At 36.2% G+C, this 576,716-nt stretch overlaps 5 protein-coding genes, 1 long non-coding RNA gene and 1 other non-coding gene across 13 annotated transcripts; 1 reads left to right on the top strand and 6 right to left on the bottom strand.

Moving 5' to 3' along the window:
- Nucleotides 1-39,471: 39,471 nt before the first annotated feature.
- On the bottom strand, nucleotides 39,472-50,810 carry LOC149084950 (synaptobrevin homolog YKT6-like). The gene has a single exon (XM_089232693.1). The coding sequence runs from the start codon at nucleotides 50,756-50,758 to the stop codon at nucleotides 50,162-50,164; it is 597 nt and encodes a 198-aa protein (XP_089088819.1). The 5' UTR covers nucleotides 50,759-50,810; the 3' UTR covers nucleotides 39,472-50,161.
- On the bottom strand, nucleotides 39,472-50,967 carry LOC149084949 (uncharacterized). The gene is made up of 2 exons (XR_016192772.1): nucleotides 50,806-50,967; nucleotides 39,472-40,523 (listed from the first exon to the last, which is right to left on the bottom strand). It is a non-coding gene; the product is annotated as an uncharacterized LOC149084949 (long non-coding RNA).
- A 22,751-nt stretch (nucleotides 50,968-73,718) lies between these two features.
- LOC149084947 (uncharacterized) lies at nucleotides 73,719-171,610 on the bottom strand. Its single transcript, XM_089232692.1, has 14 exons — nucleotides 171,502-171,610; nucleotides 153,930-154,071; nucleotides 146,208-146,304; nucleotides 141,294-141,421; nucleotides 135,334-135,405; nucleotides 125,923-126,064; nucleotides 125,671-125,831; nucleotides 119,987-120,159; nucleotides 119,802-119,847; nucleotides 105,339-105,403; nucleotides 100,905-100,966; nucleotides 86,912-86,971; nucleotides 85,315-85,557; nucleotides 73,719-74,159 (listed from the first exon to the last, which is right to left on the bottom strand). The coding sequence occupies exons 1-14, from the start codon at nucleotides 171,525-171,527 to the stop codon at nucleotides 73,825-73,827; spliced, it is 1,752 nt and encodes a 583-aa protein (XP_089088818.1). The 5' UTR covers nucleotides 171,528-171,610; the 3' UTR covers nucleotides 73,719-73,824.
- Nucleotides 150,128-150,201, bottom strand: TRNAT-GGU (transfer RNA threonine (anticodon GGU)). Its single transcript has one exon. It is a non-coding gene; the product is annotated as a tRNA-Thr (tRNA).
- A 12,396-nt stretch (nucleotides 171,611-184,006) lies between the features above and the next one.
- Nucleotides 184,007-232,958, bottom strand: LOC149084946 (uncharacterized). The gene is made up of 8 exons (XM_089232690.1): nucleotides 232,772-232,958; nucleotides 229,493-229,571; nucleotides 227,711-227,881; nucleotides 221,128-221,221; nucleotides 213,592-213,626; nucleotides 206,006-206,817; nucleotides 196,585-197,984; nucleotides 184,007-187,911 (listed from the first exon to the last, which is right to left on the bottom strand). The coding sequence occupies exons 1-8, from the start codon at nucleotides 232,821-232,823 to the stop codon at nucleotides 187,741-187,743; spliced, it is 2,814 nt and encodes a 937-aa protein (XP_089088816.1). The 5' UTR covers nucleotides 232,824-232,958; the 3' UTR covers nucleotides 184,007-187,740.
- Nucleotides 232,959-244,692: 11,734 nt separating this feature from the next.
- On the bottom strand, nucleotides 244,693-267,353 carry LOC149084945 (uncharacterized). Its single transcript, XM_089232689.1, has 7 exons — nucleotides 267,028-267,353; nucleotides 266,474-266,638; nucleotides 261,271-261,443; nucleotides 260,776-260,937; nucleotides 260,479-260,646; nucleotides 247,868-248,104; nucleotides 244,693-246,304 (listed from the first exon to the last, which is right to left on the bottom strand). The coding sequence occupies exons 1-7, from the start codon at nucleotides 267,201-267,203 to the stop codon at nucleotides 246,084-246,086; spliced, it is 1,302 nt and encodes a 433-aa protein (XP_089088815.1). The 5' UTR covers nucleotides 267,204-267,353; the 3' UTR covers nucleotides 244,693-246,083.
- Nucleotides 267,354-271,688: 4,335 nt separating this feature from the next.
- On the top strand, nucleotides 271,689-566,634 carry Nt5b (5' nucleotidase B). 7 transcript variants are annotated; one of them, XM_089232682.1, is made up of 19 exons: nucleotides 271,689-271,894; nucleotides 329,708-329,820; nucleotides 329,945-329,986; nucleotides 353,558-353,631; nucleotides 360,779-360,896; nucleotides 369,692-369,787; nucleotides 392,161-392,249; nucleotides 400,070-400,127; nucleotides 416,864-416,957; nucleotides 435,620-435,699; nucleotides 448,208-448,268; nucleotides 455,323-455,364; nucleotides 464,803-464,895; nucleotides 479,943-480,009; nucleotides 495,924-496,146; nucleotides 502,895-502,955; nucleotides 533,314-533,371; nucleotides 559,594-559,712; nucleotides 565,936-566,634. In XM_089232682.1, the coding sequence occupies exons 1-19, from the start codon at nucleotides 271,832-271,834 to the stop codon at nucleotides 566,158-566,160; spliced, it is 1,776 nt and encodes a 591-aa protein (XP_089088808.1). In that variant the 5' UTR covers nucleotides 271,689-271,831; the 3' UTR covers nucleotides 566,161-566,634. The 7 variants fall into 7 exon arrangements, with proteins under 7 accessions (XP_089088808.1, XP_089088814.1, XP_089088809.1 ...); XM_089232684.1 differs by lacking the exon at nucleotides 271,689-271,894 and adding an exon at nucleotides 273,952-274,094; XM_089232685.1 differs by lacking the exon at nucleotides 271,689-271,894 and adding an exon at nucleotides 305,533-305,787.
- The last annotated feature ends 10,082 nt before the right edge of the window (nucleotides 566,635-576,716 follow it).

The following is a 576,716-nucleotide window of genomic DNA, read 5'->3' as shown; positions in this document are numbered from 1 at the left end:
CTTCGCGTTCTCCTAAAGTCATTCTTCCTCTTTTTCGAGGCTTAGTTCGTCCTGGACTGGAGTATGCTGTAAGGTTTTGGAGACCATACCTACAGAGGGACATAGACTTGGTTGAAGGGGTGCAGAGAAGAGCTACGCGTGTCCTTATTGGCACACAGGGCTTGAGTTATGAAGAAAGACTTCATTTTTTGAATATGTTTACATTGGATGAACGCAGGTGTCGAGGAGATATGATCGAAGTGTTCAAAATTTTCAATGGGATGGATAGGATGGACCATGAACTTTTAGTACACCGCCAATCGACTGCTTTTACAAGGGGACACCAGTATCGATTGGTGAGGGACAATGCAAGGTTATGGTGTCGCAGGGAATTTTTCTCCAATAGGGTTGTTAATAAATGGAATAGCTTACCCCCGGAGGTAGTAAATTGTAACACAATTGACACGTTTAAAAAGAAATACGATAAACATGTTGGGGTAAATCGAGAAGCTATCCATTCTTAGAATAAGACAACCATAAGTAATCTTTATGGGCATCGTATAATATTTTATCATGTGTATATATTGTTTGTAATTTGTGTTAATTGCATTTTTAATTGGGTTGCTGTATTTTTGAAACATATGACAACCATATTTTTATGGGCATCTTTTTATCAGCCACCTCGTTGGGCATTTTGCCTGTTGTGGCGTTGTATTTGTATTTGTATTTGTATTTGTATTTGTATTTGTATTTTCAGGCATAATGGCATGTGACTCTTCAGAATTATACAGTTTTTGCCAGAAGTGCTCCATCTAATCTTGATCCTTCTGTTTATTTCATAAATGATTTCATGGTCCATGGTCATTTCTTGTCCCAGGCATACATAGTTTTCTACTTCTTCTATGTCTGTGTTGTTGAGCAAGATCGTCCTCTTCAACACAAAGGAATTGAACATAACTTTAGTCTTTTGCAGATTCATTTTCAAGCCTACCTGAATACTTGCCTTCGTCAGTTCTTGTATCAGCCCAATCCAGTTTTCTGAATACTTGTAAAACAGCGGTAAAGAGTTTTAGTGAGATAGTATCCCCCTGTTTGACTCCTTTCCCATGTTTAATCTTTGTTTTTCCTTTATCCAAACTAATCGTTGCAGTTGCTTTGTCATATTTTCTTGACGATATTGATGTAAGTCTTCTCTACCCCAATTACATCTAGAGCTTTAACAACAGCAACATGTGAAGACAGAGTCAAATATCAATAAAATCAATATAATCAAATAAAAATTGATTCAAAATAAAAATAAAAATTTCAGTTCATAAAAATGAGTTAAAAAATTCGATATCCCTGGAAAATTAATTCTACGATTACTTACATTCGATATCCATACATATTTTTAAATAAAATAAATTCGATATCCATCCTTACATACTTTGATTTTTCAATAAAATATTTGATTTTTTTTTAAACATTTGAATTTTAAAGTTAATTTTAAGTAAGCAATTAAGTCAATGAAATCTTAATCTTTGCCTCATTTTATGAACTACAAACACTTCATTTTAAATCTGTTTTTATTTTATTCTATTTTCATCGTGCTAATTTTATCACACGTGGAAGGTGTACACTTTTTCTTAATATTTGAAAATTTGGCAAATAGTTAAGTATTAGAGGTATGTAAAACATGGTATTGGCATATACAATCGAAAATATGTGTGAAAACTACAGCATATTTTTGACCATGTTAAAAGGTATGAGTTTGTAAATACAGTGTAAATAATATACAGGGTGATTCCATAATTGCTCTTGCGCATTTTACTGGCAAACCATTGATTTGAGAGGCGTACTTCCAATTGCAAAAATTGTCCAAATAACGTGTAACACTCAGTTATTTATATTGCAAGGGGTTGTATAATTATCAAAATACAAAAATTAACTTGTTATACGCACACCCTGTCATCAATAGTACAATTAAAAAATTGTTGTCCTGTCTTTCCTGGGGCCAACAAAAAAAATCCACGTCTCTTTGTGCAATAATCGCTGAGATATTTGAATTAAAACCCGGGGGAAAGTTTGGAAAGAGCAGCATAAAAACTAACGGACAACGCTTCTTTCCTTTGTCTATTCTGTTCTTTCTCAACTTTTCGCAAATTTATGAATTCAAATATCTCGGCGAATATTGCACTTAGAAACATGGTACTTTTGTTGATCTCAGGATAGGGGTCATTCAAGTATTACGTCAGCATCGAGGGGGGAGAGGGTTTTGGATTTGCTGACTTTTGATGACAAGGAGGAGGGGGGTTTGAAGGTTGCTTACGTCATCAACCACCCCTTTTTGAAGATATGAAATATTCTAAGCTGCTGACGAAATTTTGCTGACAAGGGGGGAGGGGATCCAAAAATGGCTGAAAATCTGCTTACGTAATACTTGAATGGCCCCATAGTCAGTGAAACAATTTTCTAATTGGGTTTATGAGCACAGAGTGTCCGTATAAAAAGTTCTTTTTTTTTTATTTTAATAACTATATAATCCCTTGCAACATAAATGAAGCATCTGAGGCCTACACGTTATTTGGACGCTTTTTCCAATTGGAAGTATGCTTCTAGGATTCGCCAGTAAAATGTTGCAAGGGGAATTAAGTAATTACCCTGTATAATAACGTTGGTTTGGATTTATAATTTGTCAAAAAATATATTAATTCACTTCCGTAATGGTTTTAATATACTTAAATATGATCATACATTTAATAATTTATTATTTATCTAATAATATATTAAATCATGTTCTTAATAATATGTACAGTAAAACCTCTCTACAACGATACTCGATATAACGATAAATGCCTCTACAACGATATTTTTTCAGATCATGTTTGGAATTGCCTATAGTTCACTGTTAAACTCCTCCCGAAACAACGATATCGTCTACTATGATAAATCTTTATATAACAATATTTTTAAGAAATTTTAAAATCGCTAAAACATTTTTTTTTTTAAATTTCGCTCAAAAAATCGTCTTAAATTCAATTTTCACTCCGTCACTTGTTTTCATTCTTCCAAGGCGATCTAATAACATCGGTGTTTTGCACCACACAGGATCACCGAAAGTATTGTTGAAGTTGTTGGTTTTGACACTAAGACACAAATACAATGCAGTATAAACTTCTTTACAGGGGCAATAAACTTCTCTACAGAGGCAATTCATCTAAAATAAACTTTATTAATCAACCCAATCAATTACAGTTTTTCCCGGCGAATAAATACTTTGAAGTTGCTAGTGCTGATGGCACTAGCAACGCAGATTTAGAAAAAAAATGTCAACAACAGCATAAATTCTGTGGCACGTGATTACAATGTTGCCTCTCGATATAACGATAATCCCTCTACAAAGATATTTTTTCTTGGTCCGCAGGGTATCATTATATCCCAGTTTTACTGTGTATAGCATTTTATATGAGAGTGATATAATATACAGTTGAGGCATATCAATATGACCAACAGCTCACATCCAGAAAAAAAAAAAGGTTTTGTTCAAAAAACAATAAGAATAATTTTATTATTTACAAACTACATTAGTTCGTGTGTCCAATTATTTTTTTATGGTTTCTTTCATAATAATTTCAGAAAACGCTGGACTAAGTGAATAGAAGTGAATTTTAACCATTAAAAAAAACGCATATCGAGCTGGACTTAATAATGTAGTTTGTCACTAATGATATTATTTTGATTATCCAGTTGGATAAATAAAATTTTAATCTTATGCAGATTATTTTTCCATGGTCCAATTCTATTATTCAATTAAACAAGTACGTACATATTTTATGGGTTAATTGTAAAATATATATTATAGTTACATTGCAAAAACATTTGTTCAACTTGAATGATCTTCTACTTTTTTTTTAAATTAATTGCGAATAGTGTCATCAACGGATGAGATTAAATTCCAATTCAATTATATATAATTGACGCTTTTTAATTTATGCAAATGAGAAAAAGAACGAGACATAAAAGTTTTCCCCGTAGGATTCACTTTTTTTAATTTCCGAGTAATTACTTTATATCCCCTTCCAACCCATGTATTATTGGTCTTGCCGAGCGTGATTGGTAGAACATGTGACACCTAAATACCTAAAGCCAATTGGTCGATCTTTAAAAAAAAAAAAAAATATATATATATATACAAAAGTTCAGTCTTGGAATCTTATTCGAAAATGAAATACAAAATCCAATTTTCAAAACAACGTGACGCGTAATATAACTTCGTGTTACCACTTAACCCTTAAATGATCAAATTTTTTTTTTCGATCTGATAATTTCTTTTCGTAGTTAATGACACGTATTGAAGCCGGAAAAATCATTTAAAAAATTATGTTTCGAATGGTACTGCTTGTGCAAGGCCTTATTGAAATCTTACAAAGCCTCAAAAATCACACATAAACTTAATGTGTTAAAGTAATATTACTTTGCAAATAAATAGTTATGCATCAGTGAAATATTCTCCTGAAAAGCAATGATGCAAGGATGGCGGTGGTAGCATTCAAATTAACCCATATAACTACCTTTTTTGCGACTCAAACAAAGTAAGAAAAAAAACGGAAATGCAAACAAAACATTTTAACAAATTAGCGAAATCACAGCTACGCATACTCTGCAACAGACAGAGTTGTTGTCGTGAATTAGGACATCTACCAGCAAATTCAAAATATAAAATAGAAAGAATATGACCTCAACCTTATGTGAAAAGACAATTCTGAATTTTTATCTTCAAACTAGCTGCAGGAATGAACGTTTAAAGAACCCTTTACGCATATGCAAAGCTACGCATTTAAGGGTTAAAATGACTGCATGAAATATAGGAATCCCAGAAAAGAATTTTCAGTAATGATTCCTAAAATAAAACAAAATAGATATCGAAAACCTTCACAAAGAGAAATCATATACCGGTAAGATTACAACAATGATGGATAGGGTACGGGTAAAAGTGAATAAGGGGAGGGAATCCGAAAATGTTCACTCGTAAGGTTCACTGATGAACCAAACAAAACAGAAAAGAAATCGAAAGAAAAATGAGGACACTAGTTCATGATTTAAAATAGGAAGTCGAAAATAACCGATCATTACCATCCTTGCTCAAAAGCAACCCGGGCATTGTTTGCGTAGGGAAATGGAAAAGAGAACAGAAAGGGGTTCGAAAGCAAGAAAATAATACCAAAAAAAAAGGGTTTTTGCTGTAGGGTGGAGCACAATAATCTATGGAGTTTGCTCCCGCACAAATGTCAAAAAGAGACAGCTAGATCACAGCGGAGAAAATAAAACCGAGCTTAGAAGGTTGAATGATAAAACGGAGTATCAGTTGGAATTCCTGATTCGAGATTTTTCCGTTATGCAATCTGCATAGACGAAGCTTATTGCTTGTGCTTCCTTCTCCTTTTTTTTTTTTATTTATTTATTTTTGTTGAGCCCGAGTATCAAGGAAAGCTACGAAGAACCACTGCTGCTACCAGAGCGGTACACAGCAGAAAGATGGTGGATGTTGTGAGGAGGGGAAATAGACGATTGCGGAGGGGTTAAAACAAAAAGATGGAGGGTAAAAAGAACGAAAACGAAACATGCTCAAAAGCTCACAAGAAAACTTCAAGGAATGAGTGGCGGAGGGTTCGAGAAAAATGTAGGGACGTTCCGCTTTATCAATGACAGTTCAGCTTGTAGCACGGCTCGCTGACTTCGAATCAGACAGACAGCGCACGAGAGGCAGTTCATTTTAAAATCTAATTTACTGGTATGCGGCGACCATGTTTCTTGCAGGAGCGCTTACCGTGGAAAAACTTTGATTAGTCATTCTTCCCGCCACCATCTCTAAGCATATACGCGAAAGCATGTATATTCGTATCCCTCTCAGTAACTAGAACATGAATCCAACAGACAAAACTCGGCGCCTTCGTTGACTTTGTTTTCTTACATTTGAAAAATCTCAGCATTATTTTACAGTACGCTGCTGATTTTTTTTTTTTTTTTTGATGAGTTATACAGGGTGATTCTAAATACATTCAAACTTTAAGAGATGATATAAGACACCTAAACAAGCATTTTTGGTTATATAATGTGCGATCTAATTGCAATATCAAAGGCGTGTTAGAGGTTCTTATAAGAGATTGCACAATAAGACTTCATCAAATGCAATTATCATATTTTTCCAATAAATTTATGACAATATGTGCTATCAACCATCCGAGGATGCATGAGGTAAATGAGCATATAGAAGTTTGGTAATTTTTGCAGAGGAACTCGAAATTACCTAAACACTACATTACTGTTCCAATAGATCGTCGGATAGTGTTGAATACGACGAGATCATTACATGGCACACGTCTAATACGATCTCTCCTTTTTTTCTCAATTCCTTTTTATATGTCTATTTCCTGGGCATTGCGTACGCAATTCCTATTAAAACCTTTGGGAACCCCATCGCCAAAATTAGTGTCATTGATGTGTCATCGATGTAGTTTATTACAGAGTTTGCACTCAAACTTTCATATTCCACCACACATTTCATGATGAAAAATGCTTGTTTAGATGTGTTCTATCACCGCTTATATAGTTTGTCCCGTAAATTTAGAATCACCCTGTAAGTTCTCAAGACAACCCTATCTTTTTTATGGGCAGTGTATTATATAGTATCACTTATTAATTTTTTCTTTGTGATATATGCGTTTGTATTAGGTTGCTGTATTTTGGTTATATTTAGCATCCATATTTTTATGGGCATCTTTTCTCGGCCACCTCGTTGGGCAATTTGCCTGCTGTAGCCTTTATGTTTGCATTTGTATTTGTATTCTGTGATTGCATTCACACTATCAAAGTAACAGGATGTAAAAATTCAAGTTGCATGTTCCCCGAAAGAAGTAGTGGGAATGGATTTTCTATGCATCTGGTAAAATTCCTAAAAATACGAATGATTTTGATTAGGACTTTTTGTTTCTATTTGCGAAAATCTCAAATTCACGCTTAGATGGTCCTGCAGTTAAAATCTTGATACGTTGCTCATCAATATTTCTATATTATAGTACAAAGGTCCCCAACGTTTAAGTTAACGTGAAATCCTAGATCAGCGTTTCTCAACCCATGGTCCGTGACGATAATACATCTGATCCGGGGACAGACTTGATAATTTAATTCTAATATAATGAAAAATTATTCAATTGTGAAACTGATATTAGTATTAGTAATATCCTCATGGGTTCAAATGAAAAACGAGGCCCTCATACTTTGGGTGCTCATATTTCATAGAGAAAAATACGGGAAATTGCGATCCCCTATACACGGGATATCGCTAATTGTCGACAAAATATGCACTTCTCACAAAAATGTTCAGTTATGACTGGAATTACTAAAATCATGAGCTATTGCGATTCGCAGTAAAAGAAATATATTTCAAGAAAAAACACTAAAACCTGGTTGTCATATTTCATCAAGGAAAAATGTGGAAAACGGAGATCTTAAACCCTTTAGAGTACAGTGTTTTTGGCAACAAATTTAGATATCTCTATTTGACGTATCGGTGATAAATCTGGTAACCTTGTCCTTCCCTAACCACACGTTAGAAAAGATAAGGATAAGGGGAAGAACAAAATAGAAGAAAAGAAAGAAAAAAATAAATAAAAGAGGGGGAAAGACAGTATAATAGATAAGTAGATAAGAAAGCATACAGTAGATTTCTCCTATCACCCTCACTCTTTGTGTTCTTTTTGGCTCTTACATGTGTAGTATATAGTAGAATGATACATTGTATGTGGGGTAAAAAATCACTAACAGGAGTATAGTAAGAACGAAGGGGGGAAGGGGCGAACAACTTTGGTTCATAGGGTTACAATAAAGCTTCGCGATGGTGAGAAGATAGGAAAGAAAACGCAGAGAAGCAGATTCAATTTATTCCACTGGCTGACATTTGGACGAAATATTTTGTCCTTGATTAGGTCGGGTTAATACGGCAAAATGCAGAATATCGACAATTTTCGTCAAACAACGTTGGTATAAGTCGGCAAAATCACCAATTATTGGTAAAATTCCAAAAATTATTGCTAAAAATTGCTGGAAAACCACCAATAAGAGGTAAATGAGGGCTACTGGAAATTGCAGTGAATTACAGTAGAAATGCAGTTCCCGGGGGAAAAAATCGTTGAATAATACAGACAATTAAATAAAAAAGTCAGTCCCACCAAAAAAACTTGAGTGTCCCGTAAAGCATACAGTGACACAACTTATAGTGGTCCTTTGAAATTTTTCAAAGATTTTACTGGTCCTTAGGTAAGAAAATGTTGAGAAACTCTGGCTGAGATGATTACGAAGGACCGAAAATTCCAACCTCAGGGAGTTTATATCCACCCAATTTAACGAATATATCCAGAACTTGGAATATCATAACAAGATCGTGAGTGACCTCTAACTGAATCTATCGTCCAACACTAAAAACTGAAATTCGTAAACAAAATTACTCGACCATAAAATCCTTAAATGAGATGCTTATATAAATCCGAGATCATGGATCTCTGTGAAATCTACTAATCGCTTATTGCATTCCCACGAACAGTAAAGATCGCCGCAAGACAATTATAGTGTAATTTTCTACAAAAAACGAACGTGACAACTACATCGCAGCCTCTAAAAGGAAACAACTATAAGCATGTGATATACACTGCTCAAAACAATTAGGGGAGCAAGCAAAAAAGTGAAGAAAACCGTGCGAGACAGCCACGTATTGGCATACAATGGATAGTACACGCGTATCAATGCGCAATACAGAAAAAAGACGTACAAAAAATTTGGAATTAAGCTTTAATTCTTTGAAAATATGGAAAAAACATGAAAAGATGATTTAGGGCAACAATTTGGTTACATGTAAACGATAAAAAAAGTACTGTTTAGGCATGATGCATGAGTTTTAATAGGGCGTGTGGTCTCCTCGAACAGCTAAGACTGTTGCACACCTGTTTGCCATGGATGCGATGAGGTTATCGATCAGACTTTGGGGAATACTGTTCCACTCCTCAAGAAGTGCAATCTGCAAGTCTCGGACAGTAACAGGTGGCCTTGGTCGCGCAGCAATGCGTCGTCAGGATTCAGGTCAGGAGAGCACGCTGGCTATTCCATACGCTGTATTGTTTCAGCTTCAAGCATGTTCTCCACCAGACGGGCTCTATGCGGTCGGGCATTATCATCCTGGAAAACAAAGGAATCCCCAATGGCTCCAGCGTAAGGGATGACATGAGGTCGCAGTATCTCGTCTGCATACCTTCGGGCCGTCAAAGTGTGATTCCGAATGATATGTAGGTCTGCACGTCCGCCTATGCTGATTCCACCCCATACCATCCAACCAGCTCGTCTGTATTGTGACCTTTCACGAACGAATGCGGGGTTATTTCGAGTGCCCCTGTCCCTCCATACCAGAACACGTCGGGTGTCACACTCCAGACTGAATCGAGACTCGTCTGTCAACAGCACTTGGCTCCAATCATGTTGCTCCCAATCTCGATGTTCAGCAGCCCATCTTCGGGCCGCACGGTGGCGTGGGGTCAACGGAATGCAAACCATTGGCCTACGTGCATAGAGCCCTCCCTCATGAAGCCGATTACGTACTGTTTGGCTGGACACCCTTCGTCCTGTTGCCAAGAACAACCGTCTTTGCAGCTACATAGAATTCTCTGTTCTGTTTCAGCGGGCTGTTAACCGTATATACCGGTCATCAGTTGCTGTAGTGGCGCGTGGCCGACCTTGCCCTGGTCGACGTCTAACATTTCCTGTTTCTTGGAATCGATTCCACAATTCCACAGCCTTGCAACAACACTTCTGGCTACTCCAACAGCGTCCGCGACACTACGTTGTGTTTGCCCGGATTCAAGTCTGCCTATAACACGCCATGCCATGGATTCCGGTAAATCACGTTGTTGAGACATCCTCAAGTCACCTTGTCTCAAAAAAAAAATACTGCGCAATCGAATTTCACAGTTACGGCAGTAAAACAGACGTTTCTGCAACATCCCGATTTCTGCCCTTATCTCCTTTTTCTGGTTTTTGACGTCATGAACTTTGATTTGCATATGAAGTTTTCTTCTTCCGTTTCCTGCTAGGCTTTAAATTATGGATGATTCATTTTATGTTACTTATCGGTATACATCTTTGCGTAATTTTGTTAAAACCATGTGCTTCCCCTAATTGTTTTGAGCAGTGTAGATCTAGATCCACGATTCAACCAACACCACCTATAGCACAAGGCCTCTGCACGAAGCTTGTGACGTCAATGAAGGTCTCATTTCTCTTATTGACATTGGATATATTGCAAAAAAGGTAAAGATATCGCATGCGTCGGCCTGCTATATCCAATGGCAATAGGTGAAATGGCCTTTTTCAGTGACGTCACGAGCTTCGTGCGGAGGCGTTATTCTATAGGTGGTGTGGATTCAACCCATCACCTATCTATTTCAATGAACATCTAGCTCCAGGACTGGAAAAACTTTTATATCAATGTAAGGCCAGGATTTTAAACGATAAAAATTTAATGAATGTTTATTTATATAAAACTTTAAAAATGGCAATAAGGTAATCGGTTGCATTTGCTCGAATGTAACCGGTAACCTTATTGGTTGAATTTTTCAAGTTTTGTAAATGAACTTTTATAGTGTAATCCCGGCCAACGTTATTTATAAACAATAAAAATCGCTATTTTCGTTGGGTCAAGAATGGCAAAATATTTTTACTTCAAAGTGAAAATTCTTGGGTATTGAGAATGAAAAATGAATCTGTTCTTAACAATGCCTCAATTTCTCACCTCTGAAACTGATTGTCAGGAAAATTACTGTATTTATTGAATGACATAACCTTATATAAGCACTCTAGCAGATTTAAAATTATTTCTATGCCCAAATAATAAATCAATAGTATTTAAAATAATACATTTTAACATACAAAGTATAAGGTCAAATTTTAACGAGATAAATTATTATTTGATATGTATGACAAAATAGATGTTTTAGTATTAACTGAAATATGGATAAACGAGGATGAAACCGATCTGTTTCAAATCAATAATTTTAATGCATTTTATTGTTGTCGAAATTATAACAGATCCGGTGGTGTGGTGATATGTACCAATGCAAAAAATACAAATTCAAAAGAATCGAATATCACGTACCCTCACCTAAAATTGTTGTTTTACACTGCGAACCCTTTGATCTTATTCAATTCAATTTCAATTTTTATTAATATGTTAGATGAATGATAACAATACATTAGGTTAGTGAAAACCACCAAGGAGACACCAAGGTCCCATACTGGTTGTTACAATGAAGTTAATTCAATAACATTTCAATTATCATACAGTGTAAAATAGTCCCTATTTACTGATTTTTGAGATTGAAAACAAAAAATCAAAAAATTCTGTTTGCCATTATGTCGATCTCATTCCGTTCATTCCTATTTTTAATAGTGAAATGCAGCGAATTTTACCACTGATCAAAAACAAAACTATCCTCATAGTCGGTGATATTAATATTGGCATCTTAAACCCATCGAACTCTGGTATTGACTACTTAGACCTCCTACATGAATATGGGTTCTCGCCTCTAATAAATGATGTTACTAGAAATCAGTCTATCACATGCGTTCAACACATGTTCCTTAGAAATTCAACTTATAGTACACACAGTATACACGCAGCTCGATTATTCAATGGGATAACTATCGACCGCTCAATAATTTTATACACGTGATTCCTTGAGAAAAACTGATATGGAAAAGTGTTATCAGTCAGTTTTTGGATCTGACCCATAATTAATGAGTTATAACGCTCTAAAAATTGGTGACGTCACTTCAAAATTCTGCCAAATTCACTAAACGTATAACTTTTTGGAAAAATGCGTTTTTGGAAAAATGCTTAAAATGTAATAATTCCCACAAAGAATTCAAAAAACGAGAGAGATATAAAAACCTGGTTTTTTTTCCCGCACTTTTCAGGAAAGAGAAAAACATTTTTTACAAGTCATAAAAATCAGAATATGTTCTTTGCATCTCAACAGCGCCAGCTTTACAGTAGAGGCTCCGACATGAAAACAACATTGGGGGGATATTAAAAGAAATTGCTGTGGTCGTCTCGTATATACGGGACTAAAGCGCGTACGCAAGAGAGGAACGATACATTGCATTGTGTTTTTCCAGAAATTATTGGGGGCGCCCAAATGGCCTCAGCCCCTTGGTTCCGGCGTCTATGCTTTACAGAGTTTATAGATAAGCGTAAGTCATTTTGTTTTATTCTCCAGAAAGTACTGATTCTATTTATTTATTTTTTTAATTTTTGATTCCATGGCATTCATCATACAAGAATATTGTGCCGTACTTTTATATAGGTGCACGTCACTCACACTCACTCCGTAGTAAATTGGCCATGGCGATAGATCGAAGTTGTGCTCGGTTTTTGAAAGAAAAAGAATCTCTTCCTTTTACCAATCTACTCTTAAAAATTTTTGAGAGGTATGAAAAGTTATTCTTCAAAATTATTTTTTCGAATAATACTGGCTCTAATAACTGCCATAAAACTAAACGTTTGTGAGTAGATTACAATAGCCAAGTTTTAGGTCAGGAAAAAAAGATATATTGAGGCTTCTGGTTTCAAAACTGGTGTTCATTTTGCCGAATTGTTTCTATTTTTTTGAGATAATGCATAATGTCAATATAGTCTGTGTGCATCCACTAATTTTTGCGTAGAAATTTTTTTTAAATTTTTTATTTACACACACACTTTCCTATTTTATTCAACACATTATCACACTTATATCATTACCAGACATCAGTGATCTTTATGTATTAATATTAAGTTTATTAATGATTTACATTTCGCACAGTTTCAATGTGATTTGTATGCTGCTTATGATATGAGCGGATCTAGAGAGCGCTGTTGGGAGGGGTGATTTTACAAAAAATAAATAATAATAATAATAAAAACGAATAAAATGAGTTAGTCACTGTGAATAGTGATCATACGTCCTTCATTTTTCCCATATTTTCCAGGATATAGTCGGGATTTTCTGATTTTTCCCCATCCCGAATTTTTCGAAAAAAATGTATTGGTTTTTTTTTATTTTTCAGTCGAAATTTTCTTGATTTTGTTATTTCATCAAAAACGTTGATACAGGTAATTTTCAGCGAATTGATTAAATCCAATATCGGCATATAAAAGTTCCGAAAATATTATGAATCGCATTTTGCTTGGGGGACCTCCCCATAGATCCACGTCTGGCGGATTGAAAGTTGATTTCACTATTGAAATTCAATTTTCCCTCAAACTCAAAAAACTAAAGCCAATCTGATAAAACTAATGTCAGATTCTGAATCAGTGCCCTAAAAGCACCCTCAAATCAATGAAATATATTTGAGAACAAAATCAGTGCTGAGAGGGGTGATTGATTAGGATAATCAATAGCAAAATTCGAAACCAGAAATTATTTTGAATATATCAATTCGTAACATAAGTTTGATTAAAAGTTTGATTGTATCGGTGTTATTATTTTACGGTTTTCACCAGTCACACCTTCGTCAAGCTACTATTTTTAGATCCTTCATTGAAGCTTTTTACAAGTAAAAGTTTCGATGAAAGTTCAAAAAAAAAACTCAAAAACATTGCCGTTTTATTGATCAACATGTAATCTGATTAAAACGATAACGTAAAATAACGATCACGCAGTAAACATGTGCGCACTGTTGGCACCTTCCTTCAAAAAATTTGACTTGATAGTGAAGATAAAAAAATTGCCACATTTTGGCAAAAAAGTGTTGATTTTGCTAAAAAAAATTTCAAACACATCTCATTTGGCTAGCACTTTACAAATCAAGTGATAAATTTGCCAACATAATGGACGAAGCTAATACGTAAGCGATACGTAATAGAAAGGTTATAGTATCACATTACATGGAGAGAAAAAGCGCCAATCGTGAAAGAAGGTCGAACTTGGTTTTTAATGGGTTTGAATATTTCAGTTCATTTTCAAGAAGTGACAACCGACTGCTTGCGGAAAAATGTACTTTTGTTCGGAGTTTCGCACACAACTGATCGTTAACCGACTTCTAAAGGGCCCTGAAAAATCCAAACTTCACACTTTCTTCTAATTTAAGGGCCCGTTATTTTCTTTTGCGCCCGGGGCCTCGACCGACTTTAATCCGCCACTGTCTCTAACTTATCACGATAATTTCTTGTCAATTATAAACAAATTGTAACTCCCAGCACTTAGAAGTCTTGTCTATTAAAAATATGTGGAATTTACATAGACTAACCAGAAAAGGAAAACCCATATAAAAATAGTTGCAAACAAATTAAAATATTTTCTGAGCAAATTATTTTATCTAAAATTCAAAGTAAACAATAACTTTTTAGTAACACTGTTCCATGCCTGGATCCAATCTCAAGTAAATTATGGCCTCATAGCCTTGGGAGGAGACTGTATCACTAACATTAACGAAGTTTTACGAATGCAAAATAAATTTATCAAAATTTTATCTAATTTTAATGGAAAATATGACTTCGACTCATTACGTAAACCTTAATATCTTAGCCATCAGAAATTTGTATTTTTATAAAATTTGCATTGCCGTTCATAAAAATCGAGTCAAATTAAACGCAATGTTATCAATCCCAGAAGAGCGAGTGGTGAAAATCTTCCGGAACACTAGAATTCATAAACACTGCTGGTTTTCATTCTTTCTTCTTTACTAAAACAAAGATAATTGTAAAAAATTCCCATCATTAGAGTTATCAGATTCAAAAACTCAGGAAGGAGGACACCTGCGCGCGCACCCTTTGTGACGGCATTTTTCCCGATTTTAAACACAGATGGCGCCACTATACTGGCTGAAAAACCTCTACCACAACAGTATTTTTCAACTAAAACAGGGCAGCTAAAAAAAAGAAAAAATATCAAACAACGATCTATCTCCCTTCGCTGAAAATTCGTCGTTCCCACCGTCTGGTCAATTTTATTGCTTTGCCTGGAGCACGGCAAGAAGTATTAATTAGCAAAGAACCTGGTCTTTTGTTACATTTATTTGCATTTCTCAAAGCTTTCGTAGTCTAGTTAACGTCAGGGGCGTAGCCAGAAATTTCGTTCGGGGGGGGAGACCAAAGTTATAGAACAATAGATTTGTCCATCTTTCTTCCTTTTCTTGGTCATTTTCTCACATTTCGGGGGGGGGGGGGGCAGACCTTCAAGACCCCCCCCCCCCCCCGCTACGCCCTTGGTTAACGTCTACCCTCGGAACGTTTGTTTTCCTCACGGGAGAGCTGCTTCTTTGCCAGATCATTTGCCACAGGAATCAACATTGAGTGTGTTACTTGCATCCTATTTTCTTTGTTTCTGAATAGAAGAGGAAACATCCCCTGCCTCCCTACTTCAGTACACGGTATTTGCTGTTGGTGAACAAACGTTGGTATTCTTAAAACAGATGTTGTGGTTTTGTTCTTTCAGAGACAGACTGTCTTTTTCATATTATCCTGGAGCAAGCTAAGCCATGGTCTGTTAGAATAGCATCTGCCCTGCTTGAAAGTAAGGCGCAAAGCAAGAATGATAAGAAAGCAGAAGAATGATAAGTAGTTGAATTTTTCTGAGGCCCTACCTGGCCAATTCTGAAAAATTCAACTACTTATCATTCTTCTGAGGCCCCTGGGCCCATGCATTCAGACGGCACTGGTAAGGTGACTGGAATAGAGCTATATCCAGTGGTTATACTTGCAAGTAACTTTTGTTCCTGTACTCTGGTAATTTGGCCGACGATTGGTCAAAGCGTATAAAAATTTGTTGGGGGGAAAAACACACCTACACAAACACACTCGTGTCATTGAAGCGATGATAAAAAAAAATCCAAAGAAACAAAAAAGAAAGGAACGTCGGAAACCTTGAAAAGGAGGACAAAGAGGTATATTTTCTAAAACGTAGGAGGATTCTTGAAATGGCATGTAAAAAGAGGACGTGTCCTCCTAAAGGAAGGCGTCTGGTAACCCCATATGATCACCTTATGACATTATGACATAGCTTCAACTTGTAGGATGATCATTTCCCAGGACATTCCCGTATATTTAGGTAATTTTGGCCATCCCGACTTTTTTGAAAGAATGCCCCGGTTTTTCGCGTATTTTTCAACAAAGCCAGCTTGGATCTTTCATTCTTTGTTGAAATCAAGGATTGAAACTATTTTTCAGCTCACAAATTATGTTACGATAATTACAGCTATAAATCAGAGGCGCCGACATGAAGAAAACATTGTAGGGGCTGAAAGTTCCTGGTCGTCCCGTATTACGGGTCTCAAGCGCGTACGCAGGACAGGGAAGGTGCATTGCATTGTATATCCATTAACTATTGGGGGGTTCAGCCCCCGAACAAAGTTTATTGGGGGAGGGCTCAAATAGCCTCAGCTCCTAGGTTCTGGCGCCTATGCTATAAATCTCAGACAAGGTAATTTATTACGATGAAAAAAATAAAATTTCAATACGTAAGTCGTTCTTTATATGCTTCTTTTTTCAACCGGATTTCTTGCACTAGAGAACAATGAAATATTGCGTGGTGGATTAGAAAATAATAAATCAAGAAGTCAAAAAAATTCGTACCATAAGGATCTGCTTCAGGATCGTTGTTATTTTTAATTTGCATCAATGATTTTTGTAAATTGAAGCTAAATAGAGCATTGGTATCTTTTGCTCATGATGCAGTGCTATACGTTGAGGACATTGAAATGGAATGTTTCATAAAAAAAAAAGTAGAAGAGGACCAAAATCCATTTATGGCTAGTCAAACATGAAATTAAACATACAAAAAACTAAATACATGTTTTTAAAAACCAGTAGGCCTACCTAAATGCTGACACACATCTGCATTAAGATCCCTATCAACTGTTAAATAATTAGCCAATGTAACTATCAAAAAATAGTGTCTGAATATTATTTTGGCTTGATAATGCAAGATGATTTGAAATGTACATGGAATCGCGAGAAAATCTAAAAATAAGACTTTTTACAACTGCTATATATAAACTTCGATATATTGTCGATAATAAATTCCAGAAAGATGTATTCTCTGCATGGATATATTCAATAGTGAATTACGGAATTTGTGCTTCGGAGGCTGGGGTAGCAATGATAGCAACATAAATGAACCCCAACTGAACAACGTATACAATAGATGAAATAATTGAGAAAAAAATTATGAAATAAATCCAGATTAGAGCACTGTTTATACGGGAATTATTTAAAAATATAAAATGATGAGGTACACTGAGGTAAGGGGAAATACAGGGCAAGTCTAACCCAATATAAGTCGCGCGTAGAATTCAGTTAACTTCCAGGAGCAGTCTCTTGCAGAATTTTTTTTTTTGTACTTACACTGTTTTTTTTAAAGTAAAAATTGTAATTGGTACGATAGCTACTCGTGTACAAGCTTACAAGGAGCTTTCATATTCAGATGTTAGGTGTGTGATCATGTTGCTATCTGGTGTGCCCAGGGCGGAAACTAGATGCATGATCAGCCGGTGCAAGCACGCACGCACTCACTTGCTCGCTCATCCACTCGCTCACTTGCTCACGGACTCAGTAGCTAGCTCACTCACTCACTTCTAGGAGTTTCTACTCGTTCGCTCGCTCGCTCGCTTACCCACTCACTGACTCAATCGCACGCTCACTCGTGTTGAACTGTTGTCGGTGAATTGCATGGCGATGAATTTTCCTAGCGGTGAATTTTCCGTAAACCCTCTAGAATGGACTGTGGTTGGAATTAAAACTCCACGAAGCCAACGGGCCAACAACTCTGAATCCGGGAAATCACTACGGCTCAATTTAGTGTACAATGGGCCAACGGGAACCCGGTTTAAACAGGGGGCCAAAATAAGAGATTTAATTACTTTGTGAAATCATTTTTTTCTCTTAAAATACCAGTTTAATCCAATTTTGAAATAATTTCTTTTAGTGATTAAATATCATCATAAAATGAGTTTTCATCATTTATTAGTGATTCACTAATTTTATAATGCAAAAAAAATATAGATTCACCATGTGGCTGCAGGGTTGTAGCATTATTTGCCTTCCCATGTAAGGACTAACCCAAGAACTGTGCCTGCAGAACAGGACCAGTGCCCGGGGCTGTAGAAAAAAGTAATAAAGCAAAATCTCTTTTTTGTAATAAAACAAAAAATACAAAATAAAAAATATGTATGTGTGTGTGATGTTTTCATTTTTTACCATATATGGTAAAAAATAAAAAACATCAAAGGAAAAAAATAAATAACAAATAATTTTAAGAAAAACACACATATACAACAGAAACAAGAGCAAATTTTTTTTAATTAAAAAATATTAAAATAAAGTAATTAATTAAAATAATTAAAATAAAGTTACGGTGGATAAATTCTTGCTCCTCCTAAAATACCAACATCTATGTAAAACATACACAGTAAGGATTCAATTATAACTGATGAAATGATTTTGATATATCAACATAATTAATCCTATTAAAATCAAAATTTCATGTGAAAAATTACTCATTCAAACATTTTTAATTTCCATTCGAACAAAAAATTGTACACTCGACTCCAAATTTTTATTTGAAGGCACACGATATGTTGATATATCAGCATATTGTGCATCTGATATATATCTTTGTTAGGTTCACGATATAGATGTATGTCATGTTCAGGATATAGAGCTATGTCTTCTCTGATAGATATATATCAGGTCTATATCGAGAATCTGATATAGGTCTTCGTCAGGTTCTTGATATAAATCAAAGCTTTGTTAGACTAGTGCCCGGGCCTCATGAAAATGAGATATGGTGTTGTGTTGTTTTTCTTCTTTTTTTTTACATTGAGAATGTAAATTGGTTAGTAGGTGTTTCTAATGAAGTGGGGGAACCCAAAAAAAAAAACACTTTGCCCGGGGGCCTATTATGTTATTGAGACGGCCCTGGTCAGGGCTTCCTTTAACGAGTAGGCCAGCCAGGGCAATGCGTACGGCCTCAGATATTTTGGGTTGAGCAGGGCTCCGACAAGGTTTCCAATAAGGGGGATCGATACGAGTCTTCATAATTTGTTCTCTCTTCATACTATAAATTAACTACATATATAGAGGGAAGGTAGCAAAGATACCAGCCTGACGGCCCTGCTGCTAGATGTCGGGGGAAGCATGAGTGTGAGAAGCATGGGACCACTCGGGCATAGCTTGGGCTCCCATGATCATGGGATTTGGCTGTATTTTTCGAGGATAAGTAGTATATATGTATAGAATTTGCCGCTGTGGTAGTTGAGCAGTCATAATGACGGACTCGCATCGCGATGACCCGGGTTCAAACCCCACTGCCTGAAATTGGTTATCCGTGATCCCCAATTTCAAGGAGCTGATTTCCCCGTTAATTAAAATGTCTCCCGCAGAGAGCAGCAGGCCTACAACAGTAAAATATTCATTATTTGTAATACAATTTCATTACACTTCACTCACAATTTGAAATATAAATTGGCAGAGCACTAAAAATTTAAGACAGATCGAATTTCAAAAAACTCTTTATAGAAGCGCAATGTTTTTTTTTCCCCTTCAATTCAATTTATTGTTTCATTTTTTTACATAAAATATACAAGATGAGACAAAAAAATCAGCCAAGGGGTCTAGAATCATACTGGTTGATACATTGCAAGTTCATATAATGAATACTAATGAACATTTAATATAAATGTATATTTTTATTATATGTATTATACATATATATATTTTATTATTATTATATATATGTAATAAAAATGTATAGAAAATATAATATAATAAAAAAATAAATAAAAAAAAGTTTGGGCTGAATAGAAAATGTGAGAAACAGGCCGGTACGAGAAATTTCGTTCGGAGGGGGGGGGGAGAGAACCAAAGTGATAGAACAGATCTTTTCCCCTCTTTTTAGGCATTTTCTCACATTTCGGGGGAGGATCAGACCCCTGAGTCCCCCCGCCCGCTAAGGCCTTGGCGAGAAAGGCAATCCTCAGATTTTTGCCGCGTCGCAAAATCAAATAAATTTCCAAAATTTCTAACCGCAGTTTATTATCTCAAATTCCGCTCCCCCCCCCCCACTTCGAATAACGGAAATTCCGACAGAGAGCGGAAAGTGCGGCTTTTACGGAGAAACTAAAATTTCAAAATTTATTTGATCGCAATTTATTATCCTTATCAACACCCCTCGCCCCGAGAAATGCAAATCACCGACAGAATGCGCAAAGCGCGGTGATACTGAAACTTCCAATTCGGCCCGGTCGGAATTTCGACCCAGACCCATTTTTCCTCGATGAAATATGGTCAGCCGATCTACAACCCTATGGCCCATAAAATCTAAGTTTACAGGGCGCCATCTATCTTCCAAAAGTCAAAGTATCTACATGTTCCGAGATTTTTTTTTCCCCATCGCTCCCTGTGATTCTGCGCAATTTGTTGTTCCCTATGAGCTCCAAAAACATTTCCAAATATTCACAGTTGGAAAAATATTACGAATCCACTTATTTTTGCGGATATTCAGAGCTTTTATGGCCTTGTAAAAAAAAATCTGTAAACTGCACAAACAAAATAACCAATTTTTAATTTGGCCCATTATGAAGAGATCATATCGCATCTCTTTTGAAATCAAATTTATTTCATAGAAATCTCTGATCTTTAGTATGGTAAAATCTCGGTATTTTTTTTATCCGGTTCTTTATTTATCCACTACTTTCTGTTAATGTCATTTTTTTCCTCTCGACGATATTTTTATTTCCTCCTCAGTTTTTCATCTCTTATTTTTTTTTTCAATCCACCTTTCGATATTTGCACTCAGTAAGAGCGAGTAAACAACAGATTCATTATCCGGAAATTTCGACTTGCAGACGTAGACTCGTGGCCCCCATATCCTGGAGCAGCAGTGCCATCTTAACGCATGGGCCCACCCTGACGCGACCCGGGGGCTTCACAAAAATGAAATCAGGTTGAAATCTTCCAGAATCTATCAGGTAGGGTCTGAGAAAAACCACTTGGTCCGGGGGCCCATGATGCTCTTAAGACGGCCCTGTGGAGCAGGGCCCTAGACTTGGATTTTTTTGTGGGGGGCTCCCCTCCAGTAAGAGTTTTCACAGAGTTAATTTATAGCGTGAAAAAGCATGAAAATTATAACTGTTCCGGGCAGAGTCGCCGACATGAAGAGAACATTAAACATTATGGGGGGGGGCTGAAAGTTGCTGATAGTCCCGTATATACGGGACTCAAGTGCATACGCAGGAGAGGAATAGTGTATTGCATTGTTTTTTTCAAAAATTACTGAGGATGGCTGAGCCCCTTACAAAATTTATTTCCTGCTGAAATGCCTTAGCCTTTCAGGCGGCTTGTAGGACCATGTGGAGGCGCACGTCAGTGCAAATCACGTCAGATAATTGGATAATCGAGGTTTTAATGGATTTATAATTGGGGCTGGTTCTATCAATTTGTTAATCGCAGTTAAAAATTCTAATTGAATTGATCGACTCGATCTATCCGATTAAAATTTTCATTACAAGTTTTTAAATTAACTTTGTTTAATTTACGAAAGCAAATAGATATCTTAAATTCGTATATGTTCCTATACATAACATTATAGATAAGTAATCATACTTAAACATATTTAAATCAATAATTTTATCAATTTTTTTGGCATTGGAAAATACAAGTTGATTTAACGGAAACTGGTGAGGATTTCAGTTCTAAATTCAGTTTGATGGGAGTTTTAAAAGAATAGCTCAAAATATATTTGGCACCACAGTGAACAGCAGCTTTGTCATTCGGGAATCATAAGTTCCCCCCCCCTTTCTGAGTGAAACCATTACCTCTTCCAGTACCATTTATGAGTGAACCCCCTCCCCCCCCCCCATATATAGGCATTTCCTACAGTTTCTAAGGGAAACAAGAAACAATATGACAATCTAATGTAGTTTTGCGAAATAAATAACCTAAAATAAGCAATTTTTAAAAAAAAACGACAAGATTCGAGTTAAGAAATTCCAGGATATCACAAGTATGACCAGCGTTAGAATTAAAAAATACGAGAACCTACTGGTCCACTAAACGAAATCTGTTCTAAATAATAATAATTAATTTTCCCAAATACATTAGCATTTAAAAGAGGGATATACAACCAACGGGGTGCAAAAAGCCATAAAAATTCCACTGCGGATCGGTGATTTTCCGCGATGAATGTATCACCACGGGGAGAGGGGGTGCAAAGTTTTTCGCTACTGCTCCCCCGGACCACCACAATTTTTTTCTCGGTGGTTCGATTGTTTAGTCAGTGGTCTCGGACCAGAGGACCACCAATGATTTCGAACGCTGTATGTTCAACATATTAAATTGCTTCATTTGGGCGGCCCGAATTTCTTAACCCCTTTGCTTACAAGGAATCGGCGAGAAATTCGGTTGACCTCTATTTGGCGAATGGACGATAAATATGCTAATCTTGTCCTAACCTAACCGCACGTTAGGGAAAAGGGAAAAAGATGAAGAAAAAAAGTAGAAGGAAAAACAAATGAAAGAAAAAAAGTAGAGAAAAGAGAGTAAGGTGTGTGTGTGTGTGTGTGTATATATATATAGAAGTAGAGAGAGATTCCTCTCTTTTCCCCCTCACCCATCCTGTTCTCCTTTGCTCTTAATGTATACAGGGTGTTCTGTTAATGGACCGAGAAATTCAGAGGGTTGTTAGTAGTCATCAAGAGGAACAAAAATTGCAATGGAACATGGTGTCGCAAATCAGTGAGATGGTGAAAATCGCGAAAAACACAAATCGATGTTACATACCCAAGGAGGTGGATTGGACGCGCGAGACCCGTTGCTTGGCCTACAGGTTCGCAGGATCTCAATCCACGTGAACAAAATCCCTTTTTCCTATGGAGTCACCTTAAATCACTCGTTTATGCGACGTCTATGGACATATCGGAGGATCTCATAGCGCAGATTGTCGTCGCTGCAGCAGACATCAAAAGCATACCTAGTATCTGCGAGCGCGTCCGGGAATTGTTTTTACATCGTTGTAGACTGTTCAATGACGTCAGCGGCCGACACTTCCAACAACTCTTGTACAATGTCTATGAGGCTTTTCGAACAGACGTCATAATCATTATCAGCATCACTCCTGAAGGACATACACTGGATGATCCATAGAGATGAATGTTAAAATTGCCGATTTTAGCGTAGAAATGCGGAACTTTAGTGGGGTTTACCGCCACATCAATAATTTTAAAAATTGAATTGAATCTTTGGTTTTCGAAATATTGAGCTCGCTTAGAGATACGAAACCTAAAAAATTAAATATGAAATAATGAGCCAGACCCACACTTTTGAGGTGGATATTCATGCAATAACATTGATTTCAAATTTTTATTTATATCTTCTCAAGCGGGAAAATGAGAATTAATGTCTCCGTATTGTCTTATATTATCCAGTTGCATCAATCCATATAATTTAGGATGTTTTTTAAATTAATTATGGGCCCATATAAATGACATCGAAGAAATTCCGCAGCTTTAATCAAGCATTTTTTGAAGGAAGAACAGGCAGATCGATAACTTGAAGTTAGAAATTAATAGTTTTTCTTCTTTTTAATGGGAGCTAGAAATTTCGAATTTTTTTTTGTTTCTTAAATTTAGATTTGTTTCTTTCATGAATCGCACAGGAAGTCGCCATAATGGTCATTTTGTATGTCCCTCAAAAAAAGGGAAATATCACGTGATCTAAAAAGCCTCATTGAGCGGGTTGAACATTATCAGAACGCGCATGCGTGATATAAGGCGATATCTTCCAGTAAAGTGTGTCTCCAGCTGTTACGTTTGCAACTTATCGCCAAAAACGTATAATATCTAGTAGCCTATATCTATATACATTAGCCGCCGCTTATAAGAATCGCGTTTGGTTCAGCCATTTTGGTTATTATAAGCGGTTGATTCTTAAATCCGAAAATGTTTTTCTGTTGCTCCTTTCCAGTTACCGCTGGAGTACGCTGGGGGTGGGACTTATTAAGCCAAGGTGATGATGTTTTTAAAGTAAAAACCGAAAAAGAACCCTTATTAATTTCTTATAGAACATTTTAATTCTTAAAATTTTAAATTAGTTTAAACTAGCATATCATTATGCGTAGACATTATCGTTCGTTGTCAATATATACTGACTAAAATGCTGGAGGGCTCCTTTCACACGCTACGGACGCGTCCGTAGCGTGTGAAGGGAAAGGGAACAAAGGAACAAGCAATTATCTCCGTGCGACGGATTTTCTGTACAAGAGATCTTTCTTACGGACGAATCCGTAGCGTATGAAAGAAGTGTAACAGTATTACTTACTATTGTTATAACCCCCACGAGGGTAGAGCATGCAGGGCTCTAGCCCTGGGATGATTCTCATCATTTTTCATGCTATAAATTCACTATAGCGGGGCCCTTGAAAAAGATTTCAGATCCTGAAGAGTTTGCTTCAGGATATGGGACCATATATTGTTCGAGCTCATAACTCTGTAATCTGAGGTTCCCAAACTTTTTATTCCATCACCCGCCCCTCAACCATAGACTCCTATATTATACATGCAGCTTCTACCACCCCCCTGAACCTTTCTATCGCCCCCAGGAGAATGATACTCTGCGCTAGATAGATTCGATAATCAGTAACTTCTTTGACAAAAAACCAGTTTTTTTTAATCAAACCTGGGGATGTACCACCTTCTGATTCTTAATAAGAATCCGCTTCTTAACTATGGATTTGATCTTTAGTTAAGAATCGAGAGAGAACTTTGCTACCACATTCTTAACTAAGAATCGTTTTTGTTCCATAGTTAAGAATCGAGTTAAGAACCAAGGCTACCCACTTCTTAGCTTGATTCTTAGTAAACATTTTTTTTCTTCCATGCGAGATAACTTAAATTCTTTCTTTAATAGAAGTTTTCTATGATTCATATTTTAAAAAATGGAAAAAAAAATTAACAATGCATTTTTATTTCAAAATAAGGAATTCGTCAGACTTTTTAAGTTACCGAAAAGCTATCTGAAGGTTGTGTGGGAGAGTTGAAAACAGTGTTAGAGTCTATATGCAGCACATATATGTTGATAATAGTGATAAAATATCGGATTATTTCAATAAAGTTTGATAAATTTTGCTACATTTATCACATTTACCAGTGATTATGCATAATTCCCAAATTTTCAATCCATAAATATCATGATCGATGAGTCGTAAACACAATTTTTTTCATATTATGGGAACTTAATATAACTCATATTATGGAATTATTAAATTCAAATCATATATGATTTGAAATTTTTTATTAGTATAAAACTTGAGAGAAAATTGAATTTCGCCCACAAAATATGTGAGATAAAGCTTCAATCGGCCGAAAATAATTGTACATAAATTAAAAATCATTATTAACTTGCTGCTGCGTTTGTTTTTTTCACATACTTCGGTGTACGTGAAAAAGCCAACATTACAGAAGCGATGACCATTTTTAATATTGGTGTATTATCTGATCACTATATATTATTTTTATTTGGCCACGAAGCAGCTATGCAATACATGTACCGTACCACGTTCATTTCGCCATGACAATTAATTTAAAGAAACATGAAGCATGTTATAAAAATTATTGTTAGTCTTGTAATGTTAGCTTCACTTATATACATAATGTAAACACAACGATGATTCATTTATCGCATTAACCATGGTTTGACAATTATGCATAATGACCTACAAATGTGATAGATTCACGGTATATGAGCAAAATTTATCAAACTTACCGAAATGGCCGGTGAATATTTATATAATAACCGCAGCTCTTTATCACTTTCACCATAACATATATAGCATAGCCCCTCTTCATGGAGGGTGGCAGGAATCCATCCCAGTGAACGTGGGATGAATCTTTGATTCGAATCATATCGGATGATTAAGTATGGATATGTTTGTTTTTTACTGTAACGTTAAAAAAATATTATGTATTTATCATTTCTTCAAAACCGTATTCACATTTGCTGAAATAATCTCCGCCATTTTTTCAGGCTAGCGTCGCTCTAAAATTTCTTTTCCTCCTTATCTTGTCAACAACAAGCTGTTGTTAATTTTTAGCTGGGCGCTGATTGGCCAATGGCGAAATTCCTGAAAGGGAAATTTATCGGCCTGTCCATCGTCACGTGACCTTAAGAATAACTTTTAACAATCACATCGTGGTTGCATTCGGAGCTCGATTCTTAACGTGATTCTTACGAACCGATTCTTACGTATGGATGATTGTTTATTAAGAATCAGAAGGTGGTACACCCCCTGTCTTTCATAGAAAGAAGCTCACTTCACTACAAAGCTGCCATCCTTTTACTGTTTGGAGGTGGGGGAAAGGCAACAAAGTCTTATTTCAAAGGTGAACAAAGGCTTTCCTTATTTCACGCACTGTGGTCATTTGATCATTTTTATCGCACCACGGTCATTTTCTGCACACGAGGACTAATTATATCGGGACCTACAATTTATTGCCGATTCCGAACGGAAGGCTTTTTTTTTTACTCATCGAGAGGTTGGTGCGCTAACCCCTCGATGGGGGGGGGGACTCACTGCGGTAGCAATTTTTGTTGCGGTCATGTCGCCGTTTATGTTGTACCCCTGTGTCAGGAAAGTTTTCTGACAAGGACGAACCGGGTATCGAACTCGCGACACCTCTGAACATCCTTTGGTACTTTAGGCGAGTATCTTACTGGGCTACCACGACCCACGCACTGTGATGCGAGACGCTGAAGAATCTGATAATATCCAGAAAAATTTTGTTTCCTTGATATATATTGGGCTGAGAAAAAAAAAAAGTTATCTCTCTCTCTCTCCATTGACTTTAATCATTCACAATGGTTACAAGGCTCACACCAGGGCCGCTTTTAGGGCCGAACCGGGCCCGCACTTCTGGTAATAAAAAAAATAGAAAAAATATTGTAGTTTTTGTAAAAATGTTAGTAATAAAACAAGGTTGCTGCATTTTGACAAAGAAAATGTTATATACATATATCTACTCTATAATATAAAATCACAAACTCGAAAAGGGCCTGTTGCTAAGCAACCGAGGGACGGAAGTGGGTGAAGTTTTTGAGTGACGGAAATCTGTTACGTTTTTGTGTTACGGAAGTCGGTTACGATTTTGGGTCAAGTATTCATTTAACTCTAGCACATATTGGGACCCATTTGACCATGTTATGTGCATGTACCGAGAGGCTCCCACATCCTACAGCAGGGTCCTTAGGCTGGAATTTAGATGGCGAGCCCCCAAACCAGCTTTTCAGGGCCCCTCTGTGGTTAATTTATAGTGTGAAAAATCAAAAAGTGATAAGAATCGTTCTGGTCCTATCAGCCCTGCCCTTGTGGGGGGAGGGGGGTCATGCCGAGAGGTATGTATATGTATATTATACATATAACAACAGTGCTCCCAACACACAGGGTCGGGGTACCCGGGGGGGATTGTACGTATACCTTCATGGGAAAGTTAAAAGTTTTCATTTCCAGGGGCCCTTGATGGATCTCATTGTTTTCTTGCTGCTTTAACGTTGAAAAATTTGCGATAGCGGAAGCACAAGATATATCCAGTCTGGGGGCTCCAAAAAATTTGCGAATTCGGTCACGGGTAGTTGCGTGGGTGGTTCTGCAACGAATACAAATAAAAATTTTTCATTGCATTCGCACCGGGGGATGACCGACAAGCTTCCAAGTCGGGGGCCCCATGTTTACAGGTTTCATTTTGGGGGCCCTGGATGAATCTCATTATTTCCTGTTGTAGAATTTGCAACAGCGGATGCCCGAGATAAAGACAGTCTGGGGCCCCACTAACAGTATGCGAATTGGTGTCCCGGGTAATTGGTAGGGGGCCCTGGATTTTATTCGTTTGTAAAACGAATACAAATGAAAATGTTTCATGGCAATCGCAGCGGGGGATGACCGACAAGCTTCCAAGTCGGGGCCCCATGTTTACAGGTTTCATTTTGGGGGCCCTGGATGAATCTCATTATTTTCTGTTGCAGAATTTGCAACAGCGGATGCCCGAGATAAAGACAGTCTGGGGCCATACTAAAAGTATGCTAATACAACGGGCAACTGATTGGGGGCCCTAGCTTTTATTCATTGGTAAAACGAATACAAATGAAAATTTTTCATGGTACTCGCAGTGGGGGATGACCGACAAGCTTCCAAGTCGGGGGCCCCATGTTTACAGGTTTCATTTTGGAGCTCTGGATGAATCTGATTCTTTTTGTTTTTTTAACATTATACAATTTGCAACAGCGGAAGACCGAGATAAATCCATTCTGGATTCCCCACTAAAAATCTGCGTATTGTGTTCCCTCTACTGGATGTGGGGCCCTGGATTTTATTCGTTGCAAAATTGAAAAAAATGAAAAATTTTCGTGGCTCCTCACATGGGTGTGTCCGACAAGCTTCCAGGTCAGTGCTCCATGGGAATGTTGATGGGTTCTAATTCGGGGCCCCTGGATGTATCTCATTGATTTTTAGTGTTTAACATTGTAAAATTTGCAACACATCGGTAGCCCGAGATATATCCAGTGTGGGCCCCACTAAAATTCAGCGAATTGAATCTGGGGCCCCAGTTTCTGGGGGTGCTTGATGAATCTCATTTGTTTTTTGTTACTTTATCATTATTTTTATTAAAATTCGCTTCTTCAGTAATGTGGTGCTTTCACACGTCTCTTTCCATAGCACGCTGATGAAGTGGGACGAAATAAACAAGATATGTTGTGAAGAGAAGTAGGAAGGGGGGGGTTGGCCGCCAAAGGTGGCAGGGGGCCAGAGCCCCCTAGTGTATATATATATATGTACAGGGTAATTATAAAAAAACTATCCCGACATATGGGCCCCTAACTATCATACCATTCACAGAAACTGAATGAAATTTTGGCATAAGGTATTTTGATGTATGCGCTCAAGAATGATATGGAAAACAACAGTGTCGCTCTAACAGTTACGGTTACAGTGAGAAAATTTCGAAAATATCAAATGGCAACACCAAGTTTTTTGTATTGGAATGTGATCTCCATTGTGAAAAACCCTAAATAGCGTTCGAACGGCAACTGCAGCATGAAAATCACCGGCGGTAGAGAGGCTAAAAGTGAGGACAACCAATAAGGACAGAGAAGCAGCATAAAATAAAGCATTTTATTGTGTTTCACACATGACCTTGTGGAGGACTAATCAGGCTGGGATCTCAGCCGAAGAAACGGTGTGACGAATGAAACGAACATTAATGCTCTGGTGCACGGCAAAGTCCTTTTTACTTTTTCCTTGCCTAGCTCCGGGGATTTTCGTGCTACAGGTGCCATTCCAACGCTATTTAGTGTTTTTCAGTATGGAGATCGCATTCCAATACAAAAAACTTGGTGTTGCCATTTGATATTTTCGAAATTTTCTTACTGTAACCGTAACTGTTAGAGTGACACTGTTGTTTTCTATATCATTCTTGAGCGCATACCTCAAAATACCTTATGCCAAAATTTCATTCAGTTTCTGTGAATGGTATGATAGTTAGGGGCCCATATGTCGGGATAGTTTTTTTATAATCACCCCGTATATGTGTATATATGTGTGTGTGTGTGTATATATATACATACAAATATGTGTGTGTGTGTATATATATACATACAAATATGTGTGTGTGTGTGTATATATACATACAAATATGTGTGTGTGTGTGTGTATATACACTGCTGGCCACCGTAAATGCAACACCCTGAAGGAAGCATGCAAATAATATGAAATTTACAACATGCATTAGCGGAGGTGAGATATGCAAATGATTAGAATTTCAGCGCAGACGCACATCACGCGCGCCTGTGGCGCCACTTCAAAGCGCTATTTAAGGCTTGGAGATTTCGACGATTTGAAGTACGGCAATTGTGTTTTTCTTGTGGTTTTTTTCAAAAAAACGATCAATTATGCCTCGTAGAAAACAGCGATCACCTTTTGATCAAGTATCCGAGTTCGACAGAGGAAGGATAGTGGCCTACCGAGATTGTGGATTATCTTTCAGGGAAATTGGTAGTCGTGTTGGACGAAACCAAACAACTGTAATGCGGATATGTGATCGTTGGATGCAGGAGGGTACGACGGACCGACGTGTTCGATCGCATCCACCTCAGTGCACCACTTCACGTGATGACAGGCGTATTGTGCGTATGGCAGTGACGAATCGCTCAGCCACATCACGAACCATAGCACAGCACATTCAGTCTGTACCGCATCATCCAGTGTCTGCGCGTACCATTCGACGCCGTTTACAGCAGAGTGGTCTGTCCGCAAGACGTCCATTGCTTCGTCTACCCTTGACGCAGAACCACAGACGTCTCCACCGCCAATGGTGCGATGAAAGAAGGATGTGGACGGCACAATGGAATGCAATTGTCTTTACTGACGAGTCACGCTTCTGTCTGCAACACCACGGTGGTCGTATTCGAGTCTGGAGACACCGTGGAGAGAAGATGTTGAACAGCTGCGTTATGCACCGCCACACTGGTCCTGCACCGGGTATTATGGTATGGGGCGGTATTGGATATCACTCTCGCACTCCTCTAGTACGCATTGCCGGTACTTTAAAAAGCCAGCGCTACATCTCCGAGGTGTTGGAGCCAGTTGTCCTTCCTTACCTTCAGGGCTTGCCCACAGCCATATTTCAACAGGATAATGCGCGACCACACGTGGCACGCATTGTCCAAAGGTTCTTCGTCAATCGCTTCCCTGGCCAGCTCGCTCTCCGGATCTTTCGCCGATAGAAAACATGTGGTCCATGGTTGCTCAACGATTGACCCAGATTACATCCCCAGCTGCCACACCAGATCAACTTTGGCAACGCGCGGAAGCTGCTTGGTCTGCTGTACCCCAAGAACACATCCAAAGTTGAATCAATGCCGAGGCGTGTGGCAGCGGTGATCTCCAACAATGGCGGCTACTCTGGCTACTGATTTTGGCAGGAACCACACTTCACAGAAGTCTATAAATGTAATCATTTGATGCTTGGTCAACATGTTATCTACAAAATAAATATTGTTGCGATATCTCTTGTCTTTCTTGGTGTTGCAATTTGGGTGGCCAGCAGTGTATATATATATATAATATGTGTGTGTGTGTGTGTATATATATTATTATTTATTTTATTTATTTATTTTATTTTTATTTTTTTTTATTTATTTTATTTTTATTTTTTTTTATTTTTTTTATTTTTTTATTTTATTTTATTTTATTTATTTATTTATTTATTTATAGTGAAAATTATTCGTCACACACACTAATTATATACAGTAATGATAAAACAAAAAATAATCGTTATTTGTTGAATGCGGATGTGGTCGGAAAAGATCACTAAACACCCACCACTCCATTATCTATCTATGGGAATATATATATGTGTGTGTATTATATCTTTCAAGATTGTATCAATAAAGGGTGTTGGAGTGTCTCCCTAGTGCTGGTGGAGACAGGCACTGAGACCGACGTGTTGGAACATTCTTTTTAGCACACGTTGCTTATATATAAGCCAACATAAACACACATTTACAAGTATCGTCTTGGCCGCCGTAGGGATCGAATGTGCTTTTATCACGCTCCGCTCGCCCAGCAATAGAAGTAGTTTTATCCGGAACCGTTGCCGAAGGATTATCTGTCCCGTCGGTGTGTCACTTTGCATACTCTTCGTTCTCGCGAGTTTTATTTAGCATGTTTTTGTATTTTCCCAATCAAACTGCGGTTTTTTTATTTTTCTACATTGTGTGTTTAATTATTCTCTTTAGCTGGATTTTTAGAAAGACTTCCATTGCTGGAATTTTGAGATAATTCATATACACTGCTCAAAACAATTAGGGGAAGCACATGGTTTTAACAAAATTACGCAAAGATGTATACCGATAAGTAACATAAAATGAATCATCCATAATTTAAAGCCTAGCGGGAAACGGAAGAAGAAAACTTCATATGCAAATCAAAGTTCATGACGTCAAAAACCAGAAAAAGGAGATAAGGGCAGAAATCGGGATGTTGCAGAAACGTCTGTTTTACTGCAGTAACTGTGAAATTCGATTGCGCAGTATTGTTTTTTGAGACAAGGTGACTTGAGGATGTCTCAACAACGTGATTTACCGGAATCCATGGCATGGCGTGTTATAGGCAGACTGGAATCCGGGCTAACACAACGTAGTGTCGCGGACGCTGTTGGAGTCGCCAGAAGTGTTGTTGTAAGGCTGTGGAATCGATTCCAAGAAACAGGAAATGTTAGACGTCGACCAGGGCAAGGTCGGCCACGCGCCACTACAGCAACTGATGACCGGTATGTACGGTTAACAGCCCGTCGAAACAGAACTACGCAGCTGCAAAGACGGTTGCTCTTGGCAACAGGATGAAGGGTGTCCAGCCAAACAGTACGTAATCGGCTTCATGAGGGAGGGCTCTATGCACGTAGGCCAATGGTCTGCATTCCGTTGACTCCACGCCACCGTGCGGCCCGAAGATGGGCTGCTGAACATCGAGATTGGGAGCAACATGATTGGAGCCAAGTGCTGTTTATAGACGAGTCCCGATTCAGTCTGGAGTGTGACACCCGACGTGTTCTGGTATGGAGGGACAGGGGCACTCGAAATAACCCCGCATTCGTTCGTGAAAAGTGACAATACAGACGAGCTGGTTGGATGGTATGGGGTGAAATCAGCATAGGCGAACGTACGGACCTGCATATTATTCGGTATGACACTTTGACGGCCCGAAGGTATGCAGACGAGATATTGCGACCTCATGTCATCCCTTACGCTGGAGCCATTGGAGATTCCTTTGTTTTCCAGGATGATAATGCCCGACCGCATAAAGCTCGTCTGGTGGAGAACATGCTTGAAGCTGAAACAATACAGCTCCTGACCTGAATCGACGCATTGCTGCGCGACCAAGGCCGCCTGTTACTGTCCGAGACTTGCAGATTGCACTTCTTGAGGAGTGGAACAGTTTTCCCCAAAGTCTGATCGATAACCTCATCGCATCCATGGCAAACAGGTGTGCAACAGTCTTAGCTGTTCGAGGAGACCACACGCCCTATTAAAACTCATGCATCATGCCTAAACAGTACTTTTTTTTATCATTTACATGTAACCAAATTGTTGCCCTAAATCATCTTTTCATGTTTTTTCCATATTTTCGAAGAATTAAAGCTTAATTCCAAATTTTTTGTACGCCTTTTTTCTGTATTGCGCATTGATACGCGTGTACTATCCCTTGTATGCCAATACGTGGCTGTCTCGCACGGTTTTCTTCACTTTTTTGCTTGCTCCCCTACTTGTTTTGAGCAGTGTATTTATTACTCTCAACTTTTTTCATTGTGTATTTTCGGTCGACTTAAATTTTATTTCCTCGCTCCCATTTCATTTTCATTGTACTTTTGCCACTTTTTTGGGGATATGTTGTATTCTTTGTATACATATATATTTTCTTCATGATTTAGTGTTGAGCATTTTATATTTTAGATATCTTTTATTTTTTAGATCTTTGATATAATTTCGTGGGTTTTTTTGTACGTTAGTGTTAGCGAATAGCGTGTACTTTTTCCCGGGTACTCTATTGTTTTAGTACTAGTGAATAGAGATAGCTAACATTAATAACTATAAATTGTACTTTGTATCTCAATACTTTTTTGGAGGGTGTGTTGTATTCTTTATATATAGGCTGACCATATTTCCTCGAGAGAAATACGGGACATTGGGATACCAAATACGGGAAAATACGGGACATCGCCAATTATCGCCAAAACCAAACAAAGTTGCCAAATATTGCTGAAATTACGGATAAATCACAATGGCGAGAAATGATGCATTACTGCAAATTGCAGTGGATTAAAATGTATTCCACGAAAAAAAAACGTTTACCAAGGCAAATGTGGGAGATTAATATCCCATATATAGTTCATCATAAAATAATTTATGAGTTGAAAAATAATTTCAATCTTTGACTTCAATAAAGAATAAAAATTCAAGTAGGCGTCGTGTGAAATACGGGAAAAACCGGGACACTTTTGCCAAAAAGTCGGGACGGTCAAAAAAAGAGAAAATACCGGGACTGTCCCGGGAAATACGGGACGTATGGTCACCCTATTTATATACGTTTTTTTCGTGATTTATTTTTTAGCATTTTATTTTACTTAATTTTTTCGTACAATCTTTTACGTATATTTTGCATTGTAATGTGTTTTACGTTATTTTAATTTCCTGTTAACATTTCTCATTTTCCTGGTTTTTAAGTGTTATTTAGTTTTTAGCAATAGTGTTAGTATGCCTCGACCTCGATTAATGTTGTGTAGGGCTTGCAACGGTTCCTGGTCTAGGGTAGCGTTTCTCAACCCAGAATAAGAACCAGTAAAATATCTGAGATGATTTGACAGACATCCCTAACTCACAGCACGAGTTGCGTGACCATGTTTCATTACGGGACATTCCGTGAAGAAATTATTCATCAGTCATAGAACATTTAGACTTTATTGGGCAAAGCATATCAAATAAGAAAATAATTTTACCAATATGAAATATATTTTTTAGTTTAAAATAAATTTCCATCTTCTCAAATGAAAAAATTGACACATTTGCTTGACAACAAAAATGGATGGCAAAAGCATCCATCTTAATTTTTTTTCTTAAATATTACATTGTATTTCAAGTATTAAAATATTTAGTTAATACTTGAGTTGAAGTGTTAATATGGAAATAAAAGTATACATAATTTTGGTCTATCATAATTTTCTTAAAAATCCTCTCAAAGCAGCATGACTTAGTATAATGATTTTGATACAATACACAACATTGTATTTGAAAATTAAACATTTTTAAAACCAATATAGTATGCTAGTATTTTTCATTATTTTTGGAACAAATTTCCCATTAAAAACATAGCTTTGTTGAAGAAATGACAAGTTCCCATGTTGACAGTTATATATTGATAATCGTACAACATATATTGATAAACCTCAAAAGAAATTACATTGATCAGTTTTTTTTCAAATGAAATAAAAATCCCAAACCTCACATGCTCAAAACATTTTTTCAAACAAAATGTCTGTTTATTTTATTTATTTATTTTTGCAGTTACCTGAATGACTATCACTGAATTTTTGTCCCTCAACAGAAACAAAAAAAACAAAAGATATTATGGAAGGACTTTTAAATTTTTACTCGTAATGGAACTATACTACATATCTAGTTAGGCTGAAGTTATGAAACAGCTACTGGATATAAAACACCAGTATTTTAAAAATTGGAAGGAATAGAATTGCTGATCTTGAGAAAATGTTAAGTAAACTTGGATACATGTATACTTTTACTACAACAAAAAACTGGAAATTTTTAAACAGATAACACATCATCATGAGCAAACAATAAAGCAAAGCATGTTTGAAACATATCAGGCTTTCACTGCCATCGTCTGCATTATATGGTGGAAAAATTTCACGCTGTACATAAGCTCAATGTTTCACCAGCACAAATGATTAGATCTTCACTTGATTACAGACTCCTGAAGATGTCTGTCACTCATTTTGCTGAGCGAATCATTGAATAATGCACTTTTTCATTAATGATGGTCAAACAGTCTCAAAATCCTTCCATCATGGCATATTTTACATTAGCTCCTGCTTTGAAAAAAATTAAAGATTGTTCATTTTTTCTTAACTTTTGCTTTTTTTTAAGCTACTGGCAAAGAAAAGCAAGAGTTACAGATGAATAGTGACTACTAATATGAGCAATGAAATAGTTTTACACAGACATAAAGGCAATGGGAAGAAAATCTGTTTCATGAGAACAATGAGTAGCATCAAAAGAAGTCTTAAAAAAATATTTATTTTGTGATATTTTAGAGATTTTTATAAAGTTTTACTGTTTCCCTCATTTATTTCAAGCTTTTATTTAAGCAAATAGGCCTACAGCAAAACCTCTTAAAGATAACGAATTTAAAAAGATAATTAATAAAGAGCCACTTAGAGTGAGATAGATGGCTTTTTTCTCATTCTTGCCCGGTATGCAAGAGGGCCTGGGTTCGAGTCCCGGCGGAGACATGATGACTTTTCTTTCCGAGTTCACTTTAGCATAGTATCTGGAAAATAACTGTTTCCAAAGAGCCCCACTTGTTTTAAAATAAAACTTTTTCAGGCCCATATTTTTTTTCCCCATCAGAAGACATGGTGTCCAGTTTCCTGCTCTGAAAAAATCCCTTTTCACTTAAGAGTATTTCTATAATGAATGGACAGCATGTTGGGGAAAAATTCTCAAGCACAGCTATTGCTTCATTTTCATAAAGAACTGCCTGATTAAAAAACAAACAAGGCTTTCATGGACATTATGTAATAAAAAGTGCAAATTTTTTGGGTTAGGCTGACGTGATGATTGTTTACCTTTCTATGTTTCTTTCGCATGGCTGATGAACATTTTCAAGAGGCAGGAAAGGAAAGAACATGGGCGGAGATACAGGGGGAATGAGGGCATCGTCCCCCCAGCGTCAAAGGTGGAGCCTACTGATCTAATGCATATATGAGATGACATCATCGTGTCCCCCAGACTTTCAAGTCTATCTCCACCTATGAGAAAGAAGCTTGTAGTTACCCCTTCTTCCTCCTTTGTGTTGCACAGTTTTGTCTGAATTGGTCAGCTGAGCAAGTCTTTCTATTGGCAGATGTGTTAACTACTGCTTTGGATGAAGTGAAAGTTACTTTCATCATCTTTATGACCGGATACCAAACACTTGATTTTCATTTTCACTTCAATTTTTATTGCTTTGCTGAAAATATGCTGGCAATATTTGAACTAATCGGATAACACTTGGATTTTGGCAAAGAGAATATCATGATGTTTAGTAAGGGCATGCTCATGCGCCAAGTCGCCCGTAGCTAAGCATGCCCTGACCAAACATCATATTTTATTTGCTAGCACCCAAGTGTTAAAGTGTTATCCGGTGACATAAAATATTACTTGCGTATTTTCAGGAAAGCAATCAAAATTTAAAAACATAAGAACTGCTTCAGCAGGAAAGAGGGAATGAAGATAAACAGTGTTTGGTTTATGGTCATGAAGCTAAAACTTTCCATCATGTCAGCCAACGAAAACCATGAATTTTTCTACTGCCTAATTACTTAACCTTTTTACAGTAGTTGGTATCAAAGTTTTGATGTGCCAGTAGACACCCTATAACTTGACAATGTATGGTACACTCCCAATTATCAGGGGTATGTCGGTTAACTGGTAGGAAAATATTACCAGTGATATTTTTCAAGTGTGTACAAATGTTAAAAATATATAAATAAACTGTAATTTCCTGCATTTAATCTGTGACAGCAGATGTGATTTTCATTACTTTGAGCAATAAATGTCATCCAAGTTGCAGAGACCTATAATGTGCACATGCAAATTTCATCTCCAAACCAATAATGAAATATTAAAGATTAGAAGAGGTTGTTTATGTTTTTATAGAAAAATGTTTTTTACTCTCATCTATTTGCAATCAATATAAATTTTCAAAAAATTAAATTATTCTTTCAAGTATTTAATTCTATTCCAATCTTTCATAAAAAAAAGTCTTAGATAATATATAAATATACATAATCTACATCAGTGTTTCCCAAAGTGGCAATGGAATGGTACAGGATAGCAATAGAAGCTATGGGCATAACATTGGTCCTAAGGATTTGTTTAGTTGTGGGGCGATGAGAAACAAATTCTTAAAGGGGGTAATGAAACAAAAAGTTTGGGAAACTATGATCTACATTAAGAAAATCTGATGTGTAATAAATAATCCACAGATTGTATGCAAGAATATTAGGTAAACACTATAAATAAAGTAAATATGCTAACATGAGTGAACATCAAATACTCACACACACACACTCTCTCTCTCTACAAATTTAAAGGAAAAAATCTGTAATTAGACTTTTTTTAGTACTTTTTCAGATACAGAATTTCGACACTTATCCTTTAATTTTGCATGCCATTGTAATAGGGGCTATGTTGAATAGTCAAGTCTACTGCATTTTAGTTCAAAGAGTGAATATGCAAGCATTTCATTAAATTTTTACTGGTAAAAGATAAAACATGTGCAATGAGTTAGTCTGGGAAGGATCTCTGAAAAAAGTCCTCTTATATATACTCAATCTATTCTCATACATAAGTGCACTGTTATAGGGTTGTGTTAAATATATAGAGAATTTTGGTTTACAATGAGTTTATTCAAACAAAATTTGATATAAAGTCAAACCTCTTTCTCAAAAACTTTATATCTCCAAAATAAAAAAAAACTTGTATTTATTAAACTAAATCGTAGTTTCCCAAACTTTTTGTTCCATTGCCCCCTCTTCAGAATTTTTTCATCACCCCCCCCCCCCACTCAAGTTAAACCTACTGGTTTAATACAGGATCCTATCGCCCCCCTCGACCATTCCATCGCCCACCAGGGAGTGATATTGCCCACTTTGGGAAACACTGTACTATATAAATCAATGCATTTTCCCCCTCTCAGTTTTGAAGTAATTTTCAAAAAACTATCGCGAGGGCCAAGCCCAATTGATGGTAAAAAGAAAACCCAGAAATTCATTTTCTTTCTCGTTAATCTGGCTTTTTTCCAGATCTGAAAGAAACTGATAAGAAATTATTATTTGTATTACAGCCCTTTGTCTTGGTGGATCTTGTCAATCATAGGCGGATACTATGATTGATGGGGAAGGGGGTGCCATGTGGATGGCTTGTTCATTCAACATGGTGAAAAGTCAGCCAGCAGACAATTCAAAATAGCTTCAAGAGAGCCGCGGGTTTTGAACCAGCCAGTGATGAAAGATCGGATCTGGTGGTTCACTCAAATTTCAACAAATTTCAGAATATAACGTTACTGAAAAACACTTGAAGCTAAAAATTTCATTTTCCAATTTTATGGAAATGGACAAGTTCACTACAAACTTGTCAGCACCTTGACTGATAAAGAAATCATTTCAGAATATATGGTAGACTCGGATGGCAAAAATACAGCAGAGGATGCTCTAGAAGAATTAGAAAAAAGTAACAGTAAAAAATGCTGTGTGTGTGTGATCACACTGTAAAAACATCTCTTCTGGAGCAAGCTCAGAAGATACGGCCCAAAATATTTGCAGCTCTTGCTAGTAAAAATAAATTGTAAGCCTAAAAGAACAAAAGATATGCATAAATCTAAGTTTATGGATTATTTTGAATAGGTATGTAAATGAAATTGAATTAAACAAAAAAAATCGAACCTATTTCAATGTATTTGCATACAAATACAAGGTTACAACAGGCAAAATACCTAACGAGGTGGCTGAATATAGTGATTGAACATTGGTTGTGTAACTTAACCAATAATTGCATTAGTATGTAGTAAAATATTCTCTATATTCGATTACATATTCAATTTAAACTGAAGCAAAGCATCCAGCCAATCAGAATCCTTTATTCTAACACTAGACAATAAATTTTGACAAAGTTTGTGTCTCTGAAACAAAAACAGCCATTTCTGTAATTTAGTGTGCTGAACACAGATTTGACCATAAACAAGCTGAATTGGCTATGGCTTTCTCTGAAATTGCACATTTAATATACATATAGCACAATACATTGAAACACAAAATCAATATATAAAAGCAAAATAAGTACACGGGGAAAAAAAAAACAAATATATAAAACCTTCACCAATGTATAGTGTAGCAGAACATTTAATATATCTAAAAACCCAACACAAATACATAGAAGCACAACAAAAAATACACAGAATTACAGCATGAAATAGTTCTTCTATCAGTTCCACACATGATTATCTGTTAACATGTTAATATCTCAAAAACAAGAGCCAATAAAGCCTTTTCATGGTAATATTAGTGTTCAGCAAGTTAAAATCATTCAGATTTGTATATTTTCATGTCCAATGCAATTTCATTAATGTCCAGTGTAATCAAAGAAAAACTGCACCATGCAAATCTTATTTTAATGAGTAGTTCATAACTGGTGATGTGAATGACATGGTTTACAAACATGAACCTCATTAAGCTTTAATAAACATCCAGCAAATTAAACATGATCAACAAACGAGCTGATGCTGATATTCGAGTGCTACACTGTTGTCATTCCAAAACTCATTATATAAGTAATAACATTAACTAAGTGATTAAGTTAGCACATGCACATTACAGTACATATAGTATTTTAACGTGTACAAGGAACCCCTTTTTTACCAAAAATTAGGTCCCAAAAATAGGGGGGTTTCTTATACATGGATATTATAGATACTTTGATGAAAACTTCTCCAAATTTTTAGCCCAAAAAAATCGGAGTTTCTTATGCACAATAAAATACAATAAATGGTTTTTATACAAATGTTCTCTTATTTTCTTAATAACACTCGAAAACGTATATAAAGATTTTTAACCCCTTCGTGTACAGGCTTTTGGCAACAAATTTAGATGATCTTCAGGGCTGGGCATTTTACCTGTAAAAACCAGGGCAAAAATGATTTTATGAAAAAAAAACATTTGGCTCATTGTGTATTATATGTAACTGCAACTTGAAATCATTATAGCAATCAACTTCATACTGTAGTATTGTTAATTTATCTGGTGAAAAATAAATTTATACAAATAAAAATACAACCAATCATTCCACAACAACCACCTATAAGAAAAATCAGTTGTGTTTTTAAAACATAACTGACTTTTCCTACAATTCTTTTGCATCATTTTTTTAAATGTGTGTGTGATACTAGACATAAATTAATATGGGAAGTACAGATCTGTTTTATGCTTCGCAAAACAAATTTTCAGAATGTTTTTTAATCTAGTTTCCAACTATGTCAGAAACTTACCAACCCTAAAAATTATTGATTATTAAACCAAAATGAGAGTTCAAAACTGTCATTTGCATAACAATGCCTCATTTGCATAGATAGATGGGAAAAGAATACTTTTTGCTGAGACAGGTGGAAAAAACTACAGTAAAAACTATGACAAAAACTTTGTAGTGTAGAGGGATTTATTGTTATATCGAGCATCGTTGTAGTGAGGTTTCACTATGCAGTAATTCCCGACTTATACACTACCCTGAATTACATGATTTTCTGTGAAAAATGCAGATTTCTGAAATTCAAGCATAATTGTTAGATTATTGCTGAGATGGTGGAGATCATTAAGTGATAATCACGTAAAGCATTGTCTTATTCGATCAGACTATTATATATTTAATGAAATTACACCAATTTTTGAAAGGTTATTGTATATAAAGATGAAAACTTTACCGGGAGTTTAGAATGGAATCCCAAGGCTTGTTTGATATCTGCTATTTTCACAGAGGAGGTCATAATTTTATACCTGAAATCCAACGCCAAGTGGATTATTCAATGTATTGCTCTTTGATGACAATGCAGCCAATCTGCAATTTTTAACTAACTTCAACTCATAGCTGAAATTTGTTTCCTTGCCTCCAAACATGAGCAGTTTATTTCCTTTGATTGATGGAGGTGTTATCAAAACATTCAAAGCATTTAACACACAATTTTCACTTTCAGATACAGATTTTAATAATCTTTTTTACCAGACCTGGATTGCAGTCACAATGCAAGTTGAATTTATGAAGCCCTATAGAAGAGTACCAAGCATTAATCATAGTAAGAAAAAATAAGACGGCTGTTGTGTCTAAAATTTGGTCTCAACTAATATCTATATGTTTCTATGGGAAAACTGTACCCTGACTTGCACAGTTGTTGCCGGTCCCATCTATCACATAACTTGGGGTATTACTGTGCTTTGTCTGCTCCGTGTGCACTTCCCAGGGGCTCCGCCGTGACTCGAGGAAATAAATCAGTAAATTTGATACATAAATAAAAAAAAGAGGCCTACAGGGTTCCGGAATTAAAATTATAAACAAAAAGGGCTCCTTGTGTCAAACAGGGCTCCGCCATAAAAATTATATACTGAAAAGGGCTCCGTGAGTCAAAAAAGGTTGAGAACTGCTGCTTTAGACAAAACTTGCTTTCATTGCAAACACAATTGCGTGAATGGTCGGATATTAGATGTTTTAAAGGCTTTCGTAAAACAATTTATACTACTTCTTAGATAAAATTAAAAATAAGCATATATATCATGTTAATATAATTCTTAAACCAGAGTTTAAGTGTTTCAAATAATATTTTCTGAAATGATGCTAGAAAAAAAAATGTATGAAGTATCAATTTTTTGATGATTGGAAAAAATCCTTGATTAGGATATTTTTTCTGCAATTTTTTCCAGCAATGACAAACTCACAAATTAAAAAAATTCATTAATTCTTATAGTAGAAATGTGTTCAAACTATCTTATTTGCAATTAGAAAAATAATCAAATGCACAATGCCTCGCATGCATAAATGGAAAAATAAATTTTTGCCGGGACAGTTTTTTCCACCTATGACAAAAACTCACCAGCCCTGATGATCTCTATTAGAAGTACAGTGACCTCTCACTTGTACATTTTTCTCAGTTATGAGGCAATTTTCTACACTCAGTCTAAAAGCTATATAGGTAAATATGTTATTCAAAAAACTCCCCTCTCACTTATGCATCTTTTTTTTCTTGTTCCCTTGCACCGGTACATAAGTGAGAGGTCACCGTATTTGCTATAAATCTGATAGCTATGTTTGAACGTTAAAAAAAGGAGGGGAACATTACAGTAAATAAGAGAGTAGGGTTACGGTAAATTTCTCTTTCTCTCGCCCCCAGCCCTCGCTTCTCTATATAATCTTATATATAGTAGAAAGATTAGCCTTGAAAAAATACATTTTGTGGAGTGAGAAAAAACAACTGCCATTCATAGGGTTACAATAAAGCATCTCGATGATGAGAAGAGAGTTTACAGGGATACTATAATACATTAGCCAGAATGAATTTCTTCTAAATCTGTTTGGACGAGATATTTCACCCGTGATCATAAAGAGGTTAAAGTTCCCCATTACCTCCTCTTTGGTCAAATCTTCATCTAAGAATGAGCAAAGTTTTCTTGACTTCAGCGACAGATGGCATGGTTCTGCATGATCATTACCTGATCTTCCAATCTTCGTCATTTTTTTATGATTTCTGAAAGAAGACTTTTGCACCACAATGTTGCAGTCCTCCTTTACAGTAGTAATTACCCATAATGACAATAAACTGAGGTTGTGCTCAAATCAGAAGTGAGTAAAGGTGCCCCTTTCCTGATTCCCTAGTTTCTTTAAGTAACTTGACTGCTAATTTTTTTTTTTTAGCAAATGCTGAAATTTAAAAAAAAACAAAAAGCAAATGAATTCCAGGTGACAAAAATGAGACCAAACAATTCACAAAGATAAATTTTCTTTCAGGGTAGACAGTTTTTCAGTAAACTAAATCCATTTTAAAATAATTTTATAATGCGATTGGTATTGACTGGTTTTGGCAATTGGATTTTATAAAGGCTGATTCAGTGATTTCCTTTATGGGGGTGTGTACTGTTAGAGATCGGATGAAAATATTTGGTACCTCTTTTGTCAAATATTCAGTTCTACCAAATGTTTGCTAGGTATTCGGTCGATAGTGCCCAAGTGGTAAGATGCTCGTCTTCCACTATGAAGGTTATCGTCAAGGTCCACGGGCAAAGAACATCAGGAACAGGTTCTTTACCTACCAAACCTTGGACAACCACCCATAGATGGCACCTTTGTTTCCCATCCAACTTCACTGGTTTGGTCATATATTGCCATACAGCAATTTCTAAGTTTGCATGCGGTAAAGTAGGTATTTGACTGAGTATCTGTGATTTAACAAATCCCAGGTACCAGTCACTAAAATTATCAGTATGTAAAATTTTCTAAGTGTGATTTCTACATTAGAACCTGAGGGAGGGGGGAGGGGATAACACAAAAAAAATTCTGAATTTATGCCAGTGTGTCTACCAACATACCAAAGGTGTCAAAATTCTGGAAAAATATAAAAACATTTTGGATTTTTTTTTTTTTTCCTGGGAATAAAAAACATTCCTGGCTCTTTAGAAATTAGGACTGTTGCTTAATTTTTTTTTCTCCGATTTTTCAAGTCCTAGTATAAAAGCTAAATTACTTCTTGTATCCAAGTATTTATGAAAAATACTGATGGTATGAGTTTGAACATATCTAATTGCTGTTGAAGTACTTTCTACCTAACTTATGTTGGAGTAATATTATTTTCCCCTCTTACTATGTGTATATTCATGTTTTTCCACGGATGCATAATTTTTCCCTTACATAGGGACTTTGGTTTTCTTTCCCCCATGTTGACTGCTAACATGTTCATTTTTTTTCTCTCTAGTAAATGTTCATCTGACACCATGTTTCATTTCTTTCTCTCATTATCATCTCTTTTTCCTTCCACACTCTGCCACCTACAACTGACTTATCATTGCACTGAAATCAATAGGCCTAATGCATCATACCCCGTCAGCAAAACTCTAACCACCACTTCCCCTCCCTGTCAGCTAAATTTTGTCATCACTGCCCCCTACCTCCTAACGCATATTGGTGGGATCAGAAACATACGCGGGAAACCTTGATGGTAATGAGGCTATTCTGCGGAACCCTTAACAAATTTTCAATATTTCTTCAATATACAGGGTGTCCTAAAAGTCTGCATTCGCTCTGCGAAACAAGAATCCTCACTTGCAGTAGATAAAAGTGTCAAAAAATATATTTGTGAGTTACACATAGTGTGACCAGATGATCCATATTTTATGGGGCAGAATTATTTTTCATAATATTGTTATTTCATTGTTTTAATAAAAATGTTCATTTTGTCAAGCTTTCTAAAAAAACTCACTTTGAAATTTTTAAATACCGAATTCGTTATTTTAACATGAGCTATGGATCAATGGAAATGTCTTTTTTTTTTTTTTTTTTTTTTTTCATATGGTCATCCTAGTTATACACATAGCTTTAGGATAATGAAAAACATGCTCATTTACTCTTTTTTTCTCCTCCACATTCATTTTTCTCATTTTCAATAAACTAATTAGACCGTTACTTATACAGTTCACAGCCGATTCCGAACAGCTTTTTTGTTTCTCACCGAGAGGGGTTTGAATGCCAAAGGTTTGGTGTGCACACTTTCTTCAATAGCAATGTGCTGTTTGATCATCATTTGATCATTTTTGTCGCACCACGGTCATTTTCACACGAGGGCTAATTAGACCGGGACCTACAATTTATTGCCGATTCCGAATGGCAGGCTTGTCTTTCATACTCATCGAGAGGTTGGTGCACTAACCCCTCGATGGGGGACTCCCTGCGGTAGCAATTTTTGCTGCGGTCAGGTCGCCGTTTTTTGTTGTACCCCTGTGTCAGGAAAGTTTTTCTGACAAGGACGAACTGGGTATCGAACTCGCGACACCTCTAAACCTCCTTTGGTACTTTAGGCAAGCATCTTATCGACCGGGCTACCGCGCCCCGTTTGATCATCATGGCGCGGTTTTCACAATAGTTCCTTGTATCAGAAAAGGCACTGTAAAGGACAAAAGATGGTAGGCCTATTGAACACATGACATCTCGGAGCATCTTGTGGCACAGTTCACGAGTATCTTATTGGCCTAGGCTACCATATATTTCACTGCTATGTAATTAGTATTTCACAAATACCCACGGTTTTTTAATGTTGACAACTAGTACACAATATCACTTTCTCGTTTAAGTATTCACATTAAAATTAACAAAATGCAAGAAACTGTCAAAAGAACAAGAAACTAGTAAAAAAAATAGATGAAATCAATGCCGAACTGGGGAGAAGGCAACTGTCCCAGACGCCAAACTTTAGGGGGGCAGCAAATATCAGTGAAGAACAAAAATACTGTTATAAAATCATCAGAATTTAAGTGGAGAAGGTGACAAAATCATGTTTGCCCCTCCTTATAAAAATCGTGGTCACTACCTTGAATGAAATTGTCGTTAACGATAAATAATATTGATAACAAAATACAGAACAAGAGGAAAAAATTACTAGTCACTTGGCCATGGGTTGTGTGAATTTTGGCATACACCATTCTCATTCGAAATGTGGTGCGAGTGGTTAAAGTAAGTGAAAGGGTGAATATAACCCCCCTCCCTGGTCCAGGATGCCAAACCAGCACCAGCTATAGTGAATATGAACAAAAACTATTTATTCTTAAGCTTCAACAGAGTAAAACAAGACGAGCTGAGGCTTCAAAAAATAAGAACACAAAACTACAGCCAAATCGCTGGATCACTTCCCTTGTGATGAAAGAGAGCACAAACTGATATTGTGACCTCAGAGGAGTGAAAAATTCCAACTTGAACAAAAACACGAAAGTGGAAGGAGGGTCAGTTTTTAGCAATTGACCATTTTGTTTTCCTGAAGCATGGTAAATGTTTGCTTGTCATGGGATGTTACATGACAAACACTGATTACAGATTGAGAGCGATTATGTGTTATTACTAGAGGTGGGAATATTGACATTTTCGATGAATTCACCCACATACAATGATAGTCACTCGTGGGAAATTTCCCTTACGCTTTTCTTTCAACATTAAAGAAAAGAATAATTGGAAGAAAAAAAAAACTCACGTCAATGTATTTCTCGAGACCTTCTTCCGAGAATGATCATTTCTATACATTGAATCGATGTAATTTTTGTGGATTACAAAAATGTATCACTATAATTGTTTTTCATTGCATATTGTCACCTCAAAAGCCCTAAACTTTGATGATAGACTAATTGACTGATTGTTGACAGAGGTACGGTATCAGAGACCGCAACCAGATGCTTGGTCAGCCGGGACAAACACGCATTAAGAAGGCCCCCTTTTAATGTTGGGGAGAAGTTAAAGAGTGAAATTTTTGCCCCCTGTGGTCCGGCGCCCAGGTCACCAGAACTTCCAAGTTCCTCTCTGGATACAGCCCTACTCAGAATAGTTAAAAAAAAAACACCCCTTTAAAGCACTGAATAGGAAATCAGCAATGTCCACAGCTTACCACAACGCCCTTGACAAAGGTTGGCGATGCCCCTGAGAGATTTTGAGAAACACCGATATCCAGTATTCCAGTTCTTCTCTTTTAGACAACTTTTACAGAGTTGGACTCGATGTCCAACTATTATCTGCTTTGCTTAGATATGGAAAACAAAAAAAAAAAACTTTTTCAAAAAGTGAAAAGTTACGGTTTTTTTTTTCAAATCTTCAGAAGAACAAATATAAGAATACTCAGGATTTAAGGAACGGTGAGATGAAATGCAAATTAGTTAAAAGACATGTGGATTGGCTTGAAGGAGTATCATAAGAAGAGCACCCGCAAGGTTCACTTGATGAGAACAATCTGTTCCTTAAAGCTAGAAGAAGACGAAAATGTTCTCGAGCACATTGCCTGCATGCAAGAACTTTTTCTCAAGCTGAGTGACCTCGGCAAGGAATCCTTATCAGATAAATGGAGTACTGCCATGCTACTCAGCAGCCTGCCAAGGGACTTCAACCCAATGATCACCTAAAAGTTCATAAAAAGTTCATTTAAAAGTTCATAAAATCCAGAAAAATAAGCTAAATAAAGAATGGTTTGAGAGTTCGCAACGCTATGTCATGGGTATTTTTTAAGACAGGAAAAAAATAACTAAAAAAACAGCCGATAGGTGATGCTGATGTACACAAGTCAAAGAAAAGATACGCAAATAGCGAACAGAATACCTCCAAATCGTTTATTACAGCTGTGTGTTCCACATGACCGCCACTACCACAGGGGATAGCACATTGCAGGCGAGTCACAAATCCAGCAACAGCAGAGTGCAGCAGGTCCACATACACTGTTTACAACAGTGAACTGATTGTGGATTACGAGCGCAAGTTCTTATAGCCATCTCATTTGCACATTTCCACAGAAGTCGCTCGTACCAGCACCACCTATCTGCTGTTTTTAGAGTTTTTTCCTGTCTTATTATTAAATTCCTGTGACCTAGCGATACTAACCCTGCAAACTGCTTCTTATTTCGGTTTTTTTTTTGGTTTTTATTTCTTTTTAAAGTTTCTACGGACTTTTTGTCCACCATATATAATACAATGCCCATAAAAATATTTATTGGTTGTCCTATTCTAAGTATAGATAGCTTTTCAATTTACCCCAGCATGCTTATATTTCGTTTCAAAGAAATACAGTGCTTATCCAAGTTGAAAATGAGCTACAAAATAGATGGAACATGTTGCAACTGTCACGTATAAATATCAAGTTAAGTGCTGAAACAGGCAAAATGTCTCATCAGATTTACCTATCTCTTGACATGGTTAAACTTAATTTTTTTTACCACAAATTTGTAAAAAACTTCATTGCAGACTATATTTCATTTATTAGCAGGTAAACAAGTGCCTCTAAGAATTTTTTTGGATTTTTGTTTCACATTTTTTTTGTAATTTTCTCCATTTCTGATCCAATTTCATGAGAATGACCCATGTGTAAAATGAGAATTCTTGTTTCTCGATGCAAGTATGTCAATTTGGTAGGTCAATTTTTAATGTTATATCAATTTCAATTGTTTAAAATTATCTTTAATTTTATTTTCAATCTTAAACCCAAAGCACTTATTTCATTCATAATCGTAATGGCATTTAAGATCATTTTTGTTGCACCAGTCATTTTCTGCACAAAAGGACTAATTCAACCGGGACATACAATTTATTGCTGATTCCAAACAGCAGCCTCATTTTTTATACTCGCCAAGAGGTTGGTGCACTAACCCCTCAGTGTGGGAATACCTGCGGTAGCAATCTTTTTCTGTGATCATGTCGCCATATCTGTTGTACCCGTGTAAGGAAAGTTTCTGACATGGGCGAACCGGGTATCGAACTCATGACACCTGTAAACATACTTTGGTACTTTAGGTGAGTATCTTATCAACTTGGGCTACCGTGCCCAGTGATATTTAAGAAAAGCTGATGTTCAGTATTCTGCCAAAAAATTAAACGAATATTCAGTATTCGGCCAAATCACTATTCATCCCATCTCTAGGTATTATATTGGGAAATGCGAACTTCATTCTCACTCTGATTGTTAATTTTGAGCTGTTAACAATTGCGGTTAGTAAATGCTGACATTTAGAATTGAAATCCTGAAATTAAAATGTTCACATGTGTACTTAGGATTCACAACAATTCAGGCTTTTGTAATAACCCTATACAATATAAAGATGACGAAGATTTTATTTGTTGATTTCTATGAAGGGGCCACCTAATGAACTGGTTTAAGAACAATTTTACTGTATTTTAAAATTCTTATTGAAGTTATCAGAGAAAATGATTTTTCATATAATCTTCTTTGGTTTGCATAAAACTATATATAAAAAACTCAGATTTTTCACAATAAACCATGTACAACAGGGCTTGACAAATTGCAAAAAGATCACTAGGTGTCAAACATTTTTTTTACTTTTTCTAGAACATAATGATCATTATCGATAGATATGCCGATATAAATTCCAAAAATTTTAGTGTCCCGAGATTCAAATTTAGTAACCACACACAGAGAATTTTAGGTGCCAATACTAATATCTGATAATAATTTGCCAAGCCCTTATGTACACCACATTATAAGTGTACATTTAACTTTGAAAATTTTCAAATTCCAATTTCAAATATTTTCTAATGGTTCAAAATAACAGCGAAAACACAAGCACGAAGTTGTTACAGACAAAATAAACATCAAAACATACCATTATACTTTTTTTGTATAATTATAGAATAGGCCTACATAGAAAATATGTTAATTTTAAAATTCTGATGTGTGTAACATGATCATTAAAGCTCAGCCAAAAAAGGAACATATTAAAAACCAAATTAAACACATTTAAACTAACAATGTTTCAATCTTTGAATAAACACATCATATGTACATTGAAGGAGCCCTAAAAGGTGTTGGAACTGAGAAACAATATTCCTCACATCGCTGACATGATGCACAATATACTGTTCAAGACATCACTTACGAGTTTTCGACACTTCAGAGCGAATATGATATATATATATATATATATATATAAGCTCTTCAGTAACAAACAACTGTTCCCTATAACAAAAATATACATATGTTTCTATACACATATATTAGACTGGTATTCAACATTCAGAATGCATCTATAGTATTACACAGCAACTATTGGTCTTCTTAGCAGTTCGATAGAATAATTTGGAATGATTAGTTAGTTGCTCTGACTTCTCCACGAGATCCGAAAGATTCTCTCCCCTTTGCAGGACAGCTTCCAGAGTATTGTGAAGAATGATCGTTGTCTCATCAAGATCAGCTTGTATTTTACTCATAGCATCAGCTTGTTTCGGATCTTGATATTTATCTAAGTATTCTTGCATGTTAGGCATGGAAATACCATGCAGGTTCCCGTTCCACATGGATGCGGGTACCTTAGAAGTAAAATCTTCAAGTGTCTTATTGAGAAGGGTATGAGCAACACGTGGTGGATACTCGTGATCAGAAATGAGTGCTCCAGCTAATCCATCTGCACGGACATAAACGTGACACATGTAACTCTGTTCTTTAACAGAAGCTCGAGTAGACATATGAGTACGTTCCGTCAGCACTTGGCTGGTGAAATTCATAAATTCTTGCACGCTGTTCCGTTGGAAAAAGCCAAAGGAACTGAGATCACTGGCAGAGCACAAATTTGTGGATTTCGTAGATGATTTGTACAACACTGCTATATGGTAAAGCTTCACCATCTTGAAACACACACTTACGGTCAAAATAAACACTCGATAAAACTTACTTTTATCTTTTCTATCAAAACTGTAGGAGGGTTGTCAACTTGTTTCAAAATTTTGGAGAAATCTTCTCTTTCAGAATATTCTTCAGAATACGTTGGAGAAGTAAGTGACTGTGATAAATAGAATAACTTGCTGATTATAAGAAATGACCTTTAAAACGACTAGCCAGGCACGAATCTAGTCAGGGAAAATAAATACACACCCAGTTGCCCTTTAATAATTTGTTCCCAACGATTTTATTGGCTGCTGCTGCGAGAGAAAAAAAATGATAGAACAAATGTAATTCGAAGGGTTGGGTGCACTCAGTGTTTAATGACACCATACATCCCGGATTTTTCGGGACGAATTATTCCCGTATTTTAATATAATTTTCGACATTCCGACTGCATTATACGAGTTTAGGATTACACTCATTGACTGAGATCTATCGAGCTTATATTACTGGAGAGAGTATGACGTTAGTGGTCTCCGCCGTGTCAGTGCTGAGAACGGTGTCCCCAACATCTTTCGTCGGGAAATCACGTGACTCGGTGAAAACACGCACGATCCCCGTTATTTTCTTATGGCATCCACACGAATTTAAAACAATAAATGAAAGAAATAATTTCAGCATCGATGAGATAATTCCGAAATGAATGAGATAATTCCAAAATCAATGAAAGAGATAATTTCAGCATTGATAAAAAAGTGATAATTACAAAATTAATGAAAGATAATTACAAAATTAATGAAAGATAATTACAAAATTAATGGAAGATAATTACAAAATTAATGAAAGATAATTCCAGAATGAAGGAGGGAGATAATTAAAAAATTTATGAAAGCGATAAGTTCAGCATTAATGAAAAATAATACCAGAATGATGAAAGTGATAATTCCAAAATTAATGAAAGAAAAATTCTAGAATTAATTAGAGATAATTCCAGAATTAATTAGAGATAATTCCAGAATTAAGGAAAGAAATAATTCCAGAATTAAGGAAAGAAATAATTCCAGAATTAAGGAAAGCGATAATTGCAGAATTAAGGAAAGAGCTAATTCCAAAATTAACGAAAGAAAAAGTTATAGAATTAATGGAAGAGATAACTCCAAAATAATTGAAAGAGGTAATTTCAGCATTAATGAAAGAGATAATTTCAGCATTAATGAAAGAGATAATTTCAGCATTAATGAAAAAATCAAATCCAGAAATGATAATAGCAATTATTCCAGAAGTAGTGAAGAATTATTAATTATTAAATAAAGGAAATTATAATTATTAATTAAAGGAAATTATAATTAATAATTAAAGGAAATTATAATTAATAATTAAAGGAAATTATAATTATTAATTAAAGGAAGTTGTTCCAGAATTAATGAAGGAAAATTCAAGAAGTGGTGAAAGAAATTATTCCAGCATTAATGAAAGAAATGATTCCAGTATTTTAATGAAATAAATGATTCCAGTATTTTAATGAAATAAATGATTTATTATTTTTTCATCTTTAGATGAGTTCTCTTTCCTTTTTTTTTAATCTTTAAAACCCAATATTTAGAGACCGAACTGTACATTTCTATGGGCAAATTGCCAGGCGGGAACTTCGTTTTCACCGAGTCACGTGATTTCCTTACATTTGATGTCGCTGCCGTCGCGACGGCTGGATGCTCCCTCCAATAAGCTCGATACTGAGATCACTTTCAGGCATAGGGGACGTTAATCTATCTGTACTGAGATCACTATTCATCGAGGAGTCACTAAATGGTGAGGTGGAGCTATAGCCTCTCGAATAAACGAGCCGTTAATTCTCAAAAGGCACAGTGATATGATTGGCTGGTGAGGGAGTGACATAAGCATTAACTGACATCCGTTTATCATATTTGGCAAGAAATACTTTTCCATCATTCATGTTTCGACTGCTAGTTTTATTAGTAAATTCACCTGTAGGCCGAACTCCTTTCGGCGCGGGCCTGCGGCCCTCAAACGGCTTCCCTCCTCTGGCCCCTGGACTGAAAATATCAACTCTGTTTTCACCACAACCAGAAACATGACAAAACTGATAAGTTCAAACAGAATGTTCCGAAAAACCGGCCACGGGCAATGCTATACCGTGGCTGGAAATGTTCCGAAGTTCCAATTTTACTAGAAAGATCAGAACCAGAACAATTAAAATTAATTTAAAAGATCAAGAAATGAAGATGGAAGGGAGGGAAAGAAAGCAACAGTTTTGTTGATCTGAATGGATTCAAACTCACAACCTTCGATGCTAAAGCCTCTTATGTTGACCACTACACCAAATGCGGTTACAAGCCCTATGTAAAATTGAGTAAATATATCGTTAAACGTAGCCAGGTAATATGTTGCCGCCAACCAAAGCGTCAACCGGCAACCCATTCATTTTCGTTGCATCATCACCAGCCAATCGTATCACTGCCTTTTAAGAATTAACGGCTAGTCTTGAATAAGGCCTCCTTATCAATATAGCCTCCTGATCAAGGCGCCTTAGTCGGAGCTAATGAGGTAAGGGCTCAAAATGTTTATATACATGTTACAGTGAATGTAAATGTATTAAATCGATTATCATGCTGATGATTTATTTGCTGATCGTGTCCGTATGTTTCATCATTTTTCCCACTTTTACCGGTGGTTATGCATAATCGTTGCATATACCTAAGCATCGTTGGTAAATATGATAAATACTACTATTACATCATTTTTACCGGTGATACATACTACCCAAGCCATAATTTGATAAATATGCACTTGAAATTTATTAAATGCACAGCTGCCAACTTTGGAGAATGAGAGTTAGGGAGGTTTTCACATGGATGCAAAATCTGGTCAAAAGTAGATTTAATAGGGACTTCGAAAGAAAAAAAATGCAGGGAATTTTTATTTTAAAGTAAAATTGCACAATTTTTTCATAAATAAAAGTGAGATGACTATACGTCCGGTATTTTCTGTATTTCCTCTGTTTTTCTGACCATTCCGACTTTTTTGCAGGAATCTCCTAGTTTTTCCCGTTTTTTAAACGGAGTTCACATGAATTCATTACTTCCATCAAAAACATTGATACAAGTAATTTTCATAACTCATTAATTATGAGTTCGACGAGTTGACATTATTTTTAGTGATATATATATATATATTTGTATTTTCTTTGAATATTACACGTTTTGTATAACACTTCGAATGTCTTACTGAAGTGTATTACTAATACGCAAGTTTGAGTTCAAAAAATTGAGCTCAAGTTCTGTTTTTTCTGCTGGCACGAGGAAGGCTTCCTGTATGCCTCTATTAACTTCAAATTTATCTAAATAAATAAATATATATATATATACACATACACACTGGTGAAATAAATTAAGAGAATTTGCATATTTTATCTAATTTCATGGAGAGAACTGAATTGAATGTAAAACCACTGCTTCTAGACAAAAATGCAAATCTTGTACGTCAAATATGTAAGCGTACACGTGTGTGTAGGCGGAGCCAGTAGAGAAACAGGCTTTATAAGCGCGCGTAAGTTAAGACGCATTTCGTTCGCTAGCACACCTCGGCGAATTTCTTGGTGTTATTTTGCAGCAATCGGTTAATTTCAAATTGTAACAGTAAAAATGAGTAACCACCAACTGAGATGAATGATGGATGATGATGATGGAATGAGGTGGCGAATTGTGGGGAGGCTAGAAGCAGGCCAATCTCAAGTCCAGATTTGTACAGAGTTCAATTTAACGCCCAGCGTCGTGTGTAACTTATGAAAACAGTTCCAGGATACCGGATCCATCGACAGAAAGCCTGGGCAAGGTCGTCCAAGAGCCACGACGGACAGAGAAGATCGCCATTTGTCGATTATAGCGAGGCGTAACAGGAGTGCTACAGCTTCTCAGCTCTCTCGTGACTTGTATGCAGACACAGGAACCCGTGTATCAAGGGTGACTGTTTCCAAAAGACTTCATGAGAGAGGGTTGTTTGCAAGAAGACGCTGTTTGCGTCCCGCTCACTTCTACGGACAGGAGAATCCGTTTATCATGGTGCAGAGAGCATAGAGATTGGAGTATGGATCAATGGACGACCGTTCTCTTCACTGATGAGTCCCGGTTCAGCCTAAGCGCCGATTCTCACCGTACGTTCATATGGAGAGAACCAGGGACCCGCTACCTACCCTCCAATGTCCGCAAAATCGACCATTATAGCGGAGGAGGTTTAATGGTCTGGGCAGACATCATGTTAGATGGCCGCACACCTCTCCATGTCTTTGAAAGAGGCACTGTGACTGGTGTGAGGTATAGAGATGAGGTCTTGGAGCCCTATGTTCGCCTTTTCAGGGGTGCAGTTGGCCCTGAGTTCATTTGAATGGACGATAACGCGGGGCCACATAGAGCTCTCCTGCTCGACGATTTTCTAGAGAGTGAGGATATTCGCCGGATGGATTGGCCAGCCAGATCTCCAGACCTTAACCCTATAGAGCATGTCTGGGACACTCTGGGGAGGGCAATTGCAACTCGTAACCCCCCTTCGGGAACCATCCAGGGAATGAAAACAGCGTTGCTGAACGAGTGGGACCAATTGCCACAGGAAATGATAAACTGCCTTATTTCAAGTATGAAATCACGCTGCGAGACCTGTATATCTGTAAGACGGGACCATACCCCCTATTAACCCATCTATTAACCCATTTTTTTGTTTATTCTGCAACCACTGTTTCATACCTTCCGACTCCAACGAGTGTTACACACGATCATGCGTGTGTATTACAATTATTGACTGGTTATTTGTTTTGTATTGTATCAATGTATGTGCATATCAAATTTCATTAAAATCGGTACAGTAGTTCTAGAGATAATCGACCAAGTCTGCAAATTCTCTTAATTTCTTACACCAGTGTATCAGATATACTGTGGCAACACTTTATGCGACGTATGACGTCAGCCACCAAGAGTATATATAGCTAGAACTCCTTAATACACCGTATATGAAGGAGTATCATATACTCCGTATATGAAGGCGTCTTATATATAGCTGTGTAATACTCACTCGTTCTTCCCTTTTGCCTGTTCTAAATTTTAGTTTACGCGCACGCAAGTTGCGTGTCGCAAATTTCAGAATTTCATCATGTTGATGAAATGAATTTCATCATCATCATTTCATCATTTCTAAAAAATAAATATTTAAGTGTCAATGCATCGCTGGGATTTTATTCCGTAGTGCTGAACAAGAAATAAATTCCAAGCAGCTCGTGACTGCTTAATTTGGTGAGCAAGGGCGCGAGTCTAATCCAAGTGATGTATGACGTACTCATCGCGTTCGAAAGAAATCGTTTTCAACAATGGACTGAATTATTGGTGTTGACAGACGAAAAGCTCTGCTCATCATATTCTTGATTCTGGAGTACGGAGCGTGCGACACCTTTTATTTTTGAGATATAACATTCCCCCCCCCCGTTTTTCGTATCGCGTTAAGTGGTGTTGTGCTTGTGCGGAGGGTCGCGATGAACGAATCAACCAAAAATCAAACGAGACCCCAGTCGAGAGGTACCGAGTTGGCTCGAGTAGCTTTTAGGCCTCCGACATTTTGGAAAGCCAATCCAGATCTATGGTTTCACCATATCGAGTCACAATTTATTATTTCGGGTATAGTCGCAGATGAAACAAAATATCATTCGGTTATTTCAGCTCTAAGCTCCGATATTCTTTTGCATGTGAGTGACTTGTTGAGAAATCCTCCAAGCACTCAGAAATATGATGCTCTGAAAGCTAGAATTATTGGTCAATTTTCAGAATCGGAGACCATTAGACTTCGCATGTAGTTGCAAGAGTTGGACTTGGGGGACAAAAAACCCAGTCGTCTGTTGCGCGAGATGAAGGAGCTTGCTAATTCAAATTTCAAAGATGATGCGATACGTGCTCTATGGCTACAGAGACTTCCGGTTTCTGTTCAGCAAATTTTGAGCGTTTCAGCCGACCCGCTTGACAAACTGGCTCTGATGGCTGATATAATCGTCGAAGTTTTGGCTGTATCCGCGACAATCGCGCACGTTGATGATCAATCCGAGATCGCCTTGTTGCGTCAAGAAATCGCAACGTTGAATGAACGAGTGCGAAATATGATGCGATCGACATCGAGAGACAGGATATCACGATCCAGTAGCAGAAGTAGGTCTAGAAAATTTGAAACTTTATGGTATCATTTTCGCTTTGGTAATAAACCCACTAAATGCCGCAAGCCATGTAACTTCGAGTCGGAAAACTAAATTGTCCAACACTCGCGGCGACGGATAATGTTGGACTTGAAGCTAGTCGCCTTTTCGTTTTCGACCAAACTACCGGAAATCGGTACCTAGTCGATACCGGCGCAGCGGTTTCCGTGATTCCGCGTAGTAGAAGTTACAAAAATTTAAAACCCACGAAATTGAAATTGTTTGCTGCGAATGGCTCGCAAATAAAAACTTTTGGCACACATTTTGAAACTGTCAATTTAGGGTTGAAACGAAAGTTTCCCTTTACGTTTTTGATCGCGGATGTCACAAGATCTATTCTCGGAGCCGATTTTTTGAGTAAATTTGAATTATTAGTAGACATAAGAAATCGACGCCTGATCGATCAAGTAACTTCACGCAGTATCAGGGCTAGAACTGTGTCTGGTCTTTCGATCGGCTTAAGTTTTGTTTCCAATGATTGTGAAATTCATAAATTACTTTTGGAATTTCCAGAGATAGTAAATTCGAACTTGTCTCGATCACCCGTACTGCACAATACCACTCATTGCATTCAAACTACCGGTCCCCCAGTTTTCTCGAAGCCACGTAGATTGTCGCCGGAGAAACTTAAAATTGTTTGACAGGGATTTGACCGTATGCTTCAAGAGGGCGTTTGTGTCCCCTCGAATAGTCCGTGGGCCAGCCCCATTCACCTGGTCCCGAGAAAAGATAATTCATGGCGCGTTTGTGGTGATTATCGCCGGTTAAATGCGGTGACAATACCGGATCGTTAAACGATACCACATTTACATGATTTTTCACATACATAATCTATTTGGTAAAAATATTTTCTCAAAAATAGATCTTGTTCGCGCCTATAATCAGATACCTGTCGAGGAATTAGATGTCCAAAAAACAGCAGTTGTTACACCCTTTGAGCGTTTGAATTTAAATATATGAATTTTGGGTTGCGTAACGCTGCAAATACATTTCAAAGGGTTATACATGAAGTTTTACGCGGACTTGACTACTGTTTTCCATAATTAGATGATATATTGGTAGCATCTGAAAATGAAAAAATTCATCGTGAAAATCTTTGTACAGTTTTTCAACGACTGAAACAGTATGGGTTAGTCATAAATGTTGACAAATGCACTTTTGGTGCTAACGAATTACCATTTCTTGGTTATTTGGTCAAAGCATCAGGTTTGTCACCATTACCCGAAAAAGTTTCAGCTATCGTTAATTTTCTAAAACCCGACACTGTCAAAGAATTACGTCGATTTTTGGCAGTTCTAAATTTTTATCACAGATTTATACCAAAAGTCGCAGAAATTCAAATTCCGCTATATCAATTCGTAAAAGCTAAAAAGAAAAATGATAAAACTGTAATTAATTGGACAGATGCAGCTCTTAACGCTTTTCAAAAGTGTAAGGAATCTTTAGCGACATCTACATTGTTGGCTCACCCGGTAGTTGATGCAGAAATTTCGCTAATGGTTGACGCTTCTTCTATCTCTGTTGGCGCAGTTTTACAGCAGGTAATGGATAAAAATGTGCAACCTCTAGCATATTTTTCCCGTAAACTAACACCTGCAGAAGCAAAATATAGTGCTTATGATCGTGAATTGCTTGCTGCCTATTCTGCGGTGCGACATTTTCGTTATTTCTTAGAAGGCAGGAATTTCGCAATATTCACGGATCAAAAATCCCTAACGTTTGCTTTCCAACAGAGATTGGAGAAATGTTCTCCACGACAGCAAAGACACCTCGAATATTTAGGGCAATTTACAACAGATATACGTTATATATCTGGTAATGAAAATGTTGTAGCAGATTCCCTTTCACGAATTTCAAGTATTTATTTTCCTAATGAAATTAATTATGAACAGCTCGCAAAAGAGCAAATTAACGATCAGGAATTGGGGGTGTTGCGCGTTTCCGACTCTGGTCTCGAGATTAAAGACTTGATTTTTTCACCTACAAACGTTTCGGTTGCATGTGACGTATCTACTGGCGTAGTTAGGCCATATGTTCCAGCAGTATTTCGGCGAATGGCGTTCGATGCGGTGCATAGACTCTCACATCCAGGAGTACGTGCTACAGTTCATCTCATGACGCAGAAATTTGTGTGGAAAGGACTTAAAAAAGATTGTGCCGATTGGACACGTTCATGTATTTCGTGTCAAAAATCAAAAATCCAGCGACACACGCGTGCCCCAGTTGGAAATTTTCCTCTGGTGGACGAAAGATTCCAGATAGTGCACATCGATTTGGTCGGTCCGTTGCCAACTTCACAAGGCTGCCGTTATTGCCTGACATGCGTGGACAGATGGACAAGATGGCCAGAGGTTCTCCCGATCGCCGACCAGACAGCAGAAACTGTGACCAGTGCCTTCGTCACAGGTTAGATATCCAGATTCGGCTGCCCACAGGCGCTCGTGTCCGATCAGGGAGTCCAGTTTGAGTCTCGGTTGATCAGATAGCTTGCGAAACTGCTCGGCATCGAAAAAAAGGCGCACAACTGCTTACCATCCTGCTGCAAATGGAATGGTAGAGCGATTTCATCGAAACTTCAAGTCATCTATTCGTTGCCACGCTACCGAAAGATGGGTCGAGACAATTCCATTGGTCCTTTTAGGATTACGCTCAAGTCTACGAGAGGATATCGGCAGTTCCGTGGCGGAACTCGTTTACGGGACTACTCTTCGCTTGCCAGGAGTATTTTTTTGCTCCGAACAGTAAGTGTCATCGTGTAACGTGCACGAGTTCGTTTCTCGTTTACGAGAGAAGATGAACAATCTTCGAGCTGTTCCAGCGAGTCGCCATAATCATTCAGCCACCTTCATTCATAAAGACATGAATCAGTGCACGCACGTCTTTTTGCGTACCGATTCAGTGAGACGACCACTACAGACACCGTATGAAGGCCCCTACCGTGTGCTCCAAAGAAAGGACAGAACATTTCTCTTAGAGGTGAAAGGTAAAAAGGTCAATGTCTCGATTGACCGTGTCAAACTCGCCTTTACAATAGATTCAAAACCTGCTGGTATGCTACGTCCAGTGCCGACTGAAGTGAAATCCACAGTGCCTACCAAAGACACGTTCACCCGAAGTGGCAGAAGAGTCCGATTTGTGCTTCCACCTACTACTTAACGGGGGGGGGGGAGAGTATTGTGGCAACACTTTGTGCGACGTATGACGTCAGCCACCAAGAGTATATATAGCTGTGTAATACTCACTCGTTCTTCCCTTTTGCCTGTTCTAATTTTTAGTTTACTCGCACGCAAGTTGCGTGTCGCAAATTTCAGAATTTAATCATGTTGTATTTCTAAAAAATAAATATTTAAGTGTCAATGCATCGCTGGCATTTTATTCCGTAGTGCTGAACAAAAAATAAATTCCAAGCAACTCGTGACTGCTTAAATATCGTGAATATTCACTTAGATCTATGTAAGATCCAAGCTATAGATCTATGTCTCCTAAGATAAATCTATACCAGGTCTATATTGTGAATCTGATATAGATCTTTGTGTCAAGTTCACGATAAAGATCTATGTATTTCAAACTATATTAAAATAATTTATTGTCCCAAACTATATTAAAATAATTTATTGTCCCAAACTATATTAAAATAATTTATTGTCCCAAACTATATTAAAATAATTTATTGTCCCAAACTATATTAAAATAATTTATTGTCCCAAACTATATTAAAATAATTGTGTTCTTGAAAGTAAAGATTATTCGCAAAGAATCAAATACATATTAGACTGAAAAATTAAAGACTTGATCAATTAATATCATAAATAATTTGCCCCATATAGGACAAGATCATTCTATATCGTAGTTATGAGATATCGGATATTCCTCTGACATCTGGATGTATAACGATATGGTCCAGATATTGTACTATGTCGTTGTGCCACTGGGGATAGCAAGTCACTCGAAAAGGTGCTCTCTTGTGCCGTCCTTCTTTCTTTGTCTTGTTTTACCTGTTTAGACAGGTAACTTGTTTTCTTTAGCTCGACTATCTCGTCAGCTTGCGCTTCTGAGTGCTTTGCCATTTTCCGCATTTCTTTGAGAATATCCTGTATTTTCACCCAGAGGATCATCTTTCTTGATCTTTGATAGGTGGCCCATTGCGGCTACTAGATTTTTGACCTGTTTCAGTGGGCTCAAAACAGTAAGGTAAGCTTCACCTTCTGTTCGATCTGCCCAATCTTCAGCTTCTGCCATTCTTGAAATAGTTTTGTCGGGCGAACGGCTTGTTCCGACTGGAGTCCCCTGCCTCCTTTGGCTGGCCCTAGGGCCGCCCAACGCTGAACCACGAGGAGGTGGAGGCAAGTGTCTCACCGGTGATAAGACTTGGAGTAATACTCCTTTTGCTTAAGTTTAGTCAAAGACTAATTTTCTCCTTTCAATGTGCTACATGCACGTTTTTGACGCTTGTCTTATGACATTGATAAGACAAGGCGTCGGGTGGTAAGCTCAATGATTACACCGTCCCATCCCGTAGGATATACGGTTTATTCTGTAGAATGGACGACGCTACAGTAAGCCTGCCCAGCCAAAAGACCAAAAGGCGCTACTTGCGTCCTTATAGATCAAATTAAATAGGTTAAATCCGACCCCTCTCCTCCTATCTACGTCTTTTCCTCCTCTTGACTTAATATCCCCAGACACCTTTATCCTATCTAAAAAAAATTTTTACAACTTATATTCCCTTGGAGAGGAAGTCTGTTAGTAACATGCATACATTGAGTTAGTATACAGTCAACATATTTACATTATTTACAAGTTTACCATCCATCCCCCTATGCATCATAGTTTATATTTACTCTCAATCTTCTGAGTTCACGTAAGAAACACCACATCTACTATGATCTGTCTGCAAATTCAACTTTCTTGACACGTTAAGTGCGTGACAATTGCTGCATTTCGTCTTCTCCTTACAAGAAGCCTCCTCATGGTCTTCACCACCACAGTTTCTACAAGTCACCTTACCAGAACATTTTTTTGCTATATGTCCGTACCCACCACATCGGAAACACCGCAACGGCTTCAAGTACTCACGAACAGTACACTGCTTCCATCCAAATTAAAAGTTTCCCTTTTTCAATGCCTCTTTAAATGTCTTAGGATCAACCTCGACTACCCAGTTCATTCCTCTTCTTGATCGGAACCTAGTCACAATCTTTCTTCTACCTTCATGTCCCTCTCCTGTCAATGTTGCTTGTATCTCTTCCTCCCCAATGTCTTCTGGAACATCGAAGACCACCAATCTCGGATCTCCCTTACGAGTTTCAACCAACTTAAATTGGTGTTTAAGCTCTTCCCTATCATTAAAGTCACACTTAAACTTATTCGCATCCTCCTTATCTTTAACTTCCATCAGGATCGATCCTTTCCTTGTTTCCCAACAGTCCAAGATCTTTACGCCAACCCTTCCTGGGTTATACGCTTTCTTGAGCGTTTCCAGTGCACTGTCTCCCTTAACTTCTATCTTCAGAATGTTCCTGATTTTCGGTTCTGTCTTACCAACTTTTATATCCCTTTTGTCCGAAATAATCGTAGTAACCTGTTTGCTCTTGGGCACATCCAAGGACGTAACAGTCCTTTCTTTTGTCAACAATCTTGTACATGCTTTTAGCACTGAGTCATGCAACTCTTCTTCTGCTTTCCGTATTTCCTCTGCCGTCTCCGCATCTTGACCCCTGTCATCTGACGCTTTGAGCTTATCCACAGCTCTTCCTATTACTCCATGCAAATTCTGAGCCCTAACCAGGTTAATTTCTGTTTCCTCAGACGAATCTGCAACCATCGCTTCAACTTCCTCCTGAAAGGAGGTGTTAAGTGTTACCTCCATTTCCGTTGTAATTTTACGCCTCATCTCCAATTCTTTTTGGAGATCCGCTATCATGTTTATGTTGCAGTCTAATTCAAGCAGCACACTATCAAGTGACTTTTCAATTTCCTTAACTTTAACTTCAAAGTCTTTTTGAAGCACTATTTTATCCTGTTCCTGCCTTCTTACTCTTGTGGACATCTCAGCAACACGTGTGTTGCATTCCCTAATCTCCTGCTTTTTAATTTCAAGCTTTTTCTTAAGCTCTTCATTTTCCATCTGTAGTTGCAGATCTCCCTCAAAAGTCCCAGACTGACTTTCCCTTCTTTGTTTGTTCTCCTGTACCTACTTTGTCAGGTAAGATTTGCTCTTTTTTTTTAACTCTACAATCTCATTGGCCTGCGCCTCAGTGAGTTTCCCCACTTTTTTGAGTTCCTCCAGTATTTCCTTGAGAGTTTTGCCATCAAATCCACTTTTGTAATCTCTGAAATATGTCCCATATAGGCCACTTCTTCCTCAAGTTTTCTAGCTCTCTTAATTGCTCCATGTTCGAGGCCTGCTTGTTCCATCCTAGCCGACCAGCTCTCTTCCTCTCCTGCCCTTCTTTCCAAATTCGTTGGGCGAATTGATGTTCCAACTATGAGCCGCCTACCCCGTTGGCTGACCCGAAGGTCACCCTGCACCGAACCACGAGGAGGTGGGGTTAGGCTTCCCTACTTGAGAACAAATCTTATTACTTTTGCTACAAGAAAATTATCTCCCACTAAGAGAGTAATCTCTAATAAATGCTTTATTCTTTACTCAATTCACTTAATTTGTTCTCATTCGGCTCTCGTCGGGTGGTAAGTCAATGGGAATAATTTAGTACGAAGCTGTCCTCTGTTATGCATGACATCATCCCCTTTGTTCATAAAAAGCGATCAGGATCGATCGCGCTCCCTCTGGTTCACGGATAGCGTGGGGTATCGTTATCTTGGAAAGAAAAGAGCATTCAGAGAGTATAAAAGTGGACGAGGTGACCTGTCATTGTTTACTGATAAAAAAATGTCGTTGAAGAAAGAAATAAGGGTTAGTAAAAGGAAGTTGAATCTAGGTTGGCAGATAGCATTGGGTCTGACAGAAAATCATTTTTCAGATACTTCAATAATTGATGTAAGAGGACACTCCCCCCCCCCCCCCCGATAGAAGGGTCTAAGGTAGAGAGCAGTGTAGGTATGTATAGCACTTTCAATGACTTTTTCGCATCAGTATTTAATAGGAAAAACTATATTAAATGTACATGCCTTGGGGTAATAAAATCCTCAAAAATATTCAAATACAAATACCACAACAGGCAAAATGCCCAGCGAGGTGGCTGAGAAAAAGATGCCCATAACAAATATGGATGTCATATATTACAAAAATAAAGCAACCCAATTAAAAATGTAATTAGAAACATTATAAACAATATATACACATGATAAAATATTATACAATGCCCATAAAGAATACTTATGGTTGTCTTATTCTAAGTATGAATAGCTTCTCGATTTACCCCAACATGTTTATCATACTTCTTTTTAAACGTGTCAATTGTGTAACAATTTACTACCTCCGGGGGTAAGCTATTCCATTTATTGACAACCCTATTAGAGAAAAATTCCCCCTGCGACACCATAACCTTGCATTGTCCCTTACCAATCGATACTGGTGTTCCCTTGTAAAATGGGAGATATGGCGGTCTTAAATCTTCTAAAAAATATATGTGCAAGCAAAGCACCAGAACCAGATATCTATCCTAGGGTCCTCGGGAAATGTGCTAATGAATTGTTGGGGTCATTCGCACAGATTTACAGGAGTAGTGTTGCTGAGGATATCAGCCCAACGGTTGCTAATGTGGTTCCGATATTTAAAAAGGGTAGTAAAGAAGCTATGTTCAATTATCGTAAAGTGAGTTTGACGAGCTCTCTCTCCAAAATTTTGGAAATTATTATCAAAAGGCAATTGGTGAAGTGGATAGACGAGAATAATATATTATCGTATAATCAGCATGGGTTCAGAAAGGGGAAGTCATGTGTAACTAACCTCCTTTGCTTCTATGATTGCGTGACTAAGGCTTTGGGTAAGAGCAAAAATGTCGACGTTGTTTATCTTGATTTCCAGGAGGTTGCAACATTTCATTTGCATGCTCAGTGTTTGCATTCAGTTTGCATTTTTAGTGTTTCCCAATATTGAATCATTGTACGGATGACAAAAATGAAAGACACTGCTTCTATTTACAATCATTTATTCAACAATGTTAAATTTTTTTTAGTTTTCCACAAAATAAGGTTTAGGCTTGATTATCGCGGTAACAATTTTTTTTCTTAATGTTAATATTGAAAGTTCAACAAAATGGTTCGTTCTCACCGGTTCTGTCCGTCCTCACGCGCTTCTCATCACGACGAGAATTACAACTTCTCGGTTTATTAGAACAGTCTGGCCGTCTCCCAGCGGTGCAGGTACAGCAGGAAACCCGAGTCGATGAGTCCAAGGACAACGTAAACAGACCCCTGTCCTTTACGGCAAGTTCATTCGACAGGAAGATTCACAGAGGCATTCCGGTCAGGCTACCGATCAGACCACGAAACGACGAGCAGGAAGAAAGGCAGAGTGACTGGAACGGTGTCTAAGCACGCTACGACATTTTCAGTACATGATGATGATTGAGAGGCGACCCGGCGCACAGTACTCGGGACGGAACTTCTCATTAACCGGTAATAACTAGAACGAATGCGTTTAAACGGATAAAATGTGAAAATGCGCCTTTTCCCAGCACAGCCCTGGTATTTCAATGAAACGATTTCCAGCATCCATCGTCACAGGCAGAAATTTCGTTCGGGGGGGGGACCACTTTAATTTGGGGGGGGGAACCAAAGTGACAGAACAATGGATTTGGCCATCTTTTTCCCTTTTTTCGGTCATTTTCTCACATTTCGGGGGGGGGACTAGACCCCCAAGTCCCCCACCTCGCTACGCCCTTGCATCGTCACAACGTCCAATCAAAACATAGGATCGGCTGCTCTGGAAAATTTGCATATTACGGTGACAGACTACATCTTATGTGCATAACAACGCAATGTAAAACAATATTGTAGAATAATGTGATACGGACACTCGGGCAATACAAAACAAACAACTAGACCTACTACCAGGGCCGCAACTAAGGGGGAGCAGGCGGGCCTCGTTCCCCGGGCGCTGGACTAGAGGGGGCGCAAATTTCATTCTCAAACCTTACCTTCAACATTACAAGGGGGCACCAAAATGGGCACTTGTCCCGGGTGACAAAGCATCCAGTTGCTGCCCTGCCTACTTACTACACATTGAAGAATTTCATGATGGTATTGACCGCAAGGTGGTCCATGGCATCTGACGGCATGAAGGTAAAATGTTACTTTCATATATAATTATATTTGTAAAAACATACATAATTTAATTTTACGTAGCACATTTATGTTATATTTTATATTATCACAGCTTAACCGAGTTAGACGATGACTCTGCAAGGTTCCCACCAGCGATCCGCGAGACCCTACGATCGGGAGAGGTAACAAGACGAACCTCCAAGATCCCCACACAGGTGTTAACGGAATTTAGATGGGACATCGACAGCCCGACCTCTGGTCCCGTTCTCGCCCGACAACCGGGAGACCCCACCCCCTAACTGCCAGACTTAGCGCGCCCGAGCCGGAATGCCAGTGGTACCTCGGGTGGTTTCCGGTAGCAGAGCGGTCCCTGGGGTCTAAACTAGAAATTTAATTAAAATATGGAATTTGTGAAGTATTCTAGGTCGTCATGTTACAAAGGCATTCGATCGGGTCCAACATGGAACTCTTAAAGCATTCACATGAGATTGGGATAGTGGCTAAGAGATAGGTCACAACAGGTTATGGTGAATAGGCAGTCCCGTAGATTTTTGACGGGGCAGGTCCCCGCAATTTTGTTCGGAAGGGGACCCCTTTCTTTTCGAGGGGGAACAAAGTGGTGAAACAATAGATTTGGCCATCTTCTCCCCCTTTTTCAGCCATTTGCCCGCATTTCGGGGGGTAGAGACCACACACCCCCGCTACGGCCGTGTGAATGGGGAATTGTCTAGAATTAGACAGGCGTCACAAGTGTAGTTCCTCAAGGAAGTATCCTTGGTCCCACACTTTTTCCCTTTTTATCGAAAAACTCAATCAGGGTATCAATGGGATTGATAGCAAATTCGCAGATGACGTGAAGCTGATTGGGAATCAAAGCGATAGGGAGTTGCTCCAGACCAATTTACAGGATTGCAGCATAAGCAAATGAATGGAGCATGGCATTCAGCTTTAACAAGTGCATGATTGCTCATTTTTGGTTCAAACAACCCATATTTCTGTTACGAGTTGAGTGGTGTCACAATCCCAGATGCAACTAGGGTCACAGATTTGGAAATTTTCATTGATGAGCGGCTTAGGTTTTCTGAACATTGTTCAGTGGTGATCAAAAAAACTTTTATATAATACTCGGTCTCATTTTTAAAAAGGTCTCTGTGTTCTCCTAAAGTCATTCTTCTACTTTTCTGAGGCTCAGTTCATCCTGAAGTGGAGTATGCTGTAAGGTTTTGGAGATTATACCTACAGAAAGACATAGACTGAGTTGAAGGGGTGCAGAGAAGAGCTAACGTGTCTTTGTTGGCACACAAGGCTTGAGTTATGAAGAGGGACTTAGTTTTTTAATGTTTACATTGGAAGAACACAAGTATTGGAGATATGATCGAAATGTTAAAATTTTTTGATGGGATGGATAGGATGGACCATGAATTATTAATATGTTGTCAATTGACTGCTTTGACAAGAGGACGTCAGTATCGATTAGTAAGGGACGATTCTGTTGGAATAATATCATTCCCCCCCCCCTTTTATTGTGTGTGTATTCATGTTCTTTCCCCATATACGCAACTTTTCCCTCTTTCGGGGACTCTTTTTTTCCCCTCTACTTGACCGCTGCTGTATGATAGTTATTCTCTTTGCTTGTATTAAATGTCGTTCGTCTGACTAGACGTGTGCTTGGTTTCTCTCTTTTTTTTTGTCACTGTCTCTTTCCCTTCCACACTCTGCCCGCCCACAGATTCTAGGTTGTGGCGTCACAGGGAATTTTTCTTTAATAGGGTTGTTAATAAATGGAATAGTTTACCCCTGGGGTTAGTAAATGCTAACACAATTGACATGTTTAAAAAGAAATATGATTAACATGTTAGGGTAAATCGAGAAGTTATCCATACTTGGATAAGACAACCATAAATATTTTTATGGGCATTGTATTATATTTTGTCATGTACATACAGTCTTTATAATTGCATTTTTAATCAGGGGGTTGCTGTATTTTAGAAATATGACATCCATAATTGTTATGGGTATCTTTTTCTCAGCCACCTTGTTGGGCATTTTGCCTATTGTGGCCTCAAATTTGTATATTTATTTATATTTTCACTCTCAAAACTGGTACATAGTGATTCCTGAATACATTTTTTGAGTATTATTTAAATTAGAACCCACGCCTCTACGATGAATGGTTGATCAGATAAAGACAGAATTAGGACTTACAGGTTACCCTGTGTACTATATATGTCCCTATAAATCTCTTATCTATGAGGAATATATATTGGCTCTTTGCGAATGTGGAGAAATGGAAAATATCACCACATGCGTCTACGGTTTAGAGCAGTGGTTCCCAACCTTTTTCAGCTCGCGTACCACCAGTTGGCTCGGTTCCTTTCCGCGTACCCCAGACCCCAAATCCTCCAGATTGGAGTTTCTGTTTCACCCATTGCTGATTCCAAAAACTTTTGTAAAATAGGTATATGTTGAACTAAATTAAATGGTTTATTTTTTCATTACATAGTTTTTTATTTTTGAAGTAAGCAAACAAATTAACACAAAGATTTGAAAAAAAATATTAATGTGGTATTTGGGGCTGAATTGAATTACAAAGTTTTGAAAAATTAAGTTCAAAAGAGGATTAATACAAACTCAAATCCGGAGCTGTGTTCAATTTGCTTTTATATTTGTTTTTTATGTAAGTATACGAAGAAAACGCCCTTTCAACAAGCTCCGTGATAACAAACGGCAATCAAAACATTATGGCTTTTCTAGAAAGTTCACTATATTCGTCACCATAACGAGCCCAAAAACTGACTAGGTTCACCATTCTATCTTTTAAGGGAATCTTCAGAGGGGTATCTGATGTGAGCTCTAGCAATTTCTCCTTTTCTGGAATCGACAATGAAGCCGGTTCAAAATACTCTTCTTTGAAAGGATTAGATGTCCACCGATCACCCATTTCTGGCTCTGAAAAATTATTTTCAAACGAGGATTTGAATCCTTCCGAGTGACCGACTGTTAAATTTAGCTCGGCTTGTGACAAGAAATCGTGAAGTGTTTCAAATACTTCCGAAAAAGAAGGTCTACCTCGTGCCGAAGTTCGAACAGCAACGTCAGGACAACCACCTAACTTCGGTGTGCAAAAGCAAAATGTTGTATAGGTTGTGCATGTCTTCACACAACAATTTAAATAATTTGTAGTGGATAGGATTCACCTTGAAAAAGTTGACAACCTTGATCGCTTCATCAAAAGCGTTTCGCAAATTTGGAGGCAACGGTTTCGATGCAAGGATCTCAACATTGTCTGTGAATATAGCAATAAGTCCATTTCATTTTGGGAGCGGCTTCTGCCACGTGTGCACGACGGCCTGAGCAGCAACCTTCCGTGGATTTTCCTCCATCTGCGGTGAGCCCAACGCGTTTTGACCATTGAATTCTTCTTTCAACGAAATAATAATTAATTACTTCAAATAAAGTCTTTAAAAGTCATATGACCCCTTTGATGGGTGACAAATAAAAAGATTTACTTTGAATTCTCTTTTAAGTACTTAGCAATTATAAGTAGCACAGAATATTGTGCAACATCTGTACTTTCGTCGACTTGGATAGAAAAAAAATTCACAATCTTTGACGTGACTTATGACTGTGCTCTCAACATCGTCTGACACGTCCTGTATTCTTTGAGATACCATATTATTTGACAGAGGTATTAAACTCATTATATGAGCACTTTCTTCTGCAAGCGCATGCATCTCACTGCAACTTTGATGCACAGTGCAAATTAAATTTTCACCAATGGTGTGATTTTTTCCTTGTCTCGTGATACGATACCTAATGTGGTAGGAGGCATTGGTAGCTTTGACAGAATCACTTTTGGCAGATTCAAAATATGTTTACAGGTGCACGGTACTTCATATTTTGGTGTTTCAGTCAACTTCAGCTTCGAACCCTGGTTCGGGCATGGATGTTTACTAACACTAACAAATTTCCTGGACGGATCATGCTGATCCCTTGGGAATACGTGATCACGTTATTAAAAAAAAAGGTTGACGTAAAATATTGCAGGCATAACACATGCCTCTTACAACGCCTCAATGCAAACACCCACAACAGAAGTTAAACACAAGAAGAATAATTAGTTCTTCGTTTTCATGCATAGCCCCCGGCATGTGTCAACAATCAAATCTAAAACGCAGAAGAAAAATGAGCCAAGAGGAAGGAGTGCGCGAATCTGGGTCATAGGTTGGACACAGCAGGAGGAGGGTGGGCCGATCCTTTCAGGGACGCAACCCCTCTGTTATAGAAGATTTTATTTATTGGGAGAAAGGTTAATATATATTGCTACTGAAAATATTAGTAAAAACCTCTACCTACTTTTTAAAATTCTTTTTAATCTTTTGTAATTCTTTTGTTGTTTTTTTAGATGGGTGGCCGCCATTACCATTTTCTTTTCGCGTACCCCCTGTTGGGAACCACTGGTTTATAGGAAAACAATACCAAACAATATTCTGTATTGTAACCCACCCATCAACATCTATACAGTTGTCTTTGCTTCAATTTGATTCTCAGTCTCCATCAATTGTTATAATGTCTTGTCTCTGCATCTGTTTCTCATGTGTGTTCAATGTCATTGCACACAAACAAAAATACGAAACGTCAACTCTCGTCCAAAGAAATGAGATTATTAAAACACTTGAGAAAGGCAGGAAATATTGGTTTACCTTGTCACAGAATATCCTCCCCCCGGTACAACCCCAGTTTTTTTTTTTCCACCAATGGAAATAATACAGTTCCAGGTAAAATTGCATTTTTTTGTTACACAAAAGAAATGTGCAGATTCATTATGCAATCATTTCAGTGAAGTTATAAAATATTATAATATAACATCCTAAATTCTCTTATAAAGGTCAGTTCATTTTTGGCTTTACATGACATTTTCTTAATAACAATCTGGTGTACAAAGGTTTAAATAATTTTAATGCATTGTTTTTTGGAAGACTTAACAGATCAAGAGTAAGCTGAATTACTGTAATGTGCCAGATTAACGAGAGTCTACTGTACACCAAAAGAACATTGGCAAATATTGTGCTATAAAAACAGATTTTGTATTCTTATTCTTTTAGATTATAGATTTTGTATTTATATAATTCTGCATTTTCACATATTGACTTTTTTATAGACTTTTCTCTTATGTTTTTTGTTTTTCAATTTATGCATTTCAAGTATTGCCTTTTTATAATTATTTCTTTATGTAGTTATTTCTCATTCATTGCCATTTTTATCTTCCTCCAACTGTAATTAGATGTATATCTGTAGTTCTGATGTAAATAAATAAATTCCAAAATTTTTGAAAGGAAGCTTGTCAAACTCACTGGACAATAATTAGACATACAGCTTCTCTATTATCCTTTTTGAATATTGGAACCACATAAGCAAGCTTCCAATCTTGTGGGACAATACCCTCAGCAACACTACTCCTATAAATCTGTGCAACTAGCCCCAATAGTTAGTCAGCACATTTCCTAAAGACCCTGGAGAAGATATCACCTGGTCCTGATGCTTTGTGAGCACACATTTTTATGAAGTTTCAAGACTTCCACATCTTCCCCTTCAATATCATTGACGACTTTATCACTTCTAATCTTTAGCATACACTTTTAATATGCAATAGAGTTGATCGTCCAAACCATGCATCCAACAAAATTTTATAATTGTTAGCAGTAACTGCGTAATTTACACAGCAGCAATATAACTGACTGTACCTTTCTCTCAATACAAATAGTCTAATTGATGTAATAAGGTTGATTCTTCATTATACAGTTGACGCTCATTATAACAACCCTCCATTATTGCGACCATTATCAACCGGTACGATGAGTCTAGAATGTTTTCCTATTCATGCCATGTTATTTTAATCCAATATAATGACTGGCAAAGAAAATTCAATGCAATACAACATCTGAACTCAGCTTTGGCATACTACTTTTTTTTTGCAAAGAAATAAAATACGTCCTATGTGCTTGACCCTGAGCATGCAAGGGCTTACATCACAACAAAGTGAATAATGTAATTTTTTATTCCGCTCTTATATGGAATTCTCTTAAGAAGTTGAAAAAAAACTTTTTCAATATAATGATATAATAATAATATATGATCAATATAATAATATACCTCCCAATATACACTAAAGAGCCAAAAAAACTGGTTCACCTGCCTAATATCGTATAGGGCCCCGTGAGCCCGCAGAAGTGCCGCAACACGACGTGGCATGGACTAATGTCTGAAGTAGTGCTGGAGATAATTGACACCATGAATCCTGCAGGGCTGTCCATAAATCCGTAGGAGTAAGAGGGGGTGGAGATCTCTTCTGAACAGCACGTTGCAAGGCATCCCAGATATGTTCAATAATGTTCATGTCTGGGGATTTAGGTGGCCAGCGGAAGTTTCTAAAGTCAGAAAAGTGTTCCTGGAGCCACTTTGTAGCAATTCTGGACGTGTGGGGTGTCTCCTGCTGAAATTGTCCAAGTCCGTCGGAATACACAATGGACATGAATGGGTGCAGGTGATCAGACAGATGCTTACGTACCTGTCACCTGTCAGAGTCGTATCTAGACATATCAAGGGTCCCATATCACGCCAACTGCATACGCCCCATACCATCACAGAGCCTCCACCAGCTTGAACAGTCCCCTGTTGACATGTAGGGTCCATGGATTCATGAGGTTGTCTCCATACCCGTACACGTCCATCAGCTCGAAGCAATTGGAACCGAGACTCGTCAGACCAGGAAACGTGTTTCCAGTCCTCAACAGTCCAATGTCAGTGTTGTCGGGCCCAGGCGAGGCGTAAAGCTCGCCTGGGAATTTGGGGAAGGGTTGCACGTCTGTCACGTTTAATGATTCTCGTCAGTCGGCATTGGTCCCGTTCTTGCATGATCTTTTTCCGGCCGCAGCGATGTCGTAGATTTAATTTTTTTACCGGATTCCCGATATTCACGGTACACTCGTGAAATGGTCGTACGTGAAAATCCAAATTTCATCGCTACTTCGGAGATGCTATGTCCCATCTCTCGTGCGCCAACTATAACACCACGTTCAAACTCACTTAAATCTTGATAACCTGCCATTGTAGCAGCAGTAACCGATCTAACAACTAAGCCAGACACTTGTTGTGTTATATAGGCGTTGCCGACCGCAGCGCCGTACTCTGATTGGTTCCATATCTCTTTATTTGCATACGCATGCCTGTACCAGTTTGTTTGGCTCTTCAGTTTACCATTATCCATGCAATGAGGGGTGTATCATACAACAAAATACAACACATATATATAACTTTCGTATGTGGTTTTAAAAATACACAGTGAGCTGAAGTTAATTGATCGAAGCACTCCCAGTCCCAAATAATGTAACAAAAACTTGAATCTTTTCGCAAAAAACACTTCAGATGTGAGTTATCTACTTAACATTTTTAAACAAGCTATTTTTCCCTCAACAACCATAAAGAATTGAGTACAGCAGCAAATTATATTAAACTTTGTGATAAAATATTTATTGACAAAATTGACAAAAAAAGATGGAAAGAAATAATAGAAACAAATAAAAGCTGATGTTAGACAAAAAAATGAATATGCATTCAATTTATACAAATTACATCATCATCTTCATTTTGAGCTAGCACACCACAATTTTTTGTCTGTGAAATGGAATGTTGCGTCAGTGATGCCTTCGACTTCTCCAACTCTTTGTCTAATAAACGGCACATTCGAAAATAGTCATTGTTATGTGGATTTGAACTAGTTCCTGTAAAAGATTTGTAAGATGTTTTACTCTTCAGAGTTGAGACAGTGGGCTTTCTTGCTGGAATTACTTGTATTTCATCACTTTTGTGGCTCATAATTTCTATCTCAGGGCTACAAGCGCTTTCTACCTTTTCAGTTTTTTTCCTTCCATAATTATTCCATCTATCGCCTACATTACAAAAAAATAACAAAAAATGCGCATGAAACAGGAGTATACAAATAATTCAGGTTCTGAATATTTATGTGGAGTTTTTTTCCACCTCAGATTTTTTAATTTTAAATCTCAATCAGCTGGTTTTTTATGACAACCATCTATATAGTAAGATCAGCTTATAACAAAGTTGAAGGAAGCTGTTGTAAAAACATTTGTTTTATCCATACCATATTTAAAAATAATGTGTTGACTGGGAAATCAAATATAACTAGAGTAGTGCTTTATATGTACAAGGGCATTAAAAAGTAATGAGACTGATGGCAAAACAAGTGTGAATAATGTCATGTGCTTCACTAGACGAGCCTTTATTATTGCACAACATCACACATTTCTGGAACATGGCACAAATCAAGTTATAAAGGAAAATACGTTTTGAGCAGATAGAAGATGTAAAATCCAATGTTGAAACACTCAAAATATATAGAATGAAACACCAAAGGTTAATGTAGTCCCTTCTTCAGTAGAAAAATTAAAATCTTCAGAAAGTAATTTTTCCACTGAAGAAGGACTACATTTGCCTTGAAACAGCTGAATGGTGTTTCAATCTATATATAGGGTGGTCCAGAAGTCTGTCTGGACCTGTTTTGAAAAAGAAAAAAAGAAAGCTATCAAAGATAGAGACAAATGGCTTAAAGCATTTGAAAGAGAAGGATAAGTGACAAATTTAACTTTTTTATTCGACCGTGTTGCTTAAGAGCAACACGAGTTCTTTATATTTCTCAAATGAACAAACACATTGTATATTTTGAGCTCATTTTGAAGAGTTAAAACAACTTGAAATAGTGCAATGTACAAGCAATACAGCTTGTTGACATATCCATGTTACAAATAACATGGTAAAAAATGCTATATAAGCTTGACATCTTCCGTGTCGCTGGTGCACATGTAAAAATTTTGTAGTAAATAAAAAACTTTTATATATATATATATATATATATATAAACCTTCTCTTTCACATGCTTCAAGCTGTTTGTCTTTATCTTTAAAAGCTTTTGATTTTTTTTTTCAGAACACATCCAGGACCATCTTGTATTTTGAGCATTTTGACATTAGATTTTACATCTTCCAGAAGTCAAGATGGAGAGTAGAATGAGCTAAAATTTATTGTTGTCTATTTGTGATAGTGAAGATAGCCAGAGTATTTCATGTTTCCATAGGCTTTCACAAAGTAATTCAAATTCCTCCTCTCTAGTCATCAGATGCAAGCAAAAATTAACCCCCCCCCCCAATGCTTCTTTATAACTTGGAATTGACCCCTCTAGCACACAGAATACCAGTTGCAGATAGCTGTTTTACAGTGTTACTTGTATTTAGATGCCAATTTGGTTTTTTCATCCAGATTTCAAACAATACTCATAAAATTACATCAACGCTTCAGGAAAACTGTTCTCATGGAGAATTAGGAAATTTGAGAAAAAATAATGAACATGGAAATTGTTAAAAAATCAAAATATTGAGATTTGCAGATTTTCCCAATTATATATATGGGTGAAGTTGTGAAAAAAGTTTTTTTATTATTATTATTTTGATATATTACATGAAAATTGAAGGAAAATGTGCTATGATTATTGTAATTACCATCCATTCACATCATACTCATAAAATCGCCCTCTTGAGATCTGCAGCCCACACTTAAAAACAAACATTACATATACACTCCATTAATTACTATCATTATTTTTTTATTATATATTCCATTGATGTTGAAAGGTGTCGTTATTTTGATTATGTCATTGTTGATTTCTTCATACGTAAACGTCCCCATTGAAACTTGTGGCCTACACATAAGATCAATTGAACACGCATCAATCACCTTAATTAGCTCCATATATGACCACATGAAAGAACTAAATCCCTCATTTTTTTACTCTTAAACTCTGCCCCCCATGTCCATGAATTATATCGATGGATGGGAAAAAATACTTCGTGGAATTCAAATATGAAATTTCAGGCCATTTGAGCCATAATTTTAATGAGAATTCAAAGCTTTATAAAAATTCTTTGTTCATGGCCCCAATTCATGTTGAAACGCGAATTTCATGGCAGACGACTCATCTCCCCCAACACGCTTTTTCGCAAGCTTCTTAGGGGAAGGCCGTGTTGTAAACCTTGAACTGTCACTCACTCTGACATGAACTACTGCGGGAGCTTGTCTTCCCGCCTCCAAATGAGAAGGCCGGAATGTACACCAAAAACCCGGAGCCGCAGAAGGAGGATCTGGCTTTTTTTTCCCTGTTGATTGTGAGGCAGGGCTAAGTGCCATCTACCATCTAAGTTTTGGATGGGTTGCCATCTGAACCCATAGGATGACCTGAACAGGTCCAAGCCAGGACCCGCTCTACTAGGCTGATGAACACGTCCGCCAAAGGTCCAAGCCAGGACCTACTCTACTATGCATCGATGACCAAGCCCCCCCCCCCAAAGGTCCGAGCCAGGATCAGGACCGTCTGAAGAGAACCGTGGGGCCCCCGGGCCACGTGATTTTTCTCGCGAATTCTCGAAAAATTCAACTACTTCTCCTTTTTCTGAGGCCCCTGGGCCGTGCCCGGGTAGGCCCATACATTAAGACAGCACTGGCCAGGACCCACTCTACTAGGCTAATGAACAAGCTCACTGAAGGTCCGAATCAGGACCCACTCTACTAGGCACAGAGGAACAAGACTGCCGAAGGTCCGAGCCAGGACCCCCTGAGGATGACGCAATGATCCGGAATCGGACCCATTCTGTAAGTGAAAACTGTTTGACTGTTCCCTCCATTTGTTTAATTCCCCACTAGATTAAACCCCTCTGAGGGATGCCCCACATTTTAATTAGGTATATTAGTTTCTCTCCAGTATAATAATCCCCACGAGGGAGCTAACCTCATAAACTTATAACTGCCTGGATGTTCTATAGTTTGCCATGGATAAATTGCATTTCCAGTGAATAACTTTTTTCAATAGGGCCCCCCCCCTGTTTTTATAACATTACCTATTTCTCTCATGCATTAAAAATTTAAACCTGATAATATAAATTTGGACTTGAATGCCTTATTTGTGTCGAGTGTTGATTTCACATATGTTGCCGTGTTTTTATTTTTTTGGATAATGTAAACTTTTCAGCATAAGGAACCTGGGTGTGTTTGCCCTTCCCCCTCTTCACGGCCAATCTCCTGAGTTAATTTTAAATTAAATTGTAACTATATAATGAGTAACTTTCAATTCAAATCAACATAACACTGTGGCGAAAACAGGGTTGGTCCCCAACATTATGTGATGGTTTTGTCACATTTTTGCCATATCATACTTTTACAAGCACAAGTGAATATTACAGATGTTCAAGAAATGTATTATCCAACAACTTTTGTCAACAATCTGAAAATGCCTGCAGCAGCAGAAAGTTTGTTCAATTAATTTGCAGCTGCAATGGTGTATATAATGCTGCATAAAAAAAATGAACATTTAAATGGCATGATGACGTTTTTGAAAATGAATCTCAATTATGTCTACTAGAGGACTGTAGTGCCAGACATGACCCAGGCTCTGTCCCATGGGGAGATATAAGAGCATTACCCTGAGAGGTTGGGCCACTTTGGAGAGAACTGAGTATGCTGGGTCAGAAAGCTTGGGAGCCAAGCTCCCCAGTCCGGCACTGATGTGCTGGGCCACTTCTCGCCTTTGGTTGTAGTCAATGGCTAAGTGGCTTAGGTGTGCCTGTCTTTTGCGTGTGGCCAGCCCAGGTGCTGGGCCACTTCCCACTTGTGGAAGCGTACCGTGGCTTCTACTAGAGGATTGGGTTAAGTATTGATATATAATGGGCCACTGATGTAAGGTACCACATTGATATCCACGATTTTGAACACAGCGATGTATCATTAATCGTGATGTTAATTTTGCGAACATGCTTGTGCGAGGTATCAGAGAAATCCGATGTTACATTGAGTTGAAATTGACAATGTTCATTTAGTTAATTTGCATGCATGATGTATCGGGAAAGCCAATGATGTTTCCTCATGTTATGTGAAAAATTGCTGTTTTTAAATTAATTTTTTTACACTGTTTTAATGCACAGAACTTTATCTTTTTTTTCTTTTGAGCAGATTGAATTTTTCCCTAAACTCATGTATCAACAAAAAGTAGTTAGGCTCAGAAAATCTACAAAAACTGAATTATTAGAAATTTTTCTTCATGGAAGGAGATTAGAAAATAAACCTTCTGATATTTCATGTTCATCAAGTATGAATTAATTGGAAAAAATTATGATTTCATCCTTTTCTTTATAACTCAGCCCTACCATTACTTGTTGCATGGCTCCCACATCCTAAATTAAATCTATCATTATCATTACACAAGTACAAAAAAAATGAGAAAAATATAGAAAAAAAAATTAACAAGGAGTCAAGTAAAAAAAATTACCCATTCTGGTAAATGCTAGTAAAAATTAGTATGGAAAACAATATATTGAATGGATAGTACTGGATATATAAGATTCATGGAGAGAAATTCAACAGAGGAGTGCAATTTAAAAATTTAAATTTTTTTTTTGAAGATTGAGATGTATTTAAAGGTAGTGAGAATTGACCTTTGAAAAGGAGGAGAATGGATTTATAGAAATAAAGCTGATGTAATGTAAGTATTCAGAGATGTTGATGAAGTTGTATTGATGATGTAATAAAATCATTTGTGGTAATTCGAATTATTCTCTTATGAAGACTGATTATAGGGAAAAGGGTTGAAAGATAGAACTCCAAACAGTTAGGCCACATATTAGAAGTGAATGAAACAAGGAGTAATAAAGAGTTAGTAAAAAAGACTGATTTATAAGTTGCTAGCCACAGTCTTTTTTGCAAATACGTAACATGAAACTCTTATATTTAAGATTGTGATCAATGTACATGCCAAGCTATTTAATTGTAGTAGCTAGTTCAAGACATGAAAAATTTAAATCAGAACTAATAGTACAATTCTGATTACGAAAAATTAAATTAGGGTTAAAATGAATGTTACTTTGGGAAGAGAAATTTATAAACTTGGTTTTTGATGTGTTTATCTGCAGGTTGTTAGAAACAAACCACTTTTGAATCATAATTACATCAGCAGACGTGCCAACTTTTGAAATCCAGAAATCCGGAGATTCTCCTGATGGGGGTACCCCCCCACCCGACACTCATAGACTCGATCAAAAAAAAAGTTCATAAAAAGTTTTTTTCGAAATTTTTTTTTTTTTTATAATAAATTAAGAAAAAGTTACATTCTTCCCCCCCTCAAGGCAGGTTCTGCATTGCCCCTGAGAAGAATATAATTCCATGCCAGTCTTTCCATGCAGAATAGAGAAATCACATCTACATACTGTTTATAAAGTATGTGTTTTCTTTCGTGGATATTATCAGTGATTGATAATCTTGGGTATATGAATTCTTAAAGGCTTTATATTTAGCTGTATATAGCTTAAAGTTTTATATTTTCTTTCTGAAGATGTTTAATCGGAAGAAACGATTTAAGAAAATTCAAATTACAAAGCTGCGGATGGAAAAACGTGTTTACAGCGCGACTGTTAATGGAATACAATAACGATTATACAGGAATTTCGGCAACCAAGGGCTTCCCCCTGATAAATGATTGCCGATAAATGCTACAAAAACAAAGTCGCGTCTTTGCCAGTTGCTTAAATGCGGTCACAGAGACTTTTTCTTAAGGCTGCTCAATGGAAATGACTACGGCTGTCCTCTATGGGTGTTTTCCCTAACGACGATGGTAATTATTGACGCCACGACAACGTGAAAGCTCGCGTAAAATCTAATTTTCAGACAAAATCCGGAGAAATTTTAACAAATCCGGAGAGCGGGAGGAAGAATGAAAAATCCGGAGTCTCCCGCTTAAATCGGGAGAGTTGGCAGGTCTGCATCAGTATTGATTAAGTCAGAGATTGGAAATTGTCAGCTGAGTAAAGTAATACTGTCTGCAAAAGTTATTATATTGCCATTTACGTTTAAGTTGCATAAATAATTTCTGAATATTGAAAATAATAATGGTCCCAAGACAGAGCCCTGATGAATGCCTTTCACTATTTCCAATAAGGGGCTTAGGCTATTGTGAATTTTGACTGATTATGTGATCATCATCAATGGTCAGGGGCGGTCTTGGGGCAGTGCGACCGGTGAAATAGCACTGGGCGCCAAATGAGAAGGGCAGCAGAAACGCGTTAGATATACATTACTAGAAAAATACCTTTAAGATACGTATTTATAAAAAAATAACTATAAAATATACATGAAAAATGACAGAGATGAGAATTTTTTTTCCAAAAAAACAAAAAGGTTTGAGTGTATATAATATTACGGTTATTTTGCGAAAAGAAAATAATCAATGGGAAGTGCACCTATATACGTACAATACATAGATTTTGGTCAGATAAAAATACACTCTCTCTTTCTCGAGTTCTTTTCATTTACCCCCGCAGGAGATTTTTTTTGGAGGGGGGGGGGGAAGCAATTTATTTCTCCGTTGTTGTGCAGCAAAAAATAAAAATGATGGAGGAATCGCCCTCGGTCACCCAATTTTTCTACTAACGAAAGCAAATGTGTTTTCCTGTGTTGTGGAGAGTATTACAGGAATTGAAGGTGTCTTCTGATGTGGGAAATATTTTGAGCCAGAAGGCCTTTCATGCCTCTTTTTTCCCGACTTGTATTACTTTTATTAAAAACACAGAATCGAATTGCCAATACAGTACAGTATTTCGAAAAAAAAAATTTAAGAAAGAAAATGAATGAATTATGAAACCTATAATTAGCTCACCATTTTAAATAGGGATCCTGCATTTGGGCCTAGTTCCTACCTGTCACACGAGGAGAAACAAAAATGTTCTCGCACGAGAAAACCCATGCACTTTAGTGCCCCTGATCACTGGCCAGTCTCCCGACTCACCCTACTTTCCTACTAGTTCAACCAGGGGTAGCTCGGTGGCACTGGGTGTGCTCTAGAAGGGCGTCAAATCCGAAGTGAAAGAGCAAAAGAAAATTCAGAAAAGTTATTTGTGCTTGCTGTGCGTAGGGGGGGGGCACCAAGTCTGAGGTAGACAGGGGGAAAAAAAGTTAGGGGAAATGATTTCTGCCCCCTCTAGTAGGAGCGCCAAATCCGGCGTAAAAGGGTGAAAGAAATTACAGAAAATTATTTCTCTCACTTTAGGAAGGTCGTTATATCCGAAGCAGAAACGCAAAAGAAAAAAAAATTAGGAAAACTTATTTGTGCCCTCTTTAGGAGGGGCGTTAAGTTTGAAGTAAAAGGGCGAAAAAATAGGAAAATGATTTCTGCCTGCTCTAGGAGGAGTGCCAAATCCAAGAAAAAATACCAAAAGAAATTCGACATGATATGTTATGACATAAAATATTGCTGTTCCTTTGAACGCATCAAAACGAAGCGATTGAAACAAAAGGTTTTTTTAATTGGGGACGTCGGGGGAACAAAAATAGGTCCCACTCGGGTACAGATTTTGTCTCAAGCCACCCCTGAGTGCAACGTATGTGTGTATATATGGAAAATTTTAACAAACTGTACATATACACAACTGAACATCTTTTTGGAGTTTCATGGACCTTGTTCCAGATACCTGGTGAGTAACAGTAAAGTCTCCTATGAGGCTCCTAGACAGTATCTCTTTCTGTCTAGGAGGCCTTGGTAAGGTGTGGCCACAATGGGATTCCTTCCTTTGGGAAAAAAGACAATTTCCTTTCAAAAAACTAATGAGGAACCGACCGACTATCAAGAAGGGCCGTAAACCTCAATATAAATTCGAACGAAATGAAAATCTGGTGATCCTAGTGAAGTTTTCGATTTTAATTTTTGTTGTATCAGTTTTCTATAAGATTTGTAAGAATTTTAATCATCTTAAAGAAAGTCATTTTGAAGGTAAGTCATTTCTTCGACGTTAATCTTAAATAAGAATTAAACAAAACCTATCGAATTTTGCTGCTTATAATCCGCAGATGCAAACCTTGCTAGTTTGAGGGAAAAAAGGCACCATGTACGGTCCGCAGCGTTATATAACCCACATGAGAAAATTTCATTTATCAATATAAAGGATTATGCATAACCCTTTTAGACCCTGTATGCACAAATGTGCGGGTTGCTTCTTTTCACTTTACATATTCTATTTTTAACCTCAGGGATGTTCAGCCTAAACTTCAAGAATTGTGCATTATCATTGAAATTAAAGCTGAAGTTCCTGAGGTTAAAAAAATCTACAGAGAGAAAAAAACAACCCCTTCCTAGTGCCGTCTTAACGCATGGGCCCACCCAGGAGTGGCTCGGAAACCTCAAGAGTAGAGGGGCCTCACGAAAATGAGATGATGTATATGAAATCTGGTGGCCTTTGTGCCTGTACTTTGCAGCAACTACTGACTCGACAACCCGCAACAGATCTTCAATAGAACTATAATGTAGTGAACATCCTTTTTTTTAATCCAGGCCTGGTACGTAAATTTTTAATGATAATCAAGATCTCACTAATAAATTATAATTCCCGTCTTACCTGTCTGAAACACAGTAAAAATATATAAATGTAATCATTTATGTCCTAAATATAATTTGATAATTACTTAAAAACTATTTTTATATCTCGACTCGTTTTCGACTTGATTTAATTGTGTTTTGAATGTATTTTTAACCTATACGATCACGAATTCTTCCCCCCCCCCCCCCCAATGAAGGGCTTAACCCTCCACAACAAAATGGTTGGTGCCAAAAGTTCATATATCCGAAGGAGAGAGAGGTTATCTGCCCATAATTGAGGTAATAGTATCCCAGACCGACAAGAGTCTGAAGTGTTTAATAGATACAGGGGCAGCTGTAAATTTGATTCATAGGGACTTTATCGGGGATGACTCAGTGGAGACCCTACCTTGCCAACTAAAAGTAAGAGGCATCACTCAGGATGAGATGATTATCAAAGAAAAAATTAGTCTGATGGTACAATTTGGCGCGATATCATTATCCATAACAGTTTTTGTGTCCCCGGTACTGTTCTCAACAAGTTATTCAGCTCTACTTGGCTTTCCCTTTCTGGTCGAAAATGGTATCAACATATCCACAATGAGTAAGACCATTGAGGGACCTGAATTTTCCCACCCCCTTCTAACTTTTGAAGCCCCCAGCTCCCACTCTGTGACCCCTCAAGATGTTCCAAAGGAGGAAGTTTTAGATGTGGCCAAAGTCCCCAATGAGACGTTACCTCTCCCCCCCCCCCTCATTCAGAAAGTGTAGTCAAGTTGAGACTCAAGAATGTGAAATTTGAAATTGGAGAGTCAATCCTAATAGAAGCCCCCCTAAAAGGGAGGTCTTTGGCATTGTTGTCCATATCAGTTAGTAATGTCTTACCAGCGGGAGAAATTTTTGTGAAAATAGGCAACTTTGGTGACATTAATCAACCATCACCTTAAATAAAGGCATGAAGTTAGCCAAGGTGTCCTCGATGCCAACTGAGATACAGTCTACTGCAGTGAGCGCTGCCTAACTGGACAAAGAACCTGAGATCAGCAAAGACTGGGATGCCTGGGGCGATGAATTTTCGTTGGACCATCTCCCCCAGATCAACAAGAACTACCCAGTTGTTATCGGAGTATTTCCCTCTGTTTGCGAAGGTTGCGTCAGACTTGGAGGGCTGTGACACTCTTCCCACAGGATTTATCTTTGGGACGATGTCCAAATTCGGCAAAAACCATACAGGGTACCCTTCGATTTAAGGGAGGAGTTGGACAGGCAAATTGACGAGTTGTTGGCTGCTGACATTATTCAACTCAGTGAAAGTCCCTACTCAGTCCCTGTATTGCTCGTTAAGAAGAGAGACGGCTCCTACCAGTTGGTCACTGACTTCAGGATGCTTAATGAAAAAACAGTCGAGGATAACTTTCCCCTTCCCAACATACAAGAGTTAATAGAAAATTTATCAGGAGCTGAATATTTTTTCTCCCTTGACCTTGTGAGTGGTTACTTCCAGGTTTTTGTATACCCTGATGACAGATACAAGTGTGGGTTTCGCACTCATGTAGGCCACTACCAGTGGAAAAGCATGCCTTTTGGATTATGTAATAGCCCATGCACATTCCAATGCCTCACTCATGCAAACCGTTTTGGGCAACTTGTCCCCCTTCCAAATAACCATGTATCTAGATGACATCATAATTTCATCCAAAACCTTCCCCGAGCACCAAAACCTTATGGATAGGCTCAGAACATTATTTGACAGACTCTCTGTACACAAACTTAAACCGAGCAAATGTAATTTTGCCCAGAAAAAGCGTCACACCAAGGCTGCTCCAAAACAGGTTTCTCTCTCGCTGAGAGAGCTTGGCTTGTGTTGGCAACGGTCCCTAGGCACCAACAGCCATTTGGCGATATGCTCTACAACATTTTTCAATGTCCAGCGATAACCCTCTAGTTAACTAACACATAGAAATATCATTCTTCTTATTAAAAAGGATAAAACCATCCTTTTTAATAAAAAGAATATTATTAAGAAGGATAAAATCATCAGGTTGCTCAAGTCTTTTACAAAAAAAAACTGCAAGCTTTAGCTTTATTGTGTATTGAAGCCGAGATAACTCAAAAATTAGATTTTGATGACATTATCAATGATTTTGCTCACATGAGAGTGCAAAAAAAAAAAAAAAAAAAAAAAACCATTGTAAAATATTTCATGGAGAATTTTGCATTAAATTTCTCATTCAAAATAGTGCATATTTTTTTGATGCATTAGTCAAAGGGGCCCCCCAGTACCTCTTTTGCCTGAGGCCCCATCAAGTCAAAGTTGGGCCCTCTCTCTGCAGCCCCAATTCTGCACCCACACAACTATTAAGTTATACTTAAATGGAAAGAAGTTGGCCACCCCTGGTATTAGTATTTTAGAAATTTGATATCCATATTTGTTATGGGCATCTTTTTCTCAGCCACCTTGATGGGCATTTTGCCTGTTGTGGCCTTGTACTTGTATATATTTTGTTGAATCAAACAATTCCATCATTTGGCTTATAAATCAATAAGCAAGCACAAGTAAATCCAGTCTTTTTAAACAATCAAAAAAAAGATATTTAAGAGAAAAAAAATTATTTGATCAAAAAAAATTTATATTTAGTTCCTACCCCCTTGAGAAAAGCCATAGGATTTGGTCATCTCCACCAAATTCCGAAGTTCAGGATTGACAGCCTGGTGAGCTTCCTGTAGCACTTTTATAAGGTCCTCAGCTTGTTTTCTGTCATTGAATGTAAAAAAGGTATATGCTGTTCCAGTTTTATTAAACCTTGCAGTGCGCCCAATACGATGTATGTAGTCTTCTATATTCTTTGGGAAGTCCACATTGATTACATGTTTAATATCAACAACGTCTGTTGGAGGGTGAAAATTCAATAGTAAAATAATGGAATATTATATGTCCCATTAATTGGTCTCACATTACAGAATATACCAAAAAATATAATATACTTTGAGATATATACATTTATGAGTATATTTTTTGAAGAAACAACTTATAAAGTTTCATGCACATTGCATAGCTTTTTGTTATCAATTTTTTCACAAAACAATCAGTAAAAATAATAAACATTCATCTATAAAATCAACGGTTAATTGTGTCAACCCAAAGAACTTATATTTGTCATTTTGGAGTCAGACGAGACATCTATAAACAAGCAATACTCAAGTTGTTTTCTCAATATGAACAACAGGGGGCGGGCTGTGAGTGATTTGCGATGTGCTGAAGACCACATTTAAGAAGTCTCAGAATAACATTCAGTGTGTAGTACAACAGTGTTAAAGGGCCTTCAACACAATTAACCCAAAGGCAATTAAAGCAGTTTGGCATATCCTAAAGCTCACTGCGAAGGATTCAAAGAATGCTGAATTTATTATCATGTAAGATTTTTAGTTGTTGCCCCAGTCATGGATTATTTCATAACTAATTTACAAGAAACATCTAAATAATGAGAACAAAAATTTCGAAAAATTTATGGCAGTGTTGTATTTTAGAAATGGTATAGTGACTTTTGGAAACCCTGTACCTTTATACTGCACTACATAGACTTTGCAAGCCTAAAAAGTATTATTTAAGGGGCACGGTGTGTGTGTAGCCCAGGTTGATAAGATGGTTGTGTAAAGTACCAAAGGATATTTAGACATTATACATGATGAAAATTTGATACCCGATCCATCCTCGTCAGAACCTTTCTTAATGCGGAGGTACAACAAAAACAGTAACAACATGACCACAGAATATGCTTACTACCACAGAGATTACCCCCTCCCCACTGAGGGGTTAGCACACCAACCTCTTGGCACAAGATATATAAAAAAGGTTAAAATATCGAACGCTGCCATTTGGAATTGGCAATAAACTGTAGGTCCCAGTCTAGTTAATCCTTGTGTGCAAAAAATGACAGTGGAGCAACAAAATTGATCAAAAAGTATAATTTAATAATAAAAATGATCTTTTACACTTCAATTTTTGTGTTGAAAAAAAACTTTGGACAGAATTATGATTGCAGTAAAAACAGATTATTACAGTAGAAGCTAAGGATTTAACACACAATCCTATGGGTTCACTTTAGTTGGGGGGCGATGAGAGAGAAAAAAATTCTGATGAAGGGGGCGATGGAACAATACGTTTGGAAACTGGTATATCAATATATAACAATAATGAGTACAGCTCACTTTAAAAATGCAATATTACAAAACATCCTTTACCTAATCCTCTTGCTGCAACATCTGTAGCCACAAGAATTGGATATTTCCCAGATCTAAATTCTGTAATATATATAATATCACATTTGAAGCAATTTTCAAAAATACAAATATAACTCTCTATATATGTAAGACTCACCAAAAGTGGGGGGGTCTCCATTGTTTTAGGAATGGGAAATTTCCTCAAAGATTTCTAATGCAATATGCCAAATAATCACCTACGCCAAATAATTTAATATTAAAAATGTATGCTGCCAAATCATACAAAAAAAACTTTCATACTTTGGATTCTTCTTGATTATTGATCTATTATTCTCCTCAACACCGAATTTCTCATTGCCCAATTTAATTTATTCACTTCTCATTAATTTACTCTTCCCATCTATACTCAATTTACTTCATAACATTTAATTTACATTCATAAAATAATACTCAAAAAACCAGTTCATTCTTCTCTCATTCTTAAATTGTACAATACTCTTACAAAAAAAATTACAGGTGCTCATATATTTTTGACTTTCAAAAAATAAATCTTGAACTATTTAAAATTCTAAATATTTTGTTACTTTTAATTTCACCTTAAACTCTTACTAGCTTAACTTTGTCAGAAGAAGTTATTGTAATTATTTTGCTTTAACTTTTCAATGTTAATAAGATATAAAGCTGAATGCCTTTCAGCAGAGACAAAGGGCAGGAAGAAATAAAACACCAGAAATACACCCGCAAAATACATTATAGGTATGGATATAAGGCAACAATTTATACCAAACAGCAATGAAAATACTCATGATCTAAATCAGTGTTTCCCAAAGTGGGCAATGGAATTGTCCAGGGGGGAGATAGAAGCTACGGTTATGACATAGGATCCTATGGGTATGCGTGAGTTGGGGGGAGGGGCAATGAGAGAAAAAATTTCTGAAGAAGGAAGCGATGGAACAAAAAAATTGGGAAACCATGATCTAAATAATGGTGAATAATGATCATGAGAGCAGGAATGTCCAAAACTGATTTTGCAAAATGGCATCTAGAATGAGACTAGTAAGAAATCTGGTAACCTCAGACAGACACACAGGTCAAAAGGTAAGTCCTCAAAGTGTTAGGAAGACAACTGAGACGAGTCGCTGTGGCAGTAAACAACCACTCCTGCACCAAAGTAGTTCTTGGCTCCTGGATGGTTCTCAAAGGTAGTTGGGGATTTGTAATTGCCCTCCTAAGTGCATCTCAGACATCCTGCTCAATCAGGTTCAGGCTTGGAGCTTGCTGACCAATCCATCAGCAGAATATCTTTAATTAGAAGATATTCATTCACAGGGTCATTCCCAGGTATAATTTTTATATAAATATTCCAGGAGCAAATTCACAGATATTCAAATTCAAAAAATGGAAGAAATTTGGGAAAAACAGTGTTAAAGGTGGGTAAAATGGTTTTTCCCTCTACATTTATAGCTGTGTTATTTCCCAACTTTCCTCCATTTTTCAAATTCAAATATCTCAGTGAATATTGCACTTAGAAACATGAAATTTTTTTGTTGGCATCAGGAGAGACAGGGTAACAACTTTCTAATTGAGTTTTGGGGCACACAGGAACTGTGTAAAGTCTTTTATTTTTATTTCAATAACAAATTAATAAATGTTAATAACTACAAAACCCCTTGAAGCATGAATGACATATCTGAGTACAACATGTTATTTGAAAGCTTTTCCTAATTGGAAATATAGCTCTAGGATCAATGATTCGCCAATCGACTGCCATATACCCCCCTGTTTGCTATGCACCCTGTATATTACTATCATAGTTCTCCATACTTAGAATTAAGACAACCATAATCTTTTTCATGGGCAGTGTATCATATAGTATTAATTATTAGTTTTTTTATTTAGTGATACGTATATGCTTTTTACTGGGTTGCTGTATTTTGGTTATACAGTAAAACCTCGATAAGTCGTCACCTCAAGTTATCAAAAAATTATGATGGCTTAAGCAGAGTGTCAGTTTTAATGTGCAATGTTGTGAAAATCATATAAATTTAAAGTAATATGACATTTATTAAAGTATGAATCAAAATAACAATATTAATAAAATTTATAAATTGCGAAAGAAAAAATAATAGCAATTTTTTACCTTTTTTTATCTCTTATTACTTAAATTTTTGTGGTAAAATCATGGCCCCCAGGCCAGGATTTTTCGCGGCCCCCCTACCCCCCCCCCAAAAATTTTGTGCACCTCCCTTGAGAAAAGATTATGGTGTCTTTTTTCAGTGAAAAAAAAACCCCTTTCGGGAAGAAAAAAAATTTTGAGTGCTTCCCCCCCCCCCATGAGAAAATCCTGCTTACGATACTGCATTTGTATATCAGCAAAAAATCGCTACAACGATAATCGATAATAAATACATGTACAATGACATTTTTTTAAAATCTTGTTTGGAATTGCCTGGCTTAATGTTGAACTCTTGGTACAACAACATCATCTACTATGATAAACCCCTCTACCACGATATTTTTAGGAGATTTTTGAAATCGCTGCAACAATATTTTTTATATTTTGTTCAAAATTGTTTTGAATTTAGTTTTAACTTCGCCACTTGTTCTCGTTCTTCTGAAGGCATCTGATAACATCAATATTTTGCACTAAATGATCACCGAAAGCTAAAGTTATTTGTATTGCTGCACTCTGTGTACGACACAAAAGCACTATGCGGTAAGCTTCTTTACAGGGACAATACACATCTAGTTGATTTTTATAAATAAACTAATCAATTACAATTTTTTCTAATGAATAAATACATAAAAGCACATTTTCCGATGATATTAACAATGCCAATAAGGAAAAAAATGACAACAATATCATAAATTTGATCACACGTCAGGATAATGTTTCCTCTTTAATCCCTCTACCACAATATTTTTTTGGTCCGTAGAATATTGTTATATCGAGGTTTCACTGTATATTTAAACTAAATAATAAAATATAATTGTGTGTGTGTAATAAATATTATTACATTTCGAGATATGATTATGTGATTTGTATATAATTTTACGCAATACAATAGAGCTCCCCTATGGGCCAATTAAGAGAGCAAATTGGTTAGGTGATATGGTTTTCCCATAGAAACTTGTGATTGCCATAGGCGTACACAGAATTTTCACGAGGGTGGGGGGGGGGGGGGTTACATTCTTTTTTACTGCAAAATAACCCTATAATCTCGGCTCTGGGGGGGGGGTTAGAACCCAAAACCCCCTTTGCATACGCCAATGGTGATCGTGATCCATGGTCGGCAGGGCAGCAACTAGGGGGGAGGACAAGCAGGTATCTTGCCCAGGACCAGAAGGGTGCGCAAAATTCACCTTTTATAGCTCTTCTTCAAAATTACGGGGGGGGGGGGGGAGGGTGTCAAAATATGTGCTTACCTCAGCTGATCAAGCATTTAGTTGCGGCCCTGATGGCTAGTGTTCAAGTTCAATGTCAGTCTCTCGATTAACGATAATACCTCTATTATGGTATTTTTCTTTGTCCGCAGAATATCGTTATATCGAGATTTCACTGCAGTTCTATCATGCATAATACTAGCTATAATACCCGGCGCTGCCCATGTTTTCTTCATTTATTGGGAGGATTGGAAAAGTAACAAACCATTAGAAAGGAATAAATATATAATACTGGCAGGATTAAAGAGGTGACAAATAATTGTGTAAAGGCATATGCACGTGTAAAACGCATTTCTAGGGAACCACGGTAACCAAAGTAAACATTCCGAAAGAGATTGTTGAGGCCCAGAAACCATTGTTGCCTGACGGTTTTTCGTCCATTTTGGGCATCTGCCCTTCTCTGACAAACTGTTAAAGTAGCCTATCGTTCAATACGAGTCCTGTTTGGTATATATCCAAACTTTGGCGACGATCAATCTAAAATTGTGGATTTGTATAGAGAACGTACACACAGACAGAAAATCTATATATATAAAATTGGTTTTGTGTGTGTGTGTGTGTGTGTGTCTGTTCTCTATACAAATCTACAATTTTAGATCGATCGTCACCAAATTTTGCATATATACCAAATGGGACCCGACATGAACGATAGGCTACTTTAAAATTTCGTCAGAGCAAGGCAAATGGCCCAAATGGGCAAAATACTGTCAGGCAACAATGGTTTTTGGGCCTCAACAATCACTTTCGAACGTTTACTTTGGTTACAGTGGTTCCGTAGCAATGCGTTTAGGAGGTGTATATGCACATTTACAATGGTTTGTCACTTCTTCAATGCTGTACGTATATGTATAATAGTTTATGCCTTCATAATGGTTTGCCACTTTTTTCAATCCTCCCAGTAATGAGAGCTTTTTGAATCGATGTCATCATCAGTATCACTTTGAGGGTAAGACAAGGAATGATCCCCATAGAAATCAGTGTTAAAATTGCCGATTTTACTGTAGAAATGCGGAAATTTAGTGGGGTTTTCTGACACATCAATAATTTTAAAAAATCATATTGAATTCTTGATTTTTGAAATACTGAATTCGCTTAGAGGTATACGAAGCCCAGGAAAATAAGTATGAAGTATTTAGCCAGACATACTTTTAAGTTGAATATCCATGCAAAAATACTGATTTCAACTTCTTATTTATATCCTCTCAATCCTGAAAATTAATGTCTCCGTATTGTCTTTTATTTCATTCATTTCTACATTTCTTTAAATTAGATTTGTTTTTTTCATGAGCCTCGCAGGAAGTCCTCATATTGGTTACCTTAGACACGGTTTGTATGTCCCTCAAAGAAAGAGGGGGATATCGCGTGATCCATAAAGCCTCATTGAAGAAAACCCCGGCAGCGCCGGGTATTATAGCTAGTATATATATATAGATATATATGCACAGTATCCAATTTATCCTTAGTTTCTCTCAGATAAGATATCCACCTCATCTCTATAGTTTCGTTGTTCACCAAGTAAGCAAGTATACTCATACTACACCAAATGAAAAATTACTGTAGAGTGTCTACATGATGAACCAGTTTGAAACGTGTTTTACACAAAACAAAATTTCTATCCAAATGTTTAATTTAGAACATCAAAGATTATTCCTATAACACACGGGTTCTCAAACTGTGCGCCTCCAACCTTTGTCTTGGTGTGAGGTTTTCAAAAATATTCTTTGTTAAAAAGCTCTGGAGAGCCGGTGGAGCTCACGGATAAGCATTGAATAGGGGAAAAGGGCACCTCAGGTGGTAAAAGTTTGAGATGCCCTGCTCTAACGTCATGGAAAGTTATTCCATGCAATGCTTTTTTTGATAAAACGAAGCGATTCCGTTATGCCAGTTGATTCACTTATTTATGTTCACTTCATCTATTCAACTGAGCAACTTGACAATTCTGTTACAGTCATTTATATGACATTCAAGAGGCTGAGTCAAAACGTTTTATCTGTAAGTTGAAGTGAATAACTGAGCCTTTTTAAAAAATTATTCCCCCCCCCCATACATATAAAATGTTATAAAATTTTGTGTGTTTAATTGCATTCCAATTCTGTTGTAAAAAATATTTCATACTTGAGAGGAAATTAAATCACATTTCAAATCATTTAAAGAAATAAAATTTAGCACAACACATACATTACCTTTGGGGCACGACATTGGGAACAAAATTGCAACAAAATCTTCTCAACTTACGAAAAATTTCCCCATCTTGGACTTTTTTTTTTGGCATTAGATGATTTTCAATCAGGAGCTTGCTCTTTTGTTTTGTTTCTCTGCTTTATAATCATTTCAAAAAGTTGAAATGAAGATATTCAACTGGTTTGCAAGATGAACTTTCGTTATTAATTCTTGTTGAATTCTTCCAAAATTTCCAGTTTTTTTAGAGAGCGTTTTTTGTTTTTCCGACATTACGAATGGCGGATTTGACACAGTCAGCAAGCAGTGCTGTCTGAACACATGGCCTTACCCGAGCATGGCCCGGGGTGCCTCAAAAGAAGAGGGGCCTCACAAAAATGTGAACTAATTGAAATTTTTGAGAATTTTCCAGGTTGGGCCTCAGAGAAATCAATTGGCCCGGGGGCCCCATGATGCTCTTAAGACGGCCCTGTCAGCAAGCAAAGCACCACATCGAAAGAACTTACTGTACATGAACATACAGAACTACACCTATCTTGGTATAACGTTGAAAACATAAGGAGAGAAAATTTTTGAAAGGTCATATGGCCATCAAAACATTTGAAACCTATTTCTTCGGGACTCTCCACATCTGCGTATTCTCAGAAAGAGGCAATAAACAAATCACCTAAGTGTCCCCTCTAAATGGTCATCAGCCATCTCACTGGCAATTTTTGTATACGTCAGCAATCACCCTAAAATTTATGTCTTTTGCGGTGACAATATGCAAGAACTGTTGCAGCGCAATGCTTTTTCACTGCATACAAAAATTTTGTGCGCATTTGATGGATATAAATTACGTTTTTCTTTTTTTTAAAGTTTCCGAGTTTGAGTCGAAGTGAAAACGTTGAATAATTGAGGTTTTACGTTAAATAAATTAATGAAATATTTTAACATTAAAATGTATTGTTATCAATTGCTACCAAAGTTAAACGTCGTATAAACATGAAAGTTGTATAACTGAGTGACGTATGAACGAGGTTACTCTGTAATTTGTAGATATGCCCTACTGAAAATAATCGTTTTTAAACGTTATGAAACACAATTCAGCAAACATCGCAACTGGCCTCAAGGCAGGGCCAAACTCTTCGGACATAGATTTATTATAGTTAACTCTTAATGCTCAAAATAAAAATTTAACACAAATTCACATTTTTAGCTTTGCTTACCGTTCTTTTGGGCTAGAACCGTAGGATTCATCCATGTGGGGAAAAAATTAATCCTTTAAGTACGCAAACTCGTTCAACTATTTTACTAAAAGATTTCGAACAACTGTATTTTTGCAGACGCAAACCGTAAATATTTTTCTGTTCAACTGATCCAACAAAATGTCGTCTGTGAATAGTTTTGAGGGAAGATTTGTCCTCAAGACAGTACAGTGCATAAAAAAGGCTGACACAGAATGTAGCCTTTTTTTCAGAAGCAAGGAAAAACCCCTTGATTTGTTCGGACTGGGAGAGGGAGGGGATTATTAGAGGGGCCGTGAGCGAAAATACGGGATTCAGTACACACACCGTTATACCTCCATCGTGTCAGTAATAAGAGTTGGCACCAGAGAGTTGCAAAATAAGTCGCACTAAGGAGGAAAACGTTATATGCGGGATCCACTGTATTCTGCACAAAAGCTTGCAGCAAAGCTGTCTCAGCATCATAACCCGCCCACGAGAGTGAGGCTGGTGGCGCTTCAGGCCTGGGGCCTGGACCATTCTTGTCTTTTTTTCACACTATTAGTTCACTATAGAGCAGGGTTGTTTGGTTTAAACCATGGTTTTAACCAAGTGGTTTTTTTCAAAAAATCAAATAAAAGTTGCCTAAATATCATTTTTTTTCCTTGAAAAATATCATATTGGTTCCTTATTAGCCAAAATGTTTCATTTTTACCACATTTTATATCCTTGGGGTACATTCTGATAGATAGTATATCTTTAAATGACATAAGATTTTATAAGTGGTTTTTTTCAAAAAGTCTCATAAAAGTGGCCAGAATATATATATATATATATATTTCATATGAAGTATCTTAGTCATTTAAAGTTATATATAAAAGCCAAAATTTCTCATTCTTACAAATATTTTCTAACCTTTGGCTACATTCTGATGCTCTATCTTTAGCAAATTCATGAATAAGGATTGCATCACACATCTAAATGTAGTGGTGTATTATCTCACAGGGTTTCTTTTTCCCTTCACAAAGAAGCAGCTACAGTAGTGCCACCATCATGCTAGGGGCAGGTGGTCCTATAATCCAATAAAAACACCAGCTGTCCTTAAAGGACAAAGACTAGTGTACTAGTTGTTACATTACCTCACATACATTTTCATTTTCTTTCCCATAAGAAGTAGCACATCTCCTACTGTATATCTCCCAGTCCTAATATTCAATCGTTTTTTTTTTATACTTTCATGGCAGCCCAGTTAATCAAGGTTCTACTGTATAGTAGTAACAGATTTATGAAAAATAATCAGCTACATACAGGGTGATTATAATTTAAGTTTTGATTCCAAAACTATACAATAAGTACTGATCAGAATGAATGAAAATTTGCATGGATACTCCTGAAGCAATGAAAGTTTCTTTCGCAAAAGAAAAAAGTGCAAAATGTGCAAGTAGATGATGCTGTACTTGGCGAGCAGTATAATCTATTTTGTGTAACCACATCATTTCGGCACTTCCACAGCATCAGTGTGTGGATAGAACTTCTATCAAGATGCACATTGCAATCCCAGCAAAGCAGCTGCTGAAGACCCATTTTGACAGGATGCACCTTAACCCTTGCAACTTCTGGCTGTGGGGGTACCTCAAAATGTTATAAACAGTGGTCAGATTGCAAACTTTGGTGAATTGCAATCGCTAGCACAATCCCTATATGTTAAAAGTTCCTCAGGAATATTAACGGGGGGGGGGGGCACGTTTGGTTTAATAAAGCTGAACTGCAAGCACATCCACATTATGACCATGGGGCATACTCTGATTCTGTTGTTGAACATGAATTTTTGTGCTTTCAACCTCATAGCCAGAACACGCGGTGGACAACATATTTAACATTTCTTAAGTAAGTTGTAGTTATTTGTTCAATTACTTCGTTTTTTGTGATGTTTCCATGAATTATGAAATCGTGAAATGCTATAATTAAGGTATCATTCTGCCATGACTGGCTATCATTTCCATTCTGCGAGCAAATTTCCCACATGTGGATGATGTCATTAATTTTACATTTTTAAGTATTTTTTCCCTTTATCAAATAAAATTGAATTTTTTCAGGAATATTCATGTCAATTTTCAAGTCATTCTGACAATCGTTCTTTTTTTACAGTGTTTTGAAATCAGAACCTTAGCTATAATCACCCTGTGTATCGTAAATCATTGCTAATTAATCTACATTATTTATGCTTCATTAAATACATTATGAGATATACGGAAGACTGGATGTTGTGAAGATATTTATTATTTGAGATGTTAATTTTTTTAAGGAAGGAAAAACTCATCTCTGCCTCTACCGGGAGACAAACCTGAGTCCCTCGATTGCCGGACGAGTGCTCTGACCACTAAGCTACAGAGGAGATAGAGATTTTCCTTCGCTAGAGCGTATATATATGTGCCGAACGGAACCGTGCAATGGACGGTGAACTGATCAGCTGAGATTTGATGAACGATCAGATGAGTTTTTCCTTCCTTAAAAAAATTAACATCTCAAATAATAAATATCTTCACAACATCCAGTCTTCTGTATATCTCGTATTAACAAGTGAAGAGTGACATTCATGTCATAAATACATTATATTCACCTAATTTTTATTACTTTTTGCAAAATAGCTTCCTAATTAAGTATACTGAAAGTAACTGGAGAAAAACCTTTATATATTATATGATTAATAATAACATTAAAAGAATTTTCAAACACACAGTAATCCATTGAGTTAAGCAAAAAATAATTAAATTGCAAAAGTTGGTTTTTGTTAAAATGTAATAAATATTTATTGATTAATTAGCATGGGAATAGTGTTAATTACATTAATAAACATTTTATTTTAGTTAATTATTGGAAGTTTGAATGATTTTTCAGAAATTTCATTGTTTTTAATGTTAATACTATTTAAAACAAAAAACCGGTTTAAACCAAAAAAACCTGGTTTAAACCAAAAAACCCAGTTTTTTGGTTTTTTTACCAACCCTACTATACTGGGGGTCTGCTGAAGAGCGCAGCCTACGGGGCCCATGTTCCAGGATGTTGGGGGGGGGAGGGGGGGTTCATGTGCTTTATCGGCACCCAAAAGCAATTTCACTGAGGAATACGACGTCTGTTTACGCCAATTTTCATTCTATGCAGACATTATGGCCTTCTACGAACTGAAACAGCAGGGGTCACGTGGCAGCCCTGAGGACACACACAAAATGCTGGTGTCCTTGACGTCAGTAGCCATGACCATCACAATGTCTTTTCTTCCTTCCCAGGAGAACGACTGCCATCTGAAAATGGGGGGGGGACCCTTGTACAATGTTCTTTTCTACGTTTCCGTTTTTTTTTTCTTCGTTTACTTGTACATGTGTATAGTTAAAAAATTTTTTAATGAGAATAGAAGGTACGTAGTTCAAGATATCCGTCCATACGAGTACAAATTGATATGATTGATATTAAAGAGTCCTGTCTATTTTCCTATGGGACATATCTGAAAGAAAAAAATCAAAAAGACCTTTCCACGGGCCCCCCCCCCTTGACTCCCGGGCTCCAGTGCTGGAGACCTGTCAGCCCCCCCCATGTGGGGGCCATGGGTAAAATATACTGTACACTTTGATTAATACTTGAGTAATTTTTAATTTAGACAAACAGAACAACTGTTAGAATAGGCAGCTTTTCTTCATAATAGAACTCTCTATTGCACATTAATTTTACATATACATGAAATTTAATAATTTTAGTGTTTTAATTCTTCATCAGTAGTTCATGATGCAACTACAACGTAATATCGAACACTTTTGACTTTGTAGAGGGGCCCTGGGCAGGGAAAAGTAAACAGAAGACCTCAATTTGGGAAAGAATGTCTAATTTTTTTCAACAAAGATATTTTGTTTAAATTTCAAGCCCTAAATTTGTAGAGCCCATGCAGAAATGAGATCTAGCTCGAACAGTCCCCGACGTTCCAAAAACCTTATTCGTCAAATGAACTTCCCCAGCGTAACTTTCATTACTTAAACTGTTCCGTTTGGGTATATAGGATTTTATGGTGACTTTTAAGCATATGGCAATGCTGTTAACAAGCTCTTTTTTTTAAATGAGAGCCATAAAAATAGTCTGTTCCTCTTTCTCAAACTTTTTCATAGTGATGAGTTAACCGAAATTAGCGACGAGTAAATGAGGGTTTAATAACATTGTTGTCTATGAAAGCTGGAAGGGCCTGAAGAAAAATGATGACTTAACCGGAGTGACGACTTAATGAGGTTTTACTGTATATGCTTGACATCCATATTTTTATGGCATCTTTTCTCAGCCATCTCGTTGGGCATTTTGCCTGTTGTGGCCTTTGTATTTGTATTAGCTATCGCATAAGATTGAGATTTTCATTATCATTCATCTATTTGTTGCTTGACGTTGCAAAGGAAAGATGTGTTCTTACCACACTCTGTTTGCATGGCAAGACCTTAGCTGAGTGTTTTTGTGTAGTGTCGATACCCCATTTTGCCATTTTTCTTTGTTCTCGTGTGATTTTATTGCTATGTTTTTTAGGTCAAATTCTTCTGCGTTGTAATTGTTTTTCTTGATTTGTGTTCAGCACATAATCATAAGTACACATCATAACTTTGCATGACATTTTCATTTAATTTTTTCTTTCCAATTTCTGTTTTGTTTCCTTCACACGAAGTTTTGCCTATTTCTTTTCTAAAATTTTTATCTGATCATGTGTTTTTTTCTTTCTGAATTTTTCATTTCCTTTTAGCAAGATAATGATGATTACTCAGACTCCATACCAGTCTAACACTAATGGAATAACTTCTACAATGTGACAACCAGTACAAAACTGGAATGCCCTTCGAAATGTCAAATTTTTATTTAGACCCATGAAAGCAAAATTTTGATTTGATTTTGAAAAAAAAAATCGTGAAAATAGTAATTAATATGGTAACACGAAAAATAATTTTGAAAAATTTAAAAATCTGCAAAAAACAGTGATAAAAAGCTTAAAATTGACAACTAAATTCTCAGTTTTTATTTATGCATGTCAGACTTCCATCAGTCTTAGCCACCAATAACTAGTAACTTTCATGAGGATAAATGGAATTTTCACTCCCACATTCAAACAGTGAAAGCTTATATATCGTCATTTCGAGTGTCTAGGGGTCAAACAGTGAGAAAAATACTCAAATTTCCTATTTTTGGATTACCTTCAATTTTAATTATCACCTACACAATTCACTTCTTCTGGGGGTAAAATAGCAGTAAATTTCCTCATTGGCAAAAGAACAAGGTTTGCAGATGGTACAAAAGAAAGATTTTTTTTTTTTTTTTTTATTCATTGGTTAAATTATAGAAACTAGTATAATAGTGTGTATTGAAACTCTGCAGATAAACTTTGAAGGGAAGTAGAGAACATCAATAAGACCCATAATTCACATAGGAAAGCATGATCGCGTAAATAGATAAGTGGTGCTGTATGGCAGCACTCCAGATTGGCACCTGGGACTTTCTCATTAAAGCTTGTAAAATCAAATACAAATACCACAGCATGCAAAATGTACAATCAGGTGGCTGAAAGAAGATGCCCATAAAATATGAATGTCAAACATACAAAAATACAGCAATCCAAAATAAAAGAATTATTACAAAAAAAAACTGATGAGACAATATATAACTAATTATGAGAATATATAATACAATGCCCATATAAAAAAAACATGATTTACGTGTCTAAGTATTCATAGCTTCTCAATTCATCCCGTTATGAGCATCATATTTCCTTTTAAACCTGTCAGTTGTGTTAGAATTCACAACCCCTGAAGGTAAGCTATGCCATTTATTTACAAACTTATTGGAGAAAAATTCCCTGTGACACCACAACCTAGAAATGTCCCTAACCAAACAATACTGGTGTTCCCTTGTTGAAACAGTATATTGTTGGTGTATTAAAAAGTCATGGTCCATCCTGTTGAAAATTTTAACCACTTCGATCATATCCCTCCCGACACCTGCATTCTTCATTACATGTTTCATGTGAACATATTTAAAAAAATGAAGTCTCTCTTCATAGCTCAATCCACACATGCCAACAAGAGTAAGCTTCGCTCTTCTCTGCAGCCCTTCAACCAAATCTATGTTCTTCTGCAGGTATAGTCTCCAAAACCTAACTGCATACTGTAATTCAGGACGAACTAAGCCCCAGAAAAGTAGAAGGATCAGTTTAGGATAACAGGAAGAGAACTTTCTAAGAATTAAACCAAGCATCTTATTTGCTTTTTTAACCGCCACTGAACAGTGTTCAGAAAACTTAAGCCTACTACCCTACTAAACCACACATGCACCTCGTCCATATTCCTCTGCGGAACCTCTAACGAATTGGTACATGCAGAAATGTACGTCTACGTGTAATGAAACCTGACGGGAAGTTTGTTTCTGTGTAATGCTTGTTATGTGTAGTGCTGCCACCAGTTTTTCTAACTATGAGTGAAGTGTAATGATTGAATAATTTATCGTTGTAGGCCTGTTGCTCTCTGTGGCGAGACTTTTAATGGGGAGATCGGCTCGCATTTGCGCCTCGAAGTTGGGAACCACAGGAAACAGAAAACCTAAGCCGCTGGAAAATCAGAATTCTCAAATTGGTGATCCTAGTTGCATCTGGAATAGATAGATAGATAGAACCGCTCACAGCCCCGGACTGATGCAAATCCAGATTGCATCTGGAATAGCTTTACCATTCAACTCATAAGTGAAATGTGGGTTGTTCGAACCGAAAGGAGCCACCATGCACTTGTCAAAGCTAAAAGTCATGCTTCACTCATTAGCCCATACTGTGATCATATTCAAGTTTATCTGGAGCATCTCCCTGTGAAGAACATATGTCAACATCATTTTACGAATGCTGAGTTTACAGATATACATCTCATGGCAAGAGAAAAACTCATTATTGCTAATATCTACAAAACTCCAAGTATCCTTGAAAAATTTTGCCAATCCATGCGCCACCGTGTCTTTTGCTTAATAAAAACTTCTTGCATTGTGTTTTTGCTGCGTCTTTGTCTTTTTATCTCCTGCAGGTGGCATTTCTTGACACTTTCCTTGTGAATTTAGTCCAAAATATCTGTCCTCCACCTACACTCAAAGTTTATATTTGGAGTTTTGACACGCATTGTATACATACTCACCATTCAAAATGCGATCTCTTTCTGTCTGATTCTTATTTCCATGTAGACTAGAAGCAAAAAACCTATGTAACAAAAAATTATAAAGCAAAAAGTCATATTCATACATTAAAAAATTTTATTCAATCATCAAAAAATATAATTCACTTGGAGCTAGATGTTGTTTTAATCTTGCCTTACTAAATTTCTATTATGAAATAACTTGAAATTTTAATTACAACACACACATATTATTTTCATACATTCATAAGTTGAATTGTTATCAAGGCTGACAATTAAGTCTTACAAAAACTGAAAGCATTAGCTTTGAGGAATCCTGAATGAACAAACCTTTATGAAACTGGTATAAATAAATACACTGTGATCTTGATGGGAGTTAGATACATAGAAACATCAAACTGTGCCTATTTTGATTAACAAAAGTTAATTTCTTAAGTTATCTGAGTTGGTCATATGAAATTTTACTAAAAAAATCCAACATTTCATGTTTAACAAAAGATGCTGATTGATATCTCATCATGAAATCACATTCCATTCAGGGAATAGCATTATGCTAACCTTTAGTGAAAAGATTCAAGCATAGGCATTGCTAACAAATTGAAAAAGGTAAAAATCCATTAAATAAAGTGATACTATTGTGGTGGACAGAAATGTTATTTGATAATTTTTATACCTAAAACTTGTATAAATATTAACATGCTCATGCAAAGAAAATTACTTCTTTACTCAGATAAAAAAAACCTATGTCACAAGGATTGTTTCCATGTGCTCCACTATAAAATGTCCTATATTGAAACTTTTTATGTACAATATGTCTTATCTTTCAAAACCAGGGTGCCTCATTTAATTTATGAGTGCCAAAAAATGTTTTCATCACAAAAAAAAACTTGATAACTATAAATGACACATGAATGAATGGTACTGTGTTCAATAGAGCATCAAACAAAACATGTTAGAAATATTCATTGACCTTGTATTGATGTCATCAGCTGATAAGCTGGCACTGCGATTTTCAGGCATTAAAATTGAGGAACAGAGTAGCTAAAAATTGGTGTAGCTTTGAACTCTGGTGTGATATCACGTCATATAAGGTGTCGCTTGATTTGTTTCAATGAATTCTACATGTACACGACAAAAAAGAAAAAGCAAATAGGGAATATGTGTAAAAATTGTGTCAAGAGGTTCAAAAATTGTGGTGTGAAGAACTGCAAAAATTGTGGAGTTAAAAATTACAAAAATTTTCTTCCACAAAATGTTGCAACACGTACCATAAATGAATTTAAAATGATCAAAAACACATTTAAAAGAATAGAGTGGCTCAAGAAAGTTCCAAAAAATCCAAAATCACTAATTCTGAATGTCCATCTTATCTGGAGTATCCCAAATTTAAGGAGGCTGAGCATTGTAAGATGATTTTCCCATTACTGGAGCTCCACCAAAGCCCATCTAGTATACAATGCCATAGGCAGATATGAGGGCACTCGCCTCCCCATCCCCCGGAAGGGATGGGTCTGTATCCGCTTATGACCAATGGTGTGGTCAAAGTTGGAAAATAATCAGGAATTCATGATTGTGTGGATATTGACCATCCCTGTGATGATCAGTTTCCAGCTCAGTTAATCAAAAACATGAGAAAATCAGTCATTAAAGCTGGAGCTTGGAGGCTCAGTCCCATATATACACTTTGATATCTCTAAGATGTGAAGTCCAGTCCTTCATTTATCACAGCCACTCATTACAGTAGGATTTGGTGATCAGCAACCACACATTTCAATGTAACATTCCATAATAATCCATTTGGATCTCACTGAAGGTGATGCGAGATGAGCAATGTGTTACTAGCAAAGTGGTTTCTCTGAGCCCTCACAGCAACCCTGGCATTTTGTAGAATGGGTCCGAGCATTTCCTGAGTCTATTCAGAAGTCAAAATATTCTATAGTATTTTGTAGTATGTAGCAATTTTCCCTGCTGTACACACACATGGTTGCACATGCCTAAAATGTCCCGTACACTGAGTTCTTACAGTGCAGAAAAATTTTCTATGCATCATATTCAGGGTGGTCATTAAATAACTTTGCCGATATACGAGCCCCTAGCGGCTGTTAAAATCAACAAATGTGAATGAAATTAAGATATGTGTTTTGAAGTATGCACTCAAAAACAAGGAGAAAAACAAAAAACCCTAGCTCTTATGGTTATGGCCATAGCAACAAAATTTTGAAAAACTAAAATAGCAACACTCACTTTTATGCATTAAGTGATCCATGCCTTGAAAAATCATGGATGGCATTGAAACAATAAACACTGGCACAAGATGCAGACAAAGAAACGCATAGAAACAACTAATGCACAGACCACGTTACTACCCCCCCCCCCCCCATCAGGAAGTGCACCAACCCTTTGGCAAGATTTTCTTGCTTTGCCCATGTCCTATGCCAGCGTTTATGATGCTTCAGTTACTGTTTCAAGACCAATCATTATTTTTCACTGCGCTGATCACTTTGCAATGCAGAAAAGTGAGTGTTGTCATTTGACTTTTTTGAAATTTTGTTGCTGCGATCGTAACCATGTGAGCTGGGATTTTTTAAATGTTTTCCTCTTCATTCTTGAGGGCATACTTTAAAGCATCTATATCTTGAATTTCATTCACATTTGCTGATTTTTTTTTTTTTTTTGTGGCTGCTAGGGGCTTGTATATTGGCAAAGTTATTCTATGACCATCCTGTAGGATGTCATATTATTTTGTCACTCTGCACAGATATCAAAATTCTGCATGCAGAGGAAAAACAGGTCTGTGCAGATTAAAAAACAGGTCTGTGCAGATTAAAAAACAGCACATTTGTATGGAGTAAAAACACCCTTAATTTAGAAATCAAAATATCCTGCAGTATTTTGTGGCTGAAAAATATCTTAAATGAAGCTCAAGTTGAGTACCTCCAGGTTTAAAACACTCAGGCGATTCTGTTTTTCAGCTCTGCTAAGATTTCCTGGAATTTGATATGCGGAACCTTTTTTTTTCTAAAGTTTTCAAAGCTGCATTGAATATATATTTTATTGCGACAACAAATTATCACGTAGCATGTATTCTATGACCTTAAAGACTTGCGACTCTGATCATGAAACAGTCCTGTTAATTTTTTTAAAATAATTTTCTGCACTATATTATATTCTGAATCCCTTGAAGATGCAAAAGTCTATGCAATTGTTACAAAGTCTATAAATTGTCTATGCAAAAATTTTTTGGTTTTAACTAGCATTATGGTTGAAACCACAAGTGTGCTTTGAGTATACCAACTTGTATTTTAAGGAAACAAAAAGTCTCTATTTTCATCTTGCAATCAACTGTTTACCAATTTTGACAAAGATATTAAATAAAAATGTTTAGTTTTGATATTCTTCCTTTTCTAGTTTCTGGCAAATTTTATGGCATTTCAATTGTTATAGAAATGGTAAGCTTTCACATCCGGAGTATTACAATTTTTTTAGTTGATACGGCAGGGTCGAGTGGTTTTGGTGGCGTTTTGTCCACTACTGCAGTGGTATCCTCAAAACAAGAAATGACAGGGAAGATAGCGATGTGACTTCCTTGGAACACAGTAAATTACTAGTACTTCAGTTGGAGATGAAGAAAAATTTGTATCATTTGTGTGACGGGAGATGAATGATATGTTTGCGTTGAAATGACTTTTGATTCATTACATGATGTTCAGAAGCTTCTAATTTACATCAGAGTTCTGGATTCAAAAGTGTTAGTTTTGTTATTGTCTTGATATTGGTCTATTGTAAAACTAGCTTCCATGTCTTACTTATATATAAGTGTAATCCTTCTTCTCTCCTATTTAAATTTTCTTTGCATTTATAAACCTGAATTGTTTAACAGTTCAGACAAGGGTAGTACTGTGATACGGAAGAAACAACAACCAGTTCCAAGACACACCATCTTCTCTCCTCAACATTCAGTAGCAAGGCATTGGCAACCTCTTGTCCAAATTGTACTATTATTTTCATCTCAACAGTAAAGCAATAATGATTTATGAACACAAAGAAAACAGGAAGAAAAAAAAATTATCTTAAGTAAGATATGGCTGCCAGTTTTACAAAAGATCAGATCAAGACAATAACAAAACTAACATTTGAATAAAGATCTTATGTAAATTAGAAACCTTTGAACCTCACCAACCAAGACCTGACATGTCATACCAACACCAATATGTCACTCATCCATAACACCAATGATATAAACTCCTCTGCATCTCTAGCTGAAGAGCCAGTAGTTCATGGTCTTCTGAGATCACATACTCTCCTTGTCCATTGACTCTAGCACTGAGCATGTCTCAGCACTGGTGGAAGAAACATGTGCCACCAAAACCACTCGGCCACAGCATAACAACCCGAATAGTTTGTAATAATTCATAAAACTGTCATACATATGTATACCTTTCATGGTTCAAGTATGTTTTTATTTCATCCACACGCTTTCTAGTTGCTGCAAATATAATTGTCTGGAAAGAAAAATGTGATCATTAAGCACAATACATATTTAAGAACATGTCTAGACACTGAAACCTAAATATCATTTCAAAGCCAGTGTAATAAACAACTTACTGAAACACAAATACTTTACTTGCAGAAAAGCATATTTATTTTTTTTCATTGGACAAAACACGTTACAAAATACAAAAGAAAGACAGATGACAAAACAAAAATGCACAAAAAATAAACAAAGCTAAACCAAAATGGACATACACATACAACCACTTTGTAACCTTCAAGGGGCTGCTTGTCATTCCAGAAGGTTAAAAATATTTTTTTTTTTTTATCTCGTCTTCTCTCTCTCTCTCTTCTCAATTTCAATATACAGTAGTACTTCAACTAATATGTATTTAATTATCATGCAATTTCAGTTATGAGTGAAAATATTAGCTAAAAATGCCTGAACAAGTGTACAAATATTTAACTAACAATCACACCACACACTTTATAAAACTCATTCAACACAAAAAGGTCATAGCTCTTTGGACTTAAAAAAATTAGTGAAAGTGCCATAAGTGGCCACCTCTATTCTGCGGCCAATTTCTCCTCCCAGCCAGTTTTTCTTGGAACAAACAATAGGCTCCATAGACATAATACAAAAATCACCCCTATTCTGCAGCCACCTCGGTATGTGGTCAGCGGCTACTTCCTTATAGATAAGAGTTGAAAAAACACGTTTTTGTGTTTTCTTCCTTCCCAATGCATTCAGAGCTGATAGTTCTCTTTGTATGACCTTATAATCTTTATATATCACCATGAATACCTTTTTGGATCAATCTGGTTTTCTATTTATGAATGACACTATCAGGCTGGAAACATTTGTAAATAGGATGATAGGCTGATGCTATATGGTTGCTACTAGCTGATGAGACAGTTTAAAATTTTGCTCCAGAGGTGACAGAGTAAACCAGACAAATAACCTATGATCTGTACTGAATAAGTGAAGGATGTGGAAACTTTTTCACTTTTTAGCATGCAGAGATTCAGTAGAACAACAGTAAGGGAGTAAAAGAAATGTGAGGAAAGAACATGTAATGAACAGATCCCTGATAATACAGATTAAGGAATTTATCGGATGATCTGGTATTTCAAACTCAGTAAAAAAAGAGGGATTATCATTATATCGAGAGGCAACATTATCATCACGTGTTCATCAAAATTATGCTGCTGTTGGCATCTTTTTTTAAATCGGCATAGTTAGTACCACTAAAAATTGCACTTTTGAATATTTATTCACTGTAAAATATTTTAATTGATTAGCTGATAAAAGAAATTCAGTTAGATGTATGTATGCCCTGAAAAGAGGTACATCATAATACACTTTGATGTATCACACAAAAAATTGCGATACTGAGCACTTTCAGTGATTAAGTGATGCCCAATACCGATATTATTAGACATCCTCGAAAGAACTTAAATATAGGAGACGGAAATATATATCAGACTTAAAAAAATATACTGAAAGATATTTCGAATGAAAAATAAACAAAAATAACATTATAGTGGTTTCAAAATCCTCCTAAAATATAACGTTACAGAGGAGCTTACCATAGTGAAGGTTATCATTGTATCAAGAAAAGTTTAACATTAGAGGTGATTCCAAACAAAATATGGGGAAAATACTGTTATAGAGGGATTTATCATTATATCAAGTATTGTAGCGAGGGTTTACTGTACATGTATCTGTTTTTTTGGTTGAGGGATTATTAATAAATTGAGCGCAAGATTTTTTGTGACCCCCAAAATGTATTTTTTCTGCCATATAGCCTCTATCCGGCGGTCTTATGGAACACCAAGTGGGTGGCTGTCTTAGAGGAGTTTCACTGTATTTCTTTCTATGCTGATTCTATTCAGCATAGAATTCAATGTACTATATTCTATAAATATAAACAATATTTTTCAATTCTTATTTAAAATTAATTTAATGTTAAACTCCTCTTGATGCAAGGAAATCCTTTGCTACAAATCATTCCAGAACAATAATTTTAAAACCACAGCAATAATGTCTTTTATAATGCATTGAAAATTACACATAATTCATTATTGATCACCTCTCTATATTTTGTTCTTCAAAGGGCACTAGTAGTATCAGTATTTTGCACCACCTTCTCCCAATATTTTTTATACATTTTGTACAAAACCAACCCTTTAAATCAGTGGTGTCCCACCTTTTACCCATAATGTCTAGGTCAGAAATCTTAGGCCGAACACATACTGGGGATGTGAGCGGAGAGGTACGAAATAGCGGCGAAAACAAATGTACTGTTTTGTTCTGCGCCTCACATACTCGGGCAGCGAGACGAGGAGGAGAAAGAGGCAGCTCAAGAGGTACGCGACTCTTTCAAGCCGGTTTGTTTTCATCGCGAGGTAAAATCAGACACTATTTGGGGATTGGTCAGTTTTCTCCCCTTTTTTTTTCTCCTCACTCTCTTGGAAAAAAAAGAGAACTTCTGAGGGGGGGATCATCATCATCATCACACCCATTTGGTTTGGAGGGGGTGTTTCGGATGTTTTTCCACTTTTGGCGCTCTCTCTTCTTTTCGATTCCCATTGTGCTTAACCCAATCTATCCTAATTTAAAAGTTTGACGATTGTTGTGGTAGCATTTTACGGATTAATTACCCCGCCATTTTTTTAGACGTGAATATTTTTCAAAATTTTACTGGGACTAACGTAGATATTGCGTAAATTTCCGCCCATCCCATTGCGCTTTTTGCATGGAAAACTACACTATGTGCAAGAGAACTTCCTTCTGACGAACGAACAGTTCTGCAACTAGGAAGGGGGGGGTCTAGGTCAATTCGTCGCGTTCAACTTGTCGCAGGACAATTCGTCGCATTCAATTTGTCGCAGCGTCAATTCGTCGCGGTACAAACTCGTCGTGGTACAAATTTGTCGCAGACTCATTTCGTCGCGGTACAAATTTGTCGCAGGCTCATTTCGTCGCAGTACAAATTTGTCGCAGACACATTTCGTCGCGGTACAAATTTGTCGCAGGCTCATTTCGTCGCGGTACAAATTTTTCGTAGACTCATTTCATCGCGACAAATTTGAATTTCTTTAAAATTCATGTGTTTGTTGTGATCTTATAAATAGGGTAGCTGCTTTAGGCGTAAAAAATGGAACTAATTTTTTTTCCTCATTTATTGGAAATGTTCTTCCTTCCCATCTGTTTTAATTTTTAACAAATGAAGGAAAATATTCATTGAAGTCATTAAATTTTTAAAATTTAATTTTTACCATATAAGCCGCATTTCTGTCGGGATTTCCATTTCTCGCAGTGAGGGATGTTGAAGAGCTCACCCAAATAAAAAATTGAGATCAAATAAATTTTTAAATTTTAATTTCCACCGTATAAGCCGCATTTCCCACTTTTTGTCGGGATTTCCATTTCTCGTAGTGAGGGGCGTTGGGAGCTCACCCAAATAATAAATTGGGATCAAATAAATTTTGAAAATTTAGTTTCCATCGTATAGGCCGCGGTTCCCGCTTTCTATGTATCCATGCAGAGAATATATCTTTAAGGAATTTTTTATGACAACGTATCTAAGTTTTATGTAACAGCTGCGAAAAGTATTATTTTCAAATTATTTTTTTGCAATGCAGTGTACATTTCAAATCACTTTGTATTATCACACCGAAATAATATTCAAACAGTCCGACCATAGGCACCAGAACTGGGGGCTGATGCCATTTGAGGCTCCCCCCCCCCTCCAACTCCACTAACTCATGAATATACAATTCAATGCACCCTTTCGCCGCCTGAGTACGGGTTTGAGTCCCTTATGAACGGAATGAATGGCGATTTTTAGCCCCCCCCCCCACCACCTCCTCAATGTTTCCTTCATGTCGGCACCTTTGACTGGCCAAAGATGCCGGAAGTGTTTGGAACTTGTGGGTTCTTGTCTTGATCTTTAAGTAGGAAATTTTGATTTCTGAATCATTTCTCTGGGTGATCCTACCCATTCCATAAAGTACCCTGGGCACCAACAGCATCTCTGTCACCACTGCAAATGTCAATCGATTTTTGATTTTTTTTTTTCAACTCTAAAGTAACAACTCTCGAGTAAAAAGAATGAAATCAGACTTTTAATTGGCCCATTGTATGTAACTTCATGTACATGACACTCGAAATTAAAATTATAATATCAATTACATTTAAAAATTTAACTTCATATAAAAGTTTAATTATATTTGAAAATTCAGTTATAAAAATTTGAAATGTTAAATAATTGATTTTTGCTGTGATAAAATTTCAATATCATGTGGAAAAATTTCGGTTTGTATGATATTCCCCCAAATTACAGTGAGCCTTTCTTTAACGATAAATTTCTATCTGCCCCATGGGCTCCAGAGTTCCCCCCCCCCTTCGAGAGTCACCAACATTTACCATTACAGTATCTCCATAAGAACCCAAAATATTTAATTAATTAATAATTCAATTAAATTAATATTTCATTTTCACCGTATAAGCCGCACTTCCCGCTTTTGTTGGGATTTCTATTTCTCACAGCGAAGGGAGTTGGGCGCAGATCAAGGGTGGAAACGTACAGTGCGTATGAATGACGATTCGATGAAGTTTTCATAGTGCCCACAGGATGAGCACCGACAAAGGCAATGTAATCACCAATAAGAAAGATGACTATGGGTCTGTCGCATACATATAAACTGAAGAGCCAAAAAAACTGGTACAGGCATGCGTATGCAAATAAAGAGATGTGGAACCAATCGGAGTACGGCGCTGCGGTCGGCAACGCCTATATAACACAACAAGTGTCTGGAATAGTTGTTAGATCGGTTACTGCTGCTACAATGATAGGTTATCGAGATATAAGTGAGTTTGAACGTGGTGTTATAGTCGGCGCACGAGAGATGGGACATAGCATCTCGAGGTAGCGATGAAATTTGGATTTTCACGTACGACCATTTCAAGAGTGTACCGTGAATATCGGGAATCCGGTTAAAAATTAAATCTGCGACATCGCTGCGGCCGGAAAAAGATCATGCAAGAACGGGACTGACGAGAATCATTAAACGTGACAGACGTGCAACCCTTCCGCAAATTGCTGCAGATTTCAATGCTGGGTCATAAACAAGTGTCAGCGTGCGAACCATCCCACGAAACATCATCGATATGGGCTTTCGGAGCCGAAGGCCCACTCGTGTACCCTTGATGACTGCACGACACAAAGCTTTACGCCTCGCCTGGGCCCGACAACACCGACATTGGACTGTTGAGGACTGGAAACACGTTGCGTAGTCTGACGAGTCTCGGTTCCAATTGCTTCGAGCTGATGGACGTGTACGAGGACGTGAATGAGGTTTATCTTAAAATCCGCTGAGCTGGAACACTGTCATACTCATGACAGTGTCGTCTTCAGGACAGTGGGATGGGGCTTCTAATATATATATATATATATATCTGGGTGGCGGGTAAGCTCGAGCCACCTCTGGAACCCCTGTTTCGAAAGTTAATATATATTATTGCAATAGTAGTAGCGCAATATTACTGCAATGTCCTGTGTTAGATTAGAATATATATCCTTCTGAACATATTGTAATATCCCTTTTTCAGAAATCCGCTCTAACAACAGTAGTTCGTTTTTCGGAATAACAGTGGATGTAAAGTTTCGCTATTGTTCGTCAGCGAAACCCTTTGTTCTAACAGAAAATACTCGATTTCATCATACCAACACGCTGTACTTTTCTTTCTGAGATTTTAATAACTCAGACCACATAATAAAACAAAACTCATGTGTACAAAAAACTACCACACATTTAGTCACAATTTCATTGACCATCGCCTTTCTCCACCCCCTCTTACTCCTACGGATTTATGGACAGCCCTGCAGGATTCATGGTGTCAATTACCTCCAGCACGACTTCAGACATTAGTCGAGTCCATGCCACGTCGTGTTGCGGCACTTCTGCGGGCTCGCGGGGCCCTACACGATATTAGGCAGGTGTACCAGTTTTTTTGGCTCTTCAGTGTAATATAGCCATTAATCTTATGTTTATAATCAGTCGCATATCTTTGGCTGGTTTGTTTGTGTGGTTGTAAGTGCGGCTTATACGGTGAAATTAAATATTAATTTAATTGAATTATTAATTAATTAAATATTTCAGGTTCTTATGGAGATACTGTAATGGTAATACTGTAATGGGCAGATAGAAATTTACCGTTAAAGATAGGCTCACTGTAATTTGGGGAATATCATACAAATCGAAATTTTTCCACATGATATTGAAATTTTATCACAGCAGAAATAAATTATTTAACATTTCAAATTTTTATAACTGAATTTTCAAATATAATTAAACTTTTATATGAAGTTAAATTTTTAAATGTAATTGATATTGCAATTTTAATGTCGATGACCTTTCTGCATTGACAAAAATTAATTATTTTCAATTAACTGCGTGTACACTTTTGTTCATGTTTTTATTTCACGTGTAAGACAAAAACCTACATACAAGCTCGCGTGGGACATGTACAGTGAAGAATCGACGGTTGGACGAATTGATTCTGCGCTGTAATATATAAATTGACGTCAAGACGAATAGACACGGTGGCAAACTTGTACAGCTACGAATCGGAGCTGCGACGAATTTGTATCGCGACGAATTGGAGTTGCGACAAATTTGTACCGCGACGAATTGAAGTTGCAACAAATTCGTACCGCGACGAATTGGCGCTGCGACAAACTTGTACCGCGACGAATTGGCACTGCGACGAATTTGTACCGCGACAAATTGAGGCGCGACGAGTTGATCGCGACAAGTTGAGTGCGACAAATTGACCGGCTACGGGAAGGGGGCAGGGGGGGGGTATGGTTTCCCGGGCGTAGTATCAGAAGGGGCGCAAATTCCATCTTTTCAATTGTCCCTGAATAGTTTTTAATAACAAACGTACTGCCATGGGACATAGGCACCAGAACATGGCAATTAATAATGCGGGGCACTGCACCCTTCTACATACGGGCTCGAGGCTCACCACGGAACGACTGGCAACTTTCAGCCCTCTCAATGTTTTTCATGCCCACGCCTTTGCCCTGGGCTGCAAAATGTAAAGGGTGGCAAATTTTTGTCGGAAATTGGAAAACCACTAAAAGATCATAAGTTATATACCATTATAAATCATTATGCAGTCGCTGGGGCGGAAAAATCATTTCTTCCCCACAAAGACATCAAAAATCTTTTACAAAGAAAACTATCTATGTACTGTCTATACCAGCAGTTCTCAACCAGTGCTCCACGTGCACTGGTTGAGGGGGGGGCTCAGCGTTCACTCGATGAAAGTAAAATGAACCAGTAAATTTTATGACCAAATGAAAAAAAAAAAAAACGTAGCGTACGGGGCTCCGTCGTAGAAATTATATAGGGGCTCAAACTGAAATTAAAAAGGGCTCCGTGACTCAGAAAAAAGGTTGAGAATTGCTGGTCGACACTAATTTTCTACTCAATATTGAACATGTTCTTAGAATTTCAAGAAAAAAATTTGTAGAGATTTTTCCAGGAACGTCATTTCAACGTTTTCCAGGGTAGGGGGGGGGGGGAAGGCAAAGAAAGAAAACACACATGAACTCAATGTATGTATATCTACTCTATAATATAAAACACAAACTCGAAAAGTGCGTTTCTAAGCAACCGAAATTAATGACGATTTTATGTTACGGAAGTGGGTGACGTTTTTTGAGTGGCGGAAATCTGTTACGTTTTTCTGTTACGGAAATCGGTTACGATTTTGGGTCAAGTATTCATTTAACTCTAGCAGCTTTTCAGGGCTAGTAGCTTTTCAGGGGCCCTCTATGGTTAATTTATAGTGTGAAAAATCAAAAAGTGATAAGAATCGTTCCGGCCCCTGTCAGCCCTGCCCTTGTGAGGGGGGGGGGGGGTATGTCGAGAGGTATAATATACATATAACACCAGTGCTCCCAACACATAGGGTCGGGGTACCCGGGGGATTGCACGTATACCTTAATGGGGAAGTTAATAGGTTTGATTTCCAGGGCCCTTGATGGATCTCGTTGTTTTCTTGCTGCTTTAACATTGAAAAATTTGCGATAGCGGAAGCCCAAGATATATCCAGTCTGCGGACCCCATAAAATTTGCGAATTCGGTCACGGGTAACTGAGGGGGGGGGGCTGGAATTTATTCGTTGGTAAAATGAATACAAATGAACATTTGCCGTGGCACTCACAGGGGGGGATGTATGACAAGCTCCGAGTCAGAGGACCGTTTCATTTTGGGAGCCAGGATGAATCTCATTTTTTTCTGTTATTTAACATTTTAGAATTTGCAACAGCGAAAGCCCGAGATAAAGCCAATCTGGGGGCTCCACTAAAAGTATGCGAATTGGTGTCCCAGGTAATTGGTTGGGGGCCTTGGACTTTATTCGTTGGTAAAATGAATACAAATGAAAAAAAAATTTTCATGGCACTGGCAGCGGGGAATGACCAACAAGCTTCCAAGTTGGGGCCCCATGTTTACAGGTTTCATTTTGGGGGCCCTGGATGAATCTCATTCTTTTCTGTCGTTTAACATTGTGAAATTTGCAACACATCGATAGCCCGAGATAAATCCAGTCTGGGCCCCGCTAAAATTCAGTGAATTGGAGTCTGGGGACCCCATGGGCAAGTTTTCTGGGGGTACTTGATGAATCACATTTGTTTTATGTTGTTTTATTATTGTAAAATTCGCTTCTTCAGTAAGCTGGTGCTTTCACATGTCCCTTTCCATAACGCTGATGAAGTGCGACGAAATAAACAAGACTTGTTGTGATGAGAAAGGGGGTGGGGGGTTGGCCGCCAAAGGCTGCAGGGGCACAGAGCCCCTAGTATATATATATTTTAGTATGTATATATACCATTTTTATTGTATTTTCAAAAGCTCCCCTCCCTCGAATGGCGGCCCTGGATTTGTCAATACGTTGATGGATTAGCAGGGGTTCTCAAACTGTGCGTGCCAACCTTCGTCAGGGGTGCAGCTTCGCAGTGGTCCTGACAAAGGTTTTTCAAAGAAATGCTTTGCTTACAACTGCTCTTCACATAGGCGTACGTACGGCAGAATTTTCTCGGGGAGGTGGGTTCAAATTTCTTTTTCCTTCTGGGGGTTTTACGTTTTTTCCGGCAAAATAACACTATAATCTTGGCTTAGGTGGGTGGGGGGGGGGGTTTAGATCCCCAAATCCCCCCTTTGCGTATGCCAATGGCTCTTCATAAGGGAAATGGGTGTCGCGGGTGGAAAATGTTTGAGATCCCGTTTTTTAGGAAAACGAATAAACACCGTGATGATTGCTCATCGCTTACTGACATTGTCGAAACATGGTTTCTGTTTTTTCTCTTTTATTTTATTGTACTGAATATCTATTATTTCCGTGGATTTGAATTGGAATGTCGTGTGTTATGAAAGAGGCACAAGATTTTTTTCTGTTGCAAATAATGAACATCTCACACACAATACATATTTCTGTATTTCTTAAAAAATCGAAACCAGTTGATTGCAGCATCCGTGCGTTCATTGAAATTGGTTATGCACAGAACATGCCGGTTATAAGCAGTGCCGTCATAAGGCATGGGCCGACCAGGGCAAGGACCGTGGGACCTCAAGATAAAAAAGGCTTCACAAAAGTGAGATGTGGTTGAGATTTTCGGGAATTTGCCTGGTAGGGCCTCAGAAAAATCCTTTGGCCCTTGGGCCCATGATGCTCTTAAGACGGCCCTGCATATAGGAGTTATCTGTAATTCTGGGATTTCATAAATAATGAATCCACACTGATAATTTGTGCTTAACCACCACGTATGCATTTATCGCTAATAGCAATCATTTTCATAATGATACGCTGGCCATAAAAAAATTACGGTTTCATCATCGAGGTGTATGGATAACTTCTCACTTCATCTCATTAACTGTGATATTTTCTTTTGAAAGTATCGAAATTAGCTTCTGCGGATTGTAGGCATGTATTTTTGTTCAGTGTCTAACTAATTGTATTGTCTCTCTATCTTGATTGAAGTATAATTATTTCAATCTTTATACATATTGTGCAATAATATTCGAAACAACGGTTTGATACAAGAAGTCATTAAAAACATATATAAACAGGACTTGTAGTCTTTTGAGGATTAACGCGTTTATTGCAGCGTTTCTCAACCTTTTTTGACCCACGAAGCCCTTTTCCGGTATGTAATTTCTATGGCGGAGCCCAGACACCTATTTTTTTTATTTATTCATCAAAGTTTCTGACTTATTTTTATTATTCAAAAATATTAATTATTTTTTTCAAATTTACTGTTTTTTTTTATTTATTTTCCTCGAGTGGCCACGGAACTCCTAGGAGTTTGCACGGGGCACTGGTTGAGAACCGCTGGTTTATCGGAATCCTCCAATATTGCCAAACTGATTGATTTGGCATGAACAGGCTGGTAGGGTTACTAGTTGGCGAGATGTCACGTTTCCCGCTCAAAGGCTTTTCTTCTTTACCCTTCAGAACGCCTGCGGTTATTTTCACTCTCCTTTGCCTCCTCAGTATGTTACGGGACATCGATGCTGATCTCGATGTTTTCTCTTTTGAAATCGCTCTCTTTGTTAACTCCCCAGTATGTGTTCGGCCTTAGGTGTGCTACTCTCTAATATATAAATATTTGCATGTATCACTCATTTTTTTAGCATTATTTGCATTTATTCTTTCAAGAATTCACGTATTTTAAATAAATATCCCAGTGTCTCATAAAACTTTAATTAACTTGTTCTTTTTTCCCTTTGAAAATTGTTTTTATGAACTTGTAGGAGAAAAATAGAAAATGTTTTAAGACTTTAAATATAGGCACTGAATCATGGAGTATAGGTTGAAACTTGTCAAAACAATTTGAAATAAGATAAAACCCTTTCTGCAAAATTTTTATTGCCTGGCTTCTGTCAATTTCTTGACCATATCTTCATCAATCTTTTCCTGACTTGCCAGCATGTGATCATGGCTCTATTCAGAAACATACTTGCCTGTCAACATATTGTCTCTGGACAATAAATCTATCCTGGACCTGGCCTAGTTCTTTTTGGGATTTTTCAAACTCTCTTTTGAGAGTTTTATATCTCTTTATCTTCCATGAGGCTCTTGAAACTTCACTCCATCTTTGACTCATTGTGTTCTCTTTTGGATTTTTTCAATCTTTTCTCTTAAAGTTTTTTATTCAACATCTGCACCTCCTCTTAACTCTTGAATAACTTCCTTCATCTTGAGTTTTGTCCGTGGTATGGACATAGTTCTCCTTTCACCAAACAGTGCCTCCACCCCATTGGTCATTTAGTGTCAGTCGTCCTGCCCAGACCATGCAGAGATAGGGAGTCGGATCCCTACAGGAGTTTAACTTAGCATTTGATTTGCACTAGCGCTTAGTTTCCATGGTCGTTAAGGACCTTAAAAAAAAGAAATTGAAATAGACTCTCACCCGTTGTCTCAAGTTTCCGTTTGCTTTGTTAGTTTCCCATATCTATTCAACCCATGGCACCTGGGGCCCAGTTGAGTAGAAAAGTTTTTTCCCCTTTCAATACATGACATTGCTTGAACAGACATTCTAAAATTAAGCTAGAAGGTCAGGGGTCCTTGGATGTAACTAAGGTTTATGACGTGAAAACATCTTTAAAATTGATGCCGGGTGTGGGGAGGCAACCGCACTCAAATGAGTGACAGTTTTTGTTGTAATAATTTCAACTCAACTAAAAACATATATAGCAAAGCCATTTTGGTCTCATTTTAAAGAGGCAGGGTGAAAATTTGTAGCAGTATCACTTTGACATTCATGGCAGCTAGAGGTTGCTGACAGCATGCAAAATGAACCCACTATTTTAGACGTATGTGTTATAACATATCTTGAGTTCTCCAAGTCTGTATCTCAAAAACTCAAAATATACAAGGCTGTGAATCTGAAAAAGTTTGAAAATTTCCAGATTTTCTTAAAAGGCTGTAGTATATGAGGGCAAAGTACAACCAGAATTACAAAAATCAGACATAATATGTAGAGCACAAAATGGGAAAGAGAATAACACCAAAAAAACACCAGGCCTGAACCAAAAACCAATGCACAGTACTGTCCTGAATATAAAAAGTGATGCCTTAAGTCCCTTGGCTGCAAATTACATTTGTCAATAGCCATTTTGTATCTGGCATGTGATACACTTATCCTTATGCATTTTTGGTTATAGAAACCGAATCTGTCCTTAAAAAAGAGCTAAAACACAAGGTTTTAACATAATTTATATTTTTAGAATTTTTCAAGGTTTTTTTTGTGTTGTTTGCATCCTTTATTTCATGCCATATGCCGGTATACATTTATAAAATTGAACCATACATTATAAAATTAATAGAAGGACCTGAATGCAATTTAAAGCTTTTGCAATTAAGACAAGATGAAATTTTGAGTTCTAGGTCGAAAAAATGTAAAGATAGAAAATGTAACTGGAAATGTTAGCTGAAGAAACAAAGATTTCTAATTTTAGATCATGATGTAACAGCTTTTCTACGTGCGTGTGTACCAGCATAAATGAACTGGTGATAGGAAATGGATGTTCAGCATAACAGAAGGGGTGACTATTTATTGACTCAAAATCAGTTTTAAAGCAGTATTATTGCATAATGGCTACAAGCTTCCTTCTTTGCCTATGACTTAGTGCAGTGGGCATAAGAGAAACATATGAAAGCATGACTCTGATATATCTGATTGTCTCCAGTAGCATTGAAAAGGATAATATAAAAAAAATACTATACTGGTTTGAGAGCTGTGTACGAACATTTTACCACCACTTCATATCAAGTTTGGCCTAATGAAGAATTTTGTAACAGTTTCTTAAAAGGGTCAGGCTTTTGATCATTTGAATTAAATATTTCTTAAATTCAGAGAAGGCAACCTAAAATACAAAGGACACAACAGAGAAAATGCCTAATGAGGTGGCTGAAAAAAGATGCCCATAAAAAATATGGATGTCGAATATGAATCTATATAAAATATATATATATATATTTGTTAGACCTCAAATCAAGAAACTGTTGAAAAATCCAACTTTCAGTACCAACCTGAGCAATCATGAATTAGCTGCTTGGTCCTCTTTCAAATGTTTTCTTGGCAACAGAAAAGGACGATAACTGTTTCCATAGTGCATAATTAGTTGGACAACAACAAGAACATGAGATGCAAGATGTCAATAAAAATTCAATCTTTTACACTGATTTCTTCCCAAAAATGTTGGATGCTTTAGAGATGAATAATGCAAACATTTTTAGAGACATTCTCATTAGGAAGCATTGTTATAGAGGACATTAGAACTTAGAGTTGTCACAGAATAGAGAGGATTTCAAGTTTTTCAGAGCAGAGATCCACATTCTGCTGAGCTTCATCTCCCTTCTCTCTTTGATTGTACAAATTTTGTTTAGATATTTCAATGGCTTCTCTGTACATTAGAGGAAAGAAACTGTCTTCATTTTGCCAGCATCTGAGTCTCAGAGGCTTTGATTTTATTGTCATTGAATATGTTTGTATGCACAACTACGGTCTCAACATTGGTCATTGATTCTATGGTAATAATGTTCCCCTTGAGTGAGCCTCTAAAATAGTTGTTATTAATCTTTTTACTGGACTTCACCTCCATTAAACTTTGATTCACATCTCACACATTCCCAGTAAACTTAAATTTACATTTACTCATCTTGTTATATGATTGCATCATGAAACATTTTCCAATTCTATTTTCTCTCAGAAATACCCTCCTAAGAACCACTATAACTTTAGAGTTATATTTTAGAAAATATGGCAAAACTCCTGTATAATGATTATTGTCTATATAATAGTATTACTCTCTGGTTCTAAAACACTTCCCATAGAGTTTTGATATATTATATCTCTAATGATAAATCCTGTATAGTGATACTTCCTACAATCCCTTGAGTATCATTATATGGGAGTTATACTGTATATATAAGTGATACATTGCTTATCTAGAGAAATACTGTAATTTGTGCCAAACATTTGAAAAAAAAAATGTTGACTATTAGGCCATCACAAAATTTTGTAAGGAATTTTTTTCATGAAACTAATAAGTACATTGAAGGAGTCTCACTATCTATTCTTGTCACAATTAATTTCACATACAAACTGAAGGTCATTTGTCCTAGATATTGTGATTGGAACACTGTCAATTCTACTTTCACAAGGAAATGTGCAATTAAGGTGGTTGCATACAACTATGCAATAGTTTTTGGTTATGTTACAACCACCTGGCACTAATGTGGTTGTCATTTTATATGCATAAAATAACTGTGCTATAAAAAAATCATATGAGCAAATTATAACTGATGATGCAAATACATATAAATACCTTGTAATCATTAGTTTCCATGATATCTGTCATAAGTGTAACCAATCTAATTGAAAAAAAAATTAAATTAAAAATTTAAGTCTCAATTGGAAGCAAATATTTTAGATTAAAAGGTTCTGAAAATACTAAAGTTAAAAGTAGTTTCAAAACAAAAATAGATAATATGAATTTTAAAAACCATTTACTTTTGAAACTTCTCAGATTCATCAATGATATCAACTATTTGTGTGATATTATGATTCGCTGTAAGCTGGGTTGCACCAATGTTGACTTGAACGAAATCCATCAGGAAATCTCTGGCTAAATGGCGAACTGCATGGGGCCAAGTAGCACTAAACATCAATGTTTGTCGATCAGACTTGGAAAAAAAATAATCAATATTAAAATATTGGTGCAATTATCTATATGATATGGTTTTTTTTTCACTGCAGCACATTGTGAGTGCACATTTTTCAGTTTGCAGGTTATATTTCACTAAGAATTACTTTTGTGGACTGTATAAGAGCTAAATTGATAAACGAGTGTCATTCATTTTACAATATACTGAGTGAAATAGGGATGAAGACTGTGCATAGTTTAGTACATGAAAATGGGTATTAGCCATTATAAGATAATGCTCAAAATTATGGCTGGACATTGTATGAAACTAGAAGGATCAGAGAGAGAAAGTTTTCAGACTGATTCAAATTATATTTTTACTATAATCTATTCTATAAGATATGTTGTGAATGAGCTGTTCAATTTGTTTGCTAAGGAACTAAATGTACCATATTGTATTACGTACTATGTTTACCAGGGGTGGTAAAAAAAAAACAACTAAAAAACAATGTTTTTTTGTTTCTCAGCCACCTCGTTGGGCATTTTGCCTGTTGTGGCATTGTATTTATATTAATAGCATTTACTTCAAAAACAATAAAATTTCTGAAAAATCATTCAAACTTCTAATAATTAATTGAAATAAAATATTTATTAATGTAATTAACACAATTCCCACATTAATTAATCTATAAATATTGCTTACATTTTAATAAAAGCCAACTTTTGCAATTTAGTTATTTCATAACCTAACTCAAGGAAATACTTTGTGTTTGAGAATTCTCAATGTTATTACTAACCCTATAATAAAGATGTTTTTTCCAGTTACTTTCAATACGCTTAATTAGGATGCTATGTTGCAAAAACTATGATAAAAACTAGGCAAATACAATGTGTTGAATCAAGCATAATTAATGCAGATTAATTAGCAATTATATACAGGGTGATTATAACTAAAGTTCTGATTTCAAAACACTGTAAAATAAAAACCACTGGTCAGAATGACTTGAAAATCTGCATGAATGTTCTTGAGGCCATGGAATTTTGTATGGCAAAAGGGGGGGGATACTTTAAAATGTAAAATAGATGACGCTGTACTCATCCAACACATGAGAAATTTGCTCGCAGAATGGATATGACAGCCAGTCAAGGCAAAATGATAATGCAATGAGCATGGCATGATTTCATAATTCATGGAAACATCACAAACATGAAGTCATTTAAAAAAAACTACAACTTATGCAAGAAATGTTAACAATGCTGTCCACTGTAATCTAACTGTGAGGTTGAAGCGCAAAAAAGCTTGTTCAACTACGGATCAGAGTATGTTATGGTAATGATGTGTGTGAAGTTTGCAATCTCACCATTGCACATGACATTTTGGGGTATCCACAAAGTCAAAAGTTGCAAGGGTTATAGTAGCGTATTCTCATTATATTCAGGTAAACATGGCAGCCAGGTGCTGTATCATGTTGTTATTGTAAAAATGGTTCTTTAGCAACTACTTCACTGGGATTGCAATGTGCAGTACCCACAACTTTTAACCGAACGATGGCATCATCTTGGGTTCTAAAAAGTTGTGGAATGAGGCAGTTTTCACCAAAAATTATGGTTTGTGATTTTCTACCCGAATATGTGCAATTTGTCTTGATGAGGGGTCATCTACATATTTATTATTGTTCAAACTTCGAAATCTTCAATGTAAACCCCTATTTTTTTTCATCTTATCTGATTTATCGCATTGCATTTACCCTAAAAATTAAATTTCATCGCTGTAAGTATAAAAATGAGAGAGATATGAGTAAAAATGTGTTTGGGGACGCTCTCAACATTGAGAAACTGAATTTCTCAAGGTTGATTGCAAGGGGAAAAAAGACACACCAAACAAGTTTCGAACGATAAATACCGCATATGCTACGCGAGTGCTTGGATTTAGTGCTGCTAAAAAATAAATAGTTTCTATTTTATGGAGGTGAAAAAAAAAACTTTTTTTTATTACTCTTCATTTTAGTGACTTTATATCCGAGATTGAATGAATATTTATACCATAATTATTTCAAACGATGTGTCACAAAGCAATTGTTTGTGATGACAATTTCATGAATTCAGAAAAAAAATATAAGAATTTTCCGTTGAACATTGCACTATTTTATATTATAATTTTGTTTCATTTTGCAATTCCTCAATTTTTAATGCTAAAAAAATACAGATGAAACGAAATGCCGTGGCTTTAGCAGAGACGTCTCCACCAATAACCACTACCCTAAACTTGGCGGGCACTAAGATGATTTACGCTATTGGGAGTTATTTATTGATTATTATCTCCATAAATATTAACATCAATTTAATTGTCTGGTATTAATTTGTGAATTCTTTGCACGTTATTATGTTTACCATTTCAGCTCATGAATATTGTCTAAGGAATGAAACGAATTTCTGAAATGGTGAAAAATTTCAAAATTTCGTTGTTTATTTGTTTACTTGAATTTTTAAAAAGAAAAAAAAATGTTTGAAAAAAAAAACTGGATGGATGACTTATTTATCGTATCACCATATACTTAAAACATTACCCATTTCAGTAAAGTTATGAGCTTCATATTTAAACATTTTCGCATAATTTGTTATGAAACATTTTTCAATGAGTTTCAAATATCTAGTATATGGTCTCTAAAAGTGGTCATTTCCATATAATCACTCGTATCTTGCGAAAGAGGTCAGATTGGAATGAAAATTGATTCTGTTGGGTTTTTGACTATGCTGATTCGAATGAAGTAAAAATTAATGTATGCTGCTATTCATAAATTTTTAAAATATGTTTTAATAATTCGTAATTCATACTTTAAAAAAAAGCCAAATTCAAAATGAGTAATAAAATTATATTTGGCTCATTAGAATCTATCATTTAATATAAAAATTAATGAGATACCAATATTATTTCAGCAATTATGCTCAAAAACAAGATGTTTCCGTTTAACATTACGACACTCATTTTTCAATAATTTATATTTCACTAACCATTCGTTCAAAATTGATGAAATTTGGTATTTCGGCATTTCTTGAGATACTGAATCTAAATATGGAAGAAAAAAATGGGGTTACCATTGAACTTTCAAAAGTTGGATCTAGTTTCAACATCTAGATGCCCCCTTAAGAAAAAATGAATTTAATACACTTATGGAAGGTCTTAAACGAAGAAGAATGGTACCTTTCTTTTTCTTTTACAATAAATAGAATCCAAGATATTGCCATCATTCGGTTAAAAGTTGTGGGTACCGTGCATCTTGATAAATGTTGTGCTATCCTCCACAAATCAAAAAAAAATGTAGGTGCCAGTTAATTTCATTAAGAGAGAAGCATGTTTGTTTTTCATCAAGAAAAACAATCCTGAGTAATGTTTTTTCCCTGGGACTTTATGGCCGATTCTCATGTTGGAAGAGATACATTATTACGAAATCGAAAAAAAATTGAAATCGTACAAATTGTCTCATACTTACACTTCATTTTAGCAATGATGCACTTAAAATTTTAGGTGCCAAAACCGATTTTCTAGTCACTCTGGCATCTGTCCAGACCTGCTATTCACACACTGATGCTGTCGAAGTGGCAAAATGATATGGTTGTGCAAAATAAATTATACAGCTGGCCAAGTACAGCATCATCTACTTTGTATATTTTAAAGTATTTTTTTTCTTTCGCAAAAAAAAAATTCCATTGCTTCATCCAATGGACCCATGAAAATTTTCAAGCCATTATGACCAGCAGTTCTTATTCATGTTTTAAAATCAGAACTTTAATTATAATCACCCTGTTATATAGCTGATTATTTTTCATAAATCACTTACTACTGTACATCCTAACCAAACGGTTACCCAGTCCATATTCTAATGAATTTCTAACTGAAAATTATTTGGACAGGGATCACCGGCCACTTGACAAACTGGCCAGCTTCGAGCTTTTACTACTTTACAGTAGAACCTTGATTAACTGGGGGTAATGTTGAAAATACGTTAAAAAATAATTCAATATTAAGCCTGTTGGCGATATATGGTACGAGATGTGCTGCTTCCTATGGAAAGAAAATGAAAATGTCTGTGAGGTAATGTAACCAACTAGTACACTGGTCCTTGTCCTTTAGGAGCAGCTGGTGCCTTTTTGGATTGTAAGACCACCTGCCTTTATCACGACAGTGTGAAGTCACTACTGTTGCTGCTTCTTTGTGAAGGAAAAAAAGCTTGTAAGATAACAACACCACCACCACATGTGTGATGCAATTCTCATTCATGAATTTGCTCAAGATAGAGCATCAGAATGTAGCGCAAAGTTAGAAAATGCAGTAAGAATGAGAAATTTTGGTACTGTATGTAATTTTCAGCAACTGAGATACTTAATATGAAAGAAAAATTATATTCAGACCACTTTCATGAGATTTTTTTGAAAAAAACCACTTATATCATCTTATACTATTCAAAGATATACCATCAAAATGTACCCCAAGAATAGAAAATGTGGTAAGAATCAAACATTTTGGCTAATATTGAACCAATATATTTTTTAGGGGGAAAAATTATACTTAGCCCACTTCTATGTGATTTTTTGAAAAAAACAGACTGATTTTTTTTTAAATTGGTGATGTGTCATCAATGAATTATTAATATGTCACATCAATGAAAAATTATACTTAGCCCACTTCTATGTGATTTTTTGAAAAAAACAGACTGGTTTTTTTTAAATTGGTGATGTGTCATCAATGAATTATTAATATGTCACATCAATGAATTATTAATATGTCACATCAATGAATTATTAATATGTCACATCAATGAATTATTAATATGTCACATCAATGAATTATTAATATGTCACATCAATGAATTATTAATATGTCACATCAATGAATTATTAATATGTCACATCAATGAATTATTAATATGTCACATCAATGAATTATTAATATGTCACATCAATGAATTATTAATATGTCACATCAATGAATTATTAATATGTCACATCAATGAATTATTAATACGCCGTCAATCGACTGCTTTAACAAGGGCGACACCAGTATCAATTAGTAAGAGACAATTCTAGGTTGTGGTGTCGCAGGGTATTTTTTTCTAATGTGGTTGTTAATAAACGCAACAGCTTATCGCCGGGCATAGTAAATTCTTATACAAATGACACATTTAAAAAAGAAATAGGATAAACATGTTTGGGTAAATCGAGAAGCTATCCATACTTAGAATAAGACAACCATAAATATTTTTTACGGGCATTGTGTAATATTTTATTATGTATATACAGTTTTTAGTTTTTATGATTGCATTTGTAATTAGGGGGTTGCGTATTTTTCTAAGCCACCTCTTTGGGCATTTTGGCTGTTATGACCTTGTACTTAAATGGCAGAGAATACCTTCAGGCATATTGACATACAGCTATTATTGGGGAAAAAACATATGTAACGTATCGTGCATTGGAAATAACATTTTTTTAACACTTCAAGGTTTCTTTCAGAAAATTGCAGTACACATTTCAGTTTATCTGATAACAAGCTTACTCTTATTTGTCCAAGAATTGACCTGATCTGTGGTTCAAAACCCATGTCCAGCATTCTATCTGCTTCATCCAAGACTAAATAAGAACAATTATCTAGCCGAATCACATTATTTTCAATAAAATCAATAAGTCTCCCTGGTGTGGCTATAATTATTTGGGGACCTAAAGCAGAAAAATAAATTCACATAGAGAGAAATTCAGATAAAATTCAATAACATTGAGCTTTTTCAATATATAAACTCACTGAACTCACCCTTTTTTATTTCCCACAACTGATGATCTCTTGAGGCTCCACCAAAAATGCAAGTGTTTTTCAATTTTGCAGGCCTGCAAAATTTATCACAGACATTTTTGATTTGTTGGGCTAATTCTCTTGTTGGGGCTAAAATCAATACCTAGACAAATAAAAAAATTTATAGTAAATAAAAAACTGAAATAATAAATATATTTCACAAGCCAGTCATTTATTTCATACATTATTATAGGCTTCATATCACCCAAATGGTGAAACATAAGATTTAAGATGTATATTAATTATGATTTGATTAAAGAAATGATATAAAACATTAAACATTGTTCACATCGCAGCCAACGTTTTTGCGTGGCGAAATCATCAACAACAATACCATTGCCACCCATTGTCGGTCTACTATAAGCTCCAAAAATATAAAAATATTAGCAGTTGTTGTTTTTACATTATTGTTATTTTTTTCCTGTGAAGTAAAGATTAAATTGATTGAATATACAAAGCATGCAACATTTTCCCTTTCAAAAACTTTTCTGACAATGTTGAAACACATGATTTTTCAAACAGAATTTCAACAAATAAAAAGGAATTAAAATGTAAATAATGCTTCATTCAAAGATTTCACTACATAAGGTGAAATTTCACTACTATGGTATCAGATGCAAAAATAAATATATTTGCAACAATTTAGTTTTCATACATCTTTTTTTGCAATTGCTTTCACAATTTAATATTCAGTTCTTCTATTTTGAATACTTAAGAGAAGTTCACTATTTCTGAGAAATTGAAAAGTACTCAATAACATGTAGAATTATATTGAAGAAGTCAAATAGAATGGTAAGGAAGTCAAAAGAATTGATTTGTGAACTAGATTTCTATGATGGCATACAACAAGATGCATAATCATATTTTGTTTTCCTGAAGAGCTGTATTGCTGCGGGTTTTTTTTTTTTTTTCTTATATTTCACACATTCATTTTTATTTCTTGCAAAAGAGTAAAACAAGATGATACAAAAAAAGTAATTGAACCTTTGATCTTTGATTGCTACTATTGATCAAATTAACTGTAAATTCCAATAAAATTGGTTCCTAAACAAAAAGAATGAAAACCAAAACAAATGAGGAAACAAATGTAGCAGTTTTGAAATGGGTAATAGAGAAACAAAGACTATGCCTCTAAATAGTCCTCATATTTAACTTTATATTGTTGATTCAACATTACATCTACTGATTCTCAGGCACTTATTGTTGGAATGATTTTTGTAATTTGAACTACAGTAAATCTTTGCATTATGAGTAAAACAAGGTTAATAAACTTGTAAAAAAACTTTTAATAAGCTCATAAAACAACAGTTTAAGAGCACTTTGCATGGCCAGCAAAAATATTAAACAAATTTTAATTTGATAAAATAGTGATGACTTATATTATGAGCAAAAGTTTAAAAATTTTTAACAGATTTTGACTTTATAAATGAGAGATTTCTTGCAATACAAATAGCACTTTTACTAAATTCTTCTATATGAGGACTAGTCTACAGTAAAGCGACTATAAAAGAGAGTGGGCTTGTCATTCATCTTTGAGCTAATAACAGGTTTGCCATTCCAAGTGAGATCTTGGAAATCATTAAAAAAAGTGAAATAGAGAACAGTGATTGACTACAGCAATAATACTGATGTTCCACAAATCTGTACTAATATGCCACATAAGTCAGAATGGTATTCCAAGGAGCTTTAGCATACAAAAGAGATTTTGTGCATTCACATTGTCTGCTGAGCATCATGTGATCACAATTAAGCAAACAATTCCCATTCTTAGTGCGATACCTATGACTGTGAGCAAGGCAGTTTCAACATGTTCAAGAGCTGAGCCCAAGCATTTTTCAATAAAAGATTGAATTTAACAAAAAAATTGTATGTACATGCATATTAATGAAAAACTTCAATGGTTTAGGAGCCCTTGTTTGACTTTGGCCATTGGGTAAGATGCCACTAACTACAAGAGTGGATTCATAGCACAAGCCAATTGTCTTGCCCTTTTGCTGTGTGTTAATGCAAGCAGGGATTTATGGAATGGGCGTGTAATGTATATTTTAAGCTTGAACATTTTACTGGTTTTTTTTTAGAAATACATATAAACCAGGGCTTCATAGATCCCAGGACCCAGGTTGCAATGGTGACTGAAAATTTAATATCTGTGCCTAAAATTTTCCAAGTGTGGTTGCTTAATAAATTGCAGTCTGAGAAAAACACAAAAATTTCAGAATTTATAATAGTATGTATACAAATAGAAATTAAAAGGCTATAACAGGCTAATTGCCAAATGAAGTGACTAAAACGAAAAATCAAGGGGGAAAAATGCTTATACCAAATATCTATTATGTTGCTGTATTTTAGACATATTTGACATCCAGATATTTTATGGGCATCTTTTTTTCAGCCACCTCTTTGGGCATTTTGCCTGTTGTGGACTTTATATTTGTATATGGATGTCAATTATTGCCAAGTACAGTAACACAAAATTAAATAATAAAGAAGCTAAAAAACAAAAAATACACTACCCATAAAAAATATGGTTGACATTAATTAAGCGTAAATCCTATCTAATTAGCCCTCATGTGCACAAATAACATTGGTGTGACAAAAAATAATTAGGCATAAATTACATAACTAATGCCAGGGTTTGACAAATCTCAGGCGTCAGGTCGCCATGGTGTCTACAAAATCTGTATTGGAACCCAAAATTTTCTACTTGTGATTGCTAAATTGGAGTATAAAGGATCACACAAAAATATCTGATTTCATTGCAATCTCTCTTTTAACATAAGAAGGGGCCATAAAGTGCCAGAAAAGTTGGAAAACAATATTTAGGACTGTTTTTCACAAGGAAAAATTATGGTTGGCTCCTAGAAAATTCCACTGGCACCTAAATATTTTTTTGATTTGTAAAATCAAAAATGCTTGGGTAACATGACCAATCAAAAAGGCACCCTTACATTTGTCTAAAAAAATGAAAGTGTTAATTATTACTTAAATGCTTTGCATACGTGCAAAGCATTTTCTTTTCTGACCTCTTCTGAACTCTGGAAACATTTAAAATTATTTTTCTCTGATGTAGCTACTTTTTGTTTAGAATACGAGTACCTCATTTTTTCAAAATTATTTTCATATTCACAAGTATCTACAGCCTCACAGTTTCAATTTTAAAAAAAAAGCTGAACATGTATTATAAAGAACTACTGTTCAAAAAAACAGATGTTGCGGTTTCTTTCTTTTTAACTTTAGACCCAGCACAAAACACGTCATCTTATTTGGCTAACGAACCTTTTTGTTACCATGGATGCACAGGCTAACATAACTTAGCAGTGTTGTAAGCTGAATTTTCCCACTATCATAATCAGAGTTGCCTTTACTCATTTAATTTATGTTCGCCTCAGAATCAATTTCTGTAACTCTATTTCTCTTTCAAAAGCTTTCAGATCATTTCATGAAAAATGAATGATTAGGCTAAGAGAAAAATCAGCGTTCATGCAAAATTTTCAAAATGAAAAATAAGGAGTTTTTAACGAGTTTCAAGCAGTTTTTAAGGGGTCATGGCAAACTTCATAACTTACAAGTTTTACAGCAAAAAAAAGGGGGTGGGGTACATATCCAAATTTATTTTTAATTTGCAAACAAATTTTCCCTCTTCTCAAAAATATAGATGTAGAAGTGGCTCAAAAATTACAAGTTTTGATTTGTTACCCAGCATCATAAGAATTCATAAAATAATCAATCCACATACATGCTTTCTGTTGTCACCAAAGTGTTCTAAAACCTTCACGTATTAGTCAAAAATATAACTCATAACAGCATCACAAATTTATAAAAATTCTAAAAGTGATATTCATTCCCCCTCCAATCATTCAAAATAAAAACCACAGCTGACAAAGATTTTTCTTACAAAATTATTTATATTTGCAGCAACTCTTCAGGGTTCATACAAAATTTTCAAAATGAAAAGTGAGGAGTTTTTAAGATGTAATGGAGCCACGCCCTCTCCGAAAAAAAAATTACACCAATAGACAATAAAATAAAAAAAGCCCACATGTGAATTGATTTTCATTTAAATGTCTTTTTTCTTTAATATCTATTTCAATGTTTCCAAGATTTCAACTTTCAGAATAAAGGGTATGATGGGTAGGAATTTCAGCTGCTGAAAAGGAAGAGATATGCCTTGACTGTATGCGTGAGTAACAAGCGACAAGAGAACACAAATTCAAACAGTAACAGAGCATGATGATCAAGATTAGGTATTGAGAAGTATAGTAAGAAAGAAGAGAGAGAGTTGCGGTAGTATATAGTATTAAAATTATTTAAAGAAATCGAAAGTGATGTACTGAGTTTGCAATAAATTTTGTTTTTATCTTGCTTGAGCTGTGGCCACTTCTGCCAGAGAGAGATACAAATACAATGCCACAACAGGCAAAAGCCCAACGAGGTGGCTGAGAAAAAGATGCCCATAAAAATATGGATGTCATATATTTCAAAAATACAGCAACCCAATTAAAAATGTAATTAATAAAAATTATAAAGAATATATACACGTGATAAAATATTATATAATGCCCATAAAGAATGGGCAGATGTTAACCAAATAAGAGTTAAATCACTGTAAACTGTTTATGAAAATATGCTCATAAGCTACAAAATAACAAAATCAAATCCTTTCTATACATTGTTTTTTTTTTCCAAAAAAGCCACAAAAAGGAATTTTAAGAAAACGTGTCCAGTTTTTTCTTCTATAAGTCATGACAGCTTCACATGATCTGCATTTGTGAATGAGTCAAAAAATTATTAAAAATTAAATATTGGGGAAAAGTTTATGAACATAGCTATACTGGGAGGAGGGGCAAAGCCTTCCTGCACCCTTTGGCGGCAACACCTTTTTCTCTTCACATCATATCTTGTTTATTTTGTCCCACTTCATCAAAGTGATATGAAAAGTGGCATTTGAAAGCACCAGCTTACTGAGGAATTTTACAATCTTAAAGCAACAAAAACACCAATGAGATTCATCAAGCACCCTTCCAAAATGGGTGAACTTCCCTCATGAGAGTCCCCAGCCTGGAGTCCCCACCCCATGAGTACCACAAAAAATTGTAATTCATATTCATTTCACTAACGACTAAAATCCAAGAGCCCCAACCAAGGAGCGGGAAGTGAATATGCAGATTTTTTATGGGCCCGATACAGTGATTTATAGCAAACTTTTCCTGCTAAAATTACAAAAGGCTGAAGGTGGTTTTCTGTGGTTCCCAACTTCAAGGCGTGAATGCGAGCCGATCTCCACTTTAAAAAGTCTCTCCATAGAGAGCAAGAGACCTACAAAGGAGTACAAATGTAATTCAATCATAACACATCTCTATAACACATCACTTCTGAAATATAGATGGCAGCACTGAAAAATCACACACTACATATGCACTCAGACTGTTAGGCACACACACACACTTTCAGCACAACTTCCTAGATAGTAAATTGCCCATATATGGTAATAGACCTGAGTTGTGCTTGGTTTGAAAGAAAGAAAGCCCCCCCCCCCCCGGAAATCACTCACTTAAACAATCTGGGAATGTGCCACAGGCCGCTCAATTGAAGTAAGAATTTGCCACGAGCCACTTAATTCATCTGTAAGTGTACCAGCGCCACTTGAGGCAGGCCACATTTAGGCCTCCAGACCAACCATGGCCCCCGCTCTGTCCCCCAGGTCACATTTAGACCATGTGTTGAGCACATGTATGCTTTAAAATAAGGGGCTGTTCAAGTATTAGGTCAGCAAATTTTCAGCAATTTTTGACTCACCCCTCTTGTCAGAAAAAGTCAGCAAAACTCTCACCCTCCCCCTGTCAGCGCTCTGCCCTCTTCCTCCTAACGCTTATTGGTGGAATCTGAATCTGGATTGGGGGACTTCCCCCCCTAGATGATCAAAAATTTTTTTAATCCACAAAATATTTTTGAAAAGAATTGTAAAAATATTTTTTTACAATTTCGAAACAAAATATCTTTATATGTTATTATAATCAATTTTTGTTGATTTCAATGCTATTTGAAGGCTAAGAACTCAAAATTGTTCAAGAAATTCATTGCGACCCTACCTCTCTAAGCCCTTGGTAACCCTTGACCCGCGGTAAACATTCGGCCTGTGCGGACCAAATGTGGCCCTGGCGTTATGATGTGGCCTGTCCCTAAATCTATTTTTGTAACAATGAACCAAGTGACACATTTACAGATCGCTTAAGTGACTCGTGGCACAATTCCAGACCATTTAAGAGATCCCTTGAGTGCCATGTGACAAAGTTTTAGAGCATTGGTGCTGCCATCAGTGCGGTTCTACATCCCTCAAGTTATCCGTGGCAAATTCCCAGATTACTTAAGTGATTTGGGCATAATCACAGATCACTTATATGACGCGCAGCACAGCTCCAGAGCATTTGGATCCGCTAGGTATTTGAAGATCACTAGAGTGGCTCTGTAGGGGACTCAATAGGGAGAATGTTAGTTCAGGTGCCCACAAACTAGTGAAAAGTTTTACTCGTTTTACCGAATTGTTACAGAATAAGACGTCATTAAGAATATTTCATATTTTTTATAAAGGGTGGTTGATGACGTAAGAATCATCCAACACTTTCCCCCCCCCCTTCACGTCATCAAGTCAGCAAATCGAAAATCCCCCATCCATGCTGACGTAATACTTGAATGACCCCTAACATAAAGATACTGAAAGTTATTTTCTGAACGTTAAAAACAGTGGGTTCAGCTATAGCGGCTGATCGGCTAGTCCTCCCCCCCCCTCCTGTAAAACCAGACGTGGCTCGGGCTGTCACTTTTAAAAGCCGGGTTTTACTAGCAGGTTTTCTATGCAGCGCCACACGCCATCTATTCATCAATATGAAAAGCAGTATGACTGTTTTCCTACAGAGCGCAATATGGCTCACGACAGCGCTTTACGCCGATCGTGATTGGCAGACTGCTTCTGGAGGAGTTAAGCGTCGTGTGCTGCGCGTTTCAGCGATCTTCTCTTCATTTTCGTGTTGTGTCTCTTCCCTTTAAACCGGAGCATGCAGCCGATAGAGTAGATGACGCCAGGGTCATATACTATATAGCCGTCCTGAGCTGATGCACCACGCTTGGAAAACGCAAATGCATAACGTCATTATGTAACTCATTTCTGCCGACACGAAATGATCCAGTTAGGTTCATGCGCCGCAAAAAGCCTACTCCTACGAAAACCTGGCTTCAGGGATGAATGCTCGTTACGGGATCCCAGGAGAGATAAACCCATTGTCTCTCTCATGGAATCTCTTCTGTGTGGATAGAGCCTGTTCCTCTTCCCTTTTTTTGCCTTTTTATTTACGGCAACCGATCTGCGAAACAGATTCGCTTTCGCCACTGGACTTCAGTTTTTAGCACTTTAAGGCGCGGCGGCGAAAAGATACGCTTGTCCTCGCCCCCTACTCCAGTGGAACTGAAATTTTTTGTCCCCTCTTCTTTTTCAGTAGCGAGTTGTAATGTGAATAACACACATAAAACACATTAAAAAAACTGCGGAAAGCAGTGACATTTTGCGGTTTTTCAGAATTTTTGTAGTGAGATATTGGCTGTAAGCAAAAGGGAAGGAGGGATAAAATAGGAATAGTAGGAGAGAATTGCGGTAAAAAAAAAGGCGATTGCGGTGAAAGTAGGAAAATAGTAGGAAAAATAGGAAAGCTGCGAGGTCTGCACTCAGTATACTGCGTAATATAGGAGGTTTGAGACATTGTTTCGCCACATAAGTAAAAACTTTTTTAAAAAATTTCTCACCGCCGGGCATGGGGGAGTTTTCGGCTACTGGTTCAGCGGAGTGATGTCGTTCTATGGACCATCGATTTCCAACGCTGACCAGTTTGCGACATAGGCAGGAAAACACGTCAACACTAGCGATTCGGTAAAAAATCGTATTTTTAGAAGTAAAAGCGTATAATCATACTAATTTACTAAATATGACAAAATCGTAACGGTTGGCAGGTATGCACAACCATTGGATGTTCCAATCCCATCCCCTGCTTTCACATTTCCTATTACAAAGGGAGAGAGCGTTTTTTTTTTCTCTTTTCTTCCTCTTTATATTCAGGGGAAGCTTCCTCTTATTTTGCTAGGCAATGCTATTCATCACCATGGGGAATGACTACTCTAAGAAAGATCATCCCTTCAGAGAAAAAGAAATAAGGACTTTTTCAGGAGTGGCTGCAAAAAGTAAGGAGTTATAAGGGCCCTTCCAGAGGGAAATGAAAAGTTAGGAGTTTTTAAGGAGTTTGTAAGGATGTGCGAACCCTGAAAATGTATAAGAAAAAAATAATCTAGACTTGAATAAGTACTTCATAAGGTTTTCAGGTTGTTGTCAATCAGAAAAGAATTTCTGGGTGCAAAAGGCTGTCATCTGTATGAGTTCATTTTACTAAACACCAGCAGTTGGCATCATCAGGAGGTTTCATAAGAAATAATAATAGATAGTTGTGCAAATAATAATAATATAGATATAGTTGACAATAAAATCAAATATTTGTTTCGACTTGAATCTTTTCAGTGCACACGTTCTATCATTGCAAAGTACAATTAACATCAAACTGAATGGTCTGTAGGGACATTCCAGGACATTATCTTTTAAATCTGCATACATGAGACAGAGAAATGAGCTGATCACATCACATATAAGAGGATACCTACAAACCCGACTTTGCTTTGTAGATAGTATGAAGTACGAAAGCCAGGATAACCAAGCGGAGATCGAGATGTAGTTCGGTAGATGTGGACTCCCCACAGAGGAATGTGAATTTTCTTTCCGAACTACATCTCGATTGGTTATCGCTTGGTTATCCAGGCTTTCGTACTTCATATGAACAGCGGAGAGTGACATCGTTTCTCTCTATTTGTAGATAGTGTAAAATAAAAAGATCTTCAGTATCTCATCATCCTTTAAATTCACCTACATCCAACAGTGAATCTGTTCATTTCAGCCTTTGATAAGTTTTGTATATTTTACAGTACTTTTTAGTGTTTTAAAAACTTATCTTTGAATTTTGATCCATACCTAGAATGAATTAAATGATTCTACATAGAAACCTATGTGAAATCACATTTCAGCTAATGAATGTGATTTTGGAACAAAGTATCTTTGTCAGCTGAGGTATGAATGCACTAAAATTGAAATATCACACTCTACGTGAGGTCAGAAAAAAAACAGCTCAAATGAGTGAATTTAAATGTGAACCTTCTCGTTTCTACCCATGAACCATATTATAATGTTTGACAGAAAGAACATCATTAAATTACTTTCAAGTAAAGTTGGTGAAAAAAAAAAATAAAATAAAAACATGAATAAAAAATGTTCTTTCATCTTACGATTGGGCCATCCTTGGGATACAATGATTCAGGATTTTGACTGAATATATGAATAATGCCTGGTAAAACATACTGAAAAGAAATAACATTGCAATTAGTGTGATGTATTTCATGAAATATTTACAGCCGCACTGATGTTTTTAAAAAACAAATTTAGAGCTTACACAAATGGGACTCAAATTAAAAACATAGTAGAACCTTGTTTATCAGAAATAAAGTGGACTAAACCCATTCCAGTACACAAAACTTTTTGAATGTTAGTATCACTATCAAGTCCTGATGGGTAAACAAACTTAATTGATGAATTAAGGCTAAAATAAAGGGCTTAGAAGCAAATAAAATACTAAAATGAAATTTGCTTGTTTAATTTGTGAAATTTCTCTCTTTTTTGCACCAAGCTGTTCAAACATTTTGATTTATTTCCTTCCTACTCATAAGGTCTGTTACCAATGCAAACAAAAATATTGAGGATTTTTGTTTTAAAAAAAAAACCATAGCAACAAAGCATAGCTATGAGTGCCATGTCCAATGATAACATTTTTCTGTACGTGTTGTCACTCAGTGGAAGCTGAGTGCTCTTATTCATAATTATAGCCCGGACCATTTGACCACTTTTGTCGCACCACGGTCATTTTCTGCACGCAAGGGCTAATTAGACCGGGACCTACAATTTATTGCCGATTCCGAATGGCCGGCATGTTTTTTTTATACTCATTGAGAGGTTGGTGCGCTAACCCCTCGATGTAGGACTCCCGGCAGTAACAATCTTTTATGTGGTCACGTCGCCGTTTCTGTTGTACCCCTGTGTCAGGAAAGTTTTCTGACAAGGACGAACCGGGTATCGAACTCACGACACCTCTAAACATCTTTTGGTACTTTAGGCTCTTGAAAACGTGGATCATTCCGAAATTGCTAGATTTATAAATAATTCTTTGTGCATTTTATGAGCGAGAAGCAATTCCTCTTGTGAAAATGTCCTTATTAGTGATGCTGCCCTGACATGGTGAAAGCTGGAAAAGCACTCGAAGTGTTTTACCCTAACCTTGTACACATGACTTTCTTAGCTCACGGGTTGCATTGCATTGCAGAAAAAGTTAGAGAGCTGAATGTGTCAGTGAACAAAGTAATTTCATCAATGAAAAAAATATTTGTGAAAGACTCATTGCGATCTAAAATGTACAAAGAAACGTTTCCAAACATCTCCCTGCCACCCAAGACTGTTTTGACTAGAATGGGAATGTGGGTGGAAGCAGCATTACTTATTCTGAAAAGTTTGATAACATAAAAAGAGTGGCTGTCTCTTTCGATAATGATTCGTCTGCCATAATTGACATGAAAGAGATTTTTTCCAGCAAAACACTTAGAAGAGATTTGTGTCTCATTGAAACACATTTGTTTTGTGTTACCAAGCAGCATAACCAAATTAGAAACCCGGGGTCTTTCACTAAACGCAGCCATACAAAGAAGTAAAAGAAGCTGAAAAACACATTTTAGACATTCTAGATTCTATGGGAGAGACCATAAAAGAAAAATTCAGATTTTCAGACATTGCAGACAATTAACAGTTATTTGAATGGTGAAGATGTCCAATTACCATCTGAAATTCAAGAATCAAAAGCCAAATATTACAAATATTGCCCCGTAAGCTCTGTGGATGTAGAAAGAACATTTTCTGCTAATAAAATTCTAATGCAGGATAGGAGACAGAACATGACAAAGTAAGTTAATAGTTTTGTGTAAGAATATTTTCTAATTATTTCTTAATAATATGCAGTGCATTATACGATGGGTTTTCTGAAAACTAAATATTTTTTTGCCAAATTAGCATATTTTAACTGTTTTTTTAATCTTTTTTCAATATGTGTTTTGGATTTTTTAATCATTCTTTTAAATTGTAGGTACAATCAATGCAGTCAATTTTAATGCGTATTTTTATATTTTCAACATCATGTTTCAGAATTTTTAGGGGATATTTTCACTATTTTTAATGCATATTTATTTCATTTATACAATATTGTTGGCCCTGGGGATTGTACAAGAGGATGCGATTGAAAATGACGAAGATATTGTTTGATATTGGACAAAAAATTAGTGGGGGAATCAACAATAGAGCTTGGGAGTTTGTACCATTCACCAATGGTATGAGGAAAGAAGCTGTATTTAAAGCAGTCAGTGGCAGCAAAAATAGGTTTTATTTTAAGGGAATGATCGAGTCTTCTAGAGATGCAGGATGGTTTGGCTAAGATACCAGAAGTATCTATGTTGAATTGACGATGGAAAATTTTATATAACAAGGTTAATCGAGAAATGAGACAAAGAGTAGAGAGAGGGAGAAGGTTAAGTTTGTCTATATTACTGGAGGTGTAGTGGTCCCAGATTTCAGCAGTGTAAGAAAGAACAGGGGAGATATAAGTTTAGTAGCAGACTAGTCTGATATCCTGAGTGGAGTGTATAAAGTTGCGGTGGAGGAAGAAAAATTTGTTTAGACACTTCTGGTAAACGTAGTCAACATGTTTGTTCCAACGTAGGTCAGCTGACATGTTGGTTGGGGGAAAAAAAGTTGATGGAGTCTAAGTGAATACAGATTTCTTTTGCTACAATATGTTCAAAGATTTTACAGGAGGAAGAGGAGATTGCTATTGGCCTAAAGTTAAGGGGAATGGAAAGTGAACCTGATTTGTGGACAGGAACAATTTTATTGATTTTCCGGTCATTGGGGAGGATAACAGTATTTAGTGAAACATTGAACAAAATTAAGAGACTTCATCAGCACAGAATTTAAGAATGGAATTTGGAACGTCATTAGGGCCAACAGAACAAGATTTCAGTTTTTCAATAATTTTATAGAATACCCTGTTTGGAGAAAGATATTGGGGGTGAATTGTAAATAGAATCAAAAAATTAGTATTAGTATAAAATAAGAGAGGTATTTGGTCTTTTAGGCCAAAATGAGGTTTCTGAATAGGCTGAAATTACGGATTTAAGTGAATTGGATTTGTTGGTTTTATATTTGAAAGAAATTTGGCAGATTTTTCTCTTTAGATGAATAATATCTCTGTTGATAAACGGATTAAGAAAATGATTAGAAGAAACTTTTTTAATTGATACTGTAGCTAAGCATTTGTCTATAATACTACACTGCTCAAAACAATTAGGGGAAGCACGTGGTTTTAACAAAATTACGCATAGATGTATACCGATAAGTAACATAAAATGAATCATCCATAATTTAAAGCCTAGCGGGAAACGGAAGAAGAAAACTTCATATGCAAATCAAAGTTCATGATGTCAAAAACCAGAAAAAGGAGATAAGGGCAGAAATCGGGATGTTGCAGAAACGTCTGTTTTACTGCCGTAACTGTGAAATTCGATTGCGCAGTATTTTTTTTTGAGACAAGGTGACTTGAGGATGTCTCAACAACGTGATTTACCAGAATCCATGGCATGGCGTGTTATAGGCAGACTGGAATCCGGGCAAACACAACGTAGTGTCGCGGACGCTGTTGGAGTAGCCAGAAGTGTTGTTGCAAGGCTGTGGAATTGTGGAATCGATTCCAAGAAACAGGAAATGTTAGACGTCGACCAGGGCAAGGTCGGCCACGCGCCACTACAGCAACTGATGCCCGGTATATATGGTTAACAGCCCGTTGAAACAGAACAGAGAATTCTATGCAGCTGCAAAGACGGTTGTTCTTGGCAACAGGACGAAGGGTGTCCAGCCAAACAGTACGTAATCGGCTTCATGAGGGAGGGCTCTATGCACGTAGGCCAATGGTCTGCATTCCATTGACCCCACGCCACCGTGCGACTCAAAGAAGATGGGCTGCTGAACATCGAGATTGGGAGCAACATGATTGGAGCCAAGTGCTGTTTACAGACGAGTCCCGATTCAGTCTGGAGTGTGACACCCGACGTGTTCTGGTATGGAGGGACAGGGGCACTCGAAATAACCCCGCATTCATTCGTGAAAGGTCACAATACAGACGAGCTGGTTGGATGGTATGGGGTGGAATCAGCATAGGCGGATGTACGGACCTGCATATCATTCGGAATGGCACTTTGACGGCCCGAAGGTATGCAGACAAGATACTGCGACCTCATGTCATCCCTTACGCTGGAGCCATTGGAGATTCCTTTGTTTTCCAGGATGATAATGCCCGACCGCATAGAGCTCGTCTGGTGGAGAACATGCTTGAAGCTGAAACAATACAGCATATGGAATGGCCAGCGTGCTCTCCTGACCTGAATCCGATCGAGCATGTTTGGGACATGTTCGGACGACGCATTGCTGCGCGACCAAGGCCGCCTGTTACTGTCCGAGACTTGCAGATTGCACTTCTTGAGGAGTGGAACAGTATTCCCCAAAGTCTGATCGATAACCTCATCCCATCCATGGCAAACAGGTGTGCAGCAGTCTTAGCTGTTCGAGGAGACCACACGTCCTATTAAAACTCATGCATCATGTCTAAACAGTACTTTTTTTATCGTTTACATGTAACCAAATTATTGCCCTAAATCATCTTTTCATGTTTTTTCCATATTTTCAAAGAATTAAAGCTTAATTCCAAATTTTTTTTACGTCTTTTTTCTGTATTGCGCATTGATACGCGTGTACTGTCCGTTGTATGCCAATACGTGGCTGTCTCGCACGGTTTTCTTCACTTTTTTGCTTGCTCCCCTAATTGTTTTGAGCAGTGTATATACCATTATATCATACAAATACAAAATATTATATACATATGTCACCGTGAAAATGATAATCCAGTAATTAGCTGTAATCACCAGTGAAAACTTGTGTTTGATTATTTGCAGCCATTAATTTTTGATAATAACTGGCTGCAAATAATCAAACACAAGTTTTCACATTCTATCACCATGCGTAAATCAAATGTGGAATAAAACATATAGCAAATAAAAAATTAGATATTGATTCTCAAGCATTATCTTCTCGGGAAAAAACTACAGCTTTAGGTATAATATAATGGGCAGATAAAATAATATATGATGCCAAATAAATTGCTAGTAAACTATATAGTGCCGAATTATCATAAGCATGGACTTGTATCTGGTCCATGAGCCCGAGCACACTCAATATTTGTCACAATCTTGATAATACCTATAAAAATATTGGATTTAGCCCAACCCCACAATATTTTTAATATTGTTGAACCCACCCAACAATATTTCCAATAACTTCATGTATTTACATATTGTACACGATATCATTTCCAATTGGATAACGCACTAGTCAGTTTTAAATTCTCTCTCTGCAAAATCTTTCTTATGTATGATCCCTCAAGCAAAGACAAGCATAGAAAAAAAGTAAAAAGAAGATTTTGAGTGAAAAACAAGTTTTTATCTACTTATACAAAAAATTCTCAAGATTACACTCTTATCTCAAATTGGCACAAATACTTGGCAAGCAAAAAAAATGGTGTTTGTATTTCTTCCATAGAACTAAAGACATAATATTACAAAAATCATTTTGAAAATAGAATATCTGTACCTAAAAATTAGAGTTTGTTTTGGTGCCCCCAAAATTTAGAGCCGTCACCAATAACACAGAATACTGAACACAAATAAAGAAAAACAATTTAAAAAAACAAGAATTCGAAACAAAAAATATGCTAAAGAAATCACAAAAGAATGAAGAAAAATTACGAAATGGCGTACTGATGTGACACACAAACACTTGACTTAGATCCTGCTAAGCTACTTAGAACTGAGCATTGCAAAACATATCAAGCAAAAAATGATTAATGAGGTTCCACTTCATAAAACTACAACACTTCTGATGAAAATTACAAATTCAGCAGTTTCTAATTATTTTCCTCATAAATTTTTTTGGCACATTGAATGTTTAAAATATTGTTAGTTTTTTAATTGGATGTAATCCAAAATGCACATACTTCGTGTTTGTGTAGCAAATAGTATTGAAATTTTTAGATATATATACGTACAGCCAATGTTTTGCCAGATCCAGTTTTAGCAATTCCAACCATGTCTCTGCCACTTAATGCAATAGGCCATCCTTGAGATTGAATAACAGTTGGCTTTTGATATTCTTCTAATGCTATTTGAATACATTCTGAAAATGCACAAGCAACATATTATAATACACAGTGAAACTCTCTTACATAATGATACCATCTACTACAATAATATTTTACATAACCAGTAGCGGTCTTAGGGCGGTGCAACCTATGCAATTGCATGGGGTACCAAATTATAGGGGGAGCAGAAATGAGTTAGAAAACTTAGATACACATTTGGTTGAAAAAGTCTACCTAATAGTATGCAACTAAGCACTGGGTGAATACAAGGCAAGGGCAAAGAGGATGGAGACTTCCACACCCCCCCCCCCAATTTGAAGGGCCTGTGTGTATCTGCTTATGTAACCAAGTTTCTAACCTGTGCTTAGGCACGCAATGTCTCCAGCTGGACCAGATGTTTTTACTGAAGATCTAAAGGTTTTGATAAGTTCATTGCAGTGATTGAATGTCTCAATTGACTCAGATGATGACTCTTTGGATGAAGTTCTTCAATGTTGTCCATAAGAAATACTGACTGGAAAATTATTTTGGCATCTCTCTTGCTGTGGTTTTAATGATGCTAAAATGACGTTTGAATGATCTGACATCAGCATTTATCCTTTCGATCATCACTGAGTTCATATTGACATCTTCCTTGTTGTGGTTTCAATGATGCTGAGATGACCTTCATGGGCGGAGATACAGGGGGGGGGGCCCAGCATCGAAGGTGGAGCCAACTGATTTAATGTAAATGCATTTATATGAACTGACATCATCATCATCCTGCCCCCCCCCCAGAATTTTAAGTCTATCTCCACCTATGATGACCTCTGATTAGATCTAACATCAGTAATACAATTGAATAATCGACATTGGATGTACCCAAAATTTCAAAACAAACACGGCTATACGCGTTTTGGAACTATATGAAGTTCCTTCATCAGTAGCAGAAACAAAGAAGAAAGAAAATATTGAAAAACTCCTTATAGCGGGAGTTACTCGCTGTTGTAGACAAGAGTCAAATTCAAAATGACATCGAATTAATTTTGAATCCTGCTAAGCTACTTAGAACTGAGCATTGCAAAACATATCAAGCAAAAAATGATTAATGAGGTTCCACTTCATAAAACTACAACACTTCTGATGAAAATTACAAATTCAGCAGTTTCTAATTATTTTCCTCATAAATTTTTTTGGCACATTGAATGTTTAAAATATTGTTAGTTTTTTAATTGGATGTAATCCAAAATGCACATGTCGCACTTAAATGTTAAGAGTCAAATTCAAAATGACATCGAATTAATTTTGAATTTGTCTACAAGCAGCAAGTAACTCCCGCTATAAGGAGTTTTTCAATATTTTCTTTCTTCTTTGTTTCTGCTACTGATGAAGAAACTTCATATAGTTCCAAAACGCGTATAGCCGTGTTTGTTTTGAAATTTTGGGTATATCCAATGTTGATTATTCAATTGTATTATCAAACCCAAAAGGTAATTCATTTCTATCTAACATCAGTGTCTAGCCTTACAATCATCAGTGAGTTTCTGGATTGTAAGTCATTCATCTGCTTAACTTGGCGGTGTTTCTGAGGTGCTGCCATTAATTGACTTCAGACCTCTCTAATTGACTCTTGCGGTGGTGCTATCAAATGGATTTTTGTCATCTAAGGAAGGTTCTTGGATTCTCTGAGAACAAACATGTCGCACTTAAATGTTAAGTGGAAATGAAATATCTTCAAGAGACATAGACTTCCTGTGATTTGGTAAGAGAACTTGATCTCTATTTTGAGCTTATTTGAGATACATTAGACCTTCAAAAAAGAATTTTTTTAATGAAATAAAAAGGTTATTTCAATTGAGAATTGTGCCCAAATTGAAAGGCAATTTATTTATTCAATATTGAGTGGCCGAGGCCTATAAAAGAGGATGCAGAATTTATATATGGCAAAATTGATGATTGATGGTAGAGAGAATTTGGAAATCGTGGTGCAATCTACAATATTTGATGGTGGGTTGTTCCAGTCGATAATAGTTCTTCGGAAAAAGCTAAATTTGTTGCAATCTGAAGAGGCAAAGATGGGCTGTATTTTTTGGGAATGATTGAGTCTAACAGAGAAATATGAAGGTTTGATTAGAATATTGGAAGTGTAAGTATTAAAAAACAGATGGATGATTTTGTAAAGAAAAGTTAAACGAGAAATAAGTCGAAGAAAGGAGAGCAATTGGATATTGAGTTGGCGCTTGAGTTCCATATGGAGACAGATGAAGACCAACAGTTAAAAATGAAACAAGGACTTATTTTGGATAGATTCTAATTTGTCTATGTTGGTTTGGGTGTGGGGATCCCAGACTTCACAAGATAGGAGAGGGCAGGGAGAATATATGTCTGGTAGCACAAGTGACGGACATGATGGGTGGAGTATTTCAGGTTACAGCGAAGGAAAAAGAGTTTTTGGAGACATTTATTAAAGATATAATAAACGTGAAGGTTCCAGCAGAGATCGGAAGAGATTATAATGCCTAGGTATTTACAATGGGAAACCTCAGATCAAAGAGTTGTTTATTGAATAACGGAAGTCATGGGGAATTCTTTTACAGGTAACTTTCATAAAAACAGTTTTTGAGAAATTAAGGGGTAATTCCCAGGTTGAACACCATTCGGAAATAATGTTAAGCTTGTGTTGGAGAGATTATTGGTCCGAAAGATTGGACACTGTTTTATAGATGACACAGTCATCAGTGATACGGCAGTTTATAGAGTCGGGTAGATCATTTATGTAGATTAGAAATAGTAATGGTGAGAGGACCGAGCCCTGGGGTGTGCCAGACTTGCCGTGAAGGAAAGGGGAGCTCTGGCCCTTGTACGAGACAAACTGGCTACGGTTAATAAGGAAGGCCTCCACCCATTTCAGCAGTTGAACATTTAGACCAAGGTTTGAAAGTTTTAGTAGAAGTTTATTATGGGGCACCCTGCCAAATGCTTTGGAAAAATCTAGGAAAATGATATCGGATTGAAGGTTTTTGTCAATGGAGTCGGATAAGTCATGTATGAAAAGTGTTAATTGGGTAGATACAGATAACGATGATCTAAATCCATGTTGGTTTGGAAAGAAAAAGTTAATAGAATCGAGGTGGGTACGGATATTCTTGGCAATTATATGTTCAAAGAGCTTGCAGCAACAGGAAGTGATTGCGATAGGTCTAAAATTGAGAGGGTGGGACAGTGAACCAGTTTTATGGATGGGAATTATGTTATTAATTTTCCAGTCAGAAGGTAGATTAGAAGTGTTCAATGAGATGTTGAAAATAATGAGGAGATAGTTGCAAATTTCATCTGCGCAGAATTTTAGGATATAATTGGGGATCCCATCAGGGCCAGTAGAGTGGGGTTTTAGTTTTTTTAGAAGATTCAGGAGACCGGCTTTAGAAAAGGAGATGGGACAGGAGTTATGAAGTGAATCATAAAAGACGTATTGGGGGGTGTGGGACCAGAGGACCAGAAGAGAAGACCCGGTTAAATTCGGAGGCAAGATCAAGGGGAGAGGTTAGCAGAGTTGGAAGTTTTGAGCGAGGAGGTACCTGCTGATTTGGGGTGGAGGAAATTCCAAAATTTTGAGGGATTTGTTTTAAGATAGGAAGGCAATGAGTGGGATAGGTAGTTGGATTTGTGGCGAGAAACAAGGTCTTTGAGGTTGCGAGTAGAGATCAAGATTTTGTTTCTGAGTGTAGAGGAGTCGTTAAATTTGAGTTTAGAGACGTCACGTTGAATCCTTCTTTTCAGATGGATAATGTCACGGTTGATCCAAGGGTTTAAGAAACTTCTAGATGAGGAGCACTTGGTAGGAACAGTGGCTTTGCATTTGTCAATAACAGCTTTAAATTTACTCCGGAGATGTTGAATATCGTTAGAAGAGGAAGAGGAAATGAAATCTGGAAACTGAGTACGAAGGATATTTTGCATGAGAAGATAGTTGGCCTTGTTAAAGTTGAGTTTTCTGACGTGATTAAAATGTTGTGTGTAAATTTGTTATGTAAAAAAAAAGTTTCATTGTGGAAAAAACTTATTTTTGTCATTCTTGTTGTTATATTTATGACTGGATAGAGTTAAGAATCTGGGAGTGCACCTAATTTGCATATCAGTACGACTGACAGTATGGTTGACTCTAGCAGGGGCGCAACTAGAAATGAAAGTTTACTTGGTCGCTCAGGGCCAGTATTCATTTTTTGCCATCCCCCATAATTTTTAACGGAAAAAGAGTAAACTTAGTGCCATTCTCAGTCTAGCACCTGGGGCATGAGACCCCCCCCCCTAGTTGCAGTAATGGACTTGATGACGAAAATGCAGATCATCCAGAAGAATTATAAAAAGTGACAGTTAAGAATGCTAAAGATGCCATAAAAACACTGCATCATTTAATCGAACAAACTGAGAAGATAGAGCCCAAATAACTTGCAGCTCTTGCTCGTATAGATGACTCAAAGATATAGATGCTCAAAGAGCAAAAAATATACATCAGCTAATCACTATAGATTATTTTAATTAAAATATGAAAATGAAATTTGAACAGAAAAACAAATTGTGCGTATTTTTTAGTGTATTTGCATATAGCATAATTATTTATTACGCAACTTTTCTGATAATTTCATTAGCATGTAGGAAAACATAGCATTTTAGTTTTTCTCAATCAAAATTTTGCCATTTTTGGCGTGTTTTTATTTTTTTATCTTATATTTCTCAAAAATTATCTATCTCAAAAAAATTTTTTGTTCCCATCAGTTTGGAGATGCAGAGGTTTGCTATACCCAAGAAAAGAAAACTGGACAAAACAAAAAGTTGCCTTACCAGGAAAGTTTCCTTCACTAAATTGGAAAATAGGTTTAGGAATATCTTCTCCAGAAGTAATTAGCTCATTGGCATCCATGAATTTATGAACTTCATCCTATCGCAATGTGAAAAAAGAAAATAACTTATACATGCATGGAAAAAACACAAAACAGCATAATAATAATGTGTGCTATCACATGCTTATCATGTATAATATATATTGCCCTCCCCCAAAAGATTCTAGAACAAATTAGTCTTCTGTCATAGCATTGATATGTAAAACAGAAGGTGTAGATGATATGTGTAAAAATTACAATTCAACAGAAATTTATCACCTTTTTTTTTTTTAGAAAAAAAATGGTAACTATCTTACTACTTTGTACTTTAATTGCTTTAAAAAACCATCCAGTACATATAATACAGTCGATGCTCCAGTTTACGAACAAGCTCTTTTTTATGATCTGGTCCTCTGTCACAAACAACATGCCATAGAGCTAATGTTAAAACCTAATCTATTTTAAAAAGTCCTATTTCTATCAATTCAATTTCTATCTATTTTATGTGAACTTTATTTTTCTTCCACTATTTTATTTTAATTTTTTGGTTATTTTAATTTTCCAGTTGCCTAAGAGTTTGCTGTAATCAAAAGTAAACTTCAATTTGGACGTTCTACGTGTCTTAAGAGAAAATAGAGAGTTCACCAATTTGCATCACCAACATACAGGTGTTTTGTGAATGCATGCCAGGAAGGAGGGTTTGATTGTTGGTGGGGGTGACCACGAATTGAAAATGCATTGATAACGTAATTCACTCTTTTTGCATCATGATTGGATAAGCTGGTGGTTTCAGAAATAGTATGATACATTAGGTTATTGATAGATCATTTCTAAGTAGAGAGTGGATCAAACTCTATTTCAGCCAGCTGCTGTGTTCATCTACTTTCCTCTTTACAATGTCAACAAAACGGAAAAGATTGTACTTGACAGTGGGTGAAAAAAATATTTTGAAAGAAATTAGTGTGAAAACTTACAAAAACAGAAATTGTCAAAAAGTACCGGATTAAAAAAACTACATAGAGTCCCCTAATCAATGACCATCAAAATATTGTTCCTGCAGCAAGTGGTTCCAGCGATATTCCATCAGCCTGAAAATATTTCTGAGAAACGAGATTAGCGTGAAATGTTATCCTACATCAATTCTATGGAATCTTATATTTACCAAAATGTTGCGATGAAGCAAACAAAAATAAGTAATTTTTATGGAAATCATCAATAAAGGAGAATGATCAATTCATGCTTTATTTTTCACATTTTTTTTTCGTCTCTCCTATTTATGAACTAATTATCAAGTCTGTATGGATTTAAAAAATGTATCATAAAAAAATATCATTAAAAAATCGACTGTAGTAAGTCTGGGTATTATGGAGTACCGATTTGTGTATAATGGAATGGATTAAAACATAAAAAACTAAACAGATGCAAACTTTAACTATTTCAGGAGGTCAGAAGTAAAGGGATGCAAGTGAAAAAATTAACTAAATTAAGTACAAAGATGGGTACAAAGAAAGGGTGCAAAGATGGGTTTCAATTTACGGGAATGTTAAATTCTATTGGAAGTGTATGAAGCTGGAGTTAGAAAATTGGAAGTGTAGATATGAAAAAGGCCATGAACGATTTCGAAAAGAAAAGTTAATCAAGAGATATGTCTATGGGTGGAAAGCGGTTGGATATTGAGTTGGCTCTTGAGTTCAGTAACAGAGATGGAGGATGACCAACAGTTTAAAATGAAGCGGGCAGATTTATTTTTAATATATTCTAGTTTGTCTATATTGGTCCCAGATTTCACAGGCATATGAGCATTTGTGTAATAGTTGTTAATGCATAACAAGCATTACACAGAAATGAACTTGAAAACCGGACACACCTCCCCGTTAAACACGGAAGCAAACTTCACTTCAGATTCACAACACGTACACATGCATTCCAACATGTACCAATTTGTTAGAAGTTCCGCAGAGGAATATGAACGAGGTGCATGTGGGGTATAGTAATAGTCAGATGGTGGGTAAAGGAACCTCTTTAAGTACTTATACAATTTGTAATGTTTAATAGAACTATAAACCGCAAGCAACTCGCGATCATAAGTACTATAGTTCTTTTCAGTTGTTGTTAACTTTCGAGAAAAAAATGAGAGTGGTTCGACGACACCATTGGAAGTTTGTTGTAAAACAGCTCCGAGAGCGAAATCCAATACGTCAACTGTCAACGAAAGATGAGCATCGTGTTTAGGATGATCCAAAAGCGTGGTGTTGGTAATAGCATGTTTACACGTTTCGAAAACAGCAGTAGTTTCCCCCGACCAAGCGATGAGAGATTTATCTTTTTTCTTCTTTCCTTTGCACAAATCGTGTAAGGGAGCCAGGTCAGATGCTGCGTTTTTTAAGAAACGGTAGTAAAAGTTGAGAATTGCTAGAAATCTTCGAAGTTCATCAACCGTTTTTGGTTGCTGATAATTACGAAGAATGTCAACTTTTTCTGGCAAAGGAGAAATGCTGTTGCTGTTAACCAAAAATCCTAAGAACTCTATCTCAGATTTCCCAAATATGCATTTATCAGGATTAAGAATTATACCAAAACTGTTTAAACATTCAAAAACTAATTCTAGATCTTTAAGGTGTTCTTCTGTTGCTGATGCAACTAGTACGTCATCTAAATATGCATAACTGTTCAAGTCTCTTAAGACAATATCTATGAACCGTTGAAATGATTGTACCGCATTAGACAATCCAAAACACATATATAAGTACTCATAAAGTCTGAATGGGGTAATAATAGCAGTTTTTTCAACAGACTCAGGATCTAAAGGTATCTGATGATAAGCCTTAACCAAGTCCAATTTAGAAAAAATGTTTTTTCCCTGCAGACTGTAATTGAAATCATGAACATGTGGTATAGGATATCTGTCTGGACACGTTATAGAATTAAGTTCTTAACTAATAATTCGTAACCGTAATGTTTAAAACCGTAATGTTTAAAACCGTAATGTTTAAAACCGTAATTCCCACATAAACGGTATTCTCCATTACGTTTAGGAACAATGTGTATCGGGCTTGCCCATGGACTTTTTGAAGGTCTCAGTATGCCCTGATCCATTAGTGTTTGAACTTCATGCTTTGCAATAGCAAGTTTCTCTGGAGAAAGTCTGCGGGCTATGGTAAAGACAGGAGAACCTTTAGTAGTAATGCAATGTGTAACGCAGTGTTTTTTAGAGGTAGCCCCAAGCACAGAAGGATTCGTTAGATTAGGAAATTTAGATAAAATTTTCAAGTAGGGTGAATCTCCGCAAATGGTCTTTAAGCCTAATGTAGTGCAACTGGCATTGCTACATTTGATTGAAAGTGAAGTCAAACTGTCAATCAAACGAGACTTTTTTACGTCAACTAATAGACCATAATGTTCTAAGAAATCAGCACCTAATATCGGGCGATTACATCAGCTATAACGAAGGACCATCTAAACAGTCTGCGTAATCCTAAACCCACTGATAAAAATTTGCAACCATACGTAGAAATGTTAGTATCATTAGCTGCGTATAGCAAAAAGTTTGTATCTGCTGCTTTATGTACCTGTGTATCTCGTGGGAAAGCCGAAATGCTAGCGCCTGTGTCCACTAAAAAACCAGTACCAGATTTTCGATCATGAACAAAAAGGTGAACTAAACGCCAGCCATCACCTGCTGTCGTCAAAACAGATGGGCCAGTTAGTTTTCCGACCAATCACAGGGTTTAATGCATTTCGATGCTTTTCTACCGAATTTGAAATGGTACCAACAATAAGGTTTACAGAGATATAGATGGCTTTTTTCTCAGCCAGAGATATCAAGGAAACAGTTATTTTCCGGATATTATGCTGAGGTGAGCTCGGAAAGAAAAGTCATCACGTCTCCGCCGGGACTCGAACCCAGGCCCTCTTGCATACCGGGCAAGCATGCTACCATCTACACCACTGGAGACACATGAATCTGCCTTCCTAATTTCACGCACTGTGTCGTGAAGGTTTACGTTTGGGTGTACCATCACTACTAGACCTCTCTCTAGACCGAGAATTGAAACGAGCTATTTCTTTCTTGCCAAAACTTTTCCCTCTATAGCGGGATAAGCGGTCAACAGCAACGGTTAAAGTCGAAATTTGACTTTGAAGTGATTGCAAGTTGATGGTGACTTCGGTAATTTTATCTGCCATTTCTGCTAAATCCGGCAATGTATCCTTACTAACAGAAAGTATCTGCTGTGTATGGATAGGCAAACGTTGTAACCAAAGGGTTTTAAGCACTTCATCTGAAATTTTCTTGTCAGCTAATGTATGCATCTCATGCAACAACTGGGAAGGTCGCTTATCCCCAAGAGTGAGCTCTTGGAGTAGAACTCGTAAGCGGGAAGTTTCCGACAATGAAAATTGTTGACAAATGCGTGTTTTTAACTGGTTGTAAGAATCATCTGTAACAATGAATGAATGAACGCCAGGGTCTCTGCCCCCGGACTTATCCCGTTGCCGAGATCTCTTCCAGCCCAGGTTCTTGGCAGAGTCTGGAACAAATTGAGTGAACCTAACAGTATGAGTGTGTAGCTAGTGTTGTGTGTGATATTTCAGTGCTGCCATCTATACTTCAAATTGTGAGTGAAGTGTAATGATTGAATATTTGTAACGTTGTAGGCCTGTTGCTCTCTGTGATGAGACTTTTTAACGGGGAGATTGGCTCACATTTGCGCCTTGAAGTTGGGAACCACAGAAAACCAACTTCAGCCGACCACCATTGTGGTGCCGGTAGAGTTCGAACCCGGATCCTCGCGATGCAAGTCCGTCACTATGACCACTCGACCACCACAGCGACAATCATCTGTAACAGGAGCTCTGATCAAATCACTAACATATGACAACACTTCGACATCGAGAGCTGATGTACCAGACAAGACCCGGACTCTGTCCCTTGAGGGATATAAGCGCTTTACCCTACTGGGTTGAGTCTTGCTGAGGAAGGTCGGATGGCCGGGGTGGACCCCCACGGGATCTTCTCCCATGGGTACCCTCCCAGACCCCCCCGGCCAACATCGAGAGCTGTCACAACGCAGTGAAATTGCGTTTTAGGATCAGTAATTACGGCTATTTTAAAGTTCGATTCAATCTGAAGAAACCAAAGATCGACATCGGATTTCCAAATCGAAGGCGCGAGAAAAGAAACACGCGAAAGTTCTAATTCGGAAGACATACCTGTTTCTTCGGTAGCGTTCAGCGTATCCAAAAAAAAAAGGTTCAGCACAATCCAGGAAGAGAATTGAGGAGATGCCCCCTCAATCAGTCAGCAAACACACCACACACAGGGGGAAAAAGGAGGTAGCAAGTCACATTACGAAGCGAGAAAGAGTAGTTTTTCTCTGCTCGTTCGTGGCTGTCTGCTTTACGCGGTTCACCAGTACTGTGGTGATGCTAGTGCTGGTGGATGTCTGGTTGTTATTTCGGAAACATACAGAGTCATGACTCCTTTCCTTTTTTAGTTATTTAATAGAAGAGAGAGATTTTTACGACATGTTCGGTCGACAGTTGGAGCCAGACTGAACTCCAATACAAGAAGACACTAGATAATGCCTAGCTAGTGAGTGGCATAAAAAACATAATAAAAATATAAAAATTGTGCAAGACAAGCAGCGCCACAGCTTGTTCAAACGTTTTTTTAATTCCTGATGAATAAGGCTTCAAATATGAATCAACTCTAGAGGTACTTGGACGCATACTACAAACTTCAGTGGGTTCTCGAGCACCTACTGCACCGCCAGTTCAGATGCTAGTGCTCTGTATTTGATAGTCTTGCATAGAAAATTAAAATTCAATGGAAATAGATTAGAGCAGAAATTTTTAGTAATCTCCTAGAAAAATGTTTAGGCACCAGTTTGCAATTTTTTTATTTGTCAAGCCCTGGGTTCAACTAGAAAAGAGAAAAAAAATTATATTTTTTGTATAACTGAGATCCTTCCCTTATAGACAAGTTTATTTGCCTATTGTTATTTTTTTAGTCAGTAAGTTAAGTTTATATCTCAATTTATTTATAATGATTTCCCATATATTGCCTTAAAAAATTTGCATTAAAATGAAAAGAAATGGATTATAATCTCTTTATCACACTTATATAATTTGTTATGCAATTATGAATAAAGAACATTTTTATTTTGATAGATTATCTTTATAATACTAAGGTTTTTAACAACTGGCTGTTGTGAAGATGAATTTTCTCTCTTTCTAAAAATTCATCTTCGCACAACAGCTAGTTGTTAAAACCTTAGTATGGATAGCAGAGAATCCCGTCATCCTTTCATATCTTTATAATGTTATATGGCAAAGTAAAGTTGATTGTTGTAATGATTTCAAGTCTGTTACATATATGAGCGTTGAGTCAAATTAAGATATGGTATTTTTTCTGGTCCAAAATATACTGAGAAATTGAATTTACTGGATGTTATGCCGAAACTAATATTTGGAAAGAAAAGTGATTAATCTCCTCCGGGAATCAAACCTGATTCCCCTTGCATACCAGGTAAGTGCGCTAACCTCACTTTTCAATTCCTTATAATATGCATTAGTAGCGTGAAATGCTGAATGGTTTGATTCCCGGAGGAGACAAATCACTTTCCTTTCCAAATATTAGTTTCTGCATAACATCCAGAAAATTCAATTTCTCATTGAGTCAAATGTTTTTTTTATGAAATCATTTTCACTCATTTCTGCCATTTTTACCATGGTTTTTATCATTTTTTGCCACTGTCCCAGCAAAATCACCAACCTTGATACAGAGGTAAAAAAAATAGAATTGGAAATCTGAATATTTTTGTGCCCTTAACCTTTGCTTTTGGGATAATCAAAACCTTCTATTTGGATAGAAGAAAAAAGAAAACAATGCATGCATAGCACTCCTTCAGAATAACTCTTTATTCAGTCACAAATATAAAAAATATAAAATCTGTCAAAAACCAGTCAGATTCAGTTGCTTTATATCAACTTCAATACTACAGTAAAACCTATCTATAACAATACTGTAGGGACCTAGAAAAAATATTGCTATAGAAAAGTTATTGTTGTAGCCAGTTTAATCATTTGCACTATTTCCTATTAAATAGAAATTCTGCCAGGACCAAACAAAATATTGTTATAGGCAGGTTTATCGTTATAGACAGTATCCTTATACACAAGTTTCACTACATCAAGTTTTGCGTTGAAGCACTTTCAAATTATTGTTGCATGTTAAAAGCACAAAAATTCTTTGCAATGCTTGGTAAATATTTTGAAGATCTGGCTTTAATTCAAAATTAATCAATTTTTGAAAACATGAAAAACATCTTGAACAAGAACAATGTACCTAGGAGGTGAAATTTTACGCTGTGAAAAACAAATCTGTTTCTGTTACAAAAGCCACAAACAGGGCAGACAATAGCTTATAATAAAGAAAGAAAACACATGAGCTGAGTCTTCACTTTCGAGTGGAAACCTTGACATTTGAAAACTTCAACAGGTGCAGATGCATCTGTCAGATCCATTGTATTCAAAAATGGTTGATAATGATATAATACTTTAATATCAAAAATTGACATATGAGGCAATTTTTGCTATTGAATAAATGCTCTATCATTTACTACTTGCTTAATCACTAATAGCACAAGACCAGCAAAATACAGTAGGAAAGATGTCAGCTTACCCATGATCTATCTTTTACATCAGGATGTTCCCTGTAGTTCTCTTTCTTTATTTTTCTTAATCGTCTGAGATCAAAATGTTTGCTCTTTATGTTAGCAAACTTATAATTTCTATCTTTATGCCTGTCTTCATGTCTGTGATAGCTATAAAGATAATATTTGCTGGTTTAATGGCAATCAAAAATAACTTATTATTTACAGTCTGTGTAAAAAATGTAATATATTTTTGTAGGGTAAAATATCTTAAATTTCATTGATACCTTTCAAAGAATTAACTCTTTAATGCCCAGATAGAAAACCTGGGAGGGTCGTGAAAATACCAAGTTTTTTGTGTTCGAAGTGGACTCGTCCAAATTTCGGCCACTTTCCTTCTCCCCACCCTTTCTCCATGAGTTTCTATTCATGCCACCCTTTGCATTGACGTTCACCTTTTCATTTCAATGGATTTTCGGGAGATAATTTGTCTACTGAAAACACCCCTTTCCTCACAGTATTATCTCTTTTGAAAATGCATTGAGTACCCTTAGTCCATTCTCAAGGAACATTCTAGTACATCAGCTTTTAAAATCCCATTGATAGGGCGTTGCAGTTGTCTTTTCCGTTCCCACCTCTGACAAGAGCTTTCATCTCCTTCCCCGTAGGTGACAAAAGCCCACCAAAACATACCCATACCCCCTAGCTGGGCCGACTTGAGGCGGTTATGGGCATTAACCTACTCGGCCGACTTCGGGCGATCTGGGCATTATAGAGTTAAAGCATTTACCCGACTTATGAATTTTTCGGCTAACAACGATTTTTTTCACGTTTTTCTGTCTCGGCTAACAAATACTGATTCAGCTATGAGCTAACAAACATTTTAGTTGACATGGATGGATGTACTAACATACAACACACTGTGAGCTAAATTCTCGTGCCAATCAAAATGAATCTAATGAGTAACTGTCGCTCTAGCCTGATTAACTTCTTTTCACCTCTGAATCCCTTCTCAGATATAGGGATGGGACAAATAGTGATTCAGCCGAATAATACCGAATGCTCTGCTAAAGTTTTAGCTGAATACCAAATATTCAGCAGCTGAATATCAGTTTTCTTGAAATTCATCAAAATTATAAATGAAATTGCCATTTTTAATTGAAAGTAAAATCATTGGTAATTTCAAATGATTGATATTGAACTTTAATTATGCAATTCGTTATTTTAAATAAATATTCAAAAACTGGTAACTGAAAGATTTTTATTGTCATGATAATGAGACAATCAAATTTAACAATGATATATCATATTTTAATATTACAGCGATACTTCGCCTAACGAAAATAATTAGTTCCAGAATAGAGTTCATATAGTTGTGCCCATGTATTTGTGATTTGGTTAGCTCATTTCTGTGTCTGATACATGCAGATGGAAAATATAAGCTCCTAGAATGTCCAGACTGTTCAGTTTCAGCTAAGAATAATGCTCTGAAGACAAGGCACCCCCCTCCCTTTTTTTAATGTATTTTCTATATTTTGGCTGAATCTTTCATTTTATATGAAATGGTTCAAAAATTTTTAGAAAAAGAAGTGTAGGTACATCTGAAAAAAGATTTTGAGGTGGACATGAGTTAATCGGCCTCTAGTGACAGTAATTCTGGTAATGATTGGTGTGAAAATTCAGCTCATGACACAGCTATTTTATGTTAGTGCGTATATTCATGCGTTAACCGAGGCAGAAAAATCATGAAAAAATCTTAGTTAGACAAAAAATTTGTAAACTGAGGAGTTTGTTAGCTGAGTGTGCTCAATTTTGTGTGTGTATTAGTGAATTGTCTCTGTGTGCTCTATTTGTATACTTTTGAATGTGTTTGCAATTTAAAAAAATATCACTGTACTTACAGAATCTTCTTTTTTTTTGTCAACAATTGTTACAATTTTACATCTAATTAAGAAAATGTCAACCACATTATTTGCTCTCAAGTATTAATGCATCATAAGCCCCCAAAGACGCAAAGGTTGTGGATTTGAAAGAGCTAATCATGAAAAGCTCTCATTATGAACCAGAATTTGTGAAAGAATTACTAAATAGTATTATCGATGAAAGAACAGAGCAAGAAGCAAGAAACCATGAATTAGAGGTAGAGAGAATAAAACATAATGAAAGACGTGGAACACGTGGCAATAATGATTTTATTGGGTATTTGAATTTAGATGTAATGCTTGAGGTGACGAAAAACATAGAGGATTGGCCCTTTTTCTTTCATCAAGCAGAAACAATGTTGAAGTTGTATGAGGTCCCGGAGGAATACCAGGGGTAAATTATACTATGTACTTTGAAAGGGAAGGCTGGATGCATAAGTATGAGACAGGCAGAACCTGATTTAGATGATTACAACAGAATCAAAGAGATGATTTTGAAGGAATTTCAAATCACTCCCATTGAACATAAAAATAAGCTAGATACAATGAAAAGGAAGGCAGAGGAAACGTGTAGTCAATATGCAGTCAGGGTGGAAACAGCTGTAGATTTATACCTCAAGTCGAGGGAAGTTAGCACGTTTGAGGATCTGAAGCAATTGGTCATCATTGATAAAATTAAAGAAAGCCTATCCCCAAACATCAGAACCTATATACAGTTGAAAGAAACAGACGGTTGGTTAGATGCAGTCAAACTCGTGAAAGAAGTAGATAATTTCAGGAGTGCGACGAATAATAGCGGTTCACATCCCGGAAATGAGACAAATTTTTCTGACAAAAGATATAATGATAACCAACAGAGAATAGATATTTTCGTGAGCGCGACCATGGAAAGAAATATTCTGATCGGAAGCCACTTTGAGAGGAAGTATGTCTCATTTGTTAATCAAGATTCCATGTAAAAATAAAAATGCAAATACAACGCCACAACAGGCAAAATGCCCAACGAGGGGGCTGATAAAAAGATGCCCATAAAAATATGGATGTCATATATTTAAAAAATACAGCAACCCAATTAAAAATGCAATTAACACAAATTATAAACAATATATACACATGATAAAATATTATACAACGCCCATAAAGAATACTTATGGTTGTCTATGTTAATGTTTGGTCTCATTTTCAAAATGGTCTCTTCGCGTTCTCCTAAAGTCATTCTCCCACTTTTTCGAGGCTTAGTTCGTCCTGGACTAGAGTATGCTGTAAGGTTTTGGAGACCATACCTACAGAGGGACATAGACTTGGTTGAAGGGGTGCAGAGAAGAGCTACGTGTGTCCTTATTGGCACACAGAGCTTGAGTTATGAAGAGAGACTTCATTTTTTGAATATGTTTACATTGGATGAACGCAGGTGTCGAGGAGATATGATCGAAGTGTTCAAAATTTTCAATGGGATGGATAGGATGGACCATGAACTTCTAGTACACCGCCAATCGACTGCTTTTACAAGGGGACACCAGTATCGATTGGTGAGGGACAATGCAAGGTTATGGTGTCGCAGGGAATTTTTCTCTAATAGGGTTGTTAATAAATGGAATAGCTTACCCCCGGAGGTAGTAAATTGTAGCACAATTGACACGTTTAAAAAGAAATACGATAAACATATTGGGGTAAATCGAGAAGCTATCCATTCTTAGAATAGACAACCATAAATATTCTTTATGGGCGTTGTATAATATTTATCATGTATTAATATTAATATTTATCATGTATTAATATTAATATTTATCATGTATTAATATTAATATTTATCATGTATTAATATTAATATTTATCATGTATTAATATTAATATTTATCATGTATTAATATTAATATTTATCATGTATTAATATTAATATTTTATCATGTGTATATATTGTTTATAATTTGTGTTAATTGCATTTTTAATTGGGTTGCTATATTTTTGAAATATATGACATCCATATTTTTATGGGCATCTTTTTATCAGCCACCTCATTGGGCATTTTGCCTGTTGTGGCGTTGTATTTGTATTTATTCTAAGAATGGATAGCTTCTCGATTTACCCCAACATGTTTATCGTATTTCTTTTTAAACGTGTCAATTGTGCTACAACTTAGGAACTGTCCTGAAAATAAGAACAGAGTTGAGATAAGTAATATGAGAACGGGTAATTTGGATACTAGAGTCAACCAGATAGAAACAGAAAATGTACCACAAGATCCAGAAGCGTTTTCAGTAACAGGAATCGGTATCAGTGACGATATCAGACAGAACTCGGGATATATCCAATCTATCACCGCATCGAAGAGAATGAAAGTTAGTAGTTAAGGGAAAAATTGTGAATGCATTGATTGATTCAGGTTGCCAAATTTCTGTCTTAAGAGAAGATTTGGTTCCTCGCCACAAGACAGAATCTAAAGCAAAGACATATTTGAAACCTGCATTCGGAAAGCCTATTTTGGCAGGTTTGAGACACATCAATCTGGCCATTCCCAGAACGGACAATCCACCACAGAGCTATCTTGTGCGCTATTACGCCCCACATAAATGAGGAGGCCATATTGCATCCACAAATTATCAGCTTACTCAAAGGGGAAGTGAAGGCCCAAAAGTTTGCAACTGTGAACAAGAAGGATATAACGAACAACGAAATGCAGGCAAAGCAGCAGGGTGGGAGAGATGAAGGAGTAAGTGAGAGGGAAAAACATAAAAGAGCACACCGTCACCCCACAAGAAGAATTTCGAAGAATTCAAAACATTAGTGACCCACTGGTTGCTGAATGGGAGTCAGCAGCGAAGGGTGAGGGAGGAAATGGGGGACTTTTTGCTCTTACACAAAGAGAAAATGAGGGTTGGTTTTACCAAAAGTTTTTTTGCGAAGGGCTCATAAAACTTCTTTTGCGAAGGGCTCATATAACTTCTTTTGAGGGACATATAGAGTGCTGAGAAACAAATGACAGAATTCTGTACTCATTTTATTGGGAGGGGATCATCAAGGATACGGATGAATTTTGTATGTGCATGTGAAGCTTGCCAGTTGAGAGGAAAGAATGAAGTCTCAGACAGAGCTCCAATTACGGCGTTAGCAGGGGCAGAACAAAAACTGAAACTGGCCGGCCATCATCACAGCACTTGGAAGCGGGCACGTCATGTTTACGAACATAATGAGAGTGTGAACTGAAATAATGAGCATTAATGCTTACTTGCATTTTATTGCAAATTATGTAAATTTATTGTTGTTTATTGCTATCAGTATCGTGTTATTTGATCATATCTTAGCTTCTATTATCCGTATCAATGTATGTAATCAAATTGTCTTGTAAAATATGTTATGCATATTTCACACTTAGGAAGGGGGTAATGTAGCATGTCAATTGTGTTACAATTTAGGAACTGTCCTGAAAATAAGAACAGAGTTGAGATAAGTATTATGAGAACGAGTAATTTGGATACTAGAGTCAACCAGATAGAAACAGAAAATGTACCACAAGATCCAGAAACGTTGTGAACGCATGTTCCCTCATTGGGAAGGAGCATGATGGGATTAGAAAGCGTGGGTGGGGGAGAAAGGCCCTCGACGAAGAGGAAAGAAGCTTGGTGTGTTTTGGGTTAGTTAGAGAGTGGCTCCTGTGGACTCAGGAGGTAGTTTCAAAGGCTTGCTGTAAGCGAGAAGGACGTGTTAATAGTATAATGTTATTGTTGAAAATTATGATTAAACCAAGTAATATACATAAAAGTGGCAGTGCTTATGATTGTGGCAATCAGTCATTGAAAACGAACCTGACAATTGCCATTACCTCTTATGATTAATATCATCATCAAATTTCATACTCTAAAAGAAGTTGAAGCAATATACATGAAAATTTTTTAACAAATATTCTGTCTTTTCAATTATAAATTATTTATTTTTTCATCTTTATGAATGATTTTGTGCACTAAGATTTCATAAATAGGGTTGTGTCAAATTTGGCAATTAGTTTTTGTTGTCAACTGATTACTTTGGCACTTTGGATCTTTCAAGATTTTTTAATGGCAACAATTTTTTCAAGCCAACATGCTATTAGGGCTGTAGCATGCCTTCTCTGGGCAGACATTTTCTAGGGGGCCCCTTTGAAAGGTTATTATTATGCAAAATATGTGTACATTTTTGTAAGGCCCTCATTTGGCTTAGGGCATTAGGGCAGTGTCCTAGCCTAGTTACGGGCCTGCATGCTATCCTTATCTATATAAGCATCAGGGTTGGTAAAAAAAAATTTTTGTTTTTTTTTTAATTTAAAAAAAAACCGGGTTTTAATTGGTTTAAAAATAGCACATTTACATTGAAAACAATAAAATTTCTAAAATATCATTCAAACTTCTAATAACTAATTGAAACAAAATGTTTATTAATATAATGTAATTAACACATAATTCCCATATTAATTAATCCATAAATATTTCTTACATGTTAATAAAACTAACTTTTACAATTTAATTATTTTATAGCTCAATTCAAGGAATTATTTTGAGTTTAAAAATTCTTAATGTAATTAACCCTATAATAAAGATGTTTTCTCCAGTTACTTTCAATATGCTTAATTAGGAAGACTTTTGCAAAAACTGTGATTAAAAACTAGGCAAATACAATGTGTTTAATGAAGCATAATTAATGCAGATTAATTAGCAATGATTTACAATATGCAGAGGGTGATTATAACTAAAGTTCCAATTTCAAAACACTGTGAAATAAGAACCACTGGTCACTTGAAAATGTGCATAAATATTTCTGAAGCAATGGAATTTTGTGTGGCAAACGGGGAAAAAATACTTTAAAATGTAAAATAAAAGATGCTGCACTCATCAAGCATATGGGAAATTTGCTCACAGAATGGAAATGATAGCCAGTCATGGCAAAATAATAACTTAATTAGAATAGCACGATTTTATAATTCATGGAAACCACAAAAATGAAGTCATTTAAACAAAAAACTACAACTTACACAAGAAATGTTAAATAGGTTGTCCACTGTGTTCTGGCTATGAGGTGGAAGCGCAAAAATGCTTCTTTAACAACAGATCAGAGTATGTCATGGTAATGATGTGGATGTGCTTTCAACTCACCAAAGTTTGCAATCCAACCACTAACATTCTTGTGTATAATATATCGAGGCTGTTTCACAAGGAATCTTTTCCTTATTTTTGGAGTAATATTTCAACTTTTGACATGTTTTTTAACAGAAACTTGGCATACAAAATCACCTCAACCAGAAGCGCTCTTAAATGATTTCTTTGTATTAGAAGAATTCACAGTATCTGAAGCGAATGTTGGCAGACCTAGCTGTGGTTATATTTTTGGATATAGAAAAAACTGATAAAAAAAATTGCAATTCTCCTCCAAACACGGTTTTCTTTGATCGTGGAGACAAATGATGTCAATAATCTTAAAATTATTATTGGTAATTATTATTTCCCTCCGAGAGGTGAATACGATTTATTTTTAACGATTTTCTGAGTGTATTTTCTGAAATTAGTGAAAATTATGAACTATATAATAATATAAACTATTATATAATTTATTTTGCTAGGTGATATGAATGCAAGAGTGGGAAATAGACTACAGTTTCCAATGCTGAAATCAAATGAAATCATTTATTGTAATTCGATGGATGAATCTTCAAATGGGCGAGGTAGTTTATTGTTTGATTTCATGATTTCAAATAACCTTGTATTAGTGAACAGATCGACACCATCTGATTCTAATGGCAACTTTACATTTCTCGGCTTTAATGGTACTAGTGTCATAGATGTTTTAATTTCTGAAGATCTTTATCTAAATTACTTGGTTGATTTTGCAGTAGGTAATTCCCCTCTCTTCAGACAATCCCCCATTTAAACTAATCCTCCATTGCTCACCAAAATAGGTTTAGAGCGAGACGACTCGGCCTGGCAGTTATATATATATGTATATGTGTATGTCTCTTTCCTCTATTCAAATTCTTCATGCATTTCATATCCTCAACACACGTGTGTACCCATATTGTCGTATTCATGTTGCTAACCGAGATGGCATGGGTGATCCCTAATTGTATATATTCCCCCACACAATACTTCTATTTTGTATATTTTCATCAAATCCACCGGAGGGAGTGAACTCAACCCAATAAAACTGATCCTCGCTTCTAGTCCGCAAGTTATCAAACCCATTTGCTCACCAATAAGGTGTGAAGCAAGAAATAGCTCGCTCCGATAGATATTTTATTTATTTTTATTTCACAATAAGATTCTCATTTCTTTTTCCTTTTTTATCCTGTGTATATAATATGGCAAACTTGCCATATTATATATTTTACACTTGTGTAAGATAACAGATGAGATGGCATGGGGGGGAGGGGGCCTCAATGGCTTTTAAAACATACCTTTATCCTAATATGTGTACATTCATCCGTCTTAACTAAACCCCGAAACTTTTCTCCACCTTCCAATCCCATCTCGTCTGTAATCACTACAAAATTTGTTAATCGTGACAGTACCCAATTGTCCGGGGAAAATATGTTGTAAAAAATTTTGTATGTTTTTTTTTCCTTTTTTGACACAAAATAAAGTGTTCCAGACTCTGCCACCACGAAGCTGGGCTGGAAGAGATCTCGGCAACAGGATAAGTCCAATGGCAAAGTTCTGGCGTTCATTCATTCATTTATTCAGTAGGTGATTCCCTCACGTCTGATCACATGCCTGTCTAGGCAGTTTTTCATTCTAATGATGTTAATAATAATAAAAAACAGTTGAAAACATCTTGGACAAAGGAGCAGTGGATTGAAGACCGGAGATCTGAATATGTATCTCAACTTAATGAATTTTTAAATGATTTAAATTATTCAGATACATTATCAAATGCTTCTGTTTTTGTCAATACCCTGGTAAACTCGGCTGCACAGACGGGCATGATTAAGTACAATTGCATTTTCACTGCCAAAAGCCCATGTTTGTACAATAAATGGTTTAATGCTGACTGTCGCTCTGCTAAGCCGAGCTTCGTAAATTGCTGCATAGACTAAGACACAAGTATTCCTGTGAATTGGGCAAAATTTATAGATATTCTAAAAACAATTATAAAAGTATCTGTAGGAATGTGCGAAATCTGAATATTTCAAGAAAATAAATGACGTACTAATTGCTAGCAGAGATTCTAGGACATTTTGGTCACTATTATAGAGAAATAAAAACAAGAACCAGTCTTTTATTAACGACATTTCCAAAAGATGTTTGGTATGAGCATTTCAAATCAATGTTTACATTTGATGCTCAACCCCTGTTAGTGTATATGCTATCCCCCATAAAGTTTCAGTCAATGAACTTGACGATCGGATCACCACGAATGAGTTAGATAGAGCCCCAAATGGTCTGAAAAATGGTAAAACTCATGGTAACGATTTGATCATAAATGAGTTTCTGAAAAATATACCCATGTTGGCTAAAGATAATTTAATTTCAATTTTTAATAATTTCTTGGTAAATTCAAATATTCCAACCTATTCATTTTAGGCCAATTTCTTTAGTTTTTTGTGTTTTTAAGCTATTCACTTCAATTTTGAATAATCGTTTAACAAATTGGTTACACAAACAAAATATTTTGCCCGAAGAACAGGCAGGCTTTAGAAAAAAATATAGTTGTACAGATCAAATTTTCGTTCTCAACCATTTGATCAAGGAGAAACTTTCGAAACCTTGTAGTCGTTTGTTTTTAATTTTTGTAGATTTTGAAAGCGCTTTTGGTAGCTTAAATCATTATGTCTTAGTTTATGTGCTTTTGAAATTTGGTTTGAGTACCTGCTTTGTCAACTTAATTAAAGATATTTATAAAAAGGCCAAGTTACTTATGAGAACCGAATCTGGTTTGACGGATCACATATCGATGTCCAGAAGGGTCTTTTACAGGGAGAAAAGTTGAGCCCAAATTTGCTTTCATTGTACATTATTGAACTTATTGACGGCCTAAATGATTCGACTATCACCCCTATTCAACTCGATAAAGACACACCCATTCATACATTACTGTTTGCTGATGATCTAGTCATACTTGCGGATTCCCCTGTGAACTTGCAAAGGAAAATTGATATTCTGAACACCTTTTGCTTGGACTTTCGTCTGTCAATCAATATAAGCTAGACAGAGATTATGGTTTGTAGATAAGGTGGACGCTTGACACAACACGAGCATTGGTTCTACAGGAACGAAAAGCTGGAAGTAGTGTCAAATGATATGTATTTGGGGGTTCAATTTTCTAGCTTTGGTTCATTTGGCACTGCAAAAAGTATATTTTTGGCAAAGGCCAAAGCAGCGGTTAAGAGTTCCTGGCCGATATTGACAAAGACGAAGGTTTGCTCACTTAAGGTGGCATTGAAACTTTTTCATTCGCTAGTTCTATCAGTTCTCTCTTACGGGGGCCCTAGTATGGGCATCAAAATTTTTAGATGACTTTGAACATATTTTTTCACTATTTTTTAGAAAATGTTTTGCCTTAGCTAAATATATTCCCGGTTATCTCCTCCGTATTGAACTAGGGCGACCCCAGGTATCAGTTACAAGGAAATTCCTGCTCAAGTTCTGTTTCCGAATTTTACACATGAAAAGTAATAGATTCCCAAAAATTTGCCTAAAAAACCTATACAATAAGCTACTAAATGACTACGATACCATATTCAATTGGCTGGCAACAATTTGGGACATTTTTGACAAGAGTGGATACAGTTTTTTAAAACTTAACCTCGATCCTGCCGTAATTAAACATTGCATACCCTACGTCCTAGAACAGTTGACTTTTCAGGGTGAACAAAGAGATCTTCAGTTTTTACAAACTTGCTATATCGCACTGTGCTATAGGTCAATAAAAACATTTTCATGTTTGGAAGACCATCTAATACAGTGGTTCACAACCGGTGCTCCGCGGCCACTCGAGAAAAATATAAAAACACTGTAAATTTGGAGAAAAACAATTATAAATGTTTTTTAATAATAAAAGTAAATCAGCGACTTTGATGAATAAATAAAAAATATGCCTACGGGGCTCTGCCATAGACATTATATACCAGAAAGGGCTCTGCGAGTCAAAAAAGGTTGAGAACCGCTGATCTAACAGTTGTCTCAGAAATACATCTCAAGCGCATATTAATACAGCTTCACTTCGGTTTGCCAGATATCAGACTGAGAGATAAATATTTCATATTTGAGCATCGAGAAATATGCAGCTTTTGTAATCTACATAGGAGTGAAACTTGGGAGCATGTATTTTTCGAGTGCCCAACTTACAGAAATTTTTGGAATAATTACTTGTTCAGGAATGGCATTTCCAATTTCAAACAAGTACTAACTTTGAATAGCTCCAAAATCAAACATGTCTATTTATTTCTCAACTATTGTTTGAGACATCGTCTTCTCTATGCCGTTCTATCTGAAAATTAAAACCAATTTTGTAGCCCTGAATAACCCAGTCTCATGTAAATGTGGTGTTTTTTTTTGGTTTATTATTAATACTATTACTTTTGCATAATAATTCGCTGTGGGTTTCTGCTTAAGTATATGTTGTTTTTTTCCCCCGCAATGCTTTTGTCCTACTAATTTTTTTTACAATTCATTTTATCTTATTTTGTGTGCAAGGATGAAATTGTATACCTCCACCTTTAAAATTGGCTCCGCCAAATTAAATAAAGATTATGATTCTGATTTAAATACAAATACAATGCTACGACAAGAAAAATGCCCAACGAGATGGCTGAGAAAAAGATGCTCATAACAAATGTGGATGTCATATACAGTAAAACCTTGATAAGTCATCATTTTTTTTCAGACCCTTCCAGCTCTCATAGACCACAATGTTATTAAACCCTCGTTTACTCGTCGCTAATTTTGGTTAAGTCGTCACTATGAAAAAGTTTGAGAAAGAGGAACAGACTATTTTTATGGCTGCCATTAACAGAAGAGCTTATTAACAGCATTTCCATATGCTTAAAAGTCACCATTAAATCCTATATACCCAAACGGAACAGTTTAAGTAACGAAAGTTACGCTGGGAAGTTCATTTGTAGAATAAGGTTTTTGGAAGGTTGGGGAATGTTCAAGCTAGATCTCATTTCTACCTGGGCTCCATTGGAGAAACTGGACAAACCGCGAGACACCCAAGCTCTGTCGCAAGAAGCAACGTAAGCACTTCGGCCCCCTACAGGGCATCTCCGGCAAAACCAAAATTTATTGATATGTCAAAGATTACATATAGTGCAAGGAAATCAAAAATTATGTAAATCGAAGAATCAAATTAATCAAGTTAAAGTCAAAGTGCAATGGGCACGGATAATAAATAATCATAGGAAGCATGGACTCTGCCGCTTGAAATTTAAACAAAATATCCTTGTTGAAAAAAATTTGACGTTCTTTCCCAAGTTGAGGTCTTTTGTTTACTTTTCCCTGCCCAGGGCCCCTCCACCAAGTCAAAAGTGTTCGAGATTACTTTGTAGTTGCATCATGAACTACTGATGAAGAATTCAAACACTAAAATTAAATTTGATGTATATGTAAAATTAATGTGCAATAGAGTTCTGTTATGAAGAAAAGCTACTTATTCAAACAGTTGCTCTGTTAGTCTAAATTTTTTTTCAAATATTTCCAAATATTTATTTGTTTCCAAAGTTAAATAATACATGAAACAGTGAAATCTCAATATTTGTTGTCAAGAGGCCTGAGCCTGTACAGAGCAACTAATTAAAGATAAAGACGAAAGAAACAAAAAAATAACACAAAACTTATAATAAAAATAAAAAAAATAAAAAAATAAAGAATAGTTAAATAATGAAATGAATTTTCAAATAAATTTTTCTAATAATTATTCTGATATACAAGTTCACATTTGATATAATAACAATTGATATGAGGCAACTACAGGCGTATGGATAATAATATAATTCGCTTCTATAATTGAAAATATACATCTATATCGTCTATTGCTATTAGAAATTCAAAAAGGGATTTTTTAAATGATGCAAACCTAGATATATTCTGCATTACCAACGGTAAAGCATTAAATAGTTTAGGAGCAAGGTAGTAAAAATGTTTGCGAAATATTTCTTTTCTAAATGAGGGTATGCGATAAATTTCGTTTGGTCTTCTCAATGATATGGACTCTCTTTGAGTGCATATTGATTTATTACGATATATGTAGAGTATGATTCGGTAGATGGCGTTATGTCTTATGGGGAGTAGGTTTAAATTTCTATAAATTGAGATTTGAGAACGAGCACTGTAAATAGTTTTAAAACATCTGTTTTGAATAGAACAAATAGGCAGCAGATTTGTCTTGTAATCGCCACCCCAGATGATGATACCATAATTGACAATTGAATAAAACCAGGCATAGTAAATTTCTCTCAGAAATTCTGCTGTTACCTTTTGTTTCAGATAATAGAATTTATATACAATAAAACGTAGTTTTTTCGCTATTTCTAGCGCATGAAGTTTCCATTTTAAATTGCTATTAATATTAAGTCCTAGATATTTGATATTTTGTACCTGCTGAATTTTTTGGCAGGAGCAGTCGAGGTTCATCAAACATATTGGGCTATGGAATTTTAGATTAAAATCAATTTCAGAGTAAATTAAGTTGAAATGAATGACTTTAGTCTTTGAAAGATTTAGGGTTAAATCATTGGCTAGGAACCACTTTCTGATTAAGCACAGGTCTTGATTTATTTTAGTTGTTAGTGTATTAAGATCGTTGGAAGAATATAAAAGAACTGAATCATCGGCGTAAGTAATCATAGTACCATGAATATTTAGTTTACATAAGTCGTTTATGAATATTATAAAAAGTAAGGGGGCTAAATTTGATCCTTGGGGGACTCCTCTCTGTATAGTGATATAGTCACTTAGTGTGTTTTTAATTTTAACTCTTTGTTTACGATTGGTTAGATATGAAGTGAACCAGTTAAATGTATTACCTCTGATTCCAGCAGAACTGAGTTTCTCAATGAGAATTGAGTGATTTACATTGTCATAAGCTTTTGAGATGTCTAAAAATATGGCCAGGGTAAATTTACAGCTGTCAATACTGTTATAAACAAATTTAGAGAAGTTTAATAGAGCGTTTTCGGTACCACGTCCTTTTATGTAACCATATTGATTTACAGCAAAGAAATTTGTTAGGTTAAGGAATTTATAAATTCTAGATGATAAAATTTTTTCTATAACTCTAGAAAAAATTGGGAGAATCGATATAGGTCTGTAATTAAAAAGGAAATTTTTCTCTCCAGATTTATAGATCGGAGTGATGGTTGCTCATTTTAAGGAATCGGGAAATGTGGCTGAATAAAAAGAAGTATTAATAAATTTTGTTAGAAATTCGACATTATTTCGTGCAAATTCTTTAATAAGATATATACTGTTACCATCGTAGTCAGGTGTAAAATTCTTGTAGAAGCTGTTTAGATTATTTAGGACTTCAGTATTATCTACATCAAACAAAACAAAAGAATTTACAGTTGGATATAAATAATTTTTGAATTCATTAGTGTCGTTAAAAGCTAGATTACCATTATTGATATCTTTAAAATGGGCGTTGAATTGATTTGCAAGTTCCAAGCTGTTAGAAAAAATTGGAAAAATTGTATTTTGGTTTTTATGATTGATGGTATTATTAATGAATTTCCATTTCTGATGGTTTGAATTACATTTAATAAATTGTTTTCTATAATATTCGTTTTTAGTGTTTATGATTTTCAATTTCAGTTCCCTAGCTACACAATTATAAGCAGTTTTAAATAATAAATCATGAGGATGTTTCCTTAATCTGATATATAATTTTTCTTTTCTCTTGATCAGGGCATAGATTTCAGATGTCATCCAATTTTTTTTAAATTTGTTGTTTCGATATGTTACAAACTTAAAGTTATTGTTAATAGAGTTCAGAGTGGATGTAAAATACTGATATTGTAAATTTAAGTCGATATTATTCAACCAGAGGTATTTATAATTGTTAAAATAAGTTGAAAGTTTTTTTTTATCTAATAATTTTAGAGGGGGATTTTCATTAGATTTGGAAATTGGAATTCTGTCATAATATAATTTTAAAAGAACGGGATAGTGATCGGTTAAATCGTTGATATATATTCCAGAGGAAAATGATATTCTATGATTTTGATTTTTTATAAAAATATGATCGATACAAGTCGAGGTATCTTTAACTCTGGTTGGTTCATTTATTAAGGATTGAAATCCAACCTGAAATAGATTGTTTTGATAATCAAGTACATCGGGATTATTTGTCAGTAAATCTATATTCATATCACCTATTATTATGATGTTTCCATAATTTAAACTTTTTAAGACAGAATCCAGTTCCGTGTTGAAATTTGAGATAGTAAAACTGTGAGAGCGATATAGTGATATTAATGCAATTTTCAATTTTTTGCTGTATGATAATATCATTTCTGCCGTTGACATTTCACATTCGATTTGATTGAAATTCAGCAAATTTTGTGTATAAACTGCAATGCCTCCCGACCGATTACTATCTCTGCATTTAAAATACGAATCAAAGCCTTCAATTTTATATAAATCGATTTCATTACTGTAGATCCAAATTTCGGAAAGAATTAATATTGAAATATGATTCATATGCTCTGATAGTAAAGCGGTTAAGTTATCAAAGTTAGCGCGTAAGCTCTGTATATTTACATGGAACATATTGCAATATGACTTACAATTTGTTGGTGCAGACGACAAAAACTGTTTTAACTCATCCAGGTTTGTTAGAGTCATACAGTTGGATTGGAAATCATTGTTTATCTCAGTCAATTAAAAATTACTAGTATAAATCAAAGTGTACAGTACATTTCACCACAATAATTTAAGTAATAAGAGATAAAAAATTGCTATATTTTTTCTTTCGCAATCTATAAATTTTATTAATATTTTTATTTCGATTTTTAAATTTATACAATATTCATAACATTGCACATTAAAACTGACGGAACTCCGCTTAAGCCGTCGATTTTTCAATAACTTGAGGTGACGACTTATCGAGGTTTTACTGTATTTCAGAAATACAGCAACCCAATTAGCAGCCCAAAGTTAGAAAATGTGGTAAAAATGAGAAATTTTGGTACAGTATATAACTTTAAGTAAATAAGCTACTTTTTATATGAAAAAATATATATTCAGGCCACTTTTAAGATATTTTTTGAAAAAACCACTCATACCATCTAACATCATTTAAAGATATACCATCAGAATGTACCCCAAGAAAGAAAAAATTTGACTAACAATGAACCAATGTAATTTTTAAGGAAAAAAATTATATTTTTGCTACTTTTATGAGATTTTTTGAAAAAAACCCTGATTAGCACTATTTTCATTTCTTATTGTCATCAGCGTCTTAGGTTTCATTATCGTGTTCGACATCATTGAAATTTATTCAGTAATAGGGCCGAAGCCCTGTTCTTCATCATGCATCCTTTGCTTGTGAATTTTTAAATTTTGTTATGGATGAAAATTTTTCAGTCAGATGAAAAACACTTCGGTTTTTGACAGAATTTTGTGTGATACCTGCAAAAGAAATTTTAGTTTCGAAACAGCTATAGTACAATCTGCCGCCAATATTGGATATTTTTTCCGACGATACGAGGCCAAGGTCGATATAATGACGCTGGGTTGCAATCATTCTTCCAGAATATTTGTTGAGCATTCTCTTTCCTTCCAAATCACACCCCCTCCATACGTGTCTCTAGCAAGGATATGCTTTTGTTTTGCCGCTGCGTTTTGAAAAACTGTTGAGCTGAGATTCCCTTTTTTTTTTTTCACAAACAGAGTATGTGGATCGGATTTCTTATTGGATATCAACATCCTTGAGTTTGTTTCCAGGTTGCACCTCCGATATTTATTATTAGAGACTTTATGCTCTGTTCGATTTATTATTTAAAAGAGAGTCCTGATTTTATTTTTTTACACAAATTATCCCAGGTTTTAATTTTTCTACACAGAATAATTCCAGGTTAATTTTTTTACACAGAATATTTATGCCTGATCCGTTTATTATTTTAAAGAGAGTCCGGGTTTTATGTAAGTAATATTTATGACTTTTTGTTGGGCCGTTGGACGTGTTTGGCGTCGGAAAAAAAGTAGCCAAAATTGGCGGCAGATTACACTCTATAGCTGTTCCATAGTTTCTTGCCAGAAATGTGATGTTAGCATGGTTTCGAGCATCGGTTGCACCAAGAAATTTGGTTGGCATTAGGTTTGCGGAATAGGAACACAAAATCCAAATGTAATGGGTCAGTGTCAATCCTGTGGCCAATACTTTCTTCATTGGTGCCAGAATTTCTCCTCGCCATGGCCAACTTACGAAATTTCTTTTTTTGTCGGCCATCTAGATTTTCGTGATGGGGTCTACACTGCATGCCACCCAATCTTAGCAATTTTTTGTGAACTTTTATTAATGTTTCTTCACATGGATCATCAGCCTATGACAAAATTTCTCTACTGTTTTACATTCGCGATTGATTTCATGTATTTCAAAAGTATCAAGTAATGTAATTCATCATTTGCAGGTAAAATTACAATTCTACTAGAAAGGTTAAAAAGACGAGAAATGGATTCAGAAATCATACACTGTAAATGAAACATTTGAAACTTACCCGCTTCTACGATACACATGATGCATCTTGATCGGCACTAGAACCGAAAATGAAGTGAACTGTGTTTTGTTATTATTGACGGATAAAGACGACTTTATAACGACTAGCGCCGCAGCACTGATGCTTCTTCTATTTGTATATGACGTTTTCTGCTACGCTGCTGCATTAGCAGTACTTTAGCAACACCATACTAAAGATATTTCTAGTGTGGCTCAGTAGAACCAGTGATGGTAACCTCTTAAAGCAAAATTTCCCTAAAAAATTTCCCTTTTGACTCAATTTTTCCCATTCATTCCGAAAATGTGCTGCCATCTAGCGGGGAAAACACGTAATTAAGTATTTTACAATAGAAAAGTATTGCACTGCATTAATTTCTTTATTTTTTTCAAAAAATTCTTTTGTTTGATGAACTCTCAAAATTTCCTACTTGGGGAAATTTTGGCCGATTTCTCCCACGAATATGGGAAATTTCCTACGAGTTACCACCATCACTGAGTAGAACCTTAAAGCCGGGTTTTCCTAGGAGTAGAATTTTGCGTCGTGTGCAGCGTGAAAATGCTGATTGGTTAAAAACCTGAAATTCAGGCAAGCATTCCCAAGCGTTCGCAATGCATTCAGCGGCGATTTCCGTTTTTCCTCCATCGAAAAGCAGCAGCAACGCTAGTTTTACCACATCGCATTGTCGCAATTACCATCGCCAAAACAATTGAACGTCTCTTCTTCACAGCTTGAAATTTCGCTATCTCACTCGTCATTTTAACACTAACATCTGAGGTTGTGCCGTCACTTTACCTGCAAAAATGTGTGAAAATCTAGAACCATAAGCTCATCGAAAATTACTTCCCGGACTTGACAAAAAAAATATGAAAATATTAAAAAAAAAAAAAAAAAAAAAAGAACCCCTTTCTCTTCACGCACATACGCTTCACTGCTACACATACATTACTTACTTGTCTTTCTCTTCATCAGGGGGACGCGACGGGCCTCCAGCCCTTATGGGGATAGATGGCCCGCACAAGGGCCAGTTAATCCCCGAAAAATTTCTGATTCTGGTTCTGGTTTCGGAAACGAATCATCATCATCAGCGATGGCTCCATCCGAGAGCTGTTTCAACGCCATCTGTAGGTTTTGGGCGGCAGTAACAACTATTGAGGAACATGATATGATATTTTGAAACGAATTTAAATGGCTATTAAAAATGACGAATTTAAATGACTCAAAAATGACGAATTTAAATGACTCAAAAATGACGAATTTAAATGACTCAAAAATGACGAATTTAAATGACTCAAAAATGACGAATTTAAATGACTCAAAAATGACGAATTTAAATGACTCAAAAATGACGAATTTAAATGACTCAAAAATGACGAATTGAAATGACTCAAAAATGACGAATTTCAATTATTATGACTATGAAATTAAATTACTTTCGCGAAATAAGACGAGGGAAAAAAATGAAGGCTCTAGATAGGCTCAGAAGCACGTACAAACACGCAAACCGATAACGACGTCGTCTAAACTAGAAGGAAGAATTCCTTTGTGTTCGTCGAAAAAACCGACTCCTATTGAATCGGTTCAAACAGATCAAGAATGATTCGTTAATCGTTCGCAACACCGTACAAATTACTGAACAACCGATTGCGAACGCTTGCATTGCGCGATCCGCGCGCTAGTGTATACGCGCCTTTTCGATAACGGACATACATGAGACCATAAACTTTGTCTGCTAAAGGCGCATGAAGAGGGCGATCCAGCCTCGTAAGGAAAAAGCGCATGGAAATGCTGATGCCCTGACGAGAGGACCGGGTCCACGGAGTGGTTGCCATTGCCTCAAGGCGGAAGAGAAGCACGGGCCGCCGAACACTGGAGTGAGACGGATAATATCTCAAGTTGGAGCGACGAAAACACCAGGAACACCCAGCTAGAAGATCCCGACATACGACCGATCATGGACTTGGAGGAATCTACCAGGAATAAACAAACATCGCATGACGTCGCCTCTTCCAGTCCGACGACCAAGAGATACTGGGCGCTATGGGACTCTCTGGAGATGAGAGATGGCGTGCTGTACCACAAGTGGGAGTCGGAGGACAGGAAAACGTTCACATGGCAACTCATCCTGCCAAGGAGCCGTGTGAAAGATGTGCTGAAAGAATTGCACGAAAGCCCGACCGGTGGACATTTCTGCATGATTAGGATGCTCCAGAAGGTCCGTGAACGGTTCTACTAGGACAAGTCCAGGACCGATGTGAAAGAGTGGTGCAAGGATTGCGATGCCTGCGCCACCCGCAAAGGACATCCGAGGTGCACCCGAAACCGCCTTCACCGCCACAACGTCTAAGCGCCATTGGAAAGAATTCGTCAGTTACCAAGGACTGCCAACGAGTGCACCGGAAACTCGCCATCGCTCATGAGACGGGACCTTCGCCAGCCAGGTGATCTGATGTTTCGGCGACCGAGAGATGCTGCTCTTCTATCGGAAGAATACGTCCAGGGACTCCAGGAGCGCCTCGAGGACATGCATTGAATCGCCAGGCACCGGATCAACATCGGCCTCGAAAAGATGAAGAACCGCTAGGATGTGAGGGACACGTCTCATGACTTCAAGGAAGGGGACTTCGTCTGGCTCTAGAACCCGAAGCGCCGGAAAGGACTGTGCCCGAAACTTCAGACGTCGTAGGAAGGACCCTACAGAGTCGTGAAGAGACTGAACGGCGTCGTAGCTCGGATCCAGAAAACGCCGTCGTCGAAGTACAAGGTGGTCTACTTCAACAGACTGGCGTCTTACCTCGGTGAATGCAACCCGTCGACTGAATTGTCGGGACGAACAATTCTAAGAGAGGGGCAATGTTACAAACTATAAACGATAGATGGCGCAATTCTTCATGGCAATCTTTTGTTGGCAACGAGAGTTGATACCGCTTTCGGTTAAGCACAAGGATGTGCGATTGGTGGAGAACTGGCGGAGGGCGTGTAGAGAGAATTCAGAGAGATCTACCCTAGACAGTGGCGCCACAAACCTAGTATTAGGAAATATAAATTTGTGGAATGTTCTTTTTTTTGAAGTTTCTACCAGGGTTATAAATAGTGTGGCGCTCACAAGATGGCAGGCTCGAGGAGATTTTAGAGAGATAGACTGGATGAAAAGTCAGTTGTAATTGAACGTTGAGAGAAAGTTGTTAGCTCTCTGATTAGCTTGTGAATACGTGCAAATCAGTGCCGTCTTAAGGCATGGGCCCACCCGGGGGCCTCAAGAGGAAAAAGACCTCACAAAAATGATATCTGGTTGAAATTTTCATGAATTTGCCTGGTAGGGCCTCGGAAAAATCACTTGGCCCTGGGGCCCATGATGATCTTAAGACAGCCCTGGTGTAAATTGCTGTTCTGTAAATAAATTTGTGTTTGTCTGTCGAACCACTTCTTGTTTTGCAATCTCGAAGTCTTGTGGAAAATTATCCGCAAGAATATAAACACATTCTTCCTGACAACAACTGCGGTCATTCACGAGGGCTTTCGAAAACTAACTAATTGCACATTGTTGACGACCGAGTCCCCACAAACTTTTCCAATATTGGCTACAAGTTACCGGGTGTTTCACGAAGGACCCCTAACCTTGAAAATAAATAACTCGGAAACGGTGATAGATAGAGGCATGAAACCAGTGGTATGTTTATTAATAAACAGTAATAATGTGATGCAAATATTACAGAAACCGCAAAATGTTAGTTACAAATTGCGCCGATAGATGGCGCCACAGGAACTCAGCAGTACAGATCCTATAAAGAGAGCTCAGACGCCGAGAACGATCAGTCGTCGAAGATTTTGCCGTTGAAACGTGACCGCTATTACCGTATAGTGAAAGAAATTCCGGAAGTGATGTATTTCATGGAGGAACCTGTGTGTTTATTGTGTTGGAGTATACCACCGATAAATCACAGCCCTACTGCCACAAAAGTTTTCAAACGCGATTTCAAGTCGCAAAAGGCCCAGATGGGAAAACATTCGTGATCTATTCAAAAAATTTTAACAGACAAGCAACGTGGCCGATGCGTTAGTCGGAAATGTGGGTCCCACCCACTCCATCGTTACACCTGAAAATGCAACGACACTTGCTGCAGTTATTGAGCGTCATCCGAATAAATCTGTTCGCAGACTTGCAGCTGAATCCGGAATCACGCCATCCAGCGCGTACAGAATCCTGCTGAAGACATTACACATGTTTCCGTACAAGATTCAATGCCGGCAAGCCATACCAGTTCGAGCTGAACGACAAAGAGAGGATTTCGCTAACGAGATGCTCAACATGATTGATGGTTCCGGTTTCGATGTCGCCCGAATATGGTTTACTGACGAGGCGCATTTTCATCTGGATGGTGTCGTTAACAGACACAACTGGTGATTTTGGGGTACCGAAACCTCACCTTTGTCTCACGCACGACCACTCCATTGCCCAAAACTTACCGTTCGAGCTGCAATCTCCTGCAAAGACATCATTGGACCCTTTTTCTTGCGAGAAACGGTGATGACTGACTGGTATATTGCGGTTTTGAAACAATTTGTCGCCACTCAACAAACGTTGGGCGATCGACCAGGCGCGGTTCATGCAAGATGGGGCTCGCCCACACCGTACACAAGCCGGTTTTGACTTTCTGGCCGAATACTTCGATGATAAAGTTATCGCGTTGAACTATTCGACAGTCAAGCGCAAAGGCATGGACTGGAATGCGTATTCACCCGACCTCACCCCCTGCGACTACTTTCTGTGGGGCACACTGAAGGACATTGTTTACTGCAACAATCTTTTAACAAGCGACGAGATGGAGGACGCTATTTGTCAAGTTTATGTGTCGATTTCCGGTCACACTAGTTTCATTCTTCGTTTGCGACGTGTGTTGTGTGAAAGGTGCCCATTTTGAATCGTTTTTGATGTGAATACAACGAAGGCTGCTTGCATTACCTACTATGTACACAGTACTTAGTTGGTAATGCAAGAGCCCACTTATGGTAATGTCACTTGCAGCGCCATCTATCGGCGAAATTTGTATCTAAAATTTTGAGGTTTCTGTATCGGATTCTTACGGTTTTTTTAATAAACATACTACTGGTTTCATGTTTCTATCACTGTTTCCGAGTTATTTTCAGTTAGGGGTCATTCGTGAAACACCCGGTATATTCTGGAAAGATCAGTAAACAACGGGATAAAAGAAAGGATGACCAAAATTTAGCTAGAAATTCGTAGACATTTTGCAAATGAAATATGCAACAAATTTCAAATTATCCAAAACAGGAGGAAAAAAAGATTGAACTAAGCAGGTAATTAACCAAGTTCACCTGCATGTCGCATAGATCTGTAGTTGAGTGCGGCCTTGGCCGCAACTAGATGCTTGGTCGGTTGGGGGCACCCCCTTGTAATGTTGGAGGTGGTGTTAAAGGGTGAAATATTCGTGCCCCTCTGCTTCCCCCCCTAGTTGCGGCTATCTGTAGAAACTGAGTATAATCTACAGCAGTTTCACCTGCTGTATCAATGCCATGATTTCGCTGGAATTTTATAAGGCTTCAAGGCTTCTTACTAGATCACTCTCCCAATTTAAAGAATAAATATCTTGAGGCAATTTTATCCAAATGTTACAGGGTAAATTTCTTTGCTTCATTGAGATTCACAAATTATACAAACTACAAATTTTGATTTTTATTACACCCGTCTCAGAAAATCATTTCTTCATTGTTGCTTCATTTGATTGAGGGTAGCCATTTTACTATACCGTTATCTAAGTTATATATAATTTTAGATCAATTTAGATTTATCTGTTCACAAGCCATTTCAGGTGAAAAGGACTTTCCTATGTGTACCCTGTATGTGTCTAAATTTGATTGTTAGTATGAATTGAAAAGACATTCAAAATAAACAAAAACATTTATTTGAAATATCTATGCACACACAAAATTAAATTATACAAATTCCCTATAATTTAAAGAGGCCTTTAAATAACTTAAATACATACAGAAACTGATATAAGTTTTCACATTCAGAATCACAAACATAACGATACACAAATATTAACATGACAATACATTAAAAAATATGAGCTAGCATAAAAATACACAGAGCCTGTTTAAACTTTGATGCATATAGATTACAATAGCAAAACTGCCAAATTCTCAGAGTATCTCACAAATAGCCTACCCAACATGAAAAAAAATCTCTTGGCAATAGAGATAAGTACAAAGCGACAACATATAAATAGTATCAATGACATTCTTGTAATACTAATTAGAATGCAATTATTTTATGATTTCTAATAACAGAAATGTTGGAACTTGTATATTTTACACAAATCACTCAAGATATATCTTATATCTTCTAGTAATGAAAAATTACAGTAAAAATCCAACTTGTTTTAATCTATTAAAAACCATATATACAACGTTCTAAATTTGAAATATTGTACATGTATATTCATTTTATTCTGCAATTGGAATAGTTTTTTTAGAGAGACTTTTTCCCCAAAACTTCCAATCAGCTAGAAAAACCTTTATTACCTAGAAATGGTCAGATGCATCATTCTTTAGGAAATTTTCCACATTTAGAAAAGAGCACTTGATACATCAATGCACTGACTTGCCAGTGGCAGTTATCATAGATGACTGCTACTTGCATGCTTATATAAACTCCCAGCAAGTCTCATTTTTTATTGAACTATACATTTCCCTCTTTTTGTTAGAAAAAAACAAGTATATTTTAACCACTTTTGATCAGATGTTTAATGCCGGGAAGGGGTGGGGGCATGCCCCTCCTCAAGCTTATATTTGAAAATATAAATTTTATATAAATTAATACAAATAAAATTTTAAAATATAGAAGAAATAAATCTTTGTATGCTATTTTCTTTTCAATTTCTGTTAATTTAAAATGATTTTTGTAGGTTCTGAAAATTTCTCAAATAATTCTGTGCCCCACCAAAGGCGGTTCTATGTATGTCCCTGCTTTTGATGCTACAGTTTTCAGCAGAAGCATTCAAAATGCAATATACCTCATTTTTCAAAGCAAATTATTTCCTGCGTCACAGTGTGTGCACTAAGGGAGGGGAAATGAATTTTTCAATATTGGCACTCAAGAATATTCATGTTTAGCATTGCAAAGGTTGAAACATAATGCATACAATGGCTATCCTTTGTTTAAAAAAGTTAGACTAAAAAATATTCATACTCCAAGATGACCACAATACAATTGTTTGCAGAAAAACTATTATAATGGAAATCCTCTCCTTTATGTTGATTAACCACAAGAAAGAAAAGATTTCAAACAATATAAAGATAAATTAAATATCAAGTTGTTGATATAAGGAGAATTCACAATGAACTGCATGGCAATACAACGAAATCTCATTGCCCATTTGGTAGTTCTGATCATTTTATAACTGATGAATTCCTAAAATAAATTTCAAATTGTTTTAAAATATAACAAAGTGATAAAGTTATATCTTTCACCTACGAGAATTAAAAATAACCACTTTCGAAAGTAAAAAAAATTATCAAAACCTTTCAAACAGTCGATTGGTTTGAAAACATACTAGTCCTTGGCTGTACAGGTCTGGGTTTGAACCCTGGTTCAGCATGGATGTCTACTAACATTACAAATTTAAAGACTGATCACACAAATCTCTTGGTGAAATCAAAAAGGTGAAAATAAAGTTCTCATTGAAAAAAATATGTACATATATACTCATTGCCATAAAAATTTGTGCACCAAGAAGTAATTGTCGAATTGTAACAAAACTTGGCATGAAGATATGTGTCTGGTAAATATGGAAAAGATTAGATGCACAGTGTGATTGTGCAATGTGTAATGCCACCAGAGGGCATTGAACTTCGTTCTTCTTGGCGTATAAAAAAGGTACACAGAGGAACTTTGCCTGTATTTAATCTGTTGCAGAGGGATGCCGTTACGCCCCCATCGAAGACAATATGATCAGCTGTCTGAGTTCAAGAGGGGAAGAATCATCAGGATGATGGAAGTTGGGTAGTGAGCAGTAAGTAGCCCGCTACTTAGGCCGATCTGACTTTACTGTGAGGTGTTGGAACCAGTGGATGAGAGAGGTCGCATGCACGGCAGCCAGGCTCAGGATGCCCTCACAGGCTAATATCGGAAGACTGTCACATCACTCGACAAGCAGGCACAGCTCCAACTGCATCATTGTCTGCTATTCGGACATAGGCAGCGGCTTCACTACAGACCCATGTCTGTCCATACCGTCATAAGGCACCTTGCTGAAGAACATTTGGTATCACAGCACCCATTATGTGCTACCAATAACACCCACTCACCATCTTCGTATGAAGTGGTGTCGAGCTCAACAGAATTGGACCGCAATCGAATGGAACCAGGTTGTCTTCGGATGAATCTAGATTCAATTTGGTCAGTGATGACAACCGTGTACGTTTGTGGAGGCCCTAGATTAAACTAGAGGGGTGTTTACAGCAACTGTGGAATGAGATGCCGCAGGACACCATACAAGACCTGTATGGCTCAATTCCCACCCGTATCGCATCGTGTATTCAAGCTAGAGGTGGCCCAACAGAATACTAGAACCTCCATTCATTTATAGTTTTTCTTGTAACAAATGATTCTTTTACTTTAATTATATGTAATCAGTTACTTAATATCAATGTTGTACTCACATATATAAAATTTTGTTCCATTCGGACAACTCTTTCTTGGTGCACAAATTTTTATGGCAATGAGTATATATACAGGATGCATAGTAAACAGGTGGTATGGCATTTTACTGGCGAACTGTTGATCCTAGAGGTATACTTCCAGTTAGAAAAAGTTTCAGAATAACGTGTAGTACTCATTGATATTCATGTTTTTAAGGGGTTTTAGTTATTAAAATTAAAAAAATTAACTTTTTATACAGTTTCCGTGTGCCCCAAAACTCAATTAAAAAGTTGTTGCCCTGTCTCTCCTGATGTTAACAAAAACATTCTATATTTCTAAGTGCAATATTCACTGAGATATTAAAATTTGAAAAACAGAAGAAATTTTGGGAAAAAAACAGCGTTAAATGTGGGTAAAACGGTTTTTTCCCAACTTTCCTCCATTCTTTAAATTTGAATATCTCAGTGAATATTGCACTTAGAAACATGGAGTTTTTTTGTTGGCACCAGGAGAGACATAGCAACAACTTTCTAATTGGGTTTTGGGGCACACAGGGACTGTATAAAGAGTTAATTTTTTTATTTTAATAACTATACAGCCCCTTCAAACATGAATGGCATATCTAAGTAATGCACGTTATTTGGAAACTTTTTCTAATTGGAAGTACACCTCTAGGATCAATGGTTTGCCAGTAAAATGTCATAGCACCTATTTTCTATGCACTCTGTATATACATATAAATTTGTTTTGCTTCAAATATCAGTTAATATTGAAACAGTAAAAATCCTGATGATAAATATATACACTATATGGTGTATATATACTCAATACATAACTTATATACACTTTAATGAAAAAACTTGCTTTTTTTTTATAGCTCTATCAAACAAAAATTTTATTCTAATTTTATTTATCAGCAGTTTTTTATTACACTGAAATTCAAAAAAAATCCAAATGTATGAAAAACTCAGATATGAGTACATGGTGGTTTTACAAGAAATTACATGTAAGAGCATATAAACTTTAGAGTTTGAAAATAATTTTGATATTCAATTTTGTTTTTAAATTATCATTGTTATATACCAATCTCATTCCACATTTTGACTCAAACAAGGATGTACATGACACACAGAAGGAATAATGTAAAAAAAACAAATATCAATACTAAAAAAATTAGAAACCTCAACTATATGTGTGTGAAATTTTATATCAAAATGCTTCTTTCACCCCTAAACACAACTCAACAGCTTCAAAAATTAAAATATAAAATGCAAAGCTCAAAGGTACATACTAAGCATATATAAAGATTTTTCTACATCGGTCCTGCTTGTGAACAGATACATTTGTGTATATTAGTTAATTCAGAAAGTTTCTTAGAAACTTTAGAAACTTTATGAATGAACAAAACTAATTTTGGTCATTTTTCTAAATGAAATAACAAGTATTTTGGTGTTAATTAGTTATCATGATTCCTTTGTATGAATTACCGAAGAGAAGAAAGGATGCTATTTCTATCTGCTGCCAATTAATGAGTGCATTACATACCAGTTTGTTAAGTAGCATCATTGAAGAAAGGTTTATAAAGTCGGTTCGATTTTTTTTATGAACCTGTAATTTAATTTGATATTTCAGTAGCAAATTAAAAACAATATTTTTGTATCAACTTCTTTTTTCCCTCTAGAGGGGAAAAAGAAGAAACTGTTAGTGACATACCCACACCATAATTCAAATCCCGCAGTGATTTTGGACAGAGTCTGTATCAGTTCCTGTTGATCTTTCAGTTCACTTCCAAACAATTGATTTTCTGATTCTTACAGGAAAAGTGAGGAACACATTTTGCAAAGTTTTTCCTCATTGCATCAAATGGTTACATACATTGCTTCTTCCAAGACATTCTTTAAAACACATTCTTTAAGAAACAAAATAAATATATATTGTTTAATTTTTTTAGACTAATGAAAGAAAGTTACTTGATACTTTGAACAATATAAGTAGAAAAGAAAATAGTGAGTTGAATTCCTTTTATATGACTTTGAATGAAGTAGTCTAAATCGTTCTGAAAGTCTTGATCATCATGTGAACACAACTACATTCAATGAATGTGAAAATTACACTACACTATCAAACGGCAGTGTGATTGTACTTTTTGCATTTTTAACACAACTTAAAAATAAATAATATCTCCTCGTTTTGATAAAACAAATTGATAGAAGCTTGATTTTGTTCATCATCAAAAAAGATTATTAACAATTTAAACACTGCAATAAAAGAATTCAAACAAGCACAAATGAGCAATATCTAATAAGCTTATGCATTTCTACATTAAATTGCATGATTTCTGATTAGAATGTAAATAACACTTTTATTCCCAGTAATGGAACACTAACACTAATTTTTACATATTTTTTCAGAAATGGTGATAATTTGAATTAAATATATTGAAATGAATATAATTTATTCAAATTTTTAAGTATCGTTATTAAAAATTTAAATACGGAGCAATGCAAAATAGTTGTCACAAATGCAGATATCACAAAACAGAACTATTTTAAATTTGCAATCAATTTTCAACATTCTCATTACAATAAAATATATACATGGGTAAAATTACGTAGTCCAATTTACTTAGTGATTGTTCCAAGACACAATAGGTGGGTGAAAACCAACGAATTCAAGCAGTATACAGGGTGAAGTCCCTCAGCTGAAAATTACTGGTAAACCATTGATCCCAGAGGCATACTTCCAATTAGAAAAAGTATCCAAATAATGTGTAGACCTTTGATACATCATTCATATTGCAAGGGGTTGTAGTTATTAAAATAATTAATTTTTTATTTGGTCACCGTCCTAAAAAACCCAATTAGAAAGTTGTTGCCCTGTCTCTTCCGAGGTTAAAAAAACAATTTCCTTTGATTATAGTTCGAATAAAACATATCTAGATTTATCAATGTCCTCTTGACAAATCTCATGTTATCCAAACCGATTTGTTTGATTTATGGCTGACTAAAGAAAATTGTGTGCAAATTTCAATTTTATTGTCATTATTGTTACAAAACATAAATCAAACAAAAAACTCCATCAAGGGATCCTATAGGATCCATACTGATGGACAAACCAATTTCATAAGGGTAGTCATTTTCAATAGTTTAATCAAGTACATAATTTATGTGTATAATACATCCATTATAAATGTTTTCATGATTCATTGCATTCTGACAAAATGAATAGCTCACAATAGTTGGAAACATGCAGGACTTTTAAATGAACTTGAGATGATTGTGGAAAAAATAAATTTCCTTTGGTAAAGGCTTTTGATTAAAACTAGAAAAATGGAACTTGGCTGAAGGTTTGTTTGAACAAAAAATTTAATTATGTTGTCAGTGATAAGATAAAAAACAAAGCAGAACAAACAAATGGTGAAATTATTTCTTCAGTGCCAGAAAATAATTCTACCTCAAAAAGATTTGAACCAAATAGGAAAGTAGTAACATGAAAACCTGGAAATGCATTTTGAAGCTGAAAAATATGACTGTTGCGATAATTCTTTAAAATTTAAATTTATCGCAAATTAAACCATCTAAAAAAAAATGAATTTTTCGTCTCTTATATAATAAAGTTTTATGATTCAGTAAATAATCCTTTGCTTTAAAACATGGGTGAGTAGATTCTTAGTATTAAACTTGAAGTTTTATCACATATCGTACCAGTTACGAGTTGTGACAAATATTTTTCACAATTTAATGTCACTTATTTCTGGGGGTTGACTGAATATATGAAACTCAGTATAAATTATCACACATGTATGGTCTAAGAAAAAAGTTGAAATTTAAGATCAAATGAATTAAATAAAACAAGCACAGTTTATTCAGTTCCTTCATACAAACATACATATACAATATATGAAAATAACGAAGACTATGAAAATATACAATCACTTGGAGTTTTCCATGTGAATTCACAAAACACAATGACAAATATATTAAGAAACATGTATTTATTGATTATTTTTATTTTTTAGTATTTAATACTGCATAAGAAAGAAAAAAGGGGGGGGGGGGAAGACTGAAAATGATACTGGTCCAGGCATTCACCAGCTTTATTGTCTGCATAATCCACACTCTTTGGTTTGAAATGAAAATTTGGAAAAGGATAAAATTTCATTCAATGCTTGCACAATGAAAAGAAAAATAAGTTTTATTGTAATTTATACACAACTGAATAAATTTTATTGCATCTATTTATCATCTTCACATTAGAAAAAATTGTATACACAAAGCTCTGAAATTCATAGCATGCATAATGTAAGAGACACATTAAATAAAACTGAACAATACTTTCATATAAATTTTTTAAAAGAGTGTTTGCAAAAAAAACCAATTGTTCAATGACCATATCAGACATTTCAGCGCTATTCCAAGCTGAAATTTCATTACTTTATTTTCACTAAATAAATGAAATTTCAAAAAAATGTTTTGAAAATATCCAAAAAAATGTTTTGAAAATATCCAAAAAAATGTTTTGAAAATTTTGACTATAACGTTTAAACATTACAAAGAAAATTAATTTTTGCTTCCAACTTGGAAGTACTTCGAAAAATTAAAATATTTTTCTGTAATACAAAAATATCTTATTCTGCCTGCCTCATTTTTTGATACTGTATATTATTTAGCATACTTTAGAGATTGATATCAATCCTTTAAAATTCTATATTATGCATTTCAAATCATACAAATAGCTGAGGTAGACACTTCAACAAAAACAAGGAATCTCATTTATTGCTCAATTTTTTTGGCAATGTTTAGCTACACCAAACTGAATTTTTCACAACAAATTCCAACTTGCTAGCCATTCAAAAAATTAAAATACACTGTAATTGTATTTTAATTTTTCAAAATTTCTCTGCCCCCTGACAGTCAAGTGGTTGGGGAGCTAGTCTCCAACTGTGCAGGTCTAGGTTCAAATCTCAGTTCAGGCATGGATGTAACTAACACTAACAAATTCCCTGGGCAGATCATACTGGGTCTGTTGGGAATATGCAAGGATCACATTATTATTTTAAAAAAAGAGTGATTAGAACAAAATGCAGTGACATTTGAAATAAATGAGAAGGATGTTCTAGAAAGAAAAAAAAATTAGAGATAAAATTCAAATTTTTGAAAATAACCAAAATAAACTCATTGAAAAAAAAAGCTGGACATTAAAATGTGAAAAAAAGGACCTCATTCAGACTTTGATGTGAAGACATATGAATACCTCCATACACATAAGTAAGCTTTCAGTCATTTGTCATCAGCTGTGAGAGAGATCTTCATAAGAGAACCTTCTTTAAATCATCACCACCATTTACGCCTGGCATCAGAAGAGCACCCATATGGCAATTCTGACAAATGCTTAAACTAAGACCAACGTAATATAAATTCCTTAATAGTATAATTAAGGTTTCAATCAAAACTTTTCAGGCACGAAATCCGCACAATCATATAACATGCTTAAGTGCTTTAGCAAGCATCGCAGTGCTCACAAGTAACAAGTTGAAGATGTTTGCATATACCACCATTTGTCTCAGTCTCTCTCTCAAATATAAGCTACTACAAGGTTATGATTTTTCCACCACTGTATCTTTAGCAAGGCTGCATTCTGGAGAAGTTATTCCCAGCAAAAATTTCTTTTGCTACTAGGTGCTGTTTTACTATTTTTATTCTTCTGAAGAAACCTTTATTTCGCCTTATACAACTCAACTCACTTTATGCAATTATGTTGTTGAACTAATTACTCACATAAAGGAAGCAACATCTGTATTTATTGAAACAGAATTTTAGCACTGTTAAACATAAATTAAAAATTCAAGACTCATTTTACTCTGAATACAAAAATCACACTTTATTTTTACTATTACTCATGAGATTTCTTGGACAAAAAAAATATTTTTACATTCACTTTTTTGAAATTTAAAACCTTGGTTCTCTATGTGTAAAAAAATTTCTGCAATGATATAATTCTAGAAACATACAACACTGGCATGTTTGCTTATACAATGCGGAATGTTTCTTTGAAACTTCTTTTTTTTTTTTTAACCGAGCACAACTCAGGTCTATCGCCATGGGCAATTTACTACCTAGTGAGTTGTGCCGGAAGTGTATCTGTGTGTGTACCTAATGGTCTGAATGCATATGTAGTATAGTGTTTGACTTTTCAGTGCTGCCATCTATGCAGAAGTGAAGTGAGTGATGTGTTATGATTGAATTACATTTGTACTGTTTGTAGGTCTGGTGCTCTCTGTGGCGAGACTTTTTGAAGGGGAGATCGGCTCGCATTCGCACCTTGAAGTTGGGAACCACAGAAAACCAACTTCAGCCGACCACCACTGTGGTGACGGTGGGGTTAGGACCCGGTTTCTTTGAAACTACAAATATATTTTTGATAAAAAGCTTTGAGATTTCATTAAATTCATAGCTTTTTTGATGCAAAATTTGTGAATTGAATTTTACTGGCTCCTTTACTAATGCGAGTATTTTCCCATGTTTCTACCTTAAACACATTCCTTTTCTCAAAAAGCTTAAACAAGTTCTACCATATTTCCAATAAGTGTCAATGCCAGTTATTCTCCATTCTAATGAGTTGTACACACTAATTACACAATTAAAAAAATAGATGTTGAAATATCCTTTTATATGTAAGCCCAATTCATACCCTAAAAATTATAGCGATATACACAAAAACTCCATGATTTCCAACTCAATTTCAATATGGTTTATAAATAATTTTAGCCTTCAAACATTGTATCTATTATGTAACAGCTAGCCTAAGTAATTTTGGCCAAAACAATATGTAATTCAAATGTTCTAAAAAAATGCAGTGCTGACCATAATTGTAAATTAGAAATCTCTCCTCTCATATTTAAAAACACCCATTTTATATTCTATTGCTACATTAGTTTCACTATTAGCTTTTATTAACATTTCAAACATTGCCAATTTTTTTTATAAAAATAATCATAAGTTACCTTCAATTTCTTCCCACAGCCTGAAAATGTTTTGTACAAAAAAACTAAAGACCCATGACAAGTCCATCAGAATAGATGGTGAAGCATTACTTACTCGCTGTCAGAAATGGAAGTCTCGAAATCGACTAACCAAAAAATTAAAATACCCTTTAATAGTTATATTTGTCAAAATTATATCATAAAAAAAACTTTAGGAAAATTACATTTCAGACGAATGGTTCTCCATATTTGTGTGAAATGCCTCCCAGCCTGAAAAAACCCTTGTCAGATAAGTTTTATTGATTTTTTTTTTAACCCTGAATGCAAAATACAAAGCAAAATGACTTAACTATTTAAATTATTAAAAACTTCTGATTAATTTCAACATTATTTTCTTGCAGTGATCATCCCATTACATTGTTTCCTTTCCCTCAGCCTTACCTGAGACACAAAAAGGATCTAACCAAATTATATAAATGGTAGAAAATCATCAAATCAATTATCTTCCATAGTGAGAATGCATTTTAAACACCATCAAATCTTGCAAAATTCAGTCGCAGAAAGTGATACATTCATTCTATTACAATTGTCAATTTCAGCCTTCTTCCATAGCTTCAGCTTCATTTACCAGATCACAATTGTTTTGAACAAAACTATGGTTTTCATTTTTCACGACTGTGTATTCAACATCCATCATTTCTTGCTCTTGGGTTTCATTAGTAGAGCTCCTTGTACTTCCACATATACCACTTTCCACTTCATTTTCCTGCACAAAAACATGGAAATAAAAAAGTAAAACTCACATTCAATAGTTTTACCCAGAATACTAGGTTAAGTACAGTAGGGGATCCCCATTGGGCTCTGCCTGCATTGTTCCAGTCTCTGCCACAAAGCTGGGCTGGAAGAGATCTCGGCAACGGGATAAGTCCAGTGGCAAAGTTCTGCCGTTCATTCATTCAGTAGGGGATCCCCTGTTATACATGCCTGAATATACTACAGAAGCAGATGTAATCACAAGTACCATCGTCCCTTGCTATTTTACTGAATTAAAAGTTTATTATTGTTACACTGCAGTTACATAATGATGCAGGGGTAAACCATGCTCTTCCCCCCCCCTCTGTGGCATATAACAAGGTTCTACTGTATTTTCAAATTTGAGAATTGGATTTAACAAATTTCGCACACTTTCGTTTGCATCTTTATCATTTCTTATACTGAAACCATTGATTGGAAACATGTTTTATTCACTATGGGTGTATTGGGATTAAAGGGAAACCCAATTGCTGATTGTTGGCACAATTCTTTGTAGTGCTCACTGGAATTTTATACACTGGATTTTTTCCCATTTTCTTTGTATTTCAAATCAATTTATGAAAGATTTTATTTTTTCCTTAACTTTTTAAATTTTGAATTTTTATTTCTCCCAACCCGTGCCAGGGTGTTTCTGTGAAATGCTATTTTCAATGTAGTTTTGCAACAATTTGATGTGAAAAAATATTTGAAAGCTAATATTACGGTAAAAAAAAATTATATGCAGTGCATAGAACTTTGGGGCTATTGGTCCATAGTTTGAGAAAATCACTTGATGTTTCAGTTACAGTTATCTTCAGATTTATTGCATAAGACTATCAACAGCAAGTGATGTTCTTCTCACTGAGGACTCACGGACCCAGAATAGTTCGAATAGATTGACTTCACTATAATGTCTTTAACAAACCCAATGCATTGGTTAATCTTGATTTGATAGCTTCGTATCACAATATCGCATGGTAAACTCAGTGACAGACAAGTAAAAGGAGGAATACGACCTAAGATGATAAAAAATATTAAAATATTAAGATTATTTGCCGATTTAATCTATTTTTCATATAAAAATGCTGCTATTAAGTTACTCTTAACTGCTACTAGTTAAGAACTCTAGATCAAAGATTTTTTGGGAAAAGTTCACTCCAGAGCTTGTGTAAAAAAATTAGGCACAAGCTAAATTTTTTAAGAGCCACACATTTTTTTTTGAGAATGGTCAAAATAATTTGTTTAAGCTTTTCTGGGATTTGATGACTTTTCCCATGGTGGTGCAAACTGTTTCACAAATTCCAAAAATTTTGTGTTGCTCTCAGATGCCAATTTACTCATCACACATAGACAATTCCAGGTGCCAATGCTGATACTTTATCGCCATGGAGATTTAACATACATGATTTGTCAAACCCTATTCACTGTATCTCTGTCAAAAAGAGAGATCCTGTATATACCCTAGGGTAAATCAAATATACTTTGATAAATATCAGAAATAAAAGTAATATTTTGTAAAGTTTTATCAAAGATACTTTGTAAAAATATTTTGATTTATATTGAAATATTTCAACTATGATGACAGTTGAAAATTTAGATATCACAGCCATCACAGAAATCTTAATACAAAGGCTGCAACAGGCATATTGCCCTACGAGTTGGCTGAAAAAAGATGCCCATGAAAAATATGGACGTCAAATATATCTAAAATACAGCAAAAAATATAAGAGCAATCATCACGAAAAAAACTATTAGTAAATAATACACTACTCATAAAAAACTGTGGTTGTCTTATCTAAGTAGGGATAGCTTCTCGATTTCTCCCATTATAAGCAGCATATTTCTTTTTAAACATATCAATTGTGTTAGAATTCATGACCTCCAGAGGTAAGATATTTCCTTTATTCACAACCCTATTAGAGAAAAATTCCCTGCGACACACAACAACCTGAAGTTGCCCTTAGATGTTAGATTTGATACTACTTTCTAATCGATACTGGTGTCCGCTTGTCAAAGCAGTTGATTAATGGTGTATTAATAATTCATGGATCCATCTTATCCAAAATTTTAAACACTTGAACCATATCCCCTCAACACCTGCATTCTTCCAATGTAAACACATTCGAAACATCAAGTCTAGCTTCATAGCTTAAGCCTTGTGTGCCAACAAGAGCATGCATAGCTCTTCTCTGCACCTTTTCAACCAAGTCTACATCCCTCTGTAAGTATGGTCACTGAAACCATACTGCACTCCAATTCAGGATGAACTAAGCCATGGAAAAGTGAAAGGATCACTTTAACTGAATACGAAGAGACCTTTTCAAGAATGAAATCAAGCATTCTATTTGCTTTTTTGATCACCGCTGAACAATGTTCAGAAAACCTAAACCGCTCATCAATGAGAATTCTCAAATCTGTGACCCTAGTTGCATTCAGGATAGTAATATCATTCAACTCGTAAGTGAAATTTGGGTTGTTCAAGCCAAAATGACAGACCATGCAGTTGTCAATGCTAAAAGTCATGCTACACTCATTAGCCCATGCTGCAATCATATTCAAGTTCATCTGGAGCATCTCCCTATCGCTTGGATTTCTGACTACCCCCATTAGCTTCACATCAGCTGCGAATTTGCTAATAATCCCATCAATACCCTGGTTGAGTTTGTCGATAAAAAGTGGAAGAAGTATGGGACTAAGGCCACTTTCTTCAGGGATTTCACTTGTGACACCTGTCCAATCAGAAAATTTTCTGTTCAACATGAACCACTGTGTAATCTCTCACAACCATGATTCTATCCAACACATTGCTCTCAATCTCATGTCAAACAATTTGTGGTGCATATTGTATCCACCCACTTCAAATAAGAATGTAAAGAAGGCGTGTGACTGTAATTAATTTATATGTGGCTATACAATGAATGTACACACATGGGCAATAAATACAAATAAAATTACATAGCTGCCAAGTTTTGAAAATAAAAATTAGGGAGATTTTGTGCGGACCCGTACATTTACACTAAAACCATTCCCTAATAAATACAAAAGGGATTTTCCACACATAAAAGTTAAAGCACAGGGAATAAAATCCCTACTCAAAAATTGAAGTCAAATAAAATAGGGATTTTACATACATGGAAATTAAACCCTTGGGAATAAAATCCCTATGCAAAAAACAAGTGAAATTAGAGGCCAAAACTTCAGTGGTGATGTAAAAAAATATTGTGTTCAATCAGAAACGATGTGAAGAACATTCTGCGTGAATGACCCCAAAATCATTGGAAAATGAAGAAAAAAAACGTCAATTTTTAAAGAACACTGACTTTTTGTGACGCTTGATGTTTTTTGATTTCACATGGGTGATGTCAGTCTTTCCACAAAAGGGTGGGAAGTGACAAAGTCCATTTCGGAGCAGTTTTAGAGCAGCAAAATATAGGATTCAGAGTAGTTTTGGAGCAGCATAATATAGGATTCGGAGCAGTTTTGGAGCAGATATTTATAAATTGGAGCAGCAAAATTGACTTACAAGAATATTTTAGTTACCCCCACACTTTTTCAAAATAAAACAACTGCACTGTCTTTTGTTATCAAACATCTTTTCATCAGCTTGATTTTTTGTTTTTGGTATTTCAGGCTTTTTACACCTTGTTTGAAAGAGCGGCTGTCATAAAATTTTTTACACTAGTCTATTTAAGACGCACATACATACTTTTTGCTTACTGAGGGCACTATTTGCTGATTGGAACAGTAGCAGTTTAAATAGGCTAAAAATTTTCTCTAAGTTTTCAATTTTTTTATACTCTGAAAGAAATCGTTGCAAAATGGGGGAGAATTTTGGAAGATTTCAACACAATGTTTGGCGATTCGGCACTCGTTATTTGGCGAAATTGGCGGTTCAACACTCATTATTCAGCAAAGTTGCTAAATTAGTATTTGTAATTCTGTTGACTTGCTTGTTCACTCGCAGAATGAAATTTTTCTTCATGAAACATGGGGATTTGACATAATGACGATCGACTAGAGTAATTTCTGCTGTTTTGCAGTGGCGATTATTTTTCTTTTTTTTTAAAACGGAAACTGACTCACATTTGCGCTTTAAAGCTGAAAGACAGCTGCATTGCAAATCATCTTCAGCTGCATGATCACGGTTATTATTGGGGTTTCGCGATGGAAAGTCGATGTGAGAGGGCCGATATTTTAAATTAGGGGCTGCAGTTATTCCAATCCAATTTTTGGGGTCAAGCGCAAGAACTTGCCAGGAAAACTCGGAAATTGATTCATAGAAAAAAATCTGCTACCTTCTCTTTAATTTCGCAAACTTTTCTGGATTTCTGGCTATTCTTTCAACGAGACCAGATGGATTATCGGTTCGTCACTTTAAAAAAAATAATAAACTGTCTTGGGGTGAAGTTGCGAAGGGTGAATAAAAATTAAAAAATTTTTTGATCAAAAACTTTCGTTCAAATGTAAAAATATCTCTAGTGCTTACAAAACATGAAAAGCACTCATGATTAGCCCACAAGTTTTTTCCCAATACTACTTTACAGTGTAGTCAAACTACTTTCCAACAGACCACACTTTTTTAAGGTCACGAGATAGCATGACTACAGAAGATGGGAGGAGGTAGTGCTGAAGAGTGCCCTTTCTGAAATTCTAGGCATACCAAGGCAACATTTTCTGTTAATTGGCTAACTAAGGCTATTTGGCGCAGAAAAATGCTAAAATACACTATTGGAGCAGGATGGTGCAAGATGTTAATTTTGGCGCAGTGCGGCATAAAGTTCCTACCCCTCCTTTCCACCATGACCAATGTTTATGTCTAACACAACTTGTACAAAAAGAAAAAGTCCGCCTTTTTCTGGAACATTTAATGAAAGGAAATTCATCGGAGTAAGTATCTTTAAAATTGATTAAATATTTTTTGCTTATCAGTATTCATATGTTTTGCTATCGCACGTACGTAACTTCAACAAAAGAGAAAGTTTTGACCACATGCACGTCACTATAATCTTCAATTGTTATCCAGGACTACTGGCTGCTAAGCTATTTCCCTGCACGATAAGACAAACAACTTTTCTTGTTACCATCAGAGGGTTAATAAACTTCCTTAAAAAAGGAATTTCCCCATTTACGATGTGTGACGTCATTTCAAGAGGCGGAAAAACAGAGGCAAAAGACTTTGTCCCACAAGAAATTCCTTAGCGATTGTTTTCAGAAGCTGGGATTCTTTTTAAATGGAGTAGGGAATTTTTAGGGACAATTAGGGATTTTTTGTGATTTTTGTAAAAATTTGTGACAATTAAGAACTTTTCCGGATGTCGAGAGACGAAGCTAAAATTCGGAAGACTCCCGGAAAATTCGGGAGACTTGGCAGCTATGAAATTATATGGATGATATAAACATCACAATTTTAAAATAATGCCCTATAAATTACCTCTGTTGAGTTGCACTATTTATTGTGATGCAGGAAAGCAACAATTTTGATCTTTATTTGCATCATGTTCATTTTTTATATACTAGAATTATTTATATACTATTTTTATATAAAAAGATTAAAAAGATCAGGACCTAAAGTTTTGATTCCGAATGGCAGCATTGGACCTTTTTTTGTATGTCTAAGGTTGGTGCACTAACCTCTCCATGGGAGAAGTTCCTGTTGTACCTTCTTCATTGGGAAAGATTTTGACGAGGATTAATCGGGTATTGAACTCGTGGCACTTCTTAATACATTTTGGTATAGTAGGTGATTATCTTATCAACCTGGGCTACCGTCCTGGGCTGATGTCCTGCAGGGAAGCATCCATGAGGCACATCAAACAAAGGCCTTCTTCAAGAAATTCTAGAGGATATCTATAGCTATTTAATCTGAGGAATGGAATGACCAAGTCAAATCACCACGGTTGGAAATCCGACGATTTTAAAAAGTTTGAGTCATCCTATTGAAACTAAATGAAGATCAATCAATATAATCTCACAATTTAGGGATGAATAAATTCTGTATAATTTTTTTCACATTAGTGGCAGGGTTGTTCGGTTTAAACCATGGTTTAAACCTTGGTTTTAACCAAGTGGTTTTTTTAAAAAAATCAAATAAAAGTTGTCTAAATATCATTTTTTTCCTTGAAAAATATCATATTCGTTCATTATTAGCCAAAATGTTTCATTTTTACCACATTTTATATCCTTGGGGTACATTCTGATGGTATATCTTTAAATGACAAGATTTTATAAGTGGTTTTTTTCAAAAAGTCTCATAAAAGTGGCCAGAATATATATATATTTTTCATATGAAGTATCTTAGTTATTTAAAGTTATATATAAAAGTCAAAATTTGTCATTCTTACATTTTCTAACCTTTGGCTATGTTCTGATGCTCTATCTTTAGCAAATTCATGAATAAGGATTGCATCACACATCTAAATGTAGTGGTGTATTATCTCACAGGGTTTCTTTTTCCCTTCACAAAGAAGCAGCTATAGTAGTGACATTATCATGCTAGGGGCAGGTGGTCCTATAATCCAATAAAGACACCAGCTGTCCTTAAAGGACAAAGACTAGTGTACTAGTAGTTACATTACCTCAGATTTTCATTTTCTTTCCCATAAGAAGTTGCACATCTCCTACTGTATATCTCCCAGTCTTAACATTCAATAGTTGTTTTTTTTATACTTTCACACACACACTGTTAAGCCCAGTTAATCAAGGTTCTACTGTATAGTAGTAACAGATTTATGAACAATAATCAGCTATATACAGGGTGATTATAATTTAAGTTTTGATTCTCCAAAACTATACAATAAATACTGATCAGAATGACTTGAAAACTTGCATGGATACTCCTGAAGCAATGGAAGTTTCTTTCGCAAAAGAAAAAAGTGCAAAATGTGCAAGTAGATGATGCTGTACTTGGCCAGCAGTGTAATCTATTTTGTGCAACCACATCATTTCGGCACTTCCACAGCATCAGTGTGTGGATAGAACTTCTATCAAGATGCACATTGCAATACCAGCAAAGCAGCTGCTTAAGACCCATTTTGAGAGGATGCACCTTAACCCTTGCAACTTCTGGCTGTGGGGGTACCTCAAAATATTATAAACAGTGGTCAGATTGCAAACTTTGGTGAATTGCAATCTCCAGCACATTCCCTATATTATGTTAGAAGTTCCTCAGGAATATTAACGGGGGGGGGGGGGGGAGCACGTTTGGTTTAATAAAGCTGAATTGAAAGCACATCCACATTATGACCATGGCATACTCAGATTCTGTTGTTGAACAAGAATTTTTGTGCTTTCAACCTCATAGCCAGAACACGCGGTGGACAACATATTTAACATTTCTTAAGGAAGTTGTAGTTATTTGTTCAATTACTTCGTTTTTTGTGATGTTTCCATGAATTATGAAATTGTGAAATACTATAATTAAGGTATCATTCTGCCATGACTGGCTATCGTTTCCATTCTGCAAGAAAATTTCCCCCATGTTTGATGTCATTAATTTTACATTTTTAAGTATTTTTTCCCTTTATCAAATAAAATTGAATTTTTTCAGGAATATTCATGTCAATTTTCAAGTCATTCTGACAATCGTTCTTTTTTTACAGTGTTTTGAAATCAGAACCTTAGTTATAATCACCCTGTATATAATTGCTAATTAATCTGCATTAATTATGCTTCATTAAATACATTATATTCACCTAATTTTTATTACTTTTTGCAAAATAGCTTCCTAATTAAGTATACTGAAAGTAACTGGAGAAAAACCTTTATATATTATATAATTAATAATAACATTAAAAGAATTTTCAAACACACAGTAATCCATTGAGTTAAGCAAAAAATAATTAAATTGCAAAAGTTGGTTTTTGTTAAAATGTAATAAATATTTATTGATTAATTAGCATGGGAATAGTGTTAATTACATTAATAAACATTTTATTTTAGTTAATTATTGGAAGTTTGAATGATTTTTCAGAAATTTCATTGTTTTTAATGTTAATACTATTTAAAACAAAAAACCGGTTCAAACCAAAAAAACTGGTTTAAACCAAAAAAACCTGGTTTAAACCAAAAAACCCGGTTTTTTGGGTTTTTTTTTAAAAATCGGGTTTTTTACCAACCCTGATTAGTGGTCACATTCATAGTTATTGCATATTCAGCATTATCCTAAAAAGGTATGGATCAACATTATTTCACACATACCAAAATTTTTTTACCTTGTACAAAGCTTTTTCATGTAAAAGATTTGCAAGCAATCCCCATCTGCACTGGCTCACAGTCCATGATAAACTAATTGTCTAATTTTCAGCTCTCGACAGATGTAGGTATACTACTTGTGTATATGTGCGATTTAGGCATGATTGTCAATTCAAGTACAATAAGTGCCACCCTGTATATAAAAAAAGCTGTATCTCCAAAAAAGAAAACTTAATTGTGAGCAGTTTTTCAAATTTTTGTTTCATGCAATTATTTATATTTAATCAGCCAACTTGCTAGTACCAGCTGAGAAACTAAAATTGTTTATGACAATCTCAATCACATTTTTATATAATCAAAACACTGTATCACCACCTTTTACAAAAACATAAAATTTAAGTGACATGGTGATTGAAAGGCATTTAAAACTGGTATTACAGCTTAATAGTATACTTACTTCCATAGCAGTTTCAGCAATTGAATCAGGTTGCATGTGATTTTGATATACATTTTCAGGAAGTTGTCTAATAAAATTATTATTAGATTGCTCATGATTTTCAGAGCAAATAGAAGAATGTGACGATTGATCTCCAGAATAAGTTGGCAATGCATGATCAGCAGAATAAGGGGATTGTGCATGCTCTGAAGAATAGCAAAGCTGTGGATGACTATCAGAATAAACTGGTGACTGGGGCTGATTTAAGGAACTGTTTCCAGATTGCAATAAACTAGCAGATTTATCGACAGAAAAGTCATGACTTTCAGAATTCTCAGACCGTAAACTTGATTCATCACTAAGAGAAGGCTTGGGTATTGAATTGTCAGAACATTGAGATGTACACGCATTTCCAGGTGAGTTTGATTGATGTATTAATGTTTCATCAGATCTTGTTGGCTCCAAGGGTTTATCAATAGATGTTGAACTATTTTCATAATTATCTGCAGGTACTGAATTATTCTCTATATTTTCAGATTTTACTTGACATTTTACATTATCAATTGGTGGCTGAACTATCAAACTATTTTGAGACATTCGCTGACATGTGACATCATTATCAGATTGTAACTGATTTACTGTATCGCTGGTAATATGGGTGTGAGGTGTATCATCAGATGATTGGGGTAAACATAATGAATGTGGATGAGATTTCAGATCATCGTGATAAGATTCCTCTTTCAAATCACTAGACTGTGACTGCTCATTGGATGTATGTGGTTGATTATTTAAATTGCTAGAAAGATCTAAATGATTGTTTGATTCATCTGAAGATCTTGATTGACATATCACAACACCTGGCGAGCATGGATCATGTGACGAATCATCAGAAGATGGTAACTGACATGAATAGTCTGTGGAATGAGGTATATGTGAGGTTTCAGGAGATTGTGGCTGAAATTTGAAATGTGTAGGAGATTGAGGGCGAGGCATGAAATTGTCATCAGATTGTGGCATGTATTCAGAGGTACTGGAAGATTGAAACTGAAGATCAGTACAAACAGGAGATCGAGGTCCACATCTTATTTCATTAGAAGATTGCAGAGGATCATCCAATTCTTCTTTAGACTCTGTTTGACCAACAGAGCCATCGTTCGATTTTCTTGGTTCGGAAAGTTCAGGAGATTGTGGTTGGCATTCCAAGTTCTCAGATGTATGTGTTTGGCATACTAATGCATCAGGTGACTTTGGTTGGTGCTGCAATACTTCAGGTGATTGCTGATCACAGTTTTCTTGAACATGACTTTGTACCATTTCAAGGTGTGGTTCTTCATCACTCACAGATTCAACTGAATCATCTTTCTTATAATCAGTAGCATTTTCATGTTCATGTGGTATGTCATGGACTTTTATATTTCCTACTGTAAAATTGAAAAAAATTAAATATTTGTAATTCTACAAATCAAAAAATGACGAAAAGTTTAGTTTATGGATATTTGGTTCATCTATCACTAAACTTTCTTTATAAAAAAAAAATAGTTTCATTACGACTACAGTGGAACCTCTCAATAACAGACACCCATGAACTGAGAATCTTATCTACTAATATGAAGCATATTTTATTAGGTACTAAAATACATTGAAGCCCATTGACAGAATTTAAAAAAATGTCTATTATGGAAGGTTCCACTGAATAACCAAAATCAGCATATGGAAGGCTCAGAAGCCAATCAGTGTAAGTCAATTTTTTCTGAAAGTGGCTTGCATATTAAAAAAGACTCTTAATTGTTAAAATTTTCAGGTGCAAAAAACATTCAAACATTCAGTAACTATCTTAACAAAGTAAACCTTTACAGTGATTATCAACAAGGTTGTTTTACTTCATTTCAAATTCAGCACGATATTCATTCTTGGGAGATGTGGCCCTTGAGTGACATCATTTTGTACTCGATAGGCTAATAGAATTCAGAGAAATGTCCAATCAAAAACAAATACTTTTGAAAAAAAACAGACTTACATAGTTTTCACTATTCCCCCCATAATTCCGTACATTATGGAAGAAATATGTAGAAACTACAAACATTCCGTAGTAGTTGGCAAGTATGAGTTCACAGGAAATATTCTACCACTAATTTCTTAAAATAGAAAGAAATAATTAATGGAATGTTTTGTTGGATGTGTTTTTCTACTTAAAATGAATATGAGAAGTCTGCTGCTCACATTTGTACTGAAAGTGGTTCCTCTTATAACCCATTTTTGACTCTTCCAATTCGCACCCTTATTGCACATATTTTGTTTACATATGATGGTTAACTTAAATAGGATGTATTTATGAAGTTTCAAAAAATTTAGCATGTTTTTTGTTTTGCAATCAGTGTAATTTTCAAATTAACTTTAAATTAATATAAATTGACTTGATTTAGTTAAAATAGTAATTATGACTTTAGGAAACCTCATGTCATGCGACTAAAAAAAATTTTTCAAAAACTTTATTTCTGCGCATGGCCATAAAAAAATTCTGGAATTCTAGAGATACTGAGTTTTCTCATGGCATTATTGTCTTCAGGACATTTTCTGTGGTGCTGATAATGGCAAACAGTGAACATTAGGGTGGGTCACAGTTCTATGTTAAAAAATTTATTTTTTAATTTCTATCCGGCACAGCACAAAAGGGTGCCAAATGATGCCTTTAGCTCACATATAAATTTTTTTAAGAATGGGTTATCATCTTCTGCCTCCGGATTGACTTTAAAGAATGCATACTTGGAAAAAACAATAACTTTTTTTATGAGTTGTTATAGTAAGGTTTAAAAAAAAATTTAATGTGTGTCTATAAAACAAACACAAATTGCATGAGTAACATTTATTTATTACAAGAAAAAGTTTACAAAAATGACATTTATATTATTATCAACATGTTTCAAATATATATAGCATGAAAATCCTTCTTACTATTGAATTTCGGCACAGCGTTTCTAGACTGATTTTTCATGAAGCCTTCTCTATCAGATTTTTTGCACAATGTGGCTAAAGTTTCTGTAACAGTCTTGACTGCCTTTTCAACAGTTTGTGTTTGACATGGCAGGCACAGTAAAGGAAGTTCTCCTGATTTTTGGATGACAAACAGTTGGATGTCTTCATCAGGTATGGATTTCAATATTGGGGGATCAGATATATTCTTCTACTGCCAGTCAATGAAATCGATGTAAGATGATACATCAAATTTTACAATAGGAAGTTCAAACAGTTGGAGTCTATTTTTCTGAATGTGGCGGGCTGCTAGTTCACGGATGTGTGGTTCAAAGTCTGTCAGCATTGTGATCAATGAATGTTCAGGGTGTGAAGTGTTTCTTTGAGAATTACGGGATATATTTTGAATTTCAGTTCTGCAGGCAAAGTTATATACTGGGAAACATGAGCATCACATTAGTCTTCCTAGACTCTCCCCCACTCTACCCACCCATTCACCCCTCACACTTACGTGACAAATTGTCTATGTTTGTAGAAAGTAATGTAATTAGTCGAAACCCTAACTGAAACCTACATTTAAAAAATCAAAAAATATATATCAATCCGGAGGCAGTTACACTAATCAGAATGCAAAAAAAAAAAATCGCAAGTGTTATTTTGAGACCATTTAACACCTTTTTATCGCTGTGGCCCTTAGAAAATGCAAATTATATTTTTTTTGACCCACCTTAGTAAACATGCAAACAACAGGGTCATCTGGTTGTCAACAGAGAGCCCTGAAGCAGTAGGGTATTTTCGGGAGAGAGGGACAGAGAGTACGGAAAAACAATTTTTTTCCGTGCTGTATTGTTCAGGTTTCATGATGACGGATACTCAAAATTACAAAAAGAAAAAAAATACAATCAAAGATCCTATTTTCGAGAGGGAGGGGGGGGGGGCAGAGACATATGTTTTCCCTTCCTTGGGACCTTGCAACAAAAAAAATGATTTTCAGTGTGACAGGGAAAGTGGGATCCTCCAAATTCCTATAATTTGCAGTTCGAAGTCTTTGTTCTGGAACTATAGGATGGTTTTTCATTTTTCCCTTATATGATCTTTAGACTGAAAAATTTGAATAATATGTCCCATAATAGTGAAATAAAGCAATTATTCGTGAAAATGTTTTGAGAAATGAAAGGGCAATGAATATATTCTCACAGCCCGGCGGTTGAGAAACACTGAACTAAAGGACAACTGAGAATGAAAAGAAAAGGTTTTTTGGCATGTATAATTTTTTTGTTATTGTTGTTAAGGGAAATGAACTTGTTAAAAACCATGATTAACCCTTTCTGGCATGCTACCATTCAAGGCTAAATTTCACGAATAAAACTTGTAGGTGGTCTATTGAGACCTAGAGGAGTACGCAGGTATAATTTTGTAAAGATTGTACTTACTATTTTAATTTTGTGGGTGTGCCCAACCTTGAATTCAGGACTCTATTTTAGGCAAGCTTTTTTGAATGTAAAAAGTTAAAACTTATACAGAATAGAGAGATTAGTGTCTGGCCAACAAAATAACAATTTTTTTCCCCAGAAATCCTTTTTATATCCAAAACAAAAAAACGAAAACTTTGATGTTTGAATCCATTTCTTTGAAAAATAAGGGTTTTAAAAAAATAAACACAGATCAAAGGCATGGATCGGCTTGTGCGGTGCTGTTATCTAGTGCTAATAAAGAAGGTTCAAAGCAGGGTTGTTTAGTTTAAACCAAAACCTTGGTTTTAACCAAGTGGTTTTTTTTTCAAAAAATGAAATAAAAGTGGCCTAAATATAATTTTTTCCTTGAAAAATATCATATTGGTTCATTATTAGCCAAAATGTTTCAAACACAGAGTAATCCATTGAGTTAAGCAGAAAAAAAAATTAAATTGCAAAAGATGGTTTTTGTTAAAATGTAAGAAATATTTATTGATAAATTAATATGAGAATTGTGTTAATTACATTAATAAACATTTTATTTTAATTAATTGTTAGAAGTTTTAATGATTTTTCAAAAATTATTGTTTTTAATGTTAATACTATTTAAACAAACGGTTAAATTTATAACTATTTAAAAAAAATTATTAATTAAAAAATTTATTAACTATTTAAAAAAAACGGTTTAAACTAAAAAGCCAGGTTTTTTTTACCAACCCTGGTTCAAAGTAATCCCTAAACTAATTTTCATTTTATTTATTGTTTATTTCCTTTTGTGTCTTCTGTTTTTCCTTGAGAGGAAATTCCCTCTTTTGTGCTTTTTTACCCTTTGTTCTTATCTTTGAGTCGGAAAGGGTTAAACAGTTTTGCTTGAAATACATACCATTTACATGAAAAGCTTCCACAATTGATACTATTAGAGATGGCGCAGTACTCTAATTAATCTGATCCTGGGATCCAGGTAATTGGCAAAATCTGGGTAATTTTCGAGTGAAAGTGGGTCAATCTCAAAAAAAAAAATTAATGAACAATCTCTCCCCCATCATTTTCTGGTATCCCTGTGAATAAAATTAATAATTCATTTCTAAAAACATTTTCAATTCAAAGGTTCATTGAAAAAAAGAGGCAAATTTACAAGCTCGTAACTAGGTTCTTTTACTTTCATTATCTACTAGTAGAGAAAGCTTGCAAAGAAACTCATTAACATTGAGAATTTAACACATGTAATAAATCTAAAACAAATATAATTAAGTATGGCACACATTTATACATTTACTAATGAATCAATCTTAAATTCTAAAATTATTTTTAACTCTTAACAAATTTTCAGAATTAATGATTTTGCTTAGGGGGGAATTTCTTTTACTATCAGTTAATTGAAAATTCTTTTTGAATGTTAGTGACCCAAAATTTTTATCAAAGAAATCCTTGTTTCCTTCAAAACGCTGACTCTGTGTACACACCCTCCATTTTCGCGACTGGAAACCGTGACAACCATATAGCAGCTAGATGAAAAAACTGGATATTCAAGATGAGACTTTTGTATAAGTTCATTCCCCCCAACAACATCACCGAATTTTTTTTTACAATTTGAATGGCCGTTCCAATCCTTTAAGATTTTTCAAAAAATGTGCATTCGTAATTTTGTAGGAATGAAGCTAATTTATATTGTATAGAAACTGTCTTTGAATACTGGTAGCCAGAGGGTATCATAATTTCCGATATGTAACCCACATGGGGAAAAAATTCAGTATAGGGCCCCTCATTCAGGGATATCACTAGATATCTCGTCATCTTATTATCATACAATACAGTACAGTGAATATAGTGAAATGAATCATTTGTACTTCAAAGTAGTAAAACTAATTTTCTAAGTCGCACAATCATGATGGACAGTAGAAACAGGGAAGAAAAAGTTGAAGTTTTTTCTCTCTGTACTCCATTTTTTTCTTTTTGGAACTAGGAAAGAACACATCCCATGGGATGCGTGAACCAAATATTTATGTGTTCTTTTTCTAAAATTCTGGATATTTGACGCACTATAGCGCATCAGTGGCATCACTCGTACTGGTATTATTGATCCACTTCAATAATAATAGAAATATGAAAGAAAATTAAATGGTGGAAAACTGTTGAAAATTATAGTTATAATGATTGATAATTATATAACAACCATAATGTAATATTGTTTTCAAATTTTTTTTTTTTGCTATTTTTACCAATTTTTACCTGGTTTTTTTATTTTTTCCCACTGTCCCAGCAAAAACCTAACCCTGCGATGGTAGGACGAATATAATAATTTTTGTTTTCAGTGTTTGCACAACAGTGACTTAAAATTATGAATTTGTTCAGAAAAAATGAAGGATTAGTAGATAAAACTTTTAAATAATAGCAGAAACAGTGATATTTTTTCCCAGAAAGTGGTAAAAACCATGGGAAAAACGTGATCAACAGTAAATATCAGTAAAGACCATCAAGGTTAAATAGTGTGCCAACCCCCCCCCCCCTTATTATAACTATATATACAAGGTGCATAGCAAACAGGGGGTATGGAAATTTACTGGCAAACCATTGATCCAAGAGGTATACTTCCAATTAGAGAATAGTTACCAAATAATGTGAAGTACTCAGGTATGTCATTCATGTTTCAAGGGGTTGTATAGTTAATACGATAAAAAATTAACTTTTTATACAGTTCCGGTGTGCCCTAAAACTCAATTGGAAAGTTGTTGCCCTGTCTCTAGCCGCTGTGGTGGTCGAGTGGTCATAGTGACGGACTCGTATCGCGAGGATCCGGGTTCGAACCCCACCGGCGCCACAGTGGTGGTTGGCTGAAGTTGGTTTTCTGTGGTTCACTACTTCAAGGCGCGAATGCGAGCCGATCTCTCCGTTAAAAAGTCTAGCCACAGAGAGCAACAGGCCTACAACGTTACAAATATTCAATCATTACACTTCACTCACAATTTGAAGTATAGATGGCAGCACTGAAATATCAGACATAACACTAGCTACACACTCAGACTGTTAAGTGTACCCACTTTGTTCCAGACTCTGCCACGAAGCTGGGCTGGAAGAGATCTCGGCAACGGGATAAGTCCGGTGGCAGAGCCCTTGGCGTTCATTCATTCATGTTGCCCTGTCTCTCCTGGTGCCAACAAAAACAAACTCTATGTTTCTAAGTGCAATATTCACTAAGATCGTACAATTTGAAAAACAGAGGAAAGTTGGGAAAAAAGCTCTAAATGCAGAAAAACCGTTTTACTTGTATTTTAATTTTTTCTCAAATTTTTCGTTTTTCGAATTTGAATATCTCAGTAAATATTTCACTTAGAAACATGGAATTTTTTTTTTTTGGCATCAGGAGAGACACTGCAACAACTTTCTAATTAGGTTTTGAGGCACTAGAAAATAAAAAGTTAATTTTTTAACGTAATAACTATACAACCCCTTGAAAACATGAATGAAATATCTGAGCACTACACATTATTTGGGAACTTTTTCTAATTGGAAGTATACCTCTAGGATCAACGGTTCGCCAGTAAAATGCCATACCCACTGTTTGCTATGTACCCTGTATGTGTGATGTGTGTGTATACATACATATAAATATTTGGCATTGCCTGCAAAAAGCGGTAAAAAAAATACATAAGTATAAAAGTTAGAGTTTTTAAAATATCTCTAACATATATATCAGCACTCTTATGGGCCAGGCCGAACAGTTTAGACTCATAAAATAATATCCATGGCACTTAACTCAAATTAATTAAAAACTGAGAGTGTGTTTAAGTTAAAATGTTTTCTCTCCTCTTGCCTCTAGGCTTTGAAACATTAAAATAGCCATTTTGAAAGCTTTGAAATTGTAGATAAGCTACAATAATAAATAATTAAATAATCATTAAGTCATACTTGTTTAGTATGTATAAGCAAAAAGTATGTGAAACTAGGCAAAAAATGTAGATTGGTATTGAGAACATACAGACAGAATAAATAAATTTGGACCAATGCTAATTGATTATCATATGTGTTGTGGAACAAATTAAAGAAATCTTGATTATCTTAAAGGGAAATGTTCACTTTGAGATACAAGTGTTTTATATGAGTAAGTTTCAAGAATGCATTAAAACTCATACGTTGAGATATGACTATTTATGTTTATACATAGATATAATTTGCAAATAGGTATCCGTTTCAATTCAAATAACTCCTGAACCATCTGTTACAGTGGCATAATTTTAATTACAAAAAGTAGCCAAATTCATTTTTTTAATTAGGCTGTATACGTACTGAAATACAAAATTTAATTTTTTATATGGCCCCCCCCCTTTTTCCTCTAACTTTCAATTAAAAAGTTGTTGCTCTGTCTCTGCTAAACCCAGTTGGCAACCTCGTTGTTTTTAAGTACAATATTAGCAGCAACATTAGAATTCGAAAATCGCTGAAAGTGAGGGAAAGAACAATATATGAAGTTTAGAAGAAATTTGTCCATTATTATATGCTCTGTTCTTTTATTTTCATTGATCATTTTTGTCGCACCATGGTCATTTCCTGCACACGAGGGCTAATTAGACCGGGACCTACAATTTATTGCAGATTCCAAACGGCAGGCTTGTTTTTTTTACTCATCAAGAGGTTGGTGCGCTAACCCCTCAACGGGGGGCTCCCTGCGGTAGCAATTTTTTGGTGCGGTCAAGTCACCATTTTTTGTTGTACCTGTGTCAGGAAAATTTTCTGACAAGGACGAACCGGGTATCGAACTTGCGAAACCTCTAAACATCCTTTGGTACTTTAGGCGAGTATCTTATCGACCGGGCTACCGCACCTGTTCTTTCATTTTCAGCTAATATTGCATTTATAATTTGCAAAAATCATACTTGTAATTTTTTCCCTCAAATTAAAAAAAAAGACATCTAAAAGGGACAAGTCATTTGAATACTTTCGTAAATGGAAGTATGTTTCTATAACCAATGGTTTAGGAGTTATTCGAGCTGAAATGGACTTGAGTATATTAATATACTCACATTCACCACCTGGAACTGCACTAGATGATATGTCATCTTGTTTCTTTTGCATGTATGAAGTATCTTCTACAAGAACAGAAGATGCAACAAATAAAACATTTTCTCTGAGGAGACCAGAATTAGAATCATGTTGAAAGGAATCTATCAGTTCCATTCTCTGATCATTATCTCTACTACACTTTTGATCTGAATCTTTGAGATTACACATGTCTGACTGAGGTAGACTACTCGTATCTGCAGATGAAGAACGTGCAAAACTAGAAAATTTTTCCACAGATGAGTTATCATGAGTATTTGAATGTGAATTGGAAGCTGATTTGTCATCACAATTTCTATGGTGATTAGAATAACAATCTTCTTCCTCATCGTGCATAGAAGCTTCAGTATATAGGCTGACATCCATACAAGCTGTATTATCTATTTCTTGCTCTAGACCATTTGTGTTATTTTGTTGTTGAAAACTGGACGTAGATTTGTTAATGCAACCACGATGATCAGAATAACATTCATCTTCACTATCGTGCACTGAAGCTTCTGCATATGAACTAACATCCATGCAAGCCTTGTTGTCAATTTCAGGTTCTGAATCTTTTGAGTTGCTTTGTTGGAGTGGTTCAGATGTTTCATCGACAATGATATAAGTTGAAGCTGGAATATCACCAATATTTTCTGACTGTGGTGGGGGACTGTTCACTTTGTCAGGTAATGAGATGTCAGGAGAACCGATTCCTTTAGTTAACGCTTGCTCATTTTCACCAGAGACCATTCCATTTACAACAGCAGATGCACTGTTATTGTTCATCTCATTGCCACTGTTGAATAGATTTCAATTAAATTATTTCACTAAATATATATATACATATATATATATATATATATCTGTATGTATATATAATCACTTTCATATTAAAAACACTAAGAATTTCATTTGATCCCATTGATCCCATAAGAAATTAATTTTAAATAATTAAAAATTATTTAAAATAATAAATTTCATTTATTCTTTTAATTTGTACACAGAGCATGCAAGGAACAAAATCTATCAAGGGATTTGACTGATCCATACTGGTGGACAAATATTTCATAGTAAAACCATCTCTCATTGTTAGTTATTCAGCATAGAAGTATTTATAAAACTTCATCCTGAGGAATGAATTACACATTCACTAGTTTCTGTATAGAGAAAAATTAGAAGGTTAAGTGGTTTGAATGACATTTGGTAAATTATTTCATACCATACATTTAATAATATATATTTGACTTGTTATGTACTACGATTATACAAGGTCTGACCAGAAGGTCAATATGCAACAAGCAAAAAAATAAGGCAAATATAAGTCCTCTTTGTAGATTGTGTCAAGCACAATGTGCAATTCACATTAAAAATCTGGGGCTACTATTTTGAAACCGCAACTTTTGACAGAATACTACACTGAGTGCCTTCTGTTTGGGATTCCGAATCTTTGACACAAACTTTGCAGCAAAGCTGTACCAGTTCAAAACTGTTTCATATAACAGTCAGAATGACAGCAATATCCTGAATGGTTTTCTGACAACTTTCATGCAACAGTTTTCTAATTTTATCCACATTCTATGTGTGTGGAGGGCTTTGTTTGTTGACTGTCAATCGAGAATTCTCTCGAAAAAAATCTAATTTTTTATATTTTGCCATAAAATATTGAGAGTAAAGCAGTTAAGTTCATTCTTCCTAGGTGCCCCTCCTTGAAATGGGCACCTAGGAAGAATGTTCGCTCCTATGATAACTTTCTAGAAATTTACAATGTAAAAAATATATAAGTCCTATTCTAAAATTGTATTCTCTTTTCCTGGGTGAGACATAATAAAGTGAATATCAATTAACAGTGAAGCTGCCATGAAACAACTAACTTGTCCAGTTGCTCAAGTACTTTCGATATGCGGAAGACATGAACTTTAATTTTACTTTTTACCTATGCAATTTTCATTTTCTTCCAAATTACTTATTTTCCTCTACACACACACAAACATATATATATACCGTAGATTCTCGATAATCCAAGGTTGATGGTATTGAGGCTACCTCATTTTGACCTCAGCCCAGCTGTGAATTACCAAAAACTTGAATTATAATTCAAGGATATTGAATAATAATTCGGATAATTATCCGAAAAAACAGCAGAAAAACCTAAAATAGTTTAACTTAACCATCATTTGCCTTATACATGGCAAATACATGGTCGAAAACTTGTTATACCAATTTATCTGAAATTTTTCTGAAATTCCCAAATAAACTTAAAAGAATGTTAAAATAAGTATCTAGGGCAGGAAAATTCAAAAAGGTATTATTGCAAAAAAAAATTGAAAATAAGCAAAAAAAAGTTATGGCATTTTGCCTGAACTTCCAAGCTCTAGTTATTTGGCAAATTCGATCTTATATATTTATTTATTTGATAATGATGATTGGCAGTAGAAACTTTAACAAATTGTATTTCTGGCTTTTGCTATTGTTCTGCATGCAGGCGTCATGTTTATACCACATTAGAGATGGCTTTGACCAGAAAGTTTTATAAAAAGATGTCCTTAACCGACTAAATCTATAAAATTGTAACCATCAAAGATGTACTTAGTGATTCAATCGATTCAATATGCAAATAAAAAAGCTGGTGCCAGGATTGAACGCCAACTTTATAAAGCTATGTGTTGCCAGAGCACTCCCCTTTTTCTCCTGTAATCCCTCTAACCTGAGGCCTGCTTGGTTCCCTTTTATTTTATGATTTTTTCATCAGTTTCTGATTTTGTATTTAATTTACTTACTCATCCACTAAGTTGAAATTTCTCTGGCATCTATTGATCTCTGAATCATTGGAAAGTCAGTCAACCTGTTCTTCACTCTACTACAAGATTATATCATTTGGTATTGTCCCACACATTAGTAAATCTAACCTGTGGTATGAGTATTACCATTAATATCATTTATAATTAATATTTTGTGTTTGCCTTAACTATCCACAATGTTGAATGACCAGGATTTCCCATGGAAATGTGTTAACAGTAAATTGTTACAAAACACTGGCTGTGGGGCTGTTATGTCACTGTGGGGAGACTGTTTAAACCCAAAAATGGATAGCATTTGTATCATGAGGTTAGAAAACCATAAGAAACAGAAACCAACTTTGGAAACTATGTTTGAATGATTGTGAGGCTTGAACTCTAACTTTTACAATGTGAAATGATTCAGGGTGCAAAGAAAAAAGAAAGAAATGTACTCTGTTTCTAGGGGAAGCATCCACTATGCCCCTTCTAAAAATTTAGAACAAACAAAGAGTGAATTTGGCACATCCCCAATCAAGTACTAAAGGAAACTGACGCACCTGCCCTCCCTATTTAAGGCCAATGACAATATTCACACAACTGCATAGTGGCTGGTGTAAAATCAGGCAGAAAAGCTGGTTGCTCTCTCTCTGCAAGATATTTTAACTTCTAATGAACCTTGCAACTGTGCTGCAAACAGAGTTCTGATTAATTTGGTCTGGGAAGTTTACAATAAAAAATTCAACAAAATTATGATTTTTACATAACTCAACAAGGACGAAAGAGCTTAAGATGTTTAGAGAATTTTTTTTTATTGTGGCTGGTTCGTTTTTATTAATGACGCCTGATCAAATGTCAATTTTATGTAAAAATTTCAATTGAGTTAATCAACTAGTCAATCAATCCAAATAAAATTTTACAATGGAAATTTGCAAACTAACTTCATTTACAAGATATACTGAAGACTGGATGTTGTGAAGATATTTATTATTTGAGATGTTAATTTTTTAAGGAAGGAAAAAACTCATCTCTGCCTCTACCGGGAGTCGAACCCGGCAATCGAGGGACCCGGGTTCGACTCCTGGTAGAGGCAGAGATGAGTTTTTCCCTTCCTTAAAAAAAAAAAAAAATTAACTTCTCAAATAATAAATATCTTCACAACATCCAGTCTTCAGTATATCTTGTATTAACAAGTGGAGAGCGACATTCATGTCATATATATAGCCCTCTGGTGGCTCGTCGTCCATGAGTTATTAGCTGATCGGTTTCACCGTCCATTGCACGGTTCCGTTCGGCATATATACGCTCTAGCGAAGGAAAATCTCTATCTCCTCTGTAGCTTAGTGGTCAGAGCACTCGTCCGGCAATCGAGGGACCCGGGTTCGACTCCCGGTAGAGGCAGAGATGAGTTTTTTCCTTCCTTAAAAAATTAACTTCTCAAATAATAAATATCTTCACAACATCCAGTCTTCAGTATATCTTGTATTAACAAGTGGAGAGCGACATTCATGTCATATATATAGCCCTCTGGTGGCTCGTCGTCCATGAGTTATTAGCTGATCGGTTTCACCGTCCATTGCACGGTTCCGTTCGGCATATATACGCTCTAGCGAAGGAAAATCTCTATCTCCTCTGTAGCTTAGTGGTCAGAGCACTCGTCCGGCAATCGAGGGACCCGGGTTCGACTCCCGGTAAAGGCAGAGATGAGTTTTTTCCTTCCTTAAAAAATTAACATCTCAAATAATATCTTCACAACATCCAGTCTTCAGTATATCTTGTATTAACAAGTGGAGAGCGACATTCATGTCATAACTTCATTTATTTAGAAAAGCTGATTAGAACTTTTGAATTATGTTCCTATACATAAAATTTTGCAAAATGACAATATTCATAAAAAATTTGGCATTTTATTGCTGTGCAATTTGTGTCAAAATAATAAAAATATGATTTGACAATATTAAAGTTAGCATTTTTGCATTATACTTAACACAAACATTTTCTCAAAAATGTGGCAAGACTACTAAATATATAAAGAACAGTAACACTTCATAAAATTTGGGCCACCTTTTAACAATTGTCGTCTTGAAAATAAAATTTATTGCAGCCAGCACTCATTTTTACAAACCCGCAACGACTTTATAATTAGTTCATAAAATCAAAAGTTCATACATGGAAGAGATGAAAAAAAATGCAGGAGGTGAAAAATCTTCAGTTGATCACTGAAGATTATTTGACGATAGTGGTGGTTTCAGTAATCACTGATTTTAGCTTCCCTTCTTTCCACTCACTACTACTAAACCAGACATGCACCACGTCCATATTCTTCTGTAGAACCTCTAACGAATTGGTATATGTTGGAATGTGTGTGTATGTATAGTGAACCTTCTGTGAAGTTTGTTTCTGTGTAATGCTTGTTATGTGTAGTACTGCCATCTGCAATCAATTTTTTTAAACTATGAGTTTTTCCTAAACTCACAGTGCATGAAGTGTAATGAATGAATAATTATACCATTGTACGCCTGTTGCTCTCTGCAGAGAGACTTTTTAACGGGGAGATCGGCTCGCATTTGCGTCTCAAAGTTGGGAACCGCAGAAAACCAACTTTAGCCAATCACCACTGCGGCAACGGTGGGGGTTGAACCTTGTGATGTGAGTCTGTCACTATGACTACTCAACCACCACAGCGGCTCTTTCCACTCACTGGTGACAGTCGTATCCACAGCTTCATTTTCTCAGTATAGTATCTGAAAAGTCAAGCAGTGTCTTTTTTTGAATTTCTGATGCCATCCATCTTATATTTTGAGATCCTCCAAGTTTAATTTTGAAGCAAATAATTTCAATTCTTGTTTCAAAAGGTTTCTGTCAATTGGAATTTTGACCTCTCATTTTCCTTGGCCAAGCAATGAGTGCCTTTTCGAACCCTGGAAATATTGTTTTTCTGAAATATTTTCGGGAAGGTGGAGAACAGCTGGATCCACTTGCTGCAGAAAAGAACTTTTACTGCTCTTTAATTAGAGTACTCAATGTTTTTTGGGATCCCATATGTTTTGCTCATTTCTGTCATAATAAGGGTGGATTAACATCTACAGACACTCCCAACGCCGTGGCAAACATTCTCTGACACAGTGTTTCCCAAAATGGGCAATATCACCCCCTGGTGGGCGATGGAATGCTACGGGGAGGGGGGATCCTATGGGTTCACTTGAGTTGGGGGGCGATGAGAGAGAAAAATTTCTGAAGGGGGTGATGGAATAAAAAGTTTGGGAAACTGCTCTAACACATAACACATACTGCCAATGAACGTATTCATATCAATGATATCATGACTATGCAGGTGCAGACAGACATTTTAATGTTGAAGAATGTTTGCCTCATCTGACACGACAGGGTGAATGTCTATAGATGTGAATCTACCCTAAGAATTTGCACATTAATTACTTAAAATCTTTTTTTTCTTCATTTACTGCCAAGCAAAATCGTTTCCGTTTTATTGAAATTGCTAAGAGGAAAGTAGACGAACAGCATATATCATACCACATTTCTCAAACCACAAGTTTATCGAATCATAATGCAGAAAGGGTGAATTACATTGTCAAAGCATATTCACTTCATAGTCAATCTGGCGAACTATCGAAAGTGGATTTTCATATTGGTGATGACTAGAGTTCGGATTTTATGACCCAAAAATCTTGAAAATGTACAAATGTATACATGACTTGAAAATGTACATGAAAATATGACTTAAAAATTAAAAAATTTGACCTTATGATTTTCATCTCATCTTTTTCAGATATTGCTTATCTTATTAAAAATTTAAAAATAAACAAAAAAAATTCATCAATTCTCTATTTTAATTAAAATTCTCTCAACAGATTGAAATGAAAACCATGCCTATGTTATGCACAATAACTGTTCTTCAGTACGTTCTAAAATCACACAGAATTTTATGAGATGTAGTTTCAAATATTTAAAAAAAAACTGATATTGTTCAGTTTCTTCTAAGAAATATTTGAGAAAACTACTTCGCAAACATTTTTTTTACTTTAAATTCTGTAAAAATTACCAGAAGAACCAATATTTGGAAAAGGCTTATGCGTGTCATAAAGCAGACTAGTTTCTTCAACCCTGTTGATTGTTTCTCAAGCTTAAATTACAATGTTGCTGCACATTAAATTGGTTTTTTGCTGGAACTTTCAACATATTTAACAAAATAAATACACATTTTGTATTTTATTTTTCTCACACACAAAAAATTAAAACTTTGTGATAAAATGACTAAAAAAAATATATTTTTTGAAAATTCCTAAAATATGACTGATTGCTTAAAAATGCTAAAATATGACCAAAAGCTCGAAAATGCCCAAAATATGACTTGTCATAAAAAAATATAACATGTCAAAAATCTGAGCCCTAGCGGATTACAAACTGGTGAACTCTTCACCTCTTCCTGTGTTTTCTCTTTATATGCATAGAATGTCCGAATCGAAGTTTACATTTGGTTGCAACAAACTCAAAGATGGCTGAAAGAATTAAATAGAAAAAAATAACGAAACAAAAATGAGAACATAAAATAGAAATGAGAGTTCGTAAAATAGTGAATTTTAACATTAGCTCTATGGCATGGTGTTCAAGACAAGACCAGTTCGTAAAAAAGTGGTTTGTACGATCAAGCATCAACTGTATTTTCAAATTTTTTATCTGCATCAGAGTTAAAAGGTTTAAGAGAAACTTTGCTATCAAAAAATAGAGATTTGGTTTGACTTGAACATTTACATGAGTAACAAAATTTCACTCACTATGACGGTTCCACAGTACTAACAACCAGGATGTTCTAAAAGAGAATAAGAATATAGTTTTTTAGTTATTTTCAGCCAAGATCACACAAAAGAAATAAATATGAATCAAAAGGGAGAAATGGTGAGAATTAAGCCATCAAACTGAATAGCTTACAGTATTTCCCTGTGTGTGTAACAGATTTATATCAAAAAACATCAGGGTTTTTTAGTACTGATTACACTGCATGCTGCTGGGTCTTATCTGCAGCTTTTTTTTTGAGAGGATAAAATAGAAACAAATTTTGAAAAGTAATTTGTATAAAGTAATTGTTTAAAAATTTACAGATGGGAATAGATGGAAGTAGAAAAATCCACATTTTTTTCTACAAAAATGTGAAAATTTAACCCATTCATTCAAATAACCCATCTCATTCTTCAAGATTTTATTATTGATGAATGAAATTTTCTCATGCAGATTATACGGCATTATATAATATGCAATGATATTCTCCTTCAAAAGTAACAAAATTTGCATCTGCAGATTATATGCAGGGAATTACATTAATTAGGTTTTACAAAACCAACTGAAATTTATTTTGTTATCACTATATTCAACTAGATCTGATGATATAACCTATCTCTTCTAACACATCAAAATTTATGTATGTATATATATATATATTATTAAAGTTTCATTGTTTATACATGAAAAACTGAAAACAAATAGTATAAACAACAAAGCTTTAACAATGTTTTTTTCATTACACTGCATATTACAGCTGCCTATGGCACTGGTATTGGTGAGTTTCGACAAAAAAATTTTCAAAAATTTTACGTATTATATATTTATATATACAGGGGATTATAAAAAAACTATCCCGACATATGGGCCCCTAACTATCATACCATTCACAGAAACTGATTGAAATTTTGGCATAAGGTATTTTGAGGTATGCGCTCAAGAATGATATGAAAAACAACAGTGTCACTAACAGTTACGGTTACAGTGAGAAAATTTCGAAAATATCAAATGGCAACACCAAGTTTTTTGTATTGGAATGTGATCTCCATACAGAAAAACACTAAATAGTGTTGGAATGGCACCTGTAGCACGAAAATCCCCGGAGCTAGGCAAGGAAAAAGGACTTTGCCGTGCACCAGAGCATTAATTTTCGTTTCATTTGTCACACCGTTTCTTTGGCTGAGATCCCAGCCTGATTAGTCCTCCACAAGGTCATGTGGAAAATTTGTGAAACACAATAAAATGCTTTATTTTATGCTGCTTCTCTGTCCTTATTGGTTGTCCTCACTTTTAGCCTATCTACCGCCGGTGATTTTCATGCTACAGTTGCCGTTCGAATGCTATTTAGGGTTTTTCACAATGGAGATCACATTCCAATACAAAAAACTTGGTGTTACCATTTGATATTTTCGAAATTTTCTCACTGTAACCGTAACCGTTAGAGTGACACTGTTGTTTTCCATATCATTCTTGAGCGCATACATCAAAATACCTTATGCCAAAATTTCATTCCGTTTCTGTGAATGGTATGATATTTAGGGGCCCATATGTCGGGATGGTTTTTTTATAATCACCCTGTATATATATAAAGATACACATCTTTTCCACTTTTTATCAATAAAGATATTGATCGAATCCTTAGTAAAATCCCAGATGACATAAAACCAATGGGTGTAATCAGAAATCAAAGAGATAGGGAGTTACTCCAGATGAACTTAAAAATAGGATTGCAAAATGGACAAATAAATGGAGTATGACTTTCAGTGTTGACAAGTGCATGGTCATTCATTTTGGTTTGAACAACCCATGCTTCACTTGCGAGTTGAATGGTAAAACTATTCCGGTCGCAACTAAGATCACAGATTTGGGAATTTTCATTAATGAGCGGTTTTGATTTTTTGAACATTCTTCAGCGATGTAAAAAAAGCAAATAGAATGTTTGGTTCCATACTCAAAAAGGTCGCTTTGCATTCTAAATTGATTCTTCGACTTTTCCCAGGGCTAAGTTCGTTCTGGATTGGAGCATACTGTAAGGTTTTGGAGACCATAGCTACATAGCGACAGATTTTTTTGACGGGCTGCAGAGAAAAGCAATGCTTGCTTTTGTTGGCACGCGGGGCTTGAGGTATGAAAAGAGACTTCATATTTGAATATGTTTAGATTGGAAGAATACAGGTGGCAGGAGGATATGATTGATATGATGACCTTAAGTAATATCAACAAGTTGAAATCAATCCAAAAAAAAAATTCCACCAGCTTTTATCCACAACTGTTAATTTTACTGTGTTTCAATGTCTGAACTTGAACTTAATCCACATTCTAATTACTCACCAAGTTATTTCCGGATTAACTATATGTTTTTTAAGATTCTTTATGGTCATCCAATTTTTTATACTTTTGGTTTTTTAACTAAGCCATCCTATTTTTCTGACTATTTCTTGATCATTTCCAAAAATCAAATCCTATTTTTGCTTCTACAGACTGTTTTAAGTAGAGTGTCTTTCTTCATACCATGCATAACTATGAAGAACAGAATAAGCTTAAGAACTCTTAAATTTCCTATTAAACATTTATGTACTAACAGTGTTTGTAGGATCTTACAAAGAGAAATGACAAAGTTAAGATCTGTGGTATTAACTACCAGCATCAACTAAGTTTCCATTAATTTATAATATATGTTTATATAAATTTTTTTTTGCATTCTTTAATATAAAAGTGATAACTTTAATAGTTAGGCAATACTTTATAACATTAAAGTAAAATTTAAAATTAATGTAATATAACTTAATGTTACGATGTAATTTAATTAATCTGTCAAAGTCTGTAAATTAATAAATATAAGTTTTTTCAAGGTATTGTAAATATTGTAAGCCCTTTTTATTTAATAAACTCTCAGGTCTGTTTTTTTGCAAGGAGGGTTTAGCTCATATTAACCACAAATTTTGACACAAGTAGTGTTGAATCATTTCAATTTTTGTGTTCGGATGCAAATAACATTTTTTTTATCCCTGTATTAGACTGAATTGCCCTTTACGGCATCCAATTTACAGATAACGTCATATGACCTCCGGGACAAGAAGAGTTTGCTCACAAGCTTTCTTATACCATAGTTGACTGGAACAAATTCCCCTCCACTATCATTGATTTGTCCATAATCGTTGAATTGTTGTACAATGTAAAACAATATCTCTGTCACAATCAAACACATTCTCTTGTATAAGCCTCGGCCAACGAGCGCGGTAGCCCAGGTCGATAAGATACTCGCCTAAAGTAGCAAAGGATGTTTAGAGGTGTCGCAAGTTCGATACCCGGTTCATCCTTGTCAGAAAACTTTCCTGACACAGGGGTGCAACAAAAATGGCGACCTGACAGCACCAAAAAATTGTTACCGCAGGGAGTCCCCCATCGAGGGGTTAGCGCACCGACCTCTCGATGAGTATAAAAAAAACAAGCCTGCCGTTCGGAATTGCCAGTAAATTGTAGGTCCTAGTCTAATTAGCCCTCGTGTGCAGAAAATGGCAGTGGTACGACAAAAACGATCAAATGGGCCTCGACCAACAATATTGTATAAATAAATACAGTGAAACCTGTCTAAGATGGGCACTATACACGATAGGCACTATACCTATCTTGAAATAAAAGAGGCCCCCTGATGATTAATGCATAAATAAACCTTTATGAAACAGAAACCTGTCTAAAATAGAATGTTATTTCAGTCTCTTGACGTTCGGTTTCATACAGGTTTAGTTGTAATATCTCATTTACACCTAATGGAACGATTCTGTAGAGTCCCTACAGGTCACTGAGTGTGTTTGTTTTTTCTGTGTTATCAGGGCCAGCATCATGCATGAGGCGACTGCCTAGGGAAGCATGATTACAGGGGTGGCATTTTTTATAATTGACCTTTGAAGGGGGCACATTGGGTTTAGGTAGCACAAGGAATCTCCCAATGAGAAATTTTGAGCTACTAACCTTCAAAAAGTTGGGTCTTGGGGGATAACAGCACAGACCTCCTATGTTTCCTAATGCGTACAAACTCTGGTCTGTTAGAAATGAATTACCTTTTGGGTTTGATAATACAATTTAATAATCGACGTTGGATATCACAAAATTCCAAAATGAATTTTTAGGGGTCTGGTCTGTTACTTCACTAGAAAATTTAGCGTAGTAACGTATAAACAAAACGGTAGGAAGAACTCATTTTTCTACTATGTAGGCAACATACGCAGAGAATCATGATTTTAAAAACTAGGAAATGAGAGAGAGGAGAGCGATTCTTGAATTTTCAATAAATAAATTTTGTCTTTCGATTCAGAATAAATATTCATAATTTTCATGATTTCTCACAAAAGTGAGCAAAAGCACATTTGTGATACTTGATTGAATAAGATTTTTCTTCTAATTATTTTCAGTAAATTTTATGTTGAATTTTAATGTTATGTGATATATATGTCCTAAATAGCTCAGTTAATCCTTTGAAACGCAGACATTTTTCCAAAACACATAGGAAAAAATGTAAACAGGTGCGTCCACTATGGCACTCCCCCCCCCCCCAAAGAAGAGTTATATTGATTTGATATATTTACCCTCATCAGGATGTTCTTATTTAGGAAATTCTCTCGCGAAACCTTAACGTAGTCTCATCATAAGGGGGGCAAATTATTTTTTGCCTCAGGCAGCTGAATTTCTAGGACTGGCCCTGTGTTACTACACCATAGGCGTAGAGTTGTATTGAGCAATGTATTCTGCCTCCCCCTCCTGTAGCCAATATCTATAGAACACCTATTAAATCTGCTTCCCTGCCCCCAAAAATATTTTCTATTACTTTATGCCTATTGTTGGCAGTTAAGCAAAAGTCACCAAGTCCAAAAAAAGTTTGATGGACTACAGCAGTTGATTAGAATTTCCACTTAATAATTTCATGATATGAACAGTTATGAACCACACACACACAAACCAGTTATTTAAACCTACGTTAAGAGTAGGTAGAATAAACTTAGTAAATAGTAATAGTAAAGAGTAATGTTAGTAAACATACACTGCTCAAAACAATTAGGGGAGCACATGGTTTTAACAAAATTACGCAAAGATGTATACCGATAAGTAACATCCATAATTTATAGCCTAGCAGGAAACGGAAGAAGAAAACTTCATATGCAAATCAAAGTTCATGACGTCAAAAACCAGAAAAAGGAGATAAGGGCAGAAATCGGGATGTTGCAGAAACGTCTGTTTTACTGCCGTAACTGTGAAATTTGATTGCGCAGTATTTTTTTTTGAGACAAGGTGACTTGAGGATGTCTCAACAACGTGATTTACCGGAATCCATGGCATGGCATGTTATAGGCAAACTGGAATCCGGGCAAACACAAAGTAGTGTAGCGGACGCTGTTGGAGTCGCCAGAAGTGTTGTTGCAAGGCTGTGGAATCGATTCCAAGAAACAGGAAATGTTAGACGTCGACCAGGGCAAGGTCGGTCACGCGCCACTACAGCAACTGATGACCGGTATATACGGTTAACAGCCCGTCGAAACAGAACAGAGAATGCTACGCAGCTGCAAAGACGGTTGCTCTTGGCAACAGGACGAAGGGTGTCCAGCCAAACAGTACGTAATCGGCTTCATGAGGGTGGGCTCTGTGCACGTAGGCCAATGGTCTGCATTCCGTTGACCCCACGCCACCGTGCAGCCCGAAGAAGATGGGCTGCTGAACATCGAGATTGGGAGCAACATGATTGGAGCCAAGTGCTGTTTACAGACGAGTCCCGATTCAGTCTGAAGTGTGACACCCGACGTGTTCTGGTATGGAGGGACAGAGGCACTCGAAATAACTCCGCATTCGTTCGTGAAAGGTCACAATACAGACGAGCTGGTTGGATGGTATGGGGTGGAATCAGCATAGGCGGATGTACGGACCTGCATATCATTCGGAATGGCACTTTGACGGCCCGAAGGTATGCAGACAAGATACTGCGACCTCATGTCATCCCTTACGCTGGAGCCATTGGAGATTCCTTTGTTTTCCAGGATGATAATGCCCGACCGCATAGAGCTCGTCTGGTGGAGAACATGCTTGAAGCTGAAACAATACAGCGTATGGAATGGCCAGCGTGCTCTCCTGACCTGAATCCAATCGAGCGGACGACGCATTGCTGCGCGACCAAGGCCACCTGTTACTGTCCGAGACTTGCAGATTGCACTTCTTGAGGAGTGGAACAGTATTCCCCAAAGTCTGATCGATAACCTCATCCCATCCATGGCAAACAGGTGTGCAGCAGTCTTAGCTGTTCGAGGAGACCACACGTCCTATTAAAACTCATGCATCATGTCTAAACAGTACTTTTTTTATCGTTTACATGTAACCAAATTATTGCCCTAAATCATCTTTTCATGTTTTTTCCATATTTTCAAAGAATTAAAGCTTAATTCCAAATTTTTTTACGTCTTTTTTCTGTATTGCGCATTGATACGCGTGTACTATCCATTGTATGCCAATACGTGGCTGTCTCGCACAGTTTTCTTTTTTTTTTGCTTGCTCCCCTACTTGTTTTGAGCAGTGTACATTAGAAGTTGGAAATCTGTATAATAATTTTATTTTTTTTCATAACTACTCAAATGTTTGAAATGACAAAATTTCAAAATTGAACTTAGTGACCTGTTTGCACGATAACGCTATGATCTAGATCAGTATTTCCCAAAGTGGGCAATATCACCCATTGGGGCGGGGTAATGTAATGGTCTAGGGCAGCGGTTGTCAACCTTTTTTGACTGGCGGAGCCCTGTTTGACTTGAGGAGCCCTTTTTTATACATAATTTTTATGGCAGAACCTTGTAGGCCCATTTTATTTATTTATATATCAAATTTACTGATTTATATTATTTTTCTCAAGTCACCGCGGAGCCTCTGAGAGCTGCACATGGCGCCCTTGGGGCTCCGCGGAGCACCGGTTGAGAACCCCTGGTCCAGGGCATAGTTTTCGAAACTTTTTGTTCCATTGCCCCCGACTGTCCATAGGACCCTGTTATACTTGTATCGCCCCCGGACCATTCCATCACCCACCAGGAAGTGATTTTACATACTTTGGGAAACACTGGTCTGGGGGGGGGGTAGAAGCTATGGGTTCAGTTCTGGAATATGATGGGTTGGCTTGAGTTGGGAGAGCGATGCGAGAAAAAATGTGAAGAATGGGGCAATGGAACAAAAAGTTTGGGAAACTGGTCTGGAATTATACTATCGTAGATTTACTTCTTTCTCATCTTCTGTATTTTATGTGTGTGGTTTGATGACTCAATAACTGCTATTTTTCCCTATATTCTCTCTCTCAGATTTATAACATTTCTATAGTAGCAATAACAGGTGATGGGAAATGAAGTTTTATTTTAACAAATTTATACAGAAGTTATACCCAAGTCATCACAATAGTTGGACAAGCTGTTTTGCTACAAATACATAAAATATCCTAAAATAGCACCTCAAACTATTGTGATGACTTTTTTGTATGGCTATTAAATTGTTTGAAAAGAATTTATGCTCACTTTTTCAAGACCTCTCATGAATTTATCAGCCCTTTTATAATGTTTACGAGGGTTCGTCAGTAGCTCACATATTCTCTGTATGGTGAAAGGGGCACTAAAAATAAAAAGAATTCAGCAAAAAAAAAAAAACACATCATTAATTTGACATACATATAATTACAATAAGTAAAAAAAAGTTTTAACACATCAATGATGTTTTTCCCCTTACCTGGAGGGAATTGTTTTCAGTCTGTGCGGTATGACATTGCAGTGAAATGTCAATAGCGCAAAGTTCTACTTATGCAACAAAAAATATCTACACCATGTTTAGAGGTAACATTTATGAGCAGTTACTTACACATAGGTGCCAATTCCCAGACTTGAAAAATCTGTAGTTTATCACGTGATGGAATATTTTTCACTGAAGAAAACAACATACAAATAAGAGAAAACTGGGGACTTCTGAGATTACATAGGGTGGCCTTATGACCCATTTATCTGGGACATTCCAGTACTTTTTGCCATCCTGATTTTTTCATATATTTTCAACAAAGCCTACTTTAAATTTTTATCCTCCACTGAAATCAAGGATTAAAATTATTCTGCCAACTTATAAACAAAAATCATAACTGTCAAATATGAATATAATATTTCACATGTCATATAATCATTTTTTTTAGTATTCATTTTAATTGACTTTAATTTGTGGTAGCTCTTAATTTCTCACCATTGATGATTGTAGCAGTAATTGGCAACTTCGCTTATTTAGCCTTGCACTTGGCTACAATATCTATTTCATGTACACTTCATGGATTTTTCATTCAAGCAAATTTGAGGATTTTTAGGGATTTTTCTACAAATATACAAGAAGTCAAAAGAATCTGGTTTACAGCTGAAATATTTTAATAAGGCTGAAAAACCATAAGGCTTCTGGGTAAATCAAAGCATTGGCACCTATGCTTTATAGTCAAATCTGCAGCAGCCAATAAAAACTTTGAGTTGCCCTTAGTTTGACTTATTGAACTATTTTATAACATTGATGGTTACTGGAGCAATGTGAAAACTTCAATAGATATTTAACTCATCAAAACCTATAATGTATATAGATTGTAGTCTATATATGATTGTAACCGTGAGAATAAAAGACAGTCAATGAAATAAGATGGTTTTCAGCGGTGGTCAAAAAAGTGAAAGAATGCTTGGCTTTTTATTTTCAAAAAGGTCTCTGCATTCTCCTAAATTCATTCTGCTTTTCCCAAGCTTAGTTTGTCCTGGGCTGGAGTATGCTGTAAGGTTTTGGAGACCATACCTACAGAGGAACATAGACTTAGTTGAAGGGGTGCAGAGAGCTACACGTTTTCTTGTTGGCACACTGGGCTTGAGTTATGAAGAGACACTTCATTTTTTGAATATGTTTACATTGGATGAATGCAGGTGTTGGGGAGATATCAACAGTGCAAAAATTTTCAACGGAATGGATAGGATGGACCATGAATTATTAATACGCCATCAATCAACTGCTTTTATGGGGTACCAGTATAGATTAATAAGGGACAATTGTAGGTTATGGTGTCACAGGGAGTTTTTCTCTAATAGGGTTGTTAATAAATGGAGAAGCTTACCCCCGGGGTAGTAAATTCTAACACAACTGACATGTTTAAAAAGAAATACGACAAACATGTTGGGGTAAATCAAGAAGCTATCCATATTTAGAATAAGACAACCATAAATATATTTTATGGGGCATTGTATAATATTTTATTATATATATAGTTTCTAGTTTTTATAATTGAATTTTTAATTGGGGGTTGCTGTATTTTAGAAATATGACATCCATATTTGTTACAAGCATTTTTTTTTCAGCCATCTCACTAGGCATTTTGCCTGTTGTGGCCTTGTATTTGTATAAGACCATGAGGAATCACCTAGATCTAAAAAAATAACTTGAGACTCAGCTGGAAGTCATGTTTATATTAATACAATTGAATAATCGACGTTAGATTTATCCAAAATTCCAAAACGAACATGGCTATACGTGTTTCGGAACTATATGAAGTTCCTTCATCAGTAGCAGAAACAAAGAAAATATTGAAAAACTCCTTATAGCAGGAGTTACTCGCTGTTGTAGACAAGATTCAAATTCAAAATGAACCGACAACAAAAGAGTAGAGGAAGAGGACGGAAAAAGAAAATGGCGGAGCCAATCGCAACCGAGAACGTGATAGTGATGCTGATGGAGAAGAATAATTATTGTAGAAACTATTGCCAGATTTTTAAGAAGGGTGCTGTGCTAGATAGGTCGTTGACCAACTGGTTTGTGTTTTTGATGATGTAGAATAATTCGAAGAAATCCAAGTCAGATGGTGAGGGACATTTTTGGATGATTTTGGCAGAAGAGAAGTCAAATTTATGGTCAAAGGACCAGCAGTGTTGGGCTATGGATGAACGGTTAAAGTCTTGGTTGCTTACGTATCTTCTATGCTCATTTAAACAGTATTTTAGCATGAGGTCCAATTTTGTGCTTGCGAGCACTTGATCAATGCTCGAATTAATAACCTGGTACAAAATATATTCTAGGATTGAAATCATCCTGATTTCATGCATGTGAAGACCTCTGTCTTAGGGGTTATATGGTCATATCCACTTGCTTTATTAGTCTTTAATTCTGATACAATCCCATCATAGGCGGAGATAGACTTGGAAGTCTGGAGGGGCACGATGATGTCAATTCATATATACGTATACACATTAGATCAGTCGACTCCATCTTTGATGCTGGGGGGGGGGCATCGCCCATCCACGCCCCCCCCTTTTCTCTGCCCATGAATCCCATTAACCCTTTAAGTGGCAATTAGAAATTCCCCCTTCAAAATTCTATATCTTAATGAAATTGACTTTCTTCTGATTTTCAGCAGGTACAAACTAAGGAGTATAGATAAAAGTTTTACATCGAAAAATAAACTTTACAAAATATCTGGGCTTGTTAGTAATAAAATAAAAGGCTTTTATGGCGACAAGATATCTCATCATTGCCACTCAAAAGGTTAATTATGTTATCGTCAATTTCAAAGAAATGCACAGAGTTGTTAGAATTAGTTATTGTTTATCATCTTCACAATCACAGTCTGTACTTAATTCTGTTTCTTACAAGTTTTTTGTAATAAAGTCTTCATTAAATTTCTTTACTAAGTCTTTATGGTTATCAGAGATTGGAAGTATATTTTGCTTTATTTTTATTCAGTATATTTTGATCGATACATTTCCATTGCATTTTTTGGTTATTCTCGCATTTTCTAAAAGTATCTTTAATGTGTGCGTATTGCACTTTGGGCACTTCAGAGATCGCCATGGTGCTCGTGAGCAACGGGTTGTAGATGCCTGCTCTAGGATCAACGGTTCATCAGTAAAACGCGCCATGGGAAGTTATGGAATCGCCCTGTATATAGGAAGTGCGGGTATAATAGAATAGTCGGGTAATATTGAACACCGGGTTTTCTCCGCCTTCGGGTATGAGCCCCTCAAGTAAAACAGTGATAAACAAAAAACTCTCTTCAAAATGTCCCCATGATGCTAGAGTCAGCGTCACTCAGTTGTTACTGTTATTGCAGCTGCTATATGAGAGGATATTTCTTTCTACTTCCCAAAATTTACTCGGGCTAGTTTTCAAAAATGTTTATTAATTATTGGAAGAGAGCCTAAATGAGATGCTATTTCTTCAAAGATTATGTTTTGGGTGATATGAAAACCAACTTTCATATCACCATGGCATTTTACTGGCGATCCGTTTGACCTAGATCAGAGATCAACCTTTTTCTAGTCACGAGTACTCCGCCTGTACCTATCATCAAAAGAACTTACAAGTTTGGCATACCAATACATGAAATTAGGATGATTTCAATCCTTCGATGCAATTTGTTCAAGGTGTTTATTTGAGAATGTTGTTTAAGTGCTCACGAGCACAAAACCGGACATGAGCATCAAGCATTCTGCGTGTTTCAGGGAGCACTGTGGTGCTTGCAAGCAACAGGTTCAAGATGCCTGCCCTAAGATGATGAAAATAATCGCCTATTATTACGTGGATGTAATAAAAAACCTATTTAACTCATCTATAACTGAAGGACTCTTTTACAGTGATTTAAAATATGCCATAGTGCACCTCATTTATAAAAAAATCAGGAGAGACCGATAACTTATTGAACTATAGACCCATATCGATTCTTTGTATTTTTTCAAAAAGTAAAAAAAAAATTTATAAAAAAACAGCTCATGGGTTTTCTTAAGTACCAGCACTATTTAACTCTTAACCAATATAGGTTTCAAAAAAGTTAAAATACAAAAATAGCCATCTTAGAGCTAAGCAATTACTTAAACATTGGGTTCAACTGTAATAAATATTCTATGATTTATTCTCTTGGCCTGATATTGCTCCTCATTTACATAAATAACATTCAAACTTCACATAAATGGTAAATTAATCTAATTCGCAGATGATACAATACAGTCGGTCCCCCGTATTTGCAGGGGTTACGTTCCGGAGGTGAACAGCATATCAAAAAAATTTTCTGAATTAGAGATATTTAAGGGAGAGTAGTCTCCTGGATGTAAAAATTGGAAAATATAACCAACAATATTCATTTTTTTCTTTTAAATAATTAAAAACATTTACTAATTATGTTTATATTATGAAATATAATTCAGTTTTTATTGCCAGAAATATTTAAAACCAAACAATTTTTTGTATAATCTCATGCCGCTGTGGTGGTCGAGTGGTTATAGTGACGGACTCGCGATGCGAGGATCCGGGTTCGAACCCCACAGAGGTGGTCGGCTGAAGTTGGTTTTCTGTGGTTCCCAACTTCAAGGCGCAAATGCAAGCCGATCTCCCCGTTAAAAAGTCTCGCCACAGCGAGCAACAGTCCTACAACGATAAATCATTCAATCATAACACTTCACTCATAGTTAGAAAAACTGGTGGCAGATGGCAGCACTACACATAACAAGCATTACAGAGAAACAAAAAAAAACTTCACGTCAGGTTTCACTACACGTACATGCACATTCCCACATGTACCGATTCGTTGGGGGTTCCGCGGGATGCATGTGTGGTGTAGCAGTAGTAGGTAGGGCCTCCAAAAAATGGCTCAGGGATCCATGATGTTCTTAAGTCAGCCACCTCGTTGGGCAATTTGCCTGTTGTGGCGTTGTATTTGTATTGTATTGTATAATAACTTTTAATTCAGGAATATTCTCAGTCATAGCAAAAGGTTTCAAAAGTTTTTGTTATTAAGATTTTCAAAACTTCAATTAAAAAACTTCTTCAATATTCAAAAGTTTCATCAAAAATAAGAATTATTCGCAAGTTATTTATAATAGACCTTTCAGAGAATACTCTTGATTATTAATCTCGATGTGAGAATATTCTCAAGTAATTTATAGAGATTATTTATTTATACTATATATCCTTATATTCTTGAAAATATTTTCTGGAAGGACTATTACATATAACTGGAGAATAGTCTCAAGTTATTTATAATAATACGAATATTCTCGAGAATATTACCCTAAAGATTATTCTTGAGAATTTTACATCTCTATACTAGATAACATATATAGCAAAATAAGATCCCAAATAACAAACACCACAGTTAAACAACAATACAACAGAATGTATTGTTGTATACATTACATACACTAACTATAAGACAAAACTACATTTATGGGCCAATAAAATATTCATTTTTAAAAAATAAATGGTTAGAAAAGAAAAAAAAATAGAGGTTTCTCCAGATTAAATAATTTATATCAAGTACCAAAAACAAATAAAACATTGTTTCAAAAGAGTTAGATATACCGCCCCAAAAATAATGAATCACGCAATCAATCATACAATAATGACATAAGATCCAATAACAATATCTTTATATTTTCTATAAACACCAGTCTAGAATTTATATTATAACAATAACACAATATAGCAGCTTATCTGTACGTATATTTTTTCAGTAATAAAAAAATTGAAATATATACTTCATATGAAACAATTACCAACCTGTACAAACCATAATAATAAGGCTTTTGCTGAACTAATATCACTGAGTAACACTTATAGACCTGCTGGAAGAACATTCATGTCCCTTGAGGTCAATATAGTGTGTATTATATGTTTGTACATTTATTATATCTTTGTATTTGTGTAAACAAAAAAAAAAAAACATTTACTAATTTGACAAAAACATCATAAACTCTCTATATGCTGCAAACGGATCCCAAATTCAAACTTTTGGCAACAAAAATCTAGTGTTAGTTCTTGGATTAAGGAGAAACTTTCCTTTTGTTTCCACAGTGACAGATGTTTTACATCCCATTATTGGAGCCAATTTTTTGGAGAGTTTTAGTTTGCTTATAGATGTTAAAAATTCTCATTTAATAGATAATGAACCATCGCTATCAATGAATGGTTTAGAATTCCAAAGTGTCTCTTTTGGTTAACGCTGATCTCGGATGATTCTCCATAGCATCACCTATTAGCCAATGAAAATTTTAGATTTTCAAAAAAAAATACAGCAACAAACTTAAATTTTGTAACTTCAATAAACACAATTACCTTTGAAAAGCATCTACAGCTTCCAGTATTTTGTTTTTCAATAAATCAAATTTGAAAACTTCTACATTAGGCAGCGTGGGCAAATTATCAGTTGGACTCATTTCATAAAATTCATCTAGGACTATTTCAGCTTTTCTTTTTAAAAGTGGTTTCAACTTTGTCCATGGGAACCTGGAAAAAAAATTTTTTTTTTTCTTCAAGGGGGAAACACTAAACTAACAAAATTGAACTGAAGTAAAAAAAATGTTTCCACTCTTTTTTTCCTTCACTTATAAAATATACATGAAATATACCTAAGAAATATACATGAAAATAATATCAAAGATGCTGATGACACGCTATAGGGAAAAGGCACATAAAAATTTGGTTTCCACATCCAATGGAATGTATTCTTTTCTAGTTCCTGAAAGAACAAAGTCACTTTTCTGCCATCACCATGTACTGGTGATTCAGTATCGTGCTTCAGCACTGTTTCATTCGCTTTGCTTCTCCTGGTCGCTGTTTCACAGCCTGACCAGAATTCCTTCATGTATCTTCTCATATGAAATGAACTCGCTACAGATGACAGACCTGTCTATGTCATCACTGGACTTTTCAACTCAGGTTACCTACTATACCTGCATCGCTGGGAGATGCTCTGACTAATTATAAAAGTGGAGAAGTTGTACTTCTTGTTGTGATGATGTTGTGATAGGCGTATCAACGGACAGAACTGGTGAGATGGAATCATTTTGTTGAACTTTTTAGTGTTAAAAACTTTAACGAAAAATTAATACTGTAATAATCAGGTTAAAATTGTTGTTTTGTATAAAAATTTAAAATAACTGAATAAATGTTATAAGTACAACAAAGTGATGTTATTTATTATTGTTGTCCGCTAATGAATCAATGTTAGGTAAACAAAAACAAACGAATTGGGAATGTACTGAAAATGGTACACAGGCCAGCCAGATCAACCGATCTGAATCCTTGTGGCTTCTGGCTGTGGGGTTTCTTCAAAGATTGTTTGTATCAAGGATGTGTGACTAATGAAGCAGAGTTGAAAGCCAGCATCATCCGCTATGTCTCCCTTATTCCTATCAATATGTTGCGGGCGGTTGTTGAAATTGCGGCGGTAAAATTTCAACATGTTGACCGCCAAGGCATGCACATAGGGCACACAGGTGTGTACGGAAATAAAAATTTATTATTCTTTGATATTTGCACATTTGTCTTCATTGCAGTGCATCTGTTGGAAAAATTTTAAACTATTTTTCTTCCACAGTAAACCTCAGCCACATGACCTACATAACACATATTTGAAGTTCCATTCGGATCCGCTCAGTAGAACAGAGTTACTGGCCTCTGAGTACCGTCAGGTTAATTTTAACTACCCTGTATAACATAATTATAATTTCATAAGCAATCAAAAAATTTAATCTATGTTGCAGAAATACTGAACCTCTTAACATTGGTAACCTTCCAATGATGGCCACATTTGCTCAGTCAGATTAGTGGCTGATGTTTAGAGGTTTCACTACAATATGAAAACTTACTGAAACCAGGACTCAACATATCAACAAAAATTAAGGCACTAGTCAAATCTTTTAGAAGCCAATCAATTTTTTACCCAAAGAAAATTAGTTCGAAATATTTTTTTCGACTATTCTGGAAGATTTGTGACAAAGTTAGAAAACATTTCACTGAAAAGAGGAAAAAAATTATACAATGCTGAAGAGTCAATAGTTCAGGTCTAGCATAATTTATAAGTTATGTAAATTAATAAAAGAAAAATTGCCATACATTGTATCACCAGTTTTGGCAATTCTGACCAAATAGTCTTCTAATAAAGCAGATATCTCCACAGGATGCTTTTCGAAATCTGAAATAGTGAAAAAGTTCTTATAATATTGTTCAACTATTTTAAGTGAAAATGAAACAGTAAACACATTTACTTATGTTTACTGTTTCTCTGTAAACATACATGAAATAGTAAACATATAAGAGAAATGTATGTTTACAGAGAAACAGAGTAAACATACGTTTAATATACCTTTACTGTTTCTCTCACAACTGAAAAAAAAAAATGGGGAAAAATATTTTTTGTCATTTAATTTTAAAATAAGTAAACTGCATAGGTCAAAAAAAAGGGTGCCGCAAGTGGGAACAGTTTGTGAACCCCTTACGAGACGACGTAGGCTATACAGTCAAACCTCGTTAGTGCGTCATCCGGTTAACACGTCACTCCGCTTAACGGGTCACTTTTTGGAGGTCCCAGTTGTCCTCAGGCAGGAATCGGGACAGCTATGGCTTACTCCGTTTAACGAATCACTCCGCTTACTAAGCCATATTTTTGCTCTCCCAAGAGTGACTCATTAACAAGGTTTGACTGTATTCATCTATTAAAAATTTCTCAAATTTTAAATATGATAAATGACACTTATTAGAATCTTGGACAGTGTTTTCCAGAGTGGAATATAGAATGATTCGGGGGCACACAGTAGACACATTTTTTTTTCTTTCAAACCAAGCACAACTCCGGTCTAGGGCAGTGGAAGCTATGGGTATTACACAGGATATTCGTGAACTGTTTAGAAAAAGTAATGAGAGTACCCATTTCAAGACAAACAATATTTATAATGGAACCTATGGTTGCAATTCACTCAGAGAATCAAAAACATAAAACTTAGAAACACATTCAACAAGTGCAAGTCCTCACTTTTGATATTATTTCTGCTCTGCAAGTGAAGCCACTAAGAACATAACCGTCAATCATCAGCTGCCCCACGTCTTGAATTTCAGATGTATCAGACAGTGAATTAGACATGGTGGACCCATGGCATGACCTTCACACTCATCAGACTTAAATCCACTAGGCTTCTACTTGCGGGATCACATGAAAGCATTAGTGTATGAAGACACCTTTAAACTGAGTGGAAGATTTCATTGCAAGAATCTTTGTTCTATCAGACAAAACAATATGACACCAGGAGTACGAGAGGGTGCACCAGGCTTACATTCACAGATGTGAACTGTGCAATGCAGGGTCGCAACTATGGAGGTGCAGGCAGATCTGGTGCCCTAGGTGCTGTAGTAGAGGGGGCACAAATTTCATTCTTTAATCTCTCCTTCAACATTACGTTTTACATTGGATGTAATTTTATGTTTAGATTGGGTGAACACAGATGTCGAGGAGATATGATCGAAGTTTTCAAAATTTTCAATGAGATGGATAGAATGGACCATGAACTTTTAGTACACCGCCAATCGACTGCTTTTACAAGGGGACACCAGTATCGATTGGTGAGGGACAATGCAAGGTTATGGTGTCGCAGAGAATTTTTCTCTAATAGGGTTGTTAATAAATGGAATAGCTTACCCCCAGAGGTAGTAAATTGTAACACAATTGACACGTTTAAAAAGAAATATGATAAACATGTTGGGGTAAATCAAGAAGCTATCCATACTTAGATTAAGACAACCATAAGTATTCTTTATGGGCATTGTATAATATTTTATCCATGTGTATATATTGTTTATAATTTTTGTTAATTGTATTTTTAATTGGGTTGCTGTATTTTTGAAATTTATGACATCCATATTTTTATGGGCATCTTTTTTTCAACCACCTCGTTGGGCATTTTGCCTGTTGTGGTGTTGCATTTGTATTTGTATTATGAGGGGGGTGCCAAAATGCATGCTTGCCGTCTTCGGCTGATTTGCATTGGGATTATATATTTTATGATTTTGTTCTTTTTTTTTCACTGTTGAAACTTCAAAATGGACAATTAACTTTATGCTTTTCAGACACTATGAATAGATTGAGACCATAAGTTTCAGTGTAAATATTGTTCGTCTTGACGGTCTATCACCAGTGCCGTCTTAATCAAATGGACATGTTTTAATACGCTAGCAATATATATGTTCAGTGAAAGCTCAAAAATGCTCTGCTAGAAAACTACCAACCAAGTCTCACCATAGTGGCAATGTTCATCACTAGGGCACCATTCCCCAACCCCAAATTTTTTTTTTTGGGAGGGACTGCCCGGTTTTATTCATATAACTGGGAGCATTAAATAAGTAACAAACCATCGTTCAGGAATCAAGGTAACCAATGTAGTCATTGTTGCTAGACAGTTTTTTGATCCTATTGGGCATATTTCCCCAGCTCAGATGAACTTTTAAAGTAGCCTATCGTTTACGTTGGGGCCTGTTTAATACACATACAAAATTTGACAAAGATTGGTATAAAATTGTAGATTTGTACAGAGAACATGCACAGATAGACACCGAAAATTAATTTTATATATAGTTGTCAAGTTTTTTTGTTTTACAGCACCATCTGTGAGTGAAATTTGAATTTTCTCTTATTTATCAAAAAGAAATCTAGCCCATAGTTAGTTATATTAGTGTAAACCGTACCTTTATGTCAATTGTTGATTTGTTAATTTTATATTCTTTGGAGATGCGGTCTTTGCATTAAAGCATTTTGTACTCGATAGTATGGTGGAATTCAACAAAATCCTTGAGCAAATGAAGTTCTTAAAAAAAAAAAAAAAAGACTTCTGTAGTTAGTTTTTTCAGGATTCGCCATAGTTCTGTATTTTATGGCAGAAATACATAGCAACTACAAAAATTCCATAGTAGTTGACGAATATGTGCTAGAATAAAAAATATCAAGAGAAAAGCAATAAAGGAAAAAAGTTATTAAATAAGCCGCTGCGTTGAATTTGTCGCAGAAACCTTTATCCTTTCATATAATAGCACTTCAAACTATATAAGCAAAAAAAAAAAAAGGGTTTAACCGTGCAAAATTGATTCAATTGTTTTTCTACACCAACTATTAAAAAAATCTATGCTAGTTTTTGAAAATATTAGGACACAATTATTTTTTTAAAACCTTCATGAAAGAACTGAAAAAGTAATGAATTAAAATGAAAAGCTTGTTATTTGTGTCTTATCATACTTTATTAATTATAACTAAAGTCACACAACTAAATTTCATTAAAAATTTTATAATTTGTTGAATACTATATACTGGAGACTCATTATAAGAACGAGCTCTCCTACCGCTAATCTTACCATTTAGTTCATCTAAAATAGTTTCACGATTTCCATCCATTTCTTCCAACATTGGAAAAAAATTTAAATCGTCCAACGAAGGGAGAATATATTACAATAATGGGTGCAATGCTATAAAAAAGCTGTTGGTGTAGCAATTGGGATCGTACCCAAACACCTCCAGTAGCGATGCAACTCTGTTCAAGGGACATCAAACACAAGGAGCTGAAGCGAAAAGTTAAGTTTATCGAACCCACAATGACCATATGTCAATTTTAAATCATGTTTCATATTATTTTTAAATACAGCCAACCTTCGGTTTATGACCTTAATTCGTTTCTGAAGTTCGTTCTTAAACCGAATTGTTCACAAACCGAAACGAATTTTCTTGTTCCACTGAATGACCACTTTATTATGACCACCTGACCCTCACAGTTTTAAGTGAAATGACCATACGTTCCGTATATACCGGGACAGTCACGTGATCAAAATTACCTAGAAGATGTCACCATACGTCCCGTATTTAATGGAACAGTCCCGGGTTCTTTTATTTGCTTTTCTGGCTGTCCCGACTTATTGGCAAAAGTGTCCCCGTTTCTCCAGTTTTTTGCACGACGCCTACTTGAATGTTTATTCTTTATTGAAATTAGTTTAGTTTAGTTTAGAACCGAGCACACCCAGGCTCTGTCACCTGATCGTGAGTTCGTGGGCGTGCCGGAGAAAACTCAAACCGGCAAGCTGGCCGGGAAAGCACACCCGGTTCGGACCAACATCCCGCCAACCCCCAAGCAGCACAACCACACCCCACACCCAAACCCCGGACACATCACCGCTCGACAAAGTCAGGACAGTGAGTGTGATTCCCCCTCCGTCCCGACACCTGTGACAAGGCCCCGCCGGCGCGGTCCACAGCGCCCCAACACCCCTACGCCCCGCGAAAGAAGACCTCCCCCCCCCGATCATCTCCACCCCCAAGAACTTCTATTGTGGATATGAGAGAACAATTTGTTACAGGACGGTAACATCGCTTCTCATCAAGGAAAAAATGGAACGCCTCGCGACAAGGGCCTCAATCGGCGCGTTATTCTTGACTACGTATGAAGTTATTAAGAGATTGAAATTATATTTCGTCTCATAAATTATATTACCATTATTACAACTCAAATACGTTTGGTGTAACGTAGTGTTCCTACATTTGTCTTGGTGAACGCTTTATTTTGTGTAATTCATTTTAATAAATTCCAATTTGCAATAGTCGTTCATTTCACGCCATTGTGGATTTTTCCGTAATTTCAGCAATATTTAGCAACTTTGTTTACTTTTGGCGTCGTTTTTGGTGATAATTGGCAATGTCCCGTATTTGGAATCGCAGTTTCCCGTATTTTTCTCGAGAAAATATGGTCAGCCTACACATGCTGGTTTTTTGGATCACGTGATATTTCCCTCTTTCTTTGAGGGACATTCAAACCGTAGACAAGGTAATCAATATCGCGACTTCATGCGTGGCTCATGAAGGACAAATCTCAATTAAAGAAAAGTGAAATGAATTATTTTTTTTTCTTTTTGATGGACGCTAGATATTTCGAAAATTCTGTTGAAGTTATCGATTTTACGATTGAATAATCGACGTTTGCGTGTACCTAAAATTCCAAAAACGAACACGGCTATACGCGTTTCGGAACTATATGAAGTTCCTTCATCAGTAGCAGAAACAAAGAAGAAAGAAAAATACTGCAACTCCTTATAGCGGGAGTTACTCGCTGTTGTAGACAAGAAACAAATAAATTTTTTTTTTTTTTTTTTGTGTGGGGATTCCATGCGAGTCGGCTGTCACTCTGCCTATCCGGTGCAACTTACCCATACATACCACTAGCGCCTAAGCACACATGTGTAAGTTTTTGCGAGGGAGAGGATCAAACGTACACCCTTCAGTTTTCTTGGTAACGCACAATAATGAAGCACAAGCATCCGAATAAGATGAATCATCCTTTTCTAGCTATTCTTTTTTCCCTCCTTTTTTTGGTTTCAGTCCTAAGCATGTAAGCTTGAGGTGGTCCAAAAAATGGCCGGGTCTTCGAAAAAAAAGTTATTTTCGGTAAGTGAAAATTTTAATGTTTTAAAAAATAGGTGGGTGAAGAAAATAAATTCTACAACTTTTGTAGAAGTTTTCCCTGGGAATGAAGCTGCATTCGCTTGCGGATTCACTGATAATGTCATGAACAGAGGTGCATTTATGATTTTGCCCCTTGCGGGCTTCAATTTTTTTTCCGCCTTTCCCTAATTCTAGTCTAACTTTCTTGACTACTCTTTCCTCTAATTTGCCACCCTGCGCATTAACCCGCTTGGCCTCCCTCACTCCTGCAAGTACACCTGTGATTCTAAGTCACTCCCATGCTCACACACTCTTTAAGTCACTCATTTAGTCACTCACATGCTTGCACACTGTTTTGTTCACTCACATGCTTGCACACGCTCTAGGTCACTTCATTCATTACTCACTGACATGGTTCCTTGCTGGTTTACTCTTTTGATCATTTACACATGCTCTAGGTTATTCTTGCGGTCATTCTCAAACTTGCACACGCTCCTGATCACTCTTTTGGAGATTCACATGCTTTCCTATTCTCTAGGTCACTGTTTTGGTCATGCACAAGTTTGCACATGCTCTAGGTCACTGTTTTGGTCATTGATTTGCTTCCACACCCTCTAGGTCATGCTTTTGGTCATCCACATGCTTGCACGCACTCTAGGTAACTCTTTTGCTCACTCACGAGCTTGCAAATGCTCTAGATCACTTTTTGGTCACTCACTGAACTAGCCTCTAGCTATCTAGGAAGAGGCGGCTTTATTGAGGGTTATACAAATTTTGCCGCCATTCTCCCAATCTTTCTTGGCCAATCACCCTTCAGATTTGACGCCCCTCTGAACTCGCCGCCCTGGGCTATGGCCCGCTAAGCCCCCTATAAATACGCCACTGCAGGGGCCCTCACAGGGTGAAACTAACAGGGCTCGGGATGATTCTCATCATTTCTTGATTTTCAAATCCACAAATTCACTATAGTGAGCCCTAAAAATATGAAATATCTGAGCAAAGCCCCCCCCCCCCCCGCAAAAAAACCTAGCTCAAGAGCCCTGCTTCAGAAGGTGGGCTTTTGAACATAAGCTCTCTATATTATCTGAAAATATACGCCTCGGCGTCATCCAATAATTTGACGCCTTCATAATTGGAAATTTTCCAGTGCGAATAAATAAGTACCTCGATTAAACGTTACAAGTAGATCCCGCTAATTACATTTCTCCAAAAACAGTCATAAAAGCGATGTAAGCGGAAAAACGCTTTATACGGGAAATATCAATGAACATTAGTGAAAGATGAGATCACAAAAATGAATCTACTAAGCGTGAAAAGGTTCTAAGAGCAGCTCAACCAGATGCTTGGTCAACATTCCCCCCCCCCCTGTAATGTTGAAGTGAAGTAAAAGGGTGAAATACGCTCACCCCCGGTCCAGCGCCTGATGCACCAAACCCGCCTTCCCCTACAAGTTTCATTATAAGCGGAATCCACTATATAAAATTGATTGTGTGGTGTCGGATATTCTGCTTTAATTCTTAAATTAAATTTAACCATGAGAGAGGAATCTTTTCAGTCAAAAATCTTGAAATTAATATTGTGCACTTGATAATCATAATAAATTATTATTTAAAAAATGCAAATCATTCCATTTTGTCTCAAAGTAAGCTTTTGTTATTTAATGTATCTGTGGCGGAAAAACATGTTTTTTGAATAGGTTTTTGACAACCATAGTCTACACAAAACTGAAAGATAAATTTATTATTTTAAATCGTGCAATTAGAATTTCATTAGGAAGTTTTTTACTCTCAAATTTTTCTTAATTATGCACACCAATTAGTGTCCACATATTTTATTGAAATACGCGTTAATTCTTTATTATCGAAAACAGTCTATGCTTATTTGTATAACTTTTCAATGTTATGTTTTAATACTTATAAAATATTTTCGTATTTTATCTTGACTTTCTACTCGCATAAGCCCGATTTACCATTCAGTATTTTGTGTATTTGTGTTTCCAATATTTTATATTTAGTGATTAGTAATTCCAAAACTCGTGCTAAGGTGATTCCAAATTAAAGTTTTCATCCTTTATGAGTTTTTTATTTCCATAAAGGAAAAATTTATGTTTGAATATTGAGAGTGAGAGTAATTTTGTGATGTTCTTCAGTCAGGAACGCATTTACGGTTTTGCCGCCCGTGGGCTACATGAATTTTACCACCCTTCTTCCATTCTAGTCTAATTTTCTTGACTACTCCTTCTTCGAATTCACCATCCTGTGCTATAACCCACTTGCCTACCCCTCCCCCACACCTGCCAGTACACAAGTGCCACTCTTTTAGTCATTCACATGCTGGCACACTGTTTTGGTCACTTAGATGTTTGACACTACTTTGGTCATTGATTGGTTACTTGCACACGTTCTAGGCAATGCTGTCTTAACGCATGTCCTCCCACGGGCAGGGAACTCAAGTAGCTGCGTGGGGGATAATGATAGCCTCGTGAAAATGATATCCGGTTAAAATTTTCGAAAGTAAACGTGTCTCGCCGGGTAGGAGGCCTGAGAAAATCACTTTGCCCGAGGGCCCAGGATGTGCTTAAGACAGTTGACTCTAGGCCACTCACTGAACTGGTCTTCCCCTCTGCAGGTCACTCGTTTGGTCATTCTCCTGTTTACTCTCGCTCTAAGAAACTCTTTTGCTCACACACGTGCTTGCAAACTCTCTAGGTTACTCTTTTGGTCACTCAATGACCTTATCACTTGCTGTCTGGGCAGAGGTGGATTTATTAATGGTTATACAAATTTCACCGCCCTTCTCCCATTCTGCTAATTTTCTTGGTGACTCTGAACTTGCTGCCCTGGGCTATAGTCCGCTAACCGGGCCCCCCCCCCTCTTGTAAATACGATACTGTCTTCAGTTCCGGGACAAGCGGGTTCAAAATCTGAGTGTTGCGGGAAAAAAATTGAGAAAACTGAAAAAATAACACAAAAAAAAAAACTCGGATCGAGTTGAATATTTCTGGAACAAATAGAGATATTAATTACACTCATGTCCATAAATTGAGGATAATGCCAGCTCCGTCAAATAAAGGTTCAGAAACAAAACAAACGTTACTTATTCATAAAGCCCATTTATTAAACAAAAGATAAAGAACAAAAACGATGGTGTATGTATGATACCATTCATAAAAACTACGATTTTTGCTCCCTGGAGCAATTGTAAAAAATATCTCCTTTACAAAAACTTACTATTACATGGTTGGTATGATGGTTAATACATTGTATGTCTCCCATGCGATGAAATACAGTCCGTACAACGCCTAGGCATGCTGAGTATCAAATATTCGATCTGATCTTGTGGAAGATCACTCCATTCAGCAAGCAATGCTCTCCGAAGTTACGGTACACATGTAGGAGGTGGTTGACGGGCTGCAACTCGTCGGCCAAGCATGTCCCACACATGCTGTATCAGATTCAAGTCAGGTGAGAATGCTGGCCATTCCATACGGGTTATATCCTCAGATTCAAGGCATTCGTTTACGATGTTTGCTCGGTGAGGACGGGCGTTGTCATCCATAAACACAAATTCCGCGCCCATGGCTCCCCTAAACAAACGTACATGTTGTTCCAGAATGATGTCCCGATAAATTTGGGCTTTCATGGTTCCGGTTTGAACATGCTGATCTGTTTTGGATCCCAGTATGCACCACCGTAACGGTGTCTTTCAATGATGTTGTCTTGGTGGTAACGGGTACCTGGCGTTCTCCATATGAAAGTCCGACGTGAATCAGACTGCAAACTAAACCGGGACTCGTCGGAAAACATCACACAAGCCCACTGTGACGATGTTCACATTGCATGTTCTCTACTCCAGGCTAATCGCTGCCGACAGTGAGTTGCCGTGAGTGGAACACATCTGACAGGCCTGCGAGCATATAGACCAATATCTCCCAAACGTCTGTACGCAGTTTGCCTTGAAACTGTGGTACCCGTGGCTGCAGATAGCTGACGAGACAGGTCGGATGCTGTGCTCCATCTGCTTCTTTGGGCAGTTACTGCCAAATACCGGTCTTCATTCTGCGTTGTAACTCGGGGGTGACCTGTACTGTAACGTCTACTGACATTTCGGTTATCTTGGAATCGTTGCCAAAGCCTAGAGATGACACTTTGGGCAATTCCAAGTTCCTCGGATACTTCCATCTGAGTACGCCCACATTCCAGGCGGCCGATAATTCTACCACGTAAAAAATCATCCACATGCGTCTTATGTGTCATAACTATTCGCTTATGGCACTGAGCGCTTTACAGAACTCTTGTGAACAATTTCACTTCTTTGCCACCATTCCTTATATATCCCCTCTTACACTCTCGTCATTATGACGTACTATCGGCATCATCTGGTGGCTTCCTGAAATTTGCATACCATTCTTGCAGATGTGTGTGATAATTCTACAGGTGAAATTTTTACTTTAGATTTCGATTTCCGTGTGATTCTGAATTATCTTTAATTTATGGACATGAGTGTATAATAGTGCGGTAGACTCTCGCTAATCTAGCACGTATCACACCAAGAGTGTGCAAATGAAATTTGCAAGTTTAGTGAAATCGCCGAATTACGGCAAGTTGATTGAAAAGCCCATTTAAATAATATAAACTTCTGCTCATAGACATTCACTGTGATATGTTTTCCTCTCCTATGCTCGAAGAAAACCGGCCTAAAAACACCGGATTACTGGAGGGATTATTGAGGGCCTATCTCTATACGTAGTATAGACAGCAATGTCATGAATGGGCAATGTTTTTACTGTAGTGTTTCTTTCCATTTGAAGAGAGGATACAAGTTTGGTGTGTGATAAAATTTTCTTTGAATGTCTAAAATTGTTCATGGAAAGACAAATGAATTGTCTGGAACGTGAATAATTGAAAAAGTAAAATTCTTAATCTTCCCTAAACAAATCGCTAAGTCTTCAAAGCGTATTCATGAACACCAAAAGTTGCTGAAGTGAGCGGAGCTCAGCTGCGAACGCTTGAGTTTCCAGCAGTGGTTCCCAACCTTTTCAGTGCATACGGCAAGCAGATCGATAGTAAAAACTAAACAAGGTACCAAGCGAAAAGAGCAAAGACCACAGAGGGCGCACCTGAGGGTCTCTCATAGATGGAAACAAAGTTCTTTTGGTCATGACCAGTGCCGTGTGGCAAGTACTGAGCGGATATGAATAAAGTACGAGCCAAGCAGAGCCAACTCAGGGAACTCGTGAATCGGCCGGCAAATAAATGAAATACCGAACGAGACAAGCAGAGGGCCCACTTGGGGGTCCCTCACTGATGTAAAAAAAGCTCATTTGGCCGGTCCCAGCGGCGGCACGCAAAATCTGTATAGATAACAAAACCAACCTGCGCTGCACTGAAACCGAAACTGTCTTATCATGGAGACTACATGTGAGAGAGCAAAAGCTGTGCCGCGTAGGTTCAGCTTTTTTTCTGATTGCATGTGGCTATTTGAAGTTTGAGTGGCCACATACATTTTTCGCAAGCGCAGTGCGACCCGTTACGGGTAAGGGACTATCATTGTGAGTCCGCAGTATATAATTTATAACTGCTTTGTTTTAGTGTGTCTGGGTTTGGATTATTTTTTTTTCTTCGAATATTCAAGAATCGTGTCTATTAAACGAGGATTCTGGTATCTGAGGTAGCTCAGATGTATTTTCCTCTGGTTGACCGAGATACTTATTTTATTCACATTATTTTTCGTAATTGTTATCAAAACGTCGCAAAGTGAAACGTTTAATATCTACGTACTTTGACATGAAAAACTGGAAAAAAAGGACCATTTATCGAATACATACTGATTTATTTTTATTTGTGTACATAGTTTTGTCCGGTTAACTGTGAGCCTTAATTTTTATCAAGCAAAGGAGAAGGAAGTAGAATTCTAGGAACATTTTAAAATAATAATTCTTCATATGCTTTTGATATTCTGCTCTCTTTTCATCTGCAAAGTTTTCATTCAATTGTACTATTGCACTTCATACTGTCAATATAATTTTTTCTTTTAGCTAGTAATGTGCATCAGAATTAATGTGATCCTCACGTATTCCCAAGATATCTTTATGATCTGTCCGAGGCATTAGTTAGTGTTAGTAGACAACCATGCCCGAGCCGGGATTCAAACCGAGACCTGCACAGTCAGAGGCTAGCTCCCTAATCACTCGGATACCAGGTGGCTAAGGAGAAGGAGGTCTTACAATGTTTAAAAATGCCGCTGTGGTGGTCGAGTGGTCATAGTGACGGACTCGCATCGCGGGGACCCGGGTTCGAGCCCCACCGTCACCACAGTGGTGGTCGGCTGAAGTTGGTGTTCTGTGGTTCCCAACTTCGAGGCGCAAATGCGAGCCGATCTCCCCGTTAAAAAGTCTCGCCACAGAGAGCAACAGTCCTACAAACAGTACAAATATTCAGTCACTACACATCACTCACTTCACTTCTGAGATATAGATGGCAGCACTGAAAAATCATACACAACACTAGATACGCACTCAGACTGTTAGGTACACGCACTTACACTTCCAGCACAACTCACTAGGTAGTAAATTGCCTATGGCAATAGACCTGAGTTGTGCTCGGTTTGAAAAAAAAATGTTTAAAAATATAACTGATTATTCAGTCTGCCCCTCAAACTTTTTTTGCATACGGTGTTTGTTGCGAGAGTAGCCGGAACAAATGTCCTAATTTATTGTCAAAAACAATTGACTAAACAACAACTAATTCATTAATTGTAACATTAGTTACTGCGAACAATTTCTTAAATAAGTTTGTTGCTTATTGAAAAAAATATAATTTTTATTAATAGAAATTTTATACGTTTAGATGATTGAATGAGGTGGCGAATTGTGGGGAGTCTAGAAGCAGGCCAATCTCAAGTCCAGATTTGTACAGAGTTCAATTTAACGCCCAGCGTCGAGTGTAACTTATGGAAACAGTTCCAGGATACCGGATCCATCGAGAGAAAGCCTGGGCAAGGTCGTCCAAGAGCCACGACGGCCAGAGAAGATCGCCATTTGTCGATTATAGCGAGGCGTAACAGGAGTGCTACAGCTTCTCAGCTCTCTCGTCACTTGTATGCAGCCACAGGAACCCGTGTATCAATGGTGACTGTTTCCAAAAGACTCACCGCTCTCTTCTACGGACAGGAGAATCCGTTTATCATGGAGCAGGGAGCATAGAGATTGGAGTATGGATCAATGGGCGACCGTTCTCTTCACTGATTAGTCCCGGTTCAGCCTAATCACCGATTCTCGCCATACCTTCATATGGAGAGAACCAGGGACCCGCTACCTACCCTCCAATGTCCGCGAAATCGACCATTATGGCGGAGGAGGTTTAATGGTCTGGGCAGGCATCACACCAGGGCAGGCGGTTGGATGTCCGCACACCTCTCCATGTCTTTGAAAGAGGCACTGTGACTGGTGTGAGGTATAGGGATGAGGTCTTGGAGCCCTATGTTCGCCTTTTCAGGGGTGCAGTTGGCCCTGAGTTCATTTTAATGGACGATAACGCGAGGCCACATAGAGCTCTTCTGCTCGACGATTTTCTAGAGAGTGAGGATATTCGCCGGATGGATTGGCCAGTCAGATCTCCAGACCTTAACCCTATAGAGCATGTCTGGGACGCTCTGGGGAGGGCAATTGCAACTCGCAACCCTCCTCCGGGAACCATCCAGGGAATGAAAACAGCGTTGCTGAACGAGTGGGACCAATTGCCACAGGAAATGATAAACTGCCTTATTTCAAGTATGAAATCACATCGGTACAGTAGTTCTAGAGATAATCGACCAAGTCTGCAAATTCTCTTAATTTCTTACACCAGTGTATAAAATGAAAATTATCACCTATTTCCTAAGAAACAGGAGTACCTTCAACCAAAAGCTATCTTCATCATAAACGAAATGCTCTAAACGGGCCTTCAATATATCTGCTTCAGAAAAAATAGTAAGCGTTCGTCGTTTTTCCGAGAAGTAAAAGCGTTCCCTAACAAAAGGGAAATCAGTACGACTTAATTTTTTCCCATTCAAAGGAAAAAAATTTGCACTTGGTCAAAAATTCTTTCTATTTCAGCAGGTTTTCTATCTGAAAATAGACTAAATATGCCTTCCGTTTCCACGTTAGGCAGTTTCCGTCTTGAAGAGGCATTATGGGAAATTTGATACAATTTCCCATAATGGAAAAAATAATTCATTATCCACTGGACTATTACTTTGTTCCGTTCAAGACAAGTTTCCGTCTCATACAGTGTCCATATTAGACAGGTTTCCACTTTATTTTTAAAATACAACAACCCAATTAAACAGATAGACTTGTTTGAATTTATTCCACTGGCGTTTGGTCGCAATATTACGTCCTTGATCGTAAATTGGTTAAAATATATTTAGATAAATAAGAATGTTTATTGTCATTGTGTTTAGTAATCTGGAATAAATATATTGCGATTAACATTTTTGAAATTGATTATTTTGGGTTTTCGATGGATAAATATGGCGTAAAGTTACAGAAATTTTGACAATTTGTCAGATGTTTACATTTCAGGGATGGAATATCCATGAAAAGCAAATTTTCAGCTCTTATATATGGCTAATTTATAGCCGCGACTCATCCAATTATGATTTTTTTTGTTTGTGCTCTGGTCATGGCCCACACAAGGGTGTAGCTGACGGGACCAAGGCTCGGGGGCCCGGAACAAAAAATTCCAAGTTTTTCTCAATATAAATTCACTATACAGGGGCTCATGAAAAATCTGACCTAGGAGGCATGCTCAGTGGCGGAAGGGGGAAGGACATAGGGCTTCATACCCCTCCCCTATCGACCAAAAATTTAAAAAATGATATTTCGGCAAAAAAAATTAAAATAGAGAATAAAATACCTTTTATGCGTTATTTTAATCAATTTCTGTTAATTTTTTGAGGGGTAACTAAAAATTTCTCAGAAAGAAAATGTTCTTTGGTCCCTTCCAAAGGTTGATCTAGCGCACCCCTCTTGTTAGGGCCCACCAAAATTCCAGCCTTGGGCCCTGCGGCAGGATGTGCGGGGTGATCATGGTTCTGGCTTTAAGGAATTCTAATTAATTCTCATGATGAAAAATTTTCATGTATTTCTTTTTAATCCAGCTGAAATATAAAGTTTTTCACTGAAAAATGGATGCTAAAAAAAAAGGGAAAGTATTATAAAATCATGTACCGTATTGTGAACTACGTACATATTTAACCACGAAAAAAAAAAGGAAACTAATAGGAAAAATAAGAAATTTACAACCCAAAAACATAATTACTGCACTAATTTTGATTTGGAATTTGATCGGTAAAAGTTAGTCACCGCATACTTATTGCTCTTGTGTAATAAAACACGCTTTACTCCCGGTTTTAAATAAAGCCACAAATAACACAAATCTAAATCTTCTCTACCCTTCGTGCATAACAAGGAGTGTGTGGCCAAGTACGAAGATAGTGCGCCAAGTTATGGATACCATGCTTTTGTTATTTAATTCGTAACGGAGGATGGGGGGTACGTGCTACAAAAATAGAGTGGACCAGACAATAGGACGAGCAGTCTAGTTAATTCTATGTCTATGATATACTGTATTATCTTATTGAATTTTCTTACAAAACTGATTAGCTTAAATTACTTTTTAACTTATGTAATGATTTCATTAATACTAAGGCACAACAGGCAAAATGCCCAATGAGGTGGCTGAAAAAATATGCCCATAAAAATACGGATGTCAAATTATATCTGAAAGGAATCATCATCGTCATTGTTGATATAGGTTATGTGTACCAATAAACATAAGAAAGAATTAGACACAAAACAGTCTTTTGTTGATAACAGCCATAAGCTCTTTTATACACGGCGATAAAGATATTTAAGAATATTCATTGTACGGTGTGCACAACATTTAACAAAATTCACGTTAACATGTAAAAAAACTGTAAAAAGCATTCAACAGCTCAAAATTTTTCAAATAACACTTTTGACAGAATAATAGTGGGAGAACAAGTCACACACATACACTCACACAAATATTCTGAAGACAGGAACTTTACTCTTTTTTTAAAAAAACAAAAGTCGGTCTGAATAAAATAAATGAATTTTTTTTTGCAATTTGATCTCCACAGGAAGCGAGAAGAGGATAGTGATATAAGGATTGCATTTCACACACACACAAACATACTAAAATACTTTCTGCGAAAAATGCACAGACGTGCCAACTTTTGGGATCCAGAAATCCGGAGATTCTCCCGGGCTCCCGAATGGGGGTACCCCCCCCCCCGGCACTCATAGACTCGATCAAAAAAAAAATTCACAAAATAAATTTTTTTAATCAATTAAGAAAAAGTTCTATCCGCCCCCCCCCCCCCGAAGGCAGGTTCTGCATTGCTCCCGAGCAGAATATAAATCCATGTCAGTCTTTCCACGCAGAATAGAAAAATCACATCTACATACTGTCCATAAAACATAAGTTTCCTTTCGTGGATGCTATCAGTGATTGATAAACTTGGATATATGAACTCTTAAAAGCTTTATATAGCTCTTAAAGTTTTATATTTTCTTTCTGAAGACATATTTAATCAGAGGAAACAATTTAAAAAACTTAAAAATACAAAGCTGCTGACGAAAACACTTGTGTTTACCGCATGGCTGTTAATGGAATACAAAAACGATTATACAGGAATTTCGGCAACCAAGGTAACCCTGATAAATGATTGCAGATAAACGCTACGTAAACAAAGTCACGTCTTTGCCAGTTACTTAAATGCGGTCACCAAGACTTTTTTTACGGCTGTCCTCTATGGGTGTTTTCCCTAACGACAACGGCAGTCATTGACGTCACGACAACGTGAAAGCTCGAGTAAAATCTAATTTTCTGCCAAAATCCGGAGAAATTTTAACAAATCTAGACAGCGGGAGGAAGGATGAAAAATCCGGAGTCTCCCGTTTAAATCCGGAGAGTTGGCAGGTCTGAATGCATATTCATTGACCGTGCAAAAGAGAATGAAGAGTTTCGGGACATGCAAACGTGAACACAATCATGAGATTTCAGACAAGATGAATTAAGAATTACAAAGCCTTTCAAAAACTCAGCAAGCAAAAAAATGTAGGTATCTCATCGAAAGAAATAAAGTTCCAATCTTCATTAATGATCAATGGATATATGTTGTATTTCATCATTATATATATAATTTCAAAATATGTGAGAAGAAGACATAATGCTACAAAATGGTGCAGCATTCTTCGTTCTGCCTTGGTGGAGCTGTAGGTAAGACTGATGTAGGCTCGGAGTAGATGCCATCCAAATAGACTCTCATCACAAATATCCAATGCTCCGACATCTCTGAGGTATTGTAAGTATATGTTGCTTCGCTACCATGAGTTCTCTCTCCACCTGTTGAGATTCTCATGGCTGAGGTTTCTGCATTCACTATGTTTGCACCTGTTTTTTGAGAATGCGAAAAAATAACACATATTTCTAAATAAAATTATTTAAGAACAAGAACCAAGATATTCTACAAAAAGTAGCTGAAAAATATAAATTAGTAGCTGAAAAGAAATTAAATATTAGCCTTAGCCGAAAAGATATTAAACAATAATTAAAAGAATTCATAGATATTAATTATCGGATAATTAATGTAATTAATTACAGAAAAAAACCCCCTGAATTTTCTAACAGATAAAAAACGTATTATCCAAGAGGGTGCGGGAAGGTAAGTCGCATTGCTCTGGGGGTGCGGGAAGGAAAAACAGGTTGTGGACCACTGGTTTAAAATCAAACCTAGATATCTGCCACAAAACTTCTCAAGATATTTTTAAAAACAGAACATTTCTTTCTTGTTCCACCGGTGTCTGCAAAAGAGAGGTTTACTGTATGTGTATGTATATATATATATATATATATATATATATATATATATATATATATATATATATATATATATATATATATATTACGAATCACGATACCTTTTTTAATGTATGATACGTTTCATAGATCCCTTGAGAAAGTCTTTTAGAGAACGAAATTCGAATCTGGTCAACTGAAAGAAACTGGCCAAGAACTGAAGAAAAGGGGTTTTTGTCATACATTTGCTTTCATTACAGGAAAACCATTGCTAAAGCAGCTCTGCACGTACATAGACCATAGCGAATACTACAGTCTGATTACGACATTAGGTACGGAAACGTTTGTCAACAAGGGAGGGGGAAGAGAAAACCTTCTAGCCTCCTACAAAGTCTTGCAGCCTGTTAACGATAACTTACAGGGAAAAAAAATTTGGTTAAACCTTAGCTTCAAAATGCGCGAAAAACTTTCGATGGAAAGGAAAAGAAATTGATAACATTTTCCGAGAAGTCCCAATTACTATAACGAATTTTTTCCCATGTTATTGGGAATTATCTAGTTCCGTTCTTTGCAAAAGGAATAACAATAATCTGATGATAACATTATCCGCGATTTTAATAAGCGGCGTCGACTGTGTATGTGTTTGCCATCAATATAAATTCACAATTGGGTTTGGTCTGGATGGATAATTTATTCTCTTGGAACATAACAATAATTGATCATATCATAGGTGGAGATTGACTTGGAAGTCTGGGGGGGGGGGCAAGGTCATTATTGCTGGGGGGGGCACGATGATGATGATGTCAATTCATCTATACATATATACATTAGATCAGTCGACTCCACGTTTGACTCTGGGGGGACAATGCCCCCCACGCCCCCCCCCCCGCCCCCGTATCTCCGCCCATGGATCATATATTAATCATAGGTGGAGATAAACTTGAAAAGCAGGAGAGGGCACGATAATGATTGCAGGGGCATCATGATGATGTAATTCATTTCATGTATATGCATATACATATATACATTAGATCAGTCGGCTCCACCATTGACGATGGGGGGGGGGGGACGTTGCCCTTCATGTCCTCCGTATCTCCGCCTTCCTTGGTTTTGTGTATATATATGCTAGTAAAATTTCAATTTTTCCCTTTTATTTACCTGTTGCTCGAATCCAAGATTCAACTCTTGCTTTAGTCTGGCTGAGAGATTCATATTTTGAAGAAAATACTCCAGGGTGAGTTATAAGAGGAACAAAGGTTTTACAAGTCAGTTGGCGAATCAATGGACCTGATGGCATCGGTTCATACACAGCAAATGCAATTCTGAGGATTCGAATGTAATAGGTCCTCCTATCATGATGCTCTGTGTAACTAGTTTTCTCAGTATCTAAATAACCTATAAGAAATAAAAATACTCAATTTCAAATTCTAACAGATAAAAGTCATAGAATCAGAAAAGATTTAATTAATCGCTTTTCATGTTTAAGAAAATTTTTTTGAAATGCCATTTCTTATACAGTAAAACCCCTCTTAACGGACACCCCTCAGATGCGGTTGCCTCTCTTTAACGGTCAAATTACACAGTTCCCCCCCCCGTATAATAAAAATATGAATTTTAAATCCCTGATTAAGGGTCACCCACTCTTATACGGACGAATGTTTTTGTCGCACCGGTGTCCGCAAAAGAGGTTTTATTTTTATTATACATAAAATTTATTTTTAATTTTTTTGTTATATTCCTGAAAATAAAAAAAATTATAAAATTTGAATATTTTCATTAAGAGGCCATTGACTTATAACTAACAGAACTTTTCAAAATTGAGAAGAATGAAGAGTTCAGACTGGCTGTTAAGTCAAAACACAGGAGTGTTCCATATTCTGCCACGAAACCTGTATGAAAGAGATTCTAGTAACGGGGTCAGGCGCGGATCTATTGAGGGGGGGGGGGGGTCCCCCCGAGAGAAATTCGAATATGATAATATTGCATTCAATAAATCCGTTGAAAATTATTTGTATCAATGTTTTTGATTAAATAACAAATTTAAAAAAAATTGACCAAAAAATAGAAGAAACCCGGGGAATTCTTTTTCAAAAAAAGTCGGGACAGAGAAAAAACCGCGATTGTCTTGAAAAATACGGGACAATGCGGGACGTATGGTACCCTATTCACAGTGTAAACGTGGGGGGGGGGCCCAATAGCGAGCTCTATATCCGCCCCTGAACGGAGTAAGTTCGGTGGCAGGGTTCTGGTGTTCATGTTCTTGACTATCCATTCAACTAGGGCCGCAACTAAGGGAAAGGCGGGGGGGGGGGCGCGTCTGGTGCCTCCAGGTGCTGGTCTGCTGGACTGGGAAGGACGTTGAATTTACTCTTTTCCCGTTCAAAATTGCGGAGAGGAGGGCGCCAAGAGGAGGGCGCGAGGAGTTGCAAAACACCCTCGGAGCTTTTTCGCGTGGCCTGTCGACCATTTTTAGAAAACGGCTGACATTGAAAAACGATTGAATTTAAAAAAAAAAATGTTTTTTTTTTATCATGTCCTCAGGCCACTGAGATTTATACTGAAATTGTGTTACTAATGATAGTTACATAGAATTGTGATATGCTTTCAGATTCACCAGCAACGCTGTGCATTTGATACATTATTATTAGAGCCGTCTTAACAGGTGGGGACCAACTGTTCGGGCTAAAGGCAGAAATAGTTTTTGAGACCACTGATTTCATACAATTCAAGACGGAAAAGTGGACATATAAAAAGGCATACCTAATTACAGAGTTTACAGAAATAAAAAAATAATTGCATAATTATTGAAAAAATAATTTCAAGATTTATTGAAAAAATAATTTCAAGATTTATTGAAAGAAATAATTTCAAGATTTATTGTGGGGAAAATAATTTCAGAATTACCGAGATAAATAATTACAGAATCTTTAAAGTAATTTCATAAAAATAAAAGAAGTATAGCCAAGTTACTTAATCAAAACCCGATTCAGAATTGGTGAAAGAAATTATTTCATGACAAATCAAAATTTATAATAAGAAAGGAAATTTCTGAAATTGAAGCGTCAAACTGAAGTGTTAATTTATTTTTGCCCCTGCTTAACTCGGGGCCTCGTTGATCCTTCCATCACAAACAAGATATCACTATACATTACATGAGAAACTCTTTTAAATCTGAATTACATCTTACTATTCTAAATACCTCAATATGAGTTGGTGGCCCACGGACTTCCTGTGAAGTTTCAATTTGGCCAGTTTCAAAATGTTTGAAAGGTTGAAGACCCCCTGGTCTAGATATTTGGCAAAATCCGCCTGCACATCTTCAAAATATGATGCCATTACGGTAATTAAAATTTCACTCAAAACACTAGGACATTTTTTTTTAAATATGGGAGAGACAATAACTGCAAAAAAAGGAAAACTTCAGCTATTAAAGTTAAATTAGAATCGACTTTGTGAAGTAAAGGTCTCTTGTCAACACCAGCTTTAGTAGCTGGGTGAGTAAAATGACTGCACTGAGATGAAAGCAATTATGATTAGACTGGTACAAAAAAAAAAACAGATTTTTAAAATCGTGTTCGAAAGAAACCGAAAGAGACCAGTAGAAAACAATTGAAAATAGTATTTTATTGTACCATGATATTTTTTCAATGCTATTAAAGACTGGCGGAACGCAATCAGACTGACAAATGTTTTTCTAACTAGTCAAAGAAATTTCTCTAAGAGGACCACTTTCCGTTCCTTTGAAGCCGTTCCATAGGAGAGTTGTCTCTGTAACAGTAAATTAATGAATGGAGGAAAATTCTGGACAAAAAAAATAGGCTCATATCGAGGTGGCCCTTTTATATACAGCCATGTAAAAAGAATTGATTGCATACAACTATGCTTCGGATGACCTTATTTTCCCGAGAAAAATGTAGAAAAAAATACAGTACTCCCCTTTATAAAACTTCAAAAACGAGCTAACCATCATCAAAAAAACTGCCGATTAGTTGAAAATAAATAACCTCCATAAAACAAAAGTAAAAGGCTCTTATTTAAACTCAAATTTACAACAAAAATCACTTATTATACTATATAATTACAATATTTCAAAAAAAAAAGTTTGTTTGAAAGAATTTTTTTTTTTAGCAATAAAGTCATGCGAATTATCTGTCGACAATTTCATTGAAGATAACGGATTCAAAAAAGCTTCATTGTGTGTGAAAAAAAAAACATGACATTTTTATCAAAAATATGGTATGGCTAAAAAATAAGAAAAATACGGAAAAAGAACAGTAAAATATGGTCACAGTACTTATACATATAATAATTATTAAGCAGGAATTAAAAAGTAGACATTATTTCTAGAGTCTAGACGAAATAAAACGAAAAACAGATTTAACGATCGCGCAACGCAAATTCAGAAAACCATGGTTACAATAATGACAGCGGCCACGCAAATCGCGTTGCGCATATACACGACAGCCAAGTGACGACATAATCTAAATATCTATTACGTAAGGGGATTTTGCGCATTATTTCTCGAAAATAGTTCTGAATGGGATATATATATACACACACAGAGAGTAGTAATTATTTATTTATTTTTTCTTTTCCTCCAGTGAAAAATTTAGAAAGAAAGCTGACATTTATACGGTTTTTTTATTCAAGGAAAAAAGTTTTGATCGTGTGATGATCCTTAATCATGTGAACATGATAACGTGATGATAAATAACATTTATTGGAATTCGAACACCTGATACGAAGAACGTCATCAAACGATTATTACGGGGGACATGGCAACATAGCATCTGCAGGTGTTTCACAAACAAAATGTGTAATGACTCTCATTTACGATTATTTACATCATTATGAATGGTCTATTAGCATGAACCAATCCTGTTTGTTATGAAATTTCCCAGAAACGCTTCTCGGAATTATTCACAGCTGTAGAGCATAGTTTTAAGAACTATATGGCGTAATATTTTATTAACGTGTTATTGAAAAATGCACTGGTTATGAAATAAATTATTGAAAGAACTAAAGAAATAAAAAAAAAATTGCTTTCCTAACAAAAATGAATATGCGTTGGTTTCGATAACATGTAGTTTAGTTATCTTTGAAACCGATATCTTTTATGATGATAGGAGAAACTTATCAACAAAGGAAAAGGAATCTTAATCCAGATAACTCTTATCTAATGAAAAAAGGCCATAGAAAATGCTTCAATAGATCTGGAAGTTTCCTCACGCCATATGCTCAGAATATACATGAAGACATTGCAGCATCAACCACGACTTGATTACATAATGATAGAAAAAAAACAAGTCAACATCCATTGCCTCAAAAAAAATTCTTCACGTGTTAAGCTTGAGTCTTCGAGTCATTTTCGACTTTGTCTAAGACTGGGATTACACTATAAAAGTTTCATAAAAGTTCATTTATAAAACTCGAAAAATACAACCAATAAGGTGATCGATTGCATTTGCTAGAATGTTACCAATGCTCCTATTGGTTGCATTTTTCAACTTTTATAAAAGTACTTTTACCAAACTTTTATAGTGTAATTTCGGCCTAAAGCCGGGATTACACTATAAAAGTTTCCTAAAAATTCTTTTGTAAAATTTGAAAAATTCAACCAATAAAATTATCGGTTGCAATTTGTTCGAATGTAACCTATGAGTTTTATTAGTTGGATTTTTCAAGTTTTATAAAAGGGATTTTATCAAACTTGAAAAATGCAACCAATAGGCGGATCAGTTAAGTTCGCTCGAATGTAACAGATGTGCTTATTAGTTACATTTTTCAAGTTTTATAAAAGAATTTTTATCAAACTTTGATAGTTTAATACCGGCCTTTAGGCTGGGATTACACTATAAAATTTTGGTAAAAGTATAGCCCGTGGTAGAGTGCTTGAATGTGTTTCACTACTAACTGACGGACACTCTCCGTTACTGGACAAAATTTTCGATTCCTTGAGTGCCTGTTAAAGAGAAGCAAGGCTCCAGCCCAAGCGACCAGGGACGATTCATATTTTTTTCACACTATAAATTCAACATATTGGGATTATATTAAATTCAATATATTGTGATATATTACCAAAGATTCTACGCTAGGGATCCTGATACTGAATGTGGCGGCCATGTGAGGTTATTCTGTATACGTGCGACTTTTCTTTGGAACATGGGGGATTATCTCGTATAGCCTATATATGGCATCGGGCAACCATACGTATAATTTCATTTATTCCAACATTATACTCATTGTTGATTTTCCAGACACGGATGCATCAGAAACGGAGACATGACCACAGAAAAAGATTGCTACCGCAGGGAGTCCCACACCGAGGAGTTAGCGCACCAACCACTCGGTGACTATAAAAAAAGGCTGCCGTTCGGAATCGGCAATGAATTGTAGGTCCCGATCTAATTAGACCCCCGTCCCCTGCTGTGGTGGGAGAGTGGTTTTAGTGACGGACTCGCATAGCAAGAACTCGGGTTCAAACCCCACCGTCGTCACGGTGGTGGCCGGGGCTGATGTTGATTTTCTGTGGTTCCCAACTTCGAGGCGCGAATGCGAGCTGATCTCCCCGTTAAAAAGTCTTGTCACAGACAGCAACAGGCCTACACAACAATGCAATTATTCAATCATTACATTTCACTCATAGTTAGAAAAACTGATGGCAGATGGCAGCACTATAACTAGCATTACATAGAAACAAGCTTCATGTTAGGTTCACAACACGTACACGCACAAAAAAAATTAAATTAAATATCAGAGAAAGAAAAACAAATCAATGTAAAGATTCTGGAAAAAAAAAACTTTAATGATTTTGGATCCTCTGCTTGACTTGATATTCTGGACCCGTGCCAAGTTGGGCTACCATAAACATCACTAGCTTTTTTTTTCTTTTTTTTTTTTTCAAACCGAGCACAACTCAGGTCTATTGCCATAGGCAATTTACTACCTAGTGAGTTGTGCCGGAAGTGTAAGTGCGTGTACCTAACAGTCTGAGTGCGTATCTAGTGTTGTGTATGATTTTTCAGTGCTGCCATCTATATCTCAGAAGTGAAGTGAGTGATGTGTAGTGACGGAATATTTGTACTGTTTGTAGGACTGTTGCTCTCTGTGGCGAGACTTTTTAATGGGGAGATCGGCTCGCATTTGCGCCTTGAAGTTGGGAACCACAGAAAACCAACTTCAGCCGACCACCACTGTGGTGACGGTGGGGCTCGAACCCCTACAAACATCACTAGCTACAGCACGGGTCCAGAATCTCAAGTCAAGCAGAGGATCCAAAACCATTAAAGTTTTTAATGATTTTGACTTATAAAAACCTTTTGGCCTTTTCACCAACGGTGGATGAAAAATATGAGATCCGCGCACGTATGAGAACCGAAATGTGAGAAAATGACCGAAAAAAGGGAAAAAGATGACCAAATCCATTGTTCTGTCACTTTGGTCCCCCCCCCCCCCCCGAACGAAATTTCTGGCTACGCCCCTGAGCTACAGCTATGGTTTTCAAGCTTTCTCATCTCGTGGCCGCACGAAGAAATATCTCGAATTCTGCGGCACACACTAAAATAATATTCTCATCGCATTACTAATTTTTGATGTCGTCACAACCCCTTCGGTAGCAACACATCTGCTATAGCTGGTGCTGTCGGTAGCGTGCATCTTTTTTTCCTTTGAAAATATCACCCCTAAAAAGTGGCCTGTCAAGAGAGCGCAGAGCTTTCTTTACGCATGGGCTCACCCGAAAAAGATCTAGCTCCTCTTTGCGCATAAGGGACTTTTAATAACTTCACGTAGCATCAAATGTCAGGAAGCCCCCCCCCCCCCGTGCATTGCTCGGCCTGAGGGTCCACGATACTGTTAAGATGGCCCTGTGAGTACGCGCCAAAGTCAACTCCTTCAACAGCAAGTCACTCCCACTTCATAGGAACAGCAATGTTTGTAGACCACTGTTTTCGTGCAAGAAGAAGCACTTAGGCCTGGAATACTCATGCTACTAAGCAGCTCACGTTTGTGCTGCTTAGTAGCATGTGTTTTACTCTTTTAGGCTTTACTCTTAGAGATTAGATGAAAGATCAAGCAACTACTTCGTGCTGCCTTTGGCGAGGATCGTGTAATATTCAAAGCTTTTTCCGGATACCTAGCCTTTTCGTTCGCCGGACTTGAATATCTGTGATTTCTAAGTGGGAGAAAATCACTGCCCACGAAAAAAAAGTGATTAGGCCTATAACTTATGCTTAGAAATTTTCACAGCTTCAAAGAAAGCCAGACTTATAAAAACCTTTTGGCCTTTTCACCAACGGTGGATGAAAAATATGAGATCCGCGCACGTATGAGATCCGTAAAACAGGGCCGCAACTAGATGCTTGGTCAGCCGGGGCAAGCATGCATTTTGGCGCCCCCTCATAATGTTGAAGGAGAGATAAAAGAGGGAAATTTGCGCCTCCTCTAGTACAGCGCCCGGGGCACCAGACCCGCCTGCACCACCCTAGTTGCGGCCCTGCGTACAAATGAAAGCTCTACGTTGAGAAGAAGCAGGCAATTCATTAAACCGCGTGTGAAACAAGAGATAATGGAAACAAAGCAAAGAGCTTCACAGTCAGCCTGTCACCACCAAGACACTGTGACATCCCTACCTAAGATGCAAGAACCTGAGTACAAGTCAGAAAGAAGTGGTCCTAAATCTTGAAATCCTGAAATCTGCATAATCGTAGTTTCTTGAATGCAATTTTTACAGGGCGCTTAATTAAAGCGTCGATCAAGAAATGTGTGCTCACGAGCACGAAATCGGTCACGAGCATTGAGCATTCTCGGTGCTTCAGGGGAGCAAATGGTACTCGGGAGCAACAGGCTGAAGGTGGCTGCTCTAGATTGTAAGTAGTCTAGGACAGAGTTTCTCAAACTGTGAGCCGCGGCGCCCTGGGGGTCTACTAAAACAGACATGCACCTCGTCCATATTCCTCTGCGGAACTTCTAACGAATTGGTCCATGTTGGAATGTGTTGGAATGTGTGTGTGTACGTGTAGTGAACCTTCCGTAAATTTTGTTTCTGTGTAATGTTTGTTATGTGTAGTGCTGCCATCTAGCATGAATTTTTCTAACTATGCATGAAGTGTAACGACTGAATACTATACTGTCGTAGGCCTGTTGCTCTCAGCGGCGAGCCTTTTTAACAAGGAGATCGGCTCACATTTGTCCTCGAAGTTGGGAACCACAGAAAATCAACTTCAGCCGACTACCACTGTGGCGACGGTGGGGTTAGAATCCGGGTCCTCGCGATGCAAGTCCGTCACTGACCACTCGACCACCACAGTGGCGTACTGGGGGGGGGGGCAGCAACCTTTGTCAGTGGTGTCGCGGAAAGGTAGCCCGACAAAGGTTTTTTCGAAGAGATTCTTTGTTAAACTGCTCTAGAGAGCCGCGGAAAAGCGTTGATAAAAGTAAGGGGCGCCACGAGTGGAAAAAGTTTGAGAGCCCCTGGTAGGAGGCTTTGGCAGCATGGCAGCCCTAGGAGGCTTTGGCAGCATGGCAGCCCTAGGAGGCTTTGGCAGCATGGTGGTGGGCTGTCGGTAATTATGTGTATCTTTACGCTGTTATTATCGCATGCCTGTCAGCACATCGTTCTCGCGCGCGTGACCTTTCTTCCCTCTTCCGCTACTCCCCGGGAAGGTATTCCTTTGTTTGTCCTTGAAGTCAACATGTAATTCTTCCATGTGTTCGTATAAGCTGGTTTTTTTTTTTTTGTGTAATATTCGTTTTTGTGTGTGTGTGTCACGTAATATGTTGCATTTAAAACTAATAAATATTCTATTTAGTCATTCTCTGGAATTCGAATATTAACTGTGAATCGATTTTGCTATATATGGATAAGTTACTACTTCAATTTACGGCCTGTGTACACGCGGTAAGTGATTCAGTTGGTAACTAAATTTTAAGTTACGCTTGTTCAGAAAGGTATCCACACGATAAGTAGTAAGTAGATGTTGATTGGATAATTTTTACGGAGGCGAGAGCAGTTGGCGCATGCGCGTTACATTCGACTCGAATCAACGGAGGGAGGGAGACGCAACTCGCGCGAGAATAATAGTAATGATTTTTTATATATCTGGCATTCTCTCAAAGAGGTTTTTTTTTTCAAAGCTCATAGCTTCCGCAACAATGGATGAAGATCATACGGTAGAACTACGAATACTGTGATCAGAGCCGCATTATGTTTTTTTTGTTTTTTTTTTGAAGAATACATTTATTCACTTTCACTTACACAAGAGGGGAAAAAAGATTATACACAACATATATTATAGACTGACGTAAATATCGATTATATGATATTTTAATCGAAGTTATAGAGGAGATAAATTATGTAAGCCGAAAAGATTATGGGAGAGAGATTCTTGGCGTTTGTAGGAAATTCTAAGGGTTAAAAATTAAATAATAAAAATTCTTTAAATAAAAATTATTTGAAATTTTATTATTTTTTTAATTTAATGCAGATGCTACCTTTGTTAAATATTTGATTATGTATTTTTACAATAGATGACAGCAAATTCGCTCTGGATGAGAGAAATATTCCCCCCGTCAAGTTTTTAATTTTTTAATATATAATAAATCTTCCACACCAGCACCCGATATATTTTTAAATCTTCATTTTTTTTTAACTCCTGGCAGCACGTCGACCGAATATTCCACAGTTTCTACTATTTCCAACATCGATTAATTTTTAGCTTGTTTGTTAAGGGTTTTCATTTCTATAGTTTAACAAACTTCCATGGCGAAGATATTCTTCAACAAACTTTAAGGTTATGTCCTCTGGCCACTTCACCATCCTGTATTTCCGTGGAATTCTAGCGAAACGGTAGGAGAAGACGGTGCATAAACAGGTTCACGCTTGAGTTCAAAATAAACCCCTCCGTGAGAGAGCAAAAAGACCCCCTCCAGAGTGGCAGGTCACGCCCACTGGCGCATGCGCATAGGTCTACTTAACCGGAAAAAATAGAACCGTTTTTATTTCACTTAACCACTAAATCACTTGTGCACTTGACAACTAAAGCCGTGTAAACGGCCCTTATCGTCTGCATACATTGTATCGTACTTGGCAACTTAAAATTTAGTTACCTACTTAATCACTTACCGCGTGTAAACGGGCCTTTAGGTCTAGTACCACTTCCCATACCTACTTGTATATGGTGTTTCATTAAGTACACAGTTTTTTAATTGCACGTGATTTTTTTGTTTGAAGATTGGCAGCACTGTTCTTATCATTTTCGTTATCTATTATCACTCCGAATAGAAAACCATTTGACGTTTACCATTTTCTAGAAATGGAGGGTTCAGTATCGAGCATTCTTATTATGAAAACTCATTGCAAAAACGGGGATTGCTACATCAGAGACTGTCTGTAAACTTCGCACTATCTTTGGACGTGACAATGGCCCTACCATAACAACAGTTTCGAAATTGGTGATGAAATTCGAAGAATCTGGTTCAGTTGCAACCAGAAAATCGCCCGGTCGAAACCGTAATGTTCGAACGCAGAGTTATCATCAGTTTCAACGATCGGATGACTGCCTGCAGATGAAGTGGAGGTGAACATATGTTCGATATCATTTTTCATCATTAAATCGAAATATATGTTGAATGAAATTAAATAAAAATTTTGAATTTTGCTTCGATTTTGGCTGATTTACTGCATTTTTAACAACTGCGTGCTTAGACACTCTTTACATGAGGTCGTGTCATCTCTCTCGAAAATTATTTTCCTCAGCCTGCAACAGATGGCACCACTACAATATAACCGAGCATTCATTATAGGGTTACCAGACGTCCTCCTTACGTTTTGGGCGATTCGCCCTTTTGTCCTTTTTTCAAGAGAAAAAGGATTTTCCGGAGGGTTCCGGAATTTTTTTTTTACTCTAAAACATATACAGTGAAACCTGTTTAAGACGGACACTATATGAGACGGAAACCTGCCTTAAACGGAATCAAATAGTCCTGCCTTAACGGAATATATAGTCTGTTCACCTTTATGTTGTTTTTTCCCCCGCAATGCTGTCCCACTAATTTTTTTTTTTCAAATTCATTTCATTTTATTTTGTGTGCAAAAATGAAATTGTATACATCCGCCTTTAAAATTGGCTCCGCCAAATTAAATAAACATTCCGATTCTGATTTATTTGCACCTTTATAAAACAGAAATCTGTCTAAAACGAAATATTATTTCAGTCTCTTGACGTTCCGTTTTGTACACGTTTCACTGTATCTTTTCACTGACATGAGTGTTTTGTGTTTTTTTTCCGCACGTTCACACGCTTTGACCAATCATCGTCGAAAATTCCCAGAATACAAGAACCCCAACTGGCCTCCAAGCAGGGCAAATGCTATTCTAACCATAGCCTAGTTTACTCCAACAGCAGTTGTCATGTACTTGGGGGGGGGGGGTTACTTCTTTCAGTCAGAAATAAAGAAAATAGGATGCAAGCATCACTCTATGCCGATTGCTATGGCAAATCATTTCCGGCAAAAAAGCAACGCTCCCGAAAGAAAAAAAAACTTCCCTGAGAGTAGAACTTAACTAGCCAGCTAACTATGACAGCTTTCAGGAATGCCAATAAATGTAACAGAAGACCAAGTTCTTGGCCCAAGAAAACCTCGCCCTGCTCCAGGCAAAGGCCGCAAATCAATATAACTGACTAGACCGTGGGAACAATTCATTAAATAGCGAAGGGGTACGGATCATTGCTTTTTTTTGCTTTATTCAGCGGTTCTGTTTTAGTTTGAAACGTTTTGAAAAATTGATGTGTTGGCTGATCTTTTTTGTTGATACAGTGGCACCATCTGTTGTAAAAATTGGGAAAAGTGATGTTACCAAGGTTACGCGAGCAGGCGTCCTCCTTTCCGAGTTTTGGAATCTGATAACCCTAATTCATTACAGAACTGAGATTTTTTTACACGAGAGACATTTATCTTTATGCCTCTGCAGTCATTAATAATAGCATAACCATCTGGAGCAGAACTTTGTGGTAATTGGCTAATACTCGAGTAAGACCCTGCTATGAATGATTGTTTGAATTTAAACATCTTCGCTATTCTGTTGATCAAAAACATAATCCTCTCGTTGTGCAGTCATTTTTACGTTTTATAAGAATTTTTATTCGATCCACTTAAAAAGAAGGACGTTTTTCCAAAACCCATAGAGAAAACCATGTGAACAGATGAGACACCATCTATCTCACCGCCATTCAAAGGGTATTCAAAAAGTGATGCCATTAATTATTCTAATAGTTCTAATATGGAAGGTTTTGAATCTGTGTAAGCTGTGGCTAATTATTCAAAATTTAGTTTCATTGATCCTTTCTCTAAAAAAAAATACACACATGCAGTACGAGAGAAACAAGCGTCCACTAGGACATTCCTTTGAAATACGATACTGTATGTCTGGCAATCCCAAGCATTAAGAAGGGTGAAAATTTGAATAAAAAAAACTGGCATTTGATAAAATGGTGTGAAATCTCTCAGCAGTTACTTATTAGCCGACTGACATGTCTATAGCTCACGTTTTATCCTTGGAAACGTTAAACTAATGGACTTTGGTCTTTACAACATCTGCTTCAATCACCACGACTCCCTGACGTAATAAAAGATAATTTTTCTCTGAAGCTAACTGGGCTAAAGATGGAAAATCAGATGCCAATCCTAATACAAAATACTGACCAAATAGCATTTCGAATAATCATTATACATACACACAATAAAAGAGGAGTAAAAATATCTACTCTCACCAGAGTTACATTTCACTTCTATGGATTGGACGTTGCATACTCGTAGGTTCTGTCGCTGTGATCGGCACCAGTCTGAAGCCTGGGAAACTAGAACACTGAAAGGTTGGAGCTTCGGTGGCGTAAGGCATCCAGCTTCAACAATAACTTCAGGTGTGAAGTCCTTTACTCCTGGACAATAACCAACAAAATTGAACCAAATTTTTAAATAAGAAAAACAAAATTCTCTCGATCGAAATATCGGGTAAATATCTTAGAATTTGACATTGAAACAAACTGTTCAGTACCAGAATATATTACCAATTTCTTCCGTAGCAATTTTGGTACTGTCGTAAAATATCCTTATTACAAAAAGAAACTGTTTCCTGAAGGAGCTATTTTCTGCCCAATATGAACAATCTGGATCTACATCTGATGAGTTCTTCAATTTCATCTGTTGAGATTCAATTGTTATCACACGCCCTGAGTCAAATAAAAGTCAATTAATTACTCATAGTGAAATAACATTAAAATCATTGACGAGGATATTATAACTTTTTGTCTGTCAATGACGCGTCTAGCGCATTCAAGTCTAGAATACGGTTCAATAAAAAAAATTCGAGAGACATTTATACTGCCAAGGCTACCTGGTTACAAGTTTCCTGATCGTAATATGCTTTGATTAGATGCAAGAAAAAGGCTGAAGTTTCATTGAGATCAAAAATAAATTATTACAATTCGTGAAATCTACCGATTGAACTGTATTCTAAACAGCAAAAATTTTCGGAGCCAAAAACAGAATACGGAGATTATTACCTGGAAGAGGATTAGTCCGACTCAAATGATTGAACCTGTCAAAAAGCTGCGTCACTGTTTCGAAAGTAGGCGTACTGAACAACGTTGGTGCACTAGTTTGCTGAGGAATCAAGTTTGTATATCCAATCTGTTGCGGCATATCATTCTGCCTAAGTCGGGGAACTATCCACAACCTAAGATAAAATTTGTATAGATTATATAGGATGTTTCAGCTTAGCGTGTACAAATTTCTGGGATAGATAGGTTTCACAAAAACGAATCGGAATCATATATGCAACAATGCAATGTCTGAACCCCTATCTTCATATGGTAGACGACGTTTTTATAGTACACTTTCCAAAATTTGCGTGATTCTATGCACCAACATAGGCGGAATTGACTTGAAAGGCTGGGGGGAGAGGGCACGATGCTGATTATGTAAAGGCTGGGGGCCATGATGATGATGCCAATTCATACATAGGGTGGATACTATCAACCGCCCAATAATTACACACGTGATGCCTTTCGAAAAAAGAACTAATATGGAAATGTGTTTTTTCCATTTTAGGATCGGGCGAATATTAAGGGAGTTATAATGTTTTGAAATTTTGTTACGTGTCGGTTTTCTAACGGTCAGTTACGCGCCAAACACCCAAGGAAAAAAATACTGTCCCCATGCAGCAGGTTGCCACTGATTTAAAATGAACTGAAATATTCAATCCCGTTAGAAGAAAAGTTCAGTTATTTTCTTTCACGATTGGCGCTTTTTCCTCCTTGTGTAGAGTAGTGGTCTTCAACATTATACATCTGAGGCATTTCCTGGCATCCACATCAATATTTCCGGAAAGTTACACGGGCCACATTCAATGGGAGGGGTGAATTACAAGGGCTGCGCAGCCCCCACCCCCACACTCCTCCTGTGACTATAGAATGAGTTGTTATGATAAAATTCGAATTTATTTTTACAAAAAATGAAAGATAAATAAATTGTGTGTGGTGTGTGTACAATTTTCAATTATTATATAATAAACAATCATTAATTATCAAGTAATTATTTAAATAGTTTGATAAATTTAGAGCTCGCCTCACTCTGAGAGTTTTGTACAATAATACCCAGGATTATCAGTCTGATGTTGAGAAAAAACTAACTTTGGTCTTGGAAATAGCAAATTCCTCAACAAATTTAATACAAGGTTTTACCTCTCGACCACTATTGATAAAAAAGTGTCTGATGAAATTCAGAAAATTTTAATTAATTATTCCCTTATTCCTTTAAAGTGGAACCTGGCCAGCAGGAATTCTGGTCAAGATTTGATTTTTCTGTAGATATACCAACTGTTCTCACGATTAGAAAGAATGTCCAAAATGAATAAGAATTAAAAACATGTTTCAGATAGTGTAATGCTGATTTCATTTTTCACTAATCAGGCGGGCTATACATCCCTAGTGTAGAGAGATGCTAACCTTGTTATTTCGTGTTACCTTCGCCCCACTATAATGGCAAATTTATCACCAGATATGTAAAGTGTTAGCTAAACGAGATGTATTGGAAAAATTGTTTGCCAAAATCGACGCTTTTTCTCAAAATGGGGTAATTTTTTTTTCCTTCACTGTTAAGTCAATTTTTTGGAGGGGAAGGGGAAAAAGGGAAAAAACTGGTTTGCGCAACTTTAGCTTTCTTGATTACTCTCAGGGTTATAGCATTGCTATCAGCTTAAAAACGCAGTTATAAGTTTGGTGCACGTTCGGTGGATTGGCAGGATTCGAAAGTGACGTCATCAATTTTTAATGCGTTATAACTCCATAATTATTGGTCGAAATCAAAAAACTGAAAACACTTTTATATATTAGTTTACCACAAGGGAACACACTCACGTGTGTGATTATTGGGTGGTCTATAACATCCACCCTGTATATAAGAAAGTAGTGGATTTGATTGATTCCTTAGAAAAGTTTTTGGAGTCACTTCGGAGTAGATAGTATAGTATAGAACCGAGCACACCCAAGCTCTGTCGCTTTTGCGATATTCGGAGTAGATATAAAGAGTTGGAACTGGAGGCCAGGAAATTTTATGGCAACCCAGACTATAAAGAACGTAATTACAGGTAGGTCAAAAAAGAGAAACGAACGTTATAATGAGAATTCAAAATCAGATTCAGAGGAAGTTGCCCTTTCTTCACGTGATAAGTTATGCTTAAGGTTGTAAAACCTAATATGATATTAAGGTTAACCTTTAATATCATATTAGATCAAGGGGTCTCAACCTTTAGGAGATAGTGTGAACCACTTCATTGATTTGGAAACGTGTCACGGGCAACTTAAGTAATCTGAAACTGAGTCGCGGGTAACATAAGAGATGTGGAACTGCACCGAGGACCTCTTAAAGGCTCTGAAACTGTGTTGCGTTGCTGAAGTGATCTGTAAATACCGCGGCTCACTTAAGTGATGCCAAATTGCGCCACGGGTCATTTAAGTGATCTGTAAGTGTGCCGCGGGTCACTCAATCGATATTTAAATACGCCGTGGATTTCTTAAAGCCACTTTTTTTCACAGTTTTTCGATAAACAGTTTGTAAAATAAATTATCTCGATGTATTTTCAACTCACATTAACGGGGAAAAGTGCTATGTTGGCAAGTATCCCGTATCTGTGAAGTGAGTGAACCACACTTCAGTTTCTTAATAATACATCTGCATTGACGTCTAAGGCCAGCATTACGCTATACAAGTTTTGTAAAAACTCTTTGATAAAACTTGAAAACTGCAACCAATAAACCTATTGGTTACAATAAGCCTATTGTTACATCCAATGTAACTGATACACTTAGTGGTTGCATTTTCAAGTTTTATAAAACTTCCATAGTGTAATCTCGGCCTGAATCTCTTTAATTGAAAACAAAAATCTACGACACTTCCTAGGTATGTAACACAGTAAATTGTTTAAAAAAAGTAGTTGGCACATTCTCAGTATAGTACCGTTCTTCGAGCAGAAGTAGTATCAAACATTGCCTATATAACGGAGAAAGGAAATGAAGAAACACACACAAACTATACAGGGTGCATAGCAAACAGGCGGTATGGCATTTTACTGACGAACCGTTAACCCTAAAAGGTATACTACCAATTAGATGTATTCCCTTGTATAGGACTCGGCAAAGCAATATTGAATAAATAACTCAATATATAGAAGTTTGCCGATATATCTCTGGATTCTGAGGACATTTTAGTGACTTTGCTTTAGCTTCATTGTGTATGTTGTCAGCACGGGTAACCAAGTTACCCCTTGTTAACTCATATTCCGATTCGTTGGGGGGTTCCGGGGGGGGGGGTGTGGTGTAGTAGTAAAAGGTAGGGCCTCCAAAAAATGGCTCGGGGATCCATGATGTTCTTAAGTCAGCCACCTCGTTGGGCAATTTGCCTGTTGTGGCGTTGTATTTGTATTTGTATTTGTATATGTAACTCAGAGTATCAAAAATTACTTCAGCCTGTAATATGTTGTGCATATATTTCCCCCCTTTTTTTCTCACATTGTATAAGTGAAAGCGAATAAATTTCTTTTTGGAAAAAAAAAAATGTTTCTAAATAACCTGTAGTACTCAGATATGTCATTCATGTTTCAAAGGGTTGTATAGTTATTAAAATAAAAAAAAATTAACTTTTTATACAGTCTCTGTATGCCCCTAAACCCGAATAGAAACGTGTTGCTCTGTTTCTCCTGATGCCAAGAAAAACATGCATGTTTCTAATTGCAATATTCACTGAGATATTCGAATTCGAAAAACCGTGGAAATTTGGGAAAAAAGAGCATTAAATGCGGGTTAAACGGTTTTTCCGCATTTAGAGCTGTTTTTTCCAAACTTTCCTTCGTTTTTCGAATTCGAATATCTCAGTGAATATTGCACTTAGAAACATGGGGGGTTTTTTTTGGCATCAGGAGAGACAGGACAACAACTTTCTAATTGGTTTTGGGCATATGGGGACTGTATAATTTTGGGCATATGGGACTGTATAATTTTGGGCATATGGGACTGTATAATTTTGGGCATATGGGACTGTATAAAAAGTTAATTTTTTTATTTAATAACTATACAGTCCCTTGAAACATGGATGACAACAAATCTGAGTACTACATGTTACTTGGAAACTTCTTCTAATTAGAAGTATGTCTCTGGGATCAACGGTTCGTCAGTAAAATGCCATACCCCGTTTGCTATGTATCCTGTATAGTTTGTATGTGTATTTTCTTTATTCTTTCCTTCATTTCCTTTCTCCGTTATATAGGTAATGTTTGATACTACTTCTGCTCGAAGAACGGTGCTATACTGAGAATGCGCCAACTACTTCTTTATTTTTTTGCCCGAGATTACACTATGAAAGTTTTATAGAACAACTTTTATAGAACTCTCCGTAACTATCTGTATACAGAATGAATACAGAGTTATGAAGGAGAAGTGTATCGTATATAAAAGTATAGAAGTGTGTATCAAGTTATAACTTTAATAAACTAAAGACGTTTAATGAGTCATGAACAAATTTACTTTCTATTCAGTTGAATTTGAATAAAGAGATACATAACTTCGGTCCTGCTAACTTAAAATATAATATTTTACTTCCTTAACCTTGAAAATTATAGTGTTACACCCATTGCGGCAGGGCTTGACAAATTGAAAGAATATTTAGGCATCAGCCAAACTTCTTTAGAGCCAAGAATGGTTTTCGCTCAAAGAAAAACGGTCCGACATGATGTTTTTCCGACCTTTCAGGAACTACGTAACTCCTTCATATGTTAAAAGACGCACTGTCATGAAATCGGAAAAAATTTAGAGAACCCCAATTTTTATATATCAATCGAACATAGAAAATTTTAGGCACCAATACAGACTTTCTAGTCGCCGTGGTGACCCTGGGACTTGTCGATCCCTGCATTAAATAGATTGAAAATGACAACTAATGTGACAATCATAACACCTCACTGAGGCAGCTACCACGTCGTCTCACGCGTGAGACCGGACCTAGTCACAATAACGTGACTCGACTTTGTATCTTAATTTTTTGTGTTCAGTGGTGCGGTTTCCAACCCGTTGTTTGCCGGGTGAATAAAACCGTCATTAACTGATGGATATTTACCCTGATTTTACTTGACCATATCCTGTTCATTGACAACGAATATATAAGCAAATTGACTAATAATAATAATAAATGAATGTAGTCAATGAATAAACGCACCTCAGTCCACGGATGAAATGCATCGAACTCTGGCCATATTCCAAGTAAGTCACTTTTTCAAAATCAATGTTAATATGTTCGGCTTTAAATTCAACACTTTCGCATGTTTTAACCTCTGATGCTGGATGCAATCGAAGCCATTCATTGGCTCGGTCTATCACTGATCTATGAGACACACAATCGATACATTTGATATTAAAAAAAATTAATCCACATGAGTGTCATAGGCGGAGATAGACAAGGAAGGCTGGGAGGCACGTTAATGAAAGCTGGGCGGCATGATGATGATGCCAATTCATATATATGCATAAAGAGGCTCCGTCATTGACACCGGCGACCCCAACATGCCCCCCCCCCGTATCTCCGCCCATGATGAGTATTGATAAATGCCACGAATAAAATTTATTTAACTCGATGAGAAATCAAATTAAAATAATTAACTATATGACAGATGAGATTCATAAGAAATCAGTATAAGAGAAGACAAGCTTGAATTAAAATCAGATGAACAGGTAATGTTACCCGTTAAGTTATTGAATATTTTTAGGACTTACCGAAAAGTTTCGTAATTGGGTTTTGTAAACAAACCTCCCTGGTTCAAACAGCGTGGTAAGAAATCGACGAAGGTCAGTTCGCCGCCATTGGCGCCTCTCGATTGCTGATTCATAATTTCTTCGTATGACGGTGGAGCATCACTAGCCATAGGAGGCATAATTAAATTTTGTTCCATTCTGCTGAAATTTTTCGTTACTGATAAGTGAAAAAATTATCTTTGAAACTCGACGAAATGCTAGAAATGTATATATCTTATTTATTTCCCATTCAATGTTCGAGAAATGTCAACAACAGCCCACACGCTTCCGCTTTAGCGCATCTGGGCGAATTCCCCAGGACTTTGGCTGGAAAAACACGAAATGAAAAGCGCCAAATATCAGCCGCACTCCTCAAGGGGATCCCGTTAGTTCAAACAAAAACCTTGGTCCCAGTTGTGTTTCATAAATACAGTGATACCTCGGCTAACGAAGATGATTCGTTCGGGAATACCGTTCGTATGCCGAAATCCTCGTTAGCCGAAACGCGATTTCCCGTAGGTTTCTATGTAAATTAATTGACTATGCATTTAATTCGTTCCATATATGGCCAAAAATTTATACAGACGTTTTTTAAAACCCAAAGGAGGCTAGAAAAAAACTGACTGAAGGCAGGAATGAACAGCTTCAAAATTGGATAAATGAGAATTTATAGTAAAGATGAGATACTGAAAAAAGATCTCTTTATTTCACACTATGTACACAACCGACACCAGCTTTATTTAGTCTGCTAAAGCTATTATTGACACAATCCAGTCGAGTTCACAGATGTTCCCATCTATTTGTGATTTGGACAGCTCATTTCTGCGTTTGATACAGTAAAACTTGTCAGTTTAGACACATCTTTACCCTGGACAACTCCCCACATTGGACGGTTTTGAATGGAACCGAATAACCATAAATCCTATAACACAGTGTGCTTACAATACAGCGCCTTAATATCTTGGACACCACTCTAACTCATTTTGCAGCCCGGTGCAAAAACACCTGTGCGGGCCCCCTAAAACGGGGATTCCCGATCACTCAGTATGAATGAAAAACACCCTGATGCATGCCAGGTTTACATTGGCACCCAAGAATGAATGTCGAATTAAACAAAAGATGAATTACTATCACTTATCATCATGCATATTCCTTGGGAGGTAAGCTATTCCATTCACATTCACAACTCTATTAGAGAAAAATGCCCTGCGACACCGCAACCTAGAATTGTCCCTTACCAATCGATAGGGGTTCGGGGAGAAAGGGAACAATTACCTCCGGGGGGTAGTAAATTCTAACACGACTGACACGTTTAAAAGGAAATACGATAAACATACTGGGACAAATCGAGAGGCTATACATACTTAGATGAGACAACCATACTTTTATGGACATTTTTATGGGTATTTATGTTTTATCCAATTTTGGTTTTTTATTGTTCTTAATGGGTTGCTGTATTTTTGATATAGTTTATATACTCAACATCCATATTTTTTATGGGCAGCTTTTTCAGCCACCTCATTGGGCATTTTGTCTGTTGTGGCCTTTGTATTTATATTTATATATTTGTAAACATTATTTTTATGCACATTATCGAATTATAAAGTATGCCTGCGGAATACTTATGCCATCGTCGCGGACCGACCACAGGTTAAGAAACGCTGATCTGAGTAATCGACACGCCACTCATGTAATCATTGTAACTTTGCTTCCAAAAGCCGACCGATCAACATCCAAATATTTTTAGGCTGGTATTACGCTATAAAAGTGAATAAAAGTTATCTTATAAAACTTGAAAAATGCACCCAATAAGCGTACATTCGCTTATTGGTTGTTTTATTCAAATTTTGTAAAAGATCTTTTATCATACTTTTATAGTGTAATCCAGGCCTCAGACCACCTAAAACATTTGTTGATTAGAAGTTTGCTACGTTCAGTTAATAGCAATGATTTACTTCTGTGTTATCAAACCATTTCACTACAAAAACTTTTCCAAACTGACTAGATACCATTACCCATCGCATGTGATACCAACGTTTTTAACCTTTTACAGGCCGAATTCAGATTCGAATCGATTTTTTTCATTATTTTTTCCTTTCATTCCCTTCTTATCTTTTAGTTTAGAGATATCAAGCATAAACATAATATAACTATAATCAACCAAAAAATTTATGAAGAAATTCCTCCGTGTTTCTTGGACTTGCCCATGTCCATAGAAATAACACTAAAAATAAAAACAAAAAAATTAAAATTTATTCTACAAAAATTGATGATTTTGAGAAATTCAATTTATGCCATTAAATGCTTACATTTTTGTTTTCTAAATTGAGTTTGGTTGGAAAACTAAAATTCCTGTTTCAACACTTACCTATCGAAAATCGTGTTCGGAAAGTTCACCGCCAACAATTCGCCTCCGGAAAATTCACCGACAACAATGCGACACGAGTAAGTGAGTTAGTGATTGAACAAGTATGTGAGCGACCAATGGCCGAGTAAGTGATTCAGTTAGTGACGCGGAGTGGTTAGTGTATAGTGTGTAAGTGAGTAACTTTTAGTTATTAAGCAATTGACGTAGTGAGCGACCTAGTCAGTGAATGAGTGATGGAACGAGTGACCTATCGAGTAAACTAGTGACAGAGTGAGATACCTAGTGCTTTTTTTAGGAAGAACATTTTTTTTTAATGCTGTTTCTATGATCATGGGCAAGTCCAGGAAAAACGGAGGAAAATTTTTCTCCATTTTCCGGTTGACATCTCTAAACTAAATACCAGAAGAAGAAATAAAAGGGAAAAAATTATGAAAATCAATCCAAATCTGAATTTTTCCTCAGAAAGGTTAAGTGACTCAAAGCAAAACTTAAATTTTTAAATTGGTGTAATATATTTGCAAATTAATTCATAATTAGAACACTTATCATTAGAGCCCGGATTATATGCACTAAAAGATTGGCAAAATATGCACTAAAAGATTGGCAAAATATACACTAAAAAATTGGCAAAATATGCGCTAAAAGATTGGTGAAATATGCTCTAAAAATATGCAAATATGCTCTAAAAATATGCAAATATGCACTAAAAATCCTAATAAATTTAAAATTCCAAAATATGCACCAAAAATGAGAAAATATGAGTTAAAAAATCATCACGCAAAAAAAAATGCATATATGTTTTTAAAATGCATATTTTCTATTTCTCAGTTTCTCAGTGCATATTCATTTACAAAAAAAATATCCCCTTATATGCATATACCGCATATGCAAATAAGTTCTACATATTTTTATTTAGGCATTTTTTATTTCTAATTAGACTTGTCTTCTCAGTATAACGAAAGAATTTCAACACTATTTTTTAAAAAATTGAACACTCTTTCGACGTAATCTCCAGAAATAGCGTTACAATGAAACTGTTTATATTTGGAAAAAAATACAAACATCTGTCAATTAATTCACTAAATCCCACCTGTATAAAAAATCCGATGTTATGAAAATATTATGAGCAATATTCATTTGAAAAATTATGAAAAAAGTAAAAAGTGATTGAGCTTTTTTTTAATAAACATACTAAAATATGCACTTATCATGAAAAATATTGATTTTATGCATTAATATGTACTAATGCTAAAAAAGGCCAAAATATGCAAATGCATATGCACGTATGCATTTGCATATAATCCGGGTTCCACTCATCATGTATGCATAACGACATTGTGTTTTTGTACGAAAACTTTGCTAAAAATTAGAATCTTGGACAAGTACTGTTATCTGTTGACGAGATGAAAATATTAAATAGCTGAGGTATTTTATTAATGTTTAAGGTATTATTTGTAAGGTAATATATTGCACATGTGACACCCAACCGGTTTCAAAACATTTTCATATTGTGACATGAATGGAATGGTATTTTGACTACATTATGTGCTTAAGAATCCGTGTGTTTTGCTCATATAAACTGCGCTATGGCGATAGATCTATGGTCGTCTTAACGCATAGGCCAACTCAGGCACGGCCTATGGGTCTCAGGTTCATAGGGGGCTGAATATTCTAAGTCAAGAGTAAGTTCGCGCTACAGTAGAAATCCTCTTAACGGACACCCCTCTTTTACGGACGAATATTTTTGTCCCGCCGGTGACCGCAAAAGAGAGGTTTACTGTATTTATAAAAGACCCCCGAAGAATCACTTTTTTCGGAGACCCCGTGATGCTGATGAGGCAGCCCATATAGATCAGGATTGTGGATACTAGGAGAAATACAAAAAATAATAGTAATAATTTAAAAAGGCAAAGACTTCATCCTCACTGGCCAATAATCGGCCAAAATAATGTGAAACAGACTCTTACACGACGGGGACTGCTATTTTCCTCTTTCTAATTTCCGTCATTATTATTAAATAATATTAAAAAAAACAATTTTCTTGTTGTCAACTCGTTCCTCACGAGTTCGTTCTTACGCTGTAAAATGTGTTTATACTGAAAACCTGTTTTGAAGTAAAAAAAATGTAATAAGGTCAACAGTCAGTTGATACCTTAGAGAATGTTGTAATAAATATACGACGCGTAATTCGAATCTGTGAGAGTTTCCAATTCCACTTCTACTTTCTTATCTTCAGCCCCCGAGAGATTGCATCTTCTTATTTATTCACTACGACACACAATTGTTAGAATTCGAGAAATGTGGGAAAATTTTCAACGGGGACACCAACGATACATCGACAGTATAAGACAGGATATATAATACGTATATAAATCAGAGTACTATAAAAAAACGGTTTTTTCAATATCAATCTCTACCATGGCTTTTCTCTCCAAAGATTATTGGTTTATGCCAGAAATTCAGGATGAATCCAAAAGTGTGGTATGTTGTGAATTTATGTATTATTCTCTCGTTGGGGATATTTCTTCAGAATTTTCCATATTGTTCTGTTTCTGTTTGATTTGTTCCTGTACGTTTTCTCAAGATGCATCTTAGCTTTGTTTTTACTTTCCCACTATGGTAAATTACTGCATTAATTTTTAGAATTTGTAAAACAATTGCGTAGCATTAACGGCACGAATGTCACCTCAATTACACAATATCTAATAGAATCATAAAAAAAATTAAACTGTCCTGTTGTGTGAATTGGTAAATTCTTTGCTACTTGAAAGATAGCGTATTATCTTATGACATTTTGATATCCGTCTCAGAAGGAGTTTCAATTCAATGTCAACGGCTTTGATAAGAGTGTGAAAAAAAATTCCCCAAAGTGAGAAATAGCCGCATGCGACACTTATTTATCACAAAGCAATTAGAGAGCATACGCAATTATTTTTCATTAAATCAAAAGCGTTCACAGCAGCATACATCACGACAGAAAAAACTAATAATTAATATTATATAATACACTGCCCATAAAAAAAGATTATGGTGGTCTTAAATCTAAGTATGGATAGCTTACGAGCACAATATATCGTCTCCCTCATGCCAGAAGAACGAATGTGCAATATCCTTGGGAAAAAAGAAGGTGGGAAATGTGACGTTTGAGAACGTTTACTCTACCCAAGTTACTCTATGGAAGTTATTTTCCTAAAATGTGTTTTGCAACACGTGTTTCAATAAGGATACATATTCGCGTTTCAGGAAAAACTTAGATACCAAAATAAAGTAGCCAACCAGCTGATAAAAAAATATTTGCACATTCATGCTTCTGGCATGAGGGAGACGATATGAATTATCTAAAAATGCTTCAACTTGAAAAATTCTATGTGTAGTTGTTAAATTAAGATCTGAGAGCAATACAAAATTAATGGAATTTATATCAGCGTATCTCTCAATATCGAGAAGGAGGTCACTATGTCCTGGAAAAGTCTAAAGAAGTTGGGGCCCAAAAAATTGTTTTGGCATCTAGATCTTTTTGCGATTTCTCAAGGCCTGATATATTCCTTCGTATCAACACCTTTACTCTGCTGTGTATTGAATTTGCCTTATAAGATAAATTATTTCTATACTGCTTATAGAACAATATACTATCGTACCATGCTAACCAATTTTTACCCGAGTAATTAAATAGGAAAGTTTGCTTCGGGATTTGGGTGACTCAAGAATGATTCAATTCCGTAACTCAAGCTACCATAAATTTTCTGTTAAGTTAGAAAGATAATTAACCTAGTAATAATTTACACAGTTGTAGAAAAAGATCCTTTAATTGTTAAATAAATTGTTCTTTTTTTAATATGTTGGATAAAAACGTAGAAGTATAGATTTCGGTGACAAAAAATAATGTAAATAATTAACAATGTTTATTATATTGATCGCGTATAATTCTAATTGATGTATTTGAACCGTATTTCCCGCTTCGTAAATTTAAAATTTCAACACACACACTTTCAATTGAATCACTACGTTATGAAATAAGGCTGAAATGGTACATGTACTGTTATTTTGCATCATCACCGCATTTTACTCTAGCAATAACTAACGAAATCATTGCGCAAACTGTAAATCATGCATGATATGCATTAAACAGTGTGAAGTTGTAACTTGTCTTTTTTTTCTTCTTTTTTTATGCGCTAGCGAAACTTGCGCGTGATCATATTTTTTTATTTTATTTCAAACTTTTTAATTTGAATATGTCAATGGTTTGAAACATTTTTTTTTCTTCTTTCATACCTTTATGCTAAATTAATGTTGTTACGTGACCTTCGCATTTAAAATGGAAAAATATGCACATAATATTTTTACATTGCATGTTAAAAATACGAGATATGAAGAAAGTATCTTTTCTTTTGTTAAAGACTCAATCGAGCCACAGGATTTCATCAGCCCGTCTCCTGATGTAAGCTCGCATTTTATCGATTCGTGACGCGAGGAAGAAAAACTTTTGAAGAGGCTTTTTATCAAAATACATAAAAACGTCATGAACTGCTTTTCCAATCACTTCTCGTTGTGGCCTTCACCGATACTCAAAACGAGAAATTTTTTACTCGGTGAAGTCTATCTTAGACTTCTTAAGTTATAAATCGCTAATTCGCTCGATATAAGCCATCGTTTAAAAGAGAAAAAAAAAATGCGGAAAGAAGTAAGTTTTTAGCAGTTTTTTTCTTTAATAATAGGAGAATATTGAGAGAGAGAGAGAGATCCTTGAATGATAAGAGGCGTTCAAAAATTTTAAAGAAATCAAATTAAATTTTGAAGTTAATTATCTCAGCAAATATATCGACAACCCAATTCAAAAATTCATATTTGCATTATACAAGGACATATCTGCAGTTTAAAGATTCGCTTTATACGGAACTGAATGGGAGTCGGCTCAGATTTAATTGCCGTAGAGAGCATATAATCAGAGTTGGGGGTTGTTGCTGTTTTGCAATATGTAGAGGCATTTTCTACAGTTTTCATGGCGTGCGTAACTCAAAAAAGAGTTGAGAGTTGTTACCTAGAGTTGTGAGTTTTAGAGTTGCCTGTGAGTTGTTTGCTTTCTGAGTTATTGCCTTGGGCCGTGGGTCGTTGATATAATAACAGCGAATAGTATAGTAGTTTTCTTGTCGGAGTGTTTGGAAAATTTTCAAACGAAATTTAGTTATATTCAGTTGAACTGATGGAGCATAAACTATATACAGCTTAGTTCTTAGTCACTTATTTACAAAATTACTGCAGCCATTGAATCGCCGACTGAGTTTCGCATACAACACATATGTGTCCGAAATTTTTATAGTTCACACACACAGTCATTATAACACAAACACAGTCGAGAATTCTCGAATAGAATGTTCGGTTTCATTCTCAAAAAGGTCTCTTCGTGTTCTCCTGAAGTGATCCTTCCACTTTTCTGGAGCTTAGTTCATCCTGGATTTTAGTATGCCATCAGGTTTTAAAGACCATACAGAAGGACATTGACTAGGTCGAGGATATGCAGAGAAGAGCCACGCGTGCTCTTGGTGGCATGGCACACGGGGCTTAAGCTATGAAGAGAGACTTGATTTTTTGAAAATGGAAGAGTGCAGATGTCGGGGAGGGGGATATGGTTGAAGTGTTTAAAATTTTCAACGGGATGGATAAAATGGACCACAACCTTCATTTCCAACCAATCTCATTAATGACAGGCTTTTTATGGGCAGTATATTTATATTTTATCATAATTATAGTTTTTTTTTTATTGCTCTTATTGCTGTATTTTTGCATATATTGCAAAAAATATATATCAGGTTCCAATTTTGCATATATTGGAAAAATTGGAACCTGAATTTAAGATGACGTTTTATGAGTGTCAAATGCCAATAATATTCCGATCATGTACACGGAAAAAAAAAATTCAAACGTCTCAGAATTACTCATTGGAGAAAATACAATTTGAAGTCACCATTGGGAAATATTTGTCACATCATTAGGTGCGCATTACCTTTTATCTCCTTGAGCAACTAAAATGAAAATTTAATCCAGCCGCACCATTTTATATACCTGTGGACTATACTCTGTGGAGACAAATAAGCGTAATCAATTTATTGCAAAACAAAGAAAAATTTGGAACAAAAGTGCTCGAGATGAAGAATTTTAAAAAATAATTAATATATATAGAGTGAATCGTGCTTTATATATATATACAGGGTGACTTCTAAGTGCTAATGAGGACCTAATCTCGTCGTCGAGGTATGGTTTCAATTTAAAAAATCCTCAAAATGTGTACAAAAAAAAAATCACCCTGTACCAGTTTTGAAAATGGAAATACGGTGTGTCACAAAATAAAAAATTATATTTAACTAATATATAAAAATTATATATTTTTATACATCAACTAAAATATAAATTTATTCCCACTGTCCTTTAACTTCCAATTAGAAGGTTGTTGCCCTGTCTCTTCTGAGTCAAACGAAAAGTTCTATATTTTTAACTACAATATTCGCTGAGATATTCGAGTTCAAAAACGGAGAAAAGTTAGGAAAGAATGGCATAAATGGGGAAAGAAGCGTTGTCCGTTAATTTTTGCTATTCTTTCCCAACTTTCTCCGATTTTTGAATTCAAATAGCTCAGTGAATATCGCAGTTAAAAACATGGAATTTTTTTTGTTGGGCTCAGATAAAACAAGGCAACAATTTTTTAATTGGAAGTTAAGAGGACAAGGGGACACGTGTAAAAATTTAGATTTTTTTATTCTGTGACACTTTATTCCCACTCTCAAAACTGGTACAGGGTAATTTTTTAACGCATTTTGAGCACTTCTTTAAATTGTAATAATATCTTTACGACGAACGATTCGTGAGATAAAGGTTGCATTAGCACTTTCAGAACACCCTGTATATACAGGGTAGTAAAGTAAGTCCCTCGGCCACATTTTACTGGCGAACCGTTGATCCTAGAGGCATACTTCCAATTAGAAAAAGTTCCAAACGACGTGTAGAACTCAGATAGATTATTCATATTGTAAGGGGCTGTATTTATTGAAATAAAAAAACTAACAGTTTATACGGACACCCATGGGCGGAGATACGGGGGGGAGCGTGGAGTCAAACGTGGAGTCGACTCATCTAATGTATATATGCATATATGAATTGACATCATCATCATCGTGCCCCCCCCCAGCAATAATGACCTTGCCCCCCCCCCAGACTTCCAAGTCAATCTCCGCCTATGCGGACACCCCCGTCCTCAGAAACCCAGTTAAAAAATGGTTGCTCTGTCTCTCTTGAGGCCATCAAAAAAAGTATGTAAAAAGGTTTCTTTTATGTGTAAATATATGTGTGGTGTGTAACGTACAATACTCATCTTCACAATAAGTAATTGATATATACATACGGTTATATATATATATATATAATTTAATTACATAACCGTATGACTCGAGTAATGTGTGTGAGAGTTATCTAACACTTTAATGTATACTACAATCGCAAAATATAAACGAAAATACAATATAAATGTCTAATCTTTATACAAGTACAAATGCCACAACAGACAAATTGCCCAACGAGGTGACTGAAAAAATAATGCCCATAAAAAAGCTGTTGTATGAACCGTATGAAATTATAACGCCCTTTAGAGACCTGCTGGAAGGACTTACTTAAGTGTCTTGAGGTCACAAAGTGTTCGTATTTATGATTTTTTATGTTTGTATCTATATGTGTATGTTTGTACAGGGTTGGCAAAAAGTGCGTAGAACTTTAAAAATTAATAAAAACCGTAAAATTAACCGAAATAAAAAACGGTTTGCAGGGTTAGCATCGCTAGTTCACGGGAATTTTTTCAAGACAGGAAAAAAAAAATAACTCAAAAACAGCCGATAGGAGGAGCGCACCTGCATAAGTCAAAGAAAAGATACGCAAATAACGAACAGAATGCCTCCAAATCGTTTATTACAGCTGTGTGTTCCACATGACCGCCACCACCACAGGGGGAGTCACAAATCCAGCAATGGCAGAGTGCAGCAGGTCCACATACACGGTTTATAACGGTGAATTGGTTGTGGATTAGGAGCGCGCGGAAGTTCTTATAACCGTCTCATTTGTAAATTTCCACCGAAGTCGCTCGTACCAGTGCCACCTATCGGCTGTTTTTGGTTTGTTTTTTCCTGTCGTGAAAACATTCCCGTGACCTAACGATGCTAACCCTGTAAACCGTTTTTTATTTATTTACGCCTATTTATCTGTTTTAATTTTCGTTAGCAATGATAAATAAAAATTAATTATTTTCAATATTTAGTGCGGAGTCATTGCTGCTGCTCATAAAACTTAGACATATTATCTTCATATTCACATATTACTTATCATTTTGAAATCGGATGATTGTCTCCGAGTCATCCTGTACAAGTATAGTAAAACCTGTCAGTTTTGACAGCTCTATCCTGGACACCTCCCTACATTGGACGATTTTGAAGGAACTGATTATAATTCTATAACACAGAATGTCCATAATATTGCACCTCTATATCTAGAATTCCCTGTCCAACTTGGACAGATTTTAATGGAATCGTGGTTGTCCGACTTAGACAGGTTTCATTGTATATTAACTTGATATTGATTATTGCACATGTAGAATTCGATAAAATTACATCATATGATACATGTGTGGTAAGTAGGTCAGCTGAGTAAAGGCATTTCTTAGTTTTGACATATTTTTACTAAGTGGAGAAAAATAAAATTCTTGTGTGGACGTTTTTATTTTAAACAATCTCTCGCGACACCTCTCGTTCATTTACGTGACCCACACTTTAGGAACCACTGGTATATAGTAATACCCGGAAGTTACGCGGTAAATGGGATGACGATAACCGCATAAGTTGAATTCGCTTAATTCGAAGTGTGATTTTGCATACAAATATGGATAATTAGTGAATTGGGGAAAAAATTTAGAAAAAAAACACCCGTCTTCCTTTTTTACTATGGTTTTTTTCCTATGACTTCATAAAATTAAAATTGCCTTGTGACTGCAACGCGGTCTTTCAAAAAAAAGCTGTATTCTCCCTAAAATTTGTGCAAATAAGCATACGTCATGAACAACAATATGCTTTGAATTTTTCGATAGCACATTGGTCCATCAAAAGAAATAAGCTGCTTATGTTTGAAGCAAGAAGCAACTTTCATACGCGGTTGAAATTAATCAGGAGTTGCAAACCAGGGGATTTTCATCAAGGACAATCATATAAAACAGATTTTGTTTGTCTGGCAATTACATTGGACTTATATGAAATTGTGTGACATCCTCTGCAAAAATTGCAGATGCCATGCAAGCCTAGGGATTCCATTTCAAAATAACGGCAAATCGTACATCTTTATACACTTTAGTCTCTCAAAAATCAGTGTAGTTTCATTATACTGTTTAATATAATGTTCTAATCAAATAAAGCAATTCTTACTTGATTATCACTTATTAATCTATAAACCATCACAGTAATAATCCATTGATTATGGTTGGATTTCATAAATGTGCGTTTCTCACAAAAAATCGCGTAACTCTCAAATTGGGCAACTCGGGGTAGCGTATGTCGGGGTATTACTGTACAGTGCTAAATACAGTGGAACGTTGTTCATACGTCGCTCAGTTATACGATTTTCACGTTTATACGACGCTTGGCTTCGATCACATTTGGTTCCTTATAGGAATTAAAATATAATTATATTAATAGTAATATGTTAATTATTTTAATGTTAAAATAAGTGATTTAGTCGACGTAAAACCTCAATTATTCGACATTTTCATTTCGTCTTGAACTCCGAATCTTTTGAGAAAACGTTATTTATGTCCATCCAATGCGTGAAATTTTTGCATGCAGTGAAAACGCGCGTTGCTGTAACATTTCTTCTTGCTTATTGTCACCGCAAAAACCATAAATGTTTGGGTGATTGTGGACGCATACGAAAATAGCCAGTGAGCTGGCTAATGGTCATTTAGAGAGACCCTATCCTTTAGAGCAGTGATTCTCAACCTTTGGAAGCCTGCAGCAAGGTTTAATTCTTTTTTTTGAGTGGAAAGCCCGAACATGAACACATCTAATGGGAAATGAATAGAGAAAATAGAGAAATACGCATTTCATGTACCTCCTCCATCTTTGAAAAGCACATCCAGGCACTCATCAGTCTCAAGACACAATAATTTTCAAATCAATATCAGTAACTAACCTCACTGAAAATAATAGTTCCAACATCGAGAAAAGATATAAGATCAAGCCTATCACATCATGCAGTTCAAGACCAAAAAGTCCCGTGATATCTGCTATAACATCGCCCGTACATCTAGGATTTGTGCATCTCAAATAAATGATCGACTGAGACCGAACACAGTTCACATCAACGAGCACTTGGCAACATTTGTTAAACAGGTATTTTATTTTGCTAAGAAGTATTTAAAATTGCAAACGATTTTAAGTTTTGTTGGACGAGAAATGGAAAAGTATATGTGAGAAGTCGGAGGACTCTATATAGGGTGTACAAAATCAGTCATCTTGATTACCTGAATTATATTAATTAACACAAGGCCGTAACTAGGATTTCTGCCACACCTACAACTTTAAAATTCGATAATTTTGGTGCAATGGTGTTCTTCGTTCCCACCTAAAACTGCCCACTCTAGTTACGACCCTGATTAACATGCATATACCCCCCCCCCCCAATAATGTAATGTACACTCTGGAAGCACTCCGATTTTGTTCATGTTACTTTGTCCAAAACATCGTTGATGAAATTATAGATGTGTTGTTTATCTGCTCAAATAATTCATGTTTACATTCTAAATATAACACTATTAATATATACAGTATTAGTCGGTTTAAAAACTTTGAAGTTTCCAAAATTGTCCTCTCACTTCTGTGATATATATATATATATATTTACAAATTTAGCTACATCTATACTCAATTTAAATTAGAATCTTACCAAATTTTCTTCCGGGTGCTGTTGGATAGTTATCTTTATAAGTTAAATTCCTTTTTGTGTGTGGAATGTGCTCTAGTTTGAAATATAATATCATCACCCTGGAGGAATTTAATAATTTTTTGCTTATACATAATGATTTCAACGATAAATTTTTCATAATAAATGTAGTTCATTTCAGCATGCGAAGTGTTGGGACGAATTGTGACGAAGCCCTTGTTTTATTGATGAATGAATCATCGAAATATGTTCATGTTTTGGTTCTATCAGAGGTTTTGATCTTTGAGGATGAAATTAATTTTTATACACTAACTATTTGTAACTTATTCACGCGTTATAGAGAGTACAACTCCGTAGGAATATTTGTTTGCACATACAAACCTCTTTAAAGTTTTAGAACTGGGCTGATTTTCAATGCTTACTGGTGAATTGATAGTAATCTTAATAAAAAAATAATAAAAAACCTTAAAACTCACTATAGTGAATTTGTACAGGTCGCACTCATTTACACTGCTCAAAACAAGTAGGGGAGCAAGCAAAAAAGTGAAGAAAACTGTGCGAGAAAGCCACGTATTGGCATACAATGGATAGTACACGCGTATCAATGCGCAATACAGAAAAAAGACGTAAAAAAATTTGGAATTAAGCTTTAATTCTTATAAATTTTTGGAAAAAACATGAAAAGATGATTTAGGGCAACAATTTGGTTACATGTAAACGATAAAAAAAAAGTACTGTTTAGACATGATGCACGAGTTTTAATAGGGCGTGTGGTCTCCTCGAACAGCTAAGACTGCTGCACACCTGTTTGCCATGGATGCGATGAGGTTATCGATCAGACTTTGGGGAATACTGTTCCACTCCTCAAGAAGTGCAATCTGCAAGTCTCGGACAGTAACAGGCGGCCTTGGTCGCGCAGCAATGCGTCGTCCGCTCGATTGGATTCAGGTCAGGAGAGCACGCTGGCCATTCCATACGCTGTATTGTTTCAGCTTCAAGCATGTTCTCCACCAGACGAGCTCTATGCGGTCGGGCATTATCATCCTGGAAAACAAAGGAATCTCCAATGGCTCCAGCATAAGGGATGACATGATTGTCGCAGTATCTCGTCTGCATACCTTCGGGCCGTCAAAGTGCCATTCCGAATGATATGCAGGTCCGTACGTCCGCCTATGCTGATTCCACCCCATACCATCCAACCAGCTCGTCTGTATTGTGACCTTTCACGAACAAATGCGGGGTTATTTCGAGTGCCCCTGTCCCTCCATACCAGAACACGTCGGGTGTCACACTCCTGACTGAATCGGGACTCTTCTGTAAACAGCACTTGGCTCCAATCATGTTGCTCCCAATCTCGATGTTCAGCAGCCCATCTTCTTCGGGCCGCACGGTGGCGTGGGGTCATCGGAATGCAGACCATTGGCCTACGTGCACAGAGCCCTCCCTCATGAAGCCGATTACGTACTGTTTGGCTGGACACCCTTCGTCCTGTTGTCAAGAACAACCGTCTTTGTAGCTGCGTAGCATTCTCTGTTCTGTTTCGACGGGCTGTTAACTGTATATACCGGTCATCAGTTGCTGTACTGGCGCGTGGCCGACCTTGCCCTGGTCGACGTCTAACATTTCCTGTTTCTTGGAATCGATTCCACAGCCTTGCAACAACACTTCTGGCGACTCCAACAGCGTCCGCTACACTACTTTGTGTTTGCCCGGATTCCAGTTTGCCTATAACACGCCATGCCATGGATTCCGGTAAATCACGTTGTTGAGACATCCTCAAGTCACCTTGTCTCAAAAAAAAAATACTGCGCAATCGAATTTCACAGTTACGGCAGTAAAACAGACGTTTCTGCAACATCCCGATTTCTGTCCTTATCTCCTTTTTCTGGTTTTTGACGTCATGAACTTTGATTTGCATATGAAGTTTTCTTCTTCCGTTTCCTGCTAGGCTTTAAATTATGGATGATTCATTTTATGTTACTTATCGGTATACATCTTTGCGTAATTTTGTTAAAACCATGTGCTCCCCTAATTGTTTTGAGCAGTGTACTTCCAATCAATATAAAGAACTAGATTCCATTTTAAAAGATTAAACGCAGAGATGTGGATCTCATCTCCTTTGCTAGGAGATATTAACACACATTGACATCTTAAATACTTAACTGATCACTATCCAATCTCTTGTAAGCTAAAAAAAAATTGTCTTAGCAAAACCTGCTAATCGTAAAAAAATAGATCTCTCACACACAACCGGAATTTCATCATATCTTCAAAATTATAGTTTTGCGCTTAAGAAAAATACTCTAGGGTTGAATTTTGATCAATTCATCTTTAAATTCGAAACTGTAATTAGTAATCAAGCAAAATACCTTCACATAGAAAATAACAAAAAACATAACAAGCCTTGGATTACACCTGTATTAGTCAATTTGACCAAAATAAAATAACAGCTTTACTTAAAATCTAAAAAGTATAAGTATCATTTATCAATTCAACAAGCTTATAAAAACGTAACATCATTTCTTAGTCAAATAAAATTAACAAAAAAAATTTTTTTTTACGCAACTAAATTTTCTAACTGCGATACACCAACTAAACGCTGGAAATTCATTGATAAAATACTATGATCAGAGCACAAAAATAAAATAATGCCCTCAGAAAAAAATTCCCAATTACTATCTAATAACTTTAATACCCATTTGTGAATATTTCAGAACATACACTGAACATACAAAATGATAATTTTAAACAACATGAACATTCTAATGTCAAATCTATCTTTCTGGTACCTACTGATCATATCAAAGTACCTACCGGAAATATCACTTCCTAATTCGGGGCTTCCTGTTTTGACGGTATACCGTATTTTCCTGCGTATAATCCGCGTTGGCACATAATCCGCATGCGCAATTTGAAGAAAGAAAAAAAAACGTGCATAATCCGTGTGGCGGCGTATTTCTTTATCCGCAGGATTTAAAAAAATAACAATAAAAACTTACTTTTTGTTTCAAAATAATATCAATCCATTTGGTACGCTAATTAATGAAATTTATTTACGTTGACAATAGCATTATTTACATACAAAACATAACAGTTCAATCAAAAACCTTCAAATTCAAATTCATCGGAATACTCATCCGGCTGATAATATCATTTTCTGCAAATTGTCCGCAGCGGTAGATAATCCGCATTTTTTTAAATTTCACCACTTTTTTAACAGATTATCCGCGGATTATACGGAGGAAAATACGGTAACTACAAATATTCTCAAAAAAGTCTTTCTCTCTCTCTACCAACATCTCTCTCTCTCTACCAACATCTCTCTCTCTCTACCAACATCTCTCTCTCTCTACCAACATCTCTCTCTCTCTACCAACATCTCTCTCTCTCTACCAACATCTCTCTCTTCCTACCAACATTCTTCAACTTTAATTCATAAATATATTGAAATTGGGAATTTCTTGAATCTCCCAAATCGGCAATAGTTATTTCTTATTTATAAGTATGGAAATTCTAATGATTTGAATAACTATAGACCTATTTTTATTTTACTCCCCAGCTCTAAAGTTTTCGCGATGATTCTCAAAACTAAGATTTACTCTTTCTTAAACCACAATAAATTCTTTTCCTCCAATCAGAATGGATTTCTTCCGAAAAGAAACACAGAATCTGCACTTTTAAACTTTACTAAATATTTGTACAAAAACATTGATTTACCTCGAAAAAATATAGGCATTTTTTTAGACATTAGGAAAGCATTTGACATTGTTGATCACATAGGTCTGCTCTTATTAATAGTTCACTTTTATTAATGATTTATGTAATCTTAATATAAGTGGTAAAATCATTACATTTGCAGACGATACTTTCAAATGCAAACACATACAAATACAATGCCACAACAGGCAAAGTCCCCAACGAGATGGCTGAGAAGAAGATGCCCATAACAAAAATATGGATGTCATATATTTCAAAAATACAGCAACCCAATTGAAAATACAATTACAAACAATATATATATATACACATGATAAAATATTATACAATGCCCATAAAAAATACTTATGGTTGTATTATTAAATACAAATACAAATACAACGCCACAACAGGCAAATTGCCCAACGAGGTAGCTGACTTAAGAACAACATGGATCCCCGAGCCATTTTTTGGAGGCCCTACCTACTACTGCTACACCACACATGCACCCTGCGGAACCCGCAACGAATCGGTACACGTGGGAATGTGCATGTACGTGTAGTGAAACCTGACGTGAAGTTTTTTTTGTTTCTCTGTAATGCTTGTTATGTGTAGTGCTGCCATCTGCCACCAGTTTTTCTAACTATGAGTAAAGTGAGATATAGATGGCTTTTTTCTCAGCCAGAGATATATGGTAGCATACTTGCCCGGTATGCAAGAGGGCCTGGGTTCGAGTCCCGGCGGAGACGTGATGACTTTTCTTTCCGAGCTCACCTCAGCATAATATCCGGAAAATAACTGTTTCCTTGATATGAGTAAAGTGTTATGATTGAATGATTTATCGTTGTAGGACTGTTGCTCTCTTTGGCGAGACTTTTTAACGGGGAGATCGGCTCGCATTTGCGCCTTGAAGTTGGGAACCACAGAAAACCAACTTCAGCCGACCACCACTGTGGGGTTCGAACCCGGATCCTCGCATCGCGAGTCAGTCACTATAAACTTCCATACTATTCCCTATCCATACTATTCTAAGTATGGATAGCTTCTCGAATTATACCAACATGTTTATCATATTTCTTTTTAAACATGTCAATTGTATTACAGTTTACTACCTCCAGGGGTAAGCTATTCCATTTATTAACAACCCTATTAGAGAAAAATTCCCTGCGACACCATAACATAGAATTGTCCCTTATCAGTCGATACTGGTGTCCCTTGTAAAAGCAGTCGATTGACGGTGTACTAATAATTTATGGTCCATCCTATCCATCCTGTTGAAAATTTTTAACACTTCGATCACATCTCCCCGACACCTGCGTTCATCCATTGTAAACATATTCAAAAAATGAAGTCTCTCTTCATGACTCAAGCCCCGTCTGCCAATAAGCACACGCGTAGCTCTTCTCTCCACCCCTTCAACAAGTCTATGTCCCTCTGTAGGTATGGTCTCCAAAACCTTACAGCACACTCCAGTCCAAGACGAACTAATCTTCGGAAAAGCAGAAGAATGACTTTGGGAGAACGCGGAGAGACAATAAAAAACCGAGCATTCTATTCGCTTTTTTGACCTTCGCTGAACAATGTTCAGAAAACCTAAGCCGATTGTCAATGATAATTCCCAAATTGTTGATCCTAGTTTCATCCGGGATAGTGACACCATTCAACTCGTAAGAGAAACGTGGGCTGTTCCAACCAAAATGAGCGACTATGCACTTGTCAACGCTAAACGTCAAGCTCCATTTATTTGCCCATTCTGCAATCCTGTTTGCAGGATTGTTGGTCTGGAGCAACTCCCTATCGCTTTGATTCCCGACTACCCCCATTAGCTTCACATCATCTGCGGATTTGCAAGCAATCCTATCGATAAAAAAGTGAAAAAAAGTATGGGGCCCAGGACACTTCCTTGAGGAACTCCAGTTGTGACCACTGTTCAACCAGAGAATTCCCAGTTCACCATAACTCGTTGTGACCCATCTCTTAATCACGATTCTATCCAATTCAGCAGGTTGCCCCCAATCTCCTGTAAACGCTTCAAGAGTTTTTCATTCCCTATTCCGGAATAGATTATCAACCACTTATCACAACAATTAATAGCGATCTAATTACAATTCGAAACTGGTTTATTAATAATGTCAAGATAAACATTTCTAAAAGCAAATTTAATTTCTTTTTACATAATATTTCATCTCTTGAACATTCCATAATATTTCATGAACCAACTTGTTTTAATTGTAATTCATGTAACTGTGTCAACTACGACAAAATACCTCGGTATTCAGGTTGACCAGAATTTGAAATGGTTTTCCCATATCAACTAATTACAATCTAAACTGCGTTTCATATTATAAAAGCTTTATCATCTTAAACCTACCGTGAGTAAAATCTTTCTTCTAACCTACTTACTACTCAATATGTTTCACTTTTTTATTTACTTTATAGTCTATCAGTCTGGGAAGCGTTTATATATCTAATGTTATACCTATTTTGTCTCTACAAAAAAAAACTATCAGGCTTTTGACATCCGATCATAAAACTCTATCAAACTCTTCCATTAACTCCACACACACACACACAGATCCTACCTCTACGTATTTATATTTTTATAGATCAATAATGATAATCAAACAGAAAAATCTCTTACCTTCTAATTTATCTCGCTCATCCAATCGCCTTAATATTCCACTTATTCACTAACTTTAGTGTGTGTTCACAAAACTAAAGAAATATTCTAGCTTTCTCATTTCGAAATTTTATAATACCCTTTTCATTGAGATTAAGGAGGCAATTACATTCTAACTACACATTCTCAAGTTTATAAAAACATCTCGAGTTCCATCTATTTTTTTTCAAATTCCAGATATTCAGATCGATCCACTTTTAATTTCATCTTCAGACTTTTTTCCTCTTAAACCAGAAATCTTCAACCTTTTTCTAGTCGCGAGCATTGCCTGTACCCATCATAAAAAGAAGAGCACCCTGACGGCATGCTTGACACAAGTAGATGCATGAAGTTAGGATGATTTCAATTCTTGAAAACAATTTGTACAAGGTGTTTAATTGGAACGTTGATCAAGTGCTCGCGAGCACCGAATCGGGCACGAGCATCGAGCACTCTGGATGCTTCACGGAGCACCATGGTGCTCGCAAGCAACGGGTTGAAGATGCCTGTCTTAAACAAAACTTTCATTTTCTTTTCTGCTTTATCAACCAACTCAATCTATGAATTAAACAAGGAAAATGTCGTATAACATACCCAGTTTTTTTTTGTTTACAAAACTTAAACAATTGGCAATTAAAACTTTTATAAATTGGTAAAACTTGAACCATTGACATGGATATACATTATTTTATTACATATGTTGATTCATTTTCTTACATTTCATAAGCGTCACAGCACCTTCAATCCCGTTATATCTTTATAATAAGAAAGATTTTTTAGAAACTATGATAGTGATAGAGGGAAATAATTTGTGATAATTTCCCTGCTCAATTTAACCGTAACTGCAAGTGGTAATGTGGGAACACTACGCTGTTTTGGCGCACAAGAGGGTGCCGGTTGGCGCACAAGAAGGTGTTTGGCGAGATAGAATGATACCTTCAGGAAGAAGCCGTAACACAGAGAGAGTGACAAGAAACACCAGCGAGCGCGGACCCCTCTGCCTGGCGGCGGAAAGTTAATTACTGACTCTTCCCTCTTCACTACTTGCCACCTCGCGTAATTAAATGAACATGTAATTTTTAATCTGTTGAACAGTGAGATGGATACCGGAATAAAACGAAGGAAAATGAATCTTGAGTTATATGTAATTATTTTATTCATGTCTAATTTTAATTGTTACAACCGGCCTTCGTAACAATAGCTATGGAGGGCCTGGATCTTATACCCATTACAGAAACTTGGGCAAACGATGGGGATGAATCTTTCTCACACCTCTCAGTATACGGTACTTTTTTAAGAAATAGATCGGATAGGAAAGGAGGTGGAATCTTAATATACGTGAAATCATGTTTGAAGGCTAGAGAGAGTAACGTGCAGAGACGTAATATTGAAACTACACTGCTCAAAATTAGGGGAGCAAGAAAAAAAGTGAAGAAAACTGTGCGAGAAAGCCACGTATTGGCATACAATGGATAGTACACGCGTATCAATGCGCAATACAGAAAAAAGACGTAAAAAAATTTGGAATTAAGCTTTAATTCTTTGAAAATATGGAAAAAACATGAAAAGATGATTTAGGGCAACAATTTGGTTACATGTAAACGATAAAAAAAAAGTACTGTTTAGACATGATGCACGAGTTTTAATAGGGCGTGTGGTCTCCTCGAACAGCTAAGACTGCTGCACACCTGTTTGCCATGGATGCGATGAGGTTATCGATCAGACTTTGGGGAATACTGTTCCACTCCTCAAGAAGTGCAATCTGCAAGTCTCGGACAGTAACAGGCGGCCTTGGTCGCGCAGCAATGCGTCGTCCGAACATGTCCCAAACATGCTCGATTGGATTCAGGTCAGCCATACGCCATTCCATACGCTGTATTGTTTCAGCTTCAAGCATGTTCTCCACCAGACGAGCTCTATGCGGTCGGGCATTATCATCCTGGAAAACAAAGGAATCTCCAATGGCTCCAGCGTAACGGATGACATGAGGTCGCAGTATCTCGTCTGCATACCTTCGGGCTGTCAAAGTGCCATTCCGAATGATATGCAGGTCCGTACGTCCACCTGTGCTGATTCCACCCCATACCATCCAACCAGCTCGTCTGTATTGTGACCTTTCACGAACGAATGCGGGGTTATTTCGAGTGCCCTGTCCCTCCATACCAGAACACGTCGGGTGTCACACTCCAGACTGAATCGGGACTCGTCTGTAAACAGCACTTGGCTCCAATCATGTTGCTCCCAATCTCGATGTTCAGCAGCCCATCTTCTTCGGGCTGCACGGTGGCGTGGGGTCAACGGAATGCAGACCATTGGCCTACGTGCACAGAGCCCTCCCTCATGAAGCCGATTACGTACTGTTCGGCTGGACATCCTTCGTCCTGTTGCCAAGAGCAACCGCCTTTGCAGCTGCGTAGCATTCTATGTTCTGTTTCGACGGGCTGTTAACCGTATATACCGGTCATCAGTTGCTGTAGTGGCGCATGGCCGACCTTGCCCTGGTCGACGTCTAACATTTCCTGTTTCTTGGAATCGATTCCACAGCCTTGCTTTTGGCGACTCCAACAGCGTCCGCGACACTACGTTGTGTTTGCCCGGATTCCAGTTTGCCTATAACACGCCATGCCATGGATTCCGGTAAATCACGTTGTTGAGACATCCTCAAGTCACCTTGTCTCTAAAAAAAATACTGCGCAATTGAATTTCACAGTTACGGCAGTAAAACAGACGTTTCTGCAACATCCCGATTTCTGCCCTTATCTCCTTTTCCTGGTTTTTGACGTCATGAACTCTGATTTGCATATGAAGTTTCTTCTTCCGTTTCCTGCTAGGCTTTAAATTATGGATGATTCATTTTATGTTACTTATCGGTATACATCTTTGCGTAATTTTGTTAAAACCATTTGCTCCCCTAATTGTTTTGAGCAGTGTATATGGGTTGAGCTTGGAAACAAAAGACATCATAAACTTATTGTTGGGGTTTGTTAACATCCACTGAATAGGGATCCAAACTACATCGCCAAACTTCATGATGAATTTTCCTACATATGTAAGCGTATAGATTGGGAGAGCCTTTCAACTAGAGATCAGCATGAAAGAGACTTTCTGAAGTTGAATCTGAAGTCTCGATCATTTTTTGTATCAGCATGCGTCAGAAGCCACTAGGGGGTATTGCTATTTTGGATTTAGTTCTCACCAGTTCCGAGGATTGTTCCAGTTTTCTTCCAGTGATCATATAGTGCCGTTTGTTTTTCTGTAACTTTTCTTCGAGTAAGGTTGATAACAAAAGACTGGTTCGTTGTTTTTGGAGAACTAACTTTGATGTTTTGATAGAACGGTTAACGGAAGTTTTCAAAGACCGGTTGGAATCAGTCTGGGTGATAAGTCACTGGGAAGAATTTAGTACGAAGCTGTCCTCTGTTCTGCACGACATCATACCTTTTATTCCACAAAAGCGTATTTGTACATCGCGCTCCCTACGATTCACGCATAGCGTGCGTTAACCTTTATCTTGAAAAGAAAAAAGCATTCAGAGAGTATAAAAGTGGACGAGATGACTGTCATTGTTTACTGATAAAAGAAGAGCGTTGAAGAAAGCGATTAGGGATAGTAAAAATGACGTTAAATCTAGGTTGGCAGTTAACATTGGCTCTGACCCAAAATCATTTTTTTGGTACGTCAATAATGGATGTAAAGGGACAGTTGGCTCCCTCATGATAGGAGGGTCTGCGGTAGAGAGCAATGTATACATGTGTAGTGCTTTCAATGACTTTTCACGTCGGTTTTTAATAAAGAAAATGCTATTCAATGTACGGGTGTTGGGTGGGATGACATAATCCTCAACGATATTCAAGTGGAAGACTTGGAAGTCCAAAAGGCAATTGGTGTAGTGGATAGCATGGAATGCTCAGCATGGGTTCAGAAAGGGGAAGTCATGTTTAACAAAACTCCTTTGCTTCTATGATCACGTGACTAAGGCTTTGGGTAAGGGCAAAAATGTAGATGTTGTGTACCTTGATTTCCAGAAGGCATTCGATCAGGTCCAACATGGTAAACCCTTGAGGCGTTTACACGAGATTGGGATTGGGGGCAACTTGCTGAATTGGATAGAACCGTGGTTAAGAGATAGGTCGTAACGAGTTATGGTGAACGGGGAATTCTCTAATTGGACAGGCGTTACAAGTGGAGTCACTCAAGGAAGTGTCCTTGGCCCCCATACTTTTTTGACATTTTATCGATAAATTCCATCAGAGTACCGATGGGATTGTTAGCAAATTCGCAGATGACGTGAAGCTAATGGGGGTAGTCGGGAATCAAAGCGATAGGGAGTTGCTGCAGACCCACTTGAACAGGATTGGAACATGGGCAAATGAATGGAGCATGAAGTTTAGCGTTGACAAGTGCATTATCGCTCACTTTGGCTTGAACAACCCACGGTTCTCTTACGAATTGAATGGTGGCACTATCCCGGATTAAACTAGGGTCACCGATTTGCGAATTCTCAGTCACAAGCGGCTCAGGTTTTCTGAACATTGTTCAGCGGTGGTAAAAAAAGTGAATAGAATGCTTGGTTTTATATATGTTCAAAAAGGTATCTTCGCGTTCTCCTAAAGTCATTCTTCCGCTTTTCCGCAGCTTTGTTCGTCCTGGACCAGAGTATGCTGTAAGGTTTTGGAGACCATACCTACAGAGGGACATAGACTTGGTTGAAGGGGAGCAGAGAAGAGCTACGCATGTTCTTGTTGGCACACGGGGTTTGAGTAATGAAGAGAGACTTCATATTTGAATATGTTCACATTGGATGAACACAGGTGTCGGGGAGACATGATCGAAGTGTTCAAAATTTCTAACGGAATGGATATGATCGACTATGAGTTATTGTTACACCGTCAATCGACTGCTTTTACAAGGGGACACCAGTATCGATTGGTAAGGGACAATTCTAGGTTATGGTGTCGCAGGGAGTTTTTCTCAAATAGGGTTGTTAATAAATGCAATAGCTTACCCCGGACGTCGTTAATTCTAACACAATTGACACGTTTCAAAATGAAATACGATAAGCATGTTGGGGTAGACCGAGAAGTTATCCATACTTGGAATAAGACAACCATAAGTATTCTTTATGGGCATTTTATAATATTTTATCATGTATATATAGTACTGTTTCTAGTTTTTGTAGTTGTCTTTTTAGTAGGGTTACTGTAATTTTTAAGTTATGACATCCATATTTTTTGTTATGGGCGACTTTTTCTCAGCCACCTCGTTCGGCATTTTGCCTGTTGTGGTGTGGTATTTGTATTTATCATTCACAGCAACTGTATATATCTTGTCACCATTTATTATTGTACTAAATTCACTTACTTTTTCTCTTTCCTGTCTCTTATTTTCTTTTGTTTTCTCTTTTTTACTTTTCACTTACCTTCATAATACATAATATTTTTACTTTTTTGTCATTAATTATTGTTTTTTTTTATTTATTTGTCATGAATTCTAACAGAAATTTATTGCAGTAATTTTAACATATATACAGGGCTGGACTTAGGCAGGTGCGAAGGGTGCGGCCGCACCAGGCTGCTAAATTTTAGGGGCCACAAAAAGCCGATAGAAACTAATACTTTAATTGCATTTTGACTTACATACTTTTACTTAAACAATAGCTTAAAATTCTGTCCAAGATAGAAAATTTCTAGAACTCTCTAGCCTAGGGTTCTGACGGACCTCTCTCCCGAAGTAGTTGGATCTGGTCCCTGGGCGCTGGTCCGAGAGGTTGTAAATTGTTCTGGATAACTTCTCACAAGTTCTTGAAATAAGCAGAGAATGAAACAATTTGCAGGACGACCAAGTTAATTCACAGAAAACATCTATGTTACACGTATTTATAGACAGAACGCGATCGACAAATAAGAATCTCGCACTGAGCTTAAAGTCCAACAACACTGATTTGCATCGTTTTTAAAGACCCATCGAATTTTCCAGAAATTCTACCGTAGTATCAGTCTGGCGGCGCCAGAGTATGGAGGTCAACGAACACCTTCTCGATCTTTCCACACGATTCGAGTGTTTATCTTTACATTTCCGGTTCGGCAACAGGAGATTACTCTCCCGAGGTGTTCTCAAAAAATTTCACTACCGATATTTTTCGTAACAAAATTCTTTCAAACACTTGTTAAAAATTACAAGAGGGATGCATAATGCATGCATCCGGCTGAAAGAGTATATAGTTGAGACCGGAAGATAATTGATTCTCTAGAGTCTAGACAGCCCCAACCTTCAAGTGCTTGTGGGCGCATTTGCAATTTTTTCGCCTGGCAGCGGTCACTATTGTCCAAATTTATTTGCTGAATGCCTTTTTTATGACCGTAAAATCATAGTTTGATAGCCATTCTCAGGTGCTAATATGTAAACCTGGCGTGCACGAGGGTGCCTATGGACACTGGGAGATTGGGGAACCGAGTTTTAGAGGGACGCAAAGCTTCATTTTGCACCGGGCCCTAAAATACTTAAGCGCGTCCCTGCGTATACAAAACATTTTTATTGTAACAACTAGTATAGGACTAATGTCACCTTGGTTGTTTTAATTTTGTATGTGCATGTTCTTTTATTTTTTGTAATTATTTTAAATAAATAAAAATAAAACGAGATGAGCCACTCACAACACACACGGCCCGGCGGTTGAGAAACACTACTTTAGAGTGCTGCCTTCTATTATCCGCAAGGGCAGTTGAATTTTCTTTCTTTCCTATAAAAATTCATTTTTTCATCAGCCAGTTGTTTAAAACCTTCGCATATGTCCGAAAAAGAATTTTTTTCTCCAAAATGTTTTCATCGTTATCCCCAGAGGGTAAGAAAGTTCATTGTAAGCATTTTTTTTAGAGCAGTGTTTCTCAACCTTTTGAAGTTCACGGCACCCTTCCTTGAATTCAAAATACAGTTTACTACGACAAAAAACACTGAGTAAAAATACATCAATAGAGTTTTGTTCGTTTATCATAAATGTGAAAAATGTGGTTTTTTTTTTTTTTTTGATTGATGCTTAGAGCTCAGATTTTGATATCAGACCTTACAGTTGGCAACGAAACAAGCATATCGTCCTCACGGTCTCTTGCAGTCTATTTCTTTATATTTTCATGTCTCCATAGAAGCAGCCACCGCCGCCTCACTCTTGGTGAACATATTTTTGAGTGCGGAATCAGCGTAAAGATCAATCATTTCGTTGACAAGCAGTGAAATATGTTTTCTCCACACTGACTGCGAAATTAAATGGTGAGACAACCCAGTCGAGATTCTCAGTGTGGAAAGAGATTGAAAGTACATATCTATTGCATCTTGCAAAATGAGGTCTTCCAGCTTATCGGAAGATGATGTCACTCTCTGCTATTACTACGAAGGTTTCGACAGCTGGCTGATGCAAAGATAAGTCCAAAAAAGAAAATTCAACTGGCCTTGTGGAAAATCGAAACCACGTCCTCCACTTGCCGGGTGAGCACCACTAGACTACAAAGCCAACGAATACTCGTTCCTTCTCGTGTGCTCTGAACGGGGCCATACGTGGACAGCCAAACCTGACACATTGCGGACACTGCCACCTGATGGCGGCTTATCACCCCACCGTCGCCACAGTGGTGGCCAGCTGAAGTTGGTTTTCTGCGGTTCCCAACTTCGAGACACAAATGTGAGCCGATCGCCCCGTTAAAAAGTCTCGCAGCAGATAGCAACAGGCCTACAACGGTATACTATTGAATCATTGCACTTCATGCATAGTTAGAAAATTGATGGCAGATCTACATATAACAAACATTACACAGAAACAAACTTCGCGGAAGGTTGACTACACGCACGCACACACATTCCAACATTTACCAATTTGTTAGAAGTTCCGTATAGGAATCAGTGCCGTCTTAACGCATGAATTCACCTGGGCACTGCCCGGGAGCCTCAAGAGAAAAGGGGTCTCACAAAAACGAGAGAGATCTAGCAAAATCTTTCTAGAATTTACCAGGTAGGGCCTCAGAAAAACCACGTGGCCCGGGGGGCATGACGCTCTTAAGGGGTGTCACGACCTCTGAAGTCGAATTTTGGCCCTGAGAGAAATATGGACGAGGTGCATGTCTGGTTTAGTAGTAGATGACTTATCCGATAAGTCTGTCACGCATGAGAGTAACTAATTGGACTTAATTTATTTTAAGACCTTGACGGACCGCAATATTTTTTTGATTATTTTGAAAATAATATTTCTCCATAATATCTCGCGGCTCCGGTTAGATGATATCACGGCACCCTAAGGTGCCAGGGCACACCGGTTGGGAAAAACTGATTCAGACTGGTCTGCCGATACAAATACAAATACAACGCCACAACAGGCAAAATACCCAACGAGGTGGCAGAGAAAAAGGTGCCCATAACAAATATGGATGTCATATATTTCAAAAATACAGCAACCCAATTAAAAACTATATATACCAATTAAAAACTAAATACTATACAATGCCCATAATGTATTTATGGTTGTCTTATTCTAAGACACATACACAGTACGTTACGTTCTTTCGGTCATTTCGTGCAGAATTATCTTTTTTTGTGGGGCTTTGCTTGCTGCAGAGGTGGATCTAGAGCTCGCTGTTGGGAGAATTAATTTTCCAAATTGTGAATAGCATTTGCACATTTTGTCCCGTATTTTCCGGGATGGTCCCGGTTTTTTCTGTTTTTTTTCTCAATCCCGACGTTTTTGAAAAAAATGCCCCGGTTTTTCCTGTTTTTTTTACCCCATAGATTCGCGCCAGACTTGCTGGCTGCGTCAAGTCCACCGTTTGTAATGCCGAGTAAAACGGAAAGTGCTTTCTCTAAAAAAACTGGAAATTTTGGAAGAATTTGACAAGTATTTTTTAAATTAATGACGAAAACTTGATTTTGCAAAACAGTTGAATATCCCTGTGTTAACTTTGAAAACAACTATAAAGCAGAGGAAGACAATCGGACCAAAGCTGCTGATTGCAAATCATCTACTGCCAAAGGAATAGAGTCCAAGATGGGAGAAATCGAGATTTCGCTCACGCGTTGCAAATTTTTTACCCAAAGTCGTGTCTCAAATTTAATATTCTGCAAAATTTTATTTCTTCAAGTGATTTGAAATGCGCACGATTTAATATTTTTTGCCTCGAGTATGATTGAACTAAAATTTTTTTTGCAACAGAATTGGAGATGCAATTAAACATATTGAATTTTATAATATTTTGTATGTCTGGGGTGGTGAGGGGAGTCATTTTTTTTAAACGACAATCTCAGTTATTTGACTTAAACATTTATACGACATTTTGACTCGACGTCTTGAACGTCGTATAAACGAAGTTCCATTTTGACTCCATTTGCGCATCGCTTTGTGTAAAAACTTTTCATTTTTCTTGAATACTTTTCATTCAAATGTTTTTATGAAATGGACCTTTTTGGGAACTAAAAAGTCTAATGAGTGTGAGTGTCATAGTGTTTTTTCAACATTTGCTTACGATGAAATTTGATTTTTTATGATTTTTCAAACATGAAATTTAAAAAAAAAAAATTATTTCGATTTTCTATCTGAATTTTTTTCTGACCATGAACAGAAGTAATTTTTTTTAAAAATAGAAAAAAAATAATTTTTCCCCAAATTTTTTTTTGTCACATGGTGCATGAAGTTTCCCAAAATTATAATTATTAATTCTGATTAAACTAAGATAATTAATTTACATTAATTATAAAGTTAATTCATTGAAAATTTACATTAATTACAAAGGAAAATATGATAAATTGATCTCCAAATTTCTCGAAACTTCAAAGATATGTTATTTAAGTAGCCAGTAATCAGATATAAAAAAAATTGCGCGATTTTGTCACGAATTGTAAGCGTGGTCAAAAATAGGATAATATGCTTATTGGGAGGGTGGCCACATATGCCGTATTTCCCGGGATAGTCAAGGTTTTTTCTGTTTTTCTGGCTGCCCCATAAACATAAGATTAAAATTATATCCATGACCCGACTTTTTTGCGAAAATGTCTGTTTTGTTACGTATTTTCAACGAAGCCAGATACTTTTTATTTCTTCATTTTATTCTTCAAAGCAACGATTAAAATTATCTTCCCAACTCAGAAATTACATTACGATAATCATTGATCATTTTTGTCGCACCACGGTCATTTTCTGCACACGAGGGCTAATTAGACCGCGACCTACAATTTATTGCCGATTCCGAACGGCAGGCTTGTTTTTTATACTCATCGAGAGGTTGGTACGCTAACCCCCCTATGTGGGACTCCCTGCGGTAGCAATCTTTTTCTGCGGTCATGCCACCATTTTTTGTTGTACCCCTGTGTCAGGAAAGTTTTCTGACAAAGAATCTTCATTTCCTGAGATTGTCGACTTTTCTGTGATTTTAGCATGATTTGGCAACTTTTCTGTGATTTTAGCATGAGTTGGCAAGTTTGCTTACTTTTAGCATCATTTTTGGCAATAATTAGCAATGTTCCCGTATTTCGCAGACCCAATAGCCCATATTTCCCTCGAGCAAATATGGTCAGCCTACTTATTGGTACAATTTTCTCGAAAGTGACGTGCTTTCGTGCTGCTAAGTAGTATGTATATTTTAGGCCTACATCTTTTTTTCATACAAAATTATTCTACTTTCGGTTTTTATATTGTTCACCGTGATTTACAGTCAGCCTTTATATCTTGTCTGTTGACAATTTTTCATAATTTGGCCATCTTTTCCCCCTCTGTTAAGCACTAGGTGATTTAGAAAACGAAATAGATATTTATTCTAGTAATAACAATTAGAATATTTAACATTGACAATTGACAATTGACAATCTTATTATACCTTTTCCATTTGAATGTATTATAATAGCCTCACAATGGTGTGATGCATCTGAGAGTTTAGTCTAAAATTTACCATCACCTTAACTATTACGTAAATAGACATTCAAGTTACAGGGAAAGATAAGTGGATCCAGTGTTTGCCAATACGCATCTAGATGCATGATTCAAGCATCAAAATTCAATTTTGCTCCTGCAAATTTCGTTGAGGAGTGAAAATACTCCTTCGAATTTTAGGTAAATTTTTTATAGAGTTATTTCTGTTTTTCATTAAAAAAAACACCCATCTTTTTACAAAAATAATCCCTATAATTTTGGAGAGGAGTGAAATTACCCTTCAACATTTTTTTAAAGGGTAATAACACTGAATGGTTTGATAACACTGAATGTATTGTTACGACAATTATGTGTAGCTCTATTTCTGGAGAACCCCTCGGGACAGTAATCTTTTGTTGCCAAACCGGAAACGTGAAGATATGCTCGAAGCTTCTAGATTAGTCTGGAAAATCTCTTTTGACTTTTGGAAAGTGGCGCCCCTACTTCATACAACGAAATGGAATTCTCTGGGAACTTGTCTCTCTCGAAGGTTCGACGAGTCTATAAAAAGTGATGTGATCAGATCACAAGAGAGTTAGTTGTTGGGCTTTATGCTCAATGCGAGAACTCTATTTGTCGTGTAAATAGCTGTAAAATAAATCTGTGACGTCCTGCAAATTGTTCCTCTGCTTATTTCAAGTACTTGTGAGAAATTATCCGGAACATTATGTACTCAACCCATTCCTGCGCTCCGTTAGACGTGCCATTCTCAGTCTTCGATCACACAAGAGCGCGTTAAAACACCACACCACTTGATATTCTCTTTAACTCAACATCCCGAGTAACAACAAGGAAACGCTCCCTTCACCAAGTACATAAAATACTCAACTTGTCCACCAGAAAACAAAACTTATCTCCGAAGAAAACCAGGCCCGGATGTTGTTGCTCTAAAAATCTTGAAAAATGACTTTAAAAAATGTATCGAAATAATAAAACAAAGTTCTCTTGAAAAACCGGTTATGTTCGAATGTCGAAAGAAAAAGTTTTGACAGCATCAAAATCATATGTAAATTTTTTTTCTTAAGTTTTTCTCTCTCTCTCTCGTTCAGATTTCATCAAAAATAACTATTTTTCTAATAAACGAGTTAGAATATATGGATTGGTTAGGAAACATTGGCGTTACGGCTCCACAAGGGTGGGGCTGGCAGGTCTCCGACCTGGGGGCCTGAGAAGATTACCATTTTTTGTTTTTCACTAGAAATTCAGTATTGAGAGTCCAGTAAAGAATTCGATGTGGGGGCCATGACTGGCTTACTCTGCGGGAAAGAAATAGTTTTTTTCTAGTAAGAAACGAAAAAATGAAACATCCCCTTCTTCCCCAAGGAAATCCTGTGTATGCATGCCTATAGTAATGAATAGGCTGACCAAAAACACAGGAAAATATGACATTGCCAGTTATTGCCAAAAATGGTGCCAAAAGTAAGCAAAGTTGCCAATTCATGCTAAAATTAAAGAAAAGTCGCCAGTCGCGAGAAATGAAGAGCTACTGCAAATTTCAATCAATTGAAAAAAAAATTACACAAATATGTGAGATGAATATTTTCATTTGTAGTGGTGATTATCGTAATGTTATTTCTGAGTTGGGAAGCTAATTTTAATCGTTAGTTTGGAGAATAAAATGAAGAAAAAAAAGTTAAGTTGGCTTCGTTGAAAATACGTAAAAAACTGGGACAGCAAGAAAAACCGGGACTGTCCCGGGAAATACGGGACGTATGATCACCCAAGTTGTGAAGCCAAAAAGCATCATTCACTTTATTTTCGAAGAAATTCAAGCATATTTTTTCATAAGTGATCAGTACAATCTGGGGCCCTAACATCTCCCCATGCTTATAAAAGGATATCCGAAAGAAACTGACGTCTAGCGGTCAGGTGTCCATTCTGAGAGCGCTTGCGCATTAGAGACAAATAGATGTTCAAGGCTATATTTAATTACCAACGATTAGTATCAACTGTGGAGCAGTTGGTCGGATGGCGACACAGAATAGAAAGCAATCAAACGGTTTATGGTTCGAATCCTCCGAAACTCTATTTTTCCCCTCTCTCTTACTTTTACTTGTTCGGATGATTCTTTGGGTTTTCCTAGGAATATACAGAGGGAAAACGAGATGCTTGTTCAAGAAGTGGAGGGAACCACTGACTGAGATTCGGATTACGGTATTTTACACTCGCGCGCGCGATAGCGTTCCGATTGTGAAACATTAATGTTTTTATTCATTTTTGAGAAAAATTATTACAATACAATCACACAAAACCCCTCAAATACTTTTATTTTACTATGCGAAAAGCAATAAAACGTGTGTGGGAAGGCTGGCAAGCGCATCTTGATCCCACACACCTCTGAGAATGTTGGGCCGTTTAACCTTTTACCGGCCGAATTCAGATTTGGATTGATTTTTACAATATTTTCCCGTTTTTTCCCCCTTCGGATCTTTCAGTTCAGATATATTAATCAAAAAATTCATGAATAAAAATATTTCTGTGTTTCCTGAACTTGCTTATGCCCATAGAAACAACAATAACATTAAAAACAAAAGAAATAAATTTTATTCTTTCTTAAAAATAGGTAATTGAAAAAAATTGGTAGCATATGTGTTGAAATGATTGAAATATATATTTTTGCTTTGTAAATTGAGATTGGAATCTCACACGTTCAGAAAAAAAATCCTAGTTATTTCGTGAACAAGAAATATTTTTCTGATTAATAACAGCTGATGTAATAACATCTTTGAGTGCAAGTTGATAAATAAATAAATATAATTGTTCAAAAAATTGAAGATGTAAGGTAAAACAAGAAAAAAGTTGCGATAAAAACGGGCAGGAATCGATCTACGAACCTTTCGGCCGTCGTCGTACCAACTGCTCCACAATTGATACTAGTTGTTAGTAATTAAATATATCAATTTTCGAAAATCTATTTTTCTCTAATGCGTTCTCTGAATGGACACCTATAGTAATCGCGAGCGCTAGACGTCAGTTTCTCGTTTTATTATTATTATTTAACGGTAAAAAAAAGCAGAAAAATACAAATGTCATTAACTTATTACCCCCCCCCCCTAAACACAAATCACTCATAAAACTTGACACATGGGTAGTTTGTTTTGCCAATCAGATTGGCAAAACAAATTATTTGTTTAATATAAAATATAGCAGCGCGATTGCTGATTCGCCAAATAACCAAGACTAAAAGGCGACTAGATAAGGTCCCTTATTCTAGTGGCTATAACCAAGACCATATCCTGCGAGCAAGCTCTAGTGAAGATGAGAAAAAGAACCTCTTTTCCACTCCTGATTCACTGACGTCATAAAATGCTGTTTTTTCATTGGTTGCTTGTTTTGGGTCTACTGCAGGCTAGAACTCCTTAATACATGAAGGCGTCTTACTGCAGGCTGCAGACGCACGACACATAGTCGCAGAGATACTATTTTTGATTAGCAATGCTGCGCATGCGCACTGGCAATATCACTACTTGCTCCTATTTTTCGCGCACACGCACTACTTAGTTCATTACTTTTATTACCACTTGCGTTTTTCTGGCGACTGTTGGTTAGCGCCAACATATTTCCTGCTACGTTTAACAATACATTTGCTTAATTCTACACAAAGCCAACAACCGCAATTAGTGTAGTGGTTAACGAAAAGGTTTTTAGCATTGAAGGTTCGAATCCTACTAAAGTCAGCTGCTGTCACTTTTTTTCCCTCCCTTTCATCTTCATTTCTTGATCTCTTAAATTAATTTTAATTGTTCTGGTTCTGATCTTTCTAGTAAAAATTGGAACTTCGGAACATTTCCGGTCGCGGTATAGTATCACCCGCGGCCGTTTTTTTGGAATATTCTGTTTGAACTTATCAGTTTTGCCATGTTTCTGGTTGTGGTGAAAACAGAATCGATACTTTCAGTCCGGAGGCAGGGGCCCGCTTTAACGGCCGGAGAAGCGAAGTGAGGTGGCCGAAGCCATTTGCGGATCGCAAATGCCTACAGGTGTATTTACTAATTTATTAGTCGGAAACGCTTTTTTTTTTCGTTGCGGTATTATATTATGATCATTATGTTATATTACTATTAAATTCGTATCATAGTAATATTATCGCGCGAGCAGTCATGACAAAATAAAAACCGAAATCGTTAATGAATCCTGGTGTTTGGCGATAAGTTCCTGCACATATAACAGCCAGAAGCACACTTTAAACTCGAAAAAAAGTACCTGGATCAAAACTACTGTATAAGCGACGTACTGTATGTCTTGTCAAATTACCTATTTTGCCAAAATAATAATTGAAAAAAAAAATTTGAACAAATGTTTCATGTGCGAGAGAAATTCAAACCATGAATATATTTGATGAAATAATTTGCAGAAGAAACTAATTTTTGACGATTTACATGTGGCTGGGAACGCACCCAAATAAACAATGAATATGTTTTTGAAGATGAAAGGGTAAATATATACAATGCCCACAGTGTAAAAGTTTAGCTACTGGATTGCTCGTATTTCACCATATTATAATTACATATGGCGTTTACAAACGTGAGAGTTTTCCTGGTCTCTCTCATATTTTTGGTGCGTCTAATACATAGTTTCCCAAACTTTTTGTTCCACCGCTCCCCTTCTTCAGAAATTTTTCTCTCTCATCGCCCCCAAACTCAAGCGAACCCATAGGATCCTATTTTATACCCATAGCTTCTATAGCCCCCTCCTGGAACATTCCATCGCTCACTTTGGGTAACACTGGTCTAATAAATGATGCTGCAGCTGACCGTTATGTTGGACCTTGAACAGAAAGAAGTTGGCCATCTATGCTTTATGACAACCCTTTTAACAGATAGTTTATTGGCAACTCTGAAATCGGAACTGCTTTTTTTCTTTAAGTCAGCATTTTTCCCCCTCCCGCCGGTTTGACGAGTAAAAAAACTATATACAGTATAAAGTACAGCAGCGGAAAATCGGCTCGCACTATGTGCACCCTCCCGGCGTGAAAAAACCATGCCCACTACCTAGATCGGAAGCACACATGCACTGTGTGCAAACCCTTATGCAGGACATCACCTATTTTCTGCAAAAAAGTTTCCAAACGTTCAAAAAAGAGAGACAAGTATGGCTAAAATTGGTTTAAAAAAATGGCTAATTAGTAGAAAATTTGGGGCTACGGCAAATTGCATTGAAGCAAAATTTATTTCACAGAAAATAACATTGAACATATGGTAAATATATACAGGGCGGTAACTATCGACCGCCCAATAATTACAAACGTGTGAAAACTAATTCCTTGTGAAAAACTAATATATAAAATGTTTTCCGTTTTAGGATCCAAAGAATATTTAATGAGTTATGATGCTTTGGTATTTTTGTGTCGTGTCATTTTTCTAAGGGTCAGTTACACGCCAAACACCCAACGAAAGTAAATTTTTCCACCAGCAGCGGGTTGCCACCTCTTGAAAATGAACTGAAACATTAGACGCCAAGTCAGCCTTCTTTCACGATTGGCGCTTTTTCTTTCAATGTAGTGTGATAGTATAACCTTGTTGGTACGTGTAGCTGACATGTTAGTTTCAACCTCTATATTGGCAAATTTATCACCATATTTGTAAAGTATGAGATGAGATCTACTTGAAAATTTTTTTTAACCAAACCAACACTTTTTTGCCAAAATGTGGTAATTTGTTCTTTACACTGAGCTATAAGTAAAGTTTACTTATAGCTCAGTGGTTCTTTATCACTATCAAGTAAAATTTTTTGAAGGAAGGTGCATACGGTGCGCTCTGTTTACTACTCGATCGTTTTTATACGCTGTCGTTTTAATCAGATTACATATTGATCAATGAAACAGGGCAATATTTTTTGAGTTATTTTAAAATTTCATCGAAACAGTCACGTGTAGAAAACTTCAACGAAAATGGCAAAAATAGCTTGACGAAGGTGACTTGCAAAAACAGTAAAATAATAACAACGAAACAGTCAGATACTTTCAATCAAACTAGTCATTTTATGAATTGACATATTCAAAATAATTAGTGGTTTCGGATATTTTCCATTGATTATTCATCGAGTCACATTTTCATACCGATTTCTCCATGTCTCAATGAAGGTTTTTGTCCTTTTGACTATTACTACTTAACCACACATGTACCTCGTCCATATTCCTCTGCGGAACTTCTAATGAGCTGGTACATGTTGGGATATGCGTGTCCGTGTTGTGAACCTAACGAAGCTTGTTTCTGTGTAATGTTTGTTTAGTGCTGCCATCTGGCACGTATTTTTCAAACTATAAATGACGTGTAATGTTTGAAGATTTTACCGTTGTAGAGTCCGTTTGACTGCAACTGGTTTTTTATCGCGCTGAAATAATAATGAATTTTTACTTTACCTTTTCACAAGAAAGATTTGGACGACTTTGAAATTTATTCCAGCCTGCATGATTCGCGCAAAACTTGGTCATTTCATTTTTTTTTCATATGAAGGTTTATTATGGGGCGTATATATTGCATTGGATTTTGATTTTTACGGCGCAAAGACCAATTAGGTCAACCAGTGCCAAAACAAATGACCAATTGAAAATAATTATGCTTGTCATGTCAGGAAAGGAGGAGTATTTAAAAGGGGGGAGTTGTCCCGAGCCCCTCTTAACAAAGACGGATTTCAGGATGTTACCGCCCTAGGCACTACTACATAATTTTACCGCCGCTTTGCTCTTTTTTATTAATATGTATTTCGTTTCTTAATATTTTTTTCCAAAAATATTATGCTTATCCCTCCCCCACTCCCAGCTCTCAATTTTCGAAATGAAAGTCATGTCTTTACTATATGTTGTTCCAAATATGGTTGTGAGTAGGGGGCCTACTGTTTCATTCGCACATTCATAACATAAATGAGATGCCGTAAAAATTTTAAATTGTAATTGTTAGAATTCATCGTGACAATTTGTAACTGTGATCGATTTCATTCATTATGCTTGTTGTGTTACTCAGTTAATTGTGTTGCAGAATTACAATTAAAAGCTATGAGGCAACATGTAAATCTTCCAAACTTCTGAATCGGAACTGGAAAAAAATCTCATTTCGAAATTGTTAGCTACTTCATTCATTTCAGGGGTGTCATGACCCCTGAAGTCGATTTTTCAAACATGGCTTTAAAATATTTCATTCAATTGTGAAAATCAAATGCAAAAAACTTTCGTGTCAATTGTGTTAATTTGTTTTTTTCAAAATAAAATTAAAAATTAATGCATTATAATGTAAACGTAAACAAGAAAAAACGTATTTTCAACGTAGCCAACTTGACTTTTTATTCAGATCGATGATTAAAATTATCTTCCCAATTTAGAAATTACGACACGATAAAATTACGACTTTCAATAAAAATATACATCAAACATATTTGTCATGTTTTTTTTAAAATTCACTGCAATTTACAGTAGCTTCTAATTTCTTGCGATTGACGACATTTCTTCGATTTCAGCAATAATTGGTGATTTTGCTCACTTTTGGTATCATTTGGCCATGTACTGTATTTTCCCGTATTTGGAAGCCTAGTATTCCGTATTTTTCGCAGGAAAATATAGTCAGTTTATTCATAGTGAGAACACTCTCCCCACAGTAGCTCTACTTCAAGAAAGACAAACAGTAATTCAGTTAGATCTTTCCAGTGATTTGATGATTTTATGAAAATAACAAATTCATGCAGAGGCCCCATTGAAAAAATGGGGTAAACCCCGGAACACGTTAAATGTCGAGACGGCTGAAAAACTGAAAAAATAGCATGTGCCAGGAAATACGGGAAGTATGGTCACTCTGGTTTTTTACGTGTTGTAAAACTTTGCTAGCTTGCGTGTTGGTAAACTGAATCATTTTTTGTTTGTTCGTAAACCGAAGGTTGACTATTTACTTTTTTCTCTGACATGACATTTCTTTTTTCTCTGACGTAATATTCAACTGTTTGTCATAACAAGGATTTTGACAGCGACCTGACACTCCCTCGAATTAAACGACGTTGATTCGCTAATTGGCCGCTCTGGTTTGGCAACACCTGGTTTGTTTTATTTTCCAGCACTTTAAATTCTCATTAACCACGCAAGGTTCGTGGAAAGCGGCAGTGTGTTAGTATTGCTCCGGTGTAAAAATTTTGGTAAGTTATCTTGTGTGAGTTGAATCTAATCAACGTTTAAAATGTTGTTTAATTGATTTTTCAATCAGCACTCTTCGACTAATTGAGTAGTAGCTATCGTAAACATATATATTCATTGCATATGATATCCTCTCATGTATTACAGCTATTAAGAAATAGTATCTGCCTCTAATGCATGGGTTTTTTTTTCATTGTAAGAAACAACCGAACAGCTGTAGTATAATCTTTTTGGCGATGTATTGGCGGTTTGTAATGGTCGATGAGGAAGAAAAACGGGAACATGCTAGAAGAAAATCGCCAAAGAAAAAAGGCATTATACTATAGCAGTTCCAAAGGAACTGTTTATTTAATTAGTTTGCTTTCCTTTATTTTGATTGGATTGTTCATTATATTTGAATGCAGTATAATTGATTGAACAGATGCAGTATAATTGATTGAACAGATGCAGTATAATTCAGATCGCCAAGGGTGCCGCAAGTTGCCAAGGCAGGCATAATGGCTCTGGGTTGCTAAACTTTCTCTCGCTTCTAGAATCTATTCCAGGTGACCGATAAAGGCATCGGGTGTATTTGCTCGAATGTGACCAATAACCTTATTGAATTTCTCAAGTTTTATAAATAAGCTTTTGTGAAACTTGTATAGTGTGTAATATCAGCCTTAATTTGGTGAATGCATCTTGTAGTAGCACTGATTTCAGAATTTAAGATTTATAAAACTGACACACAGTTGTATTGTAATTTTATACAGTGGATCCTGCTCATAACGTTCCTACTTAGTGTTGTATCAGACCCTTGGAGGAGAATATATATGCACCTAGCTGTTACCTGGGGGCGGCTTTGCTCACATGGATTTGGTAATCTGTAAATTACTCGCGATGATTCCCCCATGTCTGATCCCCAATATTTGAATCTCTCATGATACCCTTGGGAATGAATTTTCCGAAATCCTATCTAAGTGGATATCTAATTTATAAAATATAATACTGACTAAATTTCATATTTATGGATTCAGCGATTTCGGTTCAGTGATGATTGCTCCATATAACCTTTGAAACACTCCCCCCCCCCATTTCCCTTAGAGGGTTCAATTTTGAAAAATCTCTTCTCAGTGAGTCTCTACATTCCCATAGAAAAGTACTGATCGAATTTCATATTTAAAGCTTTAGCGGTTTCAGCTCGCTTTATTCTGGTAATCCCCTTCTTCTTTCCGGAAGTCGTCACTGGTTACATGGGTTGAACGGAAGTGGTTGATTCAAGATGGCTGATGAAGGAGCATACAGTAGTTTTCGTGGCGCAAGGGATTATGGGAGAAAAGGTCAGTGTCGACCACCAATCCACCCCAAGAAAGATGGGGCTTTTTTTAATGAGCTTCTCTCCTACTTTTTTTCCCTACGAAGGGGAAAAAAGTTGCCATGCCGGTAATGATCACCAAAGCGACCTCCCAATCTTGCACATGTGAACAGGGCTTTACATATCCAAGATTGGTTGTTGCTTTGGTGCTTATTACCTGCACTGTAATTTTTTTCCCTCATGGGGAAAAATAAGGAGGGACGGAGATCCGTCACAAAAGAGTCATCTTTATTGCGCAATGATAGTGGTTAACTACGACATTCCTCTCCCATAATCCTTTGTGTCGCTAAAACTACTGTTAATTCTTTCATCAGCCATTTTGAACCAACCATTTCCGTTCCACCCACGTGACCAGTGACAACTTTCGGAAAGAAGAGGGGGAATACCGGCATAAATTAAATGACATGTAAACAGGTTGTAGCAAAAATCCCTGTTACCAGTAACTTGCCGGAATATTTTATTCCCCATGTAAATGGAGCTTTAGGGATCAAATTTCGATAAAACCCATTCTTAAACCTCATGAAACAAAATTTCTGTCCAACTTTCATGAATGTAGCTTCAGCTCGATGTGATTTCTTCACATGACCCCTCCCCTAGTGATTTCCTTAAGGGAATCAAAACTCCCTTTTCACCCCCTTAAGGGCTGAATTTCGAAAAAACCCTTTCTTGGTTAGTCGATGAATATAAAATGCTGATGTCCTGAAATAAAACTGCTGATCAAATTTCATGAATGTTACTTTTGAACCCCTTGTGATCCGCTTAAGGGTCAAATTTAAAAACCCTTTCTTAGTTGGTCTTTAAGTCATTAAATAAATTTGTCACTGATAAATTTCATGAATATTAGCTTCAGCGATTTCAGCTTTTCATAGTTGCTCATAATGAAGGCGCAAAGATTTCCCCCAAAGACAATTTCTTCTTCTAGTTTGATTCCCTAAAATGTGAATGTTAATTTAATTTCTCTGTTATATATCCCGGTGGTTTTATTACTGTTTGATTGAAAAAAATATTCTGAAGCAAAATGTGATTTTCACTTGCAGGAGAATTATCTAGAACTTGTAGCAAGAGATTCAATTAACCTACAAGTTCAGTTCACATTTTCGGCACTCGAGGAGTAGCGCCTCGCTCTATATAGCTCTGAAAGTAAGAATGTAGCAGTGAGAGGGAAAGGAAAATCCCCCACACCGTTTGTTATGTCTTCCTCGGCACGTTAGAGCCCATTCCTAGTAATGGTAAATAGTGATAAATTTCCTATATCATTGAGAAAAAATGATCCACATAGGAATTTTATTGACATATTTGTGGAAAAGTTCTCCAAACAAAAAAAAAAAAAAATTTCCCTAAATTACACATGTAATTCAGTAATTTACCAAGTGTACTTGACTACATATTTTCACAGATAGCTGGTTGCACATTGACAAAAAATTGTCCGAATAGTTACGTTCTTTGCCGACAGATAGCGATAAAGTTAAATATTTTTGTATCGTCAACTGTGGACAACAACTACAACTATTTATGCAATGACATTTTTTGTAAATTAAAAAATTCTTGCCTCTTTGTGAGAAGATGTTAGGATATGTACCGGGCATACAATAAAGGTTATATAAATATTTCAGTTTCATACTAATATTTTTCAAAGCTTTGTTTCTGCAGTATGTTATATCCAAATTTTTTTCTTTGGTTAGTCAAATATTAATTTTGAAAAATGTGTGCTTGTGTACATATATATTGTTACGAACTATAAACGATAGATGTGGCGCAATTCTTTATCGCTGTCTTCTGTTGGCAATGGGAGTTGATGCTGGTTTCGGTTTATCGGAAAGGGATATGATTGGTGAGAACATTCCAGAAGGTCCCACCCCTCCAAACAGTAGTTCCCACACCTCAATACTGTGGCCCTGTCAACTTAGAAACTGTAAATTAGAATTTTGTAGAATGTTCCTTTTCTTTGAGTTTCGGCAGGCCTATAAATATAGGGAGAATGAGAGTAAGGGATGGACGAACCGTTTCTTGTTTTGCAATATCAGTCTTGTGGAAAATTATCTGGAACAATTGGGTGTTAGAAGTGGGATAATTCAAGACTTGCATGAAGACAAGAAGAATGGACATGAATGAAATGCGAGAACAGCTGAATCAACTGATGTCTGTGATAGGCCAGATGAAATAAGGCATCGAAGAGAGAAGGTTCAGTCAACTAGCTCAACTATGAAAGACGATGTCACCACCTCCATTGCTGCCATAAATGAAAAGATAGAGGCCATGAGCGCAGCCGTGAAAGAGAATGTCATCAACCAAGAAAGCTTTTTTTTTTTTCAAGCCGAGCACAACTCATGTCTATCACTGTGGGCAATTCACTACCTAGTGAGTTGTGCCGGAAGTGTGAGTATGTGTACCTAACAGTCTGAGTGCGTATCTAGTGTTGTGTATGGTTTTTTTTAGTGCTGCCATCTATATCTCAGAAGTGAAGTGAGTGAAGTGTAATGACTGAATATTTGTAATGTTTGTAGGACTGTTGCTCTCTGTGGCGAGACTTTTTAACAGGGAGATCAGCTCGCATTTGCGCCTTGAAGTTGGGAACCACAAAAAACCAACTTCAGCCGACCACCACTGTGGTGATGGTGGGGCTCGAACCCGGGTCCTTGTGATGCGAGTCCATCACTATGACCACTCGACTACCACAGCGGCAACCAAGAAAGCTGTGACCACATCCATCTGATCTATGTTCAGATCATGTTGAGCTGCTAGAGAGATCAGAAATCTGATGGAGCTGGACTTCACTGCTGGCGAAAATGTTTCTCCATAGTCCAGGCCATATTTCTGTGAACATCCCTTGGCAACGAAACAAACTTTGTATTTTTCTATGTCACCATTGCCCTTTCTTTTGTTTTGAAAGTCCAACGACTTTTGATGGGTTTTCTTCCGGCTGGAAGATCAGAGTTCCCGTGAATTGTGAAGATGAGCGAATTTCAACATCTAAAGCCTCTCGCCATCTCTCGGCTTCAGGGTTGGCCAAAGCTTCTAACGTTTCTGGATCTTCACCATGACACAATCTGGCTTGATGCACAATGAAACCGTCGTTGAAATACCTTCTGTCAGGAATACTACTGCAGTTTGGAAATTCCTCTTAATCGCTGTCTTCATCCGTCAATTTCTCGGAGAAATTCCCCATGTGATAGTCGTCACCTGCTCTCATCACTTCGAATCTCTTGGATGGGATGCCTTTAGTTGACCTTTGTGAAACACGTATTCGAGATCCGTCACCTCTGGGATCCTCCTCTGATGGGTTTATAGATCTCTCCTCCTGAGTTTTTATTTCCATGGAGCCAGAAAGTTAGGTTTCACGAACATCATCTTCATTCGCATCGAAGCTGTAGCTTACTTGATGTTCTACAAAGAACCTGACATCTTAAGACCTTTTTCAATGATTGGTTGTAGCTGCGATATGCTTTCGACTCTTCATCATATCCAAGGAAAATCATTTGTACTCCTGTGTTGTCGAGTTTTTGATGCCTCTGTTGGTACATGAACAAAACACTTCAAACCAAAAATTTGTTGGTTCTTGTTGGTAGGCTTCCCACATTCATCCACAGTTCATAAGGAGTTCTGTCCTTTACTCGAGTTGGAACTCTATTCAAAATGTAGTTGGCCGTCATCAAAGCTTCACCCCGAAAGTTCTTCGGTATGCCTGCATTGATCAGCATGCAACATGCCATCTTGACCAAAGTCCTATTCTTCCTTTCTGCTACCCCATTCTGGTATGGAAAATAAGCCGCAGTTAGCTGAGTTTACACACCTTTATCAGTTAAGAATTTCCTCAAGTTTCGGTTCAGGTATTCACTTCTTCGATCGGATCGAATCACCTTTACTTTTTGACCAAATTTATTTTCAACAATACTCAGGTACTGTTTCAGAGCACTGGATACGTCTGACTTATGTGCCAACAAATGTACTTGAGTGTACGTCAAATAGTCGTCTATGAATGTGACAATATACCGCTTTCCACTTGGTGTGATTGTTTGCATCGGGCCGCACACATCTGTATGAATTAGATCTAACCGTGTGCTCGACTCACTCGTGGATTTCTTGAGAAATGGTGGTCTTGAAAGTTTCCCTTTTCCATGTACGTATCGCAGGACATGTTGATAACACAGTCAATGAGTTTCAAATCATGAACAAGTCCTTCAGCATGCATCTTCTTGATGGTTTCTATATCTCTATGACCCATTTTTCGATGTCATGCGTGTACGCAATTTTCTTTATGTCCAGTCACTGTATTCACTTTATGTAACTGACAAAACCGTAATCTGTACAGATTTCTGACAGAGTCAGCGATACCGATCTGCTCTTCATCTTTATGAATTTTGTAATAATCACCATGAAAGTCCACGGAAGCATCACGCGAAGTTAGCTGACTAATGGATATCAGATTACTGACGACATCAGGAGCATACAACACATTCGAAAGTAACACTTTTGTCACAGTACCGTCTAAATTTTTCAATAGTATATTCCCGGAACCTATGCCTAGCACATGCACTGTTTCGCCATTTGTGACTTCAATATTATCTTCATACGATTTATCTAACGACGTGAAAAAATTGATATCGTTACTCCCGTGGCGCCAAAATCCACAATCCAGTTTTCCGATCGTATGTGCGTAGTGACAGCAAGGTATCTTTTTGCTGAGCGGTGCTAAATTAATTTTCAAATGAGCTCATGGACGTTTTCTCCGGATGATTCCTTTTCCACTCGTTGTATTTCCTGCATCTGTTCTTGACATAGCCAGGCTTGCAAAAATAACACTTTATGGAGTTTTCTTCTCTACGTAGCTTGATCCGAGTTTCATCATTCTTTTGGTGAGGATACTGCCAGGATTCGCGTGTTGCTGCCCTCTTTCGTATTCGGCGATGACCTTTTGCTGGACAACAGTGAACATCAATTCTGTTTCGGCACGTGTTTCCAATGCGGTGATCATCGGGTCAAAGCTCCTTGGCAGGCTGCTGAGTAGCATGGCTGTACTTCATTTATCTAATAAGGATTCCTCTCCGAGGTCCCTCAGCTTGAGAAAGAGTTCTTGCATGCGGACGACGTGTTCGAGAACATTTCCGCCTTCCAGCTTCAAGGAACAGACTGTCCTCATCAGGTGAACCTTATTGGTGAGGGTGCTCTTCTCATGATACTCCTTCAGGGCGATCCACGTGTCCTTTGCAGATTTCCTATCACGGATGTGGATGAGCTAATCATCCTCGACAGTTAGTCCGATATACGCTTGTGCTTGGCTTCATCCCATAGATCGAGGGTCCTTCAATGCGTTTCACCTGGATCCGCCTGTCGTTCTCAATGACTTTCTTGAAAAGTTTCTCTTTCATTAGTAGAAGTTTCACTTTATATTTCCAGTTTGAATAGTTTTGATTGTTCAGCTTGACTATATTGTCCTTGATGCTGGCCATTATCATTGCAAAAGTTCCTGATGCACACGATAAAACGAATGGAAACTAAACTTCTAATGAGGTACCACTACTGTCATCTTGGCACACGAAAAAACATATGGAAACGCGACCGTCTCAAAAGGTATGTCTCTGGGTCCATAACCTATGGGTGGGCAGAGTGTAGAAGGGAAAGAGACGGTGAGGCGAGAGAAAAACCAAACACACGTCTAGTCAGACGAATGACATTTAATACAAGCAAAGAGGATAACTATCATACAGCAGTGGTCAAGTGGAGAGAAAAAGAAAGTCCCCAAAAGAGGGAAAAGTTACGTATATGGGGGGAAAACATGAATACACACAGTGAGTGGGGGAAAATATTATTCCAACAGATCTTATAAAGAAACTTATGTATTCTATTACTACTTTTAAAAAAAAAAAAAAGGAATACAGAAAAAAAATTTAAATAGAAAAAAAAAAAAAATTATAGAAAAAAAAAAGAATTATAGAAAAAAAATATATTTTGTGCATTTCTATTTCTATTATTCTGTACAAGTCATCCTATTATATCCCACTTTATCTACTTTGTCACTAGTACGAGTATTGTACTCATTCTTGTATTCATATATGTTATCTGTATATCATTTGATCATTTTTGTCGCACCACGGTCATTTTCTGCACACGAGGGCTAATTAGACCAGGACCTATAATTTATTACTGATTCCGAACATCTGTATATCTTATATGTGTGTATGGTTTTTGTCTACCAACAATTTTTTAAATATTAAATATTTCAATTTTTCCCCTAATTGTGATCTTTCGGAGTGCGTACTGCATTTTTACTTTGGACATGATGACATGATGTTGGACTTGATTTTTTTTTTTTTACTCTACACAAACACACTCATGCTTTACACATACATGTACAAACTTGTCTTTCTTCTTCACAATGCCTCAGAAAGGCTATTTGTAAGTCGGCACACAGTCTCATTGGGCTGGGAAATGATGTAATAAATTCTGTTCTGTTTTGTTCTAATATTTAACTACGGCCCGCTTAGATGTTCTATCCCGCCCTCCGCAGATTTCAAAATAGTAGTATAGAAATTTTCAGGTTTTTTTTATATTTATTCAAGGTGTTCTATTTTTTCCATATGGAAAATGTATTTGTTAGAATTTAAACAAATCGATTTAAAAATGTTTGCAAAGGCAAAAAAATTGAATATAATATGCAATAAATATGCTGAAGCTATATTTATTTTTTTCACAGTTGTAAAAAGTAGTGTCTTATTAGCAATGAAACGTGGCTGTCTAAAACGTATAGAACACATACCGCCTCTTCATTTCTTAGCATAAAAATTCCAATTATGAATAAATGGCAGTATATGACTAACCAGCCAGAAACATTGGCTGTCTTTGTATTGTCTTTAGTTTTTTGGCCCACTCCTAAAAATAGTTCGTCCACCACTGGGCAGGGCCATCTCAAGAGCATCAGGGTCCCCGGGCCAATTGGCCCGTAATCTCTACGAGGCCCTACCTTGTAGAAAATTACCTAGAAAATTTCAACCGAATCTCATTTTTGTGAGCCCCCTCTTTTCCTGAAGCCCCCGAGACATGCCCAGGTGGGCCTGTGCATTAAGACGGCACTGCCACTGGTTTCAGCCGATTTCTTTTCTTCGCTACTTTGCCCTTTTTTATGATTTATAATTCCTTTGACTGCATTGTTTATGTGTTTTCTCTTGATGAGCACTCATTTTGCAAATATTTGTGAATAATCTTGCAAAGTTATCGAATCCCAGTTCGGGCATGGATGTCTACTAATATAACACTAACAAATTCCCTGGACGGATCATGCTAATTCCTTGGGAATACGTGAAGATCACATTATTTCATTAAAAAAAAAAAGTCTCTTGAACAATCTCTCCCGGCTTTTTTCATTCTCTACACATACATGCACTACACAACTTGTGCACATGCACAAACTTATCTTTCCACTTCACATACCATCCCTGGTGATTTTTAAGTCACCAGACAAGCTGTAAGGGCTGGGCAGCCAGCCATGGACACATTTAATTGTTGAGCAAGGTATATTATAACTGAGGTAAAATATATAGTACTCATAAAATATATAAGTGAATGGGACAATAAAGTCTTAAAACACAAAACCTTATGTTATATCCAGGATGTCATAAGTTTACTCGACTTGTATATTCTGGCTGCACACATTGCAGGGAAGTCGGAGACAGGGCCACAACTAGGGGGGGGGGAACAGGCGGGTCTTGTGCCCTGGGCGCTAGACCCGAGGGGGCACAAATTTCATTCTGAAACCTCTCCTTCAACATTACAAAGGGGCGTCAAAATGTATGCTTGCCCCGGGTGACCAAGCATCTAGTGCACATGCACAAACTTATCTTTCCACTTCACATACCATCCCTGGTGATTTTTAAGTCACCAGACAAGCTGTAAGGGCTGGGCAGCCAGCCATGGACACATTTAATTGTTGAGCAAGGTATATTATAACTGAGGTAAAATATATAGTACTCATAAAATATATAAGTGAATGGGACAATAAAGTCTTAAAACACAAAACCTTATGTTATATCCAGGATGTCATAAGTTTACTCGACTTGTATATTCTGGCTGCACACATTGCAGGGAAGTCGGAGACAGGGCCACAACTAGGGGGGGGGGGGAACAGGCGGGTCTTGTGCCCTGGGCGCTAGACCCGAGGGGGCACAAATTTCATTCTGAAACCTCTCCTTCAACATTACAAAGGGGCATCAAAATGTATGCTTGCCCCGGGTGACCAAGCATCTAGTTGCGGCCCTGGTCGGAGACATGCCTAGAACCTCCCAGAATGATGTTTGGAATTTGATGCACCGGAGATGTGAGACCCGCATTACAGCTCGTAGACGACACTTTGAACACCTTCTTTGACCTGCGTTATTTGTTTGAGAAGCATATTCACTTATGTGGGGTTTTTTTGTGTACATTACCATATGAGGAAAGCATTTCCAACTCTGTATTGCTGTTATTCCGAGTCATGTGGGTGCGCTCTACACTTCCTAGAAGTTCTTAAACCTGGTAACTGAGGCACCCTGTATAAATTCAGTATCTTTTGGAAAAAGTTGTGGTCACACAAGCATACTGTACTGACTACTTACTTCAATACAGCCAGGTGTGTTGAGCTTGAATGTTTATTTTTATTTGAACAGACGTATTGAAAATAAAATTGATACACTAATTGTCTAATTTATTAGAATAAATAAATGAGAAAAATCATGTTTGTGAAAATTGACTACTGGTATCTTAGAATAAAATGTTTTGTTGCCCCCCCCCCTCCCTCCCAGAACATTCCACCACGAGCCACACAACTGCCTTTTAATCCCCTTTATTTAGTCTTTTAGTCTTTGTCATGAAATGAGATTTCTGACTATACTTCATGAATTTCAACGGTTTCGTCTCGTCGTGATTTCTATGTTACATTTGAAACCCCCCCCCCTTAAGTGTCAAATTTTGTAAAACCTCTTCATAGTTAGTCTTTACGTCATGAAGCAAAACTTCTAATCAAATTTCATGAATGTAGGAGTTTCAGCTCTGCGGGATTCCTGTTATCTTTTGAATTCGCTTTATGATCTCCTTAGGAGTTGAAATCTGAAAAACCCCTTCTTACTTAAGTCTTCACGTCATGAAACCAAACTTTTCACCAAATTTGATATTTATAGCTTCAGCGGTTTCGGTTCAGCAATGATGAATCAGTCAGTCAGGACATGTTATTCTATATATATAATTGTCAAGATTTAACCCAGGTTCCTTGAGGTCCAATACACATTTAAATACCAAATGATGACTCATGAAAACAAGAGGCATGTTACTGTTAATTTTCAATAATATTTAATCAAAAAAATCATGAAAGGGTTTACATTAAACAAAGAAAATTCAAATACCTAATAAACTATAACGATACCAAAATTGCATATCACAGACAGAAACTACAGGCTCAATTATAATATATTTAAATTTGATGTTGGAATAAAGTCAATTACACTCATGTCCATAAATTAAGGATTATTCAGAATCGCACGGAAATCGAAATCTAAAGTAAAAATTTCACCTGTAAAATTATCACACACATCTGCAAGAATGATATGCAAATTTCAGGAAGCCACCAGATGATGCCGATAGTACGTCACAATGACGAGAGTGTAACAGGGGGGTATATAATTAATGGTGGCAAAGAAGTGAAATTGTTCACAAGAGTTCTGTAAGGCGCTCAGTGCCATAAGCGAATAGTTATGACACAGAGGACGCTTGTGGATGGTTTTTTATGTGGTAGAATTATCGGCCGCCTGGAATGTGGGCGTACTCAGATGGAAGTATCCGAGGAACTTGGAATTGCCCAAAGTGTCATCTCTAGGCTTTGGCAACGATTCCAAGATAACGGAAATGTCAGTAGACGTTACAGTACAGGTCACCCCCGAGTTACAACGCAGAATGAAGACCGGTATTTGGCAGTAACTGCCCAAAGAAGCAGATGGAGCACAACATCCGACCTGTCTCGTCAGCTATCTGCAGCCACGGGTACCACAGTTTCAAGGCAAACTGCGTACAGACGTTTGGGAGATATTGGTCTATATGCTCGCAGGCCTGTCAGATGTGTTCCACTCACGGCAACTCACTGTCGGCAGCGATTAGCCTGGAGTAGAGAACATGCAATGTGGACATCGTCACAGTGGGCTTGAGTGATGCTTTCCGACGAGTCCCTGTTTAGTTTGCAGTCTGATTCACGTCGGACTTTCATATGGAGAACGCCAGGTACCCGTTACCACCAAGACAACATCATTGAAAGACACCGTTACGGTGGTGCATACTGGGATCCAAAACAGATCTGCATGTTCAAACCGGAACCATGAAAGCCCAAATTTATCGGGACATCATTCTGGAACAACATGTACGTATGCTTAGGGGAGCCATGGGCGCGGAATTTGTGTTTATGGATGACAACGCCCATCCTCACCGAGCAAACATCGTAAACGAATGCCTTGAATCTGAGGATATAACCTGTATGGAATGGCCAGCATTCTCACCTGACTTGAATCCGATAGAGCATGTGTGGGAAGTGCTTGGCCGACGAGTTGCAGCCCGTCAACCACCTCCTACATGTGTACCGGAACTTCGGAGAGCATTGCTTGCTGAGTGGAGTGATCTTCCCCAAGATCAGGTCGATAATTTGATACTCAGCATGCCTAGGCATTGTACGGACTGTATCTCATCGCATGGGAGACATACAATGTATTAACCATCATACCAACCATGTAATAGTAAGTTTTTGTAAAGGAGATATTTTTTAAAATTCCTCCAGGGAGCAAAAATCGTAGTTTTTATGAATGGTATCATGCATACACCATCGTTTTTGTTCTTTATCTTTTGTTTAATAAATGGGCTTTATGAATAAGTAACTTTTGTTTTGTTTCTGAACCTTTATTTGCCGGAGCTGGCATTATCCTTAATTTATGGACATGAATGTACAATTAAACTCTCTTAATGTTTAGGTTCACCATCTAACCTTATGATATTCCCTTTAATTTGGAGTCTCAGTTAAATCTCCATAATTTGAAATCATGGTACGAAGTAGAGGTGGGACGAATATTCGGCTGCTATTTGATATTTGGCAGAATAATGCTTAAATATTCATCTGTGTAAATCTAAGCACAACAAACTAATTTTAGACAATTATCTTAAACAAAATTTACTGATGCCTCAGCTAACAAATTCCTCAGCTTACAAATTTTTTGTCGAACAAAGATTTTTTCATGATTTTTCTGCCTCTGCTAACAAATACGGCTTCAGCTAACAAACATTTTGATCATATGAATGCATGCACTAACATAAAAAGCTATGGTCATGAGCTGAATTTTCACACCAATCATCAGAATTACTGTCACTAGAGCCTGATTAACTCATGTCTACCGTAGAATTTTTTTTCAGATGTACCTGTATTTTTTTCTGACATTAATTGAACCATTTCATATAAAATGAAGGATACAGCTATTAAAAGATGCATTTAAAAAGAACAAAAACTAACCTGTATTTGTGGAGCAAGCATTCTTTCAGTGTAAGACTCTTAGCTGAACTCTTGAAACTGAACGGTGAACTGCTGGTGTTGGTTGTGCGTGTGTACGTTTGGTGTAAAATGAACACAAATCTTCAGTACTTTCATCTTTCCGTAAATTCATTTATTCTATTTTGAAGCTTGTTTATTGTAGCTTTCGGTCAGCTTTTGTCCTTTTTATACTGCTCCTTGGTATTTTAAAAAGCTTATCTTTAAATTTTGGGCAGAAGCTGGAATGAATCGAATGATTTTTCATAGAAAACTATGGGGAAATCATAATCATGTTTTGGCTAATGAACGTTGTTCTAGAACGAATAATCTTTGTTAGCCTAGGTATCACTAATATTAAAATACAATGTCATTGTTAAATTTGATTGTCAGTATGATGGCAATAAAAAATCTTTCAGTTACCAGTTTTTTAATATATATTTAAGTAATGAATTGCATAGTTAAAATTTAATATTAAAATCATTTGAAATTATTAATAATTTTATTTTCGATTAAAAACAGCAATTTTATTTATAATTTTGATGAATTTTTTAAGAAAATTGATATTCGGCTGTTGAATATTCGGTATTCAACTAAATCACTATTCGTCCCATTTCTAGTAAGATTTTCTTTCCTACCTTTTTTTCATTGTCATCCACCAACACCATCGATGACTTCCAATGGATATCACAATGCCGGAAAAAAAACAAAGATCCAATTACGTTAGACTACACCATTTCAAGTCAAGTGATCTCGTAACTCAATCTGCTCCTTAATTTTTTTTAAATTTTGAAAGTAAAGTCTCAAGGGGCAACAACCCTTTTTTTCCCATTGGTATTTCCACTTCTAAAAGGGATCCTTTTATTTTGTGATGAGAATTATTATTGGGTAATTCCATGCGTGACTTGCACTACATCAGACAATTTTTCAGGCATTGTAGTGTGAATTAAAAAAACACATTCAGCAGTAAAAAACTTTTTTATATATCAATACTTTCCTAGATACGCATATTATTTTTATCAAATAAATAATCTTTTAAAATCATTTATTTTATTTATGAAAAATGAAATTGTGTAACTGACTTACACTACCAGGATGGAACTCATTTTTTAGATTTGTTTTTAAACTCTAATTTCTTCTGATTGTCTCGTCGATGAGAAAAATAGCTGTATCATAATTGTACTCAAGAGTTCTAAATTACAGGAAATAAAATTCAAAAGATTCTAAGAACTCAATTTACTTTTTAATTAAATTTATATTACGTAACTTACACTGCACAATTACTATTTACAAGTTAAAGCAACAGCAGAACTATATAAATCCATTACATAGTTGGAAAAATCAAAATTTTCAAATGTCAAGTAACATCTACGGTCAAAATTAAGTTCTGGCAGTTTTTTAATGTTCATATCAGTATCAACATCACAAATATTGTCTTTTGATAGCCAAGTAAAATAGCTCCCTTTTTTTTCAGAAACTTTACTTTGGCATTTTGTCAACAACTTGGCCTGTAAAATACTTCATTTTACATTTCCTTGGTGAAATGTAAAATGGACCTATTCCACCAACATGTCCTTTTCCATGACCAGTAGCAGTAAAATGGCATTCTATATCCCCTGGTTGTAGTATTGCTAAGCAAATAGAATATTTCTGTTTAAAATGTGGAGCAGTTCTATCCGATTGATATATTACTTTATAGATAGATCGTCATCTTTAATTTTTCTTATAATAGTACTATTAAATATGGTAACTGCATATTTATCATGATACAGATAATCAGGCCCCCATCACAGTATATATTGTACATGATGTAGAAACCCCAATGGACTGACTGAATTTCATCTTGAGAAAAGAAACTAGTTTTCACTAAAATCAAATGGAACAGCAATGTATCAGATTACATGTTTTTTTACATTCTCAAAAAACTCTTCTTGTTGTTTTACATTAATATGCTGTAGAAACCGAAGTAATTTTTCTTCCAATTTTGTGAATGTGTCATTCAATGCTAAACAGATTTTTTTGTTTTATGACATTTGTTTCATCTTTCATCCACTGAAAAAACATCTTCCTTTAGATGTGTTCCTAAATTATCACTTATACCATGAAATTTCTTTAAGCTTCCACAGTGATCACAAGATTGGTAATAAGTTTTCACTAGTTTCTTCACATATAATCAGTTTAACAAAATCAGATGTGTGATTAGGAAAAAAAAACTCATTCCTTTTCTAGTATAAGTCTTTCATGATATATGCACAGACATAAATTTGGTGTTTTGTGCCTCAAGCAGATGTGTGTTGGGCGATACTTAGAAAGACCAATCTTGATGTTAGTTTTTATTTTTAAAAATTTCATATGCTTCTCCAAGAGTCATGTATAAATATCTTTTCTGTACCTTGGATTTTTTACCACATGAGTCTCTGATAATCACAATTTTTTGTACCAGGTATCTGGTAAGTTATACAATCTTTTTCAACAAACACTTCTGCGTGCAGTTTCGCATTCTTGTCAAGTCTGGCAACTCTTGATTTCAGAAGAGGTGGCCATACAATACAAAACTCATGAAATTAATCACAAATTTCTATTTTTTTTTTTATAATATCAAATGCGCTTGGCACTCAAGTAAAAAATAAAGTGAAATTCTATATGACATTTGCTGGAAAGAAACTAGAACTTGTTGCTTTTTTCTGTGACTTACACTACAGTAAAATGTTACATTTTTAACATTCAAATAAATAAAGTTTCAAAAGACTTGGGAGATTAATGAAGTTATTTCATGAAAAAATACTTATACTATAATAATACATGACTAGGATGGAAAAAAAAAGTGTTTACCTTTCAAGATTTTTTTTCAAATGTTGAGCTAAATCATGCTTTCGAACTACGTAGATGAAGCAGCCATTTTGAAAGCCTGGTGTTGCCACAACATGCTTACAAAAATATTGTCAATATGAAATACTTAAGGTTTGGTTAATGTACTTTCCTAAAAAAAAAAAGGCCAAATTCTTGAGTAAAATAGTTTATGAAATATCTCAGAGGGCAATGTTTACATGGAATTACCCTATTAAAATAACACTGGTTGGCAATTCCACCCCATGATATACGATGCCTTAGCCTTGCATTTGGATGATTTGTACAATAAGAAAAAGAAGAGAGAGAAAAAAAAGGGAGGGAAAATTTGTCAGAAATGACAAATATTCCCACAGAAGGAATGTGCAAATATATGGCATACACCATTTAACTCAATTGCTTGCAGGTAGTATAGAATGGTTGAGGGATAGGTTTTTTTAGTATTAGAGAAGAAGAGTATAGAGAGGATAATTATGCAATCTTCAAAGGTGCCATTTAACCTTTTAACAGCCAATGTTTCCAATTGGGAACATCAGTTCTATTAATCAGAAAAAATATTTTTTTGTTCATGAAAGGTCTTAACTTTTTTCCCTGAAAGTGTGAGATTCCAAACTTAATATGCAAAGCAGAAATTTCAATCATTTCAATGCATATGCTATTAATTTAATTTTTTAATCATTTTTAAGGAAGAATACAATTTACTTTTTTTTTTAAATAATAACACAATTTCATTCAAGTTCGAAAACGAAGTACACATACAGATCCTTGGTTTAAAGAGCAAATTAGAGAATAAACAGGCAAAAAAAAAAAATACAAATGTATCTATATGAGTTGTCAAGGGGTAATAATAACTCGTATTGACAACAGTTAAAACAGTTTCTCAGTTATATATAATGCACAATATTAATAATAGTTATAAACATGGAACGGAAATTTCAATTCAAGTACACTATTCGCATAGTCCCATGATCTAAATTCAAAAATATTCTTCAATATTAGCAATATCAACACTAACGAAATAATTCCTTTTTAAATTTAGAATATGAAGTTATATACAGAGTAGTAACTATTGACCACCCAATAATTACACACGTGATTCCTTGTGAAAAACTAATATAGAAAACTGTTTTGCGTTTTTGGATCAGAAAAAATATTAAGTGAGTTATAAGGTTTTGAAATTTTGTGACGTGTCATTTTTCTAAGGGTCAGTTATGTGCCAAACTAAATCTCATTAGAAGCCAAGTTCTGCCTTCATAATTGACATATTGTCTGTAGTGATATTATAACCTTGTTATTACTGTTACGAACTATAGACGATAGATGGCGCAATTCTTTATCACAATCTTCTGTTGGCCAGGCGAATTGATGCTGGTTTCGGTTTATCAGAGAGGGATGCGATTGGTGAGAACATTCCAGAAGGTCCCGCCCCTCCAGACAGTAGTTCCCACACGTTAGCATTGCGAGGATCCAGGTTCAAACTCAACCGTTGTCACAGTGGTGATCGGCTGAAGTTGGTTTTCTGCGGTTCCCAACTTCGAGGTGCAAATGCGAGCCGATCTCTCCATTAAAAAGTCTCGCCGCAGAGAGCAACAGGCTTACAACGCTATAATTATTCATTCATTACACTTCACGCTCTATGAGTTGAGAAAAAAAACTCTTAGTTTATAAAACTGGTTGCAGATGGCGGCACTACACATAACAAGCATTACACGGAAACAAACTGCACGGTAGGTTCACTATACATACACACACATTCCAACATGTACCAATTCGTTAGAGGTTCCGCAGAGAAATATGGACGAGGTGCATGTCTGGTTTAGTAGTTCCCACACCACTATATGGCGGCGCCGCCAACTTGGACACTGTAAAATAGAATTTTGTAGAACATTCTATTTCTCAAAGTTTCTACCAGGGTTATAAATAGTGTGGCGCTCACAAGATTCCAGATTAGAATAAGAGAGAGACTGGATGAAAAGTCAGTCGTGATTGAACTTTGCGAGAAAGTTGTTAGCTCTCAACAGCACTGAAATCATAATTCCTTCAACAAATAACATCTCTTTTGCATATTTATGCGAAATAAAACATCATTACAAAACTATCATATAGAAATTGGCAACACATAGAATGTAAACATTGAAGACCTGGCCAGGGTCCGCAACAATAGGCCTATTTTGGATTATAAAGACTCATGAAATTACTGACCGTGAAGTGGTCCGCGGCCCACAGACAGCATGAAAGTAAAAATATTGCACATTATTCTTGTATAATTACACTGCAAAACATTAATCATAATTTGATATTGCACATTAATATTTTCATTTTATGGAGTTAGACGACTCTGCTGGATTCACACCAGCGATCCACGGGACCCTAGGATTGGGAGAGGAAGGTAATACGACAAGCTCCAGGATCCATCACACCGGTGTAAACGGAATTTATGTGGGACATCGGCAGCCCGACTTCTGGTCCCGTTCTCGTCCGACAGCCAGGAGACTGGAATAAATGATAAATATATATATGTTACTGCACCAAAGCCCGAAGTGCAAACAATTCGCAAATCTGCCACGAGTTTTGGCCAAAGTCAGGATTTCAGAAATGATTCAGGCTTCGTCCAGCCATTTTGCGAAGTGGCTGGAAATTTCTGTCCAAAGCTTAATGTGCTCACATTTTAAACTATGACCAAATCTTTTTTTTTTTTAATCGCCAATATGTGATACCGAGAATCTACTGTATATATAGTGTACATGTAACTCGACACCCCAAAAGCAAAAGTATCGACAAACATGTCGACTTAAGCGGGTGTCAAGTTAGCAGGGTTTCGCTCTAAATTTTTGTCCGATTGTTTTTGTGTACGTAATTATATGCATTCAAACAATTTGATTAAATAAAATGCTAATTCTCTCATTAATTTTAATTCGGGGTTGTTTCATAATAGAATCAAAACATATAAAAAAAATTTACCTCATGAAAAATAATCAAGTATGTTTGTTTTTCTTTCCGCAGAGAAAACAAAAATTCTTCTACACTGTTCAGTTTATCCCATGATTGTTCGGCTTTTTCCTGAGTGCGTAGGAATCGACGTATCACATCTACAGCTTTTAATGCATTATGGCGAGATGGTGCAGATATTTCTTCATCTGAACTTTCTGAGTCTATTTCTTCAGAACATGAAGCACTTCCTCTTTGATTGATTGATTCTAGAATATCGTCGTTGTCTAAAAGTCCTGAAGTTATAAGATCAAAGTCAACGTTCACAAATTCATGCTCTATAAAATCACCTGTAGCGTTATTTATTCTTTCTCCACACGTAATTTGAGAGGAATCTTCTCGGATAAATTATCGTTTTTCAAAGACTCGAAACAAAAACTAACATGACGAAAGCAGTTCTGAATCGTGGCACTCGTGACTGACTTCCACGTAGAATCAATCATTTTAATAGCATCTAAAACAAATTTTTGCGTCCATTCCAACATCCAAATTCACAAATTTTTTTGGGCGAATTTTCTGTAAAAGTTTTCATACTTAGGATAATTCCTTGATCCAGTGGTTGTGAAATTGCTGTTGAATTAGGTAGTAAAAAGCATAATTTTATTGCAGAAAGGTCTGTTATTTTTGGATGAACGGTGCAATTATCCAAAATAAATAAAACTTTTCTTTTCTCACTTGAAAATTTTCAATCTAACTTCAACCATTGTTCGAAAATCTCTGTCATCCATGCCTTTTTGTTGCCATCATAGCCCACAGGAAGAGTTTCAACATTTTTAAAGCGCTGCAGGTTTTTTATTTTCCGATAACTAACGGTTTCAGTTTTTCAGAACTGTCTGAGTTTGCAGCCAAAAGAACTGTCCTACGATATTTGTGTTTTTACCTCCTTCACATTTTTTGCCTTTTAAGGCAAGCATTTGGTCAAGCAAAAGTCGAAAAAATAAACCTGTCTCATCACAATTAAACACATCTGCATCTTTATACCCTTCTCTATCATTGGTTTCAGAATATCATCCAATTTTCAACAGTTTCTTGAGATGCAGATATGCTCTCTCCACAAACTTTCCTAAAAACAATGCCATGACACTCATTGAATCTGGTCAACCATCCACTGCTCGCAATAAAATCACCTTTATTGAGACTTTTTGCGAAATCTCCTTTGCTTTCTCTTGAATTACACTGGTAAACAAAATTTCACTTTTTTCGTGTTTCTTTGATCAAATAGGGTCATTCTTATAGTATTTTCCCCACTGATTCCGGATCTGCTTTCAGAATTTGTGTGTCAAGCATAGTTTTTGAGTAACACTCATTTGAAATTTTGAGAAACGTATATTTTTCGCATTTGCTTACAACTTAAAATAGCTTAAATTCTAATATTAATGGCAGTTCAAAAGGTATTTTCACATGATTTTCTTCTGTATTTTGCAGCAGGAATATTTCTTTTTAATGTCCAACAGTAATCGGCCAGCATGTTTGGGCTCCAATTGCCTTGATTATGCGATTACATGATGGATATGTTCTGGTGGAATCGCTCACAGTGCTCATCGCTGACATCACCTAGGTTTTCTGGGAAAAAATCCAAATGTGAATGAAGAAAATGTATCTTCAACGACATATTGCAACCAAGAGCTTTATAGTTCTAAAGTAATTCCTCCACAAGGTCCTTATATTTGTCCGTCATGTTATTTTCAAGAAAGTTCTGGACTACTTTCTTGAATGACTCCCATGCTGGTGTTCCTTGTCCCCATGGCTAGCACATGATCAGAGGTATCTCAAAAGAATATTGATGTACTATTCCATAATATTTAGTCAGATGAGGCAAGTTTTAATATTCATAATACCCATTATTAGGCTAAAAATGTTGATCTAAGTATAGAGTATTAAGGCTGGTTAGGCTAACCTGCAACAAGGAAAATGCAATTGCGGAAAACTGGTGCCTGATAGACTATTTCTGATGACGGATTCAGAATCAGCATCGAAAAATACATAAGAAACAGTACTCAGCGTCCAAGAAAAAAAAAACCTTGTTTACCAGTGTTATTGGTCCTGATAATGGGATTGAGTGAGATCGAGCGGATTTGAACCTCAAAAGAGTTGCTTCTTCTACGTCACTGAAGTCTGATTTTCTTATGAGTTTTCTGCTTGGTTCATAAGATTCAAATGCTGAAAAATTTTTTCCTTATTTTTGATAAATGTTGAAATAGTGCAACTCCATATTCTTTGGCGAGTACACCCTGAGTTTTACCCGATTCTAGTTTTTCAAAATTTCAACTTTTGATTTTAAACTTAAAGTTTGTGTGGAACCATTGTATTCACGGTCGTTGATACTCAAGATGAAAACCAAATGACTTATTCAGCATCTAACCAGGTTTTAGCTCTTTTTCTTTTACTTCTTTTCCAACAAATTGTAAAACTTAGTTCCACCGAAAACATTCTTTACAACAGACGATATCAAAACTCCCAGTAGATAAGATTTTCATCCCTATCGGATGTTGACAATATCCACACTTTTTTGACCATGAAAAGAATGAAAGGCTTTTTTTGGAAACTCCACTAAAATGATAAGACGGCCAACAGGTTCCAAACATTCAGTCTTCACATACACGCTCCCCCCACCTCCACCCCCAATACAAAAAAGGGACCCATCATAGAGAACAAAGAAACAAAGGATTGTCAAAGCACCCATGAACAATGTCAAAAAATTCTTAGAACTGGTAACAGAAGGCCAATTGTAAAAACCAGTCGTGTTGAAGGGACAAAATTCGTAGTCGACTTAAGCGGAGACTTAAGCCAAACATGTGTCAGTTAGAGAGGTTCCCCTACATTGAAATTAGTATTGTGCCAACCAAGGGAATAATAGATGTCGAGTTATCCATGTGTCGAGTTACAGAGAGTCTACTGAATATAGCAGCTGTATTGGATTAGCACTACGTGATGAGAGGAAAAGTTTCTTTTTTTCTCTCAAAGTGAAATTTGAGAGAAAAAAACTGTAAAAATAATTATATGAACAGTTTTTTCTGCCAAATTTTGGAGAAAAAAAATTATTACGCATCGTGCCTGCAGTTTGATGGGTTGCCATAACTAAAGTGGACATAAGAATCACAAAAAAAAAATATGCTAACTTGATGATCTAGAATCATGTCTTTTGTTATCCGAAATATATGACATCCATATTTTTATGGGCATCTTTTTCTCAGCCACATTGTTGGGCATTTTGCCTGTTGTGTTGTTGTATTTGTATTTTTATTTGACCAGGGATCACTAGCCACTTCGCGAACTAGTTGGCCATTGTCCAAATTCTGGATTTGAGCCTAGTCATGCACAGTTAGAGGCTAGCTTTGGAGATTACATTGAAAAAATAATAAACTATTTCATTTCATTCTGTGGCTCGGGTTCTGTTTTCATTGCTCCGGTTTCCCTTTTTATTTGCTCACAATAAATTTGATTTAATAATTCTACATCCTCTAACTCATTGAAATGATTAATGTTGAATTTGATGATAAACATAAAGAGATAAAAGACGTCCTGAGTCAAAATGAGCAGAAATGTCATTACTTTCAAAATTTGAGATTTGTTTTCCAACTCTGACAATGATTCAGATAATAAAATCTAAAATTGATGTAAAATTAGAAAGCGAATCTCTTTCTTCTGAGAAAGAGTCTGAGCACAGAGTGAAAGTTCTGATAATCAAACTACATCAAATTTAGATTTGACTGCTTGTGTGTGCTCAGAAATTCCATGGATAAGAAAAGTATTTCCCGACCAGATGGTTGAAGAACAGACATCTATAATAGGGTGACAAAGATTAGAGCTAGGTTTAGATAATTTAAATATGTAGAGATTTTATGGTAAAATTCCAGATCACAGAAGCTAATCATGTAGAATTTCAAATTCCTCAAAATTATTCAAAAGCTTAGAATTTCCCCTTAATTTGATAGTTGGCAATCTGTCATAACGAAGAAATTCAAATTATCAATGATCAGTACATTTTAAATTAGTTGCACCCCCAAAAGATGAAAACAAATTTATTGCCATTTGGTATGTGTTATAAGAAAAATTAGAATAAAAAAATTGTAAAATACAGTAAAACCGGTCTAAGATAGACACTGTATGAGACAGAAACCTGTCTTAAACGCAATCAAAATATAGTCTGTTCAGTGATTAGTGCTTTGATTTGCACCTTCATAAAACAAATTTGTCTAAAATAGAATATTATTTCAGTTTCTTGACATTCCGTTTCATACAGGTTTCACTGTATAAAGTTAGTCTAGTGGCTAAAGGTTTTAGTCAAAAAAAATTTTTACTGTAATTAGACTTTTTTGTAATTTATGCATGCTTTTATAAATATATATATATATATTTAAATGGAGATTGGTTTAAACAACAATTAAGTTGGCATATTTGTATGCGAGATTGAATCAAACCATCTACAAGTCAACCTTAAGTAATGTAACCAATAATAATAAATTTTGTCTTAAAAAAATAAAATTTGCTCTTAGGGGCCGTTCAAGTATTATGTAAGCAAATTTTTAGCTATTTTTGACTCCCTCCCTTTCCCCTCCCCCCCTTGTCAGCAAAATTTCGTCATCAGCTCTGCCCCTCTGAATCCTAACTCATATTTTCATAAAGGGTGGTTGCTCACATATGCATTATCCAAACCCCCCTCCCCCCTTGTCATCAAAAGTCAGCAAATCGGAAACAACCCCCCCCCCCCATCGATGATGACATAATACTTGAACGGCTCCTTACCTGTAATTCAATGTTATAAACTTCATTTCATGATATGAGCTGTCCATAAAATAACTTTCTTTATTCAGAGGCATCTGTCACAAATAATCATAAACAGAATGAAATCAAATTTTTTGTATAGACTTCTAAAAAACAGGGAAGTAATTTTTCTAGACCAGGGCTGAATAGTTCAGATATATGTTATGTAGGCTACTGAAAACATTAAGTTACCAGATCGGTGCTGTTGGTAAGATTCTATAAATTGTTCAAAGTTCAATCATTTCATAAACATAATTTTTTACATTTTGGCGTTATTTAATTATTATAAAAATAACACCAAATGAAAGAAATGTTGCGCGTTTCACTTGATTCTTCAATACCACATTACAAAACTTAAAGTACTTATTTGTTTTAATCTATATAATTCACCCCTTAAAGTACTTATTTGTTTTAATCTATATAATTCACCCCTCTCTCTCTTTTCTGTCAGGGACTGGGAAAAATGGATCTTCAGCAACTCACAGATGAGCCTGAAGATAGTATATCAGAGTCCACTAACAGTACAAGTCATTCTCGTAAATATTATCGTGCCACTCATCACAGGTAAAATTACATTGATTGATAGTCTATGTTTTAGTATGGTACTATTGAAACCTACCAAAATTTTTTATAATTTTGTTATTGATTCATGGGAAAATGTATGTTTTGATTAGTTGTACTCTTGCAGAGAATTACCAGACCAAGAAGCAAAAAGATATGCGAAGTATAAGTAAGTAATTTTTTATTGGTCACACAAGTCAAATATGTATATATGCTTGCATAAGGTATGTATTGGTCATTCCATGCTCAATGATGCATTAAGAAATGGTCAAATATATGGTTTTTTTTCTGAATAAAAGAGACATTATGTCATCTGAGTCTTGCACAGAGTGTTTAAAACAAATTGATTGCTATACTGCACAAATATGACCATAAAATCACAAATTTCATTAGGATGAGAACATTTTAGCCTTTTTTTTCTAATTCATATAGACAGTATAAAAATCCTGTATATACACTCTATTGAGATATCAGGATGTCTACCATCACAGAAAAGTGATGAAATGAGAAAAAGGTCACGGAAGTCACAAAAAAGTCATGAAATTCGAGTGAAGGTCAGATTTTTTTATGGTTCTTGAGACCTTTTTATCACTAGATTTTTCTCTAAAATCTGGGCTTATTTTAAAGCTGTGGCATTCAATATTTTTCTTCCATCTCCTTGGTTTCTTTTTTTTTGTTTTTTGGTGGGGGTGATTATGGCAACAACAAAAAAAGTTATCTGTCGATGTGTGTACTAGAGCAGACATTATGGGTGGAGAAGAAAAAGAACTTGTTGAAATGTCCAGACAAGTGCGGAAAAAAAGTGTGTGCAATATTCACCTAAAGCCGTGTTCTCTAAAGCATGTAACATCATTTACTGGATGGACTAAGGTGGCAGTTAGGAGTAGTCTTGGGAACAATACATATTGGTTTCTGATTTATGAGAAAGGTCTGGGGCAAATCTTATTTTTGTTTTTTACACTATAAATTCACTATGAAGAGGCCAATGAAAACTCCTGGGCTGGGGGCCTGTCAAAGATCCCAGCCTATGTGTTTGACTCTAGGATGTGAGGCCTATGGAGAAAAGGCTAGGAAAAAGGATTTTTATCCTAGAAGAAATAAAGTTGGGTTTTTTAAACTATCATTTATGGGCTAATCATATTTCCTCGAAAGAAGTACCATTTATTGGAATCTCAAATACGGAAAGTCATCAATTATAGCCAAAAATAATGTGAAAGCAGAAATGAAAATGTCAATTATTACTAAAATCGCCAAAAAATTGCCAATAGTAAAAATGAAGCACTGCTGCAAATTGCAATGGATTAAAATGAATTTTGAAAACTTTCAACATGACAAACATATGAGATGAATATTCATATTTATAGTCATAATTACCATAACATAATTAATAAATATAATTATACCCTGGGCAGATCTTGGGAACATGTGAGGATCATATTATTTAAAAAAAAAGTTGGGAAAATAATTCTAATTCCCATATTTTCAATAAAGAACAAAAATTCAACTATGCTTTGTGAAAAAAAACTGTTTTTTTAAGTCGGGCTGTGTGTGTGTTTGTGTGTTCAGTTATGTTAAAATACGAAATGTTTTAAAAAATGACTCATTTTCAGTCACTTTCTATTTTCGTAACTTTTTCCAAGGAATTCTTATAACAGAATTGCCAACTGCTATGGATTGTCTGTAGTTTCAACAGATGTCTGCACTCAACTACAGGGTTATGGTAAATACTCTCATCACAATGAAAATAGTTTTTCCCTTGTTTTTTTCAAAAAGAAATTCAGCTCTTTGCTTTTCTTTTAAAATTATATTTACACATAATATGGAAATTTAGGCATTTGCCTTCTTTACTTCAAAAGCAATAAGAACACGAAACAAAGACAACTATGACAACATAAATATGTAAAAGCCATGCATATATACTCGGGCAACACATCCCAACATGTACCAATTCACTAGAAATTCTGCACAGTACGATTTTATTGACTATAGCTATTGTATAATGACAAAATCGTACGTGCATGTGATAGAACAAGAGAGTTGGAGAGAAGACAAATATCGAACTAGAATAGGGTCTGTGGTCGAATTTACTTATCTGCCATTAAGACTGTTGTGGCATAACATTTGGGCCGAATTTAAAGGAATACTGTGACAAGCTTGCAATCCAGGCAGACACCAGAATATTATGATGACTATACGCTTTTGCTTCCAAAAATATGATTTTTTACAGTATCTCTAAAATATTGACATTTCCCTCCGCTGACGTTTATGATGATATTACAAACTAGTCAGAGTTTGAAATCATTGATGGTCCAAAACCACTTTGCGGGAAGTGGGACCAGTAACCAAAGACTTTTCCCTCCCCACGGCGAGACATGATTCACAACTGGAAGTTTTCACTGTAGTTTTACTAGTGCTGTTTATGTATTGAAATGATGTCTTGCTAGGCTGAAGATTTTTCCTCGTGCTGCCTGTGACTGCATTATACAAATACAAATACAACGTCACAACAGGCAAATTGCCCAACGAGGTGGCTGACTTAAGAACATCGTGGATCCCCGAGCCATTTTTTGGAGGCCCTACCTACTACTACTACACCCCCCCGCCGGAACCCCCCCCCCCCCAATGAATCGGTACATGCGGGAATGTGCGTGTACGTGTAGTGAAACCTGACGTGAAGTTTTTGTTGTTTCTCTGTAATGCTTGTTATGTGTAGTGCTGCCATCTGCCACTAGTTTTTCTAACTATGAGTGAAGTGTTATGATTGAATGATTTATGGTTGTAGGACTGTTGCTCTCTGTGGCGAGACTTTTTAACGGGGAGATCGGCTCGCATTTGCGCCTTGAAGTTGGGAACCACAGAAAACCAACTTCAGCCGACCACCACTGTGGGGTTTGAACCCGGATCCTCGCATCACGAGTCCGTCACTATAACCACTCGACCACCACAGCGGCACCATTATGTTAGGTAAAATGCCCAAATACTCCATAAGCAAAATAATTAATTCTGAAAATTTGTTTTACAGTTGAAAATTTATTTAAGCAACTCAACCCCGTATCTAATAGTGCTGCTAGTATGATTGTACTTAATAAATTCTTCATAACCAAAAGAGAGAGAGAGAATTGAATCAAAAGAATGCAAACTTTGAATTTTTAAAAAGTGTCTTAATTCTGTCCCCCCTTTCCATTCATTATCTATGCATTTATTTTTACTGTAAATTTGATCAAAACAGTTTTAAGATTGTTTATAATAATTTTTTGAGATGAAAACATGTTTCTATATTTTATACATAAATTATATCTATTTACTCGTCCAGAAAAAAATGTTAAACAAATTTATTGACTTCTGTTTCTCGTGGCACCACTTGAAACATTTCAAACACTTTATCTGTTTCTTTCTTTCTTGTCTTGGGAAAAATGGTTTCCACAAATCAGACATGATGCATCTTCATCACTTGAATTATTCTCATCATCAGTGTACATCAGTGAAACTAGTTTCACATCCTCAGTGGCGCTTGGACTTCAGTCATATTTCTTTGTTTTCTTTTTGAGAGGTTTTGTCGATGTTCCAGGCTGATTATCTTAAATTATGAGATGTTTCTTGACTTTTTGATTGGGATTGTTTTTTGTGAGGCTCTTCTGCAGTTTCTTTTCTATAGAGGCTTTTAGATATGTTTTATGAGCACTTCCAGTAAGGTCCCAGCTCTAGAAGATATAGGAGCCTGGATTTTTGGAACTTCCATGTTGTCTCTTGTAGAGACATATTTACAGGGAGCTATAGCTCAGGGCTGCAAGTTCGGAAAGAGGTATCAAATTTGAGGAATGAGTGGTTAAGAAAATTAGTAAAGGTTGTCATTATTTCCATTGGCTGACACTTTGGGCTCTTCAAATTGATTTTAGCATTATTTTATGCATTATATTGTATTTACATTATATAGCACTATATTATGATTGATAGCATTAATTTTCTTTCCATGAATAAGGTATAAAAGCGTTAATCACATTATGAAAAGGTCGACAAGTGCAAGTGAACATACATCAATCGAAATTAGTCTAAGTGGTTGGGAAAAAATGAAATACTGTTTATCCTGCTTAGTATGACTTATTTTTCATGGTCTCCTCTTAGTTCTCATTAAGATTTCCTGCTTACAGCGTTTTTTCTTGACAGTTTTCTGGTAAACATTATAAGAGGGTTCGACTGTATATAACAAGAAAAATACAGTATAAGTGTCCTAAATCAGTTCCCAGGATGGATTTAGGACTTCAGTCATAACAAAAATTATAACTGCTGCTGACCAGATGACTACAGCTACAGGGTTGTGACAACTGTAGTGCAATATTCAAGTAATTATCTATAATTATCAATCACTAAATTATGAAAAACTTGCTGTAAGGCGTCAATACAACTGTTTGAAGTTGATTTTACACTGTAGCAAGTTTTCACAAACAATTTAAAAATCAAAGAGTAAATGAACACGCAAAACAAAGGAACTGCCAGTAGTCAACTGAATGGTTCTGAAGAGTTCCCTGCACTCTCGCAAGATATCAGTATTGTACAATGGAACTTAAGGGCAGGGGATGAATTTTGGGCACTTTACCTTAATATAGTTCTGTCCTACTTGAAACACCTTGGCAACTGTTACATTCTGAGAAAATGAACTACAAGTCCTAAAGCCCACAGCATGTATAAAGGGCGTTAATCTGTATCTGCAGAGATGCCACTGTATTCTAATTTACCTGGTTATTGGCAAAATCTGGGTCCTTTTTTGAGTGAAAGTGGTTCCCTCTTGAAAAAAATTATAGTCCCTCCCCAGGGCTGCCTTAAGAACATCATGGGTCCCTGGTCCAAGACATTTTTCTGAGGCCGTACCTGGAAAATTCGTGAAAAATTCAACTACTACCCTACCCGTTTTTCTGCGACACCCTCTTTTCTTGAGGCCCCCGGGTCCATTTGTTAAGCCGACACTGTCCTTCCACATCATTCACTGGTATCTCTGTGAATTTTTTTCATCATGGTCCAGGTCTTTGATCACCTGTTTATCCCTTCATTGAGACAGGATATAACAGTGGGTCATGTTTTGGGTAGGAGGAGGAGGTATCTCTGTGAAGCAAATAGAGCATGTTTTTAGAAATGCATTATCTATCTAAAGGTTCATTGAAAAAAGATTAATTTACCAGCTTATAACTAGGTTCTTTTACTTTTATTGTTTACTAGTAGAAAAAGCTTGCAAAGACGCCCATTAACACATAGAATTTAACAAATGTAATAAATCTAAAATATTCAATCGATCCTGCTAATAACGTTCCCATTTAGAACATTTCAGTACAACTTATTTCCATAGTCCCAACTCTAAGTAATTCTCATTAAGATTTCCTGTTTAAAGCATTTCCCCACTTACAATGTTTGACTCTTTTTTTTTTTTTTTTTTAAACGTTATAAGCGGGATCCACTGTTATTAAAAAGTTAAGCGCGCATACATTTATATATTTACTAATAAATCAATCTAAATTCCCTTCTGATTGGTTTTCCATTTTGTTATAAAAACCCTGGCTCTTTCAACAATATCTTGTGATTAACTTTAAAGCAAATGCAATTCTGACACTTATCTTCTGATTCCCCTATTCATATAAATCCTTGCGAAGTGATTTCCTGGTTGAATGATTTTCTTTTCCCTCCCTGATGGTTCACCACTCTGATCTATCACCATTTAGCTGCCACATATTTCACGCCTGAATATGGGAGCTGTGTCAGATTTGTACTGGTCAAACTTAACAGTGCACTTGTATGTGTGTTCTCAGCATTTGGAGTGTTTTTTATGTTCAGTAGGTTGTGCCATCTATCCAGGGGCTGCAACCATAGGCGGAGATAGACTTAGAAGTCTGGGGGGCACGATGATGATGATGTCAATTCATATATACGCATATACATTAGATCAGTCGACTCCACCTTTGGTGCTGGGTGAGCAGCTAGATGACAAACTACCTTATAGCAGCTAGATGACAAAACTATGGATATTCAAGGTTTTACAGATTACGTTTTTTTTTTGTTTCAACAATCTCGGAAAAGGTTTTACAATTTGAATGGGTGTTCCAAACCTTTATAATTTTTAAAAAAATGTGCATTCACAATCTTGTAGGAAAAAGGTGCATTTATGTCCTATAGACGCTGTTTTTGAATGCCTGTAGATAGCCACAAAAGTACAGTAATTTCCGGTATGTAACCGAAGAGAAGAAAACCGGCAGGGAATAGAAATTCAATTTGAAAATTTGGTATAAGCCCCTCATTCAGGGACACAATTAGATATCTGTGATCTTATTCTTCAACAACCCTTGTGTATATCAATACAGTACAGTAAAATGCTTCAATTGTGCTTCAAAGTAGTAAAATAACTATTTCTAGGTTGCATGATCATGATAGATGGTAGGAAGAAGAAAAAGCCAAAAAGTTAGGGAGGTTACTTTTTTCCATCTTGGAACTAAGAAAGAATGTTGTGAACCAAATTTTTATGCGTCTTTTTCCGAAATTCTGGGTATTTTGCACGCTATAGTGCATCAGTGGCATTAAGGGCGTAGCGAGGGGGCTTCAGGGTATGCAGGGCCAGACTTAGGCAGATGCGAAGGGTGCAGCCGCACCGGGCCGCTAAATTTTTAGGGCCACAAAAGAGGAAAAAGATGTTTTGATTACATTTTGACTTCAACTTCCTAATAAAGCAATAGCTTAAAATGCAGTCCAAGATAGAGAACCTCTAAGGTTGAGGGCCTGGGTAGATAATCAGTTTTCCAGCCCTGACAGACCTAAAAATTTAAGCACCTGAACTGAGTGCGCACTCACAATTTTTTCACTGGACAGCGGACACTTTGCCCATATTTATTACCGGATGACTTTTTTTTTTTATCACCATAAAGTATTAGTGGTTTTAACAGTCGTTCTCAGGTTCCCATGTGAACCTGGTGGGCACCAGAGTACCCATGGACACCCTCTGGTATTGGGAAACCCCCGTTCAGGGGCCGCAAATCTCTTTTTGCTCGGGCCACAAAATACTTAAGCCCATCCCTGAGGGTATAGTCCCCCAAAATGTGAGAAAATGACCAAAAAAGGGAAAAAGATGGCCTAATCTATTGTTCTATCACTATTGTTCCCCCCCCCAAATGAATGTGGTCCCCCCCTCCTAACAAAATTTCTGGCTATGGCCTGAGTGGCATCTCTGATCTGTATGCAGTATATTAAGTGGCACGTCAATCCTTTAGCATCTATTTCATTGATCTATATTTTTCTGACATTTGCATGCCATCCTAACCCTTTATGTTGTCATGAATAATAGCATTTTTTTTAATTTGGGCCGAATTTTTATAATGAACCCTGTGCCAAAACAGTTCTTTATTTACACATTTTATATGACCTCACTATAGTAGAGCATTATTTTACGACATTCACATTTCAGAATTTCACCATGTCTGAAATACATATAAAATTAATGTTTATTGTTAAGTTTTTTCAGTGCCAGAAATCTTCAGGATTCCTACAAACCAAAGTTTCGTTGTAGGTGATGATGGAGCTCCAATATGATGAAAACATCAAAAGGGGGATTATAGGGTTGTCAGATGTCTGTATATACAATGTGCAAGGGTGTATGCAGGGATGGATGACATTGAATATTCTGAAGGCCACTGTGAGCTCCCAAAGGTGCTTAGGGAAACAGGGCCACAATAGGAATTTTTGTGAGAAGGAACATAATTTTGCTGCCATCACCACTGTTAAATTTGATTTTATAAGTGTTTTTTCCCACCTAAAATTTGCCACGCCCCCAAAGTTTGCCACCCAGGGCATGGCTCCCTACATCTGGAACCTTGTCACCTAGGCTGGGATCTTTGGCGGGCCCCTCCATAATTAATTTACAGTGTGAAAAGCAGAAGTGTTCTTTTGTGACACAACAGCTGTCTACACAATCTAGTTTTTGTCACACCAATGTCAGCCTAGCATGATCTATGGTGTCTATAAAGTAGTTCAAACTCGCCATCTTCCATCTTAGAGTACTTCATGGTGCTCTGGCCTGATATTAAGCTCCTTGTGTGAAATAAAAAGGTTACTCATTTGTGATCTTTGAGTACGAGTGTACTGTTAGTATTATTTCTTTAGCCAATCGCTGTTCTGTATTTTAATTTTTTTCAATGATTTCTGAGGCATCACTTGGAGTGGCAAACCTGTTCTCTGCTCAAAGACAGAATGAATCTGTTTTTTTTTTTTTTTTGGGTGCCTTAGCCTGATCCATTCACTTGACCACATTACTTATCCACTGCACACAATAAACTTTATTTTTTGCTGTTACCTACATTTTGAATAACAGTACTTCTAGTTAGCATTTTGGATATAGCAGGCTTTACATTGTTACCAAATAAAACTTAGAAATCTAACCTCGTATCATTATTTGTGATATATGTAGATCTATTAAAAGTTTTTAATGTATGAGCACATACTTTTGTGTTGACCCTTTATCTACTGATGATACTTTTAAGTACCACTTTCTTTTCAACTCCCTAACATTCCTTACATCATTGTTGAACTTTGGTACTTTGAGGTAGGTATACAGGCTATATAACAACTTATCGATTACCAGAGGACAGCACAAGTGTAGAACAACTAGTTTTGATGAAGATTTCTGTCTGAAAATTTACTTTCATGGTCACCATTGTTAGCAATTATTGTTGCAACTTTACATAGATGCATAATACTGAGGAAATAGGAAAAAAATGTATTCACTTTAACTTACTCGTTAGTAATCCAAATTTTTGTTTGTCAGCATTTTTTATAAAATATATATATTTTTTTCAAATAAAAACAAGCAAATTTACTATTACTTTACCGCACACCAAATTTGTGACTGGTACTTATAAGATGATTATTATAAGATGATAATAAGGGCTGCAAGTAGATACTCTGGGAAAAGCAGACATTTTGGCACCTCCTTTTATTGTTGAAATAATAAAAGAGTGAATTGCGGATCCCCTTCTAGTCCAGTGCCCAAGGGGCTAGATCTAGCTGCTGTTTCCCTAGTTGTGGCCCGGGTGTACAATCTACATCTCTCTAGGTAATATGGTGTAGATTATACACTTTATGCAACCAATGGTGAATATGTAACCTTTTGTTGATGGGGAGGGGAATAAAAATCACAGAAAAATTTCATTACAAAAACATCCTTTGAAAATACGTCTGCTAGTTTTTGTGAGGAAGGAGCAGAGTGATCAAGTTTTTGTGTTTGGGTTTTGTTTTCGCTGTGAAAGAAGTATTTATAATATTTTGCAATGTGAATTGTTAGTCAGGGAGCTATGGTAGCCCCAATAAAAGAAGAAACTATATATAGTTCTGAAACGCATACACAGCAATTGTTCTCACCACATTTTGGGTATATCTAAGTTTTTCTTTGACTCATAGTGATTTTATATTTTAAAAAAAGAAAATATCTCCAAATTCAAACCAGCTACTCACATTGATTGAAAAATGTATCCATTAGGATCATGGTTGAATTTCACTTATGATATGCACTGTATATTTATAAAAGCAATAATAAAACCCATGATCAAAATTGAAGTTAATGAATGATCATAGGCTATACTGCAGTGTATTCTTACAATATCAGCACACATTTCACCATACCATTGAACATCTGTGCATGCACCTTTGTTTGCAGAAATGTCCCATACCATGTAGCCATACTTTTAGGGTTTACAAATTGCATGTTTATTTACATAACTTTTACAGACATAATTTTTACTAAAATTATTATGTCTCTAGAATGAATTAGTTGCTGTTCAAATCTGTATGTGATAATGTTGTGTTGCTTTTTCTAATTTTTTCAAACAAATGCACAAAACCATTTAGACATTTTTTAAGTGGATGGAACATCCCAATAGAATTTGAAAAAATTTCAAAGAAGATAGAAATGCTAATTACTGAAATACTGTAAAATTTGGCTTGTTAATTTAGACATTTTACTCAAATTATTAACAGATCATAATTGACATTAACAAACATGCAAAAAATTCTAATTATGTTCTAATTTTTTTAAACAAACATGTATATAAAATGTAAATTGTGAAGCAAAACACTTTGGTAACACAACTCAGAATATTAGCAATCCATATATATCTTACTGCTAATAATTTTATTTTGTTCAACGAATTGTGTTAAATTTTCAATTATTGTTAACTTTATTTCTTCCTGTATGGAAATGTAACAAATTTTAATTTCCATGGTTTTTTATATAAAATGGTCTCATAAAAATGTTACAATCTATTTACATGCCAATATTGCATCAGCCAAAAAAAAATTCATTTTTTTTCTTTAGTTATCATAGTTTAAATTTTTTTTAAATCAATATTAAGATAAATTTTTTTCTTAGAGCTATAATTACAGTGAAAAACTTGGGTAATTCAAATTTTAAAAAATTCAAACTTTTACAAATTCCCATATAGTTTTATATCTAATTTAATGGTCAAATTTCTTGTTTAATTTGACTTTTTTAATGAATATTTGGATAATTCAAATTTGAAGGAGGGAAAAATGATTGTAGTATGAGAAATTGTAGACACAGTTAAGGAAAATCCACAAGCAGTTGTTGCTTCTCTCAATTAATTTGTTCAATCTTCATTATCCACAGCCATTGGCCGCTGACCAAATGGTTGAACAGTAAATCTTTAAAAATAAAAGTTAAAAAATAATTTTGACGTTTCTGAATTTAGGAACACAATGGGTGCCATTTTGTTCAACCTTAACTACTGGCTCAAACGGTCACTCTAACATTCTTTCTGCTGATCAATGTCAAAGTGATTGTTGGGCTAGTCTTAAAGATAACCCAAGGTTTTGTGGCAACTTGTAAGAAAAAAACAAGTACTTCCTTTAAAAACAGCACTTTTTTTATGTCAAAATGTATGTCAGAATTTATACATAATGTGTTTTTCGCATTGCATTTATTGTTTAACAACTCAATTTTTAAAAAAATTACCTATTTTCATGATCAGATACTGGCAAAACCACATGATCTAAATTCATGGAAAGATTATCCGTGCTTAATTAGTCTGTCGAAATTGTTTGAATGTATAGTGGGCAATTTTAGAAACATGTTCATATAGAAAGAATTCAAAATGTTAATTTGTAAATTTTCAAGTTTTTTTGTTGATAATTTAATGCCTATTTTAATATTGTTCAGCTGGAACAGGGTTGGAGCTATGGTGACATTTTTCACAAAATGTGAAAGAAAATCTCAGAATGCAAAAGAAGTAGTGGCCACTTTCCCAATACGAAGATACAAAATGAGTAGACATCCAACCATCAATCATTAGCATTGTAGCATTTTACTAAAGCTTTTTCCCCCCTATTTTTGCTTTTTTGCTAAAGGAATTTTTTTATCTAGATTAAACCCTGAGCCAGAATGCATCAATATTAATTTCCACTTGATATGAATCGTCTTGTTTAACCTTTTGAAAAAGATTTCTTCAGATTGATATACATTTCTCTAATACCATACAAATGATTATCAAAATTTGGGAAATAGTTTTGTAACTGAGTAATTTTTTCCATAAATTCCGCTTTGAGCATGATCAAGAAATTCATGATGCCAATCCCAAAATGGTGGAATAATGTTGTAGCAACTATAATCAATTACTAACCCTTACAGCAGCAATCCTGAGATATCTCGTCTAACTGGATCTGCTTTATTTTGGCAATCCTGAAATATCTCAGATTCTCAAAACTCTCATTTTGGCAACCCCAAGCCCAGCTACGGTGTGGAAGTTGTTTTTACAGTCAAACATGTTTTCCATCCCTCCTAATCGATCAACTGCCAGTGGGTGGAGTCAGCTTTTGTTCAAAGTTAGGTAATTGTTCAAAGTTAGGTAATTGTTCAAAGTTAGGTAACAGAAGGGGAAAGAGAAAGGATGTTTTTCCTTTCCCTTCGAGGTAATATACGTTTATGCTTACAGCATAAAGTTAACAGAAAACTAGTTTTTTTCCCTCTTCCTTGTTTTTTTTATTATTTTTGGGGGAAAGCATTTATCAGCTCACATAATTGGAAAAAAATATTCTTGAAAATAAGTGGCAATTTCTAGGAGGTTTAGTGATTTCTACTGTGGCAGTTGTAATGTGAATAAGGAAATTTTAAAAAATTGCTTAAAGGATTAATCCCATGTGAATATTAGTGATTAAATTACAATTTGCAGTCATTTTATGGATCCAGTATAGATTAATAGGATAATTCAAATTTTGGATAATTCAAACATTTTTGCTGTCCCCTTGAGCTTTGAATTTACCAAATTTGACTGTATTTATTGTAATAAAACAAAATTTTTACAATAAAACTTGTACAAGCAGTTTTTCATTATGGCATTTCATTTGGGTATGGAATGACTTACATATATTATGCAAATGTGGCCATTCTCAGACTTTTGTAACTCTGAAGCTTTCATAGGATTCTAATACATACATTGTTTTGATGCTCACTGAATTACATATGTGACGAATGTGGCACTTCTGATGTGTCATTTATGGTGTCATATTTTATAATGTCTTATCTAACCAAATTTTGGATTTTCTAGTTCATAATTTAAAATTTTTTACTTACTAGTTTTAATAGATAATTCCAGAAAATTTAAATTGATGTAAAATGGTTGATAGCATAATTATGATGAAAAAACTAAATCTTGCGTAGTTTTTCAGGCTTTTAATATAGTGACCTCTTTATATAAAGTTTGTTTTCATAGAATGTGCAAGGTCATAACAAGCATTGACTGCATTATATTCTTAAAGCTGAATATGATATATTAAATATGTTGTATATTTTGTTAAAACTGAATATTCAGTGGTGTCTTATTATCATTGATCAGGATTGCACACGGTTTTCTTCTCTGTATACTTGTGAGCCCTTAATTCTCATGCTCTAGTTTGGCTCAAGCAATGGTAACTGACAAATTTCCTCATGGAATGTGATTTATTGATTTCAACATTAAAAATGTATGCTTTGTACTCATTACTAGGATTCTTTTTTTTCACCCTTGGAAACATTGTTAAAAACACTGTGAAAAAATGTTTGGTAGTTCTTATTTAAAAAAACGTAAAGGAGTTGAAAATTAATTATTAACATCATAAAAAAATATAAACATAATATATACATATATATAACTCCAGGGTTGCTGTTGACGGATGTTTTTTCCCCCATTGAAAAATACAAATAAATAGGTCCCAGCAGACAAAATTATCATAAAAAAATATGGATATCAAAATATATCCAAACTATATCAAAAATACAGCAGCTCTAATCATTAGCCCATGTGGCAATCATATTCAAGTTCATTTGAAGAGCTCTTCCCCCTCTATTGTTTTGATTCCCAACTACCCCTTTAGGCTTCAATAAACCCTCTGTTTTTATGATGAAAGGCCATCTTTCCGTGATCAGAGAATACTTTCAGCGAGATAAATAACCTATATAAGCCTTGACTAGTTGCAGAGATATTCAAAGAACATCAAAAGCTACTTCTAAATATTGGAATGGTTTCTTTTCATTTCAATTAATCTCATAGAGCATGGGGGGTAAGCTATTCCATTTATTCATAACCCTATTAGGGGTTATTCGAGTATTATGTCAGCATTGATGGGGGTGGTTCGGATTTTCTCATTTCTGATGACAAGTAGGGAGGAGGGTTTTTGAATGATGCTTATATATACGCCATCAACCACCTTCTATAAAATAAAAAATTTTCTTAATAGCATCTTTACTTGGAATGTCAAACTCTCCCCCCATTGATAAGTCCTCTACAGACCCTCCTATCCGGTCTCACTTATGGGAGAGAGACAGGGGTCAGCTATAAACAATTTTGTGTCCGCTCAGTGCATCACATGCGTTGTCTTCAAGTGATTTGTTACACTCATTTCTTGGTACATAAGCAGATACATGCTCTTTGAATGGGGAACAGGGTTCACAGAAGATGTGCATGGTGATGGGGAACTGTCTTTTGCCCTGCCACTTATGTTAATGATACAATTTTTCATGAATGGCGAATCACCACCCTCTCTCAACCTCTATACCATCTATGATCCTGTATGATGTAGACAAGAAAACAAGCTGCGATGATTTATTGTACAAGCAAAGAAGCTATTGCTCATGAAAAATTTTTCTTGTATGATGGAAAGCTGTGACTGCAACTGGTGTGTATGTTAGTGGAATATTAAAAAAGAAGCAAGCGTTCAGTGTATTTATTTGCCATTCCATTGAAATACTTGATCATGCATGGTGTGGGCCCACCTTGCACTAAAAAAAAATTGGTAATCATTGATTAGCTAAGAGCAGACGCATCCGCAACAATTCCATTAATTGCATTGATAGCTAAATAGAAAGGAATTTCTTCAAATTACTCAAGTGGTTTTTTAAGCAACCATTTTACCATTGATTGGTCATCTCTGCAATTTAGAGAAACCATGATGATGAAGAATAGAGCTCAATATAGCACCAGAAATCTTTACCACTCCTTTAATTACTGGTTCAAATTAAACATTAATTAATCAACTTAAAACACAAGCTAAAAATATGTGTTCAGTCTATATAATCATGAGAAAAATAATCCCTGTTCATAACATAGCAAAGTTCACTAAAGCAGTGTTAGACAGTGGTGGTCTCAGACTCCCTAAGTAAAATCTTGAAGAGAATAACATGAAAAACATCAGGATCAATCTTTAGAGGATGCACAAAAATCTTAGGGGGTTGGTTGCAATGAATTTCTTTATATATATATATATATAGAGAGAGAGAGAGATAGATAGAGAGAAATTGCAGGTTATTAGGCTTCAAATAGCATTGAAATAACAAATTGAAGATACTACTTCCGATATTTAAATATTTTTTGCATCAAAAATAAATTTTTACACATCGGAGGGGCGTCCCCCCCCCGTACGTTTCTGATCCCAATATGCATTAGAAGGTAGGACTTCAGAGCTGACAGGGGGAGGGGGTCAAAAATAGCTAAAACATCTGCTGACATAATACTTGAATGGTCCCTTATAGAAAAGTTTGCTTTGATTCCTGAATACCCCCATTAGCTTCACATAATCTGCAAATTTGCTAACAATGTCATTGATATCCTGATTGAGTTTATTGATAAAAAGTGAAAAAAGAATGAGCCAAGTAGACTTTTTTGAGGGACTGTACTTGTTACACCTGTCCAACCAGAGAATTCCCCGTTCACCATAACCCACTGTGACCTATCTCTTAACCATGATTCTATCAAATTCAGCAAGTTGCCCCCAATCTCATGTAAACGCTTCAAGAGTTTACCATGTTGGACCCGATCAAATGCCTTCTGGAAATCAAGATAAACAACATTTACATTTTTGCTCTTACCCAAAGCCTTAGTCACATGATCATAGAAGCAAAGGAGGTTGGTTACGCGTGAATTTCCCTTCCTGAACCCATGCTGGTTTTCCAACATCATATTATTTTCGTCTATCCACTTCACCAATTGTCTTTTGATGATAATTTTCAAAACTTTCAAGAGAGAGCTCATAAAACTCACTGGACGATAATTGGAATGGTTTCTCTACTACCACCCTTAAATATTGGAACAACATTAGCAAGCTTCCAATTCCTTGAGACGATACTCTCAGCAATGCTACTCCTTTGAATCTATAGAACTGGGCCCCATCTAAATAGGAATTGGGAAATGTGCTAAGGAATCTGCACATTTCCTAAGGTATCTAGGATAAATATCTTGTCCTGGTGCTTTGTTTGCTCATACATTTCTTAAAAGATTTAGGACCTCCACATCTTCCACTAACAATGATTTTGGAGCAGTGCCAATGTTATCTGTCAACTTCCTTTTTACTATCCCCTTCTTCAACAATCTTCTTTTATCAGTAAATGATGATGACCGGCCACCTCATCCACTTTTATACACTCTGAATGTTTCTTTCATGTCCTTTTGAATTCTAATGGTTTTGAATTTCAAAAAACTCACATTTTAGTATATATGTGTTTCAATTAAAAAAATAATGTGGTTTCTGAAGTTTTTATTTTTATTTCAGTGATGATGATACAAGGTATGTATGTATATGATGCAATGAATATATGATGCATCTTATTATGTGGTTGCACTAAAACATTTTACTATATTGATAAATATCAGTTGATTACAAAATAATTATTATACAGGAAAATCCGCACTCAGCTAATGCATTCAACTCAAGCTCTATACATCTGAATTATAACCCTTGATTCTGTATGAATATCTTTTTAGCGTGGAAAAACCTACTTCAATCCTTTAAGTTTATCCATTACCAATTATCTTTGTATATAGCAGGTCAGAAGCGGATGTATGCTTTTGCTGTTTGTGGGCCGCAATACTATAAATATGCTATCAAAAATCCCAATTTGAAGTTTTGCATTTTTTATGTAATGAAAAGGGACCAAAGTAGTGTAAATAAAGTGTCAGTAACGTGTTGACCAGTGCTTCCACAATTTCCACTTCAATTAACCTCTTTACGAATAGGAATGAAATATTTTGGCTTGAAGCAGATGGAAGAAATACATTTGAGCTCTCCCTCTTTTTTTCCTGATACCAAAACACTTCATTGATACCCTCTATAAGCTAATTTTTTTTTTGGAATTGTTTTTTCCCTTTACCTCAGCATTGTTTTTTCCCTCTTTGAGTTTTGAAGAGCAAAAAAATATAGTAGTACATATATATATATATATATAGAGAAAGGTTTTGTGTGTGAGTGAGTGTGAGAGAGGGGGCGAAAGAATGGAAAACACATGTTTCACACTCATTTTTCCTTTTTATTTTTTCAATGCTAACAAAGATATCACTTACAATTGCTGCATCAGCGATAAATCTATCATCTAAATTTATTGCCTATATGTAAAGGGATTAATACAATGAAACCTGGACTATATTGAGGAGTGCAGAAGCTCGGGTGGATAGACAAGGCTGCAATTACACAGGCCTACAGTGAAACCTGTCTAAGACAGACAATGTATGAGATGGAAACCTGTCTTAAATGAAATTAAAATATAGTCTGTTCAGGGCCGCATCTAGATGTTTGGTCAGCCGGGGCAAGCACGCATTTTGGCACCCCCTCATAATGTTGAGGGAGAGGTTAAAGAGTGGAATTTGCGCCCCCTCTAGTCCGGCGCCTGGGGCACCAGACCCAACCTGCACCCCCCTAGTTGTGGCACTGAGTCTGTTCAATGATTAGTGCTTTTATTTGCTCTTTATAAAACAGATCTGTCTAAAATGGAATATTATTTCAGTCTATTGATGTTTTGTTTCGTACAGGTTTCATTGTACTTGGTCAAACGGGGCAAGCACACATTTTGGTGCCCCTTGTATTTTTGAAAGAATAGTAAAAGAGTGGATTGTGCTTTCTCTCTAGTCCAGAATTTAGGGCACCAGACCTGGACCTAACATGGATCTGGTCTTCTAAATTTTTTTTCCATATGACATTAGGCATTACATCATGCTCTTTTTTTTTTTAACCTGAGCTTGGGATTGTCCTGCCTCCAATCTAGTGTAATAATTCTCCACCTCATTTTGTCATCTGAATGTTAGTGAGATGCCAGCGTGTAAGGCTGAAGCAACTTTATGATTTGTTTATAAAATGCAGGTGTTTCACTTGAGCCTCATCAACTTGAGTGGATACATATGAAGGGTCGGGGGAAAAATGGTTTCAGTTCATAAAACAAAATTTTTCAGTAGCCAAAAAATAATTTTCCTTTAAAAATCTGGTTTAATTACAATGTTAGAAACTTTATTTTAATTTTATATCATGGGACATGTTATGTAAAACTCAAACCAAACTATTTTTAAAAATAAAATAAAAAAAATGGTTACATAGAAATATTTTTTCTTGTCTTCTCACCCCCCACGAACATGCAATTTTAGCAGGATTCTGAAACCGAACACACTCACACACATATTACATAGAATTTGAATAATTATGATATTTGATCATGGTATGATGAATTAAGTTGAAAGTAGATAGAAAAATATTCATGCTGCTCATCGCATACGTCTCTCATCGTTACTCATCATCATGCTTCTTATCGCTCTCATGTGCATTCCACGTCAAGAGTTGTTGTAAAAGTTCTTAAAGTATTGCAAGTCATTGTACTTCGCACGAGAGATTGGGATTGGAGCCTTGTAAAAAATTTCCGATTTGTTAGACATGTCCTTCTCTTTTCAATGGTCCTTTCTTCCTTTTTGCTTGTTTTTAACAGTAACTTCATCGTTAGTGTGACTGCCAAATAAACTGGGACGGTTGTACACTAAACATGGGTGAACTATATGCATTAACCGACCGATGGATCTGCACGTAGATATACGTGTGAAAAAATCCTTTCCAAAACAGTTCTGAACGTAGAAACACGAGGCCGAATATCTGCTCTTGAACGGCTCTGAGCGTTTATCTCAGTTTTTTCCTTCCCCCTCAGCGTTTTTGTTAAAACATAACAAGGATGGGCCAGGACATGCCTCTCCCCTTTCTTCATGCGAACACTCCCGAAGGGATTAAGCCCCACGGTACTGTGCAAGACAAGTGTCAGAATTTCTGTCGCCACATTGTGTCTGTGGTCAACTTTGAAAGTCAATAATTCTTTGCGGCATACAACATGTTTTGAATAGCACAATTGGAATCTTGAAAAAAAAAAAGTATATTTATCTTCAGTCTTTTGGAAATCTTGTTTGTGTGTTTGGAAATCAAAAAAGTGATTTTGAGGAAGGAAAGAGATGTTTTCCTCCCTTCTTTCATTACAAATATTACCATTTCCAAGAAAGACTCTTTTTCAGCATAGACTGATTCCAGCCCAGTTGACCCAACCAATGTCTGAAATTCGGGCTTTTGCAGGTCCCTATACATCAGTGGTTCTCAACCTTTGGAAGCCCGCAGTCTGGTTGATTTCTTTTTTGCGACTGGAAGACGTGGTCATACACACGACTGATAGGAAATAAATGGGTAAAAATGAAATGGTAAACCACTTATGTCCCGGTTTGACTGATGTCAAGGCCCGGCACCGGGTCGGACCCAGTGGTTGAGAAACACTGTTATACACCTTTATATCGGTCCCTATGATTCTGGGTCATAGCTTAGTGTGAAACGTGATTATTTTATTATTAAAACGGCATATTTTTTGTGATAATTATGGCCATTTATAATTGGCCATAGTTAACCATAATGATTATGGTTAGTTATGGTAACTCTAACGATCAAAGGAATCTGAATATCGATATATAGCATAGGCGCCGCAACCACATTTGAGCCTCCTCCCCAATAAATTTTGTAAGAGGGCTGAGCCCTCCCCCAATAATTTCTAAAAAATAATGTAATTCACCTTCCCACTCCTGCGTGCTCGCTTGAGTCCCATATATACGGGACGACCAACAACTTTCAGTCCCCCAATGTTTTCTTCATGTTGGTGCCTCTGATATAAAAGCCCGAATTTCGGATATTGGCAAGCTCAGCTGGGCTTTTCCCATCACGAATTGGCCAACTTCGGGCTTTGGCAGAAACATATCTATTACCCTTGAATGTGCGGAATTCTTTTTATTTTTGAGAAGCAAAATCTGACACTAAACTATATCAACCGCAGTACAAATGAATGTCGAATACTGTGTGCAACTGCAATACTCTAGCTTTTTCAGAGTACTCCACTCCCATCAGAGCTTTTTTTGTTTTTAATTTTTCTTATTTAGATCAGTGGTACTCAATCTGGTGCCATATGGAACCCCTTGTGGTCCTGGGATATTTTAAGGCTGCCAAGGGTGAAAATCAGATGAAAGGAGAGCCACAACAAGTGGTAAAGGGGCCATAGAGAGCTGTGAAGAAATAAAGCTTTCAAGTGAATTGTTAGGAAAAATCTGACTACTTTCACAATTCAGCAGAGATATTTATAGAACCAGGGTCATACTTACTCATGAGCCCATGTAAGCATGATCCGGGGCTTCATATCGTGGCTTACATGATGTAATCTGATGAGATGATTTTCGAATGTAAGTTTATTTATATATATACATATAAACTTACATTCAAAATCATCACATCAGATCGTAAGTTGTTACTTCCGGCTAAGCATGGGACCCCAGAACATCATCTTTGTCCAGGGACCTATGACGTGAGACGGCCATGCATAAAATCCCCTCGAGAAGGAAGCTTACTGAACTCTAGCCCAGAATAGGCGTGGAGCCAGGGTAATGATGTATAGGGAGGTTCCATTTATTGTGTAGGTTCGTTGGTCATCCCGTATTTTACGAAGACATATTTTCCCATATAATTTAGAGTTTGGCAGGGATGATCACACACCTGGATCCGCACCAGGCCCATTGTTCCAGAGATTGATGTTCTTTATAAAATTTTTGAAATGCATAAATTTAGTTTTGATTAAATTTAATTGGAAAGGGTCCCACTCTTGGATAATATGGGGCAGATAAGACAGAGGGCTAAGAGTAAAAAAATATTGTCCAAAGAAGGTCATGGGCTGAAAAAGGTGGAGGAACACTCCTTTAGATGACCGTACTTTTTTTGAACATCCCCGAAATAACTCGCTATACTTAACTCCTACTTGACGAATTCTGCAATCGGGCACCAATAAAACAAACTCCTATTTAACAAATTTTACCATCCTACCCTGATATAGGGTATCATGCATAATCACTGGTAAAAAGGATAAATTTCAAGTATCTGTCATATTTGCCGGCTTCACCTTGGAACTATTGTATGGGCCTAATCACCGGTAAAGTGGAACGCATTTATCAAATTTTCCAACGACCCTTAGATGTTGTGCATAATCACCAGAAAAAAATGAAATATATTGAAATTTATCAAAGGAACAGTGACTTTGCATAATCATCGTAATGTATGCAGAGAAATATTTACAGATGGGTAAACAAGCTTTAGCCCAGGGGGGGGGGGCAAGTTCGAAGGAGCTGTAAATTTACAGAATGAGTGAGATAAAAATGCGAGAAAAGTGACAAAACCACAAATTCGTCTCTACCTAGAGAGCAGGGACCAAGTGAGCGATCGAAAGAAAGACCCAGAGAGTATGAAAGCCTAAAAGAGGGACCAGGTCAGTGAGTGACTAAAAGAGTGACCCAGAGTATGTACTTGCGAGTGTACGTCAGCAGGGCCATAACTAGCAGATGGGTCTAGTGGCCCAGACGCTGAACCAGAACGGGCGCCGAATTCACCCTTTAATTGCTTCTGCATGCAAAGGGTGCCAAAATTCCGGCTTGCCCCTGGTGACAAATTATCTAGTTGCGGCCCTGTACGTGAGAGTGTACAGTGTGAAAGCATGTGAGAAACCAAAAGATTATGCTTGAAAACAAGGGACTAGGTCAGTATGTGACCAATAAAGCATGCCCCCCCCCCCCCCAAGAGTGGGGCTGACACAGCTCCCGTCTGGGGGGTTTTGCTTTTCACACTATAAATTCACTATAGAGGGGCCCGTGAAAATTCTGGTCTGGGGTCCTACTGCATGATGTGGGGGGGCCATGCAAAAGAGTTACCTAGACAGTTTGCAAGTATGTAAGGCAGTGAGTCCCAACGTGGGCGTTTAACGGCTCCTTGGGGTCGATGGGAAGTTCCAGGGGAGCGGTAGAAGCTGCGGGTGTAGCATAGGATTCTATGGGTTAGATTGCGTTGGGGGTGATGGGCCAAAAAAGGTTGGGAAACTATGATGTAAGGGATCAAAACAATGTGCAAGTACAGTATGTGAATAACATAGAGAGGAGTCAGGTGAGTGAGTGACCAAGAGAATGACCTGGAGAGTATGTAAATATGAAATTCATTTTGATAAGCAACATTAGTGAGGGACCAAACGAGTGAACAAAAGAACAAGAGTGACCTAAAGTGCGAGGGACTGGGCCAGTGTTTGATCAAAAGAGTGACAGAGAGCGTGCAAGTATATGAAAGGCTGAAACTGTGGCTAGTAAGCACGGAACGAGGTCAATGAGTGACCAATTGAAAGATTGACCATCAAGATTAGGGTATGAAAACATGTGAGCTACCGAAAGAGTACTTTGGAGAGAGAGAGATGCATGGAGAGGGTGGAAAAGTGAGCTGTAGCCAAGGGCGACAAATCAGTGGTAAAAAAAATTAGACTAGAATGAGTAAAGAGCGGCAAAATTTGTACAGTGTACAGCCCACTTGATGGCAAAATTGTGAATCTGCCTCTGAACATTTTTTCCGAAACAATGTGCTTGATTATAATGTTTTTATTTTTATTGATTTTATTGCCAGCAAACCTAAACAAATTGTTATAAAAGTATTGAAAAAAGTATCTTTGTTAGTAATGAATGCTTCATTGCTTTAACTTTTTATGAACGAAGACTTTTTTTCTGCTTGAAATGGATAAAATATTACTAATTGCATTATAAATTCAATTATTAAGTTTATGCCGTAAATAAAATAACCATTCTAGACGTCAAAGTTTCAATTGGTGCGTACAGCTCTCCTTCTGAGCAGAGATACAATATTTACCAAAAAAGAATGAAAAATACCTAAAGAAAGGAGGGGAAAAAAGATGGGATCGGCACATAAGTAATACAATGATCGTATGTCGTTCCGAGAAGATTGCAGACATCTCTGTCATGATCTGGGCAGTACAAAGCAATCAACCTCACGAAAAGGCCTTGATGTCCTGCTGCGCGTACGGGGGGAAAGGAAAAATAGCCAGAACCTTTTCGAAGCTTTTTTCATATTGGAGACCAAGCATTTTTGAAGTAGTTTTTTGTCAACACCTTGAACCGCCAGTCGGTTAAGGCATCTGATTAGCCTTGTCAGTAGTGAGCATTTTTTCTGGTACATAGGCTTTAAAAACTCTGTCCAAGCTTTAAAAATTTCTTGTTTATAGTCAATCACTATGAAAGGAGATTGTTTTACATGACCGCTTCTTATAACTTCCATCCATTCCTCTGGAATCTCAGCATAGGATGTTTGTGTAGAACACAATATAAATCTATACTCAGTGATACTACTTTGAAACATGAACTAACCTCAAATTCATATGCACAAAGCACGAACTACATATCAGTAAAGCAAAAAAAATGTACACACTCTCAAGTATCACTTTCTGTGCATGCGTATATGCTTTTTTTCCATCTGCACACTGTGACTAAAATCATTGTTTCCCCCTTACACCGTATCTTTCTTCCTTTATTACCATGGACTGAAAGCATTTTTGCCTCTGGTGTTTTAAGTTGCCGAAAGAGATGGTACTGAGTTATTCAGAACTGCAAAAAAATTAATTTCAATTTTTTTTGGACTGAAGCCATTTTTCCCCCAGCCCTTCAATATGTTTCTGCTCAGGAACTAAAAGTTGAGATTTGTTAACATATTTATGTGAGAGCCCTGGTTAGAGGGTTTTATTATGCAATTATTTCTTGTAATTCTTTTCACCAGGTATACTACTTTTTTTAGCAATCGACTAATTTGAATATTTTTCATGAAAGTTACATTTTTCTAGAAAAGCCTGCTTGTAATGTCATTTTAAAATATTTGAGATGACAAATTCAATTTTTTTTATTGTTTATAATGCATATTGCTTGACACATAAAAGATTATTTTTCTTTTTTTACACAATTTTTTATGCATGTTATTTTTTGCTGAAGTGAAGAAAATGTATCTGTATTTTTAATTGGCATCAAGTCATACACAAAAGCACATATATATTTTATTTAGGTATTTCTCAATTAAAATTGATGTATTTTTCTAGGATATTTGTAAATCGAAGTCTTCATTTGGAGAAAATCAAATTTTTTGGATTTGATATGGACTATACTTTGGCTCGTAAGTAAAAATATTCAGGTACTTAAATTATTTGAGTGCCATGGTGGAGAGCTGAGGGAGGGAAGTCACTGTAATTAAGTTTGTGTTATTTATTTGAAAGAGTATATGAAATTGGAAAGATTCTTAACATTTTTTAAAATATCTTTCGAGCTTCTCATCTTAACACTAGAAAGACGGGGATGGCGAGAGTATACCTAGAAAGACAGGGTGGGGTCAATATGACCCCCCATAGTGTTTTGCAATTTTCGGATACCTTAATGTTTCAAATCAATGGTATATCATTTTTAAAACAGAGTTATAACACAAAAAACAAATGGAGAAACCACTGGCCTGTTAATATATTTTGTTTTTATCTAGCACTTAAAGCATTCTGTACAAATCACCTTTCGATGCACATTCGCCACACTGATATTTTATATTGCGTACAAGAGTGAAGTGTTTTATTGAGTAGGCAGTTCCTTCTCACTTGGCATTTCTGTCGTTTTTTGTCTCCATCAATAGGTGTTTTGCATATTATCACATTTTGAATTGTAGTTTTCACGTTGAAATACTCAGCACAGAGTTCTTCACATAACTGCAATATGTAAGTTCTCCGGGTGATTTTTTTTTTTCCTGTCACTTGTTGGTACAAAATCCAAGCATTTATTGCTGACATATCCAAAATGTTAATACATGGATTGGCCAGCGACGACTTCCAGTCTTGGTTGTGTATAATTGCACCATTTGATCCATGATGTCGACTCCATATTTAGTTGCGTTATTATAGGCAACTGTTTCTGGGGTCTTTTTTTTTTGAAGAGATATCATTTCTCACGATTTTATGTTTCTTCTTTCTCAATGCCGTTCTATTTTGTACCAACTCATTCACCGTTGGAGAAATAAGTTTATTTTGATTTAAATCTCCGTCATCAGAACCACTACTTGCTTCTCTACAGTTCGGCATAGGGTAGATCTCATGCACTTTCATCATCACTGCTTCCAGAGTTTCTCTCATCTAATTTTTGCAACTCCTGGAGTATTTCTTCTTCAGTAAATATGTTTTCTTGCCATTTCTAAGCTATTTGAATGATCATACACTTAAATTTTCTATGTCCCAAGACAAACAATTTATCGGATAATATGGAAAGAATGCTTGACAAAAACCAAAAATTACACACCTGCTGACGGACACTTGCAGATAAGAATGGGGGAAAGAAAGGTTACAGGAAGGTCAAATGCAAAAAAAGACTCGGAAGAATTATAACCTACTTAGAAATCAATTGTGACGATGACAGTAGTATTTACTGCATAATGTGTTAGGATATAAGGAAGGGTCATAATGACCCCCTTCCGACTTTCTAAGTATATCCGCTTGTATCTTCATTGTTAAAAAATATAATGAAAAAACTTTGGAATACAATAAGAAAATGCTAATTCAGGAAAAGTCAAGAAATTTCTATTAGTTTGGTTTATTCTTAGCAGAGATATGCAAGCTTAAAGAGTGTGCAGGGTCATAAAGACCCCCAACCATCCTTCTAGTGCTAAAGCATGGTAAGGGCAGCTCTCATGCCCCCAATCCTTCAATTTCAAAAAACATCATCCCTCATGTTTTTGCTATTGATAGTTCTGAATAGAGTCATGGTGTTCACCTTCTAACTGGGTAGGGGTTTTGGACAAGACACGTGGGAAAAACTGTCTAAAACTGTCCAAAACCTCCAAGTTTCAAAATGTTATTAGGAAACCTTTGGTTTTTTTTGTTTTTTTTCCATGATACTAACATATTAAAAAATAATACTAGCAGAAAATAAAATACTAAATCACAAATATTTCAGAACCGTGGGTCATTTGGTTTTTTTCTAAGTTGTTTCATCAAATTTATGGTTTTAGGCTGGAAATCTGATAGTAAATTAATATCACTCGTATAACTGTTTAAATAAACACTGTTTTCAATTTTTTAGTTTGTTGTAAATGTTATTTATGCTTCACATCTTATTTTTCATGTATGATTATGAAGCAGGTACTGTATTTAGGACAGTGCTTGTCCAAAACCCTGCGGAATCTGTCCAAACATTTATCTTTAAAAAATATATTATATTGAAGGTACCAAATATGCATAGCTGGTTATAAATCATTGCATTATTGTGAAACTAAACAAATATTATTTTTTATTGCATACCAATATAATGATGTGAATAAATATCAATGGTGTAGTGTGAAAAACTGGTGGCAGATGGCAGCACTACACGTAACAAGCATTACAGAGAAACAAAAAACTTCACGTCAGGTTTCACTATACGTACACGCACATTCCCGCATGTACCGTTCATTGGGGGTTCCACGGGGGGGTGTGGGCAGGGTGCATGTGTGGTGTAGCAGTAGTAGGTAGGGCCTCCAAAAAATGGCTCGGGGATCCATGATGTTCTTAAGTCAGCCACCTCGTTGGGCAATTTGCCTGTTGTGGCGTTGTATTTGTATTTGTTTATTTAATGCAAATTGTTCTATTTTGACTTCAAACTTTTTTCCTTTAAATTTTCAAGTGAACTTTCTATTTTACATTCTCAATTTTCAAAAACTAATTATAAATAAAAGAAAATATCCGAAGAAAATAAGGTCACTATATAGCACCTACACATGACTAACAGAACACAATTTCACAAACACTGTACTCATACATGATAAATGACCCAAAATTTTTGTTAAATTTAAATTGTTGCTCTTATGAGGCTAGAAGCTAATATTTCACTTCAATAAGTTCAAGCTATATTTACAATTCTATCACATGGGGGCAGCAATAAGAAAAACACTGGAAGAAGGCTTATCAAAAGACTGTCTTTAACTCAGTTTTTTTATTTTCGTTTCCCCCGAGTTATGCATCGATTGAAAGAATATTTTCAAATTTTTTTATCTTAGAAATCATCTTGGCACAGATAATGCAGCTAAATTAGTTATTTTATCAAATGTTAAAAGACGCAGCTGCACTTGATTATCAGTGTTCGATTATTACGTAAGTTTAATTTCATTCTGTAGTCACATATCTATTGCTTTTTCTAATTTTCATGTGACAAATTTCTATTCCATTCTTTTATCTTCCATTTTTCTATAAATCTAATATTTAACTTCAAGACAGTTCAGTTTTCAATTGTTTGATAACCTGATATCAGTCATATAACCCTTTGCACATACTGTTTTGAATTTCAAAATTTTATTATATTTAATGTAATTTTAATAATATAATTTATATTAATATAAAGTTTATTATTTGATTATAGAAGTTACCTCTTCATCAAATTGCAAAGTTTTTCACTTATAGTTATAAATATGAGGTTTTGGACAGGAAGTTGCCAGATTTGTTGATGTTTGATAGCAGACTATTTAACATGTCTGTACAAGAAGTGGTGTAACAAGCATGGCCATGAAACATGATGCCAGAACTGTGGTTGAAAAAGATCCCAACCGAGAGGGGCTGGAGATGAATTTCTTGAATAAAAATCGCTTCAAAACCTGACAGGTATTGCTTCAGTCAGTGAATGAAGGTCCATCCCAACCTGTTTGTGAGAGAACATTGCCTTAAAAACTGGCCGCTGTGGTGGTCAAGTGGTCATAGTGACAAACTCGCATCGTGAGGATCCAGGTTCGTACCTCACCGGCACCACAGTGGTGGTCGGCTGAAATTGGTTTTTTGTGGTTCCCAACTTCAAGGTGTGAATGTGAGCCGATCTCCCCATTAAAAATTCTCACCACAGAGATCAACAGGCCTACAAAGTTATAAATATTCAATCATTACACTTCACTCACTATTTGAAGTAAGGTTGGAGGCACTGAAGTATCAGACACAACACTAGCTACACACTCAGACTGTTAGATGCTCTCACTTTGTTCTAGACTCTGCCACGAAGCTGGGCTGGAAGAGATCTTGGCAACGGGATAAGTCCGATGGCAGAGTTTCTGGCTTTCATTCATGACTTGGAAACTGCATACAATGGAAATTTGGACAACAGTAAACCATGAAACTCGAGTTCCAGTGGCAGTATGCAGCTCATGTAGCTGTGATATTATAGCAGTCCTGTGGCAGCGCGTTGAAAGTGCCAAATAACGATCCTCATTGGTCATTGTGGTTCTTCGATGACCTTGTCCAGGTCTTCTTGATACAGATCCAGTGTCCTGAAACTGTTTCCACAATTGCAGGCAACACTGGGCGTAACATCGAGCGCTGTAGCCACCTGCACTTGTGATTGCCCTGCCTCCAATCTACCAATGATTCTGTATCTCATTCCGTCATCCTTATGTTTATGGCTACTCATTTTACCTGATAGCTTATAAAATTTACCAAACTCTTGCGAGAAACACAGCGGATGTCGCGTAGGAATACAAGTACACGAATTATGGAAAATGCCTCGTGCCCTTATCATCCCCTCCGTGGTCACAGCTCCGCCCACACTCACATTTACGCTTATGTATTCGACACTGAATATTTGCATACTTCTTCGGTGGCTTTAGTAGTACCTTTGGTTCATCACTTTTTGTGAAAATAGACACAATGTGCAAAATTCTCTTAATTCTCTTAATTTTGCACACGAGTGTATGTATTGTATTGTTTTTTTTAGCATGACTAGCATGACTACATGACTGTACTGTTATTAGCAAAAAAGGGCTTCAACATATAGTGTTTGATTAAAATTTCAATTACTACCATTTTGTTCCCTTTCAGGGGTGTTGTAGTGGTAGTTTGTGTATGTACTAGCATTCTGCATGCCTATCTAGTGTTGTGTGTGAAATTAGTGATACCATCTATATGTTAAATTATGAGTGAAGTTTAATGATTGAGCATATGTACTATTCAGGGTCTAGTCTATTCTGCTCTATGGTGAGACTTCTTACTGGGGAGATCAGTTCACATTCGGGTGCTGAAGTTAGAAACCCCGGAAAATCAACTTCTCTGTAGACAACCACTGTCACCATAGCACTAGGTGGCCTTGAAGCATAGCAATAGAGACGAAGCTCCATAGCAGGAGCATTGAACCAGCTGAGCTGTTCAGTCGACCTGCGACTTTATTGCTGGTAGAGGCTAAAGTACCATTTTGAAGCATGGTTGTGATTATATGAAGCTCCTAAATCACCGAACATACAAATGAGGCGCATAGGCGGAGATAGACTTGGAGGTCTGGGGGGGGGGCACGTTGATGATGATGCCCATTCATATATACATTTATACATTAGATCAGTCGACTGATCTAATGCAATGCCCCCCCCCCCCTGTTTCTCCGCCCATGATGAGGCGTAACGCACATGCACCCCTCTTTGACATCGCCGTTACAAGCAGCCACCTCAGAAAACAGTTTCTTTTTCCACTAGAATAGCTCGTAACACATTGGTACCAAAAACGTCCATAAGTGGAAAAACTTAAATGGTTTTAGTCAACAGAAATTACTTATAAATATAAAAAACATAATAGAAGCATAGCATTAGATAGACATCACATGAACTCAAAATAAACACAACATGTAAACAAACTTGGACGTTCACCTGACCTTTTGACATTATAGTAGGTCAAAAGGTCAGACGAGAGTCAACAAAGCTATGTTGCAGTGTACCCTGGGCTAGAATTCTGAGAGCTCCTTTTTTGGAGGTTGTATATGCAGAGCCACATCTTAACATCAGAATTCCCAGGACAAAGTGCTGTTCTGGGACTCCATACTTAGCAGTAAGTAATAGCTAATATATTTGCCTAATTATGAAGATCATAGTCCCATACCAGATCTCATCGTGTAGGGTTTCTACAGGCATGAGTCCCCCGAGTCATACATTGAGATACTCCATATGGTGTGAGACTCTGCTGGATTCTGAAAGTAGTCACATTTTTTTTCACCATACCTCATTTGAGCACTTTATTTCTTCACAGCCGGTTTTTTTCAAGGCTCTGTGACCCCCAACTACCTTTTGTGGCTCCCCCTTTCACGTAATTTTCACCTGTGGCCCATCAGAATATCCCAGGACCACAACAGGCCATATGGCCCCAGGTTGGGAACCACTGCTATAAAAGATAGCCGGGAGTATTGCATTGAAAAGAGTTCATTTTTTCTTTAAAGTAAATAAGATTGGTGGAAAACTTAAAAGTTTATCAATCTTCGCCTTAACAAATGCTAAGATGAATCTTTTTGGCATCTTTTTAATGCTAAGACATCTCTTCTAATGTGTAGCAAATAACTATTGTAATGAAAGACTTTGCCAAAATTATTATATTTGCTTATACTTTGTCAATTTCTTTGCCTCGATAAAAAAATCGGAAAAAGGTAAATCATAGTCCTTTAGAAAGGAGTAAAAGGATAGTAAAAATTGCCCCCGATGGAATAAACCAGAGTTGTGCTTGGTTTAGAAGAAGAGGCTCTGTTACTTGGAATCTTTTTACAATTTACCACTGCCATGTTAGTCAGTTTTTGTTTCGAATGAAATATTTGATGCACAGTATATAAGAAATTGGGAATTAAATTTCACTCTTGAAACTTTTTAATCGTCATTTTTTGGGTGTGGCTTGTGCATTGCAAATCCTTATTTTCTGAAAGTTGTCTTTGTTCTTTAACCCTTTTTCTACCACATTATAAAAAATAAAATAAGAAAAATAATGATAAATGTGTGAAAACAATGATAATATACAATTATCATGTAAATTATTTGGTAGGTGACTGTAGTTCTAATTAAAGACAATTTTTTTAACAATTGGTTACATTACAAAGTATCTAACCTGGTACTTTAAAGTACTGTCAGTAGATAAGGGGTTACCACATCAAGTCACTGAGGAGTTAGCCCACCAAACTCTCTGGGAGACAGCTGAATGCTACCGTTCTGATTTGGCAATAAACTGTAGGTCCTAGATGTTTTTTTTTTTAATTAACTGATTAAGTGTTACTAACTTACAGGGTGCAAATAAAAATTTTATCAATAGTGCCTCACATAGCACTCAAAATGTGATTTGACAAAATTCATCAAATGATTCACATTTTGAGTGCTATGTGAGGAACTATGATACAATTTTTATTTGCACCCTGTAAGTTGGTAACACTTAATGTGTTTATGAAAAAAAAACTTCACTTTTTATTTTTATACATAAGTTTGTTTCTAAAATTACTTATTATTCATTGATCATTTTTAATTATTTTAATTACTTCCTTAGAATACAACAGTCCAGAATATGAAGCACTACAGTTTAAGTTAATGGTTGAGAGAATGATTTGCATTGGGTATCCTGCAGACCTTAAAGAGTTTGACTATGACTCAACTTTCCCAATCAGGTAGATTAAATTAATTTTTTTTTTAATTTAGAGTATGTAGAATTTTTTTCGTTCACTGTAGTATACATGAATAGCCCACATTTTTTTTTTACTTTTTTTAAAGTTATAATAAAAATTTTGTTAAAGAAACTTGTATATTAATTGTCAAAAATGTTTATTCACCAAGAAGGAGTTTTTACTTTGCTGTAGACTTAGCATGCAGCTTTGTTAAGAGAGAATTAATGATTAGAGATGAAACATGGTCAGATAAACAGCCTTGCCGTCAAATGGTATAAAAGACTGAATAAATTGACCAGGCTCATTACATCTTCAAATAAGCACCAGATTGTTGATTCTTCCAACATGTGTGAATGAACTGAACATGCCTAGGATCTGCCATCATCGCGATATAAGCACATTCTGTCAAAAAGCATGGTTGTATCAGAAGAATTCCTACCAGTGAATGACGTAATCTGCACATTTGAGAGAAACACTTGTTGGGGAAGGAGGCACACTGTAATCCTGCAGCCATTCAGAGACAAGCGGCTCTATCATTAAAGGTCCCGGTTCTAAAAGGCTGAGAATGAAATTGGTGGAATGAATTATGTGGAGTATGACAATAACCATGCAGTGTTAAATTTTTCCCTGGCAACAATAATTTAAATTTATTTTTTTCTTCATAATCTCTTCCATTCTACCTTGTATTGCCATACAAGGCAGCAATGACAAACAAATTTTATTCTTCAGAGAAGGAGCGATTGAGTTGTCTAGGTGCTGCACTGATTAATTATAAAAAACTTGTATGTCACACACATACAATACAGCGGAATTCTGTTTACAAGTGACTCTTTACATGTCTTTCACAGTTACACAATATTTAGGTTTGGCCACCACTCATTTCTATGCATTATAATGATAAAATACAGAAAAGACTGCTTATTGGAATCATGTTTCACTTTTGCAAAGTACGGAACTGACTAATACCATAACACAGGAAAAATTCTTCCATAGTTATCAGATTTTAGTTTATATTATTTTTTTCATCAAAGGGTTTTTTTCACACATAATGAAGCTCTATGGTTGAACCAGACCTATTTTCTTCCTGTACGTTTTCGTTATCAACCTACAAGACCATGTAGGAAGTCAGAATGTGTTCACTCCTTTCGTTGTAAACAACATTTATGTACTTGGTTTACAATGTCCTAATGCAGCCGTGATAGCTACTATGGCCCATGTACATGTGCCACTGCTTTTGTAATAACCTTTCTACAGTGGAGGCAAATGTAAGGTATAAAAAAAGCCCCCTTCCTTCATTTCTTGGTCAGTTTCGCAATTAATCTGCCAAAACAGGCCTTTCTTAAAGGATCTGAGGAATGTACCATACATCATAAAACTAACACCAATACACATCAGTTCCATCCTAACTCGTTATGATGGCCAAATAGTAATGCTAATTAAGAAAACCAAGGATTTTGTTTAAAGGGAAATATCCCATTTTAGAACAATGTGAAAAAACGTCACAATTGAACATTTTGCAACCAGTGATAATGGGACAAACTTTCCCACATAACTTGTTTTCATTTCTATCCCATTGTAACATTTTTTTCTGGGTTTCTTTTGGATATAGTTATCAGTTGGTTATAGTTAGCAAAAACCCAGAGTCCAGACATGATGACATTAAGCGACTTTCACTGTATTACAGTTGAACAAACACATGCAATTTCAGTTATACAATGTTTTTGCATTGACCTCAAGCCTGAATTTTGGGGAATGATATCATTTATATCCATTAATCTTATATGCGAGGTTTGTGTTCAAAAAATATCAGACCTATATTCATAAAAAATACAGTGATACCTCAATTAACGAAGATAATTCATTCCAGAATCACGTTCATTGGCTGAAATCTTTGCAAGCTTAAATATGATCTCTTATCAGTTTTTATGGCAACTCATTTAGTTACTTTCAGGTTCTGTCAAAAATTTAAAGATAAGTTTTCAAAATACCGAGGAGCATTGTAAAAAATACAAAAATTGACCGATTGGATAAATTAGAATTTACAGGAAGATAAGGTACTGAAGATCTTTTCATTTACCAATACATAGCACAACCAATACCAGCTTTAGTCTCTTAAAGCTGAAGTTGACACAACCCAGTCGAGTTCGCAGGTGTCACCATCCATTTGTAATTTATTCAGCTTATTTTTGTGTCACACATGCTGTTGGAAAATAGGAGCTTTTAAAATATCCTGATTGTTCAGTTTGATGCTAAGAAGCGTGCACTGAAAAAATGTGTGCAATGAAAACATAGGCTCCTTTTTTTTATGTATTTTCTAGTACCTGAATCTTTCATTTTACATGAAATGGTTCAATTACTTTCAGAAGGAGAAGTGAAAGTATACATCTGGGAAAAGATTCCAATGTAGACATGAGTTAAACAAGCTCGAATAGGAGTAATTCTGATGATGAGTAGCGCTAAAATTCAGCTTATGACGTTCCTATGTGAAGTCTGTCCCTATAGAGAAGTTGTTTCACACAGTAAGATCCAACCTGAACAGAAATACACCTTACATCCAACATTTTAGTGCGTAACAATCAGGTGAACAATAAGGTCTCAGTAGGTTATTCACAAGGCAAACGTCGACATATTAGGGGTCATTCAAGTATTATGCCAGCATCGATGGGGGGAGGGGGTTTCCGATTTGCTGACTTTTGATGGCAATGGGAGAGGGGTTTGGATGATGCTTACGTAATCAACCACCCTTTATGAAAATATTAAATATTCTTAATGGCATCTTATTCGGCGCGCCAAAAACAAAAAAACCCTTTCGATAGTTATTGGGCACCTGAACTAACATTCTCCCTATGATAAGTCCCCTACAGAGCCACTTCAGCTATCTCTAAATGTTTCACGGATCCTTCAAGTGCTCTGGAAATGTGTAATGTATCACTCAAGTGATCCGTAATTATGCTACTGATCATTAAAGTAATCTGGGAATATTCCACAGGTAACTTGAGTGATGTAGAACCGCACTCTGGGACTGCTTAAGTGCTGTAAAACTGTGGCACATGTCACTCAAGGGATCTCTAAATGTGCCACAGATCATTTAAGTTCTGAAACTGTGTCGCAGGTTACTTAAGTGATCTTTGAATGTGAAAGTGATCTTTGAGGCATACTTCAGTGATCTGAAAATGTGCCACGGACCACTTAAATGCACTGGAATTGTGCCACGGGTCATTTAAGTGATTTGCAAATGACCACCATACATGGTAAGCCCTTGACCCCTTTATGGCTTAAAGGGTGGGTTGCAATGAATTTCTTAAAGAGAAATTTTGAGTTCTTACCCTTCAAATAACGTTGAAATTAACAAATTGATTATGATAATATATAAAAATATTTTCTTCCGAAATTTTAATTTTCTTTTAAAAATATTATTTGCATAAAAAAATATATTTTTTGTCTGGGTGAAGGTGCACTACCTCCCCTCCCCTATGCCCCCCCCCCTCCCTTGTACATTTCTGATCCCACCAATATGCGTTAGGAGGTGGGGGCAGTGCTGACAAAATTTTGCTGATGGGGGGTCAGTTTTGCTTGCTTTTGCTGACAAGTGGGGGGAGGGAGTCAAAAATGGCTAAAAATTTGCTGACATAATACTTGAACAGCCTCTTAAGCAGAGGCAAAAATATATCTAGAGCAGATACAGGAAGGCAAATTGTGGTAACGCCCAAAGAGCAGTGCTCCAAGTTAATGGTATCACATATTTCAAGTGGCCCATATAGAGAATTAAAGAAAGGTCCATTCGATTCCCATTTGAGAAAAGTGAAAGAGGTGGTAAAAACAAATCTCTCTTCCTGATCATGTAAAAAGAGCGTAATTCCATCAAACCCCATTTCCTCACGTATCTATGGCTTGCCCAAAGTGCATAAACCCATCTTATCTCTCCATCCCGTAGTCTCTAGCATAGGTACAGCTTCATATAACCTTGCTAAATTCCTCGTTCCGATTCTCTCTCCACTCACTAAATCAAATAACACAGAAATTTATCATAATAATAAAAAGAAGAAAAATCACATGCACATTTGAACCCAAGCAGCTTAATATGTTGTGTTGTGACATAGTCTCAATGTTCACTAACATTCCCATAACTGGTGGAATTAGATGTCTACATATGCAGGTACATATATGCTGTTAGGTACACAGTTACACCTCCGGTACAACTCACTAGGCAGTAAATCGCTCATAAATCGTGATAGACCCGAGTTCTGCTTGTTTTGAAAGAAAAAGGCCTTCAAAAATAAATTAGTAAATGACAATAAATCAACACCACTGATCGCAGCACCATAGCTTAACTCATTACAAGCAGCCAATTAGGATGTTATAGAAGACTTACACGCAGGCACTCAGCTTCATTCTGGTCACGACGTTTGACTTGGTCAAAAGTATATTTTATCTTTCTGCTGAGCAACCGAGAATTAAGATTTGGTAATCAATCCAAGTGGGATCCTCGGTCAGCATGATACTTTTATTGTTTGAAGACTATATCCATAACATGTCGAAATGTGCATAAGGAGTTTTGTATTTTCCTTGTATTTGCCTTTTTCGTTGGCAATTTTTCTGAACACTTTTATCATTTAAAAGTGAGAATTCTTGTCCTACAGAGTTTATGCAGACATTTCAGACACCCTATATGTTGAAGAAATATTCAAATTTTGTAAAAGGTTCCGCAGAATAGCCTTATAATCATCAAGTGTTCTGCTCAAGCTTTTATGTTGGAAAACCCTGTCCTACACTAATCTTTTTCAAAGTAGTCTTCTTGGGTTACCTCACACTTCTCTCAACATTTCCACCATTGTTGGAAGCAGCACTGGAACACCTCTCTTGAGATCGCCTGCAGTTGGTCTGTCCCATTCTGCATGATGTCTTTTCTGTGCTTAAATCTGGTCCCTTTCAGCTGTATTTCCAGCTTAGAGAAAAGCCAGAAGTCACATGAAGCCATGTCAGAGTAGGTATGAAATAGAGGTGTGTTGTGTTTGGCCAGGAAACTTTGTATCACAAACATGTAGAATAGGTGGGTGCATTATGGTGATGGAGCTGCCAATTGCCCGCTACCCACAAGTCCAGCTGTTTGAGTCTCGCAGCAGCATGAAGGTAATGCGGAACCTCTTGGTAGTACTCCTTAGTGATGATTGTTCCTTGTAGTGCTTACTCATGATGAACTATGCCAATGTAGTCAAAGAAGACAGTCAGCATAAATTTAACATTGTTTTGGACCTGCCTTGTTTATTTTGGCTTCAAGGATTTTGGATACTTTCATTGTGATTACCGCAACTTCATTTCTGGGTTGTACCTACAAACCCAGGATTCATCGCCAGTGATCGTCATATTTAGGAAGTTGAGATCGCTGTTCGCAGTCTTCAGCATGGTCCTATGTGATCTACAGATGGAGTTTTTTCTGCTCGATCGTTTGCAGCTTTGGCACAAACTTTGCTGAGATTTTCCTGAAGTCTAAATCTGCAGTCACAATGGAATGAACAGATCCAGTGCTGATACTCTCCTCATCTGCAAGTTCTCTGATTGTGATTTAAGATCCTTCATCACCAGGGTCTTCAGTTCGTCAATGACAATCGTATTTCTGGATGCTGAGAGCCTACCAGAATGTGCTTTACTCTCCACTAATGTGTGGTCATTTTTGAAGTGATTGGTCCTTCTCTTTATCTGTGTGGTGCCCATTGCTTTGTCTCCAAAGACCTATTGAATCTTTTGAATTGCTTCCACTTGGGAATTGCCAAGTTTTAAAAAAAATTTAATGCAGTAGTGTTAAAGTTTTTTTATCATTTTGTTTGAAACGAAAATCGGATGGCTCTCACTTTTTTGAACCAATAGTCAGTTCCGTAACTAGGCGGGTGTAACAGGTGCACCTGCACAAGGTCCACTTGGAAAGGGGGCGCAGAAGGGGCCTAAATGCAAATTCTTGCACAAAGCACAGGAATGGCTAGTTACAGCACTGCCAATAGTTGCATCTCCTGTTCAACAGTAAGCATCACAAGACAATCCTATGCAACAAGAGTTGAGAATATAAACTAAAAATCATTAATTTTTATTTCACTGAATATTTAACAATTAAAATTTAGAACTTTACAATTTTGATCATCTCAAATCACTGTTGCTACTCATCTCCAGTCTTAGTGGTCAATACATCTCTGCTTGATATGTATTCTGGAGCCTTATGTGATGAAACAGCCAGAGTGAATTTCAGGAACCAATGACGATGGTAGAGCTACTCCATCGCTAGAGGCTTCCGACTCCTCAGGTGGAGTCTACCGGTGAATTACAAAGTGTGAGACCATGACTGAATGAGATAGCACACTTGCATTTCAACTTCATTCTCAAAGACCATAATGTTGCTCCTAAATATATGACTGGCAACAGCAGGAATGATGGATCAAATTCATCAAATGACTCAAATTCTTGACTCTTGTCGTGTTGTCTCATGATACTCAATTGAGATCCCGGTTGTGTGATATGTGGTACATCACACAATAAGGAGGCAGACGTCTCTCAATGACAATGCTTAGGGTAAACTGTGGATTCACAGGATATCAGTTTGTGATGACAGGTGAAAACATAATACAATGAAATGTTATTTAAATAGCACTTATTAAGGATGGATTGGCTGCGAGTTTGTACTATTACAACAGCTTCTACAGGCAGGAAAAAATTCAAGCATGCACATCAGGATTGCCTACATATGCTCAAACTATGCTGCCTTTCTAGCTTCATTTGTTTTCGCACAAAAAATTATGGTTGAAAATGTTTTGCAACAAAACTTGTAGTTCTACCTAATTCTGGAAATAGAATGACCCATAAACAAACTGATTTTGATTTTTTGAAAGGTGATTCTATGTCTGGTTTGAGTTTTTCTTCCATGTTTGCAGTGTTAATCCTGGAACCTTGAAAAACTCATTGAGACCACTTGGAAAGATACAGGTCCACTAATAAGAAATATGTACACACACAATATTATGTCTTTTTGTCATTTCCAGTGGTTGCCAGTGCCATCTTAAGGCATGGGCCTCACAAAAATTAGATCTGGTTGAAATTTTCTAGAATTTGCCTGGTAGGGCCTTAAAAAAATCACTTGGCCCGGGGGGGGTCCATGATGCTCTTAAGACAGCCCTGGTGGTGGTCAAGGTTTCATTGTAGAGATGACTTTAAAAATGTTTATACTAAAAAGAAATAAAGTCAAAGATGTTGCTGCAAATGAGCAATCTTTGAGCTGTCACTTTTTCTTTCATCTTGAAAGAAATATTGCTTTAATATTTAAGACAAAGTAATGTATAAACCTGTTTGATTTTTTAATAGAGAAATTAATTATATTTTTATTTTTGAAAGTATAGTTATAAGCTTTTATGTATTTAGATGATTTTGAAACAGAATTTGAAAATTCAATAAAGAAAAATATTGAATTTCTGTTTGGCCATGACACAATAAAACATGTTTATTTTGTTGCACCATGGCTGAATATTTATCATATTTAATTTTTCGATTTTTGTATTCTGTAAAGAAAATTAATCTAGCAATAATATTGATGTGATCCAATTTCACTTATTTTGTCATCAAGAAAGGTTACATTCATATCATTCAGACTACTATAGACATCAGTCATTTTGATGTCTATAGTAGCCTGAATTAGAATGGGGAATTGTAGATTTTTCATTACATATCTATGTGATTGCTTGAAGCTCTGTAATGTTTTTTTTAATTTGTATTTTGTTGCATTATAATATAATTTGCATTAATATATTTGTAGGAGATAGAAACCTGTCTCAAACAGAATCAAAATATAGTCTGTTCGATGATTAGGGCTTTTATTTGCACCTTTATGAAATGGAAATCTGTTTAAAATGTAAAATATTATTTCAGTCCATTGACGTTCAGTTTCATACAGGTTTCACTAGGGTTTTCGGGTGGGAATTCCTGCTCTCCCACCTTCGGGAATTTTTTGCAATTTTCCGTTCCCGAAATCCCAAGAAAAATTCCCGTGAAATCGGGTAATGACTGTTGTGACACATTTATATTTCATTGTCAGTATTAAAGATTTTTCAAAAAATTGATGGGAATATGTGTTAAAAATTTACTTAATTTCTTACAACCATAACTTATTACAACCACAGCATTGCTTGGGAAAGAGATGGGGGAGAAAGAATAGATTATGGAAAGAATCATGGAGGGGAGGAGGCTTCCAGTTCATGTGAAACAAAAGAATTTGGCAACTTTTCGTGGTGCCCTTTTTTCTCTTGATGCCCTAAACACATGCTTATTTTGCTTAATACTAAATCCAGCCCTACTTTAACTGCATGGATCATTAATTATAGTAATATAAATATAATAATACAATATTAATGTATTAATTATAAAATATGGGATTGGTGTTGTGAAAACATCGTATAATTGATTGTGTGGCCATGGATTATATTAAATATTTTAACTTTAAAAAGTATAAAGAGTACTCAGGGCCAAAAATAACGGGTTAAAAATAGAGAGAATTGTGTAAACAGAGTTTAACAGTAGATAAGTGATTTCGGGAATTCCCGAGAATTATTGGGAAATACAATTTCCTGTTCCAGCTTCCCGAAGGCTTCAAAATGTCAGGAATTTAGAAAACCTAAGTTTCACTGTATATATAAATCAACAGTGAATTTCCAATTCTATTTTCACAGTATTTTTGGGCAATGTTTTTATTTTTGCATTGTTTTTCTTCAATAGAGTTTTCATCGATAAATTACTTTGCTTTCATGCTTTACTATACTTTGCAGAGGTCTGTGGTTCGATACCAATTATGGTAATTTGCTGAAAGTGGATGCTTATGGCAATATTTTAGTTTGCTGTCATGGTTTCAAATTTCTGAAAACGTAAGTTCCTTATTTATTATATTACACAAATGCAAGAGATAAGCTCGTAATTTATTGTAAAAATTATCAAAATCAAACCTTTATCAACAAAATCTATGAACAAAAATATTAATGTAAAGATATACACAATATTTTTCAGAAAATTCTTTTTGCAATACACTTTTTGTTGGAATCATCATTTTTTTATATTAATTGAAGAATCAATTTCTATGGCAATGAATTTTTGGTAAAAGTTTTCTAGTAAAGCGAAAAAATATTTATAAAATTCCAAACACAAATTTATATAACCTTCATGTTGTTCATCCTCTATATATTAGGTGACTAAAATGCATCAGGTTTTGCATATTTTGTATATGATTGTCTTCAAAACCATTAGAGCTATATATAATTTTTTGGTTTTACTTGATATTGAGATGAAATGGTTTTTTTTTCGTCAAAGTTATTTTGACAAAATTTTGCAACAATATTTTTGACTGTTTTGATGTATTTGCATTAATCTCAATGTGATCTTATTGCAGTGATATGATGATCAATCACAATGATTATTGAAGTTGTTTTAATATAAACATGTTTACATGGAAAAATGCAGATAAGATTGATCATGTTAATTGAGGGCTTTGATATAAACCAGTATTGATTGGTTCAGGATAACTGCAGGTTGTTGTGTCGCAAGGATTTTTTCTCTATCAGGGTTGTCAATAAATGGAATAGCTTACCATCTATTATGGATTTCCCCCCCCCCCCAATCTGTGTGTGTGTGTGCGCATTTTTAAAAAGAAATACAATATTCATACTTAGATAAGGCAACCATAATGTTTTTTTTTTGAAACTGCACTGAGATCATTTTGATTTGCTATCCTACCACTGTTTATTTTTAGATAAATGTCAAACCCTTGATCATTATAAAAGTATGTCATCATTATTGTGAACTTGTCCAAAAGAATGAGATACAAAATGATTAAACATTAAAAACAAATGGGCATCATTTACTACGCCACACATCAAGACATGACTTGAATCAAATGGACTGACTGAGTGGCGCTGTGACCGCATACACATATATTTCACAAAACTTCAGATTTTTGAACGAAACAATCATTTACAGTGGATGACAGCACAGTGACAACAAAAAGAATAGTACCTTGTTGAGCTGTCTCTAAGGCAGATTTGTGAAAAGGTGTAGCCGGTCAATTTGTCGCACTCAACTTGTTGCACCTAAATTTGTCGTGGTGTGAATTCGTCGCAGTACCAATTCATTGCGATACTAGTTTGTTGCAGCTCCAGTTTGTAGAGTACAAGTTTGTCGTTTCAAATCGTCGTGACGTCAATTTATCGCAGAATCAATTTGCCAAACCATCAATTCTTCACTGTACATGTTCCAAGCGAGCTTGTATGTATGTTTTTGTCTTATACGTGAAATAAGAAACATGAACAAAATGGTATACACAGTTTACTAAAAATAATTATTTTTTGTCATTGCGGAAAGGTCATGTTGAAATTAAAATTTCAATTGATATTAATATTTTATTATTGTAATTACCATATCAATTACATTTAAAAATGTAACTACATATAAAAATTTAATTATATTTGAAAATTCAGTTATTAAAAATTTTAAATGTTAAATAATTGATTTTTGCTGTGATAAAATTTTAATATCATGGAAAAATTTTGGTTTGTATAATATTCCCCAAATTACAGTGAGCCTATCTTTAACGGTAAATTTCTATCTGCCCCATGGGCTTGAGAGTTTCTCCCCCCCCCCCCCCGAGAGTCACCAACATTTACCACTACAGTATCTCCATAAGAACCTGAAATATTTAATTAATAATTCAACTAAATTAATATTTAATTTTCACCGTATAAGCCACACTTTCACTTTTTGTTAGGATTTCTCACAGCGAAGGGAGTTGGGCGCAGATTAAGGGTAGAAATGTACAGTGTGCTTATGAATGACCATTTGATGTTTTCATATTGCCCACAGGATGAGCACCGACATAGGCCATATAATCACCAATAAGAAAGACTATTACGGGTCAGTCGCATAGATATAATATAACCATTAATGTTATGTTCATAATTAGTTGCATATCTTTGGCTGGCTTCTTTGAATATTTTCACATAGTTTTCATTAGCGTCTAAGCTTTTGGTACAAGGTTGGTGTGCTTGGTCTTCATTTTTCTGTTGGCAAAAACATGGAATATTGCAAAACAGAATGTGGAAATGATATGTTGGTTTACGTGTGTGTTTAAAAGTTTTCCCCCCATAATTCATCTCCGAAATTAGAAAAACTTTTAATGCAATCGAATGAATTAGCCTATAATTTATTTTCTTTTGCGTTTTTGTTGTATGAAATAGCGATACAGATTATTCGGATGACAAAAAATAATTTAGTATTTTTTAAATTAAATTGTTTGAATTCAATTTAAATTGCAATGAATTGCTATGAATGGTAACACATGTGGCTGCAAGATTTCTTGGACATGTCATTGAGAAGTAATGGTTCCTCATATCACGACCACAGATGATCGTCTTTCATAAGGAATAGCTCCTCAGACCAGTACACTGCAATTCGGACTGCTGTATGCCTTTCTAAAAAATTAGCTCTAGTCGCGCTGTAACCAATGGGCTGCCATTGTCGTCACACATCCACTGCTTCCTACAGCAAGTTGAGAGCAAACTTGTGATTTGTCCACCCTGCCTAGTTCAATCCAATCATGCGACCTCATTCAAAGTCCCACAGTTGTGTAAGATGTCTTGGAGGCATCTTCAGCAATCAAAAATAGTTTATTCATCAACAACAGGTACATTCAGCAAATTCATAGTGATTTGACTATTCTTTCGTGGTGCATTTTTTTTTACCAGAAGTATATGTACTAGAAATGTATGTATAGGAAAGGGGTGGAATGTTGATATACGTGAAATCATGTTTAAAGGCTAGAGAGTGTAACGTGAAGAGAAGTGATATTGAAACTATATGGGTAGAGCTTGAAAACAAAAGGCATCATAGACTTATTGGGGTTTGTTACAATCCACCAAATAGCGATCCAAACTACATCACCAAATTTCATGATGAAATTTCCTATATGTGTAAGTTTAAGAGGGTTATCATACTAGGGGATTTCAATTACCCAGGTATTGAGTGGGAGAACCTTTCTAGAGATCAGTATGAAAGAGACTTTCTTAAGTTGGTGCTCAAAACTTTTTTGTATCAGCAGCCACTAGGGGTACTGCTATTTTGGATTTAGTTCTTACTAGTTCTGAGGATCTTGTTGAACATGTTTTGGTGGGGGAAGAGTTTTCTTCCAGTGATCATCGTATCGTCAGATTTCACTGTAACTTTTCCTTGGGTAAGGTTGATAACAAAAGACTGGTTCCTTGTTTTCAGAGAAGTAACTTTGTTATTTTGAGAGGAAGGTTAGCGGAAGTTTTCAAAGATAGGTTGGAATCAGTGGGGGTGGTAAGTCAATGGGAAGAATTTAGTACAAAGCTGTCCTCTGTTTTGCACGACGTCATACCCTTTGTTCGAAAAAAGCGTGTTTGTACATCGTACCCTCTACGGTTCACGGATAGTGTGCGTAACCTTTATCTTGAAAAAAAAAGATCATTCAGTAAGTATATATGTGGAGGAGGTGATATATCATTGTTTACTGATGAAAGAAGAGTGTTGAAGAAAGCGATAAGGGATAGTAAAAAGGAAGTTGAATCTAGGTTGGCAGATAACATTGGCTCTGACCCAAAATAATTTTTTTGATACATCAATAATGGATGTAAGGGGATAGTTGGCCCCCTCTCGATAGGAGGGTCTCGGTTAGAGCAATGTAGGCATGTGTAGTGCTTTTGCAACATCCCTTGTGGGAGTTACTTGCCCAGTTCGAAATATTCAGTAATTTGTAGAAGCAAACGACAAGTGGAAAATTATCACAACTCAACTTTCACATGAAAATGTTATATATTAAGTTCGGACTTACGTTACACAATTTTAACACTAGATTTTTCAACACATGAAACCCTCAATTCAATGTTGACAAAATGGAATATTCTCACCGGTTTGTGGTCATTCAATAATCGGTCTATTTATTTTGTTCAACAGTCGGACACTCGACATTGGTAGTCACTTTGGTGTAGCCCAGCCGGGTCAGCACCAGCGGCAGTCTCTCGGTTGAGGGCGGGATCACTTTGATCAGCTCCAGGGGCTCTCTCAGTTGAGGGTCGGATCAGCTCCAGGGGGGGTCTCTCGTTTGAGGGCCGGATCAGCACGTTGTTATGTTACTAGACATACCCTTGACGAGGCCAGCTCCTATGTTTTTTTTCAACTATGAAGATAAAAGCATCCATTCGGATCCGGACCTGCCGGGAAAAAAATTTAGACACTTGAACTATTGAACTCTGAACAAATATTAGATAATTTTTCCAGCCTAAGACCAAATGAAATGGTTGCAAGACGGAGAACCGCCCAACTAGAGGGTTTTAGTTGAATTAACACAACAAAGGAAGAGGAGGATTAGTTAGCCAAGGAAGGAGGAATTTATACACACATTTCATAAAAGTTTGGGACCACACATTCTTGCAAGGCCTTTCCGCCTCAACAGAAAACATCACATTTGCAAATTCATGAGTTTACAAAAATAAGTATTACAAAGAAAATATTACATCGGAAAACTTGGAAACATGATGCAATCCGGAGAGCTGATCTGACTCTCCCGACTATGCCAACATTGAATTAACAATATTAAAAAATGAAGTGTTCCGACAGAGGTCTGCAGCCTCAGCCGAAAACAAGTGAGTACAACTCTATGTTTTCCACATAACGAGACTTGCAATAACGCCCCTGGGAGGTCCCTTAATGAAAATAAAATAAATCATATTTCAAGACGAACTTTTAAGCCTTGTCCAACCTATACGGAAATTGGAACCAGACCCCTCCACGAAAATAGCGACATCGCCGTCATGAGGGAAATAAATTTATATGGGACATCAGTAGCCCGACCTCTGGCCCGTTCTTGTTCGACAGCCCTAAGACCCCACCTGCCGACTGCCGAACTAATCGAACATTCTGGCCCTTACCAGTATGCCAGTGGGACCTCGGGTGGTTTCCAGTAACTGAGAGGAGTGGCATGGTGGTAAGATGCTCGTCTACCATCATGAAGATTGTTGTCAGGGTTCCGGGTTCGAATCCAAGGGAGGATATAGATAAGATATTTTCCCTAACGAACTCGAGGTGACCACCGATAGACAGCGCCTTCACTTCCAACCCATCTCACTAATGGCAGTAAATTTCACTATAGCAATATGGCCAGAGTTGGTGAAGTAGTAACTGAGAGGTCCTTGGGGTCTAAAATAAGAAGGAATTTCCCACATAATGACAAGATCACCATTAACAGAGAGAGAGGGATCGGATCCCGATACGTTACACTTTCAATGACTTTTTCGCATCTTTTTTTAATGGAGATAATGATATTCAATATACAAGTGTTGCATGGGGTAATAAAATCCTTAACAATATTCAAGTGGAAGACATGGAGGTCCTGAATCTTTTAAAAAAATGTATGTGCAAGCAAGGCACCAAGACCAGATGATATCTATCCCAGGGTCCTCAGGGTATGTGCTAATGAATTGTTAGGGCCAGTCACACAGATATACAGGAGTAGTGTTGCTGAGGGTATCATCCCAAGGGATTGGAAACTTGCTAATGTTGTTCCAATATTTAAGAAGGGTAGTAGAGAAGCTGGGTCCAATTATCGTCCAGTGAGTTTGACGAGCTCCGTCACGAAAATTTTGGAAATTATTATCAAAAGGCAGTTTGTGAAGTGAATAGACGAGAATAATATATTGGCGGATAATCAGCATGGGTTCAGAAAGGGGAAGTCATGTGTAACTAACCTCCTTTGCTTCTATGATCACATGACTAAGGCTTTGGGCGAGTGCAAAAATGTAGATAATGTTTACCTTGATTTCCAGAAGGCATTCGATCAGGTCCAACAGGGTAAACTCTTGAAGCGTTTACACGAGATTGGGGGCGACTTGCTGAATTGGATAGAATTGTGGTCAAGAGATAGGTTGCAACAAGTTATACAGGGAATTTTTTAGTTTCACAGGTGTCACAAGTGGAGTTCAAGAAAGTGTCCTTGGCCCCATACTTTTTTCACTTTTCATCGATAAACTCAATCAGGGTATCGATGGGATTGCTAGCAAATTTGCAGATGATGTGAAGCTAATGAGGGTAATCGGGAATCAAAGCGATAGAGATTTGCTGCAGACCAACTTAAGCAGGATTCATGGGCAAATGAATGGAGCATGACGTTTAGCGTTAATAAGTGCATGGTTGCTCATTTTGGTTCAAACAACCGACGGTTCTCTTATGAGTGGAATGATGTCTCTATCCCGGATGCCAGTAGGGTCACTGATTTAGGAATTCTCATTGACAAACGGCTTAGGTTTTTCTGAACATTGTTCAGTGGTGGTCATAAAAGCGAATAGAATGCTTGGTCTCGTTTTCAAAAATGTCTCTTCACGTTCTCCTAAAGTCATTCTTCCGCTTTTTCGAGGCTTAGTTTGTCCGGGACTGGAGTATGCTGTAAGGTTTTGGAGACCATACCTACAGAGGGACATAGACTTGGTTGAAGGGGTGCAGAGAAGAGCTACACGTGTCCTTATTGGCACACAGAGCTTGAGTTATGAAAGGAGACTTCATTTTTTGAATACGTTTGCATTGGATGAATGCAGGTGTGGGGAGATATGATCAAAGTGTTCAAAATTTTCAACAGGATGGATAGGATGGACCATGAACTTTTAGTACACCGCCAATCGACTGCTTTTACAAGGGGACACCAGTATCGATTGGTAAGGGACAATGCGAGGTTATGGTGTTACAAGGAATTTTTCTCTAATAGGGTTGTTAATAAATGGAATAGCTTACCCCTGGAGGTAGTAAACTGTAATACAATTGACATGTTTAAAAAGAAATACGATAAACACGTTGGGGTAATTCGAGAAACTATCCATACTTAGAATAAGACAACTATAAGTATTCTTATGAGCATTGTATAATATTTCATCATGCATATATATATTGTTTGTAACTGCATTTTTAATTGGGTTGCTGTATTTTTGAAGTATATGACATCCATATTTGTTATGGGCATCTTTTTCTCAGCCAACTCGTTGGGCATTTTGCCTGTTGTGGCATTGTATTTGTATTTATACTGTGATAAATTTGGGGCCCTGGTAGTTACTATGATGACATTTATTTTATTTTTTTTTGGGTTTTGCAAGGTTCTTGTTTGCTTAACAGTGTGAAAAGCAATTATTTTAAAATTATGAAAATTTACTATGTTTGATTTCACATTTTCTCACTTATTTTGAATATATAAGGTGATCAAAACTAGATGGGAATTTTAGACCTCCCTTATGTGTAAAACTTCATTATGTCTACTTGGCAAACCATAATTAAAATTTTTATGCATATTTTCTTGAGTAGGTGGTAGCAGTTTCGAAAGGAAATAGAGTATACCCCCTTCTGCCTGTAGGGAAGGGAAAATGGCAGTAAAGGGTGCAGTATCCTTATTCAGGTTTCACAGCAAAAATTTGTCTTTTTGGAATGAAATTGAAATTTACTTAACATATCTGCAGGGCCGGTCTTAGGCCTAGTGGCCTCCAGTGCAAAAACAGTAGTCAGCGCCCCCCTTCCCCCCCCCCCCCCCAGGAGCGAATTCAGACTGATGTGTGGGAGGAGGCATGTTTTGCTAGTGATTACTGTCCCGTAAAATATGGGACAGATTCATTCTACCATATTATCAGACTCTTGTTGTGGTGAACGTCCCCATCCCCCCACACCTCTTGATTGGATATTAAGGGACAAAGAAGTCGGAAAAACTTATTCTAGAATATATTACTGGTACTTAAACATAGCAGTAATTACTTGTAATTTAACTTGTAAACAAACAATTAAATCAAACCAGTTGGGTTTTTATAAGAGATTTACAAACATTAAAAAAGCAAAATGTCACACATTTACGCAGGATACTCATCACAAAGGATCTATCTTCATACTTATTTTAATTGAGTTTCATGGTAAAATTCGTGTAGTGCACGCATCATGTACGGGCTAAGATGATAATAAAAGTGATTAAATTGAAGTGATATTTACGTATGATTTCTTTCATATTTATAAAACTCAAGGACTTCATTTGAAATTATCCCTTTCAGACCCAGTACTAAGAAACAGAAGGGGCCAGGCAAACACCAGTTAAAGTAACAGGCCTTGCAACTTGGGCAGGCCCGTAACTATCCTGAAGCAACTTAGGCAGTGCAACAAGCCAAATGGGGGGGGGGGGGGGGGGGCGTTTGTAAGTCCTCCTTTTTCTGAACATGACCATTTCAAGGAGACTCCAAGAAAAGACTTCCCCCGAGAAAGCATGCTATGGCCCCGAGGAAAGGACAGGGCCATCTTAAGAGCATCATGGACCCCCGGACCAAGTGGTTTTTCTGAAGCCCTACCTAGTAGTTCTAGAAAATTTTAACTAGATCTCATTTTCATGAGGCCCCCTCTACTTTTGAGGCTCCCGGGTGAGCCCATGCGTTACGACGGCACAGGGAAGGAGTTGTTTTTCTCTGTAGATTTTTTCTTTTTAACCTCAAGGACTTCAGCTTTAATGTCAACGGTAACGCACAATTCTTGAAGTTTGGGCTGAACATCCCTGAGGTTAAAAAAAAAATATCTAAAGTGAAAAGAAGCAACCCGCACGTTTGTGTATACAGGGTCTGAAAGGATTATGCATAATTGCCGGTAAAAGTGATAAATGTTGCAAAAATTTATCAAACTTACCGACACGATTGGTGATTATGCATTACTGATATACCTTACCGATTCAACACAGTTTACCGTAACATACGTTTAATTCTATATTTCATCAGCTTCAAAAAAACCTCATTTCAAATCTACAAAGATACATATCCGAAATTTCTCTTATACGAAATGGATTTGCCGATGCCTCCCCTCCTTGTTTTGGATATGTATAAGGTACACCACAATTTCTATGGAAGTCCCAATTAACCTACCTATTCTGCCGCATATAGTCCATAGATTATACGTTTAAAAAAATTACGTTGAAATAAAAACAAAACGTCATGAATGAATTTTTTATTGTGGATCGAAGTTGCACGAGAAGAGTCTTAACTTTGAAGTGGCTTTAGTGTGGATAAATCACAGCTTCTTATCTACGGCTTTATTTTTTTTCCGAGAGAGGTTTCATTAGTTATAATAACGTCAAATATTTATAGATTGGGTAGATGTGCCAGTAAAAAAATGGACATTAGCCTATATGTCAGCACTTTGGTGAAGATTTCATAAATTACTGATAGGAGACTGATTGGTCGATAGTTCTTGATATCCTCTTTTTCACCCTTTTTGTAAAGAAGAACCATCATTGCGTTATTCCAATCTTCAGGATCATCCGATTTTGTGAGATAATTTGTGAACAAAGCAGCTAGCATACTGGCAAATTCTTCTCCTGCTTCTTTAATAATGTCTATTGAAATCCCATAGTCACCTGGGCTTTTTTATACATCTTATAGCCTTGTAGACTTCCTCTTTCAGCACAGGTGCTATTTGTACAAATTCAGCTTCATTTTCTTTTCTTTCTGCTCCCTTTTCTCTGTCCCGATCCTGTTCTTCGTGTTTGTATAGATATTATAAAATTCCTCAACAATACTAATGATTTCATTTCCATCTTTCCTTTTTAGTGCAAAAATTTCCTTTCTCCCTACAGTTTTCATTTTGTTGATTTTAAGCACCTATTATCTTCCAATGCTTTCTTTACAATATCGCAATTAAACTTCCTGACATCTTCTGTAATGCGTTTTCGTACTGTCTTACAAAGTTCTGCATATTCCACTTTTGATTTAGGGTCATTCTTCTTAATCTGAAATTCTCTCCGATCTTTCATAAGTTTCTTTGTTCCTTCTGTTATTTTCTTTACCGGTTTGATTTCTTTTTCCTCCAGCGACTTCTTTTGCTACTTCTTTTAGGGTAGTGGTTAAAGTTTTATTAATCTTCGTGACATCTTGTTCATCCTCAGTGGTGTTATACAGGAAATCAAATTGGTTCTTCAGCTCTAACTGGAATTTATATCAATGTTCTTGAAGCTTTACCATATCGATGACAGTTTTTCTATTTTTGATAAGTTTCGCTCTTTCCATTCTAGTGTTAAGCCTTATTCTACATCTAACCAGTCGATGATCACTTCCTGTATTGAATTTGTTGAGAACACTGCAGTCTTGGATCGTATGCTTCTTATTAGATAGGATGTAGTTAATCTCACTAGTTGTTCCAGTTGGGCTTCTCCAGGTCCACTTTCTTTGGGGTTTCTTCTTAAAAAATGAATTCATGATACATAACTGTTCGCTCTCTGCAAATCCGACGAGTCAGTTTCCTCTGTTGTATCCTACACCGTAACCATGACTTCCAACTGAGCTTTCGCCATTTCTTCTCTCTCCAATTCTGGCATTGAAGTCACCCATTACTATCTTGATATGATGGTTTCTTTTACTATGCAGCTTGTCTAGTTCTTCATAAAAGTCTTCTTCTTCCTCCTCAGAATTGTTAGGTTTATTTATTTTTCATGCAAATTAAAGGAACTCAACCTTAACCGGATCGATCATGATCCGATATGCAAATCATGATGCGATCGCACATGTTTGTAATGTGTATATATATGAACTGTTTGGGATCCTGTTTTTTTTGGTTCTTGTCTTATATCAATGTTCTGGAAGCTTTACCATATCGATGACAGTTTTTCTATTTTTGATAAGTTTCACTCTTTCCATTCTAGTGTTAAGCCTTATCCTACATCTAACCTGTCGATGATCACTTCCTGTATTGAATTTGTGTTTATCAGGGTATCTCGATTTAAATCAGCTTCAAAAGATGGTATTTTTCATCCCGAAATATACTGAGAAATAGAATTTTCTGGATGTTATGTTGAAATTAATATTTGGAAAGAAATGCCATCTCTTGATACAAAACACCAACTGAGGAAAAAAACTGCTGTAGTTAAGGGAGACTGCGGTCTCCAATCAGCGCTTCATGCTACTAATGCATGTTATAAGGAATTGAAAAGTGTCTCTGGTGTATTGGTTAGTGCACTTGCCCTGTATGCAAGGGGACCCAGGTTCGATTCCTGCAGGAGACAAATCACTTTTCTTTCTAAATATTAGTTTCGGCATAACATCCAGAAAATTCTATTTCTCGGTTTAAATCAGCTTGATTCAAATCATGATTTAAATCACATGATTTTTTTAAAATCACTTCAAGCAATTTTTAATAATATGATTTTTTTTAACTTGTATGATTTAATAACACGTAAATAAGAGATAATTTTCATATTGTAATTATTTACACATTAATTAATGTTTAAATAAATGTGATAAAGATATTAGTTTTTTTGGAGTGAAGAGTCAGGTCGGTGGATTTAACTCGGTTTTTCTCAGAAGATTAGAAATAGAGTTTATGAAAAAAAGGTGTCTAAAGTCTCTTCCAAGAACTTTCTTTCCCCATCAAGAAAGTGAAGTGGTTAACACTAGAATGAACAGAGCAGTCATTGTGACGGTTTTTGTTTTTGAAAATGCTCTAATTGTTTGATAATTAACTTACACATTCAATTTTCCGTAACTTTTCATCATTTCTGTACTTCTGTCTCTGTGCAAAAATTTGAAGATATTGAATGTTTTGCTCAGGGGAAGATATCTGATGTTTATACTTAGAATGACCAATTGCAGTAATTTTTTCTGCTATATGTAAACTGTGTTTCCTCGCACGTTGTATGCTTTTAATTTTAGGTTTATTCTCTATCATTCACTGATGATACACACAATACTTATTCACTAGTAACCACAGATAAGAAAAAATAAAAATAATGATAATAAAATGACATTTTAATGATAATAAAAGCATCAGCTACAATTACATCTGGAAAAAGATGGGAGTGTCAGGTCAGTGCCGCCTTAACGCATGGGCCCACCCGGGCACCTCAAGAGAAGAGGGGCCTCACAAAAATGAGATGAGGTTGAAATTTTCTAGAATTCACCAGGTAGGGTCTCAAAAAAAACAGCTTGGCCCGGGGCTCCATGATGCTCTTAAGACGACCCTGTGTCAGGTTTCATGGTGTAAAATCAAGACATCAGAGGTATGCAATGGATGCCAACAGTTTGTTTGTGTAAAATGCACAAAATTGTTATTGAAAAATATAACTTGCTTAGCTCGTGCAAATAACTAAATAATCTAATTAGAAAAGATCGTGATACACATAAAAAGGTACAAATCATCGAAGTGAAAATTTTTTTTCAGGTTGTATCTTGTCAGCAGTTGTCCTTTACATTTTTAACTCTTATATTGACCCACTGGAAAGACTATCAGTCCCTTGTGGTCACAGAGTGTTCGTGTCATCGTAATGTTACTTTTTGTGGAATTTTATTGTATTGTATTTTGTGGTTTTTTCAGTTTGATTGTATGTTTTATGTGTTGTGTTCAGTCCAATACGTCATCTATGGACATCCTGTATGCTTAAGAAAAAGTAAATTTCTTCATAATTAATAAATTGTATAAACTATGTAGGACAATGCTTGTTAATTTTTTATTGCAAAAAATGTGATTAAATATATTGTACTAAAAAGGAGCTATCAAAATGACTAGGCCTATCAGTGGTCCTTCTGGGTACACCATATAGTCTACAACTTCATCAAACACTAAATCTTGCCATATCACTATATTGTAATTTACTGCCATTAATGAGATGGGTTGGAAATGAAGGTGCTGTCTATCGGTGGTCACCTCAAGTTCATTAGGGAAAATATCTTATCCATATTCTCCGATTCGAACCCAGGACAGTGACAGCAACCTTCACTGTGGTAGATGAGCATCTTACCACCGCACCACTCAGGTACCATACCATATAGTTTGATCATTTTTGTTCCACCAGGGTCATTTTCTGCACACGAAGGCTAATTAGACCAGGACCTATAATTTATTGTCAATTCTGGATGACAGGCTTGTTTTTTTTATACTCATCGAGAGGTTAGTGCTAAACCCTCAATGGGGGACTCCGTGTGGTAGCAATTTTTTCTGTGGTCATGTCGCCGTTTCTGTTGTACTCCTGTGTAAGGAAAGTTTTCTGACAAGGACAAACTGGGTATCGAACTCACGACACCTCTAAACATCCTTTGGTACTTTAGGCAAGTATCTTATCGACCTGGGTTACCGCACAATACCATATAGTCTGGTCCTTCTAGTGTTAAAGAGAGTATTAACTGTATAAGAGATTTTTATCCCTGGAATGGAATTTACTGCAGGCTTTGTAAAAGTTAGCCAACACACCATCTATGGAAATAACTATCACAGTTAGGAAACAAGATATGTTTCTTTTAAAAAGTTGTAATAAAACCTGAATTTTTTTTCTCCTCCATGCTTTTTTGATTATTCTACAATATAGAGAAATTTTTCATAGCCCGTAATAAGGACTTTCGTTCAATCAAGGTGATTCTATTTCGAAGAAAAGTTTATAGTATCGCAACTATATTTTATAAAGATATTACTCCAGAATATTCAAATTGATTAAATTAATGAATGTTAGTTATCATATTACTATATGATTTTGTATTTTTTTTATCGAGTACAAATTTCAATTATGATGTAAGCATAGAATGATTTGTTAGATATCATTAGTATGATAAATGGGATTTTTAGTAGTTTAGAATGCTAATCCAATTTTTTTTGAAGTAAGATCTTTAGTGCTTAATATTTTCTATATGCCAAAATGAGAACTATAACTTATGAAAACTATTTAATACCTTTAATAAGTTAGCATATTGGGATTCCAATGGTTATATAATATACTTAACCCTGTCCTGAAATAGTTAGGAGGAATATAGAGAAATCATGCCGAGCCGAAACTGCTGAAGCTATGAATATGAAATTTAGTCAGTACTTTTATTTTGTAACATAGAGAGACTCCCTAAGATGGGATTTCTTAATGGTCATCTCCCAAGGGGGTCATGAGGAGCTCCAATGTCATGGGGGATCATCGTGAGCATTTTTCAGATTACTAAATCCATGTGAATGAAGCCACGGGTAACAGTGTTAAGTTTATTTTTTTAATACTATCATTTAACAGAGATACAACCATGCCTGGCCAGCTCCAAGTCATAACAACAACAATGTTCTTGCATGTGTGTCCAGCCTTTACAATAGCTAGTCCCATGTCATCTTTTTTTACATATGACAATATATATAAAGCAATTACATAAAATATTGTATAACACTGTTAAATATGTTAAATACTTGCAAAAAAAAAAATACAACACATATATACACACAATTACAAGAAGACACATCACAGCTCCGGTTTTTCTGGTTTTTTTCACTTTTTTTTCTGTAACGAGTTTTGCTTGACCGATTAAAAGACTCTTGCAGGATCGCATCCATAGAGCTATCTCTTTCACCCATGGGCGGAGATACGGGGGGCGCATTGGGGGCATTGCCTCCAGCGTCAAAAGTGGAGTCGACTGATCTAATACATATATGTATATTTGAATTGACATCATCATGCCCTCTCAGACTTCCAAGTCTATCTCCGCCTATGCTTTCACCAGTGAACTCGGTTGAATTTTCCGAACCCAAATCGACATTATTAGATTCTTTAACAACTGTCTCTGTTGGTACATTTCCCTCGCACATGGTGTGTTTGGGTGTCGAAACGAAGAGTTTCTTCTGTAGGTCCCTTCATCTGATGTTTGAATGATGTAATATCTTGTACTTGGACCTCCAGGTACGATTTTGGCTGGATACCAGTTTCTGTGACCCTTTCAAACCAGCACTTGCTGCCCATCTGAAAACTCTGGGCTGGAATTCTGTCTTATCTCTATATTCTCTATCTTGATTTCTTCTAGCTGTGAGCTTCTGGTTGACATTCTGGATCTGCTGTGGCTTCAGCAGTTTTTCTGTTGTTATCAATGTTTCTTTATTCCTGCGACCCAGAAGTCTGTGCTGTAGAACCCAAATCTCCTGTTGGAGTGTTTCTGTGGTTCAATAACGCTAAATGTTTGTCCTGTTAGCAATACTCTTTACTATCAAGTTCTTTGCTTCTTGAACATATCTCTCAGCTCACCCATTAGAACGTTTGTGATAGGGACTAGATGTTTCTATAACAAAATTCCATTCTTTAGCAAAATTTTGTATCTCTTGAAACCATACCATCTGACTTTCTTCATCACATCTTACGGTGTCAGGAATCCCATGAACTGCAAACCATTTCTTCAGAGCTTGGATAACTGAAAAGAATGACAAATTTCCAAGAAGACTGAAATCGAGGAATCCTGAATAGCTATCTGCAATCACCAGATAATTGGATCCATTCAAATGGAAGACATGCATTGAAAGTGCTTGCCATAGTCTTTTAGGTATCTCATTGAGTAGGATGGGTTCTTCTACCTTATCTCGGTGGTACTGACAGACTTTGTCCTTTTGGTTGTACTCTGTGATATCTTTATTCGTACCATACTAATAGGCACTGTCTATGGCTCTGTTTAGGGAATGTTGAATACCTAAGTGTCCCATATGAATGCATTTGAGCGTTACATCTCTAAATGCAGGAGGTATGATGACTATCTGCCCAGAACAAGATATTTTCATAATATGCAAATTCATCCTGAAATGTCCAATACTTCTGAAGGCAAGTTGGTATTTCATCCGTTTTGTCCAGCCACCCCTCTTGAACCATTTCTACCAGATTAGTCAGATCTTCATCTTGCTTCACAGCCTCGATGAGCTCTTTCAGTCTGGATGTAGTCAACAGAAGTACGGTGTGTACCTCAAAGTGCATGTCTGGTGATGATTCATCACAGATTTCGGGATCAGTCTATACTTAATGTGTCGGATATGAACATTTGAGATCTTTTCGTGAAGACAATTTCTGGTCGGTATACCAAGATATCTAACATTAGTCTCTGAAGTCTTGGAAGTGCACAGTGTAATGATTTCTTTGCTATCAATACCAATGGTTTGTGATCTGTTTTGACTGTCAAGTGTTTGCTTCCTCACACATACTGGTGAAATTTCAGGTAACCAGACTCACAGGAATTTATATTAAAGTACTGGAGTGTTGGCAATGATGAAAATTCACTCTTTAGTTCCTCAAATGCCTGTTAATGATGACTGTCCCAAACCTATTTTTTGTCTCAGAAGCATCTCGATGATTCTCTCAAATAATTCTGGCATAGAAGACAGTCCCATTAGCATCTGCAAGTAGGAATATCTACCCCAAGGTGTGTTGATATGGTCAGATACAGTGGAATCTCTAACTCAACTATCCGGGTAACTCGGCATCTATTACACCCTTGGTTGGCGCAATATTAATTTCAATGTAGGGGGAACTCTCTAACTTGACACAATTTTTTCTCTATGATGAGTCCTTTTATGCATTGGGGGCGAGGGCATGCATGTGAAGAATGAATGTTTGAACCTTCTTGGCCGGCCTTTCATTATATTAGCATTTCCAGGAAAGGTCTTTCATTCTTTTTGTAGTTAAAAAAAATGTGTGGATATTGTCAACATCCAATAGGGATAAAAATCTCATCTATTGGGAGTTTTGATATTGTCTGTTATGGAGAATGTTTTTGGCGAAACTACATTTTACAATTTCTTGGAAAAGGAGTAAAAAAAAGAGCTAAAGCCTCTGGTTAGACAATGAATATATCATTTGGTTTTCATCGTTAGTATTGACGGTTGTGAATGCAATGGGGCTCCATGTAAACTTCATACTTTAACTTTAAAATCAAAAGTTGAAATTTTGAAAACACTGAATCGGGAAAAAACTCTGAGTGAACTCGTCAAAGAATATGGTGTTGCATGGAACACTGTTTCAACATTTGTTGAAAATAAAAAAAAAATTTGTCAATTTTTGAATCCTCTTATGAACCAAGCAGAAAACGCATAAGAAATCAGACTTCAGCGATGTAGAAGAAGCAACTTTTTTGCGGTTCAAATCCACTCGATCTCTTTCTCAATCCTATTATCAGGACCAATAATTCAAGAGAAAGCAAAAGATTTTGTAAAAGGTCTCAATCAAGGTGATTTCACTGCAAACAGTGGATGGTTGACCTTATTCAACGAGTACCATGGCATTGTTTTTGAGAAAGTTTGTGGAGAGAGCGTATTTGCATCTCAAGAAACTGTTGAAAATTTAAGAATGATATTCTTAAACCAATGATGGACGAATAGAAAGATGCAGATGTGTTTTAATTGTTATGAGACAGTTTTATTTTTTGGCTTTTGCCTACCCAAACTCTCACCTTCAAAGGAGAAAAATGTGAAGGATGTAAAAAACACAAATATCACTTGACAGTTCTTTTGGTATTAAACTCAGATGGTTCTGAAAAATTTAAACCATTAATTATCAAAAAATCAAAAAACCCACAGCGCTTTTGAAAATGTTCACTCTTCCTGTGGACTATGATGGCAACAAAAACAAGGCATGTATAACATCAGATTTTCGAACAATGGTTGAGGAAGATATATAGAAAATTTTCAAGTGAGAAAAAGTTTTATTTTGGATAATAGCACCCCTCATCAAAAAATAATGGACCTTTCAGTAATCAAATTGTTTTTTACCACATAATTCAACAGCAATTTCACAACCACTGGATCAAGGAATTATCCTAAGTATGAAAATTTTTTACAGAAAATTGCGGACCAAACACATTTGTAAATTTTGGAATGGATGCAAAAATTTCAGTTTTAGATGCTGTTGAAATGATTGATTCTGGATGTATAGCATCCAATATAGGCATGTATAACATCAGATTTTCGAACAATGGTTGAGAAAGATATATAGAAAATTTTCAAGTGAGAAAAAGTTTTATTTTGGATAATAGCACCCCTCATCAAAAAATAATGGACCTTTCAGTAATCAAATTGTTTTTTACCACATAATTCAACAGCAATTTCACAACCACTGGATCAAGGAATTATCCTAAGTATGAAAATTTTTTACAGAAAATTGCGGACCAAACACATTTGTAAATTTTGGAATGGATGCAAAAATTTCAGTTTTAGATGCTGTTGAAATGATTGATTCTGGATGGAAGTCGGTTACGGGTCCCACGATTCTGAACTGCTTCCATCATGTTGGTTTTTGTTCTGAGTCTTTGGAAAACAATTATTTATCCGAAGATTCCTCTTAGATTACATGTGGAGAAAGCATAAATAGTGCTACAGGTGATTGTATTGAGGATGTTTGTGAGGATTGACTCTGATCTTGTAATCGGGACTTTTAGAAGACAATATTTTAGAATCAATCAACCAACCAAAGCAAGTGCTTCATGTTTTGAAGAAATAGAATCACAGAAAGTTCAGATGAAGTATCACCATCTTGCCATGATGCATCAAAAGCTCTAGATGTAATACATCGCTTCCTATGCACTCAGGAAAAAACCGAACAATTGCAGGATAAACTCTGGAAAAATTCTCTGGAAAGAAAAACAAATGTACTTGATTATTTTTCGTGAGAAATTTTTTTAAATGTTCTGATTCTATTATAAAACAACCCCGAATTAAAATGAATGAGAATTAGCATTTTATTTAATAGAATTATTCGAATACATATATTTATGTACACAAAAGATTTCGAACAGAAATTTAGAGTGAAACCCTGCTAACTCGACATCTGCTTAAGTCGACATGCTTGTCGATACTTTTGGGGTGTCGAGTTACACAGAGTATTGTGCTAGAGTATATTGTACTGTGAGAGTATTGAGTCTACTGTATTCTGTATTCAGTCACTTTAAGCTGCCAGAACCCTTTACTACGATCAAGTAATGAAAACCATTTGGAATGTTTAATATTTACAGCAATTTCCTCTATTGCGTTCAAGGGATGGCATCTCCTTTTGAGATTCTTATTCAAACAGCTGGGTCAATGCACACCTTAATTTTTTCAGACAATGATCATTGGCGATACTGCGGGAGTTGGGTCAGTAACTCTTTGTATTATATTTAGTCTTTCCATTCTGTCCAATTTTTGCTTCACATCTTTTGTGGCATGAAGTATTCTTCGTGCAGGGTATAGTTCTAGCTGAGGATTCTATTTCAGGTCAATTTCGTACACAAAACCCTTCAGACATCCAATTTTGTTCAGTTCAGTGGTAGCTTCACTCTTGATTAGTTGTTCAGACAGTCCTATGCTTTGAATCCTCTTAATCAGGTTCATTTGAACACAAGCACCTTTATCTAAGATTGGTTGTGTTTGCTCATTCACCACAATAAATTTCATCATGTTTTTTATTCGTCACTTTGACCATCACAAAAATTTCTCCAGTGATTTTCACTTTGTGGTTGGAGTATGATAGCAGCAAAGTTATATTTGGCTGCTTCAGCTTAAGATTTGCTCTTTCTTCATGCAATTTCATTATCACATTGCATTGGGCTCCTGTATAAAGCTTGAAGTCAATCCTATAGCCATTATTGAAGTCTGCGTTCTTATACCAGTTCTTTCCAGATAGTTTGCTAGAACCTATACTGCCTATTTGCAGCTCCTCATTTCCTTCCCCTTTCACCTTGCACTGCACTGTTTTGACACTTCTTGTTTTGCTCAACTTAGCAAAATGCCCATCCATGTGACATTTGAAATGTTTTTTATAAGCTGGACAACATCCTTTTTCATGGTTTGTCCCACGCCTTGTGAATGTGTTCAGTTTCTTTACTTGTTATGGTGGTTGTTTACTTTTCTTGGGTAGCTTCTTGTTTCTCACCACATCGATTTTTTTTGGTTCATCCTTCATCGTTGTCAGTTGATGGCGGACAAGCTCAGCGACTTTACAGATTTTATTGATTTATCCAGGGTTAGATCCTCATCCGTCAGCAATTTTTGCACATCCAATTCGTTTTGAATACTGATGACTGTGCGGTTCCTGACCAAGCTATCATGCAGTGTCCCAAACTCACAAGACTTGCTTTGTCACAAAGGTTTGGTGTAGAATTCATCAAACTTTACACCAGCAATTTGTACCTTTTGATTGAATATGCAGCGCTCGTACGTAATGTTTATTTTTGGCGATGTAACTTTCGAATTTATTTATGATCGAACAGAGTTTCCTTTTGCTCATCCGAAAACGTATTGTATATTTCACCCCCCCCCCCCCGGTCCTATTGCCGACATAAACAAAGCTACTTGCATCGGAACAGGCTTTTTTCTAGCCCAACGATCATTTGAATTGCTGATACCAGCTTGGCCATGCTGTCGCTGTCTCTTGCCTGGCTAGGCCTAACAGCGGTGGCAAACAAGCACTCACAGAAGCTTCCGAACATGCCAGATTCAAAGTAACTTCACTTCATTCATTCTCTGTGGTTTTTTTCTTCCTTCTGGTTGAAACTTGTTTGGGCACCATGTTACGTTTATTGTTTTTATACTATCATTTAACACAGAGATACAACCATGCCCGGCTCCAAGTCATAAGAACAACAACAACAATGTGCATGTGTGTTTAGCCTTTACAGTAGCTAGTCATGTTATAAACATGAACACATATATACACACAGATAAACACAGATTTTATCCTATTTATTACTCAAGAGATCAGATTGATATCCTTAATTAATAATCGTTTAAATTTTTAAATATATATTTTCTGATTCTATTGCACAATTTAAATTGTTATAGTCTTTAAAGGCAATACCTAATACAAACTGTTTTGTATTATGGTTTTATTACTTCCTATTGGATTCCTCTTTGTCTAGATTATCTCGCTGTTTATTTTAACCAAGGTTTTTTTCTGAATGCATGATAAAATGTCATAAAGGTAAAGTTTTGAGTGCTCAATCTATGATCATTATTGCAGTCCTGGATCATGAATATTTTTGGGGATACACATTATTAATTACTTTTGCAAAGCATTTTTGTCGTGTCAATATTTATCACCACTGTTAACTATTAAACCATATTGTATAATATGCAAGATCATTTGTAATGGTTTGAACCATTACAAATGATCTATATTCCATTACAAAATATATACTATATATAGCACTAATATATACTATTATATATACAGTCAAACCTGTTTTTGTACGGTGGATAGGGACCGCATAAAAGAAAACGCATTAAAAAAATCTCACAAAACTTCACAAGTAGCTATAAAACATATTTTTCACAACACATTTAAAAAGTATTTTTTTTATGTGGTGGATAGGGACCGCATAAAAAAAGTCTCGTGTAGAAAATAACTCAAAACCTTACGAAATAACTAGGAATTGCTTTTTAAAACAAAATCAAAACACAAGGCTTAGCAGCTACTTGGAATCTCGCCAAACCTTTTGGAATCTGATTTAGAAAATACACATGCGAACATTTTTAAATATTTTATTTACATGTGTACTTATTTTACACATACAAAACGTTTTTGTATGCCTCTTATAGTGGATTCACCTAATCCAAATTCTTTACCAAGAGCTGTGGATCCTTCACCTTCTGCTATTCGTTTTAAAATCGTAGTCTTAGTTTCTAAGGAAATTGCCTTTCTCTTCGCTTTGTTTTTGCCCTTATTCATTTTCAGGGATTATGTCTAAAAATAAAATATAAAAATCCTAAAAATTTATATCTAAATAGAAAAAATAATAAATTTGCCTTCAATTTACGCTTTGAAATGAATCTTATCTTAATAGTCCAGGAATATGAAAGCACTTTGAAGGACGTCAATTAAATAATGTGATTATATAATTCAATACATATGTAATGTAATTGGCTGATGCAATACTTATGTAATGTGATGAAATATCAAAAATCGAAAAAACTAAATGGCCGATCAAACCTAATTTTTTTTTATTGATAACTTCATCAATTATGTTCTAATTTGATTGAAATTTTCATATACCGCACAAAAAAACTCACAAAAAAAGACCGCACAAAAACAGGTTTGAGTGTACTATAAATCCATTACAAAAGGATTTCTTACACAAATCTTTTGCCTGTTGAAATGCCTTGAGTGTGGCAGAAGCATTGTTGTTTCATTGATTACGCATTATTTGTTAAACTTTTTTTAAATGTCGGAGCAAACTTCGTGATAGCTTGAATCATCGTTTGATTAAAAACTAATTCATGACTCATTACAGACAAAAAGATTTTAGCTACTTTTCATATGGGAATTTTTTTCAGCAAAATCCCCTTCCCCATTAGCTGAAATATGAACTAACCCCCCCCACCTTCTTCAGAAATAGCAAATGCATATTCAGAAAAGTATGGATACTAAATTTGGTTATGGTTTACCCTGTAGTTTTTATATCAGAGGCATTTTTAATTTCAATTACCTTGCATGTTTTTTTTCTTTCAGGTCTGAGATGTATAGTTTATACCCAAATAAGTTCATACCACATGATGAATCTCGTATATATATCATGAATACGCTGTTCAATTTGCCAGGTAAGGCGATAGATTACTGTGTTGACTTAATATAATTAACAGAGTCCGGAAGTTTAGGTAAAATGCCATAAATGCCTTTTTTGCCTATTTTCAAACTTTTTTGGTAAAAATGCCTTTTTTGAAATTTCTGTACAATAAATGTGTGTCTCTATTTTAACATAGTTTTAAATCATATTAGTGAATTTCAGAGACCATAATCTGTAAAACTTGGATATTTTGAGCATTGAAAAGGCAGAATAGGAGCAGACAGGGCTCTGGGACCCATATTGTTTTGATTTAATTTTTTTTGTACCATAAATGAACTGCAAACAACCATGGGTATTTATAAAACATGCATATTTAGTATTTGATTTAATTGACCAGAGTGGCCCTCAGGGGCATTTGGCAGATGCTACCACAGAGGGCCCCAAACTTGAAGGAGCCTCTCGTACATAATATTAAAAAAAGAAAAAGTTAATTTTTTTTTTTTTTTACCAAAATAGAACAAACCCTGATTCAACTATAGAAATGATAATGATTATTCCAAATAATACAGCAAATAAACTAGAACTATTTGCAACTTGAAATAGCCCCACAGATCATTTTCTCTACCGTTTCTACGTCTGCTAATAGTGGTCCTGGAATTGGCCTAATCCTGAGGACCTACTGACATTTCATTTTGGGCTTGAAATCACTTTAACTTGGATAATAATGCAGTTATTATAAACTATAAAACAGTGGACGAGAGAAATAAGTGCAACTAATTTTTCAGCTAGTTTTTGAACCCTTAATACCTTTGTTTTTAGTTATTTTTTCTTCCTTCCAAAAATTAGAAATACATTTTTTTAGTGCCTTTTTGCCTGCCTATTTCGATCATTTTTAGTGCTTAAACTTCCAGGCTCTATACTTATTAGTAACCATCTTGTGTGAGCATGGCTTATCTCTGTGGTGAAGATTTTATGCATTGCCTGCTCATGTCAGAAAAAATGTTTAGATAAAGAGAGAAAAATCGAAGTTCTTCATAATCTGCTAAGTACTGAAAAAAAAAACTCAAAAGTTAAAATGAACAAATATACAAAACAAGACACATGAAACTGTTGGATGATTGCAAAATTTTGTGCCCACAATTTGAAATTAAATACACAAAGTTTTTTATCTACTTTGCAAATCCATTATCATTATGGGATTGAAAAACCAAAATTTTGGTGATTGTAATGTAATGGCATAGGAAAGGTGGCCTGTTATGCCAATAAGAACTGAAAAATTTTATCAAACTCTGCAAATATCTCCTGGGGGTGTACGAACCTTCTGGTTGTTAATAAGAATCTGCTTCTTATTTATGGATTTGATCTTTAGTTGAGAGACGAGAAGGAATTTTGTAACCACAGTCTTAACTAAGAATCATTTTCTCTCCGTAATTAAGAATTGAGCTACCTACTTCTTAGCTCTATTCTTGGTAACTGATTTTTTCTTCCATGCAAGATGATGTAAATTCTTGTAAATTGTAATCTTGTAAATTCTGTAATAGTTTTTTTTTATGATTCGTGTTTACGATCATATTTTAAAAAATAAAATAAAAATATTTAACAGATGCATTTTTATTGCCAAATAAATAATTTGTCATTCGTTCCACAAATTTTTAAGTTATTGAAAAAATATCTGAAGGTTGTGAGGGAGTTGGCAACAGTGTTTGAGTCTATATGTTGATAATAGGAATAAAATATCAGATTATCTCGATAAATTTTGCTACATTTATCACATTTACCAGTGATTATCCATTCTAAAATTTTCAATCCATAAATATCATGATTGATAGGCCATAAATACTTTAACTTTATTAGATTATGGGAACTTGTAGATTTCACAATTTTTCTTAGTTTAAAAATTAAGAGAAAATTGACTTTTTCCCACAAAATATGTGAGAAAAGCTCTAATCGGCCAAAACATAATTTACGTAAATATAAAAATCAGTATTTACGTGATGTCAGGGTTGGTTTTCATCAAGTGGTTTTTTTCAAAAAATCACGTAAAAGTGATCTAAATATAATTTTTTCTCTTGAAAAATATCATACTGGTTCATTATTAGCCAAAATGTTTCATTCTTACCACATTTTCTATTTTTGGGACACATTCTGATATATCTTTAAATAGTGTAAAATGGTACAAGTGGTTTTTTCAAAAAAATCTCATGAAAGTGGCCTGAATATAAATTTTCTTTTATATTAAGTATCTTTGTTGCGGAAAATTATATACAGTATTAAAATTTTTCATTCTTACTGTATTTTCTAACTTTTCGCTACATTCTGATGCTTTATTTTAAGCAAATTCATGAATAATTATTACGTCACATACATGTGGTGGTGGTGTATTATCTCACAGGCTTCTTTTTCCCCTTCACAAAGAAGCACAAACAGTGACTTCACTGTCATGCTAAGCGCAAATGGTCTTATAAGCCAAAAACACACCAGTAGCTCCTTTAGGGCAAAGACCAGTGTACTAGTGCAGTGGAACTTTGGTTAACATGCTTAATTCGTTCTGCCAATGTGCTCATTATTCGAATCAAACTTCCCCATAGGAAATGATGGAAATTCGCATAATTCGTTCCACAATTATTCATTCACATAAAAGTGACTAATAAAAATGGCTTCATTCAATAATACAGCACAATAATAAATAATACAACGAAATATATATCATATAATAAAGCCATAAATAAACATGCAGTACGATAATGTTTACAAATTAACTTATGCTAAATGACGAGACAGAGGAGGAATATTGTTGCGGACGACTTAATGACCCACTTTTTTCTGCAAACTTATTCTCTTTGTCCAACTTTGAAAAAGAACATATGCAGAAGCAAGGAGGCAAAAGCAAGTGTCATTAGCCACTTATAATACACTGAAGAGCCAAAAAAACTGGTCCACCTGCCTAATATCGTGTAGGGCCTCCGCGAGCACTCGGAAGTGCCGCAACACAACGTGGCATGGACTCGACTAATGTCTGAAGTAGTGCTGGAGGTAATTGACACCATGAATGCTGCAGGGCTGTCCATAAATCCGTAGGAATAAGAGGGGGTGGAGATCTCTTCTGAACAGCACGTTGCAAGGCATCCCAGATATGTTCAATAATGTTCATGTCTGGGGATTTTGGTGGCCAGCGGAAGTGTCTAAAGTCAGAAGAGTGTTCCTGGAGCCACTTTGTAGCAATTCTGGACGTGTGGGGTGTCGCATTGTCCTGCTGAAATTGTCCAAGTCCGTCGGAATGCACAATGGACATGAATGGGTGCAGGTGATCAGACAGGATGCTTACGTACCTGACACCTGTCAGAGTCGTATCTAGACATATCAGGGGTCCCATCAGGGCCCCCACATCCTGAAGCAGGGCCCTTAGGCTGGGATATTTTACGGCCCCCAACCAGACTTTCACGGGCCCCTTTATGATAAATTTATAGCGTGAAAAACAAAAAAATTATGAAAATCATCCCGGGCCCCAGGGCCGGAGCCTTGTCAGCCCACCCCTTGTGGGGGCCATGGGTCCCATATCACGCCAACTGCACACGCCCCATACCATCACAGAGCCTCCACCAGCTTGAACAGTCCCCTGTTGACATGTAGGGTCCATGGATTCATGAGGTTGTCTCCATACCCGTACACGTCCATCAGCTCGAAGCAATTGGAACCGAGACTCGTCAGACCAGGCAACGTGTTTCCAGTCCTCAACAGTCCAATGTCTGTGTTGTCGGGCCCAGGCGAGGCGTAAAGCTTTGTGTTGTGCAGTCATCAAGGGTACACGAGTGAGCCTTCGGCTCTGAAAGCCCATATCGATGATGTTTCGTTGAATGGTTCGCATGCTGACACTTGTTGCTGGCCCAGCATTGAAATCTGCAGCAATTTGCGGAAGGGTTGCACATCCGTCACGTTTAATGATTCTCGTCAGTCGTCGTTGGTCCCGTTCTTGCATGATCTTTTTCCGGCCGCAGCGATGTCGTAGATTTAATTTTTTACCGGATTCCCGATATTCACGGTGCACTCGTGAAATGGTCGTACGTGAAACTCCAAATTTCATCGCTACCTCGGAGATGCTATGTCCCATCTCTCGTGCGCCGACTATAACACCACATTCAAACTCACTTAAATCTCGATAACCTGCCATTGTAGCAGCAGTAACCGATCTAACAACTATGCCAGACACTTGTGGTGTTATATAGGTGTTGCCGACCACATTGCCGTACTCTGATTAGTTCCATATCTCTGTATTTACATACGCATGCCTGTACCAGTTTTTTCTCTCTTCAGTTTACTTCCTTTTGCTTCCTTTCTAGGATTTCTCAAAAATGGGGAATTTTAATTTTCTTGGGGACAGGTTCATTTCTTGCACACTGCTACAGCTTTATTTGATTGGTTCTTTTCTACAGAATTTTGCAAATTCCCGCATTTTACACATCTCTCTCATCTTACTTGAAGTGAGGCACTTTTCTCTTCAGAAAAGATCTCCTCCATAAGATCTTGCTGTTGCAGGCAATGAAAGTCCATCAGTTTGTCTACAGTCACCTCTTGGCCAAGCAGAATTTATATTAAAAAAAACGCTGACGCTCATACGCGTGGTTACAATGCAACATCTAGTTTCGTATCGTAAACCATTCTAGCCCATACATGGATGTTCATTTTTGGAGTAAGGCATGCTGACTGGAGACTAGGGGAGAATATTACCCACAATTCCAAAGTGCATGTGGACGAAAGAAAAACCATCAGTTATGTTATCATATCATCACGCTATCATGAGTTGTGATAACATGACAATAAATAAACAAAGCGCAAAATGTTTGTTCATGATGCGAATCATCACTTGTTAATTGAATCAAATTTTTTTCAAAATTTTTGCGCATTATGTGAATTGCTCATTAACCAAAGTTCCACTGTAGTTGCATTACTTCAGAGACATTTTCACTTTCTTTCTATGCAACTCATCTCGTACTGTATATCGCCACCAGACTTAAAATTGAATTTTTTTTTTACATATGTTCAACATTACCCCCAGTTAATCAAGTTTCTAATTCACAGTTGTAAAAGCCTGAGATTGGCCAGTTCGTGAAGTGGCCGATGATCCCTGTCCAAATAATTTTCAGTTAGGAATTGTTTGGAATATGAACTGGTTCACTATTTGGTTAGGATGTACAGTAGTAAGTGATTTATGAGAAATAATCGGCTATATACAGGGTGATTATAATTAAAGTTCTGATCCCAAAACACAAATAAGAACTGCTGATCAGGACAGCTTGGAAATTTGCATGGATCGATTGCATAAAGCAATGGAATTTTCTTTGGTGAAAAAAAAAAACTTTAAAATGTACAAGTTGATGATGCTGTACATGGCCAGTGGTATAATCTATTTTGCGCAACCACATCATTTCGGCACTTAACAGCATCAGTGTGTGGATAGCTGGGCTGGACAAATCTCAGATGCCTGGGTGGCTAGAAAATTTGTTTTGGTGCCTAAAATTTTAAATGCATCATTGCTAAAATGAAGTGCAAGTATGATGCAAACTTTTTGATTACATAATAATCTGTCTTCCAACATGAGAATGGGTCATAGTCCCAGAAAAGTATAAAAAAAAATTACTCTGGACTTTTTCTTGGAGAAAAACATGCTTTGCGCATAATGAATTTGGCTGGCGCCTAAATATTTTTTAGATTTGTCCAGCCCTGGTGGATAGCACAACTTTTATCAAGATGCACATTGCAACATCAGCAAAGCAGCTGCTGAAGAACCATTTCAACAGTAACAAGATGACATGACACTTGGCGGCCATATTCACCTGACAGATGAATGTGCTACTTGCAACTTTAGACTTTGGGGATACCCCAAAATGTTATGTGCATTGGTCGGATTGCAAACTTGGGTGAATTGAAAGTGCATCCACATCATTACCATGGCATAGGCCTACTCTAATCTGTTGTTGAACAAGCATTTTTGTTTTTCCACCTCACAGCCGCTGTGGATAACATATTTGATATTTCTTGTGTACGTTGTACTTTTTTGTTTAAATTACTTCCTCTCTCTTTTTGATGTTTCCATGAATTATGAAATCGTGCCATGCTAATTCCATTATAATTTTGCCTTGACTGGCTATCCTATCCACTCTGTGAGTAAGTTTCCCATGTGCCGGATGAGTACAGTGTCGCCTATTTTACATTTTTAAGTATTTTTTTCCCATTCACCATACAAAATTCCATTGCCTCAGGAACATTCATGGACAATTTTCAAGTCATTCTGAGCAGTGGTTTTTATTTTAGTGTTCTGAAATTAGAACGTTAGTTATAATCACCCTATATATTGAAATCATTACTAATTAATCTGCATCAATCATCTTCATTAAACACATTGTATTTGCCTAGTTTTTATCATTGTCCTAATTAAGTGTATTAAAAATAACTAGGGTGAACATCTTTATTACAGAGTTAATAATATTAAGAATTCTCAAACACAAAATATTTCTATGAGTCAAGTTATAAAATAACTGAATTGTAAAGTTTTTAATAAATGTAAATGATTTTTCAGAAATTTTATTGTTTTTAATGTAAATGCTATTAAATGCTAAATTAATGCTAATGTAATGCTACAGGGGGGGGAGTGTGGGCGGGGTGCATGTGTGGTGTAGCAGTAGTAGGTAGGGCCTCCAAAAAAATGGCTCGGGGATCCATGATGTTCTTGTGTCAGCCACCTCGTTGGGCAGTTTGCCTGTTGTGGCGTTGTATTTGTATGTATTTGTATTTAATGAATAAAAAAAACCACTTTTTTTTTTTGGTTTTTTCTCAATGGTTTTTTTTGGCAACCCTGCCTCCTGTTACATTTGTTTATTTCCACTCACTTCAATGTATGTTAAAAAAGGCAACATTGCAGAAGTGTTGTCAATTTTTACTATTGCTGTATTATCTGATCACTTTTTTTAATTGGACCATGAAGAAGGTATACGATACATCTACAGCAGCACATGCATTTTGCCATGAAAACTAGTTTAAATAAACATGAAGCATATTATAAAAATTGTTAGTCTTGCAAAATATTAGATTTACTTATACAGGGTGTTCTGTTAATGGACCGACAAACTCAGAGGGTTGTTAGTAGGCATCAAGAGAAACAAAAATTGCAATGGAACATGGTGTCGCAAACCACATTGAGAGAGTGAAAATCATGAAAAACGCATGCAAGCTCTGAGCACAGAGGAGACGAGAGGTGGATGTCAGTTGATTGCTGAATGCATTCTTGGGTTCGCTCACCATATGTGACTTAAGCAGCATCGCGAAACTCATGCGCTGTGCTAGGATCACATGCTGCGGACGACGTAAATTAGCACTATTGCGGTAGTAAGTATGTGTAGAAGTTGTCTGTTTCAATGAGTATTGTGACGTCTGACTACATGAACAAGGAATACACTGATATGCATCTGATTTACAGTCGAGCAGATGGCAATGGACACTTAGCACAGCGGATGTACTAACAACAATATCCGATGAGGCATTAGATTATTGGTGAAATTTAGCAAGAAAAAAATTTATGCTCTTAGTTGTATTATATATAATCGCATGAAAATTTTTCTTTTTCAATTATATAGAAATCCCAGTTTTGGTTTTTTCTGCAGGCTTCAAAATTGTTTCTGTATAATTTCTGCCCAATCAGAAAAGAGACAAATATTTATTTAATTTTTTCCTTGGAATAATTCAATATTCCTGAGAAAGTTTTTGTTCTGTAGACTATTGGTCTTCAAAGGCGGTTCTTTTACTTTTAAGATAAATATCAAAGACTTGTAACCAAATGTGTTAAATTTTTTTCTTTGACAGAGGCATATTTGCTGGCATGTATTGTTGATTTTTTCTCAAATTCATCACAGTACACGACGTAAGTAAATCAGTCTTATTTAGTTCCTTGTCATTTTCTGTTATAGTGAAAAGTTTTCTGTATGAGTGTTTTTGTAATGAAAAATTTAAAACTGAAGAGCTTGCAGCAAGAGCAAGGTAGCTCCATTTTGATACTTTTGAGTCAAGTCCATTTTCTTATTAAAAAAATATATATTTCCTTTGTTTGGTGCTAGACAAAGGTAACTCCAGCAGTTAGTTCCTGCATCTCCCAATAGATAGAGATAACATCGGCCAAAAAAAAAAATACGTTGCTGAGGCCGCCTTGATCAGTTGGAAGAAAAATGAAGCTACCACTTTTTTGCTTCTAGCCCTTCAATTAAGTTTCCAAGATTAATGCCTTATGAAAAAAGGTTTTTTACTTCTATTTTTCATGGAATGAGAAATTTTTCCCCATGCTAAATTTTGTAAAGTAAGTTATTTACTTAGTTATGCAGGGTGGTAACTATCCGCCACTCAATAATTACACACGTGATTCCTTGTGAAAAAACTAATGTGGAAAAGTGTTTTCATTTAAGGATCGAATGAATATTAACTTGTCCAGTGTTTCTGACGTAATACACTCATTGCCATAAAAATTTGAGCACCCAGAAGAAGTTGTCAAAATGAAACGAAATTTTACACATGTAAGTACTATGTTGATATAAGTAAGTGATTAGAAAATCCAAGAAAAAGGATCATTTATTGCAGAAAAAAGTACAGATGAACAGAAATTTTAGTACTCTGTTGGACCCCCTCTAGCGCGAATGCACGATGCGATACGAGCGGGCATTGAGGCATACAAGTTCCGTATGATGTCCTGAGACATCTCGTTCCACAGTTGCTGTAAATGCGCCTCTAGTTCGACCAACCTTGTAGGGTGTCCAACTTGCCGTCCCAAATGATCCCAGATATGCTCGATTGGTGACAAATCTGGGGATAGAGCAGGCCAGGAAAGGGTGGTAATGTGGCGGAGGCAGTCTTGTGACATCCTTGCTATGTGTGGCCTAGCATTGTCTTGTTGAAAAATGGCTCCTGGGAGCCCTGCCATGAGTGTCAACACATGTGGCTGAAGGATGTTATGGACGTACCGCTGGGCTGTCATTGTGCCATGGATCAATATTAGGGGTGACCGTGTATCGTAAGCAATGGCACCCCATACCATGACACCAGCTGTGGGAGCGGTGTGTCGCTGTAAAGCGAAGGCAGGATCGAAGCTTTCACCACGGGGACTCCACACACGAACACGATTGTCATCACTGCCCAAGTTGAATCGCGATTCGTCACTGAAGACGACCTGGTTCCATTCCGTTGCAGTCCAATCCCATTGTGCTCGACACCACTCCAAACGGAGGCGTTAGTGGGTGGGTGTCATTGGCAGCACACGTAATGGGTGCCGTGATACCAGATGTCCTTCAACCAGGCGCCTTGCGATGGTTTGGAAAGACACAGGGGCCTGTAGTGAAGCTGCTGCCTGTTTCTGGATAGCGGCCAATGAAGCAGTTGGCTCTACGCGTGCGTTTCGGATGATGTGATGGTCTTCTCTACGACTGGTCTGTCGAGGGCGTCCTGCACCAGGTCGCCGTGTAAATGACGTCTCTTCTGTCCACTGGTCCCAACACCTTCTCACAGTAAAATCAGAACGACCTAGTTGACGAGCTACTCGCCGAGCTGACAACCCAGCTTCCATAATCCCGATGATTCTTCCCCTATCGAACTCTGACAACTGCTCATATGGTGTTTGACGGCGGCGTAACGGCATGTCTACCTCTTCCTTTGCAAATGATTAAATACACTCCAGCAAGCTCTGTTTACCTGTTTTATACTCCAAGGAGAACGAACTTCAACGCCCTCTAGTGGCCTTACGCAATGCGCAGTGATGCTGAATTTCTAATCATTTGCATATCTGCCCGACATGTAACTTCAGGCCAACTTTCGTTTCGATCCCACAATTATTTCTTGGTGCTCAAATTTTTATGGCAATGAGTGTATATCAGGAGTTGAATGGAAGAAACACCATTCCTTCGCTGCTATTGTTACGTCGAGTGTGTGCGCCTAACAAAGCAAAGCAACCTTAAAACTTTGTCGCGAACATATGACAATGCACATTTTCTGTTCTCAGAAATCTCATGAATTGCTATATAAAATTAAGTGTAATTCGTTATTTTCTTAAATAATATGTGTGATGACAATAACTGTTGTCAATTTCTTAAGTGATGTTACGGTTCCTTGACTAGTCATTCAGATTAACTGAACTCAACTAGAAGTTCAGGGGAGACTGCAAAAAAAATCAAATCATGGAAATGTCTGAATTCACTGTATTATTTAACATATCGTCTGGCGTTCAGAGCTTTTCTCCCCCACCTCCCTGAGATAGGTTAAAACTGCAGCAGTACATGGCCCAAACTTTGACGTGCTATTTACTTGTGGAAAAATGGTTTTTTATTTTTTTCTCTAACAAAATAATTTGGCACCGCTCTTTATCATGCGTGATCAATGCATGTGTCCGATTTCATGCTTACGAGCACTTGATGAACGCTTTGATTGAACACCCAGTAAAAATGGCATTCAATGATTGCAATTAGTGATTTCAGGTATATGTATGTCAAAGTTACCATAAGATGTGCTTTTTACTGAACACCCAGTAAAAATGGCATTCAATGATTGCAATTAGTGATTTCAGGTATGTATGTCAAAGTTACCATAAGATGTGCTTTTTGTTTGATGAGTATAGGCAGTGCTCGCCACTCGAGAAAGGTTGAATACCCCTGATCGTTGACAATGGCACTGAGAACTTTTATTCTATTACGGAGTGAAATACTGTGCATTAAAGCTCCATTCCACGGCCCAAAAAGTCTGAAAATGGGGAATGATCATTATGGGAAGTTTTCCATGTAAAAAAACTAGAGGAAATTCTATCGATGAAACGGGTCCCACGTCTGATGTATGCTGCTATGCATAGCGCAAGAATTTGAGAGCTCTTATCAAAACTGATAGATCAAAATGAAACTACACTTCTCAATAAAAAAATCTGATATACAGTACATAAATATTCAGCCTTTGGTAAATACCAGCATTAGGTATTGATTACAAGTCCCTACTGAGAGCATATTATTCTTGTTCTATATTTATGCGTGCTTACAAAAAAATAATGTTCCATACCACTTTCAAAGCTCGGCAGAAAACTATAAATTCACAAAATATTTAATCACAGACGTCCCCCAGTGTCTCAGTATGCTGTATCTATACATTGTCTATTGTTGTGTTATCTTAAACCTTCTATTGTTATATATTTATCTTCACACACACATAGCATTATGAAAACCAGTTTGGAATCCACAGGGGAAAAATCTAACTTGACATTTCTTTTTCCCTCCTTATTACAGAGCATCAATGTAATCATCTCAGGGGGTGTTCAAGTATTACGTAAGCAAATTTGTAGCCATTTTTGACCCCCTTCTCCCTTTGTCAGCACTGCCCCACATCCTAATGCATATTGGGGGGGGGGTCATAGGGGGCTTGTGCACCTCCCACAGATAAAAAAAATTTTTTAATGTAAAAAATATTTTTAAAAAATTAAAATTTTGAAAGAAAATACCTTTATATGTGTTGTTATAATCGATTTCTGTTCATTTCAATGCTATTTGAAGGGTAAGAACTCAAAATTTCTCTTTAAGAAATTGGTTGTGACCACCCTTTAAACCATATATGGTAAACCCTTGACCCACGGACCAAATGTGGTCCTGAAGGTTATCTGATGTGGCTTGCCCCCCTCAAACCAAATTTTGTAAAAATGAACTAAGCGGCACATTTACAGATCGCTTAAATGACACATGACATAATTCCAGAGCATTTAAGTGGCCTGTGACATTTTCAGATCACCGAAGTAGGCCTGTGGCACATTTTCAGATCACTTAAGTAACCCGCGACAGTTCCACTTAATGATTAACACTTAAACGATTCATGGCACATTTAGAGATCCCTTGAGTGACATGGGGCACAATTTTAAAGCACTTAAGCGGCTTCCCAGGTCTGTGGCATAATTACGGATCATTTGAGTGATGCGTTACACAGTTCCAGAGCACTTAAGCAGCCCGGACACATTTCCTGAGCACTTGAAGGATCCGTGAAATATTTAAAGATAGCTGAAGTGGCTCTGTAAGGGATTTATCATTAGGGAGAATATTAGTTCAGGAGCCCACAAACTAGCGAACGATTTTTATCGTTTTTGGCGCACCGAGTAAGGTACTGTTAATTTCATATTTTCATAAAGGGTGGTTGATGAACCCCCTCCCCCCTTGTCATCAAAAGTCAGCAAGTTGGAAACCTCCTACCCCCATCGATGATGACGTAATACTTGAATGTCCCCTTAGAGAAACCTGAAATACATTTCGTTTAAAAAATGGATAAGATTTGTTACATAAGACGGGTTAAGGAAGTTAAAAAGTTTAGAAATTTTGTGACGTGCTGTTTTTCTAATGATCAGTTATGCGCTAAACAGAAGTGCATTTCTCCCTCGGCGGGGACCAATTTTCGAAAATCAACTGAAATATTCCAGAAGTCTTGCTGCAGTGTTGAACGGGTTAAACATTGTCAGAGCGCACATGTGTGATATGTGAAGAGGCGGTTTTTCCACAGTAAAGTTCATCTCCAGCTGTTAAGCTTGGTGACTTACCTAAAAACATCTAAAAATTACATATAATAGGTAAACATTGTGTCACTTGAGTCCCATCAAACTGGGAACATTCAAATTTTCTGTGACACATTTCTGTAAGCAAAAGATAAAAAATAAGGTGTCAATGTTTTTATGATTCATATTTTTTTAAAGAATCAAAAAATTTTGATTTCTCATTTTAATCTTACTGAATTATCAGTCAGCATGTTAATTTTTTTCCCAATCTCTCACCCCCAGAGGTACTTAAAGGCCAGTCGCGGTCCAGGCTCTGTCCCTGATGGGATGTAAGCCATTTACCCAGAAGGGTTGGACCACGCTGGGGGACCCCCAGAGGTACTGGCATTCCTGGTTAAAAACCACTGTTCTAGAGTATTCACACACTGTCTGCTAAAACAGCAATTACTTGACCATAAAATTTTCAACCCATTAATGCCCAGTGTCCTATGAATAGAGCAGTTAGGTTTTTTTTATCCTATGTTTTTCTTTAGCATATGTATATACTTTGTGTTTTCTGCATTTTAATTATGTCTTAACATCTGTTGCATTGTTTTCATTCTTTCAGCAAGTTTTTACCCATTTTTACTGCTTGTATTGGACTAAAATCTTTCCCATTCTGCTGTCTTTGGCATAGATGTTGGATTTTTGAATATAAGAGTTCTAATTAACAATGTGTTTATAATTATGATATTCTATCATTTCATCGATCTAAGAGTATTTGAATCAAATTCATAATAAAAGAGAAAAAAGCTGAGTCCTCAGTTATGTTCACAGGTGTTTAGAGAACTTAGGCTACTTGAACCTAACTTGAATCATATGCTTTCCTAAATTGCCAGCAAAGTCTTGTTTTTTTATAGCTATCTGAGTAAAATTAATTTTTATATTTCTTGTGTTCAAACTATTGGCAATCTGCGGTTTTTGTTGGCCAGAAATAGCAATAGAGAAGAGCAGTTTCAAGCTGGGATTGGTAAAAACTGGTATTTTTTTATTCGTATAGCACATCAGCCTAGCATATTTATAGGAGATTCCATTTATAGTCATACTGTTCATAGGAGAGACATTTTTAGTGTAACCTGCTGAAAGTTTTCTGAAATTTCGAATGTTAAAAATAACTTGGGTGTTAAATGTGATTTATAAAGTGTTTTTAACACTACCTTCACCCTAATGTAGCATCTTTTTTAAAAAGAAATATGGTTTTGCATCTTCTGATTATAGAAGTTCTTCCAAAAAAGTTTTAACCTTTTTTGCTTGTGAATCCTCAAATGTCAGAGTCAAACAATGTTTATAATAATGATAATTCTAATAAATAAAGATTTTTTCGATGGGAAATTAGTGACTAAATCACATAAGTTGCATGCAGTATAAGCCTAAGCAGATAGTTTCTTTAAACAAGAGGGGTGGATTGGGAAGGGGTTTCAGCCACTACCTCCTATATACAAAGCCTCAGGATCATTTGTGACGTCAACCACCCGAAGGCCGAGTCTGGTTTATGGTATTGCTAGAAACACCCTTTACAGGAGCGTTAGCTCACGAGTTAATCTAGTTAATTTTTTCTTCTTTTAGACCATAGTTTCCCAAACTTTTTTTGTGGTGTCCCATCGTCTCCCCCTTCTACAGAATTTTTCTCTCATCGGGCGCCTCCCCCCCAACTCAAGCGAACCCATAGGATCCTATGTTACAGCCGTTGCTTTCATCGCCCACTTTGGGGAACACTGTTTTAGACGTAATTTTTTTTACGTAAATCTAAATTTTATATTTCCATAATTTGTGTACATTTTCTTCCAACCTTGATTGGAATTTTTTTTCAATTAGATTTATTCATCTATTAAGTAGCCAAAGAGATGCTTCTGCTAAAATTATGAACGGCCTATTTAATTATAAAAATATAGTATTTCTCGTGATATTCATTAAAGTTTGCAATATACTCATAATAGGTGTTTACGTAGGAGTTTCCTTTTTGATGTTTGGATTTTTTTACATATATAAATCTGAATTCCGTATTTGTAAACAATCTCATTTCACACTCCTGGAAACCGAAATTTTGGAATAATTCCGTGTAATTAAGTAAAAATTTGGAAAAAAAAAACTTTAGTATTATCCTAAGAGAGATGTTATTCCTAAATTTCATATAACATGCTCTTATTCATAATAGTCATTAAAAGTTAGCAATATGCCCATTTCTGCAGCACTGAAATCAAAAATACTTCAGAAAAAATTTATTACAAATACACACTCACACTACAAACATGTTTTTTTTATTGTGTACAAAATAACATGATTTGAAAAATTTTCATGTGAATTTACAGTCAAATCCAGTTTTAACGAAAAACGTTATAACAAAAATCTCATTTTAACAAACACTTCTCTAATCTCCCAGATAAGTTTACATAGGAACAATGAAAAAACCTGGAATTACTTTATAATGGAATTTTGTTTTAACAAAGCGCTTTCTCCAGTCTCTTCAAGTTCATTATAACACGATTCGACTATTATAAAAGTGTCTGTAGTTTTCTTTTCTTTCCTTTTACATTACTTGGACATGAATTTCCAATACTTTCAGAATCTATAGGTTCATTTGCATTTAATTTATTTTTGTCCAACTTCGAAGTCTTAGGTGCATCATTCCTCTTTTTACAATAATTTTTCAGAAATATGTTAGTTGATGCAGATATAATTTGTTTAAGAATAAAATTTGAATAGTGACCATTTGTACATGTATCAGGAAAACATTCAATGCCAAATAATGTATTAACCGTTGCTTTGATAACAAAATCATAATGGTTCCTGATTTCAAAAAATTCCTTTTCAAACTCTTTTGAGACCAATTTAGAAACAATTACATAACAGTGCATAACAACTAGCAAAACAGATAGGGGTGGATTAAAATATCCAAAACAATCAAGATTTTTAATTAAATCATACTGTTCATTAAATTCCAGGGAATTATTGAAGGTGAGGTTGAATTTACATTAGTACACTTCAATTTTTTTAAAGTTGCATGCACACAATAGCCTGCAATATAAGTTAGCACAGGAAGTGAATTACCGAGATCTGTGAGCTCCTTTTTAGAAACAGTGATCTGTTTTAAAAGCGAATTCTCTGTATCTGGAAGTTTCACAGAATCTGGTTCATTGATTTGAATACATATTGATTGATTAAATTCATTGTTTGGAATAATACAATATTCGTCGAGAGGAGCTAAGGAAATTTCTCCTTGCGAGTGAGACTTGACAGTTACAGGCATCAAAGAACGAATCCTCAATTTCATTTCAGTTTCATACACTTGAACCAAAGACACATTGTATTGACAACCTGCAAGTTTTCGGTATTGATCGAAACGTTCTTCGAGGGAATCAGTTTGGAATTTGCCTGTTAATATGTACTGCAACTTCAATTCATCACAGCAATACTTTACAATTTCTATCATTGCATATATTCTATGTTGCAAGGCAAGAAAAGTTTCCTTGGTTAGAAAGCCAGATGAACAATTTGCACTTTTCCAATAATCTAACCAATCTAAAAAATCATATAAAAATTTCATTTTCTCATCATCTGGAGATGATGTCGAAGGTTCCTGAAACACGTTCCTTTTACATTTTCTTTTCAGGACTGTGCGAACGTTCATTATGTCAAACCACTTACATATTAACGTTATGTAATTGGCTGTATCTTTGTGGTTTGCAATAACATGAATTTCACCACCGCATTTCAGGCCTTCAGAAACTGTATAGTTAAATATTTTCAACGCCAAGCGAACATTTTGACATTCAAAATTATTGGGGCAAAGAGCTTTTTCTGTTAAAGAAGGGGCAAACTTCACAATATTGTTTGCTTCAGCTTCATGAAGCTCTTTCAATGCTAAAAAGGAAGCTGTTTTCAACAATGGCTCTCCATTGATGCCCATTGGTCAAGCTTTGAAATCTGGGAAATACATACATTTTCCTGTATTCTTTTGGTTAAGCCAATTATTTCGGATACATTTTAATATATGGACAGAATCAATAAGATAAAACAAAGGACGAAGAAAATCTGAAGGGTGTTTATATACAATGCTTAGTTCTGGAGAGCTACAGAAATACGAAACAGCCTTTCGGTTTATAGCATTATTATCTGAAACAACTCCTATAACTAAAAACCCAATAGTTTCAAGACCAACAATTATTTTGCTTAACATATTATGTAATACAGCAGCAGATATTGTTTTCACCGGCAGAATGTGTATTACATCTTTATAATTAGACTCAATACTCTGAATCATGAAAGCAAAAGCTGAAGATGCAGCTTTTTCGTTATTATATGCCATTCTTAAAATACTCCCACCTTTATAGTCTAAATATGATTTTATGTGGATTTCATCCATCAATAGTAAAACATGCTTATCTTCACCACCAATCAATGCAAATTTTTCTTTTGCATAAGCCAAAAAATTTTCATTCTGTTCAATTTTAGGATTTACATCATACATAGAACATAGCTTTGTCAGGGTAGATGAATGTGGCAAAATAATATAGTTACTGCTGCGTAAGAATTTGTGTGGAGATATGGAAAATAATAGGCAACATAAAATTAAAAAATTTCCACTGTACCTGTAATGGTTTTTGTGACAAATTATCAATTTCAATTGCTCAGAAATAAATTGAATCATTTCTGTATTTACATTCTGCTCAATTAAATATTGTTCAAGTGTTCGAAGCATATCACAGATTGACTGAACAAGTGCTGAAGCATTTTGGCACATTTCATTGATGGAGTTTTTAACATCGCACAGAAACTTATGTAACATATTCACATCAGTTAGCTTTGTAGGTAATGCACACTGATCAACGCTGGTCAGTTTGCAATCTTTATGAAAAGCAGTAACCATCAAATTTTCATCCATAACAACTGAGGAAAGTATTATCGGAATTGGTTCTGCTTGGATGTGAATGAAAATTATATTTTCTTCCTTCACAAGAACATCCCAATCCTTAGGAACAGGACAGTTTTTCAAGCAGTCTTTGTTCATTTAAAGAACTATAGGAAAATCTTTTATTGTAGAGCTCTTCTGCTTTGCTTTTCTCAATCGCAGCAGCGATTTGCTCACTTTCAATTCAAGCTTTTTTATCCAATGGACTTTCCCTGCTGGTAGAGGGTGTGGACAAATACAAGGGACATCCATGGAAAACACGGGGAACTGCACCATATCTGGGCCGATGTTGAGGAAGGCTAGCAACAAGGTAATTTCCAGTCTTTTCATCATAATAGGACACTTTCCTTTCAATATCCTCTTCAATAAAATGCAGCTCGCAAACCTGAAAAGAATTTGGTATTCAAATTTTGGCTTTATCCATACAAACATAATTGAGTGAGAAACAAAAAATCCTTCAGAGAACTAGTAACTGTAACAAGTGACATTTTTTTTTTTTAATGCATGTAATAAATTATCTATAGTTATATTATTTAAAAATTAATACTATCATAATGAATATTTTGTTATAGTACAACAAATTTGTATTTTATTAAAAATTTACCATATCTTTAATGTTATTTGAAGGAATCTCTGACTACCAAGAAATAATTTCTGAAGCAAATTAAGGAAAAATTTAATTTTAACTTTGGAATAAGAATTTGTGAAATATTGTGAATTGTAAAAGCTATAAATATCAGTTCTAACAATGTTTTTAAGGATGTATGAAAAGATGAAATATCATGCAACTAACTAATACAAAATTTCAAAGAGGCTCTCTGTCCTCAGGCCTATACCTTTGAATAGAACAACTTTATGATATATAAATACCACCAAAAACAGTACTTACTCTGGAACTTGAGGTTGGTTCGAAATCCTTTCGCAGTATGGCTTTGATCCATTTCCTTTTTAGATTCTCTTCTTTTGGAAACCGGAATACTGAAACCTTAGGCCCAGTTTCATAATTGCCCTTGCAGTTGGTAATAACACTTGAAAGGCATGTTGTTATTCTGCATAAAATGGAAAGATTGAAAAAAAATTAAATTTCACATTTTAAATTAGAAATTATAAAATGTTGTGAATCTTAAAATGTATGAACAATTTATTTTCATTGCAAGTCATGGCTTACAGCAGAGGTTCTTAACCTGAACTGTGTGAAAGAATTTCCAGAGGCAGGATAGAAGTGTATAAAACTTCAATAGAAATTAAAAGCATAGTAACTATTCATAAAAGTATCATGAATAGGTAATGATGTAGCCATGAAAAATTTAGATATATGCTCGTATATAATATCCCAATTTTTATGATGTAAAAATATTCATAAAATTTTTATAGAGCTTATATATATTTATTATATTATTTCATTTATTTTTTATTATATATATCATAGATTTTATATTGCTTATATACTCTTATTGCTATAAGAGTTTGAGTTATTGTGAATTGACTGTACTTGGGGTGGGGGTGTTGAGCTTGAAAACAAAAGGCTTCGTAAGCTCGTTGTAGGGGGTTTCTTATAATCACATCAAATAAGGATTCAAACTACATCGCCAAACTTCATGACAAAATTTCCTACATATGTAAGCATAAGAGGGTTGTTATATTAGGGAATTGCAACTATCCAGGTATTGATTAGGAGGACCTCTCAGCTAGAAATCAATAAGAAAGACTTTCTTAAATTGGTGCTCGATAATTTATCTTATAAGATGCCACCAGGGGTACTGCTATTTTGGATTTGATTCTCACACTACTTCAGAGGATCTTGTTGAAGTTGTTTCTGTGGGGGATGAGTTTTCTTTTAGTGATCGTGTCGTTAGTTTTCTCTATAATTTTTCTTTGGGTAAAGCTGATAACTATAAGCATAATGTAGAATGGTTTCTACATAACAATTCTACATAACAATATGTAGAATGGTTTTTTGTTTTCAAAGAACCAACTTTAATTTTTTTAGAGAAATGGTAGTAGGGATTTTCAATGACCGGTCGGAATCAGTTAGGGTTCTAGGTCAATGGAAAGAATTTAGTACAAAGCTGTCCTCTATTTTGCATGATGTCATACCTTTGTTCGTAAAAAGCATGTTTGTAGATTGCGCTCCCTCTGGTTCATAGATAATGTGCTTCTCTTTAATATAATGTGATTCTTTATCTTGAAAAGAAAAGAGCATTCAGAGAGTATAAAAGTGGAAGATCTGACCTGTTATTGTTTACTGATAAAAGAATGGCGTTGAAGAAAGGGATTAGAGATAGTAAAAAGGAAGTTGAATCTAGGTTGGCAGATAGCATTTTTCAGGTATGTCAATAGTGGTTTTAAGGGGAAAGTTGGCCCCTTCTCATTAGAAGGGTCTAGAGTAGAGAGTAATGCAAGCATGTGTAGTGCATTAAATGTTTTTTTCGTGTCATTTTTAATAGAGAAAATATTCTATGTACAGGTGTTGCATGGGGTAATAAAATCCTCAACAATATTCAAGTGGAAGATGTGAAGGTCCTAAATCTTCTAAAAAAATGTATGTGCAAGCAAAGCAGGAGGACCAGATGATATTTATCCTAGAGTCCTCAGGGAAAGTGCCAATGAATTGTTGGGGCCAGTCGCACAAAGTTACAGGAATAGTATTACTGAGGGTATCGTCCCAAGTGATCACAAGCATGCTAATATGGTTCCGATATTTATTGACACATTTGAAAAGACACACAAAGCTTATGAGATAGAGGAGGAGCCAATGGGAGGAATTAAGAAGCTAAAAATACTTAGATAAGGCAACCGTAATTTTTTTATGGGCAGTGTGTTATATATTATTAATTATGGTTTTCCCTGTATTAGGCGGCATGCTACCAAACTTAAACACCAGATTTTTAAGGTTGGGTGGTTGGTCTACAGCAACTCCGGTCATATCTCCATACGGCAATTTCCAACCAGCGTAGTCAGGTGGGAAAAGAAAGTGCCATCTATCGGTGGTCCCCCCCAGACTGAGTAGGTAATTAACTTGTTTTCAGTGTTCTTCCCCTGGATTTGAACTTGTGAATGTTGGGGTCAGTCTGTTCCCAGCATGCCAGGAAAAATAACAAGGTTCAATAAGGATCACAGTATCCATTCAGCCATTTCAATGGATTTATTTAATAAAGATACAGTCGAACTTCTAACTTCAAACTCAAGGTTCCGCAGAATTTTTTGACATTAATCAAATTTCATGTTAACCAATAAGCAGTAACAGAAAAATAATTTTTGAGGTTCCATTTACATTATTCTGAAATTTTAATATCCTGCAAATTTATGTAAATATGATAAACTGAAGTGATCATCAAGTTCTCTTTTAAAATGTTCTATTTTTCCCAATTTTTTAAACAAAAAATTTATTTACCAGCAACATTGAATAATTTTTTAAAAAGTATGTGATAGTTCGCTTCTGCTTTTCTTTGTAGCATACAGTTGCAGAAACTTTTCTATTTCATCCAAATTGTTCAGAGTAGAGGAAACGTGCTCTTGGTCCATTAAAAAGTTCCCGAGTGTTTTCATAGATTCTGAAGTTTGATTTCCCAAACATTGGGTCGAAAGCTGGCTTCTGGTTCATCGTCTGACTCTGCCACAACGCCGTCTATGATATTAAATTGTTACAACAGCTTTTGAAAATAAGACAACAAGCTGAGTCAGTTTAAAATGTACCTGTCACTTCCCCCAACACATGCTCAGAGAAAATAAACCCCTCTTCCAAATGACAAACTTGCCCTCTCATTGTCTAGCATATTAAGGACATTCGCCCAACCCTTTGCCTTCTCGGAACTTTCATACAAAGCATATTTTTTTAACCAAGTTGACAAATCCTTTCATGTTAAGCAATCTTCATTTAAGAGGGTCATATGTTAAGTATTTATTTTAACATATCACCATAAGTGGTTTGGATAAATGTTTTTTAACACAATGGAGTACCATAAAGGATGAATAAATTTTCACCAACTCAGAGTTGAAACTTGACAGCCAGGAAAGAGTGAAGAAAGCAGTTTAAATGAAAATTCTGCATTTGTTTATGTATGTCTTTTGAATAAAAAAATTACTTTCCATGAACCGTAATAGTAGAGAAGAAGGTTTAAATACATGTTACATGTTTAATTTTGAGGTTTAGTCAGCTATATGTTCCTTATTTTTAAGATTTTGATATTGATAAGAAAACCTCCGGGAGTCGTGAATTCTAACACAATTGACACATTTTAAAAGAAATACAAATACAAACCACAACAGACAAAATGATTAACAAGGTAAATAAAAAAAGATGCCCATAAAAATATGGGTTTTGAATGCATATCTAAACTATATCAAAAATACAGGAATTTAATAAGAGCAATAAAAAACCAATAATTATGATAAAATATGAATATACTGCCCATAAGAAATTATAGTTTTCTTATCTAAGTATGGATATCTTCTCTTGATTTATCCCAATATGTTTATCATATTTCTTTTTAAACGTGTCAATTTTGTTAGAATTCATGACCTGCTGAGGTAAGCTATTAGAAAAAGTCCCTTGGAATTGTCCCTTACTTAATGAGATACTGGTGTTCCCTTGTCAGCACAGTTGATTGACAGTGTATTAATAACTTGTGGTTCATCCTATTGAAAATTTTAAACACTTTTATCATATACCCTCCCCCCGACATTTATGTCCTTCCAATACAAACAATTTCAAAAAGTCAAGTCTCTCTTCATAGCTTAAGCCCCATGTGCCATTAAGAGCATTCATCGTTCTTCTCTGCACCCCCTCAACCAAGTCAATTTCCCTCTGTAAGTATGGTGTCCAAAACCTCATGGCATACTCCAATTCAGGATGAATAAAGCCCCGGAAAAGTGTAAGGATTATTTTAGAAGAACGCAAAAAAAATTTTTGAGATTGAAAATAAATATATTGTGGTTAATTGAGAAGCTATCCATACCTAGATAAGACAACCATAAATATTTTTTATCGGCAGTGTATCATATTTTATCACATTTAGTTTCTATAATTGCACTTTTAATTAATACAAATACAAGGCCACAACAGGCAAAATGCCCAGTGAGGTGACCGAGAAGAAAATGCCCATAACAAATATGGATAACAAAAATACAGCAACCCAATTAAATATGTAATTGCGAAAACTAGAAACAATATACAGGGTGGTAACTATCGACCGCCCAATAATTACAAATGACATGATTCCTTGTGAAAATATAATACGGAAAAGTGTTTTCAATTTTTTTGATCTGACTTTTATTTAATCAGCTATAATGCTTTGAAAATTGTGCTTTTTAAAAATTAATAATTACGTCAAAGCTTCGCGTGAAAGCTTTCTGCTATAGGTGTTGACTCTACTCGATGCCCAAACGTGCAAAAACCTTTTTCTGTCAAAACCACCCCACACTGTGGACTAAAAACAGATGTTTGACTGGTTCAGCATGGCAGGTCCAGACCCGGCTTCATTTGCATAGTGCATGGTCGAACTTGTGAGCTTGTGTTTTAAAGAATGTTTCGTCGTAGGAGCTCTGATATGAAGAAAACGGGGATGGGAGGTCTAGGGTTGCTAGACGTCTGCATATACAGCCCACAAGGACATGCAGGTTGGGATTGCATTGAATATTCATTAATTATTAAGGGTCTCTGCAACCTCAGAACATTGTTTCGGGAGGTGAGGGGCTCATGTGAGTCAAGCCCTCTAGGTTCCAGTGCCACTGAGGTGCTGTATTTAATTAACTTTGAATTAAAATTTAAAAAAAAATTAAATTTTTGAGTGATTATTTTTTATTGTACTATGATTATGTTGTTCTGGGGGGTACCCTTTCCCATTGCAAAGCTGAACGTTCATCACTACTGAGGAGCTTGAAGCCAATGTTGGCATGTCTTGGTTGTACTATATATTTGTATATAAGAGACGGAAAGGAAACAGGTAGGTGAAAAGAGAAATACACTTCGTATTTACTATCTCTTATCTGTAACACTTAGATAAGAAAAAGTATAGTAATATACTGTTTTCCTTTCATCTATTTTTTTCTTTCCTTTTTCTAACACTCTATTACGTTAGAAAAAGGTCATCGAAACTTGTATCGTATTTATTGCTGATTCATCAAGCAGATATCATCCAAATTTCTAGCCAATTGCTCGTGAGCAAAGTGGTTAAACAATGATAAAATATTATACGATACAATTATGATAAATATTATGCAGCGCTATTTCATTTATTAACAACCGTATTAGAAAAAAATTTCCTGTGACACCACAACCAATTGATACAGGTGTCCCCTTGTAAATTGGGTTGCTGTATTTTAGAAATATGAGATCCATATTTGTTATAGGCATTTTTTTTGCACCCATCTCATTGGGCATTATGTGTGTTGTGGGCTTATATTTGTATTATTTGTCTATTGTTTGAAATTGAAAACTGGTATAGGATTTTTGGAACCAATTGTTCACACCAATGGGAAGAATGCCCAAAATGAATGTGGATTCCAATGTTGTAATCATAGTTTTAGATATAGGAATGGTCTTGCAGGATATAGATTTGTCTAGGATTTGTTTACACTGGGCAAAACTTCAGTAAGTGATATAATACATCTAAAGAAAGAATTTTTGTCAAAAATACATGGTCTTAATGCAAGCATTTAACCATTGAATGACACTGTCATTAGGTCATATAGCTTGACCGGCATGATCACATGATCCCTCTTATCTGGACTACTGCTATGGAGCCGTATAAAAATCATCTATGATAGCCATTAACTCCAAGGAGGACCTTTTTGTCAGCTGTTGGTGAATCCCAGAAATGTCTGGGATTTCGGCCAATGTGTGCCGCTAGCTATGTTAATATTACGTTAGGCCTGCTTTACTACTGGCAGTCGCTCTTTTAAGTGAATCCTGTAATTTTGACCATATATTTTTGTCAATATAATTTATTTTGTACCTTCTCCAGGCATGGTGCTTCCACCACTTCTGCTACGACAATACATTGCATGATGAAAATTATTTGTTTGGATGTGTTCTATATTTAAAGTTTTGCCCATGAATTATAAATCACCCTGTATAGATAATAAATTCAAAACTGTACAGATCTCATTCATGTTAAACTTACATTATACAAGTATTTATGTGCTTTCTTTCAAATTATAGAACCAAGACTGGCATCAAGTCGGGGGATATATTCATGTCTTATAAATCAGTGTTCCACGATGTCAGAGATGTTATGGACTGGCTACATACACATGTATGTATACACTTTTGAAAATAATAAAAGAAAATGATTAGTTATTGCATTGTTTTCAAATGTTCTATTTCAATCAATGAAATATTAATAAATAAATCTGGATGTAGAATATTGGGTTTTTTACGCTGTGAATTGCATCAGTTTTACCCAAATTCAACTTTGTTTCTATTTATCTCAAAAATTTGAATCCAGACTAAAAAAAATTCTTTACTTGATATCATATGAATATTAATTCACAAAAATCTTACCTTCTACATATCTCATACTTTCGAGTTATCTGCACTAATTCTAAGATCTGAAGTTTGGGTTATTTTGACCCAACATACCAAACTATAGCAAAAGCAGTTTTTTGTGGAAATGGTTTTGCTCTTCACAACATATTTCTAAATGGAAGCAGGTCCTTGAATATCAATACCAATATATTTTCTAAAAGGATTATTTTTTTGTTTCAATCAGGAAATGGCAAGTGGAGCTGATTTTTTTTTTTGTAAACTAGAATAGTTTGTGCTGTGATGTTGATTTTATCAAGAAAGGCTTTGAAAAAGCTCAACACTAGAAAAAAATGTGTAGATGAAATTTATGTAAGCACTGGATATCACAAAAACAATCAATGATAGTGTAGCGTCTTGCATTAGTTACGTGCCATGATTCTTACATCCATTATATAAGTCTCAGGCAAATTCTAGATTGAGTCGTTTATTTAGACATTATTCAACATTATTAATTTACATAAATTTATTTTTACCATTAAACATAAGAGCCATGATCTCGATGTATAAAATTTGAAAAGACCTCGCCAGTTTACGTTGACAACAATCCACTCAGGCTAAGAGAATCATGATGACTTCTCTGAGGAATCAGACAATGATCGATGGTCAATTCAGTCCAAACGGCAAAAGTTCACAAACACAACACACGGATCATCACATCTAAGAAACGGCACACAATAACACCAGAATATTAGTAGTTGAAGAATCAGAATCTCATTTTGACGATTTCACCAAACTAACGATAACTGTCATCACCATTTGTATCCAACAATATTTTTTATCGGCAGTGTATCATATTTTATCACATTTAGTTTCTATAATTGCACTTTTAATTAATACAAATACAAGGCCACAACAGGCAAAATGCCCATAAAAAATATGGATGTCATGTATTTCAAAAATACAGCAACCCAATTAAATATGTAATTGCAAAAACTAGAAACAATATACAGGGTGGTAACTATCGACCGCCCAATAATTACAAATGACATGATTCCTTGTGAAAATATAATACGGAAAAGTGTTATCATTTTTTTTGATCTGACTCTTAATTAATCAGCTATAATGCTTTGAAAATTGTGCTTTTTAAAAATTAATAATTAAAATTATTACATTTTGCTTGTGGGGAGGGTATGATCACACCGATCACCCCCCCCCCCCAGATATGCGCCTTGCTTATGGTAATACCACTGATATTCAACTTTCACTTCAACTCAAAAACTAGAGCCAATCTGATGAAACCAATGTCAGATTTAGAATCATTGCCCCAAAATACGTAAAAATAAAAATCAAAACCAAAAATTATTTTGAATATGTCAATTCATAACATAAGATTGATTAATCAAGCCGTAATAGTGTATTACATTTCAGAAATTAGTAAACCATTGTTAGTAGGTTACCATGAACAGCACCAGTGCTCAACACTCAATGCAGCACACAATACGAGAACAAGTTGTACTATGAACGTAAGAAGAATGAATGTGATGCTGAGGCGTCTTGCACGCGCAGGGCTATTTATATTTATTTACAATAACCCCAGAAGGCATGAAATGCACTTATACTCAAAAAAAATAAACATAATAGTCAAAGGGTAATACTTCGCATGCGTAGTCAGGTTGAAATCCTCAATAGCAGAAGTATATCTTGCGTAGGAGGCGCATTCAAGAGTTCTGATGGAAGACTGTTCCATATTCTTGCCACACGGCATCTATATCCGTAGAAAAAGTAATGCCTCTGTAGGTTAACTTGCCTGTCTATGATCTTGAAGAAAGGTTCTCTCGATGGCCGATAAACAATTTGGTGGACTAGTTTGTAGCACATCTTCAGATCTGCAGCGATTCTACGCCATTCCAGCGAGTGAAAACCCAGAAATTTAAGTCTGGCAATAAGACAGACCGCTCATGCCTGCTATTCGTTTAGTAAACAACCTCTGTGGCTTTTCTAGGAGCTTCATGTCTTTGATTTTGTAAGGGCTCCATACTTACGAACAGAACTCCAGAGTCGGGCGAATGTACTCACAGAAAGCGTATGACAACGTATGCACATCACACTTACGGTATGCCGTACATAACATATATGAAATTCTATTATCTTTGCAGACTATGCCATGATAATGATCAGTGAAATCCAGAATGCGGCTCATTGCAATATTTAAATCCACACATGTATCCAATTGCTGTAACGTTTCATTACCTGGTTGATAATATTCAGGATCGGTGCATCATTCTAAATGCATTGATCCACTTTTTGATGATGAGATAAGGAGTTTATACTCACAACTCCACTGGAAAAGTTGTTGGCATGTAATTCTTAGGCCCCTAGTGTTTTCTACTGGGGAAAATAACTTCACGTCATCAGCGAATTTCAATAGGGAGATGGGTGACACAGCCTGAGTAATATCGTAAGTGTACAAAGTAAATAAGATCGGGCCTAACACTGATCCCTGGACGACTCTGCTTGACACCTGACATTATTTAGACATAACGCTGGCTATGCGAACCTGATGAACTCTGTCTGGTAGCAGTACTTGAATTACCCTCACTACTTTATCCAGTACCTCCATGCAAGCTAGCTTCCTCAGTAGTAGCAATCTGTCTATTTTATCAAATTCCTTTTGGAAATTGGTGTAATCAATCAATCTCTTGTCCCGAGTCTATAGCACTCACCCATATATCATGACAAATCAACTGCTGCACTGGTAAGGAGTGGCCAGGAATGAATCTAAACTGAACTGTGAGGGGATTAAGCCCATCTCGTCGGCAAATGGAAGTAACTGATTGACGATGCATCTCTCGAAAATTTTGCAGGATAAATTGGTTAACGATAGGGAGTGATAATTATTCAGATCTGCCCTGGAGCCTTTATTCTTATAAATTGAACTAATAACTGCAGTTTTCCAAGATCATGGAATAGATCCGTAGTCATAGAAACATAGGTGGTGATAGACTTGGAAGCCTGGGGGGGGGCACGGTCATTATTGCTGGGGGCACGATAATGATGATGTCAATTCATATATACATCAGATCAGTCGACTCTACCATTGACACTGGGGACAATGCACCCCCCTGTATCTCCGCCCATGCATGGAAGGATGTGAAGATGGAGCTAAGCAGAGAAGATATCGGGTCTGAAAGACATTTGTAGAAACAACTGGGTATTCCGTCAGGACCCGGAGATGATCGACCAGGAAGAGAAGCAATAATAGCTTTTATCGTCTGAGTGTTGAACATATGAAAGAAGGGAAGATCATCCATAAGGCCATGATAACAATGGTCGTAACTGGACAACTGAAATTATATGAACAAGAAAATATGTTCACAAAACGTTTGTTTTCTTATCATCCGTATCGTGGTAGCATTCACAGATAGCGTTGGTATGTCCTGGAATACACGACGTCTGCGGCGGGCATCTCTGTGGAAGAAGTTCCGATCTTGATTTTTACAGAGGTTGAAGACTCTTTCTCTTGGACATAACTTGCATAGTTCCTAGCCATGACCTTGTGTTGTTCTTTAGTGGTTTGACTAGGTATTGATCTATATTGATGCCAGGCATACAATTTCCTATTCTTTAGCATTTGTAAAACCCAGTCTTTTTTCCTAAATCTCATTTGACGGGGAACATGTTCACGAGACTGCAGAAATAGAGCTGGCAAAGCATCCGCAGCTGAGATAGTTCCAGCTAGTACTTGGTACTGCAGATCTTTTACAATAGTTGATAATTGTGGATAATCTGCACTGTAATAGTTTAGTGTTGATTGACAATCTAATCCTGTTGTAATATGCAATGAGAAGTGTATCGGCAAGTGTGGTGGATTATCGCTGTTGCAGAAGGATGGAAGTGCATATACGTCATAGACCGCCGAATGATCAGTAGCAAGCAGAAGATCTAAGTTTTCCCTTTTATGGGAAAATCGACCAACTGAACAAGGCCTAGTTCTGCTGATATTGACATGAACTGTTACTCCAATTCAGAAAGGAATCTCCCGATTATCCAATCAATTCCCTGCATATTAAAGTCCCCGACCAAAAGCACGCGGAGCAGTAATGCTTTAGTTCTCTCCAAAACTCAGACCAATGATCTAAATTACATGCTTTATTTGCTGGAACATACGCCATAATAAGCCTGCACTTCCTATTTCCGCTTTTTATATCCACCGATATTATCTCAACATCTGGATTTCCATTATGTACGTTCACCAGCTTAGGTTTCGGGCTGCTTCAAATAATAATGCATACACCTCCTCCCACAGTAGTTGCTCTGTCGTTTCTGAAAATATTGTATCCTGGTAGACATATCGAGCAAGACGAGACTGACTGATGTAATCAAGTCTCTGCTATACACAGAATGTCGACCTCGTATGACTGAATGCAGCAATGCAAATCATCAATTTTATTCACAATACTTCTGGGGTTCATGAATATAACTGTAACTCTTGATTTAGAATCAGATGCATGTTCATTTGTTGAAAAAATTGACGATGACTTGTCGGGACAGTCATTGTTGATTAGAGGTGCCCCTCTGACCGGCAGATGCTTCTGTTACAGTACAATCTCCAGCCGGATCCTCCAGAAGATATCTGGGAATACCAAAAAACACTCTGATGTGTATACCAGATGGCCAGTGGAATGGATCACTCGATGAATCCCAATTACTATCGGCAGTGGTTAATACAAAAGATGCATAGTTGTTTGAGTTCCTTGTGTTCAGCTTAACGCAGTCGTACTCGAGTTTCATGTTCTGCAGTATGCAACATACGTCTGAGATAGATGTCTCTGGAGCAAATCTGTTCACCAGCAACCGACATCTGTGAATCGTCTGCAGTACACACACCTGCGATGTCATAGACATTCCCACTCTGAATTCATTACGCCGATCATTCCCAGTTGCGACATTGGATCACTGAAAACAGTTAGGTGGTACTTGATTATTTTAATCCACTTTCGAGTGAGGGTGGCCTGCCTGAAACATGTTATTTGCCAAATTTTCCTTCCCCCTGAAAGTATCAGTCAATGTTTGGGCATATGAAGTAGTAGCGACAGGCTCTGGCAATGATTCACAATTGTTTGCTCCAGATGCGTTCACATTTGAGGATGTAGCATTTGACAAGTTAGCTATCTCTGACTGCATTCCGGGAATGATCTGGGCCTCAAAGTTCCTCAAACTTCTGAAAGTTTCTCTCAGTAATCTCTGAAATATTAGCAGTTTCATAGATATTAGGCGGCGGCACAGTGATTGCAACCTCAGGCGAAGAAAGTTCATTTCCTACGATATGGACTTCATCATACAGCTTCATCATTTCATTCCTTAGCACAAAAAACCAGTGCTACCTTTGCCATTTTCCCATCACAGACTTTTGTGAACAGGAGGGTCATTTCATCCAAATGCTTGTAGAACTCGCCATTGAAGACCTTGCTTCCAATAGGCGACAAAGGCCACTCGTCCGCCATCTCGATCTTAATCCTAACTATTCCAGTATATGTGTATTAAACACCACTTTATGCTGCAATTGCAAGCTAGGCTTAACTAAAAACATAACAATTTACTCACAGTATATGTTGGTGAAATAAAAAAGACAGCATTAGTTCGAAGTATATCACAATTTACTTCCAAACTCAAAAAAACGAGCGCAAAAACAATGGCAAAAAGTATATAAATTAATTAAAATTATAGCACTCAAAACAAAAAGTCAATTATAGTGGAAGTGAACAAGTTTATTCTTGGACCAATCGACGTACGGCAGGCATTTCGCTCATGAAGAAATTGATGCCATCATTCAGTAGATTTGTGTACGGACACGTAGCATTGATTTATTTTGAACATTATTATGTTTTGGTAGTAACTTTCCAAACAAGATGGAAGAAGTTGATCAGGCTTTCCCCACATTGTATGCGTGATCCATGGCTACTATCCATGGCCGTTTTATTTAGTACATTCCCGGTTTATTTTTAATGTTTCTCAACATGAAATTCATTAAACAGATGACAAAAATGAAAGACATTGTTTTCCACTTATAATAATTTATTCAGTTATTTTAAGTTAAGCTTTTCTTTACACAATAAAAAACATTTCATTAATTTGGTTATCACAATATTAATTCTACATTAAGGCTTTTTTTTTTTAACAACAAAAATTCAATAAATTCATTGGCTATCATCGATGCAGTTCTTCGAGACACCTTTTACAGTTCCTACATCACAGGAGCCACAGCTTCCAGTCACAAATGCCCAGGTTGAGCATCTCCCTGTGATGCTTCTCCAACATGTATCCAATGTAAATGATCCCAGGAACAGCGTTGACAAGACTCACAACAGCATAGGAGGACACATGATTCAGCACCAAACAGACGATACAGCAGCCAAATGGAGAGGTCGAACGACCCGAGCGGTGCTAATATGCCACCACTGAAATCAATGTTACATGGTGACAGAAGAGGTGCTACCCAGCACACACCCCACTGGATGAAATGCCCCAGTAAAAGGAAATAGTTGTGTTCAAAACGTTTCAAGTGCATCTGTTCCCAGTACACCGCTGTTATTTGAGAGAAATAATTCTCATCATCCACTGTCACAATAACCAATCAGCGGCCCTGTAAAACGAAATTTCTGACAGGCAAGTACTTATTTGCATAATCATACAGAGTAAAACAATATTGTACAATGCCGTATGGAATCTGGCAACAACTCAAATGAAAACATGAGGGCCGATTGGTGGAGATCCGGCGGATCGATCTCCGGAGGTAAGACAAATAAACTAAAAATATAAAATGACTAGATCAAGGACTATTCCTGCAGGGGGCCTAATGGTAATGTTACATGCGCGGACGGGTATTTTTTTCTATTATGAAACTGGTTTATCTGTAAAAAAAAATAGCACTTGTCTGACAACTTATGCATTCCATCAACCTAGCATACAGCGATAATGTGCTTGTCTGACAACAGCCTTGTAAACTGATTGTTTTTCTTAACAATCAGTAAATTGACATCCTTGTAAACTGATTGAAAACTAGTTGGACTGCTCATGCAAATTGGGAAATTTCTTGCTCATCAAAGTCCTGGATTCAGCATATATGTAGACTTTTCCGGTTTACGGAAAATTCACCAACAACAATTCACCGCTAGGGAAATTCACCACTAGGAAAATTCACCGCTGGAAAATTCACAGCTAGGAAAATTCACCGACAACAGTTTGATGAGAGTCAGAAAGCGAGGGAGTGAATGATCGAGTTACTGAGTCAGTGAGCGAGGGAGTGAGCAATTGAGCTACTGAGTGAGTGACCGAGCTACTGAATTCATGAGTGAGTGACCGAGCTACTGAATTCATGAGTGAGTGACCGAGCTACTGAGTGGGTGAGTGACCGAGCTACTGAGTGGATGAGTGAGCTATTGAGTGAGTGACCGAGCTACTGAGTGGGTGAGTGACCGAGCTACTGAGTGGATGAGTGAGCTATTGAGTGAGTGACCGAGCTACTGAATTCATGAGTGGGTGACCGAGCTACTGAATTCATGAGTGAGTGAGCTACTGAGTGGATGAGTGAGCTATTGAGTGAGTGACTGAGCTACTGAGTGGATGAGTGAGCTACTGAGTGAATGAGTGACCCAGTGAGTGAGCTACTGAGTTGATTAGTGACCTAGTCAGTGATCCTAAAGATATGGCAAAGTTTTAATAATGACTTTATTAGAAGAAATTGAGATGATACGGAAGAGAGAAATTACAAATTGCTGTTGCACAAGAGAATATATTCAATAATTCCATTACTTCTATTTTTACTCAAAAGCTTCTAACAAAACTAAAATGCTTAAAATCATCTGCTGTTATCACTTTGATGTTATAAAAAACATTATTGGTCATCAGTAAGCACTGAATTATTTTTTATCATGAACTAGCTGTTACCAGCGACTTCACTGGTGTGGATTCTGCAATCTCAGATTTACTCAGCAATGATTCCCCCTAAACCACTTTAACACCTCATGATCCCCATGGGTGATGGACTTTCAGAAATCCCATTTTAGTGCGTGTCTACATCTATATACTGTATATAAAATAACATGTCCTGACACAGATTCATCATCGCTGAGCCAAAACCGCTGAAGCTATAAATATAAAATTTTGTGAATAGTTTTGTTTCACGACGTGAACTGACTAAGAAAGGTTTTTCCATATTCAACTCCTAAGTGGGGTTAAATAATGGAGGGGGTCATATGTTGGAATCACGACGAGCCGAAACCACTGAAGCTATAAATATGCCATTAGGTCGATATTGTAATACATACAATATAAATAGAACAATCAGATTTTTTAATCATTTGTGACACTACTAGGTTAAAACTAACTAATTCACTAACTCCCTCACTCAATAGGTCACTCACTCACATACTCACTCACACATATTCACTAGGTCACTCACTCACACATACTCACTAGGTCACTCACTCACACATACTCACTAGGTCACTCACTCACACATACTCACTAGGTCACTCACTCACACTAGGTCACTCACTCACACATACTCACTAGGTCACTCACTCACACTAGGTCACTCACTCACACATACTCACTAGGTCACTCACTCACACACTCACTAGGTCACTCATCCACTCACGTACTCACTAGGTCACTCATCCACTCACGTACTCACTAGGTCACTCATCCACTCACGTACTCACTAGGTCACTCATCCACTCACGTACTCACTAGGTCACTCATCCACTCACGTACTCACTAGGTCACTCATCCACTCACATACTCACTAGGTCACTCATCCACTCACTAGGTCACTCATCCACTCACATACTCACTAGGTCACTCATCCACTCACTAGGTCACTCATCCACTCACATACTCACGAGGTCACTCACTCAAATACTCACAAGGTCACTCACTCACATACTCACTAGATCGCTCACTCACATACTCATTAGATCACTCACTCACTCACTCATTAGATCACTCTCACTCACATACTCACTAGGTTACTCACTCACACATACTCACTAGGTCACTCACTCACTCATTCAATTACTAGGTCACTTACTTACATACTCAGTAGGTCACTCGCTCACTCCCACGCTAACTGACTCGCATCGAACTGCTGCCGATGAAATGTTAGTCTGTGAATTTTCCTAGCGGTGAATTGCATGGCGGTGAATTTTCCGGTGGTTAATTTTACAGCTGTGAATTTTCCTAGCGGTGAATTTTCCGGACACAGACTTTTCCACTCCCTTTCATTGCAGTTCTTTCACGCTGTCTTAATCACTTGCACTGTCCTCAGCCCCATGCTTCCAAATTTGTTATTTTTTTGATTTGGCATGGCCATGGGTCTGGGTTCTGCTTTACATTATGACTGTGATTTCGTAGATAATAGCAGCTATGGTGATCTATGGGGGCCATGGCCCCCCACATCCTGTAGCAGGGCCCCTAGGCTGGGATCTTTTGTGGGCCCCTCGGTCAGACTTTTAACGGGGCCCCTTCTGTATCTAATTTATAGCGTGAAAAAGCAAAAAAATGATAATCTTCCCGGGCCCAGGGCTAGAGCCCTGTCAGCCCCCCTATGTGGTGGCCATGATGGGGGCTCTATGATGTCGCTGTTGTGTTCAAGGAAGGGATGATCTATTGTGTTGGTTTGTTAGATTGTCCCGTACTTTACGAGACATACATATTTTTCCTTGTTATTCGCGCCGCTTGTGAAGGGCTATCCCTCCTAGATCAACACCATCTATTGCAGAAGGCTTCTGCGAGAAGCTCGTGACGTCACTGAAGGTGGTTATCTCACCTGTAGCCATTAGATATAGCAGGCCAACGCATGTGTCAGCTTTACCCTTTTTTTGTAATATAGCCAATGGCTATAGGTGAGATGACCACCTTCAGTGATGTCACGAGCTTTGCGCAGAGGTCTTCTGCTATAGATGGTGTTTATTTATTTTATACAATAATGTTGGCCGAGGCCTAAACATGAGAATGCGGTTGATGGTGACAGAAAAAAAGTTTTACATTTTTCGAAAATAAAAATAGCATGGGTGAATCAACAACAGTGGAGGGGAGAGAGTTCCAGTTAGAAATGGTATGTAGAAAAAAGCTAAATTTAAAGCAGTCGGTGGAAGCGGAGATAGGGTTAATCTTAAGTGGATGATCAAGTCTACTGGAGAGAGATGTTGGCTTGGAAATAATACCGGTGGTATCAAAATTTAAAAGGCCATAGAGAATTTTAAAAAGCATGGTTAATCGAGAAAGAAGGCGGTGAGTATTTAGAGGGAGGAGATTAAGTTTGCGTTTAAGTTCAGAGACAGATACATAGGAGGACCAACTGTCATAGATAAAACGGGCATATTTATTTTGAATTGATTCCAGCTTCTCGATATTGCTAGCAGTGTAGGGGTCCCAAATTTTGGAGGTATAGGAGAGGACTGGAAAAATATAGGTTTGATAACAGAGAAGTCTAACGTTACTCGTAGAGTGCTTTAGGTTGCGACGAAGGAAAAAGAGTTTATTGAAGCATTTTTGATAGATATAATCGATGTGTTTATTCCATGCGCAGGTCTGCTGAAATGATAACACCAAGGTATTTGTAATGAGAAACCTGGGATATGGGAGAGTTATTGAAGGAGTATGAAAATTTGAGAGGTGAGGTTTTACGTGAAATCCTCATGAGAACCGTTTTAGAGATGTTAAGAGGCATTTGCCATGTGGAGCACCATTGGGAGATGGAATTGAGATTGTGTTGGAGAAGTTCTTGGTCTTACTCGTGGGTTATGGTGCGGTAAATTACGCAATCATCAGCAAAAAGTCTCGTGGTACAGTTGAGGGTTTCAGGGAGGTCGTTAATGTATATTAAGAATAGAATTGGGGAGATTACTGATCCTTGAGGGGTTCCAGAATTTATGGTGGCCAGTGGAGAGTTGTGGTCTTTGAAATGGACATTGTTTGCAATATTTTAAGAAGGCTTCTAACCAATTAAGTAGTTGGACGTTTAGTCAGAGGGTGGAAAGTTTAAAAAGTGATTTATCGTGAGGGACTTTGTCATATGCTTTTGAGAAATCTGAAAAAATGATGTCAGTTTGTAAGTTTTTATCGATGGCTCCCAAGAGGTCATGGATGAAAAGGGCCAATTGAGAAGATGTGGAGAGAGAATGTCTAAAGCCATGCTGATTAGGGAAGAAAAATTTTATGGAGTCAAGATGGGTGCGGATTTCCTTTGCTATTATGTGTTCAAGAATTTACAGCAAGATGAGGTGATTGCAATAGGTCTGAAATTGAGGGGATCAGTAAGAGGCCCAGATTTATGGATTGGAATGATTTTGTTTGTTTTCCCAGTTAGAGGGTAGAATGGAGGAATTTAGAGAGACATTTAAAATGATCAAAAGAGAGTGTCAGTGATTTCTTCAGCACAGAATTTGAGAATATAGTTAGGGATTCCATCCGGACCCAGAGAGCGAGGTTTGAGTTTTTTCTGTAATTTAATGATGCCCTTCCTGGAGATAAAGATAGGGTTAGAGTCGGTGAATGAGTATTTTAGGGGGGTGGGATCCAATGAGAAAACTGAGCAGAAGGCTAAATTGAATTCAGTAGCAATATCCGCAGGAGAAAAGACATCTTTAGTAGAGGTTTTGAGGGATGGGTTACTAGTTAATTTGGGACGGAGGAAGGTCTAAAACTTAGAGGGATTGGTGTTGAGGTAGTTTGGTAAAGAGTGAGAAAGATATAGTGCCTTCATGTTAGTCTTCTATAACTGTCCTGATTGGCTGCTTGCTTGTAAAATAGAGCTATTGATTGATCTATTCAAATTTTCTTACAATTCCTGCTCATAATGAACTTAAGCCATTGTGCTGCAGTCAGTGGTGTTGATTTATTGTCTTTTACAAATTTTTGATGGCACTAATATATGTCTTTTTGTAGAAGTCTAAATCAGCCATGGACTTCACTTTCTGGAAAACTTACGCTTCCTGAAATTTAAATCCATGGCCCTCTTGCCAGCAGGGAGCGCGATGACCGATTTTTCATATTTTTAATTTTTTTTATAAAACGACAATGCTCATTTAATCTAATTTTTATGGGTCTCCTTGTTTGTCCCATGTAACCAAAGGGGGGATCATCATATGAAATGTAATACAGTCAAACCTCGTTAGTGCGTCACCCGGTTAACACGTCACTTCGCTTACCGGATCACTTTTTGTAAGTCCCAATTGTCCTCAGGCAGGAATTGGCAAGCTATGGCTTACTTTGCTTAACGAGTCACTCCGCTTACTAAGTCATATTTTTGCTCTCCCCAGAGTGACTCATTAACGAGGTGTGACTGTAGATGCCCCATTGTTTATTCTGTGGTATATCATCTTTCTGGGTTTCGAACTTAAGTTTTTAGTAGGCACATCTATGGGGTTGTTAGGTTAAATTTTTTGAGAATCGGTCTGATCTTGAGTGAGACTATTGAATCATAGGGTACAATCAGGGGCGTCTGAAGTGTTTTGAACCCGTGGGTTCTCGTCTTGAGTTTCATGTGGGAAATTTTGATGTCTGAATCAATTTTGGGGTGCTTGCATCCATTCTACAAATTTTCATGGGTGCTTGAGCACCCACAGCACCCCTGACTCGATGCCACTGGGTACAACTACACTTTCTTTCAGTGGTCTCTCTGTGATATTTGCTAAAGTGGTGCCTCTTGTTGGTTTAATGCATTTTCTACTCATTTCGTAAATGATTTTGGCATTGAACCCCTTGTCTTTAGCAATTGCTCTGATGGTTTCTAGTTCAGGGTCTAATGTGTTCCGATTTGAGCAGATGTTAAATGCTCCCACCAAGTAAGTTGTGAAATGCAGAGAGTTTCTGTTGCATGAGATGACATGATCTAAAATAAGGTGGCAGTGAGGCCGAGAATAGTTTACAATAGACAGAGGTTTTGAAATGTGATTTCTGTTTAGTTACTAATATGTCCAAGGACAGTTTATTATTAGTTTCAAATTTGGCTTTCAACTGAACTTGAGAGTCTATATCATTCATAATGAGTAGCAATTGTTCTAAGTCATCTTTGGAATCATTCCATAGCACAAAAGTATCATCCACATATCTCTGATAAAATGAGTGGCACGACGTTCAATAGCTTTCTCTCAAACTCGTTCATATATATATATATATATATATATATATATATATATATATATGAATTTATTTTGTGATATATATCACAAAATTGGGGAGAGGGGGGGTGTAAAACTTGTCATTGAAACTGAAGGCTATTTGTAAGAAACATGTGAGTGTGAGATTGCACATTTCTTCTACTTCAGGCTGGGAAACTGTGTTTTAAGTCGTATTTCTACACATCTAATACTGCTAGTTATAGGAATGTTAATGAACACTGAGACTATGTCAAAAGACCATGTTAAGCTGCTTGAGTTCAACTGTATGCATGATTTGAGCAAAGCTTGATGAATTTGTTTTATTATTTGAGTTAGTGAGTGGAGAGAGAATCGGAACGTGGATTTTAACAAGGTTATATGAAGCTGTACCTATGCTAGAAACTATGGGACGAAGAGATAATGTGGGTTTGTACACTTTGTGTAGGCCATAGATATGCGAGAAAATGCTGTTTGATGGAATCATGCTCTTTTTTTTACATGATCAGGAAGGGAGACACTTGTTTTTACCTCTTTCACTTTTCTCAAGTGGGAATGGGATGGATCTTTCTTTAATTCTTTATATGGGTCACTCAAAATACACTGCTGGCCACCCAAATTGCAACACCAAGAAAGACAAGAGATATCGCAACAATATTTATTTTGTAGATAACATGTTGACCAAGCATCAAATGATTAAATTTATAGACTTCTGTGAAGTGTGGTTCCTGCCAAAATCAGTAGCCAGAGTAGCCGCCATTGTTGGAGATCACCACTGCCACACGCCTCGGCATTGATTCAAAGAGACTTTGGATGTGTTCTTGGGGTACAGCAGACCAAGCAGCTTCCACACGTTGCCAAAGTTGATCTGGTGTGGCAGCTGGGGATGTAATCTGGGTCAATCGTTGAGCAACCATGGACCACATGTTTTCTATCGGCGAAAGATCCGGAGAGCGAGCTGGCCAGGGAAGCAATTCAATCTGGCGATCGACGAAGAACCTTTGGACAATGCGTGCCACGTGTGGTCGAGCATTATCCTGTTGAAATATGGCTGTGGGCAAGCCCTGAAGGTAAGGAAGGACAACTGGCTCCAACACCTCGGAGATGTAGCGCTGGCTTTTTAAAGTACCGGCAATGCGTACTAGAGGAGTGCGAGAGTGATATCCAATACCGCCCCATACCATAATACCCGGTGCAGGACCAGTGTGGCGGTGCATAATGCAGCTGTTCAACATCTTCTCTCCACGGTGTCTCCAGACTCGAATCCGACCATTGTGGTGTTGCAGACAGAAGCGTGACTCGTCAGTAAAGACAATTTCATTCCATTGTGCCGTCCACATCCTTCTTTCATCGCACCATTGGCGGCGGAGACGTCTGTGGTTCTGCGTCAAGGGTAGACAAAGCAATGGGCGTCTTGCGGACAGACCACTCTGCTGTAAACGGCGTCGAATGGTACGCGCAGACACTGGATGATGCGGTACAGAAAGAATGTGCTGTGCTATGGTTTGTGATGTGGCTGAGCGATCTGTCACTGCCATACACACAATACGCCTGTCATCACGTGAAGTGGTGCACTGAGGTGGATGCGATCGAACACGTCGGTCCGTCGTACCCTCCTGCATCCAACGATCACATATCCGCATTACAGTTGTTTGGTTTCGTCCAACACGACTACCGATTTCCCTGAAAGATAATCCACAATCTCGGTAGGCCACTATCCTTCCTCTGTCGAACTCGGATACTTGATCAAAAGATGATCGCTGTTTTCTACGAGGCATAATTGATCGTTTTTTTGAAAAAACCACAAGAAAAACACAATTGCCGTACTTCAAATCGTCGAAATCTCCAAGCCTTAAATAGCGCTTTGAAGTGACGCCACAAGCGCGCGTGATGTGCGTCTGCGCTGAAATTCTAATCATTTGCATATCTCACCTCCGCTAATGCATGTTGTAAATTTCATATTATTTGCATGCTTCCTTCAGGGTGTTGCATTTACGGTGGCCAGCAGTGTATGTCATACCATTAACTTCAACTAATGCTCTTTGAGCATTACAACAATTTCCCCCCGCTTTAGAAATCATGATATTTTTATCACTCTGTAGTTGCTTAATGCTCTAGAGCAGATAAAGGAAAGAAATTTGAATACATCAATCAGATAGATCCATTTCTCAAGCAACCAATCAGGACATAGAAGTCTTACACGCAGGCACTCAGCTTCATTCTGGTCACAACGTTTGACTTGGACATATGTATATTTTTTTTCTGCTGAGCAACTGAGAATTAAGATTTGGTAACCAATCCAAGCGGGATCCTCGGTTAGCATGGTATATATATTTTTTAATCCTCTGAAGACAACAACCATAACCTGTCGAAATGTATCATGAGTTTCATATTTTCCTTGTATTTGGTATTTTCATTGGTGATTTTTCTGAGTATTATTAGGCAAAGTTTACCTACTCTTCCACACATTTATTTTTATTGGAAACTTGATTAAAACAGTGTTAAGATCTCTTATAAGAAATTTATTGAGATGAAAACATGTGTTTATACATTTTTATACATATGTTAAATACGCGAGTTTTTATGCATGAATAAATCACCTCTACATTATTTAGTCATCCAAACAGAAATCACAAAGTTTTTAAGTTTTGTTAACAATGAACACATCTCGTGGCACCACTTGAAACATTTCGAACATTTCACCAGTTTTAATGTAATTATCTATGGAGTCATATTTCCGTTGTATTTTTGGGAGGTTGATGATGTGTTCCAAGCTGATATTTATATTCAATGATGAGACTTTTTTTAGCATTAAAGAATTGTTTCTGCTTGCTTTTTTCCACCATTTTTTTTCGAAAGAGGATTTTAGAAATGTTTTATGGGAATTTTTCCTGTCACCAAGAATGAGGTCCCGGCTGTGGAAAATATTAAGGCTAGTTGACTAGAACTTTCTTAATGTTTCTTGGATCATACATCAATCAAAATGAGTCTAAGTAGTCAGAAAAAAAATATAGAGAAAAGTATTTTGTAGCAAAAATTGTGACAGTTCCTGACTAAATGACTACAGCTAGATGATTGTGATGAAGGCAATGTAATATTCAAGTAGTGATCTACAATTATGAATTGCTAACTGATGAAAAACGTATCCTAAAGCAGGAATATAACTGCTCAAAATTGATTTTGCACTGTAACAAATTATAACGAAAACTATTTTTGAAAAATGAAAGCGTAAATGAGAGAAGAGGGCAGAGCACTTCAAATAGTCAACTAAATGGTTCTGAAAAGTTTCCTTTCACTCTCCCAAGATAGCAGCTTTATACATGCAAATTAGAGAGGGGACAAATTTAAGGCAGGGGATGGATTTCGGGAATTTTCCTCTATTCGTATGGGTTCTAATAAAAATTAGACTTTCATTCCTAAGGTAACCATACCTAATCTAGGAAAATACTATAAATCACAATACTAAACATGGAATAAATTGTAGCCAAAAAATTCTATTTATGACAAATTTGCTAATTTTTGCTAAAATCAGGGTCGTCTTTATCATGCAGGGCCAGGTGCAAAAAAAATTTCAAGGCTCCTTAGCCCTGATTTTACATATTTGGGGGGATCGGCATCCAAAGATTCATGCAATATCACAATGTACAGGAATGCTGAAAAATAGCCACTTATCAATGAAAATTCGGAATTATTCAAAGAAAAAATCCCAGAATCAAAATTCAGAATTAATGAGAGAAAAATCACAGAATTAGGGAAATGAAAATTCAGAGGTAATGAGCAAAATAATTCCAGAATTCATTAAAATTCAGAATTAATGAGATGAAAAATCCCAGAATTAAAAATATATCTGATATATGTATATTTTTTTCACTTCTATTATCATAAGTGGGGGGCCTCCTAAACCGCAGTGCCCAGTGTAACCGCACTTATCGCACACCCCTTTGGGTGGCTCTAGTTAAAATTGCTGGGGGTGGGGGGGATAAAGGATTGCAGCACATCACAGTAAACTAAAATATATTTCATGAAAAAGCATTCATCATGAATACTTTTCATGAAAAAATATATGGGAAACTGATCAAAATTACTTACAAAAATTACGGCAAAATACGATGGCACTCACAGTGAATTGAAATACAGTTCACAGAAAAATGTTGATCATGACAAATACTTGAGATAAGTATTTATGTATATTTTTAATTATCATAGTGTAATTTATATAAGTTTTAATAGTCATCATCATTCACCATTTTAAGTGAGGATTATAAATTTGAATGGGCTTCCTTAAAAAAAACCAGGCAATTGTATAAAGTCGGAACGGACAAAAATACATGAATGTCCCGTAAAATATAGGGCACATGGTCAGGCAACTCATGTTGTAAGTTAGAGGTCTATCGAATCATCTTAAATATGCTACTGGTCCTTGGGGTTCTGAAAGGTTAAGAAACGCTGACTTAGAGTTAGTTGGACACTCGTATTATTTATTTAATTAAGCAACCTTGGCATTTATTACATTTCGAAAAAAAAGAAAATTTGCTATTTATTGAGTTTACCATTTCTGGTCTTGAAATACTTAACTTTCAGCATGTTGAACAGGGCCGTCTTAAGAGCATCATGGGCCCTGGGCCAAATGATTTTTCCAAGGCCCTTCTAGGCAGATTTTCGAAAATCTCAATCAGATCCCATTTTTGTGAGGCCCCCCTTTTCTCTGAGGCCCCGGGCCATGCCTTAAGACGGCTGGCTCTGTGTATCAATAGTTTTTTATTTTACTATTTATCATTTTTAAATTTTTTGTTTAGTTCAGTTCACACCTTTTGATAAACTTGAAATCTAAACAAATTAACACCTAAAAAACTTTATATTCTCCTAGAAAAAGTATTATTTAGTACTGACTGAGCAAAGAACATTGGAAGCTCAGCCATGCTTCTGATAACATTTTTTTATATGGTGTCTCCCTTTCGAAAGAGGAAATATACACCCTTTAAGTGACAGCTTTCTATTTTTCTTTTATTTAATTGCTTAAATTAAATTTTCAGTACCTGACAATATTTTTTTGTTTTTACACTTGTAAGTGTCGAATCAGCTTGGCTTGGATGTTCTGGCTTGAACATGAGAAATAATATTTTACTTCTCTCATGACAATGTGTAACAGGTTTTCCTGGTTTTTTTTATTTTTTTTAAATCTGAAATCAGTCGGTTTCAATATGTGTAAATAACTTCTGTATAAGTGGAAATTATGCGAATGCACATTATTTTATTTAAGTGATGTTGTTCTTCATTCTTCTTTGTTCAGGGATCTTTGAAAGAAGAGACCCTCAATAATTTGGATCAATACATAATTCGAGATGAACGACTGCCTATGTTATTCAAAAGGTAATTTCAAATTTTTAATATTTTTAAAAATATTTGAATTGAAGTCAAGTGCAAATGTTGTTAATCAAATCACTTATTATGTTTATACAAATGCAACACCACAACAGGCAAAAGGGCCAACGTGGTGGCTGAGAAAAAGATTCCTGTAACAAATATGGATGTCATATATTTCAAAAATACAGCAATAAAATATTATACACTGCTCATAAAGAATACTTATGGTTGTCTTATTCTAAGTATGGATAGCTTCTCGATTTACCCCAACATGTTTATCGTATTTCTTTTGAAATGTGTCAATTGTGTTACAATTTACTACCTCTGGGGGTAAGCTATTCCATTTATTAACAACCCTATTAGAGAAAAATTATCTGCGACACCATAACCTTGCATTGTCCCTCACCAATCGATACTGGTGTCCTCTTGTAAAAGCAGTCGATTGGCGGTGTACTAAAAGTTCATGGTCCATGCTATCCATCCCATTGAAAATTTTGAACACTTCGATCATATCTCCTCAACACCTGCGTTCATCCAATGTAAACATATTCAAAAAATGAAGTCTCTCTTCATAACTCAAGCCCCATGTGCCAATAAGGACACGTGTAGCTCTTCTCTGCACCCCTTCAACCAAGTCTATGTAGGTATGGTCTCCAAAACCTTACAGCATACTCCATTCCAGGACGAACTAAGCCTCGAAAAAGCGGAAGAATCACAAGGTGGCTGAGAAAAAGATGCCCATAATAAATACGGATGTCATATATTTCAAAAATACAGCAACCCAGTTAAAAAAGCTATTACAAACAGTATATATATATATATATACACGATGAAATATTATGCAATGCCCATAAAGTAAACTGAAGAGCCAAAAAAACTTGTACAGGCATGCGTATGCAAATAAAGAGATATGGAACCAATCAGAGTACGGCGCTGCGGTCGCCACCGGCTATATAACACCACAAGTGTCTGGCATAGTTGTTAGATCGGTTACTGCTACTACAATGGCAGGTTATCGAGATTTAAGTGAGTTTGAACGTGGTGTTATAGTCGACGCACGAGAGATGGGACATAGCATCTCCGAGGTAGCGATGAAATTTGGAGTTTCACGTACGACCATTTCACGAGTGTACCGTGAATATCGGGAATCCGGTAAAAAATTAAATCTACGACATCACTGCGGCCGGAAAAAGATCATGCAAGAACGGGACCAACGACGACTGACGAGAATCATTAAACGTGACAGATGTGCAACCCTTCCGCAAATTGCTGCAGATTTCAATGCTGGGCCATCAACAAGTGTCAGGGTGTGAACCATTCAATGAAACATCATCGATATGGGCTTTCGGAGCCGAAGGCTCATTCGTGTACCCTTGATGACTGCACGACACAAAGCTTTGGAAACACGTTGCCTGGTCTGACGAGTCTCGGTTCCAATTGCTTCGAGCTGATGGACGTGTACGGGTATGGAGACAACCTCATGAATCCATGGACCCTACATGTCAACAGGGGACTGCTCAAGCTGGTGGAGGCTCTGTGATGGTATGGGGTGTGTGCAGTTGGCGTAATATGGGACCCCTGATACGTCTAGATATGACTCTGACAGGTGACAGGTACGTAAGCATCCTGTCTGATCACCTGCACCCATTCATGTCCATTGTGCATTCCGACGGACTTGGACAATTTCAGCAGGACAATGCGACACCCCACATGTCCAGAATTGCTACAAAGTGGCTCCAGGAACACTCTTCTGACTTTAGACACTTCCGCGGGCCACCAAAATCTCCAGACATGAACATTATTGAACATATCTGGGATGCCTTGCAACGTGCTGTTCAGAAATCTCCACCCCTCTTACTCCTACGGATTTATGGACAGCCTTGCAGGAAAAGCGGAAGAATGACTGTTGGAGAACGCGAAGAGACCTTTTTCAAAATGAAACAGAGCATTCTATTTGCTTTTTTGACCACCACTGAACAATGTTCAGAAAACCTAAGCTGCTCATCAATGAGAATACCCAAATCGGTGACCCTAGTTGCATCCGGGATAGTGACACCATTCAACTCATAAGAGAACCGTGGGTTGTTTGAACCAAAATGAGCGATCATGCACTTATCAACGTTACATGTCATGGTCCATTCATGCCCATGCTGCAATCCTGTTTAAGTTGATCTGCAGCATATCTAGTATTTATACTTAGATAAGTCTGTTGCCTTATCTAAGTATATATATACCTTCTTAATTCCTCCCATTATAAGCTTTGTATTTCTTTTCAAAAGTGTCAATTGTATCAGAATTCAAAACACCCAGAGGCAAGCATTTATTCATAATCCTATTAGAGAAAAATTCTCTGCGACACCACAACCTGGAGTTGTCCCTTACCAAAAGCAGTGTGTACCTCTTCTCTGCACCCCCTCAACCAAGTCTATATCCCTCAGTAGGTACAAGTCTTGAAAACTTTATGGCATATTTCAGTCCAAGACGAACTAAGTCCTAGAAAAGAGGAAGAATCACTAGAAGAACACGAAGACATCTTTTTAAGAATCAAACCAAACATTCCATTTGCTTTTTTTGATCACTGCTGAACAATGTTCAGAAAACAAGCTGCTTGTCAACGAGAATTACAATATTGGTGATTTTAGTTGCATCCGGGATAATAATACCATCCAACTTATGAAACGTGTTGTTCGAACCAAAATGAGCAACCACGCACTTGTCAACACTAAAGGTCATGTTCTATTTATTAGCTCATGCTGTAATCATATTCAAGTTTGTCTTTTGTCTGGAGCATCTCCTATCGCTTGGTTTCCTAATAAATGCCATTAGCCTCACATCATCTGTGAATTTACTAACGATCCCATCAATACAGTGATTGAGTTTATTGATAAAAAGTCAAAAAAGTATGGGACCAAGAAACTTCCTTGAGGAACTCTACTTTTGACGCCTGTCCAACCAGAGAAGTCCCCTTTCACCATTACTTGTTGTGACCTATCTCTTAACCACGATTCTATCCCATTCAGCAAGTTGCCACCAATTCCGATCTCGTGTAAACGCTTCAAGAGTTTACCATGTTGGACCCGATAGAATGCCTTCTGGAAATCAAGGTAAACAACTACATTTTTGCTCTTACCCAAAGCCTTCGTCACATCCTCATAGAAGCAAAGGAGATTAGTTACACATGACTTCCCCTTCCTGAACCCATGCTGATTATCCTACAATACATTATTCTCGCCTATTCACTTCACAACTGCCTTTTGATGATAATTTCCAAAATTTTCGAGAGGGAGCTCATCAAACTCACTGGATGATAATTGGTCACAGCTTCTCTTTTACCCTTTTTAAATATTGGAACAATATTAGCAAGTTTCCAATCCCTTGGAACGATACCCTCAGCAACACTACTCCTGTATATCTGTGCGACTGGCCCCAACAACTCATTAGAAAATTCCCTGGGATAGATATCATCTGGTCCTCCTGCTTTGCTTGCACATACATTTCTTAGAAGATTTAGGACCTCCACGTCTTCCACTTGAATATCATTTAAGGTTTTATTACCCCATGCAACACCCGTATATTGAATATCATTACCTCTATTGAAAACGGGCGCGAAAAAGTCATTGAAATCACTACACATGCCTACATTGTTCCCTAACCTAGACCCTCCTATCAAGATGGGGCCAACTGTCCCCTTACATCCATTATTGACGTATCAAAAAAATTATTTTGGATCAGAGCCAATGTTATCTGCCAACCTAGATTCAACTTCCTTTTTACTATCCCTTATTGCTTTCTTCAGCTCTCTTCTTTTATCAGTAAACAATGAAAGGTCACCTCGTCCACTTTTATACTCACTGAATGCTCTTGTCTTTTCATGATAAAGGTTACACACACTATCCGTGAACCACATAGGGTGCGATGTACAAACACGCTTTTTTTTAACAAAGGGTATGACGTCGTGCAAAACAGAGAAGAGCTTTGTACTAAATTTTTCCCATTGACTTACCACCCCCTACTGATTCCAACCGGTCTTTGAAAACTTCCGCCAACCTTTCTCTCAAAATATCGAAGTTAGTTCTCTGAAAACAAGGAACCAGTCTTTTGTTATCAACCTTTTCCCAAATTTGACATTTGATGCCCATATATGAAAAAGGGTTTTTTTCCATTGCAAACAATTTAAGGAACAGAATAATTTCAAGCATTGCCGGATCAGAGACGGTAAGATTTTCTTGAGACAACATGATGACTCCAGGGTAATCAGAATTACTCATATTGATGATTTGAATGATGTCTATTAATTTTAATTCTAACTTCACTGAACTGAGCACCCTGGATAAATTAAATAAATTCCTCTCTCCCAGCAATAATAATGTTCCATACTCTTCATTAAATTTATTCCACACCAACATTCGTAGTGTTAGAGCAAATTTTGATCAATTATTGTCTACTTTGGGCGACAACATTGAAACTGTAAATATCATTGTTTTGTCTGAGGTTTGGATCTTTGATTATGAAACCAAATTTTTTAATATTCCTGGATTTAAACTCTCTTTCTGTTGTTGCCAATATAATAGTTCAGAGGTATATTGGTATACATAAATGAATGACTCAATTTTAATCAAATATCTTCTATAACTATACATACTGCTGAAATAATAGCCCTAGTTGAACCATCTTTAAACATGACAATTTTTTCTATCTGCAGATCCCACTTATTTCCAGTAACAGAATTTATCAATGAATTGAAACTTATTTTAAATAATACCAAATGCAAAAATATCATGATCATTGGTGATATCAATATTAACCTCTTGAATACCGAATCGAATATTTGTATTGAATATATGGATTATCCATGTAGTTTTGGTTTTCAACCTTTGATTCAAAATATAACCAGACCTCAGTCGGGAACATGTCTCGATCATATTTTCTTGCGTCATTCCCCAATAATTACTAATATTTATCCATCTATATTTTCCACTAATATCACAGATCATAACCCTATATTCTGTAAATTGTTATTCAGTAATATTAATGTAATCAGTAATGGTCGCAAACTAAAATGTTCTGCTAAAATAATTGACTACAACAAGCTAATTAGGTATTTGCAATACTATACATTTTCATCAAATGCTACTGACTCCTGTGACTTGTTCGATGAATTTGTATCCAAACTTCAAACGATTGTTTAAACCATACTAGAAACGTCAACCACACAAGATATAAAATCAAACAGAAACCTTGGATCTCACTCGAACTAAAACATCTTATAAAAATAAAACAAAATCTATACAAAAAATCTCGAAAATACCCTTTTGATGTTTCTATAAATATAGCTTATAAAAATGTTGCTCGAATGGTCAAGTCCCAAATTAGAATTGCTAAAAAATAATTATTACTCCGAACAATTTTCGAAATGTAACACATCTAAAAAACGCTGGAAGTTATTGGATGAAATAATATTCAAAGATAATAATCAAAATTCATTACCAACAAACTGTGACAACAACACCCTCGCCCAAAATTTCAATGCCCACTTCATTAACATTTCACCACTCAATATTAATATAAATGATGATTATATACACTATATCCAGTCACACACATAGTCAACTCAATATACCTCACTCCAACTTTTCCGGAAGAAATTTTAGAATTTATTAAGACTTTACCTGCTACCGGGTCTTCCTCAGATACGTTGAACTCGAAAGTTCTAAAAATACTTCCTAATAACAACGTAAACGTACTCTCCGACTTAATAAATAATTGTATTACAAATGGCGAATTTCCCGAATCATTAAAATTAGCAGTTGTAACCCCAATTCCTAAAAATGGTGATCCGAATGATCTCAACAACTTTAGACCGATTTCAGTTTTGTCGTCACTTTCAAAGCTTTTTGAAATTATCATTAAGAATAGAATGTTTTTTTTTCTCGCATGTAAATTTTTTTTGTATTAATCAATATGGTTTTCTTCCAAACAGAAACTGCCCTTTTAACATTCACTAAGTATATTGTAGAAAAAATTGATACATCCAAAAAGACTATTGCCGTTTTCCTGGACATAAAAAAAGCATTTGAGAGTGTCGACCGTCGTATCTTACTCAATAAATTACATATTTTTGGTATCAGAGGTAATGCACATAAATTAATTGCTTCTTATCTTAGTCATAGATCTCAAATAGTTAAAGTTGGATATAATCTTAGTAATCCATTAGAAACAATCAAAGGTGTACCTCAGGGCTCTGTTCTGGGACCATTATTATTTAATATATTCATAAATGACCTTTGTAACATTGAATTAACTGGTAAAATCATAACATTTGCAGATGACACAGTATTGCTTTATTCAACTGATGACAACCATTCACTTGCAAGTTCGATAAACGCTGATTTATTAATAATTCGTAATTGGTTTATCAGTAACAACTTACAAATAAATGTAACAAAAACTAAGTTTATGTACTTCTCTTCTATGACTAATATAAACTTCAACCATAATCTGATATTCCACAATAATTGCCAAAATATTTCAACTTGTAACTGCCAGAGTCTCGAACAGGTTTCCACGATTAAATACTTAGGTATTCATATTGATCATGACCTCAGATGGAAACTCATGTAAAATGTGTACGCAAAGTAAACTTCGCTATGTAATTTACAAATTATATTACCTAAAACATGTATAGATCACTCGTTCATGTTAACACTTTATTACTCATTATTTCATTCCCTTCTGTTATATGGTTTGGCTATCTTTGGTGGGGACTTCATTTCAAATCTTACACCAATAATGAAACTCCAAAAAAGAGCAATAAGACTCATTGCAAGTGACTATTTGACTACTCCAAAACAACTTTTTCACAGTCTTGGAATCCTTCCCCTCTGTCAGCTTTATTTCTACAAATCTACTATGATTATTTTTAAACGACAATTTGGTTTACCTCTGAACAGTTCCCGTTTCTCAAATAGATTGAACAATATATACTCTCTACCACTTATCCACAAAACTCTTCTGAAGAAGCATTTTACTTACCTCATCCCGAAATTTTGCAACTCTTTACCACCTGATTTCCTTAACATTACTAACTTATTACCTTTCAAAAGACACATAAAGCAATATCTTTTTTCAATCAGTGACATCGAGAGTTTCTTTTCATTTGCCTATGCTCCTCAATCAGTTAAATTATTAATCTATTTGATCTTACGTATTGCAACATTACATTGATTTTTATTTGTATATACTTATCTGAAAATCAAATGTGTATTTCATAAAATTGCACTCCTTGCTGTTGCCAAAAATACTGCAAATTATGTGAAAGTTTTGTTTTGACATTTGATTTTTTTTCCTTTTTTTGAAACCCCCTCCCCATTTTGTGTGTGTGTTTTTCTAATATTTCGTTTTTCCGTTTTAGTTTGTTGATGTTGTTTACTAATAAGTAACCGTGTTCCTTATTATTCATTATAAATTTGCAATGTATCATCCAGTATGGGTCTCTAGACCCATTGGCTGATTTTTTGTTTCATTGTATTTATGTAAAAAATTAAAACAATAAACAATAATAAAAAAAAGTTTTGAATAAAGAAGACTTGACCCAACATGTCACCTTTTTGCAGTTTTTGTCTTAAGTGGCTTTACCAAAAGATATTTCGCTTATATGGTGGAGTCGACAGATCTAATGTATATTCGTATATAAGAATTGACATCATCATTGTACCTCCTCAATAATAATGACCATGCCCCCCCCCCAGACTTCCAAGTCTATCTCCGCCTGGATATTTTGTAAAGTTAATTTTTCAATGCAAACCTTTTTCCTATACCTCTTTGTTTGTACCTTCTGAAAATCAGAAGAAAGAAAGCCTACTTCATTAAAAAAGATATAGAATTTTAAACGGGGTGTAGTGATTTCTAATTATCATGCCAAATGCTTATGTTTAACCTTTTAAGGTTAATCATCATGATTTGACTAGGCGATAGTACCATACCTGCAATTACAGTACATTTATATTCTAATGGGATGCCTAATGAGTCCCTAACTTTTTAATATGTTCTTTACTATTACCTTTAACTTTTCAGCAAACTTATTTGCCTTAGAATACCTTGTGCTGCTTGTTATTATTTCAAAACCCAAGTCTCTAGCAAATTGCTTCATTTCAGAACTGCTGAAAGATGCATAGTAATAAATCATGGTTTTTGCAATCCTACATGTAGAGAATACTGGTTTAAATTTTTCAATAACTGCTGCTGCACTATTATTTCTCAAATGCATTAGATCCAGCCATTTAGTTAGGTAACACCGTAATAACAAATAACATCTCCCAGCAAAATCACAGATGGTAACACAAATGTTTTCGTATGGCAGATTAGAAAGTGTGTGACATATACCCAAGTTGTTGCCTAACGTCAATGACATTTTTTTGGTAAGCCATAAAATGTCTCAAAATTGTGTGATAAAAATGGTCATTGCATCTGCTTTGGAATCATCAAAATTACAAATTACCACAACGGAATAGTTCAACTATTTGATAGATGGCACTATTTGAGGAGAAATAAAAAATGTGTGTGGCTAGCTGTGCAACTTGGATTCAAACCCTGACTGGAAAGGGTCTGTACCTCCGAATCTTGCATCACGTGTCTATCAAATGGCATTATCGCTAAGTAATACCTATATGTAGTCGTTTTCGTCTTTTATTTTTATCCTTGAAAAATTATGTCTTTATAATTTTGCAAACATAGAAAATGGGGAGAATTAAAAATCTATTATGTTTCGTTCAGTTCATAAAATGCATCTCAAAGAATCCACTGCATTTTTTTTTTCAATCATTTGCTGATTTCACAGATCCTCTGATCTTCAGTATAAATCATGATATTGATTCAATTATAACTTATAAAATGTCTCAATATAATCAACACATTTCATCCTATTAAATTCAAATTTCATATGAACAATTGATTCATGGAAAATTTTTAAATTTTTCCATTTAAACAAAATTGCACTCAACTTTAATTAGTTGACAATCAGTAACAAATAAGTGGAAGATTTTGAACCCCTAGTGAAGTTCATTGTTTTGTTTAACAAACATTTTGGATAATTTTTAATATTTTTATCCAGAACAAATTTAAAAGAAATTTTGATGTTTATGACATAAAATCATTTATACGCCATTTACCAATCGCATCAGTTCATGATTATTACATTGTTCATAGTCATTAAATTACTTTAAAATAATAATTTTTTTTTTGGAGTGACGTCATTCAGAAAAAATATCACGTCATTCCATGACCTTCATTGTTTATGGTCATTAAATGTGTTTAAAATGTAATTTTTTTCTTTTTTGAGTGATGTCGTCCTCAAAAAATGACCAAATAATCACATCATATTTGATGTCAGGGCTCTTTGCTAGTTTGAGATCTATATCTCTCTCACAAATGATGCTTTTGGCAATCATATCTTTAATGTCATCATCAATTCAAAAAACTACTTGACGATCTTTGTTTTTCGATTTTTCCAATGGGGATCCACAATGGGAATCATGCAGTAACATTAACATGTCTTTTTTCAATGATACAGGTGCTACAATCCTGTTATTGTGTAAAACCTGATTCTGTTCAATACTTGATTCATTTAAATTTTTTAAATATGATCTGGCCTCCTCTGGAACCCTATCAGCACTAGTTGGATGCACTCTTGCAACCCTTGTCTGATTATTCCCAGCACAATATGATCTCTTTTCACAGAATCTGAATGATCACCAAACTCACACGATTTAATTACTTTAAATCAGTGACAAATGCATCAAATGCTTCACCCTCTTTTTGGATGCATCTATTTAAGATGAATCCTTTCATACATGACATTGTTTTTCTTCGTCCTATAGGTGAAATGTATTTAATACCTCCTCAGCAGCCACATTCAAAAACAATGCCACCCTTACCTCAGTCTCCTCCTCATCATTACCAGATGTTTCGTGAAAATCTCAAACTATAGAAAATATTCACAACGTGATGAGGACGAACGACATGTTGTAACTCCGACACATGTTTCGGCACTCATGGGTTCCATTATCAAGGTGTAAAAACACGTTCTGTCCCAACGAAAAAATGTGGTCAGAATGAAAGAGCGGTCAGAGTTGTTTCCTCCACTTCAGTATTTTTATTATCAGTTTTGATGTCATGATGTCATAGGTGTTGATTTCTGTTGTTAGTGAAATCATGTCCAGTTCGGCCCCTTTGAATATTTTTCAAATGCTTTTCATAATGAAAATGTGGTAGAGCAATGGAGGGCGTTGATTTTGTGTCATTTACTAATTGTTCTCGAAAATTCTTCGTGTAAGTACCCTCAAAGAAGTCTAAAAGAAATGGTGATTAAACTTTATGGATCACCTTAGCCTCTGAAAAATTTGTGTTATTCACTCCAGCAATGTAATGCTATTGTGGATTTATGGACCTCTTGATTTTTATCTTATGTTCACTTAATCTACATTACAGTAGTTAGTGTTATAAAATGTCATTTGTCACCATCACATTGTAAATATTTACTATAGTTTTGGGCAAAGTGATTCTTTTGATTTCTCAAACAACTGTTTGAAGCGTCTCTTATTAGGCTTATGCCTTGCGGTCGTTGTGACAGAATTCTGTATCAGCTCTAAGTAATAATCAAATATATATAAACGATCAGTCGACTATCTCATTGATCCAAATTTTAAGCGACTGTGACATATAATCTTTAGCACTAACTATTCTGTTTATTTGTAATGGTAACATTATCAGTACACATAGCATCCTTACAACTTCTGGTTTCAACTACAGCACCAGTGATGATGCTGTTGCCAGATCCTCGCACAACTTATGCCAGAGACTTGTTCTGGCATAAGTTGTTGGAGACTGAATTCTCTCTCTTTAAGTAGATGAAGTAGCCAAAGTGGTTGAAGAATAAGCATTCCAAATGTGCATTGGGAGTGGCTGTAAAGTCACCCACAGCACCATCTGGCAAGAAGGGCGAGCTCCTCGTTTGACCACCACCTTATCCATTTCGATTGACAGTTCACTCTGAGAAGAGTTTCTTTGTCATACTAATTTGATGCATTTTGTATATGACTCAGATTGATACATTCAATTAGTGAATATTACCTGTTTTTTGGATTAAAAAGCAATCCCTTATAAACCATCCTTCAGACTTGGAATTCCTCTCTCATTCGAGGAAGCAGCAATGATTTGATATTTTGAATCACAAAGAAATAAAGAATAAACTCAAAAGAAATAGTGTACAATAAGTAAATATAATAATAATTCGGCCATGAGAAGGGCCCTATGATTTAAAATTTACAAAATTTTAAACTGTAAGGTGAAATGAGAAAAAAGAAACCAGCAACCATGTGGGAAGGATAAAAAAAGTAATGGATGCCACAAAAAAAAAAAATGGCAGTGGCACAAGCATAGTGTATCTTATAGTAGTTTTAACCGCTCCTGTTTTGGTACAATCTTATGATCGGTTTTGCCATAGAAGTGACAATGCTTTATTTTCAGCCGCTTTGAATGCAGTATTCTTGCTCATCCTTATTATTTATATTCAGTCTGGAACTCTAAGCTGGCAATCCAACTGACTGACAATCTTAACCAATCCAATCAATCTGGCAATCTTGACTGACCTTAGCATAGAACAAAGTCACTTTTTGGAAAAAAAAGGTTTATTTTTGAGTGTTGCTGTATTTTACATCCATGAGCTGTCATCTACAGTGTTAAGGATTATGCAGTTGGGGGCCAAAACAACCAAAATTTGTAGTCTTTTCTAGCACAAAAGAGTTCATATTCTTAGCAATAAATTTTTTTAACAATATTACTTGGTATACAGTGTTATTACTTAATTCCCCTTGCCACACTTTACTGGTGAACCATTGATCCTGGGGGGGGGGGGCATACTTCCAATTGAAAAAATTATCCAAACATGTAGAAATCGAATATTTGTCATTCATGTTGCCAGGGGTTGCATAGTTATTAAAATTAAAAAATTAACTTTTTATACGAACAACCTGTCCTCAAATATCCAATTAAAATGTTTCTTTTGGGGCCAGTAAAAGAAATTCCACGTTTCTAAGTGCTATGTTCACTGAGATATTTGTGTTCAAAAATTGTGAAAAATTGGTAAAGAACAACATAATCTAACAGACATGCTCTTTATGCTGTTCTTTCCCAACTTGTCTTCATCAAATATTGCACATAGAAAAGAGAAGGTTTTTCTTTTTTTTGCCTCAGAGAGAGAGCAACAGCTTTCTAATTGGGTTTTTGAGCACAGGGTGTTGGTATAAAAGTAAATTTTAATAACTAATGCAACCCCTTTTAACATGAATAATGTATCTGAGTTCTACACATTTGGATAATTTTTATAATTTGAAGTATGCCCCCTCCTCTCTCTTTCTCAGATTTATGGTTCGCTAGTAAAATATGGCAAGGTGAATTAAGTAATCACCCTATATATACTAGAACATTGTTTTGCATTGAACACTTTTTTTCCCCCTAGGATGCATGAAAATGGAAAGAAATCATTTCTTTTAACGAACAGTGACTATGCATATACATCCGTGAGTATGTTTTTACATATATTTTCAAAACACATCATTTAAAATTAAATCGAAACTGATCTTTTTCCCAAAATATGTAATACAGAGAAATAGTCATCGCTAAGTTAATTACATTAAAGCCCTGTTTATACGACTTTCAAGAAGCCTCATCAAAAACATAGTATAGATGCAAAAATGGTACAACAAACTTCTCTTAAAATGCCCCTCCCAAATAAACTTCAAAAAATACACTGCTCAAAACAATTAGGGGAGCAAGCAAGAAAGTGAAGAAAACTGTAGGAGACAGCCACGTATTGGCATACAATGGATAGTACACGCGTATCAATGCGCAATACAGAAAAAAGACGTAAAAAAATTTGGAATTAAGCTTTAATTCTTTGAAAATATGGAAAAAACATGAAAAGATGATTTAGGGCAACAATTTGGTTACATGTAAACGATAAAAAAAAGTACTGTTTAGACATGATGCATGAGTTTTAATAGGGCGTGTGGTCTCCTCGAACAGCTAAGACTGCTGCACACCTGTTTGCCATGGATGTGATGAGGTTATCGATCAGACTTTGGGGAATACTGTTCCACTCCTCAAGAAGTGCAATCTGCAAGTCTCGGACAGTAACAGGCGGCCTTGGTCGCGCAGCAATGCGTCGTCCAAGCATGTCCCAAACATGCTCGATTGGATTCAGGTCAGGAGAGCACGCTGGCCATTCCATACACTGTATTGTTTCAGCTTCAAGCATGATCTCCACCAGACGAGCTCTATGCGGTCGGGCATTATCATCCTGGAAAACAAAGGAATCTCCAATGGCTCCAGCGTAAGGGATGACATGAGGTCCCAGTATCTCGTCTGCATACCTTCGGGCCGTCAAAGTGCCATTCCGAATGATATGCAGGTGCGTACGTCCGCCTATGCTGTTTCCACCCCATACCATCCAACCAGCTCGTCTGTATTGTGACCTTTCACGAACAAACGCGGGGTTATTTCGAGTGTCCCTGTCCTTCCATGCCAGAACACGTCGGGTGTCACACTCCAGACTGAATCGGGACTCATCTGTAAACAGCACTTGGCTCCAATCATGTTGCTCCCAATCTCGATGTTCAGCAGCCCATCTTCTTCGGGCCGCACGGTGGCGTGGGGTCAACGGAATGCAGACCATTGGCCTACGTGCATAGAGCCCTCCCTCATGAAGCCGATTACGTACTGTTTGGCTGGACACCCTTCGTCCTGTTGTCAAGAACAACCGTCTTTGCAGCTGCGTATCATTCTATGTTCTGTTTCGACATGCTGTTAACCGTACATACGGGTCATCAGTTGCTGTAGTGGCGCGTGGCTGACCTTGCCCTGGTCAACGTCTAACATTTCCTGTTTCTTGGAATCGATTCCACAGCCTTGCAACAACACTTCTGGCGACTCCAACAGCGTCCACAACACTACATTGTGTTTGCCCGGATTCCAGTCTGCCTATAATTCCATGCCATGGATTCTGGTAAATCACGTTGTTGAGACATTCTCAAGTCACCTTGACTCAAAAAAAAATACTGCGCAATCGAATTTCACAGTTACGGCAGTAAAACAGACGTTTCTGCAACATCTCGATTTCTGCCCTTATCTCCTTTTTCTGGTTTTTGACGTCATGAACTTTGATTTGCATATGAAGTTTTCTTCTTCCGTTTCCTGCTAGGCTTTAAATTATGGATGATTCATTTTATGTCACTTATCGGTATACATCTTTGCGTAATTTTGTTAAAACCATGTGCTCCCCTAATTGTTTTGAGCAGTGTAGGATTAGTTACAATAATTCTTATTTTATAAGTTTTTATTTCATAAAAATTATACTTGAGAAAATCATCAACAACAACCATTTTCAATCCACTGCTGGATGAAGGTCTCCTCTAAATTTTTCCATTCTGCTCTGTCTGATGCTTTAGCCATCCAGTTGACTCCTGCCACTTTCCTGATCTCGTCAATCCAAGGGGATGCCTTCTCGGACGTTTAACACCACAGGGGTACCAATCTAGAATACTTGTGGTCCATCTGTTGTCCTGTCTTCTTGCAATATATCCAGCCCATTTCCACTTTCATGATATCATATACCTTAGTGTGGTTCCTTATCCAAGTGATTCGTTTTCTGTCTCTTCTTGTGATGTCTACCATACATCTTTCCATGCTGCTTTGCGTTGTCTGTAGCCTTTGTATCGTCTTGCTTCTGAGTGTCCATGTTTCAGCTTCATAAGTCTGTGCTGGTAGCACACAGACTTATTTTTGGGCATAATGGCATGTGACTCTTCAGAATTATGCAGTTTTTGCCAAAAGTGCTCCATCCAATCCTGATCCTTCTGTTTATTTCATTAATGATTCCGTTGTCCATGGTAATTTCTTGTCCCAGGTATACATGGCTTTCTACTTCTTCTATCTCTGTGTTGTTGAGCAAGATTGTCTTCTTCAACGCAAAGGGGTTGAACATAACTTTAGTCTTTTGCAGATTCATTTTCAAACCCACCGTAATACTTGCCTTCACCAATTCTTGTATCGTTTCCTCTAGTTTTTCTGGATTACTGCTGATAACAACAATGTCTTTTGCAAAACGCAAATGATTGAGAAATTCTCTATTTTAATTTTTTTTTTAATCCCAGTCCAGTTTTCTGAATACTTCTAAAACAGCGGTAAAGAGTTTTGGTGAGATAGTATCACCCTGTCTGACTCCTTGTCTGAGTTTAATTTTTGCTTTTCCTTTATCCAAACGAATCGTTGCAGTTGCTTTGTCATATATTTTCTTGATGATATTGATGTAAATCTTCTCTACCCCAATTACATCTAGAGCTTTAACAACAGCAGATGTGAAGACAGCGTCAAACGCTTTCTCAAAATCAATGAAGGCCATATGGTAATTCGTATTCCTTATGTCTCTCTATAAGTTCCCTGATTGTTTTGATGTTATCCATTGTACTAAATCCACTTCGAAATCCTGCTTGTTCTTTTGTTTGAGCTTCATCCAATTTGGATTCAAGCCTATATGTCAGCACTTTGGTGAAGATTTCATAAATTACTTATAGGAGATTGATTGGTCGATAGTTCTTGATATCCTCTTTTTCACCCTTTTTTGTAAAGAAGAACCATCATTGCGTTATTCCAATCTTCAGGATCATCCGATTTGGTGAGATAATTTGTGAACAAAGCAGCTAGCATACTGGCAAATTCTTCTCCTGCTTCTTTAATAATGTCTATTGAAATCCCATAGTCACCTGGGCTTTTTTATACATCTTATAGCCTTGTAGACTTCCTCTTTCAGCACAGGTGCTATTTGTACAAATTCAGCTTCATTTTCTTTTCTTTCTGCTCCCTTTTCTCTGTCCCGATCCTGTTCTTCGTGTTTGTATAGATATTATAAAATTCCTCAACAATACTAATGATTTCATTTCCATCTTTCCTTTTTAGTGCAAAAATTTCCTTTCTCCCTACAGTTTTCATTTTGTTGATTTTAAGCACCTATTATCTTCCAATGCTTTCTTTACAATATCGCAATTAAACTTCCTGACATCTTCTGTAATGCGTTTTCGTACTGTCTTACAAAGTTCTGCATATTCCACTTTTGATTTAGGGTCATTCTTCTTAATCTGAAATTCTCTCCGATCTTTCATAAGTTTCTTTGTTCCTTCTGTTATTTTCTTTACCGGTTTGATTTCTTTTTCCTCCAGCGACTTCTTTTGCTACTTCTTTTAGGGTAGTGGTTAAAGTTTTATTAATCTTCGTGACATCTTGTTCATCCTCAGTGGTGTTATACAGGAAATCAAATTGGTTCTTCAGCTCTAACTGGAATTTATATCAATGTTCTTGAAGCTTTACCATATCGATGACAGTTTTTCTATTTTTGATAAGTTTCGCTCTTTCCATTCTAGTGTTAAGCCTTATTCTACATCTAACCAGTCGATGATCACTTCCTGTATTGAATTTGTTGAGAACACTGCAGTCTTGGATCGTATGCTTCTTATTAGATAGGATGTAGTTAATCTCACTAGTTGTTCCAGTTGGGCTTCTCCAGGTCCACTTTCTTTGGGGTTTCTTCTTAAAAAATGAATTCATGATACATAACTGTTCGCTCTCTGCAAATCCGACGAGTCAGTTTCCTCTGTTGTATCCTACACCGTAACCATGACTTCCAACTGAGCTTTCGCCATTTCTTCTCTCTCCAATTCTGGCATTGAAGTCACCCATTACTATCTTGATATGATGGTTTCCTTTACTATGCAGCTTGTCTAGTTCTTCATAAAAGTCTTCTACTTCTTCCTCAGAATAGCTTGTTGTTGGTGCATAGATTTGTATAATCTGTATCCTGTATCTGCTTGATATTGACTTGAGAAAATAATACTTGCAAAATCGAGTTCTTTTTAAATAATATTTGTATGCCAGAGGCGAAAGTCTCTATGTCCATTTTTTTCAGTATTGGAATAACACTATTAATTTGCTGTATACACTACACATAGGTTTTGGACACCTATAGGTTTTGAAGTCCTATTTCAATAAACAACAGAGATATTCACTTTATAAAACAAGCAAGCTCCATAGAAAGACACACAAAAAAAAAATCTTTAAACTGCTGTCCTGTAAAATTTACCTTTAGTGACATGGTGTCCTTTACTTCCAGCATATGCAGTCGATCCTGTTTATAACGTTCCCACTTGTAACGTTTTCCTGCTTAGTATGACTTATTTTCATGATCTCAACTTTAATTATTTCTTGTCAAGATTTCATGATACTGGACTATATTAAAGTGTTCAGTATAAACCACTGTGACAGGCTGGACAACTCTGAATATGATCACCTGAGGGAGATTTTCTTCCCCTCCTAGGGCAAAGCGTCAGATCTACAAAGGCCCGAAATCTATCCTAACAGCGAATTGGGTGGTGGCCTAATGACTCTATTTTTGCTGAACTTAGAAATGAGAACGACCCCATTCTGGCGATTGATGAACCCCTTCCTAAGGAAATTCGGGATCAAGGAAACTAAATCTCTTTTAGTTTCTCGCCCTAGTTTCGGTTTCAAAATAAGGCAGGAGCATGACAGTTGAGACGTTAAGCACGCCCACCAATACCAGAAAGTAGCCAATAGTAATGAGACATGAACCATTTTAAAAGACGTCCCATGAGGGTATCGGCACTGATAAGGGCCCAACACAAATAGGAGGTTTTTTACATGGCAATGAGATTGACGTGTTTTTTCCTCCCCATAAACGAAATGGCATGACATCTAAATTCTTGATGCACACTGACTGAGAGAGCAAGGGAAGAGAACTTCTGGAACCTAATTGTGCTCCGGTACCGATTTCACGTCCAGACATAACCACCGAGTTGACAGTTTTTCCACCTTATATTGATGTACACGCACATTCACAACCACACCCATGCACAATCTTGTCTTTCCCTTTCTTCATATGCCCAGAAGGGCGGCCCTTAAGCTGGCGGTTTGCCTTGAAGGGACAAGGAACCAGCAAAAACATCAAAGTCTGGCCTGGTCAAGATTTCCTGTTTAAAGTGTTTTCCTTCTTATAACATTTTTTCATGACAGGAAAATGCTATAAATGGGATCGACTGTAACTCACATGAAAAAAATGTAATTGGCATAACATTACCGTTGCTTAAATCTTGAGTACTTTTATGCTATTCGTTCCAAGAGTTAAAAAAAAACAGTGTAATGCTAAACTTCTTTAAAAAGGATTAATTGTTTCTTTTGCCTGTTGTTCTGTTCTTTGTCTAAACAAAGAGTATAATGTATCGAGTATAATTTTTTTGAAAATTTTCTAAAAGGAAGATTAAATATTGTACATGTTTAAATTTGAATGGAACAAGAAACTTTAATATTAATTTATAAAGAAAACTCAAGGGGAGTTTGTAAAACTTTGAATCATCCAAAGTTCAAATTAATTAAGTTCTACTGTATTTTGAGAAAAAATAAAGTTTGAATAGGTTAGCATTCGTGTAGGTTTGAGGCAGAATTAAAACTTGTGTCTTTCGCGCATCAAAGTCTTTGAGCTGCTAGACAAGTTTCTTGATTATTCCATGACAGCTTCACCATTAATTAATATTCACTTAACTACACCACCTGCACAACAGAGAATGGAACTTCATCCTAGGACTTTTTTTGGAAATTTATGTATGCTAGAAAATTAACATAGTAGGCAAACATTCTGATCCTAGGAGCACAAAAACTTCCAAGTAGTGAAATGTAAATGCAGCTCTGAGAAATCATTTACAAAATGTTGCATATTTTTAAATGCAACTTCAGCAGAGATAATTGACTTAGAAGTTTTCAACATTTGTCACCAATGATTGAGGGTATGGTTCACAAACTGTGAAATACAAATTAAATTCAAAGTTATCAAAATTCTGTAGTTGTCAAAAAATTGTTATTTATTGTGAATAAAAAATGAAATGATTGAGTTCATTCTATTTGTATACATTCCCTAAAATTGGCAATTTTTTTGCCAATGAATACTTGCCAAAACCATAGCAATTTTATATATTTAATATCTCAATGAATAGTGCACTCGAAAATATGATTTTTTGTTTGCTAATGAATTTTCATTATGGGATCTACATTATGGATGGTATTTTTCAATACACGAGGACTGTATAAAAAGTTTGTTTTTTTTTCTCAGGGTTTTTTAGAACAGATTAAGATTTTAAGTAGGTGAACAATCATTTGAAAACTTTTTGTAATTGAAAGTATGTTTCTAAAGTCAATGATTGCAGAGATATATGCTGTGTAAATAATTTGGGACATCCTGTATAACAAAGGTACAAATGTATGAAGAGATGGTATTTTTTCAGCTTGAAAAAAATTTTAGCTGCACTTGCCCGGTATGCAAGGGGATCCGGGTTCGATTCCCAGAAAAGGCAAATAACTTTTCTTCCCAAATATCAGTTTCGGCATAACATCCAGAAAATTCAATTTCTCAAAGATACAAATGCTTTGCCTATCAACAGTTTCATTCAAAAATATGTCCATTCCAGTGTTTATTGAAATTTTCAATGTATACAACTCTTTATATCACATTTTTAGGCTATCATGTCCCACCTATTTGATTATCCATCCACAGCAGGGGTAAGTATATTTTTCAATGAATTGATACATATAATTTCAAATTTTTTCTGATCAGAACTATAAGTATTTTTTATACAATTTTGAGCTTGGTCAAAATTTTTTATTTTAATTCATATTAACTCTCACAAAAAACAAAATAATGAAACAAAGAAAAACATTAACATCAATATTTAGCACATACGTTGTGACCTCAATTAACAACAGTTTTATATGCAGAATATCTATATACAGCAGAACTTAGGTTAACAAGGATTAACTTTGAGCCACTTTGGATGATACATTAGTTAAAATTTTATACTTTTTTAAATCAAGTTTTACATTATCATAACTGAGCCACTCGCCAATGAGAATTTCCAAATTGGTGAGCCTAGTTACATCCAGAATAGTTTTCCCAATTAGCTTGTGAGTGAAATGTCAGTTATTGGAACCAAGATGAGCGACCATGCTCTGATCAATGCTGAAGGTCATGTTCCATTCATTTGCCCATGCTGCAATCCTGTTTAAGTTGTCCTGGAGCATCTCCCTTTTGCTTGGTTTCCTGATAAATGCCATTAGCTTCACGTCATATGTGAATTTCTCATCAATACCCTGATTGAGTTTATTGATAAAAGTTAAAGTCTGAGAAAAGCAAAGGACACTTCCTAGAAGGTACTCCACAATCAAAAAATTCCCTATTCATCATAACATGCTGTGACCTACTTTGCAACTACAATTACATGCAATTCAACAAGGACCCCAATCCAAATCTCATGTAAACACTTCAAGAGTTTACCATGTTGGACCTGATCAAAAGCCTTTTGGAAATCAAGGTAGATTATAAGTTTTTGCGTTTGCCCAAAGCCTTAGTCACATTATCATAGAAGCAAAGGCGGTTGGTTACACATTGACTTGCTCTTCCTGAACCCATGCCGATTTTACGACAAAACATTATTATCCTCCATCCACTTCATGACTTGCTTTTTGATGATAATTTCCAGTATTTTAGAGAGGGAGCTAGTTACACTCACCAGGTGATAATTTGAGATAATTTCCCTACTATGCTTTTTAAATATAAGAACTATGTTAGTTTTTTCTAATCCTGTGGGGGACGATACCCTCAGCCACACTACTCCTAGACATTCTCGTCTTCACCGTCGCTAGGAACAGACGTGCTTTTATTGCGCTCCGCTCACTGACCAATAGAAGTTTTATCCGAAACCGTTGCCAGAGGATTACCGAAGGATTATCCGTTACGTCAGTGCGCCATTTTGTGTCTTTCTTTTTTTTTTCTTCATTCTTGTGAGTTTTATTTAGCGTGTTGTTTATTTTTGGGTCATATTCTGCTGTGTTTTTTTGGGTTTTTTTTAGCGCACGTTGGATTGCGAGATAAGTGGTTTTTTTTTATTATATTGCTCTCATTTTTTTTTAAATTTTCGTTGTGTATTTTCGATCGACTTAAATTTATTTTTCTCGTTCGCATTTCATTTTCATTGTTTTTTCGCCAGGTTTGTGTTTTCTCGTTTCTTTGATATAAATTCGTAGCTTTTGGACGTTAGTGTTAGCAAACAGTGTATACTTTTTCCCGGGTACTCTCAATAACTTTGTTTTTCCTTCCATTTGGGCCTATTGTTGTAGTGTTAGTGATTTGAGATAGTTAGCTAATTCTAATAAGTATAAATTATACTTCGTAGCTTAATACTTTTTTTAGAGGGTGTTGTATTCTTCATATACATATTTATTTTATTCTTCGTGGTTTAGTGCTGAGCATTCTATTTTACGTAATTTTTTCGTATAATCTCTTACGTATGTTTTGCATAGTAATGTATTTTACATTATTTTAATTTCCAGTTAACATTTCTCATTAAGTTGGTGCTCGAAAATTTTTTGTATCAGCATGTATCAGAAGCCACTAGGGGTACGGCTATTTTGGATTTAGTTCTTACTAGTTCTGAGGATCTAGTTGAACATGTTTCTGTGGGGGAAGAGTTTTCTTCCAGTGATCATCGTATCGTCAGATTTCACTGTAACTTTTCCTCGGGTAAGGTTGATAACAAAAGATTGGTTCCTTGTTTTTGGAGAACTAACTTTGATGTTTCGAGAAGAAGGTTAGCGGAAGTTTTCAAAGACTGGTTGGAATCAGTAAGGGGTGGTAAGTCAGTGGGAAGAATTTAGTACGAAGCTGTCCTCTGTTTTGCATGACGTCATACCCTTTGTTCGAAAAAAGCGTGTTTGTACATCGCACCCTCTATGGTTCACGGATAGCGTGCGGAACCTTTATCTTGAAAAGAAAAGAGCATTCAGAGAGTATAAAAGTGGACGAGGTGACCTATCATTGTTTACTGATAAAAGAAGACTGTTGAAGAAAGCGATAAGGGATAGTAAAAAGGAAGTTGAATCTAGGTTGGCAGATAACATTGGCTCTGACCCAAAATCATTTTTTCGATACGTCAATAATGGATGTAAGGGGACAGTTGGCCCCCTCTCGATAGGAGGCTCTAGGGTAGAGAGCAATGTAGGCATGTGTAGTGCTTTCAATGACTTTTTTGCGTCGGTTTTTAATGGAGATAATGATATTCGATATACGGGTGTTGTGTGGGGTAATAAAATCCTCAACGATATTCAAGTAGAAGACGTGGAGTTCCTAAATTTTCTAAGAAATGTATGTGCAAGCAAAGCACCAGGACCAGATGATATCTATGCCAGGGTCCTCAGGGAATGTGCTAATGAATTAGCATGTTGGAGCCAGTGGCACAGATATACAGGAGTAGTGTTGCTGAGGATATCGTCCCAAGAGATTGGAAACTTACTAACGTTGTTCCGATATTTAAGAAGGGTAGTAGAGAAGCGGTGTCCAATTATCGTCCAGTGAGTTTGACGAGCTCCCTCTCGAAAATTTTTGAAATTATCATCAAAAGGCAGTTTGTGAAGTGGATAGACGAGAATAATGTATTGTCGGATAATCAGCATGGGTTCAGGAAGGGAAAGTCATGTGTAACTAAACACCTTTGCTTCTATGATCACGTGACTAAGGCTTTGGGTAAGAGCAAAAATGTAGACGTTGTTTACCTTGATTTCCAGAAGGCATTCGATCGGGTCCAACATGGCAAACTATTGAAGCGTTTACACGAGATTAGAATTGGATAGAATCGTGGTTAAGAGATAGGTCTCTTAGGACAAGGAGTTATGGTGAACGGGGATTTCTCTGGTTGGACAAGTGGAGTTCCTCAGGGAAGTGTCCTTGGCCCCATACTTTTTGCACTTTTTATCGACAAACTCGATTAGGGTATCGATGGGATTACTAGCGAATTCGCAGATGATGTGAAGCTAATGGGGGTAATCGGGAATGAAAGCGATATGGAGTTGCTCCAGACCAACTTAAACAGGATTGCAGCATGGGCAAATGAATGGAGCATGACGTTTAGCATAGATAAGTGCATGGTCGCTCATTTTGGTTTCAACAACCCACGGTTCTCTTGAATGGTGAATGGTGTCACTATCCCAGATTCAACTAGGGTCACCGATTTGGGAATTCTCATTGACGAGCGACTTAAGTTTTCTGAACATTGTTCAGCGGTGGTCAAAAAAGCGAATAGAATGCTTGGTCTCATTTTCAAAAAGGTCTCTTCGCGTTCTCCTAAAATCATTCTTCCGCTTTTTCGAGGCTTAGTTCGTCCTGGACTGGAGTATGCTGTAAGGTTTTGGAGACCATACCTACAGAGGGACATAGACTTGGTTGAAGTGGTGCAGAGAAGAGCTACGCGTGTTCTTATTGGCACACTGGGCTTGAGTTGTGAAGAGAGACTTCATTTTTTGAATATGTTTTCATTGGATGAACGCAGGTGTCGAGGAGATATGATCGAAGTGTTCAAAATTTTCAATGGGATGGACCATGAACTTTTAGTACACTGCCAATTGACTGCTTTTACAAGGAGACACCAGTATCATTTGGTGAGGGACAATGCAAGGTTATGGTGTCGCAGGGAATTTTTCTCGAATAGGGTTGTTAATAAATGGAATAGCTTACCCCCGGAGGTAGTAAATTGTAACACAATTGACACGTTTAAAAAGAAGTATGATAAACATGTTGGAGTAAATCGAGAAGCTATCCATTCTTAGAATAAGACAACCATAAGTATTCTTTATGGGCATTGTATAATATTTTATCATGTGTATATATTGTTTATAATTTGTGTTAATTGCATTTTTAATTGGGTTGCTGTATTTTTGAAATATATGACAACCATATTTTTATGGGCATCTTTTTATCAGCCACCTCGTTGGGCATTTTGTCTGTTGTGGTGTTGTATTTGTATATTTGTATAGATCTATCTGTGCAATCAGTAAAAACAGCTCATTAGTGTATTGTCTAAGGACCTTTGTTTAAATGTCACCCGGTCCTGGTGCTTTGCTAGCAGATAAATTCCTGAGAAGCCGGAGGTCTTCCCCCATCATCAACTTGAATTCCATTCAGTTCCTTATCAATCCAAGGTCCATCGCTACTTGAAACATCACTGTCTTTGTTGAAAAGTCTCTCTAACATGAAAAAATCATTGAATATCTTATACATGTTTTTGCTGCCTTCTACTCTGGGCTCTTCTATGACTAATGGACCAACAGATACCTTGCATCTATTATTAACATACTTACAAAATGATATTGGGTTTGTGCCAATATTATCTGCTAATCTAGATTCCATTTCTTTCTTACTATCTCCAATCACTTGCTTCAACTTTCTCCTTTTATCAGTATATGCAGTCAAATTTAAGCTTCCATTCTTAAATTTTCTAAATGCCCTTTTCCTTTCAAGATAAAAATTTTGCTACACTTCTATGAACTAGGGGTACGATGAACAAACTAGTTTTTTTACTAGGAAAAGGTATGAAATCGCATAAAGCAGAGATAAGTTTCTCTGGAAACTCTGCCAATTGGTTTACCACCCTAACTGATTCTAGTTGGTCTTTGAAAATATTTGCTAACTTTTCTCTCAATAGCCCAAAAATGGTTCTACGAAAACAGGGAACCCATCTTTTCTTAATCACTTTACCTGTAGAAAAGTTACATAAGAAAAAATAGACGCAATGGCCACTACCAGAAAATTCATCCCCCACTGATACATATTCAATGAGATTGTTGTAATTGGTAAGAATCAAATGCAAAAGAGGTATTCCCAGTGGATTCTGATACCCGTTGACACAAGAAATTATCAAGAACTATTTTAAAATCATTCTCAATGGTTCCTAGCTGAAAGATTATCCTAATCGATACCCTGATAGTTGAAGGCCCCTAATATTACAACCCTCTTATGCTTATACATATAGAAAATCTTATTGTGTAGCTTGGAAATGTAATTAGATCACTATTTGAAGGGTTATAACCTACTTGAAAATAAGCTTACAACCCTTTTTGTTTTAGAGTTCCACTCACGTAGTTTCAGTCACACGGCTCTATACTTTGTCTTTATACTACTACACACTCTAGTATGTGAGCGTGACTTAACACATATATTAATACTTCTTCCCCTTCCTACCTGTCCTATTTCTGAAAAAAGTATACTCAGATATATGTAAAAAAACATTTATCCCCATAGTTTGCCCAAGTTTCTTTAAAGGCTATAAGATGAAGGCCTTCCACAGCAGTCATAATTTCTAAGATGTCTTTTATTTTCCAAACTTCTAGTATTTATTAAAACACATTTTAATTTGCCCTATGATGCGTTGTTAATTGAGAAGTCATCCAAATTTTTTTTTTCAGTATTGCATAATTCCTCGGTTATATATATTTTCTCATAATTTTCACTGATTACCCCACAATCCCTTCTTAATGGTCTGGGAATAAAAAACCTGACCTCAGGTTTTGTAAACCTCCCAGACCCCCTTCCCCATTTATTTAGGTGAACCCCATCCCAAAAAGCCACCTATCAGTGAAATAGGAAAGTTCAAGAAATGTGACCCAGAGCAAAGGACTAATGTTCTTCACACCTTTGTTAAAAACCTCTGAATCCTACTTCTATATACCCCCTACTTCCCAGAGGCGGTACTGGAATCACTGCCACCCCTGAATGACCCTCCACAGTGAATGACCAAAAGGGTGGCCTAGAGAGTTTGCAAGCACATGAGTGAGGAAAAGAGTGACCTAAAGTGGAAGGAAGTATGTGAGTGACCAAAAGAGTGTGCAAGCAAGTATGTGAGTGACCAAAAGAGTGTGCAAGCAAGTATGTGAGTGACCAAAAGAGTGTGCAAGCATTGAGTGGCCAAAACAATATGCAAGCGTGATTGACCAAAACAGTGTGCAAGCACGTGAAAGACCAAAAGAGTGACTTAGAGGGTATGTGATTATGAGTGTGACCAAAAGAGTGACACTTAGAGACACTGGTGTACTTGCAAGGGGAGGAGAGGGCCTAGTGGTTTGCAACACAGGGTGACAAATTCGAGGAAAGAGTAGTCACGAAAACTTGACTAGAATAGGAGAAGATATTTTGTGTTCAGCATCTAGCCAGAAAATGAACATCATACATGGTGCCGCACTGTCATCGATATACACCTGCCTTGTCATTGTTTGTCGCAAGGATATGCTTTTGCTTCTGCCATCTGATGGCTGGAATAATACATTATATGCAAATGAGGAGAGATCGGCGCTGATTGGATGCCTTGACAGCAGCCAACCTTACATAAGGTGACAGCAAGATCACCTTCTCACTCTATTTCAATTCCACCTGATCATGTAGTTTCATCTCTGTAACTTGCTTCATTGGTTATACTCCAACTCCCCGTGGGGAGTCTGGTCCTCTGTCATCAATGTTCCTGAATTCAACTCTGGCAATTTGATCATCCTCTAAGGTTCATGAAGGGGAAGTCAGTGGGACAGTTTGAGGGTGATCGATGAACACTTTAAAGGACTGATTCTCCATGGACTGAGGATCCGGATTGCCACATTGATAGTGAAACTCAAACTTCATTAAAATTTCTGAGATTTCAATAAATTTAAATAATGTTAAATTCAGTAATAAAAGTTGAATTGTAATGAGTTCTAATTCTTGAATGTTGCGTTTGCTTGTGAGGCTTATTTTTTGATCCCAGATGTGACAATCATCACAAATGACAGCATGGGTTATTCAAGTTCAAGATCAATGGAGGAAAATATGTCTCAGTAAATCAGGTTAAAGCTTTCCAACATCACATTATTTTTATCTAACCACTTCACCAATTATCTTTTGATAATAATTTCCAAAACTTTCAAGAGGAACTTGTCTATCCACTCCACAAACTACCTTTTGGTGGTGATCTCTAAAATTTTCGAGAAGGAGTTCGTCAAACTCACTGGACAATAATTGGACACAGCTTCTCTGCTACCCTTTTTAAGTATCAAAACTATCGAAACTGCATTAGCAAGCTTCCGATTCCTTGGACCTATACCCTTAGTAACACTACTCCTGTAAATCTGTGCGACTGGCCCCAACACTTCATTAGCACATCCCCTGAGGATGGACATAACTGGGGGGGGAGCAGGCGGGTCTGGTGCTCTGGGCGCTGAACCAGAATGGGACGCCAAATTCACCCTTTAACTGCTGCTTCTACATTACAAGGGGCACCAAAATGCTGGATTGCCCCGGGTGACAAAATATCTGGTTACAGCCATGCCTGAGGACCCTAGGATATATATCTCCTGGTGCTTTGCTTGCATATACATTTTTTAGAAGTTTTAGGACTTCACATCTTCCGCTTGAATTTTGTTGAGGACTGTCACCTCATGCCATACCAGTACTTTGTATATCACTTTCACTATTAAAAACTGATGCGAAAAATTAAACACTACACATATCTACATTGCTCTCTACCCTAGACCCTCTTGTTGATGGGGGGGGGGGCTAATTGTTCCCTTACATCCATTCTTGGCGTACCTGAGAAAGGATTTTGGGTCAGTGCCAATGTTATCTACTAACCTAGATTCCTTCTTTCCTTTTTGCTATCCCTTATCCCTTTCTGCAATGGCCGCCTTTATCAGTGCATAAAAAGGGCAGGTCACTTCATCCACTTTTATTCTTTGAATGCCCTTCTCTTTTCAAGATAAAGATTATGCATGTTATTCGTGAAACAGGTTGCAATGAACAAAGGGTATTACATCATGCAAAACAAAGAAGAGTTTTGTTCTGACTTATCACACCCATTGATACCAACAGGTCTTTGAAAATTAACCCTAACGTTTCCTTTAAATATTTGAAGTTGCTTCTTTGAAGACAAGGAACCATTCTATTATTTATGACATGATTTATACGCTCTAGCGAAGGAAAATCTCTATCTCCTCTGTAGCTTAGTGGTCAGAGCACTCATCCGGCAATCGAGGGACCCGGGTTCGACTCCCGGTAGAGGCAGAGATGAGTTTTTTCCTTCCTTAAAAAATTAACATCTCAAATAATAAATATCTTCACAACATCCAGTCTTCTGTATATCTTGCATTCTATTATTGTTCAGTTTATCCACAAAGAAGCTACAAAAAAAGTTAATAAGCCTATGATCACTTGAAGAAAAGTTGTCTCCACCCAAAACGTGTTCAACAATATCCTCGGAACTAGCGAGAATCCAGTCCAAAATAGAAGTACCCTTAGTAGCTTCTGATACCTGCTGATACAAGAACTTATTTAGCACAAACTTAGAAAAATCTCTCATGTTGATCCCTGGCTGATAGGTTCTCTCAATCAATGCCCGGATAATTGAAATCCTCTAATATTACCCTCTTATGTTTACATGTGTGTGAAATTCATTCATGAAGCTTGGAGATATAGTTTGGGCTATCAGACCATCTCTATTTTCGATCAGAATTTGTCAAAGCTCCGTATTCCCACATCTACATCCACTAGTGCAAGGTTTACTGATAGTAAGTGACGCAAGTTGGAATGGTCAGCTATGAACCAACGCCTAAATCTAATAGAAAGCTTTTGGGGGAAGGGTTTATTATCACTTCCTATTTAGTCCCAATGTTCCCAGTTTTCAAGTATTATGTTGTTGAAGTAGCCAATTATGAGAAGTTTGTTTTCTCTGGATTCTATTATATGTCCAGGACATGCCAAAAGTCAAGTTTTTATCAAATTCTGATGTTGCAAATAATTTTTCAGTATGCCCGATCAAGTATTTCCAACGATCAGTGGCAATAACGCAACTGTACGTATTAAAATTATAACGATATCTATATACCTTTAAAAAAAAAAGACGGGCTGTTTTGCTTTTTTTAATTTTTATTAATTTATTTCTGGAGAAAAATTCCATTCAACTGTTATGAAATAACTTTTCTGACGTGGGATTGATGTGTAAAAAAATTGAGATTGAATTTTGGACAATTGATTATTTAATAAAAAAAGATTGTCTGTCTATATACTTCTGCGACAGACTATATTTTACTTTATATAACACATATTTTCACTTTCTTTGATATTAAGTCAATATTTTCTTAAACTTTCTGTTTTAGCGTGATTGGAAGTCATACTTTGATTATATATTGGTGGATGCACGAAAACCTTTGTTTTTTGGAGGAGGAACTACTCTTCGACAGGTTGACACTGTAAGTCTCAAAATATTAAATTATTACTTGTTTACCCCTTTAAGCTGCAATTTAAACTCACTAAAGTTCCCCCCTCAAAATGATAAAAGTTTTTAATGAAGTAGGCTTCCTTTTCTGATTTTCAGCAGGTTTAAACTAAAGGGTATAGGGAAAAGTTTTACAATTGGAAATCAACTTTATAAAATATCTGGGATTGTCAATTTAAAATAAGAGGTTTTTTAGAGATGACATCCTGTCATTGCCACTTCAAGGATTAACCCTATATTATGGTTCATACTCATAAAAATATTTAATTTTTTTTTTTTGCAGAAACAGATTGGTACTGTTTATTACATTTGGTACAGGGTTATTCTGCACCAAAACTTATCTAATGATTCAAAAATAAAATTAAAAAGTTACTAGTAAATTAATTCAGGATGTAAAGGGTTAATGAAGTAATACTGTATTGCAACTGTATAGAGGATAAGACTCCATGCCCACACACACTTATATCATTCTTCCTATTTGTCCCCTCATATCAGTAGATGGGCTCTGGCCATTGGTGCTGGAACCTAAAGGCTATATATCCCAGGAGGGACAGAGCCTGGGTCATGTCTGGTCTGTCGGAACCTAAAGGCTGATGCCATTCGAGACTTTCCCCAATAAATTTTGTAAGGGGCCTCAGCCCCCCCCCCCCAATAATTTGTGAAAAAACAATGCAATACATCTTCCCTCTCCTGCATACACACTTGAATCCCGTATATACGGGACAGCATGAAACTTTCAGCACCCCTATGTTTTTTCATGTTGGCACCTCTGGCAGTAAATTGGTACTGTTTGTTATTTAATCAGTATTTTTAATTGAAATTATACACAATACAGCAATTTAAAAAATTAGATTTTTTAATTAGATAAAATCGTTTATTAAATACAAAATTTACCATTTTCCTTGATTTTATTATCTAAAAACAGATAAAATCTTACTCAGCGAAGTTGAATATCTTTTACTTTGAATTTTATTTCTTATTCCCTCAATTTAGTGTGATTTTACAAATCTCTGAACACATGAAATTTCAACAGCTCTCAAAAAATGGTGCTGACAGGGAATCGAATCTTTATAGATAAAAAAATATTATATTTATATAGCTTTTTCTATTTCTATTGGAATGACACTAAAAGTTAAACTTTCTCAAGTTCCTTTTGAGATTCTCTAATGCCAGGGTTCCCAAACTGCGCTCTGCCAAAGATTTCTTAGTCCTCCTTTGAAGAGATTGGAAAATAAGTAAATCATTTTTTCCTAAGGATTTCAAAAATTTACGTTTATATTAGGTTAAAGCTGGGAGCTTTTTTTTTTTTTTAATCAATGAAAGCAAATGTTTTTAATATGATGAAATGAATTTCAGCAAAAATCTGAGGTTTGTTTTTGAACTAAACTGTATTTTTATTCGTCCAGTCGGCCAAAAATTTCCTTAGTTATTTCTTCCCAGGTTGAGCCCATGCGTTAAGATGGCTGTGCATCATTGAATCATGATGAACTTGTATAATTTTAATCTGGCATGTTAGATCATAGTTTCATGTGTGTTCCGCCATATTTTAAGCCTCCCAACAGCCAATTATAGTTAAATGGGACTAGTTATTCCATGCTATTTGCTCTTAATTACAGAATAGTCTATTCACTATGCTAGCTTATAGCTCCTAGAAATGCCCATTATAAGAGCATTACTCTGTCTCAGAAAAACGTTCAGTACGATGACTTGCTTTCAGCAAAGGTACCCTTATGAGTTTACATCTCCTGAATCCCATACGGTGAAGTGTGCATAGCACGGTTCACATACAGACTATCCCACTGTATTCCTCATTCAGCTGGGTGGTAATCTGATTTAAATATCTGACCTCGATAACATACGATCCACTTGATCCATACAATGTCCATAAAAAATATTTATGGTTGTCATATATATATAGGTCTGGAGAAGCAAAATGGCGCGACAAAAATACAATTAAAACAATCAATGAGAAAAACCAGTTGAAAATATGCACAAACAACCAGGGCCGCAACAAAACAAATATATCAAAAAATAGTACAAAAAATCAGCGAAAATATTATGTAAACAAGTTCACCAAATGTTCATTAGAAAACATGTCATTACCACTAATTGGTTTTGCAGTTTTAAGCTAATCAAGCTATTATCTCGGGAACCGAACGTGACTCAGACATATGACCATTTTAAATATTCGGCCAAAACATATATATGCATTAAAAATTATAAAATTCAAGCAGAAGGAATAAATTTAATTGTTCAAAGTTTTCTGCCTTAATCAATACTAAGGTGGCCACAGAGAGTATGCCTTGGTAGAACCTTAATAACTTTCACATTTATGAACCGATTTGATCCACAAAAGTTTAAAACTGTTCAATAAGGATCGGCCGACAGTTCCATCACAAACAATTGAAGGGTTGTCACGCAAATTAAAAAGTTATATAATGTCGAATGTCAAAGTACTTACAAATTACGGCTCCCGCAAAAATCCAAAATGAATACACAGAAACACTACACTTCTCAAACAATTAATTAAAAAATACATCCTGAAGCCGGCTGATCACAAGATTAGAACAGGAGACACACAAGAGTTGGGACTATCCTGGGTGCCCTCCTCTTGAAAAAAAAAAAAAAAAAAATTCACAACGTCACGAATATGATAGCGTTCCAAAACACAAAAACAGAAAGAAGAAATTTGATGAAATTACACAACAGTATTCCCTACGGCCGTTGCGCTGGCCACTCGGGTAAGGCTACCGAGCCTACAACATTTGGGGTCGGCTACCAGACTTGAAGTTTCTCGTGGCACGGAGCTCTGAAAAAACGTTACCGGCCTGTTTGAAGTCTAAGGCGCAACTTTATTCTCGACTTATCCGTCAAACAAAGCGGAAATCGTGGAGGGAAATTTGTAGCGCAGCCACAGACCCATATGGCACTTTTTACAAAGCAACAGTTAAACAGTCGTCACTCTCACCCCAAATTTTCTTCCAGAAAAATATTGAAGGAAACATTTCAGTCAAGGAACAAGCCAAGCGCCAACTCGAAGAATTCTTCCCATCAAATTCTGATTCTTCTCCTGTACAGGTCTGCGCCGCGTCATCATCTCTATGCCCAGACAACAAAAAGATCAAATTTTCGGAATTGTGGCATATCGCCTCGCATCTAAATAAGAAAAAGGCCCCAGGAATTGATGCCATCAACAATGTGGTCATGCAAGCACTCCTGAAAAAATTTCCTGATGTCTTTCTTTCTCTCTTCAATAAATGCCTGGATCTCGGCCACTTTCCTCTTCATTTCAAAATAAGTAACGTCTTATTCTTTTTGAAAAGGATAGAGACCCTACGAAAACCAAATCCTTCAGACCAATCCACCTTCTGTCCACTTTTGGAAAGCTGTTGGAGAAAGTCGTATGCCAAAGAGTCTCCTACTTTCTGGATAAACACGATGTTTTCAGCCCTCTACAGTATGGTTTTCGCCACGGGAAATCTGCTGAACATGCGCTACTGGCAATCACCAACAAAATACAGAGACAGAAAAAGAAAAAACATAATTATCACAATTGACATCCAGGGTGCATTCGACAACATCAATCACGATATTCTTGTTTCTAAATTAATGAACTTGCCAATCCCTTCAAATCTTGCTAGATTTCTTTTCAGCCTTCTACAAGAAAGGATGGTCCAAATGAACACTTCTCAAGGACCGGTTCGCCATAAGATGACAAGGGGATGTCCTCAGGGCTCTTGCTCAGGTCCCCTTCTTTGGAATCTGTTTATAAATGACATTCTTTCCATCTCCTGGCCTAATAATGTTCGGGTCCAGGCCTACGCTGACGACATCACAGTTATGGTCTCGGGACCGACAGTGGAAAGGACGGGTAACTTAGCATCCTCGATCCTCAACACAATAAATCATTGGCTTGGGGAACATAAGCTGGAGATGGCAATGGAGAAAACTAGATTCATGTGGATCTCCCCGAAACGACCTCCGTCCATTAGACTTGGCGAACAATTCATCAAGAGAAGTTCAAACATCAAGATTCTTGGAGTCGTTTTTGATGACAAATGTAATTGGTACGAACACATATCGAAAATCTCATTAAGGATCAATGCACTTCTCCCTCGATTCTGGTGCTCCACTGGCAAGAACTGGGGCATCAGTGTTAGAATGCGCAGAATATTATATTTAACTGTTGCACAGCGGATAATAGCATATGGTGCCACTGCATGGGGAGGTAAACTTACGGAGGAGCAAGGTAGAAGACTTGATTCCATCCAGAGAGGTTGCCTATTATATATTCTGAAAGCATACTCCACCTCACCCACAAATGCATTACAGGTTCTAGCCGGCTTACCCCCACTGCGCTTGGTTTTGAAGCTAAAAAGGGTCTACTACTCAGAAACAAACAAAATATCGAGCTTCAGGATGGCACCAACATCAGTTCTTCCCAGCTCCAGACCAAGACAACAGGTTGGACTCATCACCCAGCGGATTATCCACAAGAAGAACAGATCTCCACTGCACCTGCAAAAATAGGGCAGGAGAATACCGACCTTAACATCTTCACGGACGGTTCAAAATCAGAAAACGGCGTGGCTGCAGCCTTCATCATACTTAAAGGAGGTATGGAAATCTACAAATGGTCATGTAAATTAAATGACTCAAATACTGTGTTCCAATCGGAGCTTTTTGCAATTCATATGGCCGTCCAAAAGGCTCTAGAATGTAAAAAACCAGTGAATATATACACTGACTCTCTGTCATCCATATTTGCCATCAAAGACCCATTATCTCAACATCGTACGGCCCGACAAATCCGTGAAGTTCTATGTGACAATCCACATATTAAAATTGCTTGGGTGAAAGCCCATGAGGGCACATATGGTAATGAACGGGCCGATCAACTGGCCAAATCAGCGACGACCAGAGCTTCACCAGATTTCACGATATTTCTCCCCGTGTCATGGGCAACCAACATTCTTCATGAAGAAATGATGACCAAATGGCAGCATCGATGGTCTAACGAGAGAAAGACTGGTCGCAAAATTTTCGCTCTGCTCCCCACCGTTAACTGCAAGCTTAGGAAATGGACTAGGGAAATGATCCTCTTCTTTTCCGAACACGGTCCATTTCCCGCCTACCTTGCCAGGTTCCACAAGAGAACAGAAAAGTGCAAATGCGGGGAGGAGGGCACATCGTACCATTACGCGACCACTTGCCCTTTGACCGCGAATCTACACATCCGGGTCCAGGCAAATGATGTTCAATCGTGGATGACTTCAGTGCTTAATACCTCTGGTCTCCACGATCAAATTAAAATGCTCATCAATCAACTTGAAAATAATCAAGACTCTTTCATCCATCCTAGACCAGTGACTGGTATTGTAGAGGGTCATGATGTAGGTGATTCTTGCTCAGACTCAGATTACGAACCATAAACTTTTCATTCTTTCATCGAACAACGAGGTTTCACATGAATTCCCATTGTCAACTCTTAGTGAAATTAGAACAATGATGTTCTTCAGATTTCCGTTGCCTTTCTTATACTTTTTCACATATTCATGTATCTTTTCTATGTATGTTTGTATGTATCTATGTATCTTTTCTTGTAATCTTTTCTATGTATTTGCATTTACTCACATGTATCCATATATATATTTGTAAGCTCTACGATCTACTGTAGTGAACCATGAATTACCACAACGCTGGTTTTGTTCTGGAATGCATTTTGGACTGTGATGTTTTGTGAGACTATTTTGTGTCTAGTCTCTCGAATTCCCACTGCTCTGTAATCCTGGATATTCATCGGATGGACTGTGATGTTTCATGGGAATATTTTTCACCATATCACTGTATATATATATATATATATATATATATATATATATATATATATATATTTTTTCTCTTCTGTCCCGCTCATTTAACAGAACTGCGATGTTTGTCATGTTCTTTCCTGACAATTTCCACTTGATGTTAAGCACTTGCTGTCATTTTTGTTCAGTGCTTCCATGTGCCATGTATGCATGTTTTCTTTCAGGTGGCAAAGAAGCTGAAGCGAGTGATTGGGAACCGAGATCCCAAGGGTCCATCTGCGGATGGATTGGTGGGGACGGAGTGCGGTGTTGGCATGGACGGGCGTGGGCTGCCGGAGGGGGACGGACGTTTGGTTCCGTTCTGTTGCTCCTTTGGGCGATGAGTGGCGGACGGGGGTGTTCCCTCGTGGACTGGGGGAGCCGAGTGCCTCGGAATGTTTTTGCTGGGTCGGAGATCTGGCGGGCGGTCCACCTGTACTCCTTCTTGACCATCGGAGGTTTCCGGGAGCTTCCCGGAGTGTGGCTGCTTGGGATGGAGTGGGGTCCCGGCGGCTTGCGAGTCGGGGGATGTTCGCCGGGCCCGGATGTCAGGAGAGTTCTTCCAGCATGGCCCAGCCGCAAGGTAATCCGCTTATATCCCGCAAGGGACAGAGCGGGGGCCATGTTTGGTGTTAAAAAAAAAATATATATATATATATATTTTTTTTTTAAGTATGGATAGCTTCTCAATTTACCCCAACATATTATCATATTTCTTTTTAAATGTGTCAATTGTGTTAGAATTCATGACCCCCAGAGGTAAACTATTCCATTTATTCACAACCCTATTAGAGAAAAACTCCCTGCAACACCACAACCTAGAATTATCCCTTAACAATCAATAATGGTGTTCTCTTGTCTAAGCAGTTGATTGATGTATTAATAACTCGTGGTCCATTTTATCCATCCCGTTGAAAATTTTAAACACTTCAATCATAACCCCCAACACCTGCGCTCTTCTAATGTAAACATTTTGAAAAAAAATCAAGTCTCTCTTCATAGCTTAAGTCCCGTCTGCTATGCTATCAAGAGCAGGTATGGCTCTTCTCTGCATCCTCTCGACCAAGTCAATGTCCCTCTGTAAGTATGGTCTCCAAAAATGGCGTATGTGGCATATCGTTGTCTTTCAAGCAAACATCAATATATATGTAAAACTGACTGTATGAAGAGATATTGATGTATGATGATGATATGGTGTTCGACAACCACATTTTTGAGGCCATCTTTTTCCAGCCACCTCGTTGGGCATTTTGTATTTGTATTTAAGAAAAGAAAATTCATCTCTGCCCTCATGGAGACTCCAACTCCAGTCTCTCGTATGCTAGATCAGTGCTCTGCAACTAAGCTATGAAAAAAATAATAATATTCCCTCTTTGGAGTGTACATATATGCTGGAAGGTGGTCTTAACATCAATATCCCTTCACACAACCAGTTGTCTCTATATATTGTATTAACAAAGCAGAGGACATCTTTTTCTCCATAAGCGCCAATAAGTCCAGTTATGATATTTTGTCAATATTAAAAAATATTTGAAAGATTTCTAACTTCTACAGTAGGTATACTGATGTTTAGATAACTGGTTTGTGGTTCATAACTGTTAATAAATAATTGATAGGAATTTCTAATCAATTGCAGTAGTCCATTTAAAGGTTTCCTATAGACTTCGTGACTTTTGCTTGTATGCTCAGGGACAGATGTATGGGGGGGATCACCCCAACAAGCGAAATGCAATAATTCATGACATTTTCAGAAATTCTATATGATAATATTGCAACAACAAATTAAACAACACTTTGGCTAAAAAATTGATAAAACCGGGACATTTTTAAAAAAAGTGGGGATGGAGAGAAAAAAAAACGAGACTCATGGAAAATACGAGACACAATGCCAAGACATGGTCACACCATGCTGAGACTAATCTTTTAAGTGATTTATGAAACCACCCCTCCCAACAGTGAGCTCTAGATCTGCTCCTGTGTATGCCTATGATATGAAATGCTAGAACCAGAGGTGCCAACATGAAAAAACATAGGGGTGCTGAAAGTTTCATGCTGTCCCGTATATACGGGACTCAAGTGTGTATGCAGGAGAGGGAAGATGTATTGCATTGTTTTGTCACAAATTATTGGGGGGGCTCAGGCCCCTTACAAAATTTATTGGGGAAAGGCTCGAATGGCATCAGCCTTTAGGTTCTTACAGACCAGACACGACCCAGGCTCTGTCCCTCCTGGGATATATAGCCTTTAGGTTCCAGCACCAATGGCCAGAGCCCATCTACTGATATGAGGAGACAAATAGGAAGAATGATATAAGTGTGTTTGGGCATGGAGTCTTATCCTCTATACAGTTGCAATACAGTATTACTTCATTAACCCTTTACATCCTGAACTAATTTACTAGTAACTTTTTAATTTTATTTTTGAATCATTAGATAAGTTTTGGTGCAGAATAACCCTAGGAAAAAAGAGTAAAATACTTTTTACAGTGTTTTAGTGATTATTATGCAGCTGGTACTTAGAAGTAGCAACAGGAATATGGATAATATGTAGGGGGAAAATATTCAAACACACGTTTTTATTTACACTATTTGCACTACTCGAGATGATACTTCTGAAAACAATTCTTTTGTTTATTACAACAGAATGTAGAAATACATTGCAAAATGAACATTTTCAGTGAGGTTTGGACTGTTTCAAATGGAGCACATCTCACATCTTCCGCTCTGCTGAACAAATGTAGGCCAATGAGCTCCCAGATTCTGTTTCCCCATGTCTTTGGGTACAGAAAAGTTACTCTTCTTTCTCTTACTAGGTTATTAGTTCTGTTGCCAGGTTTCTTCAAAACTTCAATAGTGAAATTTCGCCATGTATTTATGTATTTATTTATAAATGATATGGCATTTCAAACTTCATGAAGAAATGGTGGCACAGACTGTTGTCTGTGCCACCATTTCTTTGACTTTCTGTCCCTGTCATACAGTGAGTGCAGCATATCTGCCTTGTCTACTCCGCCAATTGATGAATATCATAGGTGCTACAACATCTTTTTTCATCCTATCTCGATCTCGACGGCTCAATGTAGTTGCCTCAATAAAAATCATCCCCATTATTTTGTTTTCCATGTTAAAGTAATGTTTATTACAAGGGAAAAAATTACTCTCATTACCCGACGGTACTTTACAGTACCGGAATACATTTTTGATCTTAAGATAGAAAATAAAATAGTAATTTTGAAATAAATGTAGGGAATGCTTACCTGTACAATATAGAAGAAAATAAAAAATAATAGCACCAATATATATATATAAACTGGTAATTAGTCACTGAAATTCCCTCAAATAAACAACACGCAAATCAATTATACTGTAAAACTTCTTTCTAATGCTACATGGCAAAGATAAAATGTCCACAGCAAAAAGTAGAAGAATTTCTGTTTTTAGCTGCTATCCACTGCCTGCTGTCAAAACTACACTTATCGTGTCTTTGTAGATGCCATCAGTAAAAGTTGTCATGTTACGAAGATATAAAAGTTCAGGGCCGCAACTGGGGGAAACAGGTGGGTCTGGTGCCCCGGGCACCGAACCAGGAGGGGCTCTGAATTCATCCTTTAACTGCTTCCTCTACATGGAAGGGGCACCAAAATTCTGGCTTGTCCCAGGTGACAAAGTATCTAGTTGCGGCCCTGTTAACGTTTAATTAAAGTTGTACTTTCAAGTACCATCAGGATGTAAATGGTTAAGAAAGAAAAATATTCTTTCATCATTATGGCTTATATTTGCCCACATAAGAAATGTTGAAAGAATTTCACATCTTTGATAAATTTTCAATCAGAGAGGAGGTAATGAAGCATCTTAATCCCATTTATAAACAAGCATAATAAAATAAAATTTTTACAGTGTATTTGCAAAAAACCTAGAATTTTATTAGATAGAAATACAACTTGACAATACTCAACTTAGTTATGGGAAAAAATTGACTTCATTTGAAAATAAACCTTCATAAATTGTTTATTTGGATATAAAATGTTTTTCATTGTCCCCACCAACTCCCAGCTCTTGATTGTAAAAGGAAGCAATAAGCACAGGGTGTCTTATTTGTCGTAACCTTGCTTTTTTGGTTTTTTTACATAAATAAAATAGCCAATCTATAATAATAATTTAGTATAGTTTGATTCATTTTGGCCTATGGGATGGATAGTGATATCAAAGGAAATGGGGGTAATTGATCACTGATGGCCATATTCTCTTTAATATGACCAATTTCAATCACTTGAAAGAAACATTTGTCACGCAGGTGAAAATTTGGCACAGACTATTACTACTAATATGCTAGGGAAACAGCGTATTTTAACCCAAAATAAGAAGAGAACAACAGCTACACGCCTTTTAGAATTGTATGAAGTTCCTTCTTCAGTGGCCAGAAAAATAGTCTCGTCCATAGCCCAAGATTGCTGGTCCTTTGACCATAAATTTGACTTTTCATCAGCCAAAATTATAGAAAAATGCCCCTCACTGTTTGACTTAGACTTCTACGAATCATTCCACATCTACAAAAGCTCAAACCAACTGGTCAATGTATTAACTAGCACACCACTTTTCCCAAAAATCTGGCAAAAGTTTCTACAATAATTTTTTTCTCCATCACTATCACGTTCTCATCTATGATTGGCTCCACTGTTTGTCTTTTTTCCTCTTATGTTGCCGGTCATTTCATTTCAACTCTTTGTCTTGAACAGCAGGTTCTGCTGTATGGAGTATTTGCCTTTTTGCTATCTTTCTATTTTTCTTGATTACTGAAGACTACTTCATACAGTTGGGAAACGCGTCTAGCAGTTGTTTTGGGTTAACATACGATGTTTCCCTAATATATTGTCTCACCCAAAAGATAATTTATTTCTATTACTATACTGAACTGCGCATGCACCTTATAAACTTTCCTGTAAGGAAAATCTAATGAACTGGTGCATGTCCAAATGTACCTTGTATCTAACATGAAGTTTGTTTCTGAAAAATACTTGTGTTATGTGTTCAAAAAGTGCCTACATCTGTCTTCTGAATTCAAAAGCAATAATGTGGCACATTATTTTTTGCTGTTTGTATTATGCATGGATTTTGAATATTGTAAGCCTGATTGCTCTCTGTCAAGAGACTTTTTTTAAGTGGAGATGATGAAATTATTACCGCAGAACAAAGAGTTAATTGGATACTTTAAACTTATGGAGCATCATGTTCAAGTATTATTTGCATACTAATTATAAAAACTTTCAGCACTTCATTTGACATTATGATATCTCTTTTTGTAGATCAAAATAATTTGCATATAATTTCATTATCCTTAGTTCATTTTGTTTTGTTAGCCTTTCTCAAATGTATATGGGCAATTGTTTTTCATAAATAACAACTCAAACGTTTCACATTTCAATCTCAAATTTTTTATATATGCATATCGTGTCAGTAAAGTAATTGCACAACAGTTGAACAGAATTTTGGTCAAGAACTAAATTAATGAAAATTTAAAAATGAAGCACAGAGTGTCTTATTATAGACATCAGTATATTCAAATATTTAAAGTTTAACAGTTGTGCCATTGGCACAAACTGTTTCAAATATTTCATCAGGCATGCTGAGAAATCATTTGCCACATCAGACCTACAGGTGGAAACTTGGCCTCACCTGGTCTTATAAGAACAGGATCCATAGAAAACCAACTTTTCTGAATTTACTGTTTAAATGCACTGATATTTGAAAAATTGCAACTATGAGTATAAATATGACATGATAGTAAACCCCAAAGATTTTCTATTGGGTTAAAGTGTGGGCTCGTGGCTGGCCATTCTAACTCACGTACCTTGTTAACAGTATGCTACACACAGATGGATGTAGATATGTGAATGGGGCCATTAATCTGTTGAAACAAACAACAATGACCCCCACCCCCATCATGCTACCAACTGGAAGTAGAGGGGTTCCAAGAATGTTGTGATAGTCTTCAGACTTCTGTAGACCATAGAGAAAACCAGTACCAGTCATTCTCTATTGAATCCAAACGCTCCTCGGTTGTAGAAAGTATGAGATTTGTGTCTGAAGTCATGCCACTAATAAGCTCAGCCATCAGGTAAATCTAGATTGAACTTTTTTTGCCCTAAAGACTTCATTGAATCATTCATCTCTCCAATTCTTGTCTTTCTGAACTGAGCCAATTGATCATCTTTGTGGTGTTCTTCAGGAAAGGCCTACATTGCATGTTTCAAAATACATTCCAGTCGTTGCACTGCAGGAGGTGATGAACAGTGCCTTTTGATACAGGAATTGATGAACTTTGTGAAATTTGCCTCACAGACAATTCTTGGTTAGATAATAAATGCAAATTCTCTATCCATCTGAGTTGTTTGTTATTTTCAATCTACCTTAACTTGCAATCTCACTTCTACGCTACCACTTTTAGATAATAACTTATACATACTGGTATAACTTAACTATATACACTGGTGAAATAAATTAAAAGAATTTGCATATTTTATCGAATTTCATGAAAGAACTGAAATGAATGTAAAACCACTGCTTCTAGACAAAAATGCAAATCTTGTACGTCAAATACGTAAGCGTACACGTGTGTGTAGGCGGAGCCAGTAGAGAAACAGGCTTTATAAGCGCGCGTAAGTTAAGACACATTTCGTTCTCTAGCACACCTCGGCAAATTTCTTGGTGTTATTTTGCAACAATCAGTTAATTTCAAATTGTAACAGTAAAAATGAGTAACCGCCAACGTATAGATGATGGAATGAGATGGCGAATTGTGGGGAGGCTAGAAGCAGGCCAATCTCAAGTCCAAATTTCTAGAGAGTTCAATTCAACGCCCAGCGTCGTGTGTAACTTATGGAAACAGTTCCAGGATACCGGATCCATCGAGAGAAAGCCTGGGCAAGGTCTTCCAAGAGCCATGACAGCCAGAGAAGATCGCCATTTGTCGATTATAGCGAGGCGTAACAGGAGTGCTACAGCTTCTCAGCTCTCTCGTGACTTGTATGCAGCCACAGGAACCCGTGTATCAAGGGTGATACGCGCCGCTGACTCTTTCCAAAACACTTCACGAGAGAGGGTTGTTTGCAAGAAGACCTGCTGTTTGCGTCCCGCTCACTTCTACAGACAGGAGAATCCGTTTATCATGGTGCAGAGAGCATAGAGATTGGAGTATGGATCAATGGGCGACCGTTCTCTTCACTGATGAGTCCCGGTTCAGCCTAAGCACAGAGTCTCGCCGTACGTTCATATGGAGAGAATCAGGGACCCGCTACCTACTCTCCAATGTCCGCAAAATCGACCATTATGGCGGAGGAGGTTTAATGGTCTGGGCAGGCATCATGTTGTATGGCCGCACACCTCTCCATGTCTTTTAAAGAGGCACTGTGACTGGTGTGAGGTATAGGGATGAGGTCTTTGAGCCCTATGTTTGCCTTTTCAGGGGTGCAGTTGGCCCTGAGTTCATTTTAATGGACGATAACGCGAGGCCACATAGAGCTCTTCTGCTTGACGATGTTTTAGAGAGTGAGGATATTTGCCGGATGGATTGGCCAGCCAGATCTCCAAACCTTACCCCTATAGAGCAGTGTTTCTTAACCTTTTTCAGCTCATGGCCCCCCCCCCCTATGGATCACATTTTTTTCTCATGCGCCCCCCTGTCCTATCCAGGCCCCCCTTCTCATCCAAGAGTGAGTTCCAGGAGTCAAATTATATGGTAAAAAATGGTGTGCGTAAAATACGGGATGATCCAACGAACCTACACGATAACTCGACCCGCCCAACACATCAACCGTTGCTCTGGCGGCCCTCCATACTTAGCTGGAAATAACAGCTTACATATGAAAATCATAGTACCAGATTCCCATCCCTCTATTATAGACATGAAGACCCGGGTCAAGCCCACATAGACTCAAGGGTTAAGATGCCCCTGGTTCTATGGACGGATCTGATGGATTCTGAAAGTAGTAATATTTTTCAACCATGTTTCATTTTTAGAGCTTTTCTCTTCGCCGCTCTCTATGACTCCCTTCACCACCTGTCGTGGATCACGTTACTTCTGATTTTCTCCCGTGGCCCCCTTAGAACAGCCCAGGACCACAAGGGGGCCATATGGCCCCAGGTTGAGAACCACTGCTATAGAGCCTATCTGGGACGCTCTGGGAAGGGCAATTGCAACTCGCAACCTCCCTCCGGGAACCATCCAGGGAATGAAAACAGCGTTGCTGAACGAGTGGGACCAATTGCCACAGGAAATGATAAACTGCCTTATTTCGAGTATGAAATCACGCTGCGAGACCTGTATATCTGTAAACCATCCCAAGATGGTCTCTCTGGGCAGTCATGTCTGTCTGTCTGTATATCTGTAAGAGGGAACCATACCCCCTATTAACCCATTTTTTTGTTTATTCTACAACCGCTGTTTCATACCTTCAGACTCAGACAAGTGTTACGCTCGATCATGCGTGTGTATTACAATTATTGAATGGTTATTTGTTTTGTATTGTATCAATGTATGTACATATCAAATTTCATTAAAATCGGTACAGTAGTTTTAGAGATAACCGACCAAGTCTGCAAATTCTCTTAATTTCTTACACCAGTGTACCTAATTTGCTGTACCCATTTACCTTAGCAATATCTTTGACAGTGATATCTTCAGGCTTTCAAAGCCAGATTTCATCCACATCTGTCATGGTATAATGAACGATATCAGACATCATCAAAACTACTTTCTAGTTTTATGATTAACTAGTTGCATTTCAAGCTTTAAATGTTATTATTACATAATAACTGCCATGTTGAAACATGCAAATTTGCAATCTCTTGCTTTGCAAGTCTTTTCAAGTAATGTCTATACACTTTTGAGACAGGCTGTTTTCACGTTTTTAATTTTCATTAATTTAATTCTTGAGTGAAAATCTGATCAACTATTGTGCAATGACTCTACTGGCATGAGATTCATGCATAAAAAATTTGAGACCAAAATGGGAAATGTTTGATTTGTTATTTAAGAAAAATGGTAGTCTGTATACTTTAGAGACAGGCTATATTGTGCTTGTTGTGTGGAAAAAACCAGAGTGCACAGCAAGTAAGATTACCTGTAATTTCCACAATCTTCTAAAAATGTGAATTAATCTGTTTTGCCTCTGTAGAAAACTGGCAGTCTGAAAATAGGAATTCATGTTGGACCCCTTACACCTGGGCAAGTCTATTCTGGTGGTAAGAAAAATTTTCTATTATCGTATCATACAAACATAACTTGAAGATATTTTATTATTAGGTATAAATTACATTAATTCACATCATGCTATGCCTTCTATACAAAATTGTTCACAATTAAATGTTTTAACCTGCTGGTTCGGAATTATATTTTGAATTTTGCCAGTTGTGTACTGTTTTTACTTTATAGTATGCTGATACATGTACTTAAACTGTTCGTATATATTTTAATTCAGTAGATCTCAGTATTAGGGATGGGACAAAAGTGATTTGATCGACTACCGAATATTCGGCTAATGCTTTGGCAGAATATTGAATATTCAGTGGCCAAATATAATTTCCATAAAACTCATTATAATTATAAATAAGATTGCCAATTATTTTATTTTCAATTAAAAATGTCAATCTCCAATGATTGAAATTGAATTTTAATTAAACAATTTATTATTTAAATAAATGTTAAATCTGGTAATTGTGAAAGATTTTTATCGCCAAGATACTGACAATCAAATTTAACGATGTTATACAGTATTTAAATATCAGTGATACCTAGACTAAAGAAGATGATTCATTCCAGAATCATGTTCGTTAGCTAAAACATGATTTCCCATAGCTTTCTATAGAAAATTGTTTGATTTGTTCCAGCTTTTGCCCAAAATTTGAAGATAAGTTTTTCAAAACACCAAGGGATGCTGTAAAAAAACAAACTGATTGAAGGCTAAAATGAATACTGCAAAATTGTATAAATGAGATTATACAGGAAGATGATAGATACTGATCTTTTTATTTTCCAGCATGTAACACAACCAACACCAGCTTTAGTTTACTAAAGCTTGTATTGACAAGTTGAGTTCGTAAGTGTCCCCATCCATTTGTGATTTGGTCAGGTCATTTCTGGATCTGACACATGCAGATGGAAAATATAATCTCTCACACTGTTCCGCTTGATGAGTCTCACACTGAGAGAACGCATGCTCTGAAAACACAGTACCTTTTTTTTCTTTCAATGCATTTTCTATTTTGGCTGAATTTTTCATTTCATATGAAATGGTTCAAAGTATTTCAGAAAGAGAAGCGTAGGTACATCTGAAAAAAGATTCCAAGATGGATATGAGTTATTCAGGCTCTGGTGACATTAATTTTGATGATTGGTGCGAAAATTCAGCTCAAGACACAGCTATTTTATGATAGTGTGTGCATTCATATCATTTAAAATGTTCATTAGCTGAATTTGTATTCCTTAGCAGAGGCAGAAAAACTCTTCATTAGCCAAAATATTTTTAAGTCAAGTTCATTAGGTGTGTATCATCATTCTTATACAAAATCAATTTGTTTTTTCAACACTTATTACAGTTTTATTTTACATCTAATTAAGAAAATGTGAACCATTATTTACTCTCAAGTATTAATGCATAAACTTCAATCAATAGGTATACACCACACAACAAAATATAATCAGTAAATTTTTAATTTATGCTGAAAACTCCAATTAATATAATTTTTAAAATTAATTTGCTGTGCTCAGATTTACAGATATTCGGCTAAGTCGAATATTTGGAAAAAGGGCAGAATTGGCTGGATACCAAATAGCAGCCAAATATTTGTCCTATCTCTACCAAGTATGTGAAGATTTTTATCAATTGGCTGATGCAAAGAGGAATTTAGGGAAGAAAATTCAACTGTGCCCTTGGGAAGAATGATGGAATGTTCTGGGGAGGGGGGGGGGGCGGTAGAAGTTACGGGTATAACATGAGATCCTATGGGTTGGACTGCATTGGGGAGCAATGGGAGAAAACAATTTCTGAAGAATTGGGCGATGGGACAAAAAAGGTTGGTAAACTATGCTCTACATCAACTTGAATGTGATTTAGCATTGACAGATGAATGGTTCATGATTTTCAGCACCGAAAAGTGAATGGTTACTCACTTTGGTTCTAACAATCAAGATTCCATCAGCTGAATGACAAAATTACTCTAGACTGGTCTAGCTTTGCCAATTTGGAAATTATTGTCAATGAACTGATTAGGTTCTCTGAACATTCTTCTGCAGTGGTAAAAAAACGAGGAATGCTCAGTTTTTTCGTACTTAAAGTGTGTTTGCTTTCTGCTAAAGTTATCTTTCCACTTTTCCATAACTTACTTCATTCTAGACTATAATACTTCTTGAGGTTTTAGAGAACATATCTTTAGAAGGATAAGTTAAGGGAGTGTATGGAAAAGGCACCAGTTCAGGCCCTGTCATTTGGGGGGGGGGGGGGAAGGGAAGGGGGTGCCCCCGGCTTTTGAAAATACACTAAAAATGGTTACAAATATATATGTATACATACATTGAGTATACATGTTCTTTGCCCCCCTCCCCTGGAAAAAGTGAAAATGATGTCCCTGCACCAGTTAGTAAACAGAGCTTGAGCTATGGAGAAACTTGTTTTTTTAACCACTTTACGATCAATGACATAATAATGTGTTCAAACACCAGTGGAATAAATTCAAACAAGTTCTCTGTTTTTTTTTCCTTTCTCTTCATCACCATAAAGCTTTGCTGTAACCCTATATTTTGTTTCCTCTGTTTTTTCGATACCCTGATAGTAGTTTTTTTCCACGTATGATGTATCTTTCTAGTGTATACATATAAGAGTAAAAAAGAACAGGTAGGGTGAGGGTGAAAAGAGAAATTTACTTTGTACCTACTCTCATCCATTATACTATTATATATCCATTATATGTTTTTTTTTCTCTTCCATTTTTTTTCCTTCTGTTCTTGATGTGCAGTCAGATTGGAACAAGGTTACCATATTAATCACCAATTCGTGAAATAGAGATAATCCAAATTGGTTGCCAATCACTTGTAAGCAAAGGGGTTAAATATGTTTTCTTTAGAAGACCCTAGGTGTGGGAGAGATATGATTGAGGTATTCATAATTTTTTAAAGGAAATGATGTGATGGACCATGAAATATAGGCATCAAGTGTTCCTACAAGGGGGCACCAATATCGTTTTGGTTAGATAAAATTCCAGATTGTGATATCACATGGATTTTTTTTTTCTTACTGTGTTGTGAATATATATGGAATAGACTATATATACCTTCTATATAAAAACAAAGTATTCTTTGACCAATTAAAATCAAATGAGATAAAACCTTACAATTGTTTCAAAACTCAGTGGGTTTCATTATCAAAAGGATAAAATATAAACACTTATTTCAGAAACTCCATAAGTGTAGAATTTCAAATTTTGAGATAATCAAGAAAAACCTTCCAACTTGACTAAAAGCAGATTTTTTTTCATGAAAAATTCCTGAAAGTGATAGACAGTTTTATACATAAAATGGAAATGTGATATATTCATTAAGGTTCAAGGGAAGAGAGGTAAAAAACTATTAGAGCCTCTGCAGTTATAGGGTTCCTGATATAAAATAAATTTACATACCTTTTTTATTATTTTTATGATACTAACAAGTGTTCACCTAGGGATAAAAAATCAAGAAAGATGGCTTTTTAAAATAACATTGAATTTTTTTTTTTGGTGAGTTACAGATATTTTGTGGAAATAAAATAGTCATGTAATATCTCATTTGTTATTGTGTATTGTCAGAATCTTCTCTTATTTTAACTTCTCAGATGTCTACCAACTCAAAATCCTGTTGCAGGATTCAGTATAGTCTGTGGTATATTCAACAAAGTTTTGCAGATTATCAATTTTTGTCTTGTTGATTGGGACTTTTCTGGCAGGGTAGGCTTTCATAGTTTGTGGTTCAAGAGAGCCAGTGGTCTTCCTCAAAATAAATGTTGATGTTGTCAAGCCATTAATGAACGTCTAGGCTTTAACTTTTCCAGGAAAAATCATGGCTTAAGACAAAATGTTCATACGTAGATATTTTAAATGAGATTCTTTTATCCTTTCGAATCCTCCTTTCTGATGTTACGTCAGAGTTGCTGGTTTTCTTGTATGAGCATGGCCACTACTTTTTCAAAGATAACCAATCTTGTATGTTTTTGATTTCCACACATTGAGTAGAAATTACTTCAAATTTTGCTCAGAACTTTGGTGCCAAGTTTAAAACACTTAGCGGAACACTAGTTTTCTGAGTGATTGTCTAACCTTTACAAGTGGCATATTCTTTGTTTTAAACTAGTGATTTGTGTACTATATTACGTTTGTAAGTGCTTGGATTAACAACAATTTTTCTCCTTTTCTTCAGAATTTCCATGTCTTATTGCGATTCACTAGACACTTTTTCAAACTTAGAAAACAGAACAAAAATAGAAAACAGAACAAAAAATAGTCATTAGAACTCTCAAAACAAATTTTCAAAACAAAGAATAATCAAACAACCTGTTTAACCCTTTTTATGTCCCATAAAACCAGCCAATGATGTCAGTGCTGCTAACTGTTGCAAGTTTTTAACTCAGAAATCCCATAAGTGATGTCGCATGTGGGGGTTTCTGCACTAAACCAATATTTCAGGGATGCAAAAATAGGAGTATACAAAATGGTTTTTTTTCAGTTTGGTTTCTGCACCAAATGAATCATCTATCGATCAACTACAAGAAACCAGTATTACTCAATTTCGAATTTTTTGCCTGGGGGTTTTTATGGGGTTCTTAAATAAGTGCTTCAATTAAATAAGATCCAAGATGAAAAAGACCAAATAGGGCTGTTTATCACCATGGGTGCCTACAGAAGATTAAAAGATATAGACAGTGATGATGATGATTTTTGTTTAGGAAATTTTCTGATTGTTCTATAAATTGGTGACATATTTTAAAATACTTCCGTATTAGAAATCAATTTCTTGGAGAAGGAATCGGGGGTGTGGATTCAGGTCCATATTTATGTTTTTGCCGCCTGTGGGCTATACAAATTTTGCCACCCCCTCCCATTTCAGTGTAACCTTTCTAATCCCCCCTCCACCCCTCTCATGCCATTACTAATAAATCATAAACAAACGACAAAAAGGTACTGTATATTGTTGTGCCGAAATTTTACTTTTCTGTCCTGTATTCGTATCCTATTCCAATCCATAACATGGGCGGAGATACGGGAGGGGGGGCCTGGGGGCATTGCCCCCTCCCCCAGCATCAGAGGTGGAGTCGACTGATCTAATGTATATATGAGCTGACATCATCGTGCCCCCCCCAGCAATAATGACTTTGCCCCCCCCCCAGTCTTCCAAGTCAATCTCTGCCTATGATCCATAATGATTGACATTATGGGGAGTGCTTAACCTCCGGCTTCAAGCCAAATGTGGCTGGTCACGGGGTTCCTAAAGAAAGTTATCAATACACACAACGCAATAATTACACCAGTTTCTTGCTCACCAGTGGAAAACTGTATTGCCTTCTCTGGCCCGCGAACTTGAATTGAATATTTATTGTTTGAGCTCAAGCTCATTACAATATTACAATGCATCAATCAGAAACGATAACATAATTCGTATTAGTGACAAAACACAGCTATCTAATACAAAAACATTTTTGCATGAAGAGGGGGCTAACAAAATTGGGAAAAAACAAATAAATAAATAATAAAAAATTCAGAAACCCCGATCAAGGTATGTGGAGGGGGGATGAACATGCACATATTTACTATACAAATACAACGCCAACACAGACAAAAAACCTGACGAGGTGGCTGAGAAAAAGATGCCCCATAACAAATATGGATGTCATATATTTCAAAAAAAACAGCAACCCAATTAAAAACTAAAATTGTAAACAATACATACACATGATAAAATACTATAGAATGCCCATAATGTATTTATAGTTGTCTTATTCTACGTATGGATAGCTTCTCGATTTACCCCAACATGTTTATCATATTTCTTTTTAAACGTGCCAATTGTGTTACAATTTACTACCTCTGGGGTAAGGTATTCCATTTATTAACAACCCTATTAGAGAAAATTTCCCTGCGACACCATAACCTCGCATTGTCCCTTACCAATGGATACTGGTGTCCCCTTGTAAAAGCAGTCGATTGGCGGTGTATTAAAAGTTCATGATCCATCTTATCCATCCCGTTGAAAATTTTGAACACATCGATCATATCTCCCCACACCTGCGTTCATCCAATGTAAACATTCAAAAAATGAAGTCTCTCTTCATAACTCAAGCCCTGTGTGCCAATAAGGACACGCGTAGCTATTCTCTGCACCCGTTCAACCAAGTCTATGTCCCTCTCTAAGTATGGTCTCTAAAACCTTACAGCATACTCCAGTCCCGGACGAACAAAGCCTCGAAAAAGTGGAAAAATTACTTTAGGAGAGAGACGAGACCTTTTTAAAAATGAGACCCCCCAAGACCAATCTATTCCCACTCTGCAATCCTGTTCAAGTTGTTCTGGAGCAACTCCCTATCGCATTGATTCCCGATTACCGCCATTAGCTTCACATCATCTGCGAATTTGCTAGTAATCCGATCGATACCATGATTGAGTTTATCGATAAAAAGTGAAAAAAGTATGGGGCCAAGGACACTTCCTTGAGGAACTGCACTTGTAACGTCGGTCCAACTAGAGAATTCCCCATTCACCATAACTCGTTGCAACCTATCTCTCTTAACCATGATTCTATCCAATTCAGCAACTTGCCCCCAATCCCAATCTCGTGTAAACGCTTCAAGAATTTACCATGTTGGACCCGATCGAATGCCTTCTGGAAATCAAGGTAAACAACGTCTACATTTTTGCTCTTACCCAAAGCCTTAGTCACGTGATCATAGAAGCAAAGGTGTTTAGTTACACATGACTTTCCCTTCCTGAACCCATGCTGATTATCCGACAATACATTATTCTCGTCTATCCACTTCACAAACTGCTTTTTGATGATAATTTCCAAAATTTTGGAGAGGGAGCTCGTCAAACTCACTGGACGATAATTGGACACAGCTTCTCTACTACCCTTTTTAAATATCGGAACAACATTAGCAAGTTTCCAATCCCTTGGGACGATACCCGCAGCAACACTGCTCCTATATATCTGTGCAAATGTCCCCAACAATTCATTAGCACATTCCCTGAGGACCCTGGGATAGATATCATCTGGTCCTGGTGCCTTGCTTGCACATTTTTTAGAAGATTCAGGACCTCCACATCTTCCACTTTAATATCAGTGAGGATTTTATTACCCCATGCAACCCCCGTATATTGAATATCATTATCTCCATTAAAAACTGACACTAAAAAGTAATTGAAAGCACTACATATGTCTACATTGCTCTCTAACCTAGACCCTCCAATCGAGAGGGGGCCAATTGTCCCCTTACATCCATTATTGACGTATCGAAAAAATGATTTTTTGTCAGAGCCAATGTTATCTGCCTGTAAGATAAAGGTTACGCATGCTATCCGTGAACCATAGAGGGTGCGATCTACAAACACAGTTTTTTTGAACAAAGGGTATGACGTCGGATAAAACAGAGGACAGTTTCGTACTAAATTCTTCCCATTGACTTACCACCACTACTGATTCCAACCGGTCTTTGAAAACTTCCGCTAACCTTCCTCTCAATACATCAAAGTAAGTTCTCTGAAAACAAGGAACCAGTCTTTTGTTATCAAACTTACCCAAGGAAAAGTTACAGTGAAATCTGACGATATGATGATCACTGGAAGAAAACTCTTCCCCACCAAAATATGTTCAACAAGATCCTCAGAACTAGTAAGAACTAAATCCAAAATAGCAGTGCCCCTAGTGGCTTCTGATACACGCTGATACTATATAGGCACACATATTTTTTCACATTTATATCGTTTTACAAGATGAACAATTTATTGATCAAAAGATCCCTTATTCATAGGTAACAGGATGAGATTAGATCGAATTTCCTCATGCAGCTCTTCCAGTCAGTTTCAGATCGTACAAAACTTAAAATTGGGAAGTTACAAAATAAATAAATATATATATATATATAAAATAAATAATAATAAAAAAAAATATATAAGATCACTGTTCTCCGTAGAGGGAGCGCAAACCATGAACAGCTCTTAAAAAATGAAATATTTTTTATTTCATATATTTCCGTGAACTTGAAAGGTTTGTGCACGCCCCCTGCTATATAACAACGAGGACCATGACCTCCGTAGAGCCCTAGAAGAGCTAACATAAAGGGTTTTGAGGGCATTAGATGGAAAAATGTTATATGAAGCTTTTATTTATACACAATTGTAAGTAGCTCTACCGAAAATTAGATTATAAATTATTTTTACTATTTTTTTTGTCATTAACATCAAGTGCATTCTCAGTATATATTCATGTTAAAATATGTATGCGTAAAAATTAAGTTGCCAAGGGAGAGGGACCTGTAGTCTCCCCCCTCACGTTTACCAAAATAATGATGTACTCGTACAGGGAATAACACGATTAAGAGTTTACTGTAGCTGAATGACAGTAAGAGTTACTGTCAGTTTGGTACTTTCTGAAACAGCAGGTTAGCACCCTTTGCCTCTTAGTCCTAATTCATCGAAAAATATTGCATTACACCAAATATATGTTAATTATATAATGACACAAAAAATGATCAAGTGTTTTATAGAGCCAATAGGACTCACGGTATTTATATTATAAATTACCATAGGCGAAAACTTAAATAGGGTCCATGGGCCGGAAGCCTCCCCCTCTCCCCAATATAGTAGATTGCAGAGAAAACACAATTTAATTGTTGTCCCTGTGTTAATACCAGGATGTGAGTCAACTTCATGTAGCTTTGCACCCAAGATAAAACTAAAATGCAATAAATATCCTTTTCTTACTTTAATTTCTTAAATTAGCTCTAGTTCAAACTTTTTTCAATTTATCGATGTATCGTATAAAAAAAATGTGTGTTATTTGCCTTATTGAATACAAGTATTACAAATTATCAAAGATTGAATTGTGGTGATTGTCGATAAATTATCATTAAAAAAAACTCTCACAAAATACAAAATGTGCGAACTCATCAGAATAGCCATTTTTGATATTTGCTTATTTTTAGAGCTTTTTTCCGCTTTTCTTGTTGGTAATCCTGCTTTTATAACCAAATGTAGTTTTGTAATACTGTATATACAATTCAGTGATTCCGCTTACCATTCTGTACCATGATTTCTTTATATTTCAATTAGGGACTGCAAACGGATGTTGTTCTGGATTGACCAGCTTCATTCCATTTTGGTTCCAAAACAAGTTTTAAAAAATCGTATTGTAATCGAATTCATCCATTCGATTTATAGCCACTTAACACTATTTCTATCTGTGTTTACCTCTAGCCTGTTCCTTCAGATTGTTAACCATAGCCCAAAGACTTCCACCGAAGCCCCGACTACTTCACCAAACACCAACTCTGGCCATATCGCTATATTGCAATTTAACCAAAGCCCCGACTGGCGCCAATAAGAGAATCTTTGTTGCAGAAGATTCTTTTTTATTGTCCTGTCTACTCATCCTACAGCAGGAAATCCCTCATTATTTTTCCTCCTCGTATTAAAAAAAAAAAAACCAGCATTGTAGAATGTTCTGTCTTTGGGGCCATTCAAGTATTACATCAGCAAATATTTAGCCATTCTTGATTCCCTTCCCCCCGTCAGCAAAAGTCAATGAAACTCTGACCCCACCCCTTGTCAGCAAAATTTTTTCATCTCTGCCCCCCTATCTCCTAACACATATTGGGTGGGATCAGAGACGTATGCGGGCTCTTGTCCCCCCCTCCAGACTGCAAAAAGTATTGTTTTCAAAAATTTAAATTTCGAAAGAAAATACCTTTATATGTGTTATAATTTCTGTTAGCAATACTATTTGAAGGCTAAAAACTCGGAAGACTTTTCATTATCTTTTACCTCAATTATCTGACTCTGTGTCTGGACCCAGTCATAGTGAGAAGCGGCCTTTATATGGCAAGTTTGACATACGTATGTCTGAAATCAGGATGATCTTAATCTTTAAATGGGCTTTTTCAAGGCATTCAATGAGGATGCTGATCAAGTATCACAAAATCTGACATTAGCATCGAGCACTCTGGGTGCTTCAAGGAGCAACAGGAGGTTGAAGATGCCTGCTCTAAACAATAGCCCTACAAAGAAGACACTACCCCCCCCCCCCTTCTTTAAGGGATATTGGCTGTCTTCTTTTCAAACACCTTCAGTAATCTAAAATGAGTGCTTTACTTCGCTGGACACTTACTCGCCCTCCCAACTTTACTTGTGGCAATACTATTTGCGAAAGCGGCAAATAACAATGCAAATACGAAGGTTAGATAATATATTCTTTTGCTTCTCAACAGCATTCTGTGTGGAAAAACAAATAAAAATAAGCAAAATGGTATATTAATTATATATTATTTGCGATAAAAATGACATGTCATTTCCACTCCTTTATGAAATGTGAATTTAAAAAAAAGTTTTTCTCTCCTCTCTTTTTATACTCAAAACTTTGCTGCCCCTCGGAATTTGCCACCCTGGGCTATAACCCACTTAGCCCCTCTGTAAATCGCTACTGTGTGGATTTCCCATCATTGACTAAATGTTCACTGTGTTTTAATGAAGCTTCCTTCATAGAAATCTAAATATGCAGGTGATTCAACTTTTTGTATGATTCTAGCTTCCAGGAAATTAAATGTATATTTTTTTTCATTCCAGCGATGTGAGGCAATCACAGATTTTCTGAAGTCAAGGGGGTCTATTACGCTCATGTCGTTATGCCCGCGTTTCAAACGTGTTTGGGTTTTGCGGTGCATTGTGGGATAGATTTACGTCATCATCGCTAAAGGTTGATTTTTCTCACATCGTTGCTAGCGATTTTCGTTATCGACATCGCTACGTAAAACGTTGACTAACGAGAACTGGAGACCACTCGTTATGTTCGCGTTACGGAAATAAACATGGCCGCTCGCGCGTACATTTTTCGATTGTGAGAGCAACGGAGACAAATTAGTTAGAATTGGAAATTATTCATTCATTATTAATTTATCAAGTTCATTATAATGAATAATAATTCTCTGAATTACGTTCCTTAATTTAGTAACATGATTCAGAGACAGCATTATCGTTTAAAATGTTATCTGTACACATACTGATTGGAAAAAATTATTCATAGTGGTAAATCGTTATAAATTATTATACTCGGTACAAATATAAATCACTCTACACAATGTTATTATTATTTTTTAATCTTGTATGGAAATGTCTTTATTCTAATCTTAAACTCATCTCAATATAAGAATATTATTTAACTGGTAAATCTCTCTATCGCGATGTTTTCAAGACATTTTGAAATTTGCTCAATATTTTTTTTACATCTCGTTCAAAATCGACATCAATATATATTTAAACGTCTCCAGATTTTCCCCTTCTTAATTCGTTTAATAACATTGATATTTTGTAATATCAATTAAGTATTGCTACTTTCTGTGCAGTACACAGAAGTGTAATGCAGTAAACACCATTACACACACGCACTATACTCTGCGCACACTCTAAGTACACTATAAAAAAATCAAAGTAAATTTTATTAATCAACAAATAAATTTTTTCTAATCCTTGAGTGCATTTTCTGATCGGAGTATAAAAAAGATGTCAACAACAGTGTAAATTTGGTGGCACTTCATTTTCATGTGTGAAACAAGGAAACCAATTTTCTAATTAATGATGTAAATAAAAGGTTACTTGTTCTTGATTTTGACTTAATATCAAGACGGTAGATAAATGTGTTAAAAACATGGTAAGATATGATGATGATATTTTTGATAGTCGTTTTGGAAATTCATAACATCATTGAACTTCAATAGAAAATCATTTTTTAAACGTAATAATTTAGAAAATTTCCCTGTGCCAGTATCATGTGCGTGCATAGCCTACCTTTTTCTCAAATATTTGATGAAAATAAAGATAATCCGGAAGAATTAAAAAAAAAAATGCAGCTTAGAAAATTAGGGACAACCAACACACACTAACGCGCACAAATAAATAAAATAATAATAACGCACATGCTGCAGCACTCGTTGATAGCGATGATGATTATCAGCAGCGGAGAAAATTATCCGATTAGTCCATCCCTTTCGGAGCTAGCGCAACTCTCGGACCAGGGAGTTTTTCATAAAATAGATAACGACATACCGCGGGTTGCTGAGAAAAATCAAGTTTTTGACGATGGTCGCTGAGATTTGCGTTATGAGGCTCGTTGAGAATTTGCGTTATGAGGCTCGTTGAGAATTTGCGTTAAGGGCGTGACGTCACTAACGACTTCGTTGTATAACGACGTGAGCGTAATAGACCCCCTGATTCCTTATACAAATACTAAGCCCAAAACAGACAAATTGGGCTGAAACAAACTGAAAAAAGAATGCCCATAAAAATATGTTTGTTGAATATATATCTAAACCCATATCAAATATACAGCAACCCAATAAGAACAATAAAAAACCAATAATTATAAAATGTAAATATGTATACTGCCCAAGAAAAAATTATGGTTGGCACATCTGAGTATGAATACCTTCCTGATTTGTCCCAATATGTTTATCATATTTCTTTTTAAATGTGTCAGTCATGTTACAGTTCATGACCCTAATAGAGAAACCTCCCTTCGATACAACCACCTAGAATTGTCCCTTACCAATCAATATTAGGGTTTCCTTGTCGAAGCAGTTGATTGATGATGGTCCATTTTATCCATCCTGTGTTCAAAATGTTAAACACTTTGATCATATCCCATTGGCACTCTTTCAATGTAAACATTTTCAAATAATCAAGTCTCTCTTCATAGATTAAGCCCTGTGTGCCATCAAGATCACATGTGGTTCTTCTCTGCACATCCTTTACATACCGGATATGTTCTTTTAAACGTATTTCCAATGACTTTTTTGTCTGGCCTATATATCTGTGTTAGCACATAGAATAAAGTAGATGCCCCATTGTTTGCCCACTGATATGAGGTCTTCAGGGGGGAGTCTAAATGAAAATTCTTACAAGGTCTGAGAGAAACATTGAAGTCAAAATACAAAAGAGTAAATTTAATTTTAGACAAAAAACATGACTGAAATGGTATGGTTTCTGCATGGCCCCCACAAGGGGTGGGCTGACAAGGTTCCAGCCCTGGGGGCCCCGGGAGGATTTTAATCATTTTTTTGTTTTTTCACGCTATAAATTCATCATAAAGGAGGTCCCGTGAAAGTCTGGTCAGGGGGACCGTAAAAGATCCCATCCTAGGGGCCCTGCTTCAGGATGTGGGGACCATGGGCTTCTGTTTGTGAATCAGTCCGGGACAAAGAATTTTTAGCCATACTTTTTCATTTACATTTCTCATCTAAAATTAAATCTACTCTTTCGCATTTTGGTTTTGATGTCTCTCTCAGATTGTGTAAGAATTTCTCATTGAGACCTCCCCCCTAAAGACCTCGTACCAGTGGACAAACAATGGGGCCTCTATTTTATTTTGTCTTGAATGTTAACACGACTATATAGGCCAGACAAAAGGTAATTGGAAATACAGTTAAAAGAATGCATCCAGTATGTAAAGAATGAGGACTTTGGAAAATCTGTGATCCATCACATTGCTGGAATGAAAATCATACATTTAATTTCCCAGAAGCTAGAATCATACAAAAAGTAATGCAATAAAATACCATTACATAAAATCACCAGCATAATTAAATTTCTTTGAAGGAAGCTTTATTGAAACAATACGGTTACCATTTAGTCAATGATAGGAAATCCACACCTTTGATTCCATAAACATTTCTTAAACAGAATTGATTTTGGTACCAAAATATTTAAACATATGTCACTAATTTATACACCAATCAGAAAATTTCACAAAGAAAATATCATCAACTAAGCTCTCACTGTGTATATCTTTAAATCTTTTGTAGGCATCTGTTGTGATAGCTGGCTTTTTCTGTCTTTTTTCATCTTAGTCTTTTTTTATTCACTTTTATCTTTTAATAACAAGAACCCATAGAATTTTTGAAATGATTGTAAGGTTTTATCTCATCATTTGATTTTAATTTGTTGAGAAATACATTGATTTCACTGGTTTTCACCTTCTGCCATCATAAATTCCTTCACTTTTAAAGGAAAATATGATATTCATGATTAGGCTGACCATATTTCTTCAAGAGAAATATGGGAAATTAGTATTTCAAATATGGGAAAATATGGGACATTATGAATTATCGCTAAAAGTAAGCGAAGTTACCAAATACTGCTAAAATCATGGAAAGGTTACCAATGGCGGGAAATGAAGCACAGCTGCAAATGGCAGCGGATTACAATAAATTCTGTGAAATGAAACATTCACTATATTTAATATGTGAAATCAATATTCTGATATATATTAGTAATGATAAAATATAATTTAAGAGTTAAAAATAATAATTATCTCTGATTTTAATACTGAATAAAAATTCAAGTAGGATTTAGTTCAAAAACGGAAAAACATGGACATTTTGGCCCAAAAAGTTTAGACTGCCACAAAAACAGAAAAAACCAAGACTGTTGGGAAATACGTCCCATATTTCACCTTATTCATGATGAAAAATTGAGAGGTTATCCATGTTCAAATGAATAACAACTATGTTTTTAGGAACATTGTATTTTCTTTCATAAAGTTTTTTTTGTAATAATTTTTAATTTTAGGTTGCTTTATTTCGGTATTGCAGACATCCATATTCATTATCAGCATTTTTTTATTTCTTGTTTTTTGGTTTTTTCAGCCACCTTGTTAAGAAATTGCCTGTGGTGGCTTGGATTTTTCATTTGTAAGACATTTCTATCATTGGGCTGCCTTTTTATTTCAGCAGTTTCCTTTCTCTATGGAAATGAAATATTGAGTTTGGGTATTGTGTGTGTTGCATGGGTCTTCAAGGCATGGCCATTGCTCCCACAAGGGTGAGGCTGACGGCCAGCCCAGAACGATTCGCATCATTTTTTGTTTTTTCATGCTATCAATTCATCATAAAGGTGCCCGTGAAAGTGGTCTGGGTGCCCTTACTCCAGGATGTGGGGCCACATTTTGTCCTTAGAATTTTTTGCGGTGGTCCGCCAACGATTTTTAGAAAATGAATAAAACATTGAAAGACGCCTAAAAAAATTGATTTTACCTGTAGGCCAGTGAGAGGTGGAGCTTGAGACCCAGAACAGTTTTTTAGACCACTGATTTTATAATATTTCAGACAAAAAAAAGCCATCCTCTAAAAGTCATACCTACCTAAATACAGAATTCATGATAATGCTAAAAATACCTTCGTGAAAAAATAATTTCAGAATTTTCAAAAGAAATAACTTTAGAAGTATTGAAATTGTTTCAGAATTATTTATTTTTTGCTAATGGCAAAATAACTCCAGAATTACTGAATGAAATAATTTTTACTTCAATTATTTTGGGGGCCCTGTCTAACTCAGGGATCCAGTTGTCCCTCTGTTAATATGTCGCTGTGCCATTGTAAATATTGATTTCATCTTACAATTCTAAATATCTCAGTGAGTTTGTGGCCAGAGGCTTTGTGGGAAGTTTCAATTTGGTCTACGTTGTCTGAAAGGTTGAATAACCCCTGGTGTATGGACTGTTTTTGCAAGATGATGCCTCTCCTTATGTGTCTCAGCTGACAAAATTCTGACACTTGTCAAACTTTACTGAGAAGTACTAGAACATATATTTTACAGTATGGGCCAATTTCCTTGTGACTTTCACTTGTACCTCTCTCCTATCAAAATACATCTAAAAGGGAAAAAAGTTGATACAAGATGCTGTGGTGAAGGATTGGCTGCCTGAAGACCACCTCTGAGATATGGGGCTGCACCAGCTTATGAAATCATAGGATCTTTGCCTTCGGGGCTCTGGGCATTTCTTCTATAACTAGTACATATATATTATCATTAGAGCTTTCATCACCTTTTTAATTGATCAGCCCTCAGATATTGTAGTAGCATTTAATTTTTTGTAGGGAGTTCTGATGTATTTACTTCACTCATCGAAGCTAAAGGCAAAGATGTGCTATATGTTGGGGATCATATTTATGGTGATATTCTTAAATCAAAGAAGACACGTGGCTGGCGCACATTTCTAGTTGTTCCTGAGCTTCAGAGAGAAGTGCATGTATGGACTAGCAAATGGCAGCTTTTCAATAAGCTACAAGAGTTAGATGTGATGTTGGGAGACATTTACAAGTAAATTATATGAATCTATTTCTGTTTTAGTTTTCATATATGCATATGTATTGTAATTGAAAAATAGTAAGATGTATGAAAAAAAACATCATATAATTATGTACCATTGAATGTGTATACATTTTATCTACTCAGATTTATTGTTGATTGTGGGCCCTTATTTTTTTAACAATTCTCTATGTGATTTCATAGGCGGAGATAGACTTGGAAGTCTGGGGGGGCACGGTCAGGTCATTATTTCTGGGGGTAAGATGATGATGATGATGTTGATTCATCTATACATATATGCAATAGATCTGTCGACTTCGCCTTTGATGCTGGGGGGTTGGCGTGGGGTGTTTTTTTTCAAAACCAGCGTGGACACCAAATGACAACTGAAAGAATATAGCTTGGTGTTTGGTAAAAAGGGTACAGAGTTTTCTCATAACTTTTGAAATAAATTTTTTAAAACTTGAAAAAGGAAGCCTATTACTGGTGTACTTAATTCACACTATATACGTATATATAGAATCCCCTAGAAATTCAGGCCATTTGAACACACCACCAATAATTTTAAATGCATTTTATATGAGCTGTTCAAATAAAACTGGTTCCAGTTTTCTGGGGATTAAATGAAGAGAGCAAAGATAAAGCAAGCACAAATAGAATTACTAGACATGATTTAATATTGTTCCATATACAATGAAAATATTGATAAATTTTTTTAATACAGCTGTGGTTAAGACGACTTTTTATTGCAGATGAAATACGGTGCTTCATGCCAGCAAAAAATTTCAGCAATCTTTTGTTTCAGACAAAACCTATAAAACATTGAAAATACATTTTTTTTAATTTATTGAATATTGAGAATATTTTGATAGTAGCCTACATTAGAGAAATATATTTTTTTAGTATGATTCGCAGGTGCAACTTTTCACTGGCTCAAACCCCTTCCCAACGATAATTCAAGAAATCTTGATAACTTTAAATAGGTATATATTGAACTGTTGAGCTGGTGTCCCACCAATATCTTTGATAATTTTATGCCTATGGTGTGAAAAATGCACATTCTCTAACATCAAAATAATCTCGTAGACCAATCACACAATCACATGAATACCACAAAAAATAATAGCTACTGATACATTTGCAATGGATGTTGGAAATTTTTTGCATCAGCGGGTGTTCATCTTGAGCTTCATGTTAAAAAAATCAGATTTCTGGATTGATTTGGACTTTCTAAACAGTGACTGAAATTCACCGGATGGTTCTTAGCCGAACGAATTCAGTTTTATAGAATGAAAATAAGACAAAATGTAGTAAAAAAATTACAAACCATCGAAGTGTGTAATTTTTTGTGCACCCGTGTGTGCACATACAAGAATATACTCAGATCTTGCTTTAAATCTTGATCTCGTGTAGAGGTCAAGATTTAAAGCATTGTTTTGTTCATTTGATAAACTAATTTTCAGTTTGTAGGGATTGTCTATACTAAAAATATTATTTGATAATTAATTTTCACTCTAAATTTTTCAAAACATGGTTTTTTAAAATGAAAATGCAGAAGCTCCACTAATTTTCGCTCAAGTCTCCACAATCACATTTTCAAAAACCCAAGCACAGTTGCAGCAGGAAAAACTAACGTAAAAAAACAACACATTTATACTATACTTATGAATATTCATTAAATTTTATCCTGAAATTTTTGAGTAGGTACCTTATTTATACTATAGCAGGGAAGCTGCTTATAGAAGTTCCACATAAAATTCAATCTTCTTTATTTGCGACCTAACAAAACGGGTTTTAATCAATATTCAAATGTTGTACTTATTTTATTTGGAAGAGTTGATCAACTTTGCCCAAGAATATTAAAAAGACACCAATGAATAAGGCAAATACATGAAAAGTACAAATTTTTGTATTTTTCGTGTATTTGCCCTATTCTTGGTGGTCTGGTCGTTGGCGTCTTCTTAATACTTATTTTATTGTAAATTATATAAATAGTTTGCAATTATAGACATAAACTACAAACAAATGCACCACTTTGAAAACATTTTGTGTAGAATTCAATTTTTTTTTATTTTTTGTTAGTTGTGTATGGGACCTATGCTTGGACTTTTCATGTCAAGGTTTCATGAAATAACTGTAAAAACATAGATTATTTCAACATAGCAAGGCCATATATATGATATGAGGGATATTCTAACTCGGCAATAATTTCCTTCATGACAACCCTGTATATCAATCAGCTGCTCAAATAGGTACATGTGGTATAAAAATTCCAAATTATACATTTGTTTATTGATATTTCACATACATACTTCGGACAATTTTAATCATAGACCCTTGCATGTAGAGTGGGAAGAGGAGCTGACAAAGAATGTAATCACTGTTCACTTACATTAAAAATATACTACACAGAAGCAAATAAAAAAATCCTACCCTTAGCGATTATGGGTCCAGCTTAGTATATCAGAGGCCATGATCTATATATAGTTAATGGGCTAATAAATATTTTCAACATCACCAAGAAGGCATGCCCCCTCTTTACATCCTGAAGATGGCCCCTAGACAGGAATCTTTGGTAAGGTACCCCCCAGTGGTGTATTCACAAAGAGGCTAAGCGGGCTATAGTTCAGGCCAAAAATTTCAAAGGGGCTGCAAATTTAAGGAATGACTGGTCAAGTAGTCAACTGGGAGAAGGGTGGCTAAACCATAAATCCACTTCTACCAAGAGATCATGGAACTAAGTAACTCCGCAGCAAAAAGAGCGCAAGTACATGAGTAACAGTGTGCAAGCGTAGGAGTAACAAAAAGAGTGATTTAGAGGGTGTGAATATGGGAGTGACCTAGAGAGAGCAAGAAATCGGGTGAGTGTGACAAAATGATCAGGGTTGTAGTTATTTAAATCAGCAGTTTAAATCAATTTTTTTCAGATATGAAAATTTATCTGTTGTAATTGAATAAAATTATTTATGCAGCTCAAAAGTGATTTAAATTTTTATTAAATTATTTTAAATATCAATTAATTTAAATATATTTTCGAATATTTTTATATTATAATGTATGTATTAATATATATATTATAATATATCAAATATATCAGAGATACCATAGTTGTACCAATTTAGCTGATAAGTGGTTACCCAAGATTTACAATGAAGTTAGGGGATGTAAAGTTGACTTGGGAAATCAAAAATAGCATGGCGATGGGTGAATATACATAATGAATAAATTCTGTGTGTTATGAAATGGTGTGGTAAAGTTTGTTGATACTATTGACACATCCGGCTTATCACATGCTGGAAATTATTTAGCAAATGTGGTTTTTAGTTCAGTGAAGTCAACAGAAGAAAACTTCAAATGTAACATATATCAAGTTTTGTTACTGCAAATATTGTTTCTTCCAGAAAGACTCTGGATGAAAAGCTTGGCTTTTCGGGACTTGCATATTGGTGCAATGCTCACATTTTAAACTTGTTAGTCGAAGGTAGGGGCCCAGCAGAGGTGCCGACATGACATGAAAAAAATACTGAAGGGGCTGAAAATCCCTAGTTGTCCTGTACGCAAGAGGAATGGTGTGTGTGGTATTGTGTATATTCGTGAATAATATGGGTAGGGGGGCTCAGCACAAAATTTATAGGGAGAGCTCAACATGGCTCATCACAAGGGTGGGGGTTGATAGGGCCCGGGGCAAATACCATCATTTTTGATTTTTCAATGCTATGAATTCACTGCAGAAGGGCCTGAGAAGATCTTAGTCTAAGGGCTGTACCCCAGGATGTGGGCCATAGGAGCTCAAATAGCCTCAGCTCCAAAGTTCCGGCACGTATGGCTCAAGCACCGTGACAACCCTTATTTAAATTTTTTTTTTACACTGTAAATTTGCTTGTAAGTAACGGCGTGTCTTCGAAAATTGCCGTCTTTGTTGACGCTCACTGACAGGGAAGACGAGAGAGGGGGAAACGTGTGGTGAGGGCCTGTACCATTCTTGATTGTTGTCGGTCATTATAAATGGCAAGTGCAACGTTATGATGGGTGAAAAATTGAGATTATTTCAAAAGAAACTATCGTATAAGATATTCTCCTTCGAAATGAAATGCTGTTAAAGTGAGAGTAAAACTATTTTAGAGAAAAAATGAAGATATTTTGGCTTTTATTGAGTGAATACATTTTTACTATACCTTTCGGTATCGGACACGTAGAAATTTCCGACTTTTTTCCAACGCTCAGTATTCATTCGATGAACCGCCGTTGCATTGACGTCGATCCGATGCATGATACCGTTGTGCTACTGGAGTAGTGTGATCTCATCACGTGAAGAAGTTGACCATCACTATTCATTGCAAGAAGCCGTAATCACATCACAGCCAGACGTATCACGACAACATCAACCACATTATCACCTTTTGAACTTAATGTAGATATCTATTAACTATATGCATTGGCATACACAAAGGGGGGTTTGGGGTTCTAATCCTCTGCTTGAGCCAAGATTATAGTGTTATTTTGCAGGAAAAAAAGTAAACCCCCCAGAAGGAAAAAAATCTGAAACCCCCTCGAGAAAATTCTGTATACGCCTATGACTATATTTGAGAATTCATCACAACTACCCGGACCAGCCGGAGTAGCACGAAACACTACACTCGAAAATATTAGTTGAACATGGTTAGAGAATGCTCACATCATCATATAATGTTAATAAGTAAGGGTGAGAGCTTCCTACTCTACACTCAGAACTGCTTGTTGGCGAAGCCGGATGAATGGAAGAAGGAATGCAACACTCTGAAGCCAGGGGAAATATAGCAGCAGAGAACAGGTTTTTCGTTTTTTTTACCATGCGGCATACTGTTGACCTTCGGCACATGGAGAATATGACATCACTCGATGGATTTGCATATTGAGACATGGCTTGCAATTATTGGAAAACTATTATTTTTCTATGGGTAACAGCAGGCTCAACAAGATGGAAGAAGTTGATCACGCTTCTCCCATTGTTTATATGGCAATGGCAATTTGAGATCGTGGAATTGTGATGACAGGTTAGAAGCCAGCGGGTACCTCCACTCATGAGACAAGGTATAGAGAAATATTAAATACATTTCATACAATATTTAAATATATCATTACAGTGAAAATATTGCCATATAAATATAAATAAACATTATATAAACAAAAATCCTGTGACTCGACCGGCTCTTCTCCTGGGGGACCACTTTGTGTTAAAGTTAATAGAAAAGGGTTAAGGAACAAATCCCTTAGGGGTGATATGTTGCAATAACACTGCAGTTTAATAATGAATCCTACTTGGAAGTTAATGTCCTACTTGGAAGTTATCACTATCTACTGAATTTATCTGTTGTCGAATCCAAATAGGAAGTGTCTAGATCTTTAATACAGATTGTTTACTTCCTTACTGATTTATTACACTAAAATTTGTTATTCATTCATGTTCAGCTGTGAGAACAGAGGCCATGTTGGCAATTATTATGACCAGCAGTAAATATTTTGGTGGTGCTTTTACTTCATTTTCAAAATGTTTGAAAATTTTCAGGCAAGTGAATATTTTTTCAATCATTTAGGAATACTTGTCTTTTGAATGTGAGGCATTTGCTATGCAGATGGTATTCAATATTCCAGATGGGAATGCAACTTTGCCTCAAGATGCTATTGAGAAAACAATGTGTATAGGGGGGGGGGACACACAATGCTGTAGCTGTAGGTGGAACAGTATTGATAATACATGAATTCACAGTAAATAAAGGCTGTTGGCAAAATCGGACAAGGAATCTTGTGCACAAGCCCAAGGTGGTGTTAGTCTATGGACTTCACAAATCGTTTAATAGCATTTTAATTTTTACTTTGAAAAAAAGAAAAGAATATCAATGGTGTTAAAACATTTTTTCCTTTCTTAGTGCCTATGGCTCCCCCCTTAACTTTTTAACACCATACAAATGTGTCCCTTGCTATTTCCACTTTCTGGCACTTTAACACAAGGGGATGTCATCCAAATTGAAAAATCCTGTGCTTATGCTATTAAGGATATAACTTTAATAATGTTGGTGTTTGAAACCGGAAGCAGTTGTATTTTTTTTCCAAGAAATGTTTAAGAAACAAAATTATATTTAAAAAAAATCCAATTCAAGGGTTTCTTTTAGGAAAATAGCAGCCCATATTTTTTTGCAGCCCCGTTTGACTGCACCTTTGGCACCTGTCCAAATCCCATCCTGGTTGACATCATTACTTTTAATCAAGGAAAGAGACTTAAAGAGATATTAACACAGAATTGAATTTGGAGAGGAAATGCTACTGGTCTCTACCAGGAATCAAACCCCAGTCTTTTTGCAATCCAGGCAAGTGTGCTAACCAGTGAACTTAGAGAGACATGAGTTTGTTTTCCTTATAATGCACACAGTATCATGTTGCATTAAAATAAAAGGAAAGATAGGGCAAAAAGAAAACACAAATCCCAATATTCTGCCTGGTGCAGAAATTTTCTGCATCAACTGATTTCAAGATGAATCTGTAAATAACATTAATTACTATTAACTAACTATTTGATGAAAATTATATTTTTCGGGGTATGTTTATGAATGGTGCGTAAAATTTTGATGTAAGTTTTTCATATGGTTCAAGTGAAGTTTTAGTTCTTGATTAAGGTGAGTAATAGCAATAACTCATCTTATATTTGAAAACTTGGAATCTAACAACTACAATAGAGTATGTTTAATTATTTATGTTCATAACCTTATTTTTCTTGCCATTTCAGAGAGATGGACAGTAGCTGCAAGGATACTCCTGACATAAGTGCTTTAAGACAGTCTATTCGGGTAAGTTTCTTAACCTATTACTCTTTTACCATATGAATTTAATTGATATTCATGTTAGTACTTCTTTCAGTTGCTTTATAGAGTTAAATAATCTTGGAATCAGATTATTTAATTACATTATTTTTCATATTTTGTTTTACAAATATATATATTGCAGTGTAATTTCCCATAGTGGTCACCTCCAAACAGGGGTAACCTCTGAACTATGGCCACATTATCATGGAACAGAACGCATCCCATTAGATTAACATTAAGGCCAACCTCCAAACAAGAATTTCTAAATAACTGCCACTTTTGACGTGAAAATAAAAGAAAAATGACACATAAGAAAAATAACCCTCAAGGAGCTGTGCTCAGAAGTTCTTCCTTGTCTAACTCTGTATTTTAAAAATAAATATGGGTTCTTCCTTTGTCAGTAATTTCTAAAATATCTGCAAATCCATGGGTTACACTAGGGATCCAGAAAATTTTCTCCCGACATTTCACCCCCGATGGGCCTTAAAGTTGATCATAATAGTAGAGCTGTCCTTAGGGGTGTGCGACAGGTGCGGTTTCACCAGGCTCCAGATTTTGGTGGGGGGTGGTGCACTTATGGTATAATTCATTAATTCTGAATTTTCATCCATTCTGGAAATCCGTATTTTTATCTAGAAAGAAACAGTTCTGGAATTCTGTATTTTCATATAGATCATTGATCATTTTGTCGCACCATTTTTTTCATTTTCTGCACATGAGGGCTAGAGAAAAAAATAATTCTGGATTTTTATTTTCTCATAAATTTTGAATTTCATCAATTCTGGAATTGAAAACTTTCATCGATTATGGAATTTTGATTTTTTATCGATTCTGGAATTCTGATTTTTTATCGATTCTGGAATTCTGATTTTTTATCGATTCTGGAATTCTGATTTTTTATCGATTCTGGAATCATTTTTTTTCATTTTTTCTGAATTTCCATAAGAGCTGGAATTATATCTGTCAATTATTTTTCTTACTTTCAATTCATCGATTCTGATTTTCTTTATTTCTCTGGCAATTTTTTTCATTAGGCAAAATTTTGGGTGGGGGGGCTTAGTTTCCTTAAGCCATTCCACAAGTTTGCTAGTGGGTGCACCAGACATGTTTCGAAAAAGAACAAAAGAATTATAACAAAAATAAAGCGGCTGGTTATGTCATAGCCAAGGACTTGGTTTCCATGTTGTTTCACCAAGGGTGCTTAGGTTAGCACCAATTTAAGATACTGGCCTAAGTAACAACAAAAAATAGCTAGTTTTCTCGAAAGATGAGTCTGATCTCTTAAAAGATCCTTGTTCGTGGATATAAGAATTATAGCATAGTACTATAATTAGTAAATACTATGCATTTTTCTCCATGAAACTGTCATATTTTTTGATAAAACCAATTTCATTTCATATATGGAACATAACAGCTCTTGAATGAAATTAACAATAAAAAGGTAAATAAAAAAGACCAATAATGGTCACGTTTTTTTCCCCTGTAGCAACCATTGTTGAGAAGTTTCACTGTATTTAAAAAAGAATTTTTTTGTGGTTTCAGACCACAATGTTCTGAAGATGACATAACATTGTAAAGCCAAAATGCATAAACCAGTGAAACATTTATTTGCCTTTAACATGTGTTAAAAATATCTTTGAAGGCAAATTTATAGTTTGTGTATGCAGATTGTTTTGTTCTTTAAACAATGTTTAGAAAAAATCTTTGTATGAACAGATATAGATTTATTTACACAACAATACAGATGAATACACAACTCCAGAGATTAATACCTGACATCAATGTTATAAATACAATATTGACAAAGTCATTAATTAACTAGGCAAAGACAAGAAAAATCAAATCCATACAGGCGAGATGACAATTAACATGATTCACATTTTTGATGGGAAAAAAAAAACTTGATTAAGATTATTATGTGAGTGTCATTGAGCTGGCAGTGGGAAAAAAGGCAATTATATGCCCTGATTGGTTCCCACTGCTATGTTTAGCAACAATGAACTCCAGGATTAAGAGATTTAAGATATATTATATTTAATTTTTCGCCAAAAAAGATAGGTAAGAATTTTTATTTACAACTTACTCAAATCTTCATTCAAAACAAGGGGAAAAATGCATACAAAATTATTCTAAGATCAGAAATAGATATTGATCATGTTTTGCGATATTTTAATTAATTTGTAAGTGCCTTCCCATCAAGGAACCAGGTTTTTAAATGTTTCCTGAAAATTCAAAGGCTATTAAGATCCCTTAGACTGCTGGGAAGTTTGTTCTACATCACTGGGCCAACAAAATTTAGACTACATCTCATATATTCGGTTTTAATTTTGAGTGGGATAAGTATATTATGATTCCTTGTGACATAGTTATGTTGGGAGTTATTGCATATGATGATATAATACACTGGTGTAAGAAATTAAGAGAATTTGCAGACTTGGTCGATTATCTCTAGAACTACTGTACCGATTTTAATGAAATCTGATATGTACATACATTGATCCAATACAAAACAAATAACCATTCAATAATTGTAATACACACGCATGATCGTGGGTAAAACTCGTTGGAGTCTGAAGGTATGAAACAGCGGTTGCAGAATAAACAAAAAAAAAGTTAATGGGGGTATGGTCCCCTCTTACAGATATACAGGTCTCTCAGTGTGATTTCATACTCGAAATAAGGCAGTTTATCATTTCCTGTGGCAATTGGTCCCACTCGTTCAGCAATGCTGTTTTCATTCTCTGGATGGTTCCCAGAGGGGGGTTGCGAGTTGCAGTTGCCCTTCCCAGAGCGTCCCAGACATGCTCTATAGGGTTAAGGTCTGGATATCTTGCTGGCCAATCCATCCGGCGAATATCCTCACTCTCTAGAACATCGTTTAGCAGAAGAGCTCTTTGTGGCCTCATGTTATCGTTCATTAAAATTAACTCGGGGCCAACTGCACCCCTGAAAACCTGAACATAGGGCTCCAAGACCTCATCCCTATACCTCACACCAGTCACAGTGCCTCTTTAAAAGACATGGAGAGGTGTGCGGCCATACAACATGATGCCTGCCCAGACCATTAAACCTCCTCCGCCATAATGGTCGATTTCGCGGACATTGGAGAGTAGGTAGCGGGTCCCTGATTCTCTCCATATGAACGTACGGCGAGACTCTGTGCTTAGGCTGAACCAGGACTCATCAGTGAAGAGAACGGTCGCCCATTGATCCATACTCCAATCTCTATGCTCTCTGCACCATGATAAACAGATTCTCCTGTCCGTAGAAGTGAGCGGGACGCAAACAGCAGGTCTTCTTGCAAACAACCCTCTCTCGTGAAGTGTTTTGGAAAGAGTCAGCGGCGCGTATCACCCTTGATACACGGGTTCCTGTGGCTGCATACAAGTCACGAGAGAGCTGAGAAGCTGTAGCACTCCTGTTACGCCTCGCTATAATCGACAAATGGCGATCTTCTCTGGCTGTCATGGCTCTTGGAAGACCTTGCCCAGGCTTTCTCTCGATGGATCCGGTATCCTGGAACTGTTTCCATAAGTTACACACGACGCTGGGCGTTGAATTGAACTCTCTAGAAATTTGGACTTGAGATTGGCCTGCTTCTAGCCTCCCCACAATTCGCCATCTCATTCCATCATCTATACGTTGGTGGTTACTCATTTTTACTGTTACAATTTGAAATTAACCGATTGCTGCAAAATAACACCAAGAAATTTGCCGAGGTGTGCTAGAGAACGAAATATGTCTTAACTTACGCGCGCTTATAAAGCCTGTTTATCTACTGGCTCCGCCTACACACACGTGTACACTTACGTATTTGACGTACAAGATTTGTATTTTTGTCTAGAAGCAGTGGTTTTACATTCAATTCAGTTCTCTCTATGAAATTAGATAAAATATGCAAATTCTCTTAATTTATTTCACCAGTGTAATATCTATAAATTTTAATTTGTTGAAATATTATTATACATATCTTTAAAGAGTAAAGGCAATCCACGACGAGAAGGTTAGTTTCATTTGTGTTAGGGTGGATTAGTTTGGTTGTAAGATCGTGATCCCAGTTCTTGAAGAGAGTTTCAATAATTGTCGCTGGATTCTGCAAAAATTATCAAGAAAACTGTAATCAGGATTACCCCACACAGATATACAATAATTATAATGTGATATTGGACATATAATAAATGATAAAGCATTGAAAAAACTATTTTGTTCATGTAATTTTTGTTACGCTAAAAAAGTCCAGATATTTTTCTGAGATTGTCATAAACGTTATGTATATAAATTTCCCAACTTAAATTATATTGCAAGGTGATTCCAAGAAATTTAGTGCAGTTAGTGATTGAAAGAATATATGAATCAGTGACAATGTCTTCAAAGTAACGAGCTTGAGTACCCTGGGAAAAACTGAATTGGTAATACAGCAATTGAAAATTTCAATTAAAATGATTGAGAGAACATCAATTACACATTTTATGGCTTTCAGCATCAAGCCGTCACATCCCAGTCCAGTGCCATATCTCGCCATTCTGAATGCTTAGATGAATTCTTGAATGCTGATCGTTGGAAAATAAATACTCATGCTATGACTGTTGGAATTTGAAAGATGTACGCCGTTTTGGGCTGAATTGAAATTGATAAGTATCAATAAAGAAACTTAAAACCATCAACTATTTCTCTGGGATCATTGGTAGTGTTATTGCTGATTGAAATAGAGGTAATGGGTACCATGGGAGAGAATTTCCCTGTCAAGATCAAGATTTGAACACTATTCCAAACTGTTTTATTGTAACTATGATGAAAAGCTGAAAGAACAAAGTTAGATTTAGCACATTGCATTTCAATATAGCTTGTTTTGAAATCTACGGAAATCTCTTAAATCTTTCGCATTATGCGTTCTAATGAAATGACAGAAAAGTTTGTTTTTCTGTCTGATGGCCTTGTACATGTGCCGATTCATTAATGGTCTGGTAATTTTTTTAATCATTTTTGTTGCACCACGGTCATTTTCTACACACTAGGACTTAGACTTATGGGTGGGTGGTTTCATAGAACCTAGCACTGCAACCAGAGGTCTATTGTACTATGCACACTAGGGCTAATTAGACCGGAACCTACAATTTATTGCCGAATCCAAATGACAGCCTTTTTTTATACTCGCAGAAGTGTTGCAGCGCTAACCCCTTGATATGAGATTCCCTGTGGTAGCAATGTTTTTCTGTGGTTATGTCACCATTTCTGTTGTATCCCTTCATTGTTTCTTCCTTGTTTCATTCATTGTTTCTTCCATTTTTTGTGATCCCTATACTGTATCAGTGGAAAACAATCATTATGAATGCTACAAAGTTTGATGCTAAATGTATTATAAGCACTCTCTGGATCACTAAAGTCAACAATATTCACCCAGTCAACAGAGCTTACTTTATCTCTAAAACTAAAAATTGAATTGGGATTGAATTTGCAGTAGAAGTATGAATTATTGTTTATTTGTTTACTAATTTTAGTGGGAATTAATGCGAAAATGGGAAGTTATCGCTGATGTGGTAATCAATCGTACCACATTTATCTATATTTATGTTAGTAAAGCACAAGTCTATCATTGTAGCACTATGTTCAGTTACGCGTGTTAATTGTATTATATAATTTTTGAAACCATAAGAAATCATAGTATTGAGAAGGGAGTCGCGTTGTGGTATACAGGCGGACACATCAACATTGAAATCAATATTATGATTTTTATTTTATTACTATTGTTATGATTTAAAATGAGTTCAAAGGACTCAAAAAATAAATTCACATTTTCAGTGGGAGGGCGATGGCAGACAGCTAAGTTTAATTCGGAATTTTCAATTAAAAGAACACTGATATCGGGAGAATTTTCACAGAAGTCAGAAATTGAATTTTTAATATAAATTGCAATGCCACCGCCACGTCAATGTGTGTGATTATATAATTTATAAAGTAATAACCATTTATGTTATATTGAATGACCTTGGTCCCACGTCTCAGTGATGCTAAAGAGATCAATATGATATTTTGTATCAGAGAAAATGATAAAAAATTTCATGCTTATTCTGAATACTTCTGGCCAGGGCCGCAACTACACTCATGTCCATAAATTGAGGCAAATTCAGAATCACACGGAAATCGAAATTTAAAGTTAAAATTTCACCTGTAGAATTATCACACACATCTGCAAGAATGATATGCAAATTTCAGGAAGCCACCAGATGATGCCGATAGTACGTCACAATGACGAGAGTGTAAGAGGGGGGCATATAAGGAATGGTGGCAAAGAAGTGAAATTGTTCACAAGAGTTCTGTAAGGCGCTCAGTGCCATAAGCGAATAGTTATGACACAGAGGACACTCTCCAGGAGCTTCGCGGCCGCTCGAGGAAAATGAAAAGAAAACAGTAACATTAAAAAAAAATAACTATAAAAATTTTTAAATAGTGTAAATAAATCAGTAACTTTGATGAATAATTAAAAAACTGGCTTACGGGGGCTCCGCCATAGAATTTTTTTACTTAAAAGGGCTCCGCGAGTCAAATAAGGTTGAGAACCGTTGCTCTACAGATTCCAACTTTGCGAGTCAATTTCTCAGATTCTTGTTTTCTGACTAAATTTTCCACCAATTTTAACAAGACATCAATATCATCAATTTTAACAAGACATCAATATCATCAATTTTAACAAGACATCAATATCATCAATTTTAACAAGACATCAATATCATCAATTTTAACAAGACATCAATATCATCAATTTTAACAAGACATCAATATCATCAATTTTAACAAGACATCAATATCATCAATTTTAACAAGACATCAATATCATCAATTTTAACAAGACATCAATATCATCAATTTTAACAAGACATCAATATCATCAATTTTAACAAGACATCAATATCATCAATTTTAACAAGACATCAATATCATCAATTTTAACAAGACATCAATATCATCAATTTTAACAAGACATCAATATCATCAATTTTAACAAGACATCAATATCATCAATTTTAACAAGGCATAAATACTTTGATGACATGAATTCAATTGAATCACTTACTTTGCTCATTTGGCTTTTTTCTCTGGGTGACAATGTGTAGTTTTTTCTTCATTTGAGTCTGTTATGCTAATAGTAGAAACATGAGTTACATTCATTGGACACCCTTTCATAATCATCAGATTTTTCCCTCTGTATATGATTTACAATTTGTACACTGTGAAATAGAATGGGCTGCTCCCTTTAAATTTTTGTTATGCTCTGCCATAAGCCCTGTACATTCATAATGTTTTACCGTGGAACAGCCATGACACTTGATTGCATCTTTTGGGTCATCAAAGGCCAGATCATAGTCAGAACACGACATCATTGCAACTATACAAGGGATTTCCAGTTGAGTTCAGTCACTTGCCAGCACAAACACAGAGCCTAGAAAACAGCTACGTGAACTCCCTTCAATTGTGTTTGATTTTGTTGATAATCACAGAATACCCATAAAATTATATAAATAAATAAAAAATGTAGTTTTTGTCTATTCTGAATCCCAAAAAAAGAGAAAAATTAACACTAGGTATTAGTGTCAGTCAGTGTGTCTTTCAGTCCCCCTATTTTCCATGGAGCTCGTTAATAAGTGCTCATCATCTTTACAAAAATTATGAATTAACAGTTTCCAGATCACACACATCAACCTGGCAACACAGGCATGGGATCTAATTGATGTTTCTAGAGCAGTAGATTTGTCCTTTCAATCCATGGGCATGGACATCTTCATTCTTTCGTACCCATAATGTGGATATCACCACCTCTATTTAAACTGACCTGCTTCTGATATTCAAAAAGGACTTCACAGAAGCTGTGTCCAATTATCGTCCAGTGAGTTTGATGAGCTTCCTCTTGAAAGTTTTGGAAATTGTCTATCCACTTCACTGATTGCCTGTTGATGATAATGTTTTGCTGGAATACCAGCATGGGTTCAGGAAGGGAAATTCATGTGTAACCTCCTTTGCTTCTATGATTATGTGACTAAGGCTATAGGCAAAGCTAAAACGTCAGTGTTGTTTATCTTGATTTCCAGAAGGCATTCGATCGGGTCCAACATGGTAAACTCTTGAAGCGTTTACGCAAGATTGGAATTGGGGGCAACTTGCTGCATTGGATAGAATCGTGGTTAAGAGATAGGTCACAACGAGTTATGGTGAACGGGGAATTGTCTGGTTGGACAGGCATCATAAGTGGAGTTCCTCAAAGAAGTGTTCTTGGTCTCATATTTTTTTTACTTTTTATCAATGAACTCAATCACTGTATTGATGGGATTGTTAGTAAATTCACAGATGATATGAGGCTAATGGCATTTATTAGGAAACCAAGCCATAGGAGATGCTCCAGACAAAAGACAAACTTGAATATGATTACAGCATGAGCTAATAAAGGGAACATGACCTTTAGTGTTGACAAGTGCGTGATTGCTTGGTTGTTCGTCGTGGACTGAAATATGCCATAAAGTTTTCAAGACTTGTACCTACTGAGGGATATAGACTTGGTTGAGGGGGTGCAGAGAAGAGGTACACACTGCTTTTGGTAAGGGACAACTCCAGGTTGTGGTGTCGCAGAGAATTTTTCTGTAATAGGGTTATGAATAAATGGAATAGCTTGCCTCTGAAAAGAAATACAAAGCTTATAATGGGAGGAATTAAGAAGCTATAAATACTTAGATAAGGCAACGGTATTTTTTTTCATGGGCAGTGTATTATATATTATTAATTATGGTATTCCCTGTATTAGGTGGCATGCCTCCAAACTTGAGGAACACCAAATTTTTAAGGTTGGGGGAAGGTATACTTTTCTACACAGCAACTCCAGTCATTGCCATACTGCAATTTCCAACCAGCGGAGTCAGGTCAGAAATGAAAGGGCCATCTATCGGTGGTCGCCCCAGGCTGAGTAGCTTAACTTGCTTTCGTTGTTCTTCCACCAGATTTGTACCCATGAATGTTGGGGTATGGTCCATTGCCAGCACACCGGGACAAATAATGAGGTTCAATAAGGATCACAGTATGCATTCAGCCATTTCAATGGATTTATTTAATAAAGATAGTCGAACCTCATTAACTTCAAACTCAAAGTTCCGCCGAAATTTTTCACATTAATCGAATTTCATGTTTACCAATAAGCAGTGACAGAAACATATTTTTCGAGATTCCATTTGCGTTACTCTGAAATTCAATACCCTGCAAATTTATGTAAATATGATACACAGAAGTGATCAAGTTCTCTTTTAAAATGTTCTATTTTTCCTAATTTTTGAAACAAAAAATTTGCTTACCAGCAACATTCAATAATTTTTTAAAAGTATGTGATAGTTTGCTGCTTCTTTGTAGCATACAGTTGCAGAAACTTTTCTATTTCATTCAAATAGTTCAGAGTAAAAGAAGCATTCTCTTAGTCCATTAAAAAGTTCCTAAGGGTTTTCAAAGCTTCTGAAGTTTGATTTCCCAAACATTGGGTCGAAAGTTGGCTTCTGGTTCATCGTCTGACTCTACCACAATGCCATCTATGATCTTAAATTGTTACAACAGCTTTTGAAAACAAGACAGGGATCTGACTTAGAGTTTAAAATGTGCCTGTCACTTCCCCCAACACATGCTCGGGAAATAAACCCCTCTTCCAAATGACAAACTTGCCTCTTCTCATTGTCTAGCATATTAACGACATTCACCCAACCCTTTGCCTTCCCAGAACTTTTCTAAAAAGCTCATTTTTTTATTCAAGTTGACAAATCCTTTCATGTTAAGTAATCTTCATTTAAGAGGTTCATGTTAAGTATTATTTTAACATTATATGGCCATAATTGGTTTGGATAAATGTTTTTTAAGACATTGGAGTACCCTAACGGATGAAGAAATTTTCACCACCTCCGAGTTGAAAGGTGACAGCCAGGAAAGAGAGTGAAGAAAGCAGTTTAAATGAAAATTCTGAATGTGATTATGTCTTTTGAATAAAAAAATTACTTTCCATGAACCGTAATAATAGAGAAGAAGGTTTAAATACATGTTACATGTTTAATTTTTAGGTTTAGTCAGCTATATGTTCCTTATTTTTAAGATGTTGATATTGATAAGAAAACCTCCGGGAGTCGTGAATTCTAACAAAATTGACACATTTTAAAAGAAATACAAATATAAACCAAAACAGACAAAATGATTAACAAGGTAAATGAAAAAAAGATGCCCATAAAAAATATGGATTTTGAATGCATATTTAAACTATATCAAAAGTGCAGCAATTTAATAAGAGCAATAAAAAACCAATAATTATGATCCATCAGTTCGTCTATTGTCAACTCCTTTCCATGTTCCACTAGTTCTTGAATGTTGTTCTCATTTACCTCCAGTCCCATAGTCTTTCCAAAGGACACAATCTCTTCGACAGCTGGTGTCTCTTGTTCATGAACTAGCCCCTCAAAGTCATGTTCAATAATTATTGCTTGAATTATAATTCAAGCAGAATTGAAAAAATGCTTTTAGTGCACATACCACTGGGTTAATATGCTACATCTAATTTTGCATCATAAACAGTCACACTCGCACGTGTGTTGTTTGCCTCACCGGATATTTATCCGTTGAGGCATGCTGACCAGAGACTACACGAAGAATATTATCCACTATTACCCACAGTTACAAAGTATGTGTGTGATCGAGAGTGAAAAACCATCATCTCAGTTGTGATAACATGAAAACTAAATAAACAAAGAATAAAATTTTTTCTTGTAATGCTCATCCTCACTAATATCTCAAATCAAAATTTCTTTAAAACTTTTGCTTGTGATGTGAATCGATCATTGACCGAATCACACATTAAATGAAATTCCACTGTAATTACAAAAATACGGTGATAACTCAGCTAACAAAGTTTCTTTTGGAATCATATTCCTTAGCCAAAACATGATTTCCGATCGGTTTTTATGTAAAATATTTTTATTCGTTCCAGTTACATTCCAAAATTCAAAGACGCTCTATAAAACAGAAGTACTATAATAAAGAGGATCCGAGATCATAAATTAAATTAAATTACTTTTAATTAACAGAATTTAACTATTAAAGTTTACAATTTTGAAATTAACAAAATGAAATTTATCACCACATATGTCCTTGGATACGATCAGTCAATCACCAAATCCAGTCTATGGAAAGTACAGTTTCTGTAATATTTCTGACGTAATCTCTGAGTCCTCAAAGAAAGTCAATTGTTCCTTTTATCTGATTATCCCCACATTGAGAAGCGGCACTCATGAACACAGGAATGGAATCAATGGGAGAACTAATCCATAGCTTGGAGGCACAGGCTCCCCAGACAGAGCCGATATTCTACATGATCATCTGAGTACTGATGCGATCATGAAATGTAAGTCCTGTGACGACCTCATCGTGGCGTTATATAGCGGCAACCAATCAGCGCCGATCATGCCAGATTTACATATCTTGCAAATATTTTTTCTTCACTTCGGAAGGATGATGTAGTAACGCAACGCCAATCCTGGCGAAACAATCAGGTGGATGTTTCCGGAAGATGGCACGGCATCACAATTGATGACATCAGACAGATACGGGATAGTTGCGATATTATGGTGAGAAAAATCATTAATTATTGAAATTATATTAATAAGTGCTTATTTAAAATGGGGGTCCTCTTTCACCCGCCGCTGGTCTGTACCATTACAACTGTTCTGCATAAAAAGTTTTAGTGAAGGATGTAAAAATGGTAGCTTGATGAAGGTGAGTGGTGGAAACAGTGAAATATAACTGATTCAATCAGAAAATAATTATTTTATGAATTGACATATTAAAACTAATTGGTGGTTTCAGATTTTTTTTCTATTCAGTGTTGAATATATTGTTCAACACTGATTTTGTTCTCAAAGATATTGCAGTGAATTTAGGATGATTTTTGGGCATTGGTTCTAAATCTGATATTAGTTTTGTCAGATTTGCTCTAGTTTTTGAGATAAAGTGAAAATTAAATTTCATTGGCAATACAGGGTGATTATAATTGAAGTTCCTGTAGTCTGAGTAGTCTTTCTCAAAAACTCATCCATATACAGAAATTTTTTTAGGATAGCTTAATGCGAGTCCATAGGAGAGAGATTTATGAAATTAAAAATAGTTCAGTTTTTTACCACCAGGTGAAAAAGTGACACATTTTTATTAATTTTATTAGAACAAATAGTGTATATATCACGTTTGAATTTAATACGTCCTCCACACACAGAACAAGTGCTACATAGGTTAGAGTATTGTCTGTGTATTGACAAGTGCTACATTGGTCTGAGCAATGTTAGTATACTGAAACTACTCAGACCTACGGAGCGCCCATTCTGGTAGACGTATTCCATTTAAACTTGGTATATACTCGGTATGGACCATGGGAAAATGCAATAAAAAAGCACCACTTTTTCACCTGGTGATTGAAAATTGAACTATTTTTTTTATTTCATAAACCTTTTCCCTATAGTCTCATTAAGATATCCTAAAAATTTGGCTGTATTTGGATAAGTAGTTTTTGAGGAAAACTACTCAGATTAAGTGAACTTTAATTATCACCCTGTGTATACAAATCACATCATTGTGAGTATGTTTTATCTCAAAAATTAGGCCAATTCTGCCAAAAACCAACACAAGTTTTGAAATCAGCAGCCCCAATATACCCTAAAACCATTAAAATTTCTTTAACCCTTTCAGTGGCAATCCTGAGATATCTAGTCAAACTTTATCTGCATTATTTCTGTCATCCTGGGAAATTTTGTCTTCTAAACACACACAATGAAGCTGTTTTTACAATAAAACGTGTTTTCAATTTCCCTACAACCAATCAATTGTCAGTGAGCAGAGTCAGTTCTTGCTCAAGGTTAGATAAAAAGGAGGGAGGAATAAAGAGAAAGAAATATGTCCTCAAAACAGTATAATAAAAAAAGTTTTTTCCAAAAAAGAAGTGTTTCTCTTTCTACAATGCCACACACTTCATGTCTGTTTTTGTATCTTGGGGAGGGAAATAAAAGCAAAGGGTGGAGTAAATTTTCTTGTTGCTTGGAGAGAAGCAGTTATCAGTTTAGTCTGAAAAAATTCTTATAATACATGACAATTTGGGAAGGTTTCAAATGTGGCAGTCATAATACAGATCAGAAAAATTTTAAAAACTGCTTATAAAGCATTAAGAACATGAATATTTTTTCTGTTGAGCAGTGTTATTTATCAAGTCTCATTTTCATACAGTAAATTCTACATGTTGCAATGAAGATTTGTTTCCTTACTCTGTGACTGCATTTGATCTTTATCGCAGTTTAATATATTTACTTTACCATTTTAAAATTAAGATTTTAATGACCTCAAAACTTATTCCAGCTTGTATGATTCGTGCAGAACTTGGTCTTTTTTTGGATGAAGGGGGCATATTTATAAGGGGGCAATTGCCCCAAACCCCTCTTAGCACAGACGCACTTCAGGCTTTGGCTGCTATTAATTTTGCCGCTCCTTTGAGATGCGCTTATATTCCATTTCTTAATTTTTTTCCCCAAAATATCAAGCCCTTTTTTTGCTCTCCAATTTTCAAAATATATGTCACCTCTTTACTGTTTGTTCTTCTAGATATGGTTTTAAGATTATGGTTTTATATGGTTTTTAAGTACACTCGTAACATAAATAAGATGCCATAAAAATTTCAAGCTGTATTTGTTAGGACAATTCGTAACTGGAATCAATTTCATTCAACAAACTTATTGTGTTAATATGTTAATTATGTTGAAGAATTACAATCAAATACAGTGAAACAACATGAAAATCTTTCAAAACTTCTAAATTGGAACTGGAAAAAAAATCTTGTCTCAAAATTGTTAGCGATACTTCATTCAGTTAAACGAGGCAAATCAAATGAACACAGACGTTGTGGAACTTGTGATGAAAGCAAAACATTTTTATTTTTTGGGTATAAAAATTGTGTAAAAAATTGAGAAGTAAAATTTAAATTCTATATATATTTCCTCCATTTTCAGAATTCAAATATATCAGTGAATTGGAAAAATTACTTTTGGAAAAGTGTTTTTTTTTTGGCATCGAGAGAGATAAGGCAACAGTTTTCTAATTGGGTTCTTGTGGACAGGGTGTCCATATAAAAAGTTAACATTTTTATTTTAATAACTATAGAACCGCTTGTAACATGAATGACATATCTGAGTACTACAGGTTATTTTGATCTTTTTACTAATTGGTAGTATGCCTCTAGGATCAACAGTTCCCGGTAAAATATGCACCCTGTTACCTATGCTCCCTGTATACTGTATGTGTATTTTCTTTTTTTTTTGTGGGACATTGTAAATAAAGTATAAGATTTTTATAACATTAAAAACTGCTATTCTGACATGATCCCCTCTTCTACCATCTGTCTACCATCATAAAATTTCTGTTTGGGAGTCACCTTAGAAAAGTTTCACTGTTTCTTTCTATAAATGTTCTTTTATTTAGGGGGAAATTCCCATTTTGGTGGTCTCATTCATGGTATACATGTTCATATTAAATGAAGATATTACTATAATTTTCTAATATACATTTCACATAAGGTTACCAGATTCTAAACTTTTGGAATGTGGGCATAATCATGCACTCTCTTGATAATTTTTTTTACCTATGTTTACAACCCCCCCCTCCCCCAGATGGTGACACTGTACCAGAAAATTAAACAATAGCTCTCCAACTAAAACAAAACTGCTGTCTACACTTTCTACTGCTGACGACTGGCCCTAACTAATTGCATTATTGCCATATTAATCTTGTATGCCTCATAATTTTGAACCATTTTTTTTCGTCTCCTTCCTTCATTGTCAAGCTTTAGTTTAGATCAGTGTTTCCCAAAGTGGGCAATATCGTCATCTGAGGGGGTGATGGAATGGTCCGGGGCAATAGAAACTACAGGTATAACATAGGATCCTGTGAATTTTCTTGAGTTAGGGCCATGAGAGAAAAAAAAATTTCTGAAGAAGGGGGCAAACACAAATGGAATGAAAAGTTTCAGAAACTATGGTTTAGATATTAACATTACAGTAGAGTCTCGTTTATCCGACCTTCGCTTATCCGACATCCCACCAAACAAAAAAGCATCAATCATCTGCAAGTATCAACTGTTGAGCCTCTCAGAATTTCACATAACAACGAAGTTAAGACTCTAGAAACTGCAATTAAATACATTGAGCAACAAGAAGAAACTACAGGAAAAGACAATGATGCAAAGATAATGAAACTTGGAAGTGAAGAAACTGCACTCATCAGGAAAGCAGACTACAATCAAAAATTTCTTTAAATCATTACAGAACTGAACTTTTTATGTACTGTATTTAACTTCAGAATATTCTGTAACTGTAAGTTCATATTTTCAGTTAATTTTTTCTGTTTAGCTGTAAAACATGATTATTAGGTTCTTAATATGTGAAATTGTAACACAGTTTGACGTTTAATGCACTTTTTCTTAACACCTCTCTATTGTCAGACATTTTTGCTTATCCAACATTCTGCTGGCCCGTTCATGTCAGATAAGCGAGACTCTACTATATTAGTCGTATAAGAATAGTGATGAAAAAATCAAATTGTTGAAGAATTATGATATGTAGCCTATTTCATATTATCCAAACACAGTATACTGTGACACCTTTTTGATACATTTTAATTGAAATAGCTATTTAGTTCAGAAGTTTAACATGTCACAATGTTTTGACAGTATCTACATCTACAGCAGATATCAGGGGTGAATCAGATAGTAAAAAAATGAGAATATGTCTATCTTTTCTCATAATGAATAAGTCCCACTGTCTGGTCGGTTTTATATTGCCCATAGCTCTGTACCTAGATATATGAATATGCAAAGATGACATCACTCTACGTTACCATACAAAGGTTTTTAACAACTGGCTGTTGTGAAGATATTTTCGCAACAGCCAGTTGTTAAAAACCTTCGTATATGAATATATTCTATCACTATAGCTCTCTCAGCTCCTAAATTGTTTGACGTTGAAAGAATGTTCCTATGCTTTATGAAATTTTTGAAAGGGAATATTTCTTTTGTGTCCATGCTGTATATTGAATAGAATAAATTTTTCTTGATAAAGATGTGTTGTTCAGACTTACATTTTTTATTTTTAACTTAAATTATTGAAGTTAAATTTTTTTTCTAACATACAATTTTTATGTACTTCAATTGTTTTCATTAAATATTCTAATACAATCATTTTTCTTATTCTTATTAAAAGCCACACTCATGGTGGACTTTTGCATTCTCTTTAAAAAAAAACAAGTTTTTTCGAGAGAAGAATAGATATTTTAAAATGCATATTGGTTTTTTTTTTACAGTTGCTACACAGTCTCGTGCAAAAGTCTTTTGACAACAATAAATTTGTCTACAAAATTTTTATTTGAACATTTTAATGAAATCTATCCTATGAAACAAACATTGAGTCTCATTGCAAACAATTATGAACAAAAGATTGCATATCTAAATTTTTTTAAATCAGAAAAAAATTAATTTACTTTTATATTGGTTCAAAAGTCTTTTGGCACAAACAAAAAAAGAGAAAAGAGAGAAAAACTACTAAATCTAATCAGTCATGTATTGGGCATAATAACAGTAGAATAAGTCAACTTTTTGTTGGAAGCAATTTAGATTGTATAAATAATTGTCATGTTTTGGCGGCATGGACTTAGTGAATTTGGGGGAAAAATACCCACTGACCATAGGACATTTTTTTCTCACAATTGAAAAAAACATCAAATTTACATAATTTCTGGCTCTGACTCACCTATCAAACTGAATCCATTAAACCTTTATGGTATTCAAGTCATGGCTCTGACTTTATCATCCATAGAATTCTTTTTTTTTGCCTTTCATGTAATTTCTAATAACTTTTAAGCTATATTTATGGTCTTTGTCATGTTGAATATCAGTAAGAGTGGCATGTCTCACATAGTAAAGGACGACGTGGTTGTAAAATACAATTTTATAACAAAATCTGTCTGTCCCTCTTGTTTTTTTCAGAAGGTGAAAGAGTACCTACACTGTTAGCAGAAAAGCATCACAATTTTTGCTTTCATTTTAATAAGAACTCATAATACATCAATATTTACATATAACTTAGGAACCTGTACGACCTCATATGTGTATTAAATATTACCTATTTTTACCTTGGATTGTTTCGCTTGTCAATAGGAAGATTGGCATAATTCTCCCTCTTCCTTTGCCTGTCTGTAATTAAGTAATAAATTTTTTTTTTGCTTGAAAGGACAACCAAGCCAACCCATAATGTTCAGCCGATATTTTACAAGTGGTACACACTCACATTCAGTCTGTGTTTCAAATTAAATTAATCAGGTTTTTTTCCCTAGTGGACATTTTAAGGATCTCCTCTTGCTTGCATTTTAGTTGTTCTATCTGTTGTCTTCTTGGGTCATATTGAAAGAAAATTCCTTTTTACAAGTTCATGAAATTATTAAACATGGTTCCATAAACTTATGAACTGTACTCAAACACCAAAATTCACTTGCTACCAGCTTAACTTCATCCTTTCCCAAAAGCCTCAATTATGCTTTTCCAAAAAAAAAATCTCAGTATATTCCTCATGTTTTAGATTGTTTATTAAGTGTTCTGCATAACTCTACCATAAATTCATATTAAATAAGAATTAATTACTTCTGTACTTAATTGACCCTAGAGTGGTACCTATATGTCTAAAAGACAGTTTTGTATAGGTATCACAAGCATAGATTTTTTTTAGGAACCATTCTATGGGTTAAACTATATTTGTCAAAACACTTTTGATCTGTCCAAAAATAAAAATTAAACAAAAGAATATCACTAACTTAAAACAAACAAATTTTTGCTACAGGTGTAGATAAATATCTTCTACTTTACATATGTTAAATTCAGAGCAATGCATGTGAATGAGCTGGTGCTACAAGCATTATTGCATTTGTCAAAAGACTTTTGCGTGTGACTATATATATGACTTTATTTATCTCATGTAATGTATGTGGAGTATTAAGTGAGTTTTTTGGGCAGTTGTGTGGCAGCAGGTATTTGCCTTTATAAATTTTTGCAGGTTTTCACAGCATGTATGAGCAGTTCTCATTTCTGTGCCATACCATAAAGGCACTCCTGCAGTTTTAGCTCTGGGATCTCATAATTGGTTGAAGTTTTGTAAGCCACTTTGTCACAACTCTTACATTTCATTTGCTGTAAATGTGCAGTGTATTGTGGCATGCTTCATACTGCCTTGTTCTTTAGAACAAAACTTTATTGCCTTTTGTTTGCATGAAATTTTATATCTCTGAATACTGTAAAAATGTAAATTTCAATGGTGTGTGATGCTGTTCTCCAAACTTTCATGTGGTAACGGAATCCTCATTCCATGAGCTTTATGTTGAAGAGACATCATACTATGGATAGTTGATGTTTTGTATGTGCCTGGCTATATATTTGTACCCTCATTTTTTTAATTATTCAGTGTTTTGAAGTATCAACTCAAAGCTTTTTTTTTTATTGTTATTTTAGTTTTATATATAAGTAAACCTTTGAATAATCATTAAAATTACATGATCAATTGTTTTAAAAATAAGTTCCAGCTTTAAAAAAATGCATGTTGTGTATGTGTATGATTGTGTTGTATTATAAAAATGGCTTATACCACTGCTAAAACTAACCCTTTATGGGTTTCAATTTTTTTATTTTATAATCAAATATTAATTTGAATATGTCTGGCAATTTAAACAAACTTTAATCTATCAAACAGACATGTGCTAAATATAATGAAAATGATTATTTTATTCAACTATTTTTTTAAAGTGACTTTCCCCCTTATATTATTGCTTTCTTGTAATATTTACCAGCATTATTGCATACATCTGTGAAATAGAAGAAACCTGATCTGTGAAACAGAAGAAACCGGTTTTTAATATCTTAGTTCTTATCTAGAGCTCTTGTTAATTACATATGTCATTTTTTAAGGAATATTTCAGGGTTTTTTTCATATTTTTTAGGTTCTAATTTACTCCTCATTTTAATTATTTATTCATCTTGATTTTTTTTTAATGTTTACATAATCTCTTGACAGCAAAAACCAATTTTTTACTCAGGTGTATACAGAACCTACTTTGGGGGGAGGGGAAAAACAGGTTATCTCTTCCAGAGAAATTTGAGTTACTAATCTTTGAGTTACTAAAATTGACTGAAACAGCATATTTCTTTTGATATTTAAATTTTTTGCAAAATCTTATCCTGCAGCATATGCCTCTGGTTTTACTATGTTTCTCGAACAAACTTGAGTAGTTATTCTGTAAAATCGAAAGTTCGTAAATAGGAAAGATGTTCAAAGTAATGGGAAATAACATTGTTTTGGACCAGAGGACTAGTTCACGAGTTGGAGGTTTATAAAATTGAGTGATGACTATGGTTTTGAGTGCTTTTGTCTTACTGGGGGAAGTTTAGCAATGTTCAAGACATTTTTTGTAGGTGAAATTTCCCTGGAAGGAGTGTCTTGTGGGTGGGAAAATACCAAGTAGGGGCGAATATTTGTGAGTCTCTGCCAGAGGTCCAAAACTTTATATTATCTTCTCAGGAGTTGGGGGGTTCAGATGTGACAGTGATTCCAGTACTGCTAAGGGGTAATAGGACGTTTGTGAGTAATATCCAGAATTTTCAACTCAGGCTTGAAGGACATTTGCTTCTCTCTTGGGGTTGAGGTGATATAGAGCTCCTTGTGCCTTCTCAATCGAATACGTATTATTTCAATAGTAACCAATCACTTTAATTCATTATAATTAAGTCAGTGTTGGGGTAATTAATTGACAACTACATATTCGTAAAGGACATCTTTATGTTTCTAATGGGGTTATTCACCTCGCTCTGGCACTCACCCATGCAAAGGGAAAATTTTCCCTTTCTCTCCAGGGTTGTCAAAGTGACTTTCTGTCGAGATTGGCGTGGTGGTGTCTCTTCTGTGGTGATTCACCACAGAGTCATCTTTTTGATGCTTCTTTGTTTCACTGACAGGCGACTTTGTTGGGATTCATCTAAATAGGTAGGGGTCTGTGAGGTTCATAATAGGCTTTTCAAGGTTTTTTACTCCCAGACCAGATAGATGGGAATGTGGGTTAGTTAATGATAATAGTAACAGTATTGACAGGAGATTGCCCACCTCTGACTTGGATGGCTTCTCGACTGACACTAAATCAAAGGGCAAATTAAAATGTGTTCTAGTAAATGCCAAGAGCTTGGGTAATAAGATTTTTTAGAAACTATGATAGATGTAGAGGGCCTAGACCTTGTAGCCATTACAGAATCTTGAGCAAATGATAGGGGAGAATCCTTCCTATATATCTCAGAATACGATACTTTTTTCAGAAATAGATCTGGCAGGAAAGTGGGGGCAGAGACTTGATTCACATGAAATCATGTTTGCAGAAAAGAGTGTAATGTATAGAGCAGCGGTTCTCAACCGGTGCTCTGTGGAGCTCTTGGGGCTCCTTGTGCAGACTCCAGTGGCCCTGCGGCCGCTCGAGGAAAATTAAAAAAAAACCAGTAAAAATTAAAAACAATTATATAAATATTTTTAAATAGTAAAAATAAATCAGTCACTTTGATGAATAATTAAAAAATTGGCCTACGGGGCTCCGCCATAGAATTTTTTTACTTAAAAGGGCTCCGCAAGTCAAAAATGGTTGAGAACCGCTGGTATAGAATAATGATATTGAAACTACATGGGTTGAACTTAATCATATGGTAGGAGTTTGTTGTAAGGATCCAAATTCAAGGCGTATCGGGGGACTTGGGGTTTGGTTTCCCCAAAATGTTAGAAAATGACCAAAAAAGGGAAAAAAGATGGCCAAATCTATTGTTCTCTCTGTCACTTTAGTTCCCCCCCACCCCGAACGAAACTACATCTTCAAGCTTCAGGAGGAAATTTCCTACATGTGTAAGCATAATAGGGTTGTCGAATTAAGGGATTCCAATAACATTGGTTAAAGATCAATATGAGAAAGGCTTTCTTAAGTTGATGCTGGATAATTTTTTGCATCAGCAAATATCAGAAGCTACTAGAGGTACTGTTATTTAGGATTTAGTTCTTGCTAGTTCCAGGGATCTTGGTGAACATGTTTGATGGGGGGATGACTTTCCTTCTATTGATGATTGTGCCTTTCATGTTAGTTTGGTAATAAATGATGCGATGGTAACATAGAGTAATCGACTCCATTTTATACGTAGCATGTACAATGAATGCAATAATCTTTATAGCAAATGTAATAAATCATTGTCAATAAATGGGATATATATAATGAATGCAATAAGTTGGTGCAAATAAATGAAATAATAGGCATAATCAATGATCTGAGAAATCAAAATTAACTTAATCTCAATAGTAAGTGAGTCTTTCAGGAAAATGCACTGTTCGTCCAGATCTGATGGTTACCAAATTAGAGGGTTTTACAAGCTTGGTGTCGTTTGTTTTGGGAATAGCCTTTGGTGGATTTTAGTCATGGGCGGAGATACAGGGGGCATTGCACCCCCCCCCCCAGCGTCAAAGGTGGAGTAGACTGATCTAATGTATATATGTATTGACATCATCATCATGCCCCCCCCAGCCAGACTTCCTAGTCTCTCTCCGCCTATGATTTTGGGCATCATTGGTGATCAAATATTTTTGTTAATTATATAAGTGGGTTTAACTCTGTCAAGGTTTGTCACTGATTCTGATAACAAACTTCTTGTTCTCGCTTTCTATTACCTCGTACAGTCCAGAGTAAGAAGGCATCAGAGAGGGACGGATAGTGTCCATTCAAAGAAAGACATTAGAGCAAGACAATAAATCTTTATGAATGTACACAATTCTTGTGTTGCAATCACAGGAATAAAGAGGTGATAGCTTATGTATGATCTTATGCAAACACAAAACGTAGGTTGATTCAGCTGGTTCCCTATATGCATCAGGAGAAAGTAGATCAGCTGGAAGACAGAGTGTTGTTCCATAAACAAGGTCCTTGCTGGTGGCTTCAATGTTTTTGTAAGCAACTCACAATCCCAAGAGAACTATTGGTGACGACTCTCCATTGAGTGTTGTGTGTTTTGAGAGCACTTTTTAGAGTACGATAAAACTTTTAAAACATGACTTGAGGATTGTATGCAGTTGAATGTATTCTGTGATTGGCAAGGATTGCATTTAACTCATGATAAAGACTGGATTCAAAGATCCTACCTTGATCTGTTGTGATTCTAACAGTTCCAAATCTTAATGCCCATCCATGAGTGAGAGCTTTAGCTGTAGTTTCAGCTGTCATGTTTTCTTTGATATGCATTTTGTCCATCTGATAAAAGCGATCGATGATGTACAGTATTGGTATACTTCTGATGGTGGTTAAGGTCTAATGAAGTTGATATTGATTTCAGCAAAATGAGCGTCAGGTATTCCAAGAGAGATTTTGTATGGGGGAAAATTTTTTCATTTTGACATTTTCTGCAGCTTTTGACATCTTTTATAGATCTTTTCATACTAGGCCAAACAAATCTTGAAGAAATAAGTTTCGTAGTTGCCAAGGCTCCTGGATATGAAAAATTGTGTAGGTGATGGAATACTGCTGTTCAAAGACGTTGCGGTATAAATAGTCAACTGTGTTTCGACACATTGCAATATAAATGAGTAAATAAACATTCTTGATAGGAAAATATTGTTTTATGATTTGTAAAGATGAATCTGTTGCCGCCAAAATATTTAGCAATTCCTCGTCTTTGGCTTGAACTTTAGAGAGTTCCTTGTAATTCAATGTGGGTATTTGGGATAGAGCATCATTTTTTGATCCTAGAGAGAGCATCTGCAACAATGTTGTCTTTTCCCTAGATGTGCTGATTATCCGTAGAAAAGTGTGAGATGAAGTCCAAATGTCTAGGAGAATATTTATCAGGTTTCTGCTGGAATGCAAAGATGAGAGGCCTCTGTTCTGTGTATATAGTAAAGTTTCATCTTTCAAGCATATATTGATAACATTTTATGCATGTATAGATGGCTAGAAGTTCCCTGTTGTAGGTTGACCAATGATGTTGCGATTTTCTTAACTTCATTAAAAGAAATGCGAGTATTTGCCACTGGGAATCAACATGTTGCATGAGAGCTCCGCCAACAGAGGAGTCTGAGGCATCAACACAAATGCATAGCCTAGCATTTGGTTTGGGATGATGCAGCAGTTTTGCTTGAGCTAGGGGCTCTTGCTTGAACGAAGTATTCACTGGGCATCATCGGTCCATTGAAGAATGTCTTCACGCTTCGATTTGCTTGATCATTTGGATTTCTTCTGGTTTTTAACTTCTAAAAATTTTACGGATGGAACTAAGATTTGAGCTGCTTGACATATAAAACAGCGATAACAGTTGAAAAGTCTGAGGAATCATCATAGTTGTTGAGAATCATGAGAGGTAGAATCATGTTGTAGGAATCATCTAATGTTGACCACTTCTTCCCACGAATCTACAGAGAGGCTATTGAAATATAAGAAACTTTGAAATTGAGCAGATCCTGGACACCAGCTCTCAGAAGAACAAGAACCTTCCCCTTCAAGATCCAGCAACAGAATGACGACAACAGCCAATCAGATAACTCCACATCTCTCCGCCAATTAGGTTCTACCAGCATAACAACTGTTTACAATACGCTGCCAGCCATAGAATCAACTGACCAATCACAAAACAATAGTGTAGTTCAAGCCACTTATGTGCATAAATACAACTTGAGACTCTGGAAAACTTGACTTTGATCCAGTTTATCAATTCTCCTGATGATGCCAACCACTAGTGTTGGGGAAACGTTGAGAACCAACTCAAACGGACGACGGTCTTCGAACCCGAAAAAACAATTTTTATGAAATGATGGCCGCGAAAACCTTATCAACTATTTACATCATAGTTGTGTTTATGGTTTGAGGTTCTGGGAAATCAAAAATAGCTTTTACTTGTGAAAAAGAGGTTCTATCCCTATTGCAAACATCTCAAATCCGGGAAAGTTCAGAGATGTTGCACCAAATGCAGACTTTGATGGTTTCAAAGAAAGGCTGCACTCATCCAGGCATTAAAATAGAGATGTTTTTGGATGAAGAGATGAAGCTATGAGAATGCTTCCATGCAGGGTCGTTGCGTACCTTCTCTGGGTCCTGGGGCAGGCATTTTCTTGGGGACCCTTAAAAAGGAAAAAATTATGCAAAATAAGTACATTTTTTGTGAGCTCCTGCACTGTCAGGCCTGTAGCCAGAAATTTCGTTCAGAGGGGACCACTTTCATTTCAGCGGGGCACCAAAGTGATAGAATGATGAATTTGGTCATCTTTTTCTCTGTTTTAGTCATTTTCTCATATTTTGGAGGGGGGAAACAGACCCCCAAGTCCCCTCTCGCTACAGACTTGGGCACTGCATCCACGAATGCATATGTAAATGGTAGACCAAGTAAGACTTTGTCTATGAATCATTGAGAGGTAGAAGTGGCATTACAGACACCAAATTGCATATGTGGGCTTTCATAGAGTTCAAATGTGTGATGATTGCTGTCATGAATGTGATCTGGATGAATTGGAATTTGATTAAAAGCACTCACTAAGTACACATAAGAGAAGATTGTTTTTCCATGCAGTTCAGACATGAAATCTTGGATGTTGAGTACAGCGTATTTGTCCTTGATGGTTTTCGCATTCAATGCTCTGTAGTCTCTGGCGGGATGCCAGTCGTCACCACCATTTTTGTTGACCCATGTGAAGTGGTGATTTGTAGTTGCTTTTTGAGGAACAGCTTTGGTATAAGGGACAGGTTGGCGATTTTCGGCGACTTTTTTTTCGGCGCCAAACATGTCCGACGACCCCATCAAAAGTCGTCAAGGCCGTTAGACACATTGCAGGCGCAGAAAAAAAAAATCGCCAGCATAGAAAACAATATGAAAAAATATCATGAAAACAAGCGAAATGGAAACATAAATAAGAGCTGGATTGAGCGAGCATAAAAATGCTAAAACCAACAAGCATAATTATAATAATAAAAATAATTATAAATTAAAACTCTGACTCTCTTTCCGGGAATCCGGGTTCTTATAAATAAACAACGGTCCTGCATGTTGTATAAATAAATATATTCTATGTGTTATAAATTACAACCCGGACTCACTTTCTGTGTATCCAGATTCTTTTAAATAAAATAAAAAGGATGCAGGGGCATCCTGTATGTAGAAAAGAATAAATATTGGAAAATATTAAAGGTACAACCTGAGGGAAGAGATATTCAAAATAAATAATCCGACACACACACTTCATTATATATATGGAAGGAAGAGAAAATGAACTAATATCCCAATGGTTTTTCAAAACGCTGCGTTTATAAGGTGATGTCATTTGGAAGAAAAAGAGAGAGAATAGAATGGAAAAAGAGAAAACCAGTTTGAAAATGGCAGTAAGACCCGTTTGAAAGACGCACTAGGAACACGGAAAAACAACAACCAGCGCAACCGCCTGGCAGAATTTGGAACAACGACAACCCAGTACAGTTTGGAACAACAACGAACCAGAGCGCACCAACGATGGCAACTTATCGCCGGAAAAAAAGTCGCCAATTTGGCATGTCCCTTATACCAAACCTGTTCCCTTTTTGATGGCCTGATGTTCCCAGATCTAGCATGTGGTGGAAGGCTTGTTTTATGAGCTTTAATTTTGCCATGTCAAGTCTTCGGGCTTTTGCTGTAACTGTAGCACAAACTGCACAAACAACAATAAAATGCACTGTATTGTGCTTGATAGGTTGGTCACAGGAAAGAGGATTTGTAATTTTAGGAAACTTTTGCAATAAGTCATAATACACTGAATCACCATCCACTAATTCGATAAAATGTTCAGTAGCATACTGGATTTTACCATAGGCACTTAAATTGGTTGATGGTGGTAATGGTCAAGAGCTATGCAATTCCAGTGAAAGACATAAATGATAAAGAAAAATCTGCTCTGAGTATGGGTGTGGAAACGTCTGTTGTGTAGAAGGGCCATGAAAATTCCTTCGCAAATTTAAATCCAGCAAAAGTAGTTGTTGACCATAAACGTTGATGGCAGATGAGTTAGTGGCGACGAATGATTGAATCAGTTGTATTTTATGCTGAGAAGTGATTACTGGTAGAATGCAAACATCGCTGCCCTTTTCCACTTGGAAGGAAAAGTTTGATTTTTTTTATCTTTTACATATAGGTGTTAATTGATTGAGGCAAATGAATTTGCCTTGAAAATTTGGTCCATGGGGCGTTCGTTACTTGTGACCAAAAGCGGCCGCCTAGCTAGTTTTCAACTTGCTAAAACTTGCAGGGAAACTAACATTTTCTTGCCTTGTCACTGAAGTTTTAGTGGTAAAAGCACATATTATCTTTGGGTTCCCAGAACAAACTGGAATGGAATCATGATCTATTGTTGCATCGATGGCTGCAATAGTTGAAAGGAAATTGCCAAAATCATGGTCGTTGAGATTCATGCGTCATAACTGATAGTTCTTGGACTTGCTTGGAGTGATAGCAGAAGAATCTGCCTAGTATTTCAACTAGCTCTAAAGCGAATGTTTCAGAACTTGGAATGATTTTTATATTATTGATTCTTATTTTTTTTAATGTATCGCAACCAAATCAATCAATGGAATTAAAATTGTGCATTAAATGTTTAATTTTTACTTTAATGCCCCAACTAGGCACAAACGTTATAATTCTGACAATTGGCAGGTATGCCCTAAAAAATTTCAACTTAGATCTCATTAAACAAATAGAAATAATCGTTGGAGCTTTACAAGTGGATCACGCTTAGTGCAATTAATTTTAGTGGTCCCAACTTTTACTAATACTTATCATGATTTACCGTTTAAAGAGTTTTCCCCACTCATAACGTTTTCATGATGGTTTTTTAAAAAACGTTATAAACAGGATTCACATTTGCTTCTTTATCAGCAATTATCTACCAGTAACCCCCTCCTCCACCTGAGGCACTGGAATATTCTTAGGAGCTATGGATGAAATCAAGCAAAAATGTAGCCACGATGAGTGATAAAGGGTGTCCCACACCCTTTATCACTCATCCTGAAGCACAGACATGATGCATTTCGTGAAATATGTTGAAACATATTGTTGAGATGTGTTGAGTTACTTTTTTTTCTTTTCGGACGTCAGGATTTGGACAAAGATAATTTTAGTTTCAATATTTTTATTTTTTTCCGCACTTATTTATTTAAGTTAAATTCTTAAAACTGTTGATATTTTGGCCGCAGTTCACATTTTTATGAACACGCTGGAGACAGGAGCGTATGCATAATTGACGTTTAAAGGAGACACAAAGAATATCTTTGTCAAAGAGTCTTCTGAGTTACTAATATTCAAAAAAGCATCTTAAATTAACAGAAATTGATAAAGGCAGTATAAAAATGTAGTTTAATTCTTTGGTTTTTTTGTTTCATTAATTACAAAAATATTTAAAAATTTTTATGTTTGATCATCTGGGGGACACAAGGGAACACACCCCTTCTTTATGTAGGGCTCTGCTAGAGTCCATTCCTATTCGAAGTGCTTTTTCCTTCAAGTGGCCTGCCAGTAAAAATTTCTTATAAAATGGTCTGCGTCAAACCATCTATGTTTCACACCCTTTCTTTTACAAGCATCAAAAGTCAAGGTTTAACACATTCAACAACAAATTTTGTCCATTTTTTTGGAAAAAAAAATAGATAAAGGGGGTGGGCTTAGCTGAGTTTTGTCATTGTAATGAATGATATTTACTGGTCATTATATTGGATGAAAAATAACATGGAAGTAATAGGAAAACATTTGGGACTAGTCATTAAAAAGAGCATCGACTGTATTGTGCTTTAAATTTGGTGTTTGTGTTATATAGTTCTTTTCTTGTTTCAGTTTCTGTTATATTTTCTCTTCAATTAATGCATAGTTTTTGCAAAGTGTAAAACCCTCATAAAACGAGTAAATGACATTCTAAGTACAGAAGCCCTTTGTTACATCATGCATGTTGCGAGGCAAAGAAAAAGAATGACATACTGAATGCATGAAAGAAGCATGATGTCTTCATCCAGGTTTTATTGATTAAATTTATAAGGTAGCTGTTTCAATTCAAAGGCACAAAGTATCTGAATGTGTATTATAATAAGATGCAGTATAACGTGTGACTACTGAATGATAATTCTTTTTTTTTAAGATTGTAGATTTTGTTTTGAATAAAAATTGTAATTTAGATTAAGTATCATAATAATTTATTCAGGTTACCTTTTTCTTTTAGTGCAGTACTGGCTAAATTCTGCTGTAAGAAAATTGATATCGTTAAGCAGAGATGCCGACATGCAGAAAACATGAGGGGGGGGGCTGAAAGTTGCTTGTTGTCCCGTATACACGGGACTCAAGTGTGTAAGCAAGAGTGGGAAGGTGTATTGCATTGTTTTTTCAGAAATTATTGGGAGAGGGCTCGGCCTCTTTACAAAATTTATTGGGGGGGGGGAACTTAAATGCCTCAGCCAACACCATCTATAGAAGAAGGCCTCTGCATAAAGCTTATGATGTTACTGAAGGCCATTTCACCTATTGCCATTGGATATAGCAGGCAGATGCATGTGATATTACCACCTTTTTTGCAGTATATCCAATGGCAATAGGAGAAATAGCCTTGTTCAGTGATGTCACAAGCTTTGTATGAAGGCCTTCTTCTGTAGATGGTGATGCCTCAGTCCTAGGCACCTATGTCTTTAAGCAGCATTGTCTTTTTTAATGTTTCAGTTAATTTTTACATTAATTGTAAGGTTTTGAATAACCTTGGAAAAATTAGTACTTAGTTTAGTTCGTACTTTGGGACCTCAACATTGATGCATTAGGAAACCACCTCTTATTCTTCAATATGGAGAACTCTGTCAGTATACAGGGTGCATGGGTAACAGCATGCACAGCATTTTACTGGCAAACTACTGATCCTAGAGTCGTACTTCCAATTAGAAAAAGCATCCAAATAACATATAGAACTTGGATACGTCATTCATGTTGCAAGGGGTTGTAAAATAGTTTGTATAAAAAGTTAACTTTTATATTTTACTGACACCCTGTTACCCTGTTACAAAAAATCCACTTACAAAGTTGTTGCCCTGTCTCTCCTGATGACAATGGGTGAAACTGTTTATCTGTATGTAATGCTGTTTTTCCCAAACTTTTCTCCATGTTTTGAATTCAAATATCTCAGTGAATGATGCACTTAAGACAAAGCAACAACTTTCTAATAGGATTTTGGGCACAAGGTGTCCATTTAAAAAGTTTAATTTTTTATTTTAATAACTATACAAACCTTTGTACCATGAATGACGTATCTGAGTTTTACATGTTACTTGGATACTTTTGTAATTAGAAGTATGCCTTTGAGATCAATGGTTTGCCAGTAAAATTCTGTGCATGCTGTTACCTATGCACCCTGTATATATGTGAGAAAATTGTTTAACTTTCCTTATTTGGCTTTTTGTGTCTAACCATCAGGAAAGGATTGACAAGCAGTTAAAAGTTAATGCTGAGATCTCCTTGTTACAGTAAGATTTCGGTATAGCATTAGTTTTTTGATATTCCGGATAGCATAGTTGCCAAAAAATATTACTCATTATTGAGTCACCCTGCTTATGAAGTCATTTTTATCCCTATGGGTGATGTTATAGCAAGGTCTGACTATTTCTTCCCTACTTTTTTCCCCTTACAGGAAAATTTAAAAAGGAAATAAATCATTAAAAAAATTTATTTCAGAAATGATATGTCAGATAAGCTGATTTGTGATCAAGCAGGATGTGTTATGATATTAAAATTCTATTTTAAAAGTCATTACCGGCAAAATATACAAAACAATTTTTTAATGACTGGTTACGGAAAGTATAATTTTAGTTATTATAGTTGTTGCATTTTGATTTCAATGGCTCCGTATTGTATAATTTTCATTAAGATAAGTTTCTTAACTTTCAGAAACCTATTGAAGTTAACAAGTGTTAATTTGGAGGAATCATTTCTATAATGCAAATCTGACATTTAGATTCATATAATTTATTTTTTAATTCATGATTTTTTTGAAACACGCATTAATTTCTGCCAAGTTTTCATGATTGAAGTTTTGTTGTGAAAAATTTTAGATTGTTCAAAAACTTCTGTAAAATATCATTTGTTGCAGTCAACTTCATGATAACTTAAACCTTATTAAGATTAGTTTTTACTAGTTACATCCATCACTAATGATAATTTTTTTTATAGGAAGTATCCCATGAATTAGACATGTCATATGGAATATTAGGAAGTACATTTCGAAGTGGTAATCAACATTTCATCTGCTTTTACATTTTTTTAAATGAAAATTATTGATGTGTTTCTGTAAAACATCATAGCAAAAAATGGTTTTGTTATAACAATGGTTAATCATAATAAATGAAATATTCACAATTAGTTGGCCTACCCCAGGATAGACCAATCTATTTACAGTATTGTTGGCCAAGGTGTATACAAAAGAATGCATTGGTTGGTTGCAATATAGATATTGTTTTAGATTGATTCCACCACGATTCTTGAATTTATTTACAATGATCAATAGTGGAAGGGAGATTTCTCAAATCAATTATGGCATGAGGGAAGAAACTATATTTTTAAAATAGTCAGTAGAAGCAAATACAGGGTATTTGTAACAACTCATTCAGAGGAATCAGCTATCTGAAGTATCAATGTTAAGCTGACCATGAAGAATCTTATACAGGGGGATTTGCTACCATGTGTAAAAACTTCAGGAAGAAATAGGTGAACTCAAACAAAAGCTTACGCAACATTTTCTGGGGGGGGGGTTAAAATTTTTTTCCTGCTGAGGGTTTTTTATGTTTTTCCTGTAAAATGACATTATAATCTTGGCTCGGGAGAGGGGGGACTTCTACCCCCCCCCTCCCCCCCCCCTGTTTGTGTACGCCAATGACCTCAAATATGAATGAAAATTGCGTAGCAATACATGGTTGAAAATATTTTGACATGGTAACACATACAAGAAGTGAAAAGTTACTACGTAATTGAGCATGTTAATTATAAATATACACCAGCAAAAGTGATAGAGGTAAAAAAGTGTTTCAAGTGTTGTCCATGAACTGTCATGCAGGTCTCAAATCTCCAGCACGTGGAATTTTGAGCATTCGGGGAATATTCCAGGCATGTTTTGAACTTTTCTGCAATGTGGGCAACCAGTTTCTCAGAGCTGTCAATGAGGGTGTCATATACCTGTGTTTTATTTTAATATGTCTCCTGAAGAAGTGATCAAGGCATTGTAGATCTGGTGATTGAGCTGTCCAAAGAACCAAATGCATGGAACTCTCGTGCAATTCCTTTTGCATTTTAGTAAAGCATTTCCAACCCTGCATTGCTTGTGATTATGATTTGTCTTTGAGTCACCTACCCCTCCCGGAAGTTTGTATACACTGTAGCGAATCCCCCTATAGAGCAATGTTTCTCAACCCACAGTCCACTACGACGATGGCATGGGTGGTCCGCAGGCACACTTGTGTGTTGTCCACACAAGTCAGATAATTCAATTCGGACTGAATGAAAAATTATTAAATTGTTGTAATTGATATTATAGTAATATATCTATCCAGGTTCAAATTGAAATTGCACATTTATACTTAGGTTCACCATACCTCATCAAAGAAAATGCGGGAAATTGCCATTCTAAATAGAGATATAACTAATTGTAGCCAAAAAAATACAATTTACAACAAATTTTGTAATTACTGTACTGATAAAGTTGGTGAAGGGTGGGGAAATGAAAGGCTGCTACAAATCACAGTAAAATTTATTTTGCAAAAAACATTTAAATGACTAGATGACCGTATTTCATTGAGAAAAATAAGGGGAACTGGGATCTTATAAGTCAAGAAATGCTACTATAGAGTATAGTTAATTGGTAGGCTTGTCTGTGTGTAGTGAGAGGTTCATAAAAATAAATTTGTCAAATATATGAGTGATGCGGTATCTTGTATAAGTGGGATTTGTTTAAATTTAAATGTCTCCACTACCTATATGTTTTTTGTATTAATATGTCTATAATCTGCTTATTATATATATAAAATGCTTTATTATATGTATTATAATCTGCTCTGTGTGTTTCTTTTTTTTCCAATTTTTTGATAGTCTTCAATTCAGAAATCAGATACCCAGGACAGAAAACTGAGTAATGCAAAATTACCGTATATACTTGTGTATAGGCAAAGTATTTTTGTTGAAAAATTTGTTGTTTAATTTTAGGGGGTCTGCTTATTACACGAGTCAGTTTTGAAGGAGAAAATATTAACTCCCACTTTATTAAATCATATAGCTACATGCCCTCTTCACAGCTAGCTTGCAGATCAGTGTCGTGATTGAACTTTTGTAGATGGTGTCATCAATCAGTAGAATAATTTTTGTAGCTGTAAATGTGTTACAAATCAGTACAGTGATTTTTGTAGCTATGTTCAAACCCCACGGAACCGATGATGTTAAAGCCAAAGCAAATATTAAAATGATGTTGGCTTTGATACCAGGTGGATTAACATCAGTTTTACAGCCTTTAGATGTAAGCATCAACAAGCCTTTTTAAAGGTTATTTAAGGAATTTATGTACTGAATGGATAAGCTCCAAAGATGAAGAAACAACAAAAGTGGTGCCTTAAGGAAATCTAACATTGGCTTAGTGTGCCAGAGGGTTCTCAAGAGGCATGGAATTATTTGTCCACCATCATCAGATCCTTTAAAAAGTGTTGTATCAGCAATGGAACAAGCGAAACTAAAAAGGACATCCTGTCTGAAAGTGACGCCGCGATGACAGCACAGTTGAAGATTCAAATGAAAATGCCACATCGTATGATGACTTGGCTTACGATGTAGAGCTTTGAGAATCAGAACGAAGTGATTACAAAGTTTGAATCACATTTTTCATTGTAACTTTCATTCCATGAAAATATACAAAAACATTTTTTCCTCTAAAATATGCTGATTTTTTGGAGTTGGCTTACACACTGTTTCATAGGCGTAAACTTGTATCTGGCCCATAGGCATTAACTTATTGAAAATGGGGGGGGGGAACCCTCAGACTCAAATAATGGAACCTTGTTTATACGACGCATTGCATAAATACAAAAGCGGTATAACTGGAACTTTTTCCGAAAATTACCCCCCCCCCCTTTTTTTTTACAAATGTTTCCCAAAAACTATTTTGTAAAAAATCTGTCATTTTGATTCAAAATCTTAAGCTTGAGAAGAAATATTATACTATCATAACATTACTGTTGTAAAGTCTCAAGCAATTTTACGGCATTCATTTCAAGATTTAACAGAAAAAAATATTTATTTAAACCTTATGTAAAACGTCCTATACATACTTGTTTGTTTTGCTTTTGGTTTCTATATCTAAGCAAAAAGTAGATGATGTATTGAGTTCTGTTGTTGAAAGATTTTTCTCTTAAAGAAAGAACTAATAGTGTACATGTTTGCTATCAGCAAGGCCGGAACTAGAGGGGGGAGCAGAGGAGGCAACTGCCCCAGATGGCAAAATTTAGGGGGTGGCAGTTATAGGTGGGAACAGAGAACACGTTACAAAATTATCGAATGTTGCCGGCAAAATCATGTTTGCCCCGGTCGGCAAAAATCCTAGTTACGGCCCTGGCTATCAGCATACCATAGCCTGTTCAATAATTATTTCAGTACCTGTCAAAAGCCATTGAACTGGTCAATCATCTTAAATTTTATGGCTTTTTTCAGTAAAAAATATGCTTGAGAAAAAAACTACAGTCGATCCCACTTAGTTTTTCGGCTTACAACGTTTCTTCATGATGTGTTTTTGAAAACCGGAAAACACTATTTCAGTGACACGTTTTTACCAAGTGAAAAATTATATGATTGAAGTGATAGAAATGGTGTTTTCCAAAGATTTGGGAGTTTGAATCGAAGTGAAAACGTCGATTAATTGAAGTGTATACAGGCAGGGCCCTGGGTAAATCAGGAATTACGAGGCTCTTGCAACAAGAGTCAAAGGTGTTAATTGGTCAGTGAATGTATGTTGTTTGAATTTTGGGGGCTCAAAGTTATGAAGGCTTCATTTGCCCATGCAGAAACTAGGCCCTGTATACAGGGGTAATGTATAGGAATGCGTAACAACTGAAGCCAAATGTCGTACAAATGAGTAAGTTCAGAAACGTAATAGGGAGACGTATAGAAAGGGTCCCATTATATTTTCCTAAATGCAGTAAAATCTCCACAAATGATCACCTGTGCTCAAACACGAATATGCATCAGTGGTCGCCTCTATTCGGCGTAAAATTTCTATGGCAGAGCCCCATAGACTCCTCTTTTATTCATTTATCAAATTTACTGATTTATTTTATTTTCTTCAAGTGGGTGCGGAACCCCCGGGAAGTGTACACGGAGCACCGGTTGAGAACTGCTGCTTCAGTGAAAAGTTTCCCAAACTTTTTGTTCGATAGCCCTTCTTTAAAAAAATTTTTCTTTCTCATCTCTCCCAACTCAACCCACCCATAGGATCCTATACTAAACCCATAGCTTCTACCGACCCTTTGGACTATTGCATCACACTTTGAAAAACACCTTTAGTGGCCATTCTTGGTTATTATATAACTTAATGAAAGGTCACCCAGCAGGAGACGGGAAATCAACCTTTTTATTTTTGATTTTTTTTGGACTATTTATAAATTTGTTATGACTAGTCCTGTTTGTTGCATTTACATATTTTAACCTCTTTTTAACATTAATGTGTGTATAAATGTATGTAATTGAAGAATTTTCAGAATAAGTGCATATTTTCAAGTTGTGCGGAAGATTAAATTTTTATAATTTTTCAAATCAATATTGCTTATAATACAATAAAAGTTATAACAGCTCACAACCATGAGAAAAATTTTCGTTGTAAGGTAGTTCTCATTACAAATGAATTTTCACTTTTTGGTCTGTAAGGACACAAAATTATTGAAAATTTCTGCTTTATCTGCAGTGGAACGAGATCATTTCGTTCTAATATTAACGAAACAGAACTCTAGTCATGCGAAATTGATTTTTGATCTCAAATCAGTTGATTTTCTAAGAGTATAAGAAGACGTTTTCCATAGAATTTTGTATCATCAAAGCGGTTTAGACGACCAACGGAACAATTAAAAGTCTGAACTTATTACATTCACGCTCAATTCCATGGATATATGGATCTTTCAACATTTTCCATCAAATCGGAAATTCGACATTTTAAAATAGTTTGATGTTTGGCTGCTCAACTCCAAGGAACTTCTATCCACAATGGGCCATACCGTATTTGCTTGTCATTTCTTTTCCTTTTTTCACATGGGTTCCCAAAGAGTTCCCACTTTGAGGGTAGCGGATGTCTGGCAACAGATAGGCCCTGCCAGAAATTAATTTGGATTTGGATTTTTCTTTCTGTTTTTCAAGTAAAAAGTAAAATCTCTCAGGAGAAAAGTCTGCTTATTTTTGATATTATTCATGTTTTGTTACTTGAGTGCACGTGTAGTTTGCTTCTTTTTCGAGCAACTTTTTCTTTCTATTAGTGAGCAGCTACAGTACTAGTAACTAGAAACTCCTAAATAAAATGCATGTAGAAGTCATTTGCATGAGAATATGTTTTTGCAAATGAATATGCACCGAGACAAATGAATATGCACCGAGACAAATGAATATGCAATTTGTTTTGCAAATGAATATGCAATAGAAAAGATGCATTTAAAAACAAATTTGAGTTTTTTTTGTGGTTATTTGTTCTTTACAAATACAAATACAACGCCACAAGAGGCAAAATAACCAACAAGATGGCTGATAAAAAGATGCCGATAAAAATATGGATGTCATATATTTCAAAAACAAAAACAGCAACCCAATTAAAAATGGAATTAACACAAATTATAAACAATATATACACATGATAAAATATTATACAATGCCCATAAAGAATACCTATGGTTATCTTATTCTGAGAATGGATAGCTTCTCGATTTACCCCAACATGTTTATCGTTTTTCTTTTTAAACGTGTCAATTGTGTTACAATTTACTACCTCCGGGGGTAAGCTATTCCATTTATTAACAACCCTATTAGAGAAAAATTCCCTGCGTCACCACCATTGTCCCTCACCAATCAAAACTGGTGTCCCCTTGTAAAAGCAGTCGATTGGCAGTGTACTAAAAGTTCATGGTCCATCCTATCCATCCCATTAAAAATTTTGAACACTTCGATCATATCTCCTCGACACCTACGTTCATCCAATGTAAACATATTCAAAAAATGAAGTCTCTCTTCATAACTCAAGCCCTGTGTGCCAATAAGGACACGCGTAGCTCTTCTCTGCACCCCTTCAACCAAGTCTATGTCCCTCTGTAGGTATGGTCTCCAAAACCTTACAGCATACTCCAGTCCAGGACGAACTAATCCTCGAAAAAGCGGAAGAATGACTTTAGGAGAATGCGAAGAGACCTTTTTGAAAATGAGACCAAGCATTCGATTCGCTTTTTTGACCACCACTGAACAATGTTCAGAAAACCTAAGTCGCTCGTCAATGAGAATTCCCAAATCGGTGACCCTAGTTGCATCCGGGATAGTGACACCATTCAACTCGTAAGAAAACCGTGGGTTGTTCGAACCAAAATGAGCGACCATGCACTTATCAACGCTAAACATCATGCTCCATTCATTTGCCCATGCTGCAATCCTGTTCAAGTTGTTCTGGAGCAACTCCCTATCACATTGATTCCCGATTAGCTTCACATCATCTGCAAATTTGCTAGTAATCCCATCGATACCCTGATCAAGTTTATCGATAAAAAGTGAAAAAAGTATGGGGCCAAGGACACTTCCTTGAGGAACTCCACTTGTGACGTCTGTCCAACCAGAGAATTCCCCGTTCACCATAACTCGTTGCGACCTATCTCTTAACCACGAATCTATCCAATTCAGCAAGTTGCCCCCAATTCCAATCTCGTGTAAACACTTCAAGAGTTTGCCATGTTGGACCCGATCGAATGCCTTCTGGAAATCAAGGTAAACAACGTCTACATTTTTGCTCTTACCCAAAGCCTTAGTCACGTGATCATAGAAGCAAAGGTGTTTAGTTACACATGACTTTCCCTTCCTGAACCCATGCTGATTATCCGACAATACATTATTCTCGTCTATCCACTTCACAAACTGCCTTTTGATGATAATTTCCAAAATTTTCGAGAGGGAGCTCGTCAAACTCACTGGACGATAATTGGACACAGCTTCTCTACTACCCTTCTTAAATATCGGAACAACGTTTATATATAGAACAACGCAACACTACTCCTGTATATCTGTGCGACTGGCCCCAACAATTCATTAGCACATTCCCTGAGGACCCTGGGATAGATATCATGTGGTCCTGGTGCTTTGCTTGCACATACATTTCTTAGAAGATTTAGGACCTCCACGTCTTCTACTTGAATATTGTTGAGGGTTTAATTACCCCATGTAACACCCGTATATCGAATATCATTATCTCCATTAAAAACTGACGCAAAAAAGTCATTGAAAGCACTACACATGCCTACATTGCTCTCTACCCTAGAGCCTCCTATCGAGAGGGAGCCAACTGTCCCCTTACATCCATTATTGACGTATCGAAAAAATGATTTTGGGTCAGAGCCAATGTTATCTGCCAACCTAGATTCAACTTCCTTTTTACTATCCCTTATCGCTTTCTTCAACAGTCTTCTTTTATCAGTAAACAATGATAAATCACCTCGTCCACTTTTATACTCTCTGAATGCCATTTTCTTTTCAAGATAAAGGTTCCGCACGCTATCTGTGAACCATAGAGGGTGCGATGTACAAACATGCTTTTTTCGAATAAAGGGTATGACTTCGTGCAAAACAGAGGACAGCTTCGTACTAAATTCTTCCCATTGACTTACCAGCCCTACTGATTCCAACCGGTCTTTCAAAACTTCCACTAACCTTCCTCTCAAAACATCAAAGTTAGTTCTCCGAAAACAAGGAACCAATCTTTTGTTATCAACCTTACCCGAGGAAAAGTTACAGTGAAATCTGACGATACGATGATCACTGGAAGAAAACTCTTCCCCCACTGAAACACGTTTAACTAGATCCTCAGAACTAGTAAGAACTAAATCCAAAATAGCAGTACCCCTAGTGGCTTCTGATACATGCTGATACAAAAAATTTTCGAGCACCAACTTAAACAAGTCTCTTTCATACTGATTTCCAGATGAAAGGTTCTCCCAATCAATACCTGGGTAATTGAAATTGCCTAGTATGAGAACCCTCTTACGCTTACACATGTAGGAAATTTCATCGTGCAATTTGGCGATGTAGTTTGGATCCCTATTCGGTGGATTCTAACAAACCCCAACAAAAAGTTTGACGTCTTTTGTTCTCAAGTTCAACCCATGTGGTTTCAATATCACTTCTCTGCACGTTACACTCTCTAGCCTTCAAACATGATTTCACGTATATCAACACTCCACCCCCTTTCCTATCAGATCTATTTCTCAAAAAAGTATCGTATCCTGAGATGTGTAAGAAAGATTCATCCCCATCGTTTGCCCAAGAGTCTGTAATGGCTATAAGATCCAAGCCCTCCACAACTATCATAGTTTCTAAAAAATCTTTCTTATTACCCAAACTCCTGGCATTTATTAACACACATTTTAATTTGCGCGGTGGTTTAGTGTCAATCGAGAAGCCATCCAAGTCAGAGGTGGGTAATTCCCCGTCAGTACTGTTGTGACTACCATTAACTAACCCGTATTCCCAACTACGTGGTCTGGGAGTAAAAAACCTGAGCTAAGACTATTGTAAACCTCCCAGACCCCCCTCTTATTTAGATGGACCCCATCCGAACGAAGCCACCTATCGGTAAATGCGGGAAGCTCCAAGAACGTGACCCCAAGAGAGGAGCAAATGTCCTTCAGGCCTATATTGAATTGGTGGATCCTACTCCCATATCCCCTACTACCCCTTGGCAGCACTGGAATCACTGCCACATCTGAACCCCCCTCCCTAGCGGATAATAGTAAATCCTGGTACTCTGACAGAGACTCACTAATATTCGCTCCTACCTGATTTGTTCCCACACACAGAATCACCCACAAGGGCAACTTTCGGCGATGAAAAACGTCTCGAACATTGCCAATCTTCCCCCCAGAAAGACAACAGCGCTCGAAACCCCGAAAATCCCTACACACTCGGTTCCCAAGTTCCCTAACCATAGAATCGCCGATGATTAAACCCCTATCACTATCCCCCTCTACCTCATCCACGCCCATTCGCCTTCTAAACTGTCGTTGTTAGTGGAGATTGCTTCTTCATCAACAGGTGGCTCGACGACCAGAGGCTCCGTTATAACTGGGCCCTCTAGCACCCTAACTTTTTCCCGTAAAGCTTCGACCTCGAATTCCAGTCTTTTCCTATCCAAGCACCCTTTACAGTTGAAACTATCAGCTACTATACCCCTAGACCAGGGAAACCTCCCATCGCAAGCTCTACACAACACTAGTCGAGGTCGTGGCATACTAACACTATTGCTAAAGCCAGATAATAATAATAATTAAAAATAGGAAAATGAAAAACGTTAACAGGAAATTAAAATAATGTAAAATACATTACTATGCGAAATATACGTAAGAGATTGTACGAAAAAATTACGTAAAATAGAATGTACAAAAAAGTTACGTAAAATAGAATGCTCAAGACTAAATCACGAAGAATAAAATAAATATGTAAATGAAGAATAGAACACACTCTAAAAAAAGTATTAAGCTACAAAGTACAATTTTTACTTCTTAGAATTAGCTAACTATCTCAAATCACACCAACAATACAACTATAGGCCCAAGTGGAAGGAAAAAAAAGTTATTGAGAGAACCTGGGAAAAAGTATACACTGTTTGCTAACCCTAACGTCCAAAAAACCTACGAATTTAATTCTTTAATTTATTTCTTTAATATATTAAGTAAATAATCTTTCTTAATTATTTTCTTTATTTTTCTCAGTTTTAGTTCATATTTTGCCATTATTTTTTTAGTGGAAAATTCGGACTCTAATTATATCAATCATTTCATGCATTGTTACTTAAGTGAATGGGACAGGGGCATAGCCAGAAATTTCGTTTGGAGGGACCGCTTACATTTCGGGGCCCCACTATATTTTCGCCCCATTCTAGTTTGATCACGGGTCCAAGTAAAAATATACTTTTATTCTCTCTCAGTGAAACCGAGAACAACTCCAGTCTATCGTCGTAGGCAATTTATTACAGATCTAGTTGTACCGTAAATCTGAATAGATCCCCAGATCTCATGAATCCCTGTCCAAATCCCTGGACGGAGTCACGAAAATGATTATATACAAGGAATGCAAGGAAAAATATACAAAAATACATACAGTATATACATCTTTATTTATTCCAGGGTTGGACAAATCCCAAGCACCAGGTCACCATGGCGACTGGAAAATCTGTATTGGCACCTAAAATTTTGTATATGTGATTGCTAAATCAGAATCTAGGGATGGCTCAAAATTTTCAGATTTCATAATTGTCTTCCAACATGGAAAGGGGCAGAGCTGCAACTAGAGAGAGCAGGCGGGTCTGGTGCTCCGGACGCTGGACCAGAATGGGAGTCGAATTCACCCTTTAACTGCTTCTTCTACATGCAAGGGGTGCCAAAATTCCGGCTTACTGCAGGTGGCAAAGTATCTAGTTGCGGCCCTGGGAAGGGGTCATCAATTCTCAGAAAAGTTGAAAAAAGATTATTTAAGACACTTTTTCTCGTGAAAAAACCATGCTTGGCTCCTACGGAATCTGGCTTGTGCCTAAATTTTTTTCTGATTTGTCAAGCCCTGTATTTATTTATATTTTACGATACAGTGTATATATTTCCCTCAAAATCAAATTACATTTCACTTATTTAAGATTTATTTTGCTCTCATATATTGAGTCATATATATCAGGTTTTAAATTAGAATAATAATAATTTTTTTTAGTTACATAAATTTCTTAATAAAAACTCTATTTAAATATTGTTACTGACCGAAGTATGCAAGCCAAATGGAGTTTGTTTTTCTTAAATAAATTTTAAATATGATTGAAAAATGAAACGTAAGTTTAATAAATTTATTGATATGTCTAACAGAAAAAAAAATTATTTTACTACGCTTTATTGATTATAAGTATTATAGAGCTGCAAAATACTGTATCTAGATTATTTTTGAAGATTCTGAATAAATTATCATTGAAGAAAATGCTTTAAATGCATGAGTTTATCAAAAATGTGTAACTATATTTAATATTGCTTACTTTTTCTGTCAGGAAACTGTGCGGAATCACAAGGAACTTGATTTTTTTTCGTTTTTTCTTGTAATACAACATGTTCTACTAACAGAAGATTATACTCTACATGCACAACCGAATATGGTCCATACAAACCATAAAATATTGTGGAACTCTGCCTATCTCAACATTTGGAGGGGGGGGGGTTCAGGAAAAAACAAGGATTTTACTTCAAGTGGCTCCAAACAAAACTATTCTCCCCGTCTATAGCAGATTTCTTCACCACTGTAATTTCTTTATATTCCAATTAGGATCACCTATTGAACTGCTTTTGTCAGCGTCTCTGTTTCACTAATGGCCATCCATTTAGCATAAAACCTTTTACCAAAGCCCTGACCGGCGGCGTCAAAAAGAATGTAGTTTGTTTTCTCTTCTGCGGGAGACAGCAGGGATCCCCATGTAGACGGATGCCTTCAGGTGACATATTCCCCACATTAAGCGACACGCATACACTCCCCCTCCTTCTTCAGAAACTGATTTTTTTTTTGTCTTCCTGCTTTCTTTCTCCCAAAAATTTCCACCCTCCGTATACTGGGCCACGGCTTTAGCAAGCCTCTCGAGGCCCTGGTGCATAATTTTTTATGGGGAGGGGGCTCCCTTGGAAGGGTTATACTCAAAAAAGGAGGGGGATTTGTCCCCCTCTTCTCATTTTGCAGAATAAGAAATTGTCAACGATTTTAAGAAATGTGCAAAATAAGTGTAAATTTTTTTTGTTGGTGCCACCCATTTAGTTCAGGTTCCTGGAGCATTATCCCAGGTTGCCCCAGCCTAGTTTCGAGCCCAGGAATTACCATCATTTTTAGTTTTTCCTGTTATGAATCCATTATAGTGAATCCATTATCTGTAAAAAGTCTGACTTTGGGGGCCCGCCAAAGATCCCAGGCTAGAAGCCCTTCTCCAGTATGTGGGAGTCCATGGCCCTGCTTATAGCCCGCTGAGTTCCACAGACGGACTGTAACTAGGAGTGAAGATCATTTTATTGTTGGTGGGGGAAGCATCAAAATGCCTCCTCGAGATCGACTGAGACGCCTCAAGATATTTTAAATTTCTCAAGATGGTGCGAATGTAAACAGGGTATGTGAAACCCCCCTCTTTGTGGTCATCGGCGGGACGAAAAGAAATTCGTCCATAAAAGAAATGACCGTGAGAGTAGGCACCCTATTAAAACTTTGAGAATAATTCTTCATTGTGAAATAAACACAATTTTGAATAACATAAGTAAGAAATACTACATACTTTTTAGAAATTCCCCAATTTAATTTACAATGAAATATAGCAAAAATTACAGTAATTTCTGATAAATAATTCACATCCTGAGAAATGACCGGAAAAAAGTTTTTGCGGAAAAATCACCACTTTTTACGTGTCACAGCTTCGTATAAAGGCCGAAACACACTGTACTGACGTGCCATGATTATTTCGAGTCTAGGTGTGGAAAATGTGTCCATACCAGCTCTCCAAAATTAATAGGGGGGGGGGGGTCTCAATCCCGTTGGCCTAATACAAGTTTACTACGACAGGTTCCAAGCACTTCTCTGTGAAAAATCGCAAAAGATCTCGGTCCAAAAGCCTGGTCCAGGAGACGGGATCGTTTTAGTCGTGGAGGGAGCGAAGAGTATGTAATTTTTTCCACCCTCTCCACTGAAAAAAATCAATTGAAACGATATTTTGTGCCCCCCCCCCAGAATTAGCAGTCCCCTCAAGATTTCCGCTTGTGAAAACTGCCTTCTTCCGGCCCTGGCTACCCAAGTGTTGGGGTACTGGAAACAGGGCTGCAACTGGGGGGCGCTAATTTCACCCTTCAACCTCCCTTCAACATTACTTGAAATATTTAAAATTTCTAAGAGTGATGCTAACATAAATAGTTTGGGAATCCCTGATTTGTAAGAAGGAAATTTCATATTCCTAGTATTAGAATGCAATGGTACCCGGCTCAGGGGCTTTGAAATTTTCCATTCCTTTCTTATTTTCTTTTTTTGTGTGTGGTAATTTTATTTTACTATTATGTATTGATTCCTTATCAAAGACACCGGAACCTAGGAGTGGAGGATATTTGAGCCCCACCCCCAATAAATTTTGTAGGTGGGCTGAGCGTTCCCCCAATAATTTTTAGAAAAACGCCTCCTCTGTTTCCTGCGTATGCTCTTCAGCCCCGTATATACGAGACAGCCAGCAACTTTCAGTGCTCTCCCCACCCAGTGTTAATTTCTTCCAGGATTTCCCTGATGTGTTCGTGGCAGGAACCCTTGATGCTTTCGAATTGTTTTTGATTGAGTTCCTTAATGTAGCATATCAGCGCCTCTGTTGTGAAGGCTCAAAAAATCGGGCCTTCGAACTTGTTAATAAGCTAAATTGTTGTTCACTTTACCTCCCCCCACTTTTTTTCTTTTTTTTCTGTTGTCTCATGTCCTCATCCCCAAGGGTCACACTCAACAAAAGAAGAGATGTTCTTGAGTTTACTGACAGTGCAAGCAAGAGAAAGGATTTCCCCCCCCCCAAGTTATCTCTAGAGGTACCTTCAGGGATCACTCTGGGAGGATGCAATTTAGGATGGATGGGTGCCTGGGTGATTGCGAGATAAGACTACTATTGTCACAGAACAAGTGCATTGAAAGAAAAGTAAAAAAATAAAATTTCGAGAGATGGATTTCTACTAGTAATGTTATTTAGAGAAATTTTTTGTCAAAGTTTTTTCTGAACAAAGTGTCAGAAATATATCCACTCGAATTTTTAAGGGGGGGCGAGCCGGCTCATCAAAAATGTTGGGGTGGCTTGGGCGCATGGGCCGGATAGAAGTTAATGCCTATGATGTGGCCCATGGGCCAGAGCCCCAAAATTTTTTAAGACCCGGCTCAGCCCCCCAAAAATTCGTATGAATATGGTTTCCTCATTTTGCAATGATGAAAAAAATTTTTTTTAACCAAAAGTTGTCGTAATTATGAATTAATTAATGGAAACAATCTGCTCAAAATTTTAGTTCTTTTAAAAACTCTGGATGGTCTTCGGCTTTCTTGTTCCATGACAATACGTTTATCTCATTTCTTCCCTGCCGTTCAATCCCCAATTGCACCCTAGCTCAGTGCCAATTTTTACTGCCAGAAGGCACGACTGACGAAGTTTCTTTCAGTGGGGAGGGGGTCTTTCTTGTTTGCCTGGCAAAAACTGAGCTTCTCTTTTTTTGTTCACTGCAACCTGGGGGGCATGCTGCCAACATGAAAAGAAGCCCAAAGATGCATGGTGGGGGAATGAAAATTGGGAGGCAATGATATTGAAACCGAAATAAAAAAAATTGCACTCTATAAAGGATATGTGCCAGAACCTAGAGCCCGAGGTCATTTGAGCCCCCCCACAATAGATTTTGTAAGGGGACTGAGCCCTCCCCCAATAATTACTGAAAAAACCATTGCAATGCATCCTCCCTTTCCTTCGTACACGTTTGAGCCTCGTATATATGGGAGGACCAGTAACTTTTAGCCCCCCAATGTTTTCTTGAAAAATATTGGGAAAAAACGGTATCTGCTAAATGTCCATTCATAACAGATCTTGAAGGCCGATGCTGAAACATTTTTCGATCCTCTTTACAACAGAATTTGGGTGGAGGTAGAACATATAGAATGAAATAAACAACAAGTGAATTATGATATTGATTCAAAAAAAAGAAAATAAATGATAATTTTTCAAAGGTTCAGGAGCCTCTCAACCAGAACCAAGAACCTTGATTCCTCAAGAACTTCAGAAGATTATGTTGATTTTATATTCAACGATCCGCCCATTGTCGAGTGTTGATTATGTGAAAAAAAATTACACCACACCCATCCTCCGGGTACGCTTCGATATCTCTGAGTTGTGAAGCGGAGTGTGTCCGGTCTTCAAAGGTCCAAGGAGCCATAGGCATAAACTTGTATCCGGCCCACGGGTCCAAGCCCTCCAAAAATTCGCGTGGATACGTTTCTCATATTTCACTCGGAAAAACAATTTTTATGATTAAAAAAAATTGTCCCAAAAAAAGTGTAGTGAAAAAATCTGCTCAAAATTTTATTTCAATGCTTTTTTTAAATCTCAATCAACTTGTCCTTGGCTTTCTTTTTTGTAACAACTTGTAGTATTTTTATCACGGTCAACAACGACACTCGATCTCAAATTATCAGTCTCCCTCAGCGCCAATCGTAGCTGCCCGGAGGCATGCATCTCTGAATGGCATCTGAAGACGATATGGGATGGAGGCATTTTTGGGGTGGTGGCCCGGGCTAAAAGATTTTTGACAAAATACTGTATGACTAATAACACAGACAAATAAACGATAGCTAAACGAAATGCAGTGAAGCCTCGATATAATGATTGCAGACTAAGAAAAAATATTGTTGTAGAGGGATTATTGTTATATCAAGAGACAACATAGAAGAGTTGATCCACTTTGCCCAAGAATATTTAGAAGACACCAACGAATAAGGCAAATACACAAATTATTTTGTGTATTTGCCTTATTCGTTGGTGTCTTCTAAATAAGAGACAACATTATCATCACATGCCCTGAAATTTCTGTTGCTGTTGGCATCTTTTCTGAATCACGTTAGTACAACCAAAAAAAAGGCTCTTTTGAGTATTTATTCACCTCAAAAATAATTTAATTCATTAATAAAATTCATTTGGATGTATTGCCCCTGTAAAGAGCTTAATCGCAATACGTCGTGGCATGGCCCTCACATCCTGTAGCAGGGTGCCAAGGCCTTGATCTTTGGCGGGCCCCTAGCCATACTGATTCTCTCTACATAGTAAATTTACAGCGGGAAAAATAAAAATGACAAGAATCCTCCCGGGTTGGAGCCCTGTCATCCCCACCAATTTGGGGGGGGGCATGCAGAGGCACCCACATGAAGAAAATATTTGCGGGGGGGGGGACTGAAAGTTGCTGGTCGTCCCGAATATATGGAACTTAAGCACGTACACAGGAGAGAGGGGGTGCCATGGCCCCCACATCTTGGTGCAGGGCCCCTAGGCTGGATTATTTGTCAGGCCCCCGAACCATATTTTTCATGAGCCCTTTTATAGTGAATTTATAGCATAAAAAATCAAAAAATTATAGCAGCAATGTGCCTCCATGTCATCGAACAAGGCTTCTGGATTGAGATGTTTTGTGGGTATCACAGGGCAGGATTTCCCAATCCCCCCCCCCTTCCATCTGTAGTGAATTTTTTTTTATATGGTAAAAAAACTGGAAAAAATTCCTCCAGAGACTCCAGCCAGGAGCACTGTGGGACCTTCCTTCATGGGAGAGCCGCATGGCTCACCCTCTGGGAATCATTGATATACAGTAAGACCTCTGTATAACTTCAACCACTCTTAATGTCAACATGCCTATAATGTCACTTTCTTCAAGTCTTGCTAGCTTAACTGGCAAAACTTTTACTCGTTAGTAAATAACCCCATTAATGAAGTCATATTTATTCGGTCTTTAGGTGTGATGTTATATGGGGGTCTGACTGATGATGAAATGGCGTCGGACTCAGAAAAGCAGTTTCTTGCAAGGAGCGGAGCACCCCCAGATTCAGAAATAAAAATTTGTTATGAGCATAAATTTTTAATTGTTTCCACAAATGTGTGTGTGTGTTGAACACATGGCTCTCGCATCCTATACCAGGGTCCATAGCCTAGGATCTTTTGCGGGCCCATTATGGTGAATTTATAGCATGAAAAAAAAAAAGATGTGAATCGTCCCAGGGCTGGAGTCCTTTCAGTCCCACCCTTGTGAGGGCCATGATTGAACAAGGGAGGAATGAAAAATCCATGTCTGTATGTTTTGAATTCTTCCCCCCCCTTCTTGAAACGTGCTTGTCTTTAGCCGCCAATGAAAATTCATTTTCCCACGCCACCTCTCTTTCTCTAAATTTTTGATTGTGTGGAGGCTTTCTTGTGCTTTGCCCCAGGGATGCAGTAGGTGCATCAATTGGACGGGATCCAGACACACATTTTACATTTGAGCTACTCGCCAGAGACCAAGCCACATAACTTCAAAGTAGAATAACTGATGAGTGACTGGGAATTTCCGATATTTATGACCAGCCGCAAAACCCCTAAGAATCTCTAGCAGTCCAATTATAAATATAGAGGACATATTAACCTCCTATTATGGTGAGTTACAATGTAGAATTTTTTTATATCGTTACTTTTTTTTCTAGCTAAGATAAAATACAAAATTTGGTCATAATATATAGTTTACACTAAATTATTAACAAAACGTGCTAATAAATATGTGTTACGTCGATGTAAAGTCAGCACAAATAAATTTAAATGTATGGCAAGATTCTCATCTCCCACTGTGAATGAAAATAATGCAAAATTATTCAATGAAGTTCAATATTAAGATCTTTAGATTAATTTTGTGATCAGTTATATTTTCCAACGAGGATGTTTGCAGTTACTGATAAAACGCTTCATTCGTACGTACCTATTTTGACTTCTGTGCATTATTAATACAGTACCAAAAAGGAAAAACGTTCTAACAGTCTGTTAAGAGACTGTGAGATAATAATGAATTCAACTCATAAATTGATTAAAAGGGTTTTAAATTAATTAATCTCTTAAAAGTGTTTAAATTAATCAATTTGTGTAAATAGTTTTAATTAATTAATCAATTTGTGTAAATAGTTTTAATTAATTAATCAATTAATTTGCACTGAATTAAAAAGTAATTGGTTGTTTATTAATTATATATTACCTTATGAACAAGTAAATTATTGCAGAGCGGGCCGTAGACTCATAGAAATTTGATTCATCAGGCTTCGGTTTGAAAAAAGTTTAGAACCACTATTTTAGGAGGATTTTTGGGAACTCTCATATTATGTCTAGGCCTGCTCATCTCTCACTACTTCCTTGGGATGGATGTCATGCCCGCCCCTTCCCTCAAGGGTGGTGCTAATAGGGATCCAGCTAGAGGCAATAACAATTACTCGATGTGTGGCCCACTAGAAGCTTGGTTAGCAGCGGCAAGCATGCATTTTGCCCCCCCCCCTTGTAATGTTAAAAGGGAGGTAAAATTTGTGCCACTTCTGGTCCAGTGCCCAGGGTAGTAGACCCACCTGCTCCCCTTTAGTTGCGGCCCTGGTTGACAGCATCTCTTTGTGTGCCCGAGTGGCATGGTGGTAAGATGCTCGTCTACCATCGTGAAAGTTGTTGTCAGGGTCCCGGGTTCAAACCCAAGGGAGGATATAGATCAAGGGCGTAGCGAGGGGGGGGGGACTTGGGGGTCTGGTCCCCCCCCCCGAAATGTGAGAAAATGACCGAAAAAAGGGAAAAAGATGGCCAAATCCATTGTTCTGTCACTTTGGTCCCCCCCCCCCCAGAAATGAAAGTGGTCCCCCCACGAACGAAATTTCTGGCTACGCCCCTGATATAGATAAGATATTTTCCCAAACGAACTCGAGGCGACCACCGATAGACAGTATCTTCACTTCCAACCCATCTCACTAATGGCAGTAAATTGCAATATAGTGATATGGCCAGAGTTGGTGTTTGGTGAAGTAGTATCTCTTTGTGATGAAACTAGCCAATGACCACTCTCATGCGAGGCCATACAGTAATAACAAACCATAAAAAAATACTAATTAAGACCTGGGGTATCATATGTCAACGCCTTTTTTAGGAGAAGCTGTATAACGTAAAATGTAATTTGAGATGATTATAACCATGAATTTCACGTTGAGAATTTATTTGCAAATGCGGACTTGTGTAAAATTACTTTTTGTACAGATTTGTTTTCAATTGAATATTTTCTTCATCCCTTGTTGTGTTCTTTTTGGATAATTTTCTTGATGTCATTGAAAACGGATAGAAATCAACATCTACATTTTAACATCAGAAAAAAGATAGAATTTTTCTTGTTTTTATTTTCCATTCTAAAGTTTCAGTGTTTCATGTGTTTCTTTAGTGCCTGCTCAAGCTAGAACAGTGTTGACAATTTAGTTATTTTCCAACTAGATCAGGCCTTTTTCTTGGCCATTTGGATGGAAAAAATACCTATCTAGTTGTTTGTCCTTTTCAAAAATATTTCCCATGTACTAGTAGTCTATTAAATCATGTGAAAATACAGAAATTTTTCGGGAAATACAAGACGTATGGTCCTCCAAATGATTAAAATTAATTGTTTAAGTCCAATTTCTAGTTGGTTTCGATAAAGAGATGAATCTCTTTTTTGAAAAACGTTATAATTTTTCTGCATATGCTATACAATGTCATCTTGCTTCCTTTTGTACTTGCAATAATTTTCTACCTCGCATGTTTTTTATATTGTTTTGAATTAATGCCAGCACCTTGCAATCTTCTAGTCATGCCACACACTCTTGTTTTGGCCTATTTAGTGCATTTTTGCATACCTTCATGTATCTATTTTTACAAATGTTATACACTCCTGTTATGCATGTGCTATACAATTTCACCTTGCATCCTTTTATACATGCAATAATTTTCTACCTAGCATATGTTTTTTGTATTGTTTTGAATCAATGCCAACATAATGTGTCATTATCCCCATTGTGCATAATTTTTTATTGCAACTTGCTCTGTAAACTTCTGATAGATTTCTTGCCATGTTTTTTTTCAAGTTTGTATATCGCCACCCTCCCTGTTTTGCATATGTTATACATTAATACAGAGAGTTTTAATTAATTAATGAGTTTAATAATTTTCATTAGTTGATACTTTTATTAATTAATAATTTTATTAAAATTTAAAATTTTTGCCTGCTATGTCAGTTGTGTGAACACACTGGAGCTTACTCCGCTTCGAGTGCTCTTTTTTTGTAGTGCCCCACCAGTTTAAATTTCTTATAAAATTGCCTGGTTTTGAGGCCACTATTGCTATGCATCACAGCACAACGCTGCTGTTGTGCACACATCTTGATATCAATCAATAGTGTGTTCAGTAGTTTTGTATTCGCAGGATGTGTTTTCAATGAGCGCGGGTGCGCCCATGGGGTTTGCTTTGGAAAGTTTTGTTATAGGTGGCAAAGAAACTATACAACAAAAACATTGATATGGGGTGGGAGTCTAGGGTTGCCAGACATCTGTACAAAAGACTCGCAAGGGAGTATATAGGAATGGATTGCATTGAATGAATATTCATGATAACCTGAGGGCTTAGGTTATTTCGCAAAGTTGATTGAAATCATGGGTGGCGATACAGGGGGACAATGAAGACGATCGCCTGATTGAAAAAAATTATTGGCGTAGGCAGAAGTGCAAAAGGTGGACATTAGTCCCCCACCTTGTTCGGGAAACAATCTGTATCCACTTATGCTTTTGCGGGGGGGGGGGGGGAGACTTATGTGGCTTGAGCCCTTAGGGTCTAGTTTTTATATATTATGGGGCATTATATTTAAATCAACTTCAAATGTAGTTTTTTAAAAATTTGAAATAAAATTCAGGTCTTTTTTGTTAATTTACTTGCGTTCCCCTTTTCATTAAGACTCCCTATTTTATTAACCCAATCCTATGTGGTCGCTACTCAGTTTGGGAACAGCTGATGCAAGAAAACAGTCCAGCATGGCGAATTTTGTCGAATGCACTGATTTCACTCGTCTTACTTTTTAGTAAAACTTGACACTTTTCCTAGTTTTTTAACGAAATTCTATCAACAAAATTTGTATAATTGATTTTAATTGAAAAGGGAAACATGGACATAATGCCAAATAATACAAATGTAGTAGATTGCAATTAATGATTCTGCCAAAGCAGAAATTGTATTGTTTTTTAAGGTTATTTAGGGTGCAGGGTGTATGTGGACCATTTGGTGGTTTAGTAATTTTTCATTTGTTTAGTTTGAGGGTTCAACAAGTAAAGTAGTCATTAAAAACTTTTGTCTGGATGGGAAAAATAATTTTGTATTTACTACTTCATGGTCTTGGACAGTAACTAACATTCATCGTTCAAAATTATGGTGCACATTTTGTGTATAGATGAAACAACAGTTTGCATAACAAAGCAGTTGGGTAAATAGACCTATTCTAGGTTTTGTGACTTTTGATGATGCCTAATAGCATTCAATTTTCTTCTGTATTTTTAGGGCATTCAGAGGCACATACAATATTTACAGTGCTCAAGAGCTAGAAATGAAAATGCTTCATTTGCCAAAAACGATTTTACTGGCATTGACCACTAAAATTTTAACAAATTCATTTTATATGAAATGAACAATGCAGTAAAACCATCTGGTCCACCTTGACTTATTTATATTGGACTTTGTAATTTACACATTTTGCTTTTTGAAGTGGTATCAAAAGAGTGTCATTCTTAAAAAACTTACATATCTTTATAATTTGCCGTGTGTATTGTCGAAGAGAGTTGACAGACTAGACTGTGGAAGACTCACAAAAAAGAATGTAATATATATATTGTGAGGAGAGCAGAAAAGAATTATTTGTGATTGCTAAGACCCTATTTTGGCCAAAAATATTTTTTTGTAACCAAGTCATTTCTGTCATCTTGCTTTGGCTTGAGTCAATCTTACAGGATACTGAAATAGTGTGCTATGAAAGAAAATTTCTAGGGATTTTTTTTTATTATTATGCCATGATTATGTTGTCTAAGGGGGGTACCCTCCCCTATCTTACTTTTTCTAATTTTTTGAGTGGGAGCCCTGCGAATGAGAAAAGGTCACAGAAAAGTCACCAAATTTTGCTTTTAGTAGACACCCTGTGCTGTATAAATGTCTTAGGGACTCGAAAACCACGTTAAAAACCGTAGGTCAAGTAAAACACACTGGCATTCATTCAGTGAAAACCATATTAAATGGTACAATTTATCAGTCTTAAACAATTTCTTTCTATCACAAAATTACCCGATCCAAACCAACCTGTAAAGCATAATACTCTCCATCATATATCCAAAAAAGGACCTTGTAGGTTAGCACCAGAAAGATTGAAAGTAGCAAAATCTGAATTTTTAAACATGATGCTACTGGGGCATTTTAGACCTTAGAGGAGTAATAATGCATCACCACTTTATGTGGTTCCAAAAAAAGAGTACTTTGTAATGGAGGCCTGTAGAGGGTTAGTGGGCTTTAAATGCACAAACATTAAAAGATAAGTACCCTATTCCATGCATAGCCGATTTTACTGCTGAACTGCATAGTACAAAATTTTTCAGCCATGTTGATCTCATAAAAGCTTACCATCAGATATCAATTAATCCTGATATCCATAAAATGGCCATATGCACACCTTTCAGATTGTTCGAAAGCATCAGGATGCAATTCAGTGTATTAGAATAACCAGGATGCAATAGATTTAACCCTCTATGGTCTGATATACAGGGTGAATATAAAAAAACTATCCCGACATATGGGCCCCTAACTATCATACCATTCACAGAAACTGAATGAAATTTTGGCATAAGGTATTTTGAGGTATGCGCTCACTTTCATAATGCATGCTTTCATAATGATATGGAAAACAACAGTGTCACTCTAACAGTTACGGTTACAGTGAGAAAATTTCGAAAATATCAAATGGCAACACCAAGTTTTTTGTATTGGAATGTGATCTCCATTGCGAAAATCCCTAAATAGCGTTCGAACGGCAACTGTAGCATGAAAATCACCGGTGGTAGATAGGCTAAAAGTGAGGACAACCAATAAGGACAGAGAAGCAGCATAAAATAAAGCATTTTATTGTGTTTCACACATGACCTTGTGGAGGACTAATCAGGCTGGGATCTCAGCCGAAGAAACGGTGTGACGAATGAAACGAACATTAATGCTCTTGTGCACGGCAAAGTCCTTTTTACTTTTTCCTTGCCTAGCTCCGGGGATTTTCGTGCTACAGGTGCCATTCCAACGCTATTTAGTGTTTTTCAGTATGGAGATCGCATTCCAATACAAAAAACTTGGTGTTGCCATTTGATATTTTCGAAATTTTCTCACTGTAACCGTAACTGTTAGAGTGACACTGTTGTTTTTCATATCATTCTTGAGCGCATACCTCAAAATACCTTATGCCAAAATTTCATTCAGTTTCTGTGAATGGTATGATAGTTAGGGGCCCATATGTCGGGATAGTTTTTTTATAATCACTCCGTACAAGGTGAACATGACATAATCTGTGAAACTAAAGATGGTGGTCGACACAAGTGGAACATAAAACACCCTACCAACCCTGTTCTATCACAAACCTTTTTTCGAGTGATGGTGGATAATGGAAGAATAATATGTCAAATCTGAAAAGACTCGAATTTATGAAGTTTCTGAGAAACTTACATGCCGAAAAGCAGATATTTGAAAAGAGCAGAAAAATTCTATTAGGTGACATCAATTCCATTACAAGATCCAGATTTAATAGCAAGCTACAAGCACTGAAAAATTGGCATAGTTCAGAATTGAAATTCTCGCCAAAAAATTTTAATCCCCAATCCCGCAAACACCCTTCTAGCTACAACCAGTCAAATTTACCAAAAACTTGCTCAACCCTTTAGCTTTCGAAAGAGCCTACAATAAACCATATCAGTGTTCTGGTTGAAGAGAAATTTGGCCTTTCGTTCGCAATACATCACTGAAATCTGTGTTCTTCATTAGAACTTGCGACACCTCCAAATTTTTTTTGGTTGTGACGATCTGTGGCTGTGAGCAAGTATATCTTGTTGACCTGGGCTACTGTGCCCTTCCTAGATAACAAAAAATAGCTGATTGTATTGGAAGATGAGCTTGATCTTTTAAAGAAAGCATGTCCACGCAGACAAGGATTACAGCACAGCACAGAACTGTAAATTTTTCTTCATGAAATTGTCATGTTTTTTTGCAGAAATTAGTTGCATTTCATATCTGTTAGCTTCAGATGCTCATTCCAATGAATATAAAACAAAAATGTCAATGTTTTAAAGATAAACTCACAGTTCTTGAGGATAGCAATGGCATTTGTGCACAAAATTAGCTTAAACTTGTCGATGTGGACCAATGCAGACAAAAAAAAAGATTTTTAACAGCAGCTCAGTTTATTTGGTGCACTTTTTCTTTCAAGTGAAAAAAACCATTGAAAGAGTTTCATTAATAAATTGAAGATCGTTATGCAAAGGAATTTACCATGTAACATATTTATGTACTAAGCAGAAAGTAGCAATACTAATATCTGTCAGACTCAACCTGGGGAGTCTGGTGCTCTGTCATCAATGTTCTTGAATTAAACTCTGGCTGTGTTTGTTCATCTTCTAAGGTCCACGAAGTAAAGGAAGTCAGTGGTCTAGTTTGAGAGTGATTGTTGAACACTTGGAAGGACCGACTCTCTATGGATTGAAGATTCGGATTGTCATATCGAAGGAGCGGGATTTATAGTGAAATTCAAACTTTGTGTCAAAATTTCTCAGATTTCAATAAGTTTAAATAATGTTAAATTCAATGATGGAAGTTAATTGTAGCGAATTCTATTTCTCGACTCTTGTTGCCTTTGCTCGTGATGCTTATTATTTTTTAATCTCGGTTGTGACAAATAAACATCGCAATGATTATTATTCAGAGTAACTTGCATCTAGAGTGGTCAGCATTTTCAAGTTCCCTAAAGAGAATTTGTGGGGCTCCAATTCCCAAAATTTTCATCAGAGACTATATAAATTTTGAATTATAAAATTTTATTTTCGATTGCTAGTCAGCTTGACTGAAGAAAAAAAAAAGGTGTTTTAATAAGTTTCTACTGCTATGTCGCAGTTTGATTTCATTTTCAATCTTTTATTAGCTGTTTGCAAAATTTAATTACATAAAAGTTATTGAATGTATGAAATAGTTGAAATACTATTATGAATTTATATATGTAAATAGTCATAAATAATTGTCATTTTTTGCTTAAATACGTAAATAGCTTAAACGTAAATAGTTTTTATTTTATGTAAAACCAATGACTGGGACCGAGATACTCATTTCTCTGAAAATTGCACAGTTAAAATAATTTTTGGTGATGTAAGTTGGTGATGAACTTGGTAAGTTAGACGACAGCTGCAATGATGCAAGAAGAAGTTGTTGATGATATGCGATTCCACGAGAATGATCAAGGAAGTTCCTTCTCTCTATCTTCTGTCCAAACAGAGACCAGAAAAAAGTAGTGTAATTCCTGTGCAAAAGAGAAGCCAACTTAAGTTATCTGAGTGTGGAATCGCTGTTTTTGTGAATCAGTATAAATAGTTGTTCAGAAACTAAATTTGACATCCTGTGTTAACCCTAGGTAACTAAACATTTGTCTATTAGACTACCTAATAGATTAGTTACTGAGTAACACTGATTTAAGTTTAGTTATCTAGGGTTAAATTATTTTGTGCCTCAGTCATCTCAATGACTTGTGCAGCAGCGCTGTCTTAACGCATGGGCCTACCTGGGCATCTCAAATGCAGGGGTATGGTTATGATAATGAATATCAGGTTTGGTTATAATTTTTTAGAATATGTATTTAAATTTGTAGGCAGGTATTTTTAACTCAGTTGGTGGGCCTCTGAAAAAAATCACTCTGCCCAGGTTTCCACGAAGCTCCTGAGATGGCCTTGTTGTGCAGACATTATCTGAAACAATACTGAATTGAGATTACTTTGTTGGAACATGCAAGGCTTTTGTAGGCATCATTCAAAGAACAATATATTACAGGATATTAGAGCATGGGTGAAAGTTTTCCCTTTTTAATATTTCGTGTGTCAGAGTAGCCTGTCAGAACAATGCAAGTTGAACTGGAGAAAAACAAATACAGACTTCGTTCTCACCAGACATTGCAAGAGACTTGTTTTTTTGATAATGTTCCCCACACTGGCATACTTAAGCTCATTCTCCTGAGGGATCGACCCTCTCTTCATTCTTCAAGAAATTTTGTGGTTATTTTGAAATTTGTCAGTGTATTTTTATAAACATCATCCAAGAGGAGAAAATAGATATTTTTCAAAAATTTCTGGGCTCTAAAAATTTGTCTGCCCTGGGCATGTGACCCGTTTGTCTTTGCGAGAAAAACCTAGTGCAAACAAAATGTGAAAAATAAAAACTTTTGATCATGTCAGCCTATTATCCCTCAAGTAATGCATAGTTCATTAAGATTCTTTAATTGCTGCAGCTGGAAATTATTGATTCTTCTATGAAAATTTATCATGAATTTTCTGCTGGTTTTAATCAATTTTTATTTTTCTCTTCATCATTTACAGGTTCTAGGCAAACATTTTTTGCAAATCAGATCTGCCATTTTGCTGACATATATGCATGTACCTTCATAAATTTGATGTACTATCCATTTTGCTACATGTTCAGGGCTCCACCAATGCTTGTAAGTTGCATTAGCTTTTCAATTTTATGCATGTATTTATTTTAGGTATGTACCTGCTTCATACGTAATGTTTTGTTTGTATGTTTGTATATAACAAAAATGGATATAATGAATGACATAATGAACTTTTTCTTGTTTTTCTAAACCTACAATACAGTGCAGTCTAACTTGGTTAGGACAATATCCCTTAATACAAATTTTTATGAATTCCTGTATGATGTATTTATGAAAATTATGGTCGTACTGGCAGAGCTTAGTATAATGTCATTCTTGGAGACTGAATGAAAATTACTTCATAAGTCAGGTGATTTTATGAAGAGACCTTAAACTGACATTCAGGCAGGCAGGAATCATTAAAAACTGATGATGCAATCAAGTTGATACAGTGAAACCTGTATAAAACAGAAGGTCAAGAGACTGAAATTATTTTTCGTTCCAGGCAGGTTTCTGTTTTATAGAGGTGCACATAAAAATGTGTGCAGTGATTTATTTCTATCGTTTATGAAACTTGTTTTGAGGACATCACCCTAACTTCTATAAAACAACAAGTGTTAAACAGAGACATGCATATTGCTATTTTGAATTTTTTCATGATTGCTGTTTCAAATAACTATACATTTGAGATTTCATATTTAATGCGCTAATAGTTAAACTTCAATATAAAATGTTCTAAAAAGCAATATATATATATATATATATATAGAATGAACACTTTTGTCAAAAATGAATTTTTTTTAATACAATAAAATCTCGATATAACCATATTCTGCGGACCAAGAAAAAATATCATTGTAGAGGGATTATCATTATATCAAGAGGCACAATTATCCTTACATATGATCAAATTTATGCTGTTGTCATTTTTTCTATATCGACATCGTTAATAGCATCAAAAAATGTTCTTTTATATATTTATTCGCAGCAAAAAATTGTAATTGATTAATTTATTATAAAAATTCACTAAGTTGTATTGCCCTTGTGAAGAAGTTTACCGCATTGCACTTTTGTGTCTCGCACAGAAAGTAGCGATACCAATAACTTAATTTAGCTTTCAGTGATGTTTTAGTGTAAAATATTGATGTTATCAGATGCCTTCAGAAGAAGGAAAACAAGTGATGAAGTTAAAATTTAATTCAAAAAAATTTTGAGCAAAATATTAAAAAATATCACTTTGTAGTGGTTTTAAAAATCTCCTAAAAATATCATTATAGAGGGATTTATCCTAGTAAACAATATCGTTGTAGTGAGGTTTCACTGTATTTAAAATACAAAATGGAGAAGTTGTATACCTTTTTTTAAAAAAACAAATCAACAACCAATAACGTTTGTGAAAGAAAGATTCTTTATATCTGTGAACTTCAATTTTGCTTTTTTTATGTCTCTTCAAACTCTATTTTTGTGTTCAAATTCAATGCACGTTTCCTGTTGCGGGTGGCTATCATTACACTGCATGAAAATCTCTGCAGTATCCAAAACACTATTGTTAAATTGTGAACAATAATTCAGTCTCCCTCTATATTACTCTCCCGAAATTATCAAACTTTTTCCAAGAAATAGGAGTGTTTTCTAACAAAAGTCATTATTTCCATCATATGCTTCCTCTCAAGCCCGATCCCCAGAACCACCAGTTCAGATAGATAATAAGCATTCATAATTTTTCCAAGAAGTTGATGAGTTCAGCTAACAAAAAGGGATCAGAATGATTTAACTTTCTTCCCATCCTGGACAAAAACTTGCACTTGGCTAAAAATTCTTTCCATATTACCAGGTTTTGTATCTACAAATGTACTATAATACGCATTTGGACCGTTTAAGACAGGTTTCTATCTCATACCGTGTCTTAGACAGGTTTCACTGTATTAAAAGTGATAGACATTATACAAAGGTCTGACTTTAGTTTAGCAAGAACATGTAAACCCTAAACTCTCAGTTAAACAGACATGGTAATATTCCCCTGCAAAGAATCCTGATTTTTCTCTTCAAAATTTCTTTTTTAATGAGATTCTGAGTTACAGGGCTTCTCAATGATGGGTGTTAATTTCAGACTTAAGTTCAATGGGAAACAGTATATGATTGTGTTCACTATTCTCAAGATTCATATTATTATGAGAGCGCAGCTCAAAACTAGACAGTTGCCTTTTTCCCCTGTTCAGTGACTACTAGGGTGACCCTGTTGACATTGAAATGGTATTAACATTTCTTATATAGGGGATTTTCAGCTGTAATGGTGCTCAACCCACAGTTTTTTAATCTTGACAACTAGTACACAGTATCACTGATTTCTTTTTTAAGTATTCACATTAAAATTTGCGAAATGTAACAAAACTGTCAAAAGAACAAAAAAATAGAAAAAGTAATCGATGAAATCAAGGCCGGAACTGGGGAGGGGGCAACCGCCCTGGGCGCAAGACTTTAGGGGACGGCAAATATCAGTGAAGAAGAAAAATACCGTTATAAAATCATCAGAATTTAATTGGGGGGTGGAGAAATCATGTTTGTCCCTCCTCATAAAAATCGTAGTCACTACCCTGGATGAAATTGCCGTTAACAATAAATAAGATTGATAACAAAATACAGAACAAGAGGAAAAAATTACTACTCGCTGTACTTAATCATGGGTTGAGTGTGAACTTTGGCATACACCATTCTCATCCGAAATGTGGAACGAGTGGTCAAAGTAAGAGAAAGGGTGAATATTACCCCCCGTCCTGGTCCAAGGTGCCAAACCAGCACCAGCTATAGTAAATATGAACAAAAACTATTTATTCTTAAGCTTCAACAGAGTAAAACAAGACGAGCTGAGGCTTCAAAAAATAAGAACACAAAACTACAGCCAAATCGCTGGATCACTTCCCTTGTGATGAAAGAGAGCACAAACTGATATTGTGACCTCAGAGGAGTGAAAAATTCCAACTTGAACAAAAACACGAAAGTGGAAGGAGGGTCAGTTTTTAGCAATTGACCATTTTGTTTTCCTGGAGCATGCTAAATGTTTGCTTGTCATGGGATGTTACATGACCAACACTGATTAGACATTGAGAGCGATTATGTGTTATTACTGGAGGTGGGAATATTGACATTTTCGGTGAATTCACCCATACAATGATTGTCACTCGTTGGAAATTCACTTTTCTTTTAACATTAAACAAAAGAATAATAGGAAGAAAAAAAAATGCAGGTCAATGTCAATGTATTTCTCGAGACCTTCTGCCGAGAATGATCATTTCTATACATTGAATCGATGTAATTATTGTGGATTACAAAAATGTATCACTGTAATATAGTTTTTCATTGCATATTGTCACCTCAAAAGCCCTAAACTTTGATAGACCAATTGACTGATTGTTGACAGAGGTACAGTATCAGAGGCTGCAACCAGACGCTTGATCAGCCGGGTCAAGCACGCATTAAGGAGGCTCCCCCTTTTAATGTTGAAGTTAAAGAGTGAAATTTTGGTCCGGCGCCCGGGCTACCAGAACTCTCAAGTTCCTCTCTGGTTACAGCCCTACTCAGAATAGGTAAAAAAACCACCCCTTTAAAGCGCTGAACAGGCAATCAGCAATGGCGACAGCTTGCCAAGAACGCCCTTGATAAAGGTTGGCGATGCCCCTGAGAGACTTTGAGAATATTTTGATATCCAGTATTTTGGTTCTTTTCTTTTAGAGAGTTGGACTTGATGTCCACCTATTATCGATGGATTGGACTCGATGTCCAACAATTTAATACTTCCGAATCTTTGAAGGGAGACCCTCATAAAAATCCTCATGTAGGTCTCTTGAGAGTTTTGGGAATACCAATTTCCAGAAAGTCATCTTGACTGTTGTCTGAAGGACTTGTGTGCAAGAATAGAAAGAAAGGAGCCAACAAGAATATTGCTTGTCTTATACTGGTCAATTATCCAATATTTTCTCTGAATTATTTTAGAGCACCTGTTCTGAACAGAAATAAAAAATAAATTGCTTCAGGTGAAACAGTAACAAGAAAATTTTTCAAGCTACCAGGGTTCCAGAATTTTTGGGGTTCCGTCCCTTTTGATTCCGCAGAACCCCAAAAAAGCTCTCACGGAACTCCGGTTGGAAAACCCTGGCATTAGTATTATTTAAGTATGCCACACATTTTTAAGATAGCCCTAAAGAAAAAGGGCCTGTAAAAGGGGTAGCAAATGTGCTCACATATAAAGACACAATAGACTAAAAATTTAGTTAAAACATGCATACTTTCTTGCAATGTTAGGTGTCTGGCATCATCCTGTTGAAACCAGGAGTACTGCTCATCAGTGAAGAATTGAGTAATATCTGTTAAGACCTTAGAGGGTGTATAGGAGTAGAAACAGGGAAACCCATTTTTCTGGTTTGGACTGTCAAGGTCATGTGACCTATGAATGATCTTTTTTTTCCCGAGGTCATTATTTATGTGCTTATCATAGCCTTTTGGAAATGCTGTCTGTCTACTTGCATTCGTTTTGTTGATAATGGTGCTTTCATGCTGTACCTATGTTTGTTATGTAAAGCATGTCAGGGGATTGAATAAGGTTTCACAGGAATAGAATTTTTATTTTATTTTTTCTGATAGATATTAGTTATTAAAGTTTACCATGCAAAGGTGCATACATTAACATTAAAATTACACATTCTGCACAATTTCGTTAATTTTTTAATAAATATAAAAATTTAGTTCAACCAAGTGGTTACAAATATTTCTGCACTTTTGAATAAAAATTTAGTAAAATTTTAATGTATTTTTGCCTATGTGTTTTGCAAGTATATTCATGTTCCTCTTGGCGACCAAATTGTTCATTAACTACAGTAGTTCAGATGCATGCTCTTAACCTATTTTCAACTGCTCTTCCGATTCTTTACGAAATTGCACACAATTTTTTTGTATATGATAACTGGTTACTTGACATATCTGAGCAGTTTGAAAAAATTAGACACTAATTTAGTATGCTTTTCTTTTTAATTAACAATTTAATTAATGCAAACTAATTAACTTTATCCACTTAAAATAATTTATTATGATTGCAGGAAATCTTATATAACATGTAACAAAAGAAGAAAAAATATTTTTTGTTAAAAAATATTTCTGGACAAAAAACATTCCTATCAAAAATTTTTATAATTTTATTGTAAAGTAAATTAAAAACTCTGAATTTTTATCAATTTGTACTGAAAAATGTTCTCTCATTGATTTATAGAATTTCCCTTTATTCCGAAATTATTTTGTTCTCTAATTAATTACTCATCTTTCATTTTTTTCAACCATTTTCTGAAAGTGATTGACAGTCCAAGACAAAAGCTCAGGGTAGCACCCTAGCATGTTATTTCGAGGCTCTGGAGCATACTTTTTCTTGGAGGCCTCCTTGAAAGGTTTATTATGTAAAATAAATGTATATTTTTTGTGGAGCCCCCATTTTGTCTCAGAGCACTGTCCCAGCCTAATTACAGGCCTGCCCGAAGGCCAGATGTCTGACGCAAGAACAAAATTACAAATCGTATAAGATATATTACCAAAGCTGCCATGTTCGGTGGCTAAGTTATGTATCTCTCTAAGCACCTGGTTGGAAGAATGCATGAATGGACTGGTTCCCTGAACTTCTATATATACCTCCTCGAATGTGGAACTAAAACTCTAAAGTAAACAGTGGAATAAAAAAAAATAGGCCCCCACAATCCGACTGTGTAATACAGCATACCTAGCACTATTTAATTTTTTTTTATCATGTAATGACACTTCATGAATAATATGAGGGTTTAAAGTGAGCCAAAAATTTTGTATTGGTCATCTTAAAAATATTTCATACTGCAATAATCCACATATGATTGATGAACTCAAGATTAACATCATTTATGCAATATATCAGACATTAATTCTTTCAGACTTAATGAAGGTCTCGAGCAGTCTGATAAAACAAAGGCGCCTATGTGTCCTTGCAAAAGGTCAACATTTATTGTAAATTGAAAGGTTTTTTTAACTTTTATCAAAGGCAATGTTTCAGTTCATAAGTTTAATCTGTTATTTTCTCTCGAAAAGTACACATTCATTTAAAAAAAACATTCATAAACTATAATTTGCATGCATTTTAAAACACCCTGTAAAATATGCAGATAGGGTGTGAACTGCACCAAACTTTATCTGGATTAAAGTTAGTGGTCACAATGTGACATGAATATGTATTTAATGTTACTGAACATTTTGGAATAAATCAATTTTATTTTTTTTTCAGATGCCCCACGAATCAACTGTTGAACATGAGGAAGGTGCTTATGGAGTCCATGGAGAATTTGATGAGCCAGATGATGAGGTTGCTCAAGAACCCATGCGAAGACGCTCTAGATTGGAAAATAGTGTAAGCTCAGTACCTCATCTTTATGCAGTGACTCCTGATGCCGTCACACATCACCATGATACAGATGATGATGAAGACACTGATAAGTCAGGTGAACATTAATAGGAAATCAACGTGCCTTTAATTTTTTAGCATCATCTTTGATGCTTTACAGAAATGTTTATCTACAAAATATAGGTAAGAGGTGTTGTGCCTCTCGGTTATAATAGACATTTCACACAACTAGATTTTATTCTATAATGATGAACTGTACAATACTTCTCTGAGCATTACTTATTAAATAAATTCAATGAACTTCCAAATGGATATGTATATTGTATGGCATTAAAGAAAAAAGATTTATGTTAATGTAGAAAGTTTGTATATACATACTTTAAAAGAAATTGTACATCTGTCATCAATGTAAAAATTCAGTATTTTTGTAAAGAGAATATTTGTGTGTGTTTTATTCTGTACATTACAGAAGCCTTTAGTTTTGTTCTTGTATCATAAGTTTCTGTATCCTGGTGATTATATTTCAAAAATTGTATGTATTCTTGTATTGCATGAACAAATAAAAAATTTCTCCCTTCTTGAGACTGGTTACTAGATATATTGTAGACTCTGTATGAATTTGGATTCTTATTCCTAGGATTTAAGATTAAAATTAATGTTGCCCCAGACCATTGGATCCAGAGTAGAAGTGTATAAACTACTTACAGTCAGTTTTAAAATGTAGACATTTATTATAATAGATTAACTATATGGAGCAATTATTCAAAATTGTTCTTAAATTGGGCCACTGGATAAGAAGCAAAGATTATCATAGAGTGAGGGAAGGCTGATTTTTTTTTTTTTTCAACCTGAAATTAGCATTAGTAGGAGAAATATGACATTCTTGAAAAAAGAGAAAAAGTTCTGAGAAAGGAAATTATATCGGGACCTCTTGTATAAACAGTCAGATTTAGGATTGATGGGGCCTGTTATATACCCAACTCCAGCTGTCCTATTTAAATCAAATTTCTGGAAAAAAATTCTAAACTTCCTACTTCAATGTATTAAAATTCTGTCATTGAACAATTTCTCCAAAAAAATAACTGATTTTTGAGGCCCTTTACAGACCTCAGGCTACAGCCTGTAGAGAAATCTGTCATAAGGTCTCTGCAACTTTTTTTAGAATGACATTGACCTTAACCGAGCCTTTAAAGCTATGAATACACACAGAAGATTCAACATAAAATCTTGAGACCCACATGAAAAGTTGGGCATAGCCTCTCTAACAAAAAATGTCAGACTGAAAAAGTGATCAGTATTATGGAAACAGTTATCTTTATCCTTGAAAACAACAATAATACAATTGAATAATCGACGTTAAATCTACCCAAAATTCAAAACGAAACATGGCTATACGCGTTTCTGAACTATATGAAATTCCTTCATCAGTAGCAGAAAGAGAATATTGAAAAACTCCTTATAGCGGGAGTTACTCGCTGTTGTAGACAAGAGTCAAATTCAAAAAATTGAATTCAAGAATATGAACAAATTCTTTTTTGAATTTGACTCTTGCCTACAACAGCGAGTAATTCCCGCTATAAGGAGTTTTTCAATATTTTCTTTCTTCTTTGTTTCTGCTACTGATGAAGGAACTTCATATAGTTCTAAAACGCGTATAGCTGTGTTCGTTTTGAATTTTGGGTAGATTTAACGTTGATTATTCAATTGTATTATCAAACCCAAAAGGTAATTCATTTCTATTCAACTTAACAATAGGCACCTTTCTCTGATCTGTGAAGGAATCTTGACACTCACTCTGATCAGTAAGTCTACCGATTCCTTTATTCCTGCAGATCTGTCTACATCGGCATCTTGGAACACCAGAGCCATATTTGTTTGTGCTAGCATACTTATACGGTGTGGAGGCAAAAAGGGAATTGTGTGTGTGCTCACCAAGCTTGCAGTTAGTTGTGTAGCAGCTTTAAGCATTTTTAAAATTTCCCTGATCAGCATTAACTGCAACATTAGAAACCACTAAACCTTCTAGAAATTGCCGACTAATTTTAAAAATATTTTTTTTGATTGCGCAAGAGAAAACTCCTGTTTTCTGTTATTTATACTGTACATTTGATCGTATAACTACCTTGAAGGGAAAGGGAAAAACACATCCTTTCTCTCCCCTTCTATTATCAGAGTTTGAACAAAAGCTGACTCTATCCACTGGCAGTTGATTGATGGGGGAAAACATGTTATCAGGAGAAAAAACTTACAATGGTATCTGAGCTGGGGGTTTGCTGCTATGAGAAAGTTAAGAACCCAAGATATTTTTGGATTGCGGAATAAAACGGATCAAGTTAGACGAGATCCACTGTAATTGCTAAGACATAGGTCTCCAGCTGGTACGCATCAGAACCCTGGAGCTCCATAAAAACTTCTCAAAAGTTCCACTGTATCAAAAGTTTTAAAATTTTTCATTGGTGTTACTAATAAAATTGTTTGTGTTTGGGGTCTGTAGAACATTCTTGTTAACATCAAGGATTTTACACAAAGTAAAACATTGGAACCTCTTGTCTAAGGCACAAAGAAAAAACAGCCACCATGGAACAGAATTTTATTAAATACCATGACATTGAGATCCATGTTACTAATGCCCTGCTTGAATATATGCCCAATGCACAAGAATTTTAATAGAAAGAAAGGACTAATGAGTATAGCAGTACGCTCTACAATCAAGACAATAACGAAACTACCTAATCCAGGACCATAACTAGGATTTTTGTCATGAGGGGCAAACTTGATCAAACCACTATAACTCCATTAAATTCTAGAGAAAAAGTTTTTTTTCATTAAGTTTCGAATAAAAAAGTTTTGTTTTCAATTTTTATTCCTCAAATTTTATGGCCAGAACAGTTTTCCCCCCTTTGAGTTCAGGTTCTATCTCATGTGAATCTAGAACTAAGTTTGGGAACTCCTAAATTTCAAGCTAATTAGGTGCATCCAAGCCTCTCTCAACCAATCATAATCTACCACATCATGCTACCAGTATAAGTTAATTCTACACTGCCATCAGATATGTCCTTGTTGGCCATCACTTGCACTAAAGACATATGCTGCAGAAAAGTCTGTGGAAAAAAAGCAAATCAATCACAACATAACTTAAAAGAACCTCTTGGTCTTGTAAAAAAAAACATTCTGAATTTTAAATCTTTTGAGATAATTTATCACCAAATTTAGTATTGTACACCATAAATCCATGAAAACCATTCAGTGAAAACCTGCCCATCCCATTTAATTTATCAATTAAATGAGATGGGCAGGTTATTTGTTCAATTGAGTTTTGATTGTAATAACCTCACACACATCTAATACTTTATCACCATTTCTTAACATTATAATCTTTTTTAAGTGATATAAACCTGATGCTATGAAGCTTAATATATGTTTAAAGTTCCCTGGTAAATCAAAACAGATTTTACAAGGAAGTATTTTGAGAGAACTTTTATTTGAAAATTTTGAGAAGAAACTCACTTAGGAAAAACGCTATGTACGCCGATGTTGATGTTACAATTCTACAAATATTGTGACCATATTTTTTTATTTAAATACATTTTTTACAATACATACATTTCGTGCTGAAATGTAATTGATCTATAAAAAATTAACACATATATACTTTAATTATTTACTTCAGCCTAAAAGTGAGAGACCCTGTGTGATGGAAAGTTTATTTCTCATTCATCACCCCATATGTTTGTACAAATAAACAATAAATAAAACTTTTATCATGAGATTTGTAAGATTCTTTTCATCGAGAATACTTCACATGTGAAATGTATAACCCTCATACATTTAAAGAAAATTTTCAGTAATTTTTTAATATCTGATGTAGAGATTAAATACATATATACTATTTATATATAACTTGCAAGGCTCCTACTCAAAAAATTAGAAAAAGTAGGAAGGGTACTCCACTTAGACAAAATAATCGCAGCATAATAAAAAAAATACTCTCAAAAAAATTTTTAAATTAAAAACAAAATTCAAACCACTATTTTAGTATACTATAAAATTGACTTGAGCCAAAGCAAAATGATAGAAATAACTTGGTTACAAAACAATTTTTGGCCAAAACGGTACTAGCAACCACAGATAATTCTTTTCTGTCTCTCCTTACAGTATAAATTATATTCTTTTTTTTGGACTCTACCACAGTCCAGTCTGTCAACTCTCTTCGACAATGCACAGCAAATTATGAAGAGACCACTTTCAAAAACAGTGCAAAATGTGTAAATTATAAGGACCATTCTAAATAAGTCAAAGTGAACTAGATTGTTTTACTGCATAGTTTCCCTACCTTTTTGTCCCATCGCCCCCCAATGCAATCTAACCCATAGGATCCTATGATATACCCGTAGCTTCTACCGCCCCCCTGGAACATTCCATCGCCCTCCAGGGGGTGTTAATGCCCACGTTGGGAATCACTGTTTTACTGCATTGTGCATCGTTTTTTCAAAGGGATTTGTTTACATTTTACAATGCCTGTGTAATCATTTTTGACAAATGAAGCACTTTTATTTCCAACTCTTTGCTGAGCATTGTGAATATTGTTTATGCCTTTGTATGAATTAAAAATACAGAAGACAATGCCATTGGTTAGCATCAGAATCACCAAATGTAGAATAGGCCTATGTATCCAACTGCTTTGTTATGCAAACTGTTGTTTCAACTATATATAAAATGTTCACTATAATTTTGAATGATGAAATTTAGTTACTGTCCAAGACCATGAAGTAGTAAATACAAAATTATTTTTTCCTTCCAGACAGAAGTTTTTAATGAGTACTCCACTTGTTGAACTGTTTGATTAAGCAAACAAAAAATTAATAAACCAAAAATGGTCCACATATACCTTCAAAATAACCTTAAAACAATATAATTTCTGCTTTAGCAGAATCATTAATTACAATCAGTGGCATAGCCAGGGGGAACAGGGAGAGGGATTGCTCCCCCAATCCAAACTTTGCATTAGCATATTCTACTGCATAACTTTTGATCTCAAAAAAAAATTATAAAAAAAATTTTCATTGACTAAAATGAATGAGAAAAAAATTCTCCATTTGTATATGCGCCTCTTGCAGTTTCATAGTACTATTCATTTGAGAGTAGAAGAGAAAAAGTGTCGGTTTTCATAACCATTTTTAAAAATCTCTGTCAAACTGTTCATCTGAAAGCATGTTCGGAGCAGCCCCTGTTCCCGCCTTCGTTATAGTCATATATTATTCATATATAATTATTATATTCATTATAATTCATATACAATTATTATATTCATAATAATTCATATACAATTATTATATTCATTATAATTCATATACAATTATTCATATTTTTTTGATAGGGTTGTTAATAAATGAAATATAGCTTATATACCCCGGGTAGTAAATTCTAACATAACACGTTTAAAAAGAAATATGATCATGTTGAGGTAAATCAAGAAGCTACCATTCTTAGATAAGACATATTTTATGATGTATATACAGTCTTTAGATTTTATGATTGCATTTTTAATTGGGTTGCTGTATTTTATTTTAGAAATATATGACATCCATATTTGTTGTAGGCATCTTTTTTTCAACTACCACATTGGGCATTTTGCCTGTTGTGGCCTTGTATTTGTATATTAAAGGACAAAATCTTGTCCACTTCTTGCTATAACTCCCCCCCCCCCCCCGCTATTGGTCATTCTCAGTAGAGCTCTTAGAAATACCTTCCATAGATGCCTCAGTTCTGAGGATATGGCTTCACCAAATGCTTGTTCTGTTGTGAAGAGCCACCAAGAGCTTTGATTAAGGTGCCTTCTGAAGAAATTAAACATAAGAACCTAAAAAGTAATTGGTACGATTAAAGCTCCAAGTAGTTTTGCCTTTTCTTTGGGCACCTTAAGTACAGCTTGAGCTCCTAGAAATACCACCTTATGTATGGGAGACTTGGCTAGATTTAGAGTGCCTAGAAATGCCACGTTATCTGTAGGTGTCTTTGCAAGAGCTACAAGCTTGTCTATGGGGTAGTTTCAAAGACTAGAAAAAGGTGGAAAACAGCTCTGAGCCGTAAAAAAAACACAAAAGTGGTTCTGGAAGAGTTTTTCTTTGAGGTGGGTGAAATAAAAAACCTTTAATCTTGGGTTAATAGCGCTCTGAAATGCAGAGAATGAGAGGAAATTGCAGTTATCTATATTGTATGATAATACATTTTACCGTATCACGGCTGTAACTAGAATTTTGGCCATCAGGGGTAAACATCATATTGCCGCCCCCACAACTTTATAATTCAATAATTTATTAGGGTGTTCTTAGTTCCCATCTAAAACTGCTACCCCTAAATTTTGCTGCTTGGGGTAGTTGTTCACTGTCCCCTACAGTTCCATCTCTGAACTATAATATATGTTAACAATGCATAATTTTGTATTGAAAATGTGACTTTCTCAGAATCATTTATCATTTTCTTTTTCATGGTGTAGTTTCTCTTTTCTTTAAATCACTGTCTCATCATTATTCATATACAACAGTGTGCTGAATTGGAGAAATTATTCCCTGGAAAAAGTTATGACCGGTATGTTTGTTATATATATAACTCATGACACATATATCCTCCTTTGATACATCATTTCTCAAACTTTTGGCCCTATGCCCCAACTTCGTCATCGTTTATCTGCAGCTCCCCATATTGACCTAATGTAAAAAAGAACCACTTCAAATAACTGAATGCGCATGCATCAGTACACCAATGTGTGGCAATTCCCCTAAAAAAAATTGGTGATGAACTGAGGAGCTATGAGCGCGCCATACACTTTGAGAATCTGTTGAATACTTCCGAAATAAAATAATATAAATGCACTATTTATACTTATCACCTTTTTAAAGCAGAATTCCAAGTATTATTTGTATTTTTATTTCTCAACACATTGATGGTCTAACGCAGGGCAGTCGTATGAGCATCAGACAGATTTTTCTGAGGTCCCCCATTCACAAATGCCTGCCTAACAGTTCACTCTCAAAAATTTTAACAGGATCTCATCTTCATGAAGTCACTTTTGCACTTGAGGCACCCTCATTGGGCCTGAGTATGTCCATGAATTATATGGAAAGTTTAAAAGAGTAGCTATAGATACATACGTAGTATAATGTTTCAGAAAAACAAAAGTGCCAGAGAAATGTTAAGTCTAAGCTTAATAGATTATCTAGTGTTTTCAATTAGCACTTATCTAAGAGCTTACTATACGTACTAATATGGACTTTGCTTGTGGTTTGTCAGCACTTACCCGAAGGCCCTCTGGTCAAACAAAGAAGGAAAAACCAAAAACTGCCTAGTCCAAAATGTGCGCCGCCACGGAGCAGCGGCCAGACAAAGGTTTTTCAAAGAGATTCTTTGTTATGCTGCTCTGGGAAGCGGCAGATAAGAGTTGATTAGGGTAAGGGGTGTCGCGCATGGAAAAAAGTTTGAGAAATCCTGCCCTAGTCTGTACCATTCATTGCTTGATATATTTTCATTCTTATCTGGTTTATTATAAAACGCACCCCATGAATTTACTTTACTGAAACTAAATATACATGTACTGTGCGCAATGCCTGCTGAAGTTTTCCAGAGCAGAACTCCCCTTTAAACAGTTTCTCCAAAGGAAGACAGTAGATTAACAGACATGGAAATTATTTCAATTGATTCATACATCTGCCACTTTCGCTTCGATTTGGAAGATGGACAGTGACTTTTCAAACACCTAATATGCCTCAGACATACTTAAATACATTATGAACACATACGACAATTTCTGGCACACACAAATTATGTTGTGCGTCTGCAATCTAGTAGCATGTGATAGCCACTGTGCGATCGCGTGGGCATCATGATGGATTTATATTGCGATGATCCAGGTTTTAACCCTACCAGAGGCTCAGTGGTGGTTGACTGGAGTGCTTTTTTTTTTTCTTGGTTTTCCAATTTCGAGGTATGAATATTAACAGGTCTTCCATTTGAAAAATTTTCCTTCAAAAAGCAGGCAGGTTTTCAGCGAGATATTTGCATAACACAAAACTTCAGGCATCTGCCAGTTTTACATGTGGACAACAGATGGCGAAAATCTCTCGAATACAAACCACGCATAACTATGACATCATAGATACATTATGGCCACACATAATATAAGAAAGAACTTTCTGGCATGCACCAATTTGTTAGAAATTCTATAGAGAAATTTTTTGGAAGTACATGCATAATTGAGTAGTAGTAATGTATATGTGATATGTACTTACGATAAGAGTGTACCATGATGAAAGCAATTGTATGAAAGCATGAAGATTTTTCTGTACTTTCACATCTTGAATTAATTTTTTAGAGAGAATATATATATATTTTTTCATTTTATTTTCCTATCATTTTTCATATTTTAGTGTAAAATTTTTTTTAAGCACCTTTTTGGGCGATTTCCCAATTGTGTTTTTGGTGTTTGTATTTGTATAAGTACACAAAACACAAGATATAACTTACATTTCTTAAACTAATCAAAAATTATAATAAATTAATCAATTGAAAAGTAATTAATTTAATATGAAAAATATAACATCAATTAAAAACAAAAAATAAATTTAATTTGATTTTTAAATTGAAAACTTTTTAAAATTCTTTCTACGAATGCATAATTTTGAGATTGTGCCTAAAGCAGGAGCAAAAAATGGCACCTTTCCGAATTTCGCTCCCCCCACTGACCAAAACCTGGCTATGCCACTGATTACAATCTATGACATTTGTATTATTTGGCAATATATTGATGATTCCCTCTCAATTAAAATCAATTACACAAATTTTGTTGATAAGATTTGATAAAAAAGTTGGAAAAGGAGAACGAAAACTAGAAGGTAGGACAAAACCAAGGAAGTAGGGCAGAAGTAGGACATTTAACCAAAATGTAGGACAAGTGGGAACCCCGCTGTCAGTATTGAGCACACAAGAGCATGCAAATAAATTTAACTCATCAGATGACGTCATACCTTTTTCTGTATATATGTATCTTGTTTTCTTCAAAGAAGGAATGATGTGATGATGATAACAGTCGGATAATCTGTTACGTACAGATAATTTTTTTTGATCGAATAAAGGTTGGTGAATTTTTATCATTGATAAATGCTCTCTTTAACTGCAACCTCAATAACTTCATGACAATTTACTGAATTTCTCACAAAAATAATGAAAGGGATAGAGATTTCCATAATATTTTTTATTACTTGTGTGCATAAAAAAGTTTAATACATATTATACCTACAAAAAAACTATCAAAGAAGAATACCTGAGCACATGATATGAACAATAAAAATTTATTACAGATATAAGTGAAATATTTATAAAAACCAGGATGATGCAACCAAATAGAGTAACAAATTCATTAACACACAAATACTTCTGCCTCACATACAAGTGAGATGATCACATATTAATCACACCAATTATTTATTTCAAAGCATCTGATCAGGCCAACCCATATTATTTGATTTTAATATATATTTCTAATTGATATATCAAACAATTTATAAGATAAATTGTATGAATGATGCAATGTGAATGAAATAGATATATATACTATTCATTTTCATAGTTAGAAATAAAATCTTAAGTATGAGCCTTTCACATAATAAAAAAAGTTTGGCACTTATTCAATAAATCAGACTTTGGAATAAAAAATGAAAATGGTTAGACATCCAAATTTTCATACTGAAAGTATTAAATTTTATGAACTTGATAGAATATAACACACACATTCCACGTAAATTTCCATTTGCACAGCACTATTCAACTATATATAATTTATATAAGTATAAAAACTAAAGAATGGAATGTTTTAGTACTTGAAAAAAATGTAAAAATAGTATGAAAATGTCTATTTTTTTATATAACTTAAGCAATTTGAAGTTTTACAGGAATTACTATATTAACAGCTTTCCATGTTTGGAAAAAAACCACAGTCCGGATATAATGAAATCGCACAGGAATGTGAAAAACATTCATAATATCCAATATTCAATGTAATCGGCACATGACAAATACTTGAGCTTAAGTTTAATGGAAGGAATCCACTTGAAGCAGCATTTCTCATCCCATGGTCTGCAAATGTGGTCCACAGAAAGACTTGAAAATTTAATTGTAAGTAAAATGAAAATTATTCACGTCTTAAATATTAGCAATATCCATAAAATATCAATATTGATAAACGATAATGAATAAAATGTTAACGGTATTAAAATGTAACTAAATAAAACAAATGATATTGAATAAAATATTCAACCCATATACTGTAAGTCAGTGGTTCTAAAAGTCTGCACAGCGGCTCCTGGGGGCATCCCTAACCTACGTCAGTGAAAAGCTGCAGTCAGTGTTACGTGTACCTGTTTGGTGATTTGAAGTGGTTCTTTATTACACTATCTTGGAGAGCTGTGGGTAATGAGAGAGACAAAGGAGTTTCTGCCGGATAATAAGGGGCCACAACAAGTTGGAAAAGTTAGATATACACTACTGAAGGAAATTGAGATATTTAAAAAAATAACTATACAAAATATATATAAAAAAAAGTCTGAGATGAGAAAAAAATTTGAAGGTTTGAGTCTATGTAATACTATGGGTATTTTTCAAAAAGAAAATTG

Source organism: Pholcus phalangioides, unplaced genomic scaffold (assembly GCF_987345545.1).
Source record: "Pholcus phalangioides strain wild (caught in Gottingen) unplaced genomic scaffold, Ppha-v1.0 ptg000007l_1, whole genome shotgun sequence".
NCBI classification, from domain to species: Eukaryota; Metazoa; Arthropoda; class Arachnida; order Araneae; family Pholcidae; genus Pholcus; species Pholcus phalangioides.
This window is presented reverse-complemented; position numbering and strand designations above follow the sequence as displayed.

Coding starts and splice junctions, on each gene's coding strand:
- LOC149084950 (XM_089232693.1), bottom strand. CDS start 50,758: ATGGTGAAGCTTTACCATATAGCAGTGTTGTACAAATCATCTACGAAA.
- LOC149084947 (XM_089232692.1), bottom strand. CDS start 171,527: ATGCATCATGTGTATCGTAGAAGCGG. Junction 154,072..171,501: donor CATGTGTATCGTAGAAGCGG/GTAAGTTTCAAA, acceptor TTATCTTTATAG/CTATCACAGACATGAAGACA. Junction 74,160..85,314: donor CTATGGCTTTTCTCAAGGGG/GTAGGAACTAAA, acceptor TTTGTAATGTAG/GCGATAGATGGAATAATTAT.
- LOC149084946 (XM_089232690.1), bottom strand. CDS start 232,823: ATGTTGGAAGAAATGGATGGAAATCGTGAAACTATTTTAGATGAACTA. Junction 229,572..232,771: donor TATTTTAGATGAACTAAATG/GTAAGATTAGCG, acceptor TCACTATTTCAG/ATTTCGAAAAGCATCCTGTG. Junction 227,882..229,492: donor GCCAAAACTGGTGATACAAT/GTATGGCAATTT, acceptor TTTTTTTTCCAG/GTTCCCATGGACAAAGTTGA.
- LOC149084945 (XM_089232689.1), bottom strand. CDS start 267,203: ATGGAACAAAATTTAATTATGCCTCCTATGGCTAGTGATGCTCCACCG. Junction 260,938..261,270: donor TCGGACTAATCCTCTTCCAG/GTAATAATCTCC, acceptor TATTTGACTCAG/GGCGTGTGATAACAATTGAA. Junction 246,305..247,867: donor ATCTTGGATTCGAGCAACAG/GTAAATAAAAGG, acceptor CTCAAAAAACAG/GTGCAAACATAGTGAATGCA.
- Nt5b (XM_089232682.1), top strand. CDS start 271,832: ATGGCTTTTCTCTCCAAAGATTATTGGTTTATGCCAGAAATTCAGGAT. Junction 353,632..360,778: donor TATGGACTATACTTTGGCTC/GTAAGTAAAAAT, acceptor TTACTTCCTTAG/AATACAACAGTCCAGAATAT. Junction 480,010..495,923: donor TGGGCAAGTCTATTCTGGTG/GTAAGAAAAATT, acceptor AATTTTTTGTAG/GGAGTTCTGATGTATTTACT.